Genomic DNA, 552,893 nt, shown 5'->3' with positions numbered 1-552,893 from the left:
ACATAACCAATATTAATTTTTATAAACATTTTCACTAAAATAATGAATACACGGTTTTAATTCAGTATTAATCTTCAAAACATGCTTTGGTGGTCTTTCTTTGATAGTTTTTAATTTTTCTGAATACACCATAGACCTGAAGGATGATTGCAAAATTATTTCTATTTTACAGCCGCACTCGGAATCGGTCATCGCGCGATATGTTATTTTATATCTCGAACGAGATGTGTTTAAACAACCGCATCACGCACCGATTAAAACAGCAAACGGGAGACATAACTGCTACCGGAAAGTTCGCTGACACTGGCTCGCGTTCGGCGGCATGCAAGATGTAACAAGAACAGCCGCATCATGCCGCTGTCGAGATATTTTTATTTTTAGCGTAGGTCTTAACGTTATCTATAAAGACCAATACACACATTAAATAATTGAAATTGAATTTAATTATTTGAATAAATTTACTTAGAATTTTAATTTATTATAGGAGATCTCCAGTGACTGTTCTAAATAAACACGTATTACAATAGTTTGAAGGGATGCGGCGCATTACTCGCATCAATGGAAGCTTCGTCCCTGAATAATATACATCCTATGTATTCTTCTTTTTTCGCATAACGACAAAAAAGGACTTTCATAGTTTAAGAAATTATGCACAAAATTATTTTCTGGTCACGAGAAAAAACACCAAAATTATGACTTTCTTCATCTTTACTGAACATACATTACCAGTTTAAGTGATAATTTTTTTCCATAATATCAATTTTCTATTTCAATTTAAAACAGATCAACTAAAAAAGTAATCATTTATACATTCTTATTCTGCTAATCTTCAAATCATTCGATTATTGTATATTACCAATAAAATATGTTTGAAATAAGAATAGCATTTAAGTGAAATCCCCGATCGTATTCTGTAAAGAAACATTATTGGATACAGTAAATTTTCAATAAAACTAGCTCTATAAAGAAGTCGAAGCGGAACGCATAAAAATAAATTTTAGGGTTTGAAGGAGCCGGTCAAAACTAACTTTATTGCTAGTAAAGCTAACGAGCTTTTGTCAGAAGCGCAGTTCGGGTCGGAGGGCGTGAAATTTAGTAAACTCCAAGGAACTTTTCCGTGCACTTCTTTCCTTTTTCTCTCTGTTTCAAGCCGGCAATGGCAGATTTTTCCGTATTGATAAAGTTGCCTGATTACCCCGACGCGAATTCTACCAGCTTTGGAGCCGGCTAAACGATGTAAATTAATGTCGTCATTTCACTGCAGGCTGCATTTCATTTAAACGGGGTATCTATTTTATGACTTCGTTCCTCGACGAAGAAACAAGTGTCCTCTGTTGAACTATAAAAATTTATCCCTAATTAAGTGGATACATAAAATCAGACAAGAGCTAATCTAATTGTTATTGGATGAACATCCAAGAAAAAACATTTATAAATAAACATTACAAATTTTAATATATATACTCTGTTTTTTTTTCTCAGGTAAGATTTCAACAGACGATGACAGAAAAAAAGCAGATGACGTTCATACCAATCTATTTATTTCACAAAAAAAAATTCTAAAATTTTTTAAATTAACTATGGATGGTTGTCATATAAATCCGTCATGCGTCGTCTTTTTGTTTTTAACCAGTTTTATTGGTTTATTTCAAAAATGATGGATCATATTTCAATATTATTGGAGTGACCAAGCCATGAACGATGAAAGGGCTCGAATTAAGCTTTTTGAGGCTTGTTAAAGTCTTGCCAAATTATAGGTTATATTTTATGTCAAATTATATCAAATAATTTGGATTTTGGAAGATGATGCATTTTTATTCGTGTTATTACGTGTGTTTCGTGTCTTTTGAAGTTAAGTGGATGAAAAATCGAGGAAAACTAATTGTATGCTAAGAGCAAATTTTATAGTTAATATTCGATGCCCAGACTGGCCCCAGACAGAGACTCTTATTATACACCAATAAAATTACCATCAATAAAGTTTGTATACCATCTTTATATGGTACTAAAAGCTAGAGTAGCTATAAAATGACGAAATCACACGATAGGTAAATAATAGATATTAGTACTGCAGAAATGTAATGTCAAAAGGTACTGGTTTAAATAATAATTTAAGGCTTCATTTTTCCAAGGGTATTAAAGGTTTTAATACTAAATATTTACTGAAGATTATTTATTGATCAAATATTATGTTGCAATTATAAAAATTATTCTACCTTATACAGTGTCCAAAAATTTATATTAAATAATTACTAGTTCTAAACGGCAATAACTTGTTTAATTTAAATGGAGCACCCTATATATTTTACGTGAATCAGACGCATAATTTAATTGTCTATCAAATTGTATTATACCATATTCTACCTATCTCCTCAAGTTTTCATAGAAAATGCATTTTCTTATAATTTAGATCTCCTTTATCACTATACCCATGGAATATTGACATTTTAGATTATTTTTAAGATGAAACAAATTTTCAAAAAGTACAGATACTAATATTGTCGATATAGTTCGCTTATTTCATTAAAAGATAAAAAATTGTTTAAATATATTTTGTTAAAGAGGACCAATTATTAATGATCCCACTATTCAAACTACTTTAATTGACCGTTTACGTTGATTAATAATAATTGCTCCAAATACTAAAAAACTCAATTTTGTATGTGTATTAGACAGTGTGGTAAAAAGTAACACCTTATAAATTTTATTTAATTTTTTTGCCAAATGCTTATTTATAACAACAGAGACGTTTATTAAGTATGATTAACCTTAATCAAATTTACCTTTATTTTAACCGTAAAATCTAAAAATGGAATAATATACAGGGTGTTCCATTTAAAAAAAATACAACTATAATATTTTTTACTTATTTAGGACAATCTGTATCTTCTAAAATTATTTTTAAATCCGTACCTCTACTAGTCCTTCAACGAGACCAAAATTTACAATTTGTAAAAATCTAATTGTTATTGGTGTTTTGTTGTCGGTGGAGTTGGAAAATATTTATACAAAAATTTATGTAGCATTGGGGGTAGTTTTCACCCATACCGTACTTTTTTTTAGTAAAACATAGACACCCAAAATCTCATTCAAAGTGAAATAACGGTTCTTAAAATATCTGAAAAAATGTTATTCCAAAAATAGGTACGTAGTAGTTCTATGTCCACAGAATATTTGAACACCCTGTATAAAAAAAGAACGAAATCTGAATTTATTCTAACATTTTTCCCATAACCACTGTCACGCCCAGACCTCAAAGTTCCCAGTTATTCGAACAACTTGGCCAAAATGTCGATTCGGCCAAATAATAGCGTGGAGCTAAAAATAACGCCAATCGATTTTTCGTAAGACAATTTTACAAAAATTAATTCCGAAACAACAAAAAGGGAAATTTTTCAACTCCTTTTAACGGTGAACACAAAAGGGGATTCCTTTTTAATGCTTCCGTCGGAACACAGAAAAACACGGGTTTTATTTAAAGGCGGTCATTTGTTTTTTGCGTTACAGACAAGAAAAGGGGAATGCTTTGCAAAAACGAGTTAATAAAATGGGCCTACGGAAACCATAAAATATTGTCCACGTAAATTAGATTTTTTTTAATCTAGGATTTTTTTAAATCCTCCTAAATTTACTTTTTTAAAATCTATTTTTTGTGTGAAGCATTCTGAATTGTAAGCACTTACCGCCGTGTTGTATTTTAACGCGGAAAATTATTTTTGCCGCACTAGTCCGAAAATTAAGACTATTTCTCGCTTGAAAACGAACGCCTCTTAACAAGAAGTGTCACATTTTGGTCAAGAATGTACATGTACTGTGTACTAAAATATAATTTTACTGCCAAGCTGCTGCCAGTGACTGCGAAGAAGACTGCCTATGTCTGCCATATAATTATAGTAGACTACCGTAAGACTGATGCCAACGACTGACAGCGACTGCCAAGAAACTTTACATAGACCCTTAAATGTTCGAATTAAAGGACATAAAGATTATTTAAGAAAGGACGATCCAAACCACAAATCTTGTCAGCATTTGTCATTGAGAATATTTGTCTGCATTCATGGGACTCAGGGCACAGAGTAGATTTTAACAACGCAAGAATTATTATGAAAAATAAATGTGTTGCTCAGGCATCTGTAGAGGTTATCTAAGAAACTAACTATCGACTTCTAAGAAACTTTACAAAGACCCTTAAATGTTCGAATTAAAGAACATAACGATTATTAAGAAAAAGCTATTTTCACAAATCTAAGATTTGTCAGCATTCATGGGACACAGTAGAATTTAACAACGCCAAAATTATTATGAAAAAAAAACAAATTTATTGCTCAGGCTCAGTTCTTTAGTGAACATAACATAAATAAACATAACATAAGTAAAAATTAAGAACAAATTAAAAAATGATCATAATATAGAAAGTTTGAGGGTTTTTAGTTTTACCTCATTAAATAATTAATTATTATCAGATAGTAATTGTTAATTTTGGTGTTTAACTTGATGTAATGTCATTTTAACAGAACATCAACGGTTTTTATAGGCGTATTTGTTAAAAAAACTAAAGTGTTCTTGAATTTGGATGAGTTGTATTTAGATATTTTAATTTACCGCCTATTATTACCTCAGGATTGTGAATCCCAAGTACTCATTTAAGGCTGAGTCGACCTAGGTACCCAAACTATTTTTATTTTTATTAAAAATAGCCGGCTGTGGGATTCCAACCCACAACCTTTGAATTGGTAGAGGAAAGCTGTACCTCTACGTCACATTTTTTAAATAAACTTACTTAAAATTTACTCTAATTTTCGGCTAATTAAAATAGTTTCTAGGCCATACATAAGCACAGGTAGGATGCACCTGTCCGTCGTATACTTTCTGCTTTAGGTTGATAGATACCTTTTTCTCTTTGAAAAAAAACACCCATATCTCTGAATGCCACCAATGCCAAATAGATCTTATTATAACCTATTTTAAGCATTTTTGTTATACAAAATTTGTTCACGAGTAAATGCGACTGACAAGATGGTTTCAGTTTTTCAGAGGCAAAATAGGAAAGATTTTTTCGATAAATAAACCTGTCATAATGGTATAGATAATTCCAACATTTTTCTATTACACTAAAGAATAATCTGATAATAAACGCCGTTTCTTATTTTTTACATTTTCTAAATTTGGCACTAGCCAACCCAACTTAGGCGGATTCTACACGGGCAGTTGAAACGCTGTTGCACTCTTGCCAACCCTCACCAAATTTCTCAAAACTGCATCTATTATTATATATTAAAACTTCACTGTCAAAAAGCGAACGAGATGTCGGATTGCTTGCAGTGTTACTGTGCTGCTTTACTGACGCTGGCAGCGTTAAAACCTCCAGCTGTTCAGCTGTTTCAACGCTTATTGAGGAAACTACAAAAACGCTCATACTGGCTGCAAAATTCATTCTTTTGTCCGTTACTCCTACATGGAGCATAGGGCTTCAATAAATGTCTCCAGCGGGTTCGGTTGTTGGCAATTGATTTGATATCTCGCCATGATCGATTTACTGCTTCGATGTCCTTTTTAATTGTCCTTTTCCATGTATGTCTTGGACGACCAGTTCATCTACTGCCTTGTGAATTCAATAGCTCTGCCAGCGATGTTGTTGCCGCTTCGCCTTAAAGTGTGACCAATCCACCTCCATTTCCTAAGTTTGATCTCGTTATACACCTGCCTTTGGTTGGTCAAGCTCCATAAATCTTCGTTTCTGATAGTATTGGACCAAAATATTCCTACAATTTTTCGCAGACAGTGGTTTATAAAAACCTGGAGTTTGTTAACTAATGGCGATGTAATTTTCCAGGTCTCTGCACCATACAGCAATACTGACTTGACATTCTAATTGAAAATCTTAAGTTTAGTAAGAGTTGAGAGTACTGTCTAGATCTCCAAATATTGTTGAGCATTCCAAATGTTATTCCGGTCTTGTTTATTCTATTTATGATATCTTGCTCGGTGTCTGCGTTGGTTGGCTGCAAAATAACCTCATCATAAACTGCCCGTGTAGAATCTCCTTTAGAAAAGAAGGTTGCTAAACGGTCGACGCACGCTAGCTGTCTATTCCTTTAAAAGTCTGAAAGAAAAAGAATTGGGCAACGCACAACGTGGCACACCGTTGAATTGGAAACGGGAGAAAAAAGCGGTGATTGATCGGCTTCGGGGTGTCGGAGATTGACATAGGAACCATTTAGTTTTCGAGGTCGAAAACAATAAGTAGGTTATTTGTTTTTTCTAAACCTTCGTCGGTTTTTTCTCTGTAGACGAGCACGATATCTCTCCCTTTCTACGGTCGTGTGTTGAGTAGCGAAATTTTTCCGGCTCAGAAAGTGGAAAAGATTGGAGCGGAAAGTAAGACAGAACCGAATCGGAGAAAAAACGGAGAATAAGTATTTGATAAACGTCAGGATTGATCAAAAGGAAGATTACGAGGGAGAAAAAAGTAGATGTAAGCAAGATATACTCATATTTATTGACTGTTAAATCCAACATGAACTAAGTTAAAATATATGTAGATAATATAAAACTTAAAATCATCTACAATACAATATTAATTAAAATTGCTCTTTAATCGTTAATATAACTTTGATTTATTTCAATAACAGTGTGTAGAAAGTTAGCGGTTAATATACTCCAATTCACATTTAAAGTCAATAAAAATGTAAAGCAGTTAGTGCTTTTATTTAAGTAATTAAAGGGCAACTGTGAAACTGTTTTCCATTAAAATTATAACTGTTTCGTTTCCTAGTTTTCCATTTCAGTGGCAAAATATGCAGATGATTTCAAGAAATACAACTGTTTACAAAGATATAGAATAGACAGTTTTAATCATCTGCTGATGATGCTAACATAGTTAGCGAAACGCGCGTCCATTGCAAAAGTAAAAATGTTTTGGTGTATTGTGGTGAATTAGTGTTTTATTTTGCTGTAGTAACACCAAAGGTTCCAACCGCCAACATTAATAGACATTAGTTAGTGTATTTAAGTGATTTCATCAAAATGTTAATGCCTGGACCCCGTAGCTTAGTGGCAAGTGTGTCAATTGCTGATCCTAGAACACCGGGTTTGAAGCCAAGTCAAAAATACTTATTTTATCTAAATAAAGCGACCAAGCCCCCTCCAGTCTCTTGAGTCAGGTAGCTTCAAATATCAATTACATTACATTCAGCAAAAAATAGAAAAAGATCGAAATAATTTTTCTGTAGATTCAAACTGAAACAAATAAAAACGGAACCAAATATGAATTTACTTTTAATATTTTCCCCTTAACTACTGCCCTGCTTAGAACTCAAATTACTCAGTTATTCAAGCCACTGACTGGGCCAAAATGTCGATTTGGTGAAGCAATAGCGTGGAGCTAAAAATAACGCTAATTGATTTTAGCAAGAAAATTTTACAAAAATTAGTTCCGAAACAACAAAAAGGATTTTTTTCACGGGCTCCTTTTAACGGTGCTCACAAAGAAGACAATTTTTTAATACACTTCGCGTCAAAACACAGAAAAACGATTTAATATAAAGACGGTTAATTATTTCAAAGAAGAAAAGGGGTTTGCAAAAACGAGTTAATAGACAAGACCGCCTAGGGATACTATAAAATATCGTCTATGTAAATTACATTTTTTAAGCTACTATATAAAAAAATCCTTTGATTTTTAAAATTTAACTTTCCTCTGAACTTGTAGAAAGAGACTTACTACAAAATTTTGGTGTGGAAACTGCATTATTTTGGTGTGGAAAATTGTCTTTTGTCGCACTAGTGTGGAAAGTTGGTTATGAAGATAATTTAAAACTGTTTTGAGTTATAAATTCTCAAATAGTGCCGTTCGTATTCGACAATAAAATTAGTTAATCACCGCAACCTTATAGATCTCTTGTGTATAGATCTCTTGTATCTTGTGAGTTATAACTCGTCATACAGTCTCAGAGCTTTGACAAAAGCCAATATCTGAGATTTTTACAGAGGTTAGTTTTCCATCTCCGATATCAGTAGTACCAAAGTTTATGGCACGAATAGTTTTCGTCTAGGCGCGCTCAGTAATGAAATTATTTAGTGTCTCCTCATTTTCCTAAGAGAATCTGCATTCGCGGTTGTTTCTTAGCTTCAATATATTAAGGTGTTTAAGGGACAGAGTCGAGATAAAAATCTTGTGACAATCCAAAGATTATTCTTACTTAAATCAAAATAACATCTTTGATTTTTCTCGGTCGTAAGTTCCGAGAAATTTCTTCGAGTGACTTAGACCGTTGGGGGATTACCAGGTTAAAGCTAGGTCTGCACCAACTTCGAATTGATGGAAATTGTTAAAAAATCACATCAAAATATGTCGTTGACATTTGTTGACATATTGGCCGACAAAATCACTTCATTTTTTTAAATTCATAAGCTTTGAAATGAACGAAATTTACTAGTTTTATTTTCGAAAATTACTATCGAAAAATAAAACCTGTACCAGTGTAAATAAAGAATATTTAATAGATAAATTTAAAGATAATACTTCGACTATTGGAGAAAAGAATTAAACTTTATACAATTTCTTTTCAAAAAGAACTCTAATTTCATTGTCTCCATCCGATACTAATAGCACAAAACTATCCACTCTAGCGAAACTAACCGAATTTGTTGATTCCAGAGTGAGCCTCCAGAGCAACCATATTTCTCGCAACTTTATGCCGTATCGTTCCTGGAAAAACTGCAACTTCACCGCGCAGTTTTCATCCCGAAGGAGAAAAGTTTCGGGGCGTAGTCCCCGGACATTAAACATTAAATTCAATTTTGAGTGACTTTCAATTTTGGTCAAATGCCTCCAGTCTATTTTTGGCTCGCCGGCGAAAATTGGACGAGAAATTTTTGTAGCTTATTCTTTTTCCCCTTGTTCGTTTGTATATTTATAGATTATGTCTTTTTTTCGTTTGCTTTTAAGATTAATTCATCAAGAAAGTATATTTCTGTAAATTGCTTTAAATCCTTTGTTAACTTGCATATTAAAAATATCCAAGTCAAAACTTCAGAATAGCTGCTAGTAAATTTAAGTTATACAGGGTCGGTCATAAAGTTGTGGCTCATCAAACTTTATTTTTTTAAATGAAACCCCTGTATATCATTGCATATTTCAATTCTTCCTTCAATTTTAAGCAATAATCCCAACACATTATGTACATAAATTGAAAAATTGAAATGTTAAACCAAAATTTTGTAATTTCCAGACTTGATATAATCTCATTTTATACATCTATAAATGCTAACTTGAGAACTAATGTCAAATATTATTAAGTATCACAGTTTCAGCAGAATGGCATCGTTAAATGGAACTGAACATATCGAAATTAATTAAATCAAATTGTTTAAGTGACATTTATAAAAGTCAATAACTTGGAAACGGTTGGTTTGAGGTACATTGTGTGTAGTTCTATTTTTGCTTAGAAATGAAGAAAGAATTGAAATATACAGTAATATACAGGAGGTTCTCTTTAAAAAATGACTTTATGACCCACCCTGTATACTTAAATTTATTATTCGCTATTAGATATTTAAAAATCCTATAACATTTGTCTCTTTTTGCTGTACCTCCTATATTTTACCTAATAATCGACCGTTTCCATACGTAAAAGCGACCCGATTAATATTTACTTTATTTGACCTTGCCTATAACAATATACTAAATAATTTATTCTTAAATCTTACCTCAAATACCTGTAAAATATTAAAAACTAAAATTTTTATGATTGATTAAATATTATTTAATTTTTAAAGCAGATTGTAAAGAAATTTGTTCCCGAATCCACTTACACATTTTACTAACCCAATAAACTAAATAGACCTCATAATGACCTCAGTTAATTATTAGTTTCCAACAGTTAGTGGTGGTTGTCTACAACGTCATTTTCTATAAAGTTAAACGAGCATAAACCTCAATATACAGCGAAAGGATTCAGTTAATAGCTCTTATCTTAACATAAATATAACCAATTACCATAATAAAGTGCGTAGGAATTTGCATTTCATAGCTAATTTTAATCACTGTTTAAAATCCTACAATAAGCAAAAAATACTCGTTTGATAAAAAAGCAACGCGCTCTGGAAAATATCGCAAAGCTTAAAGAATTGTTCGTTAAAAAATATAGACTTAATAGCTTATTACGACCCGTGCCAAACAAATAAACGGCAATCATATATAGCAAAATTATGACAGTAATTTGTAATTACTTTCAAATGGGCAGTGTATGTTCACTTAATGAAGAGGAATACGCATTAAAATAGACAAAAATATAAAAAAGTAGTAAAAGTAGAAGTAATAAATGTAATAAATTATACTGTAATGTATTTTTTATTTTTGAAGCAATTCTTCAATATAAATGCATTCACTTCTATAATAAAATTACTTTGTTAAATCGTACTTCTCAAAAAGTATTATTCTTTAGATAACTACGCCCTGTTAAATGTAATATAGGTCGTAAGGAATTCGTTTCCCATAAAAAAGAATTTAATGAGCCAATAAAACAAATAGACGACCTCATAGTTCGAGCAAAATTATGACATCAGTTTCTTTTAGTTTCGTACATTTAGTGGATGTCGTCTACTACGACTATTTCATCAAAATACCAAAACACATCAAAGGAATTATAACCAATTATCAAATTATAACTAGGAAAACACCTATTCACATTTGTTTATGAGAATATTTTTACTTCAATGCATTTTTTTATTTTTATTTTAATGTATACTTTAAATAGCAATTCCTAAAAAACATATTTTTTGTTAAATTGATACACTTTCAATATAACAAATTATTAAAATATTATATCAATATTATCATATTCGCTTATTTATAGTTTCTGAGAGGGTTTTTACTTCAATGACATTCTTTTTGTACTGTATTTTAAAAGATATATTAAACAGAAATTCTTTAAATAAAAAAGGTATCACTTTTCTAATTTGTTAGAGCTGATATACTAAAAAGTTACATAAATGGTAGAAATTCCTTTGGGATAAAAGCAAGGGTATAACGGTTCATTAAAATAAATACGGGACTTTCATACTACCCAAATTATAATACTAGTTCGATATTAGTTATAACAGTTCATGGAGGTTGTCTAGTGCAATCATTTAAGCAAAACTGAACGAGCATATACCTGTTTATAGTTTCTGCAAATGTCTTTACATCAATGTCTTTACTTTTGATATGTACCTTAAAAGATATTTGTAATAAAAACTCTCAGAATGAAAAAGAATCACTGTTACATGAATAGTAAGAAATTCGTTTGCGATAAAAGCAGGGTTTTAATGACCCATTCAAACAAATAGACGACTCTCATAGTTGCGAAAATTATGACAGCAGTTCGTTATTAGTTTCGAACAGTTAGTGGAGGTCGCCGGTCGACTAGCACGACCGTTTCAGTTAAGTAAAGTTAAACGAGCATAAAGCAAAATACAGCGAAAGGATTAGGATAAGGGCCGGTCTCCAGCACAGCGACGACGCGGGGCAATTTAAATATTTCAAGGGCCCGGAACTTCATTCGGTTTCCCATTAGCACTAAATTAAACACTTATCCATAGTCCATTAACGGAAACCGAACGCCATTATAGCCGATTATCCGGCTAAATCGCTTGGAAAAAACTATTATGCAAAGAAAGGCGAAAGAGACGGGGAATGCAATCGTCCTAGGTCCGGAAATCGGCTTTGGAGAAATGCGATTGCTGGAAAAATAATGCCATCCGATCGAACGGCACGAAATAATGGGACTTTGTAAAACGACAAACTCGGCGAAGAAATTTCCAAATGGAGTTTAAATCTGTTGTTCATTCCGAAGGAATGTTTCTTTTGTCTTTTTAACTAATACAAACAAAAAAAAATATTTTCTTTAAATGACAGAATAAAAATAACTTCTTTTAACTATATCAGGCATGATTTATTGCGTGTTTCTCTAATATGAAAACCAATAACTCAAAAAATTATTTTCTTTGGAAATATGCTTGTTGGAAGTTGTGGAGAAAATAATATTTTGATAAAAATTATAAAATCCATAACATCAGTATTATATTTTAATTAAAATGTGTCTCTACCGGGTGCGTCTCAAAGTTATAACTCACCCTTATAACTTTCTTATTTTTTTTTTCAGTTAAAAAAAACGAGATTGGGTACGTTAGTATATGACATAAATTAGAATTGATTGACGTATTCAATTGTTTTCGGTCACTTCCTGTTTCACCGGAAATGACTACAATTTTTGATTTTTAAATGGCACCCTCGGTATTTTTACTTGATTCGATAGAAAATAACACTCTGAATAGAATGACATGTCATATGTCAACTTTTGACATTTTCGCATATGGTTTATTTGAAATAATAACTTGCGGTTTGTAACGAAAATTTTACTCCAAGTGAATGGTATCAAATTATTCGTAAAAAAATGTGTTTTCCAAATATGCTAATGAGCCACCCTCATTCCATTTGAAAAAATTGAGATATGATTAAAAATACGATTTGAGAATTTTCTATATAATTGGCCAGGAGAAGACAGTAAAAACATTAAACGATCAAATCTATTTTTCCAAGGCTCCTTGATTAAGAATTAGTGTTTTTAACACAACCATGGCATTCTAGATGAAATTTAAAATACTATTTTTTATTAAGCGAGAATGTCCAAAGTTGACATATGATATGACATTCTATTCAGAATGTGATATGACATTCTATTCAGAATGTCATTTTCTATCGAATAAAGTAAAAAATACCGAGGGTGCATTTAAAAATCAAAAGTTTTAGACATTTATGGTGAAAGAGGATGTTACCAAAAACCATCGAATACGTCAATCAATCCTAATTTATTTTTATCATATACTAACATAACAGATCTCGTTTTTTATATGAAAAAATAAAAAGTTATAGGTGTGAGCCACTTTTGAGACGCACCAGGTATGGTTACTTAATTATAAAATAATACCATAGGATCGAGGAAAAAAACGGCATCAAAGATGGCTGGAGACTGACAATCGATGATAATTTTGGCCATGTCAAGCCCTAGACGTCATTTACTTGTCCCGTAAGATATTTTTAATGGATCTTACTGCCAGTTGATCTTAAGAAGGTTGTAATTTATTCCGCATAAATGATTTTTTTAAATGGTGTAATTTAAAATTCGAGTCTTTCTATAGTTAATAACATGCTATACTAAGTACAGCCTATATATAAGCTTATCAACAGCTGTAAACATTTTGTATCCAGGTAATAGCCTGCATTAAAAAATAAATAGAGCTTCACAATATTTTAAAATTTTATATCTTAAGTACACCGTAATGAAAAAAAAAACAGGATCAAGCTGGCTTGGACTATCAATGACTTTCGTATATACAATTATATACATATTGAATGACAACGAATTTCAACTTCAAACCATATCTGGTACCGTTTTTTATCATAATATGTTACAATATTGTAAAGAAAAAACAACAGAGCTCTTGGTATTATACTAAATAATACGATAAATAACTATAATAATAAATTAGAAACTAATGTCGTAATCATATTTTAAACCCTAACTGTGAAAATTACTAAGCGATTGTACTTTAAAGTTCTAGTTTAGTTTGCTTAATCAGAGAACTCAAACAAGACTGTACTGTAATGGAATTAAGCATATGGATTTATACGCCAAATTTATATAAGGTATTAGATTTTATTCTAAGTGTATTATCCTATGTTTACACTAAGTTAATATTTAATGTTTGTTCTTAAAATTATGTTAACAGCAATAATTCTAATTTCCCCAAATATTTAATATATAATTTCACTGAGAGGTCATCTAAGATTAAAAACTGTAAGTTGGCTTGTAAATGACGATCGATGACGTTTACTGTAAAATCGTACATATACAAGGTGAGTCTTAAATAACTGCAAATATTTTTAGGGGTAGTAAATTTCGACCCCAAAAACACGATAACGAGGTGTTATTTGGATTTTTTTGTAAATTTTTTTAGTTTTTAGTTAAAAAAAAACATAATTTCTTGATAGTATGGCAACATAGGTAGTAGATTAAATTTACAAGAAATAAAATCCAAAAAAAAATCCAGTGGTTAACGAAATTTTACCAAAAATATTTTTTTTTTGGAAATTTTCGAAGTAAAATAAATCGGTTATTTTGGATTCTTTTGAAAAACGGTAAAGTGAAAATATGCTTCTTTTATCGAGATCTACCAGCCCTGAAAGAATTTGCACTTAAAGACTTACCCTGGATAATGATAGCTATCTTTTTCTTAGCTATCTTTAGAATTTATTTATAGTATCATTTATATGTATGTATGTTTTAATCTCAATCACAATCCAGTTATTTCAGTAAATAAAATATTCTAAATTCCAGAACTGGCAATATTTTTCTCTGTAGCTCTAACTTCCAAAATATTTTATGATGTTTTAGTTTATTAATAATATTAATCACCAATTTCATTAATATGTAATATTATTAAAATTATGGGAATCCGTTTAATTAAAAGTATATTAACGAGAAATTGCTATGTTACATAATGAAGAATATTAATGAAACTAAAACAGGAAGTTAATATAAAAAAGCAAATTAATGTTAAGCCAATCAAATTAGCTCCAGTCTGATAAACTCAAATTCTTTTACGAAATTAACAATTTATTCCCGCAATTGTTCGTGCAAAATTAAATTCTTCCATTTTCGATAAAATATTAACGCGATTCTTTGCCGTTGAATTGAACCATTAATTTTTGCTTTATACTACTTAATTAATGTTGTTTTTTGGATCGTAAAAATCTTTTGAAGCTTCAAGGTGTGCACGATATAAATAGCGTCTACCTTTCTTTGAACAATTTTTTTTTATCGAAATATTAAAATAAATAAAGATAAAAGTACTATTTTATCTATCTACAAAACATCAGAATTAAATACGTTTAAATACATAATAGAAGGCTACATTGAAACCAGTCTTCGTTTGAGTTTGAACCCCAAGTGGTATTTCACAAAAAAAAAACAACTAAACTACCAAACTGTTACCGCACCAATATTTTCCGCAAACAAAGATCAAACTAACCAGACCAAAGTGCGAGTCTGACACTAGGTCTATTCTTGGTTCATCACTAAATATGACGAAATTCCAATTAGGTCCATTTGCTCTCATCTTCTCAGCCCATTGTAGTTGCGTAATTTTGTGCTGTAAATTAAGCTTCGGAACACGTAGAAGCCTCCTTAAATGTAACCCTCTCTCATGGAGTCTTCTTGCTATGGTCTTTCTTGAAACATTTACTCCTTCAAGGCGAGCAACTCATTTTTAATAGCAGTACTAGAAAGCAGGGGATCGCGTCGTGCAATTAGGGATATTTGACGGTCTTGCATAGCAGTAGTAACTCTCTTTCTACCTATTCCAGGCCGGTCTGTAACCTCGTTGGTCTCCCTGATTTTTTTTACTATTCGCGAAACATCGCTATGGTTAACACCTGAAATTTCAGCAATTGCAACTTGCCGGTAGCCCTGTTGAGACAGTGTAACTATTCTGACTCTATTAAACTGAGAAATAATGTTTCTAGGCATTTCAAAGCCAAAACAATGGTTAAATTTCTTATATATTTTTCACCCTTTTCTAAAAAAATATTAAAAATACAAGAATTGCCCTGAAACTAAAGGTATTTACTTTAGATGGTCTGTACTTACTTTGCTATAAATATCATAATCTTCAATCAAGCATGGAGTTCAAAATTTTCCGCCAAACTTTCTAAAATATAAAATAAATTTTCTTGGTTTTTTGTTTTAAATGGAACACACTGTAGATTATTTTTTATTAGATAAAAAATAAAAAAATGAAAGTTTTTTATATTTAAAGTATATTTCAAAAATGTTTGCGGTTTCGCAGATACTCGCAGTATTTTTTCATATGGCTCCTTCAACGGTAAAATACGAGAGAAAAATCATTGGGTGGCTTTGAAAAAACTGTAGAAAATGCCATTAAAAAGTTTATTTTTTAATTCTCCATCTGTTAAGTAAATTATATACAGGATTCCTTTAAAAAAAAAGAAGAAAAATTATTTTACATTTTAGAAAGTCTGGCCTAGATTTTTGAACACCACCTTGTATGAATTAAGATTCCGATATTTATAGAAAAGTAAGTACAGACCGATCAAAGTTTAACCTAATATAGTTTTGATTTCAGGATAGTTCGTGTATTTTTAATAATATTTATTAAATATATTTTTTATTTATTTATTAATATCTCTGAAACTATTGAACTATATTTACTCATATCTTAGGATTATGTAAAGTGATCAGAGAGTAAGCTAAAATGCAATAATATACAGGGTGCTCCATTTAAAAAAATCATCCCGATCCACTAACATTTTTTTGAGCCACCCTGTAGAAGTTAAGAAGTTAAAATATTTTCTTGAATTATATCTTAGTATATACTTTAGGTCTCCACTTAAACAAAATTCCGATGTTTTTTATTCTACAGCGATTTTAGAAAGAAAAATGGTTTAAATTAAAAAAATTATAAAAGAGAAACAGAAAATAATCACCCTTAAATAAATTATAAAAAAATCGTTTTTCTCTTTATTTCTGGTATCTACTGCTTGTTTATGTAGGCTCAAAAGGATATTGAAGCTTTCATGATGCGTTGCGTGTAATTTTCAAGACAAGCAAATAATAAAAGAAAGAAATCAAGAAAAGAATAAAGCACAAAAAAGGGAGAAAATAAATATCGGCTAATTTAAATATCCGGAGACGTTTGGTAGACACGCAGCTCGAAAATAGCCCCGAGCAGAGCCGACAAAATTTCTACCGTGTCACGTTTTATTCGAAAAAAAAAATAGCTCGTTCGCTCGCTCGTCTCGCTATCTTTACAAATTGCCTATTTGATATGCAATAATATTCATAAGATTACGTTGAGTAATGGCGACGCCCTCTAGTTTGGCAAATGACAAACATTCGTCTCGCTCATCTCGGTTCGCGGCCATCTGCCGTGCAAAGTTTAATGTGGCGTGACGTGACGAATATGTTACCGGAAAAAATTATAGATGAAAAATCGATTAACAAAATATTAACTAAAACAAAGACGAAACATTATTTTTGATAATTTGTAAACATTTTGCTTACCGGGTGGAACATTAGTGCGAATCTATACCCACCTTAAATAAATCTAAGATGTAAAATTAAAAAGTTAAAGATGGATGTGAAACAGTTATAGATGGTAACATTGCTGGAGACGACTGATTTGTTTAACATTTGACACATAGAACTGCAGCAAATGCATTATTTGTTGAAATATCTTTTTATTCTTGATGACCTGTTTCTGATTTGAGGTAAATGATGGAGTGATTTTTTTGTCTTCTTAGCCTGAAGATGGAATTTGATTCCCAAAACATGTTGCCTCCCTTTTTTTAAATAGTAAAAATTTAAAATATTTTTTTTATACAAGACTGTGAGTTTGAATTAAATTCAGTTTGAACATTAAATAATATATTGCCTAAATGACTATTACCTTACTTGATCACCAGGTAGTAGTAATATTAAACTAACAATATTGATATTCGACCTAAAAAATAATGATTTACCTATTACACAGCGCAGCGTAAAAGAACTCTCTTTTATGACACTGGAGTAAAATAGAGGAAAATATAGGTCACGAACGTATTAATATGCTCCATGGAATAATCCCCATTTTATCCCTATTCCTTTGAAAGCAATATGACTCTTTACGAAGTAACATAAGTTTGACATAGGAGACTCAAGAGAAGAAAAGCCGCTTTTCCAAGCAAGTCACTCCGGAGGGATGTAAATTGTTATTATCCAATTTTCCGAAAAAGAGATGAAAAGAGCTGATACATGGAAATGCCGCCTTTAATAAAATTTCTAATTTGACTTGTAAAGCGTTTTTTTTTTCGGGCGATAAGAAAAGTGAGTATTTTTTTGGAGGATGTTTTGTTGCCGTACGCCCGCTTTTATCTTAAAGCAAAACGCCGTTTGAATACATTTAAATATTTTAGTTGATGTTAACAAGATTTTTTCGGATGCGATTTTGCCCGGGACAATTTTAAAGCGTTTCAAAATTGGGTTTGTATTTTTTCCGAATTTTCAAATGAAAGAAAAAGGATGACTGTTGCTATATATAAACGTATCAAATATATAAATATGGAGATTCAATTATTTACATTCTATTTTATCGACCCGAAAAGTTTTGAGATTTTTTTGTTAATATGCTGCTATGTTTTAAATTCTAAATTATAATTATACTTTGTACTCTCTTGAGAAATAAATCAATACTTTTAAAGACATTCATATCTTCCTGTCATAATGTATGATACGTATGCTTTCTAGTTTCTATCTTGTTAATAACTATTAAGGAGTAGTTCTATGTTCTATAATCCCCATAATTGGTAGAAAATATATATAAAAAAGCATAAAATTGATTTAAAAGAGTTTAAAAGTTAAAAACAAATGTACAGGCTGTCCCAATATTCAGTGGACATCGAACTATTTGGAATCAAAATAAGTTCATTGAACACAATTTATCTGTATACAAAAGTGCCTCGTTTGTCAGTTAGAGGGCATCAAAATTTAAGAAAATAAACACGTCATTAATATACTTTAAGAACCGTTATTCCAATTTCAATGAGATTTGGGGTACCTATGTTATGCGCTTTAACACCAACATCAAAAATACGGGATGGGTGAAAATTACCCCTACATAAATTTTAGTAAGAATGGTATATCTATGTAGTATTTGCTATATAGTATTTCATACCTCTTGCAAAAAAAAACGCCACATCGCATGATTTTTGAGAAAAAAAACAGATTTTTTTCCAAAGCAGAAAAAAATATACATGGACTTTCAAAATTCCGCAATAAAAATATTTTGATTCCAAAAATACATAGTAGTTCTATATCCACCGAATATTGGGACACCCTGTATTCAAACATATTTATTCATCTTCCATTTTAGCCTCTATTCTTCCAAAGAAATTCAGTTTTTCCATTATTGATCTGAAATTTAATTAGAAACGGAAAAGAGGGATAAGGGATTGGAGCGGCATCGACAAGTGCCCATTTCTCTACTCCGGCTCTCCTTCCGTCCTCTCCATTATAGATTATTAGAATAATTTGGGCAATTTGTAAAGGCATTGCGCTGCGTCGTTAGCTGTGGGTCGATGCGGTGCCGCAGCTGCATACAAGTTGCGACGGGGATGCACCGGATAGACGCGTCTCGAATACGTAATGGCGCTCGTCTCTCGCAAGAAGAAGAGGAAAGGAAATAGTTGGGGACACGAACGAAAAATAAAAGGAGACCGGTTCCGACGGAGGTTGCCAATTTTGTTTCGTTTGATCAGCTTGAGAATTTCGATAGCGCGACGGGATCGGTCTTTTATTTATTCTTGTATCGTTTTTCTATGCGAAATTGGATTACTTGCTAATTTTGCAAAATAGTTCGGTGTATCAGTTATACTTTGAATAGTTTGAAATTTGATATATACTTACAGTAGAGGTGTGTAGTTCGTGAACGAACTGGTTCCAATGAACTATTCCGACCCCGGAATTAAAGAAACTAGTTCCCGGTTTTTCAAAGAACTAGTTCCTCAGGACCTATTCCGGGATCAAGACTGGGGTCGATATACACGGTGGTCCTTACTGTTTCAGGAGACATGTGTAAAGTTTTTTTTATTTCAGATAAAAATAAGTGAAGTAACGTCAATATAAATGTATGAAAAAATGCTTAGTCTGGGAGTTTTTTGGCATGAGAAATTTGATTTTTATGTCAATATGACTCCCATTTGTAAGGGGCGCCACCTCCAAGTTTTTAACTGTTTTGAAGAGTAATAACTTTTCGTCCGTACCTGTATAAAAGTACTGAGTGAAAAAATATAAATTTCCGTGAATTTTTACGTAAAAAATGTCTCTTGGTAAAACTCGCTACGGGCAACCGGTCTCAAGATATTTAGAATAGAAATAGTCAATACATGCCATTATTGACAAAAAAATAAACAGATTGAGTAGATAGTTATTCGACTGAAATAATAAATTAGGGAAATTTTTATTTTTTTAAATTAATAATAAATTTTCTGCGAAAAAATGATAATAAAACAGTTTGTGTTGACCTTTTGACACAAAAACATTTCAAATTTATGATTTCAGTTTAATAACTATTTAAACAACATGTTTAATTTATATCAATGATGATAGATATTGATAATTTCGATTCCAAATATCTCGAGAACCATTACTCGTAGAGATTTGTACTAAGAGACCTTTTTTACGCAGAAAACGCTGTAAATGTATATTTTTTTAGTCAGTAGTTTTATACAGGTACGGACGAAAAGTTATTACTGTTCAAATCAGTTAAAAAATATGTAGGTGGCGCCCTCTACAAGTAGGAGTCATATTTACGTCAAAATCTAATTTCTCATGTCAAAAAAACTTCCAGACACCAATTTTTATCGAAATATAGATAATACTTTATAAATTATTTGGAAAAAATCGAAATAAAATTGAAACTTCTACAACCTGTATCTCTGAAACTAAGCATTTTAGGACATATATTTATACAAACTTTTTTACTTATTTTTATCTGCAGAATACGCTGCCAATGTTTCCGGAATACAGTTCGGACCATCCTGTATAATAATATGCGATGGCGACGGATCGGCCAGCGCAATCGTAGCCCGATGCTAGGCAGGAGTGGGGAGTGCCAGCAGTATGTTATCGGATCCGGACCTAGAGGAACAAGAGGAACTAAATAAAAGACTAAAAGACTAGTTTACGTACGGATCGGGCAGTGCGATCGTAGCCCTATGCTTGGCGGAAGTGGAAAGTGCCAGCCGTATGTTACCTGTCCCGGACCGAAAGAGGAGTGAGGGGAACTAGAAGAAGTAATTAAAAAACTAGTTTACGGGAATCTATTCAGTCGGCAGATCCGATATATAATACAAGGCGACGACCATGGAATTGTTATAGTCTATTGCCACAGCCGGCGTAATTACCAGAGAAAATTGGATACTGTTTTTGATTTTTAGTTTGTTCTTTGAATATTTTATAGGAATGTTTCACTTAAGGTCCCTAAAATTAAGAAATATCTTATAAAAAACGAAGTAGATAGGTATTCTGAATTTTTAGACAAAAACAAAAAGCTAGGATAGCTGAAGTGAGAAAAAATGCAGTTTTTCGTAAAATTTTCGTATTATTTGTTCCAATGATTCGTGATATAGTTTTTTAAACTTTGATTTGAGTTTCTTTTTTATTTTTTTTTATCTGCAATATAATAAAACTTACCTATATGTTTTTAACATACGCAATTAGACGTCTCGTCATATTTCGTACATTGTAAAAATTATACAAATCATACTGTGAATAGCTTTGACTGAAAACGAACCCTATTAGCAGTAACAGGAATGTCAATATTAGTAGGGAACTATTGTGAACTAAAAACCTAGTTCAAGGAACTATTTCTCTGGAGGAACTGGAACTAAGGAACTAGTTCCTCTCAAGGAACTAGAATTCCCACCTCTAACTTACAGTGTCGCACCTCATACGTTTTTTTGTCATTAATTGATTTAGATTAGTTTTTGCTTTGAAATAGATAAGAAAATTACATCAAATTTAAACTGTTGCTCCTGGTATCTGGCAAATTTGACATTTATAGTAATAAATGGCTAAAAAATGTACCGTATTTTTAAAGACTTTATTTGAAAAAGACGTTTCTTGTTCAACGGATACAATGTCAGTCAAATATTTATCCAGCGGTCTTATCTTTTTTTATTTAAAATAAGTAAAGTAAGACCTCAGATGAGATGGGCGGACGATCTGAGAAAACATGCAGGTACGAGATGGATGAGCATGGTGACAGACAGAGAAGAGTAGAATAGATTAGGGGAGAAGAAGGCTAAATAGATTTTTTTAATTGCTAATGCAGTGTGTTTCTAGCTATTGCTTCTAAAAGTCATCGTTTGAATTGTATAAATATGATAAAAGCATGTTATTAATAAATGACTATATTATAGGAACATATTAACGAGACACTTGTATGTTTATTATATACTTAATTGTTACGCTCGATTGGTTTTGACTCGCTTGGCTAATTTAGTCACGATTAGGTGGAACCAACAGAGCGCATATACAGAGTGAGTCTTAAATAAGTGCAAACATTTTTAGTGGTAGTATATTTCGACTTCAGAAATACGATTATGAGATTTTTTCGCGAAAAAAAAAATTGGAATTTTTTGAATTTTTTTTTAGTCTTTAATTGAGAAACATAATTTCTTGATAATATGGCAACATAGGGAGTAGATTTTATTTTGATGACGACGATGGCGAGAAGAAACCAAAACGTTAAGCATTCTTTTGTGCGTTAGGAAAATTTCAGTAATTTGTAAAGTATCCCTGACAAATTTGTCTCTGTTGGATTAACGCAGCAGTGGTTACCAAAAATAAATATTTTATTTTGAAGATCTTCTTACAGTGCAAGTTACGTAATAGCCAAAGGACTTTTTTGAATAGATGAATCCGCCACAGAGGTATCGATTTTTTAAATATTCAATATGATTTAACTAAAAAATACCACATCGATTTAGAATAATTCATAAAATATAGCATAATAAAACTATTTAGAAACGGCAGACAATACTATCGAAACTCCCAAACCGACCAGACCAAACAAAATCGACAACTCATCTTAATTTCCAGTCCCCCACCATTTCATTTCCTCCCCTTTTAAGACGGTCATTAGGCATTCAAGGCGCGTCTATCCGGTGCATCCCCCTTTTGTAACTTCTATGCAGTTGCGGCCCACGGTTAACGATGAAACGCAATGCCTTTACAAATTGCCCAAATTATTCCAATAATCGATTGAATGGAAGTAGAAAACGGGAGTGGGAGGTAATGAGAAATAGATCGACTCCGCCAATGACTGGTCGTCTTTCTTTTTCTAATTAAATTTGGTGCAGACATTTAATTGTAAAAGAGAGTGTACTTTCGTTTTAGATAGAAACGAGAAAGTGGAAAAAAAGATAGCTAGGAAGCAATGAAACTGTAAGGAGGATAATTTCGTTATATAAGTTTTAGTTTTCTTTCGGTTGGATAGAGTTGGGAATTGAGTTAATAGTTGGCTTGTAACGGGTTCCCAATTATAACAAGATATTATTTTAAAGATGCTACAAGTAAAAAACATATATGAAGATGAAGCGAAACATATTTATCTACAGGGTGTTTCGTTTGACGTATGCCATCTCTCGTTTCCTCACATAAACATAATATTTAGTTTTCATATCTTTAGTTTTAGTTTTTTTATTTGTTATAATTTTCCTCTAAGTGCTTTTAGTCATTTGAATGAAATTTTCAGGGTAAAAGTTATTATAAGTGCTAAAAAGTGTCAAATCACTTGAAAGAAAATTATAATAAATAAAACAAATCACTTGAAAGAAAATTATAATAAATAAAAAATAATAAGACTTTAATCCCCTGTAGCTACGAAACAAAGCAGAATCGGACCTGTGTTGATATAAAAAATAAATCTCATTTTTACGTGATGAATATCCCCAGGAGAGATGACACATATTTTTTGAAACACTTATATAAATTAAGAAGTAATTTAAAGATAAATATCTATACAGGTCGAGTCTTAAATAAGTGCAAATATTTTCAGGGCTGATAGATCTCGATAAAAGAAACATATTTTCTCTTTACCGTTTTTCAAATAAGCCCAAAATGACCGAGTAATTATTTTACTTTGAAAATTTAAATAAAAATTGTTCAAATTTTGAGAACCTCTGGCTCGAGCACTGGATCTTGTCTGGGTTTTCTTTCTGGTAAATTTAATCTAATACCTGTGATGCCATATTATCAAAAAATTATGTTTTTAACTAAAAACTAAAAAAAATTCCAAAACATTCTAAATTTACAATATTTTTTTTCGCAAAAAAACTCATAATCGTGTTTCTCGGGTCGAAATATACTACCCCTAAAAATATTTGCACTTATTTAAGATTCACCCTGTATAAGAAGTCGCTAAGTAGATAAATTACCTTCAATCAACAATTAATAAGTATATTTTATTATTATTAAATTGTGTTAGAATAAAAGCAAATTACATTATTAAAATTAAAAGTGTCTTTTAAATATCTTTTAACTATAAACGTTTTCGTGCTTTACTCGTAAAGTGTTTATGCTACATAAAAGTTTAACTAACTTATATATATATATATATATATATATATATATATATATATTTTGTAGTCTCAATAATAGAAGTCATTGAGCATAAACTTTAATATTGTAAACTTTAAAGACATATAACTTCATTTGAGGATACTATAAACTTTAGAAATGTTCGTTTAAAAGAGATAAAAAAATTAAATGTCAAATAAAAATAAAGTAAATTTTTAAATCATTACGTATTTCGAAGGAGCCTTGGAAAAATTTGATCGTCTAATGTTTTTCGTGTCTTTTCCTGGCCTGTTAAAAGATGCCCAAATCGTATTTTTAATCATATCTCAATTTTTTCAAATGGGACGAGAGTGGCTCATTAGAGAAATTAAGTAGAAAAAGAGAAAAATTGTCATTGGCTTCTAAATTAAAATTTAAAATGCTATTTTTTTAATTGGAAATGCCAAAAGTTGAAATATGCTAAGTCATTCTATTCAGAATGTCATTTTCTATCAAATGAAGTAAAAAAATAGCAAGGGTGTCATTAAAAGTTGTAGTCATTTCCGGAGAAACAGGAAGTGACCAAAAAAAACCCAATACGTCAATCAATCCCAATTTATGTCGTATACTAACATACGAAATCTTGTTTTTTTATCTTAAAAAGTTATAGGAGTGAGCCACTTTTGAGACGCACTGGGTATAAATGTTTAGTTTATATTATTTATATCATATATCAAAATTTTAAATGTATAGAACTCGGTATAGAATGTAAAATAGAATTCGAGTTAAATCGATGAACAAAAAACCAAGCTCGAACCATTTTTTCCAAATAACAGCGGAAATTAATTCTTGAGGAATTCATTAGCTGCAACTGACGCGCACTTAAACTCCTCACAAAAAAACGCGTAGACGTGATTGATAACTCCCCTTTCTTCATTGCTTTTTTCCAAGTTGAGTCGGCTAGCAGCGGCGCAGTGCCATTTTCCGGCACCATAAATATTTCATATGCCCGATCGGCCGGAATTGATCGTTATTGTTGTCGGATAGCCCTTTCTATTCAAGCGAAATTGGTGAAAAATGGAACTGGATCGCTAACGATCTCCCACTTATACATATTCAGATTGCGTCGGGTATCTGTCGAAACGGATCGCGCTCTCTGTGTGCCGGTGATGAAATAGTTAGAGCCCTCCCACATATTTTTCGTCTTTTGTGCCTGTTTCTGTCTTTACGTCTCTATTTTCTTCCATTTGTTTCCTATCATATTCGTGCTCCAATTGCAAATGTGTTGTCTGTAGATTTCACTTTGTCATATTTTTGTGTATAAAGATATTGAAAAAAAATATTTGAAAATGTAGAACTGAATGATAAGCAATATAAATGGTGGTGCAATAATAGCAGAAGCTGGCACTCGGAAACTCGGGAACCGTTAATGAGAAAATTTTAAGAACAAAATATATTATCTAATTGGAGTAAGATATACAGTACATCTGCTGGATCTGTGTCTATGAAAGGAATGCGGACAAAAAACATTTGAATAAACAGCAATATTTTATACGTCGACTTGACGAGTACGTCACCGCAAATCGCTCCGCCCACTCATTTTATTGGCCACTTGCAAATTTGTCAAATTTTTATTGATGGGACGCGTTGTCTAATTTTTTACGAAAAACATCGAGAGAATATCGTTTCCCCTCTCACGGATACCGCGTAGCTACAGAACGGACAGACGTACTGTACAGGGTGGGTCCGAATTGTAATCGGGAAACTTCGCCAGCGTATTCTGCAGATTAGAATAATTAAAAAAAGTTCTTAAATTGTATATCCTAAAATGCTTCGTTTCGGTGATAAAGGGTGTAGAAATTTCATTTTTATTTCAATATTTTCCAAATAATTTCTGAGCTAACGTCGATATTTGGATGAAAATTGGTGTCTTTTGATATAAGAAACTTGATTTCGATGTCAATAGGACTTCTACCCAACTCTAAAATACGAAAGAAAAATCATTGGTTGGCCTTGACAAACATTTACTGTAGAAAATGCCATATGAAATATAAAACCGCAAATATCTGTGAAACAGTTAAAAATTTAGAAATATTTTAAATACAATTTTTTTTCATATTTTACTATTGAAACAATAATATACAGGGTGCTCCATTTAAAAAAATGAAAAAAAAATATTTTATATTTTGGAAAGTTTGGCGCAGAATTTTGAACATCTTGTATCATTTACAATTACCAGTTATAGCAAAGTAAATACCTAACATAGTTTTGATTTCAGGATATTTTTTGTATTTTTGATAATTTTTTTAAGAAAGGATGAAAAATATATTTTTTCTACTCATTTATTAATATCTCTAAAGCTATCGAAATATATTTACTCAGATCTTAGGTATTATATAAAGTGATAAAGTGCCAAAAATGCAATAATGTACAGGGTATTCCATTTAAAAAAAATCTTTCCGATCCACATTTTTGAGCCACACTACAATTTTATCATTACTTTTTCTTAAGATACCCTGTATACAACAAAATATTTTTAGAGTATGCATCTTTAAAAACCATGCAGCGCTTATATAAAACTATTTTTCATATTTTTGCCAATAACGACGTTATTGGACTTCCTTGCACTAATGGGCCACCCTGTATATAGAATGTGTTCTGTCATGTCTTCTTCTGATTGACAGAATCTGCACATAAATTCGTCCGTCAATACCATCATCTTTAAATTCGTATTGAGTTAGTGAGAGATCCATTACAGTTTTAACAATTGAAGACATGAGTTGATAAAGGTGCCATGTCGCTTTTTATAAAAAAAAAAAGATTTATTCAGTATTTTAACATCTCTTTGACAGATCTATCCTCCAATAGACTCTAAATATCAAATATAAATACCATAAAGAATATTCTAGGTGATAAAGGTGTCATGTCACATACACCATCAATAATTTTTAGACGTATTTTGTCGATTTATTCGAAACTTTAAAAGTGACATGACACCTTTATCCACTCATGTCTTCAATTGTGTTCTACTATAAATCTATATTTGATACCAATTAAACTTTAAGTTACGTAATCGAAGGCGCAATTTTTAAAATCATTTTTGCTAACCATGGCAACATATTGGTCGCCGGGTTGACTAACTGGAATTTAAATTTCCCCCTAGAAATTTAGGTAGCTCTTCCGTAAAAAATGTCAAGTTGCCACATTTATTTATTTCCTGACATTGTCATTCGTTTTGACACTTTAGTTTTATATTACGAGTTTTTGGTTTAAATGAATTGAAGACATGAGTGGATAAAGATGTCGCTTTATTAAAGTTTCGAGTAAATCGACAAAACACGTCTAAACATTATTGATGGTGTATGTGATGACACCTTTATCATCGAGGATATTCTTTATGGTATTTATATTTGATATTTAGAGTCTATTGGAGGATAGATCTGTCAAAGGGATGTTGAAATAAAACTGATTTTTAAAAAATGCGACATGACACCTTTATCAACTCATGTCTTCAATTGTACTGTCATATTTTAAGCTTAAAATATTTTACTAGCAGACCTTGCAGTCAAACATTGTTCTTTTTAGAACCTCTTTTAGTGCGAATATAGCTTAATAGCCGTAAAAACTCATCGCAACTTTATTAGAATATTTTGAATGGAAAAGCGTTAGTAATGGCCCTTTATGTCTGTTAAGTGCTGTTAAGGAGGTGAGTTTTTCCGATGTAAATAATAACTGTCTATATATTTATAATTAATTCATTTTTATTTCCTAAAATATTTCGATTAAAAGAAATTATGTAAAAGTGGGCAACGGCAATTTTCTCTAAAACGGTATGGAAATTTAGAAACAACTTTTTTTACGAAGAATGCATTTTTCTCAAAATGTCAATAATAAAAGTTTTTTTCTCTTGTAAAGACAATTCGGGGATATATGTATACTACAAAATTTACAAATTATATACAAGTTTGGAGACTTTTCTTTTATTTTTTATTTTTGTCACGTTTATTTATTAAATACATACCCGACGTGAACATTTAACTTTCCGACAAAGTTATTAAATAGAAATCCTACCGTCGGAATTTCAAACAATCTTTATTCTACGTGTAATTCGAAATTAAATGCGCCTTTTTTCTCTCCGGGCGAACGTTATCTAATTTAAAAGTTATTTGCGAAATGGTTGCCCCAGAGACCGCCCGTAACGTTATTTCCGTGATTTTCACGTATTTTCGTTCCGCGCGCCACTCACATTTCAATTACTTTTAAATGCGTTAGGACAAATTAGCAAGTAATTTCCACATTCTCGCGAATAAGCGACACCCGGGAAAACGTAGCGACATCTCACGTCGACCGCCGCCGCGAGCAAACGACGATTCTTTAATTAGTAAGCCGCACGGAAAATTAATTAATCGTAACAAAGTTTTCGTTTCGAGCCAGTTTATTATTACGTTCTATTACTGGTTCGGAAAAATCCAGCAGTAGAATTTTAATACAATTTTTTTTATCAAATATCATCTTCAATTAGAAATTATAGGCTTCGTGCATTTCAGTTGATTTTATTAACGATTCGAGAGTTACAGAGAGTTAATTTTGAATAAAATAAGTTTTAACTTACCGGCAATGTTAATTTTTACTTAATTTGTCCTTAACTTGACTTACCTAGAATTTAAAAAAAAATATATATATTAGTTAACATTATAAACTACATTAAAAAAGCTCATCAACTCATAAATCAAGTAATAAATTGATAATTTGTAGTGAAATAAAATAAATTCTATTTTTAAAATGATATGTCTCATAGACCATTTGAATTGTTTGTAATCCAATTTCAATAGCCTTAAATTGAGACGGAACTAGGTTACCAATTTCCCGTTATAAACACGTCAAAGCGCAACATGTAATTAAAACTATCGATCATTTCTCTTAATAGAAATCAAAATGCCCCGGCCCATCAGAACGCTTTAAATGTTAAATTAGATTCATGCAACTCTCTTGATGATTTATGCATTGTCTATAATGATTTTTTAGTTAAAGCTTCAAGAGTTCCGTAATTATGATTTTCTAGAAGATTTCTTCATATCTATATACAGGGTGGTCCGAACTGTATTCTGGAAACTTCGGCAGCATATTCTGCAGATAAAAATAAGTAAAAAAGTTCGTATAAATGTATGTCCTAAAATGCTTAGTTTCGGAGATACAGGGTGTAGAAGTTTCATTTTTAATTCGACTTTTTCCAAATAATTTCTGAAGTAACGTCAATATTTGGATGAAAATTGGTGTCTGGGAGTCTTTTGATACAAGAAACTTGATTTCGATGTCAATAGGACTTCTACCCAACTCTAGAATTTTTTTGACATCAGAAATTTGATTTTGATGTCAATATGACTCCTACTAGTAGAGGGCGCCACCTACATATTTTTAACTGGTTTGAAGAGTAATAACTTTTCGTCCGTACCTGTATAAAACTACTGTGTAAAAAAATATACATTTACGATGTTTTTTACGTGAAAAAGGTCTCTTGGTAAAAATCGCTACGAGAAATGGGTTTCGAGATATTTGGAATCGAAGTAATCAATACCCGTCATCATTAACATAAATTAGACATGTTGACTAAATAGTTATTAACCTGAAATCATAAATTTGAAATGTTTTTGTGCCAATAGTTCAACAGAAACTGTTTTATCATCACTAAACGTTCTATTAAAACGTTTATTTAAAAAATTTGTCCCACAAAATACATTTGACTAATGTTTAAGTAAATTTCTTTGAATTGTGCATTGAGATATGATGTGATTATTGCCTTATTTGTTTTTCTGTCAATTTATCTAATTATAATGAATTATACGGCTCTCCTCACCTTATGATTTTAGTTTAGTTGGTTTAACTTTCAAATTGAGCTTGCCATAATGTTATCTGTTGAACAATTATTGAGATAGAAATAACCTTTTAACCTTTTAAAAAAAAAATTACTTTTTGATTTGTTTTGTGATCGTATTTTATAATTTTGACCTCTATATGACTATGGGAATTTTCTATTATTCTGATTGTAATTGTTTTAGCTTTCTGGGCCTGAAGATGGGAATTGTTAAATCCCGAAACATGTCGCCTCCCTGCTTTTTTTAAGCATTTAAATTTAAATAAACCTCTTAAAGATTGTGAGTTATTTGTCCCCTTACCCGCCTTCAGAGATTTTACTTTGATGTTTTATCATCATTTTTTGCAGAAAAATTTATGATTAATTTAAAAAAATAAAATTTCCCAAATTTATTATTTCAGTGAAATAATAGATAGTTATTTCAACTCAACTTGTTTATTTTTCGTCAATAATGACATGTGTTGTCTACTTCCATTCTAAATATCTTAAGAACGGTTGCTCGTAGCGATTTTTAGTTGCTCTGTATCTCTGAAAGTAAGTATTTTTGGGCATACATTTATACGAACTTTTTTACTTATTTTTATCTGCAGAATATGCTGCCGAAGTTTCCGGAATACAGTTCGGACCACCCTGTATACTTACGGGCACGAAAAACGGGCACCTTTAAATTGTGTATTGCCTTAAAAATGTATTACTTTAAAAATGTATTTTAAAGTTTAATATATTTTGTTCTAGTGGGCCGATTTTGATAATTTTTTTAGCAATATATGGATAGTAAACAAATGTATTTAGATTACTTTTAAACTGAAATTATTAACAGCTATAAATCGATTCCATTAAATACATACAAATGTTATATAAAATAATTCTCAGATGAAATAAATTAGGAAAAGCTGTAGCACACAATATTACAACAGGAAAACAAAATAATATGCTATAGTTAACACTAGTTAAATAATGAGAAAACATTTACATAATCTTTAATAACATTCTTTGTCACAACGGCCAAAATTTACAAATCAAAAATAACATACACAACAACTAACACAACAGCAGTACGCCTCGAACGCAACGGTAGCCTAAAAGCTATTACCTAACACCTATTATTTCTTCTTGTTGTCCGATTTCCCTCTCTCTAGCCTGCGTGTAAATACTTTAGAAATCAATAATGATTTATGAATACAGAGTGTCTTAAAACTGAATGTTTTGGATTTAAAAAATATATTTATTTTTAAATACACAGGTCATCTCATATAATAACAATTTGACATAGGTAATAATGTCACAGTTAACACCTTTGGTGTTACAACAGTAAAATAAAACACCACTATACACCCAAAACACTTTACTACTGCACTGTGTTTCGCTAACATCATCAGCAGATGAGGCTAACATGGCGAGCGAAACATTTTAATAATTTTTAGAAATAGTTTACACACCCAAAATACCTTACAAAAGTAAAGTATTTTGGGTGTGTTGTAGTGAATTAGTGTTTTATTTTCCTATGTAATAATTGCATAAATTCTATTTGTCCCATAATCAGCTCACATATTTATCCTCGCTGAAAGTTTCAATTCAGGTAGGGTATCAATAACAATAAAAGAAAACTTAAGAATAAATTGCCATGCCTTTATTCGAAGAACTTTCCCCCATCGTTTGGCAAGCATTTTTCTTGCAATATATAAATTCGAACAGAATCCACGGATAGCTAAAGGGTATGAGCTCGAAAATTTGACTTGCTATCGTATTGCGGCATAGAATGTGGGCAGTAACTCGGGATAAGGCGAAGCCGGTGCTATTCCAGGCGCCCAATCGAAACAGCAGCATTATTGAACCTGAAGGCCAACTTATACCCATAATTGTCAAGGTAAATCCTGGTATCGGGTCTGGAACGGACGTTGCAATGGTGGCCAGCCAATGCATAACATAAAATAAATTCAAATGCAGTTTAAATCCGAGAACCTCTAGCACGATTTCACCTCGTTATAAAATGTTGCAACTGCAAAAAAAAAATGTTTATATTTCGTGCTATTATACAGAATGCTTCACTGCTCTGAAAATGTTCTACCGAGTGTGTCTCAAGAGTGGCTTACCCCTATAACTTTTTTATTTTTTCAGATAAAAAAACGAGATTTGGTATGTTAGTATATGACATAAATTAGGATTGACTGACGTGTTCAATTGTTTTTGGTCACTTACTGTTTCACCGGAAATTACTACAACTTTTGATTTTTAAATGACACCCTCGGTAATCTTTTTCTTTATTCGATAGAAAATGACATTCACAAAACAAATTTTTGAACGCAATCCTCACTCTTAAATTTGATAAATATCTTCTATTTCCAGTGGAGGTATTTTAGCTTTAGGATTACTTAATAGTACATTCTGAAAAAATCTTTTAAACCACCGATTAATTATTTAGTATAATAAGTATTTAATAATCATTAAGATTAATATTAAGATAATAATTAAGATTAATAATCTAGTATAATAGTAGACTCTAATAGTAGACTACACTATACTTAATAGTAACCTACAATGAGTAAAAAATCTTTAGTGAATAAAATTAATTTAAGTATTTTTTTGTAGAAATTTAAAAATGTGAATTTGTAAACTTATAACTTATAAACATATAGAATGTGGATAACGTAGAAGGTTGCATTCACACAACATTGTATTCTCTCGAAACAAATTTCTGGAAAGTGAACAAGTGGCACTCAAAGGTTTTTCATTATTTTCTGGAAAATGTCAAGAAAAACATAAAATTTTCAACATTGTTTTTTCAAAAAAAACCTCATGACATGATGTGTTTCTGAAGTCGAACTATACTTGCAGTTATTTTTGGGACACCCTGTATACAAGTACATTAACAAACACCAGCTTCCCTTTAAATGGACATAAACAACTTGTTTTTCCAATGGAATTACGTCGGTGTCTAGTTCTAAACCATTTATATAACAAAATTAATATTAAAAAAAAACATAACTCGTTAGTCTACGATAAACGTCTCTTTATTAAACCAATTCGAGTCAAAATCGGTAACAATAAAAGAAAATCTAAGAACAAATTGCAGACAGTTATTTGGAAAATTCTGGATCTCTTGAACATTTCCACCAATATAAATTCCGATCAAAATCCGCCGATGGCCAAACTAAAGAAGCATTCCCCGCTGCAAAATGCAACTTGCGATCGGATTGCGGGCAGTAATTCAGGATAAGGTAACGGAAAGGTTATTTTCGGGGACCAATGGAAGCGGAGACCTTTTAAGGTCTCGCGGCTAACTTAAACCCATAATTGTCAAGGTAAATCCTGGTATCAGGGCGGGAGCCAGCGTTGCCGCGGCAGCTAGCTACATAGTAATATAAAATAAATTTAAATGCGGTCTAAATCTGAAAATAGCGGCGACCGCTTTAAAGTCATATTGGAAGTTCGGATCACGTGCTTTTAATATTGGATGACTATTAAAGATATGGATAGAATATTGTTTACTAATATTTACGGCAATCTTTCTTCTTAGATGTAAATTATATTGTGTCAAATTGGGTAGACTGGTATGCCTGAATTCAAATTTGTATTTCTTTTTTTTTGTATTACGATAGATTCACATTATGAATACCTACGCACATTGGACAGTTCTTTATCATAACTCCAAGAGAGCGAAAACATTTTCACTTCAGAGTAATATTTATAACAGGAGATCATAAATATAACCAACGAACCAAGATCATAAATATAACCATAACAGGAGATCATAAATATAACCAAAACACTCAAACAAGAAATCCATGGTTGATTGATGTTCTAGCTTTGGTAATTAATTGTTACGCTCAGTATTTTGACTCGCTTGACTAGATTTCTATGCCCTAACACAACATAAACTAACTCAGTACCAACTGAATGACTATATAAACGCTAAATTTGTAGGTATTAGTTTAGTTTTAATCATCTGCTGATGATACTAACATGGGTAGCGAAACGCGCGTCCAGTGCAAAAGTAAAGTGTTCTGGTGTATTGTGCTGAATTAGTGTTTTATTTTGCTGTTGTAACACCAAAGGTTCCAACCCTGTAATCCCAATTTTTATTTTGATTTATTCTGAGAAATTTATTAAAATACGAATTACGTCAGTACGTGAGACAGGGGACTAATGTCTGTGAATTCTGAACTCGGTGTTTTCTATATAAAATTATTAAACAATAAAAATGTTTTTTTTTAATATTAACTATGTATTATTACTTTTGGTGTTCTGATTTTAAGTGTATGTTTTAGTAGCTATATTCTAGATTATTCACTAAAAAAATCAAATAAACAGCCCCCCCCCAATCCTAAATTAATTCATACTAGAAGAAAATACCACATTCAAAATTATATTTACTACGAATTTTATCCTGGAATAAATAAAAATATAAACCTTTAATGCTTTGCATATTATATAACGAGAAATGTGGTAAAAAAACTACTTCGCATTTTACGATTGTTTTCAGAACTAAAATGCAAAATACACTCATATCGTTTTATGAAATGCGATATAATGCTTACTTCTCTCTGCCAGTGGTAATTTTCAAAAACTGTAAATTTTAGGAAATAAAGTTGATATTCCTCAAAACTTCAAATAGAGATATTGCCAACATTTTTATTAAATTTGCATTTTCCATCACAATGCCCTATTCTACAAAATAAAAGAACAACACATAGGTAAATAAAATATAAAAATCCCATAGATAATCAAACTCATATTATAAATAGCCAAATTTCCAAATTTTAATCAAAAGAAATATATTTTTATAAATACTGATTTCCTTCAATTTATTTATTAGTTCAGATTAGGGGAGATCTCTTATCGCATGTTTTATGTCATTAGCTAATTCCTATTTTTAGATACAAATTTATTCATATATGACGTTTTAGAGCTGACAAGTACAAATATGAATAAAATATTTGTCAAAGTAATCTACTGCCTATGTTGAACTATTTATTTTAGGTGACGTTTTACTTATTTTTTTTTTGGTTTTAAGTCAAATAATAATATACTTTATAAATCAATCAAAAATATAGATCATACCTAATAAACTTTTAGTCACGTGATTAAGCTTAACAGGCACAGCGTTGCCTGCTTTAACATATTTTCTTTTAATCAAAATATCTTAAGAAACAAAAATAAATTAATTATAAATATATAAACAGTTATTAATTACATCAACAAAACTTACCTCCTTAACAGGACTTAAGCGACACAAAGGGCCATCACTACCTTTTCCGTCCAAATATTATAACAAGGTTGCGATGAGTTTCTCGCAACGGCTATTAAGCTATCTTGTATTCTTCGCACTACAAGTGGTTTTAAAAGGAACAATGTTCGACTGCAAGGTCTGCTAGTATACAACCTCACTAAACGAAAAACTCGTAATAAAAAAACTTTTACAGTGTCAAAACGAATAATAATGTCAGGAAATAAACAAATAAATGTTACAACTTGACAGTTTTTACAGAAGAGCTATCACCTAAATCTCCAGCGGGAATTTTAAATTCTAATTAGTCAGCCCCGCGCCAAATATGTCCATGGTTGGCAACAATGCACATAAAAATGGCACTCTCGATTACGTAACTAAAAGTTTAATTGGTATCGTTTATAAAAATATTTTTCTAGCATCAATACTTCGTATATTATGATCAAGTTTTTCTTTACACAAACCTCCCGTCTCTACCAAGCCTCGTAAACTAGCGAGAAAGAATGAAATATGTCTTATCTATCCTCCAACTTGTTTGACCAGTATTGAAGATTATGACTAACAATTCTTTCAGTTTGGACAACCAACCTAAGGCCATAAATGGACGAGACTAAGAAAGAAGAAAGAAACAATTGTGTGTAAAACTTGGAAAATAAGTTCGTTATAGTAATGTTTTTCTTATTCACTATTCTAATAAAGAATATGCATTCCTTCGGAAACTCTCTATTTATTTATCTAGTAATGCTAAAACGCTCTATTTTAAAAGCCGATTAGAGGCAATAGTATGATTCATTGGCAAGCAAAGTAAATATATTTGTGATCAGGTAAAATTGTGATGTAAGAGGAGGCTTAGCTTGCCGGCGCCGGCGGGTCAGTAGTAGACGAGCCGCGCCGGCCGGCTGTGTAGTGTTGCATTTTGTCACAGAGCTGACATTTGGAGGTTGCTAGTCTTTTGACTATCAAAGTTGCGAGTCGTTTGACTGTAAGGCAACGGGTCGTTTGACCATTGAGAAGAAAACCTATTGTGACGTCTTGCCTTCCAGGTTGGTCTTGAGAGTTTGAAGTCTCCATAATGCTTCTCGATTGAAACGATGCGGCGCACAGTGGAACGAGCTTATGGGAGCGGTTGGACATGAGGTTTTCTTCTCAACACTTTTAATCCAAAAGACGAAAAAATGATTTTTATATATCGTAATAATGTATAAACAGAACAAATTTAAATTTTAATGAAAGAAAGTGGTTGGCTCATTACAAACCATCTACAGGGTGACCTAAAAATATAGTATGTTTTGGAAAAATCTTACAATTTTTAAATGCTTATAAACTTTGCCAAACTGTCGTGGAATGTTTTAGTTTTGATCCTTTTAAAAAGAAATAGCTTTAGATTTTACCACTGAAATCTAAGACTACTGATACCGTGTTATAAAAATATGGTAATTACGGGCTTACATATATTTTCCTATTTAATATAATTTTGCTAATATCTTCGACTTGAAAGAAGATATCAAGATGCGGTTTTCACTGACTTTTTAAGCTTTCATTACTCTTTACTATCAGCTAAAATTACATATACCATCGCATTTATTTTTTTTTGAAAAAACGCGCAATGTTTGTTAATTTGTAAGACAGCGCCCCCTAGCATCTACGTTCAAAAGCTTACTATTATTGTTTATATGGTATAATATAGGGTAAGAAACGGTCTTTTAAACGAGCCCCCGTTAGTTGGATTCCGTCCATCTAGTCCGGAATTATTAATATTTAAATAAAAACAGATCTAACCTTCCCCCACCACTTTATTTTGGCAGATAGGGGAAAATGGTTCTAACAAAAAATATTCAAAATTTACTGAAGATTATGAAGCTATTATTTATAGTATCCCTTATCTAGGCAAAGTTGTGTAAAAACCCCATTTTCTTATTTTTTTATAGCAGTTGCGCCCTCTAGCGGGCATTCTACAAATTTGAAAATAATTTCCAGCATTTTCTCATGGTCTCTTTAGTTATGAATATTTTTTTCCGCAAGCCTCACGGCTAATACTTTCCGAGATATAGCCGAGAGCTATTCTTAGTGGGACACCCTGTACAATAACTTTATTATAAGCAAAGAATATAACAGTATATCAACGCACTAGAATATTTTTATTACAAACAAAAACCTCAACACTGCACTTTAACCCTCTTCTTTTTCCAATAGTTTATAAGTTTTCCATATATTTGTAGCACCCTGTATCTGTTTTTGATTTTAGCGTCATTTTGTATTTATCCAATTAATAATTAAATATTAATAAATTTATAAAAAAATAAAGATAATTTGACTCTAAAAATTTTAAATTAATTTATTGGAATTGAAAAGGTTTTTGATTTTAGTATAACATGTATTAGTAATATATTAAATGGAAATTTTTAGAGGGGGGCAAGCTGGGGCAAGATGTTAAATTAGTTTCGTTATTAGAAAGGCTTAATCTACCTTGTGATATATATAAAGTCTTGGCCAACTTTGGCCATTTTTTTATTTTTCTACATACACATTTTTTTGCTACTAAATATAGTATTTGGCAGCAAAAAAATGTTTATGTGTCTCTTATATACAATTGTTCTCCCAAACTTTTGTGACTATATATATCTTTTATTTTAAAGTGAAAACAATCGTTTGCACTAATATGTATGGTTAAAAAAAATTATTAATGTCTTTGCCAGTTTTTATAAAACTAGGTTGTTTCACAAGAAATGAATACCATAATTAAGTCAGTGTAATATCTTCATTTGAAACTTTTCAAACAGACATATAATTAAAAATATTTTTTTGAGTTGGATAAAATATAACGGTCTGGACTTTAAGTAATTCAAATCTTCTACCAAAATTATTTAATTTAAAATTTTATTTTTAAGTCAATGTCCAACATTTTATATTGGGTCTTTCCACCGTGCGGCGCGGCGTTGGGGTAGTGAGGTACCCCAATTAGCCTATTCGATTGGGATGCGAATCTGTTTAGCTCCAGATATGCGTCCGGGGGAAGCCCCTATACTATTTCAGGTGACACTAGCTAGTTGTTGAAGATTATTAACCAATAGATCCGAATAATATTTGAATTAGTGGCTAGGGGGCGGAGTACCCCCGGGTGAGTTTTACTATTTAACTATCAATGTTATCCAGATCAGTAAATGTTTATTTCGTTATTTTTATGCACAATGAGAGTGGCTTGCCAATGACCAACTAAATGAATATTTGAGGTGAATTTGCATTATGAGACCTGGTTGAGTAAGACCCAGAAATAAGCGATTTTACATATGAAATCAAATTAGAAATCACCCAAATTTTTGAACCTTATAAATCCGTAAATACAACCAAGATTCTTCCTAGCATAAATCATTCACCCCAATACTTCGTATATTCGGCCCGAAGCTTCTCTTTACACAAACCTCCCGCCTCTCTTGCTTCACCTCGCGCCATTTCAATTTCCCGTCGGCTCCCAAAAACTAATGTTCATAAACCACCTTCGGCCGGCCGTTTCAACCCCTGGATCGTGTATACATACAAGGGCCGAGCTACCCGCCCGGAATTCGATAGCGAAATATATGAAAATTGGTCGGGTGATTAATAACTGCCGGCGGCCTTTACTTTCCCTGATTATTCTTTGCTCGCTTCGACGACGTAAATTATTTCGATGGAGAGGGAGGTTTGAGTTTAATCTAGCCTTTTTTGCATAGAGATTTACTGACTTCTCGATAGAGTTTGAACTTATTAGTTACCGACACTTATCTACGTCTATATTGGCTTAAATTCTTGATCGAATAAAAATGCAGGTGAAAATAACCCTCAAGGTAAATACTTGATGTCTATTGGCTGGATATACTCATTTCAGTATTGGGTGAAACCTCTTTGAATGGTATGTTTGAATTTAAATTTATATTTGTTCCTTTTCTGCTTAATTTGATAAACTCAAGATATTACGAGAATCACTGGATCTTTTCTGGGTTTTCTTGCTTCTAAATTTAATCTACTATCTCTACTATATGATTTCTGGTAGTAGAGATCCCGAGCTGGGTATTAGGTGTCCCAAATATATATTTATATACAGGGTATCCCAGAAATAAGTGCAAGTATTTGAAGGGGTGGTAAATCTCGATAAAAGAAACATGTTTTCTCTTTATCGTTTCTCAAATAAGTCCAAAATAACGGAGTTATTTTATTTTGATATTTTCCAAAAAAAAATTGCTGAAATTTTAAGAACTGCTGGATCTTTTCTGGATTTTCTTTCTTGTAAATTTAATCTACTACAAAATATTTTTCAAAAAATTCCGTATTTTCAATTTTTTTTTCGTGAAAAAAACCTCATAGATGGGTTTCTGGGGTTGAACTATACTACCAGTTAAAATACTTGCAGTTATTTCTGAGACACCTTGTATATATTCTTCTACTATTTCCAGTTTTGTGTCATTTACCAGAATGTCTCTTTTGTCCACTGGTTCATTACTTTAATTTTTGCTAAATTCATTTTGAAACCTATTTATTGCTGGCTGTATTTAATTAGTTAATTTGTGTTTGTAGTTCTTCAAGACTATTGGCAATATGGTGTCATCAACGAATCTTAGATGGTTAAGATATTCTTCATCTATTTTTAATCCTTTACTATAGGTTAAGTAAAAAAGACAAATTAATTTCTTAATAAATATATAAGGTGTATTATTAAGTGACTAAGTCATTATTTTAAAAAAATTACAAAAAACTATCTACGCGACTAGATTCCGCATAGAAAGCTCTATAAGTTTTTACCATTTATAATCCGTTTTTTATCTTTTTCACTACCAAACAACTCAGATAACTGAGATGTCTGAAATTGCAACATTTTCAAAATCACCCTCTATCACGGAAAATAATGACGCCATGACAGTTTTATTCTGTTTTTATTCTAAAGCCAAGAGTACCTCACCTGGTATCTTTTAGTATGTCGTAGAATATTTTTCTGCGTAACTGTTTTGTGTGTTAAATCTTATTTCACTTTAATTCCTACACGGTATTTCCCTTAAGCCTTATTTTGCACACAGTTCCCTGTACAAATTTTTAGAATGCATATCCTGGAGCAAGGCCGCTAAATCAGGATAATGTTAAACCTCGTTCCGATATCTTCGGGGTCCCTGCTCGGGCCAGATACGTCCCATAAATTTGGCAGTTTAAAAAGCCGATCCTGCCCAGCAGCGGAGGATTTACATGGGGCGTTGGATAAATTTATATATATTGAATTTTTTGCGGACAATGGATGTTGCCCGGGGCCGCTGATTTATTGGCCCAAATGTCCAGGCATCAGCGGTTTTACTTACTAGGATACAAGGTTTTTTTGTTAAATCGCCTCTCTCTATTGGGCAAATAATAAAATATTATAAAAGAAATATTTATACGAAATAAATATGACACATCGCTTGTACAATTTGAGACGTGCTATATTTTATACGTAAATATCTTTTCCTGGTCATTCATTATTCTAACCAATATTTAACGTTGAATAAAGTTTAATTTACGTAGAAAGTTGTAAACAAATAACATTAAAATCATCTTATAAGTAATGTGTATAAATATGGTTTACTTCTTCTGATATCCTTCGTTTATCAAAATGTCAACGTTTAGATAAAACTTTTAAATTAAACGTATTCATAAAAAAAGCTATAAAAATAAATTCAGTTACTCTTATATACTGATAATTTGCAAACTTTTAATGCCATTTGGTCAAACGGTCATATTATTTATGTATAATGTTTAATTCATTGAATTTATTAAATTTATTAATTTAATTGAATTTATCGAATTTATTAAACTTATCGAACTTATCGATTTTATTGAATTTATTGAATTTATTGAATTTATTGAATTTATTGAATTTATTGAATTTATTGAATTTATTGAATTTATTGAATTTATTGAATAAGGATTCTTATCTCTCTATTGAATTTATCGAATTTATTGAATTTATTGAATTTATTGAATTTATCAATTTATCGAATTTATCGAATTTGTTGAATTTATTGAATAAGGATTATTATCTTTTTGAAAAAGCAAGGTTAATTTTCAAATCCTACGTTTCGTATTTCACTTTCTAAATCTAAATATAAAACTAAATTTTATTATTATTTTACTCATAATCTACCAATAAACATCGCATAAACAAAATAAATTGTAATATAAAAATCATAGTACATCATTTGAGTTTTTTAAGAAAATCAGCATTGTTAATAAACTACTCTAAGAATCATCTTAATAAAAACAAGAAACGAAACATCAAAACAAGAGAAAGAGTGATTCTACAACATAGCTTGTGAATGCGGTTAGTCGTATTATATTGGAGACAAAACATTCTCTAAATGTACGTTTTAACGAACATAGAAAACATACACAAATAGGTGAAACAATGAAATTAGGTGTTAGAAACAATATGTGGTTCAAGCAACGCAACATGAAGTGGTCGGCAACTCTAGCAATCCACAAAGAGCCACATTGGAAAAAACTATTTAAAGAAATAGGTTATATACCAAACAATATTTTTAGCAATCCTAATATTTTTTTTTGGAAACTTACATAATATGGCACATACCTATAAAACGTACCATTGCTGGCGTCCTCAGTGGACAACCTCATGGTTGACTGCACCCAAATACTTCAAGAGTGAATACCTTGCTCTAATATATCAGCTCAGTAGTTTCGGGATGGATATTAGTACAAACTTGATACCGTCAGTCATACATCTGAACTGTAAAATTTCAAAATTAAAATCACGCGTTAAAGGTGATTATTTTATTTCATAATTCACCATTGCTTACTATTTCCAAGCATATATTATCCTATTTTTGAATCAAAAATACAATCAAATTTCCATGCATCTCATAAGCAAACAGTTTTAATATTTCTATCTCGATTAGATTTATTACAGCAATTTAGGATTACAGCAGTTAATGTATATTTCACTCCGGTACGATCCAATCGCTATTTAAATATCGCAATCATCGGAACAAACTGAAAATATTGCTTTTTTGCTAGTAATATCCGGCATACAAATGATAATTGAATCGTTACTGAGGCAGAAAACATGATTACTAAACAATCAGCAATAATGCATAATATATTGAAGCTGAATTCAATCGAACGATTATATTTAAAGGGACCTAAATCCTATTAGTCTGGTATTGGACCTGATGTTAAATAAAATATGTAATTTTTTAAGCACTTTGTATTTACGTTTGTTAAAAGTTTCTATTTTTTGAAAGTTAACTATGGGAGTAACGTCTTCTGTCGTTATTTTTATGCAGTATTACTGGTTTCTTTCAAAAATGACAGATGTATATTACAAACGCAGATGCTTACGGTTCGAAGACTTTTTAAACTTGTCAAACACTTGTCAAATTATTGTCAAATAACCAGCGTCCTGGAAAATAGGAAATATTTGCTATATTGCTTAAGTAAAATACAAACTATTACAAACATCTGTGGATGAAAATTATAAATCAAATTTAATAAAAATAATGTTAAAAATGTATGTTTAGATATTCTTCTGAACAAAGAACACCGTTTTATTTCCTTAATTGTTCTTTTTTTTTCATTGCAGATAATTTTATACGTTTATATCGTGACTGAGAATATAAAATTGCATTTTTAAGCCGAGAAAATACCCGACGACGATAAAAAGTTTCAATTCGACTTTATAAACTGCCAAAGTTTGCCGAAGCATAACTGCACGAATCTTCCAAAAGAGGTACTAACTACAGACATAAAGATGTACTTTTCGAAAGTGATAGAGAGGCAAAAGTATTCATGAAGAAACTTGAAACTGTATAAGACATGACTTAATTTTTTATGTGAACAAATAAAATTCTTTCATATAAACAATATTAATAAAAGTTTTAATTTATATTTCTACATAAGTAATATTCCTATAAAGCTAGTATATAATAATACATAACACAATTCGTTTGCCAAGACTGTGAAAGACAGAACCGTATTCAGGTCGGAGAGTAGGAGACATAAATACAAAAGTATACCGACAATCTCCGAACTGCCGATCATTATAATCGATTGTATATCGCATTATACTGTAACGTTTTTAATTAGTTACTTATTTTTTTATATACTATGATCTAAGGCATTTTTATATGATTAAAAGCGTTCAGTATTTCTGATCCAACCCTGGTAGTTTTGAACTACTTTATCTAATTGGCAACACTGGTATCGTGACGTAGTGATAATATTCCGTGCCGTGACGCTGGTGGTGCGCTGGCATTTGAATTTTTGAGATCTTTTTGCTTCGATTCATTGTGGGATATCTGTCGCCGACTATCATTCATATCAAGTTCTGGGTTATAGTTCTGGAACTTAGAATTCTTCCTTAAAAATCTGCTTAATCCGTTGGAGTTGAACGAAAGAGGTAAAGATGTTATATTGTCTATTGTACTCCTCACACTACAACATAATTGATAGAGGAAAGACCGGATTTAATGATCATGGAAACGCTCGAAATATTTCGAGGTGAGTTTGTAAAAAAATTTCAAACATAGGTTCTAATTTTCATGATGTTTCTTAGGGTGCTTGGAGGGAAATGGTACTTCCCATAGGAATTTTATGCTGATTTTATTTGACATGTTGTTGCTGTATATAATATAACAAACAGGTAAGGCCTAGACTTATATTCTTTACATTTATTATTTTATCAACAAGATATTTATATAGTTTCAGTGTTAAACCATTCTTGTATGGATTTTATGTTTAGTAATTATTTATGGTAAAAAAGACAATATTTCCGAAATATATTACTCTGAGCATACGTATTCGTCACCCAATGCTGTAAAGAGGCTTTTTATTGTAGCATTAAACTGAAGCAATATAATAAATGTAAGTATATTTTTAGGATTATTTACCGCACGCCAACCGTTACAATAGCAGGAATTATTTTCCGCCACAACGAAATAAAAATATTTCTGAATAAAACGAGCAACGGCAGGCAAAACTCTGCTCGCTCTATATGCATCACGTAAAATATAATAGAAGCGAATTTAGACGGCACGTGACGGTGTCATAGGGTTATTTAAGTACAATGTCTCGTATAGATGTCGCTGCACTACAATAAGGAAGGATTACGTATTGAATATTCAATGTAAACCGTGAGTATTCACTTTTTTTTGTTGTTGCTTACATTAACATATAAATTAAAGTAATTTCGGACTTTCATTGTCTTTATTTATTTTGCTTACACAACGTTTCAGTCAGAAGTATCACTGACCGTTATCAAGTGTGAACTAATCTAAATCCTAAAACCCGAGATGAAGTTGGGTGCAGTGGAATAGGAGGTTGTCCACTGAGAATACCAGCATTGGTGCGTTTTATGATTGGTTGCCATATTGTTGAAGTTTCTATACTGGGATTGCTAAAGATTTTATTATTGCTAGATATGAATAAAGCGCGGCCTCTTTAAATTTGAGCTTTTTCCAATGGAGTTCTTTGTGAACAACTTAAACTTCTGACCATTTCATGTTTTAATGCTTGGACCATACATGATCTGCAATACTCGACTTCATTGTTTCACCTCTTTGCGTAAGTTTTTTATGTTCATCAAGAGGGCGCTTTGTCTCTCCAATATACGATTCACCTCACTCGCAATGTTCCTGATAGATGTACTCTTTCTCTTGTTTTGATGATTCCGGTTTTGTTTTTGTTAGGACACTTCTTAGAGTAGTCACAGACCTAAAAACGGTTTGAATTTTATACTACTTGGCTATTCGCCTGATCTCCGATGTGCCTTTTAGATATAGAATCGTCAAGAGAGAGTCAGCATCCCCCTCAGGCTGGCGCACCAATGAGTCAGACTTGCAATTGGATATAATCTTGTCGAGAGACTTTGCAAAGTAACCATTCTGAAGCAAATCGGTTTTAATATTACTTAGCTCAGAATTCAGAGAGATTCTTTGTCACTGCGTATAGTGATTGGTCGATGACATAATGTTTTAACTATACCTCTTTTGGTTGCTTCTGAATGATTTCGACTGAGAACTTAAATACTGGCCCGTATGTGTGGGTTTCCTATATACAGCAGTGCTTATTTCTCATTTGATTACGTATTATAGTAAAGTTAAAGGCTAGGTTAACCTTATTAATTGCTCTTAAGAGCAATTAATAAAAAAAATAGAATATAAAGGCGCTGTTCTACATTTCTCTTATTAATTAAAAAATAGGTTTCTTTTATTTTATATCCAGATTTCCAAGCGGCATGGTGCATTAAGCATTAAATGGACTTAGTCTGAAAATTCTGATTTTCTTTAATCAAATGCTATTACGCCGCCGTTTAGCAATTCTTTTCAGTAATAATTAAACCGGCTGTAACAGTTTAAAACAGAACCAATAATGGCTTCAGTCAATTTATAGCTTTAATTAAGCATGATCGCAAAAAATTACATTAAAAAGAAAAATCGGGTGAGGCATCGGTGCAAAACCGACTGACTTACTTTATATCTTTTGTTTTTGACATGTAATTTATAAGAATCCTTGTAATAATATAAAAAGATCTTGGGAAATTTTAATAATATTCCATACACATAGAGGTTGTGCTAAAAGGATAAAAAATATGAGTAATTTGTTCAGCATATATAATAAAGTTTTTAAATTTGTTAGTTAATTATTATTAATGCCAGTTTTATTTTTTTATTTCTATTCGACATTAGTGAAGATTTTAAATTACTATTTTTTTTGTGTTTTACTTTTTTTTTGTTTAAATGATTTCAACAGAAACTATTTTAATTATATTTAACTTTGCCTTATATGAGCCTAACGAAAAACAAATACTATTTTTTTTTTCTTTAAAATACTAATCTAGAAACTGATATTTTTGAAAACTCCCTGTATATTTATAACACTTGCTACATAGACGTAACACTAAATTCTGATCAACTTATCCCTATGATATTTTACATTTTATTACAGATTAGAAATATATGACTCCCTAACCATTCAGAAATCTCGCAAGCTCAATTTTTTGCTAAACTGTAATAATTTATTTATCATTAATGATTTCTTATATGAGCAACTAGTCTTGATAGCCTAGATGCTCACAGTAAGGTTTAAAGTAAAAAAAAATAACTAGTAGATAAAGCTAGATCATATTAGTTAACGATTATCTGCTGAGCAGATTGTAGTAAAGTGTTTGCTTCATGCGTGTTGAGCCATAGAGAATACCTACTAACTGGATACCTTATATAAGTCCTCGATAAGCAAAAAAATAAAGTCCTCCTACTCTGGGTGCCTGTTCACCAACAGATAGAAGGCAATGAAAAAGCAAATGATCTAGCTAGAAAAGGAGCGAACACTCCACTAACTGAACCAGAACCGTTCTGTTTTCCAAACGGAGACCAACTGAAAGCGCAAATGAAGAATCTGGAAAACTCCATCCGTGACAACGGTCTAAGACACTCCTAAAAAGTTCCTCAGAACTTACGACCGAAAAAAATCAAAGGTTTTCCTTGATTTAAGTAAAAACAATGTTCGGATTGTTACGGAGTTTTCTAATAGGACACTGTCTCCTCAACGAAAACCTCAGTAGGCTGAAGCTGAGAAGTAACGGCGAATGCAGATTCTGTGGGATCAATGGGAAAACACTAGAACACCTTATCGCTGAGTGCGCCGAGACGACAATCATTCGTGCCATGAACTTTGCTCCGGCTGAAGTCGAGGATGAAGAGCTGGCCTCTGTGGAGCCGTCTCAGATACAGGCTTTTGTTAAAGCCCTGAGACTGTATAATGAGTTATAACTCGTTATAACTCAAGAAAGGGGAACACACAATAGAGCTGTAAGGTCGCGGTGATTAACTCCCCTCCTAAACACTCTACATTCTACAAGCCAGTATCCGAGACGGTTCTACAGAGGTTCTCCATCTCCGATATCAGTTGTACCAAAGTTGATGAGGTGTTCAGGCATTTCCCCATCTCATCAGAGAATCTGCATTCGCCATTGTTTCTTAGCTTCAATCTACTAAGATGTTCATTGAGGAGACAGTGTCCTGTTGAAAACCTCGTGACAATCAGAAGATCGTTCTTATTTAGATCAAGGAAATTCTCTGATTTTTCTCGGCTGTAAGTCCTATTCTATTCATACTAGCCCTTTTATATCGCCTATAAAAGCGACACCAATAAAAACCCTGATCGATTTAAAACTGGCAGAGCGTCCAGTAGTAACCGACAGTACCAAACGATAAACTTGAACAGTAGTCTAAAACGGGCAAGGCATTTTTTATCGTAATGTCATGCATACGTTTCCAGATTTAATGGCACAATCATTCGGGAGAGGGGCAAGTTATCTCTGTTGAGTTCGACGGCCTCATTTAACTGTTAACCGGAAAATAGGGGCGAGACATGGACGGAGGGGGGTAGGAAAAACTGGGGACTCGTAAAATGGATGGAAATATATTGTTCGGTCGAAATTAGTCACGGGATGTTTTGTATTAATTAATTTTGACGGTATTGGGGTAACGGTCCCGTTCCAAGTTGGAGAACGGACGAATATAAATGTTAGGACAAAAACGATTGTTTAATGGTGCTATTAATTGTGATTTTGACTAAAATTATAGAAGAAAAATAATACATTATACGTTAATGTTAAGACTTAAATCACAATAATGCATAAAATCTAAAGTAATGACGATTTCCCAATATTTTATATTAAAAACATAGGTCTTGTGTATAGGGTGTCGCATTTTGGTTGAAATCATAGGATATCTCTATTATAGAGTGTTACAATACTTTGTTATACTTGTTGTAATACTTTTTATATTAAAAACAAATTTTCTCAAAGGCCCTAGCGCAGAAACAAAGAAGCCTACAAAAATTTTGTTTACAGCTTCTTTGGTTTGACAAAAAGAGAGACTCCTACAACTCCCAATGGATGATATAAAGAGCAATAAAAATGATTGGAAGAGAAAAACGTCTGCTTAGCAGTTAAAAGACCATACCATAACTCATAACATAATTTTAACACATAAAATACTCAGTATCAATCAATTCGAAATTGGTCAAAGAATTCATAGAGAAGCTGAATAAATTAGGCCAAGAAAACAAAGTCCTCCTACTCTGGGTGCCTGCTCACCAAGGGATAGAAGGCAATGAAAAAGCAAATGATCTAGCTAGACAAGGAGCGAACACTCCACTAACTGGACCAGAACCGTTCTGCTTCCCAAGTGGTAACCAACTAAAAGCAAAACTCAAGAACTTGGAAGACTCCATCCGCAACCTGGAATGGAAATCTTGCAACGGTCTAAGACACTCGGAGAAGTTTCTGAGGGCTTACAACCAAGAAAAATCAAAGATCTTCCTAGATTTAAGTAAGAACAATCTTCGGATTATCCCGGGATTTTTAACAGGACACTGTCTGCTCAATGAACATTGCCATAAATTTGGTACGACTAATATTGGAAATAAAGAACTACCCTCTGTAAAACCGTCCCAAATACTGGTTTTTGTCAAAGCCCTGGGACTGTATGATGAGTTGTAACTCAAGAAAGGGGAACACAATAGATCTGTAAAGTTGCAGTGATTAACTTCCCTCCCACACATTCTAAATTATAATTTTAAATTCTAATTCCATTTGAAAAAAACATAACTTTAGTTTATATTCTCAAAAATATTTCTTTTCGTAAAAAATAGACTACGCCACTGTGTTCTATGTAAATAATTCTACAAGAATCAGTTTTCACCTTCTCCATACGAACTCTTCCACCTTTCACAATAACGAATATACGGGGGTAACCCAAATTGTAAAATTTTCTAAAAGACCCTGTAGCGCAGAAATGAAGAAGGCTACGAAAATTTTGTTTACAGCCCCTTCCGTTTGACAAAAAAGTGAGACAGGTTGGTGCAAACCGCACCTTTCTATCTTCACTAGTAACGGAGATACCCTATGATTTCAACCAAAATAGGACACCCTGGACATCTTGTGGCTAGTAATGTTTATTTTGTAGGCTCAGTAATGTTTATTTGCCAGACAGTATACAGTGAACATTTGAGACGTTTATGTAGCACTGCTTATTTTTACTCTGCATGCAGAGATAAAAATAGTAAAGCGAGTATCAGTTCAAAAAAAACATTAAACACTTCTAAAACTAGTAAAGAGCAAACCAAAAGAACGTTTGAAAAAAAGTAAAAGAGTAACTTCTTTAAATCGTCTGATCGATCGTCCTAAAATTAACACTATAGTCGAATGAAAACTTTAAATTCGAACAGAAACAATAATCCTTTTAGAATCCCCTAGTCGGTCGAGACGGGGGGAAGACTTCCAGTTCTCCGCGGCCAAACTTATTTTCCATTTCGGATTTCTTTCGGCACCGTTCACGTAACACTTTCAATTTAGATTTAATTTAGATAACATCGCGCGGATTCAGACGGCCCCGGGATTTAATTAGAAATCTTTTTCTTCCCGATACACGCTCGCTCTTGGCAGGCAAAGAGATGGGTCGGGGGGAGAGGGCACGAATTTGGAAGAGAAATGGTCTTTATCCGTCAGCCGCGATGCAAGTTTAAAATATGTGCACTTTATCGAGCCACGGCTATTCTCAGCTTAATTGACTTTTTGAGTTATTAATCTCAAATAGACACCAAAATATTCAATGGATACCTACTATCTTCTTTGCTTTCTACTGTTTTGGAACCGTATTATCCAAATTTATGTTAGCTTCGTTCCAACTTCGACCAAAACCGTTCACTGTACGGTCACGGTCAAGCGCACTAGATTAAACGCGTTACAACCGAGAGATAATCGTTTACTGTACGATTTCGTTTGCGTTCCAACAAAACCTGTGACTGTGAAAATAACAGCTTCAATACCGTCATTTCGATCCCAGGTGAAAAGCAGAAACCGTGTGAGCCGATAAATGACTGACATGCGCAATTTAATTTTAGTCTAAACATCCCCTCGTTCCATTTGAAAAAATTGAGATATGATTAAAAATACGATTTGGGCATCTTTTAACCGGCCAGGGCAAGAAATTAAAATCATTCGACGATCAAATCTATTTTTCCAGGTTTCTTGGTTAAAAATTAATGTGTTTAACAGATTAATCATGGCACTCTAGGTTGAAATTTAAAATACAATTTTGTTTTAAGCGAAAATGTCAAAAATTGACATATTATATGTCATTCTATTCAGATTTCTATCAAATAAAGTAAAAAAATACTGATGGTACTGTATAGAAAAACAATACTGAGGGCACCGGTATATGAACGGAACAGAAAGACATAACAAATCAATGTAAGAAAAGGAATACAGCCTTAATGTTTTTGACATACGTTCAAGATCATTTTGCGAATAAAGTATATAACCATACCAAACCTTAAACATACGCAGTATTATTTAACTTATTTTTTTTTATACCAACTATTCTCATCAGTAATCAGAGATCCAATGCAAATCACGCACGACGCAGCCTCACGGCGACCCACAGCTACCGAACGACTCTCTAGCGATACATCTCGTGCGGTCCGCGCAATAATAAAGAAATTAAATCGCGCCGCAGGTACACGAGGGGGAGCGGGGATACCCGAGGTGCTGTTCGGAGCGCGGATAAGAGTATGAGATATGCAGCCCGGCAAAGAGATGCGAGATACCGCTCGGGGGAGTCGTTATGCAAAATTTAACTGCCTGGCGGTAGGAACACGCCGAACACTGGAGAGCTAGAGCCAAATGTTGCCTACGTTCTCTACGGTTATGTTTAATTTCGTTCTGTTTTCAGCTCAATTTTGAAAGCGATATGGTAAGGGAAGGCTAAAGCCTCGGGGAACCTTGTTCCGTACTGAGAGCAAAAATACGAGCCTCTGATTTTCAGTATTCTGTGCGTTTGTTTGTTTTCGTGTCAACTTTACGACTGTCTTGAATGTATAAATAAATAGGTATAAATACCTTCAAGTTGTACTAAAGTTATCATATCATGGGAATAAAAAAAATATAAATATTATACAAGGTGGTACGAACTGTATTCCGGAAACTTCGACAGCACATTCTGCAGATAAAAATAAGTAAAAAAGTTGGTATAAATACATGTATTAAAAAGCTTAGTTTCGGATATACAGGATGTAGAAGTTTAATTGTTATTTCGATTTTATCGAAATAATTTCTGAAGTAACGACAATATTTGGGTGAAAATTGGTGCCTGGGAGGTTTTAGTCATGAAAAATTTGATTTCGATGTTAATACGACTTCTTTTTGTAGGTGGCGCCACCGTTTGATCGTTTGGTTATTAGAATTTTCTTAAACGTTCAACACAACAGTGAGTTATTTCCCACTTTTCATACATGATTATATGTACGTAAAGTTACTGCAAGAATTCAAACGTTGTTTGTCCTTTCAGATAAAAAAAATAAGATTGTTTAAGGTTGGATATTAACGGTTACGATGTTTTTTACAAAAAAGCAACGAATATGATATGAATGATTCTTATTTGGCATATATCTAAAACGGTTAAGAATAAGCAAAATTTAACTCAACCTCAATTTATAAAAAATAACTTTAAACTAAGTCTTTCAATTTCAAAATAAAATATCATCTATTCCAAAACAGATCGTTGCTTTCCCTTACTCTCGTCCATTTTAAGTAGAACATAATAATTAAAAGGACCATCATATAAACCATTAATAATTTCTACAATAAATGACAATGAAACCTAATAAATATTTTATAGAACCAGATCCTCTCATTGAAAAGCCATTAAAGTGCTCTAGAATGTTTGTAATAAATAATTCAACAACAAATAGCGACGTTTCTATCTTAAGGCAATCCTAATTAATATAAATATTGAAATAATTAAAAAACAAATAGGTATCGTGCACAATAAAAGCAATTTAGGATGCACAAAGCTTTAACGGAAAAACAACAGAACCGTTTAAAATGCATAAATTATTTTCGTAACAATAACCACAATATGAAAAGGGGCATTACAAAAGATAATATATACAAAACTGCATATAAAGCCATCTATATAATGTGCATCGCGCGATGAGCATAAATTTTATTAACTGACGTAAAATAAAATATTTATTGCCCGTAACCTAGTGTAAAAACAGTATGTAAATATAACCATTTTCTTTCTATTATAATAATCGCACATAATGCGACACATATTTTATCGTTATAATTTAGCCAGATTAAATAAATTTATTTACATTTGAGCACGGCAAAATATTTGTTTGAATAATTATGCAAAATATCTTTTGATATATAGATATTTTAATAAATAGTTTATAGGGTTTGTGTATTTCAGTGGATTTTTGAAATTTCGAGAGCAAAGTTTGGTACGGCAGAAATTATAACTTTCTGGCTCTGTACTTCACACAGTCCCGGTTATCATTCATGTTGATCGCATTGAAATAATATTAAAATCGTAGATTTGTCATTGGATATTCATGCATATTCATGTTTATGCTAGTGCAGTTACTGAAACTATAACATTCTCAGGTACGAAGCTTACGTGATGTAACGCTGTTTCGGGTAGTAAAAACTAAGTGAAAAGGAATCCAAACTGGGCAACGCGTTATGTTGTAACAATTTAAAAGATAATAAAATTGCTGGAAAAATGTTAACACGAAACGGAGAGCATAATTGCGTTGTTATTAGGTGCAATAACATTCAACACAACTCTCCCGAAACAATATTTTACAACTTCTCAGCTTTATCACACCAAAAGCAAAAATGGATTCAGGCAGTTCGCCGAAACAAGTGATTAACCACGTCCCCATTAACTTAAATAGGCATGTACTATGTGGATAAAGTATAATTTAATGAATATTAATAATATACTTCTTTTTAATCAATAGTGTTTAATTTTTTTATGGGCGTGTTATGTCCCCTTAAAAAATTTCTTTAGGATGAACCTAGTTATGTCCCAACTAGCAAAACTAATGTGTGTTATTACTAATCTAAAAGTTTTATTACCTTGAGTAATAAATTATAATACACATTCGACCTTCTGAATATATCAAAAGATTTATATTTTTTTTCAATTTTCGCGAATTGCACTTTCTAATAATTTTCAAACAATATAACAAATTTTTCGTGTACTCGCTATTTAAACCCATGTATTTGTTTAGTCGGCTGTTTATGATATTCTCCGATGATGGCATACATGTGAAGAATGTACCAAGCCTATAACTGTATAATTGTACTACAATTACACAATTATAATATAAAATTCAGCATGAACCTTACACTATTGATTACTCATACAATATTTGCCTTGAACGGAGAGAGTTAATTTTATATTATACTCTAGATCAAAATAACTGTAAACGGTAAAAATACCACCAAAAAAATATAATCTTCTGATATATCTTGACTATTTATGTTAAAAGTTTGATATTTACAGTCATATTTCAAGTTATAATATTTATTCCATACTACTTCAATAAGGTTTTTGTTAAAGTAAAGGTTTCAAGTTAACGTCTCCTTTTTGCTGCCAGGGCTAATCTGGACGGGGCCTGCTTTGTTTACGCGGAATCCGAACCGCGGTCCTCGGCCATATCATGGGCAATGGCCTACCGACTTGACAAGTGTATAAATCGACTCTTACTCACGAGATATCCGATCTCATCCGGCCTCGAACAAGCGTGAATGAGCAGTGTGTGTCAATAGATTTTTATAATAGGTTTATGTATTTTAAATATTTTCATTTATTTTTAATAATTTTCATTTTTCAATATTTTCTCATAAAAAACAACTTCTTTATTTTTTAGAGTTTCATATTAGTGGCAAAATACCCAACCTTTTTCAGAAATCGATTGAAAGTTTTACCAAAATAAATCAGATTATTTCAGCAAGTACAACATGTTTGTCTCACATAGGACAAGCCACAAAAATGAATTATCCATCTACAGACAAAAATTATGCCTATGGTAAATGTTCTAAATCCCATGAGAATATGGATAATGCTAAAAAAGGTTTTTATATTTTAAATACCGTACGATTGAATAAAAACTGCATCGACGACGATGGCATTCCCCATATAATTTTACATATAAAATGACAGCGCTCTTCATTTCATAGCCATCGCTGACGCCGTTTTTTTTTCATATTGTATTTTAGTGTATAAAGTATATTTTCTGTTTTAGTTGGAGATAAAGTTAGAGGTAAGTAAAATTAAATTTGTTGCCATAAACAACCAACTTTTATTTTTTAGAATTCTATGTTAGTGGCAAAATACCCAACGTTTTTTCAGATACCAACTTCAGTTACCCAAATATATCAGATTATTTTAGCAAGTACAACATGATTATCTCATATAGATCACACCACAGAAATTAATTATACAACTACAGATAAAAATTATACCTAAATGCTCTAAATCCCACAGAATACGGATAATACAAAGAAAGGATTAGGTAACGACATTTCACGTATTAATTGAACGCAATTGTCATGAGATAAGTGGCCTGTGCTATCATGACCCTTAAATTTAATAGAAAATCTTTGGAGAGTACTTGTGCAACATGTAAATGCCAATCAGCTTTCATTTGGTACAGTGCCTGAACCTGAACTCGCAAATTCAATTCCAAAGCGCGCCACAACTGCTACATTAAGTTAATTGTAGAACCGCATTTATTGCTATTTCACTTGCAACCATTGTAATTAGGACGTGTGTCTCTACAGAGTCGTTTATTTGTTATAATTATAAGAACGATTCTGAAAAAAATCATTGACGAATGCTTTTCGTGTCGAGAATAATTTAAAAAAATGTTTAGAAAATGTGGAATTAATTAGGATTAGTGCAACAAACGTATTATCCTATATTGATTTAATAAATCTTGCCTTAAAACTCTCCTTGTATTACATTTAAACTGTATATTTTTTCTTTGTTTTCATTAATACAAAATTTAAAGTGCATATCATATACAAAGAAATTATGACAGCCATCTAAGTTTATTTTTTTATACTAAATTAACTTTTAAAACGGTTAGAATTACGTTTAAAAACATAAAAAAACTTCTTTTAGAAACATAAAAAAGACAAAATTTCATTTTATGTATTTTTATTATTGTTTCAAACCTAAACAAAAAGATGTGAATTTTATTATAGAATAAATCTCTACGCTATGTTTTAAAAGGTAATGGGTATTTTAAAAATTTAAAGCAAACAAGCTTACTTCATTCACTGAATACTAAACGAATGGTGGTTAATTCGCGTGCTAAACTAAAAAGGGCTTTACACTATTCATAAGTTTTAAGAGAAAACAAAATATTACAGTAAATTAGCATTTGTTCATTATATTACAGTACTATAAGGTGTTGTTTATGTAAATTTATATAAATCTATTTCTAATCGTCTATTGACTTTCTGAAAAGACATTAGAAATATGTAAACCTAACTAAAGAGAAGAGGGATTATTTCTGTACGATACTTATTGTAACTGTTGAAATATTAATTTTATCTACAAATACACAGCACTACAGTTTGCAAAATGAATATTTCCAGTTCAACTTCCAGTTCAAAAAGATGAAATTTCATACAGTTTATAAAGGTGAAAAAAGTCTTAAATAAGTACAAATATTTTCAAGGCTGGTAGATCTGGATAAAAGGAACATATTTTCTCTTTACCGTTTTTAAATGAGTCCAAAATAACCCGTTAGTTATTTCACTTTGAAAATTTCCAAAAAAAAATTTTTGCTTATTAAATTTTGAGAACCACTAGATTTTTTCTGTGTTTTATTTTTTGTAAATTTAATCTACTACCAATGTTGCCACATCATCAAGAAATTATGTTTTTTAACTAAAAACTACATATAATAAAAAGAACTACAGGCATACTAATAGAAGAAAAAATCGATGGAAAACGTAGCATATCGAGGAAGAAGAAATCATGGCTACGTAACATAAGAGATTGTACCCACACCGACGGAAACACCCTTATTCACCAAGCTCTGGACAGAGAGCCATATTAATCGCCAACCTCAACAGAGAAGGCCCCTAGGAGGAGGGACTAAAAACTAAAAAGAACTCTAAAAAATTGTCAAAAAACTCCAAATTTAGAAAAAAATAATTCCTATTATAACATATTATTTTTATTAAAAAAGTTAGGCAATTACAAATAAATGTCTGGACATGTTAGAATTATAAACTAAATGATAAATTATGCTTTAAGTAATATTTTTAAACGAAATTGTTAATATTCGTTGTCGCGATTCTCAATTAAGTGATTCATTTAAAATGGCGTATTTTTGCAAATTTACAATTTGTCAATATTTATGGGACACCAGGTCATAAAACAGATTTACAATATATACCCGAGAGTATTTATATTGTCAGTCTATACTCGAGACTGGGTCAATCTACTATAACTAGTAGGTGCATACTATTACAATCAACTATAACTAGTGGTTATATCAAGTAGCAACTGCCTAACCTAAAACGTAATTGCACTACTATCTAGAGAAATGGGTTGTCCAATAGACATCCATCTTTCCGTCACACCAATTATATTAAAGTATGAACTGTTATTTTTGAAATAAAGAATAAAACTCTCTAAAAACTACGACAAACGACGCATGACGGATAGTATACTCGTATATAAACCAATCCATAATTAACTTAAATTTTTCTTATACAACTCAGGGAAGTTTTATAAAACTTCCCTGAGTTGTTGTACAGATTGGACACTTTTAAAGGGAAACACCCTTTTCTATAGGAGATAGACGAAAACTAACATCCAAAAAAATTAAAAAAAAACAATAGTTTTTCAAAAATGTGCATAAAAAACTTAAAACCCGGATTATTACAAAATATTTCCACCCATTCTCAAGCGCTGGCGCATACTAATAAAAATTATTTCATTTTTATAACACAGACGATAGTTTCAATTCGCATTTAATTTCGACTATAATAACAATGACGATTTTTATCACTGTATACTGCCATGGCAGGCGATATAATCGAACCGCGTCCACTGTTATTTATATTTACATTAATATCGAGCGCTGGCAATTTAAAATTTATACGGCGCAGAGACGGGAGTTAACTGACCAGAAATTCGGCAAATCCAACACTGGACTGGTGCTTTATTGCTACTCCTCGCGATATGGATCTGCAATTGACTCGATTTATGGTCCTGGCAGGATTCATTATAAGTTTGCGTTGTTATTTGGTTAGCAGTGGCGCGTCGTTATGTCCATATTTTATTGCGTAATGCGATTAAGCCCGTGGTGTTTATAATTTTTCGACGTGTGATAGTGGCGATTAAATTTATATGGGGGGGACTATATGAAAATGTTATGCTATTTTTATATCTGTGACCTAGAATGGAATTAAATATTAATTCATTCATAGCTTTGAATAAAATGAATAAAGACGAAGTGAATAAATATCGAAAATGCAAGAAACAAATTATAATTAGTTAATTCTAAAGTGAATTTTTTCATAGTTGAATGGTTTACTACATGTAATGTGTATTATGCAGGGTGAGTCATAAATAAGTGCAAATATTTTTAGGGTTGTATATCTCAATAAAAGAAATATGTTCTTTCTTTATCGTTTTTCAAATAAGTCCAAAATAACCCAGACATTTTACTTTAAATTTTAAAAAAATGATTCTTTCCTTAAATTTTAAGAATCACTAGATCTGTTCTGGATTTTCTTTCTTGTAAATCTACTACCTCTTCTTCTTCTCCTACTTATTTAAGATCTAGTCAATCTGTTAGTTTTAAGTTTGCCTCTGTAGGAGTTCTTGGGAGATGGACTACCAACTGTCTTTCCATCTTTTTGGAGGTTCTTCCCGGCTGTCTCTTACCCATGGGCTTCCCTTCAAGAGCTATCGTGGTGGCTTGTTTTCTACCATGCGTTTTACGTGTGCAAAGCATTGTCTTTTTCTTTGCCTACCCCATCTTACTACGTCCTGTATTCCACATTGTTGTCTGATATTTGTGTTTGTAATTCTTTCTCTTCTAGTTTTACCCATTATGGTTCTTAGGTTCTTCATTTCAGCGACTTTTAACATGCTTTTGATTTTGTTTATTTTCTCTCGGATTTCTATGCCATGTGTCATTATTGGTCTGATGCAGGTCGTATAAATTTTAATTTTGCTGTCTGTTCGCATGAAGGGGTTTATCCACACTATTTGCCTCAGACATCCTGACATGGCCGTTGCTCTGTTTATTTGGCTTCTCAAATCTTTCTCTGGATCATGGTAGTACGACATATCTATTCCTAAATCTAAACTGTGAAACTTGCTTAATAACTTTTGCTCTTTTATTATAAAGAATTAAAGTGACAAATATAAAAATACAATATTTAAAATCAATGGTAGTAAGTCATAAACTTAATTCTAATAAGGGTCTCAAGAAAAAAATCCCTGTATACAGGGTGTCCCAGAAATAAGTGTAAGTATGTATTTTAACTGGTAGACCTCAAAAACACGCCCACCAGATTTTTTGCGACAATTTTCGGAAAATATTGAAAAATTTTTGAATGCCGCCTGTTCAGTTTCCTGAAATTTGTTTATTAAGTAACTAGTGCTTCGAGAGAATCCAATGTTGCCACATCCTGTGTGTTTTCAAATACTTTATATATACAGACCAACTTATAAGTACAAACCAAACTTTTTAATCTGCACCCTCTATTAGATATGTAAATTGTCAACATTTGACCTACATTTAAATAGATCAGGTTATTTTAAATTTTAGGTGATCCAATTCATTTGAGATTTTACAAAACAACCTCTGACAAAACTTAAGGTAAGCCTGTAAAAATACTTTTATTATTCAAATAGAAATTCACAGTTCACATTCAAATAGAAGTTCACAAAAACAAAACTGTGAGATACAGAGCAGTTTAAATTCTCAAAAAAAGTATTTTGTGCTAAATACACGTGAGTATTTCACTGTAATGCTGTCAAGAATCGCAGTAAAATGTAGTGTTGTTAAGTATAGAGTTGTAGTTTTACGTAAAGTGATAAAACGACGCTCTAACCTAATTATATCGATCTGATATCCATCGGAGTCTCGATTTCTAATGTTAGGTAAGTTTTTTACTTTTAATCTGAATTTCCAGGTCGTTTTTAAATCTTTCTAGTTGATGTGTCAATACTGGGCATCGAACAAGCTGAGATACTGGTAATTGCTTGGTATTTGAGCCTGATTATCGATTGCTACCGACTCTCAATTTTTTTTTACTTTTCAAAGTTAAATAATTCAGTTATTATTAATTTATTTTAAAAATGGTAAAGAGAAAATATGCCTCTTTTGGCCAGATCTACCACTCCTTAAAATACTGGAATGGCTTGCTCTAGAAAATTACGCTCAGTAATTTTAGGATTTAGGTTAGTTCACACTTTTAGTAGCCACCCACTTTTAGTAAACACAAAATAGTTCACACTTGATAACGGGGTCAGGGACGCACCATTATCAAGTGTAAACGTTATGTAAATAATGAATATTAGAGACAATATCAGTCCAAGTAGACATTTTGTTTCATAATTCACCATTGCCTACAATTTTCAAGCAAATACGGAATGTTTTTCAAAACTAGGTAAAAACTTTCTTCGTTCTCGGTAAAAACGTACTCCCGTACTTTAATCCCACTATTCAATCTGATTGCAGTAAATATCCTTTTCCATTCCACGAACTTACTTTAAGCCCACAGTTTGAAAAGTCTTATTTTTGCGCGTCCGTGCTTTAAATTCGCTTAGGTCGTCAGACCTCTTGGAGGAAAACGATTCCCACTATTTCTCGCAAAAACTCATTTACTTCGGTCCCGCATGCTTTATTGCTAACGAAAAAGAGAGCGCTTCCCTTGAAATTAGCCCGCCGGGAAACCGTTCAAACAAAAATAAATTTGTTTTATTCTTTCGGCTGAAGTATAATTCAGTTGGGACCGGAACTATACCTCATTTCAATCTTCGACAGACGAGAGTTTTCGTACTCTAAACGTTTTCAACGCTAAACTCAAATATTAAAAAAAAATAAGTCCAAAATGTTACGTACAATTACACATATACTAACATAATACTAATAACAGTATTAAAACTAAAACACATAAATAACTAAGAAAAGCACACAAGTAACTATGAACCACATTCAAAGTAACTACTAACAGTCTCCCATACAGCGGAAAAAATCATTAAGTGTCTGATAATATCTTATTGTTGAAAGATGCAACTTCAAATACAAGAAATGTTTATTTTCTAATTCTATATCTAATAAAAAAATAATAGACAGACTGTTGCGTAGACAAGGAAAGAGAGGGGACGGGTAATACCAGTAGAAATTTTGTGACCGAAAAATCGCTAGGCTCCATTCCAAGGCCGTTTGTAAAAAGTGATTCCTGGTCCTCTCTCTCATTACAGCTCTTACAGTTGTAAGCACTACAAACCACCATTTTTAAATAATAATAATTTCAAGTCTTTAAAGCGGCCCTCACACGATCAGTAATATTGTCAATATTTTGGTTTATTGACCATATTATTGAGTGTTTGAGCCTACATATTGATGTCCTTTCAATATATTGATGGATTTCGGGACCCTGAAAATACTCGACAATATTAAAGGCGGAGCTAGTCGTATTGACAATATATTGATCGTTAGGTTGCATGACTGACAAGATTTAACTAGTTTATTCTAACCACGGCTGAATACGGTGTCTTTGTTCTTGATCTAATATGTAGAAGTTGATTTATTTATAATAATTACGATTAATATTATCCATATTATTAAACCGCACATTGAGATTTCAAATTCATAAAACAAAAATTTAAAAATAATATCTTTAAAATGCTGCCCTGAATATTATTTAAATCTTTCAATTTGCCCAATTTTCCTTATGCAATGTTAATTAACGCTCATCAATATTGTTACGATGAATAAAATCCAGTTAAATAATTTAAAAAACTATAGCCAGACAAGAAATTATTTTAATTAGTGTTGTTAAAGTATCCAAAACAAAAAAACTATTAAACGTGGCATATCGTTGTACTCAGAAGATTGAATTACTTTTAAACCTTAAATAGAAAATGCAGGTTCGCATTTAAAAAAAATTGGCCTATGTATCTCAGAAACTATTAACTAATATGAAAATATGAAAATACTATCAAATAGCCCTGGTGGCATCAACTGGGCACTAAATTTGTATGTTTAGAAATATGGCATCTTAAAACAATATTAAGCTTAAAATAAACTAATTTTTATGGAAATTATATAACGTAGTTATTTATCAAGGAGAATAAAACTGAATAAAACTGTAGAGTTTAAAATCGCTTTAAGCGTCACTAAAAGACTTTTCCTCAAGTATTATTATAAGAGGATTTTTAAGAAGTTCGTCAAGCTGCTTAACTACTATCATCTTAAGTCGAAAACGGGATTATTTTTTATAACAAAGATTAAACTTTATATTTTCAAGTTACACTGTTATTGACCTCAAAAATTTATCCAAGGCTATAAACTCTAAAATATATATCAATACAGTATTGTTCTTTCAAATTAGTTTGTAAAATGTATGAATTAAAAAAAATACGTGCCACTAAGGAGTAAATTTATATGTGTCATTAAATGGACGTGTCGAAATATGTAAAATGATCTCAATATAGTTATGTTCTAAAAATTACAAGAACGATATTCTCAAGAGAATTTAACTATATCGTAAATGTAATCATACTTCTGAAACAAAAACTTGAGAATCATATACATTAAAGTTATGAAAACTACGGACAAAAAATAAATTTTCTCATTTACTTATTTATTACGTATGGGCGAGGAAATACATAGATATATGAACAAAGTAAAACAATAACAACAACACAGTCCATAAATAAAATATAGTCAAATAACAAGTTAAGCTTCACTTAATTAAATTTTTAAACAAAGTGGAAATTAAAAAGAAAAACAAATATTATCATTAATACACAGTAAAATAAATACAATTAAACAATTTTACTTAGAAAATACTTTGCAAGAAAATACTGCCTTCTTTTCACGAAAAAACTCTTCGGCAACTTTAAAAGTAATCACGTAAACATAAAAGAAAATTCTTATGTCCCTCTCTCTCGCAACGGTGCAATTTGGTGTAGCAGGTCACGTGGCGGCAATTTTCCTAGACATCCAATTTATATAAATTAGAAAGAAATAGAAAAAACTATCGGTTTCGTCGACGGAATTTCAAACGAGGGCCATCGTGACAAAGTTTCGGCTTTTACGATCAGTTTCTTTGAATAAATTAACGTTTCAAGTAACAAAAATGGCAAAATAGAGAAAAAAGTCGCAAAGTGCAAAGACCTAAATTCAAATTATCGAAAAGCATTAAGCTCTCTATGGTCCCCATATCAATTTGTCTTCAATCATTTACTTTGTATAAAGACGAATAACATATACTATTATTTATACATTGTATATATGAACATTTACAGCTTATTCAACCATTTTCAACTATGGTAGCCCTTCACATATTTAGATAAGCTCTTTATAGTTGGGCTCATTGTGGTCTATTAATGGTTTTGCGGGCCCAAGTTATCCCTGCTAATTTCCTAAGATCAAGGTCCCATATCAGGTTTGGTTTTCTTCTATGTCTCTTAATTCTTCGTGGGTACCATGCTGTAATTTTTGTGACCCATCTGTTGTCCGTCCTTCTTGCCAGGTGTTCTGCCCATTGCTACTTGAAGGTTTTGATTCTGTGAATGACATCTATTACCTGGGTCTTTTGTCGTATCCACTCTATCCTTTTACGGTCTTTGTTGCTTATTCCCAGCATATTTCGTCCCACTAAGCTTTGTGCGACCTGCATATTAATTTGCACCTTAATTTTGCATCCTTAATTTCCACTTTGTTTAAAAATTTAATTAAGTGAAGCTTAACTTGTTATTTGACTATATTTTATTTATGGACTGTGTTGTTGTTATTGTTTATATCTGTATATATCAACAATATATGGGTATAGTTCTTATTAGTTCTAATTATTTAAAAATTACACCTGTGCCAAAAATAGATTATTTTTCGTATATAAAGAAATTAAAGTCACATAAACCGTTTGAGTTAATTGTCATTTGGTAGCAAATGTTAATTTCAAATATTACTTTATCAAATAGATGTATATCTAAACTAGAATTAAAAAGATCTTATTATAAATAAGTATCAATATTTTAATTAGTTGTATTTATCCTTAATTTAAGTAAGAACAATCTTCGGATTGCCGCGGTTTTTTAAATAGAAAACTCAATTAACTCTTCAGAACTCAATGAAAACCTCAGCAGATTGAAGCAAAGAAACAACAGCGAGTGCAGATTTTGTAGAAAAATGGGGAAACACCAGAGCACATCACGAATGATCGAGCTGCAATGACAACCATGAACTTTGGTGCGACTAATATCGGAGATATAAGTAACCTCTGTAAAACTAACTCAGATACTGGCTTTTGTCAAACTTCTGAGACTCTATGATGAGTTTCAAGCTGATGATAACTCAAGAAAGGGGGACACAATAGATCTAGTAAGTTAACCATCGCGACGGTTAACTCCCATACAATCTACAATCTTGTTCCTTGTTTTATCCTATTTTGTGCCTTGCTACAGCAAAACATTTTATACAAAACCTTCAAATCATATATCCCTTCAAATATGAAGTTTTTTTAATGGTTAATAAAATTTCTTTACAATTAAGGAGGCACTTAGAATTTATTTCCATAGTCTGAAAGAAAGGAAGTCAAAAGAAAAATTAACAGACGATACAGAAAAATAATTTCGTTAAGAAAATTATTCAAGGCGCTTAAAAACTTTATTGGATGTCGGTCTCGTCAACTTATCTTCAATAATTTAACTTGCATAAATTATTTTTGTTATAAATAAAGATTAGGTACTGGTTAAGCTTAAAATACGTTCAATACTCTAGCAGATATAGTTTTACGTCCATGGCCGCGTGCTGATTCGAGGGCGGATAAGATTGGATATCTGATTAGTAAGAGTTGATTTACACACTCGCCAAGTTGGTAAGCTATTGACTGTAGGTAGTATATGGCTGAGGACTGTGATTCGGATTCTGCGTAAACAAAGCCCCATCCAGACTAGCCTTAACGACAGAAAGGAGACTTGAAATATTTGTTTTTTCAATTCAGCAAGTTAACGCGATTTCAAAACAGTACTGGGCCCGAATTCTGTAATTTTGACATAAAAACATTACGCTTTCAGAGCGGTAAGCGAAAGTATTCGATTAGCAGAACGCCAAGCAGTTGATTTTGGTATTCTCGTCGCCATGCGAACCGTTTTCTTGATACGCGTTAGCCACATATTGACAACATCACAATTTCTTAGGTATCTAATAGTCAAATGTGGATAAAACAACAAAAGTTTCAATGTTACGTGAATGTCACAACCTATTGTTGAGTTATGTCAACCTATTCTTCTATGGATATGTCATTATTTTTAATATACGAGGGAAATGTTGATGACGCTTCTCAGCATTTTCAATATTTTGAATAATATTTATAGCTGCGAAGCCGTAAATTATCAATTAATTATTGAGAAATTTATAGAAGAAGAAATAGTTTTCATTAGAGAGCAAGAGAACGCACAAAATAACAAAATTTTCCATCTTTACTGACAGTTCGACAAGCAAAACGATTTTTTAAGGTAGCCGTTTACAAATCGCTTAGCACAATGGGTAAAGACGCTAAGCTCATCAAATGAGAATACCCAAATCGGTAGTCAAGTGCGAGTTAAGCGAAAATTAACGTCATATATGTACGTTGAGCAGTAAGTTACAGAAGTCGGGCCTAGTTAGTTAAGAATAGTTAGTTATAAATAGTTTTTATGTTCTATGTCTACAGCTACAAATATCGAGGATGAAACTGACTCGGACAGAGTTACGATAGTAAAAAAACGCTAATTAAGTGAAACGAGAGCATATAAAAAAGGTTGAATTTGTTAAATAAATTTGTCCAGTGCATTTTTTTAACAATAAAGTCAAACATATCCGGTCGCTGTGTCAATTTGTCTGGAATTTATTTTACATAAATTACTTTAAACGAACCAGAGGGAGAGAGGATTAAAACTAGTGGATTACGAACTTTCGGTTTATAACGTCGGACACGGTGTGGCGGTCGATATTTTTTTTTTAATTCGTGTTCCCGGATGAGTTATTTAAACAAAATAGATTGGATTTAGTTGTCGAACAGGCTTAGTTAAAAATTTAAAAGCCTGTTTGGAAGAATCTATAAATAATTCCGAGTTGCTAGGGTTAAAATAGATGTTTCTCTGGGCTGGGTTTTCATTTTGTTGCTATTTTTCCGAACGCCATCAGTGTAAAAAAACTGAAATTTATTGTTTCAGAAATAACAGTTGCTCTAATATTTACAGGAATTAGTAATTACATTATTGCATTAATTAATAATTACTTTCAGATCTTTCAAAACTAGCAGAATTCTTTTACCATTTTTATATCTAAATAAACTCATAAAATCAAGAAAAATATACGCTTTAAAACTAAATCTTAATTAACATAAAAACGATTTATTATAGGTATAGAAATATGTATAGGCAAAAAGTAAAGAATTGAAAAACCTTTTCACTAGTGAAATAAAAAAAATGGGTTTCCATTTGAAAAAAATTATTTGATAATTTTTTAATTGCTCAATTCCAAGACAGCTACCGCCATTATTATATGACATTCGAACAATTTAATTTTTGAAGTAGATAGCTACATGTCTTCGCTTTATGTCACAGTGGCTGTGGCAATCCATAAATTGACGTTTAGGCTGTACAAATTTTTTCGACAGGCAGTTTTTTTCGTCCAAGAACTTTATTTTTTTCCCCAAAAATGGTTAATGTTATTATAATGGTTAAAAATGGTTAATGTTATATAATTCATAGTAGTATGTAATAAAAAATGGGGGCACTCATTTAAAATAAAAAAGTTGCTGTCAACTTCCGGTATTTGCGGAAATGCCGCCATATTAAAAATTTAATTATGTTATTACAATTAATTTTATTTCTAATCGATAGATCTCGTTGTGAAACAATGATGTGCAAAATATCTCCGATCTAGATATTGTAGTTCGCTAGATACTTCTAAGGCACGCTCAGCACGGGACACCCTGTATATCAGATATAATATTATAATAATTTAGTAACTGGCAGCTAATGTAGTAGTAGAATATTAATTTTATAGCCTATAGACACAAAATAAAATATAAAATAATATTTTGCTAGGACTATTCAAAAACCCGTTTATTTTCTCTATATTCCCAATATAAAATATTTATTCAACAAGACAATTTTTTATTCGGATTAAAATCTAAAAACATTTAATAAATCTTATATAATATAAAACTGCAAGTGCGATACAAGATATTTTCTAAAAGCTTTTTAAAATGAATCGTCTGACATTTGACTTTTACCAGAGGTTGAAATTATCATTTTCTTTTTGTTAAATTAATTTTCGCTCAAGGAAAAAAAGCGGCTTTCTCACGCGATAGCTTGTTTTGTTGCTTGCAAAAGCGAATAGAAAGGAAGTGCTTATTACATTTGACTTGAAAATCTAAATTAAAAATCTAATAAGAAAAAAAAAGGTTTTCTTATTTTAGATTCAAAGAAAGGGTAATGGATTGCAAATGTAAATCTCTGTTGTGTCTGTCTAAAAAAATAAATGATTAATGATTCTCGTGAATAAAATTTATTTCAAAATAGATTATATAAAAATCTAAAAAATAAATCATACATGACACTGAATAACAAAAGAACAGAATTTGTATAACTCTTTGATCGTAATTTAAAAAAATATATGGTGCTAAATAAAAGTTTGGGTAGGTACCTAAGTCGACTCAGTCATATATGGGTACTTGGGATTCACAATCCTGAGATAATAATAGTACCTGTAAATACCCATGAAAACTAAGAAAATAACATTGATTATTTTGTCTTTGCTGGCTGAGGCGCGGTTGTGAGCGGTAATTCAATGTTGTCTTATCACCGTGCACCGCTGACTCAGGAGAAGGATCGATACGGCCATCGAGTGGGGGTTTAAGATTATTATTTGTAGGCATTGCATTGTCAACTCTGGAGCGTAGCGCATCTCTCGCGTGACTCTGACGCGTAACACGTGCCCGACGACATATTAAAATTCTATAACAATGAATTCTAAGTTTTCAGTATTAATTGATCCCGTATAGTAGTTAACGCCTAAAATATATCATCGAAGATGTGTCAATCCCCCACATATACCGAAATTTTCAATAAATAATTTAATCCGTTACCAAAACAAGTATCTCCCATAATCCCACTGCCAGCGTTTCTTGGCAAAATTGATTTTAGGCATTTATAATTCGACAAAAACCTTTCTCCTAATCCGTTTGGCGTCGACGTTTTGACAGGATCCGATTACGGGCCTCCGGAGACAATAGGCGATATAAAATAGGCCGATAAAATACCCGGTATAAGCGTATTTATATTTAAATGTATTCAGAACGTAATGAACGTGCAAAATTGGCCTCATTCGGATAGGGAAATTCAATAGAGAATTAAAGGCTTATTGTGGCGCTTCAAATAAGAGTGAATATAATATTTTGTTTTCAACAGGTTAGCGTAATATATCTAAACTTACCCTATAAGTTGTTATTAATTGCTAAATATATACATCAAGACATACCTGAAAATAAAAAAAAACATTTGTTAAATTATTTTATTTATTATTAATATGTATATTATAATAATTTTGGTTATATTTGTAAGTAAAGTATTAGTAGTATGTTAATAATAATATAATAAAACAAATATAATAATAGTGTATGTATATATGTAGTATAATATAGTAATACCAAGTGTTTCTCGAAAGTGGCTCACCTCTATACCTTTTTAATTTTTTAAGACAAAGAAACGAGATTTGGTATGTTAGTATATAACATGAATTAGAATTTATGGACGTATATTCAATGATTTCGGTCACTTCCTGTTTCACCGGAAAAAAAACTACAACTTTAGATTTTTAAATAACACCCGGTATTTTTTACTTCATCTGATAGAAAATTACATTCTGAATAGAATAACACATGTCAACTTTTTTTTACTCGAAATACCAAGTGTATGGTAACCAATTATTCGTAAAAAATGCTTTTTCCAAATATGCTAATGAGCCACCCTCGTTCCATGTGAAAAAATTGAGTTATAATTAAAAATATGATTTGGGCATCTTTTATCCGGCCAGAACAAGACACAAAAAAACATTGGACGATCAAATCCGTTATTCCAAGGCTCCTTGATTAGAAATTAGAGTTTTTAATACAGTCATGGCACTCTAGATTGCAATTTAAAATAAGATTTGTAAACGAATTTTAATTAAAAATGTCAAAAGGTGACATATTATATGCCTTCTGTTCAGAGAATGTCATTTCTATCGAATAAAGTAAATAAAATACCGAGGGTGCCATTTAAAAATTAAAAGTTGTAGTCATTGCCGGTGAAACAGTAATAGAAGTATGCAAAATATGGTTATATTTATGCTTTCTGAAATAATTAGATATTCATGTGCTTATTTTCCAATCTCAACAACGAAATATGTTAAAGTTTCTTTTCAAATAATTTGTATTTGTAGTAAAAGAAAGATACATATTATCAAACTGAAATATTTCTGTAATCAGTAATATGATTTAATGTGGTAATTCGATAGAAATCAATCTACCATTAATAACTACTAACGAAACATTAGATATAAATATTACGAATAATTTTGCATATCCAATTTTCCTTGCCAATAATTGACATTTTAAATTAAATTAATGAATTATACACACATGAATATAATGTCAAACCGGTTGTATTACAGAAGTTAACTCGATGGGTACTAATATCGGTTAGCAATATACATTTGAGTGGTTATGGAATTGATTTTCGGAATATACGATATCGATGTAACATGCTATTTGCTCCTTCGCATGAATAAAATTTATGTGGAGTATTTCCATTTGGTGAATTATTGATATGTTGACATTTATGCAAAATATGAACATATATTTAATTACGTTTTTTGCCAGATGTACATTTATAACTTTTAATTAAACGACATCTAACAAAATGAAGTTATTAATAAAAACATATTTTATATAAATTTAAAGCAAAATTATTCAGCGTCAGTACATACTGTAAATTAATTATTGTTGACTAGATAATTGATATAGTATTACCTTCTTCTCATTATTTCAAATTATTTTATAGTTAATGAAAATCTGACCTTGCCGTTGAACAAAATTTTATTCCAAATTGGGACTGTGTATTTTTCAAAATATATGACTTCTTAATAAATTCCATACAAAGTGCTCATGTCTCTATAAACATAACATTAACATAAAGTAAAGCATGTTTGAGAGCCCAAAAGCACTTAGAAGTCGGTCGGGTTGCAAGGCTCTATTTAATATTGATCTTGTGCCAACTCCACTCTTAGGCATTAAATTCTATTTAGACTTGGATATTGTCATTTATAAAGCAATACTTTAAATAAAAATAAGTAAGTAGTTCAAAATCTGGACGATTGTATTTTATTTGTAGAACTAAAAATGTTTATTTAATAATGTGTAACCTTTTATTTTTGAGGTTATTCGTACAACAACCTCTTATACTGCTAATAGAAACGGATGGGTAATGATAATCGATGTTAATTTCGGCAAGGTCAAGCCCTCGATGCAATTTACTTGACCCGTGCTCTTCTTTATTTTTTATTGGCGCTCACTTATGGACAGTTGACATTAAAAAGGTTGTAATTTATTTTTATATTGAGTAAAACTGACTTTTAAAAGGTGTAGTTTAAAATTCGAGAAAAAATATTTTGTGGAAATAGATGTGTGTCTGGAAACGTTCTATCCTTTTTTAATCTATCTATTTAGTTTTAATTTCTGAGAAGTTTTATGTCAATTTTTAAAATTTTACATTAGTTTTATACAGAGTGAGTCTTAAATAAGAGCAAATATTTTTAGGGGTGGTATATTTCGACCTCAGGAACGTCTATGGTTTTTTTTCGCAAAAAAATGTTGAAAATCGTGCATTTTCTTTTAAATTTTACTGTATATTTTAAAAAACTTTTTAGAACTGCCTGTTCACCGCAAATGTTCCATAAAACAATTTTTTTTTAATTTTCAAACTTGAATAACTCGGTTATTTGAAAAACGGTAAAGAGAAAATATGTTTCTTTTATGAAGATAAAGTCCTGAAAATATTTGCATTTATTTAAGACTCACCTTGGATATTTTTCACCCTGTATATTTAGTAACTCTTCGTTTTGTACTGTAAGGTTTGTCTATTTATGTTATTTGTCTGAAGTTTAGCTAATATAATTTTCAATAACTGTTGTTTCAAAATGCTAACACAGATTCCTATCAAATTATGTTATAGAAAAAAATATACAAGTACATAACCACCTTACAAGTAATATTAATTAATATTTCCACTGCTTTCCGGGTCGAAACTATTTATCAAAGCCGACAAAAAATCCATCTTTTGAGACGTCATCCGATGCCGTAACAAAAGCTCCTTCTGCTTAGTCATGCAACGTAATCGCTAATATCGCAAATTAACATCTTCCAGGTTCAGTTTCCTTGGATAATATTGATAGTACGATAGGCAACAAGATACTAGTAATATCTCTGATATACCTACACTAAGTGCCTTGCAGCATCTTAATTTGACGAGGTTCTGTTTTATACTTGACGTTAAGCATCTTCGTTAAATTTATGGGCTTAATGTATTTGTCAAAAATAATTAAATTATTCAGTTTATCTGTCTTGAGAATGAGAATTTACAAGCTTAGCAGTACAACGCAAAAGTTAAAATAACTATTGTACTTTAAATCGAATTAAAACATGACGCAAAAATTTATACAGGTTGAGACAAAATTAATATTGAACATTGGTCACCTTTAAAAGCAAGTTACTCTTTTATTTTAAATGAAACATCCAGTATATTATTCCCATATTCAATGGGTTATTCATGTCTCCTCAAAATACTAATAAGGTTGCCTAACCCTCGAACAAAGATTTTCGTAGATATTTTAATTTTTATGGTTTAGTATGAGTAGATCTCTATTATTTGATAAAATCTATGTGGTTGTGATATGTCTCACCCACAAACCACTTCAGACGCTGATAAAGCTCAAGACAGGGAACTATGGATACAAACTACATACATCAATTGACCAGTACATTCCTCTTATAGGAATAAAGACAGAGAGGGAAGTTCAAATGGAATCACAAAAAATAAAAACAAAATCGCAAGTATTCGTTTTTTTTTTCAAAAATCTTCCAAAGTGTTCGGAATTTTTAAACTTTATTCTTTGTATTTTCATGCAAATTTCATCGTGTCGTCATCGGAATATGTATTCAACTTCACTAATGTAGAATGTAGAATGTTTGGGAAGAGAGTTAATTACCGCGACCTTACAGAACTATTGTGTGTTAATCTTTTTGAGTTATAACAAGTTATAACTCATCATACAGTCTCAGGGCTTTAATAAAAGCCAGTATCTGAGACGGCACCACGGAGGCCAGCTCTCCATCCTCGACATCAGCCGTACCAAAGTTCATGGCACAAACGGTCTTCGTCTCGGCACACTCAGTGATCTGGTGTTTACCCATTTTCCTCAGCGTCAGTCTACTGAGGTATTCGTTGAGGAGACAGTGTCCTGTCAGAAACCCCGTGACACTCCGAAGATTGTTTTTACTAAAATCAAAGAAAATCTTTGATTTTTCTAGGTCGTAAGTTCTGAGGCATTTTTCGAGTGTCTTCATTCTAGGTTACGGATGGAGCAAAGGCATGAAATCTTCCAGGTTCCTCAGTTCCGCCTATAGTGGTTTCGCTTAAAAAAAACGCTTCAACTTCACTAAGAAATTTTGAATTTAATATGTTCAAAAATAAAATTTAACAGATTGATTTTGGCCTTAATAACCAGTACAATATTTTCGCTGAAATATATTCCATAATACAATATTCACGCTGCTCTGTTGATGAACTATTAATGCGCTATAGAAACACGATTTCGAAGCAATAGAGCGCTAGTACTGCAGACTGCCGCCGTCAATCAGTTAATAGGTTGTATGGCCGTATAATAGAACCGATATGTTTTAGTGGTGCATAAAATTTTAGTAGCGTAAAACAAGCCTCGCAGATTTCTGTAAACAGTAAATTCTCGACGAGCAACAATATAGAGACGTGCCTGTTTAATAAACCCCGAAGTGAACAATTCCATTTTACAACTGGCGGAATTTGTATCGCCATTTTTATTGCGATCGAGTTTTGTCGCCCAACCGTTAAAAAGTTTTAATATGTTTTCGAAGCTACATCGCTTTTTGATGGCGGAAAAAAGTTAACTTGTATTTTATTCAATGCTGTTTTAATATTTTTCTTACTTATATATGATTTTTTTTATTTTTGCTGAATCGGTCAAAATTTCAGAATTACTACTATTTATTAATTAAAATTCTTAAGTGAGAACATTATAATATGCTCCGGAGTATTAAATCTTCAGATTTTTAAGTGAGAAAATAAAATATGTTAGGGACCAAAAAATTTAACATTTTTACAAACTTAGTCATATTTTCCCTAACAGTAGCTTATTTGTCAAGATTTTTTAACAGTGGTTCTTAGAGTCTCTTTAAGCAATTCAGAATGTTTGAAGTATTTGTTTAATCACATTTTTTGTGAGTGGCTTTTCCGCTTTTTTGGTATTTCCGGAAGTGTCGTAAACAAAAGAAAATTGCATAATAACTTGATAAGTAACAAACATCAATGAGGAGTTGGAAATCAATGATAAGAGTTCAAAATTTCCTGCAATATCTTGCAACTCTCAGAGTATATTGTTCTTGTCCATTTTCCCGGATCTAATGGACTACCTTCACCATTTGGTTTGAAATATCAGCATCTAAATAAAATATGACAAAATTAATATTTAATTTATATTAATAAAATGTCAGACACATTTATTACTGTCAAGAATTTTGTCGTTGAACAGGCTATAGGTATACATACAATGTAATATTCTAGAAAAGTGGCATAATTTTAAAACTAATAAATATTAAAAAACAAATAAAAAAGAAAATGTAGAAAAATGAGTAACCTCTTTGCCATCATATGTGTGTAATTGCTTAAATGTACGTAAAACCCCGGTGTCGCTGTTTAAATTTAAATCATAAAATACTAAATTTTAATTTATCCTGTATAATTAAATTAACGCTGCACTTAAACTGCCGTTAAACGGTAGCTTACTAAAATGCAGTTAATAAGTATAACGTCGTTGATGTGACGCACTTGACGGCTTTATGAAATATAGGAATTTTATAAGGACTAACCAACGCTATCCACCCCACCAAATAACCAACTTAACCAACGCAACTAACCTCGACACTGGTAAAAAAATATAAAAAACAAATATAAATTAGTAAAAACCAAACAACTCCACCAAATAACCAACTAACCAATTTTTCTTACTTAAATTAAGGATAAAGACGAATAACATATACTATTATTTATACATTGTATATATGAACATTTACAGCTTATTCAACCATTTTCAACTATGGTAGCCCTTCACATATTTAGATAAGCTCTTTATAGTTGGGCTCATTGTGGTCTATTATTGGTTTTGCGGGCCCAAGTTATCCCTGCTAATTTCCTAAGATCAAGGTCCCATCTCAGGTTTGGTTTTCTTCTATGTCTCTTAATTCTTCGTGGGTACCATGCTTTAAGGTCTTTTGTCGTATCCACTCTATCCTTTTACGGTCTTTGTTGCTTATTCCCAGCATATTTCGTCCCACTAAGCTTTGTGCGACCTGCATATATATACATCTGTATATATCAACAATATATGGGTATAGTTCTTTAAATTATTTAAAAATTACACCTGTGCCAAAAATAGATTATTTTTTGTATATAAAGAAATTAAAGTCACATAAACCGTTTGAGTTAATTGTCATTTGGTAGCAAATGTTAATTTCAAATATTACTTTATCAAATAGATGTATATCTAAACTAGAATTAAAAAGTTCTTGTTATAGATAAGTATCAATATTTTAATTAGTTGTATTTATCCTTAATTTAAGTAAGAACAATCTTCGGATTGCCACGGTTTTTTAAATAGAAAACTCAATTAACTCTTCAGAACTCAATGAAAATCTCAGCAGATTGAAGCAAAGAAACAACAGCGAGTGCAGATTTTGTGGAAAAATGGGGAAACACCAGAGCACATCATGAATGATCGAGCTGCAATGACAACCATGAACTTTGGTGCGACTAATATCGGAGACATAAGTAAACTCTGTAAAACTAACTCAGATACTGGCTTTTGTCAAACCTCTGAGACTCTATGATGAGTTTCAAGCTGATGATAACTCAAGAAAGGGGGACACAATAGATCTCTAAAGTCGCGATGGTTAACTCCCATACAATCTACAATCTTGTTCCTTGTTTTGTCCTATTTTGTGCCTTGCTACAGCAAAACATTTTATACAAAACCTTCAAATCATATATCCCTTCAAATATCAAGTTTTTTTAATGGTCAATAAAATTTCTTTAGAATTAAGGACGCACTTGGAATTTATTTCCATAGTCTGAAAAAAGGAAGTCAAAAGAAAAATTAACAGACGATACAGAAAAATAATTTCGTTAAGGAAATTATTCAAGGCGCTTAACAACTTTATTGGATGTCGGTCTCGTCAACTTATCTTAGGTAATTTAACTTGCATAAATTATTTTTGTTATAAATAAAGATTAGGTACTGGTTAAGCTTAAAATACGTTCAATACTCTAGCAGATAGTTTTACGTCCATGGCCGCGCGCTGATTCGAGGACAGATTAGATCGGATATCTAATGAGTAAGAGTTGATTTACACACTGGCCAAGTTGGTAAGCTATTGACTGTAGGTAGTATATGGCTGAGGACTGTGATTCGGATTCTGCGTAAACAAAGCCCCATCCAGACTAGCCTTAACGACAGACAGGAGACTTAAAATATTTGTTTTTTCAATTCAGCAAGTTAACGCGATTTCAAAACAGTACTGAGCCCGAATTCTGTAATTTTGACATAAAAACATTACGCTTTCAGAGCGGTAAGCGAAAGTATTCGATTAGCAAAACGCCAAGCAGTCGATTTTGGTATTCTCGTCGCCATGCGAACCGTTTTCTTGATACGCGTTAGCCACATATTGACAACATCACAATTTCTTAGGATCTAATAGTCAAATGTGGATAAAACAAAAAAAATTTCAATGTTACGTGAATGTCATAATCTATTGTTGAGTTATGTCAACCTATTCTTCTATGGATATGTCATTATTTTTAATATACGAGGGAAATGTTGATGACGCTTCTCAGCATTTTCAATATTTGAAAATTTGAATAATATTTATAGCTGCGAAGCCGTAAATTATCAATTAATTATTGAGAAATTTATAGAAGAAGAAATAGTTTTCATTAGAGAGCAAGAGAACGCACAAAATAACAAAATTTTCCATCTTTACTGACAGTTCGACAAGCAAAACGATTTTTTAAGGTAGCCGTTTACAAATCGCTTAGCACAATGGGTAAAGATGCTAAGCTCATCAAATGAGAATACCCAAATCGGTAGTCAAGTGCGAGTTAAGCGAAAATTAACGTCATATAGGTACGTTGAGCAGTAAGTTACAGAAGTCGGGCCTAGTTAGTTAAGAATAGTTAGTTATAAATAGTTTTTATGTTCTATGTCTACAGCTACAAATATCGAGGATGAAACTGATTCTGACAGAGTTACGATAGTAAAAAAACACTAATTAAGTGAAACGAGAGCATATAAAAAAGGTTGAATTTGTTAAATAAATTTGTCCAGTGCATTTTTTTAACAATAAAGTCAAACATATCCGGTCGCTGTGTCAATTTGTCTGGAATTTATTTTACATAAATTACTTTAAACGAACCAGAGGGAGAGAGGATTAAAACTAGTGGATTACGAACTTTCGGTTTATAACGTCGGACACGGTGTGGCGGTCGATATTTTTTTTTTAATTCGTGTTCCCGGATGAGTTATTTAAACAAAATAGATTGGATTTAGTTGTCGAACAGGCTTAGTTAAAAATTTAAAAGCCTGTTTGGAAGAATCTATAAATAATTCCGAGTTGCTAGGGTTAAAATAGATGTTTCTCTGTACTGGGTTTTCATTTTGTTGCTATTTTTCCAATAAAATGTAAAAAACCTAAAATTTACTTTTTCAGAAATAATAGTTGCTCTAATATTTACAGGAATTAGTAATTACATTATTGCATTAATTAATAATTACTCTCAGGATCTTTCACAACTAGCAAAATTCTTTTGCCATTTTTATATCTAAATAAACTCATAACAGCGCTTTAAGAGGGAGCGGAGCGTCCGCGCGGACCGTTCGCGACTTCGAGCAAGTACCATGAATTTATATGAACAATTTCACATGGGTCGCGTATGCTCCGTCCGGATGACGGCCTGACGACACATTAATATAAAAACACGCGGACGGTCCGCGTGGACAGTCCGCTCCATCTGAAAGCTCTGTAAAATCAAGAAAAATATACGCTTTAAAACTAAATCTTAAATAACTTAAAAACAATTTATTTTAAATATATGAATATGTATAGGCAAAAAGTTCCTTTTCGTTAGTGAAATAAAAAAAGTGGGTTTCCATTTGAAAAAAATTATATATGATAATTTTTTAATCTGTCAATTCCATGACAGTTACCGCCTTTATTATATAACATTCGAACAATTTAATTTTTGAAGTAGATAGCTGCATGTCTTCGCTTTGTGTCACAGTGGCTGTGGTAATCAATAAATTGACGTTTAGCCTGTACAAATTTTTTCGTCCAAAATTTTAAATATTATTTTTTCTCAAAAAACGGTTAATGCTAGGTATAGAGTGTTTAACATCAGTATTCATAGAATTTTACAGAGAATCTAAGTATGTAATAAAAAACGGGGGTACTCATTTAAATTAAGAAAGTTGCTCTCAACTTTCGGTATTTCCGGAAGTGCCGCCATATTGAAAATATTTTTAGTCGATAGATCTCGTTGTGAAACAATGATGTGCAAAAAATCTCCGATCTAAACATTGTTAATGAACGCTCAGCCTGTATATCAGATAATAATGTTACAATAATTTAGTAACTGGCCACTAATGTAGTAGTAGAATATATAAACAAAATAAAATATAAAATAATAATATGCCAGAACTATTCAAAAACCCGTTTATTTTCTCTATTCGCAATATAAAATATTTATTCAACAAGACATTTTTTTATTCGGATTAAAATCTAAAAACATTTAATAAATCTTATATAATATAAAACTGCAAGTGCGACATGAGATATTTTCTAAAAGCTTTTTAAAATGAATCGTCTGACATTTGACTTTTACCAGAGGTTGAAATTATCATTTTCTTTTTGTTAAATTAATTTTCGCTCAAGGAAAAAAAGCGACTTTCTCACGCGATAGCTTGTTTTGTTGCGTTCAAAAGCGAATAGAAAGGAAGTGCTTATTACATTTGACTTGAAAATCTAAATTAAAAATCTAATAAGAAAAAAAAAGGTTTTCTTATTTTAGATTCAGAGAAAGGGTAATGGATTGCAAATGTAAATCTCTCTTGTGTCTGTCTAAAAAAATAAATGATTTATGATTCTAGTGAATAAAATTTATTTCAAAATAGATTATGTAAAAATCTAAAAAATAAATGATACAGGACGCTGAATAACAAAAGAACAGAATTTGTATAACTCTTTGATCGTAATTTAAAAAAATATATGGTGCCAAATAAAAGTTTGGGTAGGTACCTAAGTCGACTCAGTCATATATGGGTACTTGGGATTCACAATCCTGAGATAATAATAGTACCTGTAAATACCCATGAAAACTAAGAAAATAATATTGATTATTATGTCGTAAAAATGTTATAAAGCCTTATATTTGCTAGCTGAGGCGCGGTTGTGAGCGGTAATTCAATGTTGTCTTATCACCGCGCACCGCTGACTCAGGAGAAGGATTGATACGGCCATCGAGTGGGGGTTTAAGATTATTATTTGTAGGCATTGCATTGTCAACTCTGATGCGTAGCGCATCTCTCGCGTGACTCTGCCGCGTAACACGTGCCCGACAACATATTAAAATTCTATAACAATGAATTCTAAGTTTTCAGTATTAATTGATCCCGTATAGTAGTTAACGCCTAAAATATATCATCGAAGATGTCTCAATCCCCCACATATACCGAAATTTTCAATAAATAATTTAATCCGTTACCAAAACAAGTATCTCCCATAATCCCACTTCCAGCGTTTCTTGGCAAAATTGATTTTAGGCATTTATAATTCGGCAAAAACCTTTCTCCTAATCCGTTTGGCGTCGACGTTTTGACAGGATCCGATTACGGGCCTCCGGAGACAATAGGCGATATAAAATAGGCCGATAAAATACCCGGTATAAGCGTATTTATATTTAAATGTATTCAGAACGTGCAAAATTGGCCTTATGCGGATAGGGAAATTCAATAGAGAATTAAAGGCTTATTGTGGCGCTGAAAATAAGAGTGAATATAATATTTTGTTTTCAACAGGTTAGTCTAATATATCTAAACTTACCCTATAAGTTGTTATTAATTGCTAAATAATATATATATATATATATATATATATATATATATATATATATATATATATATATATATATATATATATATATATATATATATATATATATATATATATATATATATATATATCAGGACATACCTGAAAATAAAAAAAAAACATGTGTTAAATTATTTTATTTATTGGAAATAGTCAATACATGTCATTATTGACAAAAAATAAGCACACGTTGAGAGTATAGTTATTTGACTGAAATAATAAATTTTTATTTTTTTAAATTAATCATAAGTTTTTCTGCGAAAAAATGATGATTAAACAATTTCTTTTGAACTTTTGACACAAAAAAATTTCAAATTTATGATTTCAGTCTAATTACTATTTAGTCAACATGCTTAATTTATGTCAATGATGACAGGTATTGATAATTTCGATTCCAAATATCTCGAGACCATTACTCGTAGCGATTTTTACCAAGAGACCTTTTTTATGTAAAAAAAGTCGCAAATGTATATTTTTTTACTCAGTAGTTTTATACAGGTACCGACGAAAAGTTATTACTCTTCAAAACAGTTAAAACACATGTAGGTAGCGCCAGCTACAAATGAGAGTCATATTGACATCAAAATCAAATTTCTCATGTCAAAAAACACCCATCCACCAATTTTCATCCAAATATTGACGTTTCTTTAAAGATTATTTGAAAAAAATTGAAATAAAAATGAAACTTCTACACCCTGTATCTCCGAAACTAAGCATTTCAGGACATACATTTATACGAACTTTTTTACTTATTTTTATCTGCAGAATATGCTGCCGAAGTTTCCGGAATACAATTCGGACCACCCTGTATAACATAAATTAGAATTTATTGACGTATATTCAATGATTTCGGTCACTTCCTGTTTCACCGGAAAAAACTACAACTTTAGATTTTTAAATAACACCTTCGGTATTTTTTACTTCATCTGATAGAAAATGACATTCAAGAATAGAATAACACATGTCAACTTTTTTTACTCGAAATACCAAGTGTATGGTACCCAATTATTGGTAAAAAATGCTTTTTCCGAATATGCTAATGAGCCACCCTCGTTCCATGTGAAAAAATTGAGTTATGATTAAAAATATGATTTGGGCATCTTTTATCCGGCCAGAACAAGACATAAAAAAACATTAGACGATCAAATCCGTTATTCCAAGGCTCCTTGATTAGAAATTAGAGTTTTTAATACAATCATGGCACTCTAGATTGCAATTTAAAATAAGATTTGTAAACGAATTTTAATTAAAAATGTCAAAAAGTGACATATTATATGCCTTCTGTTCAGAGAATGTCATTTCTATCGAATAAAGTAAATAAAATACCGAGGGTGCCATTTAAAAATTATAAAAGTTGTAGTCATTACCGGTGAAACAGTAATAGAAGTATACAAAATATGGTTATATTTATGCTTTCTGAAATAATTAGATATTCATGTGCTTATTTTCCAATCTCAACAACGAAATATGTTAAAGTTTCTTTTCAAATAATTTATATTTGTAGTAAAAGAAAGATACATATTATAAAACTGAAATATTTCTGTAATCAGTAATATGATTTAATGTGGTAATTCGATAGAAATCAATCTACCATTAATAACTACTAACGAAACATTAGATATAAATATTACGAATAATTTTGCATATCCAATTTTCCTTGCCAATAATTGACATTTTAAATTAAATTAATGAATTATACACACATGAATATAATGTCAAACCGGTTGTATTACAGAAGTTAACTCGATGGGTACTAATATCGGTTAGCAATATACATTTGAGTGGTTATGGAATTGATTTTCGGAATATACGATATCGATGTAACATGCTATTTGCTCCTTCGCATGAATAAAATTTATGTGGAGTATTTCCATTTGGTGAATTATTGATATGTTGACATTTATGCAAAATATGAACATATATTTAATTACGTTTTTTGCCAGATGTACATTTATAACTTTTAATTAAACGACATCTAACAAAATGCAGTTATTAATAAAAACATATTTTATATAAATTTAAAGCAAAATTATTCAGCGTCAATACATACTGTAAATTAATTATTGTTGACTAGATAATTGATATAGTATTACCTTCTTCTCATTATTTCAAATTATTTTATAGTTAATGAAAATCTGACCTTGCTCTTGAAAAATTTTTTATTCCAAACCGGGAGTGTATATTTTTCAAAATATATGACTTCTTAATAAATTCCACACAAAGTGCTCATGTCTCTATAAACATAACATTAACATAAAGTAAAGCATGTTTCAGAGCCCAAAAGCACTTAGAAGTCGGTCGGGTTGCAAGGCTCTATTTAATATTGATCTTGTGCCAACTCCACTCTTAGGCATTAAATTCTATTTAGACTTGGATATTGTCATTTATAAAGCAATACGATAAATGAAAAGTGAGTAGTCGAAAATCAGGATAATTGTATTTTAGTTATAGAACTAAAAATTATTATTTAAATACTGTATAACATTTTATTTTTTAGGCAATTCATGCAACAATCTATTATACTGCTAAAAATATATAGTGCATATCAAATAAATTACTCCCCGGGCGTTAAACGCTATATACGGGAGCTCTATTATTATTATTATATCAAATAAATCAAATAAACTTTTAGTCACGTTGCCTACTTTTACATATTTTCTTTTAATCGAAATATTTTAGGAAACAAAAATAAATTTATTATAAATATATAAACAGATATTATGTACATCAACAAAACTCACCTTCTTAACGGCACTTAAGGGACATAATGAGCCATTACTATCGCTTTTCCGTTCAAAATATTTTAATAAAGTTGCGATGAGTTTTTTACGGCTATTAAGCTATCTTGTACACTTCGTAGTAAAAGAGATTTTAAAAAGAACAATGTTCGACTGCAAGGTCTGCTAGTAAATATTTTTTAGCTTAAAGTATCACGACACTATTTATTTAAACCAAAAACTAAAGTGTCAAAACGAATGACAATGTCGGGAAATAAATAAATAAATGTGGCAACATGACATTTTTTACAGCAGAGCCCTCGATTACGTAACTAAAAGTTTAATTGGTATCAAATATATATTATTTGTCTGAAGTTTAGCTAAAATAATTTTCAATAACTGTTGTTTCAAAATGCTAACACGGATTCTTATCAAATTACGTTATAGAGAAAAATATACAAGTACATAACCACGTTACAAGTAATATTAATTAATATTTCCACTGCTTTCCGGGTCGAAACTATTTATCAAAGCCGACAAAAAAATCCATCTTTTGAGACGTCATCCGATGCCGTAATAAAAGCTCCTTCTGCTTAGTCATGCAACGTAATCGCTAATATCGCAAATTAACATCTTCCAGGTTCAGTTTCCTTGGATAATATTGATAGTACGATAGGCAACAAGATACTAGTAATATCTCTGATATACCTTCACTAAGTGCCTTGCAGCATCTTAATTTGACGAGGTTCTGTTTTATACTTGACGTTAAGTATTCGTTAAATTTATATTAATGTACGTTACGAATAGTTTGTCAAAAATAATTAAATTATTCAGTTTATCTGTCTTGAGAATGAGAATTTACAAGCTTAGCAGTACAACGCAAAAGTTAAAATAACTATTGTACTTTAAATCGGATTAAAACATGACGCAAAAACTTATACAGGTTGAGACAAAATTGATATTGAACATTGGTCACTTTTAAAAGCAAGTTACTCTTTTATTTTAAATGAAACATCCAGTATATTATTCCCAAATTCAATGGGTTATTCATGTCTCCTCAAAATACTAATAAGGTTGCCTAACCCTCGAACAAAGATTTTCGTAGATATTTTAATTTTTATGGTTTAGTATGAGTAGATCTCTATTATTTGATAAAATCTATGTGGTTGTGATATGTCTAGCGTTAGTTCAACATAGCTGTCTAATTAGTTCAACTTTAACAACTAGTTATCATTTTGTGTCGGTTAAAACAAAAAAAAATTATCAGAAATTTGGCAAAAATGAAAACTTATCCAAAATCAGAGAGAATTGATATGATTCTATTAGTTGAATAGAATACTTAAATGCTCCTGATTTTATCTAGTCCGAGCTTTTTATGGGGATATGTTAAAGACAGTGTTTACATACTCGCCCAACTATTGTCGACAACATGAGAGAAATAATTATGGCTGTTTTTCGAAGTAGAAATCCACGTATGCCTTCTGAAATGAAAAGATATTTTTGAAAAGAGCATAATTTTATGCAGTGAACAGGAAAAGAAACATTTTGAGCATTTGATTTCATCTAGCTAATTTTTGTCACATAATTATATGTTTTTATCCAGTTTTAATTCTGTGATAATTAAAATATGTTCTAAACGTGTATCTTTTTATTACATTATTTTACTCCACATCCTTATATTTTAGTTAAATTAATAAAAGGTAAATCATAGCCACCTAGATTGTGTCAAATAATAAAGATCTACTGATGCAAAATCATAAAAATTAAAATATCTAGGAAAATCTTAGGGTAGGCATCCTTAATAATATTTTGAAGATATATGAATTGAACGCTGGAATCATATACTGGGTGTTCCATTTAAGATAAAGGAGTAACTTGCTTTTCAAAGTAGCCAATGTTCAATATTAGTTTTGTCTCACCCTGTATAACTTTTCGTTTTCGGCGAAACAGGAAATGACCAAAAACAATTGAATACTTCAATTCGAATTCGTCGAATTCAATCAATCCTAATTTATGTCATATAGTAATACACAAAATCTCGTTTTTTTATCTAAAAAAAATAAAAAGTCATGGGGATTAGCCACTTTTGAGACGCACCCGGTATAGGGCAATTTTCCAGAAAATATCTATCAAAGCTCACCCACAAACCACTGCAGACGCTGATAAAGCACAAGATAAGGAACTATGGATACAAACTACATACGTCAATTGACCACTACATTCCTCTTATAGCAATAAAGACAGAGAGGGAAGTTCAAATGGAATCACAAAAAATAAAAACAAAATCGCAAGTATTCGTTTTTTTTTCAAAAATCTTCCAAAGTGTTCGGTAACTTAATTTAACTTAATTAATTAAACTTTATTCTTTTTATTTTCATGCAAATTTCATCGTGCCGTCATAGGAATATGTATTGAACTTCACTAATGTAGAATGTAGAATGTTTGGGAGGAGAGTTAATCACCGCGACCTTACAGAACTATTGTGTGTTAATCTTTTTGAGTTATAACAAGTTATAACTCATCATACAGTCTCAGGGCTTTTATAAAAGCCAGTATCTGAGACGGCTCCACGGAGGCCAGCTCTCCATCCTCGACATCAGCCGTACCAAAGTTCATGGCACAAACGGTCTTCGTCTCGGCGCACTCAGTGATCTGGTGTTTACCCATTTTCCTCAGCGTCCGTCTACTGAGGTATTCGTTGAGGAGACAGTGTCCTGTCAGAAACCCCGTAACACTCCGAAGATTGTTTTTACTAAAATCAAAGAAAATCTTTGATTTTTCTAGGTCGTAAGTTCTGAGGCATTTTTCGAGTGTCTTCATTCTAGGTTACGGATGGAGCAAAGGCATGAAATCTTCCAGGTTCCTCAGTTCCGCCTATAGTTGGTTTCCGCTTGAAAAAAAAACGCTTCAACTTCACTAAGAAATTCTTGGAATTTAATAATATGTTCAAAAATAAAATTTAACAGATTGATTTTTATTTTAATAACCAGTACAATATTTTCGCTGAAATATATTCCATAATACAATATTCACGCTGCTCTGTTGATGAACTATTAATGCGCTATAGAAACACGATTTCGAAGCAATAGAGCGCTAGTACTGCAGACTGCCGCCGTCAATCAGTTAATAGGTTGTATGGCCGTATAATAGAACCGATATGTTTTAGTGGTGCATAAAATTTTAGTGCGCGTAAACAAGCCTCGCAGATTTCTGTAAACAAGCAGTAAATTCTCGACGAGCAACAATATAGAGACGCCGTAATTGTTTAATAAAACCCCGAAGTGAACAATTCCATTTTACAACTGGCGGAATTTGTATCGCCATTTTTATTGCGATCGAGTTTTGTCGCCCAACCGTTAAAAAGTTTTAATATGTTTTCGAAGCTACATCGCTTTTTGATGGCGGAAAAAAGTTAACTTGTATTTTATTCAATGCTGTTTTAATATTTTTCTTACTTATATATGATATTTTTTATTTTTGCTGAATCGGTCAAAATTTCAGAATTACTATTATTTATTAATTAAAATTATATGTTAGGGACCAAAAAATTAACATTTTTACAAACTTAGTCATATTTTCCCTAACAGTAGCTTATTTGTCAAGATTTTTTAACAGTGGTTCTTAGAGTCTCTTTAAGCAATTCAGAATGTTTGAAGTATTGGTTTAATCACATTTTTTGTGAGTGGCTTTTCCGCTTTTTTGGTATTTCCGGAAGTGTCGTAAACAAAAGAAAATTGCATAATAACTTGATAAGTAACAAACATCAATGAGGAGTTGGAAATCAATGATAAGAGTTCAAAATTTCCTGCAATATCTTGCAACTCTCAGAGTATATTGTTCTTGTCCATTTTCCCGGATCTAATGCACTACCTTCACCATTTGGTTTGAAATATCAGCATCTAAATAAAATATGACAAAATTAATATTTAATTTATATTAATAAAATGTCAGACACATTTATCACTGTCAAGAATTTTGTCGTTGGACAGGCTATAGGTATACATACAATGTAATATTCTAGAAAAGTGGCATAATTTTAAAACTAATAAATATTAAAAAACAAATAAAAAAGAAAATGTAGAAAAATGAGTAACCTCTTTGTCATCATATGTGTGTAATTGCTTAAATGTACGTAAAACCCCGGTGTCGCTGTTTAAATTTAAATCATAAAATACTAAATTTTAATTTATCCTGTATAATTAAATCAACGCTGCACTTAAACTGCCGTTAAACGGTAGCTTACTAAAATGCAGTTAATGAGTATAACGTCGTTGATGTGACGCACTTGACGGCTTTATGAAATATAGGAATTTTATAAGGACTAACCAACGCTATCCACCCCACCAAATAACCAACTTAACCAACGCAACTAACCTCGACACTGGTAAAAAAATATAAAAAACAAATATAAATTAGTAAAAACCAACCAACTCCACCAAATAACCAACTAACCAATGAATTAATACCCTCCAAATAACCACGCTAACCAACCCGCCAAATACCTAAACTAATCCCATCAAAAAGAGTGAAACCTGATGCAATCAAATCACGCTATAAGCAAAAAAAATATATAAAAAAGTCTTGGTCCGGCGTGAGATTTGAACCACGAACCATTCGCTCACGAAGCGATAGCCTCAGTCACGGTGCTCTTGTAAAACTGCTTATAGCCAGGCGTTACTTTCCGCCGACATCAACGACGTCATATCTATTAACGGCATTTTAGTAGGCTACCGTTTAACGGCAGTTTAAGTACATTGTTAAACTAAATTAACAAAGAAATAACATTTATTAAGCCACTGTGTAGCCAATTAGTGGGGCTACTCGCCAGTGCAAAATTTTAATAATTCATTAAGCGGATTAAAAGATATGACATCACAAAAAGTAGCACAAATTATAATGATTCGATTCGTATGTCCGTCAGTGTATTAAATTTCCACGAAATTGATTCGGTTTCCAATAGTAAACGTATAAATTTTTAAGATCCACCTTTCTACGGTTATTTCTAACTAGTCATATATTTCGAGCTGTATCGTATAAATGCATATCCGTTTTTACCGGGTTTAAAAAGAACGGCTCCCGAACAAATATACGAGATCGTCGGCGGACTCATCGCGTTGCGAAGGAAAAACGGCGAATCGCGCCAGGAAATATTATGGAAGTCCGGACCCGATATTCGAAAAGTACGTGCCCCTGGCGTTTTCAAAGCGGCATCTATCTTTTCGCAAAACAATACATATTTTATCGTCGCTATTTGTCGGGTTATGAAAAATGTACACCGTCTTTTTATTTGCCTGCAACCGTGGACTGTTTTTCGTCGTTTCTTCCAAACTGTGATAATAAACCATCGGTTTGTCAAAGTTTTGCGAAAGAGAAACAAACAATACGGGCTCTAGTTGGATACTGTGGGCGTTTGCATGATATTTTATAATAAAGACAAATCAAAATACATTTAACTTTAAAAATACAGAATTGTTTACCCGTTTGTCAATATCTACTATCATCTTGACACCTAAGATACGGGTGGTGACTATGGATTTTGCTTTTTCATTTATAATAAATGTCCTAATTAATAAATTTGCTGCCCACTTAAAGCTCAAACCTGGTTTACATGGTCAAAGTGTACTTGGACCAAGTCAAACGGATGCTGCCATAAATTTATACCTATACAGGGTCAACCTTAAATAAGAGACAATATTTTCATGGCTGGTAGATCTCGATAAAAGAAACATATCTCCTTACCGTTTTTCAAATAAGTTCATAATAACCGAGTTATTTAATACATTGAATCTCCTCTGGGTTTTCTTTCTTGTAAATTGAATCTACTACCTATATTAGGTACCATATTATCAAGAAATTATGGATTTTAACTAAAAACTAAAAAATCCAAGTTTTAAAAAAAAATCCAAATTTTCAAAATATTTCTTTCGCTGAAAAAACTCATAATCGTATTTCTGGGGTCGAAATGAGCGTCAAGTTGCAAAACCCGCCTTATCCCAAAAACGTTGTTTCGAGATAATAAGCAAAAACTGTTTTAGCAAATGTTTGAAGCGTTATTTTACAAAAAAAACCTGTCCATTAAGTGGAATCATTATTTTATATCTGTTTTTTTAGCAACATAACCCGCTTTATCCGAATTATTATTGTGTTTTTTCTCTTTAAAAATTTGGGAAAACCAGATACAAAACAATGATTCCACTTAATGGGCACGTTTTTCGTGTGCGTTTTGTTTTGCGGGTTTTGCTATAGCAAGATATTTGCATCTTAACTTGGAATTATTAGGTATGCTATTTTATTAAAATTAGGTTGTGAAAAAAGATTTTGCTGCAGTAACGTAACTTGTAGTGAATTTTATATAGAAATAGGAAACTTTTTCTGCAGTTTGGGACTATGTAAAATTTGAGACTATATAAAATTTTCCAATTGTAAAATTTTATTAATACGTTTTTTGGTTAGGGTTTCCTATACCTATCTAGCTCAGATTTTGAGTAAAAAACAATTTTTCAATAAAATGGCTATTTAAAAATTAATAATTATTAAATTATTATAGTCTCCTTTCAAAAATTTCGTTAATATGACAATTTTAGAAATTTAGCAAGTAAACTCTAATTGGTATTTATAAAGTTTGAATATTTGTCATGATAACGATTTCCTTTAAAAGAAAGAACTATAATAGAATTATTATCTTTTAAATGGCTTTAGTGAACAAACCAGAAGGTTTAGGTATATGAACATGATATCGTTGAAAACAAATTTCATTTGTGTTTCGATTTTTTTAATAATATACATAAGCTTGAATTTAAAATATCAATGATTTGAGCGATTTTATAGCAGACAGAAATAAATCCTTTTTTGATCTACCTGTTTGATATTCAATCGGTTAATTTAGACAGATCGGATATGTCGACTTTCCTAGCTTTCAATATGCCGAATCTATGATTTAACCAATGCTTATTCAAAATAATATTTTTGTCAATTTTACATATGTTTTGTTTTTTATCTCGAAAACTATTAGAGATGAGTATAGGTTATATTATTAGATATATTAGAGAAAAAGTATCCGATATGAAATAAGATTGGAAAAATGTAACAATATACCAGTTGTTCCGTTTAAAATAACAAAAATGCTACTACTTTTAGCATGAAGTGGCAACACGGTAACGCTGAAAATAATTTAGGCAGAAGGAGCAGGTGCCTTTATGCAAAAAATCCAACTTTTAAAAAAATCACCGGTTCTTCATAAGTGTCGTGAATCACCCTGTAGGCAAAAAACAATTGTTAGAAAACACAATTCAAACTCGAAATATTAAATAGCAGAAAACCATTACCGTTTCCTCCGTAATCCTTTAGGGCCGATTAAATCGCATCCGATTTCGAACTGCATACTGGTAATATTATAATGCCGTTGTCGTAGCAGTGGCTGTCGGTCGTTCGACGGGGGGCCAGGGGGCGCATTTGGGCCTTTTGGACGCGTGCCAAGGGTTCCCCAACGAGATTCGGGAGCGAAAGGGGGGCTCCGGTGGCGAAGAAGGGCCGCGTACGACATGGCAGGCCGCCAGTGATCAATGAACCAGTAATTATTTCGCTTGTATAGCGAAAGACCCTCCAAAAATCAATTACGAAAACCGGTTTTCAAAGCGGTCGGAAATCTCTCTCCGGCCCCGATTCGTTTTGCCTTCGATCGCAAACAGATTTCGGTGTTTTTTTTTTGGTCTGTTCTTTTTTTTTGGTCTTTCCAGATGAGCATATGCATTAATTAAAAGGTTCAGTAGAATTAATTATGAAGGTTTTACTTTAATATTCACTTTCTTTAGCAGTATTATGAATATTTAATTGCTGATATTTCCATATTTAAAATTAATGTACTTAAATATTTTAAAACATTCAACCTAATGGATAAATCTAAAATATCTGTCGAGAATTGAGCGCAGCAGAATACCCATCTACAATATGATCGAAATAAAACGACGTCAGCGATAGCTATGACATGAAGATCGCTGTCATTTTATATGTAAAATTATATAGGGGATATTATTGATGTTCATTTCCAAGCCAACTGGACACCGTTTTTGGTTTGGTATCATACGGTATATACAGCGTTATATTTTAAACAACTTTCTCGAACTTTTATTTTATTATTAAAAAAATTGTCGGATTGTGTACAAAATCATAACATACGATCGAAAAAAAAAACGGCGTCAAAGACGATTGGAGAATGACAATCAGTGATAATTTTGGCAAGATCAAGCCCTAGATGACATTACTTGGCATGTACTCTTATTTATTTTTTTTATGGCGCATACTGCCAGTTGGCCTTAATAAGGTTGTAATTTATTTTTATATTGATTAAAAATAATTTTTAAATGGTGTAGTTTATAATTGGACAAAAAGTATTTTTTTGGAAAAAGGTTTTTAGGACTTAAATTTAATAATTAATAATAATTAATTTTAAAGACTTTGTAGGACCATATTTTCGTGAATCTTTAAATTTTCTCTAAAACGATATAAAGATCTTGAATAAACATTAGTAAAATCATGAGTTGAACATCGAGTTTAAAAATGTAAAATAATAATTGCACTCGCGTTCAGTAATAAGTCAGTTACAATAGCTCTGTAAGTGGTGCAAGAATAATTAACTCTAACTAACTTATATGCCATCTAGGTATATCAGAACATAGGAATTTAATTTAAATGATAATAGATCCCATATATAGCGTTTGACGCCTTGGGAGGAGCAAGGTACAGCTTGCCATGCTAGAGCCGTTCAGTATACAAGGAAGGTAATGTGGCTAGTACTAAGCTTCAACCGCCTATTATTACCTCAGGACTTTGAATCTCAAGTACTCATTTAAGGCTGAGTTGATCTAGGTACCCAAGCTATTTTTATTTTATTAAAAATAGACGGCTGATGAACTGCCGGCTGTAAGATTCGAACATACAACCTTTAGATTGATAGACGAAAGCTGTACCTCTACGCCACCGAACACCTTTTACCGAGAATTTAATTTAATTTTGATAATAGTTGGAAAAAGTTGCCCATCTCTAACATTATGACAAAATATAAATTAAAACTAATACATTTAACCTAACAGATGCAATTATTTTCGTAATTAATTTCTCAAAATAAAAACAGATCTAAATGTGGCGGTTAAGGTAGGGCCTGCGTTATCTACCGGTTAAAGTTAACGAAGGGATTTGATAAATTGGACCATAAACTTCCGGCGGCTAATCTCGGCGCTAACGGTGCAGCTTTATGGGTCGGACAACAAAAGCCACCGCGGCGACCGGTTCTAGAAGGCCAGGCCGGGCCGCGCAGCTTTATGTTTATCTGAGAGAATTTCTGTTGTGTGCATGTGTGCGGCTTCGCTATTTGCCATTATCAAGTGAGAATTACTTGCTCGACTCGGATACTGCCCTCGCCGTTCAACCAACAGATTTGTATTTAGTGCTGGTACGGATTACTTTTATGGTCACAACTTTTCCTCGATTACCTACTATTAGCCTGTATCGTATAAAGTTCTTTTAAAAGTTAAAAATAATGTACCTAATGTAATCTATACAGGTAAACTTCTACAATAAAAAACTTGAGAATTTTGTTTAAGTGCCTAAAGTATATACGTGAATGTATTTCAAGAAAATATTTTAACTTCTACTGGGTACCTCAAAAAAATGTGAGTCGATCGGGATGATTTTTTTTAAATGGAACACCCTGTATATTATTGCATTTTAGTTTCCTTTCAGATCACTTTACTTCATCCTAAGATATGAGTAATTTTCTATAATTTCAAAGATACTAATAAATATTTTTTTCCATAGCAACTGTTAAAATTGCCTTATATATATATCAAAAATAGTAGATAAAATAATACTTTAACCGCATGGGTAGATTAAATGATACTTTAACAGCGAGGATAGGTTAAAAACTTTTATTTCTTCTCGCACGTTTTTATATGCTTCCATTTTTGAAAGTTTTTGTATTCCTTTTCATAAGTTATTCGGGATTTAAATGGAAGTAGTTTGGATATGGCGTTTGTTGCCTCAGCCTGAATATCTGTTGGTAATTTACTTATTTCGTTTTGAGCCATTTCTGGCTCCAATTCAATCAGCAATCGACACGAAAGAGAATTAAAAAATATTGACTCAAAACTGACAACTAAGGAGACAGCTTTATTTATTTGTCAAATTACATAGAAACCAACGCCAACCCAGCACAATATTTTTTCAACTAATCTTAAAAAAATATTACAAATACAAGAACTGTCCTGAAATCTAAACTATATTAGGTATTTACTTTAGATGGTCTATACTTACTTTGCTATAAATATAGTAATTTTAAATCATACAGGGTATTCTACGCCAAACTTTCGAAAATATAAAATAATTTTTCTTTGTTTTTTTTTAATGAAACTGCCTGTATATTATTTTTTCTCGTAGATGGAGAGTTAAAAAATGAACATTTTTTGTATTTAAAACATTTCAAAATTTTTAATGGTTTCGCAAATACTCGCGGTATTATTTCATATGGTTCATTAAACGGTAAAATACGAGAAGAAAATCATTGCGTAGGTTTGATAAAAATTTACTGTGGAAAATACCTAGATACCTCTCTGTTTCTATTTGAAAGTACACAAAATACTTTTTTTTCTTTATTAGATGGTTCTATTAAATACAAAATCCGACGTTTCGTTTCATCATCAATTATATTTTTATAAATACGGACCTAGACTAAAAAAAATTCTAATAAAGAAAAAATACGAATAAAGAAAAGATCTATAAGAGACATGTGTGGAGAGCGATAGCTATATGATCACTTTTATTATGTGCGTGTGTCTAAAATAACAAGCAACACTTTTTGAGTGTCAGACATCATTACATTTGGGAGGTCGTATGATTTTAGAAAAAGGAAGTAAAAAATCCAGATACGAACATAAAAAATTATAGTTGATGGTATCACGGAAACAAAACATCAAATTTAAAATTTAATTGGACAATTACACCATCTTGTAAAGAGAAAGAAGTAACAATGATGCAGTGGCATTTATTTTAAAATATATCTTCAAATAATCTCAGAAAAAAAACTAAAAAAAATATTAAACGATTTTATTTCTTACAGAGAACGGAGTTTGATTACCAAAGGACCAAAATATTGTGCAACTTTGCCATAATTTGACCTCCTTCTCTTATGGCTTCCTAGATCTCCATAATGACCGTCGAATTGGTCTGTGATTTGTTCTGAATAATCTTTAATAATAGAAACACCAACAGGGACACCCTATACAGGTTGTTCCAGCTGGAACTTCTGTCCTTAAAAATTATTTAAGCAGAAAATCATGAAACAATTACAAACAAACCAATTTCAGTTCAAATATAACTTTAGGAACACCCCTCAAGCGACAATAACAGTGAAACTTTCCACTCCTAAAATGTCAAGGCAAACACCAACCCTTACTATCTCGACGCCTTCCCTTCAAGCCATCCACTCAAATCCTTCTCGAACGTCGTTAAGACAGGTTATAAATTTTAGCGACTCATTTTTTAACTGAAGTCTTATACCTGTCGCTGCCACTCTTCGACCGAATTCTCGCTCGAAAATCTATTTAATTCCGAGTGTAGATCTAATGACGTCGGCAAGTCGACTCCGCGTTTCTTGGTGCTATATCTGCTGCATAAATCAAGGTGTAAGCTCGGTGGTGATGCCAGTGTGCCTTCGGAGACTAAAGAGAGAGGACGTAATGCTAGTACTTGGGTTCATATCACGCTAAAAGCAGACTTACGTGGGAATTACCGTCTGCGATTTATCTTATCTGTTCATATTTTACTTAGTCGTGACAAAAAACTAGAATGCTTGCGTTTTTAAGATGTGTCGCAGTCAAGAACTGTGTGGTAACGATAAAAGCTAACAGCAACATAGAGGTATCTACAGTTAAAAAAATTATAAATATTTTACATGTATCCTATATTATAAAAAATATAATAACTTTATAAATGGTACCTATATAAACTGTTCTTATAAAGATGAAGATCATTAATTAAAAAATACCTCGTCATCGTCAAATAACTTTACAACAATGAATCTGGTAACTCTTGGTCTTGGTGTAATGCTTTTAAATTCAACACGATGTTATCAATTTTAGAACTGTTCCTGGAGTGACAATAACATTTTTACTTTCCACTACTAAACATCAAAGCTAACCCCTACCCTACATATTTCCACCCGAGGCACAAAACCTGTCTGAGATGAAGCTGGCCTTTAGCCGTAATCCGTTTTTTATCCGTGATCGAGAAACTAAGAGAGAGTGAGAGAGACATACAACCCGATTCGCGGTGAATAATTCGAGTTTTACCCTGTTTTAACTTATGAGGGGATGACAACACTGCCAATACTGCCAAATCGAATTACAAATAGCAAACGAGTGATGAATGATCGTAACAAGTGATGAATGATGGTCTTGGGATGTTGCAAGTGCGATCTCTAGAATTATTATAATAAATAATTTATAATTCCAATTATAATACGATTATTGAAATAATGCGATTTTTCCTATCACTAATTTTGACTACATAAGAGATTCAATTACATTCCACTTTGTATGAATCAATGATATAGGATGTCTTTCTACTGTCTATTGTAATATTTTCGATTCTGATTTGGCTGTTAATATATTTTGATTCTTTTTCTTTTTTTTAAGACAATCTTTGTTTAGATATGGCTCAAAATTTTGAACTGAAAATAGTCGCACGTTTAATTTCAATAATGAATGCTACTCTGAAACTGCACCAAATAGTCAACTGATGTTGAAATATACGATTGATTACTGGATGAAGCTGGTAAAAAAATGGTAACAACATACGTTTTACAGCCAGGACTTAATGGAGAAAAGTTTTCATTCGCTGATTTAGAAACCTGTATCTACTCTTCTTCTTCTTATCACGCCCTCTCCTGCCGAAGGTTGGCGATCCAAATAGCAATTGTGGCTCTGGAAACTGCAACCCGGAAGATTTCCGCAGACGAGCGTTCAAACCATCTCCTCAAATCTTTTAGCCATGAGTTCTGGCGTCTTCCTACTGATCCTTTCTCTTGCACTTTGCCCTCTATTATGAGGCGCAGTATTTCGTATCTACCACCTCTCATCACATGACCCAGGTATTGCATTTTTCTTTCCTTGATGGTGTTCAGTATCTCTTTTTGTTTCTGCATGCGCTGGAGTACTTCATCGTTGGTGATCCTTTGTACCCATGAGATTCGCAGCATCCGTCTGTATACATACATTTCAAAGGCTTCTATTCTCTTTTCGGTCTGTAAATCCAGTGTCCAGCTCTCACATCCATAGAGTAACACAGAGAACTACGTCTTCTGGCCATTCGAGTTCAGAGTTCCGCACTGAGGCCTCGTCTTGTAAAAAATGATTTCATTCTCACGAAGATTTTTCTAGCTTGCTCAATTCTTGAAAATATTTCGCTTTTTGGGTCGCACTGACTATTGATGTCCTAAATATATAGCTCCTAAATACTATAGCTCCTAAATACTTTATTGAGGTCACTTGTTCGATTGTTTGTCCCTTGACACGCAGGTGTGCATTTATTGGAGTCTTAGAAAAGACCAATAGTTTGGTCTTGGAGACATTGAGATGCAGTCCAAACATCTCACTATAGTGGAGTACGGAATCTATAATGCTTTGCAGTTCTTGTATATCGTTGGCTATTATAACCGTATCATCGGCATATCGGATATTGTTTATTGGGATTCCATTGAACTTGATTCCGCCCTGGATTCGATCCAGTGTTTCTCTAAATATAGTCTCCGAGTACAGGTTAAACAGGAGCGGAGACAAGACGCAACCCTGCCGAACACCCTGTCTGATTTGTATATCTTCCGATGTTGACTGCTTCATCTCAACTACCGCCGTTTGATGCCAATAAAGTCCTGATATGAAACGTAGGTCTTGTTCGTCAACTCCGGTTGTTTTCCTTAGAATTTTGATGATCTTCTGATGATTAACACAGTCGAACGCCTTACGATAGTCTATGAAGCATGCAAATACATTCACATTCATGTCTCTACACCTCTGTATCATTACATTTAGGGAGAAGATTGCTTCACGCGTTCCGAGTCCATTTCTGAAGCAAAACTGGGTGTTGTACATCTGATTTTCGCACTTCTTGTAGATTCGCGTGTGGATGATTCTAAGAAAGGTTTTAAGGACATGGGACATGTTTTAAGGACATCCGATAGTCATCACATTGTGAGGTGTTGGGTTTCTTTGGCAGGGTTACAAATGTTGATTTAAGTCAATCTGACTGTATTTTGCTTGAGCTATATAATTTGTTAAATAATGCTGTTACCAAATCTAGACTTCTGCTTTCGTTATCCACACTACTTTCTAAATTAAATTCGCAAAAAAATTAAGCCGAAAAATAAGTTTAGTAAGTAATCAAAAAAAAAATTGAAAACTTTGCGTTTCTTAAAAAAAATTGTCTTTTTTTAATTTTTAATTAAAAACATAATATCTCGACAATGTTGTAACATAAATTAGGTACTTGATTATATTTAGAAGAACTTTTTTTTTGAATTTAGACTCATTTGAAAAACGCTAAAAAAATATGTTTTTTTTTATCTAGATCTATCAACCCTAAAAATATTTGCACTTATTTAGTCTTCCCCCTGTATAATTTATAGAATAATTTCAGGTCTCGATATTGGTTTGCGCCTTGTAACTAAAATATAATATTAGACCGAAACGTCGCGTCGCATCGTGCTGTTTTTTACTTTTAAAAACAATGAGATTACCAAAACAACTATTTTAGTTATTCCCTTTTTGTTTATGTTTACCACCCTTAAACAAATACTTCAGCGATATCTGTATCCAGGGCAACCGCCGTCAACAATATGCAAACTTCTGAAATTCATGGGTTTGCTGCATTTCAGTGCTGTGTAAATTTATGATTTTGCCATTACAACTATCATGGTCGTGATAATTTACGATCCTAGTGGTATAAAACGGACTAAAACGCAATACAGAACGTGTTTTGTACCATAATAAAATACACAACTTTCCGAGCCTATAGCAGAAATAAAAAAGACGAGTGAAATACCCTTGTGCCCGTTTTTTACTGTTCTGGATAAAGGGTCTGAAACCAGTTTATATGCAAATTTAATTTCTTCTAAAAACTTTCGCCTAGATATTGTATTATTTCAGTGGTATATACTATTTATCATGCGGTTTTAAATTATAAATTATTACACCAGTGGGTTTAATTAAATTATGTTTCAGTGATAAAAATTCTTAATAGGATCTTTGCAGTATTATAATAAAAAAATAAATATAATTTTTCTACGATCGATGTCATTCACCTTATAATTTTACATATAAAATGACTACAAAAGAGAAAAAAACTGAAAGAAAATCTGTTCATTTCCATGCCACATCTGACGCCGTTTTTTTTTCAATGTATTGAAAAATACTGACATATTTGATTCTTTAAACATTTTTGTTTAAATCGTTTCTAAAGAGAGATAAATTCTTCAGTAACACTTAAAAAATCGATAAAAAATTTGTCTCTGTTAATGACTGATTCCAGTCGATTTTTACATCAATTTATAAACTCTACAGAATATTACAATAACAAGTTTTATGTCATTGTAGGCAAACTAACTTATTCAATACAACTGTTTCTAATAACTCGAAAACCGCCCTTGTATTTATGCATACCAAGCACGTTTACACAAAGTCCTACATTCCCTGGCAATGTAAGTGATTTAAATCACGGCATGCATCGACACTTGATCAATATCCGGGTTAAACGCGACCTCCAGTGACAATATCCAGATTCTCGTTTATTTCAATGCGGCGAAAATTTATGATTTTACCAGCGCACCAGCTACCTCCGCTCGGAAAACTTTCCAATCTTGATCATATAACACACCACTATATGCAATCTAGAACGTGTTTACGTATTTTATAACGTAATAGAAAATTCAAGCTGGAAAACCCGTTACCTTGTGGGGAAAATCAGGAGAATAGCCGGATATTCGTTATTCTAAATCAGGTAAGATTATTTCAAATGCTGAACAGTGTTGAATTTTGAATAAACGACGGTTTTTGGTCTTGAATTGTCAGTGCAAACTATAGTATTATCAATTCAGATTTTTTTAACTGGAGTAAAAATATACGAGTATGTTTATGAAGAGTCTGTAGTTTTAAAAGCTACAATATTTATATAAAATTAATATTGGTCAAATAAATGCTATTGAAGTTAGGACTTGTGGCATAACAACAGAAAAATAATACTGACATCAAAACTTTTAATTTTAAATTCTGAATTTACGTTTCGCTAAGCCAGTATGATTAATGAAACGAGCATTAAAAGTTTAGAATAAAGTATTTTAGAGTATTCTTGAGACACCGTCAGTTACCAAGTTACTGCTACTTATTAATATACTTAAGGACGAGTATATTAATAAAATTAAACGTTCTCCAACCCAGTGTGAGTACATTTCAAAGTAAAACCTCTGACGAGGGGTAAGGGGACAAAAAACTCACAATCTTACTTTTAAGATTCACAATCTTAAAGTAAGATAGTAAGTTTTCTGTCCCCTTACCCCTCGTCAGAGGTTTTACTTTTATTAATAAAATGTTAAAAGATATGTTTTAGAAAATACTTTAATGAAAATTATGTAACAACAATATCCAAAAATAAAAGAAAACGATTTTTAAAGATTTCCGTGACATGAAGAATACAAGTGAATCATAAATCATATAATTATGTAAATAAAAATTAAGACAATAGTATATTTTATTAGGAGTAAAAATGACACTTTTTGTAGCGAGGGCTGTAAGTTTGACATAGTTAAACATACAGTCGAGCTACAAAAACTCATCTTTACCCCGAATAGAACAGCCTATTTTTTCCAAAGGCCACAAATAATTTTTTAAACAATTTAAAACGTTCCAAATAATATAAAAAAATTTAAAAGTAATACTGTGTATTTAATTATATATCAAGAAACTATGGTTACGCTCGTTAACTTAGACACTTTGTGTCAGTTTAATAATATATTTTCGTACTTTTGTGTTTAGGCATAAGTGCTTTACTTGTATGCATGTAAAAGTGCTTTACTTGTATGCCTAGGCGTTAAAATTACTTTCTTATACTGTCAGTCACGTCACAAAAATTAATACTTTTGTAACGTTCAAAAAAAAAATTATATGATTTTTCGATTCGGTTAAATTGTTTTCGTAAATGTTTCAAATTATATTAAATTTTCATCGTTATCTAGTGCCTTCATATTCATCTAAATAATTAAAATGGTACGTACAATTAAATACTCTCCAATGGGAACTGCGTGAATATAATATTTCTTCACAAAAATGGAGATAAATAACAAACCAGCCTTTTCTCGACCTATAATATAACATTATTACATATTACAAACGTTTTATTAATTATATAACTTTTTCCATCATTGAGGAAACAGAAAATGTACAGATTACAGAAATAAATTGAAAATAATATATATATTAAAACAGCATTTAGTAAGAAGTTTCACTTCAAGTATATGCGCAACATAGTGCACACACTGTTTCTTTTAATGGTGCTTACTACCAGTTGGCCTTAAGAAGGTTATAATTTATTTTTATACTGAGTAAAAATGAGTATAGTTTAAAATTCGAAAAAAAATATTTTTTGGAAATAGATTTGTTTTCCTGGAAACGCGATATACTTTTTTAAACTTTCTATAATTAGTATTCATTTTTGACAAGTTTTTTGTGAATTTTTAGTAAATCACGCATAGAGATTAACCTCGCCAAAATTATCATCGATTTTCATTCCCCAGCCGTTTTTTTTTTTCGATCATAGGCTATTTCTACTCGATGACAATACATTAAAGACAAAGTTACCGCTTGAGTCGACATATAATACGGCCACGTTCGGGCATAGATCAATTACCTTATTCTTTGATATAAATCGAATGCAGCAAATACGCTCTGCCGATTTCCAATTGTCCATTTCCGAAATCGAAACTGGCATTAGCGCGTCCGGCGCCAGGACATTACGACAGTTAAATTAACGTGAATGTCCATAGAAGCCGCAGTTAAACTTTGACTTTCGGGTCGTCCATCGCAAACCGGCCGTTGGCCACTCTCTGCGTTGGCGATTTCCATGATGTCCGAATTCAACGCTATTATAATTTAGTGGCCATAGGTGAGCTGCGCCGCGTCGTCCAGGTTGTTTATTGCCAACGGTAATTTCGTGCATTCGTGTATCGGATGGGGATAATTTTACTAAATAAATTAAAATAAAACTGTTCCTGGCAGCTAAATCGGAATAGTGTTTTGGATTGACCGTAACTGCTCTTTGTTAGTGAATGTATAGAGCAATAAATAATTCTTATTTAGTTTATCAATAAATAGCATTAAATCCATTATTGTATATAGTAGAGTTGGACTAAAACGCGAATTCATATTAACAGGGTGGGACATTGTGAACATTGTCAACATTGTAAACGTGATATTTGAATCGCTGTGAATATCCTATGAATGTGATTTTTACCGTTATTGATAATGTTTCCAATTAACCATATGCTGTTATAATAAGGTGATTCTTTTCAGTTAACCCGTCCTTTATTATTTACTGCTACTTTTATACTTCGGTTGCGATTTCACTATCGTAGTCTCGTTCTGTAAATAATAGTTTTGATCATTTTTAATGATGCTAATATGATTAGCAAAGTGCGCGTTCACTCTTAAAATTAAAGTGTTTTAGTAAAGTATTGTAGTAAATCAGTTTTTATTTTGCTGTTGTATCGCCAAAGGTTCCGAGCCCAACTATGTGCGCATATTTGAGGTGAAACTTCTTCTTATTTCCGTCTGTCTGTCTGCTCGTCTATCCGTCTGAAAACTCCATTCGGGTACCTCTATCCACGTGCCAAGTTTGGTTCCATTCAACCTATAATTAAGAAAAATTCTGATGATTTGGTCAATTTAGAGGCGTCACATTTTTCTTCAATATCGAATCGTTAGTCCCACCCTGATGAAGATGTAAACAAAACGTCGGCGTCGTATACAACTTTACAGGGTTGAACCGTGCGCACCGTCGCTCACATTGCCTACCCTCCAAATTTGGTCGCGATCGGACGACATCAACTTTTGACGTTTGTTACGTCAAAACTAACTGTCACAAAGACACGTGTCGTACACGGTTAAGTTAAACTTGGTCCAATCTATCGATATACTAAACTTCATTTAAATCGGACAATTTTTTGATTTGATTCATTGATGATGGAGTTTCGTAGTGCACGAAACGTCGTCAAAATATCATGAAAAGATGGGGCTTTTCAAGCCTCGTCTACATTCCCAGTTTCAGCCCCCTAGTTCATATAGGGTCCGAGTTACGACACTTCAAGATTGATACCATTTTTGTGGCGCTTGGCGACCTTGGTTTGACGCTTCGCGTAACGATAGCTCGTGTGTCGCGGCTTTGAATTTTTACTCCCATTGCGCGTATAAAAGTTTTACTTAAAAAAAAACTAGTCTCGCGCCGATTATAGAAAATGACTTCCAAATGGATTTTATAAATGATAGCCATTTTACTTTTATAATTTTAATTTTATATAGTAATAAAATCCGGCGTTACATTTTACTACGCTAAAATTCCAATGGCAAGTGCTTTATCAGATTCGTGATATCGATTATGTATTCGAAATGTTAATTTTAGCCAACGCGTCGAATGTGTAATTTTATAAAACGAATACAAATAAAGCCTGTTTTGGATATGTATCGAAACGGCATACTTCGGATTGTGTTTCGGCTATTGTTATTTTTAACGAGATTTTATTGACGTATAAACTTTAATGAATAGAGAGAGAGATAAAAAAGAGAGATCATAGAGATGAATATCAACGATAGGACATTTCCAACACTACCTTTTTATAGATATTTGCTTTATAAGTCCAGTAAATCATCTTTTACAGTCTAAAAGATATGTTTATGGAAGAGGCTACATAAGAGTCAAATACAGAACTATAAACACTGTTTAGATAAAACCTATATATCTTATTACAGTTGGTGCGTGAAACCTCTGGTGTAACAGCAAAATAAAGTGCTAATTCACCACAATACACCAAAACACTTTTACTTTTGCACTGGACGCGAGTTTCGCTAATAATGTTAGCATCATCAGCAGATAATTAATAGCATCATCAGCAGATGACTAAAACTGCTGATGATGCTAACATGTCTAACCTAACCAACTGTCACAGTGATACGTGTCGCCGTGTACGACACGTATCACACGGTCAGGTTGGATTTGGACAAATCTATCGACTTACCAAATTTCGTTTAAATCGAACGATTTTTTCTAAGCCTGTCCTTACCACATTTCCTCTCGCTTGTTATCCCGCGTGTCGTCTCGCGTGTCATGTCACGGCATTGGATTTTTACTCCCACGCGCGTAAGAAAGTTTCACTTAAAAAACCATGTTTCTTGTGATTTTGCGTATGGTTAAAGCTAGCTTTTAGTTCAAGATGATTTAACGGATTTTTTCTTTCTATCTCTAGAAGGGTAAGATTTACGATACGGAACCATTTCTACTCAAAGCTGCACTACGGAAAAAAGCTCAGATAATTTTCCGAAACGCCGCTCTTCTGTCTACTTTATCCGTCGCCAAGTCTAATATATCAAAGGCAACAAAAATGGCGGCTACGTGAGCCTAGCGGACACGGGGGATTCCTTTTCCTCCCTGTGTCCCTGTCTCTCTCCGTTTTTGCTCTTCCTTTACGCCGTCGTTGCAGTTTATGAAGGGCGTCCGGCTGCAGCATGATTGACAAGTCAGCAATTGCCTTCCACACGTGAGCGGAATGTCTGGAAAATTATTTTTAACGTTCGGCGATGTAAGAAGAAACTGCAATTTGATGAATCGGTCTAGTACATTTATAAGAGAAATATGAAAGATGGAAATTATCAAAATGGCTGGGTAATATTTTAAAACAGGTATTATACTCTATCGTAAATCACACTTTTACATACTTGATTTCAGTATTTGTTTTTTACCGGACTAGGCCTGTAATCTGGAGGCACGGCAGTGCCCCCGCCATGTCGAGCACAGCCGTACGATCCTTTTCTAGTGGCACTTTTGATCCCCTGTAACTTCGTTGTGGATAAAGCAAGTGTTTCAATTTTTACTAAAAGATATACTATACCGGGTGCGTCTTAAAAGTGGCGCACCCCTATAACTTTTTTATTTTTTCGGATAAAAAAACGACATTTGATATGTTAGTATAGGTATAACATAAATTAGGATTGATTGGCGTATTCAATTGTTTTTAGTCACTTCCTTTTTCACCGGAAATGACTACAACTTGATTTTTAAATGGTACCCTCTGTATATTTCTAGTTTATTCGATAGAAAATGACACTCTGAGTAAAATGACGTATCATATGTCAACTTTTGACATTTTCGCATATGGTTTATTTGAAATTGTAACATACGGTTCAGAAGGACAATTTGACTTAAAATACCAAATGTGTGGTACCAAATTATTCGTAAAAAATCCTTTTTCCAAATATGCTAATGAGTCACCCTTGTTCCATTTGAAAAAATTGAGATCTGATTAAAAATACGATTTGGGCATACCTCAATCGGCTAGGACAATACACGAAAAACAATAGACGATTAAAACTATGTTTCCAAGGCTCTCAGCATGGTACTCAGCACGGCACTCTAAATTGAAATTTAAAATATGAGTTTTTTGTGAGTGAAAGTGAATCAATTATTTATTTTCTAATTTTTAATTTATTACTATTTCAACATTTCAAACTACACTTCTTCATACATATCCTTCAAATTGTTCCAATTAATAGGTGATAAGAACTTTCACTTCAAATATGCGCACATAGTTTTTTGGAAAACCTGTTAAAAATGATTTAGACAAAAGCAATGATTAATGGCTTGTGGAAATAGGTTCTAGACCATCAATAATTTAAGCCAGTGACAATTCCTAAATAAAGTAATATGTGTACTTGAACCTATGAATTTAATGCCTCCTCTCGAAAAAAAAATATTTAAATTTTATAATTCTCTCACGAGTTTTATTTATTCTAGAAACAACACGTTTTAGACTTTACCACTTTTAATTTATACAAACACGTGGTCGATCTTTTTATCAAAAGTTAAGGCTTAAACATATTCATTTATTCTTTAAACTCCATGCTAAATTTTCCTATGTTCCTATGTTAAAGAAACAAAATAGACACAGCGTTTTCAGTTGGAGCGGACAGTACGCGGGGAGCGTCCACGCGGGTGTTTTTTCAATATAGCTCATCCGGACGGAGCATACTCGACCCATGTGAAATCGTTCATATAAACTCATGGTACTTACTCAAAGTCTCGGACGGTCCGTCGCGAACGCTCCGCTCCATCTGAAAACGCTGTTAGATCCATTTTAATCCACACTAAATCAATAAACACCGGACCATGTGAATGTGATAGTGCATGTGAATAACAATCGCCTGATCCTCGTTTCTCGTTAATATTACCTCTGAATATAAGAGTTCGTAGGTGGTATTTACTATTCCTGAGACTACGTCCATTAAATTTACGACTGGCCATTTAAAAACATTGCTTCAAAGAAGCCGAATTTAATAAAAATAAGGCAGAAAGTTGTTTATTGGGGAGAAGTAAACGTAAACAAAAAACCCTCTTCAGACAAAATCTCTATATCGAAGGTAAAAACCAAAACAAATACGAGAGAGACGTTATCTATTGCTTTATATATGAAGAAAAACAGAGAAAAAAAAAGAATAAACCTCACAAATGTTCTCGTGGATTCAATCGGCAAGAGAAATCTAATAAAACGAATTTCTAGCCTGACCTTTTCAATACAGCTCATCTTTCTACAAGTGTCCGTTTAAACTTTTTCTAGTGGGTTTGCTATGAAGTCAAGTCTATTATATTTTCTACGTATTGTTGCTTCCTACGCTATTGATATATTAATTCATTTTTTAATAAAATGTCATCTCCTTACCCTTAACAATTACTACCTGATGACAGTAGACTAATGTGGTAATACCGAGGGTAACACCAAAAAGCATAAAATTTCTATATATGATTTTTGTTATGTGTGTTGAAAAATTAAAGAAGTGACAACCATAATTACTAACATTACTGATTGGATTAGAAACCCCTCTTTAATTTTTCATATAGAGGCTATTGGTTCGTTCGTTCATTAAAAATGTCTGCATTGTTAAAAATCTACTATGAGTCCTGTATCCATGAATGCTGGCAAATGTTAGATTAAAAATATCCATTATGTTTTTTAATTCGAACATTTTAATTGGCAATTTTCAAAGGCATAGATGTTTCACCAATACAAAATTTCTTGCATTCATATGGTGTTTTGTATATCATATTTTTTATTTGTTGTTCAGTGTTTTTTCATTTTGTTTTGATCAAAATGGATCTAGGTATATTATGTGTTTCAAACGATGTTCGTATTTTATAGTTTTCCTATCCTTCTTATTTTTTTTTGAAATGCGTTTGTATGAAAATGTATGTAATGTGTATGTTGTATACTATATTGTGTATTGCCTTGATTGTGTGTATTCTGGCTCGTGGTTTGTGTTTTAGAGTTCTTTTAATGTTTTGTCAATAAAACATGGAGTAATCGCTTTTTATTAATTCTTTTTTGTGATTTATAGTTTCACATACAAAAAAAAATATAAATAAATGGTTGTTAGTCAGCACAATTGATTGACAAGACGCACACAAGGGGTGACCATCTAAATTTATAGGCTTGGTGCATTCTCGGCCGGTGCTGCCACCATTGGAGAATATCGTAAACAACCGGCATATACAAATACACCGGTTTAAATACAGAGTATACGAAAAATATATTATATGATTATTCTATGAGTATTAGGAAGTATAATTTTTGAAAATTCTAAAAATAAATATATAAATAGTTATTTTTTATACAAGACGATAAAATGGTATTTTATCGTCGACCGAAAAGATTAATTAATTATTAATTTCGGGGAGAAATTTTATCATCGTGTATAAAACAATATTTTTTTCCATAGCCGAGTTACGTTTTAAAAAATATTCAGAAATTATTATTTCAAGGAATTTATTACGAGTAGAAAAAATATTGTGCTGGGTTGGCGTTGGTTTCTATGTAATTTGACAAATAAATAAAGCTGTCTCTTTAGTTGTCAGTTTTGAGTCAATATTTTTTAATTCTCTTTCGTGTCGATTGCTGATTGAATTGGACCCAGAAATGGCTCAAAACGAAATAAGTAAATTACCAACAGATATTCAGGCTGAGGCGACAAACGCCATATCCAAACTACTTCCATTTAAATCCCGAACAACTTATGAAAAGGAATACAAAATTTTTCAAAAATGGAAGCAATTAAAAAACGTGCGAGAAGAAATAAAGTTTTTAACCTATCCTCGCTATTAAAGTATCATTTAATCTACCCTTGCGGTTAAAGTACTATTTTATCTACTAGTTTTGATAGATATAAGGCAATTTTAATAGTTGCTATAGAAAAAAGAAATAAAACATTTTCTAAAAGAACGTAAAATAACAAAAAAGGTACAAAAAATCTTGCCTGATAAATTTGCTTAAAACAATCTTTTTATTTTCATATTTTGTTTATTTTGAATTAATTATAAGACTAAAAATGCACAAGTAGAACTTAAAAATAGAACCGGCTGAAATAATCCTTATTTTATTGCAGCCCCTTTTTCTTTGTCGCATAGAGCAATTTGAATAATTCGAACCGGTCGAAACTTGAACGTGTCGTCCGTATCAGACGGACTATTTACAGCCTTTAGCCGCTGCCCGCTCTATCAGTCACGCCTTCCTATCTGTTTAGGCGTCGCGTTCTTACTTAGCCCCCCATTTACAACTGCCGCAAAACCACGAACCATTTAAATGAAAACAGTCACGCATATTAATTAATAGAGTTAGGGAGGGGTGAGGAAGAGGTTAAGTGGCTGTAATTGGCTTGAGCAATAACGGACGTGTTGCGGTGGATGCATTAAAGGTTTTGGTGAAGCTGTTATTGCTAATAATTATAGTTATTGTTAGTCATTATAGTTATACAGGGTAAGTTTTAAATAAAGGGTTGGTATAGTCGAACTACCAACCACACCCCAGGAACACGTCTATGAGGGTTTTTTTCGCAAAAAAAAGATGCTGAATATCGTGCATTTTCTTTTAAATTTTCCTATTATACAAAGTGTATTTTAGATAATTTTTGGAGCGACCTCTTCACCCCAAATGTTCCCACGTTATAATTTCTTAATCTCTGATATTACCAAGGTTACGGCACTAAAAGGGATGCAGATACAGACAAAATCCGGTGTCTCTCATTTTTTTTAAACAAATCAATTTTTTTTATTTATAATAATAATAATAGCTCCCGTATATAGCGTTTAACGCCTTGGGAGTAGCAAGGTACAGCTTGCTATACTAGAGCCGTTCTGTATACAAGGAAGGTAATGTGGCTAGCACTACGCTTCAACCGCCTATTATTACCTCAGGATTGTGATACCCAAGTACTCATTTAAGGCTGAGTCGACCTAGGTACCCAAACTATTTTTATTATAATAAAAATAGTCGGCTGATGAAATGCCGGGTGTGGGATTCGAACCCACTACCTTGAGATTGGTAGACGAGAGCCTGTAGCTCTACGCCACCGGGCACCTTTTTTAATTTTCAAACTTTAATAACTCTGTTATTTTGGACTTATTAGAAAAACAGTAAAGAGACGATATTATGTTCCTTTTATCGAGATCTACCAGCCCGAGACTACAACTCACCCTGTTGAGTCACTTTGACTCTAAAAACATGGAGTAAGGTACCTAAAATATCACTCCATGTTATAGTGCCACGACGATATAAGAATCAATTTTATGTAATAAATAAAATTATAGAGCTACTATCAAAAATGAAGAATTAAATATAGCTGCAAAATGAATGTACAAGAACTTACTTATTATATACAATACCAAAACATCTAGCGGTAGCACAACATGATAATAATAATACCATACCTGAAACAAACAAAAAATAATTAATAGAAATAATTTTTTCTTGATTTCTTGATTTATTATTTTCGCTTTTCTCTAGACTACAAAAGTCCGGTAAATTTCATGTAGCTTCGTTACAGAATTTTATTTTTTAAAATGGAAAAATTTACAACAAAATAAAATAATTTTAAGACGAGAACAATGTTTCTAATCATCAACCGACTTAATGTAATTACATACTAAAAATGTAACGGTAAAAATACTAAAGAACAATTAAATTTTGGGCTAAGCGAGTTCTTCAAATAAACAGGACCCGCTTTCATAAACAGGACCTACCTCATTACAATGGACTACTTTTATAAAACAGAGCCAAAAAGGTTAGTTGACATCAATACACAAGACAGCGGTCGAAACCAATGAAATTATATCACTCTGGTATATGAGACTCGGAGAGCTGAAGTTGATATTTTTCATACTTTAGTAACATGTAAGTTGGTACTTCAACAATATCTTTAAACTAAAAATATCGCATTTCTGTGATTTGGACTGTTCACTTGTTTGCTAAGATATTCGCCCAGTGACGGTTGGAAAATATTAGTACAGTGATCAAGGTCCTTATTGTTTAACTAGTGCTGCTAGTAGTCTATTCGTAAAGTCGTAAGTCCATCAAATACATACACATAATATATAATAAAATTCCGAGATGAAATAAGCAAGGAAAAAGTTTAGCACAAAATATTACAAGAGGAAAATAAAATATACGCTTTAGTAAACACAAATTAAATAATAAGAACACGTTTACTTTACCTTTACCTTAAAATCCTAAAATAACATCAATACGTCTTGAACGGTAGTAAAAAAGCTATTACCTAACACCTATCATTTCTGCTCCTTATCCGATTTCCCTCTCTCTAGTTTATGTATAACAGTCCGGTCAATTTAGACATTCGAAGATACATAAATTTAAAACATGCCGAAAATGCGTGTAGTTCTTTAAAACATAATTAAAAATAATATTTTAAAATTCCGAATCATTCCGGTGCCTGGAAAAAAAAATATGCGAGGTCAGAGGACAAAAATCTCGAAAAAAAATCGTTTTACGATTTTCAGCAACACGGTAAGTTTTATCATAGAATTATTTCAGACAAAAATTATAGATCATAAAATTCTTCATAAAAATTGTATCAATACTTTTTAGCCTTAGAGCCACTATTTCTGAGATATAACGAGTCAAAGAGTTGTAAAAAAATTGAAATTTACTAGCCTGATTCATAACCTTCAAATACTTCTTGTTGTTCTTCTTGACTTTCTTCTTCTTCTTGATCTTCGTCTTGTTCGTTTTCTTCATCCTGGGTGTACCAACGAATAAATATGCGATCCATCACTATTGACGCAATTTACTTACATCCAGGATGAAGAAAACGAACAAGAAGAAGATTAAGAAGAACAACAAGAAGTATTTGAAGGTTATGAATCAGAATAGTAAATTTCTATATTTTTTTATTTCCATCGCTTTTCTAATTTCCAATCCTTACTAATATCTTTTATTCAGCAATAGTTTTCAATTAAACAGAATCACAATAGACATATTGGATACGCTTACTGGGGAAAACACGTTAAAAAAACGCATATATAAAATGCTTATATATATACGTATACCACTGTAAAACCGTCTCAGATACTGGCTTTTGTCAAAGACCTGAGATTGTATGATTACTCATAGATAAAGAAAGGGGACACAATAGATCTATAAGGTCGCGGTGATTACCTTCCCTCTCCCATACAATGTAAATCTACAATGCTCTAAAAATAAAAAACGATTTTCATCCTACTTTTCCTAAGACTAGCCCACAGTCTACCAACCGAACAACTTCCATGTCGCGGCCATGGCTGCATCCCGGTCAAAAATAATGATAAAAGACAACGGTCTGCGGTGGCGGCAAGCCCTCGTTACGGCCGGCGTAAATATCGCCAATGGCCCTCTTTAACTTGCAAATGTGGATTAATATGAAGAGGCGCGAACGGAGGCCCGGTCCGTGAATATTCAAGACGAGAAAACCGTCCGGCGAGACTCTCGACGTGCTCGAGCGCCCGCAGCGCCACTCCGTCAATTAATTACTTTGTTTTGTTGGGCCCGACCGAAGAGGTCGCGGTTAGTTTTGTCGGTTTGGAGATGTCAGATTAATTTCGCATAATGTTCGGAAAATTTAGTTTGACCGTGTCGTTTATAAAGAAAATCTTTATATTCCAAAGAATAATGAGATGAACAATACTATATGAACAAAAATTCATTACATTTTTATGGTCATTCATTATTTATTGGTCGTATGAGAAGCAAAAGATGTTCCAAAAAAGAATTGATTGTTTATCGATAATAAAACTTTTTCAACGTTTTATATATCTACGTCATTATACAGTGTGCTACAAATTCGTGATACGAGCATTGGTATTTTGGAAACCGTAATAGATACAAACATGGTTAATTGGGGCAAACTTGCTCCTTGGGATGTTCAAGATGCCATCAAAAAAGTTTTTTGAAAAAAAAAACGGATTTTAGTTGAAAATCAATTTTATTTTTAAAAAATCAAAAAACTAATTGCATATTCTCATAGCCACTTTATTAAGTCTACCTGATAATATTTTTAGATTTTCAAATTAGCTGATAATTTGTAAGATACAGAGGTCAACTTAATATTTTTAAATATTGACCTGCATTTTTTATTTCAAGCTTTAAAAGAACTCGGTCTCCTGAGTACAATGATATGCCACACTTGGTACTTTTTTTGTTTGTTCAGCAAACTCAGCAATCTTAGAAATTTAAAAAAAAAACGTTGCGCATTTTAAAGCGCAACTTTGTGGCAATTTAACCATGTTCGCATCTATTATGGTTACCGATATACCAATGCTCGTACCCTGAATTTGTAGCACCCTGTATATAACATTTATTTACTTATTCATTTAGGTGAAATTTGACTTAAGTTAAAACATCCCTTAAAGAAATGATAATCGATTATAAATTGGTATTTAATATTCTCAAATATTAAATATCAATTTAATATTTGAGAAAAAAAAACATATATTTCTAGTTGTAGTTCAAGTTGAATAATAAATGATAATAAAATATACATCTGTATGAAATTATAACAAGAAGCCCATAGAAGACTATTTTAAAAAATGTTATCAGCTAGGATTGCCAACCATCCTCTGTTCCAGAGGACAGTCCTCTTTTTGATCTCACTGTCCTCTTTTCTCTTACACATTGAAAAAGTCGTCTTTTTTACATATCAAACTCAAAATCTATAAAATATTCTTCTATTGCCACAAAAATTGTTAATCTGTGTCTTTCGCTACTCCCACTCGTTTGTACAGGGTGGCTCGAATTCGACGCTCATCATTGGGATTTCGGAAACTGTAAGAGATACAGGATCGGTTAAATGGAGGCAAAGTTGCTCAATTAAATGCCGTATTGTTTTTTTTTTGGCAAAAAATATTCTGTTGATGGAATTTTCTGTACGAAACGTCGGCAAATATCAAAATTACTATATATGGTGTTTTAAGAGTGATGAAAGGATTTAATTAAATTGAAAAAAAATCAGGTCCGTATTTAAAAAATTAAGTTGATGATGGTCGCCAGAAGCCGAAACGTCAGAGTCAATATTTATTCACACAGAGTTATAGAGCAGAAAAAATGGCCATGAAAATGTGTTTTTCATTTTAAGTTATCTTAACAAATAAAGCCAGAAAACAATAGAAAACAAAATCGAAAATTCCGTTTTTTTTAGAATATATTCGGAATTTTTCAAAATGCAATACGGCATTTTATTGAGCATCAAATTGCGCAACTTTGCCTCCATTTAACCGATCCTGTATCTCTTACGGTTTCCGAAATCCCAATGATGAGCGTCGAATTCGAGCCACCCTTTTGAAAGTTGGCAACCCCAGTATTAGCTATTGTTACATGACACACCCTGTATAAAATTTTTATAAGATGTGTCACTATTGGTTAATAGTTTAACCGCAATGCTATACTCAAAAATGATAAGATATGAACATTTTCTCAAAGTTTTTTCGAAAATCGAAAACATTGAACTCACCTTTTTTATTAAGATTGTATTCCGTATCTGATCTTGGATATAGTTTTCCATTTCATTTCTATAAAATGCCTGATATTTATTATTGTGGAACAGAGTTTATAAAAAATGTCACTAAATACAACAATGTGAAGCAAAACCCTGTTTTCTTTTCTGTTTGTATGTCAGTCATCTTCATTTAATACTGTTTATGTCGTAGAAAAAAAAACTGTCTAACAAGACTGATTATCATGTCTTTAAAGTCCAAATATTTTTAGGGGGGTAGTATATTTAGACCTCAGAAACACTGGGGTTTATATACATATAATTTTTTTTTTCGCGAAACAAAAATTGAAAATTTGGAATCTGTTGAATTTTGTTTCTAAACTTTTCTAGTTTTTAGTTAAAAAAATAATTTCTTAAAAATATCACAGTATAGGTAGTAGGTAGATTAATTTTACAAAAAAAATCCAGAAAAGAACCTGTGGCTATCAAAATTTAAGCAAATTTTTTTTTTAATTTTCAAAATATGGTTCTTTTATCATCTACCAATCCTCAAAATATTTGCACTTGACTCACCCTGTATAACTTTCCTCTTACCTTGTATCCTTACGATTACATTTATTTATATTACCAAAATCAAGCGAGTCCCAATCCACAATAATCGTCATGCCTAAAAGCCGGTGCCGGCGCCCAATTTCGAGAGACCCTACCAGCGCGTGCCCAGGGATAAACATAGGACGCTGAGGGATAAACATGAGACGATTCGGCGTTCCCTTTCGGCATTCCCAGAGACACAAACACAACTCTAGGGGGCTTCGTTTCCTCTACATTAGCCAATTACGGGTCGGCGGAAGCGGAAAGAAGGGAGGCATACCGAGGGAGGCTTTGTATGGATATTAATTGAGCCGATTAAAGCGGAATGAAGGGGTTCATCGAGCGGAGAAAGGGGTGAAAAAGAGTTGGCTTTCGGCCGATCTTGACCCAGATTCGTTCATGGGTGAAATGGGGCGACGACGACGATCTTTAGGATTAACTTTCAATTGGGGGGTAGTTGATTTTTTTCTTGGCTCCTAAATTAATTGAAAAAGGTTTTGTATGGTTTTTATTTTTTTACTTACTAAGGAGAATTTTAATGATATATTGTTTATTTTTGAGTATTTGTTTGAAGAAATGAAAATACTTCTGGGTTTATCAACACTAGAAGAAAATTTACAAAATAAAATAGTTATTTTTTGTAAACCCCACTGTGTTGATCCAACGGAGACCAATTTGTCAGTGATACTTTACTATACACGATCATATTTCAATTTTATAGGTTTGACGGAACGATGAACGACAAACGGACGCCGATGCGTATGAACTCGTCTTTATATTTTTGAGGCTTGTCAAAGTTTTGCCAAATTATAGGTTATAATTTATAATTTTGTGTCAACTTATGTCAAATATCTGCGTTTTGAAAGATGATGCATTTTGATTCGTGTGTTTTGTGTCTTTTGAAGTCAACTGAAGGAAAAATCGAGGGAAAATTAACTGTAAGCCCAGAGCACAGTTTATAGCTAATAGTCGCCCAGGCAGAAAGTCTTATACACCAATAAAGTTACCATCAATGAAGTTTGTATACCATCTCGTCGTAGATAAGTGCATCTCGTATTTGCTACAAGGATCAACAATAATAAAACAAATTTGCCTAACAGAAAAAAGGGCTTAGCGTTTCAGGAGATATATTTTCTCCCGTCCTCAAAAAAGCTTCAAACTTTCTGTATAAATGTGATTATTATTAGTTTGTTTTTAATTTTTACTTATATTTTATTATGTTTATTTTTTCATGTTTATTAAAATCAAAAAAGCGATAGAAAAATTGCTCAGGCAAATTGCATAATATGCAAAAAAAGTTATCGAATTGTACCTAGAATCTAAGAATAAAATAAAAAATAGAGTATTCCCATTAGAAAATATATGTTATATCCTGAACAATTTTTTGAAGTACCCTGTATACTCTACAGTAATGTTGAAATGTGCTTCTTAAACTTCCCAATAACTGTTCTAAAAAACGTTAAAAAACGTCGTGTCTCAAAACAAATGAAGGGATAAAGGGGAAAATAACCAAAAGAGAAAAAAACCGACAATGAATAAAATATGACGAACCAAATACCATGTTAAAGATATAAAAAGTTATTACTGTTTGCGTTATTATTTCGTATATGGTTTGTTATATTAAATTACAATTTAATATATGTTTAGCTTCCTTTCAATATGATCCTACTCACTTTGCTCGTGGCAGGCTTGCGTCAAAAAATGGATAGAGAATGTCTCGCTCTTGTCTTGCTCGTCTCGCGCTCGGCTTTTCAGGTCTGGACGCACCATAACAATGAAGGGGACAGATACCCCCTAAAACGTTGAGCATTTTTGGTTGGTTAGGTTTGTTAGGCATTTTCCAGGTATAAAAACCGAAATTAAACAAATTTTGACATTTTTCACATTTCACACAATAAAATGTTATGTATTCAAAATGTATGGTCATTCACTAAGGTACACATGGATCTATTCTATCGTTCTGTGAAAATTTCATATATTAAAAATAATAGTAGATGTTAAAAAACAAAAAAAACACTTTTTCAAGGTGGGAGTACACATATAGAATGTAGAATGTAGAGTACCTATATATACTAGGTTATGAGAAACATTTTATCAAAAGACCTTACTAAGGCGTACATAAGACAAGCATGAAAGGACTAAATAATCAAAACACAAACTGTAGGGGACCTCTGTCCGTTTATATTAGCCTATTACAGCTCGAGAAGAAGAATTGCCAAGTGAGGCTTTATATGGATATTATTTGAGATGATTAAATCGAATGAATAGGTTTATTGAGTAGAAAAAACAGGCAAAAAATATTGGTGTCGGATCGATTTTAACCCTGATTCATTTGGGTGAAAAAAGGGTAAAATTGAACACCACCAATCGTTTCAAGGAGTTTTCAATTTGAAGGGGTTGTTTGAATGGAAATGTTTAAAAGGAATTTTTTGTTGGTTCTCCGATTATATCGAGCTGTATCAAGAGAGAATTTCGTACTATTTTTTTTTCCTTTTCAATCTTTTTATTTTCTAAAATTTAATCAGAAAATATATACATATTTTTACGGTTTTATTGTGCCACCTGCTAGGTACTTAAAAAAATTTATGAAAAAAATATGAATATTGTTAACATTTTGTATTAATATCACCAATCGCCAAAAAAGACTATTAAAATTACTTAGTTATTTAATAACTAATAAAATAATATATCCCAAAAATCAAGTATCTGTCATTTTCATATAAAAATCCATTAGTTTTTTATACACAAAAAACATATAAAAAACCCGAGTAGTAAGAATAACCTAAAAGCGACACTTCAATACATTTTTTTCTATTCTTACTTCAGAACAAAAAACTGAATAGAGTTTTTTTCGTTTTCATTTAATGGATTCTTTTGTCAATGTAGTATACTTTTCTTGGCTCCGTTTATATAAAAAAATAATGGGATATGCTTTTCTTTTAGCACAACCGAGAGGTTTTTTTATCAGCCATAAAAAAATAAGTTTGCTTGGTATTTTTCATTCGGAAACATTCATTGAACTGTTGACTTTTCTACTTTTTTAAACTTCTATCGTTGATTAGAAGAATTGGAAAGATACGCAATTTAATGGGCAATTTCGTGAAAAGGCTGATTTGATTTCCCTTAACTTCTAAAGTGCTGTAAGGTGGAGCCTTTACTCGTTTTGTAGCCGACGCATAAAACACTCATTTTCTCTAATTCGGCTATCGAAAACATATTATCCAAGATGGTGTGGAACTGAAAGCGATAGTATTGCCATATTAACATGTGTAATATCTGTAATAGTTTAATGAAAATATCTTTGAATAAAAAATCCCTGTCTATGTAATGAAAATTTATTCGCGTTAAACATAAATAAAAATTCTTTTGGTGCCGAATATATCGTATGATCGAAAAAAGTGATTTAGTTGGTTTGGAAATAACGACTATTTACATTTACAATAATATTTTACATATGAAATAACAGCGATCTTCATTTCCAAGCCAACTCTGACGCCGTTCTTTGTTTAATCATATAATATTACACTAAATTGTTTAATGACAGAAAATCCGTGTTATTAACGTACTGTACTCAAAATCCGTAAATCTATGGATTAATCCGTAGTTTTGGCAACGCTGTCTCCGGCAACCACCCACGCTCTCGACTGAAAGCGGAACTACTGTACAGTATTCTTTATCTGCTGCGCTGAAAACGACTATCAGCGCGCAGCGGCGCAGATCTCAACTAAATCTCGGACAGATTGAGTAGCGGCGACGGTATCGCCAGCTACATCTCGGCCCCCGTCAACGCTTCTATGATTAATTATTCACTATGTAAGAGATTGTTGGTCTTTCAAAAAAATGAAATTAATGTCAATATTTTTAAAACCAAATGCTATACGTATATTATTTATATGTATTTTATAATATTTTTATAATATTAAAAAATTCATAAATAAAGACTACTACACAAACATTAAAAACTGAGTAATGAATAAATTTATTACTATTTTACAGTGAAAAGGTATCACAAAAAAATAATATAATTAAAAATTAATTCATTAATTTAATAAACTTCTTAAAAAATAGTTTCACAATACTCTTAAAATATTTTTTTTATTCATCTTTACTTTAAACATTAAGCTAGTCTAAACAAACAATGATCTTAATTTTATTAAATAGGCGAACTAAAATAGTCACTAATTTGTAAATTTTAAAATAAATTACGCTTCTCTGAAACAAGGCATTTAAATTTTAAAACAAGACCTTTGTTTCAACTACGTTAAACACGAAACGTAAAACTTTTTGAGACTATTATTTTTGTTACTTCTTTTTTAATAGTTTCTAAAGAATATTTTCTGCCTCTTTATTTCAGGTTCTACTTTAAAAGTTTTTCAAATTTAACTTCCATAAGGTAGACAGTTTATACAAGTTAATAATTCTTTATAACTTGCAAGCGCTTCGAATTATTACAAATGAAGTTGTTCTTCTGTCAACTGTTATTGTAAAGTTTAGCATGAAAGTTAAGACAAATAAGGTCGTTACTAGAATGAAAATTGAAAAAAGTTTATAAAGGCAATTTATAACAAAACGGTTTTAAGGAATAATAAGTAATAAATAGTTCCTTATAAATTTAAGCACATTACTGTAATATTTGAATATACAGAATTTTATAAAATAAAATTTGCGTTGTTTTGCCATATAAACTATTTCTATGATTACGCCTGGCGGAGATAACTGATCAAGTGATAATTTATCAGATATCGACCCGGGGGATAATGATAGAAGGGTAAAAATTTAAGGATCATAAAAAATAAAAATAAAAAAAAAATTCTCCAAAAAACAAAAAAAATTGGGGTGTACTACCCTTATTACTTAGGGGTACTTATAAAAAATAGAGAACAATCTATTCTCAGACCTACTAAATATACATATAAAATTTTATTAAAATCGGTCAAGCCGTTTAGGTTTACTTATAAAAGGATTTAATTTAGGTATAGAAACATATACAATCAAAAAGTAACGAATTAAAAATCCTCGAAACTAATGAAATAAAAATGTGAGTTTCTACTTGAAAAAAATGATTTATGATTTAATTTTTTAATCTCTAAATTGCACGACAGCTACAGCCAATATTATATGACGTTCGAACAATTTAATTTTGGAAATAGCCGCATGTTTTCTCTTTATGTCGTTCTAAATTTGACGTTTAAGCTATACAAATCTTTTTGTCAGGAAAGGATTTTGAAAATTTCCAAAAAAAAATGATTTTTTCATTAAATTTTGGGAATCACTGAATAATTTCTGGGTCTTCTGTCTTGTAAATTTAATATAATATCTATGTTGCCATATTGTCAAGAAATTATGTTTTTTAACTAAAAACTAAAAAAAATCCAAAAAGTCTTTAAAAAAAATCCAAATTTTCCAAATTTTTTTCGCGAAAAAAAAACTAATAATCGTGTTTCAGGGGTCGAAATATACTACCCCTAAAATATTTCCACTTATTTAAGACTCACCCTGTAGAATGTTTAATATCAAATATAAAGTTTCACAGAAAATTTAAGTATGTAATAAAAAATGGGGGTACCCAATAAGTATGTAATAAAATTGGGTGCTGTAAAATAATGATGTGCAAAAAATATCCGATCTACATACATATTGTTGTTATTTAGAAACATCTAATGCAAGCTCAGCCTGGGACAGTTTTATTTAGTTTGGACACATTCTGTATAGCAATCAAAGCGTATCTTAAAATTTAAACATTAAAATCAATTATTTTTATATCTTTGTGGCGAGTACATTTAATGAAAAAAACCGGGGGTTTTCGCCACTGATAGAAAGACTTATAAAATTAAAAGTTATTTTTTAACAGCACTGTATTGAATACAAAAGGAAACCAGCTTGTCAGGGACTTTTTACTAGTAAAACAAATTTGCCCAACCAACACAAAATGCTTAAAGTTTCAAGAAGAACATCTCCTCCCGTCGCACAGTGTGAAATTTACGGGTTGTAGCTGGAAAAAAATATTTCAGCGACTCTTTTAATGAAATATTAGTCTTTTTCGTTTTTATATAAGAAATTTTATCAAGGCAAGGTAGACCATGCACCAAAATAATCGTAGTAGGGCATATACAGGGTCTCTCATAATGTTTGGTACATATATGGGAATCTTTTTTACTATATTATCAGTGATTCATAAAATGTTATTTTTAATAAAAAATTTTGTTGATTAGAGAATAGTTTTGAGGTTAGCAACTACGGAGTTTAATATACGAGTGTCTAAAATTCTACAAAATGTGGCGTTGCCGAACCAAAATACATAATCTATAAGAAAGGCAAATAAGAAAGTACTATATACAAACAAAATACACTATAAAATGTTTGTGCGTCAAACCGATTTGGAAAATCTATCTAAATCGGAGAAAATCATACAATCGAAGAAAATAAAATAATCAATTGTTGATTTCTCGACGAACCTTACCGAACAAAGAGACTCTATTTGAGGTTTTTCTTTCATTTTTTACTCTTGCTAATACAGATAATCGAAATTCTCCCCTAAACCAATCAGAATTTTTAGATAAGAAGATATGTTTATGCTTATTTGCCTTTTTCCGTTTGATCTCGATTTTCTGACAAAACGTCCTCGCTGAAACTCTTATATTTTCTTTGACAGCTCTTGAAAGATTACTAGAATCAAAGCGTTCCAATATAAAATTCACCACAGCGCTTCGCCGCTTCTTTGGAGTGTTAGAAGTACAAACCTCATATACATCCTGACGAGTGAAGCGCGCAGCCATCTTAAAAAATATATATGTATAGCTAAAGCGCACCTAAACGCAGCTAATTTTTTTTATGTCGTATGCTATAAAAAGTGGCCTTTCAAGAAATGACAAAGTTATCGTGGTATTATGTGGTATTATGTAACAAAAACATATTTAAAGTAGCTAAATTACAATTTTTCATAGGTAACTGCAGGTACTTCTTTAACATTTCTTTTCAGTCAAACTATATAGCAGAAATATTTTTAAAAAATGATAGCTTACTACGTAGGCCTAATATAAAAATAATATCAATGTAGTTATTCCGTGAAAGTAAACACTTCTCACTAAAACGCCTGCAAAAATTTGACTAAACGGGCTAGATATTTTAGATGATTTTATCGTTTTGTCCGAAAGATAAAGTAATGAGCAGTTTTAAATAATAAGCTTGATTTTAAAAATAAACATATGTTTTTTTATTGATGAATGGACATTCCTTGAATAAATTTTACAATAACTTAGGACCTGGGATAAAGTTGGCAAATCGAATTAATTCCACCTAGAACGTCAAAATTTCACACTGTGCGTCGTCAGAAGCAAAAAACACAAAAAGAAAAAAACTATTCAATGACACTTTTTTTTTATAAATCGTTGACGTTCTGTTAAAATAAAAGACTAGACTAGAGCTAAACCAATAAGATATTTTATTCCAAACCAAAAATGTGTTACTTACATTAATAATATTAGAATTACCACCAAAATCGCATGCTAGAAAACCTGGTTCGGTAATAAAAACTTTGCGAATAAAATAGGTGCGCTTTCGGGAAATAAAATTAATTTATAGGCCAACTTGATGCCGAAAACCTAGAGCGGCGTTCTGCGCGCCTCCTAAATTCTCGCTTATTGTTTTTATCTCGTTCGCCATCGAGCGCAGCGTTCGACTGCCACGAGTGTATATCTTTTTTATTGCTAGTTTGATTTCCTTTATTGCCTTATTGTTAATTATACTGGCGAGGTCATATTTCCTATGTCCTCGTAAAAATGGAAACGGTCCTGTTTTCGTACAGATTGATCTTGCCGTTAGGCTCGGTCCGATGATATTTATGGCAGCGGATGTGACACGATTCCATGCCGAAATAAAACTGGCTTTTGTTGTGTTTTTTTCTTCATATCTACTGGACCACGTTCTGTCCAATTAGTCCAGTTTATGTTCGGGCCTTCTCTCATATTGAATAAAACAATAAATTTTCTTTTTTTCCTACCATAAGGTCAAGATTATTTTTGTTTTAGGAGATCCTGTGTTATTAAATCTATATTGAATAATACAGATCTTTTATAACTTTTTTGTTTAAGCTTAGTTAATTAAATTATTGCGGATTAATTCCAGGGTTCTTATGTAATCTATAGGGTGGTATGAACTGTATTCAGGAAATTACGGTCTCATATTCTCCAGAAAAAAAAATAGCAAGTAAAAAGTTCGTATAAATCTGTGCACTAAATACGCCAGTAAGCGAGGATAAAAATAGGGTATTACCTCCGAATTCTTGACACCCGCACCGATTGACGTGACATTTTAACAGTGAATAGAGATATATGTACGAAACAAAAGTTACATAGTAGCGATGTGTGCTTTCACCCTGGGGGTGAGTGCCACCCCTTTTCGGGGATGAAAAATAAATCACCTATTTTAATTACAAAAATCAATAAAGGGATGAATTCGAAGCAAAAAATGTTCTCTAACATTTTTTCAGAAAATTAATATTTTCCGAGTTATTTAGGATTGAAAATTTTGATTTTTCATCTAAAAACTGCATATTTTTCTGCCATTTTTTATAAATAACTCGAAAATCTTGCATTTTATCGCAAAACTCATGTAAGCAAGAATGAAGCTTTTGGAATGACAAATCGATTCGTTTTTGTTGATTACCGTAGGTGTAATAATAGCCGAGTTATCACTCTGTAAACGTAATTTTTTTTTCGAAAACTAAATTAAAACCTTTTACCGTAAAATAATGGCAAAAAACACATTTTTCGAAGAAAATGAATATGGCCGTTTTTAAAGTGCTTGAAAAGACCTTTTAAATGTCTTTTTTAAGGGTCTCAAGTTCGTGGCTCAAAAACTCGCGAAGTTATGATAAAAATAAGATGGTCACGTCATTTTTTCGGAAAAAAAATTAACAACAAAATCTATGACTAAAATCATAATCAATTTGTAGGAAATTACAAGAGCTACAAATTAACCTCTATAGTTGAATAGTCTTGAACTCTTAATTTTCACGAGATTTTTGGGTTTTAAGGGCTCAAAGAAGGTGGTCCTTACACAAAGTCAAACTAAAAAAACGTAATATCTACGAAATAAAAGGATCTACAGAAAAATTGAAAGAGAGCAAGAATATTGCAAAAAAGACCTTCAATTTTACTCTGTTGCATTTTTTGCGTATCTTGCTTAGTTTTTGAGATAAGTCACAAAATTTTTTTTTAAATAAAAAATAAAAATTTTTCATTATTTTCAACTGTTTTCCAAATTTAGGCATTCTAAACCGCTCGAACTTGCAGAGCCCATTGTTAGTACCTAAATATAGCCAATTATAGATGTATTACGCTTAGTTTTTATTTTTATGATTTTAGTCATAGATTCTGTTAATTTTTTCTGAAATAATGAGGTCACCATTTTATTTTTTGTCTTAACTCCACGAGTTTTTGAGCTACGAACTTTTTTAATAAAGCATTTAAAAGGTATGTTCAAGAACTTTAAAGATGGTCATATTCATTTTCTTCTAAAAATGTATTCTTTCGCCATTATTTTACTATAAAATGTTGCAACTTAATTTTTGAAAAATAAAAAACCGCCTTTACAGAGTGATAACTCGGCTATTATTATACCTACGGTAATCAACAAAATGGATCATTTAGTTATTCCAAAAGCTTAATTTTTGCTTTATATGAGTTTTGCGATAAAACGCAAGGTTTTCGAGTTATTTATAAAAAATAGCAGAAAAATATGCAGTTTTTAGATGAAAAATCAAAATTTTCAATCCTAAATAACTAGGGAAATATTAATTTTCTGAATTTTAGGCTTGATACTTTTGCACAAAATTCCCAAATTTTTTATTCTAGGAGAATAAATAACTTGCGAATTTCACTAAATAGAATAGAATCGAAATAATCACTACGTGTCAACATTGATAAATAACCATCTAGGTCATCATATCTATTTTTAACATTCCAAATATTTTTGGTTGCGGAACGGTTGCTCGTAACGATTTTTTTCGCAACCAAACCAAACCAAACCATATTAACATGAAAATCAAATAATAAAGCGATAATAAAAACAATGATGATAATGCATTCAGGGTTGGAGCCTCTGGTGCTACGACAGCAGAATAAACCATTAGTTCACCACAATACATCAAAACACTTTAATTTTGCTCTGGACGCGCGTTTCGCTAACCATGTTAGCATCATCAGTAGATGATTAAAACTAAATTAATACTTTCAAATTGAAGGTTTATATAGGCGCTCAGTCGCAGTTTTTGAGATAATTGAAACTAAAAGAACTGCCTAAAAAACTTGGGCCTTCATTTTTTTGAAACTGTTCACCCAGTTGAAAATGTCAAAAAAAGTTGATTTAGGTGCTTTTTGGGTATTTTTATCAATCAGAGGTGACTGTTTCTACGCTTACAGCCGTATTTGATTTTAATTCTTTATTAACAATCGTTTTATTTGCAATAAAAGTAGTGCCCGCAGAGAGAAAAGCCATCTTTCGCCATACAAAGACGTTATTACGTTCTTGAGCAGCCGTTTTATTTGTCGCAGCGATGTTATTACCGTCCATTATTCGGGCTTGTTTTCGCGACGTTCGACTCCGTTTAATTAAATTTTAGATAACGTATATCGCTTGGCGGTAGGTTCGGGGAGCGTATGCTTGCAAGCATCAAAGCTTAAATTGCTTAGCTGCATTATATTATCCCAAGAAATATGTTTAACGTGGTACTTCCGCGGGTTCATCCAGTGTATGGGTAGGGGTCTTGATTAATAGGAATGTACAAGGTGTCCCAGGCTGAGCGTGCATTAGAAGTTTCTTGCAAACTACATCATATAGATCAAAGATTTTTTGCTCATCATTGTTTTTAAATATTTCAATTGTTTCTAAATGAGATCTCTCGATTAAAAATATTTTCAATTTGGCGGTACTTCCAGAAATATCGGAAGTTGACAACAACTTTCGTATTTTAAATGGTACAGCCATTTTTTATTACATACTTAAATGCTCTATAAAATTGTATGAATATTACATGAAGATGTAACTCTATACCTAACATTAACCGTTTATGAGAAATAAATATTTAAAATTTTTGGGACGAAAAAAACTACCTGTCAAAAAAATTGTATAGAGCCGATCACAGCCGACTGTGACATAAAAAGAAGATATATGTGGCTATCTATTTCGAAAATGAAATTGTTCGAATGTCATATAATATTGGCCGTAGCTGTCATAGAATTGAGCGATTAAAAAATTATCATAAATTATTTTTTTTCAAATAGAAACCCAGATTTTTTTTTATTTCACTAGCGAAAAGTTTTTTCAATTCGTGACTTTTTCATTATAAATTTTCCTATACCTAAAATAAATCGTTTTTTAGTTATTTAAGATTGAGTTTTAAAGCGTATATTTTTCTAGATTTTATCTAGCTTCCTTTGATATTAAGTGTCAAACAATCAAACAATTTATTTCCTGTCAGAAAACTATTTATTAGAGTTTCCTATATTATAAACACTGCCACTAAAACTTTATAAAGTGTATTTATACAAATATATCTCGTATTTTCTCAATTCCATGACAGCTACGAACGATATTATATGACATTCAAACAATTCAATTTTTGAAATAGATTTTTAGCCTATACAAATTTTTTTGACAGGTAGTTTTATTCCTCCAAAAAAATTTTAAATATTTTTTTCTCCGAAAAATGCTTAATGTTAGGTATAGAGTGTTCGATACCAAAATTCAGAAAATTTTACAGATAATTCAACAGATCCCCGACGCACTATTGCCCGACCCTGTATATCTCTTCTTGCATTTTATATTTACAACTTGTCAAAATTAATTAAGATACGCCAATTTGACTTAGGTGTTTCAATATTTTACGTTTTGTATTTTTTTTATTTTTGTTTTTAAATAATTATTGTAACTTATCTCTTCGGAATCTATTATTAGAAATATATTGTTATACAATTTTAATACCTCATAATATTTAATTGTTGTCATTAAAATTAAACCAACAAATTATTGAGTCTATCCTACATCATATTCTAAATAAAATTAGAAGCGCACTGATGAACTCTGAAAATTAGTTTATAAACATCTCTCGATTTTGGATATTAAAATAATGTATTTAAACATAAAGTTGGATTAAAACTTTTCATTTATGTTATGAAATGTAGAATGTCGGATTTGAAAAAAAATTAGATGAGAAATTACAAAAATAAAACACCAAAAGAAAAAAATTACATGATACAATTTTTAATAGTGTATTTTAGTAAATCTAGCATTGAAAAGTCACTATTTTAGAACATTTCGAATTATGAAATATGTGATTTTAAAAATCACTCGGCTTAGCATATACAGGGTGGTCCGAACTCTATTCCGGAAACTTCAGCATATTCTGCAGATAAAAAGAAGTAAAAAACTTCTTATAAATGTATGTCCTGAAATGCTTAGTTTCGGAGATGCAGGGTGTAGAAGTTTCATTTTTATTTCGATTTTTTCCAAATAATTTCTGAAGTAACGTAAATATTTAGATGAAAATTGGTGTCTGACGTGAGATCAATGGTGTTTTTTGACATGAGAAATTTGATTTTGATGTCATTATGACTCCTATTTGTAGAGGGCGCCACCTAACTGTTTTGAAGAGTAATAACTTTTTGTCCGTACCTGTATAGAACTGCTGAGTGAAAAAATATACATTTTCGTATTTTTTTACGTAAAGAATATCTCTTGGTAAAAATCGTTACGAGCAACCCTACTCGAGATATTTAGAATGGGAATAGTCAATACATGTCATTACTGACAAAAAATAAACATGTTGAGTAGATAGTTTTATTGGACTAAAACGATAAATTTGGAAAAATTTAATTTTTTTAAATTAATCATAAAATTTTCTTCCAAAAATTACGATTGGTGATGATTTGGCACAAAAACATTTCAAATTTATGATTTCCGTCTATTAACTATTTAGTCAACATGTTTAATTTATGTCAATGATGACAGGTATTCAATGATGACAGGTTTCGATTTCAAATATCTCGAGAACTATTACTCGTAGCGATTTTTATTAAGAGATCTTTTTTACGTTAAAAACGTCGTAAATGTATATTTTTTACTTAGTAGTTTTATACAGGTACGGACGAAAAGTTGTTACTCTTCAAACCAGTTAAAAATATGCAAATGGCGCCCTCTACAAGTAGGAGCCATATTGACATCAAAATCGAAGTTCTCATATCAAAAAACTCCCAGACACCAAATTTCATCAAAATATTGATGTTACTTCAGAAATTATTTGGAAAAAATCGAAACAAAAATGAAACTTCTACACCCTGTATCTCCGAAACTAAGCATTTTAGAACATACATTTAGAAGAACTTTTTTACTTATTTTTATCTGCAGAATATGCTGCTGAAGTTTCCGGAATACAATTCGGACCACCCTGTATAGGACATGATAGTATTTTTGGAATGAGAAATATATATTAGATTCCATCTAAAAACGTAGTATTTAAAATTATGTTTGAATCACAATGTATAATGAAAAAAAAATAAACCTAAATAATCTAATATAAAGCTTTTTCTGAACGCTGGGTCACCCTGTATAAAATATTTAAAAAAATACTCAGAAGCCAATTTCGTGAATAATTGATTATGCTAAAAGCTTATCCCGATGGCGTGATCTCCGAAGACAGGCAGATCCACTTTGTCGATACCCTCGAGGCGGGGATTAATGAGATAAGATCTGATTTTTTACCCTGATTCAATGTGGTGAAGCTGAATCGAAGAGAGTAGTTATAGTCCCAAAATGACGTCATTATTAAGGCTAAAATACCACACATTGATTGGTCGTTCGTATATCACAAAGAAAACGAATGTTAAGTATATTTAGTAATTTGCTTTCAGTCATTCATTAGTATTTTCTCAAATGTTCAGACTTATTCTAGGAGTACATTTTAAATGTCATATCATTCAAGTGTTCCAATATACAAGGTGGCGCCTCTCATAAGACGCGAAGGCTGCAAAGAGAAGTGCTTGTGTCGAAATGAAATTTTGTGAGCATATGTATGTTTAGAGCATTTTTTAAAAATATAGAGAGTTCCACCCCCAAAAAAGGTATTTGTGTTTTTCTGTAATATATATATTAATTGATTTTCGGATTCTAGGAGGAAAATAAAGGTGAGTTTCAGAGAAGTATATGGCCAAAATGTAATATTTATGACATATTTAACAATTTTTAAAAATGTAGAACAAATTAAAAATTTCAATAAATGCTACCTAAATTATAATTTATCCGGTATAGCTTATTTTATAGTTAAAATAACTATTGTACTTTAAATCAAATTAAAATTTGACCCGAAAAGTTATACAGGGTGAGAGAAAATTAATATTGAACACTGGTCACATTTAAAAGTAATTTACTCCTTTATTTTAAATAGAACACCCGGTATATTATTTCAATAATCAATGGAGAATTCGTATATCTTCAAAATACTATTAAGGTTGCCTACCTTATAAACAACGATTTTCCGAGATTTTTTCATTTTTATGATTTTGCCTGAGTAGATCTTTATTATTATTTGATAAATCTAAAAAAAAACACAACTTTAATGTGTCTTTAAGTTTTTTTTGGGACGTAATTTTCAAATACACAAGATCTCAATTTCTTGAAAATAAATAAAAAAAACAAATAGACTTCCAATAAACACCAAATAAAATAAAGGCTTGGTTTCTAATGACAGTTCTAGTTGCACAAAGAAAAGCACCATCACAACAACAAGTTAGAAAAAGACGACGTACACAGAGGCGAGTGTTTGTTGTCATTGGAGAAGAATTCGAAAGTTTCAGAAAAGAGTCCCCGAATAAACTTGGAAGACTTTTTGCGACGATATCGGGTACAACTACAAATTAAATCAGATAAAAAGCTCTATTGATCCGTCCTGGTTATCTGGCTGGGAACTTCGCAAAAGTTTCTTTTAGTCTCCAAATACCAAAAGATTAGGAGCTCTATACTTTTAAAAAGTGTTACCGCTCGTCGAGCTTTCTTAGAGAATAGCACGTTCTAAGTTTAATTTCTTAAGTCTTTTTTCTCGGCAAATTTTTAACGTAAGTTTCGTTTTATAAGTCCATCCAGAACTTTGACCTTTATATACAATGTTATACCGTAAGATTGTACTAGATAGACTAGAGAATTTTTAATGCTCCATGGTTGTAAATTATTTTCAGCATTGCGGTAGTGTCGCTATATAAAAAAGTAATATCTAGCCTAGCACCTTTGTTATTTTAAATGGAAAACACGGTTCCACAGGTTCCGCGCTCCAGCCACAGCCGCAAATACCAAGCAATTACACGGATCTCAGCTTGTTCGACGTCCAGTGTTAACACATAACGACTAAGTTTAAAAATTGGTCAAGTGTATTTCAGTATACTAACCTGTAAAAAAGATATTTAAAATAGTAGACGTTGCGCTATACTTAATAGTAATCTACAATGATTAAAAAATCTACAATGAATAAAATTAATTTATGTATTTTTTAGCGAAATTTAAAAATATGAACTTATATGATAACGTAACGTAGGAGGTGGCAACACTGCATTCTCTCCAAGCACGATAAACAAATTTCCGGACACTGTGCAAGCGGCACTGAAAAGTTTTTCAATATTTTCCTGAAAATGTCAACAAAAATATATAATTTTCAATATTTTTTCCGCAAAAAAACTAATGAGCATGTTTCTAGAGGCACTTGTTTCTGGTACACCCTGTATATTTAGCGGAAACTTTTTATTATCCTAAAAAATATGTCACCAACTACGTTGTAGTCAATCATTATTGCCATCAAATGTAAAAGGATGATTTTTATGGTTCTTCTGTTTAAATATTTTACTCATATTTTTATGAACTTTCCGTAATTACCAATCTGGTTAAGCTGGTTTTACAATAAACTTCAGTTTTAGATATGAACTAAATGTTTAAAAATTTGTTTTATTTGTATTTAAATAAAAGGTAAGTAAAGGTACTAACAAAAGAGCCACTAATTTAACATACTAGAATAATGGCCGTTTGTACCAATTTGCATTTAAACAGTGTATAAGTAATAACTGATTATATTTTAATCCATGATTATTTTTGTTTCATTTTCACCATATACAATGAACGTTTGTTTAGTTAATCAGCGAATAATTCTTGGCAACAACGTAAATCTTTGCTAGGTAGCAAATTTCATATTCGTATTTGTACCTCTTCCATGGTTTCAAACATTGCTTATCCGTCTTTTAAAATGTCAGGTTTTTTGACGGTTATCAAATTATAAATTCAGTTTGTTAAATAGAAAATAATTTTGTAACGCTGGTCTAATTCATCCATATCGTCAAAATAGTTATAATTATAGTCCTCAAATAATTTTTTCGAGGAAATCCATAGTCTATAATTTTAAGATATCCAAATCATCTTCCAAAATGTAATTTTCATCAAAATCCATGTTATATATTTTTTAAATAAAAAATAAGTATAAAAAAGTACTAAAAGCACAAGCGCCAAAGAATATGACAACATAGCACAGAACAATGAAGTTAGATAATCTACGTTTAAAACTTAGGCTTCATTCAGAACCTGGCAATTAGTAGAATAAATTAGTGATTTCAATTAGCCTAGAAGTTTGTTCCTATAATTTCAATGTAAGACTTCATAACGTTAAAATTAGTGGTAGACATTTTCAATTAGTAGAAAACGTTATCAAACTTTTAACTTTTTCACTAATTATAATTCAAAATTTGCGAATAATGTAATTTTCGCCTTTGATTATCATCCGTCAAGAGAAATTATGGTAAGAAATCAAAAGTTGATTGTTTTATAAGCTAAATTAGGCTTTCTCTATGAAAACAACTAACTAGCGCCAGCTGTTGCTAGGATATTCTATTAATTTTAATTGTGTTTTTTTAAATATTGTGAATGATCGTAAACTAACAAGTATAAAGTGTAATGGAAACTACTAATTTATTTCACTAATTGCGAGGTTCTAAATGAAGGCTTACGTCCAAATATGACTGTTTAATTTAAATATTGATTAAATAAGTACAAACAACGTTTATGTAATGGTGCAAATAAAGTATTATAGTTAATCACTGTTTAGCCTTTAAACAAATTTATACAAACGGTACAAGTCGGCATAAATCTAATGAAGTAAAGCAGTAAACATTACGAAGTGCCTCCCCGAAAAAAAAAACGAATTAACGCGATCCCGAACTTTTTGAACTGGAGCGATACAAAGTTCTGACGTTTTTGTTTGCGGTTGTCTGTGAATTCTCCTCTATACTTCCATATTCTTCTCTTTCTATCTCTCGTTGCAAACATCCAGTCGAAATGGTCCTAAGCTACCACGTAAGCATTTCAAATCCAGCCAATTAAGAAGTTCTTTAACATATATCTTTTTCACAGGCGAACTTCCTAGAAACTTTCCGTACGTTTTACGTGTTTTATGTAGACTTTCGGGCGTAGATTCCAGAGAGTTGCTAGAGTTGTACGTGGTAGTTTGTATGTGTGCAAGAGTGAATTAATTGTAGACAAATGCAGACGAAGAATTAAATAGTTAGTAGCGCCAAGTCAGTTGTTTAATAAATTTGAAATTTAAAGCAAAGATAATCAAAATGTGTTAGTTATTTTTTAGTAAGGTTTAACCAAAGCTTAACACTACAATCACCATATCTAATTCACTACAATAGATAGACGATTATATTGGCTACCTTATCACAAAAAGATGTACATCATTCGTTAACAATAGAAATACAAAATAATGTAATAAATTCTTTATAAATACCAAATAATCAAATAACTTTACATTATAATATAACTTTTACTTATTTTCTGGATTTTCAGGTCTCACTGAGTATCCAAATTAAGACAACCCAAAGTACCAAAACTTTTAAGACGTAACGATAAAAAGTTTAAAAGTTTTTGTTTGCTTTTGTTTGTGAATTCTCTCCCTATATATCTTCCGTCTTTCTATTTTCTTCTTTTTCTCTGTCACTGAAACATTCAGTAGTTAAAAATTCACAGATTTTGCAACATGCGCAACCATCATAGGCGTATTGAAAATACCAGACAAAAAAGTCGGCGGTGGTCAGCAATCACCTGTTTTTTACATTTTATATTAACTTGTGACGTCATTTGGAAGAGCTCAATAGAAATATAAAAGAACTAGCTTGTTTGGAAAGCAATTTGTCATTCGTGACGTCAGCACTCCGGCAGTCTAACGTATCGCTAATTGCCATTCGCAAATATATTCCAGATACGTATAGTGAACAAGTGAACCGTTCGCAACGTTAAATAATTTTGATGTTTGATTTTTATCGAGATGGCTTTTTATAAAAGTGAAGAATTTAGTAAGAAAAATATTAATGATGGAGATGAACGTGGACGACACTATAGAAATGTGAGGCATGTATAGCGAATTAATGGCATTAATTTGCAATAGCACCTCGAACCCACAGTTTCATTATGGAGCCAGATTAAACCAATCAGAATGAGTATTATGTTACCGTAAAAGCCCGAATATTGGTTAAACGTAGGGTTGCCCACGTAGGAGCCCAAAATATGCAAAAAGGTCACTTTAGGTTAAGTTTAAATTAGGCCTATATTTTTATTAATGCAAAACCAACTAAAACCTAATTCTAATCTAACCTAAACTCACTCCCTCTTTTGCATATTTCGGGCTATTACCTGGGTATTTCTAGGTTTAACCAATATTCGAACTTACGGTGTAAATTTATGGTCCATAAATTTAAATTCGCCATACAAAAAATAAGTAATAGTTACTGTAGATAAAAATAAATTAAAATATAGTTCCACGATAATTTAGTTTGCAGCTTCTTTTCATCATACCTAGTAAAAACCCGTCACAACTACTACTCATAGTACGTATACCTATGTATTTTTAAACATCATTATGAGATTTAAGTCATAGGTGCCCATAATATGAATTGACGGTTTTTTGCTATCATGAAAATGTTGTGTGATATGAAAAATCAACAAAATATATTATCGATTGCAACTATACCTAGTTTACATTCAGTATGTCCAATTAATACAGAACATTATAGCTATGCAAGATTTTAAAAATTTGCTACCATTAGTTTTTGAAATTATTTGTTAGCTTCTTAAACAAAACAGACCCATAATAATTCAAATCTTTATCATCCAAGACTTTCAAGAATTAAAAAGTAATCTCACGTCAAGATTTTTTAAAATTATTGCATGCCTTAACTGTTTGCAAGGTTAACAAAAATATGTCTTTGATTACCTGCAATTAATATATTTGGTCCAATTTATCAGTTCTGCATCATATCCGAAATTCAGATTGTGTGTGACACAACGAAGAGTCAACGTGCAACGTAAACGACAAGAAAACGGCAAGTAAAAAAAAATGTAAAGTCTTAATTACTAATTACACAGTCGTTCTCTAGAGTTCTCCTGCCTAAAATCTATATTGTCTTCCCTAAGATTTTAAATATAAATGATTGAAACTTATACAAGTTTACCACAATTTAAACTTAAGATAATTATTTAATTATTAAATCCATAATAATTATATTAAAATATAACACTTACGAAGTTACTAAATATTAACTATTTCTACTTAATCATTTAATAATTCGGATAAAAACGCGCTTGATTATTTATTTTAGAAATCATACGAGCTATAATCATTAATATGGCTATATTAACAATACTTAAATCAAAATGTATTTGAAGGAATGCTACTGTATTACAATAATTGTAAAACAAGTATGTAATAATAACTCGGAATAATTATTAAAAACTGCTCATCTTGTTATAGATGTCGGCGTCTTGTCTCTATTATTTTATTAGCCGTTTAGCTATAGTTTGATTTTAGACAATGCAGATTTTAATGTGCCATTTGTGTTTTTTATTGGAGTTATTATTTTTAGCATATTTGGTATACTCTATGAAGTTATTTTTAAGTGCTCCTGTCCATTTTTCAATTATTAAAGTACCTTTAGATACAATTAAAATTAATTAATTGGTGTATAGAATTTGTATAATGGGTTTGTTTATTTTTTATGAAATGATTTTTTTTCCTATTAAAATAAACATAGCTTACTAAATCACTAGCTAGCCATTTTTAAATACAGGATATTAATTAAGTATCTGGCCAAACTTCAGGAGGTGATTCTTTGAGTGTTTTTAAGGTAAAAACTTCATATAAACATGTGTCCGGAAATGTATAATTTTAAAGATACAGGGGTGTCAAGGTGTTTTCTAATAGACCTTTTTTATTAATATCTCAAAGATCCGTTAGCCGATTTTGTTGAAATTTCGCCGTGTTGTGAAATTTAATAAGTTAGCACTAATTAAATGACTTAGCACCGCCTTGCATTCATTTGTTTTACGTTGGCGGTGGAAACCATGCAAGATTTTTCTTTGTCCTAAGTTGTTAATTAAAAAAATAATTATCATATAAAAAAATGTAGGTCCTAATAGCCTAAATTTTATCAAAATATATCAGCAGATCCGATGAGACCCGAATTATTATATGTTTTGGAACTTAATGATTTAATTAATTATTCCCTTTAATGCATCGATTGTGCGCATTATCCTACGCGCCAAGAAAAAATATTGCATTAGTCTAAGTTTATTATTTATGTTATTCCGCTCTTTCACGTATAATTTGCCCCCTGCTTCTCATACGAAAGAGTTTGATTAAAATAGCCCAACTGTACTTAACAACCCATGCCTTGACGCATATTCTTTTTTATAATAATATCGGCTTTCCCAGACTAAACATCCATATTCATAAAATAGTTGGCCCACACTAATAAGACCTCACTTCGGCCCTCGGACGGCCTTACTCTAATCAGCTATCGACATACGTGTTGACAAGTTGATTAGGCAGGTTATTGAACTCCATGTCGCCTCTAGCATGTCGTTTTTTCAAAGATGGGTCCCATATAAACGCGGCCAGAAGTATTTTCAATACTAAAAAGTTGCAAACAACGCAACGCAAGCATTTCAAATCCACCAATTAAGAAGTTCTTTAACACGTACCTTCTTTACAATCAAACTTAACTATAAACTTTTGGTTTTCTTACATTTTTTTTCACATGCAAAACATGCTCAGTTTCACATGGAGCGGAACGTCCGCGCGGACTGTTTTTTTCAGGGGTCCGACGGACTGCTTTCACATGAACTGTTACATCCATCGCGGGTAGATATGTATTTGCAGAACAGGCAAACCGTTGTTGCCATTGCTATAATAATTCTACGAAGAATTCAGCGGTCCTGCTTGTTTTGTTTTAAATTTTAATAAAATATTTGTGTAAGCAGAATATCTTGCTTTTGACGTTTTTTGTGTGCTTCTGGTCATGGAGAGACTTGTTTACGAGTAAAATGATACTGACAAGCTTGTTTGCATTTTGTTTGATCAACTTCATATTTTTTAGAATTCCTTTTTTCAGTGGCAAAAGACCAAGGCTTTTTATAAGAATTAAATCCTGGAAAAACGAATAAACATATTAACTTCAATGATAATCAAAGGCAAGTTAAAGGACTAGTTTAAGGGTATTTAGGCAAGTTTAAGGGTATTTGCTTACAGAAGTAGATATTAATGTTATAAATAAAATTTTGACGGAAAAATAAACTGTTATGTTCGTTAGGTGTGAAAGGATCATATCTTTTAAGAATACACTTTTGGTTGAAACCTTTGTCGTTAAAACAACAAAATAAAACACCAATTCATCACAATACACTAAAACGCTTTATTATTTACAATAAACGCGCATTTCGTTATCCATGTTAGTATCACCAGCAAATGATTAAAACTGATCAAAACTTATTAAAACAAGTTTTAATCATCTGGTAGTGATGCTAACATGGTTAGAGGAATACTGTGTGGTGGATTAGTGTTTTGTTTTACCATATATTATTTTGTTTCTATTGTCTGCTCTAGCGAAATTAATTCATTTTCAACATTCTACATTAGATTTTTTAACTAGATAACTAGGTAAATCAATACCACAAAATACTATTTTTTTTGTAAATACATATTCCTCTAGCAATGCATAATATCAAGGCCTGTGACACACTTTTTATTAAATAAATACAATATACGTGAATTTGTCATATTTGTCATTTGAACATTGAACATGTCATTTGAACATTATTGTCATTTCAACGAACTAACAAATAAATGAAACAGAAAAACAAATTAAAGTTGATATATTTAAATACAGCTTAATTATATTATATTACAGCTAAATTGCACTAAAATTAAAAAAATATAACACTTTAAATTTGACGAAACATTTTCCGTTGCGTTTTTTTGCATCTGAGTATTATACAGGGTTGTTCACCACATACGACACGGAGTATTGTAGCTAAGCGGTTAGATTTTTACAAATTGTAGGTTTTGGGTTCGTTGAAGGACTACTAGAGCTACAATTTAAAAATATTTTTACAAGATACAGAGTGTCGTATGTGGTGAACAACCCTGTATATTGCACAAAAAAGTTTAAAACGGAGCCCCCGTGAATTATCATGCTAATATAGAAGACGCGAAAAGTGTTTCGTTATATAAATGCATATAAGTGTCTATTATATTTCCTAACCAAGTAGGTTCACAATGAGAAAGCTCAAGACCTCGGTAAAATTTGGCTTGCAAAAAAAACGTTAATATCGGGACCCCCTCCTCAGTTTCCAGAGGCGACAGGGAAGGAAGGGCTGGATAAGAAGGAAACCCTTGGTGCTCGCTCGCGACTCTTCATCACGAGACGTTCATATTCTCCGGCCCCAAGATTTATGTTCCGCCATTACGGGGCGGTATATTTCCCCGGCCGCAGCAATTTCACATTCATTGTAGCCACTGCGACGCGGAAAATTTCGAAACGTTGCTCGCCCGCTCCTAAGATGAATATGTTAAGCTTGAGGAGGGGGGTAGGTGAAAAGAGATGGGCTTGCCCGAGTTTTTGTGCCGAGAGAATGGACTTTTTAAGATAATTTTCGGGGTATGTCGGAGATTGCCCCGCGAGGGATGTTGGAAAATTGCACTATTGGATATACGGGTATACACTGGAGATTAAAAACTTAGACATTATGGAAAAATATTATGTAGAGTTTTCATGGATTTTATTTTCTGATTTACACAACTACGACGTTTTGGACAGTTAAACTAATTTTAAACATAAAAGAGGCACTTAGACTAAATATTCTACACAATCTATACCACTTGGTTGCTGAAATACAGAGCGAAATTGGAAAGATTGCATTCTTCGATCCCAATCTCGGTTATCTTATAACTTATCGCAAAGTTGAAAACAGATACCCATAGAGTTTTTCACGTAAAATTCAGTGGCGTAGCTTTTTAACGTGGATTTTTGCTGCGAGCTGTCAGTCGTAAAATATGATCCAAACTTCTGTTTTTGTTTTTTAATGGGATGTATATTATATTTTTATTTTATTTGCTTTATTATGAGCTTTCGAAAAATATAACATACTCTATACTTATTTTCATAAACAAGGTAAAAAATGCATTATTTAATTTTTTAACATAGGCGGCCGGTTTAAAATGAGTAATCAAAATTATCGAATAATTAATTCGACGTCAAATTTTGGTTACTGGCTATTCCACACTAGTTTATATGTGTGTAGTTATTATAAAACTACATTAAAAATATCAATACTATGATATATACTTCCTGGCAAGGTTTCGGTTTGGGTCTAGATTTCCGTATGTAAGAAGAGTACTATGCATTTATAATGTGCTGAATAAAGAGAGAAAAGTAAAAACGTTACCAAACGTATAAAATATACCAAAAACTGTGCACATTGCTAAGAAATGTGGAAGGAGATATGGCAGCCTCGTTACGGTCGTGCCGCATAAAACGTAAAAATCATTAAATTTAAATCCAATACTTAGAATTTTATGGAACATAAAAAAAACTAGTGATGGGAAAAATCGATTAATTTCAATAATCGACTACTCGAGCCCCAAGCGATTTCAATAATCGAGCGATCGCTCGAATGAAATATCCCTCGTATTTAAAAATACGGTTTTTCGCCCATAGCTTGTTGTACTCGTAACGCCAAGCAGTAAGTTGCGTGCGCAGAACACATTCTCTCGGTGATGAATGGCAAGTAGCAAGCGACGAGCGATTCGCTTGATTTAGTTTATTTCAAAGCATTGTCGATGAAGGTCGTATTAAATTTTGTCACTCAGATACGCAATGGATAACGTCGTATAAATTTGCTATCTGCAATGTATGTAGAAAATTCGCTCGGCTTTTTGTTGAGTATGTCACATTAAAATTGGATTTCCATTTATTTCATTCTAGGATCAATTGCGTTCGTCGCTCGTACCTCGTCACTTGTATCGCTCGTTCATAATCGAGCGATGTCCGTTATTTCAATAATCGAGTACTCGAGCGAATTTTCGCTCGAGTTATCCCATCATTAAAAAAAACCTAAAAACGTTTTGCTTCACGACTTAATTACGTCTCATTAAACTTTTACACTTTAATTAATGTAAATGTGTAAGTAATTTTTCTAATAGCTTGTAAAGTATTAAACGCAAGTTAGAAATTAAACAAAGACTTTAAAATGCCCAGTAGACGTACCTCTTACTACCTTGGTAAAAATAAGTAGAATTGAGTTGGTGCTAGAGTGTGATCGCGCTATTAGAACACTGAATTTAAAAATCGATATGTCGAAATCCACTAGAAATAATTGATTGTTTTTTTTTAAATCATTAAATTTTTCTGCTATATTCTCTTCGCAGACAGAATATGAAAATCTTTACAAACAAAAAAGTTATACGGTTACTGAAGATTGCCATGCACTAAAATTTGGACGCGTTTTTTTAAAATTTTGAATGAAAAAAAAAACAAACCTATCATTTTTTTTATTTAAACATCTTGTGGAATATCATAACTCCAAAATAAAAAATAAAAAAAGTTTCAGTATCTAAAGTGGTTCTTAAATTATCGCGTGTTATATATTACAAAGTTAAGTTTTCAAATTACCGCGATTATTGACACTTTTTCATTACAAAAGAAATGGACACCATAACGATATTCTTATAACTCGATTTCAGATGCCCAGAAACATATCTGATTATTTTATCTAGTTATCTTTCCGAATAAAAAACTTTTAGAAATAAGCGTTTTCGACCGTGATTTTACTCAACTAGACAAGGAAACGCACACCTTCGATAAATAGGACAACGCTGCAACAGCACACAGTCGCATTTTTCTCACTCCGACTTAATAAGATCCCTAAACGATTCACTTCCACACATGTAAATACCGACCCAAAAGCAACACTTGCCAAAGCGGTATAACGAAGATAGGAAGTGTATCGAAAGATGCAACAATTACAAATTCGGCCTGTATTTCAGAAACTAAGACGGCTAGGACAAATCTGTGTGTAGCGTCTTTAGTTTCGTTCAAAAGTAGCACAGAAAGGAGAAACCCATAAAACACACGAAAATGGGACACCCTGTATAATATGTCCGATTTTTGCTGTACTTGCTAGGTATCTCCGTTATTACTGAAAATAAATGATGGCGCGGTTGTCGCGAATGTTGGCTACTTCGTGATTCCATCGATCCCCTAATAAAATATAAATGTGACTTAAATTTCAAATTAATTTTATATCTCTACCATTCTTCTAAATTTATGTTTTTATCTGCAGAGTCACCTTTCCTAAAAAAGTTTGATTTATTGACATGTTTACAAAAACCTTGGAGCGTTCTTACCTTTTGAAGCAATTTATTAGAAAAGTTGAGCTGCCTTTACTACTTATACTCGATATGAAAATTCTTCAGGCGATAAGTTATGACACTTATGACTTTGATTATAAATTGTTCTTCGGCAAGTCAAAGTTGATGGAAATGTTTTACTTTGTTTTTGGGTGAACAACTTTCAAACAAATATTTTTAACTAAAAAGTTTAAGATATATAAAAAACTTCGACAACTAGTATATTTTTTTCTTTTTTTTATTACTCTTATATAGATAGATATCTAGTGATATAAATAATTATTTAAACATAATATACAACAAAATCGAAGTAAAATTATAGTTTTCGTTATTTGGACATAAAATCTAGTTTGAAACCTTAACAGTTAGTTCGGCATTGCCATAACCCAAACACGTATTTTCAAAATGTTTGTTATCTGTTAATAACAGAGGCTCATATCTGAAATAGCTGAATCGATTATGGCGAAGCTCTCATTTTGGTAGTTTTTTCGGAGCATTTGGTTACTGTGTGAATGAATAAAAACGCGGCTGGGAAATGTTATTTCGGCGCAAAAACAAAAAAAAAATGCAGAAAATATTACTCCTAGTAACAATAGATGTATTAATTACTTTACTTATGCAAAAAGAGTAACTAAAGTAAGTGCAATAAAGTAAAATTTATAAAACCAAAACTCCAACACTATTTACATCATCAGTACTAACAACCACCCATACTAACATTTTTATAAAGTGATAAAAATTGTTCCCATATGATGTGGAACAAAATGTATTTTATGTCTTAACTGGAGGTTCCAATCTAAAGTAGTGTTTTTTTTTAATTATTTCAAAAAGTTATGTAGCTATGACTAAGAATGATAGAATAGTATAGTAATAATAGAATAACTATATAACGTATGGTATCCTATACTCAAAAGAGCAGTATTTATTCTTGGAGCTACAGATTCTAAGACCAAATTCCTATTCTAAGACCGAAAGTTTTTTTATTCTTGGAGCTACAGATGCCCGACGCACTATTGCCGAACCCTGTATACCCCACTTATGCTTATTACTAAATTCAACTTATGCAACGGCATTATTTTGTGATAACTAATTTCTGTCTAATATTCTCTTCTTTTAATAGCTAGATTCTGTCAACCTGAACATGAAAGTTGTTTCTCTTCAAAAGCACTAAAATTTCTATAATTATTAATCTCAATCTATTTAATTAACATACGCTAACCAAATATTTCCCCCGTTCTCCCGGTCCATAACTAGAAATCTTCCCCTTCATTTCTAGGAGATGGGAGGGAGAGCATGGGGGAGAAAACCACCCCCTTACCACGCCGATTAAACAATCCGACCTGTCGGCGTAATACCCGAAAACTCGTTTGCCGTGCCCCAATTTTGAGCTCGTAAGACATAACACACCCCCACTCCACCCCCAATTTAGTTCCTTTATCCGCCCGTAGTTTAATAGTAGATCCGCGATTAGAAACCTCAAAAGGAGGAGGGAAGGAGAGGTGAGACTGTATCCCTGCAGCAATCTGGAGAAAGAGGTGGCGGTCCGAGACTAACAAAAGGATTGAATTGTTATTTACAAAAGAGGGGGTATTAGGAATTGATTATGTTTAGAGATTAGTTCTCTGTTGTGCAGAGGAGGGCTATATACAATGTTCGGAATCGGCTGGTTTTTGAATAAACAAGATTAAGATACAATGGGCACCTAATATAGTAAAGATTAAGTAAAGAGACAGTATTGAAACTAAAAGAATTTCGGACTTCCATTGTCTTTATTTATTTTAGATTAACATAACGTTTCTTGAAGCACGTTTCAACCATTCTGAAGCAAATCCGTTTTAATATTATATAATTCAACATTAAGCGACGCTTGGTGAGTGCATTTGCTGGATGACGAAGTTTTATCTATCCCTTTCTTAGTTGCTTTAGATTGGTTTGACTGAAAACTTAAATATTGTCCCGTATGTGTGGGTTTTCTGTATACAGAAGTCCCAATAGATCCCCCATTTCTGCTAATAAGGACCTCTAGAACCTAAATTTGATGGAATCATTTTTTGAGATGATTGAGAAAAGAATCCAACTGTCTATCGGTCCCGTTCCAGATTATGAAAGTATCGTCAATATATTGGCACTTGAACAGCATGTTCTTTAACAAATTTTTTGTATGAAAAAGTTTAGTCTCAACGTATATCTCACGTTTTTATAGACGTATACAGGGTGGCCCGAACTGTATTCTGGAAACATAGGCAGCATATTCTGCAGATAAAAATAAGTAAAAAAGTTCGTATACATGTATGTCCTAAAATGCTTAGTTTCAGAGATACAGGGTGTAAAAAATTCATTTTTATTTTGATTTTTTCCAAATAATTTCTGAAGTAACGGCAATATTTTGATGAAAATTGGTGTCTGGGAGTTTTTTGACATGATAAATTTGATTTTGATGTCAACACGGCTCCTAGTTGTAGAGGGTGCCACATACATTTTTTTTAATTGATTTGAAGAGTAATAACTTTTCGTTCGTACCTGCATAAAACTACTGAGTGAAAAAATTAACATTTCCGTGATTTTTTACTTAAAAAATATCTCTTGGTAAAAATTGCTACGAGCAACCATTCTCAAGATATTTAGGATGAAAATAGTCGATACATTTCATTATTGACAAAAAATAAACACGTTGGCGTTGCGTAGATAGTTATTTGACTGAAATAATACATTTGGAAAATTTTTATATTTTCAAATTAATAATAATTTTTTTTGAGATAAAATGACGATAAAACAATTTCTGTTGAACTTTTGACAGAACATTTTTAATTTCAAATTTATGATTTTAGTCTAATAACTATTTAGTCAATATATTTAAAATAATGTCAATGATGATAGGTATTGATAATTTCGATTCCAAATATCTCGAAAACCATTACTCGTAGCGATTTTTACCAAGAGACATTTTTTACGTAAAAAACGTCGTAAATGTATATTTTTTTACTTAGTAGTTTTATACAGGTATGAACTAAAAATTATTACTCTTCAAACCAGTTAAAAAATATGTAGGTGGCGCCCTCTACAAATAGGAGCCATATTGACATCAAAATCACATTTCTCATGTCAAAAAACTCACAGACACCAATTTTCATCAAAATATTGACTTTACTTCAGAAATTATTTGGAAAGAATCGAAATAAAAATGAAACTTCTACACCCAGTATCTCCGAAACTAAGCATTTTAGGACATACATTTATACGAACTTTTTTTACTTATTTTTATCTTCAGAATATGCTGCCGAAGTTTCCGGAATACAATTCTGACCAACCTGTATATGTAAGTTAGTTTTTTATTTCTTATAACGGATTTGAATTAAACTTATAAACTACATTCTTCAATTATACAGAATAACAGTTTCAACCTTGTAAATCTTCTCTAAAAGTCAGAAACTCGCATTCCAAATTTACGACCTTATACTTGGTATTTTGCTCGATATCGCAAATAATGCTACTTTTACAAGTGGAATTTTTGTATAAATCATCTTTTAGAAGCAGCGACCGTCGTAAAAATCCGCCGATGACATCTCTTTTTTATTAGACGACACCGCTATTGTTTCTAAGAAGCGTCGTAAAAGCGAATGACGAACGGAAGTCGAAAGTTTTCGTCACAATCCTATCTTTTCTGCCAGCCAAGACAATGGCAATGGCGTCACAAAGGCTTCCACGGACTGCCGGATGTACAAAGACTAGTATTTTAATAAGCCGAAACAACTGCGTATACAAAGGTTGTCGCAATAACTTAGCGAAGTGTATATTATTCCCTTGATCGTATTTTCTCTAGATTTTGATTTTTCAAAAACGCAATTATAAATGTTTTTCTTTATTTTTATTTCATACACAAACATGTCAATTCTCTGTGTTCGTTATTTCAAATTGCTGAAAATACAGGATTTTTCACAAAACTCGTATATTAATAAAAATATACTATGCTTGATTGAAAGAGATGCGCATAATCTACCTAGGGACAAATTCTGTATTCCGTTGTATGACAGACTTTTGCAATATGAAGTAAATCTAATTTTGAGTTACTTTTCGCTGTTTTTCGTCTTTGTATGGTAATGTAATGGGGCGAATAAAATTTTACAGGCCAATAGCAAACGGTCGGACCGTCAGACAAAAATAGAATGAATAAACAATGCGAAAGAAATAAACTTATCTGTATCTCTTCAATGAAACACTGGTTTAAGAGTAATAAAGCAGAAAAAGCACTTTTTGTCGTAATTTTGCTGTCCTATTTTCTCATGTTAAATATTTAATTAACTGAAAATAAACCATAAGGGTAGGCCGCAAGGATAAACTTTATTTCTTCTCGCACGTTTTTTAATTGATTCCATTTTTGAAAATTTTTGTATTCCTTTTCATAAGTTATTCGGGATTTAAATGGAAGTAGTTTGGATATGGCGTTTTTCGTCTCAGCCTGAATATCTGTTGGTAATTCACTTATCTCGTTTTGAGCCATTTCTGGCTCCAATTCAATCAGCAATCGACGAAAAAGAGAATTATAAAATATTGACTCAAAACTGACAACTAAAAAGACAGCTTTATTTATTTGTCAAATTACATAGAAACTAGCTCCCGGAACTGTAGCTCAAATATTTATAATATTTACAGAGCCCTGAAAACAGAGCTAAAAACGGGTAGTTTGGCTTCCGCGCGCGTTGCACCACTTTAAGACAACAGCTTAAAAAAAAAATTAACCATACTAAATATTAATATTAAGAAATAAGAAAATTCATGGAGTATTGGGATATATTAATAAACAATAATCCGTGGTCGAAAAAACATTAATCATGCATTTATTAATTAATAACTTTTTCTCAACTGAAAGTTAATATAAAAACCCCGATAATTAGTAAACTAAAACCCTAAAATTATTTTCGCTTAGTGAAGTTATTCTTAATAGGCGAACAAATGAATTACCGTTAAAAAATGAAACAATTTTCATTTTCGACTTTTTTATTAACAATTGAAAAATATGAAATAAAAAATGTAAGTAATAAAAATTTTCTTTCAAAAAATTTTAATTGTTTTGATTTGTAATCGTAAAAAATTACTTGAAAATATTTTTTTTTTACTACTATTGTTCAAAAATTTGTTATAAACAACTATATATTGTTTATTAGTAAATCATTTTTTTTGTATTATATTTCTTGATGAAAATTATAATTTTTAGAAAAAAATCCCATTCCTTAAAAATATTTATTTATTCCTTAAAAATTCGATTGTTAATTAACAATCGTTTTTTGCGATTAAATATTAAAATTAAGAAACCGTTTTTGCTCTAAAAGTCATAAATTCTATTTTTCTTTGAAATTTAAAAGAAAAAAAAACTATTCTTTTTTTATTTGTTTATTTAAAAAACGATTTGAAAAAACAAATGAATTTTTACCGTTTTTTTTTAAATATTTTATTCTGTAATAAAAGTAGCCATGTGTTGGTTTTCTTAAAAAAGATATTTTCTATTGTTAATACAACTTTTAATATTGTTATGACTTGAAACTTGTCTTTGTCATCAGCTCTTTTGCTGTTATGATCAAAATAACTTTTAAATTATTGCATATATGACAATAGTTTTTTTTTGTTTATTATTAATTAATTAACAATTTTAGCCATTTACTAAAGTTGTACCTCTATTGTTTATTTAATTATTGATTATTATTTATACAAAAAGCATCCAGTTTGCTTGTAAATGAACATCGATGACATTTCCCATAATATAATTTTACATAAAAATGACAGCGATCTTCATTTAATAGCCTTCGCTGGCGCCGTTTTTTTCGATATTGTATAAACCCGTGTTATAAAAATGTTGTGGAAACTGAACGAAACATTTCCCGAAATTGACTGAGACGCTATTACTATACTATTACTATTACTATACTATATTACTATACTATTTCCGAGTTTGCGGCCAATATAAGACGTAAACATAAACATAAGAAAAGCATGGAGTTTACTTCTGAAAGTATTTTCAGAAATACCTTCGCGAAATGTTTCATGAAATATTTCCAGAAACATTTCGTGAAATATTTCGGGCATAGTGTAGTGGGTGTTTTAGGTTTACTATTACGAAATGTGACTAATTTCACCAAAATCTTACATAATATATTCCTACAAACAAACCTCCAAAAACAGGAAACGGAACATTAGGCCTTCCTCCTACACCGGTCTTAAACAAGATAGGAAAGCTTTTCCAGCTGTATTTAACGTAAATCTTCCAGGCCGACTGGCAAACCCGACCGCGGAATTTATTAAGTATTTAATTTCCAACGGAACGGACCCGTTATCATAATTTCCAGCCTAATCCCGTTTATTTCTGAATAACGGGCGCGAGATATCCAAAGCCCCAGCTAATTCGGCTCTCCGTCTCTTATTAACATACCGTATACGAAAATGACCTGAATGGGCCGGTAGGATTACGTGGGAATGTGGACGGAGCTGCTTCAGAGAAGCCATTAGATTTTAGATGGTTGGGGTGTTAAATTTTCATGATGATCGTATCCTTAAATTTGATTGGCATGTTGAGACATAAGAGATGAGGAATATCATTTAGAGTATATAATAATAATAATTATCAACTTTTAAAAAAATATCTTTCAGATAAATTATTGCAGGGTAAGTAAATTCGTGCAATCCAAATATCCCTAAAATATGATATTAAAAATAATAATAATAACAGCTCCCGCACAAAGTGTTTAATGACTTGGGAGTAGCAAGGTACAACTTTGTATACCGAACGGTTTTTCGCTACATCCGTTCGGTATGCAAAGAAGTTAATGTGGCTAGCACTACGCTTCAATCACCTATTATTACCTCAGGATTGTGAATCGCGTAGCTTGGTGTCAATACAAGGGGATAATTAGTAACTGCAATTAACATTTTACCAACACAATAAAGTTTTTTTCTTTTTTTATTAAAGCCTTTAATTTTGAAGTTGCAAAAATAAAATATACAAAAAACCTAACAGCTTAAAAAAATAATCAAACTAATTTAAAAAAAGAACTAAATTTAGGTAAAAAAACAAAACTGCAAACGTATCTGTTAATAAAATAGTAGACAAGGCTAACAAAAAGGTTTATTGAGTGTTTGTTGTGTTCACTTTTATAAATTTTTCATTTTCACTAAAACGACAAATACACGATTTTAATTTAGTATTAATATTAAAAAAAATATGCTTTCGAGGTCCTTCTTCAATAGTTTTTAATGTTTCTGAATACACCATAGAACTGAAGGATGATTGCGATGTCATCGCAACGAGCGACGATATTTTATATTTCATACCGCCAACGAGATGTGTTTATAAAACAGCATCACCCACTGACTAAAACCGAACAAATCGCGGCCAGAAAGTTCGCTGACCCCAGCTCGCATTCGGCGGAGTTCAAGATGTAACGAGGACAGTCGCATCATTGCGCTGTCAAGATATTTTTATTTTTAGAGTTTAGCGTAGGTCTTAGCGTTATCTATAAAGCTCGACCAGTACTCACATTAAATAATTGAACTTGAATTTAATTATTTGAATAAATTTATTGAGAATTTTAATTTATTATAGGAGTGTATATCTCAGTGACTTATTTAAATAAAAACGTATTACAATATTTCGAAGGGATGCGACGCATCACCCGCATCAATAGAAGCTTCGCCGCTGGTGAAGCGCAAGTACTCATTTAAGGCTGAGTCGACGTAGGTACCCAAATCATTTTAATTTTTTTGATTAAAAATAGCCGGCTGATGAACTGCCGGCTGAAGGATTCGAACTCGCAACCTTTCGATTGGTAGGCGACAGTTGTACCTCTATGTCACAAGGCACCATAAAAAGTAATAAATCCCAGACCGATTTAAGCAGAATATTAAATTTTAGAACAGACTAGTACAATTTTCATATCATGATGAACTATCATATCATGACAATGCCAAGCAAATACTTCTATGATTGCTCAATTTATATAAAAAAATAGTTTTTATCTCTTATTGGTGCAGCCAACTTCGTGCATCCAAATCCGAATATAAAGTGAATAGCTGTACTATGGTATATTAATAACCTTTTGAAGTTATAATACACTACACTATTTTTTCCTATCTTTAGACTTGACTAATGTAATCCCAGTATTAATTCCATTTTAATGAAACTATTCCATACCAAAAACTAATACCGTTTGTCGAGGCTTAATTCTATAATCCTAAAATGGAAGTTATTGACGAGAACCTCAACGCTATCCATCATAAACAATATATATTTATCGAGGTTATGTTGCGCCCAATTAAATCTGACCCGTACCGTGGTGATCCGAACGAGATCGGTGGAAATCCACGCCAAGCCAGTTACTGGTCATTTGAAGCGGCACCAGTGCCTGTTATGACCCACCATTGTAAATTAATATGTTCTATTAGGTGAGCGACGAGTTAATGGGCTTTTCATTTGCCCCACAATCGCATCCGGATTCTCTCTCCTACCGTCAAATCGATATTTGATTGGATCAGATTGGATCTAGGTGGGGTAGCTTTAACTGTTATTGTCTTATGTCACACGGTAAAGTTGCTTACCGAGTGTGAAATGAAGTATTAGACACATTTTTTTCTGTGGAGTTTAAAGTCGGAATTTAGTAGCTCTTATTTTTCTTATCCTTCAATTTAAAAAATGTCTATAAATATGTGGCGGATTCATCTCTCCAAAATAATCCTCTATGGGTATTTCGCCACTGCAAAAAATCTAAAAAATAAAATAGTTATTTTTTGTAGACACTGCTGCATTAATCCAACGGAAACTACTTATCAGTAGTTAGGTTTACTGATAAATAAATTTGCCTAACGAACAAAAAAATTCTTAACGTTTCGGAAAGTTTATCTCTTTACGTCGTCGGAAGCAAAAAAAATACAAAGAATAAAGAAAAAACTATTTAAAACATTTAAACGCAATTATTCGAGAAGACTTTAGTTTTTTTTTAAACAGACACGTCTACAAAAACCATTGACGTTCTGTTAAAAATCAATAATAATCAATAATTTTTAACAGAACGTCAACGGCTTTTGTAGACTATGCCAATCTAAAAAATTAAAGAAGTCAATAAATGAAGTTATAAAAAAGATATAAAATAGGTTGATAGGGTTATTACATCTTTAATGTCTGATACCACTCTTTGTCAAATTTGTTTGTGAGATATGAAAATCCGTTTCAATTTTCCAGCCAAACTTAACTATATTTCATATCAGTTAAACTTTTAGTTACGTAAACTAACGCCATGTTGACTAACTGGAATTAAAATTTCGCGCTAAAAATGTCAAGTATCCGCATTTATTTATTTAGTTCTTGACATTAGCTGGCTATACACACAGAGGTTGATCTGTCGGTTTGGAACGGCGCAGATTAAACCGGCATATTTATCTTTTAATTAATGGGAAGGAGCGTGCCAATCTTAACCGGTCCAGACTTGAATGTCAGTTTACACCATACCAGTTAAATCCGTCGTTGCCCATTAACAGACAGTTTTCTTAAATAAATATTTGAAAAGTTTTAGTGCAACAAGGTAGTCAACATGTCTTCTGAAGGTGTTGTTGGTTTAAAAGAAGATTATGGCTCAATTTTTTTTCTTCAGCAAATAACTTTTAATCCACTTTGATCGTCTCTTTTTTACAGCACTACTTTCAATTATTTGCATATTAATAATCATTCCACAACACAGACCTTTTTTTGCGTTCCACAAAACATTTTAAAGCATACGTTTAGGCATACTTGTTATACCACCGATTATCAAACCGTGTACAAAACTTTCGCGAATTCGAAATTCCACAGTTTCGATTCAAACGGCTGATAAATCTACGGCTTTCGCCCACTAACGCCCGGTGGTCCCTGTGGCGGATCAATCTCTAAGAATTAACCGCGAATTTTTAATCTGCGTTAGTGGATGACAACGGTTTAATATACGACAGATAAAACCGGCAGACGTATCCGTGGCAATTATAATCGACAGATCAACCTCTATATGTACGGCCAGCTATTGTCATTCATTTTGACACTACTTTTGTATTACGAATTTTTGGTTTAAATAAATAGTGTTGTGATACTTTAAGCCTGAAAATGTTTACTAGCAGACCTTGCAGTCGAACATTGTTCTTTTTAGAACCACGTTTAGTGCGAAGTGTACAAGATAGCTTAATAGCCGTAAAAACTTATCGCAACTTTATTAGAATATTCTGAACAAGAAAACGGTAGTAATGACCCTTTATATTCCCTAAAATAGATAACCTACTCAATATATACATAAAATTTCATTAAAATTGGTCAAGCCGTTTCGGAGAAGTACGGTAACTAAAACTGTGACACAAGAATTTTATATATTATATTTATTTATTTATCCTAGACTTCGTTACCTTGCTGGATGAAACATTTTGAAATTTTGCACAAAGTTTCGGTCAGATATTCATAAAATAACTGAAAATATATATTCATACTTTAGTTATAACTTACGAATAAATTAAAATATGGACTGTGCGTTCCTTTTTCACATTCTAACAAAAATACATCTTTCGCTAACGGATAATATTGGAATTTAATTAATTTAATTTATTCATAGCATAGCCTTGAGATAGACGTTAGTGATATAGTGCTACAGAATATTAAATCAATTTAACAATTTTAAAGATAATAAACGAGTTTAAATTATCCACTCCTGGATAGAGAAAGTTCGAGCACGGCTGGCTAATGGGTGCGAGCAAAGCCGGAACTAGCCCGAAATTAAATAGAAAGCTTTATATGCGCCAGTTATATCCAAACGGCCGTTCCGGCAGATAAATGTTGACGTTAACGCCGTTCATTATTTTTTCCTGGATTGGGAGGAGTGTAGGCAATAGTCCGAGAGTTTGTATAAAAAATAAGAAAGTGCTAATCCTATTTTGTTAAGTTATGTAAAACTAAACAATTTCTTATTCTATAATATACTAGCTAGCCCAAATATTCTATATAATACTAGCTAGTCAAACTTCGTATTGTCTAACGGTATTCACGGTGGAATAGTAAAAAGTAATTCAGTGTTTCACCGTCAACAAAAATATGGTCAACAGACATTTTTTTAAAAAGCAGTGTTCTCTTTTTGTCTTTAAGAAAAAGTATACAATACTTCAGTTAGCACCAAGCATGGTTTGGCAATCTATTCCAACATTTTAATCTACCATCAGTAACTGTTTTCTAAATGCACTATTTTTTATTATTCCTATCAGTTTAATACCGTGTGTGTCTCAAAAGTGGCTCACTCCTACAACTTTTTTATTTCTTGAGATAAAAAAACGAGATTTGGTATGTTAGTAAATAAATTAGGATTGGTTGACGTATTCAATTCCTTTCGTCCACTTCCTGTTTCACCGGAAATGAATACAAGTTTCGATTTTTAAATAGCAACCTGGGTATTTATATTATTGGTATTATTATATATGTCAACTTTTGACATTTTCGCTTAAAACAAAATTGTATTTTAAATTTTAATCTAGGGTGCCATGGCTATGTTAAAACTACTTTACTAACATTTTTAATTTAGCTTTAGAAAAATAGATTTGATTGTCTAATGTTTTTTTTTCAAAATTATGCTTTTGGTGTATTATTACTATAATATATATTTTCTAACCTATACACTCGGACTATCAATGTCGTGAATCGTCAGTCGACGACGCCGCTGCCGACCTAAGGAAACAAGGCGTTCCATTATTTAATTAAAAGGTCGCATGGAGATTTATGGAGACTTTATCTAAATAAATAAATGAGTATCCTACTAAAACTAAAAAAGTCTGATTTATTTATTGGCGGTTTTTGCAGCGTCGGCTTGTGTCCTTTCCGAATAAATTTCTTTGTTTTTCTTCCAGTTCGTTTTCCCTCATCTCCCTGTTTTAGATAATAAAATTCCGAATTGTTTAATGGACGAAGTTTTTAAATAAAAAGAAAAAACATCGAGAATTTAAATACAAACCTTAATTAAATTCCTTGTAAATTAAACAGACCCTAAATAATTCGGAAATAGTAAATTAATTATTTATTATTTTATAGAATAATTGAAATTTATATGTATAGTATATCTAATGTATAAAATTAACGTAACACAGTTTTTGTCACCATACTGCTCCGAAACGGCTTAACCGATTTTGATGAAATTTAATATCTATACTCAGTATGTCTGAGAATTGGTTGTTATCTATTTTTTACACCCCTAAGTGATAAGATTATAACCATTTTTTTATGTGGCATTAAAGAATACATACATAGACCCTTCTACCATGAACCCCTATTTTTTAATAGCGATATTAGTAATTCAACAATTTTCAACCCCGTAGATAAAAATGTATGTTGTCCCATAAAAAATATTTATATAGCAAAACAACGTTTGTCGGGTCAGCTAGTATTAGATAATATTTATAATGTAAATATTTAAAATTGATAATAATAATAATAATAAGGTAAATTTTAATTATTTATGAAAACAAAATATTCAGACAGAACCAAAAATTATTGAAAATAACCATCTCAAATTATAAAACAAAATATCTACGAAAAAAAAATTAGATATCGTCAAATATGTATAAATATTGCACTGATGAGACACATTGGCACATAAGCCTGTAATAATCAATCAGGTACTTAGCAAGCATTACCTATATTAATCTTAAATTGTTACATAACTAACCAATCTATGAGACACGTTTTTTCCTTCTTGTAATTATCTCGAGAGTTAAAAACACAACTTTTTAGTCAAATACTAACTTATCAAATCTACAAAATAATCTATATTACATTTGAATTATTTTCTTCTTTAGTTATTAATTCCTAACCCAAAATCAGGACAGTAAAATTTGTCTGTCATTTTAATAAACAGGTAAATTGTATTTCCTGTCATTTCGAGAATGTATCTGTCCCTGGGAAGAAATCTTCCCTGACTGGTTGAATAGACTCTCCTCTTTTATTTTTTATTTGAATCTTTTTCCAGCAAAGTGGTAGTCCAGTAAATAAGGACACGAAAAAAACCAAAATCAAAGACTTTTTAGGCGGAATGTGTACCTTTCGGGGAGTAGGTTCAAGAGAAAAAATTGTAACACCGTACTCGGCCAGCTTTGGCCGAAAAAAATAGCCCCAAATGGGCGAAAAATCGCAAATATCTGTCAAAATATGGAATTTACAAAATTTTTCTTGGAATAAAAAATGAAGCTTAGGTAATTATCTGCAAAAATGGTCTTTATCATTTTTAGGTAGAATCAGCAGTTTTCGAGATATTCTGGTCTCGAAGATCACTGAATTTTCTCTCCAAGTCTTTGGTCAACTCCCAAGATAAATATCATAAGAGTAACATTTATTGATAGGAAAAATTGTTTAATAACTCGTTTTATTCATATTTTCACTAATAATAGCTTATTATAATAATTATATTCTTGATCTTTTAGTCTTACTCAAAGTAATAGCAAAAATATTTATTTACAGTTTTGTTAGGTTTGGTTCTGGTTTACTAATCTTACATTATTTTATACTTTTTTTAATAACTACCGCTCGTAAAATAAAAATTTCCCCACACCTACGTCATTGTTTTACATTCTAACAAAAAAAAACCGCTTTTATCCCTATTAATAACCCGAAAAATTATCTAAATGCACTACGCTCATCCTTTCTACGGTATTTCGTTCCAGCCCGCATTCGTCACTATTATTCAGGGATTTAATATTGTCCGGGACGGTCTTTTTACATTAATTAAAATGTGTAAAAACTTAATTGGATTAAAATACGACGGCGACACATAATTCCGAGCCGAAACAATGGATTTAATCTTTTTTTATGGCGACGACGGTCGCTTAACGTGCGAATATTACGTTTGCTTTTCGCTATAATCGCAACTTGTATGGATTTATTATATGTGTTTTTGGGCGTATAAACCCTTTTAATTTCTTTGGGATTACGCTATTTATAATGCTCATAACACGAAATGTGTTAAATTTTGATATATTTTATGCATTTTAATATGAATAAATTATTTGTTTTTAATATAAAATTTAAATTTTTTTTAAAAAATATATACTAACTCTTCCATCAATTTTAATTATTGTGGTTTTTAAATGAAAGGTTTCTATCCTCAGGTAGAACATGAGACATTTTTATTTGATTAATCACTATATATGTATACTACTACATAATATGTAGTAGTATACATAATAGTTTTTTTTTAATTTTCTCTAAGACAATATAAAATTTTGAAAAAGTGTAAACAGGATTAACCATTTTAGAATAAGCAAATTTTTTTATGACGAATGCATCTTTCGCAAAATATCAATAAAAAAAACTTGTTGATTTTTACTCTTGTAAAGACAATCGTGGGACATAAAGAAAAAGTTAATAATTTTTTATTTAGTATTGAAAGCTATCTTTTCGTAATAAATAAATTTTATAAGTGATTTTGTTACGTTCTTTTATAAAATTTTACTACTATATTCTTGAGTGAATTTTATATTTTTGAACCTCCCTTGTTTACGAAACAGCCTTATATAATATTAATTCCTTTATTTATAGGGTGCTTGGATGTAGAGACTTTTTATGAAGACTGAAAATATTTAAGAAATTTAAAATAAAATGATCTTTCTGCATAGATTAAAATAACTCTTGTATAATATAAATAATGCATATAATATCAATAAATAATCCAGCATAAATATCAACAGGATTTTATTCATTTAAATGATGTTCATAATAATAATCATGTTAAAAAATAAATAATAATAATACTAATAAAAAACTAGACTATGAGGAATGATTTCAACAAAACACATATAGATCATACCAAATAAACTTTTAGTCACGTGATTAAGCTTGAACGGCACAGCGTTGCGCATTTTATATATTTTCTTTTAATCAAAATATTTTGGGAAACAAAAATAAATTAATTATAAATATATAAACAGTTATTATTTACATCAACAAAACTCACCTTCTTAACAGCCTTTAATGGACATAGAGGGCTATTACTACCGCTTTCCCGTTCAAAATATTCTAATAAATTTGCTATACGTTTTTTTACGGCTATTATAGCTATCTTGTACACTTCGCACTAAAAGAGGTTCTACTAAAAAGAAAAGTGTTCGACTGCAAGGTCTCACTGTCAGTCCTCTGTCCATAATGAACAGCTATCACCACTTTGATTTTTTAGATACCACATAACATAAATTTTAAGAGTAATAAAAACTAAATATAATACTGCAAGCGTATTGTTAATCTTAATATCCTGTATAATTTCGATTTAAATTCAAATCTTACTAAATAAAAACAGCTTGCAAAATATTTTTGCAAACCAGAAATCCTCTAATCTCTTAAATAGATCAGTAACTTAGGCCTAAAAATTACATTATTTGTGAAATCAGAGAAATTTGATAAAGTTATTATTTCCAGGGTATTCTAATGACACTTACTTCGCTATACTCGTTATAGTGCTCATATAAATAGAGGTGCCAATAATGTTTATACAATTTGTTTATATGCAGCTGATGGTAACCTTAATTTAGGAATAACAGAGGCTTTATTCATGCGCAGCATAGTTTAATCCGATGTATAAATATGTAGTTATTCCAGACTGTTTGTAAACGCTAGTATAGAGAACAAATACAGCGACTAGGAGCTTAATATAATAACTTTTAATAGTTGAATCAGGTCGTGTCATCAACAGTGCTTCAACGTCGCGCAAATTCTGATATATTTCAGAATGTTTACAGTGGCTGCTATTGTAGCTACGCCGCCGTGTGCGATTTCTTAATTAGGTTACTTGGTACATGACGTAGTAGACTTGTCAGTCGAGTTGTTGCAGTATAGATATCCTCTAAGACTAATATTTTGTATCTACCAAACTAACTACGGTAAGAGTGATTATACAGGACGATAATTTGAAACCTAATATACCTGTTATTGGAAAGTGTTAAAAACTTAAAAGAAATAAACGCATTGCAGAAAGCTTACTAGTTTTCAGAAATGTCTCTTTACTTTTAAAACGTCAGTATCACAAAAACTAATCATACTTTTTTTCTATATGAATACACTATAGATTATTACTACTTAATTTATTGCACATCAGTCGGTTTGCTGCATGATTGGGAATAAATATAAATGAAATTATGAATAAAAATATATTTACTTTTTATCAAGGTCGTGAATCGTCCACTAAATTATGAATCATAAATCATTTAATAAAAAGCCCCAAACAAAATTATTTTAAAACAGGAAATGTAATTTTGAAAGCATTCTTATGTTATTAAAACTTGTAACAGCAATTTTAATAATTGTTAGGAAGCTAATATTTGATATCGATTTTATATCTATTGAAGCTAATAAAACCTTATAAAAAAATCACTAAGTAATATTAAAATTTATAGTAAAATTATTTTGGCTAGTAATAAAAATATATAATGAACACAGTACATACCTATCTAATTGTATCATAACTTATCATTATATGATTGTCACATTGTAGTGATTTACTATTTTACACATACCAGATTGATGCCATGGTCTTTGAAGAAACTGCTTTACCTAAAATTAAAAAAATAGATCAATAAAATACACTGAAAAATAACTAACTCTGTATCAACATATTTAGTCAAATTACAATATGATAAATTAAATATAATGAGCAACCAAAAAATTTACAAAAAAATAAATTTTTCTGTATTGTTATTGATTTTTATAGGTTTTAGTAGTAATATCAGAGGTTATAACTTAAATCTCAAAGTATTCTCAACAGGTGTATCACTAAACAAAAAAAAACTGACAACTATAAAATCTCAAAGTATTATAAATTTTGGTTTTATATTAAAAATTTGCAATTATTATTGTATTGTTCATATTTATATATGTATATACAGGGTGTCCCGGGCTAAGCGTGCATTAGAAGTTTCTATATAGAGAACTATAATATCTAGATCGGAGATTTTTTGCATATCATTGGTTCACAATGAGATCTATCGATTAAAAGTATTTTCAAAATAGCGGCACTTCCGAAAATACCTAATTGACAGCAATTTCTTATTTGAAATGGGTGCCCCCTTTTTTATTACCTAATTAAATTCTCTGTAAAATTTTATGAATTTTGATATTACCTAACATTAACCGTTTTTGAGAAAAAAAAATATTAAAAATTTTTGGACGAAAAACTGCTTGTTAAAAAAATGTGTATAGCTTAAACGTAAAATTGAGTGATTACCACAGCAACTGTGACATAAAGAGAAGACATGTGGCTATCTATTTCAAAAATTAAATTGTTCGAATGTCATATAATAATGGCCGCAGCTGTCATGGAATTGAGCGATAAAGAAATTATCATAAATTTTTTTTTTTCAAATGAAAACCCACTTTTTTTATTTCACTGGTGAAAATTTTTATTCCATTGCTTACTTTTTTATTATACATGTTCTTATACCCACAATAAATCCTATTCTTGACATCAATCGCACTTTCTGTATACGCATTTACATATGTATTGTTATGTGGCTTTCTCGGAGATGCGAGTGATGAAGAATAGGTACTTATTATAGACCTTTATTTCATAAGTCGGTATCTTAGAAAGACGTATGATACTATACTGACAGCTGCAAGATTGGAACTCACAACCTTTATACTGGTAAACGAGAGCTGTACATACGTCACCCGGGCACGATTATGACAATGAATCAGCAGTCAACCAAATAACAATGTTGAAATAATCTTATTTTAACGCAGATTTAATTCCTTCAAGCAAAGATAAACAGGACTCCCATAGTACGATTTTCACACAATTAAAACAAAATAATCTAAAATAGATATACACCAACGGCTTAACTTAAAAACGTTTCAGCGAAAACCAAAACCTCTTTCACATTCCTCCGCGCTTATCATTTCAGAATCAATTTGCAAAAACAATGCTTTCCTGTCCGACTCGCTTGCTTTAAACAATAGTTAAAGCACGATAATTCACGGCCGTAGTCCTAATACCACGCTACGAACATAAAAGGCGTAACTGGCCATAATTCTAAGCCGCCGCGAGTCCGTGGACATTAGCGACAATAACCGCGATCGCATTAGGGCATCGCGGACCCTGTGCACAACGGCTATAAATTCTGGAGCCGGCTGACCACCATTCGCGAGCTTTCGAAAACCCGGATCTTAGTGAGTGGTCAGTTCTGGCTTTATTTCATTTACATGAATGTAATGTTCCAATTCAAAGAGAACACGTCGTAAAACGTTGGTTTATAGATATTTTCGTAGATTTTTGAATGGTTTAATGTTTTAATTACAATGTACTAATGGTACGTTTATTTTGTATTATTGTTGTATATTATTATACAGGGTGACGCCCCTCATTCGCCTTGGTTGATTATACGAAAACGGAAAGATGTAGAAACAAAATATTTTATGTGTATATGTGGGAAGGCAATGTACATAATTTAAAATTATTTTGAAATGTACAGGGTGTGTCAGAACTAAGATACATACCAAAGCTATATTTTTTCTTATGGAACACCCGGTATTTTATTTCATTTTTGGATTCTTGGATATAAAATAAGGTATTTATTATCAGGGTTTAATATGTTTAAAAGCTTTGGTTTTTGAGATATTTAAAGATATTTAAATATGCATGCTATAATAAAAAGTTCGTCAACACCTTGCACATTACTTCTCATAATTAATTCTTCTGCTGACTTTCAAGCCAGAGAAATAAACTTTCCTAAAATATTTGATTACTTCCTTAATTATATACAGGGGTATCAAAAATTGCTGGTCTATTTTAAATATTGATTTTACATAAAACTTCGTTATTTCAAATGCAACACTATGTATTTTTTTAAATAAGTCGAAGCAGATTAAATTCTCTTTCAAACTATATTAGGGTTTCCTATACCTATCTGGCTCAGATTTTGAATAAAATACGATTTTTCAATAAAATTGTAATCAAGATGGCTGGTGTCGCCATAGCAATTTTCTAATGAGACTTAGTAGCTATTTTCAAAATCTACATTAGTTTATGGACTTTATTTAAATTTATAACAGGTTATTTTAATTTAATTTACCTACAATAAGGTTAATAATTAAGTATTTATTATTTTATCAAGAAAAATGCAGCAGTATCTGCTGGCGGAAAGAATGGAGATGTTACTAGTGATTTTATTTTGTGATGATAATAATTGCTTGTTGGCCTGAAGGGTTTATGCTCAAAGATATCCAAATAGTAATTTTCTTGACAAGCGTTCCTTTAGTTCGTATTAGGCAAGAATTGTTTTTTTTTTATCGAAATAGAAGAGTGGTTTAATATTTTTAAATTGTATCGGTATCCACAAAACAAATTAAGTTTATATTATGTGTTCAGTTGCAAAGAAATCACTTACCTAATAGTAATTCAGTTTAGCACAATATGTTTAAAAAATAGAAGCTTTATAAAGAATGAAATTATATCTTTTAAGTTAATTATCCACATCTTCACTAGTATAATTGCTCATAACAGCAATATTCTTATGGATGTTAATTTTAGTAAAAACGGCAGTAAAAGACAACGACAAATTCTCTTCAAATACAAATCCATTATGTTCATGTAAATGAAACTGAGAACTGACCACCCACTAAGACGCAGACTCTCGAAAGCACTCCAATAGTGGTCAGTGCCAAGATTTATGGCTGATATTAACAGAGTTCGTGATGCCCTAATGTAAACGCGGTTATTGTCGCTAATGTCCACGGGCTCCCGATGGCCTAGAATTATGGTCATTCATGGCCTTTATGTTCGTAGCTTAGTATTAAAAATACGGTTGGGCATTAACGTGCTTTAACTATTGTTAATGCGAGCGGCACAGACAAGAAAGAATAGTTTTTATAAATGGGATTCGAATTAAAAGACCAGAAGAATGTAAAAATCGTTTAAATTCGCCTTTGGGATATACATACATCTATTCCAAATTATTTTGTTTTGTACTGTGTTCTGTTTTGAATATCGCAGCATAGAAGAAACTCAATCTACGTTGATATGAGTTTATATTATCCAATTCATATTTATGTGCCTTAAGATTAGCTCTGGCAGCATAGGTAAGACATTTATTTAAAAATTCTTTTCCACTAATCCTCCCATCAAGACGTTCCATCATTTTTTTATATCATCAGTTAATTGCATAGATGGTTTTCCTATTTTCTATTTCGCTTATCAGGGCGAGGTGTCCCATTCTAAAGCTTTTATCATCCATCTTCCACCACTGAAACTGGCTACATGATCAATCCAATTCCGCTTTATCATAGGCATATCAGTCACTTTGGGTTTCTCGTTTCAAACGTTAAATAAGGATATAAAAGGCAAATGCAAACTTTACAGATGTACAGTAAATATCGACTAAAAGCGGCCTTACAACGCATCGACCACACCGACTAACGACTTTCCGCTAACGAACCGAACTAATGATTCCATAAATAACTTGGCTCTGGCGGCACATGCACTTTATTCAGAAAACGAGGAGCGAATCCGCCCTCTACCTGACGCTATCTCGGTCTGGAAATGGAGTCGGATAATCTCTGGATGACTTTGTTTAGCCCTATAACTTCAGATAGAAATCGACGAATGATAAAATATACCACTGACTTTGATTAGAAATAACAAAAAAACTAAAAATCGTGTAATTTCCCGGGTGCGTCTCAAAAGAGACTCACCCCTATAACTTTTTTTATTTTTTCAGATAAAAAAAAATTAGATTTAATATGTTACTACATGACATAAATTAGGATTGATTGACGTATTTAAGTGTTTTCGGTCACTTCCTGTTTCACCGGAAATGACTACATCTTTTGATTTTTAAATGGCACCCTTGGTATCTTTTACTTTATTGCAATATACTTAATGACAATCTGAATAGAATGACATATCGTATGTCAACTTTTGACATTTTCGGGATTTCCCGGTTCTGAACCCTATCGTCTACATAATAGAATATATTTCCTTAAAAAGTTTCAACTCTCAAACTCTGGTTTCACCAAAACAAATTTTGGTGAAAAAATCTAAAAATATTGGACTATGCTCTGCGAATCGTAGATCTGGAAAACGGTTTCGAATGGCACCGTGAGCGGCAAATAAGTTCCGAGGTAATAGAGAGTTGCGAACGTTTGGGATGGGAAGTTTTTCCACCCGAGCCGGTTTAATTTTGTGCCTGAAGAAAGCGGAAGAAAGGTCGGATTGCGGAGAATCTTAATCAACTCGCCTTTTGTTGACGGCTGTTGGGATCTTGCAAATAGCACAGAGCTCTGTATTATGCGATTCGGAAATTATATGGGCTATGTAGGTTTACGAAAAGTTCAAGTGTTCAGCTTTGCATGGATTAGAGGTATTACTAAAGAGAAAAAAGAGAAAATTAAGATATACAGTAAAAAGTCTTCGGTAAAAAATATCTATCATAAAAGGTATTGTATTTGTATTTGACTAAGAGTGGGTCCCAAGTGGGACCCTCCACTGCGGCCGCGAGGGCCTATTGTGGCTCAGTTTCTACGAGCTCTTTAATAGGAAAAGAGCATTAAAGTTCACCCTCAAGATCCAGCCTTTTAACATAGGCCGTTATGTCCGAGGGTGATATGTCTTCTAGGTCTAGCGTGGGTTTGCCAAACACCTCAAACCTGGTCCTGCCCTCCAGCGGGGCAGGTACACATAACATGCTTCATTGTTTCGTCATCTTCCATACCGAGACGGCATTCGGCGTCTTCCACCAGTCCCATCCTCTGTAGGTGTGATCTCAGCCGGCAGTGGCCCGTGTATACTGCAGTAAGCGTACGCGCTCCAGTCCTACCAGCCTGTTCCAGGAGTTCATCTGTTCTACGTTTGGGTGGCCCTGCTAGGATTGTCTTTGCATGTTCCATTCCGGGACTGTCATACCAGTCCCGAAACATCGCACCCTAACCCATTCACAGAGCCTGTCTCTTGCGAGATTTTTTGGTACGTTGTGTCGGTTCTGGGCCCACGAATGGCGAGCGTGCACCAGTTTTCTCGAGGGAATCAGCACGTTCATTTCCCTCTAGGTCGACATGTCCCGGTATCCAAAATTAGCGACACTTTGTTCCTATCTCCTAATATATTGAGTAGTTTCTTACAATCAAGAATCGTCATAGACGTGCTTTTCGTTGCCTCAAGTGCTTTCAACGCTGCTTGACTATCCAAAAATATGCTTATTGTTTTCCCGGTGTATTGCTGTTCTACCAGCAGTTGCACACAAGTTTCAATAGCATATAGCTCAGCTTGGAAAATTGTGGTATGTTTTCCAAGACTGTGGTAGATCTCAGTCTTTGGACTGCTGCAGTAAATTCCTGCGCCAGATTCTTTATCGTTTTTGGGTCCGTCCGTGTACCAACACATTTCCATCATAAAAGGTAAATAAACAAGATATCCCATATAATAATCTACAATATGGTGAGATGAATATCGTTAAACAGGAGAGATGAAATAAGATCCGGTTACTTCCGAAGATATTTCGAAAAACTTCTTTACGCGCGGGGAGAAAAAATTCAAAGCAAGGACAGCCTACGAGTTAAAAAAAATCTTCCCATTTAAATGAAATTTGGGATGCCGATAGATTGAACCAAAGACAACTTGACCGTGTACAATACGTGTCATTGTGACAGTTAATTTTGACGTCAAAAATTGATGTCCTCCGATCACGACCAAATTTGGTGGGTAGGCTATGTGAGCGACTGTGCATACAGTCGTCCCACCCTGAAAAGTAGGATACGACGTTTCGTTTACACCTTCATCAGGATGGGACTAAGGATTTAGTCAAATGTTTGTGGACGACACTGAGCTAGTGTTGCTATCGTAAAATATTAAGATCTACATAATTAATTCAAAAACTACCACGTAAATTAAATCGGTTCTTTCGTGCCATTTTTCCCCTATATAGGGGTGTTCAAATTAATTTCCTTTTTTCAGCCTGGATTGCCGCTAACACCAGCCGAAATGCGTGGACAATGTCACTCAGAAACAAAGCATTATATAAATAGAAGAGAAATAAATTACACCCTACCACGACGGGTTTAAAATTGTCTCAATCGAGGAAAGTGAGGCGTGACAGCGAAAGGGAGTAGAGGATGAGCGCGAGAAGGATGAGAAATTTAAAGGGAAACTTCTGTTGAAAAAATTAGACGAGATGAGATGGGGATGGAACGATACAATCCCCGGTTTTCGACGACTCGAAAAACTAAATTAGTCCTGTTGAGTGCGATAGGAGAGACACGAATACCGAATTTAGTAATATATCGTCTGTTTTTTTTTTATTTTCTGACAGTGAAAACATTTGTCTTTCATTTAAAATGATTCACTTTCTTTGTTACTACTAACTCTAGAATTTTAGAACTATTACTATTCTAATATAAATATTACGCTCAATAGTCGAATTCGGGCAATGCCCGAGAAAAATACGCAAATCTAGTTTTGAGCAAGGGATATTTCCCAAACCCGAAAAATTTATGTTATTCGATTATTTTGTTTTGCTTATAGTATAGTGTGATTTGATTGCATTGGTTTCACTCTTTTTGGTTGGATTGGTTTAGTTATTTGGCGAGTTGGATTAGCGTGGTTATTTGGAGGGTGTTAATTCATTGGTTAGTTGGTTATATTATTATTCTATATAAAAATTGAAGAGTACACTAGGGATTGATATCTTTGGTCATACAACAGCAAAATAAAGCACTAATTCACCACAATAGACTTATTGCCTGTATATTCTATAAAAAAAATTGAAGAATACAGTAGGGATTGATATCTTTGATCATACAACAGCAAAATAAAACACTAATTCACCACAATAGACCTAAACGATTTACTTTTAACACTGGACGTGAGTTTTGTTAACTATGTTAGCATGGTTCGCAAAATGCGCATCCAGTATTAAAAGCAAAGTGTTTTGGTGAATTATGCTGAATAAGTATTTTATTTTGTCAACAACATTGAAGAGAAAATCTCAAATCAGAAAGATGATATAAAGATGTTTCAGAATACTAGCTCATCGCGTACTGTTAGTATACTAGAGTAAAAAAAAATTAAAGAAATTATTCACACATTCAATACACATGTAGATCCATCAACTACATTCGTAAATGTTAATATAAGAGTCCATTTTATTACTGTAAAACATTTTAAAAATAATTAATAAACCCAAGAGAGTGAAACAGTGTTGAGCAGTAATTAAAACAAATTTAGAAGAATTTATATTCATCGTTTGAAATTTTCATTAGACCCTAATACATTTCCGTCCTCGCTCCCCATAAAACCATCCTTTCCCGATGAATATTTCACGCAAATCGTCCGCAGTTTTAGCCGGCTCGACATGACACGTCGGTCGACGTTAAAAAGCCCAGACGCCTACAATTAGACTAAAACGCCTTTTTGCAAAAGCCCTCCTCCGCTCTCTTTCGCCGTCCTATCTCGGTCAAGCATCCTTTAGAGCGTTGTTCTTCTTGCCATTAAAACAGTTTATGAAAGGCGACTTTCGATCAAAAAGAAGGTAAAAGCGTCGATACCGTTCAAGCCGCTCAAGTGGTCGTTGAAGAATTGCAAAGTAATCGGGTTATTTAATAATATGTAGTGGTCACATGAGATAAATTAGAATAAAATTTTCTATTTAAATAGTAAATAAACGATACCAATTAAACTTTTAGTTACGTAATCGAGGGCACGATTTTTAACTGGAATTTAAATTTCCCGCGGGGATTCAGGTGGTAGCTCTGCTGTAAAAAATGTCCACATTTATTTATTTATACCCTGACATTGTCATTCGTTTTGACACTTTAGTTTTGTATTACAATTTTGTGGTTTAAAATATATATGTGATACTTTAAGCTTAAAATGTTTACTAGCAGACCTAGCAGTCGAACATTGTCCTTCTTAAAACCTCTTTTGTGCAAAGTGTGTGCAAGATAGCTTAATAGCCGTCGCAAAAAAATCCATCGCAACTTTATTAGAATATTTTGAACGGGAAAGCGGTAGTAATAGCCCTTTATGTAAGTGCCGTAGTAGTGTGTAAAACAAAACTCTTAGAGTTTGATTGATGTAAATAATAACTGTTTATATATTTATAATTTATTTAGTTTTGTTTCCAAAATATTTTCATTAAAAGAAAATATGTAAATGTGGGGAACGCTGTGCCGTCAAGCTTAATCATGTAACTAAAAGTGTATTTGGTATGATCTTATATAGATCAAAATTGTATTACAAATATTAGATGATCAAGGTGTATATTACGGGTAAAATGGATACTTGGCTAGTTTTATAAATTTTAAACTAAAAACGCTGTTTTTTTTAAATAGGGGATTTTCGAAAATAGGGAATAAGGAATTCTTACAAAATAGGGGATAACCAGCAGCTTGTTCGCAATTTATCTGGTTATGATGCACACTATTTTCAACCTCTGGTTAAAATTGGTATTCTATGTGAGTTTACTAAAATAACTGCTAAGAGTTACAGTACGTCTGCTGGATCTGTGTCTATGAAAGGAATGCAGACAAAAAACATTTAAATAAATAGCAATATATTTTATACGTCGACTTGACGAGCAAATCGCTCCGCCCACTCATTGTATTGGCTACTTGCAAATTTGTCGAATTTTTATTGATGGGCCGCGTCGTCTAATTTTTTACGAAAAACGTCGAGGGAATATCGTCTCCCCTCTCACGGATACCCCGTAGCTACAGAACGGACAGGCGTACTGTATATTGATTGTTATAAAATCTATTTAGGTTCCTGTTACTGTAGTCTTTAGATATCTAGATTATGAAAAAGTCTTTAAATATCTAGATTATGAAAAAAACACTTAACGCGCGTTTCGCTAGCCATATTAGCAAAAAAATCATCAGCAGATAAATAAAACTAAACCAATATCTACAAATTGAGCGTTTATACAGGATGAGTCTTAAATAAGTGCAAATATTTTCAAGGGTGGTTAGGTTAGGTTATTAGGATATTTCGACCCCAGGAACACGTCTATGAGGTTTTTTCGCAAAAAAGATGTTGAAATTTTTCTTTTAAATTTCTGTTCGCCGCAAATTTTCCCACGGTATAATTTCTTAATCTCTGATATTACCATAGTTACGGCACTAAAAGGGATGCAATTACAGAAAAAATCCGGTGGCTCTCAAAATTTCTTCAAAAAAAATCATTCTTTTTAAATTTTCGAACTTAAATAACTCGGTTATTTTGGACTTATCTGAAAAATGGTAAAGAGAAAATATGTTTCTTTTATCGAGATCTACCAGCCCTACAAATATTTGCACTTATTTAAGACTCACCCTGTATAATTGAGCATTTATATAGACAGGCGCTTGGTTGGTACTGACCAAGCGTGACAAAATTAGACAAGCGAGTCATAACCAATCGAGCATAACAATTGATTACCGAAACTAGAGCAGCAGGAGCAGAGAACTAAAAGGAATTGGACCATTATATCTGACCAAATTATCTTTACGGCAAATTTGACGAAAATAAAACGATTATTTAATTTAGAAATATAGTTGTCTATGGTGTCAGAATGTGGGCCAACACAGGCAAATATATCATCCACACACCTAAACCATACTCTTGAAACCAATTTTTAGCCTCTATTTCAAACCTGGTCATGGACAAATTAGCCAAAAATTAAAACAATGGATTACCCATTGCCGTACCTTCTTGCTGTTCAAAGACATGCACACATGTTCATGTACATATATCTCAAATTCACTACATGATAAATTGTTTTTAAAAAAAAACAATAAAGTTTGAAATAACAGGCACCGCCTTCATACCAGTCTAAATACTATGCCAGCGAATAAGCATGTTTCTTCTCATTTCAAAGACAAGAAAATATGGCGGTCATCAATTCTAAGTTAAAAAATTAGAACTGAGTATCTTACTTTCGTGTAAAACAACCGTTAAGGTACCCACAGCACGTATCTTAATTAAAATTTTACTGCCGCTGGTGTCTAAAGCGGTCGTTCGGCCGCACACAGAAAATAACAAAGAAAAGAGGCATTAAATTTGTTTTATTTCCTTCTTCGTTATCGTAACGGCCGAAGAAAAAGCGCGAAAATCATCGCCGGTAATGGCGAACCGTTTTATTTGCAGCTCCGGCCACCGGCGCCCGATTTAACTTTAATGAGCCAACTTGTTGAAACGCGCCGCAAAAAACACTTAAAAAATCGGGGAAGATTTTTCTAGAAGCGTGAACGACGACGCCTATTATGATTTGAACATATTTTCTCTATATCGACACTTGTATGCAACTAATATGGTATAAAATAATGTCAAACTTCTATTTCTAATTAGAAGTAAATATAGTAAGTAATAAAAGTAATACTTGTAAATTACCACCGTGCAATCATATACAGTATGATAAAACGTATATAAAAAAAACGGCGTCAGCGATGGCTATGAAATAAAGATCGCTGTCATTTTCTATGTAAATTTATATGGAATATGTCATCAATCGTCATTTCCCAGCCAACTGGATGCCGTTTTTTTCCGATCATACGGTACCTTAAATCTATCCACAGACAGTAAATGTTACATTATAATGTTATAATCTAATATACAGGGTGTTTCAAAAAACCAAACTGCAACATAAAGATTATTGAGACTTTAACAGATTATTGAGGCAAGCGCAAAACGTTAGCTGTTTTGCAGCTGGCAAGTCGCTCTCTTCCATTTCGAACCATCAAAGTGTTAACAGTATTTCCGTATCGATCTGATTCATCAATCTACCATTTATTAATAAAATAAAATAGGTTTATATAAATTCGTGTTTCCTTTCCAACCATATCAAAGACATTACAAATTTATTTTAATTATCCTCCAAGTACTTTTAGTAATTCGAATCAAATTTTGAGGGTAAAAGTTACTATAAGTGTGACATATTTTAATGTTAAAAAAGTGTCGATAAATATCGATAAATGCATCAGAGACGTGCATCTAGGTTATCACTGAAATATTTTTCAAAAAAAAACATACGCGCCACCGACTTTTTTTCTTTTCATATCAAAATTGTGGAGGCCGTTTAATGCCAATTAAAAGATATTTCTTGATTTTTTTTAGAATTCATTCGGCCTCATTGATGAGATAAACGCAATTTTACTAATCATAATTAATAAAATTAAAATAAAATTAATAAATTATACAGGGTGAGTCTTAAATAAGTGCAATTATTTTTAGGGGTAGTATATTTCGACCCCAGAAACCAGATTATGAGATTTTTTTCGCGAAAAATGTTTTTTGAATAATATGGCAACATAGGTAGTAGATTAAATTTACAAGAAATAAAGTAATAAAAAATCCAGTGGTTCTCAAAATTTTAGAAAAAATATTGTTTTAGAAATTTAGAAAGTAAATAAAGTAAATAAAAACGTAATAACGTAACGAAGTAAAATAACTCGGTTATTTTGGATTTATTTGAAAAATGGTAAAGAGAAAATATGTTTCTTTGATCGAGAGTCCTGAAAATATTTGCATTTATTTAGGACTCACCCTGTATATTTTACCTAATTTATTATTAAATATTATTACTATTAGTTATTATTACTAGTAGTCCAACCTACGGCAATTTCAAATAAAAAAATAATGTTATTTATTATAATTACAAAAAAACTAATTTTCAAAAATTTTAACATTCTGTAACTCTAAAACTATGCATTTCCATACACATGTTTATGGAACTTTTGTTCATATTTTTTGATGAGAAATTAATGAGTACTTATTTAAGCAATGATATTAAATTTTTTTAAAGGTTGCTATGACTTGGACCGATAAATTGTGTTTATCCCCTCGAAGAGGCCAAAATCAACAAAATATGAAGAGATAACTTTTGATCGGCATTATCTATTTTTATACCCCTAAATAATAAGGGTGGTCCACCCCATATTACCCATATTTTTTATGGACAAAATTTGTTATTTTCATTTTTTTATGATGTGACATTAAAAAATACATACAACCCTAAATGTTCACTCATCAACCCCTATTTTTTAATAGCGATATTAGTAATTCAATAATTTTTAACCCCTGCTGAAAAAAAAAGAAAAGTGTATTCTAAAACACGTTTTTTTATAGAACTCAAGTTTTATAGAAATATTTCCACTAAAACTACAACGAATTTTATTTCAAACACATCCCCCGTATACGTATGTGCTATTCGTGCCATCTCCAGCAAAACTAGTTCTAGAACTCCCCGCTGGCTGTTACGCTCGATGCTATACAACGGCTTAATCTCGAGACCTCTTGCTGATATTTACGATTTACGTTGGCGGCTGCTGCTCTCGGCCGAGATTTACCTGAGAATTATTCGCGAAATAACAAAAGCCTGGGCTCCGCAGTGGCGGTGGGGACGGGGGGCGGTTAACATGGAGAGCGCTCCTCTATGGAAGCGAGCAGGATTAACGTTTTGCGCCGGGTACTTCGCTTTGTGCGTGATTTACACCGCTGAAGTATTGCGGCGTACGTTATGAGACTATGATCATAAAGTTTCAGTGGGTAATGTCGAATATCAGATATACAAGGTGTAAAGGAATAGGAGCAAAGATATTCAGATGATTTTATAATATTAAATATGTTGACTAATAATATTAAAATTGTGATTTTAGTGGGTTAATTCAAGCTTGTAAAAATACCAATTAGTTTCTTGAAAAATGTCCCATATAAAAAAAACTTTAATATTGGTCAATATTTCAAAAATAAAAATATTAAACAAACTAACTACGCCACTGGATTACACGCAAAAAGCTCTATAAGAATTCGATTTTAACTTTTTGACGTTTTGATAAGTTGTTAAAAAACTGGTTTTACCAACAAATAACTCTCTTTAATAATAAGCTATATCTACCATCACTACACACTGCATGTAAGGCAAAGCCAGATTTGTCGTGACCAGGTGACTTAATAGTCAGAAACACATAAGTAAGACGTATAGTCCTGAAAATTGGAAGATAATCAAAGAGCTGAAAGAATATAACGTAATGGAGATACAGTTCAAGGTATATTTTTTTTAACAGCCACAAGTTATATTTTTAACAACAAATTTAAAATAACTAAACCAGGTAGAAAGGACTGGAAAAACGGTGTATCGAGCTGAGGCATCATAATATGCATATGGCTCAAGAAAGTTAGAAGGCGTAGAAGCTTGAATAGTAGGTTAGAAATAACGAATAGAGGGCATTCCCTATAATCCTCTCCAAGAATGTCACAACTGTCTAGGTGAAAGTAAATAGAATCCATTATTTTTGAAATTTCAGCTGTTACTTAATAATATCTACTAAAAACTATTACAATAAATAATGTATAACAAAATTACACTATTTACTCGGTGAAAGTGTTGCCAAATTAATATGGATGTTTATAGTAAATTTCGCTCACCCTGTATAATCAAATAACTTTGTAGTCAAAAACTGAAAAAGAGTCTTTTTTTCAAAAGCAATGACCTCAGCGGTCTTTTCATACTTATTCATTTACATCCTATATTACATGAAAACAGTTTTATTGACTATGTTTTGTATATTTTAATTTGTAATAATTTAACCTCAATTTATGTAACACCTGTTTCCCTAATTAATAAATTATTTAAACAACGCAAAGTAGTAAAACTGAATACATATAAAATATAAATGCTCTTCAAAAGAAAATCATATTTCTTATAAATACATATAAGAGAATGCCACTTAAATAATATTCCATATAGAATTGTTTTGCATAAAATATCACTTTGTTCCATATATTTAATGTTATTATTTGCATAAAACATTACGTAAATTGATAAAAGTTCTGAAATATATAAGACCGAGACTACAATATAGCCCTGGAGAATACATTTCTCTTTTTGAAACGCTGTCTTGGTACCACTGCATGCAGGCTATCTAGAACGGTGCGAAAATAATAATATTTTATTCTTTTCGGGCGAGAAAACGATAAAATTCGAAATTTGAATTTTAAAAGCGAGCCGCTCGGCCATGTGCTCGGGTTGGTGTGGCAAATAAGAGCTTTTATAGATGATAATCTTCAGTCCACGTTAAATAGAGATCACTTTAGAAACAGAGCGATCGGAAACGGCTTTCTTTCATTGTATTAAAATGTAATCTTTATAACTTGAGATGTTAATTTTGTTTTGTACAATTGTAACGTTTTTATGCACACCCTTGCTAATTACTAAATATACTAAGTTGTTGAGAGCATTGCATCATTTATAAGAAAACACAGTTATAGTTTTTTGGTAAAATAAAAATTATAGTTCATATCAAATAAACTTTTACGTGAAAGTCACGTGATTATGCTTGACCGGCACAGTGTTGCCCACTTTTACATATTTTCTTTTAATCAAAATATTTAAGGTAACAAAAATAAATTAATTATAAATATATAAACAGTTAATATTTATATCAAAACAACTCACCTCCTTAACAGCACATAAAAAGCCATTACTACCGCTTTCCCGTTCAAGATATCCTAATAAAGTTGCGATTAATTTTTTTTCTTATTAATAGTCATATATAATATGACTATTAAGCTTACCACTTCGCACTAAAAGTGGTTCTAAAAAGAACAATGTTCGACTGCAAGGTCTGCTAGTATAAAATTTTAAGCTTAAAGTATCACAACACAATTCATTTAAACCAAAAACTCGTACTACAAAATACAAAACTAAAGTGTCAAAACGAATGACAATGTCAGGAAATAAATAAATAAACGTGGCAACTTGGCATTTTTTACAGCAGAGCTAGTATCTGAATCCCCAGCGGGAAATTTAATTCCAGTTCAGCCCGGCGCGGAATATGTCCATGGTTGGCCAACAATGCATTTAAAAATCGCGCCCTTAGAATGTCTCTAAACTTTGTCTCTAAACTCTGTCCAAGTCAGGAAAAATTTTGACAAACAACATACAAAAATTGTAAGTACACAAAATTTACATGTGAATTAAAATGGCACTATAAGCCTTGGACATACTATAAGCAGCTGTAGCGTTCTTGAGAATTTAATCTTATTTTCTATTACATTTTTTGCTGTTTCATTGTACTGATGGAAAAGAACAAGGCAGTCTTTAAATTTATTGACTTGCAAACTTGGAGCTAAATTAAATTTTACATTCCTAAATTAAAATTGAAAATGATTGACCTACTTTATTACAGTTTAATAACTTCAGATGAAAAATGTACATTGGAGAAAACGTCAGATATAAATTTAGTTTTCAATTAAGGGCAGTTTTAGTTTTTATTTCAGATCAAGCTTCAATGATATTTTTTAAAGTCGTTTTTAACGTTTCAAGGGAAAAATGAAAACGCTTTTAATTCGTTTTACATCGATTCTTCTGTGCAGATCACAAGATTGTAAAAATAATGACATCTTATGTCACATTAAATCTTAGTGCGATTCGAACCTCCTGAGTCTCAACATTTCTAAAACTAAAATTTTGCAGTATAAAAACTCGCTGCAGTCTTTTGTACTTAACAACACCACCACTGACGTCGTAAAATCTGTAAAATTCTTAAGGCTTGTTGTAGACAATTCTCTAAAATGGGACATGCATATCGACGCTTTGTCAAAAAAATTAAGCTCTGCCTGTTTTGCATTAAGATCTGTTTCCAAGGAGCTTAGCTTGTTAGTGGCTAGAATTGTTTATTATGCACTTTTTGAGTCGCACCTCAGATATGCCCTTCCATTCTGGGGTACGTGTTGTGTGACTCAATTTGACCGCATTTTCAAGGTCCAGAAGAGAGCTGTTCGATATTCACTGGGACTAAACAGCAGACCTCATTGCGAGGAGTTTTTTAAAAAATTAAAAATATTAACTCTTCCTTCCTTATTTATATTTGAATCCATTTGCCTAATACGTAAGCATGTATCAGCTTCTCAAGAAAGGCCATCTCACACTTATCCACTCAGGAACGCGGAGCAAGATCTTTATCTACCTACCCCACGCTCAGAGTTAGTTAAAAGTACAATATTATACAACTCGAAAAAAATGCACAATCGCCTGCCATTTGAAATCAAATCCATAACATCATTTTCTTCATTTCGCAAAGCATTGAAATCTTATTTACTAGACAAGGCTTTCTACGCCGTAAATGACTTATATTTTGATAATCGAATTTGATCTTGTAAACACTGGTCTAATATTTGGTATTACTATATTTACTATAAATTGTATATATACAAATTATTATATTATTATTTATATATACTTTGTATATAGATATTTTTTAATCTTATTTTTATTTTTTTATTCTTTGACATTGTAAACATTTATAAATGTTTATTTTAAACAATAAGACTGATGTAATTTGTATATGTACTTATTTTGTATTCTCTTTTGTTTGTTTACTTTACCTTTGTCTACAAACTGTAAATTTTTTTGACAATAAAGGCTTTTATTTATTTATTCATTCATTTATATTTAAGAGGAACTCCTCAGTCCCTAGTCAGTTGTAAACACGTAATTTTCGTCATTGAAAATCAATTAGTTTACAACTTCATCGCTATAAACTTTGCTCTTGAATTGTTATAATTACTAAGTGGAAGCACTATGAAGGTGTTCTTTAATTAAAGTTTAAAGTGAAAATTCATAGTAATGGCAACCGAACCACATTACTTGTCTTCACTTCATTATCGGAGCTTTCAGAACGTTTACCAAACCTTTAATGCGGCAGCACTTGAATAATTTAACTGTCTTTAGCTACGGTTCTCCTTTCGCATCTTTTCATAAAAAGACTAAGGAAGTAGACTATTGTTTCAGCACTTTATTTACAGTTAAATAATTGTGAATCTTAAAAGGATGCTTCAAAAATAGTTAGTTGTGTAGGGCAGGGGCCTGAAAGTGAAACAGCAAAAGCGGTTCAACCGTTTCCACAAAAATTAAAAAAAAAAGTTCCAGCCCCGCTCATTAGATGGGAGTGCAATTAAATTGTAGGTTAGGGAGTTGCCATTAGTTATTGTCAGATGGCGGTAAATCATATTTTTTGTAGTTTCCATAATTTCTAACGGTCTCTGACAACGGCCATTGTCAAAGAATATATTGTAGTTGTCATAACATCATATTATCAAAACGATTTTCAAAGTACAATTTTTATTTCTTGTATTTACTAGACAATTATCTTATATGTGGTTATAAATTATAATGTAAGTTTTTATTTTTCCATCATTTAAGTACCTATTTATATTTATTTGTTTCATTTTCAAAACTTTGGGTGCCATTACGTTAGTCTTGTTTTATTGTAATACATTTTGGAAAGGAATGGCTTAAAATATGGATTATATACTCCATAAGAACGGATCTTATGGAGTATATAATCCAGCAATATAGAAAAAACATATTAAATTACTGTAATTACATATTATTTATACTATTTTTAAGGTCGATTAAGCCAATCAGGCGCATATAGTTCGGAAGATCTCTGAAAAAATGAATTGTATTTTGGCTTTTATATGACGGGTGGCGTCTCAAAAGTGGCTCACCCCTATAACTTTTTTTTATTTTTTCAGATAAAAAAAACAAGATTTGGTATATTAGTATATGACATAAATTAGAATTGATTGATGTATTCAATTGTTTTTGGTCACTTCCTGTTTCACCAGAAATGACCACAACTTTTACTTTACCCCCGGTATAGTTTTACTTTATTCGATAGAGAATGACACTGAATAGAATGACATATAATACGCCAACTTTTGACTTTTTTGGTTACAAAAAATCGTATATGAAATTTCAATCTAGAGTGCTATGGCTGTATTAAAAACACTAATTTTTAATCAAGGAACCTTGGAAAAATAGATTTGATCATCTAATGTTTTTCGTGTCTTATCCTGGTCGATTAAAAGATGCACAAATCGTTTTTTAATCATATCTCAGTTTTTCTTTTCAAATGGAACAAGGGTGGCTCATTAGCATATTTGGATAAAGAATTTTTTAACGAATAATTTGGTGCCACACGCTTGGTATTTCGAGTCAAATTGTCGTTATGAATCGCATGTTACAATTTCAAATAAACTATATGCCAAAATGTCAAAAGTTGACATATGTTATATCGTTCTATTCAGAGTGTCATTTTCTATCAATAAAGTAAAAATATACCGAGAATACCATTTGAAAATCAAAAGTTGTAGTCGTTTCCGGTGAAAAAAGTGACCAAAAACAATTGAATACGTCAATCAATCCTAATTTATGTCATATACTAACATACCAAATCTCATTTTTTTTTATCTGAAACAATGAAAGTTATAGGGGTGAACCACTTTTGAGACCCACCTGGTATATAAGATTGTATTATTTTTAGAATAGTGGACAACCCTTTTAGTGGTGAAATAAAAATAGAGTGTAGATAAAAGACTTGTATTATTTGAGTTTAGCGCGTAATGTCCTTCCTAACCATAAATTTTCGCACATTTTGTCCCACTTTATCGCCCCATATCACACGTACATTCCGTCCTCTTAAATCGTCCCCAAGTCCCCAGCTTCCACTCTGTTCGGACTAATGTCGTCGAAAATGACGGCAGCAGCTCCTAGGAGGCACTTGTAAAGGCGCCCTTATCACGGTAAAAATCTAATCTAGGCCCGGCCCCTATAACTTAGTGCTGGGACCGCTTTACCTTTTGTTTACCAGACGAGGTGTCGGTAGTTTAGGTTCCCTAAAGGGGCACCATTTGGATTTAATCGATTCTGGAAAAAAAAACATGGAGGACTTTTCCCTATTGTCCTCAAAAATTGAGATTCTAACCAATTCAATATTATTGAAGAAATAATGCACATAAGAATACGTTTATGTAAAACTAGACAGTATATTCATACTTTCAGTGACAGTAGAAGCTATAATTTTCCTTTTGATAATTTTGAACGAACATGAACAATGAATATAAACTGAACTGTGAATTAAGATATTGAACGTATTTTTTGGGGTATTTTTCCAGTCTGTTTTCCATGTTTTGAGAAAATATATATTGAAAAAATTGTCTTCCAAAACTAATTTTTTAAAATATCTAGTTTCAGTGGCATTCCATTTATTTCTGACTCATCATCTGCTACATTTTCGCCGTTTTGTGGAAATATAACGAAAGAACTAGAAAAAAAAAATTCAAAAAAATCATAAACTAAGTAAAATAACTCCGAAATGTTAATAGTTATTCTGCTATCCGGGACGAAGAAACCCCCCCCCCAACCTAACCTAACCAAAAAATTGTTTATCATTTGAATTTTTGACATAAAATAACAAGTGTTGTACAGACTGAACTCAAATTTTTGCTATTAATGCATCATTTATCATAAGGTTGAAACAACCCTGTAAATAATAAATTGAAGTAGGTCAACAATACGCACATATGTTGCAAGTCTGTATGCTCGTGACAAATGTTTATTTATCGTTGTTGAGGGTGCATACACTATTGATACGCACATACTATAGATTTATAGGTATATACGGTCATATATTCTATATAACAATAAAAATACATTCTTTAACTTTTACAGATCTATTATAACTCTTGGCGTTATGAGTATATGAAACTGTTATTGGGTAAAGATAGAAACATATAATTACACTATTTAAAGACAAGGAGATATATTTTCCTTTCAATAAAATGGTGCTTTTCATAGCGGTATATTATACTCTTCTGATTTTCGTCTTCAAAATTTTCCCTGACCCGTATAGACTTTACAATAAAATTGTCAATCATATGTCAACCATGTCAACCATTATGCCATGTAATTTTGTCGTGTTTGAACTAGTGTAGGATAATAATTTAAAATATAAAAATGTATAATTAAATAATTGTTTTACATGAAATTAAGAAAAAAATACGTTTTTAAAGTAAACTCAAGAGAGATAAATTTAGACTATAACCAGAAACAACATCATCTTAGCTTTTCCGTAATATCTACGCAATTCTCGCGCTGATCCTTCCTCAACAGTCCTAGAAAAGGATTTCGGAATGAGGCTTACACAACTTCCCACTCGTCTATTATCACCAATGACCGTAGTTTTCGTTAATGCGATTCGCAATCGGCCTTCAGGATCAGAAGGGACTTAGTGGGGTCAATTCCCGTTTGATCCCGGCACGGAGCGAGGTCCTGAGAGTCTCGGTCGGGATACAGGGGGATTACGAATGTTGGAAAATCACCATCGAGCGATAAATACACTCCAGGGCAGAAAAGCCATAATGGGTTTTGGAGGGCCACAAAAGAAAACCTTTAGTGAAATGATCGCGATTGATTGTGTTAACATTAAATAAAGAGTAGATTTGAGGCTTAAAGTTGCAAAACCCGCCTTATCCATTTAAAGAAAAATGGCCTAATGACATCTATTTTTAGTGGATCTTGAAATCTACATAAACATAATCCCAAACTGCAGTAAAAGTCACCTATTCTTATATAAAATTCACTACAAATTACGTTACTGCAGAAAAATCCGTCTTATCCACTTATACAGGGTGTCCGAAAAGTCACCGATAATACTGAAAGGGGTGATAGACCAACTCATAAGCATCCAGAAAAACATAATATGATCTTAGTAAAAAATCGATGGTTTTCGAGATATTGCCACTTTAATAAAATTTGTTAAAATCGTTTCCTTGGAACAGATTTTCGGCTGTTGAAAAATAAAAAAAAATTAAAAAAAAATTAAAAAATTAAAAAAAAATAAAAAAAGTTAAAGAAAATAAATAAAATGTAAAATTGTAAATGGGGGTGTAAAATTTTAACTAATTTTATTAAAATGGCAACATCTCGAAAACCATCAATTTTTTACTAAGGTCATATTATGTTTTTCTGGATGCTTATGAGTTGGTCCATCACCCCTTTCTGTATTATCGTTGACTTTCCGGACACCCTGTATATTTGCTTTTTATTGTCATTATTTTTACAAATCCCGCATTTTTCATAAGCTTTTTACACAAGTATAATATTACTACTGACGTCTTTTCAAATCTTTACTTAATTTTGATAAAATAGTATATTTAATAAATCAAGTTAGGATGCAAATACCGTATGATGCAAAGGATGCAAATACCGTGCGAAAAAAAAATGATAGCTTTCTTCACTTCATAGCCAACATGCATCATACTGCAACAAAACCCGCCTTATCGGAATTATTTTTGTGTTTTTTGTTTAAAAATTAAATATTGATTTTTGTTTCTAGAAAAATAAGATATAAAACAATGATTCCACTCAATGGACACGTTTTTTTTTGTAAATTAACGCTTCAAACATTTGCTAAAACAGTTTTATTATCTCGAAACAACGTTTGTGGGTTAAGACGGGTTTTGCAACTTGACGCGTCATTTGGAGAACATATTATATGAACTAGAAATGTAGTTCAAATCATTGAATTGAAAACCAGAAAAGGAGTTTGCATTTATTCATAAGGAATGGAATCGGCGTCATGGGATACCATTTTTGACATTTTTTTGACGTTTCACTTTTTCACATATTTGCCTTAATAATCGTAGGCTACAAAGACCAACGTTGTCCACATGATTACACAAAATATGGAGAAAATAAAAGTTTAAAGAGCCTGCCTTTATTCAAAGCAATGATAATAAATGATATAGCGTCTTGGAAGTGTGGCATAATATCATTGGCAAATGATTTTTATAGCTTCTGATAATTACTTTTAGTAACTACTTAAAAACAATTAGTGATGTAACTACCCGAAACGTGACGTTGAGTTGTGCTATTCAGAAAATTAAAAACAACAGAAGTTCTAAATTTATATTTATACAGTTAAAATATTCCTGTTATAGTCAGATTACTATAATTTTAATAGTTTTTGATGAGAATGGTCTTACTGCAATCCATCACCATACTTCTTCAGCTAATAGAACACTGCTGATGGACACATGCCATCCAGTTCTCAGTATAACGGTATTCCGCTTATTAGACAGTTAAAATATTTCTGTTATAGTTAAATTACTATAATTTTAATAGTTTTTGATGAGAATAGTCTTACCGCAACCCATCACCATACTTCTTCAGCTAATGGTACACTGCTGATGGACACATGCCATCCAGTTTTCAGTATAACGGTATTCCGCTTATTATACAGTTAAAATATTTCTGTTATAGTTAAATTACTATAATTTTAATAGTTTTTGATGAGAATAGTCTTACTGCAATCCATCACCATACTTCTTCAGCTAATGGTACACTGCTGATGGACACATGCCATCCAGTTCTCAGTATAACGGTATTCCGCTTATTATACAGTTAAAATATTTCTGTTATAGTTAAATTACTATAATTTTAATAGTTTTTGATGAGAATAGTCTTACTGCAACCCATGACCATACTTCTTCAGCTAATGGTACACTGCTGATGGACACATGCCATCCAGTTCTCAGTATAACGGTATTCCGCTTATTATACAGTTAAATTATTTCTGTTATAGTTAAATTACTATAATTTTAATAGTTTTTGATGAGAATAGTCTTACTGCAATCCATCACCATACTTCTTCAGCTAATGGTACACTGCTGATAGACACATGCCATCCAGTTCTCAGTATAACGGTATTCCGCTTATTATACAGTTAAAATATTCCTGTTATAGTTAGATAACTATAATATTAATAGTTTTTGATGAGAATAGTCTTACTGCAATCCATCACCATACTTCTTCAGCTAATGGTACACTGCTGATGGACACATGCCATCCAGTTCTCAGTATAACGGTATTCCGCTTACTATACGGTTAAATTATTTCTGTTATAGTTAAATTACTATAATTTTAATAGTTTTTGATGAGAATAGTCTTACTGCAACCCATCACCATACTTCTTCAGCTAATGGTACACTGCTGATGGACACATGCCATCCAGTTCTCAGTATAACGGTATTCCGCTTATTATACAGTTAAAATATTTCTGTTATAGTTAAATTACTACAATTTTAATAGTTTTTGATGAGAATAGTCTTACTGCAATCCATCACCATACTTCTTCAGCTAATGGTACACTGCTGATGGACACATGCCATCCAGTTCTCAGTATAACGGTATTCCGGTTATTATACAGTTAAAATATTTCTGTTATAGTTAAATTACTATAATTTTAATAGTTTTTGATGAGAATAGTCTTACTGCAACCCATCACCATACTTCTTCAGCTAATGGTACACTGCTGATGGACACATGCCATCCAGTTCTCAGTATAACGGTATTCCGCTTATTATACAGTTAAAATATTTCTGCTATAATTAAATTACTATAATTTTAATAGTTTTTGATGAGAATAGTCTTACTGCAATCCATCACCATACTTCTTCAGCTAATGGTACACTGCTGATGGACACATGCCATCCAGTTCTCAGTATAACGGTATTCCGCTTATTATACAGTTAAAATATTTCTGTTATAGTTAAATTACTATAATTTTAATAGTTTTTGATGAGAATAGTCTTACTGCAACCCATCACCATACTTCTTCAGCTAATGGTACACTGCTGATGGACACATGCCATCCAGTTCTCAGTATAACGGTATTCCGCTTATTATACAGTTAAAATATTTCTGCTATAGTTAAATTACTATAATTTTAATAGTTTTTGATGAGAATAGTCTTACTGCAATCCATCACCATACTTCTTCAGCTAATGGTACACTGCTGATGGACACATGCCATCCAGTTCTCAGCATAACGGTATTCCGCTTATTATACAGTTAAAATATTTCTGTTATAGTTAAATTACTATAATTTTTTAATAGTTTTGATGAGAATAGTCTTACTGCAATCCATCACCATACTTCTTCAGCTAATGGTACACTGCTGATGGACACATGCCATCCAGTTCTCAGTATAACGGTATTCCGCTTATTATACAGTTAAAATATTTCTGTTATAGTTAAATTACTATAATTTTAATAGTTTTTGATGAGAATAGTCTTACTGCAATCCATCACCATACTTCTTCAGCTAATGGTACACTGCTGATGGACACATGCCATCCAGTTCTCAGTATAACGGTATTCCGCTTATTATACAGTTAAAATATTTCTGTTATAATTAAATTACTATAATTTTAATAGTTTTTGATAAGAATAGTCTTACTGCAATCCATCACCATACTTCTTCAGCTAATGGTACACTGCTGATGGACACATGCCATCCAGTTCTCAGTATAACGGTATTCCGCTTATTATACAGTTAAAATATTTCTGTTATAGTTAAATTACTATAATTTTAATAGTTTTTGATGAGAATAGTCTTATTCCAATCCAACATAATACTTCTTCAGCTAATGGTACACTGCTGATGGACACATGCCATCCAGTTCTAAGTATAACGGTATTCCGCTTATTATACAGTTAAAATATTTCTGTTATAGTTAAATTACTATAATTTTAATAGTTTTTGATGAGAATAGTCTTACTCCAATCCAACACCATACTTCTTCAGCTAATGGTACACTGCTGATGGACACATGCCATCCAGTTCTAAGTATAACGGTATTCCGCTTATTATACAGTTAAAATATTTCTGTTATAGATAAATTACTATAATTTTAATAGTTTTTGATGAGAATAGTCTTACTCCAATCCAACACCATCCTTCTTCAGCTAATGGTACACTGCTGATGGACACATGCCATCCAGTTCTAAGTATAACGGTATTCCGCTTATTATACATTTAAAATATATCTGTTATAGATAAATTATTATAATTTTAATAGTTTTTGATGAGAATAGTCTTACTCCAATCCAACACCATACTTCTTCAGCTAATGGTACACTGCTGATGGACACATGTCATCCAGTTCTTAGTATAACGGTATTCCGCTTATTATACAGTTAAAATATTTCTGTTATAGTTAAATTATTATAATTTTAATAGTTTTTGATGAGAATAGTCTTATTCCAATCCAACATAATACTTCTTCAGCTAATGGTACACTGCTGATGGACACATGCCATCCAGTTCTAAGTATAACGGTATTCCGCTTATTATACAGTTAAAATATTTCTGTTATAGTTAAATTACTATAATTTTAATAGTTTTTGATGAGAATAGTCTTACTCCAATCCAACACCATACTTCTTCAGCTAATGGTACACTGCTGATGGACACATGCCATCCAGTTCTAAGTATAACGGTATTCCGCTTATTATACAGTTAAAATATTTCTGTTATAGATAAATTACTATAATTTTAATAGTTTTTGATGAGAATAGTCTTACTCCAATCCAACACCATCCTTCTTCAGCTAATGGTACACTGCTGATGGACACATGCCATCCAGTTCTAAGTATAACGGTATTCCGCTTATTATACATTTAAAATATATCTGTTATAGATAAATTATTATAATTTTAATAGTTTTTGATGAGAATAGTCTTACTCCAATCCAACACCATACTTCTTCAGCTAATGGTACACTGCTGATGGACACATGTCATCCAGTTCTTAGTATAACGGTATTCCGCTTATTATACAGTTAAAATATTTCTGTTATAGTTAAATTATTATAATTTTAATAGTTTTTGATGAGAATAGTCTTATTCCAATCCAACATAATACTTCTTCAGCTAATGGTACACTGCTGATGGACACATGCCATCCAGTTCTAAGTATAACGGTATTCCGCTTATTATACAGTTAAAATATTTCTGTTATAGTTAAATTACTATAATTTTAATAGTTTTTGATGAGAATAGTCTTACTCCAATCCAACACCATACTTCTTCAGCTAATGGTACACTGCTGATGGACACATGCCATCCAGTTCTAAGTATAACGGTATTCCGCTTATTATACAGTTAAAATATTTCTGTTATAGATAAATTACTATAATTTTAATAGTTTTTGATGAGAATAGTCTTACTCCAATCCAACACCATCCTTCTTCAGCTAATGGTACACTGCTGATGGACACATGCCATCCAGTTCTAAGTATAACGGTATTCCGCTTATTATACATTTAAAATATATCTGTTATAGATAAATTATTATAATTTTAATAGTTTTTGATGAGAATAGTCTTACTCCAATCCAACACCATACTTCTTCAGCTAATGGTACACTGCTGATGGACACATGTCATCCAGTTCTTAGTATAACGGTATTCCGCTTATTATACAGTTAAAATATTTCTGTTATAGTTAAATTACTATAATTTTAATAGTTTTTGATGAGAATAGTCTTACTGCAACCCATCACCATACTTCTTCAGCTAATGGTACACTGCTGATGGACACATGCCATCCAGTTCTCAGTATAACGGTATTCCGCTTATTATACAGTTAAAATATTTCTGTTATAGTTAAATTACTATAATTTTAATAGTTTTTGATGAGAATAGTCTTACTGCAATCCATCACCATACTTCTTCAGCTAATAGTACACTGCTGATGGACACATGCCATCTAGTTCTCAGTATAACGGTATTCCACTTATTATACAGTTAAAATATTTCTGTTATAGTTAAATTACTATAATTTTAATAGTTTTTGATGAGAATAGTCTTACTGCAATCCATCACCATACTTCTTCAGCTAATGGTACACTGCTGATGGACAATTCAGTTCTCAGTATAACGGTATTCCGCTTATTATACAGTTAAAATATTCCTGTTATAGTTAGATTACTATAATTTTAATAGTTTTTGATGAGAATGGTCTTACTGCAATCCATCACCATACTTCTTCAGCTAATAGTACACTGCTGATGGACACATGCCATCCAGTTCTCAGTATAACGGTATTCCGCTTATTATACAGTTTTAATAGTTTTCCGACGGGCTTATAACTTATGTTTAATTTTATATAATTCTAATACTGAATTCTTTACTACGGATTTGATTATGCACAGAATCCCAACGTTGCAATTTCTTAAACGACAATAAATCCATCCCAGATTAAATTTGTCAAAAAGTATAAATTAGTTCGCAAAGCAAACTCCAATCTGCAGCGGAACTCCCATAAATAATCGTCCGCTGTCCCACATATAATATTGATTAAAAGTTTGGAACTATCGATGGCAAGGCCCGGGGCAACTTTTAATATTTTCCACTGTTGTATCTATAATGCCTCGCCGCAGCGGGAAACTTTATTCTCCTGCAATTTATTAATCTTTTGAAGCGGTGCAGAAGTTTTCGAAACGGACGTTTTTTGCGGCTGGTGCATCTTTTAAAACCGCCAAGATGCGCGCCAGAGGTAGTATTAATTTTGAACTTTGCCAACTAAAAGTAGTAATAAAAACAAATATCTTACGCGCCAGAATGATTTATAAAGAAACATTTTGTGACTTTTCGCCGATAAATACTTTGAGGGAAAATTATGTCGGCGTTGGAAAATTAAATTTCACAATTCCATCGGTTACTTTAATACCGAAAGACAATTTAAAGGTGAATTAAATTTTAGTCTTTCTATAATAGAATTTTAAAGATTTGTTCTGAATTTGCATTAGTGCTGTTTTTTAATACTTGTGCAGAAAGTTGTGCTATAAACGACAAATTATTTATCAAAAGTGATGAGTAAAAAGTAAACATTTTTTAGAACAGTCTTTAATATATATCATATGCTTAATTTACAGCTTTTTCTTTTTAGACCTAGAATAATTTATATGTCAAAACAACGTCTGCCGGATCAGCTAGTATGATATAAAATCTTGGCGCAAGATTTAGCTGTGTAGGTAAACAGAACAGTTCAGTTCAGAACAGTTCAGACTCCATCATCAGACCAGCTTCATGATATCATAATATTGCATTTTTATCGAAGATGCGAGAAACCTGAGCCCAATCGAACGTCAGGAAGTGATGCCAATATATGATACTCAGATAATACCACTGGCAATAAAAAATATTTATTTGGATATAGAGCACTGTATCCAGAGAACATTAATTCTCAAAGTAAAATGTAAAATATACAGGGTGGGTCTTAAATAAGCGCAAATATTTTCAGGGCTGGTAGATCTCGATAAAAGAAACATATTTTCTCTTTACTGTTTTCAAATAAATCCAAAATAACCGAGTTACTTCGAAAAATTTCAAAAAAGATGATTTTCTGCTAAAATTTTGCGAACCACTGGATCTTTTCTGGATTTTCTTTCTTGTAAATTTAATCTACTACCTATGTTGCCATATTATTAAGAAATTATGTTTTTTAGCTAAAAGTTAGCAAGATTTTCATTTTTTTTTCAAAAAATTCTAAATTTCCAAAAAAAAATTTCACGAAAAAAACCTCATGATCGTGTTTCTGGGGTCGAAATATACTACCCATAAAAATATTTGCACTTATTTGAGACTCACCCTGTATCGTTAATACTTGACTTAAAAACTATAAAAAATTTCAAATACATTTATACAGGGTGTCCCAGAAATAAGTGCAGGTATTTTAAGGGGTGGTAGATCTCGATAAAAGAAACATATTTTTTCTTTATCGTTTTCAAATAAGTCCAAAATAACGGAGTTATTTTACTTTGAAAATTTCACACCTCTACTTTTCAACCAATAACATGCTTTAATATTGACTAGTTACCATGGCAACTGAAAAAATTTCCGGAAATTTTTTCGAGGCGCCACGAAACTAGTGGAAATTTTTTGACAGTTGAAAAGGTAAACATAAGATCTACAATCATAATGTGAATGAACTACAATGTCTATATATTGAAATATTACCCATTTGAGTTTTAGCATTTGATGTAACTAAGGTTGGTAATATTTTTTATTTAAGGAAATATGTTAGATATACCTACATATGAATTTCTCCCATATTAAAGAGCTTCCAAATTTTACTAAATCAACAAGAAAGAATAGACTTTCTAAAGACACAAAGACCACCCCGGATTTAGTCTCGTTTTTGTCAGTTCCAACGTCACAGTAGAATGACAAACGACATCAAATATTTAAATCTGAAAGGAAAAATGACCGGAATAGTAATAAAAATTTAAATTTCCGTTCTGAAAACGATCCAAAGATTGGAAGATTCGCTCGAACAATCCGTTAACCGACCGTAAAAACTTAAAACTATCATTCCGGTCCTTCTGAAACTGAAAACCCTGAAAAGCCTTGTAGGAATGCTTCAGATCGACCGTTACGATATGCATATGTGCAATATGCAAATTGGCTGCTCGAGAAAAGAAGTGCAAAGCCGTGAGTCAGGTTGAGAGCGTGCAATTTTTTTACAGAAATGGAACAAAGTGGAAATAAAAATCGCTTTAAAAATTAAAATTCTGATTAACCTATTTTTCCATTAGGTCGAATTTTGCCATTTTATTAGAGCAAATTAGAATGATCTTATTTTGATTCCAAAAATATGTTGTAGTTCTATGTCCACGGAATATTGGGACACCTTGTATTACACTATACCAGGTGAGTTTCCTACGATGTTCTCTATGTGTATCTCGGAAACTACTGTAATTATCTATAACTTTTATCTGAAAACTTTTTGTCTAAAATAGATTATACTGTAATTAGGGACAATTTTTAAAATACCCGAAGTTTTTTTTGTGTCTTTTTTTCGAAATATCTAGTAAGCCATGAACTTTTTCAAAAATCTGAAAAGCACATATTTATAACCCCACAAAACTACGCAATTCTTTCGCCATTTAACCGACTCTCTATCTCCAGTAGTTTCCGAGATACTCATAGAGAACATCGTAGGGAACTCACTCTGTATGTATCTAGTAACATAAACTCGCACTGGAGAAAATGAAAAGCAAAACCATGGAGAAAAAAATTTGCGACCGACGCAGCTGCCTAAGTATCGATCAGGTCGATAGAGAAAAAATCAAGAGAGATTACGTTGCCCGGTGACAAGGCTCAAAATTGTCGTTGACGACGGCACATAATCAGTCATTTCGTGTCCCGATCGGCTTTTCGCCTGGTGATTGATAACGTGTGCGTTGTCGCGGCATCGAACCGCCAAAAAAACGGGACAAATGAACGCTTCCGCAGTTAAATGAAAGATTTTCCGTCGGAGTGGACGATGCGATGATCAGCGAACAGCGCGCGATCTGCCAAATAATCGGTTTTTGCGGAATGAATTTTGATAAGGGTGTTGAAAAAGCCAAATTCGGTTCCAGTTGTAATGATTATATCGACTGGTAGAGAAAAAAATAACATCTTTATTTTGTATTCATATTATACAATGTCATTGATAAAATTCACATAAAATTATATCAAAAAGTTTTTTTTTCAAAAAGGTTAATCCTCCTTACACTTTTCGAAATTCCCATACAGTTTTAGAGAAAAGTAAAAATATATGAAAACAGGTGAATTTTGTACTGTAGGATAGAAATTATGTTTCGCATCCCTGTTCTACAAAATAATGAAAACCAGGTAGTATATCCTCTTAGTGCGCAGCGAACCACACAGTTCAGAGTCCATTCCCGAAAGAAAAACCCCCCTCCGCTCACCCGTTCCGTCTTGGGCTCATTATATCCATTTGTGTCGCACGATACGCACGCAGTTCGAATCGATCTATTTAAAAATGCCGCGGTCATCTCGTAAACGAAAATCAAACAGTGATTATGTGAAGTTAGTGACAAAAATTAAGAAGCTAACGGAGTTGGTGGAGAGAAAATACAAAAGTAAGTAAATTTGATTAAATAATGAATAAATATAAAACATTTTATGCACTTCATGTGCACCATCGTTCTGAAAAATGTAAACATTATATTTGGAACATAAAAAAGGTTATTATGAGAATTAAAATACATAAACGTAATTAATTACTTATCTATTAGCAAATTAATAACGGATTATATATGGAACAGAGAGTATAAAGTCAAACGAACGCCGGCGACGCTTCGTTCACTTCTCTTGTTGCTTGTTGCTATGCGCCTTTTAGCACGTAGGCGCGAATTCCATTCGCGCGCATTTCCCACTTCTCGACCGTACGGCCGGCGCTCAGGGTCGTCTTCGACGATGGCCTACGATGGTTCAGCAAAACCGGACGCGGCAGACCACTATGCCTGTAGCGACCGTAAAATATTGTTTTGGTTTGTCAAACTGTCCACTTTTTATAAATTTAATGCATTAGACTAAAGACAAAAATGTTATGCACTTTATGTGCAGCAATTCTCTGTGAAAGGTAAACCTAGACGTGTTTGCATAAAAATGTTATGCACTTTATGTGCAGCAATTCTCTGTAAAAGGTAAACCTAGACGTGTTTGCATTAAAAATGTTATGCACTTTATGTGCAGCAATTCTCGGTAAAAGGTAAACCTAGACGTGTTTGCTTTAAAAATGTTATGTACTTTATGTGCAGCAATTCTCTGTAAAAGATAAACCTAGACGTGTTTGCTTTAAAAATGTTATGTACTTTATGTGCAGCAATTCTCTGTAAAAGATAAACCTAGACGTGTTTGCATAAAAATGTTATGCACTTTATGTGCAGCAATTCTCTGTGAAAGGTAAACCTAGACGTGTTTGCTTTAAAAATGTTATGTACTTTATGTGCAGCAATTCTCTGTAAAAGATAAACCTAGACGTGTTTGCATAAAAATGTTATGCACTTTATGTGCAGCAATTCTCTGTAAAAGGTAAACCTAGACGTGTTTGCATTAAAAATGTTATGCACTTTATGTGCAGCAATTCTCGGTAAAAGGTAAACCTAGACGTGTTTGCTTTAAAAATGTTATGTACTTTATGTGCAGCAATTCTCTGTAAAAGATAAACCTAGACGTGTTTGCTTTAAAAATATTATGCACTTTATGTGCAGCAACGCTTTGTACAAAATCAAACACTAACTAGGATAAGAAGAATTATGCACTTCATGTGCAGCCTTCAAAAAAAAAAAAAAAAAAAAAAAAAAACTTTATTCTAATATTTTATCAATTTGGGGACGCTACGATAATATTAAAAATTTCAGGTGGAACGGACAGTGACAGTGACGTCAGCGAGGAAACAAACTCTGTGGCTAGCACGAACTCTAGTAGATGCTCTACTCCAACAAACTTACCTTTAGATCAAAACATAACAATGCCCAGTCCTGTAACTAGTTCTGTTTCTCATCTGTCCCAACAGGCAACAACTAACACAGTCCAAATTGAGAACATTCTCGGTGATTTCAAAAGACCACCAAACAGGGGCCAGTCTCTACACAGTGGGATCCAGCAACGCTGGGAAACATTCCTAAAAGAGGGAGTGGATAAAGATGAAATATTAAATTTTCGATCTTTATACCCACAACCAGAAAATTTAAACACTTTATATGGACCTGAATTAAACCCAGAAATTAAAACGGCCATACCCCAGTCAACACTAAAATCCGACACATACATACAAAAAATTCAGGATGAAATCGGCATAGCTTTATGTGCAATATCTGAACCGTTAAATAAGCGGTTATTAAATGAGAACGATCACCCCACAAGTGAAATAAAAGTTTTAGCCGATACTGCAAAAATATTATGCAATGTACATAATAAATTGTCTTTACACAGAAGATATGGAATCGTACCAAAGTTAGATTTAAGCATAAAAGAAACAATTGAAAAGGCGCCAATTGGACTAATGTTATTTGGAGAGGATCTGGGCACCAGATGCAAGAACGCCAAGGATGTAAGAAAATCAGGAAACGAAATCAAAAGAAAACAGACGGGTTTCAACCGAAACCCTTTAAACTTCAAGCGCCTTCCAGCACAGGTGGGGAAACGGGTGAACTGGAAGGCCAATTACCAAAACCGCTTAACTCCAGCAACGCAACCGATCAAGAGACAGCAATTCAACAACACTCGCTTGGGGGCGAGAAGATGGAGCGAGAAAAAGGAGAGGGTCACACAATACCGCCAACAACAGCAGCGGCGCTAGAGGTAGGACAAAAACAAAAGTTAGCGGGAAGGCTAAAGGGGTTTCTAAATCAGTGGAAAAATATCACTTGTGATCCAAATGTCTTGCGAAATATTAAAGGCTATAAAATACCCTTTTTATCGAAACCTGTTCAACATAAAAAAGTTAGTCAAAAATGTTTCTCTAAAACTGAATTACACGCTTATACAAATGCCCTGGAAAAATTACTATCTCTGGGTGCAATAAAACAGTGTAAACCCATTAAGGGACAATTCTTATCACCGTATTTTTTACGAGAAAAACCGAATGGCGATATGAGATTCATTCTCAACTTAAAAGAACTTAATAAATATATTCATTGTTCTCATTTCAAACTTGAAGACTATAGATCTGCACAAAATATTATATTTAAAAATTATTATATGGCCAGCATTGATTTACAAGATGCCTATTTTCTAATACCAATATGGAAGGGTCATAGAAAATACCTGCGTTTTTCCCTTAACGGAAAATTATATGAATTTTCTTGTTTGCCTTTCGGGCTAAACACTGCTCCTTACGCCTTTACCAAAACTTTAAAACCAGTAATACACGAACTCAGAAAAGAGGGGTTTCTGTCGGTAATTTACCTTGACGACTTATTACTAGTAGGGAAAACAAAAGAAGAATGCTCTAAAAATATTAATAAAACGATAAATATTTTAAACACTTTAGGCTTCATAATTAACTACGAAAAGAGCGTCCTAAAACCGTGCCAAGTATGTAAATTTTTGGGATTTGTATTTAACTCCAAAAAATTAACTATATCTTTACCCTCAAACAAAATAACAAAAATTAAACAAAAGATAAACAATATAAAGGGAAAGGAAAAATGTAAAATTAGAAAATTTGCGCAATTAATTGGGTTGCTCATCTCAGCCTGTCCAACTAATAAATATTCCTGGTTACATACAAAATTATTTGAAAGAGAAAAAATATATTATCTAAGAAAAAACTTTAATAATTATAACAAAAGTATGAAAATAAACAGCAAGGTAAAAGAAGAATTTGAATGGTGGTTATCAAATATTCAAAATTTCGAAAAAACGTTTAAAATACATTTGTTCGATATGGAAATCTTTTCGGATGCATCAGGGACAGGTTGGGGTGCATTCAACAATAAAGACGCTATTCACGGATTTTGGGATCAGTCGGAAACAAAAGAACATATTAACTATTTGGAATTAAAAGCGGCATTCAACGGACTAAAATCTTTTGCAAAACATACCCGGAACCCTAACATTTTATTGCGAATAGGTAACACAACGGCAATAGCATATATTAATAAAATGGATGGTACACGATATATGAAATTATCAAAAATCTCTCATTCAATATGGAAATGGTGTGAGAATAAAAACATTTGGCTGTTTGCATCTTACATAAATTCAAAAGATAACGTAATTGCTGATCGGGAATCTAGAATTTCTAACATAGATACAGAATATTCTCTTAACGAAAAAGCATATGAAAAAATTTGCAGTAAATTTGGCTCTCCTTATATCGACTTATTTGCTAACAATAACAATAAAAAATGTAAAAAATTCGTCTCTTGGAAGAAAGACCCAGGGAGTTTTAAAGTAGACGCATTCACATTATCTTGGGAAAATTTGCAATTTTATGCATTTCCGCCCTTTGCGCTAATTCCAAAAACAATCAACAAAATTATTTCTGATAATGCGATGGGAATTTTAGTTGTACCAATGTGGCAAGGCCAATCTTGGTATCCCTTATTTGAACAGCTTTTAGTAGAAGAACCTTTGGTTTTAAGACCTAACAGGAACCTTTTATTATCTCCATTTAGAAAACCTCATCCACTTTGGCCAAAGCTTACCCTGGTGGCAGGAAAATTGTCTGGGACGCCTTTTTACAAAGAAGCACTCCAGCAACGGCAATAGAAACTATTATACATTCTATCAGTCCCAATACCTTAAAACAATACAACACCACATTTACAAAATGGTGGCGATTTTGTAATGACAATGAATTTTCTTTGTATAGCCCACCAAAAAACTCAATCTTAAGGTTTTTAAGTCTAGAAGCAAAAGGTAAATGTAACTATAATACGTTAAATGCGCATAGGTCCGCATTGTCGTTAATTATACAAATTTCGGAAGAGGAAAAAATATTAATTAAAAGATTCTTGCAGGGTAGTTTTCGGGAAAACCCATCTTTCCCAAAATATAATAATATTTGGGACCCATCCTTAGTATTAAGTCATATAGAAAAGTGGTTTCCATTAGAAAAACTTAATTTAGATCAACTGACACAAAAACTGGTTACTTTGTTAGCATTAACGACAGCTCAAAGAGTACAAACTTGGACAAAAATTGCTTTGAATGATATAACTATCTTAGACGACAGGGTAGAAATTATAATAAAAGAAATACTTAAAACTTCAGGACCTAAAAAAGCTCAGCCCATAATAGTTTTACCTTTCTTTAAAGATAAGCCTGCATTATGCACAGCATCTACACTTGTACACTATTTAAGAGTCACGGAAAAATTTAGGAAAACGTCGGGAAACAATAACTCGTTAATGCTAACTTGCAAAAAACCGGTCCATCCTGCGTCTACTCAAACTATTGCACGCTGGATCAAAAATACTTTAAAACAAGCAGATATAGATACTACCAAATTTAGTTGTCATAGTACAAGACATGCCAGTACTTCAGCCGTTTTTAGGGCTGGTATAGACATAGAAACAATCAGGAAAACCGCAGGATGGACTACTAAATCTCAAGTTTTTAATACTTTCTATAATAAACCAGTATTAAAACATTCTGCTCATGTGTTTATGGAAAATGTTCTTAAAACCAATTAATAACTAGAATAGTTGTTTATAAGCTGTTTTCAATATGTTCTATAATGTTTATTATAATGTATTAAAAAAAAAAAAAAAAAAATATTGAAGAATGCTTCATTAATCCAATGAACACTTACTTATTAAGTTTCACTTAAGGGAATGTTAATTAAAATTAGTTCTTTACCTATATATTTATAGAGTTGTGTTTCTTCTAATCATTTAAGTATTTTGTATACATTCTTAAAATAAAAATTGCCAGATTAAATCTCTTAACATCTACCTGGTTTTCATTATTTTGTAGAACAGGGATGCGAAACATAATTAATGGATCAAACGACTTACCTTAAGGAAGTTCGATCCTAATTATGTGAGCATCCCTGTTCTACAAAATAATCCCCTCCCTCCTCACAAATCCCCCTTAGGTGTAAATCTGGCAATTTATGGAGTACTCCACCATGGATATAATGAGCCCAAGACGGAACGGGTGAGCGGAGGGGGGTTTTTCTTTCGGGAATGGACTCTGAACTGTGTGGTTCGCTGCGCGCTAAGAGGATATACTACCTGGTTTTCATTATTTTGTAGAACAGGGATGCTCACATAATTAGGATCGAACTTCCTTAAGGTAAGTCGTTTGATCCATTAAGTATAGTTGAGTCCTAAAAATACCGCCTTTCTATGCTAGTACCATTTCGTTTTCATGATAGATCGTTATAATTTTACTGATTTAATATGTTAAAAAAGCACGAAATTTGTTTAATTCAATGATACGGAGTGATTAAAATTTTGGCTTCTTTAACATTTTGATTTTTTTTACTTATTTTTCTCTAAAATGATATGGAAATTTGGAAAAGTATAATCGGGATATTACCATTTTTCTAAGACTAAGCTTCTTCAAAAGCGAATATCTCCAAAAAAAAATAAAGCTATTGAGATGAATCAAAAAATCTATCGAAAAAAGATACACCTAGATGATAAAATAATTTTTAAATTCCTTCCTATGTTAACGTACTCCACAGTGTCCATGGCCATGGACACTGTGGAAAATTGTGAACACTATGGAAATATGTGTTATGAACACTGTGGAAAATTTCACCAAAATATCAACATTTTGTTTTTCCTGGTATAATTGACAGATAGCAACTTTCATTTTTAATTTAGAAAGAGATACTAAAAAGTCAAATAATTTAGCTACAAATTGTTTAGAAAATCATCAAAATCGGTCCACTAGAACACACTACCGGGTGCGTCTCAAGAGTATTTTTTCATATAAAAAAAAACGGATTTGGTATGTTAGTATTATGACATAAATTAGGATTGATTGACGTATTCAATCGTTTTTGGTCACTTCCTGTTTCAGCGGAAATTACTACAACTTTTGATATTTAAATGGCACCCTCGGTATTTTTTTTTACTTTATTCGATAGAAAATGACATTCTGAATAGAATGACTTATCATATATGCGATTGTTTACTAAGGGAGAATATCATCATATATGATGATATTCTCGCTTAGTAAACAATCGTATTTTAAATTTCAATCTAGAGTGCCATGACTACGTTAAAAACACTAATTTTTAATCAAGCAGTCATGATAACATAAACTCGACATACAATTTTTTGAGACGATGTTAATTTTAAGCATGCCCTACTCGTTTTTGAAGATATAATTAATAATTAATTATATTTCAACAACCACTCGGTTTGGTATACGAGTATACGAGTATACGACATTATGGTTCTTCAAAAACGAGTGGGGCATGCTTAAAACCACCATCGTCTCAAAAAATTGTGTTTCGAGTTTATGTTATCATGACTGAAGAAATAAGTTTTATAAACATGTCACATCTATATTACTTCAATCTCTATATCTAATTCCGACTATAAATGCGTTGATTTGCAACAATAATAATATATAATTCTGATATTCAAGCTCCGCTTACTAAATTCCCAAGGAAATTCGCCTATACATAGCAGTGGCCTAGCCTTAACTAAACCAAGTTAGTGCTGAAAGTTAGTTGTTATTTCGAGGCAAAGGTAGCGGAATTAACTTTTATTACGCAAGTTCTAGTAAAGTAGATTGTTTAGAAGTGGGCTGAAAGTTATGTTTTTGTCCGTTAGATGTTAAAAGTTAGTGAGGGAAGCGCGTAGTACTAACCCCGGGTTTATTAGCGGGACAAGTGTTGTGCATTTAAGTAAAGAGTTTATATTAGTTTTCAGTAGTTGAAAGTTCGAATTAAACGGCGAGTTTTACTCGGAAAACTAATTAAGATTTTTCTTAAGCTTCTTTGCGGTTATTCGAATTCATTAAGGCATATGGAGAATTAAATGTTTCAAATGTTATTAAATTTTCCAGCACAAATTTATCTAGTCATTAAATAGAAGTATCCTTCTAACAGAAAACATTTTCTCTTGCAAATATTTATGTTAATAAATTTTTATTTTAATTATAATTAGAGGAAACGGCTTCCGCAATTGAGAAGAATCTTTATCACGGGAAATCATGAGTATAAGACATGACTGGCTAAATGTATACCTACAGATTTAATTGAAGCATCTAAAGCAAGAAAATTGACAAGCAAATGACATAATAAATGACAAGCAAAAACTAAACAAGGAAAGCATGAAAAAACTGCATTGCCTCGCATCCTTTACTATCAAGAAACAAATACAATAAAATCAAAAATATTAGATGGAGGTATAAAATTTAAACAATTTATTACGGATTCGACAATATTATAGGTTAGTGTTTTAACATAAACAAATGGTAAAATTATCAAGACAGCCTCCCAACTTTATTTACAAAATTCTACAGGATCCGGCAAAAGTGCGTCGGGCATGTGTAGCTCCTAGAGTAAAAAACTTGTAAATTTTGTTTAAGTGTAAACCTAAAGTATGTACGAGGATGTATTTCAGAAAAATATTTTAAATTCTATAGGGTGGCTCAAAAAAGTGTGAGTGGATCGGGATGATTCTTTAAAAAAATATCAACATACTTTAGGTTGCAAAATTCCCAAGTTATTTTATTCTAGGAGCTACAGATGCCCGCTGCACTATTGCTAGACCCTGTATATGAGTGTTAGTTATACAGATTGAAGGAAGGAACAATTAACATTTTATATCATCGTCATCATCGAGCAAATATGCAATCAAGAAATATGCAGTGACTAGGCATCACTTAATGTTGAACAAAATAATATTAAAACGGATTTGCTTCATAATGGTTACTCTGAGAAGCCCCTGGACAAAATTATATCGAATTGTAAACCTGACTCATTGGTTAATTAGCCAGCATGCTCTCTCTCTCCTCAGTATTATATATGTAAAATAACTAAACAATATTGCAACTATTTTCAAACCTGAACGACTCTAACAATCGTCTTAACGAAAACAAGACCTGAAACATCGAAACAAGAAAAAGAGCATAGTTTTTAGGACCTTTAGGACTAGTCGCCACTGATTTCATTTAAAATGGTGCACCGACTAGTATTTCAGAAGTAAGATTAATGATCACTAGATCATTATTCGCAAACCACAAGTGGTTCACAAACTTCAGTTTATGACCTAACCTTCACAATTTACATACGGTATTGTCGTTGGAAATCCCACTTAAATTTTGAACTGTCCAAATATTCGCTCCCCTATGAATTTTACAGCAAAGTCGTAAATAGGTTTTTTAGAGGTCTGCGTATGCTGACTATACATTCCAACTTTGATCAATTTTGGACAAGCTGATTTTAAGTAATTTAAGAAAAACTGCTTCTATTTTTAAATTAAAACTGAACAGGTGACAGTGCAAAACTAGGCAAATGCCAACAAACCTTAAAATGTCAACCTGATTTTGTCAAAGTCAAATTGCATTTCTTGTACTATTAGGCTTTGGCCTGTTTGGAACAAGTTTTGAATTACAAAAATGCATTTCGGTCACACTTAACTGTAGGCACTATAACGTAGTACAGTGAACAATACAATAAATTGACAAAATCATAGATTTTAAGAACATTTGTCTGGTATTGCATTGTTACTTGTTTACTTTTAATTTAAAAATAGATGCAGTTTTTCTTAAATTAGCCAAAAATGGCTTATCTAAAATTGTTCAAAATTGGCAGGTGTGCTCAACCACAAGCATACCTTTGAAAACCCTATTAACACCCTGTAAAATCAACAGGGGGGGAACCAATATTTGGACTGTTCAAAATTTTCATGCGATTTCCTATGTTTCCAACGCCGATGCACCACTCAGTATATTTATATAATATAATGGTAAATTACACAAACATATGACCAACAAGTAGTGTTAACAAAATTAGTTCAATAACATCAAATTGAACATAAATTGAACATAAGGAGCTCAACAGATGCCCAAATTCTCCAGTTTAACAGCCCGTTCATATACGATAAAAGCACTGTATGAAAATCGTCAAAATTAAATTTGAAAAGACAATAAACCGGAGGCTGTCAGTATCTCATACAAGTGTCACCGTAAAACCGGAAAGCCAAGCTAATCGTGTCCAATAAAGCCGAATTACCCCATCAACTCCGTCTAACGTCAAGGTTACGATGGCGCGGCTTACACGATCTGCCAAGGCTTTATTTACACTGAATCGGTTCTTACCGGGCCAGTTTGCATAAAAATGTAATCGAAAAAACGATAAAATCAGAGAAAATGTGTTCCCGAGGCGGTAATTTCATATGCAAGTGGGCGAAATGTGTTTTTGGTTAAGGTGAAAATACATTCACAGATAGGTATGTTATGAATGAGGGGTGAGAGGTAGAACGAAGTCGTCTGCAGATATCACTTTTACAGCACCCTTTCCTTAAAACTTAAAACAAAAATTTACACTTATAAAATTATGCATAAGAGTACCTACAGTAATAAATTTTTATATATGTTTACAGAAGTTTTCGGATGATCGAAAAAAACGCCGTTCAGTTGGCTTGCAAATGAACATCGATGACATTTCCCATATAATTTTATGTATAAAATGACAAGGATCTTCATTTCTTTGCCATCTGACGCCGTTTTTTTTCGCTCATATGGTACCGCAGGAACAAACGTTGGTTTATTTGTATATTCCGTACAAAAATATGATGCAATCGAAGTGATAGTTTTGTATAATAGCAAATAAAATTAGGCCTAATGAAAATCTTTGTTAAAATACCAACTAGAGGAGGGCCAACTTTTCAGTACCTCCATCAGATATTTCCAAGGCTACGGGAACACAAATTAATGAAGGAGAAGAAACGAGAATAGCGAGAGCTTTCATCACAACATATTAACAATCAAGAAAAGAAGCCAGGAAAACAGGAATCTTTCTATACTAGTGGACTATTGTTGGATTCTAGTTAGAAATTCTCTAGGTACTCAATAAAATAAAAAAGTCTTTGCCCTGACACGGATTCGAACTCTGAATCATCGGTTCGTGGTCGGAAACTCTACGCACTGCGCTATGGAGACATGTTCGATTTATATTCAATACTAGAATTTAAAGGACTAATAAAAATATAGGATCTTCTTTCAATGCGCAGTAGAGAACGCAACGTTTACCGGCAGCCAGACAGGCCGCATGCTGTTCTAGAGAGCATAGACATAATATATCAAAGAGCATAATATATCAAAGAGCCAGACGTCTTAAAATACTTGTTTTTCCGACGTTACTAGCTCTCGTACTATATTTTTTCTTATTTTGTAAAACATTAAATTAAAAAAAATGTTCCAAAAAACTACAACTAAGATTTTAATGTCATTGTTATTTTCATATTCAGCTAAGAAATGTGTTTTTCATACAACATACCACCAATAAACAAAAAAATTTTGTTCAGGGTTATTCTCCAGTCTTTTTAAATTTTTTTGGATTAAATGAAATAGAAAAGTAACCATTATCATCATCATTATTTTCATCTTATTCATTAATTTCCAATTATGGTGTAGCCTCCACATATTGAGATACTCTCTTTGTATTGTACTCACATTGTCTATGGTTGGCTATGCGGGCCCAAGTTATCCCTGTCCTAATATCATAGTCCCATCTGAAATGGTCTTCTTCTAGGTCTCTTAATTCCTCGTGGATACATGTTGTAATTTTTGTGGTCTATATTTTAGTCCATCCTTCTTGCCAGGTGTTCTACCCATTGCCACTTGAGGGATTTGATTCTGTGGATGACATCTATTATCTAGGTCTTTTGTCGTATGCCACTCTTTTCTTTTAAGGCCTTTTTTTGGTTATTCCCAGCATATTTCGTTCCATTGAGCGTTGTGCAGCCTGCAGTTTCCTTATAATATCCGTTAGAAGTGCCTAGGTTTCGCATGCATACTTCACACATTGGTCGAATGTTTTCTTCTTTAGATAAAGTGGCATAGTAGCATATGATTAAGATTATTGTTGTGTAAGCAAAATAAATAAAGATCTCGATAAAGATAATGGAAGTCCGAAATTCTTTTCATTTTAATACTTTAGTTTTTGCTAAAATCATTTCAAGAGCTACTTTATTAATGACTGTATTTAGTTCGTTAATTTGTGCTTGTAGTTCTCCAGGACTATTGATAATTAGAAAATGTTGAATATTAAAGCTATTGCAATGTTTATTAAAAAAACTAGTTTTTAAAGCTCCATACAATTTTAATCCCGTTAAAAGCTTTCTAATGTTGTGCAAATCAAAAAGAACCTTAAAACAGCATACATTACAAACTCGTAGCAGTAATAAGCGGGATAATTACATTACTACGTTGAAGACACTCGTGTGTTGCCTGGGGCGCACCTCTATAACCGTTTCGCAAAGCAGTCTGCTTTCAAGGCCCATTAAGGGCCGCTTGCGATGCGCGTTTACTAACGACCGCCCCCGTAATTAGCTCCACATAAAGTCGCCAAATTTAATCAGCCAACTTTTAAGCGATAATTAGCCGGGGCAAATATTTGACGCGGATCATAAACCGGGTCGCTTGCCCGCCGCTGGGCAATTTGTTTAATAAATCGTGCGACGTGGTTGATTATGGATATGGGTGATATTATTATTTGACTAGATTAGGTATAGGAATTTTCAATATAACAAAAAATCCCATTAAAAATATAATATGTAAAAAAATTACAAGTGTTCCAACGCAGTTCTTCTAGGGTTTCTAGACATTGTTTTATAGCTTATGCCTTTGATGGGTTATCATTTTTTGGAGGTTTTCTGCTATTTTATCCCTAGGAATATATGGGAACCGTCCATTGGCAGAATTTGATTATTTCGAACTTTTAAAAAATCTTAAATTTAAATGTATACCGGGCACGTCTCAAAAGTGGTTCACCCTTAAAACTTTTTTATTTTTTCAGATAAAAAAAAACGAGATTTGGTGTGCTGGTGTATGACCTAAATTAGGATTGATTAACGATTTCAAATGTTTTTGGCCACTTCCTGTTTCACCGGAAATTACTACAACTTTTGATTTTTAAATGGCATCCCCGATATATTTTTACTTTATTCGATAGAAAATGACACTCCGGATAGAATGACCTATAATATGTCAACTTTTGACATTTTCGCTTTAAAAAATCGTGTTTTGCATGACATGGCTGTGTTAAAAACGCTAAATTTGAATCAAGGAGCGAAAAAATAGATTTGATGGTCTAATGTTTTTGGTGGCTTTTCCTGGTCGGTTTAAAGAGGCCTACATCAATTTCAAATGGAACAAAAGTGGCTCATTAGCATATTTGAAAAAAGTAATAATTTGATACCACACTATTTTGAATCAAATTGTTATGAACCTCATGTTACAATTTCAAATAAACCATATGCGAAAATGTCAAAAGTTGACATTTTATCATTCTATCCAGTGTGTCATTTTCTATCGAATAAAGTAAAAATATACTGATGGTACCATTTAAAAATCAAAAGTAGACAACCGAATACGTCAATTAATCCTAATTTATGTCATATACTAACATACCAAATCTCGTTTTTTAGCAGTGGAAAAACATTTGGGAGAGTGACGCCACTAGTTCCATTATACTGTAGTATTACCTTATGATGGTGTATCACAAGTAGGTGTTCATTTGAGTCTTACTAAAAGTTTTATTAAAAATAGTTTCTTGAAATCTTAAAAATAATTATTTAAAAATACACTTTCATATTATAAAGTATGTCTTTGCTACTCACCAAAAACACCGATACCTCTATATTATGGCAACTCTTAACTTGGCTTACCTAACAAGAAAAAAAAATAATTAAAAAATTATATTATTTACCTTGCAAACACAATAATATATTTAGTAAATTCTCTAAAAAGAATTAAACTTCTTGATACTTTATTATATTTAGATAATTTTATTTTTATTTTTTCAGATATTATAACGATTAAAGAACGCCATTATTGAAAAGTATGTGTCCATCCGTAGATTATAAAACCATTGACATTTTTCATATAAAATATAAAAAGTCGAATATATGTTTTTATTCATTTTTGAGTGTTTTTTTTTTGTTTCAGTATCTATAATATCTATCCAGATTTTATAGTAATTAACCGCTACAAAACTAGAGACAATACTTTTTAAATACCTTTATTTTTTTTCCAAAATCGCCCCTTACTCATACACACAAAATCTAATTACTGAAAGCAAAAATAAATATTGACAAGTTCTATAGAGCCCTAATTAAACCATTTGTAATTAAAACATTTTATAAATTAAGCCGTTTGAATTCTTTTGTCGAAAACAGTAATCTCATTAATTCTACTTTCTTTGTGTGGATCAAAAAGAAACAAACCCCAATAATTACCATTACTTTTTCCTTTGTATATCTTTTTATTACTCTCTTCTTTTAATTTATATTTAAACAATGGCAGGATTTTACAAACAACAGTTTTTCGGCAGTTTTTCAGCAGAACAAAAATATCATAAATTAGTTTGTGTGATCTAATTCAGAACAGAAATAACTTTATAAGTTAGTTCGTTAAACTCAATGAGATTTTATAAAAGTTTATAAATTTAGTTAATTTTGAAAGTCTAGCTTTAAAACAGACTATTAATTAACTGGTTCTAATTACTTTTTATTTTAATTATAAAACTTTGATTTATAGTAGTGATTCTTTAATAAAAAATCAATAATATTAATCAGTCTACAATTAATCAAATGATATGTTTAATATACTGTAAATAACTCTTGTATAACAATAATAACTAATAAATGTTAAAAAATATGACAAATACAGGGTGTTTCAAAAAACATGTGCCATCTCTCGTAGGGAGATTCCTTACGTAAAAATAAGATTTATTTTTCATATCAACAAAGGTCCGATTCTGCTTTGTTTCGTAGCTACCGGGTGCTAAAGTCTTAACTTTTTTTAATATATTATAATTTTGTTCCAAGTACTTTTAGCGTTTCAAATAAGATTTTGATAGTAAAAGTAACTATAAATGCGACATATTTTAAAGCTAAAAAAGTGTCGACATATTCACCAGGGACGTGCATATGGGTTATCACTGGAATATTTATCTAAAAAAAGCATGTATGCCACTTCTTTCTCTCTTGTTATCAAAATAGTGTAAGCAGTTTAATGCCGATTAAAATTTGTTTCTTGATATTTTGTCGATTTCGGCCTCCTTGACGAGATAAACGCAATTTTATTAATTTGCCTTGATCCAAGTCTAATAGCAACCTTTAAAAAATTTAATATCATTAACTTCCGAAAGTTTTAAATAAGTACTCATTGATTCCTCATCAAAAAATATGAAAAAAAGTTCCTAAAAACATGGGTATGGAAAAACATAGTTTTAGAATTACAGGATGTTAAAACTTTTAAAAATTTGTCTTTTTTAGAATTAATATAACTAACAGTAATAATATTTAATAATAAATTAGTAATAATATTTTATAATAAATTAGGTAAAATATATAGTATATGAAATTTTCTTTGAATACTTTTTAAAATTTTAACCCCCCCCCATACCCCCTTAACAACCCCCCACCCCCACCATAAACTAATAGCCAGTTTCTCGGGTGCCACGGTATCTTTGTGCCAAATTTGCTTAAAATCGGTTTCGCGGTTTTTGAGTTATCGTGTTACAGACAGACGGACAGACAGACAGACAGAAAGACACCATAAAAATATTTTGTATTTTGGTCATTTATGACCCAAATAACTCATTTTGAGTGAAATTAAAAAAAAACTTTTTTTTTGTCGATCTTAATAGCCTACCATACCTGTTGGTTTGGTCGGCTAAAATTTTTTTAAATAAATCGTCTCGATCCACTCACTTTTTTGAGCCACCCTATAGAAGTTAAAATATTGTCCTGCAATACATGCCAGTACATACTTTAAGTTTGCACTTAAACACGGTTTCCTAGTTTTTTTTATTCTAGGAGCCACAGATGCCCGACACACTGTTGCCGAACCCTATATATCGGGCTATTTAAACCACCATATTTTATAATACTGTGATAATAGTAATGACTACATACATTGAATCTCTATCAATTCTTCAGTTTTATTTGATTTTCCTAACTGATATCGAAAAAGAAGTTTTATTCAATAAAAATCTGCTCTATCCACTGAGATTTACTTTGGCGAAGTGCTCTATCGCTAGCTACCCTCACGTGCCGCGTATTCCTCTCGATATTTGAAAAGTTTTTTCCTTTGCTTCCGGCCGATCGTCGCCAATATACGATCTGTTACGGGTCCGGAATCGGAACGGATCTTTCGGATTTCAATCCTCCTGCGCGCGACAAAGTAAATGGATCACGACTACGTGCGTTGACTACCGTACCCCACCCCGTTCTATTGTGTACGTGTTTTTTCTCCTCCCTCTCCTCCTTTTGATTTTTTTCCCGATGTCCGGAAGCCACTTCGGATCATAATCGAGTGGCGGGACCCAAATAGAGCCTATTATTGCGTGGCAGGGAAAAGGCTAGAGGGGATCGCGAATCGAATAAAAAGCGAACGTGGTCACATAAAAATAACATAAGGCTCGCGAAACGACCGTCCTAATAAGATTTTCTTTAATAAACATCCAAGTTTACCGTTTTTATGATCGCTTAACGTTTCCGCCAAGAATTAGTTTAAACCCAGCCTGGTTTAAGAAAGTGATTATCGTAACAATGCTAGTTATGAGAGCTTTAATTAAACTATCTAATAAATTACGATTTATTATACAGGGTGTTTCAAAAAACATGTGCCATCTCTCGTGGGGAGATTCCTCACGTAAAAATAAGATTTATTTTTTATATCAACATAGATCCGATTCTGCTTTGTTTCGTAGCTACAGGGTCTTAATATTTTTTCGATTTATTATAATTTTCTTCCAAGTACTTTTAGCGTTTCGAATGAAATTTTGAGAGTTCTACCAGGGACGTTAGAAAACAAGATATAGAAAACAACCCGAGAGTTTTCAACTGACAAAGGAGTAGCTCCCTGTGCTACTCCGCGACATACCCAAAGCTGTTTACAGCAACACTAGAAGAAATATTCCGTAAACTAGATTGGACCAACAAAGGATTAAAAATATATGTAGAATATCTTATCTATCTGAGATTCGCTGATGACATAGTTCTAATTGCCAAAGTCCTGAAATTAACGATCTAAATACAGCCAGCAATAAAGTAGGTCTCAAAATAAATTTATCAAAAACTAAAGTACTGTATAACGAACTAGTGGACAGAAAAGGCATTCTAATAAATATCACAACACTGGACACAGTAGAAGAATATATATATTTGAGACAACTAATAATAACACAGCTCGGGATCTCTGCTACCGGTAATCAATAGAAGAATTAAGTTAGCATGGGGTACAACAAACTGAAAAATATTCAAATCTAAAATGCCAGTTTATCTAAAGAAGAAAACATTCGATCAATGTGTACTACCAGACAAAACCTATGCATGCAAAACCTGGACACTTAAAACGGACATTATAAGAAAACTGCATGTCGCACAAAGTGCAATGGAACGAAATAGGCTGGGAATAACCAAGAAAGATCGTAAAAAAATAGAACGATACGACAAAAGAGCCAGGCAATAAATATCATCCACAGAATCAAATCCCTCAAATGGCAAGGGGCAGGACATCTGGGAAGAAGGACGGACAGCAGGTGGACCACAAAAGTCTAAAAATTAAAGCATGGTACCCACAAAGAATCAACAGACCTAGAAGAAATCCGAATCTAGGTGGGACCATGATATTAGGAAATTAGTAGAGATAACTTGAGCTTCTATCAAAGAAGGTGAACTAGAACTATATTTTACCTTAAAAATTATATATTTTTTAGGTCATCATAGCTCCAAAATCTGAATATCTAAAAAAAGTGTTCTTTTTTCGGGGTTGTGATACCTTAATATTACAAAAATTATGTTATGATATAAATTTTTACTTTAAATACATTTTGGAATCTTTCTATTTATAAGGCTACGTACTAGTTTTACCACAACAGCGATTTCTCCAAGAAAACTAAATTGTAGTCGATTCCGTCGACAAGAAATCGTAGAAATGTCGTTTTTCCTATCTTTCGCCTGAGATTCGAATGTGGAAAGGCAAAGGTTTCGCGGAATTTCAATAAACTCTCTTATTGGAGTTTTCTTGTCATGGTCTCTGCGTGCATGTGTCGGGTCCTTTTGCCGATTGCCAGCCCTCCCATTTCGATTCGTAAATTGTTTTTCTATGTGCTTTCGCTCCACCATTCAACAATCTTCCACGTTCTATATTCCATCGAAGTTTCGATCTCATTATTTTTTATGGCAAATGGAAAACGTTTTATTCTTCCATCTAAAGGCCTAGTTTATACCATTAAAAAGAGGGATAAGAGGGATAGTATGTTACATTTTTTCTTTGTTTTCCAAAATGTTTCTATTTTGTAACAATTTAATTTAGAAGATAAAATATGTTGCAAAACATCTAGACTTCATTTTACCTGGTAATGGGTTTGAAGAACATCTTGAACGTTCTATTTTTTATCTCAAGGTCTATTCTATTCCATTACAAAGAGGGTTACTTCGATATTGTAGTGTCAAGGTCGTCAATAAAGTTGAAGCAGTAATATTTTGGGCAACTGTATAACAAACAATTTAAACGAGAGAAAGAGAAAGAGAAAGAGAAAAGGAAAGGGAAAAGGAAAGGGAAAAGGAAAGGGAAAGGGAAAGGGAAAGAGAAAGAGAAAGAGAAAGAGAAAGAGAAAGAGAAAGAGAAAGAGAAAGAGAAAGAGAAAGAGAAAGAGAAAGAGAAAGAGAAAGAGAAAGAGAAGGAGAAAAAAGCAAATCCATTGATGAGAAATTGGTTCGATATCAAAGAAATGTTACAAAAATATTTGAATGAAGTCCAATATTTCTATTTCTTGTTGACTGAATAAATACTGCTACTAGTAGTTTTGATTTATTATTAAAAGAAGAAACGTTGTTTAAGCTAAAGTGCAATCTGGTCGAGATAAGCAACATCGCTCGCAACAGTCGCAGCGTCCGAATCTAATATGCATAATCTCCTGACGATAGGGCACAATTTGCGTTCGCCTATCGGGCGTCCGCCTATCAAGACCGCCGCCCCTGCCGTCCACCGCCACCGTCGTTTTCCCGTCAAGCCGAGCGTGATGCATCTCCGTCTGCAGCTTCCTCATCCACAATGGGATTACGGGCCGTCAATTAATTTGAGGTTCGTTATCAATTTGCCTAATGAAAGGCAAATTGCTTGTACTGCAATCGTATTTTACGCCACGTTTGCGCAAATCACATTTTGACATTTTCAACTACTTCCTTGGTTCCAGTCTAATAAAATATTTCTTGTTGTGTTTGAAACTGTTTTATAGTATGTAATGTGGTTAAATTTAATATTCACTGATAATACGTTTCTGTCAAAAGGATTATGTGTTCTGTCAAAATCACTCATCATAAAACTAAACGCTATAAATGAACACCGAGTATCTAATTTTATTCTAATACTAAAAAATATGAACGTATGAAAATATAAAACATAATTAGGCTGCATCTTTTGTTCTGAAACCCACGCTTTCCTAGTCTGAAAACCGCGATCAGCTTGGAAGCGAACAGTTCACAATAGTATTTAAGCATCGGACTTCCCTGCTCGGAAAATTTCCATAGCATGTTCCTAACTCCCAATTGCAATCGAATTTACTTAACATCTCGTACTGTTCTACAGGGTGCGTCTCAAAAGTGGCCTATAACTTTTTTCAATCACCCCCTATAACTTTTTTATTTTTTCAGATAAAAAAACGAGATTTGGTATGATAATATAACACAAAAATTAGGATTGATTTACGTATTCAATTGTTTTTGGTCACTTGCTGTTGCACTGGAAATGAGTACAACTTTTGATTTTTAAATGACAACCTCGGTATGTTTTACATTATTCGATAGAAAATGTAAAAACTCTGAAAAAAATTACATATCATATGTCATTTTCTGACATTTTCGCATATGGTTTATTTGAAATTGTAACATGCGGTTCATAATGATAATTCGACTCGAAATACCAAGAGTATGGTACTAAATTATTCGTAAAAAAATGCTTTTTCCAAACATGCTAATGAACCACCCTTGTTCTATTTGAAAAATTGAGATACAATTAAAAATACGATCTGGGCATCCTTGAACCGACGAGAACAAGACACTAAAAACATTAGATGAACAAATATATTTTTCCAAGGCTCTTTGATTAAAGATTAATGTTTTCAACACATCCATGGCACTCTAGATTGAAATTTGAAATACGATTTTTTTGTAAGCGAAAATGTCAAAAGTTGACATATGATATGTCATTCTATTCAGGGTGTCATTTTTTATCGAATAAAGTAAAAATACACCGAGAGTGCCATTTAAAAATTAAAAGTTGCAGTCATTTCCGGTGAAATAGGAAGTGACCAAAAACAATTGAATACGTCAATCCTAATTTATGTCATATATTAACGTACCAAATCTCGTTTATTATCTAAAAAAAAAATAAAAAAGTTATAGGGGTGAGCCACTTTTGAGACGCACCCAGTATACGATTAATATTTTTTCATTTCAAAATTAAAATAGATAATAATTATATGCAAAATTAAATTAAAAATAATGTTGCTTCCTAACGAGATTCGAACTCGCGACCATCGAGACAGGACAGGACAGGACAGGACAGGACAGTGCTATTAGTCAGTTCAACGAGTCAGGGAAGATTTTGACAGACAACTAAAAAATCACAAAATTCAATTTACTGTGCACTAAAATGACAAACACAACTGCTACTGTCGTGTATCCTCCAGATGGACAAACTATACATTGCCGACTTGACTATGGGAAATCCCTCGTAAATTTTCACCGTTATGATTTGTTTTCTATTTTATTTTCGAGAAAAACTTGTATGTACTTGTATATAACCATTTTGTTGTGATCCTGACCAAGATTATAGATCAAAGATTATCAAATTACTGGAGTCTCAAGTCTTATTGCTTCAAAGACTCCGTTACATACCTACTCTATTAAATCTCTTTATAATATAATTATAATACACAGATGAAGTGAATAAAAATGTGTTAATAAAATTAAAATAGTCCCAAAATTATTGTCCACAAAACCATAAACAAAGGAAAAAATGTATGCACAAAGAAAAGTGTTCAAATATTAAAACGCGTTCTAGGCATTGTTACAGGATTTCTAATTATGTTTATCAAAATTGTAATTGCCCGTATACATATCATATTATATATTATTTCTGAATAAACATTTTCATTCCAACATTATCTAATTTGTAACATTTACTTTTTCAACAGATGAAAGAACAACTAGCTAGCTCCATTGACACAAATTTTAACAGAACTGCATATCTACTTATATTTCATTTCCCAAACTTTTAAACGTATAATTGGCTGCATTTCATATGTCCTAAAATGCACGCTCCTCCAAACCAGAAAACCGCAATCAACTCTCGAGAACGAACAGCGCAGCAGCATTTAAACATCGAAATTTTCAACTTGGACGTCATGTGGACAGTCCGTACGACGCAATTTCAATACCGTGTAACAAACTTCCAATTGGCTACAAAGTCCATCGCAAAAGCTCTATAATTTCATTAAATCCACGAATTGTGCTTCGTTAGGGTCTTTATACGGGTCTCTATGGCTGATTATTCTTCGATGGGTCTCCTTTCTTAACGTAGATTAGTTTTTATTAAAACTCATAATATTCCTATAATTGTAATAATTCTATTGTGCTGAATATTTATATTTTTCGGCAATAAGTTAACAACAAATGAAATTAGGTTATTATTTCCACGTTATAGAATAATTTATGTGAAACCGAGTCAGCATGTTGAATAACAAAAAAAAGAATTTCATGTGATTACTTTATAAATTTAAAGTATTAAATTGGCCCAAGAATTATGTGACAAAAAGCAGGGAAGCTAATAGCTTTAGCTTTTTTTTTGCTCTATATCCGAACGGCAGAATTTAAAGGGTGTACTAGGCAAATATATAAATATATCAAGGTTGTTTGTGATTGCCTTCATCGAGATGGCAATGACGACTCACTGGTTACTCTCTTTAGATAAATTAATATTTTTAATTAAAATAATATTGAAACAATAAAAAAACAAATAGTTTAGAAAATATTAAACCAATTAATTTAGACATATTAATGATTTTGAACATCATACACTTTGTAAGTTCGATTTTTTGTTTTCTATAAAAATCGCAACAAATATGAAACAACGCTCAGTATTCTAATTTAACTGAAACAAACTTATTATAACTGTTTTGCTTTTAAATTATATGTTTTATGCTTCACAATTCTAGCTTTATTAATATTACATTTATAACATAAACATTGGTAATAATTTTCATATTTATTTCAATTTCAGTTATCTAGTTTATATTCAATAATACAAGCAAATATAAGATTATTATTTCTATGTTTATATTTTGTTTAATAATAATGATTTTCAATCATCACTAAAAAGATTAGATAAATTATGTTGCAGTAAATTTTGATAAAAATCAATTGAGAATATTTTTTAATTAATAAATACACATGAAACACTATTTCAAAAAACACATTTGCCTGCATGTGTCTTAGTGGAGAAGTGTGAGTTACCTATCATTTTAAAATTAACAGTTTTAATTAAAATTAAATAAATTAAAATAAACAGTTTTCGTAATAATATCCATATTATATTAATATTCTCATCAATCCAAGGGAGACCTCAGCCCTGAGGCCCCCTTTCATATTCTCCTTCATTTGTACCCATGTGTTTTACTATTGTTGTCATCTATCTTTTTTATTTGTATATTCTTTTTCTAATATGGGAGTTCCATCACAGATTAAAAAATAAATTTAATAAAATCTTTAATAAAAATACTTCACATTTAGTAATTTGATCTTAATAATTAATTTGATCGTATAAAGAATATATTTTTTTATTATATAACAGTTCTATCTCAGAAAAATAGGAATTCTGCTACTATATATTCAGCTACTAGTATTATTATTATATTTTAGATAAAGACGATCATTATTATGATCTAAAAATATATTATAAATGTTTAAAAAAACTAAAAGAGCGAGAAAAATAATGTACAAATAGTAGAAAAAAACACATGTATCTTTTTATCAAACGGTTTCCAAGACTGTATCTCCCCCTAGACATTCCATATCGTCACAACGGATAGATTTATGGCCAAAGATTTGGATATGGGGAAGAAGTTGGAAAAGCTAGGTTAGCTACGTTAATCTGTGACCACACAAATCTGTTCCAGGACCGGCTGAAAAAAATAATAGTGTTTTATCACCCAAAAAAAAAAGAGTGAACAAATGAAATCGCTATCTGTTTAGTTTAATTTAAACAAAAACTAACATATAGGTTTAAGCAACTTTGAAAATTCCAAATATTAAGTACATTAGTTAAGTGCATTATTAGTTAAGTTAGTTAGTGTAAGTCTGTGATAATGTATATGTTTATAGTTAATAAAGGGTTAAAAAAAATTAAATTAACATTTTAGATAATTTTATTTTACAAATAAACACGTCAGTTAATTTTAGTACATTATTTCATTGTTTTTGAAGTTAGGTAGTTAATATAATAATAAAAATAGTGTAAATAATAAAGGCCCGTTCTCACGAATCAAGTGAATTAATCAAATCGCAGGAATTCGACTTGACTTGAAAACATATTCCGAGTTTACATATTTCATATCAACAAACTTCTACGAGTTGCTTAACTAACTGGCAACATTTTAGAAATAAAATTGACAGAAAGCCTACTGCGTAAAAAAATAGACGTTAATAAAGAATATAGGTCTCAAAAAATGGATAAGTTACATATCTACTTATGGTGCATGTAATAATTTAATACCTACAGATTAGAAACAAAATTAAAGACGGACGCAAATCAATTTAAATTAAATTATTTGTTGTAGGAAAAAGTTGTACCCAAAATTAAAAAATCAGGCACCTTATAATACGTAACGCTATTTGTAGGTACTCGATTTAAGCTGTAAATTAATCTTCTAATAATATTCATATTTTTCATAAATATAAATAAACTTCACAGAATTTTCTGGGGGGGGCCAACTACTTACCGCCATTTTAAAAACACTACTTGAACGCCAAAAGTTAAACCGTAGTCAACTGAGACATGAATCAACTCGTTTGATCATTTGACATCATTTCATGTGGCTTTTCTTGACTTGACTCGCGTAAATGCACCTTTATGGTTGGAAAAACCAACTTTATTTTTCAAAATACAATTATCTGAAGAATTTTTGAGCATATTTATTTAAACCCTGTATAATTCGTAAAATGCTTTTGTATATTTGATATCAGTTGTTTGCTGAGCCTTTTAACCCATTAACGAAAATTATCGGAACAATATTATTTATTTACCTTACCAGACTTTTCCATGCTAAAATAATTACCAATTAAAACTTTAACGACGCACTAAAACAACACATATTTAAAAAAAAATAAAGAACTACCATAAATATTTAAAATGCATATGCAATTATAATAATAGACCTACGCAGAGATAAATAAACTAAAATGTTTTGCTCGTTATCGAAATGCACAACACAATGTAAACTCAGCGTTTTAGTTAAAATGTTCATAATCGTAACAATATATTTACAACAGACATCAATTAAATGCATATGGAAGAAGTAGCATTAAAATTTCATAAGTTGAAAACATTTATAAATTACACGCAGCAATATAATATAAAAAAATATTAATATTTAAAATTAAAAAAAAAATTCCTGATCTTAAATTGAAAACCGCTTTTCGCTAGCTACTGTAATTTTGGAGTTACGATTTTTTAAAATTTTTAACCCCCTCCCATACCCCCGTACCAACCCCCCCACCCCCAAAAAAAACTAATGGCCATATTCTCGGGTGCCACAATATTTTTGTGCCAAATTTGGTTAAAATCGATTTAGCGGTTTTTGAGTTAACGTGTTACAGACGGACAGACAGACAGACAGACACCATGAAATTATTTTGTATTTAGGTCATTCATGACCCAAATAACTCATTTTGAGTGAAATTATTTTTTTTGCCGATCTTAATAGCCTACCATACCTGTTGGTATGGTCGCCTAATAATTATAAAATTCATACAAAACTATTAAAAAAAGAGTAATGTGTGATTAGTGATGAACAAATATAAGACCACAAATGGAGTCTTGGTCTTGGCCTTACTGCATCACTCTTGCATGTCTTGTCATTGTTAAATAGATTTCTTTATGTCTAATTTATTCCAAATAGAACTTCAAAGAAAGAATTTAGTATAATATTTGTCTGACATAAATTTTTATTTTGCAAAATATATTGAATCAGTATTTATTCCCTTAAAAAGTGCAAGAGTCTTGCGCTGGTCTGTCTTGGTCTTTGTCTTGCGAATGTAACGCTAGTCCTCGTCTTGCTTATTGTGCCTCAAAGTTTCAAAGGTCGTAGGGATTTTACCAATATAATTTTTTTACGTAAAAAATACCAGAAATGTATATTCTTTTTCGCAACAAAAGTTACTAATCTTCGAAACAGTTAAAAAACAATGTAGATGGTGCCCTCTACAAGTAGGAGTCGTGCTGATATCGAAACCGAATTTCTCATGTCAAAAATACCCAGATACCAATTTTCATCCAAATATCAACTTTAGTTCAAAAATTATTTAGAAAAAATCGAAGTAAAAATAAAATTTCTATACTCTGTATCTCCAAATCGAAGCATTTTAGGATATACATCCATACGAACTTTTTTACTTATTTTTATCTGCAGAATATGCTACCAAAGTTTCTCGAGTACAATTAGGACCACACTGTATATTATAAAATGTTATTTACAGCAGCAAACGTTTATGAACTATCTAAAATAGTTATTTATATTATGCTCCAAAAATATAAATAATATTTTAATCGTATATAATTAACATCAATTATTAATATATTTTAATATCATATTAAAAGACTGGGATTTCACACAATATATCTTTATAATTAAACTAGATAAGATAATGGATAAATAAGGAGCATAATAGGAAGTAATAATACTAACGAACAATTAAATTTAGATAAAAAAAAATATTTTATTATTCGTAATTATTCTTGACTATGCTGGGTTGGTTTCAATTTATGATAATAATGAATATTATAACGAATACAGATAAGTCGTTAGAACTAATTGGATTAAGTGATTATTATTAGTATGTATTTATAATTTTGAGTTATATTATTGTTTTGCGTAGCATATAGAGAAAATTTAATTTTTCTTACATTTTGAGAAATTTACCTATAAGGATGATAAAAATAATTTAAAAATAAGACTTAATATATTCTCCCATTATAACTGTCAAAGATATAATATTCATAGTTTATAGCCATTGATATTCTGAAAATATCGCTTCTGAAATTTTTAAGTAATGGGTTAAATGTGCGAGAGAACAAGTTTCCTAATGGATTTTAATGGAACACACCTTTGCCTCAGTAAGAAAACAGTGTAGTATTTCAGTTTTTCACGTAAATTACACGTGAAAACACGTGCTCCCACAGGTAATTAGAATTAATAGATACTAACTGAACGGAAAAAGAAATATAAATATAGAACAACTTCAAAAACTTTTTTAAAGCTACGTCCACACCGAAAGCAACACCTAGGAACATTATGTTTATGTTGCTTGCTCCTGGAACTTGTTTATGAATGTTGCCAAAAGTTTATTAAGTTCCTCATTGTATACGGTTGCAGCAACAAAAGTTTCTATAAGTTGCTTGTTTCCATATTTAGCGGCAAAGATCAAAGGAAATATAGAAACATTGGTAAACATTTTATGTTCCTCGATGGTATTTTTATAGTTTGGACAGGTTGTTGCTTGTTTCCAAAACCCAAAACTTGTATCGTGAAGCCGTCGCATCGTTGCCCAAATCATCAGTTGATTCTGAAGCGGAGGAAAATTAAGACTCGCTTGAGAATGTAGATTAGATTGTCAGGTGTGCTTAATTTGTTCAGCTTCTCTAGGCATTCTTTGACTAACTTCGAATTGATGGTTAATGAGTTGATTGCTTCTAGTGCTGCTTGAGTATCGGATAAGATGGCTATTTCCCATTTCCATTAGTTCATATTTAAGATAAATTGTACGCATATCTTTCGATAGCGTAGATTTCTGTCTGAAGGATGCTACGGTATAGGGTACACTGTTAGTAGACTACAGCTTTCTTTATCAACCTGGCGTAAATTTTGGCAAATGGTCTGTGTGAACTTTTCCTGTGTCTCTCCTGATGAATTTCTTCTTCGCCATCCTAGAGATTTGATGATCAACTACCTTTTGGTGGCCATTCTTCTAACAGCTTTTACAGATCCGCAGAAAAATCGTGGGCCTATTTGATACGCAATTAAAAAATCAGCAAAAGATATTTTATTTAAACAAGTTTTTCGTTACCATCATTATATATAATTAACCCTTCAAATAAATAAAGAGTTTTGATTGTCATTCAAACACCAAAAACATATTTTTTTGTGAAATGTTAAATATGTTTTGTAATGATCATATTCATTCAACTATATTTCTGAGTATTAATATAAAATTATCATTTAAGTACTTATTATACATGTATCTTTCTTTTAATATACAAAACCGAAACTGATACTTTTTTTGAATTATAATAAACTGGGATATATTCAAGATATGTGTAATCTAAATTGTACAAAATAATAATTAATATACATATATTAATACATTAAATTTTATACGCCTGTTTAATAGTAAAATACGTTTATTTAATTATAATTTAAAATATATTAAGTACTCCACACACTTTTAAAATGAAAAAATACCAATATTTAGATTAATTAAAAAAGAAATGGTACCATAACCATTCATTCCAATATAAATGATCAAATAATAGATTATTAACAATGTCAAGTTTATATGATCAAATATAAATAAATAAAAAAGCTTTTTTGCACTTGGGCTTTTTTGCAAATGTTTTAGGAGTCTTAATAATTTAGATAAGTAAAATGCAAGGTAAAAATGCTATATAAATATATTAATTACTTAAAGGGTAGTACAGTTGTATTTGAAAAGTCAATTACTTAATAGACAATAAATACAATGAGTTTTTTAAAGTTTATATTAGCCACATTTTTGTGCAGCCAATTGACAAACGCTGTCAAATTTGACATCCTTAATAAAGAAGGTGGTCCAGTATGGGTCGGTATTCAAGGAAACCCAGGTCATCCTCATTTACGCAATGGAGGATTCATATTAAATAAAGGGCAATCGGTAATTATGAATATGATCATACAAATAATTATTTAGTAAAAATTAAAATTTACTAAATAAAAAGATTTACATATTAATATTAATAAATATATGTATATAGGTGTCAACTTAAAATGTTTTTATAAACATATGTATTAATTGTAATATCATTTTAATGGTATTCAAGACAAAATAAATAAATAATATTTAAATTCGAAATAGAAAAATTAAAAATAGTCTTTATGCATATATTTTTATCAAATTTCCATAAAACTACTAAACAGAAAGGGCTTGTGTAACCTAGTATATTTTAGAATTTAGAAAAAAAATACCATATGATCGAATAAAAACGGCATCAGCAATGGCTATGAAATGAAGATCGCTGTCATTGTATATGTAAAATTATACAGGAAATGTCATCGATCGTCATTTCCAAGCCAACTGGACGTCGGTTTTTTTGTCGATCATACGGTATCTGATACACTTCTAATATATAAAATGCCTATGTAAAGGAGGATATAGTCTTTTAAGTAAATTTTATTCTTGGTTTGAGGTCAAGTGTAAATAAATATTTTAAAGATTTAACCCATTAATTTTTATTTATTGATGAAACAAAGTAATTTCATGGAGTATATAGTTTAATATAACTAATAAGTGTCTGCCCTTAAGCGTAGTCATTAGTAATACATTAATACACGTTACTAAAAGTCATAATTTGTTATTTTATTCAATCATCTAATTCAAAACTCTTAGAAGTGAGAGAAACTAAAACGCTAACTAATACTGTACATATTTTCAGGGAAGCTCCAAAACTTAAATTATTAATTAAACTTAATTATAATATTTCTTCTACGTTTGTTAATCTAAAAGTTAACAATTTCTAATTTAGTATATTTTTCCTGTCAGATAAAAATTGAAAAAATTAAACCTGAAAAAATTACAAAAAGATGTTTTCTCAGATCTTCCGAAAATGTATCAAAAAGTTTACTTATATTTCTAGAAAATTAAACTATACAGTATGTCCCCGAATTGTGAAAATATGGAAAAGTATAAACGAGATTAAACCATTTTAAAACAAACAATTTTTTTTTATGAAGAATGCATTTTTCTCAAAATGTCAATAATAAATAAGTTTTTCGTTTTGTTGTAAAGAAACAAATTCAAAAAAACAATCCGAGGACATACTGTATACACCATAGAGTATATTTTTAAATTTATCTCTATTAAACTTTTCGATGTATTGTCATCTGAACCTACAGACTTAACTTATAACTGGTTTTAAGAACATTTTTTCTTATTGACTTATTTATTTATTTTCTTATTCTTATTTCTGTATTTGAATGCTCTTTTATACCACAAATAATATATTTCTAGACTTCCATAAACGCACCCGATAACTGGGCTGGACGTTTCTGGGCTAGGACATGGTGCGATTCAAGAACAAAGCATTGCTTAACTGGTGACTGTGGAAACAAACTGCAATGTGCTGGAGCTGGAGGTGTGCCTCCCGTTACTCTCTTAGAAATTACATTAAAAGGTGACGCTGGAAAGGATTACTACGATATCTCTCTGGTTGACGGATTTAACGTTAGAGGATTCGTAAGTACATTAATTACATGTCTCTGTTTAATAGGTTATTTTTTAAATTAGTTTATAGGTATAAAATAAATAAAAATAAATTCCTCTATAATAAGATTCACTCTAAGATAATTTTCAAGATTGTGTTGAAAAAACTAAACTTCCCTAAAAAGCACCAATAATATGACACCTTTAAAATTAAGTACGAGTTTAAAATCACAGAACAACATTTAAAAATTGAAGAAATAATATGTCTTTCCTCTAAAAACACATTTGGTTAACCATGTTCGTTAGGAAACAACTAAAAATCAACAGTAATTTTATTGTAATAATCTGGAGGCTAGCCCACATATGGGTGGAATTATTGAAATACTTTTCTTACTTTCAAAGTCCCAATATCAATAAGTATTAAAAACTTACGAAATCGATAAATTTCGAGATCTTTCATTAAAAAATATGTAACCATGAATTAAAGTGGTTCAATGAAAGAAAGAGACCAAACCGTTTTCAAAAAATGTTCGCATACAAAAAAAGTGATTGACTCATCCTAATTAAGCAACAGAAAAGACAAAAAAGTATTTCAATAATTCCACTTATGTAGCCTTTTCCATAAGAGTACGGCCTAACTAAAATTAAAGTATGCCTACTAAGAACCTAAACTATTTAACTATAACGGTTGGTTTTACTATCATCTATTATACATATTTTAATATTAATACAGAATTGTTAACTGTTCAATAGATTTTCTTAATATTTTGTAGATTGAACCTGTGGGTGGAAAAGGAGACGGTAGCAAATATAGCTGCAAGCGAGCTGGTTGCTTAGCTGATATTAATAGTGGATGTCCAAAAGAGTTACGAGTTACACACCAAGGAAAAACTATTGCTTGTAATTCGGCTTGCAATAAGTTTAATACTGACGCATACTGCTGTAGAGGTAAAGTTTATTTAAAATATTGACTGCTTCCAAAATATGAAATATTTCCCATTCTATCAAGAAAGCTGTCAAAATTTTACAAATTCTGGTAGCAATGGTAATGTAAATTGAAATTCTGAAACAGAAAAGTTACGTCAAAATACGTAAATCGGCTATTAAAATACGTTATATTTTAAATGAATTACTGTTTTAACATGCATTTTTTACAGGCAAATACAACTCAGTTAAGACGTGTGATAGTAAAAAATGGCCTAAAAACTATCCAGCTTATTTCAAAGGCAAGTGTCCCGATGCTTACAGCTACGCATACGACGACCGTAAGAGTCTCTTCACCTGCAAAGCTTCGCATTATAGAATCCAGTTTGGTGCATAACAACATAATCAAAGTAAAAAATCATATAATGTAATTGAAAAATAAATAAAGTTTATTTCTGATCTATTGATTGCAATATGTTATACTAGTAATAAGTTTCAAAATGTCACAGGAATTGACACCCCAGAGTCGAAAAACAAACCCAATTGGAGTTTTAATTCTCAGTTTTTTATAACCCTATTTTGAAACACTTTTCCTTAAAAAATTGTTGTCCAATACCCAGCACTTTTTTTAATCTGAAACACTCAGATTGGTATTTACATATATTATATATATATATATATATATATATATATATAAACGGGATTTGGTTTAAGTATTTAATACTCATTTCCAACTACAGCCTATTGCTGCCTTCCCGTTACCCTACGCCACACATCTCGATTTAGAGCGTCATCAGCTTCTAGGTTACGAGCTTCCATTGCTTCCGTAACCGTTCCGTTCAGGAGGATTTTCTAGGTCTACCTCTCTCTTCTTCTGCCCTGGGGAGCCCATTGAAAAACTCTTTTGGCCACCTGTTCTCGGCATGCACGCAGAACATGTCCAAACCATTTTAAGCTGGATTTTCGATTAGATCCAGTACTGTCTCCTCCGATGCATTCATGATACGCCTGACCTCGATATTTGTCTTTTTTTCCATCCTAGATATACCTGCACTTCTTCTAAGGTAGTCCATTTCAACAACTTGGATTTTGCGCTTCACGTCTGCACTCAGAGTCCACAGCTCTGAACCATAGCAAAGACTCCACCAATGTTCTTCCAAGTCTCTTTTTAGTTGTTGCAGATAAGTTTCGGTCCCACCAAAAGTCCATCAAAGTTTTTAATACTAAATATTTACTGAAGTTTATTTATTAATCAGTTATTGTGTTGCCATAATAAAAATAATACTACCTCATACAGAGTGTCTAAAAATTTATTTTAAATAATTTGTAGCTTTAAACGACAATAACTTGTTTAATTTAAATGAAACACCCTGTATATTTTAGGAGAAGTACATGCACAATTTAATTGTCTATCAAATTGTATTATACCATTTTTTACCTATCCCTTCAAGTTTTCGTAGAAAATGCATTTCCTTTCTTTGTGGGTCATAACTGGAATATACAGTTGACTTAGTAGTCCACAAAAGCTTCGAATTAGGTTTTCTATATGATATTTTCAATGTCTCTTAAAATAATGTTTCGTAAAATATGCTGGCAATAATGGTATATATTTTAAAGTAGTTTTATAAATATACAGGTTAATTCACACATTCACGATATACGCTTTATGTTTCAGAAAAACTATACCTAATGTTATTAATAAACAAAATACGAGTAGCGGAAAAAGGGGCCAAAAACCCTACATATATGTTTATTCTCTGCATTAAGTTCATCAGACCGAAGGGAACAGCCATTCGACGACCGGTTTCGGATCTGACCAACGAAGACCTCGGTCTGACCAACGAAAAGCAGAGAATAGCATTTGAGTACAAAACGTACTACTATGGCGAGAGTGCTAGACGCTCTACGCCATGTAGCGGCAGCTGTGACAATCACAGATCGTACCGCCAAAATTAAAACCAGCGTCCTACTGGACAAACATGCTTGCTTCATCCCCCACGTTACCGTATATTAATTTATATATACCCTACCTAAGCCTTCTTGGCTCCATCTACGGTAACGTGGATGAAGCAAGCATATAATGTTATTATCTATTCTGGAGGGTTTTTTTACTGTATAATCTTTTTAATTTTAACATCTTATACAATTTAAAGCAATATTAATGATATAAGTTAGAAAAGAACAAATGATTACTAATTAATTGTTAAGTGCTTTATTATTTGACTGTATCAAAATGGAATGCTAGATAATGCTATGTTATGCTAATAACATGCTAAATAATGCTAATAATTTCTAAATTGCATTGTTGAAGGATGAGTCAAATCTAGATATAATGCGTTAGGTATTTAAATATTTTAGAACTTAAAAAGTGCAGAAAATTTATCTTTTTAAAACCACTAAATAGATCATGACATCATGATCTTCTTGAGACAGTATAAATCTACTATAAAACAATATCCCACTGTATATTAACAAAATATAATTATTTTATTTGTAATTTAATTTTTGTAGGATTTTTGACTGAAACTTGTCGAACTTAATAAATAATTTACGAAATTCGAGAAGTGGTTAAAAATAAAAAATACTAACGTATTACTATTTTAAAAGAATTCAACCACAAAGAAAATCCGCGTTACGCTGTATACCACACAATTCATCAGAACTAATTAAGTATAAATATTCTTATTTCTCAGGTAATAATTATCATAAATCTAAATTAAATATTCCGGATTCGTAACACATGAAGTAGATAATGAATATAATAATTTTGGACAAAATGTGAATATTATATTTTATTTATATTCATAAATACGAATATTACTATAAAAATTGCCATTTAAATATTAAGAATATTCCTTTTATTTGCACAAAAAAACCTATGGTAAATTTACTTTTGAATTTTTACTTTATTTTAACTTTTAGGGACTTTATTTTAAATTAAACATTATCTATAACTTATTTAATATAATAATATATTTAATAGACTTATACATATTCAATTTTTCACACTTTTTAAGTAGAAAAATATGTTTGTTAAATATACCTGATAGTAAATTATAATTTCAAATTGTTTAAGTATTCCATTCACTTTAAAGCAAGGTATATAATATGAAACGTTGTTATTAAAGTCCAAATATTAGTATCAAACTTACAATTAAAAGTAATTTTTTAGGCAAATAAACTACCAGTATTAATTTTAATTTGGCTAAATATTAATAAATAATAAAGCTTTTCAATATAAATAAAAATGGGAATGCTTTAGAAGTCTTAATAGTAGATAAGCTAAATGCAATGTAACAAACTATAAATGTAGGATCCTGAACGTGAAGTTCAGTAGTTGTTTCTAAAGTAAATAATAAATATAATATGCTGGGTATTATAAATTTCATATTATGTACATTTCTGTGTACCACCTTGGTAAACGCTGTCACATTTGACATAACTAATAGGGAAGGTGGACCAGTATGGGTCGGTATTCAAGGAAACCCTGGTCATCCCCATTTACGAAATGGAGGATTTATCTTAAACCAAGGACAATCGGTAATTACAATAACTCTATAATTATTAATGATTTAAATAAAGTTATAAATATCTTCGATATTTTGCACTGTTATCAGAATATAAATGCAGTTTTTTTAGAAATAATTATTATTATTTGTTTATTTTAATTATCAGTAGCGTTGGTTAATTAAGCTCTTTTTAAGTTTGTAGTTAAAAAAATGAGTTAAAGTTAGATATATTTTTCAATCCTACCGTAAATTTATAAAAGAACAATAATTTTAAATAAAATATAGATAGTATGTTTTGAATGTTTGTACGGTACAGGGTGATTTAATAAATCCGGACAGTAAATTTAAATCGATATTGGAATTTCAATAAAATAAATTTATTATTGCTTATGTAAAAATAAGAAAAACAAAACTAAAAATTAGTTATATCTATACAGAATGTGTCATTATAAATAAAAAATGTTTTGAAAATATTATTTCTTATCTTCTATTTAAAAAGACCGTCTAAATGGTAAATATTTTACTGTGTAGGATACTTATGTCTGAAATATACTTATTTTTTGCTTAATATAAGAATGATTCATATACTTTTTTTAATTTTCTAATTTTTGGTTTAAATAATTTAAAACATTTATTACTCCTCCAAAAGAAGCAAAAAGACTCTTTTGGATTTATAAACCAGGTCTCTTTGTAAAAAACTTTGTAAAAAAATCAATCTAGAGTGCCATGGTTATGTTAAAAATACTAATACTTAATCAAGGAGCCTTGGAAAAATAGATTTGATCGTCTCATGTTTTCAGTGTCTTCTCCTTATTTTAATACTAGATACTCCTATTGTTGAACAAATAATTTCATCTTAAAATCATAGGGCTGTGAAAGAAATATACCTACTTCCTTTTTGATCTAAACCTAGTGAAAAGTCTGTTGAGTAAGATTCCTTCTTATTATTAAATATGGATTTTGAAAAAAAATTCTAAATATAACTTAGAAAACCTAAAGTTTACCATATAATAACCCCATATAATATATAAGGAAAAAAAAATATACAGGGTGACAATTTGAAAACGAACAGTATTTAATATTACCTCTACCGATGATAGTATGAAAATTTGGCGAAACATAAAAATGGTAAAAGAAATAGGGGTTGCCATTTAAAATTTTAGGGGTAGGTGCCCTGGGGGTCAAGGGTTTGAAAGTAACACGATAACAAATGCCTCAAAAATTGTCCCCCTTGATATGTAAATTGACGTGTTTCGCCAAATTTTCATACGGTCATCGGTAGAGGCAATATTAAATACTGTTCGTTTTCAAATTGTCACCCTGTATAAATCAGCGTACTAAGTAAAAATTTACTACTACCAATACTATAAAAGACATACGATATGATCGGAAAAAAACGTCAGCAATGGCTATGAAATGAAGATCGGTCTCATTTTATATGTAAAATTATATAAAGGATGTCATCGATTGTCATTTCCAAGACAACTAGACGCCATTTCGATCATACGGTATATTTTTTGCATCATTGATAGTAACTACTAACTGCTAATGTATACAACTAAAATATATTCGTATAAAAATATATACTAACTACTTTATACAACTAAATAACATTTTTTTTATTTTTTCTTAGACTTCCATAAATGCACCCGACAACTGGGCAGGACGGTTTTGGCCTAGGACATGGTGTGATTATAATTCAAAACATTGCTTAACTGGTGACTGTGGTAATAAACTAGAATGCGCAGGTGCAGGAGGTGTACCTCCAGCAACCCTGTTAGAAATTACACTGAAAGGAGATGCTGGATTAGATTACTACGATATCTCTCTTGTTGATGGATTTAACATTAGAGCATTCGTAAGTTTACTCATTATACTATTTAGTGCTGTCCATCAATTGTTTAAAAATACTTTTTTGGAGTACTTACTTAACAACAAAAAAAACTCAACACCAATCTTTTAATAATGACTCCTTGTTTATTGATGATTTATGCTAATAGTAATAATTCATTCGACTAAATAATATTACAGATATTTTTATTATATTATTTAGGTCTCTGATTAGATTTGTCCTGTTGGGCAAATAAAATATATATTCATTTAACTATTAGTAAATCATTGAATAACTGTTTTGAACTTTCAAAGCAAATACTGATTTACTAATATTTTGTAGATTGAACCAGTAGGTGGAAGTGGAGATGGTAGCCAGTATAGCTGCAAGAGAGCAGGATGCTTAGCGGATGTTAACACCCAATGTCCCGATGTCTTACGAATTGTCCACCAGGGACAAACTATTGCTTGTGAATCAGCTTGCAATAAGTTTAACACGGATTATTACTGCTGCAGAGGTAAATATTGTCTACAATATGATATGCTTATAGACTAACAAATTATTTAATCAAGGATATTATCGAAATAGTTAATACCTTTGGTAAAATTAATTTAATATTCTTTATATTTGATTATATTTTTGTAAAAAAATTCAATCTAAAATGTGTTATGTCATAACTCACTGTTGTTTACTAATTCCAAAAAGCTATAGAAATAGAATATTAAGATATGTTGCATTAAAATACTAATTAACAATATTTTGACTTTCAACTTTTACAGGTCAGTACAATTCAGCTCAAACATGTGATAGCAGAAAATGGCCTGTAAACTATCCAGGTTATTTCAAAGGCAAGTGTCCCGACGCTTACAGCTACGCATACGACGATCATAAGAGTCTCTTTACTTGTAAAGCTTCGCATTATAGAATCCAGTTTGGTGCATAACGACAGAATCGAACTCAAAAATCATATAATGTAAAATTGAAATTTGGCAAATGGTCTGTGTGAATAAACAAATAAATAAGTGCATAAGCGTTCATTTCTCATCTTTCCCATTTATCATAAAATGAGTATATAGGGTCGCTATAATTATATAATACCGTATGATCGAATAAAAAAGGCGTCAACGATGGCTATGAAATGAAGATCGCTGTCATTTTATATGTAAATTTATATGGGAAATGTCATCGGTCGTCATTTCCAAGCCAACTGGACGCCGTTTTTTTTAATCATAAGGTATATTATAGGGTTTTTAAATGCCTAACATCCTGTAATAAATTTAAGTATACAGGGTCGGTCATAAAGATTCATTTTCTTAAATAGACCTGTATATTATTGGGTATTTCAATTCTTCCTTCAATTTTAAGCAAAAATTGTAATACATATAATGTACCTAAATCCAACGGTTTCCGAAATATCGAGTTTTGTTTTTTTTTCAACTTTTTCCGGTACCTCGTATATTTTGCCCAATAATCGACCGTTTCCATACATATCAGTGACACTGTATAATATTGCACTAATAGGTAAAAAAAGTAAGTTTCGTAAAAAGGTCCCTCTAGTAATTACTACATTTTTTGTCTATTGTAAAAAAACGCCACCGTGAATACTTTTTGTGGATTTTTTTTCCCAATTAAGGCTGACTTCCAAAGCTTCTTCAGCTTTAACCTTACTTTGACCAGCTTGCAAACCTGAACTCGATTGACCACAACGTCAATTTATAACAATATCATATAACAGGTCATTTAGTACAATAGTAAACTGGCAACAACCAATGTTCCTACCAGCAGCGTTAATACAAATATGCCGGAAGATTAATAAATACAACATTTGTGTCGTTTTAAAATGGGACAAAATATATGTACTAAATTCAGTAAGGAATAAAATTACCTATGTACTTATTACTAATGTAAATTACCTATTACTAATGTACCACGGAAATTATAAAGTGTCAATAACCTCGGGCAATCATTGTCCCTCGGGCCATAGGCTCTTGGTAAATGACACCCTTAGAATCCCCCTAATACATAAACAAATATTGTTTACTGCTCTTAAGATGTACTAGGGAAAAATTGATTATATAATTATTATTTTTCATACAGTCTCTTTCTAAGATTCACATCTCACTGTAGTTCGAATCCTGATATAATGTTTTCCAGATTTATACACTTCGCATACAATCATAAAATATCAAAACCTTAAAATATAAAATCAATTTCAAATTTGTCTAATGAAACGTCAAACAAAATTGACGAAAGAAGGTGTTTCCATGACGTGGCTCCCGTCTCTAATGCACGAATATAAAAATAGATAGACTATTTCCTTAGTATTTTTATCAATAAATGTAATATTTAAAACTGGAGACTTTCTGGTTTTTCCGAATGAGATACATGTTGTTTATCCTAACCCTAACCTCTGATCCGCCGATATATTTTGCTAAAATAATTGCTTAATATTCTATAAATACAAAATTTAATAACCGGGAATTTCGAAGTTATATATATATTCAAATTGTCACACTTATTTACCAATAAATAACAATCTTTGTATAATACACTGATAGGGATTTATAATTTCAAATTTCTTAAGTATCCCAATCACTTTAAAATACAAAACATAAAATTATGTGCAGTAATATAAAAATAATATTTTAGAATTAATACTTTTATTCAACACAAACTTTTAACAACAAATAATTGTAAATATCAAATCTCTATGGTGAAATATAAATAAATTAAAACGTTTTTTGGTATAATCCAACTACATATTATGCTTAAGGAGTCTTAATACAAGATAAGTAAGCTGCAAATGTAATAAACTATAAAAACAGAGCACCTAATCAAAATGTAGTTCAGTGTATTTGTAAGATCAAACAAATAACTAAATACGATGGGTGTTAAAAATTTCATGTTATGGGCATTCCTGTGCACCACCACGGTAAACGCTGTCAGATTTGACATCACTAATAGAGAGGGTGGTCCTGTATGGGTTGGTATTCAAGGAAACCCTGGTCATGAACATTTACGCAATGGGGGATTCGTCTTAAATCAAGGACAAACGGTAAATATAAAATATCTAATATATACAATTCTCCGTGTCACAGTTTACCATACACTTCCCAAACGCCTTAACCGATTTTGATGAAATTTAATATGTATATTTAGTAGGTCCGAGGATAGGTTGTTATCTATTTTTTTATGATGTGGCATTAAAAAATACATACAACCCTAAATGTTCACCCTTCTACCATCAACCCCTATTTTTTAATAGCGATATTAATAATTCAATAATTTTAATTTAACAACCAATTGTTTTTTAAAATATATACCGGTATATACCCAATCATACTCACGTTATACAACAATTTAAAAATTGTTGTATAACGTGAGTATGATTGGGTATATACCGAGTAGAATGGTATTTACCCAAATTCGATATACCATTTATTGACCTTTGGGTATATACCGTGTGCAAAAACTTGGCTATTTACCCAAATTTCAATATACTGGGTACTTGCTCATCACTGACCTGAGTCACAGCAACACGTAGCCGGGTCTGGTTATACAGGGTGTCCTAGAAATAAGAGAAAGTATTTTTTAAGGGGTGGCAGATCTCGATAAAAGAAACAAATTTTCTCTTTATCGTTTTTCAAATAAGTCCAAAATAACTGAGTTATTTTACTTTGAAAATCCTATTTTTCAAAATTATATTTTGCTAAAATTTTGAAAACCACTGAACCTTTTCTGGATTTTCTTTCTTGTAAATTTAAGCTAATATCTATGTTGCCATACTATCACGAAATTATGTTTTTTAAATAAAAACTAAAAAAAATTCCAAAAAATTTTCAAAAAATTTCGAATTTTTAAATCTTGTTTTTCGCGAAAAAAAACTCATAGGCGTGTTTCTGGGATTGAACTATACTAATAGTTAAAATACTTGCACTTATTTCTGGGACACCCTGTATAATAAAAACGGGTAATACATCAGTATGTAACTGTATATTAAACTGAATCTATGAATTGTAGAAATAAAAAAAAAATAATTGAGAAATTCATTCCCTATAATGTAGACATTTTTTAATGTAAAAAACGTAAATAAAAAAAAATAAGATTTGTCTATTTGTCAGCCGTATAATATATTTTTCTTATTAGACTTCCGTAAATGCTCCTGACAACTGGGCAGGGCGATTTTGGCCTAGGACATGGTGTGACCCTAATTCAAAGCATTGCATGACCGGTGACTGTGGAAATAGAGTAGAATGTGCAGGAGCAGGAGGTGTACCTCCTGCTACCCTATTGGAAATTAAATTGAAAGGAGACGCTGGGCTAGATTACTACGATATCTCACTTGTTGATGGTTTTAACATCAGAGCCTTCGTAAGTAAATTACATTATGTAATCTATGTTACAGAATGTAGGGAGATTTACTAATTTTTTGCCGTATTATACACTGCAAAATTTTGACTTATGATTATATAAAGAAATTGGTGAATTTGTCCTAAAATAATCAAAACGTAGGTTTATTTGACAAATATATACATACAAACCAAGAAAAAACTAGATTAAAACACTCCAGATTTTAATAATAAGAGAATAATTTCTTAATCACCTTTCTTAGTATCTTTATTTTTTATGGAGTTAGGGTGGCTTTAATCCGCTCTAATTATACAGGGTGAGCCTTACATAAGTCCAAGTATTTTTAGGGCCAGTAGATCACGACAGAAGAAACACACATTCTCTTTATCGTTTTGGAAATAAGTCCAAAATAACCGAGTTATTTTACTTTGAAAATTAAAGAAAATATATATTTTGCCTAAATTTTAAGAACCACTGTTATTTTTTCTGGGGTACAAAATGGGATAAAAAATTCAAAAAACCATCTTTTTTCTAAAAATAACAAATTTAAAAAAAAATCGTAAAAAAACGGAGTCAAATCGGAGTTGTTTCTGGAGCCGAAATACACAAACCCTAAAATATTTGCACTTATTTAAGACTCACCCTGTTTATTTATTGATATAAAAGTTTCCAATTACAAGACTAGTAGATAAATAATAAATATTGTATTATAGCAAGTACAGAATTGAAATACGTTAATAAAAATATAGACAACAAACTCAAAGTTAAACTATCAAAAATTACGCGTTGTTTTATTCTTATTTATTTCTAAATTAAAGTTTTATTTTTTCTACATTTGATGTTTCAGAATTTTTTATTAGATTTATGTCATTCTTATTTAGCTCTGTAATTAGGTTCAGCTTGTTTATTAATATTTACAAATATTTTTTCTTTAACTTCCAAACAAATACTAATTTATTGACATTATGTAGATTGAACCGGTAGGTGGACGTGGAGATGGTGGCCGATATAACTGCAAGAGAGCTGGTTGCTTAGCGGATGTTAACAGCCAATGTCCCAACGATTTACGAATAAATCACCAAGGACAAACAATTGCCTGTCAGTCAGCCTGTAACAGATTTAACAACGACCACTACTGTTGCAGAGGTAAAATTATTTCCAATAGTTCATTAAGATCAGAAGAAAAATATTCATTTTTATCGAGATTAAGTATCAAACTACGTCTGGCAAGTTTAACTATATCTTCTTTAATATAGATAATAATAGTATTATACTGATAATTTGCGTATCAATGTTTCACAAGCTGATGACATTTTTTTTATTTCAAATGTGTGTGTACTCCCATTTTTGATTAAAAATTATCGAAAAAAAAAGCGTCAGCGATAGCTACGAAATGAAGATCGCTGTCATTTTATATGTAAAATTATATAGGGAATGTCATTGATGTTCATTTCCAAGCCAACTGGACGCCGTTTTTATATCACTCTACTCATGTATCTAAAATTAATAGTTTTTGAAAAAAAAATATTTTGGTCTAAAAACAGATATAATCAAAGAGAAGAATCACTGTACCTTAAAGAAAAGAAATGTGGTTTGTTTTTGGACGTGGTAGACAATTATTCAGTATTGAAAATTGAAACTAAAATAATTTCGGACTTCCGTTGTCTTTTTCAACTTACACAACGTTTCGGTCAGACGTATCACTGACCTACTGTACTGTCAGACTATAAAATAGACTATAATAGACATTTTACACATGATTAACCACCTTTTTTTAACTTTTTTATAGGTCAGTACAACTCACCTAGTGCATGCGATAGCAGAAGATGGCCCGTCAACTATCCAGGTTATTCCAAAGGAAAATGTCCCGCTGCCTACAGCTACGCGCAGCGCCGGTTTATACATAAAGCGGGACAAGCGGCCGCTTGGGGGCCCGGGTCCCGAAGGGGCCCGTATTTTGGTCATAAAGAAAATATAAATATGAAAATGAAGCAGAAGTCAATAAATAAATGGCCTCTTAAAAAAGGTAAAGAAAATATTTTAACTAAAATTTCTTTATTATGTACAGTTCGTTGCAGACCTGGAATCCAAAGCGAGGAAATTCTCTTCGGCGCGCTTCGCGTGCCCTAGTGCGCGGTGGTCTGCGGAAACTATCTCTGTTTTCGGTCATTTTCGAAATCTATTTCGGGTGTCTATTTTCTTTCGTCTTCCAGAAGATCTGAGTGAAGGTGATGGAATTCTCCGTACGTATTTCTTTTTATATTTATATTATGAATCCAAGATTTTCTTTTTTTGTTCTCACGCATTTCTTCTTCCTCAGCTATTGTACATAAAGTAAGAAAATCTCCCTCTGAACTGCTGCTAGAACTTGAGCACATAATGAAATTTTAACACACCTTTATCAAACCGTCATAGAGATAACACTAAAATTAAAACGGTCAGCTCAAAACAACTTTAAATACCAACCGCGTACGCAAAACCGTGCATAAGTTAGCGGACCCATCAAAAATTCGCCGCGCTGCGCCGCGCCGCGCTTCGCATAAGTGCGCGATATGCTTTATACATAAAGCGGGACAAGCGGCCGCTTGGGGGCCCGGGTCCCGAAGGGGCCCGTATTTTGGTCATAAAGAAAATATAAATATGAAAATGAAGCAGAAGTCAATAAATAAATGGCCTCTTAAAAAAGGTAAAGAAAATATTTTAACTAAAATTTCTTTATTATGTACAATATAATGTTCATGATCAACCGCCAACGGTATAGTACACAGAGAGAAATAAATTATTCGTGTGTATTAAATCAGTTTATTTACTTTTCTTAAAAATAATTTAATTCAAAACAGAAAATATGAATTCGAATAAGAAAAGCATATTTGCTATAAAATTAATTAATTTTTCTACTTAATTAATGCAACTAAATTATTTAATTGAGAAATGTATTGTAACAGCAATAAAATTATTGTTTATTCAACTAAAACTTTGCTAAGTTTATAAAAAACCCAAAGAATTAAACATTTTTACCAAAATTTTATTCCGCCAATTAAATTACATTTTTCATAATAATGAAAAGAGAAATATTAATAATTATAATTTTATTGAAAGAATAAAATTAATTATATAATTCTAGAAATTAAAGTTTACTTGTGGCAATTAAATCATGCCTCCTAGAATTAAAATATTACTGGCGTTCGTCTATTTCTTGGTAGTCCGTGAATTGTAGAACGAATTGGCCATTTTAAGAGAAGCAGGAGTACTTCCAAAAATGGAATCCAGAGCCGAAACAGATAGTTGCGATGATGAATTTAGTACTTAAGGAGAAGGTTAGGACTATTCTGTAAAAATTATCACACGTTATATATTCATGTTTTTTTTTAGATCAAATATCTGAAGTAGCTCTAAATTCCAAAATTTGGCTCGAACATCATTCCGAACCGTTTGAGGACGTTCTCAAGCATTGGATCGAAACCAATAGTTTCAAACGTACTCAGTCGGCCACTTCGGCCTTTCAGACTGTGTCCAGTATTTTAAACGAATGACTTATTTTGAAGTATCATTTTGGATATATCCTAGTAAGCCCTTTTTGTTATTATTATTATTACTTTATTACCATTGTGATTTTCTCTCTAATACCAAACGCCTTAATTTTCAGATTGAAAAAGATTTTGAGATAGAATATCCGAATATCCACAAAAAGAAAATAATCTTTTTACGAAATTCTGTGCTCTGTTTGACGCAGCATTGGAGCTGAAGAAAAAGACTTGTGTCAACACGGACAATGAGTTTTTAGTTGACCTGTTACAAGGCGAATTATCACAAGGTATGTTAAATTTCAAAAGCATATAAATATGCGCCCCCTAACCCAGATAGACATAATCTTTTTCCAAATTTCAGATTCACGAACCCTTATTCAGACTTATCTATTATGTTCGTTCATATGTAATAAGTCAATGAAGTTAAAAAAGTGGGAAACCCAGTGTTGCTGAATCAAGAGAATCGATTATACTTCAAGTCAAGTGCCCTACAGCCAGCATATTGAACAAATTTTTACAATAATTAAATCTTAATTCTGCGTATAAAAAATATTGTTTTTACGCAAATAAAAAATAATTTTAGTTACAAAACTAGTATGCTTCTCGTAATTAAAGTTTACTGTTACAGATAAAATATATATGTTTTAAAAATCTTATTAAAATTAGGAATAATATATACCTTTCTATTCTAAATTATAATTTACTTACCACAAATTAAATCAAGATATTCTTGTTGACAATCATTAATTATAGATATTATAATATAATACTGAAACAAATAAACTATTATTAAGAGAATTAAATCATGTTTTTTCTGTATTGTAAAATATTACTTATAGCAAATATGATTTTCTTTAACCAATTAAATTTACCAATTAAATAATTGAATTCCTTCAATTACATATTTAATTGCCCGATACGAATTAAATTATTTAATTATCAGAAATATCTACCACTTATATAAATTAAATCTTTCTCTCTGTGTAGATATAAATAATTCATTTTATGTTATTTATTATTCAATATAGGCCCACTGTCTCTAACATCAATGCCTTTTATTGTTTATGAGGCGGCAAGCAAGTGTTTGATATTTAGCAGCGAATATTTCCAATTCCATTTTGACGGTATCGAAATTGAGGCAGCGACTTTAGTGGATGATGCTACCTATAAAGAAGATTTTTCTCGAACTAGAAAAAGAAAAGTATTTTTCGACGAAACAAAAGAAAATGAAGTTCACCTGAGTGGCAAAGAGAAGTTTAAGGTGGAAGCCCATTACGTAATATATGACTCCATAATTCAAGATCTTGAAAGACAAATTAAAAGCTATCAAACTGTCAACGAACGTTTTAAGTGTTTTTTAGCAATATCGATGACATAGCATTTGAAGTGTCTGTCAATATCTTGAAAAGTACATATAAGTCGGATGTAGAAGGAGATGTATTAAATGATGAAATGGCTCATTTTACTCAATATGAATAAAAAGAAAATGATTGAAAAATTTGAACTCGTGCAGTCACTAAAATCAAGTTTCCCTAATGTGCTGACGTTGCTTGAAATTTATTTTACTATACCAGTTCCTAATGCTAGCGGGGAACGCTCATTTTCTGCGATAAAAAGGATCAAAACTTATTTGAGATACAAAATTAGCCAAGAAAGACTCGATGCTCTTTCTCTGATCCACATAGAAGGATCAAATATCGAAAAATTAGATTGCAATTTAATAATTGACCAGTTTGCAAAAGAGAAATGTAGAAATAAACACATTTGATCCGATGTCCCAAATTTTTATTTGGTTTACTTATTAAGTTATTTCTTTTATATTCTGTTCAAAAATTATTATAAATGTTTTATTTTTGCGTTAAATGTTGTTTAATATTACTAAAATGTTTTTTATAAAATGTTTATTAAAATACATTATGTTCGTTGAAACTTTTTTTTTACGTAGATAATTTAGTAAATTGTACAACAAACAACACACTACATACCCAACCATAATCATTAATCATTATGTATAACTAACGTAGGATAGGGGGGCCCGACAAAAATCCGCTTGGGGCCCGATGGCCCTTAAAACCGGCCCTGGCTACGCGTACGATGACCAAAAGAGTCTCTTCACTTGTAGAGCTTCACATTATAGAATTCAATTTGGCGCATAATATCAGCATAATCCATTTATAAAACCATATATGTCAATAAATGTTTATTTCTTATCTGTGTTCTAACTGCACTGTATTATTTCCATAATACACTACAAAATAGCATAGACACTGAAACTTTCATGTCCGATTTTCCACTTTTCTACTGATGATACATTTATTTTGGTGTCCTTATGAATATTTAATGCCTGTATTTCGTTTCATGTCTTATGTAAAGTTTTAAAAATTCAGCCAAACATCCTTTTTTGTAACCATTACAAAAAAGGAGAGGATCATTTTTAATTCAATATAAAAACTAATGTCAGTAACGCCAAGATCAACGATAACTAAAATCCTGGAAATCATTAAAATATTAATAGTCAACACTGGAAGTTATAGTCAATACATAATTTCTTTCATAGTTTCAAATAAATAATACGGAAACAGTATTATAGAAATAGTATTAATTTAGTAAATATACCGGGTGCGTCGCAAAGTTGCTCACCCCTATAACTTTTTTATTTTTTCAGATAAAATAACGAGATTTGGTATGCTAGTATATGACATAAATTTGAATTGATTGATGTATTCAATTATTTTGTGTCACTTTCTGTTTCACCGGAAATGTCGACAACTTTTGATTTTTAAATGGCACCCTCGGTATTTTTTTTACTTTATCCGATAGAAAATGACACTCATATTTTAAATTTGAAGCTAGGGTACCAGGGCTGTGTTAAACACACTAATTTTTAATCAAGGAGCGTTGGTAAAATAGATATGATTATCTAATGTTTTTAGTGTCTTGTCCTAGCCGATTAAAAGATGTCCAAATCGTATTTTTAATAATATCTCAGATTTTTCAAATGGAACGAGGGTGGCTCATTACAATATTTGGAAACAGCATTTTTTACGAATAATTTGATACCACACACTTGGTATTTCAAGTCAAATTGTCGTTATGAACCGCATGTTACAATTTCAAATACACCCTATGAGAGTGTGAAATTGATGAAATGAAAATTGTGAAAATTGACATGTGTAATGTCATTCTATTCAGAGTGTCATTTTCTATCGAATAAAATAAAAAAATACCGAGGGTGCCATTTAAAAATCAAAAGTTCTAGCCAAATCCGGTCAAACAGGAGATGAACGAAAATAATTGAATACGTCCAGTCAATCCTAATTTATGTCATATACTAACATACCAAATCTCGTTTTTTTCTATCTGAAAAAATAAAAAAGTTATAAAGATGAGCCACTTTTGAGACGCACCCGGTATATATATACATACAGGGTGGCGCACCTCTTTCGCCTCGGTTGATTATACGAAAAAGGAAAGATGTAGAAACAAAATATTTTATGGGTATATGTGGAGAGGCAATGTGGCACAATTTAAAATTATTTTGAAACATACAGGGTGTTTCAGAACTCAGATCCATACCAAAGTTATATTTTTTCTTATGGAACACATGGTATTTTATATATAAGGGTTATGTATGTTTAAAATCTTTGCGTTTTGAGATATTTAAATATATAGAATAGATTATTAACGCCTTGTACATTACTTCTCAGAATTAATTCTTGTGCTGAGTTTAAAGGTAGAGAAATAAACTTTACAGAAAAATGTTATTGCTTCCTTAAATTTATACAGGGGTATCAAAAATTGCTGATCTATTTTAAGAATTTATTTTACATAAAACTTCGATATTTCAAATACAACACCCTGTATTTTTTAAAATAAATCGAAGCAAATTCAAATGCTCAACTCTACTCAATGACAAAACTCTGCTCTCAATAAGTCAAGATACTTTTATCCTAAACTACTCCTTACAAATAGATACTTAGAGATTCAGTTCCGTATTCCATCTATTGTCATGCTAAACGTTTTAATAAAGCTTCGACGGACGATTTATATCCAGGAGCGGTTCCAAGAATGGCCGAACGTCTGTTAAGCGCTCGAATTGACCATCGTCCACCACCAGTGACGTCTCTTATTGTCCCGCAAGAAGATCGATAAAATCGGCTCTGGACGAGTGCGCCATTCCGCCGTTGTGGACCATTATGCTTTTGTATTTCGAAAGATGAGATTAAGATGTGACGAAAAATACCGCAACGGGAAATAAATAGAATAAAATTGTGAATCAGGCGATGTTGAAAAACGGATGACTTTAATTGAATGAATATATGTGTCATAATTCAATGCAATAATGCGTATACAAGGTTTTCCATTTAAAAAAAATCATCCCGATCGACTCACACTTTTTTGGGCCACCCTATAGAAGTTAAAATATTTTCCTAAAATACATCCTCGAACAAACTTTTTACATAAATTTACACTTAAACAAAATTTCCAAGTTTTTTATTCTAGGAGCTATATACAGATATCCGACGCACTATTGCCGGACCCTGTATAAATGTCGGCATTTTACAATAAATTATTGAAAATGCATATCAATGAGAAGAGTACTTCCAAAACAAGCTTTTATGGGCTTGAAATAAAAAATACCTAACCTAACGACTTTGATTCTGTTTTAATCGACCGAAAACTTTAAAGAAACTTTTCTATGAGCAAGTGTTTAATGCGATCTGGGACGAAGATTGTTTGTTTATGTGCTAAACAAAATGGGAGAATAGGAACGGGAAACGAGTCGGAACGTGATCGTCGTTCGGTTTTGAGCCACGTAATATTTTAGGGCTTATTTGAAAAGTTCTTTTGGAAAAATCGACGTTTTCTATTTTGCCGAAGATATTTTGTTACGACGTGACCAACTCGAGCGAAACTGGTAGCTGGAAGTAACGCCGCCCGCCGAGAACTTTTTTCATAAATATTCGGCACGATTTTCCAGAAAGCAACTGCAGCAGAAAGTCGAAATTTCAGCGGGAATCTTTATTGTTCGAAAAGTTGGACGCCAGCGACTTTGGAAGCGGCAAAGTCGGCAAAAACCGAATTCGCGGACTGTATATCAATAAGCGTCCAGGGGCGGATTTCGATAGAAAAATACAGATAAAGACGAACGAGAGAATATAGGGTAGTGTCAATACAAAGTGAATCGCTGTTCATATCAAGGATGGTGATTAAAATTTTAACTCAAAATATGCCAGCAATCTATACTAATATATAAAATCCTTAAGTGACTGACTCACTGATTGATTAATCACGATCCTGCTCAAATCACTCAACATAAAAAGCTCAATTTTGATATAGAGGTTGATTCTAGGCTGTAGAGGTTCGATAAGAAGGGATTTTTCGAAATTCCAGTTCCAAGGGGGTGAAACCACCCCTCAAATATTACAATATTTTTTATTTAAAAACGGTCAAGTTTCCGAAAAAACGCTTAAACACGTATATTTTATTTTGTTGTTTTACTTATTTTAAGATTTTTAGCTAGCATAGAACCAAACCATACACACAGGTTGGTACAGTATCAAGTTGATTATAGTGATTTTCTTAGCCACGTCTGGCACAGATCGCTACCTAGTATTTCCACAAGCTTATTTTTAATCGGGGCAGATTATCAGCGAGGTTAAATTGTTTTACAAAGGGGTAGATCTACCTCGAATGGGGTAGCAGGTGGTAGCAGGGTAGCAAGTGAAAACACTGCCGCTATCACTTTCCCTCTCGCTAGCTCGCGCGTCAAGGCCGTCTCACGGTGTCATTCAAGGCCGTGTATCACGGTTAGGTTAGGTTAGGTTAGGATATCAAAAAGTTAGTATATCAAAAATAAACACATTTTTTAAAACATTTTAAGAACCGTTATTCCGATTTAAATGATACCCGATTTAATATTTGATTTTCACAAAAATCGAGAAAAAAGTCTAGCTAACACTAACGCTAATAATCTAATTGGCGAAAATATGGAATGGAATGTTAGTATAACAAAAGATATTTCACAATAAGCTTTATAAATTTTAAATTAATTAACGTTCGGGTTTATTTTTGATTGATGCCCTCTAACGAATAAATGAAGCACTTTTGCATAGAGCTAAATTGTTTGCAATTAACTTATCTTGATTTAAAAAATACGTAACTGTTCTATGTTCACGAAATATTGGAACCATCTGTATATTTTGTAGATCTTCTTTGGAAAAAAAATATCAATCTGGTTTTTTTCTCAAAAACTATGCGATGTGGTGTTTTTTAACAAGAGACAAAATACGTAGTAATTACAAGAAGAACCATTTTACAAAAAAAAGTCGTCGTCATTAAGGTCCGACCGAGATCTTGGTCTCGGTCTCGTTTACAATCATTCTCGGCGACAGCAGGCCCAGTTCTCCGTCTCCTTCTCGGTATAAAAATGCCGATATAGCCACGGCCGAGACTAATCACAATCGTCAAATTAGCTTACATTTGAGCGTATAGCACCAAATATCGATGCGTAAACAACGAACGAAATGTTAGACGTTAGTGTCTTATTACTTTACAAGAATTGTGCTTTTATATGAATTACTCGTATAACCTACTAATAAGTAAAATTATGTGTTATTCATCTCAATACATATCATAATTTGTTTAATCATCATCATTTGCATCATCTGCTGATGATGCTAACTTTAGTTATAATGATTAAAACTTAGTTTTTTTATATTAAGTTTTAATCATCTTGATGCTGCTAGTATAGTAAGCAAAACGCGCGTCCAATGCAAAAGTAAAATTTTTTGGTATATTGTGGTAAATTAGTGTTTTATTTTGCTGTTGTAACACCAAAGGTTCTAACCCTCAACTGTAGTAACTAAACATTTGACAAATGCAACATGCATTTGAGAAACCTGACTAAAAACTCTACAATATGCTTTCTAATGAATATCTGTCTTCAAAAATAAAAAGTTATAGCCAGTTAAAAATGAGACAAAATAAATAAAATGCTAACACGACTTAAATATTTACCAATATTTATTTAAAACAAATACATTTTGCAGAACTTTTTTAAACTTTTTACTACGTCCGTGCTAAAAATATTCTTCAACATTCTCTCGCTGTCTTGTTTGTGTGTTTGACTTTAGTCGAAAGTCGGCAGTCGATTTTTATGACTTTTTATTAGATGGACAGGTTCGTGATGTTACTCCCGACTACCGCTTTATATTCGGATGCAATTTTTCAGAATCAGCCTGGGAACGTAAACAGACATTTTTACGTCACCATAAACTTTATGGATTTTTCGGTCTCATCTTTGAACAGGTCACAAGTCGACTTTTGCTTTGTTTTGGTAATAATTTTTTCGTCCTTGTTTCTTTTAAGAATTTAGCAAAACACTTTATCTAATTGAAACTATAATATTTACTGAGTTATCGATTTTTGTGTTACAGAGTTACCTACTAAAGTGTTTAACCTCTGAAAAGAACTCAAAATCACTCGGCAGAGAGAAGTCGACTAGTTAAATTGGCTCTTCAATAGTTATATATATACAGGGTGGTCCGAACTGTATTCCGAAAACTTCGGCAGCATATTCTGCAGGTGAAAATAAGTAAAAAAGTTCGTATAAATGTATCTCCTAAAATGCTTAGTTTCAGAGATACAAGGTGTAAAAGTGTAATTTTTATTTCTTATTTTTTTTAATTTTTTTAAGAGTAATAAAGTTATTACTAAAGTAATAAAGTTATTACTAAAGTAATAAAGTTATTACTCTTTGAAACAGTTAAAACGCATGTAGGTGACGCCCCCAATAAATAGGTTTTATATTGACATGAAAATCAAATTTCTCATGTCAAAAACCTTCTATACACCAATTTTCATCCATATATTGACGTTACATAAAATTAATTGGAAAAAATCGAAATAAAAATGAAACTTCGTCAGTACCTGTATAAAACTACTGATTGAAAAAATATACATTTTCGGGATTTTTTAGGTAAAAAAATGTTTCTTCATCCATTCCTAGTTCCAGGTTTAATTCTGCCTCCAAATATCAAGAAACAGTGCATATGAATATTTCCTTCCACAAAACGACTAGAAATTATTCAAATACAGCTTTTTAGGAAAAAGACTTCCCTCGCATTGTATCGAACCCACACAAAAACATAACCACAAACCACCCTCTCCGCATTTCTCCCGATTACCATAGATATCTAAGTGAATTCCGGCCGAAGATCCACTGTGCGAAACCATAAAGACGTAATAAATCTCCGGGGACTCGCCCCGCGCCACCCCGGAGCCCGATAAATCGCTCGTTTAGGATATCCTTTATTTTGGTTCTGTTTTACGCCTCGACCGCATCCAATTCAATTAAGTGCCAATTACTTTTTCCCCCGGTGCGATCCCGGCGACCTCTGTTTTTATGGCACACGAAACAGATCGACGGCAAGAGATAACGGTATAAATCCCTTGTAGATATATGGACTGAGTTATTGGGAGACTTATGTTTCATCTGCGAGCAGCTTTTATTGTTTCTAGTAGTAATAATTGAATGTCTTAATATATCTTCTCATTGCTAAGTTATCCATACTGAATAAGGAAGACTAAGGAAGAAACCTAGACATTGGTATATCTTCTTTTGTTAGTTTGGTGTTATATAATCAGATATGTATCTGGATAAAGCAATAAAATTATTCGGCACCAAAACTTCTCAACTTTTTTTTCACAAAATATTTGACACCTTTTATTCTAAACATTTTAAGACACATTTATCTATCAAATATATTATATTAGTATCATTTTCATCCTAACTATTCCTAACTGCACCTGGTTTTTGTCGGTAACTCGAAATCTCCATCTGTCAAATGCAGCCGCACATACTCTCCGACCTAGTTATGAACTCATTAAGGAAAATCCAGTGCTCTGCGGTAACTTTAGTCGTAAATCAGACCCCGTTTCAGAAACAAGGACCAGCCGAGAACGACAAAACTCCTAAGTGCAGCTCGCTTCTAATTCTTCCGGAGATAAAAGAATGTTTGGAACCATAAAATTCGGCGAAACGCGGCGAATCCTCGACTCCTCGAATATGTGTGATAAAATACCAGTATTATATACAGGGTGCTACAAATTCGAGGGACGAGCATTGGTATCTCGGTAACCGTAACATATACGAACATGGTTAAATTGGGGCAAAGTTGCGCCCTTAAAGATGTTCACCAAGATGCCATCAAAAAGTATTAAAAATTTCAAGGGTTGTTGAGTTTCTTTGAAAAAAAAATTCTTTGTTGTTTTTTTTGAAAATCAAATTTATTTATTCCTGTCCTTACTTTTTAGAAAATCAAAAAACTAATTGCACATTCTCATAGCCACTTAATTAGGGTTATCTGATAGTAATTGTAGATTTTCAAATTAACTGATAATTTGTGAGATACAGTTGTCAACTATTTTTTTTAAAATACGGACCTGCATTTTTTATTTCAGGTTTTTTTATATTCGGACATTTAAACACAATTTATTTAAACTAATTTCAAGTTCGTCTCTATTTTTTAATATTTAGTCTATTTATCGTTACAATATTGATAAGCTTTCAAACTTAACAATTATGCGTAAAACATTGAATATGGAAAATCAAATGCAATAAAATAATAAGAAAGAATATATTAATATAATATAATATAAACAATCAAATCATTTTCTCGGAAGATGGATTTTAAATGGTAGGGTAGTCTAATGGCCAGCGAGGCTCCTGGACCTGTCGCCAAGGGGCGGGGGCATTGCTTAACGTCATTTGTAAAAGTGAAATCAATACATCTCAACATTTACAATAAAGAGTACAAAATGCATTCGGAAGTATAAGAAGAAGGTTCAAAGAGCTATAAATAAAATTTAACGAAACATAAATTGGTGCAATAGGGAGTATGCTAACCCTTTCGAACAAGTAAAGCATTAGAAAGTAGTTTGTAGAAGTTGATTTATTTATAATAACTACGATTAATATGACGCATATTATAAGATCGCACAGGGAGATTTCAAATTCACAATAAAAAAAAGTTAAAAATAATATCTTTAAATTGTTGACCTGGATATTATTTATTTGAATTTTCCAATTGGCTCGATTTTTCTTTTCAATTAGCGCTGATCGATATTGTTGTGATGAATATAATCAGATTAAATAATTTATAAACCCAGGGTCGGACTTATTTTAAATAATAATTATATAGTTTTGTTGTTGTTAAGGTAGGTACTCAAAACAAAAGAAAGTAAAAAGTGTGGCATATCATTGTACTCAGGAGAACGACTTCTTTCAAAACCTGAAATAAAAAATGCAGATCCGTAATTAAAAAAAAAGTTGGCCTCTGTATCTCACAAATTATCAGCTAAATTGAAAATCTAAAATTACTATCAGATAGCCCTAGATTTTCTAAAAACGAGAGAAAAAAATAAAATTGATTTTCAATCCTTGAAACTTTTAAAACTTTTGATGGCATCTTGGTGAACATCCCAAAGCGCAACCTTGTCCCAATTGAATCATGTTCGTATCTATTACGGTTACCGAGATAACAATGCTCGTACCTCGAATTTGTAGCATCCTCTAAAGTTGATAACAAAACCTTTGAAAAAACCTCAAAGATTGCGGAACGCGCGAGTTTTTTTTTCCTTAAACTTTGTGGAAATTTAAATGTTTGTTTGATTGAAATAGTACAAAGTTTATTTTGTGCCATCTACCATTTCTGCATTCTATATCAAAACTATATAAGTACGTAATCTTTCCTGCTACATTTAACAGGAAAAGATTAAAATCTCCCCTCAAAAGTTCGAATCTTGAATACTTCTTCCAGGCGGGCGAGACTTTTGGGCCATTAGAACCGTCGCGTCGTCCTGGAGAAGATTTGTGCAGGTGACGGCGGCGTCCTGCAGCGGCGTCGCTTTTTTTCAGTACGGCGTCGGGACGCCCAAGATTTGCCGCGGTCGGATTTTATCGCTCGGAACACGCTTTTTATTTTATCTCTGGAAGAATTAGGACCGGCAGGTACGTAGTTTCGCCGGTTTCTGCCGGCTCTTGCTTTTGAAGCGTCTGCTGATTTACGGGAAAAAGTTGCCGCCACGATGGAACTCTAGAGGTGAACCGAGATTTGGGTTTTCTTTAATGAGTTCCTATCTGGGGCGCAAAGTAAGCGACTAGAGAGACGTTTTATTTGAAAGATGGAGATTTTACACCATAGACGAAGTCAAAATGATTATTTTATTTGATTTTTCTCTAGATGTAACAAATGTCTCTAAGTACAACTGGAATAATAAAATTTCTTAAGGAATTTTCCAGTCCGACGCGACGTTTAGGATTCGAGAGACCATCATCAAATGGTTTAATTTAAATTAACCGACATTCATTTCACTATAATACCATTTATTTTTATTTTTTGAGAAAATCAAATATTTTTGAGAAATATATATTTAACACAACGTAGATCCTTTATGTTTTATAGGGTGAGTTTTCTACGATGTTCTCTATGGGTATTTCGGAAACTACTGGAGATAGAGAGCCGGTTAAATGGGTAAAGAATTTCAGTTTTATGGGGTCATAAATATGCGCCTTTCAGATTTTTGAAAAAGTTCATGGCTTACTAGATATTTCGAAAAAAAAACAAATTTTAGCTAATTTAAAAATTCTCCCTAATTCCATTATAATATATTTTAGACAAAAAGTTTTCAGATAAAAGTTGTAGATAATCACATCCTTAATGAGATTGTGTCCTCCGTTTTTTTTTCTAAAGCCTGTCATTTCTGACATATAACAAAAACATATGTTTTTTTTAAATGGAAACCATATTTGGCCATGACTTCATAAGAAGCGCCATTTTTAAGCTTTTCAGCGATATAAGCTTTAATATGTTTTGTTTTTTCGAAAAATTACTGAGTTATAGCCAATTCTTATCATTTTTAAACAATTTCACTTAGCAGCAGAAAGAAGTTCAATCGTCGTTGCTCTCAGAAATGTGAAACTTTCACATCCAAACTTTATTAACTAAAATAAACAAAAATTGTAAATATGAATTTTTCAAATGAAGAAAAGCGTGTAGGATTATTGGTACGACTTTTATTGGCTATAAATTTTCGAGGACACGTTGACCGGTGAACGTTACTTACGTTTTTTAGAGAACGGTTTCAAGCATCAAGAGCACCAATAGAGTGGTTCTAACATGACCTTCATTATGACATGTATGAAAATAGCAGGCTTTAGAAAAAATCGGAGAACACAGACTCATGTGATTATCTACAATTTTTATCTGAAAACTTTTTGTCTAAAATAGATTATAATGGAATTAACACAATTTTTACAATAGCCGAAATTTGTTTATTTCGAAATATCTAGTAAACCAATCTGAAACGCGCATATTTATGACCCCACAAAACTACAATTTTCCCCATTTTACCGACTTTCTATCTCCAGTAGTTTCCGTAGAAAACTCACCCTGTATAAACTATTTGTTATACAGGTGGTTTAAAATTGGCAGTAAATTTATTTTTTCAACATTGTTGAACGAACCTGGATATGTTAAACTATACCACAGAATGTAAAGAGAAACATGAAACTGGAAATCTGAAAACTAATTTGAAAGTTCAATTTACCCTTCAAATTTTCGTGCTAATGCGAGTCTCTCCATTTGTAAGCTATTTTACATCGTGGTTAAAAACTTAAAACACGATACATCCGCCGAAATAAGTGACTCCTTTTTGCTCGATCCGAGAATAAATGTTGCTTCGTTTGTTTGGCGCTCTCGAACGTTTGCACATACCGATCAAGCAATATCGATACACGAAATAGAGTCAAGACTTATTGCGCTGTCTATTCGCCCGACAAACGTTCCGTAAATTCGTATTTTCCTCCCAGATCGTTCGATACAGAGTCCCGAGGGTATCGGCAATCTGTTGTAAACGAGAATATTTTTCAAAGACTCGCTTTAATCTGCTAATATATCTGGGATTTTGTTGGGCGAATTAGAGTGTTCTGTTTGAAAATGTAACAAACGTTTCATTTGATTCAAAAATAAAGAATAGTTCTCTACTGGGATAAAACAAAAGGATAAATACTAGTGATGGGAAAACCGATTAATTTCAATAATCGAGTACTTGAGTTTTAAGCGATTGGAATAACCGAGTGATCGCTCGAGCGAAATTTCACCCATCGCTTGTTGTAAGTACTCACTAACGCCAAGCGCCAAGCAGTAAGCTGCGTGCGCAGGGCATATATTCTTTCGGTGATGAATGGTAAGTAGCAAGCGGCGAGCGATTCGCTTGATCGAATATAATAAGACTGAACTGAAGACTCTTGGAATATGATAAGACTGAAAATGTAACTTAGAGATCAGAAGAGATTGTACCCATGTACAAAATTAACATTTCAGATAAGCACACATTATAAGATCGCACAGGGAGATTTCAAATTCACAATAAAAAAAAGTTAAAAATAATATCTTTAAATTGCTGACCTGGATATTATTTATTTGAATCTTCCAATTGACTCGATTTTTCTTTTCAATGTTAATTAGCGCTGATCGATATTGTTGCGATGAATATAATCAGATTAAATAATTTAAAAACCCAGGGTCGGACTTATTTTAAATAATAATTAGCACTACGCTTCAACCGCCTATTATTACCTCAGGATTCTGAATCCCAAGTACTCATTTAAGGCTGAGTCGACCTAGGTACCCAAACTATTTTTATTTTAATAAAAATAGTCGGCTGATGAAATGCCGGGTGTGGGAATAGAACAGTTTTGTTGTTGTTAGGTACTCAAAACAAAAAAAAGTAAAAAGTGTGGCATATCTTTGTACTCAGGAGAACGACTACTTTCAAACCTGAAATAAAAAATACAGATCCGTAATTAAAAAAAAAGTTGGCCTGGGTATCTCACAAATTATCAGCTAAATTGAAAATCTAAAATTACTATCAGATAGCCCTAGATTTTCTAAAAACGAGAGAAAAAAATAAAATTGATTTTCAATCCTTGAAACTTTTAAAACTTTTGATGGCATCTTGGTGAACATCCCAAAGCGCAACTTTGTCCCAATGGAATCATGTTCGTATCTATTACGGTTACCGAGATAAAAATGCTCGCGTACTTCGAACTTGTAGCACCCTGTAAAGTTGATAACAAAACCTTTGAAAAAGCCTCATAGATTGCGGAACGCGCGAGTTTTTTTTATTTTCCTTAAACTTTGTGGAAATTTAAATGTTTGTTTGATTGAAATAGTACAAAGTTTATTTTGTGCCATCTACCATTTCTGCATTCTATATCAAAACTATATAAGTACGTAATCTTTCCTGCTACATTTAACAGGAAAAGATTAAAATCTCCCCTCAAAAGTTCGAATCTTGAATACTTCTTCCAGGCGGGCGAGACTTTTGGGCCATTAGAACCGATTCGCTTGATCGAATATAATAAGACTGAACTGAAGACTCTTGGAATATGATAAGACTGAAAATGTAACTTAGAGATCAGAAGAGTTTGTACCCATGTACAAAATTAACATTTCAGATAAGCATATTCTAGCAGAAAGATAAACTAAAATAAATTAAGAGAAAATACTCTATTAAAGCTCTTTGCTACTTTAATTCCAATTCATAATATATTATTAATTCTTCAATATCAACATATGCAAAGATCAAGTTTAGTATTTGTTTAAAATTACATTCGAAGACGTTTGAATATTTATGCCTTCAGGGGATGTTATCGGATCATGAAATAGTAATTCTTCGATTTAAATGGTAATTCCATCTACTGAGGGCAGACTTTAGACAATAAAAAGGTACATGCAGAGAGACAATTTGAAAAGTAGCAATTGGAATATATCAACCAAAAAATATTATCAGAAAAATCTTAAAAAGATATTAATAGATTGAAAGAAGTACATAGATATTTTCAATATAAATTTGAAACTTATGTAACAAAACTTTTAATTCAAAATAAAGTCAAAATTGTACAGCATTGTAAAACTGATGTACAATTTATGCTTTTCCTGTAAGATTGTAAAAAAAGTAGCTTTTCAACGATGTGTTTCAGTTGAATATGTCTCCTTTCTTACAAGAGGCGAAGCAGTAAAAAAGCAAGTACTTCATTTTAGTTCTCCCTCCAATCCCCATAAAGTTTATGGGGATCTCCAGAATGTTTAAAGAAATTATCCCCACAAGAAATATGATCGGCTTTACATAGATTGTTATATACAATTTTATTTAAGGATTGCTAATATAACAGTACGTATTTAATTTGCAATTATATTAAAACTGACATCTTAAAGATATGAAAAAGACATATATTAAACAAATTAATTCTTTTATACCTAGATACTGCTAATGTTCTCAATCTATCCTGTTTTTGAAGTATCTATCCTCTATCCTGAAATACGGAAGTTTCGTTTGGAAAGCACTTGTAACATTTGGTTAGATAGCAGAAAAACTCACACCGGTATCACTTTCAAACAATCCATTTCTATATCAGACTTGAATCTGTCTCTAAATATCATTGGTCATTGTCCTTGATTATTGTACTCTTCGTCAGTTTTATTAGCGAACACACCAGAGAGGCACATATTCTAATGGGTCTCCCAATAACTTTCGTATAAAATTTTAAATCATCATCATCATTTTCAGCTTACTGAACCATTTCAAATTATGGTGTAGCCTCCCTCACATATTTTGATACTCTCTTGGTTGTTGGGCCCATTTTTGTCTATTGTTGGCTATACAGGCCCAATTTCCTAATACCATGGTTCCATCTCAGGTTCGGTCTTCTTTAAGCTCTCTTAATTCCTCGTGGATACCATGCTGTAATTTTTGTGGTCCACTTGTTGTCCGTCCTTCTTGCCAGTTTTCCTGCCCATTGCCACTTAAGGGATTTGACTTTGTTGATGACATTGACTATTACCTGGGTCTTTCGCATCCCTACTCTGTTCTTTTACGGCCTCTCTTAGTTATTCCCAGCATGTTTTGCTCTATTGAGCATTGTGCGACCTGCAGTTTCGTAATGACGTCCGTTTTAAGTCTCCAGGTTTCGCATGCATAGGTCAGTACACATTGGTCGAATGTTTCTTCTTTTGATAAAGTGGCATTCTAGATCAGAATATGATTGACTTTCTCCCATAAGTACTCCATGCTAACTATTGAAATAACAAGCATTAAATTAAATCAACCTGCTTTTCCTCAATGACCCAATCCTTCTTAATCACACCTTATTTTCCGCGAACGCTCCGTTAGGTAAAATAAATAATTATTCTTAAATTTAATTCGAAATTCCCGTAAATCCGTCTAGCGTCGTCGGACAAAGGAACAGAGGAATTACCGGCTTTGTACGATCCGTTCCTTTTATTCAGTCCTTAATTGTCGGGACCTTTACTGGCCGTTTTTTTATTTCGTGTCATCCCTCTTCTAATCCTCTCGATCAGATTGCAATCGAGACCCGTTCTCTGAATCGAAATCTCGAGAATGGATCGCCTATTTTTCTTTCTCTGGAATAGTTTTATCTGTGCTGGTTGATCTAGGGTTCTTATTGGCGCTCATTTTGCGTTTTAATCGTTTGTTCTTGTCTTTTTTGATTTTATCATTAGAAATAAATAATAAGAACTTTCTGAAAATAGCACGTAACTATTTACTTTTGCATTAATTTTTATTTGTAATGGAATGACTAGTAGAGATATCCCAAAGCATAGTACTTGCTAAAACCTGAGTAACTAGAGAGTAACTCAGGTTGGAGAGTATCACTTCCAAGGGAGTGGATTGAGTAGACATTCCCTGTAAGCATAAGTTGCACTGCGTCTCTTTATCATCACCCTAGAAGTACGACAATCATTCCTAGGTTTTGGAGGTCACCCACAATTTTCCTCCAAACATATCAATCTTCCATCAACTCAAGAATATGCAATCATGTCCCTATGCTCTGCAAGTCTACGTTGGATCTCCATCTTAGCTGTGAACATCTTGAAGGCACTTTCCTGTTGTTGTTGATTCCCATATTAGACTCAGCTATGTTGAAAAAACGGTTGTCTTGTAATCTTTAAGTTTTATTTCTTAAGAAAAAACTCTTTGGATCCTCAGTATGTCATAGTAGCGGAAGTATTCTCATAAAAACTCTTCTCCCGAAGTGGCGTTTTTTTATCCTTTATTACATTGTCCAAATATCTGCCCCATACGTCATGACTGATCTTGTCACGGCTTTCTAGATCCTAAGCTTTGTTATTCTAGAGAAGTGTATTGTGCACAGTAGTCTATTTAGAGCATGTATCACCTATTGCCGCTTTTGATAATGCCTTTCATCAATAGATACGATCTAACCTAATAAGGTTACATCGCTGTTATCAGTGATAGTAGATAGTACTTGAAGCTGCTCTATACACTCTCAAAACTATATCGATTTGTAATCACATTTTAGTTTGTTTTGGTACACTGCTTACTGTGTTATGGAAAGATAATAATAAAATTCTTCTGAGATTGGAACTTACTGACATAAAGCACATTTTTTTCACTCCTCAATTTGTGAGAATTAATTTTTAAAACTTACATTTCGGTGAGATTATGAAAACTTATGTAAATTCTATAACTACTGAGTTTATATACTAAAGCAAGCCCAACACCCGTGACGTAATTAGGTACAGTTAAGTGTGAGCTTATCCACTGAGGAGAGGAAGGGAAAGGTTTTGTACGTATGATAGTGATTGGCCTATTGTGGAAATTTCCATACTTCGATTGATAAATATGTTATTGTTATAATTATACAAAAATGGCTTCTTTATAACCACACATCGTCAGCAGGACCTAATTTTATTGATTCATCTTCTTTCGTATGTATTTTTTGTTCGTCAGGCATACATTTAGAACGTTTGTCCCTCTAATATACGACTCGTTACTAACAAGTTGTATTAGAATGCCACTTTATCTAAAGAAGCAAATATGACTAATGTGTACTGCCAATCATAACCTGTGCATGCGAAACCCGGATACTTAAAACGGACATTGTAAGGAAACTGCAGGTCGCACAACGCTCAATGGATTAAAATATGCTGGAAAAGATCGTAAAAGAACAGAGTGGATACGACAAAAGATCTAGGTAATAGATGTCCTAAAATGATGATTTCCAACCTCCATTAGGAGATGGAACCCGAAGAAGAATAGATGTCAGCATCAGAATCAAATCCCTCAAGCGGAAATGGACGACTCCTGGTAAGAAGGACGGACAACAGATGGACCACAAAAATTACAGCATGGCACCCACCAGAAATTAAGTTGTAAAGAGACCTAGATGAAGACCAAACCTGAGATAGGACCATGATATTAGGAAATTAGCATGGATACCTGGCCCGCAAAGCCAACAATAGATAACAATTGGCCCAACTACAAAGATAGTATCTAAATATGTCAGGAAGCATCATAATTGGAAATGGTTGAATAAGCTGAAAATGATGATGATTATGATGATGTTGACTAACAAGTTACAACTCTTCAATTCCCAAATCTTAATATCCATTATATTATGTTTTCGATCTTTTAATCTCGTAATTTTTTAACTTTAATTTGTTATTTTTTAAAACCTATTTCGTAATTCATCATTGTCTACACTTACTTCCAAACAAACATTAAAACATTCTTACTGAAATAAGAGTGATTGCATTAAAGAACATGTTGTCGTATGCATCTCTATTTTCCAAAGTTACGCCATCTCGACGTTACAGGTTCGCGAAATTACCGAAGCGTCCTCGTTTACTCCGGGCTTATCTCGTAAAGTTTACGCGGTTATTTTGGCGCTGCTCGTAAAAGCGAGGGCCTTTCCCAACCCGATACGGTCCTGTTAGTTAATTGTTACACGTGGGTTACGACGCCGGCCGCGCCAGGTTTACGTCCGGCGGTGGTGGCCATTCGCTCGAGATAAATGCGACGCGATATGTCGTTGGCGTGGCGTTGCTCGGCTCGTTCTCGAACTTTGCGATCGGTGTTAATTTTGTATCTGCAGGTGGCGGTGAAGGAAAACGCGCCAAGATAATAGAGTAATATAGATTGGAGTGGTTTCCATTGTACTTCGAAATTACCGAACTTGATTAGACGGTATAGAAAGTATTTATTAATTATACACCATATACCAATTTTATTATCTCCAGTCGCTATATCGTCCCCTTAGATTAGAACAAGTCTATGTCCATTTTCTTAAAAATTGAGATTTTCCGGCAGAACTGTGTAGTAAAGCCTTGTGGATCGAATACAGAGCTAATCTAGTCCTGTCAAGGTAGCTCGTACGTTGTTAATAACCCGACAGAAGATTAGTCCTGGTTTCAATCCACAATGCCTCATCACATAGTTCTGCCTGAAAATCTCAATTTTGAAGAAAAACGACATATGGGGAAATTAAAATAACTTTGGTTGCACATCATAATACGACCACCAGCAAACTCCATAAGACGACGCATGGTGTCATTGATGACGTGCACCCAAAGTTGTTTTAATTTCCCTTTTAGACGAAAGATAATCACAGGAGACAATATATTCTTTGATCTACAGGTGCCTGGCTTCAATCATGAAATAGTGGATCTACTAGGTACCTTGTGAATGCGATGAATCATATATTGGAGGGACTAAACATCCTCTAAATGTACGAAAACACAAAAAACATGTACAAAAAGGTGCAACAAGTGTGAATTAGAATGACAGAAAGAAGTCTGTCTCACATATCCTCGTTTGACACATTATATTATGCATTGGAATATACAGGGTGATCCGAACTATATTCCGGAAACTTCGGCAGCATACTCTGCAGATAAAAATCAGTAAAAAAGTTCGTATAAATGTATGTCCTAAAATGCTTAGTTTCGGAGATACAGGGTGTAGAAATTTCATTTTTATTTCGATTTTTTCCAAATAATTTCTGAATATGTTGCCAAAGTTTCCGGAATACAGTTCGGACCACCCTGTATAATAAAGAAGAATCGTTCACCGACGAAGAAAAGATGGTTCGATATTCTATATAGAGATTTGTTGAAGAAAACAGGCTCAGAGTCTATTTTACCAGAAAGAAAAAGATAATCTCTACACGACGGAATCACCGGACCGCCCCCCCCCCCCACCAAGAAATCAGAATTTAAATCACAACCCACTACTTTTGCAAGAATAAATTCCGCGTGCCAGACGAAAAAACTGGCACAGCGCAAATCTCCTTGATAAATAAATTTTAGCAAGCGCCATGAGCCGGCAGCAAATTGCGCTCGTTCTCTTTGGCTGTTTCTCAGCGGAGGACAACGACGCCGTCTCTGGGCCTCTTTATTCGCGGATAATTCCGATAAAGCCCGCACGATCCTGAGTTATTCCCGGCTTAAGAGCAGCTTTAAATTCTCGCTAGTCTACGACACGGAAGATGTACGCCCGGACGGAAGTAGATTTCGCCCTAGCCGTACCTTTAAATCAAAGTTTTTGTCGGTAGAGAGATAAACCTGACGAGGTTTGAGGATTTTTGCTGCAAGCGAAACGAGACGTTTCCTGAAAGAAGCCTCAAAGGAGAAAAAGAAAAAAAAGGTAGTTTCCTGGTGCATTTAGAGCGGTTCCGGTTGAGTTGATGTGCTCTAATAACATTTTTATTGCGTTCATCCCAGAGGGTTTCAATGAAAACAAGTTACTGTTGTAAATCAACTAAACTTCCAATTTTTTCTCGTCTGTCATCGTTTGGATTCTTGCTAAAAGTTGGTGCCTTGTCAATTAGTTTACTGGTACATCCTGATACCTGTATATTAGAATGACAGAGAGAACTCAGTATCACATATCCTCGTTTGACACATTATATTATGCATTGGAAGAGATAAATCGTCTATAGGAGAAAGAAGCGTTCACCAACCAAGAAAAGATAATTTGATATTCCAGGTAGAGATAGATGTTGAAGAAAACAGACCCAGAGTCTATTTTACAAGAGAGAAAAAGATCATCTCTACACGACTGAATCACCGGACCGTCCTCCCCACAAAGAAATCAGAATTTAAATCACAACCCACTAGTTTTGCAAGAATAAATTCCGCGTGCCAGACGAAAAAACTGGCACAGCGCAAATCCCCTTGGCGATAAATAAATTTTAGCAAGCGCCATGAGCCGCCAGCAAATTGCGCTCGTTCTCTTTCGCTGTTTCGCAGCGGAGGACAACGACGCCGTCTCTGGGCCTCTTTATTCGCGGATAATTCCGATAAAGCCCGCACGATCCTGAGTTATTCCCGGCTTAAGAGCAGCTTTAAATTCTCGCTAGTCTACGACAGGGAAGATGTACGCCCGGACGGAAGTAGATTTCGCCCTAGCCGTACCTTTAAATCAAAGTTTTTGTCGGGAGAGAGATAAACCTGACGAGGTTTGAGGATTTTTTGCTGCAAGCGAAACGAGGCGTTTCCTGAAAGAAGCCTCAAGGGAGGAAAGGAAAAAATAGGTTGTTTCCTGGTGCATTTCGAGCGGTTCCGGTTGAGTTGATGTGCTCTTGATGATTGATGGTTGAGTTGATGTGATAACATTTTTAGTGCGTTCATCCCAGAGGCTTTCAATGAAAACAAGCTACTCTTTTAAACCAACTAAATTTCTCATTTTTCCTTTTTCCAAGTATTGTTGTCATCATATGTATTCTTATTAAAAACCTGCTGTTATGGAAATTTAATTCATTGATTCAATTCATTTAACCAATCCTCCATACGTAAATTGAATCCTGAACTTTTTGACGAATGTTTTTGTCTAAAACGTGCGTCCAGCCTAAGTTACCAAAATTTCAGTTATTTTAGGCTTAATAGAATTCTCGTTAGTCTACGACATATAAGTCTTCAAAGATTTTGTAAAAGATAAACCTAACAAGATTTTTTGCTATACATCTAACGAGGCGTTTCTTGAAAGAAGCCTCAAGAGAGAAAGAAAAAAAAGGGGTAGTTTCCTGGTGCATTTCCAAGTATTCCCAATTGAGATAATGTGACCTAATAATATTTTTACAACGTTAACTCCAGAGAATTTCAATGGAAACAAGTTATTGTTGTAAATGAACATTATATCCCATTTCTGATTTTTCATTTTATTTCTTTATCGTTTTCATTTTATTATCGTAATAAAAAATTAAAATGTGTTTCTAGAAATACTTACTTTACATTTATTAAGATCCAGATTTCTGAAGTACATTTTACCCTAACTGTACCTTTAAATCGAATAAATTTCTGTCTGTAGAGAGATAAATCTGACGAGGATAGAAGATTTTTTACCGCACGCGTAACGAGGCGTTTGCTGAAAGCTCGAGGGAGCTAAAAAATAGGTAGTTGCCTGTTGCATTTGGAGATATGCACTGAAAACATTTTTATAAGATACGTCCCAGAGGATTTCCACGGAAACAGTTTTATTTGTATATCAACTATATTTTCTAGTTCATATATTATTCTTAATCTTTCTATGCATGTTTAGAACGTATTTTAACATTGCTTGAGACAAAACTCATCTGGTTTTGTATAGGATTTATCTATATCATTTTTATTCTAACTGAAAATGTAACATAACATTAAAATGTGAAATATGCAATATTGCTAAGCATACTAGGGTCGGCATGTCAGGCCTTGCGTGCCGATTTTCGTGTGTACGAAGAATACGGTCAACACGCTTAGTAAAATAAGATGTATTAAACAAAGACAGAAGAGAGAATATTTTCCCAGGCGCATGGAATCTAGCGTCAGATTAAGTGGTTGTGTAATAAACACTTCGTATTTTTGCTCTCTCCGACTTACTAGATTGCCATAGCGATTCACTCCTATACATGTAAACGCCGACCCAAGGTTTCGCTTGCCAGGATGGTAGGTATATGTTTATTTAGTTGTATACAAATTTTATGTTAGTTTCAATATATCATACTTATAGACTTAGAGCAAAGATTTATAGACTTAGAAAAAAAATTGTAAAACTTGTATAAATGCATTAAAAATGCTTAATATTAAAAATATTCGTAGAATATTTTCTTAGGTTAAGTTTAAACTCACCATGATATAGCGCTCAGCACTCCAAATTGAATTTCAAAACATACCTGAAATAAAAAAAATACAGTTAATATTACTATATAATATAATAAACAATTAAATCAGGTTGATGTTTAATACGTAAACATACATAAATATAAATAAATTAACAAAAGTAACTAAATTAGTGTAACAAAAATTCTGGATCATCAATAGATATCTATATCTGACATAGATTATTATGATCTTAGGTACAATTGGTGTTAGAAACTGTTCTATTTATTTTTCCTGTAGATATTAAATGAAGGATCCAGGGGAAAAACTTGATAAGCGCCAATTTCTTAATTTTAGGATTTTACAATATTACAGTAGGTCTAAATGATCCCAACAAAATATCTAAACTCTGCAGGGCAATAAGTTGTTAAATCCTATGATATATTCCTAGTAAAAATATAGAATATATCACTACAGTATATAAATATAGATTCTATATCACTATGTCAGTAATTCTCACTCAATGATAAAGAAAAATAAAAATTACAAAACACGCGATATATATTACCACTCAACCAATAAATTCCATAACCATAATTTATCCAATACTAGCATTGCAGCTCTCGAGAAAGCCCCTAAGGAACCACATAAATTTCTTTGAAAAAATCAGTGGCAGCGAATAACTCTTTCCTTGCAGAATTACCTAAAAACTGAAGTACCCATTTAAAAACTGTCGAATCCGATGTTCGATTAATAGTTCTGTTAGTAAATAAGTTACGAGCGAAGCGCACGCCTCCTGGCGCTACTTCAAATTTCTTCCTTCGCATCGGCCCGCCGTTCCAGAAGCCATTAATCACTTTTATGGCTACTTAAATATCTTGACGCATTACTCGGAACACCGACCGGTCTAAAGTATCAATAACAACTATTAACACTTCCGTTGCCGAATTTATTATGTCCTTTAGTTTCCAACTCGTTTTTCGCTGCTGGAAATTTACAGCCTCTCTTTGTCTGGACCGTTGCCGTATTGCGACGACGCTGGTTCTTTTTTGAGGGCGGGTTGTGTTCGATCTATGTCTATATGTCTCTTACAAAGCGTTGTAAGAAACTTGTATACAACATTTATTGCTGGTGTGTCTTTAAAGTTTTAGAAAGGACACAATTCTAGATAATGGACTGCTGTTGTCTATTTAAAGTAAAATTATTTCCTTAGCTATTGCTGTAGAGTTTTCCTTTAACTTTATTTCAATTTAAAATATTGTTCGTGGATAAATCAGTTATATAAATAAAGTTTTAATAATATAAATGGACAAACCTTACTGTATACAACTAAAGTACAATAAAAAAATGCTGAGTTGCTGGAAATAAGTGTTATTAAAACAGTATTATTAATGTAATATAGTATTTTTATAAATAAAAATAATGAAAAAATGCTGCACTCTTTTACTTAAATATTTATAGGTTTTGCTATTTATAGGTCGAAAGGTTGGCTTGATTTAGTTAAGTTCGATAAAAAATCGGAGAGGGTGAGCAAGTGAAGAAGTAAAAAAAGATTGCAAAACTGTGTTTTTAATTAAATCCAAATTTGGTAATAGTTCTAATAAACAATATTATTAGAGATTACAATCTCCAAAAAGTAAGAAGTTTCACTTCAAAAATATTTTTTTTATTTCTAGGAATTGTTAAAATTACAAAATTTGAATCAACAAAAATAAACCTGTATTTAGAGCTCAAAAAGAAAGAGCACTAAAGTCCGATTTCAGGAAGAATACATAAGATCCCGGTCTCAAATTTACCAGACGTTTCAAACACTCAACAACAACCCCACCCGCCACCTTAGCCAATCGAAATTCGAGTCGACAAGGCGTCCGACATCAAACTACCCCTTTTAACTTCCACCTGGCTCTCTCATTACTGTTCTCCCTCGACGCAGCCCGCATCGGCGACGCCACATCAACACCCTCAACGCTCTACCGTCGACTCATTTTCTTAGATGCGATCGTAAATTAAATTTCGACAGTTGCACGGCACCACTTAAACCGGCTCTGGCTTTCTGGTTAACCGACTCGGAGGAAGATTTAGACGTGTACAGGATAATAGGGTAACGTGCGGTGTGCACTTTGTAAAACTTAACGTTGAACAAAGTCCGAGTAAGTGTTTTGTAGAAATTGATAAAATTATAATATGAGATAATAGTGGTCAAACAGACGTCTATACGACCCAATTAAAAAACAGTTATCACTCATGCGACGACCAGGGAAAGATAAAAACATTAAGCATTGCTTGTTGGGTAGAAAAATTAGTTTACGAGTTTTTTTACGGCTACTCACAAGCTATATTTGATGTCAATTAAACTTTTAGTTACATAAAAGAGGAGGCGATTTTTAAATTCATTGTTGCCAACCATGGACATATTCGGCTGCAGGTTGACTAACTGGAATTTAAATTTCGCGCTGGGGATTCAGGTGGTAGCCCTGCTGTAACAATGTCAAGTTGGTGCATTTATTTATTTATTTCCTGACATTATCATTCGTTTTGACACTTTAGTTTTGTATTACGAGTTTTTGGTTTAAATAAATAGTTTTGCGATACTTTAAGCTTAAAAATGGTTACTAGCAGACCTTGCAGTCGAACATTGTTCTTTTTAGAACCACTTTTAATGCAAAGTGTACAAAATAGCTTCATAAAAATTGTTTGATTAAAAGAAAATATATAAAAGTGGGCAACGCTGGCGCTGTGCCGATCAAGCTTAATTACGTGACTAAAAGTTTATTTGGTATTAACTGTAGTTTCCCTTTAGTGTGTAGCAACCTTTCAACCTTTAGTGTTACAACAGCAAACTATAAGACTAATTCACCACAATACACCAAAACACTTTACTTTTAACACTGGAGCACGTTTCCCTAACCATGTTAGAATCATCACCAATTGAGAACTGACATTTATGACCTTTACAATAAAATAGTAAACGTACGTAAATAAGTACGTACTAAAATACTTAAATAATTGTGGAAGTAATTTCTAATAATTCAATTAAAAGCAAAATAATAATTGTTATAAAGTAAATAATATGGTAAAAGTTAAAAAATATATTAAACAGCAAAAATATTGTGATAAAAAATCTTCAGTGCATAACCTTAGCATTTATGATGAGCATATCTTTATTGTCTCATTCGTACCTTCAGAAGTAGCTTAAATTAAAAAAAATAAAATCATTAGTTGATATATATTTTAAGTAAGTATTATAAAGTTACTTCTTCTCTATTCTGCTTTTTTAACTTAAAAACAAACAGAGCTTAGATAACACTATACAAAATTGCTCCCCATGGAATATGTAAACACTGTTTACATAGAATTTAAATTCAGCCACACCTTAAGCCATTTATTAAACTTTAAGCTCCAAAATAAATTTACTGTTTAATGTAATATAAAGTGCTCTAAAAGGATCCGTTCATGATCAATCACGTTGGCCAACTTACAATGTTTACTCAAGTTATTTGCCAGCTGACATTGATGTGGGTATCAATGTTGACATAAAAAATCGTCCCCTGTAACTAACACGAATAAAATTGACTAAATCTGATTGAATTGAGACATGTACGAAATTCATATATAACAAAAGATTGCGTGAAGAGATTTAAAAGTTTTTTACTAGAGATAAAAAATTAGAACAAAAAAATAATTTATACTAAAATTGAGTTCTGTTATACCTCGCTATATCGATTATTTCTGAAAATAAAAATAATTGTTGATATTATAATGCAGAAATTTAATATAATATAAACATTTTTCCATAAACCTGAAGGCAATTTTATAATTTATATTAACTAATATACAGGGTGCTTCAAAAAACATGTGCCATGTCTGGTGCTGAGATTCCTCATGTAAAAATAAGATTTATTTCTATAAGAAATACATATTTTTGTTGATATAATCAACATAGGTCCAAATCTGCGTTGTTTTGAAGCTACAGGGGGTTAAAGTCTTCATTTTTTTGCGTTTTATTATATTTTTTTACAATTGATTTTTGCTATACCAATGAAATTTTGAGGGTAAAAGTTACTATAAGTGTGCATATTTTAATGCTAAAACCAATCCACCAAGGACGTGCATATCACTAGAATATTCTTCTAAAAAAACGGTGCACCATTGACTTTTTTCTCGTGTTAGCAGTTGTGCAGGTCAATGATGATTAAGCTACAAGCTCGCGTGATCGCACCAGTGTGCGTACAGCTTAACTGTTGTCTCTTGATATATTGTCGACTTCAGTCTCATTGATGAGATAACACAATTTTATTAATTTGCCTTAATCCAAGACTAATAGCAACATTTAAAAATATTTAATGTCATTAACTGGCTAAAGTGTTAAATAAGTACTCATTGATTCCTCATAAAAAAAATATGAAAAAAGTTCCTATAAGCAGGGGTGTGCAAAATGCATAGTTTTAAAGTTAAAAGATGGTAAAACTTTTGTTATTAATAAAATTGCGAATATCTCATTAAAGACATGGAAATCAACAAAATGTTAAGGCACTCCCTTTAAACGGCCTATACAATTTTACTGCAAGAGCAATAAAAGTCAGTGGCGCACATCTATTTTAGAAAAATTTTCCAGTAATAAACCATTGGTGAATCTGTCAACACTTTTTTAATACTAAATTAGGCTTTTTAAGTTACTTGTAGTAACTTTTAGTAACTTTTACTTAAAAATTATAATAAACCGGAAAAAATGAAAGTTTAACCCCCTGCAGCTAAGAAATAAATACAGAATTGGACTTATATTGATATAAAAATTAGATCTTATTAACATAAGGAATCTCCCCAAGAGGGATAACACATATTTTTTTAAACATCCCGTATACAGAAATAATAATCTTTTATTACTCCAGTAGACAAAAATTTTGATTTAAAAAAAACTGTACGATACTAGATACTGTTCTAGATTAGCATTACAAAGTTTTAATCCTCTATCTTGCTACACTTCTTTCTTTTGAAGAAAGTCGGCACTTATTTCTTATTAAGAGTTCCAAGTCGAGCACACGGCTATTTCGCCAACCAGCAATTACTCATAATTAAGTATTTCGCAAGTTTATTCCGCATAATTAATGCGGTTTATTTAATAATTAACGATATTAAGCGGACGAAGGCGTAGCAGACGCCAGGGCTGTCACTCCGGTTAAAAGTTCCGGGGCCGGAAACGCGGCAATTGTCACGGAACAGAAACTATCCAGACGCGGTGTTTTTCGTCTTGTAGATGGTAAAATTGTTGAGTCTAGATACCGGGCTTTCCATATATACACGTTTTTTTAGAAAATGATTATTAAACTCTGAATATATTTTAAAGATGGGAAAGAAGATAACCACATAATAAAATACAGAAAGAATGATACAGTTGAGTTTTAAAAAATCAGATATTCGCTACTTTGTGAGTGTGATGTGAGTGTGATGTTCTCTAACTCGGGTCCTCTCATTTTCACCATCAGCAGATGATAAAAACTAAAAAAGATGTTAGATTACTCTGCATTGATTACTATGAAGGAATCAACAAGAAAATAAGGAAGGTTACATAGAAATACAAAGTTAATATTCAAATTTTGAATCACCGGTATTGCATTAATAAGTTAACCATATTTCTTAACTATACAAAACTGACAGTCTCTGCACTGTCGTATGTTTAATCTAGGAATGCCTAAGTCCACAATAGGTCCAAATTTACACTTGTAACTGAATAAACATTACTGAATCAACAATAGTGATCTATTAATTATTGTTTGATATACATAAACGTTGTGGTGATATTTACATTTACCTTATTTTTGCAATTCTATTGTTAATTTTTGTTATGCAGAAATAAAGTTATTTAGTACAGTAGTATCTGCTACCAACTTGTGAAAATATTAATTATACTTATCAATATATCAATTATAAAAAGAAAAACTGTATTTTACAGAGCTAAAAGTGGAAGAAGTACTAAGAATACTGCTACTAAAACTAAGCTACTACTTGGGCATCTAAGAATTTCAAAAGACAAATTTACCAATAAAATCTAGAATTCTCGAAAATAAAGTAATTTCTTAACTGTTTTTAACTTAACTTTTTATCCTTAACTAATTTCTGATATAGATTCCAAACAAAAAACGTTATTAGAAATTAATTATTTTTATGTTCAGTTTAAAATTTCAACAACTACTCATGTGCCGCTGTTAGTGCCAATTTTGCCACTGGTTTTATTCCATTTACTATTATACTATACGATAGAGGAAAAAACGGGATCAAACTCGGCTGGGAAATAATAATCGATGATAATTTTGGCGAGGTCAAGCCCTAGACGTTATTTAATTGGCCCGTACTCTTCCTTATTTTTATAGCGCTTACTACCAGTTCGCTCTTAAGTAGCTTGTAATTGATTTTTATTTTGAGTAAAAATAATTTTTAAACGGTGTTATTTACAATACAAAAAAGTCATTTTGACGCCTAGGCATAAAACTAAGGCACTTTTACGCCTAAGTATAAAAGTACGAAAATATGTTATTAAACTGACATATAGTGTCAAATTCAAAAAGTGTAACCATAGTTTCTCAATATATAATTATTTACAAGATTCAGTCTCCTCTAAATATATTTAAGTCATCTGACCATCTTGTCGGCGGTCTGCCTCTGCTTCTGAGAGCACCCTGTCTTGGCCGCCATTCTAGTATTAGTTTTGTCCATCTATCGTCCGTTCTTCTGGCAATATGTCCAGCCCAGTTCCATTTGAGTTTTTTAAGCAGATATATAACATCTGTTATTCGTGTACGCTGTTTTATAACTGTATTGGGTATCTGGTCTCTTAGAGATATACCAAGCATTGCTCTTTCCATAGCTCGTTGGCCTACACGGATTTTTTCTATGGACTTTTTTGTCAGTGTATGTGTCTCTGCGCCATATGTAAGTAGTGGGATAACGCACTGATGGAACACCTTCCTTTTTACGCACACTGGTAGATCTCGTTTTAACATATATTTTAGTTTGCCGTATGCTGTCCATGTTAGTGTTATTCTTCTTTGTATCTCGTGTGTCTGGTTATCGTGACCAATTGTTATTTCATGTCCCAGATATTTATATGAATCTACTTGTATATTTGTTCCGTCCACCGAGACATTTCCACTAATAACAAGATTGGTCAATTAGAGTTAATTTTAGACAAGTTTTATGTCAATTTTAAGTAAATGACGTCTAGAGCTTGACGTCGACAAAATTATTATCGATTGTCATTCCCAGCCGTCTTTGACGGTTTCTTCGATCATACGATATTTTTTCATAATCGATCTCCTTATGAGAAAGGCTTTATTGGTCTTCTTATAAGACATGACCGAACATTATTTTTTAGTACACGATTTCAATAATGTATGTCATAGGTAAAAGTAGCTCATTTAAGAAGGAAACTTTTCAGAACTTAGCAATAAAACCTTGTACGAAACCGAATTCATTTAAACGATAAAACTATTATCGCACCTGCCGTAAAACGAAATAGGTTTCGTAACATTCGCAGATATGATAATAATATTTCTTCAAGGACGGGAAAATACGTATCGGCGGCAATATAGGGGCCGCATCTTTCATAGGTAAAATTCTTTAATAAAACTTAAAGGCCCTAAAAACGTCAAGGAGGAATTCTCTCCGGCGACATAACTCAAAAGAAAAACCCTATTTTCCCATTCGGGAAAAATATTATTGAGCCAATAAAGTGCGCGCGGGCGACAGGCGGTCTGCTCTCTTGCACTTTTCGCTGACGCCGCATCGAACGAAGTCTGCTAAAGATGGCGCTATTGTATCGATATTTTGGTTATATATATATATATATATTGGTTATATATATTGGGGTGCAAGGGGTATTGAAGCGATACATATAGCCTAGCTTACCCAAAAGTCAACCTCACCTTCACGTGGTGCACCCTGTTTACACAAACGAGGCTCTGACGTCCGAGTATAGGCGGTATAACCTTATACAACCCTCAGACCTACCATCTTCTGGGGAAAAGGAGTAATATTTACTTTTACACTGGACGCGCGTTTCGCTAACCATGTTAGCATCATCAGCAGATGATTATAAACTCACAGTTTATAATCTATATAGCAGCTATATAGCAGATGATTATAAACTGTGAGTTTATAATCATCTGCTGATGATGCTAACATGGTTAGCGAAACGCGCGTCCAGTGTAAATGTAAAAGTGTTTTGGTGTATTGTGGTGATTTAGTGTTTTTATTTTGCTGTGTAACACCAAAGGTTCCAACCCTCAACTGTAATCAAGTTTAGTTAGTTTAAATAAATCGTGTTGAAATGTCCGAAACAAATGAAATATTAAGTGTGGCATATCATTGTACTCAGGAGACCGAGTTCTTTCAAAATCTAAAATAAAAAATGCAGGTGCGTATTTAAAAAAATTTAGTTAGCCTCTGTATCTCACAAATTATCAGCTAATTTGATAATCTAAAAATACTATCATATAGCCCTAATGAAGTGGCTATAAGAATATACAATTATTTTTTTGATTTTCTAAAAAGTAACAAAAATCCGTTTTTTTTCAAAAAAACTCAACAATCCTTGAAATTTTTAAAACTTTTTTAATGACATCTTGGTATGAACATCCCAAAGCGCAACTTTAACCTATTACGATTACCGAGATACCAATGCTCGTACCTCAAATTTGTAGCACCCTGTATAGAGGTTGAGTCTTTAAGACTCAACCATCTTTATGTACTCATAAGAGTACATATTTTTAGTGGTAGTATGTTTCGACCCCAGAAACACGTTTATGAGTCCTTTTTTCGTGAAAAAAAAAATTCTGAAAATTTGGAATTTTTTGAAAAAAGTTTTGGAAATGTTTTTAATTTTTAGTGAAAAAACATAATTTCTTGATAATATGGCATTGATATTGCCTTGATAATATCATTTTCTTTTTATAATTTTCAAAGTAAAATATCTCGGTTATGTTGGATTTATTTGGAAAACGGTAAAGAGAAAATTTGTTTCATTAATGGAGATCTACCAGCCCATGAAAATATTTGCACTTTTTCAAGACTCACCCAGTATAATTTTTCATCTTCATTCTATATCTAATTAATTTTAAAGTATTTAGTTATCTGATCCTCGCTTCCGCATTATTGATGCCAAGCACAAAAAATTCCTCATATTATTAACATTCTCAAAGGGTTTTTTTTACCCGACAACACATCTTACGATAACCACAAAAAGTGATTAAGTAAATGACCACTCATTTGCATTTTGTAAACCTTAAAAAGATTCAACAAAATTCAATCTGGCTACTAAAATCATTAATTGCGTTATATAAAAATAGGAGAAAAACAGAAAGAATGAAATTATCCATTAATATATAACATCCTAACGACATTGGCCGCAAAACTGTTTACTGACTAGATAGAAAATTCTAGCTGAGATTTGTGGATCTGAATAACTTTCTCCTAGGAGATTCGAACGAAGGATTTCCGCAAAGTAAACGTTAAACTAAAATTGATTTTGTATATTGCCGACCTCAGAATTCGATCGAGAGGGCCCTAGGCGCGAACCTGCCGATTTTATTAAGCAAATAACGGTAAACTATTTATCGAGGTACGGGCTTATAAGAAAGTTCATAAATAAACTGGGAAATAAGTAAAATAGTCTACACTCCTAAACGCAAAATATTCAATAGTATTTTGCTTTGAATAAACAGGCTAAAAAAGGACATTTTAGACAGTTTTCTTTGACATTTCACTTGAAATGATTCGAAATTTTGCGGATTTGTTGGGCTTTTTTACGCTTATTTGATGTTGTTTATTATTCATTCTACAATTTATTGGTATTGTTCAGAAGTAGTAAATCTAGAGGGGTATAGTGGTCAAAACTTAAATAAACATTAACATTATTGCGAATTCCCGAAAAATACTGTAAAATAGTTTGCTCTACAGCGTCGTAGATATCGGTCAAAACTGAGAGAAATAAAGAAATAACTTTTCCAAAAACCAAATAACCAATAACCCAAAAAAAGTTACACATCAAAGTTGTTTTTTTTTCTAATGAAACACCCTATATATTAATTGATTTTCGAATTCTAGGAAAGAAATAAAGGTGAGTTTTATTAAAGAAGCATATACCTAAAATCTAATGAAGAGTAAATTTTAAATTTCGTTAACAGCTAACTAAATTTTAATTGACCTTGCGTGCCTGATATTTAATTACAGTAACCATTGTATGTTAAACGAAATTGAATACTGACACAAAAAGTTATACAGGGTGAGACAATATTAATATGGAACATTAGTCACTTTTAAAAGCAAGTTACTCATTAGGGTGTTTCATTAATTCAAATAAACGAGTAACATGCTTTTAAAAGTGACCAATGTTCAATATTAATTTTGTCTCACCCTGTATAACTTTTTGGATGAAGTTTTAATTTGATTTAAAGTACAACAGTTAATTTAACTACATATTAGGCTATACTTTATTTGATATGAACTATATCTATATAAGCCATAAGAAAACAGTTATAACTTTTAATTAAAATTAACTTTTCATTATATTGTTTATTTCATTCCTTGTCATAGACAGTAGGAAAGAACAAAAAGCTCAAAATTTCAACACTACTTATGTAAAAAAAAACAACTTTTACAAATAAAGTTTTTCAAAATACGGCCAATAACCCATGTTTAGCCATTTATTACTTTAGATGTCAAGTTTGACAGATATCCGAAAGCTGCAAGCTAAATTTTATTATGCAATTTTTAATATTTTTTTACGCAAAAACTAACGCCAAAGGCAAATTTTACCTGAACAATTAATAAAAAACCCATATAATGAGTTTCTTAAAAATATTTCAAATTTTATAAGAAAAAACAATGTTTTGGATTATTTACATGGCAGTAAACAAATTTCCCGACAACCGGAGTTTTCTTTAAAAGTGCCCCAGAAAAATTAAGAGCGATAAATACAAAGGAACGGAGGAATTTTCGCGACGATTTAATATTTTCTTGTTAGTTTCCGGACTGTCGGAAAATTTCCTTGTGCTGCCGTTATCCGGCAATAGAACTGCATATAAGACGGGTTTAGTCTCACGGTGTGGAACAGTTAAAACTCGTTCCAGTTCAGCCCGAGGCTCGTAATCCTCTTTCCATTACCGTTGGGCGAATGGTTTTGATGGAACCGTTAACAAATGTAATAGTATTTTTCTCATAATCCTGGCATATAAGTATAGATATACATATACCGTGTTAGTATGATATCAAACCATTTACTTTTAAAACGACATTCAGGAAAATAAAAGATAAAAAATAATAATGCTTTAGAAAGCTTTTAGCAGCAGTCTAATTGTTTTCATTCGTGTTTTGATGTTTGTATCAACTTTCTTAATGCTCTACAAGAACGTTGTTTTTAATCAATTAAATAATATCTATACCCTCTACCCCTATAATTATAACAATTATGTTACTTAAAGCATCGTATACCAGGCCTAAGAAATAATCCAAATTATTTAAACCGCGATTGGTCGCTACATAAGCATTTCTCTCAAATTTATACGAAAATACACATATTTAATAGAGGCAGTCGTGCTCGTGATACCTAACACTTAGATCTAATTTCTCATCAAATTTCCACCTTTAGTCCACCTATCCACTATTTTTAGCAGATGTGCCCGCTACTCTTAACAACACCATGTTTGGATTTGCTAGTAGATTTGTTGATACGATGCATAGGTTAGTTATTTCTCTTATCTCATGACCAACGGCATCACATATTTTGTTATAGGGGAAAAATTGTTGAACATTGATACAACGATAAAATGTAAAAAATAAAAATAAAATTAAAAATCAACAGTGAATTAAGGTTCATGATTTTAACATACCGGCTTGTGAATCGTCGTTGGAAACTTAGGAAATCCCATGCAAATTTTAAACTGTCCAAATATTGGCTCCCTTGTTCATTTTACAACGAAGTCGTAAATGGTTTTTTGAAGGTCTGCGTATGCTGATGACACATGCAAAATTTGAACAATTCTGAACAAGCCGGTTTTAACTAATTTAAGAAAAACTGCATCTATTTTTAAATTAACACTGAAGAGGTAACAATGAAAAACCAGATAAATTCCAAGATACCTTAAGTAGTCAACCTATGATTTTGCCAATGTCAAATTGTATTTTCTATATGTTAGGTTTTTGCGTATTTCGAACAAGTTTTATATTTACAAAATAATTCACAAATTATACAGTTACAAAAATTAATTCGGGTACACCAACTGTAAGTACTATAACGTAGTAGTGTAGACAGAACAACAACAAACTGATATTCAATGAGCCTGTTACAAAGATATAGACATTATTAATAATAACCAAAGGCTAATATGAAATAATAAAAATAGAACAAAAACAGCACACGGAACATCTGAACACATAGACTTAATGGTCCAAAATTCTTGATGAATATACAGGGTGAGTCTTAAATAAGTACAACTATTTTCAGAGCTGGCAGATCTCGATAAAAGAAACATATTTCTCCTTACCGTTTTTCATATCAGACCAAAATATCCATGTTATTTTACTTTGAAGATTTCCAAAAAAAGTGATTTTTTGCTTAAATTTTGAGAACCTATGCAACTAATATACAAGGTGAGTATTAAATAAGTGCAAATATTTTCAGGGCTGGTAGATCTCAATAAAAGAAACATTATTTTCTCTTTATCCTTTTTGAAATAAGTCCAAAATAACCGAGTTATCTTACTTGGAAAATTAACTATAATGACTTTGCAATAAATATAAATTCCGTTATAAATTTCACTTTGTATTCATATTAAACTAAACTAAACTAATTCCACAAAGAGGCAAAGACACAGACTTATTTTTTCAATCCTATCAAAACCTACCTAAACTAATTATTATAATTAGTTAATAATGATGCTATTTGGTAATACTATTAATAAAGCTAAATACCCTGTCGGTCGGTCGCTTTTGTATTTGTAAAATTTATCGCACCGCTAAGTAACGAAAACGTATCATCAGTGGATGGATAATGAATGGTGTTTGTGTGCCATTATTTACCCAATTTTACATTGGACAAAGAGAAATTCACGAAATTAATTCCACTGTAGGAGTAAAGCAATCATTACCAATTTCAATACCTGTTTATACAAGTTGTTTTTATTGATTAAACAACTCAGAACCTACATAAACAGTTACGTATTTTGGAAAATTAGATGATTTTATACTTCGTCGAATTACGTACTTTCAAACCTCCCCTGTATACAAAATCACATACAATAATTTTCACTAGTTTAAAAAAGCTTAAACTTGTTTTCACATATGCTCAAAATTCTACCAAATTCTGCCAATCGTGTCCAATATTTTCAATAAAATAGTTCATTCCAGCCCGAAGGTTTAAAAAATATAATTAAATGAATCTCGAGACTGGAAGAGTTTATTTGTAATAATAATAAAGATAGTCTAATAACAACACCTTCAAACTTGAAAGTATTCCCCAAACACTACAGAACGCTTTGAGTGTCAAAAATAACAGACAGGGGCCTTATTGTGTGTTTAGGCTACCAATAGTAGAGCAGCTGAAATAACCTTTTATTTAAGACCGTTTTCACATTATTTGTGAAATAATAATAGTATTTCCGATCTGGCAAAATCATCTCTTGAAAGGGTACTAAATTATTTACACAAAGTAAAAATGGCTTACATCAATAAATAATTGAATATTCCCAGATAGGGAATAAAAATAGAATATTAATATGAGAATATTATAATCCACTGATAATATCTTAAACAAGATAACAATTGAATAATGTATTTTCTAATTTTCGAATTATTTTAGGCACCATGCGCGCTTAAAGGCTCCTTGTTTTTTATTATCATAAATATATTAAATACAACATCAAAAATCATTATCCCCTTCAGAAAATGCTAAAACACGTTACGTCTTTTTTATTATTGAAATTTTGAGAAAATGCATTATTTATGTTTGCTTGTTCTAAAATGGTTAATCCCGTTTATACTTTTCCAAATTTTTATTTTTTTTCCTAAAAAGAAATCCTCATTCTTTCACTGATTGTTGTTAATAGAATCACAAAATTTGTTTAGTTCAATGCTAATAGGGACAGTAATAAGCAGGATGACAGTAATTATCTGAAAATGTGATACTTTAACAACAGGAAAAAATTTAGGAAAAAATTCAACTATATTTTCGTGTAGTCGAGACATGTGTGCATTTTTCTCTAAATGTCAACAATAAAATATTTTTCCTACTGTAAAGACAATCCGGGACATACTGTAGAAAAAGGACGAAACTAGCAAAGACTAAATAAAAATAGAATTGTTTATTTATTGTTTTTTCACTTAGAAATTATCCATGTCTAGTATAAAATGAAGAAGTTACGCTCACATGAAATAAAATAAACACGTTTCGTTATGCCTTCCATCTGTTTTTTGGGGAACAAAAATAAAATAAAATACAATATTTTAGCACCCGAATTTATTCAATCAACATAATGGACCAAAAATTGAAACGAAAAGCACACCCAGAAGCACAGCAAATATTTTTTCCCATTTTCCAGGCAGCAAAAAATAAAATTATATTTTCAAACACTACATTAGGTAGCTACCTAACTTGGCCGCAGGGAAATTGAAAATATAATAAAAAGGTATAAGACACTATAATATTTCGTTAAGTATCTATTTTTTATAAGTTTGTTCTTGTATCAGGTGTCTCATTTCAGTGCCACTGTTCAACCCCAGTGACTTAATTTTGATTTTCATTCATCCGTTACCGTTGATACGAGGGTCCGCCGGCGATTGGTCATAGTGTTTTCGCGCCACTTTTCATCCGTATTTTTTTTACTCCGGCCCATCAACGGAGAAAGATAACAATAACGAACGTTTTGATACTTTTTTGACAATTTAGCTGGTTCTTTAATATATCTTGACCAAAAGCTGGTTCTTTAATATATCTTTTGCTATGCTCTCCTGGCCAAAGTGCGATCCGTCTGGCTGCCAGTAGACTGCGCATCACATCTGTACAGGTTATCCCATTTTCGTGTGGTTTATGAGATTTATCGTTTATGGGTGGAGATACAAAAATGCGATTTTCACATTACTTTACTACTTTTTTATGAAACTAAATATGCTACACTACACAGATGTTTGTCCTAGCCTCCTTAGTTCCTGAAATACAGGGCAAATTTGTGGTGCCCAGTAGTAAACAGATGTTGAATACAGATATGATGCGCAGTAGTAAACACAACGTTTACCGTCAGCCAGACGGTCCGCACTCTGTTCAGGAGAGCATAGCAAAAAATATATTAAAGAATCAGCTATCTTAGAATTCTCTCTCGAAAACGTTGCTAGCTCTTAGAATATAAGTGAAACAGCGAATTCGTTATGGAAATGAAAATACAAAATGACACCAGCAAATGACTAGCAAATCGTATATCCAATGAATGGAGTAATATCGTATCATCGTATCGTCGTCCAACGGATAAATACAACAATAAATAGATAAAATATAGAGCACATATAAAATATAGAAAATAGATAAACAACGAGTAGTCATAACAGGTTAGTTACATATTTTTCTATTTTTAACATTAAAAGAAGTCACTGGCGCGGTTCAGATGCGTTTCAAAAACAAATTTTCGAAAGATTCGCAGCTTTTATGCATCGTATTGTCGTTTACAGGACTGCGACAGCCCGTCCTGCACGAACGAAACTAACTTTATTCTGATTGTTACACGCGGATGAGTTAATTAGTCTTTGCTGCTCGCATCGCCATCACGCAAAACTGAATTAAATTAATTCGGTAATTTTTCGTCGTCGGTCTGCAGTTTTCATTTAATTTCGACTTGTTTGCGAGCTTTTGTATATTCCTATTTTTGTACGGCCATTTTTTGCGTGGTAAATGAAAAAAACGCCGCTGTGCGTCTGGGTGTGCTTTTCGTTTCTGTTTTTTTGTCCCTCCATTATGTTGATTGGACAAATTTGTCGGGTATAAAATTATACCCATGTTGTTTTAAAAAAAAGGGACAAAACAGGAAGAAATTATATTTGTTTTATTTTATACATGTAGGTATAAATTCTTTTTTTTTAATGTGGTCACATTATTAACAAAAAATAACAATTACAGATATGCAGGGTGTTTCTGAATAAGTGTCCGATATTTCAAAGTTCACAAGGAATTTTCAAGATAAATACAAAAAATATTCGTTTTTTAATTCTATATATATTAAAAAAATAATATACCAGGTGTTCCATTAAAAAAACGAAGAAAAGTTATTTTATATTATAGAAAGTTTGGCGTAGAATTTTGAACGCCCTGTATGATTTAAGATTACAAAATTTAGCACAAAGTAAGTAGACTATCTAAAGTAAATACCTAATCTAGTTTTGGTTTCAGGACAGTTCATGTATTTGTAATATTTTTTAAGAAAGGCTTAAAAATATATATTTTTATTTATTTATTAATATCTCTGAAACTATCGAAATATATTTACTCATATATTAGGAATCTCTAAAGTGATCTGAAAGGAAGCAAAAAATGTTATAAAATACAGGGTATTCCTTTTAAAAAAATCATCCCGATCCACTCATTTTTTGAGCCACCCTGTAGAAGTTAAAATATTTTCCTGAAATACATCTAATAGTACATACTTTAGGCTTGCACTTAAACAAAATTCCCAAGTCTTTTATTCTAGTTGCTACAGATGCCCGACGCACTATTGCCGGACCCTGTATACACTTAAGTAACAGAAATCTCCATTAAAGCAGTTGCAGAAACAACAAAGCACCCATTCACAATTTCAATTCTTCATTGTCCCGCCACTGAACCTCCGACAACTGGACATCTGGCGACCCAAAAACAACTATCCATCGGCCAGCTAGGCTACGCCATAGCGGAGGGCCACCAGCCGTTGCACTGTGCCCGTCCAAACTTTGCTAATTTTGCCGACCCCGCCAAAGCAACAAACTGTGCCCTGGCAGTAATCGGCCGTTCGGCATCATCCTGGGGGTGGGTCTGCTTTCATGCGGCACTGGCTAAAAAGTTAAATTGTTTCGTACCGCAAAACAAGCCAAATCCCACACCCGTTTAGCTCGGACCTTCTTTCTTAGTAGGGCAATATTTGTTCCCTAACTGGTGATTTAGTAGAAAATATCCACTACAGGTGCAGTATACAGACCGGACCACCGTAGTAACATAGGCAGAATCGGACGAATTAGCGTATACCCGTCCGCCGGATAAAAAGCAGGCGAAAAAATGCGATAAAATAAAAATATATGTGATAAGAATGTTTCAGAATTTGTATTTATTCGTGTTTTAATAGCCAAAACGAATACATAGATTCTCGCGACAGCTCTCGTGTAACATTTATTTTTTAGGTAAAATAATGGATGTTTACGAAGTTCGTGAAAAAAATTCAAATTTTAAAATGGTATTTCGAAAATAGGTCTTATCGCGATATACAAACAATTTTTCCACAAACTTTTGTAAACAGGCCAATTCCATCTTTACCTACTATATCAAGAGTTATTAATAATTTTGAAATACATGGGTGCGTGTCCCCACAAAAACACAAAAAGCCTGATGTGTTGATTAATGAAGAACAAGAGTTAAAGCAAGTGTTCATTTCTGCTACCGCGGATCAAAATCCCACGTTTTCAAGTAATCAAATTGCTGAGGTAACAGATTCTTCACTTAGCACGGTTAAAAGAGTCCTTAAAAAGAATGGATACCGATCGTATAAAGCGCGCAAAACTCAAGAAATTTTCCATGAAGACCAATTTTGGCGTATGGCGTTTTGTGAATCTGTAATGGAAAAGGCCAATTTAGATGAAAACTTTATTCGGCGTATAGTTTTCACCGACGAATCAAGTTTTCCTTTATTGAGTCGTCATAACCCTACTCAAGTACGATATTGGTCTCGGGAAAATTTGCACAGATATTTTGAGGTACGCACTCAATATCCTCAAAAGCTAAATGTTTGGGGTGCTTTTGTAGGGGAGCATATGATTGGTCCATTTTTTATAGAGGGTAATTTAACTGTTGCAAAGTATTTGGACTTGTTACAGCAGCAGATTGTCCCTAGAATTCGTGAGTTATTGAGAGAAAGATTCCACAATGTCTGGTTTCAATAAGATGGTTGCCTTGCCCACAATGCCCGTATTGTTCAAGAATATTTGAACAATACTTTTCCCAACCGTTTAATTAGTGGACATGGAACTATTTTGTGGCCCGCTAGATCACCAGATCTTTCTCACAATGATTTATTTTTTTGAGGTTATGTAAAATCCAAAGTGTATGGTCATAATAGGGCTAATAATCTGGATGAGCTTCAAGTAAAAATACGAGAGGCTTTCCAAACTATTAGCCCTAATATGTTAGCCAATGTCATACGGGGATTTTACGACCGCCTAGGCTTCTGTCTAGCACAAGAAGGTGGTCTTTTTGAACACTTGTTATAACTTTTTTTTTTATTTAAAGTAATATTTTATTTTTTTTATTTTATTGATGTATTTGTTAATTTTGGAAATGAGTTTTGTGTTTAGAGAATTTATTTATTTTTAGTTTTGGCTTGTAAGCATACTCAAATAGAAAATATTTAAGTACTTTTATTTTAAATGTTACCTTAAGTGAAGGTAAACACTTAAAATGAAAATAATAAATACTCGGCACTCCTTGCGTCGTATTCCTAGTTTGTCACGACCGACCCGTCCATTCACAACTGCAACTGCGTACTGCCACTGCCTTATAGCCGACTAGCCGGCAGTGAATCTCGAGTACGAACGCACGTAAATTCGTCCGGCAACTTGCTATGTTACTAGTAGCCTGGCCTTCTCTGTATACAGTTCAAAAATGATCGTGATATCACTTAAAAAAAGAACACTTACAGGGTTCGGCTATAGTGCGTCGGCCATCTGTAGCTCATAGAATAAAAAACTTGGGAATTTTGTTTAAGTGCAAACCTAAAGGTGGAGCCGCCATTCTATTTCTTATTTATTAAAACTTTGGTTAAAAACATTATATCCCAAAAGTGGTAAAAAACTGGATTTTGAATATAATAATTTTATTAATACTTGAATATAATTATTCTTTAGCCTTTATATAATATTAATTAATACTTAGCTACATTTTCTTAAAAACCAAGGGTGCCATAATAAATCCGTGTAGTTTATACAGGGTATTTTTATGACGCCACCAAAATCGGAAGATTCAAAATGCTACATCTCAATTTTTTAAATGCAACACCCTGTATATTATTTTTCTCTCAGATACAGAATTAAAAAGTGAACATTTTTTGTATTAAAAATGTTTCTAAATTTTTAACGGTTTCGCAGATATTCCCGGTATCATATTAAATATGGGGTTCTCAACGGTAAAAAAACAGAAAAAAAACATATTAGGTGGCTTTGATAAAAATTTCGATCTATCATTGGGTTACTATAATCAGTATTATTTTCATCTAATAAATAATGGCCAAATAAACTGCCTGCTCAATCATTTTTAAACAATCCATTTTGAAATATTGCAACAAAAATACTCCAAAATGTATTGGAACAAGAATGCATTTTGGAATTTTTCTACCTCTAATTACACAAACATAACTCTAAAACCACAATAGAGATATTTGTTATTTCAAATTAGCCATAAATCATACACTATTATTTTCGAGCGCCATTTCCCAAAAATGCCACTCGTTTTTCACCCCGCGCGAAAAACCACCGCCAAAAAAAGGCACGCATTAATCTTTCCCCGGTTTCCACTTTTTCCCTCTCCCGGGTCGACGTTAAAGCTGGAACCCTATCTAATATCTAATCATGTAGCGATTGCAGATTACGTCAAATTTCATGACTGATTGAAATTCGATTTTCGTCAGGGCCTCGACCGACGCGGGTAAACGTCATCCAATCTCTCCCCATTCCCCCCTTCACCAGGGTTGTAGTTGTTAATGAAAAAGTCTGAATTTTGTTATACTAGCTTAGTTTTGATTTTGTAAAACATACACTAAAAAAACCTTCTAAAATAGGGTTTTATTTTAATGCTCTTAGATGAAGAAAATAAACTTTAAATTAAATTAAATCCAGCAATTTATTACATTACACAATTAATATGTATATATTACACAAAATGAGTTATTTGGGTCATAAATGATCTAAACACAAAATATTTTCATCTGTCTGTAAACACGATAACTCAAAAACCGTTAAACCGATTTTAACCAAATTTGGCACAATAATATTGTGGCATCCGAGAATCTGGCCATTAGTTTTTGGAGAGGGTGGGGGGTTGGTAAGGGGGTATGGGAGGGCGTTAAAAATTTTAAAAAATCGTAACTCAAAAATTACAGTAGCTAGAGAAACGCGGTTTTCAATTTAAGATTAGGAATAATATTTCCAACAAAATTTGTAATAACATCAAAATCAGTCAAAGTCGCAGTTTTTGGAATAAAAAAAATTGGAAAAATTTCTTTACTTTTAAGCTAAAAGAACTGCCTACCAACTTTTTATTAACATATTTTAGTATGGGCGGCTATACGTGCCTCCCGGCATGGTCAATTCAACATAGTCTGGACAGCACATCTGTACATAGATCTGTACTGTATCACTCTACATAGGTCTGCATGAAATAATTTATTGTTATGCTTAAAGAATTTTGTCACGTTAAGTTGATTTTTTAAACTTTTTAACAATTCTAATTGAGTATCTATAAATATGCTGAACTGGTGAATAATAGTTTGATATTAATTGTCTGCTAATAATGCTTACATAGTTATCAAAACTCGCAGCCAATGTGAAATGTCTTGGTGTATTGTGGTAAACTACTACCATAAGATCTAAAGAAAAGGCGTCAAAGAAGGCTGGGGAGTGACAATCGATGATAACTTTGACGAGCTCAAGCCCTAGACGTCATTTGGAACGGACGTTTTTAGGAAGGTTGTAATTTATTTTTTGATATTGAGTAAAAATGATTTGTAAATAAATGGTGTGGGTTTAAATTCGAGAAAAAATATTTTTTGGAACTATTTTTGAACTCTTTGGAAACGTTCTATTCTTTTTTAGTTTTTCTATAATTATTAACGTTAATTTTTGACAAATTTTATGTCAATTTTGACGTCGTTTTTTTTTCGATCATAGGTATTATTTTTCAATATTTACCCATCCCTGTTCTTCACACTCTTCACCCAGAAAAACGAGCAGGGGCGGAGGGGAGATGAGCAGAGCCGGAATTTTGTCGAGCAATGTGGAATTTTGGTTTTTCGCCCCTGCAACGACACGACTGGAGAGCGGTATCCAGCTTGTTGCGGCCTAAAGTTTTATCTAATTATTCCTCGGAAATCAGAGCGGAACGCTTCCAGGTTTAGATAAATAATTAATACGGCTTTCCCGGCTAGTTCTTGTGTGGAAAAATGTCATTTTAAACTACCCGTCGGATAAATTCATGCACAGTGAGTTGAAACTATTAAAAAGTAGTCAAATGTATAATTTTGGTCCAAAAACAATATGAAAACAGTACGTACAGAATGTTTTTATTCACACGAATAATGAAAATATGTACGTCTCTCAGGACAATGTACTAAAAATAAATTAGAAGTGTTACTGTAATTTTTAAGAATACAGCCTCCGTACTCGAAATCAAAAAAGTTAAAAAGATAAATAAATAACAAAAAGTAAGAACTAACTCACAGTCAGCTGGTTTTTGAATATCTGCTCTTTACTTGAGACGCCTGTTTTCGTACACATGCAAGCAGTCTCGATCGTTTTTTTTATAAATGGAGCTACAATGGAGCTCATAATCCGACTTGTTATATAACATAAAATAAATAAATATCTAGGTAGGTACACAGAGCTCCATATAAGTGGTCGTAAGTCGATTGGTTGTCTAAAATTAATAGACTGTGACACAATCTAATCAAACCGGACAAACAAAAAGGAACATAATAGAAACACTATAAATAAGGCTACTAGCGCAAAAACGACATAGCCCTAAAAAGTTTGTTTTGAAATAAAATTTAGTGACAATAACGCTATTAGTTTAATTTTCGAATAATATTTTAATATTTTGCTGCAAATATTTGCCTAAAGACCAAATTAACTAAAATTTAGACATAAGTATATGTATAATAAATGTTGATTATTAAAAAAAGTGTGGATTAGGCCGTTTTTCTTTATGAATTTATTTGCAAAGTTAGTAGGCCAATATTAATAATTGCATGAAAACTATTAATGAAGCAAATTTTGTAGCTTAAAACTTTTATTTTTATTTAGATACAAAATGAATTTAATAAAATAAATATCATTCAGCTCAAATTTGCGAGTTTGTGACTTAGGCCGTTTTTACGCTGGTAGCCTTAATGGGCATCAACGTTGAGTAAAACAAAAAATAATTCAAAGTCGTTATACATACAGTATGTCCCCGGATTCTCTCTACAAGATGAAAAAGTGACATTTTGAAAAAAATACATTCTTCATAAAAACTATTGCTTGTCCTAAAATGGATAATCCCGTCTCTACTTTTCCAAATTTCCATACCGTTTTAGAGAAAATTAAGAAAAACTTGAAAATAATATGTGAGTGTGGAAAAATTTTCACAGGAGGAACTCAATCGCTCAAAACTTACCCCTTAAAAAAGCCCACCGTTTTACCTACTACAAAGATTCATGTTTTTATTAGAACACTTAATACATATCTCTAGTACCCCACAAATAACAATGCAAAGACCAAAATAATCATTTTTACCCCAACAAACAATCCAAAAAAAGTAATAACTGGTAGTGGTGTCTCCCCCAAAATGGGAAGCGATGGGGGAAACGGAAACCATATTTGGATTCAGGAGATCATTTACATCCGAATCGATAAGAATGGTTTCAGTGCCGATTTTCATGCAGACCAGTAATATTTGCACTCTCTTTTCTCTCTAATACTAATTTTTATACCAATTCATAGTTTTGGCCACATTTTCTGAGTTCGCCCCCACTGTACGACGGACGGTATTTTGTTCTCCACCAAATTGTTACAAAACGATTCCGCTGAGGGCCGCGACAAAAGAGCGATACCGCAAAATTAACGGCATCGCCCGGAGTAATTTCGCGTTTTTAGTGGCGAAAAGTTTCGAAAGCGATTTTTTGCCACTCTCCGCCAAGTTTCCAGCCAGAGACGGCGGCGGATATCGCTCGAGTAGGTGCTCAAAATGGGCGCCGCTGCCGTAGAAGTGATTAAAATTTATGGGCGTTATGAGCGGTTTTTTCCAGGTTAATGCAACTGATGCGATGTAGTGCACCGCGCTTAACTAAGTGCGAATCGTAACGCAATGCATTATGAAAGTTAGAGATTAACGTCCTGGTTAAAATTCGTGTAGATATAAAAAAGTAAATTTTTAAAATCGTTTTCAATTCGTATGGAGAATTAATATATTTAATCAAATATATTAATACTTTGTATTGTCTCTATTTTTTACATTTACAACCTAGCATTTTTTTTGTTTACATTGGTTTGTATATCTTAGGTATCTTCGTTATGTGCAGAAAAGTTCCTCTATTAATACCGTATGATCAAAAAAAACTTATAGTTGTTTATCTGACGCTTCCACTTTATTTTAGTGATTAGTCTGGCAAAAAAAATATTTAAATTTGAAATCTTTAAGTTAAAGTCGGTGCGCTTTAATAAACGATAAAAATTAGCACCGATACGACATTATTATTATCAGGTTTATTTTGAACTTATTAATTAACATAATTTCTCTTCTTTAACCCGTTTACCAAAACACCGGTGTCGTTATCAAAACCGGTGGTAAGTATGGTAACTAAAACTGTGTTTAGAACCACTGGATCTTTTCTGGATTTTCTTTCTTGTAAATTTAATCTACTACCCATGTTGCCATATTATCAACAAATTATATTTTTTAACTAAAAACTAAAAAAAATTAAAAAAATTCCAAATTTTATTTTTTTTTCGCGAAAAAAACCTTATAGTCGTATTTCTGGGGTCAAGATATACTACCCCTAAAAATATTTGCACTTGTTTAAGACTCACCCTGTATAGTATTTTACTTAATACACTGTCTTTCTATTTCTAGTTATAATGAAAACATTTTTTAAGCAGTTCATTGTGATCTTTAATTTCACAAAAAAATAGAAAAGCTGTTTGCTGCTCCTCGCAACTCAACTCGCGCTCGCAATCAAGTCAAATGTACCATAAGTTAAAAAAAACAGGACACCAATTGTTTTAGATACACAACAATCGGAACAATAACATTTGAATAATTAAATAAAAACGCCCTTACGAGAACAATTCCGATCGAATCCCGTATGCGCTGTGCATAATTAAACGGCACATTTGCAGTTGTTATTAGAACGCAACGTGCATACTTAAACGACCATAGTCCCGCTAATCGCTCAATATTATCTAATAACAATAACGCGCAATTTAATATAAAATTGGCACCAATCATCGTGCCGCATTAATTGTGTTAATTTTACTTATTAACGACAAAGTCGCAATCGTGGCGGGCATTATTAAATTGGACTCTTTCGGGTGTTAATAAACGAAAATGTAATTAATTTTTTAGATTTACATATATTGTATGTGTCAATTTAACTGGAACGGAATAACCGATATTACGACCAAATTATACAAACAAGATTAATTTATAGTAATGATCAAATTAAATTTACTAATAATGGACTAAAACTGTTTTCCGGTGGTAATAAAGTAGATGCAGAATAATATTTCTGCAATTGATTAAAATAAATAGGTCCATCTAGGATTACCATCAGCTAACTACAACGTATTGTCAATAGAACTTAAAACAATTTTTTCAGAGGTGAACAAGTGAACATAAAAACAATATATGAATTAAAGAATCTAACAGGAATAACATTCTAATATTAGATAAAATTAATCATGGTCAGTGACGCGGCAGCTGGTAGAATTTAGATGTACCGTATCTTTGGTTCTGAACATCAAATTTTAACCACACCAAATTTTAATTACTTTTTAGTTAACTCAGTTAACTAATGAGAGGTCTAGACTCTCAGATAATTTGCGCCAAAAAATAAAAATCAACAAATAAATAGCAATAATTTCCTGTCTCACAATGTACCGTTTGTGTCGGGGAAGGGATCATAGTTTCATAGTTGTCGATTTTCGAAAGAAATCAGTACATATATATTATTTCGTATATTTTTCATTTTATTTATTTTATGGAAAGCACTGTTCATTAAAATATTGTACCCTATGTTATAAGGCTTGTTTCTCTCTACAATTTTCTGTCTCACAATGTACCGTTTGTGTCGGGGAAGGGATCATAGTTTCATAATTGTCGATTTTCGAAAGAAATCAATACATGTATATTATTTCGTATATTTTTCATTTTATTCATTTTATGGAAAGCACTGTTCATTAAAATGTTGTATCCTATGTTATAGGGCTTGTTTCTCTCTACAATTTCCTGTCTCACAATGTACCGTTTGTGTCGTGGAAGGGATCATAGTTTCACAATTGTCGATTTTCGAAAGAAATCAATACATGTATATTATTTCGTATATTTTTCATTTTATTTATTTTATGGAAAGCACTGTTCATTAAAATATTGTACCCTATGTTATAAGGCTTGTTTCTCTCTACAATTTTCTGTCTCACAATGTACCGTTTGTGTCGGGGAAGGGATCATAGTTTCATAATTGTCGATTTTCGAAAGAAATCAATACATGTATATTATTTCGTATATTTTTCATTTTATTCATTTTATGGAAAGCACTGTTCATTAAAATGTTGTATCCTATGTTATAGGGCTTGTTTCTCTCTACAATTTCCTGTCTCACAATGTACCGTTTGTGTCGTGGAAGGGATCATAGTTTCACAATTGTCGATTTTCGAAAGAAATCAATACATGTATATTATTTCGTATATTTTTCATTTTATTGATTTTATGGAAAGCACTGCTCATTAAACCAAACCCAACTAACTGAAACTAGAAAATTGTGAGGGCACTATGTGCACATATTTGAAGTGAAACTTCTTACTTCCGTCTGTCTATCTGTTCGTCTGCCCGCCTGTCCCTTTGTCCGTGTACCCATCTGTCCGTCTGAGAGCTCCATTCGGGTACTTCTGTCCACATGCCGAGTTTGGTTCCAATCGACACGTAATTAAGAGAAAAATCCTGATGATTTCGTCCATTTAGAGGCATCGGTTCGAAATGTCGAGCGCGTCATCCTGTTATGCCAAAATCAACCCACATTTTTCTTCAATATCAAATCCTTAGTCGAACCCTGATGAAGACGTGAACGAAATGTCGTATCCAACTTTGCAGGGTGGAACTGTACGCACCGTCGCTCAGTAGCCTACCCACCAAATTTGGTCTAGATCGGACGACATCAACTTTTGACGTTTCTTACGTCAAAACTGACTGTCACAGTGACACGTCTCGTACACGGTTAAGTTGGCCTTAGTCCAATCTATCAACATACCAAATTTCATTTAAATCGGACGATCTTTTAATTTGATTCATTGATGATGAGGTTTCGTAATGCACGAAACGTCGTCAAAATATCATGAAAAGATGGGACACGAAGAGCTCCATCCACATTCCGAGTTTCAGCCGCTAGCTCACATAGGGCCTGGAGTTACGACGCTCCAAAGACCGTGTCAAGGCCGTGTCGTGTCAAGGCTGTTTCGTGTCACGCCCTTGAATTTTTACTCCCATCGCCCATTATGTCTCCCATTATGTCGAATCATTGAGCTTGACATTTTCACATTTATTATGTGCCATCAGTTTGACGATTTGAAATTGACGCGCAGAACTTGCCGACCAATGGTGTCGTTATCACCTGTGACGTAGTGATCAACCTGCGCAATATAATACCTTATTTTCTTTGTATCATAAATACAACTGACTACCACAAGTTGTTGCTAAGACATTCTATTAATTTTTATTGTGTTTTTAGACATTGTAAATGATCATCAACTAAAAAGTATAAAGTGTAATTGAAACCACTAATTTATTCCATTAATTGCGAGGTTCTGAATGAAGCTAAGGGTTTGTTAATTTTTTCTACTAATTGAAAATTACTACCACTAATTTTAACATTCTGAGTGATTACATTGAAATTAGAGGAACAAACTTCTACGCTAATTGAAACCACTAATCTCTTACACTAATTTCAAGGTTTCTAATGAAGTTTTAGTCACCAAGTTCCTTATCTTATTATAGTCTTATTCAATTAATTTTCCTCCATGCTCATGCTTTTCAAGTACCTATTTCTCCGAATATTCTATCAAATCCCTCCAAACGCAGGTCGTTCGACAGAAAATCTCCACCCACTTGAAACCGTCATTTATCCAGATCACCAAAAGCTCCAGATAGCACGGAAGGGCCAACTCCACTTCAAATCCTGCCGTATTTTTACCCCGTTCTCTCAGATTAGGCTGGGAATTAGACGAGAACGGATAGTATTTACTCCCGCGATTAGTCTAATAAACATTAGTCGTTTCTGGCTCGGTGCCCCCTTTGCTTTCCAAACTTTCGCATCAGGGATTCGGCCTCGGGGATCTACGGAATCGGTTTCTTCGTCTGGATTTGGAGATTAAGCCAACGACAATAATTTGTAAGTATTACGATCTGCGACTGCTGAAACAAATGCCTTTTTGTCGGGCCGTTTGAAATTGCACTTCCTTTAATCGAATAGCTCAAAGCAGAAGTTTTTCAGTGTTCAAACATTCTTCCAATTATTAGCGCAACGGAAAATCAGTCGCAATTTATTATTTTGGCCCAAATCAAATGATGAAACAGATAGTCAATTTTTAAACTTACCATCTACAATCACCATCATCTTAAACAAAACTGCAATACATACCTAAAATGTAAAAAAAAATTAAAAACAATTATCTCATATCCATAAAAACAATATGTCATTAAAGACTAAATACCATAGGATCGGAAAAAAACGTCGTCGAAGACGGTTGAGGAATGACAAACCGATGATAATTTTGGCGAGGTCAATTTTTAGACATCACTTACTAAAAATTGACAAAAATCTTGTCAACAATTAATTCTAATGGTAGAAACACCAACTAAAAAAGAAGAGAACGTTTCTAGAGAAATAAATCTGTTTCCAAAAAAATAAGTTTTGTAGAATTTTGAACTACACCAGTTAAAAATGATTTTACTGAACATAAAAATAAATTACAATCTTCTTAAGGCCATCTACACAGTAAGCGCCATATCAAAATAAGAATACGGGCCAAGTACTGACATCTAGGGCTTGACATCACCAAAATTATTATCGATTGTCATTCCCCAGCCGACTTTGACGCCTGTTTTTTCGATCGTATGGTATTATTTGTAAAGGAAAATTACAGATCTAATAGGTGTCATTACAGTAACGAATATTTCATCATTTTAATTTTTTTTCAGTCAGAGTTTGCATCGAAATTAAGATCGCTGTCATTTAAAATTATATGGGAAATATCATTGATCGTTTCCTAGCAAACTTGAAGCAGTTTTTGGGATCAAATATATATAGATACGGATAATAAAGAAAAGAATAACAAACAATATCTAGTTAATTAATAATAAGAAAAAAGGAAGCAAAAAAACCGTCAGAAGCAAAAAATAAAAATACATAAAATATTTTTAATAATGTAATTAAATTGGATATATAAGATATTGTCAATTAAAACATACTTTCATAAATAATTATTCTTTAATATAATGAAATAAATAAAGTGGTAGAAAATATAATTATTGTTTTCTTTTGAGTCTTCCCAATTTTAAAGATTTCCTTATGTAGGAAACTATGTTCCTTTTATATTTAGTAACATTTAAAGGTCAATTTCCTTTACTCCTGTTAACCTTTCTTTAAAATAAAGTTAACAGTGTAAAAGGTTGTAATATGTTTCAGGTCGATTTTGAAAACGGATCGCTGCAATTCATCTTGGCCTTCCGGAGAAAGCTTTTTTATGATGAATTTTTATTGGGAAAGCTTTTTGAAACGAAGATTGTTTAAAACGTGTTATGGATCACCGGCCCAGAGTTTTCTTTTAAAGTTTTTGGATGCTGAAGGGTTTTTGATAAAACCATGATATTTTATAACGTTTTTATTTAAGTATCCCTAGATATAATATAAATAGGAAAATTTACACCATATTTATATCATTTTAAAGAATGTTTTATAAAAATATATTTTAATTAGCAATATGTTATATTTCCAATTGAAATATTAGTGGTAGTAATACAGGGTGGCCCATCGAAAACGTTCCGCAAGGCATAGCGGCCAGGGTATTTTTTTTTTAAATCCAAAAACACATCAGTTTTGTTTGTGAGGGGGACAACTTTTGCCCCAAAAATGATTGCAAAATCTTCAACCCTCTAAGCGGGGGTGTCATCCCCCAATTTTTTTCAAATGGGAAGGGGGGTCAAGTGGTACCGCAATGAAAAGGGCTTTCTATTCTCTATACTTTCCCGCTTCGTTTTTGAAAATCGGTCGAGTCATTGAGAAAATATGAAGGATTGAAATTTGAAAAGTTTATTTAAACATTTATCAGAGTAAATGATAAGGATAAATTCCTTCGACCAATTTGCTGTTTTCTCTTATTATTTTTAGATGTTTATGCATTTTTTCATTTGTCACAAGGTTGAACGATCAGGTGCGGTAGTTGTTAGATACATAGCTGTTCTGTGACTTGTGCGTTGAAGTTCGTCTTAATATCGTTAACTTAAAATAAACTTTATTTTACGTTATTTTAAAACGTCTTCGTTGGGTTCTTGTACCAACTGAATTTTGTACGGGTGGAACTTGTGTTTTTAATATCCTTTGGACGCTTGTACGATTCACACCGGTCTCATTGGCTAATTTTCTTGTACTCAGCGTACTATCCACGGCAACTTGGCCCAATACGAATACCTCCATAGCTTCATTAACTACAGGATTTTCCCTCTGCCTCTTTTTATTCATAACTGAACCAGTTTCGCGAAATTTTGCTACTAACTCGCGAACAATTTTGCCATAAAGGTGTTTGTCAGGATGGCGTTCATTGAATATCTGCGCAAACCGATTGCCACATTCATTATTTTTAAAATAAAGTTCGATTATTTCCATTTTTTCTGCAAGTGAGTACACCATAATTGTTAAAAAGTTTAACGATATTGAGAAGAATTTCAACGCACAACTCAAGGAACAGCTATCTAGCAACTACCGTACCTGATCGTTCAACCTTGTGGCAAGTGGAAAAATGCGTAAACATCCAGAAATAATAAGAAAAAAACTATTATGCTATAACTAAATTATTGCACAGGGTCCTTTAAAGATAGGGTAAAAAACAACTCTTCGATTAACCCTGTATAATAAGTCAAATACTAAAGTTTATAATAAACTAAGTTTACGAATTAAAATTCATATATTTATATACAGTTTGCTAAGAAAATCAAAGAAATAGGACTAAAAACTAAAAAAATATAACATTTTTAACTTGACCAAAAATGTTTCCGTTACTTTTTTTTCATCTGAGTGTATTAACCATAAAATTTACATTTTTTCTAGAATTTGTATCCATGGATATTGATCGATCCCCTGACCTACTTTTGTAAGAATTACGGTATAACAAAAAAAGTCTTGTAGAGAGTCTAGAAAGTACAATATAGAGAACTAACAAATTCCGTAATAAATCCGTGGCAGTTTGTCAGCGTAACTGTTCGCATCCGGCCGAATAATACGATCGGATTGTTTATATTCGCCGTAGCGAAGGAACTATATACACGCCCGGATCGGATAAGAGATAAATTCCGGGAGATAACTAAATGGATCCGTCTACTTCGCGAAACTTAGGAAAAAGGAAAGAAAGCGCTTTAATTTTATTTACCCTGTAAAATCTCGTCGGATTCCTGCCGTCATAAAATAAATCAGGGTCCTTTATCGTTGCGCTGCGCTTTTTATATGATGTTTCCTAATGCCGCGTCGCTCTGGCTGGGCCTTAATAAAATAAATATGGCGGCGTTCGGAGATCCGGTGCTGGACGCTGCGGACTTCCAGTTAGTTGCCCGCTTTTTCTTCGTCTTTTTCTCGTAATCCGCTCTTTAGAAATCAACGTTCGACCGACATGACGTAAAATAAAGCATATTTTTTGTAAAAGAATAACATTTCTGTATCTTGAAAAAAGTCAGGGTTTAGATAGACCTGCTCAGTGATGAGATTTGAAAACCGATTTTAGATGTTGATGACAACCGGTTTTTCAATCGGTCGGTGTACAATTGGCGAATTCTCGGGAAATGACAATTGATGATAATTTTGGCGAGGTCAAGCCATGAACGTCATTACTTACCGTACTCTTTTTTATTTTTTAATGGTGCTTACTGCCAGTTGGTCTTAAGAAAGTTGTAATTTTTTATATTTTTTTTATATTGGGTAAAAATGATTTTTAAATGGTGTAGTTTAAAAAATTTGAAAAGAAATATTTTTTTGGAAATAGATTGGTGTGTCTGAAAACGTTCCATCCCTTTTTAATCTTTCTATAATTAGTGTTAATTTTTACAAATTTTATGTCAAATAACCTCGCAAAAATTATCATTGATTGTCATTCCCCAGCCGTCTTTGTCGCCGTTTTTTTTTTCGATCAAATATAATATTAAACAGAATTTAGTTTATTAATCAAATACCATAGTTACTTACTTCACTCAATAAATACGATTTGTAAACTACACCTGGAACATCAAGATATACTATTTTTGTGGCAATTATTACAAATGCACTTTTTATTTAAAAATCTGACTTTCTAAACAATTTAAAAATATCCATCTAAAATCCCTTTGCGGATTAAAGTGCTTTCAAATCGGATTGAAGCAATAATTCTCCTTCAAGATACAGCTTTCCATACTTATACTTTTATTAGATGTAAATGGGTTTCGTAGAAAAGTAATGCGAATATCGGATGGTCCGTATGTGCATATTTTAAGAATTTATATAACCGGTTAACCAGAACCAGGATTCGCCGATAAAAATATTTTATTTAATGCTTTAAGAAATCCTTCGCTATAAAATAAGTTTTAGAAATTGAGGAATATATACGCCAAGAAAAATAGCACGTCTATTATCAAAAAATATATCATGTCTTTCAATGTATTTTATCAATTTCTGAACTGGATTATTTGATTCTTAAAAACATAAATTTATTCTACAGTATGTCCCCGGATTGTCTTTACAAGAGGAAAAACTTTTATATTATTAACATTTTGAGAAAAATATATTCTTCGTAAAAAAATTTGCTTGTTCTAAAATGGTTAATCCCATTTATACTTTTCCAAATTTCCATACTGTTTTAGAGAAAATTAAAAAAAATGAGAATATGGTTGATTTTTCTAGTCCTAAAAATCAAAACGCATTTCTATGGTAATAAAACTGTTTCATTCTTTGATAGATTGTTATTCAGAGAATTTTAATTAAAATATTTTTTTGTTGCAGTGTGATAATAATTATCGTAAAATATGATACTTTAAAAACAGCAAAGAATATGACAATCAAAATTAATACTAACCAACTATCAAAGAATGTAATCAAAATGATATTACCATAGAAACGCCTTTTGATTTTAGAACTTAGATAAAAAACAACAATATTTTCATGTTTTTTTTTAATTTCCTCTAAAAGGGTATGGAAATTTAGAAAAGTATAAACGGGATTAACCATTTTGGAATAAGCAAAAATTTTTATGAATAATGCAATTTTCCAAAATGTCAATAATAATAAAGTTTTTCCTCTTATAAAGACAAGTTCTTTTTTTTTGTTTTAGAGAAAAATAAACACTTCATAAAAATTTTGCTTGTTGAAAAATAGTAAATTCCATTTATACTTTTCTTAATTCTCACACCGTTTTAAAAAAAATATAAAAAATATGAAAATATAGCAGACTTTTCCTAAAAATTTAAACGCATTTCTATTGTAACATCATTCAGTTTTCATTCTTTGGTAAATGGTTATTATTCATTTTGATTAACGTCATATTTTTTGCTATTTTAAAATGTTAAAGAAACACAAAATTTATAATCACTTTTTCCGTAACATTGAAATAAATAAGTTTTGTGCTTCTTTAACATTAAAACAGCAAAAAATATGATACTAATCAAACTTAATAATATCTATCAGTCAAATATATATATAAATTCGGGTCAGAACGTCCAACGACGTTGTCCGATGCCTAACTTCCACCCTGTGCGATTTTCCCATTGATCTTCGGTCAGATTTTTCTCGCTCATCGACCTTCTTATTCCTTCCATCCATGTTTTCTTGGGACGTCCTCTTTTTCGTTTACCAGGTGGTATCCAATGAATGACTTGTTTTGGAATTCTTTCATTGTGCATTCTCTGACCGTGGCCGCACCATATTAATTGTTTTTGTTCTATATCATTTACTATTGTTCCCTCTATTCCCATCTGTTGTCTAATGTCTTCATTTCTGATCTTATCCCTCCGTGAAATTCTCATTGCTCTTCTAATCGCGTCCATTTCTGTTGTCTCTAATTTTCTTTTATTCCTTTCAGTGAGTCGCCATGTTTCACATCCATAGAGTAATATGCTTTTAACTAGTGTCTCGTATATATTATATTTCCTGTTTTTTGTAATTTCAGTGCTCCATAGAATGCCATTGATGCATCTGATAACTCTTCGTGCCTGTATTACTCTGTTGTTTATTTCTCTATCGTCCGTTCCATCTCCTGTAAATATCGATCCTAGGTACCTGTAATCTTCACACTAATGCCCTAATTTCCATATTATTGTCTAAAATAAGATTTTCTGTATTAGCTCCAATTGGAAGGTATTTTGTTTTTTCTGTATTTACTGTGAGACCCCATTTAGCATATTCTTCAATTATTTTCCGCACCATATATTCCCTGTCATCTTTGTCGTTTGCAATTATGGCCTGGTCGTCTGCAAATTGCAAGGTGTATAGGCATATGTCATTTAGTTCTATACCCATTCCGTTACATTTTGTTTTCCATAGATGTAAGGCCTTGGCAATATAAATTTTAAATAGTGTTGGGGATATACAGCAACCCTGTCGGAGCCCTTTAGTGATAGAAATTTCCTCTGAGAGACCGTTGACCGTTTTTATTTGTGATTTTCCTCCATGGTGATTTATTTTTTTCCTCCATGGTTTATCTTTACCATCAGTCAAATAACGAAAACAAAATAATATTACCTTAAAAACGCGCTTTGGTTTTTAGGACTTTCAACTATATTATCATATTTTTTTTATTTTCCTCTAAAACATCTACAGGGTCCGGCATAGTGCGTCGGGCAGCTGTTACTCCTAGAATAAAAAACTTGAGCATTTTGTTGAAATACAAACCTAAAGTATGTACGAGGATGTATTTCAGGAAAATATTTTAACTTCTACAGGGTGGCTCAAAAAAGTGTGAGTGGACCGGGATGATTTTTTTTTTAAATGGAACACCCTGTATTTTATTGCATTTTTGGCTTCCTTTCACTTTGCATAATTCTAAGATATGAGTAAATCTGTTTTGATAGTTTCAGAGATATTAATAAATAAATAAAAAATATATTTTTTTTCAATTTTCCTTAAAAAAATGATTACAAGTCAGAAGAACTGTCCTGTCAAAACTATATTAGGTATTTACTTTAGATGGTCTATACTTACTTATTAACTTATAAATATCGTAATCATAAATCTTACAGTGAGTTCAAAATTCTACGCCAAACTTTCTAAAATATAAAATAATATTTCTTTGTTTTTTTTTAATGGAACACGCTGTATATTATTTTTTTATTAGATGGAGAGTTAAAAAGTGAACATTTTTTGTATTTAAAGTATTTCAAAATTTTTAATGGTTTAGTAGATACTCGCAGCATTATTTCATATGGCGCTTTCCACGGTAAAATACGGGAGAAAAATCATTGGGTGGCTTTGATAAAATTTACTGTGGAAAATGCCATATGAAATATAAAACCGCGAATATCTGCGAAACCGTTAAAATTTTTAAAATGCTATAAAGTAAATATAAAAAATGTTCATTTCCTCCATCTATTGAAAAAATAATATACAAATATACAAATATACAAATAAAAAACAATGAAAATTTATTTACGAAAATTAAAAAATACCCTGTAACTCGGTTTGCAATGAAAATACCTACAGGCCGTTTAAGCCATTAAGCAGGTCTCAGAAATCCAGCCCATGATATCTCTGTCGGTTTTGCACTATCTATAGTCAGGAAATAGGTTTTCTCTATTAAAACAGACCAATTTCAACTACCCTTACAGTATGTCCGCTCCAATATAATCAAAATCGCAAAGTTCAATTTCAAATAAAAATAAATAGCCCAAACATTCAAACAAACCAATTACGTGAATAGTCTCGTTTCGATATACTCCCACAATAATTTTAAATAAACAAACAACCGTATTCGTCCCTACACTATACGCTTCCCTTATTTATCTATCGCAGATCAGCAGATCCGTTGGCCAAACAATAACGCAACTATTTAATTTAAACGAGTTCTAATTAATATCATTTAATTTCTGAGTAAATACGGGCATAAAATTTTATTAAGCAAATAAATTTTCGGATTATTTCTCGCATTATTGTTCCATAATTAATCTCTGGACGTCGATGCGCGTTTGGTTTTTATCGCGCAACGGATTCTGTACAGGGTCGATTTGGGGTATATTGGCAATTAATTACATACATTACAAATATACAGGGGGTGGTTCGTATTAATTTATTTCCTAAAATGATTCGTTTTACAAATATAGAGTGTAGAATGTAGAATGTTTAGGAAGGGAGTTAATTACCGCGACCTTACAGATCTATTGTCTGTTCCCCTTTCCTGAGTTATAACTTACGATACAGTTTCAGGGCTTTAACAAAAGCCAGTATCTGAGACGGCTCCACAGAGGCCAGCTCTCCGTCCTCGACATCAGCCGTACCAAAGTTCATGGCACGAATGGTCGTCGTCTCGATGCACTCAGTGATAAGGTGTTTTGGAGTTTCCCCATTTTCCCCACAGAATCTGCATTTGCCGTTGTTTCTCAGCTTTAGCCTACTTAGGTGTTCGTTAAGGAGACAGTGTCCTGTTAGAAACCCCATGAAAATCTGAAGATTGTTTTTACTTAAATCAAGAAAAATCTTGATATTTCTCGGTCGTAAATTCTGAGAAACTTTTTCGAGTGTTTTAGACCGTTGGAGGATACCCATTCCAGGTTACGGATGGAGTTTTTCATATTTTTCAGTTCCGCTTTCAGTTGGTTCCCGCCTGGAAAACAGAACGGTTCTGGTCCAGTTAGTAGTGTTCGCTCCTTTCCGAGCTAGATCATTTGCTTTTTCGAGAAATTTTTTTCGAGAGAATATAGAGTTTACCGCGGAGGGTACCTTTCGCTACAACAACATTTTCACTAGTGAAATAAAAAAATGGGTTTCCATCTGAAAAAAAAAGATTTATGATAATTTTTTAATAAGCCACGTGTCTTCTATTTATGTCACAGTGGCTGTGGTAATCACTAAATTTGACTTTTGGGCAATACAATTTTTTTTAACCTACAGGTAGTTTTTTTCGTCCAAAAATTTTAAGTATTTTTTTCTCTAAACTATATAATAAATGCACGCTGAGCCGCATTTATTTTTAATCATCTGCATTAGTTTATAATCATCTGCTGATGATGCTAACATGGTTAGCAAAATGCGCGTCCAGTGTAAAAGTAAAAGTGTTTTGGTGTATTGTGGTGATTTAGTGTTTTATTTTACGGTTAATGTTAGATATAGAGTGTTTAATATCAAAATTCATAGAATTTTACAGAGAATTTAAATATGTAATAAAAAATGGGGGCACCTATTTAAAATAAGAAAGTTGCTGTCAATTCCGGTAATTCCATATTGAAAATATTTTTAGTCGATAGATCTCGTTGTAAAACGATGATGTGCAAAAAATCTCCGATCTAGATATTGTGGTTCTCTAGAAACTTCTAATGCACGCCCAGCCTGGGACACCTTGTATATCAATAAAAGTACACTAATATCTTATATTTATATCTTGTATCTCTTCTAGTTTCCAATGTCCTAATGATGAGCTGGAATTTGGGACGCCATGTACACTTAATCGTGTGAATATCGGTGGTAAAATAATAATAATAGCTCCCGTATATAGCGTTTAACGCCTTGGGAGTAGCAAGGTACAGCTTGCCATACTAGAGCCATAGTATAAGGAAACCTAGAGCCGTTCGGCATACAAGGAAGGTAATGTGGCTAGCACTACGCTTCAACCGCCTATTATTACCTCAGGATTGTGAATCCCAAGTACTCATTTAAGGCTGAGTCGACCTAGGTATCCAAACTATTTTTATTTTAATAAAAATAGTCGGCTGATGAAATGCCGGGTGTGAGATTCGAACCCACTACCTTGACATTGGTAGACGAGAGCCTGTACCTCTACGCCACCGGGCACCAATTAAATACAAATTAATAAAAAAAAATTAAAGGAAAATCTTAGTACGTGATTATGACTTATAAATATAAAACAATAGAAAATAATTAAAAAATATTTTTGTACAAATTTGTTAAAACTGTAAAAATTATTTTAGAATAGCTAGAGTAATTAAAAAGATCTGTTTCTGTATTGATTAAATTTTATTTTTCACAATTTTAAACAAACGTAGCCATAAAAGCTGCCGTTTTTGAAAAGAGGAACGTGTTTGAAAAATTTATTGCTAAATATTTTATTTCGTATCGGTAGTTGAAAAGTAATAAACGATAAATTTGCGTGGCGCATCTCTTTGTGAATAAAGCAATATGTATGTCTCTATAAGATTTTTTTTCAATTTTAATATAACGTAAAACCCAAATATGTTACAAAATTGTACACGTATAAAAACCATTCAATATATTTATGACAAAAAGTAAAAAACAATTATTTGCACTTAAAACTCTCGTGCATAAAATTAAAAATGTTATTTTTCTTTACGTGTTCCTGTAGATATATTCGTATACAAGGTGTTCTGACATTCTGTGGTCATAGATCTACTACGTATTTTTGATATCAAAATAAGTTTGCCAAAATTTATTAAAATACCTTAAAAAAAGTTAGTTATCTTAAACTAATTTCTTAAAATACCTTAAAAAATGTATTTATTTTCTTAAAGTTTGATGCCCCCTACCGGTGAAACGAAGCACTATTGTAAAAAAGGTAAATAGTACCCTGTAATAGCACAGAATCTATATACCTCTATATACTCTGTATTTATATTATTCAAAACCTTATTTTGATTCCATAAAATATCTAGTTCTATGTCCACAGAATATTGGGACACCTTGTATAATTCATTAAAAATCGAATAAAAACTTTATTAATACATTTCAACACATAATAAATCTAAAAGCTAATCTATTTGGCTTAAATTATCCCCTTACCTTGTGTACAACAAATTAGGCTTCCGTGAGATAAAACACTATTAAAACACAACAATACGCCATCGTTTTTCCCAAATAAATAATTAATAACACTGAAAAAACACGTCTCAAGACCGAAACACGCATCACAAATTATAAAAATTACAAATACTGTACAATTTAGTGAAAACGTGTTGAATTCCAAAACAAAAAACTGCCGGTTGCTAGGTAACTGTCAAATTTGGCGAGCGTTGGGCGATTTCATCAAGCATAGCCCACTAAGTTGATAAAGTATAAATATTCTAATAAATTCTCAATGCTAGAAGATTTAATCGATATTTTCTTGATTTTCTTTATTTTTAGTAGGAAATATCGTAACACTGACATAAGAAAAAATGAATAGATACCTATATGGACAAAATAATGTTATTATTATATTACTATGATATTGTAATACTGTATTACGTGTTATATATTGGCTTGAGACGTAATATTAACAATTTTACTTCTCGCAGGTAATAAGAACACGGAAGTAATGTAATGCGAATTTTGTTAACGAGTTTTAAAGAAAACTTGACGTTAAAGGGACGTTGGCATTTACAAAAGCCATCGTAGCGTCTCGAGACGGGAAGTAAATATTTTTCTTGAAAGTAAAGTAATTTTAATGTTAATTACGTTTTTCTGAATTTTGAACGTAGCTTTGATGAGTTAATTGAATGGTATTTTCGAGCACGGTGAGGATGAAACTTAAAATTATCTGTTACCTGGAATGGAAACTCAAATTTATTAAAATATTTGTCTTGTAAATTCGCATGGATATTTAATATAAGAGTAAAAGAACTTTGGTTAATGCGTATATAATCGCATGTTATATAATTTTTTTATTAGACTAAGAATATTAGAAAGATTAACATAGAAAATAGTTTATAAAAGAAAGTATTTTTACTTAACGTCAAACGCAATACAAAAAATAACTATTTATTAAAATTTAATATCTTAATCGATTTTAGAGGTAAATAACTGCTTGCAAAATGTGATGCGGGATTTTTGTTGGGAGACCGAAATTCGGAAGTTTGGCGGTAATTTCTAACAGCTCAGCAATCGATTAGTTTTAATAGGATCATTATCGGAATCTAGATCGGTGCTTTGTCTTCATTAGCGAATACGTTAATCAACCTGAAATGGACTCCCGTTGCAGCATTACATGCTGATTCGTCACGTGATTGAAGCGCAGATAATGGATATTGCTACTTAAATATAAATAAATATTTATTCATTTGAATAATTAGAAGACTGAACTCTTAAAATTAATTCTTGTATATTATAAGTTCGTTTCAACCGGACCGAGAACCGATCCTGGGACGGTAATTTCTAGTCGCCCACTTATTGTTTGAAAAGTTTGATCGTTTGTCAAGATTAACAAATGAATTGACTGATAGGAAATTTCCGTTCTAGGACGGTTCTCTCGTCCGGTTTGGAACAAACATTATATTCTTATTTTTTGTACCCTTGTAAGATATATTTTTTCTTTTATCTCTCCTTTTTTCTATTTTCGCCATTTAGTGACAACAATAAAGAGACTTTAACTTACAATACCGTATAATCGAAAAAACGACTGGGGAACAATCGATGATATTTTTGGCGTGGTCAATCTCTAGACGTCATTTACTAAAAATTAACATAAAACATTGTCAAAAATTAACACTAATTATAGAAAGATTAAAAAAGAATACACAAATCTATTTCCAAAAAAATAATTTTTATAAAATTTTAAATTACACTACATATTTAAAAATTACTTTTACTTAATATAAATATAAATTACAACCTTCTTAAGGCCAACAATTAAATGACGTCTAGGGCTTGACCTCGCCAAAATTATTATCAATTGTCATTCCCCAGCCGTCTTTGACACCGTTTTTTTCGACCGCATGATACTTTATATTTTGTAGAAGCAGGCTATTTTTAAAATTTATCAATTCATGAAATATATTCTTTCAAATTAAAACAAAATATAAAACGCTATGGTTGCGAAACGTTTTTTTTTTACAAAAACCGAGCTATTTTGCTGGAAGCTGCGGTAAAGATGCCGACAGATGGAAGCACAAGAGACGACAGCAATTTCCGGCTTTAGCCTCACGTCTCTAAAGTTGACGGGCGGCCGCCAGATGTCGCTTGCACGCCATTCTGCACTCACAATGCCGCGCCGTTAAACTTTTTATTATTAGTTTTTAAATGCATCGTCGATCTATGCGCATCTCGAAATATGTCTGTTGCTCGTTGGAGTTGGAGAATTTCTATATATATTTTTTTTTGAGACGTGTATATGTAATTATATTTTTTTTAATTTTCGTAAAGTAGATTTTGATAATTTTTATGTAATTCGTATAATTCATTAATGACCAGCCGTAGCTCAGTAGCAAGACTGTGTCTGTACTGATCTGAGAATCGAGATCTGAGACCCTTCATATATTTACACCAAATAGTTCCTGCTATTTTTTTCAAATTCATTTATATTTAAAAGAAAACTCACAAGTCTGAAACTTGTAATTATGAAACTAAGTTAATTTAAAAAAGTTTCCGCCAGATTATCTAAAGGCAACGACTCCTCCGCTTCTTTCACAATCGACCTTAGTTAAAATTCGTCGGACACCGCGAATAGCCTTCGCAATCCTGACGTTAATACGCCACAGAATCTCACTGAAAAGTGTGCAGGACGCGGAAGTCGTACGTGCCACACTTTACCTTTTTAGAAACTTTACTCCCGTTCAAAGACTAAGGCTAAAGAGTTTTTTTGTTATAAAAAGGTTTTCATTTGTCTCAAAGAAACTATCTCGTGTGTCCGCCAGGCTTAATTATTCTATAAAAAGAATCTCCAGCCGAATAAAATTAACTGAAAAGTCGGATCATTTTTTGCGTGACGACATTTTTTATCTTGGCTTAATTTTCGTCAACACTAAAAGTAATAACGTGATTTAAATAAAGAATTATTATACTCAGATGCAAAAAAACGTAACGGAAAAAAATTTCCGTCAAATTTAAAGTGTTATATATTTTTTTATTTTTAACCCTATTTTCATGTTTTTTTAGCAAACTGTATATAAATCCATCAACTTCAATTCTTAAACTCAGCGTTTTATAAATTTTAATATTTGTCTTATTATACAGGGTTAATCAAAGGGTTGTTTTTTTTATCCAAACATCAAAGCAACCTCGTCATTATGAAGAATACATGAAATAGTAACGATAATTGAAAAAATTGCAAAATGTTCGTGGCAAGTTCATTTTGCTTTTAAAAATTAACCAAGGCTTGTGTTGGTAGAATTCAGAAAGCAAAATATTAAGGAGACATGGTTCTGACCGAAAAATAAATGATGTTTTACGAAAATATGCTCACGAAATTATTGCACAGCGTGTTTTAAAGATAGGGTAAAAAAACAACTCTTTGATTCACCCTGTTTAATACGTCAAATACTAAAAAACTCGGCGAAATTTTTTTCCGTTGCGTTTTTTTTGCTCTGAGTGTAGGAACAAAAAATAACTAAAAGATCTCAAGAGTTTCATCTGTTTTTGAACTCTGTTTTCTTTTAAAAAGGAGACACCATAGGCGGAATCTATTATAAAGTATAAAAAAAATAATTTGAAGAACTTTCCATTAGATTATCTCGAAGCAAGGACTACGACGGTCCTTAGTTAAAATTCGTCTGACGCCACGACTGTTCTTCGCAATCCTGACGTTAATACCCCGCAGGATCTGACTCGACGCGATTCTACTGAAAAGTGTGCGAGACACGGTCATCGCACGTGCTTTCCACAGTTTTCCTTCCGAGTTTCCTTCTTAAAAGTTTCCTTGTCATCCTACAACCACGGCTAAGTTTCTTTTAGTCTCAAAAAGTTTCCAACCGCTAGAAAGTAACGCTCGGCTGACTGTGTCCAGCAGCAATACCTAATTATTCTGTGCGATAGTCCTGTTAAATTTAATTCAAGACGAATTTTCTATGCTATGAAAAATATGAGTTTGAATTAAGTCAGTGGATGTGAAATCCCTATTTATTTCCTGACATTGCAGTTCGTTTTGACAATTTAGTTTTGTATTACGAGGTTTTGGTTTAAATAAATAGTGTTGTGTTAATTTAAGCTTAAAAATTTTAAGTGTACAAGATAGCTTAATAGCCGTAAAAACTCATCGCAAACTTATTAGAATATTTTGAACGGGAAAACCGTAGTAATGGCCCTTTATGTCCCTTAGGTGCTGTTAAGATGGTTGGTTTTGTTGATGTAAATAATAATAAAATAAAAAAATAGAAGATATATTTTGTAATCCAGTAATACAAACTGTCTGCTATAGCTTGTAAACGGTAAATGATAGTACTTGATGGCAAAAAGTGGTTATTTTACTCTACTTATGGAACTATTAAGTGTGCTGTAATGACTTTATAAGTGGGTTCTAAATGACATTTTATCCGAGTTCCAGAAAATGCTTATTTAAAAAAAATACTTTTTAAAGATGACTTTTACACTACTATTTATATTGAAGGTATATAATTATGAAGGTATTTAAGTTATGAAACACAATCTCAAAAACCAAAAATTACAAGGTTTTTGGGTTATTTACCCTAACTTTAAAACACCCTGTGCAATAATTTCGTCAGTAACTTTTCCTAAAACATTATTTTTGAATCAGTACCATGTCTCCTGAGCATTTTGTTTTTTGATTCATGTTAACACAAACTTAATTTTTAAGAGCGAAATGAACTTGCCACACAATTTCCAATTTTTTCATTACTTTACTCATTTTCACTCACTTTATTAACTATCATTACTTTATGATGTTATTTTTTTAATATCACGAGGTGGCTTTGGTGACTATTGTCATAACGTCATATCGACACTAATTACAACTCTATATTAGAATTCAAAAAATAATAAAAAGTAACGATATACAAGCTTGATTTTAATAAATATTAATAACACTAACAAAACTAAGGATATTAAAAAATAACTGTAACAACAAAGTGTATAAAGAAACAAAAAACTTGATCGAAAAAAAATGATCGAAAAGTATTGTTTTAGGAAAATTTGCTCGCGAAATTATAGAACAGGTTGTTTTAAAGATAGGGTAAAAAACAACTCTTCGATTAACCCTGTATAATAAGTCAAATACTAAAGTATACTTTAAATTGAGTTAACGAAATAGAAGTGATATATTTATATACAGTTTGCTAAAAAATCAAGGAAACAGGGCTAAAAATAAATAAAGTGCAACATTTTAAACTTGACCAAAACTTTTTCCTTTGCGTTTTTATGCATCTGAGTGTATTCATTTTTTATATTTATCCAAAAACGAAGAGCGACGATAAAACGACACGAGGCCGACCATTACCGACCGCGACTTTCCTGAAGCGAAATCATTTTGTGCCAACAAGGTAGAGCGAGCGAACGAGCCTAAAACGGTATCTTTTGTGCAACAGACATTCCTAAAGCAAATATCTAGAAAGGCCTGCTGCAGGCTACAGCTTTATAAAATTCTTGTCGGTCGTCGGGGAATAACAAACCGTGAACGCAAGTTCACGTTGAAAGCGTTTTTCTCTAGCGATTTTCCTTTGAAAATTAAGGGCCGTAGCGAATAATTACGAGACTCTCGGACTTGTTGATCCTGAGCTCTTTTTTCTCTCTTATTTGCTTTCAGAAAATATACTGTTTGCATACGAGCAACAAATCATTTTATTTTTAATTTTTACGATTGGTACTTGTTTTTAATAGATTTTTCCTTTTTTACAGTCTTGATAAAAAACAAAACAAGACATTTACATACACTTCAAAGGAAAAATATATAAGCTGCATCATATTAAATGCATATATTATAATGAAAGTCGGAAATCCAGTCGCTATTGACAGTTTTTTACTTCTTTTTATTAATTATTATTGTCACGCGTTCGACGCACAACAAACAACTTTGACAGTAACATTTACTAAAAGTTTAGAAACTATTCTATTCTACAATAGGGAATATAGAATGTAGAATGTTTGGGAAGGGTGTTAATCAAAGCGACCTTATAGGCGCATTTTGTCCTCCGTTCTTGAGTAATAACTCATCATACAGTCTCAATGTTTGGCAAAAGCCAGTATGTGAGACGGCTTCATAGAGACTAGTTCTCCATCTCCAATATCACTCGTACCAAAGTTTAAGGCACGAATGGTTGTCGTCTCGGCGCACTCAGAGATGATGTGTTCTAGGGTTTTAATTCATATAAAAAAGCATCACCATTTATTTAACTTGATGATCATCAGTCTTTATGATAATGTAGAATTTAACGTTATGTTAAACATGAATTAATAAAAAAAACTGTTTTCCAATTTTTTTTTTGGTTTTTGCTTAAATTTCAGGATTAACTGAATTGAGAGATTACAGTTGAGGGTTGGAACCAAACTGAGTTTATAAGTTTATAATCATCTGCTGATGATGCTAACATGGTTAGCGAAACGCGCGTCCAGTATAAAAGTAAAAGTGTTTTGGTGTATTGTGGTGATTTAGTGTTTTTATTTTGCTGAATTGAGAGATGAAAGAGATATTCTTCACTTGATGAAGAGATATTCTTCACTTCATTATTGTCATTCTACAAAAGAGCACGGTGAAGTTTCCAATCCGGCATTTTGGATTCGAGAGACCTTCAGCAACTTTCTTAATTTTTTTTCATAGCAACTGTTAAAATTGCCTTATATCTATCAAAAATAGTGGACAAAATAGTACTTTAACCGCAAGGATAGATTAAATGATACTTTGAGAGCGAGGATAGGTTAAAAACTTTTTTTCTTCTCGTACGTTTTTTAACTGCTCCATTTTTGAAAATTTTTATATTCCTTTTCATAAGTTATTCGGGATTTAAATGGAAGTAGTTTGGATATGGCGTTTGTCGCCTCAGCCTGAATACCTGTTGGTAATTTCCTTATTTCGTTTTGAGCCATTTCTGGCTCCGATTCAATCAGCAATCGACACGAAAGAGAATTACAAGTTTTATACAAGACGTATACATACATATCTTGTATAAAAAATGACTATAATTGCAAACGTATTTTTTTTATTTCACTATTCCTTCAATTCATTTGCAATTTGCTATTACAGAAAAACCTTAACTTATTGAATTAAAAAAAATGAATAAGTGCGCCGAAAAACTTTGTTTTTTGGACACACTCTTGGCCTTTATATAGAATTGATTTTAAAAGCGCTACAGATTTTCTACTTACTAATATTTAATATAAATATTAGATTTGCTAATTTTCCTCGTCAAAAATATCGTGCTAAAATAAGCAAAAAACAAGAAGGAGGAAGAACGAATGAGGTTAATGAAATAATTAAAAGGACGACCTGTTGTTTATACTTTGCTGGGCATGTTTTACGCCAGAATGCCAACGAAGCTATTCGAAAAGCACAAACGTATTAAGTTTAACGAAGAAACGTAACATCGTTATGTCGAACAGAAGCGTTCCTTAATAGAACCGAATTTATGAAATTCGTTTCGGGTTCAAATTGTATTAAAAATTTCCAGGATAAAACCGGAAGCTCGATGGCGGAATAAGGAATATTAAATATTCTCCTTTAAACTTTCCGGTTCTTGCCAAAAAAATCATCGATATAGTTTTTAGTAACCATTGTATTTGTTCATTTGTATTTATATATTGATGAATTAGATACCACACACGTCTATGCCACATTTTGCTATCCCACACATATATTTTGTCTCTCATCATCTCATTGTATAAAGTTTTAAAATAAATATGGAGATAATAGAAAATATTTATTATTTTGGTTGATCTCTTAGCTCTTTTGGTATCCCTGCTAATTTCCGAATATCATGATCCCATCTCAGGTTCGGTCTTCTTCTAGATCTCTTAATTCCTCGTGGATACCATGTTATAATTTTTGTGGTCCATCTATTATCCGTTCTTCTTGCCAGATGTCCTGCACATTGCCATTTGAGGGATTTGACTCTTTAGACATCTATTATCTGGGTCTTTCATCGCATCCACCCTAGTCTTTTATGGTCTCTCTTGGTTATTCCCAGCATATATCGTTCCATTGAACATTGTGCGACCTGCAGTTTCCTTATGATGTCCGTTTTAAGTGTCCAGGTTACGCATGCATAGGTCATGGCTGGTAGCAGACATTGGTCGAATGTTTTCTTCTTTAAATAGAGTGGTAGTTTTAAATATGAGTAGTTTTGAATATGATTGAGTTTCTTCCATAAGTACTCAATGCTAACTTAATTCTTCTGTTGATTTCTGGTAGTATAGAGATCACGAGCTGTGTATTAGTTGTCCCAAATATATATATTCTTCTACTCTTTCCAGTGTTAGGTAATTTATTGGAATGTCTTTTCTTTCCACTAATTGGTCGATTTCTATAATTAGTAATAAAAAAATATTGGCTTATTTTGAGGAAAAAATGAGATTGAAAAACAAAGTCAAAACATTTGTCCCTTTTTATAAAACAAAACATTAAAATTTATTTTAAAACTTAGTTCTAACTTTTATAAAAAAAAGCAAAAAAAAATTATATTTTATTTAGAGTACTATTTTATTCCGATCATTTAATTAACTTGTTGCATTTTTGTTCCGCAGAAAATCACATTAAACACACAAAATAATATTTTTCCAACTGGTTAAATACATGACTATTTATTTAAATAGCTGTTTCCCACATTTAGAAATGAATAAACGACTTCAATGACATAACATTTAAAAAATAACTTTATTCAAAAATGTAATTTCTGCAAAAGCTGAAAACCCAAACGAGGATTATTTGAACCGCTGTTTTCCCCACCAAGGTTTCAATTTTATCCCAAGAAGTTTTTAATATAATTGAAATCCAGTATCATTCTTTAAATTCTTTTTTAAGGAATTCTTTTGTTCACACAGAAACCTTTTTAATAAGAACGGAATGTGTGATTGTTTAGAAGAGGGTAAAAATTAGTTTTGTTGAAAAATCTAGATTTTTGAAGTGAAACTTCTTTAAGCGCGATGGGAGTAAAAATTCAAGGCCGTGACACACGAGAAGCGTCAGGAGAAGTTTAAAATCAAAGATTTAGTTTTAAAGCGTATATTTCTCCAGACAGGTGGAAATAAATTGTCTAACTCTTTGACACTTAATTTCAAAGGAAGCTAGATAAAATAAAAAAAATATACGTTATCAAAACTAAATCTTAAATAACTTAAAACGATTTTTAGGTATAGGAACATGTATTGTTAAAAAGTAGCGAATTGAAAAACCTTTTCACTAGCGAAATAAAAAAATTGGCGCCGGGAGGCACGTATAGCCGCCCATACTAAAATATGTTAATAAAAAGTTGGCAGGCAGTTCTTTTCTTCTACAAAATTTGTTGCAAATATTATTCCTAATCTTAAATTGAAAACCGCGTTTCGCTAGCTACTGTAATTTTTAAACCCCCACCCCCACCAAAAACTAATGGCCAGATTCTCGGGTGCTACAGTATGTTTGTGCCAAATTTGGTTAAAATCGGTTTAGCGGTTTTTGAGTTATCGTGTTACAGACGGACAGACAGACAGACAGACACACGGATAGACGGACAGACGGACGGACAGACCGACAGACAGACACCATGAAAATATTTTGTATTTAGGTCATTTATGACCCAAATAACTACTCATTTTGAGTGAAATTAAAAAACTTTTTTATTACCTATTGGTATGGTCGGCTAAAAAGTGGGTTTCCATTTGAAAAAAAAATGATTTATGATAATTTTTTAATCGCTCAATTCCATGGCAGCTACCGCCATTATTATATGACATTTGAACAATTTAATTTCTGAAATAGAGAGCCACATATGTCTTCTCTTTATGTCACACTGGCTGTCGTAATCACTAAATTTTACTTTTAGGCTATACAATTTTTTGACAGGTAGTTTTTTTCGTTCAAATTGTTTTTCTCAAAAACGGTTAATGTTAGGTCTAGAGAGTTTAAAATCAATATTTATAGAATTTTACAGAGAATTTAAGTATGTAATAAAAAATGGGGGCATCCATTTAAAATAAGAAAGTTGCTGTCAACTTCCGGTATTTCCGTGCCGCCATATTGAAAATATTTTTAATTGATAGGTCTCGTTGTAAAACAATGATGTGCAAAAAATCTCCAATCTAGATGTTGTGGTTCTCTAGAAACTTCTAATGCACGGTCAGCGTGGGACACGCTGTATTTCAAAATTTGCAAAATTAATCCGGAATCTAGGAACTAATAAATGAACATCGATCATAACATTATCGGATCTATCGGGAACCGGCCAACCTGGCCCTTTCTACCCTTTACAACCCTGTTGCCACACCTTTCGACCATCCGAGCACCTATTTCAGGCGGCGCAATTTACCCGAGGAAAAGATAAATAAGCAACATGAAGGGAGGAATATAGGACGACCGCGTCATATAACTGAAAACACCGTTCGTCAATCAGCCGTATAGAGGGCGCCTTTGTCGATGCGTGACCTACAGTGAGTGGTCTCGAGGGGCGTTTTTGGGTTTAGCACCTGCCGGTTTAATGCAGTGTCGGAATCGTTGAGTAAGATTTTACGGTTATGCTTTCGTGAAATTGAATTTGGAAAACTTGTATAGTGTGTACCAAAAAGTTTACGGAAGTTAATGGATTTTTTATTTTTAAGAAAATGAGTCACTTCAGTATATCCAATACCAAGAAAAAAACAAGATTTCCTCATCCAATTTCCAAAAATATATTTGTTTGAATATTCCTGTAAATATGTACTATGTATTTATGAATATTGATATATACAAGGTTATTCAAAAAAGAGAGTAAGCTGAATGTGTTATTATTATTTGAAGAAGAAAATCCGAATGATTTCTTTCGAGAAACATCGGCTCAAGCGGACGTTTCTCAGAGGAGTGTTAATAGAAAATACACATAAATTTCATCCTTATCAGTAGGAACTACACCAAGATCTAAATAACTTTATTAACCGAATTAATTTCGCAATGCATATATAAACTTAATACATTTCGTGAAAAGTGGGGCATTTAACTAAAATCTATTTTCGGAGAAGCTACCCTTAAAAGTAATGGATTATTGACAAAAGGCCCGCACTATAGTAGATAGGTATAATACTTTTAATGATAAACGCAAACTTACTTACTTACTTAAGAAACCCCAACTATTGAAAAAACAAAAGTCAAATTTTGTCTCATATTTTTAAAAAATACAAATTTCTCATTAAATATCTATTTTAGATATAGGAAGTGTTCTATTTAAAACAGCAGAGAAAAATACAACATTTAATTATTACTCGCCCTCTATATCTCAAACAAGATTGCAAACTTTGGTACACTGAATTTTAAAGAAGACACTCTTATACAGTACTTCCTGTCAAAAAAAAATTAAAATTCTTCGAATTAAGAATTTTGAGAGGGCTTTAAATAAGCAGTAAATTTAATTTAAAAACGGATTTGTTTCAGAAACACACTCTCTATAGTATATGACATTATGGTATTTTTAAAATGGATATGTAATGGCAAACCCACTGAGCTAAAAAATATATAGTATTCCATTTAAAAATACAACTTTAATTTGAAAATATGCTTTTTTGGTAGCCTGGGACATCCTGTATTCTCAAAATATTTCTCAGAAAAATTCAGAGCGAAATTCATCAGCGAAGCCGAAACTCAATAAAGATTCCGCAATGAACTTTCTACTATAACTATTTGCATAAAAAGGAAGAATATTTTCATTTTAGACATTAATTTATCGACAACCTGGAAAATCACATTAATCTATTGAAATTAATGTAACTTTGAACTTTAACACACTTTGGTTACACAGTCTTTTATGAAAATCTTTGATAAATCCAACCACACAGTTCCTTACAAAGTACCGAGATATTTCATAACCGACACGACCACATTTTAAGCCGGCCCATTTAATGACCAGTATAGCGAAAGCCACCTCATCCTTTGGCAAAACAACATGTCGGGGCTTTATTGCGACCGCAATCTCCGATCCGGGCGATTTCTCAAACGCGTGACCGCCGCCCAGGCCCACAAATCACCTCGTCCAGATAACGTCGCAGATAATTCCTCTTCGCGCGTCTGGATGGCCGTCCGGTCGGGATTAAAGATCGAGCCCGAAGCATTAAACTTGTCCTGTGGAGTGCGACCCTTACGGACGTAGGAGATGTCCAGGCGCTAGAAGAACCCATTAAGGCCAAGCGCGCTCTACAGTTTTAATGGTGAAGAACGTTAATTTTCTCGCAAAATTGTGTGATGTAGATTATGGTTGGTACAAACGGTCTAAGACACTCGAAGTCAAAGATTCGCCTTGATTTAAGTAAGAACAAGAGTCCTTTGAGTCCCCAGAATCCCTTGATTTAAGTTCGAATATCTTTGGATTGTCAAAGAGTGTTTAAGAGGACACTGTCTCCTCAATGAACACCTCAGTAGATTGAAGCTAAGAAACAACAGCGAATGCACAGAGTCCGTGCGAATTCATAGAGTCTGTGAAAAAAATGGGGAAACACCAGAACACCTACCTCATCAGAGAGTGCGCGAAAACGACAACCATTCGTGTCATAAACTTTGGTACCTACAACCGATATTGGAGATAAAGAACTACCCTCTGTAAAACCATCTGTTTAGATGGATATACTTAACTTTGCTGTAAATATCGTAATCTTAAATCATACAGGGTGTTAAAAATTCTATGACAAACTTTCTAAAATATAAAATAATTATTCTTTGTTTTTTTTTAAATGGAACACCCTGTCTATTATTTTTTATTAGATGAAGAGTTATAAAGTAATCCAACGTTTTTAAACGTTAAGACCGAGACTTTGAGTCTTTTTTCCATTTCTTGTTTATTTTCTATTGTTTATGTTATAAGTAATATTAATTAATAATTTATGTTATAGATAATATTTTTTGATAACTGTTTTCATTAAAAATGAGTAAAATTTAAATTTGATCAGCTCGTCAGGTTATTTTGAACTTTGAAATTATAATTAAGTTTGAAGGATTAAAGCTTCTTTACGCGCGCTGGGAGTAAAAATTCAAGGCCGTGACATCACACGCGACCCGACACGCGAAAAGAAAAGTGGTAAGGACAGCTTACGGCTTAGAAAGAATTGTCCGATTTAAATGAAATCTGGTATGTCGATAGATTGGACCAAGGCTAATTTAACTGTATCACTGTGACAGTTAATTTTGACGTAAGAAACGTCAAAAGTTGATGTCCGATCGCGATCAAATTTAGTGGGTAAGCAATGTGAGCGGTGGTGCACACCGTTTCATCCTGCAAAGTTGAATACGACGCCGACGTTTAGTTTACATCTTTACCAGGGTGGGACTAAGGATTTGATATTGAAGAAAAATGTGGGTCGATTTCGGCATAATTGGGGACGGACTACAGGACGACACCTCGGCGTTTCGAACCGATGCCCCTAAATGGACGAAATCATCAGAATTTTCTTTAATCGATTGGAACCAAACTTGGCACGTGGATAGAGGTACCCGACTGGAATCCACAAGCGGACAAACGGACAGACTGTCATTTTAATACAAATTTTTGTGATTCAAATTATTTATTAATTTTTAATTTAATACTTTTTTAACATTTAAAACTAGACTTTTTCAAACATGTCCTTCAAATCCTTCAGTTTAGTAGTTGTTAGTAAGAAGTTTCACTTCGATTTTAAGGTTAAGCAAGGGACAACTATTAATCATTATCAAACACCGTGTATATGAAAAGGTGGTGTGTAGCAATTATTTACAGTTACTTTTTTGTCATCCGGTATATTATTTATCCGCAGTATTGATATTTGATATTCTGGGATTAAAGTAATTACTCTAAACGGGCACTATTGAGGAATATTTTTTCAAAATTACGAGTAAATCACTTATTTAGATGTTTTTTGAAATCATTTTACAACATTTTTATGCAAAATAAAACAAACAAATATAAAGGTAACTCAATAACCTTATTTTAAATAATAGGAAAATGCTTTTTATAAATGTAGCAATGTGTAACAGGAAAATAATAAATATCAATATACGAGATAGAATTTTATGTATGATGTTTTTACTGAAAATTCTAACCAACATGTGGTATTATTTATCAAATTTTACACATTCTTTACGTTGATCATTCCTTGAAGTTATAACGTATTTCAACTTATAATCTATTATGCAATGAAGTTTTATTGAGACGTGTTTTAATACTGAAAAACCTCACGCTTATTTCAAACATGATTTTTTACTGCGCCTTCTATCCCATCTCCCCTCTCCTTTACTAGCGTTTCCAGCCTTCGTTCTCTCTATCCCATTCCACTCCAATCTTATTTTCTCTATTGTCCTTCCGGCCCAACGGTCCGCAAACTTGGGGAAATTGGATAGTTGGTGGATTATAAGTTAGCAGAGGTTTTGTTTTATTTTATTGCGCAGAGTAGTTGCGTCGCTCCTCCGCTTAAGCGAACGAACGAACGATTTCACGAACTGCCTACGGGGCTAAATAGAAATGCCGGAACAATAAAAATGTATGTTTGCCAATCTTTTTCTATAGTAGATACACATGTGGTTTATGACGAAATTGATATTTGTGAAACTGGGTAACAGTTTTGTATTGTTATATTTCCATTTTTGGATTAGTAAATGGATATTCAGAGTAGGTATATTTTGACAATTAATATCCAAACTAATATAAAATATATCTACAAAGTGTTTCAAAAATTTTAATGAAAGCGATTTATTTTTTATATCAACATAGATAGGTCCGATTCTGCTTTCTTCAAGTCTTAATTTTTTTCGATTTATTTTCTTCCATGTATTTTTAGCGATTTGAATGACATATATTTAAATTCAAAAAATATATTGACAGATTCATCAGGGACGTACATATGGGTTATTACTGGAATATTTCTCTAAAAAATGCATGGCTAGTTGTATACTGTAGGGCGCGGTAATAATTCGTCGGGTATCCGTAGCTCCTAGAATAAAAAACTTTTGGGAATTTTGTTTAAATGCAAACCTAAAGTTGGTAGGTACTTGGATGTATTTCAGGCCGTGTTGAGACCGAGACTTTGAGTCTTTTTTCTACTTCTTTTTAATTTAAACCAGGTCTCTTTGAGAAGCATGAACGCCTTCTTTAAATAAGCAATTGATATACAAATTGGTCAACCAATTTGAAGCAAAAAACGTACACACAAATCGGAATTCTAATTACCAAAACACTGATATACAAATTAAAACTAGCATTTCCTAAAAATAACAATTACAAACGAAACTACCTCAAACTGACAGTGGCAAAAACATTTTCATCTCGTACAAAGCGCCCATTAAATCGACATAAAAATCCCCAATTTTCACTAAACAAAATAAACAAAACTCAGAAAGCACAATAATGTCGAGAAAGAAAATTTATTTACAATGAAAACGGGCCCGACAACGATTCAAATAAATATTCAAATTTAATAATAGTCCGGAAAAATGGATTCGCCCCGTTAATTTATAGCGTATTCACATTTCAACCCCGAAATAAAATCGTAAAGAAAATAAAAAATTGCCGGACCTAAATAACGGAGATTACCTCCGAATTTTTCGTGGAAAATACAGGAAAAATACAGGGTGGTCCGAGCTGTATTCCGGAAACTTCGGCAGCATATTTTGCAGATAAAAATAAGTAAAAAAGTTCGTATAAATGTATGTCCTTAAATGCTTAGTTTCGGAGATACAGGGTGTAGAAGTTTCATTTTTAATTCGATTTTTTCCAAATAATTTATAAAGTAACGTAAATATTTGAATGAAAATTGGTGTCTGGGAGTTTTTTGACATGAGAAATTTGGGGATTTTGATGTCAATATGACTCCTATTTATAGGGGGCGCCACCTACATGTGTTTTAACTATTTTGAAGAGTAATAACTTTCAATCCGTACCTGTATAAAACTACCGAGTAAAAAAATAAACTTTTACACCCTGTATCTCCGAAACTAAGCATTCTAAGACATACATTTATACGAACTTTTTTACTTATTTTTATCTGCAGAATATGCTGCCGAAGTTTCCGAAATACAGTTCGGACCAGCCTGTATAATTTATTGCGTAGTAAAAATGTTACCTTATTTAAAATCTCATTATTTGTTTTCTTCTCTACAAAAAACTTGTTTTATACTGAAAATCAAAATACAACGTATATAAACTACGCTACTTTAATATACAATTTTAACAATGTTTTAAATCTAATTCCTCCATAGTAAATCTGCTCTATTATAATACTTATTTTAAAGTATGCGCCTCTGAAAACTTCACTGCAAAAATAAAAGATATTTATTCCTCGCGCTTCAAATGCATATTAAAGGCATAACTACTCTCAACGAAAGGATATACGCTCCTAAAGTTTACGAAATTGCCAGAAACTCTTTTTTACATATTTAATATAAGGCAATTTGGATTTCCGTAGTAAAATAAAATTTTATAATCTAAAATGTTAAGCAATATAACATACTTAAGAATTATTTTAAGACATTAAAGAGAATATTTCTGTACCTATAAATAAGACATTATACTGATTATAAAAAGCAGTATTTTCTTAATATTTGATATATTTGTTATCTTTGTAGAAACTTTTTTACGCTCGCTGGGAGTAAAAATTCAAAGTCGTGACACGACACACGACACGCGACACAACAGGCGAAAGAAAAAGTGGTTAAGGACAGCCTACGGCTTAGAAAAGATCGTCCGATTTAAATGAAATTTGATATATCGATAGATTGGGCCAAGGCCAACTTGACCGTGTACGACACGTGTTACTGTGACAGTTTTTACGTAAGAAACGTCAAAAGTTGATGTCGTCCGATCGATTTAGTGGATAGGCTATGTGAGCGACTGTGCACACGGTCACACTCTACAAAGTTGGATACGACGCGACGTTTCGTTTACATCTTCATCAGGGTGGGACTAAAGATTTGATAATGAAGAAAAATGTGGGTCGATTTCTGCATAATTGGGGACGGGCTACAGGATGACTTTAGAGCCATCGGTTCGAAATGTCGAGAGCGTCATCTCGACATTTCGAACCGATGGCTCTAAATAAACGGATCAGGATTTTTCTTAATTGTGGGTCGATTAGAACCAAACTCAGCACGTGGATAGAAGTACCCGAATGGAGTCCTCAAACGGACAGACGGTTATTTTAATACAAATTTTGTAAAAGTGAATCAAATTATTTAGTAATGTTTACTTTATTACTTTTTCAACATTTCAAACTATATACATAGTCTAAGTTAATTTTTATAATAAAATACTTATAATTCCATATTTTGGTATACATAAAATTCTTCGTAAATTATTAAATCAAATGTATCTAAAAATACAAAAGAGGCTAAAATACAAAGATAAAAATAGCAGAGCTCTTTTTGACGGACTTTCTCAAATTCCAAGCAAAGCAGAATCGAAATAATCTAATCAAAACTATTAGGACTTGCTAAAAATACACCGAAAAGAAGCTCCGCTTCTTATGTGAACCGAAACAAAGGCAAAGAAGCGAAAAATAATAGAAAAGATAGACCAAAGGGGAATTACTGCCTGTAGAGGAAAAAAGGAACGAATCCTGCAACCGCCGGAAAAGAACGGTCGGAATTCTTTGAGGTGCAATCAAGGGTCCTTGCGAAGCCTCGATGCTGCTTGGCCCAGTTACCGCCATCTTTTCTATTAAAAACTATACGATGTGAAGTGCAACGGGCTGAAGATGAGCCCTTTTCGTCAGATGAAGAGAATTCGCGAATTGGCGATGAATTTCTTATCGATTCGCCGACAGATACGGGCGGGCTTGTAATGACAGGCTGCGGAAGAGATACCGGCATCGAGACAGAAATCGATATCAATGTGAATTTAATATACTAACTAATATTTAACATTTTTATTATTTTTTACTATTTTGGATACTCTCCCTAATAAAAAGTGAAACTTCTTACTAACAATTAAGGAAGGAAAAAAACTGGATTTGAAGGACATGCTTGAAAAAGTGTGTAGGAATAACAATGTACAATCAGTATAATTTAAATGTAACTATAATCATATTCAGTAATTTATATACAGGGTCGCTATTATGTATGGAAACGGTCGATTATTAGGTAAAATATAGGATGTACCGCAAAAAGTTAAATACAACACAACTTTATGACTGACCCTGTATACTTAAATTTACTAGTAGCTAATAGGCATTTAAACCCCATTACAACAGTATCACAGTTTCGGCAGAATGACATCATTAAATGAAACTGAACATATCGATATTAATTAAATCAAATTGTTTAAGTGATATGTTCACAAGTCAATAACTCGGAAACGGTTAGTTTGAGGTACATTATGTGTATTTCGATTTTTGCTTAGAATTGAAGGAAGAATTGAAATATGTAATAATATACAAGGGGTTCTATTTAAAAAAATGAAACTTTGATGTGCCACGACTTTATGACCAACCCTGTATACATAAATGTATTACTCGCCAGTAGACATTTAAAAATGCTATAATTTTTGTATTTAACTTTTTGCGGTACCTTCTATATTTTACCTAATAATCGACCGTTTCCAAACATAAAAGCGACTCTGTAAGTATAAGATATTAAGATGAAGTAGTGCCCAAGAGAGTGCGATGGCATCCACATCCATAAGGGTAGATAGGACTATCCAAATCAATCTATCAACTACATATAGTCCAGTAAATAAAGACACGAAAAGACCCAAGTCTCGGCGTAATTCGTCGACCTTGACTTTTTAGGCGGATTGTATACCTTTTGGAGAGTAGCTTTAGGGAAAAAATTGTAACATTGTGCTCGGCCAGCTTTGGCTGAAAAAATGGCCCCAAATGGCCGAAAAATCAGTTTTTCGCAAATATCTGCCAAAATACTCAAATTACAATTTTTTTAAAATAAAAAATGAAGCTTAGGTAATTACCTACAAAAATGGTTGTTATAATCTTTTACGTAGAATTAGTAATTTTCGAGATATTCCGCCTCAAAGATCCCTGAATTTTCTCTCCAAGTCTTAACGGCTAGAGACAGATTTCATAACTGTATCATTGATTGATAGGACAAATTGTTTAATAACTCGTCTAAAATTTAATATTTTTTGATGATTCAAAGTTCATTTAAAAGGTAGACTCAACAGCTATCACATTTTGGAACTTGTTTGAGTTTTGTCATAAATATTTTATGATAATAAAAAACCGGACAAACATTTCTTAGCCCAAAAATTTTCAAATTTTTACAAACTTACTCATATTTTCACTAATAAAATTAGATACAAACTTAACGTCACTGTTAGGCGATTCTAAGATAGCTCGGTCAGTTATTATTTACATTAAATAATATTCATTATAAAATGAACGAGATGCGTTTCACACATTTATTATAGAATTTATCTAACGAACTACAAAACGAACTGCAACCTTTAAGTTTTCAAACAACCGCCTATGGCATGCCAGTTTTAAGCCTCCGTACAACACCATTTTTCTTCTTTTTCGTTCTCCGCCTCTTCTTTTTTCCCCGTTCCGCCATTGTAAAGGATAAATAAAGAGAGGCCAAAACGGCCCGTCACGCTAGACGGGCCGAGGCCTTGTTTGTCTAACGGACCACGCTCCGATTAACAAGGTCTGAAGAAAAAACCCTCCTTCGTAATTAAAAATGCATTAAAGGAATTTGCATAGCGGCGGCGGCAAACAGTCTGCCCTCTGCCTCATTCTAATTCTTCCGAAAATTTAATGGTTTTTTTTCGGAACGGGTCGGGGTAACTGTACGGAACGAGATAGAATTTAAGAAGTATCTGTTTATTTTGTACTGTGTAATTTTCCGGGTACGGCTACTCTTTACTTTGCTACCTTTTGAAGAGGTTAAAGTAATTTGCTATAGACAAATTGTTTTATTCTTCTTACAGTGTCATGTTCTTTACATAACATAGTAGAGATGTAGTAGAGGTGTTAGAGATACTTTAGAGAACATAGATCTCTAACACATACAAGGTCAAATGCGTCGGACATCTGTAGATGATTGGTTACAGCTGCACCGCCCTTTACACTCATTACGACATAAAAGCGGTGAATAATAGTTATTTTCTCTAACGACGACAAAATTGCATTATCGTCTTGTATAAAACAATATTTTTTTTTCCATAGCGAGTTACGTTTTAAAAATATTCAGAGATTCAAGGAATTTATTACGAGTAGGAAAAATATTGTGCTGGGTTGGCGTTGGTTTCTATGTAATTTGACAAATAAATAAAGCTGCCTCTTTAGTTATCAGCATAGATAAATGCAACAAGTTTAGATTGGAAAGCCCGTAAAAATTTTGGATCGCGAAATTATTTTGGGTCGCGACCGTTCTACGCGATCTGGCGCTGCTATAGCGGTCGCTAAGAACAACGGCAAACAAAAACAGAAATAATTTTCTCTTGTCAAAGTCAGAATCTTCAAAAATCATAATAATCTTTCAAAATCTAAACCGCTCTCATTAAAGAAATTCCGAAAAGTGTTTATAACGTACATTTTCAAAGTAATTATTGCTATCTTGTGAGTTTAATTCAAGTTTTATTTACTCCAACCGGTGATAATTGTGAAAAAGTGGCATTAAAAACTTAAAAAGCTGTGCTGTGAACTGTGAACTGTGAACTGCAAAAACCATCGTGGATCGTGGCATAACGTCGGTTTCCAATGTTTCATAGGTATTTCATACATGCGCCCTTATATAAAATAAAGTTTCTTGTATGCAACACACTGTATTTTATTTATAAAATTAAACGAAAATAATAATAAATTTGAATAAACAATAGTGTTACATTAGTGCGCCAAATAGTGTTTACATTGTCCTTATGGGCACTTTCCAATCTAAACTTGTTTCATTTATCTATGGTTGTCAGTTTTGAGTCAATATTTTTTAATTCTCTTTCGTGTCGATTGCTGATTGAATTGGAGCCAGAAATGGCTCAAAACGAAATAAGTAAATTACCAACAAATATTCAGGTTGAGGCGACAAACGCCATATCCAAACTACTTCCATTTAAATCCCGAATAACTTATGAAAAGGAATACAAAAATTTTCAAAAATGGAAGCAATTAAAAAACGCGCGAGAAGAAATAAAGTTTTTAACCTATCCTCGCTGTTAAAATATCATTGAATCTACCCTTGCGGTTAAAGTACTATTTTATCTACTATTTTTGATAGATATAAGGCAATTTTAAGAGTTGCTATGGAAAAAAACACTATTATTTCATACGGTATCGTAAAACACACCTTTATATACTTGAATTCGAGTATTTTTTTACCGAACTAGATCTGCAATGATTTTACCGGAGTAGGCATACCATCAAAAAATGTTTTCAAAAGTTGACCGATTTTTAGCCATATGTTACTTTAAATGTCAAATTTGACAGATACACTAGAGCAACACGTTAAATTCTGTTGTGCCATTTTTAATCTATTTCAAAGCAAAAATTATTAATATAAATAAATCCCATATAAAGTATAATATCTGTGACACTGTTTTAAAACGGTATATGTATTAGAAAGGTTGCGACAGCTCCCGTCTACAAATCGAAAGGTTGTGGGTTCGAATCCTACCCCGGCATTTCATCAGCCGACTATTTTTATTAAAATAAAAATAGATTGGGTACATAGGTCGACTCAGCCTTAAATGAGTACTTGGGATTCACAATCCTGAGGTAACAATAGGCGGTTGAAGCGTAGAGTGCTAGCCACATTACCTTCCTTGTATACCGAACGGCTCTAGCATGGCAAGCTGTACCTTGCTACTCCCAAGGCGTTAAACGCTATATACGGGAGCTATTATTATATGTATTAGAAAAATAAAATCAATTTTATCTACTTTCCGTGTAATATATTTTTAGTACTCTATTCTCTATTTTCCCAAACATTTTATCACAATAAGTTCTCATAAATATCATTATTAAAGTAGTAAAGCGAAACTTAAGTTCTCTATAAACAAGATGAAGGCGCATAACAATAATCCTTCTTGCCTTGATAATTACGCTTATTTATAGGACCTCTTCAGTCTCCTCCATTTTAAGATTTATGGGCACTTGGCTCTATGGGTTGATCTCTACGAAGAATTACGTCTTGTAAATGGAAATCGTAAAGATCCATTGACTGGAATTGAAGACATATAAGAGGTCGTAGTATAACGGCTACATGTATATTATCTAGCCGTTAAAAGGCTTTATTGGGTTATCTGGACCTCGTAAAGTACGGAAATGTCGTAAAGGGCTCTACGTACTAAAAGTACACTTTTGATTAGGCCGTATAAAGTGATATTGGTTTGTTGGATTCTTTTGGACTCTTATGCGTGTTTTATTTGTGTCCTGTTTAAAACCGTAAAACTCCAAAAAAGTATAAGAGTGGACATCTTTATTGGTTTCCTTAACATAATGATAAAAAAAAACGAAAAAAAATATATTTTTATATGAATCATAGAAAACATATAATATATAGTTAACCTACAGTATGTCCCCCGATTGTCTTTACAAGAGGAAAAACTTTTTTATTGTTATTTTGAAAAAATGCATTCTTCATAAAAAAATTGCTTCTTCTAAAATATACTACGTTTATACTTTTCCAAATTTCCATACCGTTTTAGAGAAAATTAAAAATACACAAAAATTAGTTGATTTTTTTCCTGTTGAAAATCCTAAAAATCAAAACGCGTTTCTATGGTAATATAATTTCATTTTCATTCTTTGATAGATTGTTATTGATAGAATTTTAATTTAAGTCATATTTTTTGCTGTTTTAAAATGTTAAAGAAGCACAAAATTAATTTAGTTCGTTGCTGTGGAAAGGCTGATAATAGATATTGAAAATGTGATGCTTTATGACGTTAATCAAAATTAATAATAAATCGAAATAATATTACCATAGAAACCTCTAATTATTCGCTTAATAAATTTATTACCATTTAATCTTGAATAAAGATTTATTTAGTACGTACACATGCGCTAATATAGACGGGGCCACGTCTTAATTTAGTACCCCCTCCCCCATCACTCCTTTATAAAACGGCAAACCATTTCGAATTGATAAATGTATTCTTATCAACATCATTTATTCTCGGAGAGAGCCCGAAATCTCCTCGCAAAACGCCCGATTCCAGAATCAAGGTTTTGAAATGCCGAGAAAAAGTTTTCGGATAAAATATTAAGTTGCTTTTGTAAAATGTCCCGTCGTTTCTCAAACTGGGACCCGCTTGTAAAATGCCTTTATTTCAAGATTGAAAAGAACTGATACCGGTTTTTGGAATTGGATACTTTTTAGAAATGTGCATAATACTTTATACTATGATTGACGTTTTCTTTAATAAGTAGGAATATATGTAAACAGAATAATGTAAACTACATTTAAAGCAAAAAAATGCAATTTTGTAACAATGAGATATATAAAATCTACATAAATAAAACAAATCCGGGATAGTTACACCAGTTATTACATTAGAACGAAATATTACCCAAACTTATTTTTTTTTTAATTGGATACCCTGTAGGTATAATATTTTTTTTACTTTATTTATCTTGTTATGAGCTTTCTAAAAATTATAATATATTCATAAAAAGGTGAAATAATATAGGCGGCTAGTTTAAATTGGGTAATCAAATCAATCAAATGATTTATTCGACGTCAAATGTTGGTTATTTGCTATTCCACGCTAGTCTCTGTGTATTTGAGATTATTGCACAAGTGGATCAAAAGTATCAGTGATTCTGATTGATAGCGTGGTATCTAAAATCAACAGAAGTTCATTTTCAGTGCAGTTTTAATTAAGATGAAGATTTATATAAGATGGAACCAAAATTATCTGGTTAAATTAAATTAAAGAATAATATTCGTTTAAACCAGATTGATTTATGTTAATAAGTTAAATAATGCATTTTTACCTTACTCATGAAAATAAGTATAGAGAATATTATACAGCGTGAGTCTTAAATAAGTGCAAATATTTTTAAGGGTAGTATATTTAGACCTCAGAAACACGATCATAATTTAGAAAACGTTAAACTTTTTTTTTGTTTTTAGTTAAAAAACATAATTTCTCGATAATATGGCAACATAGATAGTAGATTAAAGTTACAAGAAAGAAAACCCAGAAAAGATACAGTGGTTCTCAAAATTTAAGCAAAAAATATTTTCTTTTGAAAATTTTCAAAGTGTAATTTCTCGGTTATTTTGGACTTATTTGAAAAACGGTAAAGAGAAAATATGTTTCATTTATCGAGATCTACCAGCCCTGAAAATATTTGCATTTTTTTAAGACTCACTCTGTCTTTAAAAAGCTCATAACAAGACAAACAAGCTAAAGAGAAAATATACACGGTATCCCATTTAATAAAATGTTAAGTTTAAGTGATATTTTTTAAGACTTTAGCTTCATTCAGAACCTCGCAATTAGTGGAATAAATTAGTAGTTTCAATTACACTTTATACTTTTTAGTTTACGATCATTCACAAAAACACAATTAAAATTACTAGAATATCCTAGCAACAGCTTGTGTTGCCAGTCTGTTGTATCCATAGAGAAAGCCTAACATTAAGCTAAGCTAAATAACCTAATAATTTTCTAACCACAATTTCTCTTGACGGAAGGTAATAGTTAACACACCAAAATGACATTTGTCGCAAATGTTGAAGTATAATTAGGGGAAAAGTTAATAGTTTGATAACTTTTTCTACTAATGGAAAATGTCTACCACTAATTTTGACGTTCTGAATACTTACATTGAAATTAAAGAAACAAACTTCTACGCTAATTGAAACCACTAATTTATTCCACTATTTGCGAGGTTTTGAGTTATTAATTAGTAAAGTTATATTATTACAGTATATTTTGATAAAAAACCTCCCGACCATTTTATGATAATGTCCTAATAATTTATTATATTAATCAATGGCAAAAATAAATGACAGAGACAAATCAAGAAAATAAGCACGATGAAATTTAAAACACCGCATCAACTATGCCAACTTTGACTGTGCACTTTACCGATAAAGACCTTAAGAAATCGTAAATATTTTAGTGTGTACGAGACAGCAAACAAGCACAAATAAAATAAAAATGGAAACGATACGGGTCGGGTCAAAAGTGCAAGCCGCGGCGGTTTAAAATTTACTGCTCCCCGGTCTCATGAAAAATACATAAAAATATAAATATTCTCCTTTCCATAAATTCCATAACGTCCTCAGATTCATTTTATTGTGTAGCCGCTTCCCCGATCTCTTCCTCTTTTTACGAACAACATAAACTTTAGAGAATATTCATATTCAATATCGGAAGAAGAATGTTTCCGCTTGCGTCTAATAAAATATATCGATAGTTATATAGCGGTATACTGCTAAGAAAATATTTCATTATTTTCTAATAAAGTTATTATGTAATGGTTCTTAATACATAATAAATTTATAATTTATAGGAATAATATAATAATATGGAGGTTAGAGGTAAGAATTATCTTCGTGTATTGAAAAGTGGTCAGCAAAGCGGGAACGATTAAAATGGCGGTGCTGTAGTATGTGCGTTTGTTAGAATGGGTTGCAGACGATGATGATTTGATGATGTTGCAGTTGATCTTTGTGGATCTTCATGTTCTAATTAATTATTCTGTCTTGTCTGCTCTGTATTCGATGGAAAGCTGTTCTGCTAATTGAAACAAGTATTCTTTCCGTTGTATTTGTATTCCTGTCGTTTTTTAAACGATCCAAGCAAATATAAAATATTGTAAAATATTTGGAGAGGCTATCTACAAGATCTAACTTTTAGCTTTTAATGTATTCTGGCCATTTGATCCGCCACATCAACTCCAAATTGTATACAGTTATTTCAATACAGGGCCGAACTCATCACATAAGAAATTTACTCATTTCAATAATAACAGTCATTTGTTCATTTAAAATTAATTCATTAATATAGGTATAACACATATACATTTATATATGCAGAAAATGAAGAAGGGAAGAAATAACTACAATTATTATTAAACGCATTTATATGTCGTCCAAATAGTCACAAAATTCTAAGGAATTGTGTCGTTATATACATGTTTTTCTAATTGAAATTAAAAAACAGTCAAAATGACTTGCTTAGGCAATCTAGTTTTAAGAACGTAAAGAATTACTACAGTTTTTTGGAATTTATTAATTTTAGAAATGTGCATAATATTTTAAACCATGATTCACTTTTTCTTAAAAATGTAGGAATAAGCAAACAGAATCGGTGTTCATGGCACGTAACACAAAAAATATATTTTTTTTAAATTTCACATTTAATTTGACACTTTTCATAATCCTTAGATGTTTTTAAAGATGTTTCATTTCGTAACTAGTAATAAAATTTATAATTCCTATTTATTATTTAAAATATATATATATATATATATATATATATATATATATATATATATATATATATATATATATATATATATATATATTAATCAGCACAAATAATCAATTCATACTGAAGGTATAGTAGCAAGTGATTTTTAGTCATTTCTTAAAGTAATTAAATTTTTTCTGTTTTTAAACAAATCAGTAATATCTGTACTATTTCTTACTTGTTTTAAAAAATACAGTATATGAAAATTTCATGGGTATATTGATAAGTAATTATAAATACAATATGAATTATAAATATATTCACTTTCTATGACAACTCAAAAACATTTGTTTATTTGGGATATTCTGTACATTATGCAAATAATAATAAATTGTAGCTCTAGTAGCCCTTCAACAAAACACAATTTTTAAAAATCTAATAATTTAGCTACAACTGTCGGCGTCGAATAGATACAAATACACCCGGCATAATATACAATTCTAACCCAATTTCAAAAATTTCAAATAGTAAAGGTTACTTGCTGTACGTAAAAAAATACTGCCTCAAAATATGTGGCCGTTTTCGACCATTCCATCCGATTAAAATCATTTTTCTCCGCATGGAAAACCATTTTCCTCTTCCATTACTTTCTTTCTTCCTCTAGAATGGAGTACTATTTCCGAAATTGTTCGGAATACAAAACATGTCGAGGAAAACGCACGCCATAATGGCCGACTTAGCTACAAAGTCTTACGAGGGTTACTTACGTGGTATCATGAATCTTTATTCTTCTTTAAGTTAAGGTGTGATACATACAGCAAAGATTTCATGGAATTTGATTTAATTTAGCTAAAAACAACAAACATTTCAATAACGTGATTTTTACTACAAATCTTTACAAAATTTGAAATTGTCTGTAGTTTTATGGCAAGTTCACTTCTTGAAAAATGCTTGGGTATTTAGTTTATAAGCAAAAACAAAAAGAAAAACTATTTAGAATGCCTATACAGGGTTATTCACCCCATTCGACACGGAGTATTGTAGCCAAATGATAAGACTTTCAGAAATTATTGTGAGTGATGGCATTGTTGGAGGACCAATAACGCTACAATTTAAAATTATTTTCAAAAGGTACAGAGTGTCCCAAATAAATAAAAAATATCCAAGTTGATTTTTTTTTAATTGAAACACCCACCACAAAGGTATATCTTGTTTCCTTTTATGTCGAAGACGATAAATGTTGAACTGGCCTGGTATATAGGAATCTCATTCGTTACGGGATCTTATCGTTCCTGGCATGGATCGACGACATAACTCAGCAGCCTTATCGATAAGTTAAAGATATTTTTTATCCGTTCGCAGTCGATTTCCAATTTGAAACGACGAAAATGACCCTATTATATTAATCTCATGTACAAAATGCTGCAAAACATATCAGAATATCTCCGTTTCCCACAAGTTCTTCTACTACACACATAAATAAAATAATTAAATATAATTTGATGAAGTAAAAATTGAAAAAAAATAAGGAAAAAAATCCAAGATTTACTGTATAAACCAATACTTTGACAAAAACCTAACTAATTTAAACCTAACTAACTTTAAACTAATACATAAATAATTTCTATAGATCAACGTCCACGTGTCATTTATTAACATAACTGACAAACATTTGTCAAAATATATTGTGTAATTTAGAAAAAAATTTAGACATAAAACGCAGAATATTTTTTCTAAACTAAAATATTTTTATATATTTAGGAAATCTAAATTTTTAAATTTATATCTATAACTAGACTTACCTTGGATTTCCTCGAAGAGCCGCATGATGCAAAGCGTTGAATCCATTGTTGTTGGTCAATGTGATGTCCGCACTGTGATCCAGCAGCAATGTCAGCATATCGTCCCGTTTCTTGGAAATAGCATCATGAAGAGGAGTATCGCCTTCAAGATCCTGAAAGAGTTTAATTTAATTTATTTATTTTATTTATTTAATTCATATTATTAAAAATTTTATTTTAGACCTAATTATATAGATAAATTATTATTCTTCTTACAATGACATTCTCTTTACAGAGTATAGACAGCCTATCTTATGTAGTGTTAATATTTTGAGATATTATAATACTCATTAAAAAAGGTAGGGTTTTTGGTGAAGTTTTATTGTGTATTGCCAAAAATATTATACGATGTCAAATGTCACAGTTATTGGTATAAAACATATGAAGGGTACAGCGGAAAAGCATATTATGTTACATATTATGTAAAACTAACAACTAACAAAATAAACTTTCGAATTAAAATAAAACATATCAAAAAATTGTTAAACTTTTAAGCAATAAATCGTCCAATTATTTATTTCCGAAAGTTTTATTTCGCAGTCTGGAAACTTGTCCTAATTCGACAAAATAAATTAGCAGAATACCGCCGCCATTTGTACGTGTAGAACGGCCCTAAAACAGCGTCCATTAGTCAGCAACTATCGTTAATTTTACGAGACTATTAAGAGAATTAGATTTGTAAAATTTTACTGACATCCAGCAATAAAGCTAAAGGATAATGGCAAGGAAGCGATCAGTTCTAAACTTTCGTTTTTGTGTAGCGGAAAATCGGAAAAAAGTTTTGAAGAAAATAATGCCAAAGAGTCATAAAACGGCATAATTAGTGCAAAGTTAATCAAAAAAAAACTAGGGTAAGAAAAAAAAGATTCATAACAATACCAGATAATAATATGTAATAATATCAAAAAATATAGTATAAAATTTAAAATAAACAAATTAATTATTGCAAAATCTTTGTAATTTTATAAAATATTGCAAAACAGTGTTCTTCATCATTTAAACTATCATCTTTCTTATATTCCCTTGTTCTAAAATTAACCAAATACTCTATGTAAACTGTTACATGCATATGCACCAGAATAATAATAATCAGGTGCATTCAATCATTGAATATCTATCAAATGCATGCATACAATAGCTGATCGACTGTAACAACTACTATTATATCTTAAATATCTAGAAATATAATACCTACATCCAATTTATTAAAAATAGATCATATAATAATATATTTAAATTATACAATGTGATCTAAAAAAACGGTCAGCGATGGCGATGAAATAAATATCGCTTGTCATTTTATATGTAAATTTATATGTTAAAAGTCATCGACCGTCATTTGCCAGCCAACTGGACGCCGTTTTGTCATACGATAGTATTTATAATTTAATTATCACTAATATTTAAATAAAATACTTAATTATAACATATCTGTTAACATTGGATAAACAGATAAATGTATTTAAATAGATAATAGGGTTATAACAGATAATATCTGTCCATACTGTATAATTAAATTAATACTATCAGTATCAAAACTTTATCTGTATGTTAAGATAGCACTAATTAACTGTCATATATTACCAACAAAGAGATAACAAATAATTATCTATTACAGTTACAAACTAAAGCAATTTGTAATACAAGAATGTGTTCTTCGAAGGGAACAATACAAATATATTGAATAATACCAAGAGAAAAAAATTAAATGAATTTAATTACTTCAGTTGATTCTTGATAGAAATTCATAACAAGACTTATAAAGAAATAAAAAAATTGGCGCCGAGAGGCACGTATAGCCGCCCATACTAAAATATGTTAATATCTCGAAAACTGCGACTTTGACTGATTTTGATGTTATTACAAATTTTGTTGCAAATATTATTCCTAATCTTAATTTGAAAACCGCGTTTCGCTAGCTACTGTAATTTTGGAGTTACGATTTTTTAAAATGTTTAACCCCCTCCCATACCCCCTTACCAACCCCCCACCCCCACCAAAAACTAATGGCCAGATTCTCGGGTGCCACAGTATTTTTGTGCCAAATTTGGTTAAAATCGGTTCGGCGGTTTTTGAGTTATCGTGTTACAGACGGATAGACGGACAGACAGACAGACACCATGAAAATATTTTGTATTTAGGTCATTTATGACCCAAATAACTCATTTTGAGTAAAATTTAAAAAAAAATTTTTTGCCGATCTTAATAGCCTACCATACCTATTGGTATGGTCGGCTAAAAAGTGTTTTTAGCCGACCATACCATCTTTACTTTCGACCATATATTTTCAAAAACACCATTATGAAAAGATACTATTTGAAAAGTGAATTTTCAATTACAGTAGAATTACAAACACAATAAACACTATTTCACAGATGTGCTATTGAGGACTAAAACCAAGGCATCTTTTAATGATAAGATTGCTGTAAATCCTTAGTGTCTTCTGCAAAAGCAAACATCTCCAATAAAAATAAAACTATTGAGATAAACTAAAAAACAAAATATCGAGAAAACATAAACCTTAATGATTAAGTGGTTTTTAATTTCTTTACTTTGTTAAACCATTCGAACAAGATGTTTCCAACTTTCGCAAAAATAACAACATTTTGTTTTGATGACTATACATTTTTTAATTTTAAAAGAGCATTAACTTGATAATACATGAAAATTTTATGGTATCGGTCAATAAGTGTATAATAACTGCGTTATAAATAAATTTGATTAGATTCGCTTAGTTTTATGTCGTTACTTTGGATATTTGGTGTTTATATTCCTTTTATATTTATGAATACTGGTACACAGGCCAGTATCCACATTCTGAACAACGTTTTTTTACTTTTCCAATATTCCGCCTTCTTGTCGTTGAATTTTAGGAATTTGCCTCCACGACATCGTCTTATGAGGTATGTTAAAATAATTTCCTTTTGACATTGGAAATGCTGAAGAAATTCCATATAACTTTTTTAAAAAATAAACAATAAAAAATCCCTTTTAATGCAAACTTTGTGACACGTTCTGTATAAAAATATATACACAAATACTACAGTATTTAGCAAAACCATATATGATCTTAAAAATAATAACAATACAATTGACCAATTAAAAAAAGCTTAACCCCATTAATAGAGCTGATCGGCTTTAAAGTTCGCCGAGTAAGCAAAGCCGCAGCTAATAACACGTCATCAATTAGTTCGGATTAGGCCCCAACACAAACCAGACGCTCTTCGGTTAATACCTCGCCGAATCTATATATTACGCCGGTGGTGGGTGTCCCAGATATGACTAATCGCCATTGTATCACACAATTAACCAAAACTAACCGAATTAATCCGGGACGGGGCCCGCGGAAGACCCGGCCAACCCCAAAGCGATCTAATCGGCGTAATGGGTCGTAAACAACTCAGGAAAAAGAAGAAGGAGCGATTAAGTAAGGCGAAAAAACATAATCTAGCGAATTTCGAAAAATATCTTAAAGCTAAAGAGTGTCTTCAAAAAAAAAATAAAAACCAGAAAATATTAAAAACAATCATAAAAAACAGAATTAGAATTATGTATACAGGTTGTCCCAATATTCCATGGACATAGAACTATTACGTATTTTTGGAAACAAAATAGATTCACTGGATACAATTTATCTCTATACAAAAGTGCTTCGTCTGTCAGTTAGGTTAGGTTAGGTTAGGGTATCAAACTTTAAAAAAATAAACACATTTTTTCAGTTATTATAAGAACCGTTATTCCGATTTGAATGAGATTTTGGGTGTCTATGTTTTGCTAAGTACTTTAACATTTGCTAGTCACAAAAATAAAATAAAGAAAAAGTACGGGAAAGGTGAAAACTACCCCCACCCCTACAAAAATTTTAGTCTAAATATTTTCCAACCCCACCAACGACCAATTTTTCTTTTTCGTAAAATGGTCCTTCTAGTATTTATTACATTTTTTGTCTATTGTGAAAAACGCCACCGCGCATACTTTTTGAAAAAAAAACTTAATTTTCTGTAGCTGACTTCCAAAAAATATTTTCTGTCGCATCGAACTATTGAGGCGCATAAAATCTATTCTCTTAATAATCTAGTTGGCAAAAATATGGAATTTTATGATAATATCACAAATTATATTTCAAAAAGCCTTAAAAATAATAAATTTTAAACTAATTAACGTTCAGGTTTATTTTTTATGTATGTCCTCTATCAGATAGCCGAAGTTTAGTATAAAGGTAAATTATGTGCAATTAACTTATTTTGATTCAAAAAATACGTAGTTCTTCTATGCCCACGGAATATATAGAAATAGAATAATATCCATATTCTCCTTGTATATAGAATAGAATAGGAATTTGTATAGGAATAGAATCATATTCTCCTTGTATATTTCTTAAATCTGCTTTGGAAAACTAAATTCTCCAAAAAAAATTGTCAAAAACTATGCGATGTGGCATTTTTTACAAGAGGCAAAAAATGTAGTAAATATTAGAAGGACCATTTTATGGAAAGAAAATATGTCGTCGGTGAAATTGTAAATTATTGATATGAAAATTTCTATAGGGGTGGGGGTAGTGTTTACCATTCCCGTACATTATCTTGATTTTTGTGAAAGTCAAATGCTAAGGCACTTATTTGCACTTAGCAAAACATAGACACTCAAAATATCCTTTAAATCGGTGTAAAGGTTCTTAAAATATATGAAAAAATGTTTTTATTTTTTTAAAGTTTGATACTATCTAACGGACAAACGAAGCACTTTTGTATAGAGATAAATTGTGTCCAATGAACTTATTTTGTTTCCAAAAATACGTAGTACCTAGTTCTATGTTCGCGGAATATTGAGACACTCTGTATAAAGTAGAAGATTGGCAACAAGTATGAAAAAGTGTTTTGCACACTTGATTTCATCCCGGAAAGATAAACAAATCAGGCCAAACTAGGCTTGTAATTTTTTTGGAGTAAAATTCTAAAATTTTAATTACCATCAAGATTTATATTCACCCAGAGAATAAAACACGAACTTTTTATTTTAAAACAGTACATTCTAAAGCAAAAAGAAACAATACTTTTATTTACACAGGGACACCAAAGTTGATATTAATGGTAGAATTTTTGCTATGGTTAATATTAATTGTTGGAATTTTATAAGAATCAATAATATTGTTTCCATTTATGGTAGTTGATGTATTCATCATATGGTCTTCTTTATTGAGAGCTACCAAACCTTAAATTTGGGTGGATCTACTGATCTTCGGCGATATTTATGTTTTCATTTCACGATCAGAATCATCAGAAAAGCTTTGGTTAGAATATAGAAAGTATGGGAGGGGGTTAATTATCGCGACCTTACAGATCTATTGTGTCCCCCTTTCTTGACAAAAACCAGCATCTGAGACGGTTTTACAGAGATTAGTTCTCCATCTTCGATATCAGTTACCAAAATTCATGGCACGAATGGTTGTCGTCTCGGCGTACTCAGTGATCAGGTGTACTGGTGTTTCCCCATTTTCCCCACACAATCTGTAATCGCTGTTGTTTCTTACCTTCTGAGGAGACAGTGTCCTGTTAAACACCTCGGCACAATCCCAAGGTTGTTCTAATTTAAATCAAGAAAAATCTTTGATTTTTCTCAGTCGAAAGCTCTGAGAAATTTCTCCGAGTGTCTTAGACTATTGGAGAATTCCCATGAAGAAGGAAAGAATGTTTTGTAACATGCATTAATTCTGGATTCTCTGACTTGTACTGCATATTATTATATTTCTCTGAAAAATATACCAAATTCTTCCACCCGAAACTCTCAACTCATATTTTAAAAGTTAAGCTTAAAATTCGCGAGACAAATAAGTACGACCTCGTAATTCCACCCCCTTATCTCTGCTGTTCCGCTCCAAAAATGCATAATTTATGTGCGAGTGCATTTTTACCGCCAGCCGTCAAACAATTCAGCGTTATTCGCGAATGAGCCGGTCGTTGCGCGCCCAAATTTAAGAGCGCGTTTGCCGCCCTAAACGTATATTCGGAGGGCACTAAAAAATTTATTTACGTAGGAGCGAGAGACGCGCCAAAAGTTGAGCGAAAAATATGGCCGTTCGTCTTAGGTACACGCGGATTAAAATCTCTATAAACAAACCTCGAGGCGCTCTTTAAATTTATGTTTTTCGATAGCGAGCTTAAGCGTGATTTATAATGTTTACTCCTGTGTCTCTGTCGCCATTCTAAAAAATGACTAGCATCGCGATACAAGATTCTTAAAAGATGGCTTTTAACGTGGAATTTTAATATTATCGGGATTTCGTTTACAACGCAAACTACACTTAGAAACATTGTAATTTATTATTACAAAACCAACGAACACTGAAGAACAAGTAAAAAGTATAATATACAAAATACAATGGGAGTGGGTGTAATTTTATAGAGGTTAGTTCTCCATCTCCAATATCAGTTTGGTTGTCACATAAATGGTTGTCATCTCGGCGCACTCAGTGATGAGGTGTTCTGGTGTTTCCCATTTTTCCCACAGAATCTGCATTCTCCGTTATCTTTTATCTAGCTTCAAGCTACTGAAGTGTTGGTTAAGGAGACAGTGTCCTGTTAAAAACCCCCGTGAGAATCTGAAGATTGTTCTTACTTAAATGAAGAAAATCTTTGATTTTTCTCGGTCGAAAGTTCTGAGAAATTTTTTAAAGTATCTTAGACCCTTAGACCGTTGGAAGATTCCCATTTATTTATTTTTTTTAAAGTTTTTTGTTAATATAAGCTTTTATTTTACGCTTTTATGAGCATAAAGTCAAATATAATAATCCGCCTTAACATAAAATTCCATATTTTCGACAAATAGATTATCAGAGCATAACAGTTTTTATGCGCTTCCATAGGTTGATGTCACAAAAAAAACATTTTTTGGAAGTCAGCTTCGGAATTTTTTTTCTCAAAAAGTATACGCAATGGCTTTTTTTACAAGAGACAAAAAATGTGGTAAATACTACAAGGATAATTTTATGAAAAAACGTCGGTCGTGGGTAGAGTTGGAAAACATTTATACTAAGATTTATGTAGGGGTGGGGGTAGCTTTGACCCTTGTCATATTTTTTCTTGATTTTTGTAAAAGTTAAATAAATGTCAAAGCAGTTAGCAAAACATAAACACCCAAAATCTCATTCAAATCGGAACTACGGTTCTTAAAATATATGAAAAAATGTATTTATTTTTTTAAAGTTTGATGCCCTCTGACGGAGAAACAGCACTGTTGTATAGAGATAAATTGTGTTCAATGAACTTATTTTGATTCCAAAAATACGTAATGGTTCTATGTCCACGGAATATTGGGACACGCGGTATATTATTATACCTCCTTAAAACGTTAAACTTTTTAAATGAAATATGATTGTAATTAGAAATAAAACACTTAAGTTAATTTTCCCTTTTGAATTCCTAATAATATTCACCTCTTTTAAATTACATAATATATTTATTTATGATACACATTTATTCAGCTCAAATTTCCCTGTATACTTATGATTAGCGAGCGTTAAAAGTTAAACCATCGCGGCATTCGTTCAATTAGCCGCATCACAGAGCCATAGCCACCTCGGCACAATCGCTCGTGAAAAAAACAAGCGCGACACAAGCTATCTCCCCATTTACGCTCCATTAAGGGCCTCTAATCGAATTATACAGGCTGCTGTCTCCGCTTCGGCTCGTTTCTCTATACGCGATAATAAACAGGAGTCGCACGGCATCGGATGACATTCGACCTAATTTGCGATGTCTTGACGCGGTGTTGGTGGGATATGATCTTTTTGGTTTTGATTCCTTTTTTTGAATTTCAATATACAATTTCAATCATAAATCTAGCGTTGAGTTGAAATGTTTTCATAGATTGTAATATCTCTGTTAGATAAAAAATGTCTTTATACAGGGTGACCCAATATTCCGTGTACACAGAGCTACCACGTAGTGCTTCGTTTGCCCGCTAAAGGCGCCATCAAACTTTAAATAAATAAACACATTTTTTAGATCTTTTAAGAACTCTGGGTGTCTATGTTTTGCTTATCTACCTTTATCTTATCTATGTAAGTGCTTTAACATTTGATTTTCACAAAAATCAAGATGTACGAAAAGGTTGAAAAAATACCCCCACCCCTACATATACACGGTGTCCCAGAAATAAGTGCAAGTATTTTAACTGATAGTATATTTCGGCCTCAGAAACACGCATATAAAGTATTTTTTGTCATACGCTCCCAAAAACAGCTATTTTACGGACTCATTTCAGTCCGTAAAATGTTTCTTTTTCGGCCTAGGCCGTAAAGGTCGTCATGGCAACCTTTATGGACTAAAATGTCTAAATTCGTTATTTGGTTGTTTTATTTTGTCATTCGAAATTTGTCACAAAATCACATAAAATTATACATATATTTATAATTAAATTATTAAATACTAACAATATCAAAAGCTAAGTTATTTGTTTAAAGTAAGTACCTAGGTACCTATTTAAAAAGAGGCTTTTAAATTAAAATATTCTTAAATTACAGTCACAAACATTCAAACCATCGTCAATTTGGTCGAAATATTCCATGCTGAGAGCAGTGTTAAGTGTTAAAGAAGATATTTATATTGACAAATTTCCAAAACTTATTGCTTTTTGAAGAGGAATTCGGTTGGTTACGAGCCTAAAAAGTCTAAGGTTTTGTCCATAAAAGAGATCGGTGATTTTTTGGCCACGGCTAGTGATGAAACTTATTTACTTACTAAGGTAAGTTTGCGATAATGATTTTTAAAATATATAGATGGTTTCTTATTCCATTGTATTTGATTTTTAAATTATTAAATACTAACAATATCAAAAGCTAAGTTATTTGGAAAAATAAAAATGAAATGAACAATTTTGTGCATTTTGAAAACTTGCATCTGCAATCGAAACGACTCCTCCATTGGCAGGTAAATTTACTTTCTGATGAGGTGGAGTAAATGCGAACGATGATGTACTTGGTAATACATCCGTGGAAGTGGTCGCGATTTTCTTTTCCCCCATTAGCAGTTTGCAAACTTTCTTCTTTTTCTCAATAGATTCTTCTATGTAACCTTCGGCCACTGTGGACGACCTAAATAATTATTGTTGTTTAGAACAAGATCGGAAAATATTAAAATTTTTACCTCCAACCTCCTAGGCGTTTCAGCGATGTAAAATCCACATCTGCATCTGCAGCAAGAGTAGCAGAACTACGTCGGAAACAATGACCTGTATATTCGTTTGGGTTCGACAACTTTAAAAATGCTGCTACAATCGATGGCATCTTCCCAAATGAATGAATGCCGACTCGTTGCACGGTGCATTTTCCTTTACGATAAGAGATGAAGACATAATCATGTGGTACATTTTTTGGCCTAAGACAAGCATATTTTCTATACAACTCAACTGGATTGACAACGTTCCCTTCGTTCACCACCGGAAACACTCTTTTGATATTAGTTTTTGTATCCGCAAGGGTAACTAAAAGGCAGCTGTTGTCTTTTTCTATGATGTCTTGCACTCGTAGAGAGTACAATTCTTCTCTTCTACATGCTCCACAAAGGCCAATGACAAGAGCTACCTAAAAATCAAATACAATGGAATAAGAAACCATCTATATATTTTAAAAATCATTATCGCAAACTTACCTTAGTAAGTAAATAAGTTTCATCACTAGCCGTGGCCAAAAATCACCGATCTCTTTTATGGACAAAACCTTAGACTTTTTAGGCTCGTAACCAACCGAATTCCTCTTCAAAAAAGCAATAAGTTTTGGAAATTTGTCAATATAAATATCTTCTTTAACACTTAACACTGCTCTCAGCATGGAATATTTCGACCAAATTGACGATGGTTTGAATGTTTGTGACTGTAATTTAAGAATATTTTAATTTAAAAGCCTCTTTTAAATAGGTACCTAGGTACTTACTTTTTCGTGGAAATAATTTAGCAATACATCTTCATTTACAACGAATACGCCATTTTGTCTTTCCATTCATTAAAAACATCATATTCTTTCTGGTAAATGGCACGAGACTTCACAGGAAGTAAATCCAACACGATTTCTTTGGCCTTATTAGCAATATGTTCGGGATTTTGGAACATTTTAAAATTGTTGATGAATTTGTGTGATTTTGTGACAAATTTCGAATGACATGTCAAAATGCGATGAAATAAACAAACTCGTTACTAAGATATGAATTTATAAGCCAACTTTTTTCAAACATTATAATTTCAAATATGGAAAATTTGCAAATATGCGTTCTAAAAAACTGTAAAAAGCGTATGACAAAAAATAGTGTATGTAACACGTACCTAAATTATGTTTTTTAGGACTCATCTACTATTTCGGACTCGGCTAACGCCTCGTCCGCAAACAGTAATGATTCGTCCTAAAAAACATCATTTTAGGTACTAGTTACATAAATAGCTATTTTGCGAAAAAAAAATTTTGAAAATTTGGAATTTTTCTAGTTTTAAGTTAAAAAACATAATTTCTTGATAATATGACAGCATAGGTACTAGCTTAAATTTTCATGAAAGAAAATCCAGAAAAAGATCCAGTGGTTCTCAAAATTTTAGCAAAAAATAATTTTTTTGGAAATTTTCAAAGTAAAATAACTCGATTATTTTGGACTTGTTTGAAAAACGGTAAAGAGAAAAAATGTTTCTTTTGACCAGATCTACCACCCCTTAAAATACTTGCACTTATTCCTGCGACACCCGGTATAAACATTTTAGTAAACAAAAAAATGCCATCGTGGGGGCTGTAATAAAAAAGAAGAAAGAATTCATTGGGCAAGCCTACAGTAAGATTAGCCATGAGACATGACTAAAACATGACTAAAACATGACTACCCGTACACTGAGAACCGACACCGACATCGACACTGAGAACACCTTCTGACCTACCGACACTGAGAACACTGAGTGTCTACGATCTACGGTCTCTCATGGCTAATCTTACTGTAGGCTTGCCCAATGAATTCTTTCTTCTTTTTTATAAATTTTAGTATAGATATTTTCCAAATCTACCGACGCCAGATTTTCTTTTCCTAAAATGGTCCTTCTAGTATTTACTACATTTTTTGTCTCTCGTTAAAAACGCCACATCGCATAGTTTTTGAGAAAAAATTTTTTGAAGAATTTATTTTTCCAAAGCAGACTTACAAAATAAACGAAGAGTTCCAATATTTTGTGAACATAATATTTACTACGTATATTTTTCAAAATTAGTTTAGTTTGATTTGTCTATTATCTTTTTTTCAACTTTTATTAAAGCATAATACGAGTAGATTTTATGTGCCTCCATAGCTTGATGTGACAATTTTTTTTGAAAGTCAGCTTCGGAATTTTTGTTTCCTTCAAAAGTATGCGCGGTGGCGTTTTTTTTTATTAGAGACAAAAGATGTAGTAAATATTAGAGGAACCATTTTAAGAAAAAAAATTGATCATCGGTTGGAAGTTGGTAAATATGTATACTAAAATGTATATAGAAGTATTCACCCTTCCCGTACATTTTCTTGATTTTTGTAAAAATCAAATGTTATAGCACAAATTTTAAAATATCAAAAAAATGTGTTGGTTTGGGTTTTAAAGTTTGATGCCTTCTAACGGACAAACGAAGCACTTTTGTATAGAGGTAAATTGTGTCCAATGAACTTATTTTAATCCTAAAAATACGTAGTAGTTCTATGTCCACGGAATATTGGGACACCCTGTATATTTAATTCCCAATTCAAAAATGCTTTCATTTCATTCTGTGTGTCGATCGCTAACACACCTAGAGATGTGTTTTTTAAGACATAGTTGGTCCGTAAAGTCCGCATCATAGAATTTTTTTTTATTTATTGCCATAGGTGGATTTTAGTTAGAATTAAAAATTACATAAAAAAAATCACCTGTTAGTCTAACTAAATAGCTAAAAAGTTTTCTGGCCGAATAAGCTGTTGCTTTTCTATTTTTACATCAGTATACTAATTTAATCACCCATCTGGGTGATTTTTCTTTATTTTTAACCAATGGCAGTAGTTTCTCCTGATAGAAGCAAATATAACTAATAGTAGCCCATTTATCAGCCAAATGTTTATGTAGTGATGTTATATTTAGTTAAATATTTTGTATATTAGTAGTATAAAGTAAAAATGCTCACATAAATTTTACATTTTTACGTGATACAGTAGAGACCGAGTTTTCGTATTATGGCGCTGTGCTTATTTTTCTTGAGGATTTCAACTTTAAATTCTAAAATATGAACGTCTAGTCTTGCTGGGCGAGAGACTTTGATAACATTTTTAAAGAAAAATGATATACGGTCGGAAGTTGTTGTGTGCGAAATACGGCATCGTATCTATCAGCGAATTGGACTGAATATCCCGGCAAAGTAACTTTTTATTGTCCAACTTTATCAATAAATTGAACTGAACTAAAGTGGGGTTTAGAATGCAAAGATGCATTGTGACAATGTAGTATGCAAGGTTTATTATTTCTGAAAAAGCTTGGTTGAGTTTGACGAATTGTCTCTAATTCTAAAACTAACTAACTAAAGTGACACACGGCCTGGAATGACGGCTGCAAGACGGTCGTGACGCATGCGAGACGGCCGTGACACGCGAGCTAGCGAGAGGAAAAGTAAGAGCGGCAGTGTTCCCACAGCTACCTCATTCGGGGTAGATCGACCCCTTTGTAATCTCGTGATAATCTACCCCGATGAAAAGTTTGTGGCAACACTGGGTAACGACCTGTGTCATAATCGACTGTGTACCAACATTAATTTCTTGCATATATACTTGATTCGGTAGAAAATGACACTCTGAATAGAATGACATACGATATGCAAACTTTTTATTAATTTAGCTCTATTGCCAGACTGTTTAAATTAAACTAAATTATCCATTGACAGAGAATTAGTTTTATAAATTTGAATAAATTATACAATTATCATTGTAAAATCAATACAATGTTATATCAGAAAATGTAAATGGTTGTGTTTTACCAGCGTCAATATATTCAGGATTGCAACAGCAGCATTTCCGATAAATCCCTTGCTACTTGCTAACTGATACATCGTCTTTCTGCAGTTTATCTTGAGCCGTCAGATCGTGACGCTATCGAATTAATGCAGGAACCGATCCGGCGAGATTGTGGCAATGGGAATAATGAGATCTCTCGATCGCAGCAGACTTCTGCTGTTAAATATTAAGTTTGCTACCTCCCAAAGTTGCTCCGGCATCGTCAATCTTTCCCACTTGGATCGTGAATGGCGGTTAATTCGGTAAAATTACGCTTACTCCTGACGGAGTAATTTCCGATTACACTTCGTTTTCCTTCGGCAGATATCAAATGTTTTCCCATCGAAAAAGCACTCTCGGCTTCTCGATTAGATTTCGAAATTTATATAATGGAGTTGGGATCTCGAAATTTACCAGAAAATTCAACAGAACTGAGGATAGTATATTATAATCTTATTTCAATTGTTCAGTCGTGGTTTTAACAGTGAAGAAGGTATCAATGACATTATTATATCAAGAAAAAAATTTATGAAGAATGCATTTTTTTCAAAATGTCAATAATAAAAAAGGTTTTTTTTTCTCTTATAATGACAATTCAGGGACATACTGTAGGTTAACTACATATTATATGGTTTATATCTTTCATATGAAAATATATTTTTTATCGTTTTCTTCATTATTATGTTAAGGCATCCAATAAAGTCGTCCACTCTTAATACTTTTGAAGTTTTACGGTTTTAAACGCGACAAAAATAAAACGCGCATAAGAGTTCGAAAGAATCCAACAAACCAATATCACTTTATGCGGCCTAATCAAAAGTTTATTTTTAGTACGTAGAGCCCTTTACGACATTTCCGTACTTTACGAGGTCCAGATAACTCAATAAAGCCTTTTAACGGCTAGATAATATACATGTAGCCGTTATACTACGACCTCTTATATGTCTTCAGTTCCAGTCAATGGATCTTTACGATATCCATTTACAAGACGTAATTCTTCGTAGAGATCAACCCATAGAGCCAAGTGCCCATAAATCTCAAAATGGAGAAGATTGAAGAGGTCCCATAAATGAGTGTAATTATCAAGACAAGAAGGATTGTTGTTATGCGCCTTCATCTTGTTTATATAGAACTTAAGTTTCGCGTTTTTAAACAGTATCGCAGATAGTTCGCATTATATGGGATTTTTTATATTAATTATGATTATTTTTTCTTTGAAATAGATTAAAAATGGCATAACAGAATTTAATCTATAGTGTATCTGTCAGATTTGACATTTACAGTAATAAATGGCTAAAAATCGGTTTACTCGTGAAATTTTGAAAAACCTTTTTTGAAAAGTTGTTTATACTTTATTCCTACATAATAAGAGAGAGCAACTTAAAACGGAACTCAAAAACATGGCAGACCCATCCGTAATCTGGAATGGAAATCTTAGATCTTCGAAAAACGATCTAAGACACTCGAAAAAGATTTTCCTTGGGTTAAGTAAGAACTATCTTCGGATTGTCACGGGGTTTCTAACAGGACACTGTCTCCTCAACGAACTCCTTAGTAGATTGAAGCTGAGAAACAACGGCGAAAGCAGATTCTGTGGGGAAATTGGGGAAAGACCGGAACAACCTTATCACTGAGTGCGCCGAGACGACAACCGTTCGTGCCATAAACTGTGGTACGGCTCATGCCGGAGATGAAGAACTGGCCTCTGTGGAGCCGTCTCAAATACTGGATTTTGTGAAATCCCTGAAACTGTATGATGAGTTATAACTCGTTATAACTGAAGAAAGGGGAACGCACAATATATCCTTGACAAGATCCTTGACAGTGATAGATGTGTCTGTCATTTTATTTTCAAAGTAGTTTATTTTATTTTACAAAGAGAAATAAGTTGGTACAATTTGAACGCATAGCAGGAAAACAATATATTTAAAATTTGAGTGACAAGTGATTAGGTACTTCAAAATTTTGTGAAAAAAACTGTATAAAACTGAAAAAATCTAATCGAGTTTTTTTATTTAAAAAAAAACGATATGTGTTAATACAAAACAAACAAGAACAAAACACCACATACCAAAAAAAATATAAAAAAAGCTCTTTCTTACTTTCAAGCTTCAAGAAACTTCCCGCATTTATTATTAGGTTATCTTAATAACTTATGTACAATACTAATTTGTAATATTCCACAGGAATAAATAAAACAAATATTTTATTAATAATAACACTTACAGAATTTTATACCTTAAAGGCTGATTAATTAACTTTAATCTTAATTAAACCAGTACCTTTTGACATTATTTTTGTGCAGTACCTACTAAAATCAATTATTTACCTATCATGTGATGTCGTTATTTTACAGCTACTCTAGGTGTTACTATATGTTTAGTACGATCCTTGTACTATATACGAGATACACTTATCTATGACGAGATGGTACACAAACTTTATTGATGGTAAATTTATTGGTGTATAAGACTTTCTGTCTGGGCACTGAGTATTAACTATAAACTGAGCTCTGGGTCTACAGTTAATTTTCCCTCGATTTTTCATCCACTTGACTCCAAAAGACAGAAAACACACGTAATAATACGAATCAAAATGCATAATCTTCCAAAACGCAGGGTATTTGACATAAGTTGACACAAAATTATAACCTATAATTTGGCAAGACTTTAACAAGCCTCAAAAATCTAAAGGCGAGTTCATACGCATCGGCGTCCGTTTGTCGTTCATCGTTCCGTCAAACCAATAAAATTGAAATATGATCTGTCATGTTTGAAATAAACCAATAAAACTGGTTAAAAACAACAAGAGACGACGCATGACGGATTTATATTTAAACCCACCATAGTTAAATTAAAAAATATTAGAATTTTTTTTAGTAATGTAAATAGATGGTATGAACGTGATAGTCTGTCGAAATCTTACCTGAGAAAAAAACAGAGTATAACTGTCAGGTCGTGGTGATTCACCCCCCTCCTCAACACTCTACAAGTAATAAGAGAACACTCTGTGTCATAGTAATAGCGGGGATATTTCCAGTTCATATATTTTGCTTTAATGTTTTCCAAGTTAATTTACTTTATGAACGGTTTTTTATCACGTGTTTGTTTCTGTTATTTTATTTGTTTTCTAATCGGCTCCTCCAACATTAATCGTCCGTATAAAATTGAACGGCGGTTAATTAAACGTGGAATCGTATTTACTGGGGGGTCCCTGTCCGTTTTCCAGAACAGTGCCGGGCTGAGCCGTAAAAAGAGCAAGATTTATTGGACGGACGATGGCGACGGGGCAGGACAAAAACCGGGAGTACCGGGACCGAGAGATAAGTGCCTCGCTTTTGCAGCTACATTTATTTAACTTTATTTACTGGGCTTTGAGGGTGTTTTGTTTAGAGCTGCTGAGATGCGCGCTAGAGGTTTAAGTGGTGTTTTATTTTTTGTCTGTTTGTTTTTCCAGCCAGTCTTTTTGACTCCCTTCTACTCGCATTGTTTGTAGTGTAATGTATCTTGTGTGTTTTATGGAAACGACAAAGCGGCTTGTAATAATATAATGTTTCTTTTTCGTATATATTTAGTATTTGTTATAATAATTCATAATTTCTATACAACAATATATTATTACCATACGATCTTTTTTTATAAAGTTTCTTAGGACTTATAACCGAGAAAAATCGATTTACCGAGAGATTTTGATATATTCAATCATACCTCAGTATGATTGAAGCTAAGATTTTTTTTTAAACTTTGGTACGACTGAATCGGAGATGCAGAACTACCCTCTGTAAAACCGTCTCAGATACTGGCTTTTGTATGGAACTATATGATGGTAACTCAAGAAAGGGGGATCAATAGCAATAGATCTACAGGATGAGTTTTCTAAGATGTTCTTTATGAGTATCTCAGAAACTACTGAGCTAGAGAGCCGGTCAAAAAAAATTGCAGTTTTGTGAGGTCAAATATATGCGCTTTTCGGATTTTTGAAAAAGTTTATGGCTTGCTAGATATTTCGAAAAAAAGCAAATTTCGCCTATTATAAAAATGCGCCATAATTCCATTATAAATTATTTTAGATAAAAAGTTTTCAGATAAAAGTTGATAGATAATCACACCCTTATTGAGATTGTGTTCTACATCTTTTTCTAAAGCCTGTTATTTTTGACATATGACACAAACATGTTTTTTAAAATGGAAACCATAGTGGGCCATTCTTCATAAAAAGCGCTATTTTTAAGCTTTCCAGTAATATAAGCTATAATGTTTTTTTTCGAAAAATTTCGAGCCAATTCTCACCTTTTTCGACTAATTTCACCTATTTGGTATGGTAAACAGAATATGTTATTAAACAGTTCTTTACAATGTACATTAAAGAATTAAAACTTAAAAAACTAATATCACTACATACGCTTTAAGTTACTTTAACAAATGTTCAAAAAATCCGCCATTGTTTTAAGTACATAAAATGCATCTTTGTAAAACTGAATTACAAACTTTTTTTACAGAACGCCGCCGGCGGTCGACATTATTAAACTTTTCCCGTAAACTAAATATTCTCTTGCAGACCTTGTTGTTAACCACACCGCATAAAAAAATCTGAAACAGAGGTCCATCTAGTCATATCCCTAAATTTGTATAATTATGATATAAATAATTTTTATCATTTCATTCATAATGTGTCAAAATACATAATTTTATTAGTTTACAATCAAAATCTAAAATACATAATATGCCATTAGTGCTAAACTGTCAATACAATAAGTAATAAATTTCGCAGCAACGTATCTAGGCTCTAATGATAATTGATCTTCCACGTCACACTGTCTGTTTGGGCAAAGCACACAGGCGAGGAGGCGATGTATCACCGGCTGTCTCATAAGCCGTCACAGCCAGAAATGGAAACGGAAAAATGCAATCCATTGATTCATGCATACGAAACAGGCATCGGCGCCACCGGAACGGAAGAAATCGCGCCGCTGGAAATTTATGCGCGATATGAGATTTAAATGCATTACGTTCCGCGGCTGCCGCTACTGCCGCCGCCATTGCATCCACCGCGTTGCCGCGAGGCGAATGCGACGTGCGATGATATTCCGCGATTGGTTACGTAATTGAATAAGGGCTGACTTCTGGAAAATTTCTTCAAGATATTTTTCAGACGTTTTCTTTGTATCAAAGCTTATCAGATATTTAAAATAGTTTATCTACGTCAGTGAGCTAAGAAGCTCTCAACTTACGAATTTTGAGTGAGTTAAGAGCTTCTTAACTCACGCATTTTCATTACCGCACTCCTTGTTTAGATGACTACCAAAGAAAACTTTAGTTATAAATATTTTTTTCCGTAAGCCCTACGGCTAATACTTTCCGAGGTACAGCCGAGAGCTATTCTTAGTAGGACACCCGGTACAATACTTTTTAAAATTCATTGTGTGTTTTTATAGTTAGACGTAAATAAAATATTGTACAATACACGCGAGTTAACTCCATTAAGATATTCATCAAATTATCTGTGACACTGTACAGGATGGTCCGAACTGTGTCCCGGGAACTTCAGCAGCATACTCTACAGATAAAAATAAGTAAAAATGTTCGTATAAATTATGTCCTAAAATGCTTCGTTTCGGAGATACAGGGTGTAGAAGTTTCATTTTTATTTCGATTTTTTACAAATAATTTCTGAAGTAACGTCAATATTTGGATTAAAATTGGTGCCTAGGAGTTTTTTGGCATGAGAAATTTGATTTTGATGTCAATATGACTATTTGTAGGGGGCGCCACCTACATGTGTTTTAACTGTTTTGAACTGTTTTAATAATATTAACCACTGTCCGATTTTATACGTTTGAATAAAACTACTTAAATCATAAATATATTATTTAACTTCATTTGCAGCAAACGGACGATGTATTATGAAAACTCTTCAAAAAGTCATGTCCCCCTCTTATAATCCTTATCAAAAAGTTCTTCGAAAAAGAGAAACCCAACCTAAAACTTAATTTCAAGTATTCTCTGTCGATTCGCCAGCCAGCAACTAGTTACAGCGATCGACGTCCGACAAACTTTTCATTCGATCATCGGAATCCGTCTCGTCCGCAAGACTTGTCGGTCATCCGGACACCTTGATGAACGCCCCTAGAGACAGTGGTAGATTTACAGGGGCCTCGGGAATCCGCCGACCTAACTTAATGCCGACTGACACCTCTCACTCAGTTGGCTTTCTCTTTACGACATCCCCGAGATTATTGCGATCCCATCGGAATCTTCTGCTACCAACAAGTAAAGCGTTTTGACAGATTTATCTCTTACACCTCTTTAAATTTTTGTAATTACTTCAGTATTACATAATTGTTGAAAATAATACTTGAACAATTTTTGGGAGCTTAGAATATCAATACACAATAAGTAAATTTGTATAAATGTATATACCAAGAGTGCTTTCTTTAGACACGGAATTACTTCGTATAACGTAAAAATATATGCTTAAATGAGTTTTTTACAGAGTAGCAAACAGTATAGTACTATTTTCCTATGTTTTATGGTATTTCTTGAGCGGGCCGAAAAACGCTCTTTACCATCTTTTGACGGGAGAACCAGCCCCTGATGGACAGCACACCTGATGAACAGTAGGCCCAGAAACCGTACTACCAAAAATAAACAGAAGAATTAAGTTAGCATAGACTACTTATGGAAGAAACTAAATTATATTCAAATCTAGAACGCCACTTTATCTAAAGAATGAAACATTCGACCACCAGTCATGACCTATACATGCAAAACCTGGACATTTAAGACGGACATTAATTATAAGGAAACTGCAGGTCACCTAACGCTTACGGGAACAAAATATGCTGAGAATACCCAAGAAAGACCGTACAAAATACAGTGGATACGACAAAAAGTAATAGATGTCATCAACAGATCAAATCCCTCAAGTGGCAAAGGGCAGAACACCTGACAAGAAGGACGGGCAACAGATGGACCACAAAAATTACAGCATGGTACTCACGAGGAATTAAGATACCTAGAAGAAGACCAAACCTGAAATGGGACCATGATGTTAGAAAAGTAACAGATATAATTTGGGCCCGCATAGCCAACAATAGACAACAATGGGCCCAACTATAGAGTATTAAATATGTGAGGAAGGCTACGCCATAATTGGAAATGGTTCAATAAGCTGAAAATGATGATGATGATGACAATTCACATATACATTAAAATGAATCGAACATTTTCACAGGACATTAATTTTTAAACTACATTCCAGAAATATAACATACCGCAAGAAGAAAAATATAAAATTTAAATAACTGAATATAACACTACTAAATCGCTACGGTTTTCTTCGCCAGCGCCGAGAGACAAAAACCACATTCCCTCTCTCGGTAAAACTCCATGTGATTTACGTCGTTCGCTTTATCACCGTGTCGTCGCCATTTTTAATGTAGATGTTATGCACAGTTTGCTCCCCGCGCTGTATCGCTCGGCGCGAAACGACTCATCGCACCGCTACCCCTCTGATGCATGGCAGACGCACTTGCCGTCGCTGTGGAAATTATATGCCAGGTGGCGATAGTCGCCAGAGCACCAGTAACGTTCCTTCCGTTCTGGTTCGAATTTTAATTAAAAAAAAGAAAAACTTAATTTAATTTAAGGACACAGTCCACTTTATAGAACAAAAGATCGTTTTTATTTCAAGTTTTTTAGACACTCTTGAAATGTTAAGATGCTTATCTTGTATTTCTTACAGTACCATGCCTTGCACAGAACTACTACCATGCTACTCTCTACATAAAAAAAGATTTCAAAAAGTTAATATGTAGTCGACTATTGATGATTTAGAGATAAAAAATAAAAAAAATGGTTGCATGTGTAGATTGAAAATGGAGTTAATCACCGTAACCTTATAGATACACTGTGACCCCCTTTCTTGGGTTATCACTCATCATACAGTCTCAGAGCTTTAACAAAAGCCTGTATCTGAGGCAGTTTTATAGAGGTTAGTTCTCCATCTCTAATATTAGTCGTACCAAAGTTTATGGCAAGAATGGTTCTCGTTTCGGTAGTGATGAGGTATTCTGGTGATTACCCATTTCCCCCACAGAATCTGCATTCGTCGTTGTTTCTTAGCTTAAATCTACAGAAGTGTTTATTAGGGAGACAGTGTGAGACTGTTAACAACCACATGACAATCCCAAGATTGTTCTTACTTAAATCAAGGAAATATTCAATAAGAAACCGTGGAATAATGCATATTTTTCGTATTCTTACATAACGCAGTTTTTGTGGACTGGCTCAGATTGAATCATCTTAATGTTAAGAGAAGTCTTCGACTATAGGGGTCCAATTTTGGCCCACTACTATTCAATTTATTCATCAATGACCTCTTAACAAGCATTTCCAGCTTAAAACTGGCTTATGCCGATGATCTGAAGATCTACTGGCAGATTGACGGGTATGAGGACTGTCTATTCTTGCAAAGCAATATTGATGGAATTAACCAGTAGAATCGATTGAACCTCAACGTCTCGAAATGCTGTGTCATGTCATATCACAGAACCCAGGTTCCCGTGCAATTTGATTACAATATTGCCAACAATATACTGTCTAGAAAGACAACGTTTAGAGATCTGGGTGTCGTATTTGATGACCGACTAACCTTTATAACTCATACTGATCAAATTGTTGCGAGTTCATCAAGACTTCTTGGCTTTATTATTCCAAACTGTAAACTCTTTGTTGGTTCTGAAACTCTCAAGCTGCTCTATTTTTCGTTGGTCAGGTCAAGGCTGGAGTATGGATCGTTGGTATGGTGCCCCATCTATGAATGTCATGTTGCATCCCTTGAAACAGTGCAGAGGCGTTTCTTAAAGCAACTGGTGTTCAGGGAGGAGGAGGTTTACCCTGTTAGAGGTGTGGATCACATTGAGTTGTTGTCTCGGTTTGATGTGCAACCAGTTTCCTTGAGAAGGATCATTCACTCAGTAACTTTCCTGTGGAAGCTGCTGAATGGTCTTATAGATTCCCCAACTCTTTTGGAAACGATACCATTCCGGGTGCCGCTATTTACCTCCAGAACAAATACCACTTTTGCGCTTCCTCGAGCTAGAACTAACGTTAGGTTTCAGGATCCGATTTTCGCCAGTGTAGCAACCTTAACTTTGTTTCCGTTGACTGTGATGTGTTTGACTGCTCTGTGGGTCGTTTGGTCTCGCTGGTGGGTGGGGGGGCATGAATAGTTAACTATGGTTTCTAACAGTGGTTTATAATAATAATTTATAATTAATAATTTGTTATTATCATAATTGATTCATTTAGGTTTAGTTTTCTCTTTTTTTGTATTTTTTTTTCTTGATTTTGGTTTGAATGAAAGTTTGATATTTAATGTTTAGTAACAACCTATTTTTAAGATTGTATTTCCTGTAAGTAGACTCTAATTGCCTGTTGGAAATAAAAATGGGCAGTATTCTCAGATCCAACATCACATAAAAAATAGTTTTTCAAGTAAAAATTCAGTGTATATTGTTAGCAAGTGGACCGTCTAAGTTGTCAGCAAGTGGACAATCTACATTATCAGCAAGTGGACAGTATCCATATGGCTTGCAGACCAAAAATGGTCTGTCAAATATGGTCTGCAATCCCTGAGTTTGAGGTGTTACTAAAGGTGGTCAATAAAGGTATTGTCTGTAATGTTCAAAATAAAGGCAAAGGCAATAAAGGTGTAATATAATGTTCGCATAAAAGGTCTTAAGTATAATTTCGAGTGGACTTTTTGCGCCTCTTATGCGATATTTTCCGCACTCACATAGTATCAGAGAGATAAATTCTTTCCATTTTCAAAACCTATTGGTTTTATAAGAGACTGAATTATTTCTAAATATCGTTTAAAAGGTAATAATATTACCTATTTAACTTCTTTTTCAACATTAATCTATTTTCTTTAAGAATAACATAAAATTCTGCCTCTAAAACGAGCTTTAATGCGAAAACAAACACCGACTGAGAATCGTCGTTTCCACATATGAAACTGGATTTACTTTAAATAGCTTTACGATTCGCCCGGAACCAAGAAAACCAATATTAAACCAATAACCCTATTTCCAGTTTAAACCGTAAGGTCGACTACGAGTATTGTTCCCGTCTAGCAACTAAAAAGATAGAGACAGAAGAAACAAGGAAAAGAGGCGAAAATAGAAGTTTGCGACGTCGTTTTTCAATTTAGCTTATGAGACAGATAATTTTGTGAATTGCGTTTTCTAAGAACATAATAAGTCTTGGGAAAATTTAATCTTCTGCAATATTTCTCGGGACCGCCTTCAAATTTTTCGCGCTAAATTGACTTGCACAGGCGGTTTGCTTTTTCCTTTTGTCGATTTTAAGATGGTCCACTGGTACTCGGAGGACATTATTTAATAAAGTTTTGTATAAATAAAATAGAAATAAAAATTGAGTATTTTCTATATGTGTATCTTACATGGTCATTGAATTTTCCTTTGTTACTTTTTTTGGATTTCCGTATTTGGACCGTGTCATAATGAGTTGGAGAAACTCGACATTTGTCCCACTCTTATATGGAGCTACTTTAGAAGAAAAAGAGTAGAATATTGCTATAACCTAATATGTAAAACATATAACAACAGAGCTCACTGTCTGGGCCAAAATTCAAGAGAGTACGTTATACTCTGTTTTTTTCTCAGGTAAGATTTCAACAGACGATGACTGAAGAAAAGCAGATGACCCATACCAATCTATTTATTCACTAAAAAAAGTTTCTAATATTTTTTAAGTTAACTATGGGTGGGTTTAAATATAAATCCGTCATACGTCGTGTCTTGTTGTTTTTAACCAGTTTTATTGGTTTATTTCAAAAATTACAGATCATATTTCAATTTTATTGGTTTGACGGAAGGATGAACGACAAACGGACGCCGATGCGTATGAACTGGCCTTTAGATTTTTGAGGCTTGTCAAAGTCTTGCCAAATTATAGGTTATAATTTTGTGTCAACTTATGTCAAATACCCTCAAATACCCTCCTGTTGGAAGACGATGCATTTTGATTCGTGTTATTACGTGTGTTTTGTGTCTTTTGAAGTCAAGTGGAGGAAAAATCGAGGGAGAATTAACTGTAGACCCAGAGCACAATTTATAATTAATACTAACTGCCCAGGCAAAAAGTCTTATTCACCAATAAAGTTACCATCAATGAAGTTTTTATATCATCTCGTGGTAGATAAGTGTACCATCTCGTATATGGTACAAGGATCGCACTAAACATATACTAAAAACTGGAGTAGCTGTAAAATATCGATATCACACGATAGATAAATAATGGATTTTAGTACTGCAGAAAATAATTCAAACGGTACTGGTTTAAAAAAATTAAGATTAAAGTTAATTAATCAACCTTTAACCACCCACCGACTAAAACAGCGAATGGGAGACGTGATCGCGGCCGGAAAGTTTGCTGACCTAGGCTCGCGTTCGGTGGCGTTCAAGATGCTAGAAGGACAGTCGCATCATCGCCCTGTCGATGCGTTATCTATAAAGCTTGACCAATACACACATTAAATTATTGAAATTGAATTCGTATTACAATGTTTTGAATTGATGCGACGCATCACCCGCATCAATGGAAGCTTCGCCGCTGGAAGCTGGAAATGAGCTTAGCTAGGTTGCTGATAGAAGAGATATGATAACTAATAATGATAACTGTTTTCGGATCTAAGAAGTCTTCTGGAAAAAAAGAGATAGTCGTTGAGAATATCTAAAAATTGAATTAACTGCTCTTTATCATGAGACCTAATAATGAAAGTGAAATCTACATAACGGATCCAAATTTAATTAGATAAGAAGAAATATAAAGAAAGAGTATCAAGAAGTTGCTTATAAAATTCACTAAGGAATGAACACACTCATAATGAAATACGCGATGAAGAGATATTTTTTACCAAAAATGCTAACGACGGGAAGCGTTTTTATCAAAACGCTTCCCGTGTTTACAAATAAAATATTGAATTAAACGAACAGAATCCAGATTCGGAATACATAGTCATTTATTAACATACAAAAAAATATCATGATCAACTGTAAACAAATTCTGGAAAAAGACAGCAATTAAAAAATGCCATCACGGCATCGTCAAAATCCGTACAGGTAACGTACGTAATCTGGCCGCAATCTCGAGGGCGTGTCGTATTGCGGTCGGTCATTAGGGTCCCGCTGGAAATTAGAAATTCACGCGATGCCGACGCACGTGCCGCGTCAATCACGCACGTGTCCACGGCCAAAGCGCCCACCGGAAGACGACGCAACTATTACGCCGCTTTGCAAGAGATGGAATTAAATTAAAAGTAGGATAAGTAAAGCAACCCTTAAAATATAATTTTTATATTACACATCTAAAATTTTGACATACATTCTAAACCAGTAAGGCGCCATCATCTATGCCCCCCCAATAAAACAATTAAAAAAAAGTAGTAGTCATAGTGTCTATTTGGGAGATGAAGAAATGGCAGCTCTATCAGACTGCAAGATCTCTCCAGCCTCCATTTTCATTACCTCCCTCAGTCTCGATTTTTGACGTCAAGACAAGGAACTGATGAAGTCAATGGACTGAATCCTCCTTGTGCTCAAAGTGATGATGTCGTCATCGAACATGCAGAAAACCAGTAAAAGGTCTTTAAGAATGTCTTTAGCACAGAAATACAGATACAGGACTTTATTGTGGCTTTCTCTGACTACACATCATTCTTCTTTATCAAACGACGTGATTTTAGCTCGATCTTGGTTACCAATGTTAGTTTCTATTCACACTAAAATAATTCCTTGCAGATTGTTGAAGAAGGCATACGACTCGGGTGAGATTTTTTTTTTCCGCACTGGACTGCCAGGGGTAGTACTCATTTATCTCATCACGTATTCCTCTTCTATTTTGCTTCTCCGTCGGATATCAGTATTGTCATCCTACTAATTTTTCACTCACTATACACCTTTGGTAATCCAGGCGTATGGATGCTGGATCCAATTTAAGAGACATAGTTTCAAAAAAATGTTCAATAAACAAATGTTCAGCAAAGCTAGTGTGCAAATTAGAACAAAAACAAACACCAATAAAGAAAAGTTAAAGCCTGTTAAACCATTTTTCCAGCTAGGTAACAAATTGAAAATTAAACAATTTTATAACACTAGAGCAAAATCAGGAGCATCAATAAACGACAAAAATTCTTGAAATCTACTGATTAGCTATCCTTTTAAGCAAAACGTCCATCCAGAACACATGCAACGTTTTCATAAAACATATATTTTTCATTGTAAATTTTCAGCTTGTAACCTAAAACATATTTTAGTTAATTGATATTTATAAATCTATAATAAAAACATTTATCTCCAAATTATTAAATAACAACATTAAGTAATATTTATTACCAATTTCCAAATATTAATATATTTCTATTCAGATTTTATACCAAATAATTACCCATTAATAAATTCAGCATTCTACAACAAAGGCTTAATAGCTTTACAAAATAACGCAAAATTAATCAGCCATTTATAATTAAAAGCATACGAAATATTTATAAACTATTTAATATTTATAAATAATTATTAAATATATTCAGTAAAATATCATTACAATCCATACATTTCATATTAAAGGGTGTATAATTTAATTATAGAGCATTCTCCAAATGCCAGTTTCTTGAAAAAGTCTGGGTATTTCGCCAATGAAATAAAAATCTAAAAGATACTGCGTAGAATCTAAACAAAAACATGATTGTCAGTGGCATCGTATTCGTATAATAAATTTACCTAACTAAAAAAAAATTAAATATTTCAGTATACCAACAAGACTCGTCGACAAAATCAAAAAGAAGACGAAAAAAGAAAAAATACACATTTAACTGGTTAATAACTTATTGCGATCTGCCAAACTAATGAGTATACAGGGTTGTTCACCACATACGACACGGAGTATTGTAGCTAAACGATTAGATTTTTACAAATTGTAAGTTTTGAGTTCGTTGGAGGACTATTAGAGCTACAATTTCAAAATATTTTTACAAGATACAGAGTGTCCCAAATAAGTAAAAAAAGATTATAGTTGTATTTGTTTAAATGGAACTTCCGGTATATTATTCTATTTTTAGATTCTACGATTGAAATAAAGGTAAATTTAATTAAGGTTTATCACACTTCAAACCTTACCGTTTTTGAAATATTTTCAATTTTATAAAATTGCAGTAAAAACTTTAAGGCTTCATTTCTCCATGTTTTTAATACTAAATATTTACAGAAGTTTATTTATTGATCAGATATTGTGTTGCAATAATAAACAAAATACTACGTTATAGAGAGTGTCTAAAAATTTATATTAAATAATTACTAGCTTTAAACGGCAATAACTTGTTTAATTTAAATGGAACACCCTGTATATTTTACGGCAATTAGATGCACAATTTAATTGTCTATCAAATTGTGTTATACCATATTTTACCTATCTCTTCAAGTTTTCGTAGAAATGCATTTTCTTTTAATTTAGACCTCAATTTATATTTATACCCATGGAATATTGACATTTTAGATTATTTTTAAAAATGAAACAAATTTTGAAAGAGTACCAGATACTAATATTGTCGATATAGTTCGCATATTTCATTAAAAGATAAAAAACTCTTTAAATATTTTGTTGTTACAGAGGACAACTGAATATGATCCCAGTATTCAAACTACATCAATTGACTGTTTACGTTGATCAATAATAATTGCTCCAAATACTAAAAAACTGAATTTTGCATATGTATTAGACAGTGTGGTAAAAAGTAACCCCTTATAAATTTAATTATTAATTAAAACAATTATGTATGTAATTAACTAGTTTTTGGCCGGAAATAATGGTGGTATATCTAATTGGTATACTCTTTTACAAAGATTTAAATAGTTTTCTTTTTGTAAACAAATAAGCTTGCAATATTGTTATTTTTACCCTGTGTACATTTTGTACATACGTTGCTTTAAAAAATGTAAAATGTCAATATTCCATGGGTATATTGATAAATGAGGTCTAAATTATAAGAAAATGAATTTTCTACATAAACTGGAAGAGATAGGTAAAAATGGTATAATACAATTTAATATACAATTAAATTGTGCATCTGATTCACGTAAAATATACATGGTGTTATATTTAAATTAAACAAGTTATTGCCGTTTAAAGCTAGTAATTATTTAATATAAATTATTGGACACTCTGTATAAGGTAGTATAATTTTTATTATTGCAATACAATATCTGATCAATAAGTAATCTTCAGTAAATATTTAGTAATAAAAAGTTTGATACCCTTGGAGAAATGAAGCCTTAAATATTTAATGCAATTTCACAAAATTGAAAATATTTCAAAAACGGTAAGGTTTAAGTGTGATAAACCTTAATCAAATTTTTTTACATTTATTTCAATCGCAGAATCTAAAAATAAAATAATATACAGGGAGTTCCATTTAAAAAATTCAACTTTTTACTTATTTGGGAGACTCTCAAAAATTATTCTTAAATTGTAGCTCTAATAGTCCTTCGACGAACCCAAAATTTACAATTTGTAAAAATCTAATCGTTTAGCTACAAAATTCCCTGTCGTACGTGGTGAACAGCCCTCTGTATAAACTGAAAATTGAATCTGAAAATACAAACAAGATTCAAGTTAAATTGTATAAAGCAATTCCGCACAGTCTCTAATATATTATTCTAGTCGAGCGGACGTTAGAAAAATTTAAAAGATTAGAAACAATTTGCTAGAAAGTCCCTCGCCTTTGTTTCGTTCCGTCGTAGAAGTCGGCAGAACAAACGAGAACTACATTTGACTGATACCGGTAATGAATCTTTTCTTAAAAGTGCATTTAGTCGTAAACTGCGACTCGCCCCGAATAAATTCCGATACGATACAATGCACCACCCAGCTAGAAAACAATAAATAAATCCTTTCGTCCGAAAATATCTGCGCCATTCTGCGAGAAAAAGACCGTCGCGTCGTCGGACGGGAGAATTAAGCGAGTTTCTTGATGAATTTTAGTTTCTGAAAAAGTTTGTTCGTTTGATCGTGACATACATACGAATCGTACTGGACGAGATACTGTGTCCGCCAAAAAGTTTGCAACAAACGGTGAACTTTTTTCTGTCGAGTTATCTAAAAAAGTTGATTAGAAATCCTGTACATTAGGTACTAAGGCTGAGTGAGAAGGATATCAAAAAAATATCGCGACCGTGATGGAGCTTTAATATAAATAATAAACTTAAATGCTGGTTTACGCTTGATTATCATGCGTCCGTCATCCGTTGATACAATGGTTCGACGCGACGTCGCTCTGATTGGTCATAAAGTTTTCGTGCCACTTTTTATCCGTAAATTTTTTACTCCAGCCCGTCAACGAAGAAAGATTGTACGATAACAGACGTTTTGACATTTTTGACAAGTTTAATCCAACCTTAATAAAAAGATAATATAGCCTAAGAGCTGACGACATATTTAGAGAACATACATATTTTATGCAAGCTAGAATAACTAAGAGGAGTTGCGGGTATTTCGCTACTGCGCAACCCATAACATTTGCAAAAAAATAAATCCAAAAAACATCCTTTAGCCAACTTGAAATTTGTTTATTCTCAAATTTTAGCATCTATTTAACTCAGAAATAAGTATGCCAGACTATTTTTTCGGGTGTAAAGTATAACCCGACCATCGCAAATATGTTTAATAATTATACCTAGAAAATATACTTTAGGCATTCTAAATTTTTTACACCGTGTTTATTAGATAATATTAAAAAATATGTGTTAAAGGCCAAACGAATTCAACGGGTTTTAATACTTGCCTGGCGCGAATAAAGATTTTAAATGAGCGCGATCAGGAAAGTCTTATGAGTATCTATAAGCGCGAGGAAGATAGTTTATTGAGACTCAATTTTATTGGATTCTCGGTTCACCAGTTAGTAAACTTTAATTTTTTTGTTATTTTAACTTGCGTAAAATATGTTCTCTAAATATGTCGCCAGCTCTTCGGCTAATAGTACAAAAGCTAGCACCGTCGAGAAAACGAGAATTTTAAGAAAGCTGGATTTTTAATAAATCTTTTGTTATGCTCTCCTGGCCAAAATGCAGGCCGCCTGGCTGCCATGCCGGTAGACTGCTGCGCATCACACCTGTATCCCATTTTCGTGTGTTTTATGGGATTTCTCGTTTATGAGTAGATTTACAATGATGCAATTTTCACATTACTTTGCTACTTTTTTATGAATCTAAATATGCTACCATAGGTTTGTCCTAGACTCCTTAGTTTCTGAAATACAGGGCAAATTTGTGATGCGCAGTAGTGAACGCAACGTCTACCGGCAGCCAGGCGGTCCACACTCTGTTCAGGAGAGCATAGCAAAATATACAGGGTGGCGCCTCTCGTACGCCGCGGAAGCTCCAAGGAGAACGGTAGTTTATATCGAAATGAAATTTTGGCAGCATATGTAGGTTAACTGAAAGCATTTTCTAAAAATATATAGAATTATGCACGGTGTCCCCAAAAAAAATTACACATCAAAGTTGTGTTTTTTCTAATGGAACACCCTATATATTAATTGATTTTCGGATTCTAGGAAACAAATAAAGATGAGTATTAGTTCATAAAATTGTTAAAATTCTATAATGAAAATAAACAAAAATGCAAAATTCTAAATACGATTTTTTCTTAACAATAATAAGAAAATCTGTCCTTCAAATAAAAATATTACAGACTATGAAAAACCTCCTAAAATTTTAGGGAAAACCTGAATCTCTTTCCCGTCTCCCCCTAGACTACACTCATGTTCAGTGCAGTACTAAATCATCGAGATTTCTAAGGAAATTAAACCTGAACGGCGTAACACAATGCTCCCTGACGTCAACGTTTCCGCATTACGATTCCTACCTATTTCTACTATCTGCATATAGTGTTTCTGTTTCAGGCTTTTGTAGCCTGACATACCGCGCTACAATTTCCTCTCTCACTGAGTCCGAGAGTACGATAGTCAGGATACGAGCGCGATATCTCTTCGTGATATATGACCGATCTTTTGCTATGATCCCGAAATTTCGTATAGTTTTAGTCTGACTAATATTTACGTGTTTTTGTTTGAAAAATTGTAGTATGGGGTTTAAAGTAGAAATTACCGCGACTAGTTTTGTTTAACTTCGGCTCTTATGTATTTAATGACAATAATGTCCTTCTACCTTAATGATAATAAGTATCTTGCATATTTTTTATCTAGGCATAGCATTGCATTTTTAATATTTGTAATGCTTAATCTGTATTACTGTGATTGTTATATGAATTTTAACTTTTAAGAATAAATTCAAAAAGTCCGCTATACTAGTATCTCACTGGTAATAATATTAGAAGACTTCTCGGAAGAGTTCAAGTCATCATCCGATTTTTGTCAAGAAATTCCTGTTCAGGATTTTCACTTTAATCAAAAAGATGTCATAATGTCAGAGAGATGTCACCACTAGTGTACAGGGTGTCCCATTTTGGTTGAAATCATACGGTGCCTCCATTATTAATGAAGTTGGAAGGGTGAGGTTTGCACCAACATGTACCACTTTTTTGTCAAACGAAAGATGCTGTAAACAAAATTTTCGTAGCCCTCTTCGTTTCTAAGATACAGAATCTTTTGGAAAATTTTGCGATTTGGGACATCCCCGTATCTCTGTTATTGTGAAAGCTATCGAGAAGGTGAAAACTGTTTATTGTAGAACTTTTTACGTAGAATACAGTGGCGTAGTATGTTGTTCTACAAAAAAAAAATATTTTTGAAGATATTAAACTAAAGTTATGTTTTCTTGAATGGAACACCCTATATATTTATAAATTGTATGGATCTGGCTTGCCATAAGCTTCTCAAAAATATTTATCTTCACTTTTTACTGCAATATTTAAAAGTTTTCATTAAAGGATCATTTTTATTAGTAGGCCCACAGTAGGCGATGATTGATAATAAAAGATGCTAAAGAATTATTAAAAGTATATTTGTAAATCTTGGAAGCTATCGTACCGGAACTATTAGATATTCCCAATATTTTCATATATGAAAATAGTAGAATTTTGATATATGCGTATTTACCAAACCAATAAATTGGGACCAATTTTTTCGGGACCAAAAGGAATTTTCCAAATCAATGAACCCATACGATAGCCTCCATGATCCTCGGATTTGTCCGTTCTCGATTTTTGTATTTAGGAATTTTTGAAATGTATCGTGGCAACTACAACAATGTCGAAGACCTGAAAAATGCTATCAGGCAAGCTTTTAAATATTTGCAACACATCAGAGGTTCAGTGATAACAGTTTAAAAGTAAAATATTTCAGTCTCAAATGAAATTTCAATATGTGTATGACTATTTCAATAAAAACCATTTTGATTTTTTTGTTATCTATCACGGCCTACTTATAAGAAAATGATATTTTTTAAATATTCCAGTAAATAGTGAAAATAAAAAGAGAGTGTTACATATTTTTGAGAAGCTCATAGCAAGGCGGATCTTATGGTTTATAAATATACAGGGTGTTCCGTCTGAAAAAAACATAACTATAGTTCATATTGTCCAAACTATTTTTTTGTAGAATATGGGACCCCTGTACAGGGTATCCCATATTCGTGTGTCATGCAGTGTTTCTCGTTTACAGGTAGAGATATAAAGATGCGGTTTTCATATCACTCCTACCTTTTTTATGAAACTAAAGATACTACACACCGATTTGTCCTAGCCCTCTTAGGTCCTAAAATACAGGACGAATTTAAAATTGCTATATTTTTCGACTCCTCTTTTATCTAGGCTTTCTTATAACTTATCGAAAAAGTAAAAATTGAGCCCCGTAGAGTTTCTTCACGTAGAATCCACTGGCTTAACTAGTTTTTCGATAGGATTTGTCATTTTTAAAATATGGCCCAAACTTATGTTTTTTAATGGGATACTCCTCGGGATACTCTAAATATATTATTTTATTTTCTATTTACCTTGTTAATGAGCTTTCTAAAAATATATTATATTTATTTTCATAAACAAGAAAAAAAGACATTTTTTAACTTTTTAGCACAGGTTTAAATTATGTAATTAAAACAATCGAATAATTTATTTGACGTCAAATTTTGGTTATTGGCTATTCCACGCTAGTTTCTGTATGTGAAATTATAATAAAATAAAATTATATAAGAGTTTCTTGCCTTGAACTGCTAATATAGAAATTAATTCCACGCTGTGTTGGACATAATGTGGATCAACCTGCTCTCACTACCGGTTTCGGGGCCCTACCCCATCATCAGGTGAGCTTGGGTATTTCCACAATATGTCGAGCACAGCGCAGAGTATATAAACACGACTTGTCGTAAAGTAGCGGTAAGATATTAAGTCCCGCATCGCGAGATAGGGGCCTGCGTGCAATGGTAGTACTTTCGTACCACCGAGGCACAACTATCGATAGTAAATAGAGGCTTTTTTCGGCTAGCCCAAATTATATAATGGAAAATAAATTTCTTGCAGTTTTTAGGTATATAATAAAATTATATAAGAGTTTCTTGCCTTGAACTGCTAATATAGAATTTAATTCCACGCTGTGTTCGACATAATGTGGATCAACCTGCTCTCAGTACCGGTTTCGGGGCCCTACCCCAACATCAGGTGAGCTTGGGTATTTCCACAATATGTCAAGCACAGCGCAGAGTATATAAACACGACTTGTCGTAAAGTAGCGGTAAGATATTAAGTCCCGCATCGCGAGATAGGGGCCATAGGAATTAATTCCACGCTGTGTTCGACATAATGTGGATCAACCTGCTCTCACTACTAAATACCCAAGCTCACCTGATGATGGGGTAGGGCCCCGAAACCGGTAGTGAGAGCAGGTTGATCCACATTATGTCGAACACAGCGTGGAATTAATTTCTATATTAGCAGTTCAAGGCAAGAAACTCTTATATAAATTTATTATATACCTAAAAACTGCAAGAAATTTATTTTCCATATTATAATAAAAGTGCATCAAAAATATAAATACATCTGAGTGCCAGCATGTTAACTAAAAACTGTACAAATTAATTTTCAGTGCAGTTTATTAAGATAACATGATGGAATGCAAAATGATGTGGTTAAATTAAATAAAATAAAATAATAATACTCTTATAAACTATTGGTTGATTTATGTCAATGAATTAAATAATGCTATGTTTTTTAATTTATTTATGAAAATAAGTATAAAATATATTTTATTTTTAGAAAGCTATTAACAAAGCAAATAAAATAAAAATAATATACAGGGTATACTAGATAAAAAAACATAAGTTTAAATCATATTTCCAAAACAACAGCTCCCAGCGAAAAACTAGTTACGCCACTGAATTCTACATAAAAATCACGATCTCAGTTTCATAGGCAATTTTATTTAGGTATTACAACCCCGAACCGAATATGAACAACTGGAAATAAGAAAATAATTTTGATCATTCTTCGAAGACTGTGAATATAATAACGTGTTTTAATTTCGTTTGCATCTGATTAAGTTTTGACTGAATGTGCACATTTTTAAAGAAATTAAGTTCTGCCCCTTTGTTTAAGATAGTGTCACCAATGCAAAACAATCTTCAAGCTGAATAATATAGCCACCTATTGTGCGACTAAATTAAAAAAGCACCGATAAAAAGATTCTAATTTTTCCAAGAGACAGTCGGGTCGTCTAATCCTTTTAGGATTTTTGAAAGCGCCACTTCCATTTATTAAATTATCTTAGAGATAATTAATTCGGTACGAGAGCCCGCGAAGGACGGCACGAAAGTATTAAATATACGGCTCTAAATTGCAGATAACTCGGCGAAACAAAGATATAATTCTTAGTTGTAATTATACCGAGTTAATTTAGATAAATTATCAAGGGGGCTAAATGAGCGAGCCAGAGAGAGAAAGAGACAAGAGCCGGGGTGGGAGACCGGTGAAAAATGTCTACAATTTAAGAAATTAAATAAATTTCACCCTTTCTCGGAAATTTCGGCGTAGCTAGTGTGGAGAAACGATGGACCAAGTTAAATTAATTGTTTTGTTCAATAGATCTACGACTGTTTTAAACAGAGTGTTTCAAAAGCCCTTGGGGCTTCGAGTAAAAATAAGATTTATTTTTAATATTATCGAAAAAAATGGCGTAAGCGATGGATATGAAATAAAGATCGCTGTCATTTTAGTATGTAAAATAATATGGGGAATGTCATCGAACGTCATCTCCAAGCCAACGGGACGCCGTTTTTTTTCGATCATACGGTATAGTCTTAATTTTTTAGTTAAAGTCTTCATTTTCTTTTATTGTTATAATTTTCTTCCAAGTTCCTTTTAGTGATTGGAATAAAATTTTGAGGGTAGAAGTTAATAGCGTCTCAAAAGTGGCTCACTCCTATAACTTTTTTATTTTATCAGATAAAAAAACGAAATTTGGTATGTTAGTATATGACATAAATTAGGATTGATTGACATATTCAATTGTTTTATACACTCTCTTCCTCTTTCATCGGAAACTACTACAACTTTTGATTCTTAAACGGTACCCCCGGTATATTTCTACTTTATTCAATAGAAAGTGACACTCTGAATAGAATGACATATCATATGTCAACTTTTGACATTTTCGCATATTGTTTATTCGATATTGTAACAAGCGCTCCATAACGACAAATTGACTCGAAATACCAAGTGTGTGGTATCAAATTATTCGTAAAAAATGCTTTTTCCAAATATGCTAATGAGCCATGCACCCTCGTTCCATTTGAAAAAAAATGAGATATGATTAAAAATACGATTTGGGCATCTCTTAACCGGCCAGAACAAGACGCAACATTAGAGGATCAAAATTATTTTTCCAGGGCTCCTTGATTAAAAATTAATGTTTTAAGCACAGCCATGATACTGTAGATTAAAATTTAAAATACAATTTTTTTAAAGCGAAAATGTCGAAAGTTGACATAGGATATGTCATTCTATTTAGAGTGGCATTTTCTCTCGAATACAGTAAAAAAATATCGAGGGCGACATTTAAAAATCAAAAGTTGTAGTCATTTCCGGTGAAACAGGAAGTGACCATAAACAATTGAATTCGTCAATCAAACCTAATTTATGTCATATACTAACATACTAAATCTCGTTTTTTTATCTAAAAAAAAAGTTATAGGGGTGAGCCACTCGAGATGTACCCGGTATGTAATATATAAATGCTACATATTTTAAAGCTAAAAAAAGTGTCGACAGATTCACCAGGGACGTGCACATACTCGTAGAGTTAAAAATTAAAGACGTGCATATACAGTATGTCCTATACCGTTTTAGAGAAACTTATAAACCATGAAAACGATTGAATTTTTTCGTGAAAAGTCCTGAAAATCAAAAGGCGTTTCTATGGTAATATTTCGATTTCATTCTTTGATAGATGGTTATTGTTAATTTTAATTAACGTCATATTTTTGCTGTTGTTAAAGTATCATATTTTAGATAGAAATTCTCAAATTTTCTAAAAAGAAGAACACAAAAATTAAACAGATCAACCAGGGCACAAGGCATCAATGTTTGAGATAACAATCTCTATGAGAACGTTTCGCTTCTCCAATGGTTTGTTTGGAGAAGAATCAACTCATCATTTTTTATTTACGAACTTGAATATTTTATTTCCCTTTTTAATAGCTTATAATCTCCAAAAAAGGAGGTCAAGAAAATGTAAAAAACAACATTTTTTGAATAAGTGCCACATTATTGCATTTGTAAAATTAAAAATGGGACATAAAATATTGTACTATTGTACGGACCTGTATAAACCAAACTCCTGGTTTGAACTGTCTTATGAAGAGAAAAAAATGACATTGGTGAAGTGGCATTTATTGCTAAGTACCTCTTCAAATAAACCCAACAAACATTAATATCAATTTTGTAACATATTTCAGTTCTTTTTTCCGAATATGTTTGGAAGCATTAGCATATTTTTAATTAATAAAACAGCATTTTGTTTAGTGATAAATTTATCTCCTTCGTATATCTTATGATTTCTGAGCTCCCAATGGGTCACCTTCGAAATTGAGACTCCCTGTACATGAAATGACAATCCATTGATTAACATTTGTAAATTAACTTTCCTTTATGAATTTTTAATGCCTATATCATCTGTTAATTTAACTTATGTTCACAGTTAATTTATATTATCTTATTAAAAACTAAAAATATATGTAAAGTGTCCATTTTCATGATCATTTTCTCTGCAAACCCGAAATACACACGGCTCGGTCAGTTATACTAGATTATAAACTCCGTTGAAAAATTACCTCGCGCTTACTTTTGTGTGGGGAGAGATAACGTCCGCTTTAATATCTCCCTATTCACTTTTATCTCTGCACAAAGGCTAATTGGACTAGAATACATTTTTAATTAAAAAAACGGAACATTTCGAATGCCTTTTTCTTTCTTTTATTCGGTTCAGGGTAGCAGATACCGGAAGAAAGTCCTGTACCAAGATGTTTTGTTATTCAAAATTTCATTTAGTTCCTCGATTGTTAGTCTAGTTCACTCAATAGACGTGTAGCTTTAAATTTATGTTACTTTTTAGTAAAAAAACAGTATAAAAATAGAATAAAATATTTAAATTATCCAGAGTGAGTCTTAAATAAGTGCAAATATTTTCACGGCTGGTAGGCCTCGATAAAAGAAACATATTTTCTCTTTTACCCTTTTTCAAATAAGTCTAAAATAACTGAAATATTTTATTTTGAAATTTTCCAAAAAAAAAATTAACTGGATTATTTCTGGGTTTTCTTTCTTGTAAATTTAGTCCACTACCTATGTTGCCATATTATCTTTTTTAACTAAAAACTAAAAAAAATCCAAAGAATTCCAAATTTTTAAAAAAGAATTTTCGCGAAAAAATCTCTTAATCGTGTTCCTGGCGTAGAAATATACTATCCATAAAAATATTTGAACTTATTTAAGACTCGCCCTGTATGTAAAATTTGCTTAAAATTTATCAACGGAATAAGATTTTTCACTTTAAAGTTTTTTTTTTAATAAATATCGCTTTAAGCTAATTTGTTCGGTCATTAAAACCTAGGTAGCGTAAAACATTTTCCTAAGTAGAAATCTCGAAAAACAAAAATACAGAAAATTTGCAAATTCTATGGCTTTTTCTTCAAAGACGTCATTAAAATTCAACCAAGCCGAGTGGGCGGAGTTTAAAATCCCATTTAATTTTTTCTCTTAAATATTTATTAACTAAGGCTTTCCAAATTATTTTTTTTACCTTTTTCTTGTGTCGGTACAAATGACGCCATGTCTAGCTAATTAAGGAATTGCGGCAAGGACGCGGCTACAATGGCTGGATTTAATTCGCCGAAAGTCCTCTTCTACACCGGGTGTTTTTCAAAATTAACACACTCCTGTAACTCATTTACTTTTTTTGTTAAAAAACGAGATTTGGTATGTTAGTATATGACATATGTAAATGAGGATTGATTGACGTATTCAATTAGTTTCGTTCACTTTCTGTTTCACAGCAAATTACCACAACTTTTAATTTTTAAATCGTACCGTACGTATTGCTTTATTTTATATGATAAATATTATATTCTGAATAGAATATCATATCATATGCCAACTTTTGACTTTTTCAATTTTAAATATACCATTTAAAATTTCAATATTGAGTGCCAGTGTTAAAACTATTAATTTTTATCAAAGAACTTAGGAAAAATAGATTTGAACGTATAATGTTTTTCGTGTGTTTTCCTCGCCGCCTAAAAGATTCCCAAATCGTATTATTAACCTCATTTTTATCAAATAAAACGGTAGTGGCTCATTAGCATATTTGGAAAAATATTTTTTTACGAATAATTTGGTACCACATAGTTGGTATTTCGAGTCAAATCGTAGTTAAGTATATTTATGGCATATAGATTCAATTTCAAATGCTATCTGTTTCAATTGAAAATGTCAAATATGTTGACATATGATATGTCATTCTATTCAGAATGGCATTTTCCACCAAATAAAGTAAAATAATGTCGAGGGTGCCATTTAAAAATCAAAAGTTATGGTCATTTGCTGTGAAACAGGAAGTGCCTCTAATTAAACCAATTTTTTAACTTCTTTGGATTTTCGAACTGAAAATTGATCTATTTAATTGAACTCGTGTCATGTACCATACTATAGTAATAAGAACTCTGTACATTAGCAGTAATTGAATATGCTTTTCAAAGTGTAGAAATCTTTCAGAGAGATGTGCAATTTAATCTAATTCGAGACTGATTCAAGATTGTATTTTTAGTTTATTAAAAACATAAATTCTACAAGACATTGCAGTAAAACTTATAACTAATGGGAATTATGATAGCGCGCCACTGGCGTACATTGAACTTCGCACATATCATTTTACTACTACGTGCCACTTGTCATTCGGCTCTAAAAAGCCTCGGTAACGCTAAAGAGTCTCCTCGGCAAATTTTCACTTTGGGAATTTAATTGCCATCGAGATAGGCCCGTGGATCGCGGCACGGAAAATGAATAATGTATGCCAAGAGCGGAGATGAATCTTAAGATGAGGAAATTTAATAGGTTCCGAGGGTCGTCCCACTCCCCTTTCCCTCCCAATTACCTTCTCCGCAAAATTCCTAAAGCCCACAGGCGAGGATGAGTAAAGGTAGCAATTTTGTAATTTATTACATGATTACTGAAGCACATTTTATGTATTAGACTTATGCTGCTAAAGAAACAAAAAGGAAAATGAGAACAACAGAGATGAAAATATAGTTGAATTTTTCCTAAAGTCCTAAAAATAAAAAGGCATTTCTATGGTAATATAATTTCGATTTCTTTGATAGATGGTTATTATTAATTTTGATTAACGTCCAATTCTTTGCTGTTGTTAAAATATTACATTTTCCGATAAGTACTCTCACCCTTTCCGTAGCATTGTGTAAAATCGCCATTTTTGGGACTTACTCAACCGGGTCTCACAATGCAAATTCACCTCAAATATCCATTTAGTTGGTCATTGGCAAGCACTCTCTCATTGTACATGAAAATAACAAAACAAACATTTACTGATCTGGATAAGACTCGCCCGGGGGTACTCCGCCCCCTAGCCACTGACATTACTGACATTCTATTCAATATATCCCATTCCATATCTTCCATCTAATTCAAATATTATTGGGATCTATTGGTTAATAATCTTCAACAACTAGCTAGCGTCAACTGAAATAGTATAGGGGCTTCCTCCGGACGCAAATCTGCCGCTAAACAGATTCGCATCCCGATCGATGAGGCTAATTAGTGTCCTCACCAACGCCCCCACCGCAACGTGTCAATCGAGAAGCAACAGAGACCTCAAACTCTTAAGACCATCCTCGAAGTAACGACGTCACAAGAGGTTTTCTACTTCCATAGTCAAAAGACTCGCTGCTTCCAAAGGTCAGCTCTATAACAAAACACAACACTACAGTCGGCCGGCCCGTCTACTACTGACCCGCCGCCGGCAAGCTAAGCCTCCCCTTACATCACAATTTTACCCGATCACAAATATTTACATCGCTTGCCAATGAATCACACTATTTTCTCTAATCGACTTTCAAATAGAGTGTTTTAGTATTACTAGATAAATAAATACAGAGTTTAGAAAGAAATGCATATTGTTTATTAGAATAGTGATAAATAAAAGCATTATTATGACGAACCTATTTTCCAAGTTTTACAATTGAACTAAATAAATTTTGTGCTTCTTTAACGTTTAACACAGCAAAAAATATGACGTTAATGAAAATGCTATCAATAACAATATTACCATAGAAACGCATTTTATTTTTTATGCTTAGAAAAAATTCAACTACATTTTCATGTTTTTTTCTAATTTTCTCTAAAACGGTAGGGAAATGCGGAAAAGTATACATACATTTCACAACAAACAATTTTTTTATGAAGAATGCACTTTTCTCAAAATGTCAATAATAAAAAAGTTTTCCTCTTGTAAAGACAATCCGGGGACATACTGTATACTACCTAATCACAATTATCTAATTGAGGTAAAACCAGATGTATCTTCCAATGACAAAATACATGACTTTATTAATGTACTTAATTAATAATTAATGACTTTATATTAATAATGCCGTATGATCGAAAAAACGGCATCCAGGTAGCTTGAAAATGACGATCAATGACATTTCCCGTAAATTTTACATATAAAATGAGAGCGATATTCAAAGTCATCACTAACGCCATTTTTTTTAGATCATATTGTATAAGGTATAGACATTATTTATGTAATAAATTGCTAACAATAATGAACCCAACCCTGTCAACCACTTTAGAAAATTTATTTGGATACGTAAAGATGGCACGTGATGCGGTTTTGACTGTTTATCCGACAAATAGGAGACACGAGTCCTAGGTGTGTAGTGCTTTGTGACTGGATGGGAGTGATATTTCCTTAGCGAGATTATGGAAGGAAATTCGTCGTTTATAAATTTACATTTCCAGTAATCCGATTATTTAAGTGGGGAGATAACAGTATGAAGCAATAATATTTACCCATCTTGTAACGCAAAACGATTGTACCTAAATATGAAGAGGAGAACAAACCACTTAACAAGAATATAACTATTGTCTAAAAAAACATTTGTGACGAGTTCAAATCATTATATTTTTATTATCATATCAAATTTACCATTTAAAATAACAAATGCCTAAAAATGTGTACAATTATTCAGCTATTGATAAACTTTATTTGAAAAATTCGTTTCAAAAAATATTATCAGCATATCGTTTATGAAACAAATAATTGGGTAAATCGAATTCCATAGAACGAGTTAAGTATTTTAAGGTGATTTATTGTGCATTTTACAATGCATTTTTTTTCTGAGTGCACAAAACAAAGCAAAATAGGACCTATGTTGATACAAATAAATAAATATTATTTTTGCGTGAGCAATCTTCACACGAGAGATGCCATATATTATTGAAATACTCTGTATATAAATAAAAATTAACTTCTGATTAATATAAGCTTTCGTGATATTCCCCAAATTGTAATTAACTATAAAAACGACATTTATGTAGTTAATTCATTTTAGTATTTATTGCTTGGTATGACCCAGTAATAACAACAGAATACATTGTTTTTAATTGAACCCAATTTTGAAACATCAATAATATTAATAATGAAATCAAACATGGAAAAAAGGAAATAATTTTCGACTGTAAATATATAAAATCTAATAAATCTTTAAAAACAAATTGCCCCTTTAACAATCCCATTTCAAATTTAATAAATTAATCAACAAACCGAGTAATGAAATTTAAAGCATCCTTAATTTCATTCAAATATTCCATAAAGAGGCTGCGCTCAAAAAGAAAAGGAAAAATTCGAGGCCGGCTTTTGAGTGGTTTCGATTAAATTTCCTATATTAAAGGGAAGGGAAAAAAGGGAGAAAAATCTTATTTTATTTGAGAGCGTTCCGCTCGCTGCCTCCAAATGAAGACTGCGAAGTTAATCAGGGAGAGTCACGGACTGCGGGACTGTACAGCATACGGATTATATCTGATAAATAATGTCTTGTTTCGGCAAAATATAAGGGGATATAGATGAGATCGAGATGTACGAAATAAAGTACATGACCGGTCTTATTGAGGTTTGATAAATATAAAATAAAAATATACACGTGCCTCTACTGTATAGGGGCACAATTTCTGAAAAAAAGTCGGAAAACTTGGGATATAATATTATTGGTGATGAGGACCATGTGGCTTAAATATTAGTACTAGTACTTCCAATTATATTGAAAGTAAGTTGATGGTAACTTTAATTAATCGAGGGTGCAATTTTTAAATTCATTGTTGCCAACCATGGACATACTAGGCGCCGGGCTGACTAACTGGAATTTTAACCACTGGAAGAGAAATCCCAAATCAAAAAATCTGTCTTTTAGTCTATCTTTGATTTTAGATCTTATCCTTGTGACGTTCTTAGTTAATCTATCAAGATTTTTGTTGCAATTACATTGTACATTCTTTTCCCCAACTCAACGTAATCTAGTTACCACGAGAGGTAGCATGAGTGCTTGATAACATTCCAATGCAGACCGGGTTATAGGGTATTTTCTATTGGCGTAGAACTATGAAATTTGGCAAGTAATACCATCTTTTACCTACTACAAGTTTGGGGGAAAATCTGAAAACGATACATTTGTAATAATAATAATAATATAATCATAAAGAATATAGTCTTTATACGGAACCCTTGGCGGACGAGTTCGACTAGCAGTTGTCTGGTATTTTTTTCTTTTTCAAATAGTCCTAGATTAAAGGCTGAGAAAAAAATGCTAAAAATATTTGAAGGATTTACATCGTTCGGGCCAGTTTCTCATATTAGATATTTTTAAAACTTCCTGACATGTTCATTGATAAAATAAGGCACTTAGCATTAATAAATTCGATGCAATTTTTATCGCTATATATGTACATGTTCCCTCGTAGCTCGGGATTTCCGCGTTCTTTCTTTGCCCGTTGCCGGCTATAAGGATAAACTGGAAATAAATTATTTCCTGTCGAGACGGAGGGCAATTTGTCGTGGGACGCGCGCGGGGCCCTAAATTTTTGTATTATCGTATTTTCCTTCGTTAGAATAATGCATCGGCGCTCGCATTTTTCCCTCGCTACGCCCGTCGCAGTAAATATCCCGCGAATACTAGCAAAACTGGGTTAGAGGTTTTTTTCGGAAATCGCATAAATGCATTGCGAGTTATTTATACCGGGTGACAACAATACCGTTGCATAGACCGCCCGCCATTTAATTTTTATTCAAGTTGAATTGGGGATATTGTTGTGACCTACCTATATTTTACCCCTTACGGTACGCCTATGTAGTTCTCGTAATATTTAGAATCATTCAGGTATTACTAATATTTAATGGCAAGGACGAGTTGAAGTGAATATAAACTTTACTTTTGTTTATGACAGGATATACAAAAGCGGACAGTATCTTAACCATCTAAAGTAAAAGTAAAGTAAAGATTCCAGTTAACGTCTCCTTTTTATTGCCAGGGCTAATCTGGACGGGGTCTACTTTGTTTATGCGGAATCCAAACCGCGGTCCTCGGCCATATCATGGTCAATGGCCTACCGACTTAGGAAGTGTCTAAATCGACTCTTACTCACGAGATATCCGATGTCATCCGGCCTCGATCCGGCGTGAATGAGCAGTGTGTGTCAAAAGATTTTACACTTTTGCCTTTGCTTGGACAACAGCATGATACAGAGTTTCTAACCGGTCACCCGTCCATCCACCAGTATCGCCTTACGTCGCTTAACTTCGGTGTTCTAATGAGAACCGGTGTTTTGACGTAGCTGGGTCGTTGCCCATTAACCATCTAAGATTCGTTGATGATATAGTCCTAATTTCCAATAGTCCTGAAGAACTGCAAGCACAAATTAACGAACTAAATACAGCCAGCAATAAAGTGGCCAGAAAATGAATTTAGTACTAAAGTAATGTACAACAAACTAGTGTAGAACAATAAAAATATTCTAATAATTACCAAACGAAATCAAATAAAACAAAACAGTACACAATTAAAGTAAAACTGGACCTAGGGCGATTAGGGCGTTGCGTGACAATGACAAATGGTCCTTTAAGAAAGTGTAAAACGTCACGGCCCATCGGTTGGCGAAAAGTAGATAAACCAACAAAACACGAATCGAGCCGGTACCTCGAAGGGAAAAGGACAAATATTATTCTTGCCCCAGGCCCTTAAAATATGATAATCAGGTTTGCTTAAAACAAAGGAAAAGTAAGCATCCTTTACAAAAAAAATGCGGCAGATATGACTGTAAGTAAAAAAAAAATACTGCGTCGTAATTTTAAAAAGATAAATGCCTGCTGGGGAATAATATACCGGCTCGGCAAGGTATGGCTTTGGGTGCCGATTTTCGTGTGTTCCAAGAGTACAGTCAATACGGTTAGTACATTTTTATTATCATAGATTTTTTTATTTCCTTTTTAAAAACATGTGACCTCTCAAATACACTAGCAAAAAAAATTGTCATTGACATGTCAAATTTGTCAAAATTACGATAAGAGACAATGTCATAGAGACACAATCGGATCACAATAACAAATGTTTGTCAAGAACACCAGTCGTGAGAGTCCGCACTAAGATATGTATTAGGACGTATTTTAGACAAATATATTCACGAATTAATGGAGCAAATATCAACTATATATTTAAAAATTTTAATCTTCTTCATACTACACTGCCTTAAGAGGCAAAATATGTACTCAAATATCCATTATTACCTATAAAACCCTTCTGAATATATCTAAAATTTAAATGTTCTAAAATGTAACTGATATTTTCTTACAAAATACTGAGGCTTTCTAAAATTTTCTTCGTAAATATATTGAGAGTAACATCTTGGGAATTTTAATGGCCTAAATCATTAACTCCCTCGAGATAAACTCGGAGTTTATAACATTGGTTCCCCGATTTCGGTATAATATCGTTTTGAAACTTTTCATGTTCGTGTAAATTTTTAATGTTGTCATTTCGAGCCGGAAGGGAGACAAAACTTTGGTGTTCAACTGAGTTTGAAAGCAAAATAAATAGTTTATAGAGCCACTTAAATTATAAAATGTAGTTTAGTATGACACAGACTGAACAAGTCAACAAGTTATAAAATACGAATTATAAAAAAATCTTTTACTGAAAAAATATTAAAAGGATGACAATATTGAAAAAATATAAATCAAAGCAGCTTTTACATCCTCAACAAGCTTTAAACCATTATTTACTAGATATACAGTGGTATTAAGACTATGTCTCACTTAACTATTCCCTTTTTGATCTCACCAATCAACTTTGCATTTTGATTTTCCAAGTGTTAGACCGCACGTCGAATTCAAGTCTGTCCTAGACAGTTCTTTGACAAACCAAAAACGCATTCTTTGCAATATCTTTGCAATCTCCCAAAGTATCTATATACAACAAAATGGCTTTTATGCGTTTTTGATCTCGTGTGCCAAATTTACATATTCATTTTCCTAGTGTTGTAGATTATATGGGAGAAGAGTTTAATTGTATCACATTTATTCATAAAAATGAAGCAATTGGTTGTACTCTCAGCTTCAGTCACTCAAAAATCAGGTAAGACTTTGAACCTCTTCTTCTTTACGAATAACGAAATGAGAATTCAAAAAATTAACTATTTCTGAAGAGTAATAGAGATCCAGATAAGTTTTAGCGCCTCTGGCGGATGTCCTAGGGAGTTATCCTTAGCTTCAGCAAGGCTCGGCCAACAAATGGAAATTCTTTGAAAAGTAATTTGAAATTAAACGAAATTGGGGCCGTTATTAGGCCGTGCCTGCAGTCCGGGAACGCGTCGTCTTGTCGATTTAAAGGGCGCGATACCACGCGAGCGGTTTTTCGTTTCGCAATTACTCGCCCGGAATGGCTAGTATCGTTTTTCTTGGAAACGCTGACGCGCCGACCATATTTTATAAGCTTAGATTTTAAATTGGTCTTGGAATATTTTTAGAAAAATGTCGTAAAAGAAATATTAGCCATTACAACAAAATCTGGATATATCGCCACTGCACACAACATGAAATTAAAAAATCAAACTATTTATTTTATGTAAAATGCCAGTTAAACTTGTAAATTGTTCTTTAATCAAAAAAGAGTACTTAAGGTTTCAAAACGTGTATAGTCTGTCCAACGAGAGGATGCTTGACAGTGACAGTCTTTGTCTAAAGAGTCTTGCAGCAAGGCCAAGATACCAGCATCTCTAGTTATATATGTAGTGTATCTATTTATGCATTATTAGGAAGAAATCAATCATATTCAAAGCTAGAATGCCACTTCATCTAAAGAAGAAAATATTCGATCAATGTGATCAACTACTAACAGTCATACCCTATCATGCAAAACCTGGACACCACAACGCTCAATAAAAAGAAATATGCTGGGAATATCCAAGAAAGACCGTAAAAGAATAGAGTGGATACGACAAAAGATCTAGGTAATAGATGTCATCCACAGAATAAAATCTCTCAAGTGGCAAACCCAGAAAAGATCCACCGGTTCTCAAAATTTAAGCGAAAAAGCAGTTTTTGGAAATTTTCAAAGTGAAATATCTCGGTTATTTTGGAGTTATTTGAAAAACGGCGAAGAGAAAATATCTTTCTTTAATCGAGATCTACTAGCCTTGAAAATATTTGCACTTATTTAACACTCAACCTGTATAATAAAAATTCAACGGAAAATAGTGAGAAAATAGCATATTCAAAACTAGAAAGATATTGAAATACTCGTGTATTACTCATAATTGGAAATGGTTGAATAAGCTGAAAATGATTATGATGATGATGATGTATTACTAGCCCCCTATTCAGAATTTTTCCTAAAGTCTTTTTCCTAGTTCGGAAAAAATCCCTTACATTTAATTGTCCGGATTAAAAATGTTGTCCTGTATATTAAAATGATTCTGAGTCATGCTGAAATGATTCCGCATACTTTTAGCCAACTCAATAATATTTTTCTAGTCTCGACAAACACAAAATTTTGGTAGTATCCTCGAGTAAAACACGGTCTAAAAAATAAGAACGTAAGAGAGGCGATTACAGCACCCTCTCTCGATATTAAAGAGCCGGCGATTAGGTAACGGAGGCGCGGCCTTAATAGGCCCTAATCTGCCGTTTTTCGTATTTTTATAAAGCGATTTTTCGACGGTGCTACGCAAGAAGGTCTCGAGTTTCTTATCGCCGGGGCGCTACGTTACGAGGCCGGCTTTGTTCTAAAAATAATTTTCATTAAACGTCTTTTTTTCCTCCGGCTCTTTTTCCTTTTGAAAAGCGTACTTAAGACCCGCCAAAAGCAGTCTTATCTTTTTTGATAGTTATAAATCATCTTTAAATTGTTTGGGGTATATCGGGGCTTACAAGGATTGTTTGGCTTTTTATTCTTATAATAAGTGTTTTTTAGCCGACCATACCAATAGGTATGGTAGGCTATTAAGATCGGCAAAAAAAGTTTTTTTAATTTCACTCAAAATGAGTTATTTGAGTCATAAATGACCTAAATACAAAATATTTTCGTGATGTCTGTCTGTCTCTCCGTCCGTCTGTCCGTCTGTAACACGATAACTCAAAAACCGCTGAACCGATTTTAACCAAATTTGGCACAAAAATACTGTGGCACCATTAGTTTTTGGTGCTTAGTTTTTGGCCATTAGTTTTTGGTGGGGGTGGGGGGTTGGTAAGAGGGTATAGGAGGGGGTTAAAAATTAAAAAAAATCCGTAACTCCAAAATTACAGTAGCTAGCGAAACGCGGTTTTCAAATTAAGATTAGGAATAATATTTGCAACAAAATTTGTAATAACATCAAAATCAGTCAAAGTTGTAGTTTTCGAGATATTGACATATTTTAGTATGGGCGGCTATAAGTGCCTCCTGGCGCCAATTTCTTTTAATATTTGCGAAAATCTATATCATTCAGACTTCGGTTTTGAAGAGAATACTTAGTACTAGAAAATCGCATGAAAAATATCCTGGTGTTCTTGGGTATCAGTCAAATTTAACATTTAAAGAAATAAATTACATAAAAGTTATTAAATTGTTTCTTTTTTAATTTTTTTTTTAATTTTACATAAGTAAACTAATTACATCGACATTAGAAGAAATCTTCCGTCAACTGTACTGGATCAACAAAGGATTAAAAATAGATGGAGAATGTCTAACCATCTAAGAACCATCTAAGATTCGCCGATGATATAGTCTTGAATAAACAAGCACAAATTGATAAGCTAAATACAGCCAGCAATAAAGTGGATCTCAGAATGAATTTAGCATAAGCTAATGTACAACGAACTAGTGGAAAGAAAAGACATTCTAATAAATAAAACAACATTGGAAATAGTAGAAATTATAGTATATGTGACAACTAATACACAACTCGGGATCTCTACTACCAGAAATCAACAGAAGAATTAAGTTAGCATGGAGTACTTTGAAAGAAATTCAATCATAATCAAATCTAGAATTCTGATAAAAGTAAAAAAAGGGATTTTAAGTTAATGTCTCCTTTTTGCTGCTAAGGCTAATCTGGACCGGGCCTACTTTGCTACGCGGAATCCGAACCACGGTTCTCGACCATATCATTGTCAAAAGTTTACGGACTTGAGGTGTGTAAGGCGACTCTTCCGAGATATCCGGCCTCGAACCGGCGTAAATGAGCAGTGCCTGTCAATGGATTTTACACTCTTACCATGGAACAACAGCACGACAAAGTTTCCAGACGGTCACCCGTCCATCCACTCGTATCGTCTAACGTCGCTTAACTTCTATCGGGAAGCGGTATTTCTACGTAGCGGCGCCGTTGCCTCCATTATGATAAAAGGCACCTAGTAATTCTGTAAGGTAATCCTGTGTGAAATATCAAATCACATTTGACATTTCACAGAAGCTATTGCATTGTCAGCCTTTTTTTTCAAGGGATGTCGTCCCGCCGTCCAGAACTTACAAACGAAACATGCCGACCACTAACATCACGAATTCGAATTACACCAGTCCGAAATATGACATGTTCCGGTCGTCGCTATAATTACTGCAGTAATTAAAGTTCGGAAAGGTCTATTAGATCGGCAAATAGGTTCGAGAGCTCGATAATACGCCAGAGCTGAATCTGCATGTTTGTGCATGTTGTAAGCGGGCGGAATGGCTCCCCTGCGTACACTTAGCTTACAAATAAAACCGGTCGTTGCCTTAGAGTGGCAAATTATTTAAATGTATTTTAATACTTGGAGGAGTCGTTCGGGGCAAGGCATAATTTAGTTTGGGAGTATTTGTTCGCAAATAGGTATGGAGTTCTGCAGGGAATAAAATATAGAGTAGGTGGTAGAAGAAAAAGGTAGCTAAAGCGTAAAATTATGCTAGATGTAATTGAGATTTATATGAAATAGCATAGTATAGTTCTTCACTTCTTCAAATAGTTCTTCTTGACACAAATTTACAAATAAATGTAAAGACAATAGAGTTACGGACCTGTGTGGACTCAGTCTAACCTGTTCTAATATGTCCCGCCCCATATGGCCGTAATCATAAAATAATTAACTAGAAAGAAGTGTCAACTCTGTGTTAAATCGTGGAAACACGATACGCCACCGAAAGCCTTCGTTGTCGTCTGGAGAACTAATTTTCCAATTGACAGGTTGACATGATAAGGACATGATGGCTTAATTCTCATTTCCGTTTCCGGTTATTCAATGGCGGGTCCTCTTTCAGTTCAAATGTATTTTGTATTTTTCTTTTCATAAATAAAACCAAAAATTATTTATTCACATATATTTATTTGAAATATGGAACAACGTGACTAAATAAATATAAAAATATAGAGGATTGTATTGTTTCAATACCAATTAGTTAATTATATGCACTTTTAACGTAAATTAGTTAAGGTATAAGCATGACTTACAGTAATTTGTAAATAAACACACGCATTCGCAAACTTCAAGGACAGAAAACGGACACAGGAACATGAAAACGGGAGCCTTATACAAAAACCTGAAAACAGAAAAACAATTTTTTTATACAAAAATTAACAATGTAAAAATATCAATAGGTATAAAATATAAATAAACTGTTTAAAAAAAGCGTCCATTATTCCCAAAGAACCTGGCTTATAAATCAAAAAGATGCAAAAAGAGACTTTTAGTCGGATAACATAATCAGATTATCAGTCCGATTTATTGCTTTATTGACAATAAATCGCACATACTGGAGATAACTAATGTTGGCTATAGTTAAAAATGATCTTACCTTGCTGTAAATTGTTTCCATTTTCAAAAAAATCGCCGATCAAAGAGATTATAACACCATTTTCTTGCATCTAAAAAATGTAAAAACAGTGTTTATTTACTACCTATTTTTGATATACATGGGACATACCTACTACTGCAGAAACGTCATTTTCTCCAGGATTCTTCATGTAATTTATATTTTATATACTTTATTACCTTTATATTTATAAATTTCAGCCGAAATATTAAATTGAACTTCCAAAACGAAACTAAACGGAATGAATTAAAATGGCGTCGAATATTTTCGAATTTGTTCTAGAACAAATCTGAAGTTGTCTCTGAAACTGAAATCTGTCAATTCTAAACTGTGAAGTTAGACAATAGTTAGACAAAAACAATGCTGTCCTTGTCTAGGCGGCCATACTTGTCGTGAGGAGAATGACACTAATGACTGTTTCCAATTTTCCTATTTCACTGTCACCCCCCTGGCCGTAATATCGAATTAAAGAATAGACACCGTAGTGACTCACTGAACGTTCGAGAACTGGAATGGCGGCGTACATACGAGAACATCCTAAATCTTCTCTATGCACCTAATGATCTAATGGACCATTCCAGAACTGTTTAGCTGTGGGTATATAACCCGAGGCCTGTGCAAAGGAAGGAGACAGAAACAACAGATCGGTCGACGCGTACAATTGCCGCGCTAAATTCAAAATAAATTCCTTTTAGATAAATAGTAAATAAGTTGTAAATAGTTCTTTCAGTAGTTTTATCGTTATTGTTTTGTTACTTAGTGTAAAATAAATTGTGTTTAAATAAATTAGACTTTTGTATCCACACGGAACCGACGAAAAACGTAACAATATGATCAAAGATAAATAAGGTTCTATATTTTCTCTTGTTCTGTGTCTGTTTTTTTTGTACATTTTATTGTCCCGCCCGCGCCCGTTTGGTTTTCCCTTTCTTCTTAGATGGGCAACGGCCTAGCTACCTTGAAACACCGGTTCCCATTAGAACACCGAAGTTAAGCGACGTAAGGCGATACTGGTGGATGGACGGGTGACCGGTTCGAAACTCTGTATCGTGCTGTTGTCCAAGGGAAAAGTGTAAAATCTATTGATACACACTGCTCATTCACGCCGGTTCGAGGCCGGATGAGATCGGATATCTCGTGAGTAAGAGTTGATTTAGACACTTCCTAAATCGGTAGGCCATTGACCATAATATGGCCGAGGACCGCGGTTAGGATTCCGTGTAAACAAAAGCAGGCCCCGTCCAGATTAGCCCTCGCAGCAAAAAGGAGACGTTAACTGAAATCTTTTACTTTACTTTACTTTTACATAATTATTTAATTATTAAATTTAACAAAAATATTTCAACAACAATATATTTTCTCTACGGTAGAGAATAAATACTAAATCTACTAGACTAACATGAGCGTGATTTCTCTTTGATTGTACCTTTATTAATCTTAATTAGAAATGAATCACGCAAGGGTGGTTTGTTATTCTTTATCACTGGTACTTTGATGGATAGCATATACTGTTTTGTTCTACCTTTCTTTTTATTATTTGAAAGCTTTAATTAATTAAAGAAATAAGAAGATTCTAGAGACATTTTTAACTCTGAATTTGTACCGCCTTCCTGATGAATCCTTTACGGAACTGACTTTTTTAATAAACATAAAATATAATTATCCAAAGAGAAACGTTTTCCAAAACCCAATGATCCATTAAAAGCCGAAAACCTTTTAGCTTAATAGAGTAAAAATGCTAAGCCCTCAATTAAAACGGCCAATATAGTAAATTTTTCTTATGGACCCCCAAAAAGGGGGGGGAGGTCGTAAAGGAACGTCCATTATTCCCATTGGACGGAACAGGAACAGAAAGAGATGGAATGAGCGACCGGTCGTTGCCTAATTACTCCAACTCGGTTTTCATCAAGTTTAATAGTGGCAAATCTCTCGTGAATATTACTTGTCGTCCAAAGAAATTTTCCTCCGGTTCTCTTCCTTCGGTAATAAGCCTAGAATATGGTTTTATATAACAATGTTTATCTAACGATGGGCAATTAAAATTTTATTACATTACAAATGTATTACTGAAAAAAATCTGGGAACTTTTTAAATAAATCCGCCAAACCAAAAAGGTAAAGACATTATTTATAAAAGTATTGTTTATAGTCTAAAATTTTATTTTCAACATGAATTTTCTAGTAAAAAGAACTCAAATTGAAAATTTGAAGTTTGTAAACCTTCTAGAAGTTAAAATTTTGGTGATCGGTGAGCGAGTCGCTGTTGAAATTAAAGAACTTTGTCTAGCGATAATTCGTAAATTAGTAATATTTACTATTAAATAGATATATTGGCAATATATCCAGTTATAGAGTATGTTCCCGTTGTCTTCCTGGATTGAGCTGTCTTCTTGCGATGACATACTCCATGCAATTTTACATATGGAATGACAACGATCTTCATTTCATAGCCATCGCTGACGCCGATTTTGGATCATATTGTATCTATCAAAGAATGAAATCTAAATTATATTTAAAGGCTTATTGAGCTTACACAGTATACTCTGTTTTTTTCTCATGTAAGATTTCGACAGACGATGACAGAAGAAAAGCAGATGACATGACATCCCATACATACAACATAAAAACATAACTACATAAAAAAGTTTCTAATATTTTTTCAGTTAACTATGGATGGGTTTAAATATAAATCCGTCATGCGTCGTCTCCTGTTGTTTTTAACCAGTTTTAATAGTTTATTTCAAAAATGACAGATGATATTTCAATTTTATTGGTTTGACGGAACGATGAACGACAAACGGACGCCGATGCGTATGACCTCGCCTTTAGATTTTTGAGGCTTCTCAAAGTCTTGCCAAATTATAGGTTATAATTTTGTGTCAACTTATGTCAAATACCCTGCGTTTTGGAAGATGATGCATTTTGATTGGTGTTATTACGTGTGTTTTGTGACTTTTGAAGTCAAGTAGAGGAAAAATCGAGGGAAAATTAACTGTAGACCCAGAGCACAGTTTCTAGTTAATACTCGCTGCCCAGGCAGAAACTCTTATACACCAATAGAGTTATCATCAATACAGTTTGTATACCATCCCGTCGTCGATAAGTGCATCTCGTATATGATACAAGGATCGTACTAAACATATACTAAAAACTGAAGTAGCTGTAAAATATCGACATCACACCATAGGTAAATAATGGATTTTAGTACTGCAGAAAAATAATGTCAAAAGGTACTAAGGTTACTACCCTTAAGGTATGAAATTTGTGTTATAAAAAAGTGTTATTATTAATAAAATAGTTTGTTTTATTTATGTTGTTTTATTTATTCCTGTGGAATATTACAAATTTGTATTTGTACATAAGTTATATTGATAAATATAATAATAAATGCGGGAAGTTTCTTGAAGCTTGAAAGTAAGAAATAGTTCTTTTTTATATTTTTTTGGTATATAGTGTTTTGTTCTTGTTTGTTTGGTATTAACACATACCGTTTTTTTTAAATAAAATAACTCGATTACATTTTTTCAGTTTTTTCACAATCTTTTGAACTAATCACTTGTCAGTCAAATTTTAAATATATTAATTTCCTGCTATGCGTTCCAATTGTACCAACTTATTTCTTTGTAAAATAAAATAAACTAATTTGAAATTAAAATTACAGACACATCTATCACTGTCAAGGATCTTGTCGTTGGACAGACTATAGTCCCACTACACTTTCGATAGTTCTACTGTCTTTGTTTATCAGATCTACCGTAAATTTTGGCGAGTGTTATGAAATTATTTAATCAATTAAATACTAAATCAACTAAATAATAAATAAACTCCCATTGTCGCAAACGTTTTGAAAAGCACTGTATATTTGTTTCTTAATTACTTGAGACGTTCAGAAAATAATAAAAGAAGGAAAATTGTAACAACACATCGGGTACGCCGCGCCGCCCGTCCAAGTTCAAGTGGCAAAGAGGAACGGAGCGGTCCTGGGTGCAAGATTAATTTTTAATTAAGATTTATTTGGGCACAGTCATTAAGACAAGGCGAGTCGACCGAGAACAAGAAATACGTCCGCGCTAGACGGAACGACGCAAATTGCTTTTCAACTTTGCGCCGCCAAACTATTCCTCACCGAAAAACGAACGACTTTTCTTATTCGGGAAATTTAGCGCCGCTTTTATCTTAAGCTCTCTCTGTAGCACTTGTGAAAGAAAAATAGATACGAAAAGGGGAAAAGAAAATAGTTAAATATTACTGCGCTACTGTAAGAAATAGTATACAATGTGTGTCACAAAGTTCAAGTTACAACACATAGGAAAAAATGTTATTATTGCTCTAATGAAAATAAATATATATAGGATCAATTCAGAATATCAAAAATCAGGAAAAAAATAGTATTAATACCGTATGATCGAAAAAAACGGCGTCAAAGAGAGCTGGGGAACGACAATCAATGATAATTTTGCCATTAATCTCTAGATATCATTTACTAAAAATGAACATAAAAATTGTCAAAAATTAGCACTAATTATAAAAAGATTAAAAAAGAGCAGAACGTTTCTCTAACACATAAATATATTTCCAAAAAAAAATTTTTCTCGAATTTTAAACTACACCGTTTGAAAATTCATTTTTACTCAGTATAAAAAAAATTGCAAACCTTCTTAAGACTAACTGGCAGTAAGCACCATCTAAGTTGACATCTATTTAAGAATTGACAGTATTAAAATATGTCATGCTTAAACTAACCTAACACCATTTTTTGCACTTTAAAAATGGAAAAAATAAAGGTAATAGCAAGAATATCAAGAATTTTCGAATATCAATTTTTAGCCACTTTTTGAGAGAAAAATAAATAAATTATTATTTGTCTCACTATAATTACGTAAAATAAATTTTAAAAATCTCTGTTGACCTACAATGAATCGTAAACAATTGAAAATAAGACTATTCAAAATGCCAAACTTTCCATAGGCTAAACCTAATAAAAAGGCACCTATGTTATAATAATCAAATAAATTAACTAAACTTTAATACATTCAAAACTCAGAACAAAATGAACATGAGAAATAAACCTAAGAACCTAAGAAAACGAACAGAAAGCTAAAAATTATCAAAAATTATAAAAATTATTTAGAATAATAATTAACACAAAATTTCCATACCAAAATAATCATGATTATTTTTGATATGATCACACTTAAAGCTCTTCCAAAATTATAATTATATTTTTCGATTACTTCGTACAACTTAATTTACAAAATGACTTCAAAGCCTTTATTTTCTTTTCAGAAAAGAATCGATAAAATAAATAAAAAAATAAAGTAAAAAATACAGATGTTAGTTTCACCACCGCAATGCGGCCAAAGCATGACCAAAAAATATTCGTTCGATACAGCTTTGATGTTCGAAACTAAAAACTTCCGATAACTTCGGTCAAAATTACGAGATTGAAAAGCTGAGTGATTGATTTTTGTAAAATAGCATGAAAATACTTTCCATTAAAGCCTATAAACACTAAACCAGACTTTCCTTAGAAAATAAAAACTAATTTTTATCTAATCCTTAATTATATTCATAATATTCATGCAGTATCAGAAAACAATAAACGTCCTTATCAAATAATCCTATTAACAAAAGATATTGACGTTACTGCTAGAAACAATCCAAGCGAACACTAAAAACCTTTAAATATAAAGTAATTTAAAACCCTCCTACAAAAAGAACCTGAATTTAAATCGGCCAAGATTTATTTGAAGATTAACTTTTCTTAATGTCCTTGTATAATCTGCCTTAATGCGTCCGCATGAAGCAGCTCTCAAGATAATTACGATTTAAATAATGTTCCTACTTTAAACAAAAAGCTCCGGGAGTGCCAGCTAGTAAATTCACTAATACTTTTAACTGTTACCTTAACTACTAGGACAGATACTCATAATATATTACTTTAAATAAAAAAGAATGTTTACCTAAGCTGTTAACTTTAATTTTACATTAAATTTTAGCTCTTAACTCGTTTAAGTTTGATAGATCTACATTAAATAGACTATCTTTTCCATTTTCTAATTTTGCCAACAAATACGGAAAGGTATAACGTGACTCTTCAAATAATTGTTGTATCGCCTGATGCCACCATCTTGCAACTGAGTTGAAAAGAACTAATCAATAAAAGAGCTATCATAGATGACAGAATTATGACAAAACAGAACATATGTCGGTAGTTCTTCTAATCTAACTTCTTTAAATATGGTGGAACACAATTAGTTCAAGTAATCAGAGTGGTGGCATTTCTTTTTTTTTTTTGAAATAAAATTATAAGGTAAAAACCGAGTTATAATTTATTTAGTAAAATAGGCATATTGAATCAAATTCTACTGTTTATTAGGATATTTATCATATATGTACATTAGCATATACCTACTTTAAGCAAAGTATTTGTATGGTGACACACGCGCATTTTGTTCTTAGACACTCTCACCTCCATTTCTGTAATATAAATAAGTTTTTCTTTAAGTTTCACCGCCCACCAATAAAACAAGTAATTTGCACCTAAAACAACCTGTTTTCCACCCTTACACTTTCCACTTTAAGGTTGATTCTCACTATACCTTCCATATCAGCTCCATTCCGTTTCCCTTCCGTTTCCCTTCCGTTTCCCTTCCGTTCCATATCCGTTCCTTCCATACATTTTTTTGGCGGGAGGACTGAAGCGTATCGAAAACTGCGTTGTCAATTTCTAACATTTGTACCAGCTCTGTTAAAATTTTGCTTATATTTATTTATTCTTTCGCCTCTTAATTAAATTTATTACCTTTTTCAAAAGATACAAATTTTTAAAATAAAACTTTCGTAATTATATAAATTGTACAATAAAAAGTATGGAACTAATACGGAACGGAAGCTTACGTATAGCGTCAATACAATAAAAATACGGAACGAATATGGACTGGAAAGGAAGGTATAATAAGAATCAACCTTTAACCGTTAATTCGTCATTGTAAAACAAACAAAATTTCAAGGTGCCGAGTGTCCTCTTGAGGTAATTGCGACAAACATTTTTGTTCTCGCGAGAGATGAAAGAGAAGAGCGGAAAAAACGAGCCATAAATCGTTTTACAATTTTAAGAGCGACACGCGTTGTAAAAACGTGACATGTTGGCGAATTTGTTAGCAAAATTGTCCACACTAATATTACTACGTTATATATGGAACATTTTCCAGTCGCGTCACGGTGGTGAAATGAAAATAATTATTATAAACTTTAAAATTATGAGGTAAAAGAATTCTAAATAACATAGTTTTATTTTAAAACATTCTCGTATATCGTGTCCGTATATATCTTTATTTTTAAATAGTTTTGACATAACATGAGGTCATATACATTATAGATTTTTATCTGTTAACAAGAATCAATAAAAAATACCACATGTACGAGAGTTATGACAAAACAGAACATATAATATTTCTGTAGATCTTCTCATCTAACTTGGTTTATTATGGCAGAACGCGATTAATCTAAGTTATTAAAACTGGTAATTCTTTTTAAATAAAATATTTAACATTTTAGTTCAGTGGGATATTTATTATTTATTAGATAGCCTAAAGTTAAGTATTCCTAAGAAAAGAATCTCACGACCCGCATTTTTGTCATTTTCAATTCTCGTCTCCATTTCTGTTATCTAAATAAGTATTTCTTCCATTTGAAATTTAAAACGTCGTCTTTTTCTACGCTTACTCTTCGCTTCAACCGTTAATTCTTCACTGTCAAACAAACAAATTTTTAAGGCGCCGAGTGTCCTTTTGAGATAATTCCAATCGCGACAAGTGTTTCAGAAGACCGATAAAAACGAGTCAGAAATCGTTTTACAAATTATAGAACGAATAACAGCAGCTAAACACATATTATATATTTGAAGTATTTCATGTTATATCCGAAACTTTTCCAGTAGAGTCATTGAGAGAAAAGCAAAATTAAATTAATAGCCAATTTAAAACTAAATAGTAAAATTATAGCGTAATTTGAAAACTATATATATCACAATAGATTCTCGTATACTGTTACTGTAGGTTTATATTTTAATTTTGTTAATATGTTTATTACACATATTACTCTCGATATTTCTATGTATTGAAGGTATTCAATCAAACAGCAATCATGTATGTAAGAATTATGGAAAAACAAATCATATCTATACATGTAATTCTCATCTAACTTTTCCAATATGGCCGAAAACGATCCGTGTATTTATCAAAATTGGCAATCAGTTTTAAATAAATATAAAAATTTCATATATAAACAAAACTGTACTTAATTTTAAAGAAAAATGCACAATAAAAGAAATCCTTTTGTTTAATCTTTTAATTTAAAACAATTATTAATTTCATTTTACTTAATAAGATACTGACTGGACTGGAAGAATCCTGTAATATATATGTGTAGAATATCGCGAACAAACTTACAAATTTATCTCATTTTTACCCAACGCGTGTCGCTCTTAAATTTGTAAAACGATTTATGACTCGTTTTTTCCGCTCTTCTCTTTCATCTCTCGCAAAAGCAAACATTTTTCGCAATGCAATTATCTCAAGAGGACACTCGACGCCTTGAAATTTTGTTTGTTTTACAGTGACGAATTAACGGTTAAAGCAAAGAGAGTAAGCGCAAAAAAACGACGCTGTTTTAAAAGCAAATTGGTTTTTTAATTGGTGTGTGGCAAAACTGAAAGAAACACTTTTTTAATGTAGATTACAGAATAATCGGTATTATTGCTTTTTAACTTTTTTAAAAACAAAAATACCGATTGTGAGATATTGTGGTTAATAATATGTTATGTTTTGCAAGAACTACTTTAATGATTATATTCAATATCTAGGAATCTAGTGTAAATATATCTCATAATTAAATGAGCTGAATATATGGGTGTAGAATTTCGAGGGCAAATTCACAAACGTATCTCATCTTTACCAACACGTGTCGCTCTTAAATTCGTAAAACAATTTATGACTCGTTTTTGCGCTCTTTTCCTTCATCAAACATTTGTCGCAATTGCAATTATCTCAAGAGGGCTTAACATTTTGTTTATTTTACTGTGACGAATTAACTGTTAAATCAGAGAGGGTAAGCGTGAAAACGCGATGCTGTTTTAAGAGCAAATTACTTTTTTAATTGATATGCGGCAAAAAATTAAAGAAATCTCTATTTATATTACAGAAAAGGGGATGAGACGTTTAAAAAGAATAAAAATGCGAATTGTGAAATATCATATTAAATAAAAGAATATAATTTCGTTATACTTTATTCAATAAAGTATAAAGTTTCGCTCTTGATTTTATTTTTAAAAATAGTTAAATGACAATTGTTTAACTTATATATGTTGTGTTTTGCCATAACTCAGACATACATGATATCCAATTTATTGTTAGCCTAATACCTGTATTATTCCGTGGAAGAGACATTCTTAGAATTTATAGATATAAGATATGATACTGATATTTTTAAAGAGTGTTTTTTAAAGTATTTTTTAAGAGTCAATCCTGTCCAGATTAAACGTGACAGCAAAAAAAGAAACGTTAGTTTAAACCTACATTGAAAAATATATAAATAATTACCCCCAATTAATGAAACCAATCATTATTTTCTATATGAACCTACAATATTTTTAAAGGAGTTCAAACCTTTAAACCAAAAAAACCGAGAAAAACGGTAAAGAGAAAATATGTTTCTTTTATCCAGATCTACCAGCCCTCAAAATATTTGCACTTATTTAAGACACCCTGTATAATACTTTACTCAGAATTGCAAATTATTATTTTTTTAATTAGGTTCGGAGACCTGCAATGAATTGATTTCAATTTTATTTCTCGAAAACAGTTCTAGATAAACATGATACAAAAAAAATTAAAACTAAAAAAATATTTGCCTTGTCTAAAAAATATAAAATTGCTCAAAAAGTCAATGCCGTACATTTTTGCAATTACTTTCGATAAGCAGTCCCCTTTGGTGCCACTGAAGTTAATAATTTTACTTTGAATGTGGTAGACAATGATTCAGTATTGAAACTAAAAGAATTCCGGACTTCCATTGTCTTTATTTATTTTTATTTACACTTGATAACGGTCAGTGATCCTTCTGACCAAAACATTGTGTTCATCGAAATAAATAAAGACAATGGAAGTCCGAAATTCTTATAGTTTTAATAATCTTAATTTAATTAGGCCTAAATTACGCAATTTTTACTAAAAATCGACAAGTGTAAAGAAAGTTGGCTACAGGGTATAATACTACAGGGGATAATTAAAAAACTTAATTTAAAAAAAATACATCCTGTATCTTTAAAACTACGCATTCCTGGGCCCATATTTATAGGAACCTTTTTTCAAGTTTCACCAAAACAAAATTTCTCTAAATTGATACATATCATAATAATTTATTAAGAAGCTGAACAAATAAAGCAAAGAGATTAAAGTTCTCCTACTCTCAGTGCCAACTCACCAAGGAGAAGGTAATAAAAAAGCAAACGGTCAAACTAGAAAAGGAGCGAACACTCCACTAACTCGACCAGAACACTTAAAGCAGAACTCAAAAACCTGGAAGACTCCATCCGTAACCTGGAATGCGAATCCTCCCACGGTCTAAGACACTCGAAGAAATTTCTCAGAACTTACGGCCGAGAAAAATCAAAGATTTTCCTTGATTTAAGTAAAAACATTCTTCGGATTGTCACAGGATTTTTAACAGGACACTGTCTCCTCAAAGAACACTTCAGCAGACTGAAGCTTAAAACAACGGCGAATGTAGATTCTGTCGGTAAAATAGGGAAACACCAGAACACCTCATCACTGAGTTCGCCGAGACAACAACCGTTCATGCCATAAACTTTGGTACGACTGAACTAGCCTCTGTAAAGCAGTCTCAGATACTGGCATTTGTCAAAGCCCTGAGACTGCATGATGAGTTATAACTCGTTATAACTCAAGAAATGGGGACACACAACAGATCTGTAAGGTCACAGTGATTAACCCCCTTCCAAACATTCTACATTCTTCTACAATAATAATAGACAATCTTTTACATATAACCTAACCGCTCATTTCAAAATATTACTGACAAAAAGAGCAAACCAAAAACAGACCGTTTTAAATAAAAATAAGACCCGGGCACGGCTCGATAATTGCCCAAGAACCGTAATTGGAGTAGCGTAGCGTTAAACGAGACACAGATAATAGAAAAACAAATTACGAGCGCGGTGATTTATGTCGAACGGCCTTTTTATTTCCACCAATGTGTATCTCTAGTTTTTCCCATTGTAGAGCGAAGCAAAGCGACGCGACGTAGCGACTCATCCATTCCCAAAGCTGATTTATATTTTCCGAGCTTTTTTCGGCCGCTTGCTCGTTGCCCCCCAGTTTCGATTCCGAAATTTTATCGCTCTTACGTCGCCGACCAGCGCCAGATTCCATTAGCAAACTATGCTCGTTTTTTGGTTGGTCCGGTCGCTTTCAAACGCGATATGGATCAACTGGATGTAAGTAACTTTCATTATCTTGATACGTACCGATATATCATACGGGGTATATCCAATTTTTAAATTATTTGCTGTCAAAATGATTGTAAAATAAACCCAACGAGTAGAATGGAATTCTAAAGGGATTTAATTATTCTATAACCGTATTTGGACGGTATTCTGCTATAATAATAAAAGTTAAATTTTAAATACTTTATAACCAAGTTTATACAATAACAAAAATAGGATTATATAAGAGCTGTATACCTGTTGTATAAGAGTTCAAGAAAACTAGTAGTTGCAGCGTAATTGTAGAACGCTTGTCAAGATTAATTCAACAGCAAGAGTTGCATAGTGCCTAAATATTCAGGGTTATTAATTTTCGTATATCATTCTACAATGAAATATTATTTATTTTGTTTATGATAAAATTGTTGTATTATAAATCGCCATGTTATATAAAAAATTGTATCGCCTGTCGCCACCATTTTTTTTATTATACATCCGAATGGAAAAGAGCAAATCAATAAAACAAGAACCATAGATGCGAGAGTTATGACAAAACAAAATATACATACATGTCTGTAATTCTTCTCATCTAACTTGTTTCATTATGGCGGAACACGATGAGTGAAGATTTTCAAAACTCATAATTCTTTTTAAATAAAATTAAAATTGTAACTTAAAAACAAAGTTGCACTTTATTGAAACATGAAAGCAAAATTTTAAAATTTGCCTTATTACTATTTCGAGTATAATATTGTGAAGAAATTCTAGTAATGCAGTCACAAACTATTCAAATCAGTTAAAAATAAGATGATGTAAAAAAAATAATAAGTATTTCTTTTTATTTTTACATAAGCCTTGATCAAAATTAAAGCGTTTCCTTTTTTACCAGACATAAACTTATAATCCCATCAATAAGGTTTGTGGCGCAACAAAATTTGTATTATTCAAACCTTCCAAATGATTTTATATCATTTTATACTGAATAGTCAGGCGTTCGCCGATTCTACCGTATGATCAATAAAAACGGCGTCCAGTTGGCATGGAAATCAACATCAATGACATTCTCCATATAATTTTACATATAATAACAGCAATCTCCATTTCATATCCATCGCTGACGCAGTTTTTTTAATAAATTTTGTATTTTACAAAGGGGAACTTTTACTTCATAACACGCTTAAAATATTATTTGGTTCTAACGTTTTTCACTATAAAATAAAGTACTTTTTGAAACTGTTAATATAATAATGCATTATAAAACAATTATATATTAGTTGCATAAAGCTAAATAAAACAATCATTTAAGAGTTGTATACCTTTTTATAGAACTGTTATACTATCAAACGGTTGTATAAATAAGGTTCATTTTGGTTACATGATGACCATTTAACTTTAGCTTTATAGCACGTTATAAGATTTTCTATATCCTATAAAATATATCTCATAGTTGCTTATAAAAACCTTATAAAATTTATTTTGTTACTTGGGTAACCTTAGCAATTTTAATGACACTGGTCGTCATAGCTAATTCAGTTAATTACTAATAATATAGAAAAAAATTGACATTAGCAGTATTAATGTTCTTAAAATATTTAATTACATTACAGAAATATAGACAAGATAAAATCTCAACTTGTTTAAGCTTATTTACTAATCTCCTCAGGTCTTAAAAATATTCTTCTTTTTCAAAGCCACACGAGACCATTTTTCAAAAATTCTAAATATAAACCTCAATAAAGTTTGATTATATTCGGAATTTCTTAGAAACTTTTTTGCATGGTAAAAGTTTGGTATAATTTAAAACTTCATTTAACTTTCTCTTAGAAAAAAGTATTAATATTTTTTCTACCCTGAGTTTATGCAGTATTTATTAAGAAGTATCGGAATTATTTTCACGATTATTCTGAAGAAAACTGACAGCTAATTAAAGAATGCCTATCAAATGTAGAGAAAAACTTTAAAGGAAAAAATAGTAATACATAAAAAACTTTAAATCAAAATTTAGCTGCATGCAAAAAATAGCGATGTTTTATTATAACTACTATTATTTATTATATAGGTCTGTTTCATCATTAAACATTTACTTTAAGCAACTCATGGTCACATTTTATTCTGATGATGAAAATGTATCCCTACATATAGTAAAGCAAGAACACAATTGAAGAGTCCAGGGGAAAAACTTGATAAGCGCCAATTTCTTAATTTTAGGATCTTGCAATATTATAGTAGATCTAACTGGTCCCTACAACATGTATAAACTCTGCAAGTTGACAAATCCCTTGATATGTGCCTAGTAAAAATATAGAATACAAGGAAAGAACCTGATAACCACCACCCGTCCAGTGCTATCCTGTAAAATCAATAAAATGACGCTTATCTTGTTTTTCCCCTGGACCCTTCAAATTTTATTTCTACCAAATATAGACCTAAGTTTTTAGACCTATAAGTTATATGTATGGAAATAGGATCGACAGTGATTTATATATACAACTACCCATTTTCAGAATAAAGCATTGTTCTAATACCTCACCTTAAGAAACCGACGCCGACGTCGTATAAACTTGGCGTCAGCAAAACTATTAAATCGTCCGGAGTTGTCAATAGTTTTAGGAAAGGCCCACTTACCTGAAAATAAGAAAAAAACGATTAGACTAAAAAATACAAAAGATTATAGAAAAGCATATTTTAATTTTTGTTTTTATCTTATATTTACAGATGTAATAATTATGTGTAATTGTATGTGTATTAAAGTCATACGCTAAATAAATAAATAAATATCTACAAAAAATGAATTATTACTTGGTAAATTAGTCAAAACTTATATTAAACAAGCCCTATAACATAGGATACAACATTTTAATGAACAGTGCTTTCCGTAAAATCAATAAAATGAAAAATATACGAAATACTATACATGTACTGATTTCTTTCGAAAATCGACAACTATAAAACTATGATCCCTTCCCCGACACAAACGGTACATTGTGAGACAGGAAATTGTAGGGAGAAACAAACCCTATAACATAGGATACAACCGGATACAAATCTAGCTCGATATACAAGTTATGACTTTTAAATATTTTTATATTATTTGGAACGTTTGAAATTATTTAAAAAATTATTTGTGGCGTATAAAAAAATAACATGTTCTATTCGGAGTAAAAATGACTTTTTGTGCCTCGGCTGTATGTCGTCAAACGTATAGCCTCGCCACAAAAAGTATCATTTTTACTCCTAATAAAACCATATGCTATTTTTTCCCTGGGTACGAAATTTCCTGTAAAAATCAAAAACCTGCCATTGAAATCAATTAAAATAATTCCAAAGGCTTTTGATATTTATTAAACTCGGTGAGTATCGATCGAAATCTGGCTAAAATTCTCCCGATAGACCCTACATAAACACATACCTGCACACGCCGAAGAAGAATCATGGCAGTAAATTAGCGGCAATGATGCGCGCACGAAAGCTTCGCCGTCCGGTCGCCAGATCGCGTGCCGCCCCCGCTTAACGCCGGCTCCGGCCAAATATTTAAGCGGCACTGGGACAGGTGCAAACTGAGCCCATTAATTATACATGCGGTCGCCGTATAACACTCAGCAACGGCACGTTATTTATTGCCCTAAACGACCGAAAATATGCTGCTGCTGCTGATGGCGAAGTTTGGATTTGATACTGTGGCCGCGAAAAGTTCCTGAGAGTCTCCCGTTACGAAGTTGGGAGCAGGGTGGGCTCACCTCTTTTGCATTCCTAATTGTTTTCGCACCGAGAGCACTTAAAGCGTGTTTTAAAGCTTCAGTTTTATTTGCGGCTTCGCATATTAACGGAAATATAGTTTGTTTAAATTTTTGATATACAGATTATCCTATTTTGGTTGCAATTGTGGGTTTATTGACGTTTAAATATTTATAAAAATTGTAACAAAAATTCTTTATATATTTTAATGAAATACTATAGTTTATATCAAATAAACTTTTAGTCATGTTATTAAGCTTGATCAGCGTTGCCCTCTTTAACATAGATTTTTTTTTGAATCAATATATTTTAGGAAACAAAAATACATTAATAATAAATATATAAACAGTTATTATTTACATCAACAAAGCTCACCTTCTTAACAACACATAAAGGACATAAAGGGCCATTACTACCGTTTCCCGTTCAAAATATTCTAATAAAGTTGCGATGAGTTTTTTACGGCTATTAAGCTATCTTGTACACTTCGTTCTAAAAGAGATTCTAAAAAGAAAAAATGTTCGACTGCAAGATCGCTAATAAAAAATGTTAAGCTTAAAGTATCATAACACTATTTATTTAAACCAAAAACTGGTAATACAAAACTAAAGTGTCAAAACGAACAACAATGTCGGTAAATAAATAAATAGATGTGGCAACTTGACATTTTTTACAGCAGAGCTACCACCGGAATCCCCAGCGGGAAATTTAAATTCCAGTTAGTCATCCCGGCGCCGAATATGTCCATGGTTGGCAACAATGAATTTAAAAATCGCGCCCTCGATTACGTAGGTTAGGTTAGGTTAGGTTGCTGGGGTTTGGGATCATATTTGATCCCTCACTCGGAGGCCTTGGGCCCATTGCGATACCCCTGTATTGTTTTACCTACCTCATTCTTTCTTTGCGTTAAAGCACTTCCAGCTCTTTGCAAAGTTCCCGATGTCGCTGATGTTGGCTTGTGCTGCTTCCTCTAGTCCCTCCAAAAAACCTTGCCCTAAAGTTTTAAAGCGTCGGTATTCCAGTGCCGGACAGTGGCACAGCAGGTGCTCTATGGCTTCTTCTTCCTCTCCGCATTCTCTGCAGTAGTCGTCGTCGGAAACTTTCCATCTTACGAGGTTTACCCCCGTGGGACAGTTTCCAGTGACGATACCTACAATTATGCGTACCAGGTCCTTTTTGTGCTCTAGTAGTTGTTATGTCTTTTTGATATCTACCACTGGCCATAGTCTTCGAGCTGTCTCTTGCTGCTTGGCTTTGATGGCAGTTCCTATAGCCTCCTTCGAGTCTGTCTGCTTCCTGATTGCCTACCACATTGCTGTGGCCTGGCACCCAGCACAGAGTAGCCCCGCCCCTACGCAGCCAGGACAGTGCGTCTCGGCATTCCATCACAGTTTTCGATCTCACTGATTGCATGGTGATGCTTCTTAAAGCGGCCAAGCTGTCAGAGTATATCCCTATATCCCCTATTGAATTATCAGCAATTTTCTCTCGTATTCAACTAGCCGCTTCCTTTATGGCGTAAACCTCTGCTTGTAGAACATTCCAGCCATCCGATAGCCTCAAAGATCGTCGGATGTCTAGTTTCTCTGAGAAGATGCCTATACCTGTGCCCCCTGAATTTGCCGAAGCATCTGTGTAGACTGCTATCTCTTGAGTGTTCATTACTCGGTTGCTTTCCCATTCTTCTCTTGTCGGGATGCGAATCCTTATCTTTTCTCCAAAATCATGTTTGGTGAGCATATAGTCCGTTTTCTGGTCTAGCAGATGTGGACTCCTGTTCACCATGATTTTCCCTATCACTGGCAATATCCTCGAGTGACCGTAGTTCGTCTGGTTCCACAGATTGGATTCCCTTAATCTTAAGGCACCCTTAGCGGCCAGATCCTTCACAAGCCAGTCGATTGATTGCAAGTCCAGAATTGCTTCCAGCGCAGCTTGCGCTGTGTTGTTCCTTGCTCCAGTTGTACCTAAAGCTGCTAATCGCTGTAATTTAGTGAGGTTTTTTCTATTAGTCTCTTTAAGTACCGCTTCCCACCATACTAGTGCTCCATAAGTGATTGGTCTAACTATAGCAGTATACATCCAGTGTATAATGGACGGTTGCAGACCCCATCTCTTTCCAAGTAGTTTTTTACATGCATAGAAAGAATTTATTCCCTTTATCATCCTTTCCTCCGTGTTCCTTTTCCAGGAAAGCTTCGAGTCCAGAATGATTCCGATTTCGATTACGTAACTAAAAGTTTAATTGGGTATCAAATATATAATCATATTATAATAATAACTATACGATCTGCGTTCTTAAACCTTTCAATAAATGGCAACCTCTCCATTAACTGGACCAAAACCCTTCCCAAGTATAAAACAACTTAAAGCACAAAGGAAGAGCCTAGAAGACTCCATCCGTAGCCTAGTGGAGGTAGTATCGCAATAGTAACCTAGTATTGAAAATAAGCACAACTTTATTAAAGCATAGAGCAGTATGCATGTAATGTCTAAAGATATTACTTTCCTATTAGCAGACAACCTCGCGCAATTATTCGCTAATAAGCGTTTCGCACAAACTCGTTTCAAGTTAGATTGCGACTGGCGGTCGAAACTCCACGCTAATAGTATCATCTTATTTGGCGGCTCAATAGCGCACAGCGGCATATTAATATATCGCCGACAGCCGGGCCGTTTCGCACATGCAGAACGGTTTAATTCGAATGCAGCAACGAGAAGCGACGGTCTCGCCAATCCTCTCTCCCGCAATATTATAGCCTTCCTATTTCAATTGCGAATTCCTCCCTCGCTAGCAGCGTAAAACCAACGACGCGCCAGATGCGCTCCGGCTGAAAAAATTCGCATTGCCGCATCTATAAATTTGCGCCAAAAAACTGTTTTATACCGACGGCGACGTATAAACAGCTTTTATTTCATACACGCCATTTAGACTAATAGTTCTACCGGAAAGTAGTAAATAGTAGATATCTTGAAAATTACTTCTTCAGATGTCTCTTCTCAACAGAGATTTGCGATAACTATAACGAATTCTTAATTTAAGTAAGAACAATCTTTGAATTGTCAGTAGAATAAAGCTAAGAAACAACGGCGAATGCAGATTCTGTGGGGAAAATGGGGAAACACCAGAACACCTCATCACTGAGTGCCCCGAGATGACAACCATTCGTGCCATAAACTTTGGGATGACTGACATCGAAGATGGAGACCTAACCTCTTTTGTCAAAGCCCTGAGACTGTATGATAAATTATTACTCAATAAAGGGGGGACACAATAGATCTGTAAGGCTGCAGTGATTAACTTCATTCTACATAACGAAATCTACGTGCCAAATAAATGTGGCAACTTAACATTTTTTACAGCAGAGCTACCACCTGAAACCCCAGCGAGAAGTTTAAATTAAAGTTAGTCAGCCCGGCGCCGAATATGTCCTTGGTTGGCAACGATGAATTTAAAAATCGCGATTACGTAACTAAAGGTTTAATTGGTATCAAATATAGATACATACAGACTGGCAAATATCTGAACCTAACTAAGAGATTTGAGAAAACAATAATAAAAGTCGAATTTTAAGAAGAAAAAAAATTAACTTCGTTACCCTATTTCATTTACCCGGAAACCCACCCTAAGTTTCAGCATCGACGTAAAAATCTGAGTTTATCGTCGTCACCCGGACTTTTCCGGTGCGACCGCGGCACTATAAACACAACTGGACCAGGTCCCATAATTCCGCACGCCATAACGTTCCCGTTATTTCCCGTCGGACGGGACGGGACGTAAATCAGCCCGCACCGGATTCCAGGATTGGGCACCGGGTCGTTTCGCACAACTGCACCCTCGCCAAACTCACCTAATTTACGCTGGAAAGTTGGAGTTTTTGGATCGTGAACGCGTTCCGGGTCTCGATTTGTTACATATTTAAGTTGTCGATGGCGCTGAGGAAAGTTTCCGGGATAATCAAGCCCGCTACAGGAGTTTTCCAGGTTTTTATTTGTTCTATAAGTTCCGGAGAATATGGAAATTTCCATACGAATTGTTTCTGTGAATATTCGTTGGGACTATAAAAATATCATATTATGTAAAAGACTTTAAGAAATTATAAATAGTAAATTGATTGAACTAAAAAAAATAATTGTTTTTGTTTCTTATAATCGAACCGTATATTAAAAAAAACGGCGTCTGCGGAATGTCAATCGGTGATAATTATTGCGAGGTCAATCTCTAGACATCATTTACTAAAAATTAGCATAAAACTTCCAAAATTAATACTAATAATAGAAAGATTAAAAATGCATAGAACATTTCCAAACACACAAATCTATTTCGAAAAAAAAATTTCTCCAATTTTAAACTACACCATTTAAAAATAAAGTTCACCCAATATAAAAATAAATTACAACCTTCTTAAGACCAATTCGTAGTCAATGCCATTAAAAAAATAAAGAAGACTACGGGACAAGTAAATGACATCTAGGGCTTGACCTTCCCAAAATTATCATCAATTGTCATTCCCCAAGCGTCTTTGAGTCGTTTGTATGGTACTTTACAGAGCATTTGTGCAGTTGCTAAACATTTCCATTATTTATCTATATCAATGTTGCCATCTGATGTTTGTTGTCTGTCTGATGTTGTGTTGGTAGAAATTGTTTGATAAAGATTAATTATTTTAATTTTCATAAAATGCTTCGCTTATTGGCTGCATACTTAATTTATCACAAACTTCTCTTTCAAAGTAACTTTTCGCGACGACAGTCGACCTGTCAAATTTTCCTTGCTCTAATAATACACTAGTGCAACAGAAAATTAACAGCTTCCTTGCTTTATAGTTTATACTCCTCCGCTTCGCATCTTATTTTGCAGTTAGGTTATTAGCAAGAATAAGTAATTAACAAACTTTAAGATAATTCTAAAATAGGTTGATTCTGTTGCTGACGCCAGTAACGTCTATTATAGCTGCGAGATATTGCTTATCTATTTAGTTTTCCTTAGCAAAGTTTAGCTCCGATTTTTAGAAGAAAAATATATTCATATTTATTTAATAGAACATATTATGATATACAGGGTGGCCCATCGAAAACGTTCCGCAAGGCATAACGGCCAGGATATTTTTTTTTTCAAAAAATCCAAAAACGCGACAATTTTGTTTGTGAGGGGGACAACTTTTGCCCCAAAAATGATTGCAAAATCTTCAACCCTCTAAGCGGGGGTGTCATCCCCCAACTTTTTTCAAATGGGAAGGGGGGTCAAGTGGTACCGAAATAAAAAGGGCTTTTTATTCTCTATACTTTCCCGCTTCGTTTTTGAAAATCGGTGGGGTCATTGAGAAAATATGAAGGATTGAAAGTTGAAAAGTGTATTTAAACATTTATCAGAGTAAATGATAAGGATAAATTCCTTCGACCAATTTGCTGTTTTTCCTTATTATTTCTAGATGTTTACGCATTTTTTCACTTGCCACAAGGTTGAACGATCATGTGCGGCAGTTGCTAGATAGCTGTTCTGTGACTTGTGCGTTGAAGTTCTTCTCGATATCTTGGCGATTGGCGCTATGACAACGACAATATTTTTTGAGAATTTGACAATAATATGACTATGGCCGTTGGAAACTATGGAAACTACAAAAAAATTCTGATTTAACGCCATCTGGCAAGTTCTTAACCTCAAAATTAATTGCACTACCACCTAGTGGCTAGGGTTGGAACTATTTTATTTGAGATTTCCGTGGAAACGGTGGAACCGCTTTTGCTATTTCACTTTCCCGCCCCTAGAATATACTATTAATTTGAAAAAGACTTTGGCAAGTTTCAACAATCGCAAAATAACAACAAGAGAGGACGCCATGACGGATTTCTATATAAACCCGTCCATCGTAAATTTAAAAAAATATTGAGTTTTTTTTGGTGAAAGAAATGGATTGGTATAAACGTCATTTGCTTTTTTTCTGTCATCGTCAGTCAAAATCTCTCCTAAGTAGTAAAAAAGAGTATCTATAAGTGAAGTTATATAATGAAATATTATTAATTTTATTGTTGAGAGTCTGATGTTTAGCTAGTTAGATCCAATCTTCCACGTATACAACTCCCAGAATAGAATGAACCTAAAACGCGTTGGTTATTCCGTGCATACATAATTTGCGACAAAAGTTCTATTCCAAACTAAATTTTCTCGACGACAGTCGACCTGTCGTCTGTACAAAATTCAGCGTGAGTTATACGAGTTTGCGTTGCTCTAGTTTCTTCACTACTGCTACGGAAAATTAAGAGCTTCCCCGTCTTTTTACTTTTGAGCTCCGCGTTTTGCATCGTCTTTCACAGTTACGTTATTATCAAGAGTAATTAACAAAGTTTAAGTATATTACGCTAAAGTGAGTTGATTCTGTTGCTGACACAGTTATTTCTGTTAATGCTATAACTGAAATTTATCTTGCTTATTTAGTTTTCTTTAACAATTGCGCAGTTTCAAATAAAAAATTGTCAACTGCAAAAAACCTATACACTAGATTAGATAAGATTCTTGAAAAATTTGAAGTTCTTGAACCTTGTTTCTAAATATTCTAAGTTTGATTTTCTTGGGATGTATGTTCGGAAAACGCTGATTAGGTTTTCATTTGGTTTAGTATCTTTATTTGGTTTTGTTGCAAAAAAAGTAAACGTTTCAACTATCGTTATAGTATTCATCAGTGTTATGTTATAACACATAATGTTAGTAGGTAGTATAGACACTTGCTAGTCATATCTTATTCGAAATCTACGCGTAAACTTAAACTTCATTCGGAACCTCGCAATTAGTGGAATAAATTAGTAGTTTCAATTACACTTTATACTTTTTAGTTTACGATCACTCACAATGTCTAAAAACACAATTCAAATTAATAGAATATCCTAGCAACAGCTTCCAGTAGTCAGTTGCATCTACAGAGAAAGTCTAATATTTAGCTCATAAAACAATAAACTTAGGTGCCCGACGGCGTAGAGGTACAGGCTCTCGTCTATCAATCTCAAGGTAGTGGGTTCGAATCCTACACCTGGCATTTCATCAGCCGACTATTTTTATTAAAACCGTTTGGGAAAGTTTGGGTACCTAGGACGACTCAGCCTTAAATGAGTACTTGTGATTCACAATCCTGAGGTAATAATAGGCGGTTGAAGCGTAGTGCTAGCCACATTACCTTCCTTGTATACAGAACGGCTCTAGCATGGCAAGCTGTACCTTGCTACCCCCAAGGCGTTAAACGCTATATACGGGAGCTATTATTATTATTATTATTATATTATAAACAATAAACTTTTGATGTCTAACCAAATTCTGTCTTGACGGATGATAATCAAAGGCCAAAATGTCTTTCGTCGCAAACTTTGAAGTATAATTAGTGGAAAAGTTAAAAGTTTGTTAACTTTTTCTACTAATTGAAAATTCCTACCATCAATTCTGAAGTTCTGAATGTTTACATTCAAATTACAGGAACAAACTTTTACGCTAATTGAAACTACTAATTTATTCCACTAATTGGGAAGTTCTGAATGAAGCTTTAGGCCTCTAGAGATTGGGTGTGGTATTTTTTTGTGTGTTCTTGGGCGGTTCAGAAAGGTATAAATTAAGAAAACAAAAAAATCTTTATTAAATCGTACCACCACAAACCCGTTTCTTTCTCTATAACACTTTATATCAGGATACATGGCCTGGATTTAAGGTTTTGGAAAGCGTTTTATGTGTGTTGGCACAGTAGATATTCCAAGTTGCCAAGATAGTATGTAGAGACACTCGGGCAAAATTGCTTGAGGTTAAATATGGGTTTAGAAGTGATTACTCTAAAGATACCTTTGGCAAAAGAAATATTATATATGGTTCTTTGGTGCGATAAATATTGTAGAAATTAGATTTAAAAATGTATCTCAAAAGCAATAAATTTCTATGAATGTGGTAGACAATGATTCAACATTGATACTAAAAAAATTTCGGACTTACACCGGTTAAACCGGATGTACCAAGAAACAGAAAACACCTGGTGATTACATTAACTTAAAACATTCAAAGATGTATCTAAATTAAATCCTTAAAAAAAATTAATGGCACAATTGCAAGAAAACCCCTTTATACCACGACATAATCCAAAATAAGAAACGCTCCTATTGTAACCCCTTAATCTACAGGGTGGTCCGAATTGTATTCCGGAAACATTTTTATCTTTTGAACGGAAATTTTAATAGGTATACCAAGAATTGGTTATACCTGGTATATACTTGCTTTGTAGAATCGGCACTAAATAATATGTTCCCCGAAAATATCTAAAGGAAATTAAATAGCCCTTAATACACAATATAACAGAAAGAATATTGGAAAAGATAATATTAAAGATATACAAGGTGATCCGAATTGTATTCGGGAAACTTCGGCGGCATACTCTGCAGATAAAAATAAGTAAAAAAGTTTAACTTTTATTTCGGTTTTTTCCAAATAATTTCTAAACTATAGTCTACGTTTGGATAAAAATTGGTGCTAGGGTTTTTTTAACATGAGAAATTTGGTATAGATATCAATATGACTCCTACATTTAGAGGGCGCCAACTACATGTGTTTTAACCAGGGTTGGAAAAAATCATGATTTTTTTTAAAAAATCAAAAAAATCAGATTTTTTTTATTTAAATCGGATTTTTTTGATTTAAATCAGATTTTTTCGATTTTAATTCAAAACAGTATTTAAATCGGATTTCCAAATGACTAGGACTTATTTCCAATTAAAGTCCTATCCTAAATGGCTAAATCTTTATAACCCTCAGCGATACCGATATCATTAACAATTCTACGGCGTGTGTCATTTTTCCACATCACCAATATATTCCGCAAAAAAATAGCTTTACGATGGTCCTTCAAATGTTCAGCATCGTCAAAAAAGGTATAATTTCTACTCTTAATAAAACAATACACTATTGTTCGGAAATAGTCTTTAGTCGAAAATGAAATTAGTATTATCTAATATCAAAGTGTAAAGTACCGTATGATCGAGAAAAAACGGCGTCAACGATGGCTATAAAATCAGCGATCTTCAGATCGCTGTCATTTTTTGTGTAAATTTATATGGGAAATGTCATTGATCGACGGACGAAAAGTTATTACTCTTCAAATCAGTTAAAAAATATGTACGTGGCACCTTCCTCAAGTAGGAGTCATATTGATATCAAAATCAAATTTCTCATGACAAAAAACTTCCAGATACCAATTTTCTATTTCGAAAAAATAGAAATAAAAATGAAACTTTTACACCCTGAAACTAAGCATTTTAGGACATAATTTATACGAACTTTTTTACTTATTTTTATCTGCAGAATATGCTGCCAATGTTGCCGAAATTCAATTCGGACCACCCTGTATCCCGTAATGAATTCATAAAGGGAACCCTGAACGTGCGTCATAAGCGGCCCAACCGCCCAATAACACACAACAAAATACACACCCAATCTCTAGAGTCCCAAGATTATAAAGTTTACGCGTAGATTTCGAATAAGATATGACTGGCAAGTGTCTTAAAGGATCTCGGTTGAAGGGTAGATTCTGTGAGTTGCTGACTGCGTCTCTCGCTGGAAACGACGAAGTGGTGGCAGCGGCAGGGAGACTCGCTTTTGATTTATTATTAAAGCTCGTACCCGGATAAACTTTCTGGGTTATCAAGTTCTTCGAGAATTTCGAAGTCGAAATGATGGTGGTGGCTTGGGAGTTGGGAGAGAGAAAAATTAACAAGATTTCCGTCTAGATAATAATCATGCGTGCATGTGCCGTCATGTAGTATATTACGCAATGAGTGTTGTAATAGATATTTACGTTATAAGTAAGTAACGTAAATTGAGTTTTACATGAATGAAATGTTAATTAGAATTTAGAAACTATGTTCTTAAAGAATTGAGTATTTTTTAATTTGCTTATATCTGGTTTTGGATATTATTGTATTTACTGGTGGATTCTCAGTACTAGTATAAAGCTTCATTCAGAACCTCGCAATTAGTGGAATAAATTAGTGGTTTCAATTACACTTTATACTTTTTAGTTTACAATCATTCACAATGTCTAAAAAACACAATTAAAATTAATAGAATATCCTAGCAACAGCTTGCGGTAATCAGTTGTATCCATAGAGAAAGCCTAATATTTAGCTTACAAAACAATAAAATTTTGATTTCTCACCACATTTTCTCTTAACGGATGATAGGTAATCAAAAGCCAAAATGACATTCCGCAAGTATTTTGCGGTATATGTTTATCCGGTATTTTTGGTATTTCCGAAACAGTGACCTCCACAGGGACTAGAAAATGGACACAGTTACCCAGACTATTACATCATTCGCCAAGAGGCACAAAGAATGACTGAATGACTTCACCAACATGTCAACGTTGAGGCCATCCAGCTAATCGACAACACAACCCACACCAGAAGGCCCTAAAAGGATCAAACCCTTATAACTAAGTTTCTAACTTTTTCCACTAACTGAAAATTCCTACCACTAATTTTACTTTCACTTACATTCAAATTAGAGGAACAAACTTCTACGCTAATTTCCACCAATTTATTGAACCACTAATTGCGAGGTTCTGAATGAAGCTTAACACTTGAATTTAGTGCAGAATGCTTTGGGGTATCTTAATGCAATGTAACTAAGAATTTAATCCTATTTACCTCAAAGCCGTCTTATTTTAAAAAATCTCATGAAACCGAGTCGATAAATATTGAAACTCTGATTCTGAAAAATGTAATGAAGTAATCCAACAAATCTACAGGGCAGTTGATACCAAAAAAATTATCAGCACTATACAGTTTGTCCCTGGATTGCCTTTACTGGAGAAAAAACTTTTTTATTAGCGGTTTGAGAAAAATGCATTATTCATAAAGGTTTTTGCTTGTTTTAAAATGGTTAATCCCGTTTATACCTTTCCAAATTTCCATACTGTTTTAGAGAGAAATAAAAAAAAATGAAAATACAGTTAGTTGATTTTTTTTCCCAAATATAAAATATATAAATTAATAAACCTTTTTTTTAATTTATAAAATAAAAAAATTATTCAAAGGACATTTTTGAAGTCCTAAAAATCAAAACGCATTTCTATGGTAATATCATGTCGTTTTCATTTTTTTGATAGATGGTTATCATTAATATTAATTAACTTCGTATTTTTCCGTTTTAATATGTTAAAAAGCACAAAATGTATTTATTTCCATGTTACGGAAAAGGAATAATCGCCTTTTTAATGTTATCATGTCAAAAATTATGACGTCACAATCTTTCAAAGAATAAAAACCTAAAAATTGTATTACCAAAGAAACGCCTTTTGATTTTTAGGACCAAAAAAATTCAACTATATTTTCAATTTTTTTACTTTCTTCTAAAACGGTATGGGAATTTTGAAAAGTATAAACGGGATTAACCATTTTAGAACAAGCAAAAATATTTATAAAGAATGCATTTTTCTCAAAAAAAATTCCTCTTGTAAAGACAATCTGGGGACATCCTGTATAGTAATTTTGCGTGAATCCGAACTGGGAATCTAAAAATGATAACTCTTTAGGTATAGTCTATCCATCCAAACATTTCCTATTACCGAGCCACAGTCCAAATGTCCAAATATAACGATGACTTATGAAACGAATAAATATGTCGTTTGGACCTGAAGAAAAACGCACAACTGCGTAAATTACGCCTATTCGCTCCCAATACCCGATGGTGCGGTCGTCCATCGGCTCTCAAACCCTGACCGAAAGCCACCAGAAAAAAATAATGGTGACAAATAGAGGCGACAAATCACCGTAATCTCTAAAAAATTCAATAAAGCGAAGCCCGCTCGCCGAAGCCTCTGGCCGCCGAAATCAATTTGGGGCCTTATCGAAACTGCTCCGACAGAAAAAACATCTGTAATAACCTATAAAGCTAAAATCTATGCCGTCCGAGCGGTTCCTTCCACCGAGAGTTATCGCTTTAATTTTAAAGCTGGGGAAATAAATCGTGTCGTATCTGGTCGTTATCGTGAGTGTTAGGGTAACAACATCGAATATCAGAAAAAAGCTGAAAACTAAACAATAATCCGCATAATAGGTTCTGTGTTTCACATGGTTATATTACAGTTGGGAGTTAGAAAATTTAGTGTTACGACAAGAAAATAAAACACTAATTCACCAAAACACTTTGCTTTTAAACACTGGACACACGTTTCGCTAACCATGTCGTCAGGAGCTATAGCGTCATCAGGAGATGATTAACACTAAACTTATATCTACAAATTAAGCTTGATTTTCATGCGTCCGTTATCCGTTGATATACGATGGTCCGACGGCGCCGGCGCCGGCGCTCTGAGTGGTCATAGCGTTTTCGCGCCACTTCCTTCCGTAAATTTTTTACTCCGGCCCGTCGACAGAGAAAGATCGCACGATAACGGACGTTTTGGCACTTTTTTGACAAATTTAATCTAGCCTTAGTAAAAACATAACGGTACAAGAGCTAGGACCGTCGGGAAAAAAAGAATTTTAAGAAAGCTTGTTATTTAATATATCTTTTGCTATGCTTTCGTGTCTCTCCTGACCAAAGTACGGGCTGTCAGGCTGCCGGTGGACTACTGCGCATCACATCTTTGCAGGGTATCCCATTTTCGTCTGTTTTATGGGATTTCTCGTTTATAAGTAATGATGCGCTTTTCACATTACTTTGCTACTTTTTTATGAAACTATATGTATGTATGGGCAAATTTGTGATGCGCAGTAGTGAACAGATTTTTAATACAGATATGATGCGCACTCTGTTCAGGAGAGCATAGCAAAAGATATATTAAAGAACCAGCTTTCGTAAAATTCTCTCTCAAAAGCGCGTTGCTAGCTCTTAGTCTATAAGTAAAACAGCGAAATCGTTATGAAAATGAAAATATAAAATGGCACCAATCACAAGCAAATCGTGTATCCGATGAACGCAGGCATGAAAATGAAATAAATTTAAAATCTACGCAATTTTCTAACCAATCCAAGTCTTTCAATGCAACCAATAAAATTAATATCGTATCATCAAGGGCCGCCGGACAAGGGATGCATGAAAATCAAGCTTTAGGCGTTTATATAGGCACTCAGTTGGTAGCGACCAAGTGTGGCAACTCAAGCGCGTCAAAACCAACCGAGTGTAACAATTAATTACCGAGACTAGCGCAATAGAAACAGAGAACTTGAAGGAGTTGGACCATTATATCTGTTCATATTATCTTTACATTTTATTTTGACACTCTCATATGCTAATTGTGTGTAATTTGAGACTTGTTTGATTAATTTTAAATTATTCACATCCCCCCCTATACAAGTATAATCTACACATTTAATAGTGTAACGCCCTTGGCTGTAACTCGGAAAGTATTAGTCGTAAAGCGTGTGAAAAAAAAATATTTATGACTAAAGATGCCATGAGTTAAAATCTTCAAGAAAATTAGGATTATTTTGTTTAAACCATTTTGCCCTATCTGCAAAAATCAAGTGGTGGGAGACATTTGTTTTTATTTAAACCGTAATAACTATGGACCTGGATAACTATTGGTAATCGGAATCCAACAAGCTAGGGCTCGTCCTAAGAGGACATTCCTTACTCTATATTGTCTTACAAATTAACAAACATTGCGGTTTGTCAAAAAAAAAATAACATGTAATGTATATGCTCTAACTACCTTATTTTTATGGCACGGTATCAATAGACCTCTTGATTATGGATTTTCTAATAAAATATGAAATAGAAACGATTAATTTATTTTAATATAAATAATATACCAGAATACCCTAATGCCAGATGTATTAATATCTAATAATTAAGTTGGCAATGACAGTGAACAAGAAGTCATGATAGGCTTTGGAAAATTTTCCTTTGAAGTATTTTACCACCCATCTTAAGTATTTAAATAAAATAGTTATTGTTTTCAAAAAAATGCATGTTAGTACTTCGTTGAAACTGAGGCACCCAGTATTACTTTCAAATACATTAAAGAGTTTTCTCTAATAAAGCCACGTTTCATCTAATAAAATAAAAAAAAACGTTATTCCATACCCTATAAAAGAAATCCCACTTCCTTTGTCGTAACAATTTCTATCAAACTCGTTCAATTTCCATTATTTCAAATCAACGGCTTACCGAAACTTAGGCTCGGCGTATTCGTATGTTAATGTTATAAACACCCATTGCCCTTCAGTCCATTACGACTTTCGATCTTTGCCAAAGCCTAACGCTTATTCAAAAATCACAAATCCCGTAACATTTAGCTTATCGACTCGTTCCCGTCTCATTGGACAAAAGAAACAGAAACGAAGAAAGAATGGAAATCGAGCCTTAAGCTTTGAATAAAAAACAGATTTATCCAGATCTGGTCCTGATAGCCGGTCACGAAAGGCTTTTCTGGATGAGAATGAGGCACGGGAATAGTTAGATTTGTATATATCGGAAAAAAGAAGGGTTTGTAGAACGATATCAGCATGGATAATTTAGATTGGAAAGAACCATTATTGGCTGTATTGAAATAAACAATAAAAAACATCCTGTAACTCTAAAACTAAGCATTTCCATACCCATGTTCATATGAACTTTTTTTCATATTTTTTGATGAGAAATCAATTACTTATTTAAAACTTTCGCAAGTTAATGATATTAAAATTTTTTAAAGGTTGCTAAGACTTGGATCAAAGCAAATTAATAAAATTGCGTTTATCTCATCAAGGAGGCCGAAATCGACAAAATATCAAGAGACAACTTTTAATTGGCATTAAACTGCTTACACTATTTCGCTAACAAGAGAAAAAAAGTGAGTGGCGTACATGATTTTTTTAGAAAAATATTCAAGTGATAACCCATATGCACGTCCCTGATGAATATGTCGAGACTTTTTTAGCTTTAAAATATGTCGCATTTATAGCAACTTTTACCCTCTAAATTTCATTCGAAACGATAAAAGTACTTGGAAGAAAATTAATGGAAAAAATATTAAAACTTTAACACCCCGTAGCTACGAAACAAAGCAGAATCGGACCTACGTTGGTATGAAAAATAAATCTTATTTTTACGTGAGGAATCACCCCACGAGAGATGGCACATGTGGAGCTACATATGTACGAAATTTGCTTAGAATAACGTACCGAATAAATCAAGTGTTTGCTGACTGGAAAAATAACTACCGAAAATCTTCACTGCCTCCTAGACTATATTGATCACCTCAGCTAAAATAAAATTCAGCTACTCAGCGTTAGCAAACGATTGATAAGGTGTCGCATCCCTCGTTATACCGTTTCGGCCCTTGATCGACGGCCGACATCCCTGATCGATAAAGGGCCGACGCGTCGGCCATTGTCCGCGCCGGATCCGATCATTAAATTAGGTGACTGGGCCGACGATTAATTACCGTTCTCTCGCGCCTTCTTAGAGGCAGGGCCCATTGTGCGGACCTTTGTCGTTCACAATGGGCGACAAGAAGGAGCACCACAAAGCCCGTGACGTAATTAATATCGCCAGGAACGGAGGACCGTGTCGGACGTTGGGGCCCATTATGTTGGGCTACACGAAAACGCCATCGCACAGTCCAGTAGAAAAAAGATTGGTTGGAACGGCCAGTACGCTAGTTTTTCTATAGCTTTTAACATACTTATTAGCTTTTTAAGCCACCATCAAATATAACAAACATTGAATAAATAAGATTGTGCTATTTTATTTTATTTTTAAGATTGTGCTATTATTTCACAAAATTAAAAGAAAAAACTTATCCAACATTAAAAAAAGACACTTCGACAGATCGATGTAACTGCGACAGTTCTCTTTTTCGATACACACTTAACTAAAATACACTTTACTCTGCTGCTTTACTTGTACATGCTATTATAATAACTGCTAAAATAACAGTCAAATAACAGTAAAAAGGTCTCTTGATAAAAATCGCTATGAGTATTTTCTCGAGATATTTGAAATTATCAATACCTGTCATCATTGACATAAATTAAATATGTTAACTAAATAGTTATTAGAGTGAAATTATAAATTTGAAATATTTTTATGCCAAAAGTTCAACAGAAACTGATGTTTTATCATTATTATCATTAATTTAAAAAGTTCCCAAATTTTCAGTCAAATAACTATATATACTCAACATGTTTATTTTTTTGTCAATAATGACATGTATTGACTATTTCTATTCTAAATATCTTGAGAACGGTTGCTCGTAGCGATTTTTACCAAGAAGTATTTTTTACGTAAAAAATCACGAAAATGTATACTTTTTGACTCAGTAGTTTTATACAGGTACGGACGAAAAGTTATTACTCGTCAAAACAGTTAAAACACAAATAGGAGTCATATTGACATCAAAAACAAAATTCTTATATCAAAAAAACTCCCAGACGCCAATTTTCATCCAAATATTGACGTTACTTCAGAAATTATTTGGAAAAAATCAAAATAAAAATGAAACTTCTACACCCAGTATCTCCGAAACTAAGCATTTTGGGACATACATTTATACAAACTTTTTTACTTATTTTTATCTGCAGAACATGCTGCTGAAGTGTCCAGAATACAGTCGAACCACCCTGTCTATCATCATTTTATTAAATGTAATTCCCTAATTAAAAGTTAAATGTGAAAAAGTTAAATAACGCATTTCTTACCTTGTTTATGAAAATATGTATAGAGTATGTTACATTTTTATAAAGCTCCATAACAAGGCAAATAAAATAAAAACCTAATATACAGGGTATCCCAAAAAAAAGTTTGGGTCATATTTTAAAAATGACAACTAATACGGCAGCAAATATGTAGTTACGCCACTGAATTCTACGTGAAAAAACAATACGGGGCTCGGTTTTCACTTTTTCGATAGGTTAAAAGCAACATTTTTCAATTTCGCCCTGTATTTCAGAAACCAAGGTGGCTAAGACAAATATGTGTGTGCAGCATCTTCAGTTTCATAAAAAAGTATCACAGTGATGCGAAAACCACATCTGTGTACCTATACTAATAAACGAGAAACCTTGTAAACACACACAAAAATGGGACACCCTGTATAAATAAACACCAGTTCAAAGGAAAATCATAAAAAGAACCATTTTCCTTGCATCCTTCTCCTTTTCTTTTCATCAATTTTCCTTTTTACACTTCTGTCGAAAGATTCCCAATACCTACCCCATTGACGCTTTGCAGGCGCTTGTAGAGCGACCCTGCTTATAGAATCGACCCTTTCCACTAGCCACCGTCCTTTTTGCTCCCTCTCTATACCGGTTCTAATTTAAAACGAACAAAACCGCGTCCAAACAAGACGGCAGCGTTGAGGCGCTTGTCAACAGCGCGACACGGAAACTCAATTAGGAGCCGGTGTGTTTCGTCTCGGTCTTGATCTTTCGAGTTAAGTTGCGCTACGTCTCGAAGAGATGATGTATACGTCGAAGATATGGCGGGGGTGGATTCAATGAGCAAATTTTTAAAAACGGTCTATTTAAATGTTAAACACAGTAAGTGTATATGTGGAACACCCTGTATATTATTTTTTACTTATTTGTCTTGTTATGAGATTTCTAAAAATTATTATACTCTACCGGGTGCGTTATTCATTAGCATATTTGGAAAAAACATTTTTTACGAATAATTTGATACCACACACTTAAAAATCAAAAGTTGTAGTCATTTCCGGTGAAACCGGAAGTGATCGAACCTAACCATACCAAATCTCGATTTTTTATCTGAAAAAATAAAAAAGTTATAGGGGTGAGCCACTTTTGAGACGCACCCGGTATACTTATTTTTATAAATAAGATAAAAAGATGCATTATTTAACTTTATTTGTAACATAAATCAACGTAGTTTAAAAGAGATATTTTATTTAATTTAACCAGATAATTTTGCTTTCCATCGTGTTGTCTTAATAAACTGCACTGAAAATGAACTCCTGCAGCTGTTAGATAACACGTTGTCAATCAGAGTCACATATTTATGTTTTTAATGTACTTGTGTAATCAATCTACGCACAGAAACTAACGTGGCCGATAACCAAAATTTGACATCAAATAAATTATTTGATTGTTTTGATTACATAACTTAAACCGGCCGCCTATATTGCACAAATGCATTTTTGCAAGATTTTCAAATTTGCTCTGTATTTCGGGAACTACGAGGGCTATGACAAATCTGTTTGTAGCAACTTTAGTTTCATACAAAAGTAGCACAGTGATTATTAACTAAAACTATTATTAACCAAACCAAACCAAACCAAACCGCATCTTTGTATTGCTACTCATAAACGAGAAACCTCATAAAACACACAAAAATAGAACACCCTGTACAGCATTGTACTAAAACCTTTATATATAATTTACAACTAAATCACACGTTGTATAATATTTCTATCATAATATTAGTACGTTCGCTAACCATGTTAGCATCATAAGTATATAATTAAAACTAAGCTCTAATTGTAATCATCTGCTGTTGATACTAACATGGTTAGCAAAACGCACTTCCAGTGTTAAAAATACTGCGTATATGCGTATTGGTGTATGAGTCAGAAATAAGTGCAAATATTATCAGGATTGATAGATATTGATAAAAGAAACATATTTTCTCTTTACCGTTTTTCAAATAAGTCCAAAATATCCGAGTTCTTTTACTTTGAAAATTTAAAAAAATCGATTTTTTGCTAAAATTTTTAAAATCGCTGGAACTTTTCTGCGTTTTCTTTCTTATAAGTTTTATCTATAACCTACATATGTTGCCATGCTATCAGGAGTTTTACCTATTAAGACTCGCCCTGTATGTCTATGAACTGTATTATATTTTGTTTTCAATATCACAATTCCCAAAGTCAGATTTCGGGTTCTATTTCCGCACAACTAAATAATATTGCAATAAATTTACTAAATATTTGGTGTAAGAATGAAAGGTGAATCATAATATACCGAATTATGAAAATAGAAAATATATTTTATTTAGCCTGTTAATTAAAATTAGTGTTTATGAAATCTAACAAATAGAAACTGTACTATAGGGACTTCCCAATTCATATATATTGCGTTTTATTCATGGCTTAACATTTTCAAGAAAAAAGCCTGGGTAGTTCGAGATTACAAAAGAAATTTAAAAATTGAAGTTATTTTTTATAAAATATCACTCCTTAAAATCCAAGCGAAAAATAGCTTGACAGTGATTTTTTACTCCTAAACCAATTTTTTTTCAACCAACATAAAAATGCTTAACGTTTCAGGATGTATGTGTATCTCCCCCTCGTCAGAAGCAAAAACAAAAAAGAAGAAAAGTATAGAAATAAAAATTGTTTTTTAATTTTTTTACTTTCTGGTATTGCTTGGACGAGGGGAGATATACCTCCTGAAAACGTAAAATAGTTTTTGTCGGTAAGGGAAATTTGTTTTACGAGTAAAAATCCACTGACAAGCAGGACAAGCTGGTTTTCGTTTTACAAAAAATAACTTTTTTTCCTAGGTTTCTCTTAGTGGCGAAATACCCAGCCTTTGAAAGAAATGAATCACAAAGATATTATACTCGTAGATATTATTTTAAGTAACGTAAGTTTATATATTATACCATCAAACTGTTATCTAAAGAAAAATAGTCGTAAATATCTACTATGCAGAATAAGGAGCGCTCACCAATTATTCATCTTCAAACCATCCAAACGTATTTTAATAAATATAAAATTAATTTATTTCCGCTACCATTATTTTAAACAAATTAAATAAACAGTGTCTTTATCATTACAATTAATAACAGTTTAGAGAAAAGTTTAATAAAAAATAATCAATTAACATTTTCACAATAAAAACGCGTCAAAGTCCTTATACCAACAAACGATAACATCATTTATTTCTTCATTGAAAATTATAAATTCCGCAGATTAACAATAATATAGAGAGCACTCACAGCGAATAAACAAACATATTTTAATAAAAGCTTCAGAATAAACATCAGTTATCAAATTTAATTATTGACACGGCAAAAAATGTAATTAGTTTGAAATTTAATAATGTAGAGCATACAACGTACAATCAAAATTAGTTAATGATAAATTTACATATAATAACGATTAGCAAAAGCTTTTTGGTATTGATTAAATATTTTAGAGGGATTTTAAAATAATCCGTTCTATTTTTAGATCGGCGCTAATTAATCGGAATGTAATAATGTATTAAAAAAACAATAACCAGTAAATCAATCTAATATCTGATTATATGTACAGGGTGTCCCATTTTCGTGTGTTGGGGTTTTTCGTTTATCAGTAGAGATACAAATGTGCGATTTTCACATCAATGTGCTACTTTTTTATGAAACTAGGTGCTACACACATATTTGTCCTAACTTTCTGAGTTCCTGAAATACAAGGCGAATTTTAAAATGTTGCATTTTTCAATCCCCTTTGTATCTTTGTTATCTTATAACTTATCGAGAAGGTTAAAACTGTAGTCTATAGAGTTTTCTACGTAGAATCCAGTGATTTAACTAGTTTTTCATTAGGAGGATACAAGACTTCACGTTTCTCCTTATTATTTTTTAACTTCATAATCTGTCTAGTTACATACTACAGGTCGTTCAAAATATATAAAAATCCGACTATTTAGAATTAAAAAATATCATTTTTTAAATATAGATAAAGAGGTACTACCGTATGGTGGAAAAAACGGCGTCCAGTTGGCTTGGAAATGACAATCGATAACATTTCCCATATAATTTTACATACAAAATGACAGATATCTTCATTTCCCAGCCATCTCTGACGTCGTTTTTTTTTTTTCGATCCTACGGTATTTTTAACAACAGGATAGAACAACAATAAATTATTAATTAAATTAACCAAAAAGTACGAATGATCAAAACCTGATCAAAGTTATAAACTTCTATTACTCTAAGAAGACTCATTGTAACTACAAGACCCGTCATAATTACACACTTTAATTAAGGATACTGGCAACCTAGAATACCTATCAGATAATCCTAATCGAATATCGAACGCCATTTCAATATTTTTCGCATTATTTTCCACAAAATTAGTTCATCGATTATCTGCGAAAATACCTGGAAGCTATTTCCGCGCAGCCCTTTATAATAAATTCAAAGCTCTAAATTTCGACTATTCAACGTTTAAAACAATGCAATTTCCGAATATAATGCGCATTCTTTCTTCAATCGGCTTCGCAATCATCGCGTTTCTGTGTTTGTTATCTGAAACTATCAAACACCATAGATACTTACTCTTAACTATAATATAATCATAAAAAATAAGCAATAAAACTAATTGAGATCTTCAAATCTAACTATAACGAGATACACTTAACTAATTTTTTTACAGAAAATTATTCTCCATATACAACCGAAACTTATACGAAAGAAAAATGATGAAATACCGAGTTGTCCATTAGTGCGGAGAAGCCCAATATCGTCCTTTTTAACAAAAATATGGAAAGAATTTCTACACCGGGTGCGTCTCAAAAGTGGCTCAACCCCATAACTTTCTAATTTTTTTTAGATAAAAAATCGAGATTAAACTAAATTCTACGTAAAAAGGGAAACTACGTCTTTGGAAATGTTTTTACAAAAATACAAAATTTTCTATCACAAAAAAGTTACAGCGATTTGTTAAAAATGCACATTTTTGAAAAACACCCCGTAACTCCGAAACGGTAACAGATATCGATGTGCGGTTTTCACCATCATGTTTTTTTATAAAAATTGAGCTCCAGACACCGATATAAGTTTTCGTCTATCTCCTATAGAAACGGGTGTTTCCCTTTAAAAGTGTCCAATTTGACCCACCCTGTACTGTATTTAGTCAAAGTTTTAGTAAATATGAAATAACATGGCAACCCAGCATAATGCTTCAAATACAAATGATGTAATAGATGTAGAATTTTGTTGAATCCAATTTTATACCTACACGAAAATGAAGGTTGCAATTTAAAAAAAAACTTTATCATCACTCTTTTTTACCAAGAACATTATCATCACTATTTTTTGGGACACCCTATATACAACAAAATATTTTTAGACTATGAACCTGTGTAAACAATGCACCCATATAGAACTTTTTTTCATAACTTTGTCAACAACAATAATATTGACTTCCTCGCACTGATAGGCCACCCTGTATGTTGGTAAGAAATAATATAAAAATATCCTTTAACAAATTGCTAATGTACGACCAGTTAGTACAAAGAAATAAAAAAAAATGACAGTTGGAATGTTATCATCCACCCCCATGTCAATGATATTTACAAAATTACACATGATATTTTATCACACTTCTTCATCGGTGCATAATTAATTATTATAGAAGACGATATAACTAAAAGCAAAAAACACCAGAATACAAAATATCAGTCTTATCATCGCTAGTAAGTATTAATTGTAAGTCTATATTTGTTGAGCTTAAATTTTTCCCTTACCTTAATTATAATAGTCTTCATGAGATAAAACACTATTAACACACAATACACAAATGTTTTTTTTAAAATAAATAATAAATAACAATGAAAAAACCTGCCGAATACCGAAATACATCTTATAAATTATAGAAATTACGAATATTGGACAATTCAGTGATAAAGTGTTGAATTTCAAGACAAAAAACTGCTGGTTGCTAGGCAACTGTCAAATTGAGCGAGCGTCAGGAGATTCCATCAAGCATAGCCCACTAAGTTGATAAAGTATCAATATTGTGATAAATTCTGAATGTTAAATTAAATGGGTATTTTTCAGTTTTAAATTTTCGCAAAAAATATCGAAATATGGAACTTTTTTTAATTATTGACTTAGGTGAAAATTTGATTTGGGCTATAGTTTCTGCTTTGAAGAATGTAAAATGTTTAGGAAGGGGAATCACCTTACAGATCTATCGTGTTCCCCTTTCTTGAGTTATAACGAGCTATAACTCATCATACAGTCTCATGGCTTTAACAAAAGCCAGTATCTGAGACGGCTCTACAGAGGCCAGCTCTCCATCTTCGACATCAACCATACCAAAGTTCATGGCACGAACAATCGTCGTCTCCATTTTCCCCACAGAATCTGCGTTCGCCGTTGTTTCTCAGCTTCAGCCTACTGAGGTGTTCGTTGAGGAGACAATGTCCTGTTAGAAACCGCGTGACAATCCGAAGATTGTTTTTACTTAAATCAAGGAAAATCTTTTTTTCAGTAAACGTTTCTTCCTTCCAATCCTTTCTATCAATACTACAGTGAGGTGTTTCTCAAAGTTGTAAATTATTGGTATGTCATCCACTGGGAGTTTAGTTTCTGCTTTAAGTTAGATTAAAAATGACATTTGAAAATCTACTCTGCTCTTGGGTATCTGTCAAATTTGACATTTAAAATAATAAATGGGTAAAAAACAGGTTTCCTGACCAAATGTCAGACAACCTTATTGAAAAAAGTTGTTCCTGTTTAATTTTACATAACTAACTAAGTTAACGTAGTCGATGTTGACATCTGGATTGGTGGATATCTGGAAATCTTCCGTCCTAGAGTTGTTCTAAGGCTAAGTCATGATTAGACCTGGCAGCAAATAGAAAAAGTTCACTTAAAATAATTAACTATCATTACCGCTCTATGCCTTCTCATAGTCTCAGGCGTTTCTCAATGCACACAGAATACAACCGTTTACGCCGTTGCCGGCAGATGGTGTGTATGTACTTACTCCTCGAGAATAATTAGTATAATATTCGGGAATTTTGCTATTAATATTAATTAAAGGTTTACAGGTGAAAAGCTGAAACCATTAGCTTGATATATGGAGACCTGTTCGAGACGTAATTCCGTTCTAGCGAGACAAATCCCTCACATAGCGCCAGTTATGGAAATTAATCGAACAATATGGTACATAATTGACACTTATTTGAGAGCGAGGATATTTATGGTGGTGTTAAAATCGTTTTCCTCAAAGATCGAATGCCAAACTACGATTAAACCTTAATAAATCTTTGTAGAGATCGTATTTCATAGCGTCTGAATTTACAACCAAGATGCTATTATCAAGTAAAGAACTAAGAGTTCGTTATATAAAATCTGACCAATAGGAGGATAATTGACAGTGACAGTCTAATGTTGCGTCTGTCAATTCGGATAAATAAAAACTTAAGCTCAAACATTTTAATATTTTGACGTATCTATTTACTTCTTCTTGTTTCCTGGCCTAGTATAATTTTTAGATTATTACCTAGGGGGCAGTCTAACATGGCTAATTCTCTTAATATCTCCCATTAGAGAGAAGATAGATAGCAGTATGGGTAAGTAGCACTTTGGGCGCTTTGACAATTTTTTGCTACATTTTTATCAAACTAAAGATGCTACACAGAGATTTGTTATAGCTTCTACTTCATATCTTGGTTATCTTACAACTTATTGAAAAGGTGAAAACCGTGTACCGTAAAGTTTTTCACGTAGAATACAATGTCGTAGCTAGTTTTTCGATAGGAGCTGTCATTTTCCAAATATAATCAAATTTAATCAATGTTTTTCTTTTAAATAGGGCAATAGGACACCCTGTATCTTATTTATTTTATTTGCCTTGTTATGGGCTTACTCAAATTTTTATATACTCTATACTTATTTTTATAAATATGGTAAAAAATACATTAATAATATTTATAATATAAACACGAAATATCTGTTCTGATGTCAAACAGCGCTCTCTCATGGCAAATTTTTTGAGACAAAGTTGATACTGCAGATTATTAAAAAAGAATGACTTACATTTATGGATAAGATGATAGTCTCTTAAAAATTGCTCGTTGCTCAATATATTTTGAATAAAAATTATTGCATTGAAGTCCAGACATTTAACAAATTATTAAAAACTGTACAATTTAAAAAAAAGTAATACTGTAAAAATTTCTACCTTTGTCATGTACCAAATAATTTTTATAGCATGGTAAGTAATATAATGCCAGTGTCTAAAAAAATCCTATTATACGAACATATTCAACGACCCATTTTCAAAAAGAGGACAAACAACAAAAAGAACAAAACTACACTCCCCGATATTACCCGCATTTCGACACACTCCTCTAATAAAAACGCAAAATTCCGGCATCATCATTTTTTCTTGTCGTCTATTCACCCCTCTCCATTTTTTGATGACATTCGCTTCGATGTTACCATTCTTCACAACTACGTATCCAGGGGCGTACAGTCAAAAAATATAAAACATGGTTTAAAATTATGTCAACATATAAAATAATCATAATTACCAAGCCCATGACAAATTTACTGACAAATAATGACAAATTACCTATATCTAGCTGTACTTCGTACGATATGAAAAACAACATGAGTATACAAAAATGTGTATGTTGTATTGTCAAAAATTGTCCTATAAATATTCTGGTAGGCCTGCGAAAAATCAGTATAATATACCGGGTGTGTCTCAAAAGTGACTCACCCCTACACAACTTTTTTATTTTTTCCGATAAAAAACAATATTTGAAATGCTAGTATATGACATGACATAAATTAGGATTGATTGACGTATTCAATTGTTTTTGGTCACTTCCTGTTTCACCGGAAATGACTACAACTGTGGATTTTTAAATGGCACCCTAGGTATTTTTATACTTTATTCGATAGAAAATGGCAATCTGAATAGAATGACATATCATATGTCAATTTTTGACAATTTCGCTTAAAACAAAATCGTAGTATTTTAAATTTCAATCTAGAGTGCCATGACTGTGTTAAAAACACTAATTTTTAATCAAGGTGCCTTGGAAAAATAGATTTGATCGTCTAATGTTTTTCGTGTCTTGTCGTGGTCGGTTAAAAAATGCTCAAATCATATCTCAATTTCTTCAAATGGAACAAGGGTGGCTCATTAGCATATTTGGAAAGAGCATTTTTTTACAAATAATTTGGTACCACACACTTGGTATTTCGAGTCAAATTGTCAATATGAACCGCATGTTACAATTTCAAATAAACCATATGCGGAAATACTTAATTTAAATAAAAAAACATAAAAATTTACAAGAAAGAAGCCTCCGGAAAGATCCAATTTCGATCGAAATTTAAGCAAAAGATCATTTTTTAGAAATTTTCAAAGTAAAATAACTTGGTTATTTTCGGTTATTTTGAACTTATTTGAAAAACGGAAAAGAGAAAATATGTTTCTTTTATCGAGATCTACCAGCCCTGAAAGTCTTTGCACTTATTTAACTCACCCTGTATAAAAATGCGATGTTGTATCTTATATAATAAAAGGATTTTCAGCAATAAATTTCAAATTTAAACTGCAATATTATCAAAGGAAGAACAAAACTACCCAAATTTAACCACAAAAATTAAAATTATGTTGGACATTTTTTATTCGGAAAAACACTACGAACAATTCAAATGGTTAACATGGTGTAAAAATATAAGTAAATTATTTTGTCGAATATGTTTACTTTTAAAAAATAAACAAGGTTTCTCAAATAGTATCCTATAAACTTGTCCATAACATGTCAGAGCATCCACGGTTTTAAGAAATTTCCAAAAACTTATAAAAAATAACGATTTACATTAGAAAAAGGCCTTTCTAAAATTTGTTTAAAATTTCACGCTACGCCCCTGTCCGTATCCCATTTTTTATCCCGTTACAAGCGGAAAGAAGGGAACGGAAAAAGTTTTTGTAAGTTTCCTTTCCGCTCGCAAATTTTTAAGTGGCCTTATTTTCGATAGGGGAAGGGCTGATCGCGACAAATTTGTTTGCCACCAGGTTCGATAATTTAACTGAGGAAGAAAAATTGATCCTTCAGAGCGGTGGCGGATTAGCGGATTGAGAAGTTCGATTTGCGGAATTTACACTTTCGGAGCTTAACTTTTTCTTTTGCCTTTTTTTGTGACGTTTGTTTTTTATTAAATTATCTGATCCAAATTATCTAAACAAATAGAAACAAGATACTATACGATCGAAAAGAAACGGCGTCAGAGACGGCTGAGGAATGACAATCGATGATAATTTTGTCGAGGTCAAGCTCTAGACGTTATTATTTGGTGCGTACTTGACCTTAAAAGATTGTAATTTATTTTTATATTAAGTAAAAATGATTTTTAAATGGTGTAATTTAAAATTCAAAAAAAAATAGTTTCTTGGAAATATATTTGTCTGGAAACGTTCTATCCATTTTTAATATTTCTATAATGTTAATTTCGACAAGTTTTATGTCAATTTTTAGTAAATGAGGTCTACATCGCCAAAATTCGATTGTCATTGCCCAGTCGTCTTTGACGCCGTTGTTTTTTATATATACACGGTACCGCTTCACCCGCATATTTTTGAGAAAAGTCCTATTTCCTGATCGCAAACAAATGCGCTTCCTAGCGGACATTTTTCAAACTTGAAAATAATCTCCAGTGATTTCTCTTGACCGAATTACTTATTACTATTTTCTACAAAGTTATACGGTAATAGTCCAGGATTTCAGTAAAAATTTTTGTACCTATTTTGCCAGTGGGTGATTATACAGATACAGGGTGGCGCACCTCATTCGCCTCGGTTTGGTTGATTATTAGAAAACTGAAAGATGTAGAAACAAAATATTTTATGGGTATATGTGGGATGGCAGTGTGCATAATTTAACCCGGATTTTTTGGAACACCCGGTATTTTATTTCATTTTTGGATTCTTGTGCATAAAATAAGGCATTTATTATAAGGGTTTAATATGTTTAAAAGCTTTGGTTTTTGAGATATTTAAAGATATTTAAATATGCAGGCTATAATAAAAAAGTTTGTTAATACCTTGTACATTATTTTTCAGAATTAATTCTTGTACTGACTTTCAAGCCAGAGAAATAAACTTTACTAAAAAATTTAATTGCTTCCTTAAATGTATACATGGGTATCAAAAATTGCTAGTCTATTTGAAATAATTATTTTACATAAAAATTTCGTTATTTCAAATACAACACTATGTATTTTTTAAATAAGTCGAAGCAGATTTAAATGCTCTTTCAAACTATAATATGGTTTCCTATACCTATCTGGCTCTGATATTGAATAAAAAGCGATTTTTCAATAAAATTGTAATCAAGATGGCTGGTGCCGCCATGGCAATTTTCTATTGACACTTAGCAGCTATTTTCAAAATCGACATTAGTTTATGGACTTTATTTAAATTTATAACAGATTATTTTTATTTAATTTACCTACAATAAGGTTAATAAGTAAGTATTTATTATTTTACCAAGAAATATGAAGCAGTATCTGCTGGCGGAACAAATGGATATGTTACTAGTTATTTTATTCTGTGAGAACAATTACTTGTTGGCCTGAAGGATTTATGCTCAAAGATATCCAAATAGGAATTTTCTTGACAAGCGTTCCTTTGAAAAACTACTTTTCCTATTTCGCAGAGCTGATAATGTGGTATATGAAAAACCTATTAGGCAGAAACCTGTCGTTGAATGTGAAGAAAATTAATTTGCCTTAATTGGTTCTTTTATAGAAAATCCAATATATCTACAAGTCATCGTGATATAAATCAAAAAACTACTTTATTTTTCTTGATAAAATAATAAATACGTACTTACTTATTAAACTATTGTAGATGAATTAAATAAAAGTAAACTGTTATAAATTTAATAAAGACCATAAACTAATGTCGACTTTGAAAATATCTACTAACTGTCACTAGCATTTTTTTTAAATGGATAAGACGGGTTTTCCAACTTGAGGCCTCATTTCTACTTTCTAAGGCATTTTCCGCATCAACCCATCGAAAAACACCCACCTACATATGTATTAAATTTGCGTAAATCATGCCGAATAATTCTATCGGTGTTTGCTGATTGGAAAAATAAGTACCGAAAATCTTCACTGCATGCCTCCTGGACTATAAGTAGTTTCTAAAATACAGCCGGCGTCTGTTCTTAGTACTTCGTACGTGATGATAATAAACAATGCAATAACTGTATTACATATTACCATAATTAATTAAGGCAAAATACAACTAAATCAACTGAAATTCTTAATACCGCAACTCGTAGTTATGCAAAGCAAGTCGAAGCATCGGAAACACTTAGAAGTCATCAAATCTCAGCTACCAGTAACCGCACCAGTAAAATACCTTCCGATAGTTGTTCCTTTGTTTCCCGTTGCAAATTTGCAGCGGCCCCTCCCTACACAATTTTCCAGAAAGCAATAATTAGACGGCTAAGATGGCTCTCGCTTCGGTTAACGAGATACAGACTCGCGCATTGTTACACGATAACTTCCATAATATCCAAAGTGGAAGGCAGACGAAAGTGGGCGGATTCCATTTGTGCAAATTGGAAATATACGTGGAAATTAAATTTACCTTTCGGCGAGGAGGGAGAATTGAAGGTACAAAAGATCCTCCATCCTATTTATTCAAGAATAAACAATCATTATTATTACTATTGTAAGAGAACAACAGATGGATTTTTACACAAGCCGTTCATCATTAATATACAGTGTGGTCCGAATGGTATTTAGGCTAATAATTTAAATATAATGGTAATAAGTTAGGCTACTATTACACTATCAAATTTCTTTGTCAATATCAAAGAATTTGACAGGGTAATATGTGCGATTTTTTAAAATACTAGCGTGTATCCGCGACTTCGTTCGCGTCCAATTAATCATTTGTAATGGTGATGATAAAGCAAAGCAAGAATTTCCATTAACATACAAACTGGATAAAATTTTCTCACATTTGTCAAAAATAAGCTTTTTACGTCAAACAGTTTAAGCAGAATCGTGGTTAATCAATTACCCAACTTTTTGGAACACCCTGTATGATTTTTTTAAAAAATTTCAAATTATGTAAAAAAACAAAATAAATTATGCGTGAGCAAGCGTTTTCCCGAATGACTAACCGTTTTTTAAATAACAAATATTGTAATATTTGAGGGGCGTTTTTACCCTCTTGAAATTTGAGATTCGAGAAGCCCCTACTTATCGAACCTCTACACCCCACAGTCAATCCGTTTGCCAAAAATCAGCTTTAAACGTCGAGCAGTTTAAGCAGAATCGTGATTACTCAATGGTCATATTTTATGAAACACCCTGTATAAATTTTTAAAAAATCTTAAAATATGTAAAACAACAAAATAAAATATACGTGTTTAAGAGTTTTTCCGAAAAACTCACCGGTTTTTAAATAAAAAATATTCTAATATTTGAGGGGTGGTTTCACCCCCTTAGAATTCGAGTTTCGAAAAATCCCTTCTTATCGACCCTCTACACACTAAAGCCAATCCGTTTTCCAAAAATCAGCTTTTTACGTCAAGCGCTTTAAGCAAGATCGTGATTAATCAATGACCAGATTTTTCGAAATACCCTGTATACATTTTTAAAAAATTTTAAAATGTGTAAAAAAACAAAATGAAATATACATGTTTAAGCGTTTTTTCGGAAACTTGACCGTTTTTTAAACAAAAAATATTGTAATATTTGAGGGGTGGTTTCACCCCCTTGGAACTGGAATTTCGAAAAATCCCTTCTTATCGAACCTCTACACCCTAGAATCAACATGTCTGCCAAAATTTAGTTTCTTACGTTGAGTGGTTTGAGCAGGATCGTGATTAATGAGTGAGTCAGTCACTTAAGGATTTTATATATTAGTATAGATTGTATATTATTAACACTGTCAAATTTTTCATATAATATCTTTTATAAAAGATCTTTGACAAAAAAATTTGATAATGTAATGGCGGCCTAAATAAAAAAGTTCGTTTGGAGATACAGTGGGTACAACCCATGAACATAGTGGCGAAATACCTATAGGACTTTTTTGAAGAGATGAATCACAGAGGTATAAACATTTTTACAGTGTGTAGAAGTTTCATTTTTATTTCGGTTTTTTTCAAATAATTTCTGAGCTAACCTCGAAATTTGGATGAGAATTGCTATCTGAAAATTTTTTGATATGAGTAATTTGATTTTGATGTCAATATGACTCCTACTTATATAGGGCGCCACCTATACAGGATACATATAACTCAAAAACCGCTAAACCGATTTTAACCAAATTTGGCACAAAAATACTGTGGCACCCGAGAATCTGGCCATTAGTTTTTGGTGGGGGTGGAGGGTTGGTAAAGGGATATGGGAGGGGGTTAAAAATTTTAATAAATCGTAACTCCAAAATTACAGTAGCTAGCGAAACGCGGTTATCAATTTAAGATTAGGAATAATATTTGCAACAAAATTTGTAATAACATCAAAATCAGTCAAAGTCGCAGTTTTTGAGATAAAAAAAATTGGAAAAATTCCTTTACTTTAAAACTAAAAGAACTGCCTACCAACTTTTTATTAATATATTTTAGTATGGGCGGCTATACGTGCCGCCGGGTGCCAATTTTTGTCAATAATGACATGTATTGACTATTTCCAATCTAAATATCTTGAGAATGGTTGCTCGTAGCGATTTTTACCAAGAAACATTTTTTACGTAGAAAGTCACGAAAATGTATATTTTTTCACTCAGTAGTTTTATACAGATACGGACGAGAGAGAAAAGTTATTACTCTTCAAAACAGTTTAAACGCAATACAGCCCTCTACAAATAGTCATATTGACATCAAAATTAAATTGCTCATGTCAAAAAACTCCCAGACACCAATTTTCATCCAAATATCGACGTTACTACAGAAATTATTTGGAAAAAATCGAAATAAAAATGAAACTTCTACACCCTGTATCTCCGAAACTAAGCATTTTAGGACATACATTTATACGAACTTTTTTACTTATTTTTATCTGTAGAATATGCTGACGGGTTCTGGAATAGAGTTCGGACCACTCTGTATATTATAACAATGTTAGTTTGCAGAACAATTTAATTATTAATTTAAACATTAACTTAAAGTAACTCTAAAAAATTGGATGAAATATTAAAGCTCCCGCAGCGCCATAGAAAATACGTACAACCGCATCGTATCTAATCCCACCAGCAAATTAAATTTTTAATTTCTAAATTAGATAGGTGGGTATTAAACGTAAACATAACGTCGCGTCGGCAGCGGGGACGCTTAATATCAGAAATTCCCGAAATTAAACAAGCAATTGCATTTTCTGGCACGGGGTATCTGGAAAGGCTGGGAAATTAGATGCACCCGCGATACAACAGCGGTAAACGCCTCCGAAGCAACGGCACACAGCACCAGATGCTCCTCATGAAATATTATATTGTGGGTCGATGCTATTGTACTGCCGTTATCTTCCGAGAAATTAAGGAAAACATCGAATAATTCGTAATATTATAAAGCTGAGGTCTGAAGATATGTGAGTTATTAACCAAAGTAAAAAACCTAAAAGACGCTAATGTAAGAAAAATATGAATGAGTCAGACCTATAATAGCTATGTGATCGATTCTTTTAGATTTTAGATTTTCGTGTCTATCTATCTATTCAGCCTCTTCGGTCCATGGTTGGACATAAGTCTCCCCCAATCTCTTCCACTCTTCCCTCTCTGTCGCCATGCTCATCCATCTTGTGCCTGCATGTTTCCTCAGATCGTCCGCCCATCTCATCTGGGGTCTTCCTCTACTTCTTCCATTCTCCCAGGGCCTCCAGTTTACGATGCATTTGTTCCATCGATCATCCTTCTGTCTGACATTGTGACCGGCAAACTTCCATTTCAATTTTGCTACTTCACTTCTAACATCCCTTACTTTAGTTTTTCCTCTGATCCACTCATTCATTCCTTTTTCTATCTGCCAGCCTTATATGTAGCATTTGTCTTTCCATAGATCTTTGAGATTTGGTTACCTTATCCATATTTGATTTTCTCAGTGTCCAGGTCTGGGACCCGTAAGTAAGTACAGGGAGTACACAATGATTATATACTTTGGTTTTGAGGTACTGTGGATATCCTATGTTTTTTAATATGTAACTTAATTTTCCAAATGCTGCCCAGGCCAGTCTTACTCGTCTCTTTATTTCAGCTGTTTGGTTTTCTTTTTTCAGTTTAATTATTTGTCCCAGATATATATACTCTTCAACTTGTTCTATTTTTTCTTGGTTTATTCTGGTTGTTATGTTTTCATCTGTGTTTGTTATGATTTTAGTTTTAGTGTAGTTCATATTTAGGCCTATTCTTCTAGCTGCTGTATCCAGTTCTTCCAGCATTTCTACCAGTTCTTCTTTCTTTTCTGTTATTAAGGCGATATCATCCGCTTGATTTTAGTATAATGTGTTTAAAACGAAGATTTTAGTATAATGTGTTTAAATAATTTATTTTTTATTATAAAATTAACTCCCGGAAATCTTAATACCATGCCATCGAAAAAAAAACGACGTCAAAGACGGCTGGAGAATGGCAATCAATGATAAGTTGGTTGAGGTCAAGCCTTAGACGTTAGACGTCATTTACTTGGCAACCGTTCTCTATTTTCTAATGACGACTACTGCCAATTGGCCTTAAGAAGGTTGTAATTTATTTTTTTGTCGAGTAAAAATGATATGGTTTAAAATTCAAGAAAAATTTTTTCAGTCAAATCAGTGGCGGTTAACCGCCACTGATGTGAATATTTTAAGTTATTTTTTTTAACTCTTATTTTTTTATATCTAACGACAGATTAAGTCTGTTGTTCATGAATTCCAATCCTGGTGGCGGCATTTTTACCACGTTACGTTTTCTTTTACAAAAACAACTTTTGAAACCGTTCCAGCTATTATTTTAGAAACTAGAGAGTTATCTAGATACGCCCCTGCCTTCCGACAATTCAAACGTTTAAAAAACCGTAGAGAGCTAGAAAGTATAGAGCAAAAACGAGTGCGGTAATTTAGAATGGCGAGTCGTCGAAGGACTGCCCCCGGCGCAATATAAATGGTAATTCCGCCGCGGACAAAACGCTAGCCGGCTGCGATTCTGCAGAGTTGACCGCGCGGTGGCCGTTTACGTCACCGGAGGGAGCCATCTGGGCGACCAGTAATTTACCGGCGTCGTAATTCAAGGAAAAGGACGAGAGGAAATACTGGAAAAAACATGTACCACCCAGGAGCAGCCAAGGAAATTCGTCTCGTTGAGAAGGGTATAGTTGACTCTCCCATTATCAAACTTGTGCTTTTTTCTGGAAATTACAGTATTTACCGTTTAAGATATCGCCTGGACATGGAGGAACCAACAATGGCGAGGCAAAACAAAACAAAAAAATGAAACTGGATCGATTGTCAACAAACTTCAAATATTTACTTCTAACTGGTACAATATGATAGAAAAAAAAACGGCGTCAGCAATGGCTATGAAATCAAGATCAATGCCATGTTATATGTAAAATTATATGGATCTCCAATACCCAAGCATAGTAGCATTTTTGGACACATTTTAGGTAATGTCTGTTTCTTGACACAAAATGGATACGGTATGCCACAAATAGGAAACAATTTAGAAACCTATATAGTTTATATAGATTTATTACATGTGTTTCCAATGTGGTGGCACTAGCCATTTCCTAAAATGTTTCGATGCGGAATCAAAACATTTAGAGGAAATGTTTCGAAGCATTTTCCGCAATCTGTGTCCAAGATGTTTCCGTTTTCAGCAGCCACTGTTTCTAAATGTGAAGAAACAAAATACGAATCTAAAGTAGTCTATGTCTGTGTGTGGATTTCAAAATGAAAACAACCATCAACAATGTCGACCTCGGCCATAATTTTTTTGTTGTTTGTTTTTAGGTTTTCTCGCACAAAAAATGTCTGGCAAAAGCAAATTCATCGTTTAATTTAATAATGTATTAAATATTTTTGTTTGAAATTTTTATTTTTATTTCTATATCATGGTTCTGAAAATAAAAATATATAAATCAATGTAAGTAGAACGCGTCCATATGAGTTTAAAAGCTCAACAGCCGATAAAATCATATAATTTAGTTAAAAACGCTATCACTAGCCAAACAAGGAGAAATTTTAATTCATTATTTTATAAAATTGACATGGGGTCGGACACAAATCATCTACATTATATCATACTTATGTCTAAAAAGCGAGAAACTGGTGCTTCGTTAGGTTAGGTTACGGACAGATGTGGAACATGGAAACCTTGTTTCCAAAATATTTTGATTTAGCGCTATCTGTGTATATATTCGTGTTATGGTATTTTCCCATGTTCCCCACAAAATCTACATTCGCCGTTATTTCTTAGCTTCAATCTGCTGAAGTGTTCTGTGAATAGACAGTGTCCTCTGTTAAAAACTCCGTGATAATTCTTCGACTGTTCTTACTTAAATTAAGAAAAATCTTTGATTTTTCTGCGTCTAAGTCCTGAAATTCAGCAATTTAGCCTGACCCCTTCTTCCGTATTACCTTTGGCCATTAATAAAAAAATGTTCTTTTTCTGTTTTGATCGCAACGCTACCTCGACTCCGCGCGCCGAATTTATGCCCCACGAAAACGAGAAATACCGAAAACAGCACTGTACATAATTAAACATAAATTTTCCTTTATGAATCCTATTCGTTTCGGCCGGGCCGGGCTTTATTTAATTATCAAAATGGAAAAACAGATGATATATAGGGCTAGGTTTTTCGGGGCCTCTCTCAGCCGCGGCCGACGGATGGACGTTGAAGGTAAACAACGAGCCGGAACGCTTAAACTGAAACGGAATGATTTATCCGGACAAGACCGGAAAAAAGATATACCGTTTCTCGTTTATTATTTCACGCCGTTGGGTCCTTCTACCGTCCTGGATATAACCGTTTTTCCGCGTCTTTTTAACCCTTCAACCGCCTGTTGGTCTAAATATTATTTACATACAGGCCAATATCGACTCTGAAATTCAGTACAGGATGAACAGCGCCTCAAGAGCATTCTGGAATTTAAAAGACGAAGAAGTAAAATATCATTTATGTGGATCAGTTATTATTATAAAACAAATATCAAAATTTCACTTATAACCATAATTGACCGCTTTATTTTTTTATAATAAAATGAACAGAAAGACAAAAAATACTATAACGGTAATTGTAGCCACTATAACGGTAATTGTTTTGCCAATGTTTAATATATATGAAAAAAAAACAACAAACAAATAACTCTGCAAGTAAAACCAAATCTGATTAACGTTAATTATATGGTTTTCATAATTTACTCGTCTATGATACACAGACTCTAATTTTTAATCACAACTTACTCTTTTAAGATACTATTTTTATGAATAGTAGCAATATATTGAAGTAGAAACTGGTTATTATGTGCGCTAAAGTATTTTGTATATTATTAGAGTCAACTATCAACTATTCAACTATTTTAAATAAATCAAATTACACAAAAAACATATAAGAGTCTGCCCAACCACTTATAAAAAAATTAAAAAATATTATTTTTCTTTTAATTTTTTTTTGTTCATATTTTCTATCGATAAAATTGATTCTACTTTTTTAGTATGTATGTTATTGCAGACTCTCTTCTCTATTAAAATGTCTGCGAGTAAAAATAAACTCAACTACTTTATTTAAGGTAACAAATGCACCCAAATAATATTCTAAAATATTACAAAAACGCAATAAAAATAAAATAAATCAGATTATACGTAAAAATCTACTAAATGGGCAATACACGCTAACAACATTTTTAAGGGTTGCGTACTTGAACATAAATTTATTACTTGATAAAGAAATATTTTGCGTTTAAACTGTACACAGAGTCCAGCAATAGTGAGTCAGGCATCTGTAGCTCATAGAATAAAAAACTTGGGAATTTTGCTTAAATGCAAATCTGGAGCGTGTACTAGGATGTATTTCAGCAAAAAATTTTAACTTCTACAGGGTGCTCAAAAAATGTGAGTAAACCGGGATGATTTTTTTTAAATTGAAAACCCTGTATATTATTGCATTTTTTTGGTTCCTTTCAGATCACTTTATATAATTCTAAGATATTAGTAAAAATGTTTTATTAGTTTCAGAGATATTAATAAATAAATAAAAAATATTAATTGTACAGCATTTATTAAAAAATTATTAAAAATAGAAGAACCTGTTGAAATCAAAAATATACTAGATATTTACTATAGATGGTCTGTACTTACTTTGCTGTAAATATCGGAATCTTAAATTAGACAGGGTGTTCAAAATTCTACACCAAACTTTCTAAAATATAAAATAATTCTTCTTCGTTTTTTTCCCTCTACACCTATTATTTTTTGTAGATTTCAAGAGACGTCTTATATTTTAATATTTTTTTAAAAGGCTGAAAAATCTATTTTTGTTTTCTTTGTTTATTTTACCTCTAAATTTATATATACCCACAAATTTAATAATAAGTTAGGACGTAAACTGATGAGAAACGAAGCCAAAAATGTAATAATGTACAAGATGTTGCATTTAGGAAAATCACCTCGATACACTCACATTTTTTTAAATCACCCTGTAGCAGTTAAAATATTTTCCTGAAATACATCCTATTACATACTTTAGGTCTGCACTTAAACAAAATGTCCAAGTTTTTTATTCGAATAGCTAAAAATGCCCGACACTCTGTTGCCTGGACTCTGACATACTCTATTTACCATATCTTTCCAAATCATTGAAATTTTTATTTTCAAACGCTGACCATATCATCAAAATACACAATCTAAAAGAGTTTCATTTAAACTTCTAGGCAAATAAAGAAAAAAAGTAACACCTAATAAAACTCTTTTCCTTAATTTCCTTTTCTTCCGCAGCCGCCGTCACGATACGCCGCTGACTGGTAAATTGTTTCCGCCCCTGCCTTCGGTTCGTGTAGGTATTCGCGTCGCCGTATTTTCTAATCACGGTTTTGTTTTCTTTTGCAGGCCATTATTTAACCGGGTTACAATTAAGATCTATGACGTGGCGATGGCGGAAACGGCGAATAAAGAAAACGTGCCGGCGAACATTTGCCGTTTTAATTTCGTTATTAACTGGCAAAATATTTTCTCCGGTCAAATTTCCAACCATTAGTAGTAATAAGCTATAGTTTTAGCAATTGAGAAAAAAGTGGAAAGTAAACTATACTCTGTTTTACGACTCAGCTAAGATTTAGAGAGACGATGAGAGAAAAAAGGTAGATGACGTCCATACGAATCCATTTATTTTACTAAAAAAAGTTCCTAATATATTTTTAGGTAAACAGAAGGAAAAGATTAAACGGCTCAACCCTCAACAACTCGCAACCGTATACACCAGTGTACACCAGTGCAGACACGCACACTCACACACTCACACAAACACACCTACATGAAAAAAAAACAAGACAAATCTGATTAACGTTAATAGTGTGGTTTTCATAATTTTCTCGTATATGATACGCAAGTCTCTAATTTTATAACTTTCTCTTTTCAGATACCATTTTTTATGAATAGTAGCAACATACTGAAGTAAAAACTGGTAAACTAATGGCAAAAAATGGCGTCGTCGCGTCGGTGGAGTTGGAAAATATATATACTAAAATCTATGTAGGGGTTGCAGTGAGTGCCGAGGAGTGGCAGTACGAAGACAGTTGATTAGAGGTAGTGCTGCTTGGTTGTGCGATGCGAGGCCAAGTTTGGGTATGTGACTTTGATAAGCAAGTTGGGTTAAAAAAGATCGTGACTCCTCGGTGATACCAGCTGGCAGACAAAGTAAAATGGGCAAGCGCGGACGAAAGCGACCCGCCGTCCGTCCGTCTCTTGGTCGGTCCTTCGAGGGTGGTATGGGGTCCCCGAGGTGGAGGCCGGGCGGTGGCAAGTGACAGGCACGCAGGTCTGCCGTTCCGCCTTTCGTGGTGGCCAGCGCGGCTGAATTAAAGAGGTACTCTCCTACTAAGGGCTTGCACAATTAAAAAAATCATCCAATCAGAAAGAAGCAAAAAATTAATGACATTCAAAATATAGTATAGAGATATAGTATATAGATTATAAAGCATTTGGACGGAATTCTATCATCATTAAAGCTTGAGTACTGCTACGTCTAAAGAAACTATCTCTCGATCAACTAATACTACCGGTGATGAGATAGATCTGTAAAATTTGGACATTGGAACAAAGATTCCTCAGGAAAAAATGAGGAAAAAAAATTTCGTCACGTCTAAAATTCAAGAAGTGGGATCCAAAATATCGACTATCGAAACGTAAAACATCGATATTCCAAAACATCACACCGTCCATCCCTAAAACAAATACGTCTGGTCCAGACAAATAGCCATAACCTCTGGGAGATGAAAGAAAACAGAAAAAATTGTTCCACGTACACAAAGTTTTAACAGTCGTAAAAAAAGGTATTGTCGCCACCGTTGTAAAACAGGAATAAAACCGTCTGAAAATTAGAGTCGACTCTCTCCTTCGTCCACATAAAAAAGGATAAAAGTTTTTTATTATGCGCGAAATTTTAGTAGCCGTAACAGTTTAGGGAAAAATAATGTTTTTTCCTGAAATTATAAGTGAATTGTTAACTTGTACGCTGTAGTAAGAAAGCTAAATGGGTAAAAAGTAAAACACTTTGTTTCACTAGTTACTTAAGTAACGTCTATACCTTTGTAGACAGTGACGGATTCAGGAATTAATTTTAGAGGGGGCAAATAAACAATAATATAGAATATGCTTTTTAGGGCGCCATTTTTAACATAAAAGCCTAATATTTAATTCAATTTAGAGATTTTAGCCCCCCCCCCCCCTGTATTCGCCACTGTTTGTACAGGGTTCAGCTCTTGAAAAAAAGTTTGGATTTTTCGCCATTGGCAGAGAAATCAACAAAATATTTTTTTTTTGTAAACCACATTGCTTTAAATCCAAAAGCAAACCAACTTCCCAGTGACTTTTTCTAGAAAAACAAATTTGCTAAACGTTTCAAGGGGTCGTCTATCTCCTTCCGTCGTCGGAAGCCAAAAAACGATAAAAAAGTACATTATAAACCGTTGACGTTCTGTCAAAATTACATTACATGTCAAGTCAAAGACAAATTAATGACATTACTTATCAAGTCCGTCATATCAAGTTAAACTTCAAGTTGACTTCAAATTAACAATTACTTCAGCAACGAAGTTTCCTTTCAAAATATTGTAATACATTTTTCTTTAAAAGAGTCACTGAGACCTCCTATAATACATTAAAATTCTCAGTAAATTTATTCAAATAATTAAATTCAATTTCAATTATTTAAATTACTACCTGATAAGAATTACTTAATAAGGTAAAACCAGAAAGCTTCAAACTTTCTGTTTGATTATTTTTAATTTGTTTTTAAATTTACGTATGTTATATTTATTTATGTTATGTTCTTTAAAATCAAAGAAGCGATTGTCATACATTACCACAGATTATACGGACTATAAACTTATCGTCAAAAGCATTGTTTTTCGTGGTTCCAATTTTCGGAGTCGCGCACTAGTTAGGTTACTAGTTTGCGCACATAGCACGCCCACTTATGGCCTCTAAAATTGTGCACAGTGCCTGACCGGCTGGCCCAGTTATTACGCTGTTTAAATGCCAGTTTATTTTTGCGCACAGGAAATTTTACTCGTTTGCTCATCATCATAAAAAATAATTTTCTATCACGAATTAGGGGCAAGATTTTTATCTGTATACATATAGTACACCTAATCTGTGACATTACTAACATCTACAGATGCATGAGCAATACATTTATTTTTATTAGATTGTACTGTATGATCGAATAAAAACGGCGTCAGCGTTGGCTATGGAATGAAGATCGCTGTCATTTTATATGTAAAATTATATGGGCAATGTCATCGATCGTCATTTCCAAGCCAACTGGACGCCGTTTTTTTCGATCATATGGTATTAAAAAAGCCTCTTTTATTTTTCTTTTAGAGTCTGTGGAATGGTTTGGTTTGGTTTGGTTTGGTTTGGTTTGAAGGTGTTCTGGTAACCAAAAAGCCTATTTTTGACGTCCCCGAATCTAATTTTGGAGTAATTTATGGACACAAAGTACGAGAAAGGGGGTTGGGTATATTTGATATATATGTTGGAGAATTATTCGCATTTCTCGCGGCTTATTCCGCAAAAAGTAAACGGCGTAATTCGGAACAAAGTTCGAGCCGGGGGAGCGATAATTCTGGCGTTTCGTGCGCTTTTTGCAATATAAAATAGGGTCGGCGGCGCGGCGCTTCACAAAACTAATAAATCTAAATTATAAATCTGATTATACGGTTCGCCACGGCTAAGCTGCTCCTCTCTCACGCAACTCCGGCATTGTTCTAAAAAGATAGTCTCCTCCGTGTTCAACTTTTAAAACTTCCGTGGCAAGTGTCCAGCGGCGGCGGAGGTTCTCTAATTTTCTTTCGCTAGTTACTGTAATTTATAGGCAAAGATCGTTTTTGTTTCCTAAAATATTTTGGTTAAAAGAAAATGTGTAAAACTAGGCAACGCTGTGTCGGTCAAGCTTAATCACGTGACTAAAAGTTAATTTGGTATTGGCACTGGTATGATCAGAAATTTCAATCTCAATATGCTGAATATACGTAACTCGTGTCAATTTCATGCTTCTTCATTTGTGTAAAAATACCTAGCCAGTTTTACATAAAACGTTAAATGCCGAACGCTTATTTTGCTACTATTTCGGACAAGTGAAATGGACTCTTAAGTACCTAATTAGACCGCTACAACACAGTTCAAGACATCTAAATAAGGAAATACTGTAACCGGTACAAAACCGGCAAACTACAGATTTCAAAGCTTCCCTCAAATTTTATTACTACAATAATAAAAATATTTTAAAGAAACTTTAAAACGATCAATTTTATATCGCATAACACGCGCGTGGACGGTTTAATTTCTTGGTTTCTTTTAATTAAACACTACATCATACAATAATAAAATATTACTAACGCCATAAAACGATTAACAAACCGCACTTATTTTCATTCGTTATGTGCCTAATAAAAAGTACATAAAGTTCCTTTTACTGCGCTACCGGTTTAAGCAAACTATTAAGGAAATTAAATTAGGAAAGGCGTATCGTCCCAGGTATTTTCTTATCAAGAGTTTACGACATGAAACTAAAAATACTTCATTTTAATACGCGTAATAAAAATAAAACATTAGTAAAAACAAATAGAGCCAAAAAATGTTTAACGAGTCAGGGAAGATTTCCACCGACGAGATCCAAAAAATGACATAAAGTACAATTTACCTGTGAAAAAAAAACGGCGTCAGCGATGGCTATGAAATGGAGGTCGCTATCATTTTATATGTAAAATTATTGGGAACTGTCATTAAAAGGCAACTGGACGTTTTTTTTTCGATCATAGGTTATATTATTCTCTCGTTGGCCAGACATTAAGAATTATTATGACAATTAGAATAACAAGCAATATATTAGTATTCATAGTTATGAAGTATGGAACGTTTAATCTAAAAAGTAAGTAAGTAAAAAAATTGCTCTACGCGCCTCGTGCGCACCCTTTCTATCGCGTTTAATAGTTTTTTTACACAAAAACAGGAGATTTGGTATGTTAGTATATGACATAAATTAGGATTGATTGACGTATTCAATTGTTTTCTGTCACTTCCTGTTTCACCGGAAATGACTATAACTTTCAATTTTTAAATGGCACCCTCAATGTTTTTTTACTTTATTCGATAGAAAATGACATTCTAAATAGAATGACATATTATATGTCAACTTTTAACATCTTTGCTTAAAACAAAATTGAATTTTAAATTTCAATCTAGAGTGCCATGGCTGTGTTAAAAACACTAATTTTTAATCAAGGAGTCTTGGAAAAATAGATTTGATCGTCTATGTTTTTGTGTCTTGTCCTGGGCGGTTAAAAGATGCCTAAATCGTATTTTTAATCATATCTCAATTTTTTCATATGGAACAAGGATGGCTTATTAGCATATTTGGAAAAAGCATTTTTTTACGAATAATTTGGTACCACACACTTGGTATTTCGAATCAAATTGTCGTTATGAACCGCATGTTACAAAGTTGGCATATGATAAGTCATTCTATTCAGAGAACCATTTTCTATCGAATAAAGTAAAAAAATACCAAAAGTGTCATTTAAAAATCAAAAGTTGTAGTTATTTCCGGTGAAACAGGAAGTGACCAAAAACAATTGAATACGTCAATCAATCCTAATTTATGTCATATATTAACATACCAAATCTCGTTTTGTTATCTGAAAAAATAAAAAAGTTATAGGGATAAGCCACTTTTCAGATGCACCCGGTATATTCTAAATCTTCTAACTAAAACATAAAAATACATTAAAAAATCAATCAATGGTTTGCTTTTTAGGCAAAAAAAAACGTTTTTCGTTCCAGTAATATACAATTAATTAGAAAAACTAATCATTGTAATTAAAAAAAATCTGTTATATTAATTTAGATAATTCTAATACTGAAATTATTATATTAGTTTAAAATAAAGTTACTCAAATCTAAATAAATAAAACAATAAGTTTAAAAAAATACAAAAAATTAATTGTTAAATAAATTAGATTTGGAACTCTGCCATCTTCCACAATTGACAGTTCACGTAAGGCACGCTTACAGCTTATTTCAAATGATTGATATTCATATCATATAAACAAGATAAAAATGTTCTTGAGATTATTATATTGAGGGTTTTTATAAGTTTCAGGTAAAAAAAGTGCAAAAAACTGGAAAAAAACATTAATTTCTTTTCAAATGGTGCATAATATACAATACCCAAAAAATCAACAATTGAAAGCTTTCATCTGAAACAACTCTAAAATTATTCATTTTCGAAACAGTTTAAATGTAGCAATTGTAAGGTTCCACTAGTCTATGCATAGAGGGTTAAACGATCATTTAAAATATATAATACACATCATAATGCATAAAGAGGGTAAAAATGCTTCTAAAGTTCTTATACTGGCGCCTTTTATAAATTCCAAGAAAAAAAAATATTTCTTCTTAGGGTACAAACTATTCGAGATTTAAGCAGAACAAAGTCACATGCAAAAGCTAATTGTTTGATAAAATAGAAAAAAAAAATCTTATTTAAATCTGATACATTGAGGCAGTCAGAACCATGACCATCTCAAAACTGGTGTTACCGGTGTCTACCAAAAAAAGCTCTTGAATTCGTATATACAGAAGCGTGAACAGACGTACACGCTTGACACCAGAGACTTAAAATAAAATAACAATGAAACCAAACAATTGTCAAAAAAATCAAATTCCCTTAAATATATTCCCTCTGCACTATTTCACTTACCTGCAGACTAGGGTGGCAGCCCAAATCCAACAGCATCTTCACCACACCAATGTGGCCCTTGTTAACTCCGATGTGCAAAGCGGTCTGTCTCCTTTTATTTCGAGCGTTGAGATCAGCTCCGGCGTGGGCAAGGAGCTGTACCACGGCGGGTTCGTCTCCGAAAGCGGCGTGGTGCACAGCCCTATCGCCGTCTTTATCCTCAATCTCAACGTCGGCATGGAACCGGAGAAGAACAGTGATGACTTCCAAATGGCCGTTTTGAGAAGCTGCTTGTAAAGCGGTATGACCTGAAAATTCATAAAAATGCTGTGTGCTAAATAGTTTAAACAAATAGGATGTGATGTTTTTAAGAATAAAAGTTTATATAAACATGGGATCTAAAGTACTTTCTTTTTATCTAGAGGGTGTTACTTTTAAATGAAAAATGAATTTAATCGGATTAAAATAAACGGTACACCACTGCGTTTTTGCGAGAAAACATTTTTTTTTTGATTATCAATACTTTTTTAATAAAATTGATCTCTTGAGTTTTTCTTATCCATTGAACGGTTTTCGAAAAAATAATTAAACCCCTCTTCGATAGTCAACAATCATCCTCGATCCATTCACACTTTTTTGAGCCATCCTATAAAAGTTAAAATATTTTCCTGAAATACATCCTAGTACATACTTTAGGTTTGCACTTAAACAAAATTCCCAACTTTTTTATTCTAGGCGCTACTATTGCCGAACCCTGTATATTTTCCTTTTCTAGCGATTTTAAGATAATATATTTTTTTCTCCAAAACCATTTGACGTCCAAGAACAACTCAACATGTCAATCTCGTTAAAAAAGAACGGACAATCATGGAAAAAAATGTTTTCTCGAAAAAAAACAGTGGCTTGCCATTTATTTTAATCAAAAAATCCAGGTTGTGTGCCTACGGACGCCACTGGTTCAAGTAAGAAAACAACAGTTAACCAAAATGAGCTCCCTTTGTACCTGAAAACCACATACCAAAATTGAGAAAAATATCTAAAGTAGTTTCCGACATATTGCAAAATTATTATTTTTAAATGTTTAACACTCAGAAGAGAACGCTCAGATCAGAAAGGAAGTACTGTATGATCGAAAAAAAAATGGCGTCCATTTCACTAGGACGATCGATAACATTTCCCATATAATTTTACAGATAAGGGTACTTTTGACCACACGTTTATACAGGGTGAGTCTTAAATAAGTGCAAATATTTTTAGAGGTGGTATATTTTGACCTCAGAAAAACGTCTATTAAAAGGTAATGAAAATTTGGATTTTTTTTTAATTTTTAGTTAAAAAACATAATACGACAACATACAATAATATGACAACATATGTAATAGATTAAATTTACTAAAAAGAAAACCCAGAAAAGATAGAGTAGTTCTTAAAATTTAAGCGAAAAATCATTTTATTGAAATTTTCAAAGTACTTAAAATATCTCGCTTAATTTGAACGGAACGAAAGAAACTGTAGAGAGAAAATATGTTTCTTTTATCGAGATCTACAACCCTGAAAATATTTGCACTTATTTAAAACTCGCCCTGTATAAAACTTTTTTTCTTAAAAACACAAAGAATCACACCCTATTTTTTAGACTATTTAGGAAACACCCTGTAGCTTCAATCAGAATATATGTACTGATTTAAAACATTAAAAATTTGTGAGTCAATTCTCTACTTTGTTAAATTTTCCTAATAAATTCATTACCTTACCTTAAAAACCATGTCTAATTTATAATATAATCACTACCTAATCACTAATATTTTCATTCAAGGTAAATTGTAGCCCTAACTTGAGTTGAATTTCTAAAAAGAACATCTTAAAAGAACTTATACTGATACCATTTGCAGAATAAATATCACGAACTGAAATAAAACGAGTATAATGTTGAAAAGCAACAAGGCTATCAAAGATTGAAACCTTTAAAAAAGTTCTACTTTTTTCACGTCAAATAAAAAACAACACAAAAATGTACAGAATATCCTAATCTGATAACAATTATGTAATAACTACACCACTCCGAGTTGTTTAAAAAAAATAGAATGAAAATCAAGAAATAGTCGATTTCTCAAAAGATCAAAACTTGTTAAAGCTTGCACAGCTAACTAAATTTGAATCGAATATTTTTATATGGCGTCGCAGTTTCAACTTACAGGACGCCAAAATTGTATTGTAAAGGTGCGTATTCATTATCCGAACGAACGAACGAACGAACGAACGAACGAACGAATGAAAGTGCGGTATATTTAGACGGGGACCGAACGCATGCGGCCGTTCGTTCGGTCGTGCGCTCGACCATCCGCTTCGAGTCGGTACACCAAAGGCGTTCGCCTGCGTGCGCTTTCAGATTTAAGGTGCGTACTATTATCCGAACGAACGAACGAAACGAACGAACGAATGAAAGTGCGGTATATTTAGACGGGGACCGCGCCGTTCGTTCGTTCGTGCTCGACCATCCAATATCAAAGGCATGTCATGGCAAAGAATACAAGGTACGATGATAGCGGTCCAATTTCGTTCAGTTCGCGCATACCACCTGTGACGTCACTAGGAAAATAATGAGTAAAAAAAAATAAAGAAAGTTGACAGGAGATCTGCATTTTTTGGGGTTATGGTTAAGAATTGTTTATTTTTAAGACTTTTTAGTTCGTTTAATTTAATAATTACTAAAACCAGCAGTTCTAAAAATATATTTAAAAATAATAATTATCTATTAACACGGATTTGGACGATACGTAAGAATACTAAATTTATTTCTATATTCGGTATAAAATTGTTTATTAGGTTTTTAGTTTGTGATGTTCATGGTAAATAATTTTCATTTTCATTGCCTCTGAATTCACATGAGGACAGAGTTGAGGATATCTATGGAAAAGTAACCACAAGAGGAATTGTTACATCATTTAAAAAATGTTGGGAAGTTTATTGTTTCCCATCGAAAAGTAGAAAATGCCAATGCAGATGAACGTATTGTAATTGTGATAGAAGTAATTCCAAGGGTGAAGTCTATTATAATTAGTGACCTGTGCTTCTTTTTATATGTAGATGTTTCAGGTTTTGAGAATAAATCGGTTGAACGAAACCCAAAATTTAGAGGAAGTATTTGCATACCCAGAATATGACCATCAAGGATTATATAGCTCAAATTTCCTTTAATGGTAGGCAATTATTCAATGCAAATTAACTTTTTAAGTGACTGAAATATTAAATAGTTTACAATATGGTACTAAAAATATATTACTTAGGTACAATTAGCCCGATACATTTCAAAAGTAGAATATTATTTATATTAAATGAGGTATTGTACTAACAATCAATTTATATTAATAACGGAGATTAAAATAACAGAATAATAGTTTCTTTTTCTCTTTATACTACAAAAATAAACTATATAACAGTATTTAAAAAAATAAAAGTTATGTTCCGGCCGAGAACTCCGGTCTCGCTTCCTAGCCCGACTCCTTATGCACTGCTCCATAGTAACTTGCTTAGCGATAATTCAATGACGGTATATAAACAAAAAAAAACAGGTTTATAACAATATCTTGACGATTTGAACTGGCGCGCGAATGAAGAAATGCGTGCGGTCTTCTCGTGCGGTTCTATCGTGCGGTCCCCGTCCATACCACTAGCATACGTTCGTTCGTTCGTTCGTTCGTTCGTGCGGATAATGAATACGCACCTTAATATTGTAATTATATAACTAACCAAAATTGAACATTTTATATACTAATACTTGGTAAACAAAATTACATAATACCTCAACGCTTATTTTAACAAAGAACCCCATAATATTTAGTTTAAAAAATACCTGCAAACACTCCATTAACATCAGGGCCAATACCAGCAGCACCGGCAGTGTTGCTCTGTTTTAGCACTTCTTCGCATTTTTGCGCGTCGCCATTTGCAGCAGATTTAACTAGTTCTTCATTAACGTCGCCCGAAACGTGAGTTTCGAACAATTTCTTCAACAGAGCGCTAAGTCTTTCTCCGGAAGTCGTACCTAATCATATACATTCCTTTTTAGTTTCAAAAATACAAAAAAAAATCTTTATCTCACCATGCATGGTTCCATCCTTGCTGGCAAGTTTGGTAACCGCTAGAGGATTGTAAGTCCAAGTCGTATTGCACACCTCCACTTTTAAATCGTTATCGTTGTAAATTTGTTGAACGTGTCCAACTTTTCCGAGAGTCTAAAATAAAAATTCGAAATAAAAAAATAAAATTAGCACGCAAAGTTCGCGATATTGATTAAAAGAGTGAACAAATGAAATCCTGTACACAACTAATAAACATTCACAAAGCCTACTATCTGCTACTATCACTTAATATCTATTAACTGAAGCCTCTGACTGAAGCCAAAATTACATTTAAATAGTTTATAAAAAGTAAAAACCCGCAAAAATATTCCGGACAAAATTATTTGATTAAACAAATGAGATACTGTACACAACCAATAACTTTCAACGTCTACTATTACTTAACTATTATTGAGGAAATTTATACTGTCCAAAAAAATATGCCAATGATAAATAAAAATTATTATTGCGATCAAATTATTTTTGATGTTACGTAAATTTAAAAATGCCGCCCTGTGTTTGATTTAAAATTAGCCTAATTCGCGCCAAAAATTTAAAAAATGGTGGTTGAGATGAAGACGTTGTTTCTATGCCAGTTAGTTTAATGAGTTTTTTAATGTTTCTTTTAGTGATGCCTAGAATTTTCAAGTTATTATAGTTTTTAAGCGAGTTGATATAAAGTTTTCAGTTAAAACATGCATAATTGTTAGTAATTTAACGTTAAAATTCTTTAGCAACTTTGGTTTAACCTTCTTTCTTGTTTAACGTTTTCAGTGAAGTGAAATAGTTTATCTCGAAGTAAATTGTTTGTAAAATAATAGTTAATAGTGATAAAAGTTCATTGCCAAGATATTGTTGATGTTTAGAAGGTGCCCAGAACCTTCCTAGACTACGTAATATGATATAAGCAGCAGAACTATGTAAGTTTACAATTTTTCTTTACTTGTTACTTAAACATGAGCTTTATTTTATATTAAGATATGTATCGGCTCATATTATATTTAACAAAAAATATTTCACTGTAATCAACTCAGCAGTCTAGTTCAAACAACTTTGATTTTTTTGCCAGGTAAACAGGTATGAATTTTAGGTAAACCAAAAGAATGTTAAATTTATTAGAGATGAATTAAAGCCATTTATAAAATTACATCATCTAAACTTTGAAAGTTTACTTCTACTTTACTTATCCTGTTACTTAAAATACCCTATTTTATATTTTATCATTTATAGATACATAAAATTATTTTTTAAAAATTACACATGTAATAAACTCATCGGTATAAACACAGTTGTGTAACAATTTTAGTACTTGGTAACAACTGAGTTTGAAAACTCAATGAACTAACAGTGTGAAGGATTCAAATTGTGTGGTATGTTTACAATTTATTTTCCATGATATTTCAATATGTAGGGTATTTTTATATCAGTATATTAAGATTTATGTAGGTATTGTGACACAATTTTAGTATTTTAAATAAAGTACAGATCACTAAATACAAACTCACAGCTGCCATTCCATCGGCCCAATCACCATGACCTCTTTGTAGCATCTTAACTCTTTCCATATCTCCACAAATTTGCACCACATCTCCCACAGCAAATTGTTGCTGGGGAGTTTCGTTAAAACCAGCTGAATTTGTTGGGGTAGCAACCTTTGTCAGTACAGCTGGATTAAATGTCCAGCGATTACCACTGTTGTAAGCCACAACTATGTCATGATCTTCATCTATGCCTACTACAGTGCCAATACTATAAAAAAATAAAATATTCCTTTGACATTTTTCACAATATTAGGGACTGTCTTACCTATTAAGACATTCATACATGCCATCAGTCCATCCTCCATGGCCGTGCTGTAAAGACTGTACAATTTCCAGATCTAAGTCAACATTAACCTGGTCACCAATCTTAAGACCTGCAGGTCTAGGACTTGCACCCTGTTCTCCTAAACAAGGTAAATGGTCACGGTAAACAGTGTGACCTTTAGCATCATTGACCACTTTTAAATCAGCCATGCCTTCGAAACCTACGCGGTAAAGGTTTTTTGAACCGTTATCCCACACAACATATGCTGCAGATCTAAAAAAATGAGATTTTAAAGTGAATAAGTTTGTTTATTTGACTGAACCTACCGTGGGCTGGCCGCCGACCAGTCTTGTATTTCCTGGACTTTTCCTCTTCGTCCGTTACCCCCATCTTGATCTTCCCATTGCCAATCGACACCGCGAACAACACGAGCGCCCGGATATATACCACGAATCGCGATTTTCTTCGTTTTTCGACGAGGTTCAAGATAGAATCTATCACCACCCGGAGTTGTGATACGGTAAAACCTAAAAACATTACATCTTTACAAATGGCTATGATAACCAGACAAAACTTACCTATGCCTTAGCTGATGCTTGTCTCCATGATAGCATACCGAGCACAAATCATAATTGCCACATTCAGCACATTTCCAGCGTATGCCAAAAATGGGTTGTTGACGACATGTGTCGCACATTGTACCTTCGTGCTTGATTCCGGTTGGAGCACTATCCAGAATTCTTAAATCATATTGTCCGGAGCAGCGGTAATTGGCAGCTGTGCCATTATCCCACACTACCACGACTTCATCTGGCGATTCAAAATTCCTAACTGTACCGACATGCCCTTCACCACCATCCTAATTTATTGTAAAAAAAATAATATTAAAATATCAGATTTATCTCTTGATTGTCTTATAAAAAGTTTAATATCTTTACAGATTCGTTTTGTCGTGAATTTAGTTAAAGAAATATTAAATAATATAAACGTTTTTGATTATATTTACAGCAAAATAAATGTTTTTAAATGTTTTTTGTACAGCAAAACATAACCTAACCCACCTGTTTGCCCCATTTCCAGTCGGGGCCCCTTATTACTCTGGCCCCTACGCCTTCCATAATCCTAGTGTTCCTAGGGACTCCCGAACTAGTCCCTACAGCATTAGCAATTTCCATGGTTTTATCCAATTTTTTCTTATTCAAAAAATTATAAATAAATCCTCAGTGTTTACTTTCGAATTGAAAAACCAATCGATGAAATGTCAAATTTTGAGATATTTCATTGGTTGGATTTTAATTATTAAATGTCAAGGTGACATGATGAGTTTTTCGTAGATACAACCAGTTAAACACGCTTAAAGTAGAGTGGGGACTTTAAATTCGGAACTTTAGTTTTAAAAGGGTTTCAATAATGGGAAGGGTATTTTAAATTAAGAAGAAAACATAAAACCATTGTATTCAACATAATAAGAAAGATTTAATAACAAAATAAAAGTACAAAATACAATACAATATATATTCTTATATAGAATAAGGTACAAACATTTAAATATTATAAGTACTTATTGTATAAATTCGGATTGAACAATTACTGTCAAGATTTTAAACCTTAAGCAGTTTTTTAATTTCACTTGTAAAGAATATTTATTTATACCTCTTATTTTCTAATGAGAGAAAGTCCATACAACATTGCAAAAGTATTTGTAGGAACATTAATTGTACTTTAAGCACATTTTAATGAAAACTAAGTAATTACTATCACAAACACAAACATTGTTTTCTTCTGCTCAAAGCTGAATTCATGTTACTACAACTAAATAGATATAATTTAAGATCTTGTACTCGCTTTGGCATGAGGGAGTTTAATAAAACCACATCACATAAAGGTTAAAGACTATGCAGATCAAAGGATTTTAATCTATTCACTTTGAGCCACAGTGTAAGAAAGTATTAACTTAAAATCGGAGACATTTTAATACAATTTCTGTCAATAATCTGATCAAAAAAAATTGAGGAAAGTAACAGAATAACCACCATAGAGCAAACAGTGCATAAACTATAAAATAGTTTTAAAACACTAAAGAGGACGCGCAGTACATCACAATATTTTATATTCACAACATTTAGTTTTTAAAAACATTTAATATTGCTTGGCAATCAAATATATAAGTTTCTTAGTAATATTCACAGATTATTTCAACAGTGGCACATTAATAAATGTGCCCTTATCTAAAGAGACTTCCACTTCAAATAGAATTAGTCTAAGTGAAGCCGTATAACAGATCCATCACCAGCTCAGTAAAAAGATAAATAATTTAATTATTTCTATAATTTAAATTCAAACTCAGTTCAGCCACCTGAATTACATTAACAAATCTAGATTATCTGAACTGAAATTAAGCAATCATTTAGCATTAAAGCAAGTTTTCTGACATATTAATGAACTTTTGAAGTATCTGTAGTAAAGTTCAAGTACTCCAGTATCCTTGACATCCCCCCCCCCTTATTTTTTTTTAAATATCTATTGCACATCTCACATTTAAAATTTCTAAACCAGAATCTGAATTACATTAATAAATTTTCAAATCTAGGTTATCTGAACTGAGATTAAACCATCATTAAAGCATTGTCAAAGATATTTGAATGCAAGTTTTTTTGACATCTCTCATTAATGAACTTTTGAAGTGTGTGCCTTCAAGTATCCTTGACTTTTAAAATATCTATTGCACAGCTCACATTTAAAACTCCTAAACAAGAATTGATCCTTTAGTAGAGGATTGATATAAGGATTATTTCTTGTTCTACACCTTACATTATTTGGCGAAAATATTTTCCTAGAACTTAGAGGATAACTCGAAACTAATCTATCTAATAATTTGACAGAATGAGAAGAGTCTTGGCTTAAACTAAAGTTAGGTTCTCCTAATTGTAAATCTACAGTATTTAAATCAAATGTATGTGGACTCCTATGGAACAGAATTTTATTTTTTATACCTGGACTATGATAGTAATTTGAATGATGCGGAGTAGAATAATGATCCATTTTTTTACTAAGCGATTCAGTCTCTTGGTCAGACTGGCAGTCTTCTTTTTTGATTTTCATTTCTTCTTCTTCTTCAAATGATGTTTCAAGATAATCTAATGGACATTTATCTAAAAAAAAATAAAACTAAAAACTATAACAAAATCGAATCGGTGGATGAGATTTATTACCTTCTTCTTCATCATCATCAAATTCCAATTCACTTTTAATTTTTATGTCCGGTTCTACTATTACTTCTTCGAAATGGGTATGTTCTTTTTCTATTCCATTATTCGCTTCACTATCACTTGTCTCACTTTCATCATCCGTAGAAAATGCACTAATATTTTCATATTTATCCCTATTTTGTATAACATGTAAAATATGAGTTTGAAAATCATTAAAATCTCTTTGGAAAAAATTTGTAGAAAATGCTGTCAGTTTATCTAAAGGTGTTGATTCAATATTTGAATTTTTGTCTAATTTAAAACTAAATGTGTAATTCTTTGTAAAGTCAATAATGTTTTTAAGACCACCTTTGTCATAATATATAGTGCTGCTGGTTTCAATATAATTAGTTTTGTCCCTCTCTTTTTTAGGCTTATTGCCAGGGGTCAAGAGTTGTTTAAGAAGTGAACATCTTTGTTGTTTAGTAATTCTTTGCTTCCTTTTACATCCGGATGTTTCATATTGCAAATTGCCACTATATCCAGGTTGAAGAATATTGTCCTTATTTATACATATCTCACTTATTTCTTCTTCATTTTCTTCAATGTAACCAAAATTTCTAATCTCACTTTTAGGTATTTGTTCTATTTCAACATTTAGTTCAGAATGTTCAAGATCTTTTTGGATTTTCCCTTCCTCTGTACAACTATATTCTCCAGTGAGTTTTTCTAAGTAACTTTGTATAAGTTTAGAACTTTTGTTGCACATCTCTTGAAAGTGATAAGAAACTCTTAATTTGTTTACACATTTTTCACATATCTCTGATGAAATGGTCTCCTGTGCTATAACCTGCAATTTAAAATTAATTAAAGTTCAACATAAATAAGTACCCATTAATTAAGTACTAGTATATTATTTGTTCAGAAGTTTGAAATTAATTGTTTCTTCTAAAATTCAAATTTCAAAGACTGAGTTAACATAAATATACAATAATCCAACTTTTTATAGAATTGTCTTGATATAATAAAATTTTCTCTTGATGTAAAAATCAATAGGTCGCATACTTTTCAGAATAGCTAAAAAATATAATTAACTTACCATTTTAGTACAAATTTGAAGTTTTTCACTTAATCTGACTGAGTCGAAATCTACCATATTTAAATCTACTAAAGGAACCCCAGTTTGAATACATATCCTGCAAATTTTTTCCAAAAAATACATTTTGAAAAATATTAGAACGACTGTCAATCAAACGAATCGTATGTCAAAGTGTCACCTGCCACCTCTTCGCGCACCGTAAACAAAAACATTGACATGTCCTTGAAGAATAGAAAAGGATGGTGCACAATGTCAAAGTAGTGTCAAAAGTGTTGATAAACAAAATTTATAAAGCCGAGTAAAATAAAAGAAGAAGAGTTTTGAGACTTTGTTTTTGTTATGTTGGTAACAGGGAAATTGTGGGGAAATGTCACCATGTCATCAATTTTTTTGTTGACGTTTGTTCGTGGAGCTGCGTGGAACTGTGACGTGTCAGTTCCTAGTGGTATTTTTATGAAATGTGTTAAAATTTCATTTAAATTTTGACCTGGAAAGCAGTAAGAACGTACATTATTTAAAATCCCACGAATATTTCAAATTAACAAATAGTAATGGTAAGAGTATCTAATTAATAATTAAAACTATTCATACACTATAGTCAAAATAAAATTCAAAGATAAATACAGAAATTAAAAAAAGTTGAGTTTTGCTGAAATAAATAGTGCATTAAACATATGAAACCCGGAAAATTAATCAAATTAATTTTGCTCCTTCAGCTAATTTGTATTAGGACAAAAAATAAAATAACCAAAAAATAATGTTATTATAATTTCAGCCAGCTTCTCCAAGTTCGACCAATGTTGGTGCTGGAAGTAGGTCTCCTGCCAAAGGGGGAGCACCAAGGGCTAGTACTGGCGGTACCGTAAGACAAAGAAAAACAACTACAACGACGACAACAGCCAGAAGAAATACAGGAGCAGGTACAGGTGGTATGTGGAGGTTTTACACTGATGACTCCCCTGGAATCAAAGTGTAAGTTTCTTTTTATTTATATAAATATTATAAGTTACTTAGATTGAGTTTTAAGCTATTACAAAATAACTGATTGTTTACTTGGATGTCTTAATTTTATTTACATACATGAATATTTTGTTTATTTTTAAATATAAGAAACTTTGTACTAAACTGTACTAAGAATCTTTCAATTTGCTCAAACAATTTAAATTATGTGTGATGGTAAACATATGTTAATATATTGACCCATAAAAAGTTCATAATTTGATTCTTGTCTGTACCAGATTTCAAAAAGAAATAAAATGACCATTTTTTTATCAGATCAAAATTTTATCTGAAATCTTTCTTTTCTAATGTTAATGCCTGAGCTTTTAATACAGGAATTATAAAAAATATCAATGTGAACCATGTTCTTTAATAATAATTATTACCTAATCCTCTAGTCTAAATAAATAATATTGTGTAATAATTATTGTACACGACAAAAAATACTATACCTACCTTAGGTTTGAAAATGTGATACCCTTATAATACATAATATACTTTGTATAGCTTTTAATATTATGGATTATTATTTGAACAACATGAATAAGTATTGCCTCAGTTGAGCATAGAATAGAAGAATAGCTTCATGTTTATTTATTTAAAATTTCTGTTTTAACAAGGGCATTAGTATTCTTTCAAAATTAGCATTTTTTATAGTTGATTGCAAGACCACTAAAGAAAACTAAGTGGTAATCCCTAAAAGTACATACATATATCAATGCAAGGCTAAAAAGATTAAATAGGTATACCGGGTTCGTCTCAAAAGTGGCTCACCCCTATAACTTATTGAGTTATATAACGAGATTCGGTATGTTGGTACATGAAGTAAATTAGGATTGATTGACATAGTCAATTGTGTTTGGTATCTTCCTGTTTTACCGGAAATATCAAAAATGTCAAAAGTTGACACATGATATGTCATTCTATTCAAAGTGTCATTTTCTATCAATTAAAATAGGGATATACCGAGAGTGTCTTTTAAAATCAAAGTTGCAGTCATTTCCTGTCAAACAGGCAGTGACCAATAATTTATCTATTTATATTTATATATTATTTATATATTTATTAATATAAGTGAACCCTAATTTATGTCATATACTAACATAATATCTCGTTTATTATCTAAAAAAATAAAAAGTTATAGTTTGGAGTGATCCACTTTTGAGACACGCCCGGTATATCTAAAGCAAAAAAGTTACTATAATATGAAGGAGTAACTAATTATTATTTTTAAAATTAAAGAATATATTTTCTCGACATTATATTTAATATAAATAAATTTAGAAGAACTGTGTTAGAATTTACTTAATGATGTCATAATTTTAAGATTTAATACAATTATACAGTATTAATAATAAGAAAACTTAATGTTTAGCAATTTTAAAATTTCATATTTTTTTTATTTTCAGTGGACCCGTTCCTGTTCTTGTCATGTCACTGTTGTTCATTGCTTCAGTATTTATGCTGCATATTTGGGGAAAGTACACTAGATCTTAAGTATTCAAATTAGGTTTAAACATTCCTTAAATATAGTTTCATATATTTAAGTGCATTTTCATTTATTTAAAAACTGTTTTATACAAGTTTGTTGTCGCGGTCCTTCTTGAGGATAAATAATTTATAAATATATTTAAATAAATTATTAGATAATTTTTATTAAATATTGTTTCACTTCTTCCTTCTCCTAAAGGTGCGTACAGACACAACTGCCCAGTCTGGAAGTGGTTGTGGTAGGCTCGCTCGACGGCGAGATATCAGCGCATGCTATACATAGCTTGATTGGCAGAAAATGGCGTAACTACAGGGGTGCCGGGCCCCTCCCAGGTACTGCTGGGCACCCCCCAGAGAAATCTTGAATTTTGACTGAACGATGACTCTTGGCAAAATATTAATTTTTATTTGCTTGTGATGTAGTAAAAATTATTTTTTCCATTTTTATTTAGTTAATTAATATTTTTTTCTGTGTTCAAAAAATGTGTATTAGTTTTTAATTTTTTACAAAATTTGTAGGTATTTAAGTAATCCACGGGAACACGGATTGATATAACCAAGTCTATCAAATTTATTGATAGAAAAATTCATGTAAACGTTTTATTCAAAAAATGTATTTATATTTAATGATATTATTCTTCATTTTTTAAAAAAACAGAATCCCTAGGCCCCCCAGGCTGAATTGCTAGTTACGCTAATGTTGGCAGGCGTCTCTCATAAAATGAATCGAAGCAGTCTCGCGCTCGTCTCGTCAGGTCTGTACGCATATGGAAATATGTATCAAATAAAAAAAGAAAATCCAAACTTTATCTTATTTTATTTTAAATAAATACAGATAATTTCTTAGCTGAATTGCTAAAAATAAAAAATAGCACTTATTTACAATTTTAAAAAATAATACAACTTTTTCTCCTACAATTAATAAGTACTTGTCTCTAAAAAGGTTATCAATCTTCTACCTGACAAGCATTTTATAAAAACAATTGTGTAAATAATGAAATCTACATTTCATAACCAGAAAAAAATAACTTACATATAACAAATAATTATCATTAAACTGATTTGTGCTGGATTAAACTAAATATGTTTTGACACGGCAATCTATGAAAAAACTACATATTTAGAGAAATCTATCAGCGCCCATACCTACAGTCTTTAGGAAGATTCAAAATATTCAACAAACAATAGAGTACAAAACAAAACAGACACAAAAATAAACAGCTTAATATTAAAAGACCTAAACTTTAATTGACTATATTAAAGTGGTTTTAATATAGAAATAATAAGTAAAAAATCTGCCAGTGTTATTGCATTTCTAAAATTAAACCTAAGTAGAGTACGAAAATTGTCTATGTTAAAATATATATTATTATATCTGTGTGAATAGCTACTGGAGATTTTTTATTTTTAGTAAGTTTTTGTTTACAAGCACTGTTGTAAGCAAAAATGAATTTTCTGACGACGACGTGAAAAAAAAAGATCATGTAACGTCCTGAACACTGTCTACAAAAAAAATGTGGATTTTAAACATCTCAAGAGGCGTACATTCTTCTTAAATCGCACTGATAACGATCTTGAATATCTTTCCGTTTTAATTTGAACGCTGCTGTTACCAAGCCCATGTCTGGAGACCATACTTCAGCCACCAACTTGACGGCGTGAGGAATTTCGAACTTCTGCAGTTTACCTGGAATTAGAACAATTAAACTATTACTATGTTCTACAATTTCTGAATATTATACCGGGTGCTTCTAAAAACGAGAGTAAAAAACGAGATTTGGTATCTTAATAATATATAATACATAAATTATGATTGATTGACGTATTCAATTGTTTTTGGTCACTTCCTGTTTCACCAGAAATGACTACAACTTTTGATTTTTAAATAACACCCTCGGTATTTTTTTACTTTATTCGATAGAAAATGACACTCTGAATAGAATGACATATCATATGTCAACTTTTGACATTTTCGCTTTTAAAAAAAATTTATATTGCAATCTAGAGTGCCATAGCTGTGTTAAAAATACTAATTTTTAATCAAGGAGCCTTAGAAAAATAGATTTGATTGTCTAATGTTTTTCGTGTCTTCTCCTGGCCGGTTAAAAGATGCCCAAATCGTATTTTTAATCATATCTCAATTTTTTTCAAATGAAACAAGGGTGGCTCATTACCTTATTTGCAAAAAGCATCTTTTTATCAAATAATCTGGTACCACACACTTAGTTTTTATGGCCAAATAGTCGTTATAAACCGCATGTGTTACAATTTCAAATAAACCATATGTGAAAATGTCAAAAGTTTGACATATGATATGTATTTATTATTTTATTCATTTTCTATCAAATACAGTTAAAAAAAATATCGAAGATGTCATTTAAAAATCAAAAGTTGTAGTAATTTCCGGTGAAACAGGGAGTGATCAAGAACAATTGAATACGTCAATCAATCCTAATTTATGTCATATGCTAACATACCAAATCTCGTTTTTTATCTGAAAAAAAAAAGTTGTAGGGATGAGCCACTTTTAAGACGCACCCGGTATATAGAAGATTGATTCTTTATTCAAAGTCTACTTTACTTTTTGTTTCGTCTTTGAGTCAAATAATAATGGGGTGGCCCAATAATATCGGCTGTAAATCGGGAACCGTTAAGAACAGAACTTATGGAAAACAAGTATTTATAAGTAAACCGACCAAGGGAAATCACTGTGAATTATCTTCTAGTTCGAAATTTGGCTGACACTAGGGAGCTACCAGCAACACTATAGTGAGAATACTAAATATCTCTAGATTTTCATAGTTTAAGAGAATGCAGCCCCCTAATGTAGCCAACTTAATAATTTAAATTTACAATATCCTTGACCTATTTTTCTGTAAATATTTTTTTCTTCCTTAAGCTCAAACATTAAACTTCTTTTTCTTGACCACCCTGTACAATGGAAAAATTTAGATGTAAAAAACTACATATATATATTATCTATTAAACTATGAAACTCATTTAAAATTTGATGCACAAAAAAATCCTGTCCGAGAGGAGACATGACAGTGACAATTGTATGTCATTTTCATGTCAGATATATTGTGTTTCCTGTCATTTTTTGCAAAGAAACTCATACTAATTTGATTCAATGGGTACTATAAATTTCAGACAGCAGAGTATGGTATTGAATGAAACAAAAGTAAAAAAAAGAATAAATTAAAATCCATACCTTTCTTTCCATGTTCAGCCAATTCGGCACAGACCGCTTTTTCCAATTCAGGTAGTTCGCAGAGTTCCTCGAAAGATTTTCCCTCCACTCCAACCTTTTGGGCCAATTCCATGAGTTGTGGTTGATTCGGAACAACGAGAGCTACGCAATATAACTGAGTAGGTTCGCCGTATACACAGATATTGTCCACCAGTGGACAGGTCTTGAGGATGGATTCCACCTTTCCTAATGATACATATTCGCCAGCTTGCAGTTTAACCAAATCCTTCTTACGATCTATAAAATGAAAGTTTTAAGTTATTTTTTATATAATTGAAAATTTTTAACTCTATGTAATTGAATGTAGTATATCTCTTTATCGACTACTGGTTAACAACACCACCACAGAATAGTGTAGCTATAGTCTATCCAAGGCAACGAGAGGATCTAAGACAGTGAGAGTATGTCATTTTAATTAACTGCTAAATTGTATTTTCTGGCATTTGTTGGATGTTGAAAATTTTTTTGACTCCTTGAACAGACTATACCGGGTGCGTCTCAAAAGTGTATGGTACCAATGGTACCAAATGCTTTTTCCTAATATGCTAATGAGCTACCCTCGTTCTATTTGAAAAAATTGAGATGAATAAAAAAACGAAAATTATTAAAAATACGACTAGGGCATCTTTTAACCGGCCAGGACAAGACATTAAAACATTAGACAATCAAATCTATTTTTCCAAGGCTCCTTGATTAAAAATTTGTGTTTTTAACAGCCATGGCACTATAGACTGAAATTTAAAATACGATTTTTTTAAGCAAAAATGTCAAAAGTTGACATATGATATGTCATTTTATTCAGAGAGTCATTTTCTATTGAATAAAGTAAAAAAATATCGAGGGTGTCATTTCAAAATCAAAAGTTGTAATCATTTCCGATGAAATAACTACAACTTTTACAGTTTGATGTAAAATACACGAAAAAAATATGAAAAATTAAAAAGGAAGAAATGGCATTTCCTTCCCAACATATACTTTCAATTATTTTCGCATACATTTTGGTTTATACACAAAATAAAAAAATAATAATTGGGTACCAAATGAGGTTTGGACCAAACGTAAGGAAATAAACTTTACATCATTTTACGTTTTTTACATTATGGCTTTTTACTTTTTTACATATTCTCTTAATCAAACCATTAATTCAAAAAATCGCTCATGTCGCTTCTGTATGGTTATGTAACTCTGAGACACAACTAACTATGAAACTCTAATTAGTTCATTATTATTAAACGTTATTTAACTGATATTTATAAATTGGAATAACCTAAATTAGAAAGCTTACCAATGATTTTGACGACGCCATCGTCATGGACTTCACCTACATCGCCTGTCTTAAACCATCTCTTTCCATCTGCGTCGTAGAAGTCTTCTTCAGTCTTACCCGGTAATTTGTAATATCTAAAAGTATATTACAATGTAGGATAAAGTATTTTGAATAAAATATTAAAAACTCCTTACCCTGCACTAACATTATCGCCACCAATAATAATTTCACCTCTGGGATATGGTTTGTCTGTGACCCTGTAGTTTCCTTCTTCCCAATTGACGATTTTCACTTCGCAAACCGTTGTTGTAGCGCCAACTCGTCCATATTGTGGATCGTGAACTGGAAGTAGAATAACAATGTATAACATATTAAGTCAAAATATTTTTTGAAAATAAAATTTTCAAATTTTCAAAAGAAACAATATACCGTCCTGGACACTTCATCTGCGTGTTCTGTATTTTATTGCATGCAACAGAGATAAATTTAAATGACCGGTTGACAGACAGAGAGACAAAATAAAAAGCGGCATACAGCGTTGCCTGTTTTTACGTATGTAGGAAAATGTGTGTAGGAAAAAAATAAACTATTTTAAAAACTTTCATGTAAACTACTAAAATGAAGATAATATATCTAAGCTAAATATAATCTATTACCCGCTGTAGTAAAATAAGTGATTAATTGTGAAAAATAAAGTTCCAACCCTAGATGCATTTTTCGTAAACTTGTACCCACTTGTGCGATTTGAAATTTTGATGCAAAATCCGGCCATAGCGCATAGAAGAAATATACCAACCCAACTTTTATCTTTTTTTAATACTTTTGATTTTTCATTAAGCTATCTACATTACTCTCATACACGTTAAAATCCAGACCACACAGTTTCAATAACCAGATCGGTATAAGACAGAGAAAAACAATCGCTTTATGACATCAGAAAATTTTATCCCACCCACAAAAATATGAAGCGAAAGTATATGCAGCACACAAAATTAATCACAAGGAAAAAGTATATACAATATACAAAATTATTGATAAAGCAGGTGTAAATTAGGGTGCCCTGTATATATATATGCCCTTCCTTGTAACCGAACGGCTCTAACATGACAAGCTGTAGCTTGCTACTCCCAAGGCATTAAACGCTATATAAGCGAGTTATTACTATTATTATTAAATCAAAATATACAATATGTTCAAAAAGTTATATGACTAAGATGGTTTTGTACAATGACAGATAAACAATAGCCCACTTGACCCCGAAACTTTTTGATCGCACGGTATATTGATTTACACTTACAATCTTGGACGCAAGCGCATGATGTGGTTTCGGTTAATCCATAACCTTGCATAATCGTGATGCACAGGCAATTGTTGATCAATTCGTGGGTAGATGGAGATAGTGGAGCGCCACCAGAAATAATTAACCTCAAATGACCACCGAGTAACTGACGAATTGGACCAAATACAGATCTAAAAATTAGAAAATATTAATAGCATAATTAAATGATAAACTCACCAAGTCTACTAATAAAATAGAATTTTAGTTTACCTATCAATAAGCGGGGTACGGTATCCTCTCCTTCTCCATTTGGTTTTATAATCAAATGCAAATTTAAAGATCAATTTCTTAAAGCCACTACTTTTGGTTACTCTATCTTGAATGGTTTTTGCAATTCTGTCGAGGATGAGCTTTAATAAAATAAAAAAACATACTCCTTACTATGAATAAAAAGAAAAAATATAGATTTGTAACTGGCACCAATTGAAATAGACCGAGACATTTCGGGCATAGTGTGAGGATGTTTAAGCTGTTATAAATCAAAATAATACATTTATAAAATGTATTAATTTACTTACAGGGACGCTGGTCATACAAGTTGGTTGTAGAACAGCTGCATCTCCTTTAGTACCCCTTTTAATTTTGCTGGACGAATCTATCATAGTAAGAGGACTCGAATATCCAATAGCTACGCCGGCACACAGACAGATAGTTTCGACCAATAATTCAAACACGTGCGCCAATGGTAAGAACCCGATCATAACGTCCGTCTCGTAGATTTCAGTAGCGTCGCAGAAAGCTTTTAACGTAGTTATCAAATTCTTGTGCAGGATCATTACACCTTTTGGTACACCTGTAGAGCCGCTAGTGTACATAATAATGGCAATATCTTCCGTGTCTGGGGGTTGGGACTCTAATAAACAAAAAGAAAATACATTTGTCAAAATTTCAGCTGTGGAAAAGAAACTAGGAAATCTTTCATCAATAATGGCTGATTGTATAATAAGGTGTAATTAGTTTTTATGATAATTGCTAAAAGTTATAAGAAATAAAATTAATATTTAATTATAGTACACATCGTTAATTGAACAAAAGTTCATTCATTAGAAATTTAAATAATAACCAGTCCCCCCTAATTATTATCAAGCGTTTAATGAGATTTTAAATACAGGGTCCTGCAGGAGTGCGTAAACGCAGTGCTGTACATTATTGCATTTTCGGCTTCCTTCCAGATCACTACATAATTCGCGAGTAGGCGCGTTTAAAAAGGAAGCCAGGAGGAACATATAAGAAAAGTTTTTTGGTGTATTGTAGTGAATTAGTGTTGTATTTTGCTGTTTAACACCAAAAGTCCAATCCCCAACTGTAATATACTAGCTATTTATTATAGTTGGTCTCTACTTACTTTGCTATAAATATCATCATCTTAAATCATACAGGATGTTCAAAATTCTACGCCAAACACTATTTATTTTTTCTTGTTAGATGAAGAATTACAAAAATCATCAATGCAATCAATGTTAAAATATTTTCATGAAATAGGCCCTAGTAGATACTTTGATATTTTGAAAAGTTCTTTTGTATATGACCTACAGTTGTCCGACGCACTGTTGTAGGACCTTGTTGGTATATTATTAATGTTTTATCATGGGAATGTCATAATTATGGCTCACCTATTTTCGATTCTCTGCCTTTCTTCACAACATCAGTAAAACTAACAATATCAATATCACTTTTGTATCCAGTCTTATCCAAATCCCTCAGCTGGTCCTCCATGTAGACTAGCGTTTTAACTGTAGGAGTGAGCGCTAGGATTTTCTTAAACTTGGGCATTAATTCGTACGAAGTTATCACAGTCCTGACTTGGGTTTCATTGATACCATGTGCTATAGCTTCATCTCCTGAAATAGAAAAAAAATGGATACATTACTAAAAGAAACAAATTTATGACTAGTACGTTTTTATTAATAAAATGGCTTTAAAATAAGGTTTGAACTAGCGATGGGAACTATCGAATGAATTAGACTATCGAATGGTTACTGAATGAATGATTTCAACTATCGAATGGTTTTATTCGAATAAAATCATTCATTCATTTGTATATTAAAGCATATGTGACAACCTCGCCGTGCGACTAAATGGTTATCGTTGCGCCACGACTATCGAATGCTTTTGATAAATGAAATTTAGTATTCGTTTGATTTTTGTGTGCGTCAGTGCATTATTAGTTCTTCCAAATTTTTATAACTTCGCCTTGTAAATACTGTGCTATTTTTGCGTTTATTAAAATATTTAAAATACTAAAATAGTAGTTTATTAATTGACGATTGTGTGCGAAGTGGTCAAATTTTTCCGAAAATTTGTGTGATTTTCCGTAGCCCGATCTTTCAATTATTTAATTTTATATGGTATATTATGGTTAGGTTAGATTGCATTTTTTTAATGGGAAATTTTGAGAAGTAGCAATTTTTAAGAGAGATGAGATGAACTTACAATTAATTTTAAAAATACATATTTGTATTTTAGATGTTTTAATAATATGAATTAGTTGAACTTAATAATCATATTTAAGTAATGTGGTTAAGTAAATGGTTATCAAACTCAAATTTTGGGGTGAGAAAATTAAATTGAAAGTTTTACAGGTGCCAATTTAAAAAAAAAGTTAACAATGTTTGTATTTTGTTTATGCTAATTCTCTTACATGTGTGCCTCATGTAGTTTTTTGCGAAGAAATATTTCATTTATTTTTTAAAGTAAATGCCAGTAAAAGTAAATATTATTTTTAAATAGTAATATAAAGTAATAAAAAGTGATATAAATAATTTTGATTTCTAATTTTTTTATTTATATTTTCCTTCCATTACACTGCATGCTTAGAAAATTAATAAATGTTTATATTTCATGATTTTAAAACTTGTTGTTAATATAACAAATTAGTTCTGTAATTATTATTATTTAATAAACCAACGTTGCCATTTAGAGACTATATTATAGGATCTAATATAAATACTTTTGACTTCTATTTGTTGTTTATATTTTGTTACTACTTAAAAAATGTTTGTATTATTAAATGATTTAAATTTTGTTGTTAATAGGTATAACAAATTATTACTGTTATTATTATTTATTAAACCAGTCTTTGCTTAAAAACATTAAAAACCATTTTCCTACATCCAAAATAAAAAGTATTATTGCAGTGTAATAACAGAATATCAATAAAAAAATGCAAAACATATAGACATACTATCCCTAACTAACTAATGCTAAAGAATAATATTCTTTGCTAATACCAATTAATACGAATATATGGCAACAGCGCCCTTCATAATGTATTTTCTGTGTAAATACTAGCACCTCAATAAAAAAAATAATGTGTCCTTATCTTTATTTGACTCCGCAAAAAATCAAAGATGCCGGCTTCTTTCATTGCCACCGACCGCTGTCGGGTTTCTAGGAAAGAAACCTACGTCGCCGGACGATAACTAAAATCCAGTTTATATTTTATTAAAATCGATCCTGACGAATAAATGAATTTGATAATGAATGAATTTTATAATTGAATGGTGTTTGCTGCCGAATTACTAGAATACAATATTTCAAGGCAGATGACGCATCTATTCGATAATTTTTATTCGAATAGTTTTCGACGAATGTTTTCTTACTAGCTATCGAATTATTCGAATGAATTGCAACTATCGAATGTTTCGATAGTATTCATTCGATAGTTCCCACTACTAGTTTTATACGAGGTTTATAAACTATGTAAGCTTTATTCACTACAAAGCTAAAACAGAAAATCAAGGAATTTAGAATTTAACTTTTTAAAATCTGATCTTTTATTTTTTTTAACTGTTTAGAAAATTAGAAATAACAAAACATGAAAAATAATTACACTTTACTCGATAATTAATAATTGAACCTGTACTGTTCTACATAATGTTCTCTCTGTGCTAAACGTGCTTTTTTAGAAAAATAAAATGCATTTACGATCACTTGTTTCCTTTTTGCACAAATATAAAAGATAATTTGTTATACAACATTCATAAACAAAACTAATAGTTTCATACCAAGCTGCCAAAACAATTTGTAAATATCATTAATGAAATTTAGTGGAATACCCAATAGGAATTGTTTTAATTTTGCGAAATGAACAAATTAGGTAATTTAAATTGAGTCATCTATTCTTTCTGTACATTGTGTGTTAATGACGAGTTATTTATACCTTATTCACCTAATTTTGGATTAAAATTCCTAAAATATAACTAAAAAGAATTAATTTTTCTTAAGTAAATTGGATATTTTGCACAATTAGTCCAAGATACAATAGGATTATACAGACGTGGTCATCTTAAATCGGTGATATCTTCAACGAATAAAGCCTCGTCTACATACTTTAGCATTTCCCTGTCAATTAAAACCGAAAACTATCTAGAGAATTAACGAAAGACAGTCTTCAATTGAAACATCCGTTTTTTCGACTGCACACAATATTATACTTGATACGTTTTGACTGAACAGGTAAGATGTAAGGTAAATGTATAGAAAAGGGTTAAGACAATGATAGAGAATAAAAATAATAATAAAAGTAATAATTAAAAAAAATAAAAAAACAAAATAAAATTGACCAAAAATATCATCAATTATATTTATTCATTAGTAATTTTGGTACCTACAGTTCTAATACCGTATGATCGAAAAAAACGGCGTCAGCGATGGCTATAAAATGAAGATCGCTGTTATTTTACATGTAAAATTATATTAGGAATGTAATCGATGTTCATTTCCAAGCCAACTAGCCGCGATTTTTTAAATCACACGGTAATTCGCACATCAGATTTTATGATTCTACATAGACTTTAATTTTAATAGGTTTACCTAATGTAGCGTAAATAGTAACTAAAGGAATGTTTTGTTTGAACAGTCCATGTGCGGCTATCATCCATTCGGCTCTAGTTTCGGCAAAAATAACTACGTTTTCTTTAGGTTGGCATCCCAGTTCTCTCAGTCCACGACCAAAATTTGTGGCTAAAGCGTTGATTTCTGAGTATGTTTTCCACCGATATTCGCCCATATTGAACTGAAAATTAAAAATAAACTCTGTTGACAAAATTTAACAAGCATTATTTAAAAAATTCCGGTTCTTTAAAATTTTATGTAAGGGTAGAAAAAAAATATTGGCTTTTAGCGGTTCGAATGAAATTTTGAAGGTAAAAGTTATATAGTAACTTTTACTCTCCAAATTTCATTGGAATCACTAAAAGCACTTGGAAGAAAATTATAATAAATCGAAAAAAAAATTAAGATTTTAACCTCCTGCAGCTACGAAATAAAGCAGAATCGGACCCATGCTGATATGAAAAACAAATCTTATTTCTATGTGAAGAATCGTCCCACGAGAAATGGCATATATTTTTTGAAACACCCTGTATTTACATAAAGTAATGAATTATTTAATTAAATAACACCCATATTTTTAATTATTTTTTTTATGTTCTGATACCAAAATATTATTTAAAACAAATAACTAGGTAGTACTACAAAATAAAACAATATCAAATTTGAAAATAACACAATGATGTCAATATAAATAATTGAATTTTTGTCATATCATTTTAAATTTGTAGGAGTTTTTTAAAATTTAATTTGTACTTTCGTATAACATACAAAAAAAACAATTGGCACTAATTAACAATAAAAAGTATTAATTTTAATTTAAATACACGGTTTTGTTAGCATATTCAATTATTTAGAATAATATAGCGCAAAATAATAGGTATGAGTCTAACCGTCAAACTAATAATTTTCTATCAAAGTAAACAAAGTGTTAATTACCGGATACTTCACGAAAAAGAGTAATTAAAATTGAAAATAATATGAATTTCACTTTCTACGTCGGGCAACAAATTAAATGTATCTGCGTTTAATATATTTTTAAAAATATCCTTTATTACATCTATAATTATCTTGTTTAATAAAAATAATGCAATTGTTATAAAAAATATCTGGAAATCCACCCATTCACCAGCAGGTGGAATTTTTTTCAACAGCCAAGAAATATCTAGAACGCATTACAAAAAATGCGAACAATTACATAGTTTCTATAATAATAAATGATAAATGAAATTAATTCTCCTTTATTAATGGCATAACTCGATAGACCTCGCCAATGACTTCGTAATGACATTCACCTTGACAATAAGCGAGTATGTAGATCAGTAGTAGGCGTTGAAAACGTGAATGTAACACGCCGAATCATTTCAATTGCCGAACAGTGTATTAGCGATACATTATCGATAGTTTGAAGTTGTTAGAATGAATTCAGTGAACTTAACAAAATATATGACAACTAGGTGACTAGATAAATATATTTGATACATTTGAATAAGAAGACTAAGGAAGGAGCATATCAAAAATCTTAGGTCCACCGCGATGGGCCTCAAATATGGCCGACTTAAATTCCGGTTTATCAGTGCCGTTCTAATTTTATTTAAAAAAATGTAAAACTATGATGTAGGGTAGAGGTGGGGTAGACTCTATATTTTTTTTATTTTACGTTGTGAATAAATGTTGGTAGTTATTAAAATTGTTATAAAAATATAAAATTCTAATAAAAATAGATAAGTTATAATAATTATTTATAACCATAAACATCCGATACGCTACTGAAGCAGGTAAGTCAAATTGATGTATCTAAATTCTTTGACATCTAATCTTTGACAAGTAGTAAATAACAGCAAAAATGCAAGAAAAAATATATAATTAGTTAATTTAAGTGAATTTCATAAATGATCGGTTTACTACACGTATGTATATTATATAGTCACTTACTAGCGTAAAGTTGTTCCATTATTTCACTCGATTTTTGCCGAGATCTACCGCACGCTACACAACCAACTATTTTAGAGTCTTTTTCGATAAATCGCGATAGTGTCACTGTTAATTTAAGTTCTGCTAAAATTTCCATCTAGATTTACTACCTTTATACAACTATCAGTAAAATAAGCTCCGTAAAGACTGACAAATCCACAAAATTTCAAATCTAATTCAAATGTGTCAAATGAATCGTCAAACAGAACTGTCAAGGATCCCCACCCTAGAGTCCTTTTTCCGCCCACCTTGCATGAATACATGGATGACATTATGCTAGGAGTTTTTTTCGTCACACGAGTAATATAAACATCAGAATAAATAAGAATTATCAAAAGTCCTCAGCTCTAAGCGATTCATTATTGCATTATTAGAAATTTATCTCTCATGAAAAAATAAGGTAAGTGGAGATTTTGCTTCTATACCTCTCATATAGATGATACTGTGATGATATCAAATAAACTTTTAGTCACGTGGTTTAGTTTGGTCGGCACAACGTTGCCCACTTTTACATATTTTCTTTTAATCTATATATTTTAGAAAACAAAAATAAATTCATAATAAATATATAAATGGTTATTATTAACATCAATAAAAATCACCTTTTTAACAGTACCACAACAGTACTTAAGGGACGTAAAGGGGGTTTATCACTACCGTTTTCCCGTTCAAATAAAAAAAAATTAAGCTTAAAGTATCGCAATACAATTCATTTAAACGAAAATGTCAGGAAATAAATAAATATATGTGGGAACCTGACATTTTTTACAACAGAGCCACCATCTGAAACCCCAGCGAGAAATTTAAATTCCAGTGAGTCAGCCCGGCGCCGAATATGTCCATGACTGGCAACAATTAATTTAAAAATCGCGCCCTCGATTAGGTAACTAAAAGTTTAATTGGTATCGCTTATATGTCACTTTATTAATGTTCCTGCGTTGTTCTGTAGCTGTAAGTATTAACTGTTTTAGTTTAATCTTCCAATCCATCTTGATTGTACCACCTTAATTTCCTATTTTAAGAAGATTTGGTCTGTTTTGGTCTGTCTAAGAGGAGATATAGTCTGTGCAACGAGTAGGTTCACAGTAATGACAATTGTGTCTGTCATTTTTATTGACAGGTAAATTGTATTTTCATTTTCTATTGAAATATTCCATGACTCGTTGAACCGGCTTTTTCTAGGCATTATGAGATACATTGAAAAATAACTATCATTCTAAAACTATGCGCTGATTGACAATTTTCAGTCGGCATTTATTAAGTTGCAAAAATAAAAACAATACATTCTTATGCAGCCGATCGGTCTATCGACTATTTGATTGCATGTGAACATAAGAAAACATTGGTTACAAATCTGCAACTAAATAATCCGCCGACTAAAAATTGCCCGTCAGCGCCATGTCCTGATATAAGACAGAAACAACATGCGGTCATTTAATGATATGTTTTACACTTGTAAAATTTTTAATGGCTTAGTAGATTGTCCCCATCTTTTGTCTCGAGTGAACATCAAAGTACCCTCCAATTTACGAAATTATTGGCTATTAAACTTTTCACAGAACAAATTATGGTGCGCATTCTCCAATGGACATCGCGAAAAGGACAATACATTAAAAAAATAACAGAAAATACAATCTCCTTTTGAATTGAAATGATAGAGAACAACTTTCAAAGTGAATATCGCCGTTATGGTTAGTCTATATTTTATACATATCTATGTATATGCAATCAACTTTACGATAAAATATGAACAGTAGGATGTTTTCTAAACATCTAATCGTACCTTTTTAAATACTCTGCCGTTGGGTTGTACTTCATCATCTTCACCCAGGATCTCTCTGGTACCAAGACATCTTTTGTTTGGATATTTCTTATTGATGAAATCCATAAGTTTAGCCATAGTATCGATCTTTTCGCGAAGTAGGGATACATGAAGCGGGCTTGGTTGCGTAGTTGACCGATAGGTGATACTTTTGGTATCCTGTGTTATGGGTTGTGACTAAAGAAAAAAATTAACATTAGTACAAAAATCTATAAGTGGTGTATAAGCATATTATATTTCATAAAATTATTTTTTCCTGTCAATTTTTATACAAAAATAAAATCTTATATTAATTTATTGCATAAGTTTATTGCTATAAGAATTATAGGCAGTGACACATATTGTTATCCAATCATATATATCATTCCTGAACATTTTTTTTTTAATTACTTAAGCCATAGAAACGGCTCCTTTAAGGATAATATAATATTACTAATTAACAAATAATAGTAATTAAGATAAAAGCTATAATTTATGTGGAACCAATATGCAAAAAGGAGTTAATATGTTATGTAGATACATGCCATGCATATAAATCACTAGAGAGGACAACAAAGCCGCTAAATATGATAATTATTGACAATTAACTATTTTAAATAAATCTGGTCTCAATAGTCCCTACATCTTTGTGTCAAGTTTATTGTAGTTTTAATCTCTTATAATAATATGGCCAACAAAAATCACATCATCCAATATATAAATAAATATTTGAATAAATACAACATGTATTTAAATTATTAAATTATATTATAGATAGAATTTGGTAATGTGGACGTCCAAAGCTAGCTTGATTGTGAAACTTTTTGATCATTGTGTTGCAAGGATATGACCCTTGAAAACAAAAATTGAATTTTTTTTTAAGTGTGAAGCTTTATAATATACAGTGTCGGCAAGGGAGAGTCTTGGATCAGTATTTACATATTTAGGAGTGAATCGCTATGGCGATCTTAATATGTCGGACAGAGAACTCTTCCACGCAAGTGTAACGTCAGCCATACAAATATGGCTGACGTCGCACTTTGGAACTGTAATTTGTTACAGTTATACCTAACCTAACAAAACAAAATTCTGTCACTTTAATAATAATCTAAATTAAATTATATACAGCATCAGTCTTTTTACATTGAGTTAATAAATAATTTTAAGCACATATACTAGTAGTTTAAAATCGACTTATGGCAAAACACAGACAAATTTAGGGTTGTTTAGAACTAAATATTGAATAAACATGGCCGACGTGACGTCAGAGCTTGCGTGGTCTATTGTACTGAACTCATGTTGAATATGCTCTTCGTAAACACAAAAATCGGTACACAAGGCGAGTTTTTGCCGACCGTGTATATTAACTGATATATTTTTTATTTTCGTTTCATTTGGGGACTATATTTCCAAAAACGCAAACCTAAAATTTATTTTGATTTTGCCAAAAATAAAATGGGGTATTGCGTAATCTGTTTATATTAATATAAAATAAACTAAGATTGCTCAAATCTGTTAAATGACCCCGAACATATTGACTCAAGGAGTTATTTACCAAACTATTAAAGAATATTTATTCATATGTAAATTTTAAAAATTGTGAAAAAAGTAGATCTATGTATTGCCCATTATTTGATTTTTAACAATTATTATTACATCCTTAATTATGTGAATGAATATTTTAAAATAAGCAAATATTAATATTAGGTTTATATTACTTTTTGTATCAGAACTTCATAAAGGTATTAAGAATATTAAATTGTGTAAGTTCCGTAAATCCATATCGTCCCATTGCTGCCAAAAGTCACTAACTTACTTTTTATTAGTTCCGAGAAAAATGCGTCTAAAGATGAATTGCATTGCATAAAGATGTTATAGTTAACTATTCGGTATTAAAATAAAACATAAATAGCCAGAAATCGTAGTTAATGACATTTGCAATCGATTCTCCGATTCAAAACATAGATAGTCATTGAATTTGATTGTTCGGAAAAATGTTAGTTAGTGACTTCTGGCAGCAATAGAACGATATCATTATCAACATATATGTGAAAAAATAACCGTTACAATTTTTAAATCACTAATGAGAGAATAGAGGAGCAAGCTTTGAATCATGTATAATACTCATGCTAATAATGTATTGAAAAAAATCATGAATATAATAGTATCGGAGGGGGGGGGGGGAGTTTTGTACCGAGTACTACTAAAAATTTAAAACATTGGATCTTGTTTGATTATTCTGTATGAAGATTCTAAAGCATGTCCAAAGAGTCAGGGAAGATTTCGACAGAAGACATCCAAGAAATGACAGAAAATACAATTTAATTGTTAAGTAAAATGACAGACAACAATTACTGTCATGTATATTTTCTCGTTGGGTATACTTTACGTACCTACTTTCTTTAGGTTAAATACTATTGTAATTATTTCTATGATTATACGTTCGAACCAGGTGTGCTACCTAGTGTACTACCAGTGATGACCTATACATGCGAAACCTGGACACTGAAAATGGACATCACAAGGAAACTGCAGGTCGCACAACGCTCAATGAAACGAAATATGCTGGGAATAATCAAGAGACCGTAAAAGAATATAGTGGATACGTCAAAAGACCCAGGTAATAGATGTCATCCACAGAGTCAAATCCCTCAAGTGGCAATGGGCAGGACCAGGTAAGAACGACGGACAACAAATGGACCACAAAAATTACAGCATGGTACCCACGAGGAATTGAGAGACTTATAAGAAGACCGAACCTGAGATATAATTATGTGAGGGAGGCTACACCATAATTGGAAATGGTTGAATAAACTGAAAATGATAATGATGATGATGATAATACACGTTCGAACATGCATAAGATCTTCATCTATTTTTAGTTTAAAATGTATTGCTGTAACAATAATTCCATTATGCATTCTAATGAGTAAAATGTTATTCTACGTAAATAATGATTTCAATTAATAGTTTGTTAAATACTATATTATTAAAAATCGGTCTTAAAATAACAATTACCTAAATTAATATTTTATTTTAAAAAATACATAAATTCCTTCATTCGATCGAAAAAAGACGTCCTTTTATGTGTTTATTGAACATTTTATTAGCTACATAAATCAAATAAAGATGTATATGAATACGTTTATTACAACAAGTGTCTAATAGTCAATTACACTGCGATATACGATCAAAGATAAGCAAGATAAAGGCAAATAATATAAATCTAAAATAATACAATTAAGAGAAAATGGTAATATCTCAGTTCTATTCTATAGTATCAGACAGTACGTCTTTGGGTAATTTGTCAACTTCAACGAAAAAGACCCATATACTTTAAAGATTGCAAATTTAAAAATGAATCATATTGATCCATATGATTTACATGTTTTTCTATTTAAATGTGATTTTCAAAACTTAGATTAATTTAAATGTCCTTGTGTAGTTTGTGTCGCAAGAAAAATGTATAAATACATAATATATCAAATTATCGACCTTTGAAATCCGAACTAAGTATTATGATAACGTGATAGTTTTTCGCAAAATTATGGAAATAACGCAGTGACACGCTATCATGAATATTTTATTTGCAATATTCGCTGTAATGATAGATAGCAGCTGTAACAATGCATTTAGATGAAGAAAATTCCTTTATAACTTTATAAAACGTTTATACTGGGTGGTCCAATAATAGAGAACGGCGATTGTAACTTGAGAAATATTAATAATATCAATGAATTAAAGGAAAAATAGTTATAGATAAATCAGCCAACAGAAATCGCTGTAAATTTTTCTAATTCAACGTAACAGCTACACAAAAGTTTTCACTTTACAACAGCCATCTCTTTACAACGTTCTCTAATACTGAACCACCCTGTATCGTGACAGCTAAAAAAATCTTAAATTATTGCAGATTTTATTATTTTATAGTAAAGGAAAGTAAATTTCGCTGCAGAGAATGCGAAGGGGAAGAAGAAATCATAGAGCATCTGCTGGGCCACTGTCCGGCATTGGAATACCGACGCTTTAAAACTTTAGGGCAAGAATTTTGGAGGGACTAGGAACTAGACCATTGACTAAAGAATCCAAAGACAAATAACACCCGAGAGCAAATTGTGCCGATGTCACCAAACAGTGCCGTGGCACATATTTTTCTTAACCTAGCTGTTTGAAGAAACTAGTATCGACGTATAGCACATATCAAGTACATATAGATGTTAATTGAAATTGAAGAATAGTTATCGAATTCAATAAGAAAACGCTAAAAGGTTGGAGTGGACTGTTTATTTACCTATGAAACGTAACTCCTGACTCTTTCTTATCGCTGCTGCTTTTACACTTGAAAGCTGATCAACTAATCACCATTGTAATAAAGTTTATACAAAGTTTACTACACACAAACTATTAAAAATCGCTAAAAGTGTCGCTGGTGACCAAATGATGACTCATTGTTTTGGTTTGGTTTGGTTTGAATGGCCACTAAGGTCACAAATTCTGCTGCAGCCCGTATATGGGCGTTACATATCCTTATATTCTTTAGTCATTGGACTAGACGAAGCAGAGAGAGACTTTAACACAAAGAAAGAATGAGAGGAAGGTTTGGTATCGTTACTTATCGTGTGTTTTGAATTAAGGGCCCACGAAATCCTTAACAATATTATATTAAAAAAAAATATTGTCTTAATCAATTTTAGTAGAAGAAAACATTGTTGGTTCTTACTAAACCCACTTATGTTTAAAAATCAATTTTTAATTTGTCCCCATCAGTTGTCACCTGACATGCCAAAATTATTAACCTTGTTATAAGGCCATATAATTAGAAATAAAATATAACTACTAATTTAACGATTTTTAAATATTTAACTAATTATTAACCACCACATTTAATTTTTTATGATTATACGTATATCCATCATTTTTCTAAGCAATTTTGAAATTAAAGTCAAGATTTCAAAGGTTGAAGTAATAATTGTTGTTTTGAATATAGTTTAGGCACCAAGTTAATCGCTTTATGATTGATAACGTCAATAAAACCACATTTTCAGTTCAAAAACCTTTGACAGACTGCGCGTTTTTTCCAACTGATTTACTAGTTTTAATCTGATTAATTCGTAGGAATAATTCTTAGTGGTAATAAAAAGGTAGCACACATGTTAAATTTCAATCTAGAGTGCCCAAGCTGTCGAAACTACTAATTATTAATCAAGGAACCTTGGAAAAATAGATATCATCTAATGTTTTAGTGACTTTTCCTGGTCGGTTAAAAGATGCCCAAATCGTATTTTTAATAATAACTCAATTTTTTCAAATGGAACGACGGGACGCGTGGCTCATTAGCACATTTGGATTATGCATTTTCTTACTAATAATTTGGTATCACATACTGTGTGTTTCATGATAAATTATTGTCATGAATACGGGCACGGCACGGCACTCAAGATTTAAATTTAAAACATATTTTTTTTTTGGCGAAAATGTCAGAAGTTGATTCATGAGATGTCATTCTATTCAGTCTATCTATAAATGTAATTTTCTTATTTTTTTATTTATTTTGTTTATTCTTACTTTTGAGGTGATATCTGTCTTACATCTTAAATGGAATTGGGCAGGATATGTGGCTAGGATAACAGATGGGCGGTGGACAAAGAGACTTGTGGAATGGAGACTAAGACACGAGGACTATAGAAGCAGAGGACGACCTCCTAGTCGATGGACAGATGATATTAAGAGAGTGGCTGGAAACTGGGTTCAAGTGTCACAAAATAGAAAAAAATGGCTAGAGTTTTGTTCAGCAGTGAACGGAATAAGCTAAATGATGACGATGATGATGATTCTTATTTTTATATATATTAATGTCATTTTCTATCTATAAAACCATACAAACCATATAAAAATATGGGTACCATATAAAAATCAGAAGTTGTAATCGACAGAGAGAAGTGACAGAAAATAATAATTGAATACGTCAATCCGAGCGTCAATCAATCCTGATTTATATCATATGAAAACTGAAACAGACGAATTAAGTTAGTATGGAGTACTTATGAACGAAACTCAATCATATTCAAATCTGTTAGTGCCACTTTATCTAAAGAAGAAAACATTCGACCAATATATGTGTACTACCAGTAGTAATTATTATTATTCTTCAAATTAAAAAATAAATGTTAAATTTGTACAAAAAAAATATTTTTGACACACTAGTCGAGCAAGAGGCATATCTTCATTGCTGTCATCAGCATCACACTCAATAACATCTTCTTGCCAGTCTACTTCCTCAAAATCTTCAATAGTATCGGAAATAAAAATTGATATATTGCCGTTTCCTATTTTCTTTAGCAAGTTTTCATTGTGGGATACATAGAATAGCTTAGCGGCTCTATCATTAGTAAGCCTGTTTCTCTTTTTTGAATGAATATTCGAATATTATAAACGCTAAAACTGCGTTCCGTGGAAGCCGAAGATGCTGGCATCATCAAAATTCGTGAAGCTATACTTTTGATAATAAAGATGAAGAACACAGTCCTTTCCACCAGGAGACTGGGTTTATTAAAACTACTTTTCCATATGAAGTTATTTCCAAATAACTTGCCACTTCTACAACGGTAATCTGTTATTTCATCTATTATTTCTTGTTCCTTTATATTAAGTTTATATTTTGATATATTAAGTATGCATTCTATGACAGAAAGAATTTGGGTTTCATCAAGTTCAGAAACTTGTGATTTTGGATTTAGTAATTCTGCAGCATAAAGCTTGATTTTCATGCATCCGTTGTCCGACGATACGATGATACGATATTAATTTTATTGGTTGAATTTAAAGGCTTCGATTGGTTCACCGTTTCTAACCAATCAAAGTCTCTAAATTCAACCAATAAAATTAATATCGTATCAACGTATCGTCGGATAACGGATGCATGAAAATCAAGCTTTAATCGGTCATAAATCTATATAATCCAGAGATCTACGCGTATAAAAGGACCAAAACACAGTAATATTTTTTTAAAACTGGTTCAAACAACAGCTCCGAACGAGGAAAGTATATTTTAGACCGATATTTGATAAGTTTTCACTTTCTTCGGATCTGATTTTCCGATTAAATTTTAACAACAGAGTAAAACAAGCGTGATTTCTTCGTCTTCACGCATTAAATTATTTTTAACTATGACTACAGCTATAATAAACGTACAGATATAAACATCAATCTTTTTGTAATACCTATATCGTAGTCTCAAATAGGTCTCAATAATGAACAACGCATATTATTCTGGAAAATTTATTGTTTAAATAATTATTTCTTGCGCCTAAGGTAATTAAGAAAATTACTAGTTTATTAAAGTTTATTTATATTTTAGTTATTAAGTACTTTAATAGATTCAGTGTGATTTGGAGAAGATATCATGTTTTTTGCTGCTAATGGATTTATTAAAATCCTAACTAGATTATTGTGTCAAATAAAATAAACTAATTATAATTTTCAATCTTAATTCCTTTTCGAGGACTAGCAACAAAAGGTAAATGCTGGAAAATATTGATTTGCGTTCCAGGGATATTAGAAACGTCAATATTTATAAAAAATTGACTATTTTATTACTAATTCATTAGACAGAGGAAATTACATGTAAACATAATTATTTTTCGAATTTGCAAAAATAAATATTTTGCCTATGTTTCATTTGCAGACAAATCGACGACAAAGCAGTATTTTCATTAGATTTTGAGTAGAATTATAACTTGTTTGAATAAAAAATAAATTGTATTTTACAAAATGTAAAGAAGAATCAATATTTTTGGTCGATTATAGAAAATCTAGATAAAAAGTAATTAAATTTATTAAAACATAAATATTATACCTCTCATGTCTCATTTTAGATTTATAACATATTTTTTAGTACTCAAACATACTTTTTTACTAGCAACTGCTTACTTTTGCCATCACTGTAACTTAGCACAAAAATTAAGATATTTTTATGTTTCTAGCCAATTTTATTTTATACAATACTGCCAACTAAATTGGAGGTAATAAAATAAATCTAAGAACCGATAATACATGTAATATCAAAAAGTTTTACTATCAAGAAGTCTTTGGACGATGAGTGTGTAATTTCCTGTTGGAAACGACATTAGATTATACAGAGATAGAAATAGAAATGCCATTACTTCATGTATTATGGTATCCGTTATTAACCTTGTAAAATAAAACTATCTATACATTTTTGGGATTCAACATAGTTTTACTCATTGTCTTTACAACTGTTTTCGGGTTTTGATATTCAATAATATACCTAATTAAATAAACGTTGTCATTTTGTAAAATCACGTTATAATTTTTTCAAGACTCAGTGTCATAGAGAGTAAAATAATTAAGTACGAAAAAACTGTTTCATACTAAGAACTATATCTATAGTTTATATCAAATAAACTTTTAGTCACGTGATTAAGCTTGACCGGCACAGCGTTGCCCACTTTTACATATTTTCTTTTAATCAAAATATTTTAGGAAACAAACATAAATTAATTATAAATATATAAACAGTTTTTATTTACATCAACAAAACTCAAAAAAAATTGGTATCAAATATACCTATACATCAGCATAATCAAATGTATCATATTTTAGCTGCACATAATTAAATTGACTTGAAGATCCTTAAATGTTATAAGTTTTCATTTATTTTATACAGATTTCAGATATCTTGAAAACTTTACTTTAAAATACATATTATGTGACATTGACGATTAAAAATATAAAAATATTATACATTATAATATGCGAAATGTGTATGAATAAATTAAAGGTTATTAAAAAAGTCATATGAAATACAACTTTCAATTGAAAATTGCTCTATTTTGTTAACGCTTATCTATTTGTTCTTGACACAAACTAAATGTCCACGTAAGAAAAAATAATCAATTATAAGATTGAACAGACAAAAAAATCAAGCAGCAAAATAGTGCGAAATTGAATAAATTATTTTGGGTTCATAATTTTAAATATAATTTTACATAATTAATATCAATAAAGAAGGTTTCATCAACTCAAACTACAGTAGATTTAGAAATTATATTTGCCTTCGGACTTACCCAAAAAGGACTTACCTACTACTTAAAGCTCTTGACAATGACAACTATAATTTATACGAACTTCTTTATAACTAGAACATTGTACAAGAACTTACAGTGTATTCCGTTGCTTACCTTGGTTATGACTTTCTGTTCCGTCTCTCTCGGTTTCCTGAAAGTTTTCTTATTACGGAACACGATTCCTGAAATATTCGGTTATAATCGTCACCAGACTAACCAGCGCGAGAAGGCTGGTTTTTCTGGTTTTGTTTATCAATCAATGTCATTTATGTTACAGAAATCGAGCAAATATTGGAAGTTCAAGTGAAATTCTCATTTAATTTCTAAAATTTGTAATAATATTTTGTATTTACATCCAAAATCAATGGAGGTAGACAGTAAAGGTAAATAAATTTCATTAACTAAATAGAATGACTTTTTAGGACCATTTAAACTTATCATGCAGCCATTGTCTCTTAAAGTCAGGAATATTTAAAGAAAACATTGAATAGATTTGTTTATTTATTATTGATCTGTTTTAATATTGGACCTGCAAATCTTCACTTGAGCTGTCTAACGAGTTTAACAGTTTATTAATAAAGTACTTTTGAATATTAAACTCCATTGAAAAGAAGAAGCAACATAAAAGCAGAGAATGGGTGCATTAAAAATGCATAAAAGATAAATTTTATAATAGAGGTATAACATTTGACGTTTCCAGTATTTTACCAAACCGTTCCGTATCAAACCGATGTTTTTCAGGAACCGCTTTTACCGTATTTTACCGGTCTGGTTCGCCTGGTTTTGCAACAGAATACAGCCTTAATAATAAATCACTAAATCAGAATCAGCTGTCAATGCCAACTATCAAAATATTCAGGTCAAAAACCACAAATTCGAATACAATTTCTAAGCCTACCGGTGTTAAACCATTTTCATCACAAAAATATAGGAAATTCATGTATATTCTTAACACCATAAACCACTCATATATTTATTTGTACCTGAAACTTCATTTTAATCGGCCTAATGGCCACATTATTATTAGCGGAGTCCTGGATATCGATGGAAACATCGTTTTTACCTTCCTTTTCCGCTGACGCGATAAATGCCTATAAACGACTGAAAGTGTCAACACAGGAAACAGTTGACTGTGAAAAGAGTACGAGGGAAATAGAACAGCGAGACACAAATACGGAACAGACAAAACAAATTATAAAATCTCCTTATAAATCATATCATACGTACATATATATGTCATTTTTGTTATCTATTGTAATGAAAAAGATTATATACAATGGATTATCTACCGTTTTGTTCACCGACTGAAAGTTTACTTAGGGTCGAAAGATACAAAGTAAAATATAAGGATGAATAACTACGATTTTCTTTAGTGTTGTAAATAAACTAGTAAAAAAAAATTAACTGGTTTACTTGTCAAGTTTGAGATTTCTCTCCTATTCGACCTAGATCGTTTGCTCATTCATTACCTCCTATTGCTTGATGGGCTGGCACCAAGAGTAGGGCTTTATTTTCTTTGCCTAATTTGTAATTGGTGGTTACGAGGCTTTGGGCCTTAAGCTGAACATGGATAAAACTAAAATCATGTGCACTCCTCCGGAAAATCATAACAGTGCTATAAAAACCGGAGAAGAACTATTGGAATATGTAGGCCAATATCTTTGCCAATATAGACCCTGAAATTCAGCACAGAGTTAGCAGCGCCTCAAGAGTATTCTGGAAATTAAAAGACAGGGACTTACAATCATGACTTGAGCACAAAAACGAAACTTGCAGTGTACCGAGCGTAAAAAGGCAACAAAGTAATGAGATTTTTGAATGTACGGAGTGCGGAAGAGAGATAACATCACGTATCGGACTTTTCAGTCACAGAAAAACTCATGAAAGAAAACCGCATGTGTAACCATCTTCTAATGCGTGTTAAATACTCGTCAGCGAGTATTTAACATTTGAATTGATCGCTTGTAAAGCTGCTTGACTATCGGATAAGATGTATATTTCTTGTTTCCGATAGTGACTATCTAAGATAAGTTGAATGCATCTTTCGGTAGCGTAGATTTATTTAGGTGTCCATTAAAAACTAGGCTTAACAGTCAGCGAGTCATGTATTTTCTCGCTGGACAGACATCACACATTTGCAAGAACGTATGTAATTGTTTACAATTATTTTTATTATATCTATTCACATAGTAGCTGCATTTTTGAAATAATAAAATTACAAATGTATCATTCTTTATTAACTTCCAGTGCCTTGATGAATACAAGTTAAAATCCATTCTATATAACCTTGTAAATAAAACTTTAAGATTATTACTTTTCATGACGAACGCAATATTTAATTATTAATAGATCTTCTGTTACCAATAAATGTCTCGGTAATCGATATACTGGTGCATACATTACATCAGAAAGAATTAACACTATTAAATCAACTATTAAGTGTATCAAACGAAAATCTATACGTCGATATACCTGACCTTGACAATAGTTAATAAATATTATTGTAAAAAGATATAAAAAAGACACGATATTAACTGAGTAATTAGTATTAATAATATCACGCTGACTGATTAACGTTAATACGAAGGAGATTTTATAATAATTGCCAACTACACATAAACAACTTTAACCCTTTCACCTAGTTTGTGCATTGTGTGCGAACGTGGATGCTTTGTGTGTTGCTTTTAAACGAATTGTGCGATAGCAAACTTCGTACCACTAAATCTACAAAATTCTTAGTAACTTAAAAATGATTCATTTTTGTTCTGTATAATACCCTAATCATACATACGAATATATGCATATCACAGAATAAGATTTTTAATGTCTTCAAAGATATTTGTTGAGTTGAAATTATGATTTAGTTTCAAGTATATGCGCATTGAATCGACTCGGACCGGGTGACTCGACTAAGAGCATACTAGGAGCTATCGGCAGGTTTTGTTTGATTTTTTCGGTTTGTTTAGCAATACAGAGAAATAAATAATATGATCGTTGTAATCATCGGACCGGTCGACTCGACGACCGCTCCGATGATTACTGATTACATTTATTTCTATGTATACAAAAACATGCCGATAGCTCTTAGTCGAGTCGACCGATCCGAGTCGATTCAATACGTGTCTTTCTTAATAGTGAAGCTCTTAAAAATTAATGTTCCAAATATATTTTCAGTTCTTGTCAAAGTTTGAAACTACAATATAAAAAACAGTTATAATATTCCCTAAAATATACAATTCTGTTTGAGAAGTGTCACATATTTTTATATTGAAATTATAACATTTTTTGATAAGAACTTTAAATAAATAAGAATCATCTGTTACACTGTCACTATCACAATTAGATTTCTAAGTACTCTAAAACATTGATTGTTAAACTACTTGTTATTAATCATTAAGTTCATTATTCAAGAAAAAAAAACAAATAAAGGCTTTTTCCATTTAATTGTTCTTGAATACTGAAAATAAGGAAAATTCCATGTAAACATTTTCCAAGGAATTGAATTATGAATTAATAAAAAAAATAGAAAAAGAAGTGAAAGTAATTTATGTAATATATTAGAAATAATAAATAAACATTAAAAGCTTGTGCATAAATGTATTTAAAACATTTTCAGGTAATCTTTTATTCTGAAAAATGTTTCCTAAAAAATTAAAAAGTTCAACTAAAAAAAAATTTAACAACTAAAAACTGAAGCGAGACTATATTATTAAAACAAAATTTGAGCTAAAATATTAATATTGATGTCATTTTTTTCTAAAATGGGCATTGTAATTCATACTATGATTGTAATTTATGAAGTAAATATATGATTTCTCAAAGAATATCATTCAAAAACATATGTATTATTTACTGAATATACAGGGTGTCCCAGAAATAAGTGCAAGTATTTTAACTGGTGGTATAGTTCAACCCCAGAAACACGCCTATAAGGTTTCTTGCGCGAAAAAAAATATTTGAAAATTCGAAATTTTTTGAAAAATGTTTTGGATTTTTTGTTAGTTTTGAGTTAAAAAACATAATTTCCTGATAATATGGCAACATAGGTATTAGATTAAATTTACAAGAAAGAAAATCCAGAAAAAATCCAGTGGTTCTCAAAATTTAAGCAAAAAATATTTTTTTTTGGAAATTTTCAAAGTAAAATAACTCCATTATTTTGGTCTTATTTGAAAAACGATAAAGAGAAAATATGTTTCTTTTATGGAGATCTACCACCCCTTAAAATACTTGCGCTTATTTCTGGGACACCCTGTATTTAAATTTTACAAAAAGGTATTTTTATTTTAATATTTTCAAAAAGATGGTTGGTCATTTTAAGTGCCTTTTTAACAGAAATATCTACCTATTCTATGCACATAAATGAATGCAAAATATAAATTGGAGTAATAAAAAATATGAGATCAAACGTTTTGACTGAAGAGGTAAAACTTAAAGTAAAATGTTACGCGTAGACAGGGTTTTATAGTTATATCAAAAACTATCCTTAAAATAATATTAAAAAAATATATTTTTTGGACTTTATGTCGTTTTTGAGTTTCCCATATTATGACATAACTTGAATATGAATTCACACCGGGCTCAAAGCCTGAAGCCTATACTAAATATATAAAATTCTAATACAAACAAATGACTACAATAGAATATTTATTTTTGATACGTAAATTACTCGTAACAACTAATTAAAAATCATACGATGTTACATTAGTTCAAAAGTAAGTGACGTTTATCAGAGACTAGGTATATTTTTAGGAAATATACATTGAGATTTTTAATGTGCGACTTGTACCGCAAATACTTGAAAATATTACTAAACTTAAAACATTCTAGACATCTACTAATCCCTTTAAAGGATAATTAAATGTTTTATATATTTTTATATACAGGGTGTCCCAAAATTTATTGGACAATGAACTACTACGTATTTTTTGAATAAACTCAGTCCGAAATTTACGCTATCGAAAGATGCGTACAATTTATCTTAGATAGCAACTATCGAAAACAGGAAATTGCCATCCTATCCGAGAGTCAAGCAGTACTAAACGCGATCAACTTAGTAACCCTCAATTCGAAGTTGGTCAAAGAATGCCTAGAGAAGCTCAACAAATTAGGCAAAGAAAATATAGTCCTCCTACTCTGGGTGCCTGCTCACCAAGATATAGAAGGCAATGAAAAAGCAAATGATCTAGCTAGAAAAAGAGCGAACACTCCACTAACTGGACCAGAACCGTTCTGTTTTTCAAACGGGAACCAACTGAAAGCGGAACTGAAGCATCTGGAAGACTCCATTCGTAACTTGGAATGGGTGTCCCCCAACGGTCTAAGACACTCGAAAAAGTTCCTCAGAACTTACGACCGAGAAAAATCAAAGGTTTTCCTTGATCCAAGTAGTATCGATTTAAATAAAAACAATCTTCGAATTGTCAAGGGGTTTCTAACAAGACTCTGTCTCCTCAACGAACACCTCAGTAGGCTGAAGCTGAGAAACGACGGCGAATGCAGATTCTGTGGGAAAAATGGGGAAACACCAGAACACCTTATCACGTGCGCAGAGACGACGACCATTCGTGCCATGAACTTTGGTTCGGCTGATGTCGAGGATGGAGAGCTGGCCTTTGTGGAGCCGTCTCAGATACTTGCTTTTCTTAAAGCCCTGAGACTGTATGAGTTATAACTCAAGAAAGGGGAACACAAAATAGATCTGTCAGGTCGCGGTGATTAACTGATTAACTCCCCTCCTAAACATTCTACATTCTACATGTTCAATAACTAATTTCGATTCCTAAAATACGTAGTTTTATGTCCACGGAATATTGGAATACCCAGTATAGCAAAGTTTTCTAAATAGTGTTACACATTATATTAAAAAAAATTAAAAAAGCCTCCTTTGAAACAGCATGACTGGTTTTTATCGAATTAATTTCAAATTACATTAAAATGATAGTGCGCGACGAATCTTACGAAAAAAAATTTTTATCATTCTAATTTCAGTATCAGTCGTTAAACCAGGTAATAACCTTATCAATCTCTGATTAAATCAAAATAAAACCATTATGTTTACACGTTGTGCTACTGTTTAAATGCAAAAAATAACTCTTTAATCTGATATATACAAAGTACAAAGGTATAAGTTTAAAGAAACCCAAATTTAATCCTTTCATGTATAAGGATGGGATTATATACCCATTTTACAATTTCGAAAATCATCCAAATCCAGACAAACTATGAATGATAACTGATAAGGCTTCTTAGTTTTTTAAATCACATTACGTCATTTAAACAAAATATGTTAATTTAATTAAAGATAACATTCAATATCAATATGTTTGTATATACAGGGTGATTTACTTTTAATATTAATAAATAATAAGATAAAAAAGCATTTTTGAAAACAAAAATAGAATAAAAAAAGTTCTTCTTATAATTTAAAACATAATCACAGTTTGATAAGATATTTTAGTTCTCAGTTGAATTTTAATCAAAATATCCGAAATTTTTTGCAACAAGTTTAAATTAGTTCTGATATTATTTATTAATCGATGTCCTAAATGTGCATTTTTAAGTATTTTAAATCTGTGGTACCAAGGTAGAACCCGATATATCAACTATATTTCCAATTTGACATATCGGGTTCTGATGCATTATACCACAGAAATAATTGAATAAATTTTATTGTATTATCTTAACTAATATTTCTGATAAACTTGAATTAAAAGTATTTTACATAGAAAATGGCATTGTGGTTCCATTAAATATGTTTTGCCTATTACTTTACAGGTATACTGTAAAGTGTATTTCCCCGTTAGGTTATACCGATCTGGTCATTGAAACTGCGTGGCCTGGATTTTAATGTGTAAGACAGTGATGTAGACATCTTAATGTAAAATCAAATGTATTAAAAAGAGATAAAAATTGGGTTGATACATTTCTTCTATACGGTATTGCCGGATTTTGCATCAAAATTTCAAACCGCACAAGTAGGCGTTCACAATTAGTTACTCGTTTGACTATAGTTCTCATTTTCCTACACTCGCAAAAACCGGTAACACTGTATGCCATTTTTTATTTTGATATCGCAATTTGTATTGAAAATACAGACCACGCAGTTTCGACGACCAGATCGGTATAACACGGTACACTACTATAAGGATAACTTAAGTTCGCGCACTTTCGGTAATAGTTAAAAAATGAAATCTGGCTTTAAAATGACGATCGATGACATTCCCTATATAATTTTACACAGAAAATAACAGCGATCTTCATTTCCGAGCTATCTCTGACAGCCTTTTTTCCATCGTATAGTATTTAACTCTTATGAAGATTAATAAGATAATTGATTAATATTAGTGGCAAGCCAAAAAAAATGTATCTAGCGTTAATTTATGAGTTGCGTCAAAACTACCAAGACAAAAGCGCATGCTTGACATGGATTCGGCTACAACATAACAATCGATCCAACATAATATCGGAAAATCGATCCTGACCTTGATTTTCCGAGCCATCTGTCTCTGTCGCCATGGCCTTTGGAGGAGGACGTAGATGGGGAACGTGAGGACGTCGTAGATGAAGGCCAAGGTTTGCAAAATACCTAAGCCTATCGCAAATCCCACACCCTCCATGTCCCTGTAAAAGAAAAGCAATACATAAATAGGACAATCATCATTTTTTACTTAATATAATATAGTCTGTCCAGTTAAAGGACAATGCACACTATCCGTTCCGTTTCCTTTCCGTTCCAGGTACCCAAAAGTCCTTCTATAATCTATAATAAATTCTATATCCAAAAGTGAACGAAAACTTAATGAATGCGTCATGATAAAATAAGTATCTTCCAGTTTGTTAATCAATGGATGTAGATTAAAAAAATATATTATCATAATCATATTTGATCTTAATTATATATCATTTGATTAGAAATCGCATTCCACCTAAATTCATGGAAAGACACTCAAGTTAATTTTTCTTTTAATCCCTTTGATAAAATTATAATACTCCTGTTCATACTTATTTTTATACTTAAGAAATTAATACCTTTTATTTCTTTTACTTAGCCTTTTGTAATTTTCTTAATCGCCGAACGATTATCTAGTAAATGTAAACTTTACAACTCTTTATTTTAAAACGGTTTATGTATTAATCTAAAGTTAATAGCAGAAATATAGTAGATAAAATGGAAAAATAATAATATATACAATTATTTATCTGCAAGTCATATTATATACCGCGGTAATTACGATACCTATGTCATAAATTAACAGTAGGGGCTAGTTCAGGTATATACGATGGATTAACTGTATTACTTGCTGGTCGTAAAAAAACTTGATAACATGTGCTTTGTGTGTTCAAGTATATTTATTGGCGATGATGCATGCTCATCTCGGAATCCAGTACATTTTTTAGATGTAAAAATACATCTTAAGATGAAATTAATAGTTATTTTTTAACAATATTAAACAATATTTTTTTTCCACAGTGAGTTACCTACGTTTTAAAAAATATTCAGAAATTATTATTTCAAGGAACTTATTACGAGTAGAAAAAATATTGTACTGGGTTGGCGTTGAAAGCTGTCTCTTTAGTTCTCAGTTTTGAGTCAATCTTTTTTAATTCTCTTTCGAGTCGATTGCTGATTGAATTGGAGCCAGAAATGGCTCGAAACGAAACAAGTAAATTACCAAAAGATATTCAGGCTGAGGCGACAAGACTATAGAGAATATTTGGTGTACTGAAATTCTAATGTCTAGACAATAACTGCAAAAGTGTTTCTATTTCGTTGATATTAATATAAATACGAATTTATGATTAATACAAAATCCTTTTTAGATTTTGTTCTGTTACCTTTTAAATGATGGATGGTATTCACGTTTTATCTACTATAGTTTGTGATTCATTATCTAATTCTACAAAATAATGAAAATCCTTACTTAACTCAAATTTATTTAGAAATGAGATAAGTGTTTATTGTGTCTGTCACAACAGACTCTAGCTTGATTAATCTGTCAAATTAAAAATCAATTAAGGTACTATGACCAGAAATGTTTGTACTAGATCACACTTTAGATGCTGATCACACTTGATAGCTAAACATCATTTCAATTTGTTACATGTTCTAAATAAACAAAAAAACATCTAAATATACTGTGTGATTAAAAAAAAACAGTGTCAAGTTGGCTTGGAAATGACAATCAATAACATCATTTTACAGTTAAAATGACGGCGATCTTCATTTCCAAGCAAACTTTGACGCTGTTTTGTATGATACATTCGCCATACATATTATGGTTATTGATTGAGTAAAAAAATACCTAAATTCTTCTATTTACAGCTATCGCAAGTTTGTATTAAAAATGAGGAACAACCCAAAATGTTATTCTCTGTACATTTTTTACTTTTTTCGATTAAAAAATCTGTACTAGATTTTTTAAGTCATAAATATCACCATTTAAGTTGGTCTGTATAAACAATAAGAATTTTAATAATTACTTTACAATAGGAAGTAAGTGTGCAATTATTAAATCAGCACAATAAATGACTGATTTCTTATCGAAAATAAAAACAGCAACAACAATTAAAAGCATTTTATACTCCATTTTGAAATAGCCAGAACAATGTAAACCTTATCAATAGATATTACCAATTAGTTTTTTTTTTCAGTCAATTGCTCTATTATTTGCATTAAGTGCTTCTTAATACAGGTATACTCACAAATAAAATCAGAATTTATTTTTTGGAAAAATTGCACAAATATTAAAGCTTAATAAATCATACATAATTTATCAAGAATGTTTTTTGATAACTCAGGATTTGCGAGCATAAACTAACCATACTTTGTAAACTTATTTTCTCAATGTTAATTTCTAATTGTTATATCTCAAAAATTATGAAAATTATGTAAAATTATCCATAAAATAAATAAATTGCACATATTTATTTAAAGAATGTATACCTGTAGTTATTTTTATCCATTCTTAAGATTATTTTTTAGTGTAAATATTTTTGTACCTAGTTGATTATTTTAGTATTATTAACGGACTAGAAGTTTAAAAATTAGGTACAGAGTATGGAATTTATTAATTCAAGTTTTGTTAGACATATATGTATGTTTACCAATCAATAATTGATGGAACACTTGCATATACTCAATATCATTCCTTGATATATGTAGATAACAATGTATATTATTTAAAAATATTTTTTTTTTCAAACGTCACAAAAGTATTAATTTTTGCGAGACGTGATTGACAATATAAAAAAGTCATTTTAACGCCTAGGCATAAAAGTAAAGCACTTTTACGCCTAAGCATAAAAGTACGAAAATATTTTATTAAACTGACATAAAGTGTCAAACTCAACGAGCGAAACCATAGTTTCTCGATATATAATTACATACAAGTTATAACTTCTAAACCTTTTTATATTATTTGGAACGTTTGAAATTGTTTAAAAATTATTTGTAGCGTTTGAAAAAAAAATAGCTGTTCTATTCGGAGTAAAAATGACGTTTTGTGCCTCGGCTGTATGTACAGCTGTACGTCCAGCCTCGTCACAAAAAGTGTCATTTTTACTTCTAATAAAACAATATACTATTATTTAAGAAAAAGAAAATTGACAGATCTCACATTGTTGCTAGGTAGTCTAGCTGCAGAATATAGTATTAAGCCTAAAAAATAAAATTCCTAAGGCATGAATGTTTTGATACAAAAGATTTTTTTTCCTTTTGGTTTTATGAAAAAAAAATGATTGATTTGGCTATCAAAAGTATCTATGATAATGAAAAAGATAATTCGAAATTAAATTCTAAATTCCTTGGTTTCATAGAAAATTTGCAATGTTAGCAAAAAGAAATAAAAAATGATAAAAAGAATCATATTATAAATTACATACCCTAAATGCATATTTCCGAAGGTATCTCCTCCAAGCCAGACCAATAAATAAAACTTTATAAAAACCAAAGATAAAACACAAAAAACAAAATCACAAATTAAAAAAATAATAAACAGAAAAAAGATAAAATAGGTAAAAGGATGCGAAGGGGTGTAAGGAGCGGCACTACGATAAAAAAATTCTTTTCACAGCCAACGAGAATGTGATAGACCACTTCGCGAGAGATCACTACTCGAAATGATCTCGATACCGGCTAGGCGAACGGATGGATAAAAACCGAAAAACTGATAAGAAATTTCAAGTGTGCGAGCGACGATGCTTTAAATATTCGTAGGTATATTATTTCCTATTGTTCTTTTTTATTTCTTGCCCCCGATTGGTTTGTTTAGAACCACCAAGTATGGGTGACGTTTTTTTCGATACTGAGGGAAACTGTTTAGCCGGTCGGCGTGCTGTTGTGGGAAGTCGCACATGCACCGAGAAACAGACCTAGTTCCGAGCGAAATTAAGAGTACCTAGACTATGCGTACCGATTCGTCTGTTCCTTTCACCTGAGTCAACCTGATTAATTTCAAACATTAAATACTAGATATTGACCATACCATGTTTCGGATATATTAGTCATAAACACTTAGCTTTAACATTTTAAAGCAAATTATTTATAATATTTTATAATGATGTGAAGCTGGCATACTTAGACCACGATCACACACAAAGCGAGAAAAGCGAGATTTAACAAGACGTTATTAGAGTCTTTTGCGACTAGAAACAAAATAACAGGATTATACTGGGTGTTTCAAAAATTGTGCAATCTCTCGTGGAGAGAATCCTCACGTAAAAATAAGATTTATTTTTCTTATCAAAATGAGTCCGATTCTGCTTTGTTTCGTAGCTACAGGAGTTAGTCCTCATTTTTTTTTCGATTTATTATAATTTTCTTCCAAATGCTTTTATGAAACTTACGAAATTTGGAGGGTAAAGGTGCTCGCGCACTTAGCCGAAGCGTCGAGAACGAAAGCGTCGCGGGACGAAGCGTCATTTATTTAGCTGATGGGGCGAAGCGTGGCGTCTCGAACGACGCGACGTGAATTTTACTTACTTCATGATTTGAACGCAGTACGTTGTCTAGTGTAGTAGATGAGCAGTTCGTCAGAAGAGGACCTTTTTGTACTAAGTTTAATTGCCACTATGGAAGAAGAAGAAGATAAAAACAAGAAAAAATGCTAGGTTCATAATATAAATCAAAAGAGAGACACCTACGGTGAATTTCATCATTTGTTTAATGATCTTAGACAAGATAAAAAGAAGTTTGTCCCAACTCTAGCACCTCTTCCTACCAAATAACGCAAAAACTGGGATATGAGACAAGAATCAACAAATATTTGAATCCTCTCGCCGCCTATCGCCGCGCATTGATGCGAAGCGTCAAGAGAAACGACTCCTAGTTGGTCCGAAGAGAATACGCGCGTCGTCGTTAACTTAAATGTAAAAGACACAATCACTTCTAGGCACAAAAAATGGTTCAATTACCTATTATCGTAAAAAAATAAGGTTAATAATTTGGAATTTTATTAACTGTCAACATCCTGAACAACAGTCAGAATCGACTTTAGCATTAACTTTTATCTTTCGATGTTGACTAAACTATAGTTGCACTTTTACCTTCATTGTCGACCTTGCTGATAACTACATTAGCATTATTTGTTCCAACAATCAAAAAACGCCAATTTCCGATAATCCATGACTAATTAATATCTACTAACGCTATTAAAATCTAAATCATACCTTAGCTTCTTCTAGAAGAATGTAGAAACTCCCCCAAAAATTGAATAATGTAAGTAAATCGGATTAATCCTATTTTACATATAATAGCTCCAATACTAATTTTAATCCGTTATAAGTCAGGTAGACAAATTAAGTCCAGTCTAATTTTACTATGACTCAGGATAATATGTCATACTAGATTAGAAGTAACTTTTTTTACTTATTATTTCGAAAGATTATTGGCGTTTTTTCTCTGATATGTTTTGCCTTTTTCGACATTTTTAAAGTGAAATATATAATTAAAGTTTGTTTGTGAAAAGAAGATCTTCTATGACAGGACAGAAATAGCGAACCTATGACACGCGTGTCAGAGCTGACTCATGTACAGGGTGGCTCGAATTCGACGCTCATCATTGGGATTTCGGAAACCGTAAAAGATACAGGATCGGTTAAATGGAGGCAAAGTTGCCCAATTTCATGCTCAATAAAATGCCGTATTGCATTTTTATTTTATTTTTTGCATAAAATATTCTGGCGATGGAATTTTCTGTACGAAACGTCGGCAAATATCAAAGTGACTATAATATAGTGTTTTAAGAGTGATGAAAGGGTTTAATTAAATTGAAAGAAAAATCAGGTCCGTATTTTAAAAAATTAAGTTGATGATGGTCGCCAGAAGCCGAAACGTCAGAGTCGATATTTAATCACACAGAGTTATAGAGCAGAAAAAGTGGCCATAAAAATGTATTTTTCATTTTAAGTTATCTTAACAAATAAAGCCAGGAAACAATAGAAAACAAAATTGAAAGTTCCGTTTTTTTTTTCGAATATATTCGGAAGTATTCGGAATTTTTCAAAATGCAATACGGCATTTTATTGAGCATCAAATTGCACAACTTTGCCTCCATTTAACCGATCCTGTATCTCTTACGGTTTCCGAAATCCCAATGATGAGCGTCGAATTCGAGCCACCCTGTACAAGTACAATAATTTCTATTTTTTAGGCTTTACTTTTGTGATGTGTGACAAAAATTATGTTTCGATTTTTCAAAATTTTGCCACACGCTTGCCTACTGGCCCACAGCTCAAGCTTGCCCACTAGGCTTAACCACAAGCTTACCTATTGCTTACCCACTGGGTATATACCGGGTGCAAAATTGTGTATTAATACAAATTTCAATATACCCGGTATTTGCCCATCACTGGCCAATACCCTAGGTAATATAGCTAAGAAGGTACGAAAGTTAAATCGCAACCGAAGTTTAAAAGTAGCAGTAAATAGTAAATATAACAGCACGAATATATAGATTAACTGTGAAAACAGCCACTTCGTGACAACACCGAAACTCAAACGCGAAAATTATAAAAGCTAAAATTCACAGTCACAAGTTATTTTCCCAGCGAATAAAAAATCACGGTCACAGATACCTTGTGAATGTGAATTCAAGTTTTCCAAATTCACTGGTAGTAAAATCATACCAACAGACTAAAATCATTTAATGTTTTATAAATTATGAATCTTATTTCAAATGAATGTGTTGAGGAATTCACATTGGTTACTCTTTTTTTAACCTGTTTTCTTTTCTCTTAAAAACAATTTAGATAACATATTTATTTATATAAAATAATTTATAGAAACTAAGGTAAATATCCGGTCAAATATATTATAATCATAATGACATTACTGTTTTTATTAAAATGACGTGTCATCTCTGGTGTCATATAATTTGCTAACCTCATTTAACAAAAGTGTACACACCTGGATAACATGATTTCTAGATTACAAATCATATCAAATCTAATCTATAATTAATCGAATAACAATACTATTGAATGAATTAAATAAAAAATACTATTTATTATAATAATGTATACTTAAATATTAAGGGAACTTATAGAAAACATACTCTTCTCTACATCGATATCAACTGATTGGAATACTTTTCTGCGTCATGAGGCGAAGAAGAAATAAAAGAAACATGTTTGTTTCTTCTAATTTTTGCAGAATTTATCACGTATTATAGGTCAAATAATGTCAGAATTATTTAATTTTGTCCGGTTCGATACAGTGCACTGGATATTTGAATTTAGAGATAGCGAGTATTAAAATAAATATCATTAACTAAAAATAGCTAATACTACTTGCAGTTCAAACAAAAACAAAAATTTTACGTTGTACTGTATCGTTGTACTCCAATCTCTATGGTTGAATTCTTGATAACAAAGACCAAATAGGTATCTAGAAGTGACAGCATTGAAGAATTATGAGTTCAGTGCCATAGCTATGATTTTATAAAAATACTGAAACCAAAATGTCCTATACCAAGTGCGGTTCAAAAGTGGCTCACCCCTATAACTTTTTTTTTCAGATAAAAACGAGATTTGGTATGTTAGTATAGGACATAAATTAGGATTGATTGACACATTCAATTATTTTCGGTCACTTCCTGTTTCACCGGAAATGACTACAACTTTTGATTTTTAAATATAACCTTCGGTATTTTTTACTTTATTCGATAGAAAATGACACTCTGAATAGAATGACATATTATGTCAGTCTTTGACATTTTCGCATATGGTTTCATAGATAAATGCAACAAGTTTAGATTGGAAAGCCCGTAAAAATTTTGGGTCGCGAAATTATTTTGGGTCGCGACCGTTATACGCGATCTGGCGCTGCTATAGCGGTCGCTAAGAACAACGGCAAACAAAACCAGAAATAATTTTCTCTTGTCAAAGTCAGAATCTTCTCATTAAAGAAATTCCGAAAAGTGTTTATAGCGTCCATTTTCAAAGTAATTATTGCTATCTTGTGAGTTTAATTCAAGGTTCTGCAAAAACCATCGTGGATCGTGGCATAACGTCGGTTTCCAATGTTTCATAGGTATTTCATACATGCGTCCTTATATAAAATAAAGTTTCTTGTATGCAACACACTGTATTTTATTTATAAAATTAAACGAAAATAATAATAAATTTGAATAAACAATATTTGGCGATATAATTCCGGAAAAAGCCGAACCCAAAGAATATACCTAGCTAGAAAAAGAATGGACTCTGCCAGAAGTGGCGCCATCTATTGAGTAGGGCTTGTTTTAAATGGATCGAAGCGCGGGCTTTTTAAATGAGCGTATTTATTGAATTTTACTCTAAAATAATTAAATTTGATTATTAAATCTTATTTTTTACACAAATTCAACAATACTAATAACAAGTATCGTTGTGATGTGTAAAAAATAAGATTTAACAGTATAATTTATACAATTATTAAATAAAATTAAAGCCAAACATGTGAAATATTATTTATTATTTAAAGTTTTTATTTAAAAGTCAAATATTTAAACATCGTTTATTATAATAAAACAAGACCAACGTAATACGCCCAAAGTTTTGTAAATGGAGTAAATATAAATAGGTACTTAAATGATGGCAAAAATAAAAGACTTACATTATATTTTTAGGGCCACAAATAAAAGGAATTGTCTAATTAAAACACATATAACAAATTATAGTTTGAAAACCATTTTGATATAAATAATCATTTATTTGATAATATTATGATTGGCGCTATGACAACGACAATATTTTTTGAGAATTTGACAATAATATGACAATGGCCGTTGGAAATTATGGAAACTACAAAAAAATTCTGATTTAACGCCATCTGGCAATAACTAGTAGCCACTTCTTAACCTAAAAATTAATTGCACTACCACCTAGTGGCTAGGGCTGGAACTATTTTATTTGAGATTTCCGTGGAAACGGTGGAACCGCTTTTGCTATTTCACTTTCCCGCCCCTGGCCGAACCGCTCCGAAATTTTCAAAAGTTTTGGGTCGCGACCGTTGCAACAATAGCGCCAAATAGTGTTTACATTGTCCTTATGGGCACTTTCCAATCTCAACTTGTTTCATTTATCTATGTATGGTTTATTCGAAATTGTAATAATAATATGCAGTTTATAACAACAATTTGACTTAAAATATCAAGTGTGTGGTACCAAATTATTCGTAAAATATGCTTTTTCCAAATATGCTAATGAGCCACCCTTGTTCCATTTGAAAAGATTGAGATATGATTAAAAATACGATTTAGGCGTCTTTTAACCAGCCAAGACAAGACACGAAAAACATTAGACGATCGAAACTATTTTCCAAGGCTCATTGATTAAAAATTGGTGTTTTTAACACAGCCATGGCACTCTAGATTGAAATTTAAAATACGATGATTTTTTTTAAAGCGGGAATGTCAAAAGTCGACACATGACATGTCATTCTATTCAGAGTGTCATTTTCTATCGAATAAAATAAAAAAATACCTACTGATGATGCCATATAAAAATCAAAAGTTATTATCATTTCCGGTGAAACAGGAAGTGACTGAAACCAATTAAATACGTCAATAAATCCTATTTTATGTCATATACTAACATACCAAATCTCGTTTTTTTTATCTGATAAAATAAAAAAAGTTACAGGGGTAAGCCATTTTTGAGATGCACCCGGTATACAACTCTTAAAATCAATCAGTGACAGGTGTCACTATGAGAATGAGACCATATTAGACTAAATTTGGCCCCAGATTGCTTCAAACGCATCCCCAACGTTTGTTCCAGCGGTTTTGACAATATTTGCTCCAAATGTTTCTGGTCCGAAGATGTTCGCCAAATTGTATATCCAGACAATGAAACAGGACAATATTTATTCGAGCAAATGCAACACAGTCGAATAAATTGTCTAGGCCTTGATCTTGCTGCAAAATTCTTGGAAAATGTATAGCAACAGGCTATATAAAAGTAGATAGAAACTATAATAAATTTTGCGAGAAAGCTTTACTCCCGGTTAAAAAAATATCCCCTAACAATCTTTTCGTATCCACACATTTAACAGCTTTTCCAAGACTCGATGTTTATTGAACACCGAATCGAAAATAAAAACTAGCTTGTTTTCATTCCAAAACGTGTAAGAACTTTTTGGGTAACCAAATAGTGATGATTAGATATGTCGCTCAGACCGAGGAACTGCTGTTAGCGTACAAGGGTATGTCAAATGTTCCTTAAAGTGCATCTTTTATTCGAGTTCCCTGAAAATGTAGGAACAGTCTCGAATGAACTCAAGGAACGGTTTTATAAATAAACTCTTCCGATATCTTGATTTCTTCCGTGTTCACTTTTCACAACCACACAATGTAATAAAGAAATAGTCAAGGGTAAAAGGTATGGTGAAAACGTGGTGTCAGTCCATTTGGTGAAATTCGAGTTTCCAGTTTTTGAATCTGAAATAATGTTTCTGTTTTTGTAAGTTAAACTATGTTTTAATTGAGTCCATTTAGTGGAAATCGGCCTTTAGAAACTAGAATCAATTCAAAAACCGAATATTTTGATCAATCGTTTTAGAAAAAGACTACACACCAAAATTTTGTTTGATTCAATGTTCAATAAATATCGTAAATATATCTGTATTTTCTTAACCTGAAGCGTATCTTTTGCAATGTTTAAATAAAATTAATCAGAACTCATATAAAATTATTTTTATACCACATTATCTAACATAAAGCATGTAAATACATAATATCAGCAATTTCTGCAATTAAATACTATAAATAGATACATATTATATTATATTATACAGGGTCCGGCAATAGTGTGCCGGACATCTGTAGCTCTTAAAAAAGTTAGAAATTTTGTTTAACCTAAACCTAGTTAAGTATGTATTAGAATGTATTTTGGGAAAATATTTTAACTACTACAGGGTGGCTCAAAAAAGTGTGAGTGGGTCGAGATGATTTTTTTTAAATGAAACAGCCTGTATATTATTGCATTTTTGACTTCCTTCTTGACCACTTTACATAATTCTAAAATATTGTTTACAACAAAATATGTTTTGATAGTTTTAAAGATATTAATAAATAAGTAAAAAAATATATTTTTCAGCCTTTCTTTAAAAAAAATATTACAAATACAAGAACTGTCCTGAAATCAAAACTATACCAGGTATTTACTCTACATGGTCTATACTTACTTTGCTATAAATATTGTAATCTTAAATCAAACAGGGTGTTTGATTTAAGATTAGATTCTTCTTGGTTTGTTTAAATGGAACACCCTTTATATTTTATATTTTTTTATTATATCTTTATATTATCTTTATATTTTTATATTTCAAAGGTATATTTATTAATATCTCTGAAACTATCGAAACATAATTACCCATATATTAGAATTATGTAAAGTGATTTGAAAGGAATCTAGAAATGCAATAATAACGGGGTGTTCCATTTAAAAAAAAATCATCCCAATCCACCCACACTTGTTTGAGCCACCCTGTAGAAAATATTTTCCCAAAATACCTCCTAGTTAAGTCTATGCTCCTAATACATTACTTTAGGTTTGCACTTAAAAAAATTCTCCAAAAAGTTTTTTATTCTAGGAGCTACATACATACTACTACTGCCGAACCCTGTATACATATTTATGTTTGGGTTTGAATTTCAAATTTGAATCCTGGGTATTAGCCCAAGGATTCAAATTTGAATCACCCTCTACGTTACAGCCCTTCAAATAATTCTTTTATAACCATCGTGAAAAAAAATTAAAGTATAGGTAAAATATTTTAAGTTAACGTCCCCTTTTGGCTGCTAGGGCTAATTTGGACGAGGCCTACATTGCCTTTAACATATTTCTTTTAGAAAAAAGCGGAGAGCTCTTAAGCCATACAACGAGATACGAATATTTAATCAAGTCAAGTTAATAATTTATTTCGCGTATGCAAGTATATACCTTTTACTTTTTCAATAAATGGGAATTTTTTCCAACTTTTGAAGGGCACGCTCATTTGAGGAGCTATCTAATGTGTATCATTAAAACGACAAAACGACATTGGAATTGGTACGTTTGATGAGATCAAACGTAGACAAATTACTGGTATTGTCGAAATAGCACACGAACCTCCCGAATTTCTGTACTTTAGTCGCACGATTATATAATCCGCCAAAAAAATGTTTAACATTAACATACATGCTTTCCGCTTAATAAAAAACGAGTTCTTACTATATTAATTAAGTTTTTTTGTGTATCGGGGGCATCAATAAAGTAAACTGAATTCATGAAGACAGCAAATAACTTTGTAAATTTTTGTTACTCTTAAATTCATTAAAACGGTCTTTCGCGTATTAAGCACATGGGGTAAGTCAGAGGCTGTGTCAGAGAAGTTATTAGGTAAGCCCTTTTAAATTTATACACAGATATTTAAATCTGTCTTTTATAAAAAAAGTTACACACTACTTTATACATACGTAGTAACCAATGATATCTGTAATAACTGATTTAAATATTAGATTAATGTACCGGGTGCGTCTCAAAAGGGACACACCCCTATAACTTTTCTTATTTTTTCAGATAAGAAAAACGAGATTTGGTATGTTAGTACATGACGAAATTTAGGATTGATTGACGTATTCAATTGTTTTTGGTCACTTCCTGTTTCACCGGAAACGACACCTCGGTTTTTTTACTTTATTCGATAGAAAATGGCACTCTGGATAGAATGACATAGAATATGTCAACTTTTAACATTTCTGAAAGATGACAGTTAATTTTGACATTTGATATATGTTCAGAGGCGCCTACTATATTTCTATCGGCAAAATATAAAAGACACAGCCCTCGTATAAATCAAGAACGGCTGGACCTAACTTATACAGGGTGTTTCCAAAAACATGTGCGATATCTCGTGGGAAAATAAGATTATTCACGTAAAAATAAGATTAATTTTTCATATCAACAAAGGTCCGATTCTTTGTTTCGTAGCTACATGGGGTACAAAGTAAAAGCCTCGGTAAGAGCAAAAAAGTAACAAAGCAGAATTGGACCTAGATCAATATGAAAAATCAATCTAATTTTTACGTGAGGAGTGAGGAATCACCCCGCGAGAGATGGCACATGTTTTTTGAAACGCCCTGTAAATTAGGAAATGACTGTACCTATATTTAACCTTTTACAAAATATCTTAGCTAGTTAGCCATAACTACCAACAATCCACCATAATATTTAAGATTTAATAAAATAATGAATAATATGATTGAAAATTACCACTTTTAAACTGAAAACGAGACTTCTATATAAAATTTATCTTTACTAAAAATAAACATTAGTTGATATTGATTAGTTCCACCGTACCAAAGTTAATGAGACAACAGTCAAAGACAATGTTTACAATTTGTTATAAGTGTTCCATTTCAACAATGGTAGATAAAAAATTAAACAAAAGCGCGATTAGGAGTACTTCAACCCCAATTTAGAGATCTAAAAGTTTAAAATAAAATATGTGTCTATCGAATAAAAATGTACGAACCGTAATCAAGATATTTCAGATATTTATAATGATTACATGTCAAGTAGCCAGTGCCTTTGCACTTTGTTCCCTCCGTATAGTGATAATAGCTCGTGGCCAAAGGTTTAGGATTTTTTTTTGGTTAGTGATTACAAATTATTCCGACAAATTACGCAGGAAACCCGTAAATTATTGTAAGGAAATTCTCATTAAAAACAATTATTAACAAAAAATATTGATACCGTATTTTCTACCAGATATTCCGGTTTAATTAGAAAAAAAAAATAGATGACGCCATCTAGTATTTCATACAAGTATTACCTATAACTCGATTAGATAACAGAATCATTAGTTATTTAGTTCAATAATTTAAATACATTTATTTAACAATTACCATGATGTTAATCTACCTTTTTAAATTTTAAACATTACTTTAAGAGCAATTTAAGAGTCTATTACGCTGAACTGTTCGGGTCGCTCTCAGGGGTCGGGTAAAGCGGGTGTGTGGCTGAAGGAAATACTTATTATATTTCAGAAATCTGAAATCTTAAATTTTTGAACAGCAGAAAAATGGCCTTGGCTTGGAAATGGCGATCGATGACATTCCTCATATAATTTTACATGTAAAATTACAGGGATCTTCATTTCATAGCCATCGCTGACGCCGTTTTCATTCGATCATACGGTATGTTCTCTACAAGTTTTTTTTTAACTTAATTACAACGCCATCTAGTTTTTATATATATACGTATAATCTTATTATCTCTTTATATATTAGATATTTATGAAAGATTACAATAGATTTAAATTTTATCAATACGATACAAATACACTTAAATTTTAACCAAAATTAATTTATTCCCTTAATAATGAAAACACAAGTAACAATAGAAATTAGAACGTGGAATTGATTTAAACAATTAATAATTATTTAAGCTATATCATTTTTTAATAAATTTGGTGTGTGCATCTGAAAACTTTCTCACTTGAAACAACTTTATCTAAACGAAATGTGAGCGAGACTAATCAATCCAATCCATCACGAATATCTTGATGGCTGAAAGCTAAAGGTTAGAAATATTTCACTTCTTTATCGGAGTTGTAGATAATTGTTTACCACGCTTAGTACAGACGCTGAGAAGCTCGCAGGATACACAAAAAATATAGGTAAAATTTTTATCTCATTCAGTAATATGTCATTGTCTAGGCGACATACAGAGGCTAATAATTTATATAATGGATTAAAAAACAATTAAACAAAGCTATTTTATCGAAAATATCCAAATTTAAACTAGAAAGGCACGCCAGGGAGCAAGGGGGGAGTGTTACATTTAAAATAAATAACTTAAACCACACTCAGAAATCCCTAAGAAAAACACAATTATTGCAACCTATACTAAAAAGTTAAAATATCATATTAGGATTTTTAAGAATTATCTTAATCAAAATTTAAATAAACCACCAAAAAAAATAAATTATGTTTATGCCATGAGTGCCTGAGAAAAATAATATTTATAACAAAAACTAGCAAATAAATCTAAGAAAATAAAATTAATAAAAACATTACTTACAATGAATATGATTGAGGATTAGGTTCACTAATTCAAAATTAAAAAAAAACTTAAGAACAAAAGTAGTTTCAATAAACGTTTAGCTACCTCCAAAATGTACCAACACCGTATGAAGACGCTACTTATCTACCTCATAATCATCTCACACTCGTATTCATTAGTAACAAGATAGAAAGCATCTTATCTATTTTTAGATAATCGTGGACTATGAGTTTACGGCTCATCAGTTATCATTACAATAATTAATAAATTTAATTATTTTTTAACATAAAAAAGTAGAATAAATATATCTGGAGGTGTCGCGTCGCGTCGCTGTCTTAACATCAGACGACATAATACCAAATAATACCATATGACCGAAAAAAAACGGCGTCAAAGACGGCTGGGGATGACAATTGATGATAATTTTGACAAGGTCCAGCTCTAGACGTCATTTGCTTAACCCGTATTCTTCTTTATTTTTCAATGATGTAGTTTAAAATAGGAGAAAAAATAATTTTTTGGAAATAAATTTGTGTCGGGAAACGTTCTATTCTTTTTTAATCTTCATACATTTAGTGTTAATTTTTGGAAGTTTTATATCAATTTTTAGTAAATGATATCTAGGGCTTGACCTCGCCAAAATTATTATCGATTGTCATTCCCCAGCCGTCTTTGACGCCGTTTTTTTTATCATACGGTAAATGTCTTGTAGAATACACCCCTATATTAACTAATTTAATTCCATAATTGTATTTGTATCTAGTCTCGAATTTTATAAACGGATGTGTCTCTTTAATAATACAATTGGACACCCTACTATAAACATATGTCTTAACAGACAAAATCCATATAAAGGGCATACAAGTAAACTCCAACACAGATCTTTGAAATAATAAATTCTACATTTAAAAAATCAACAAACTGCATTTGAATACATTAGTATCCTTGTAAATACATACACATTTAAGGAAAAAATTAATTCAATTTTAAAACTAATGTTCTGGACTTTGGAAGGTCAAAATTGAAGGCAATTGACATTGAAAATCCAATTTTACAAAATACGATATTAAAAAACAAATAGAGGCACTCAACTAAATATATGTATTCTCGTATTTTTGTTTTTTGTGACCCCAATTTCGCAATTTGATATAGTTGTTTGGTTGGTTATAGGCCAGTAAAAGTCTTCGGAGTACTTATTTTTGTATTTTGTCAACGTTTCGAGTAATATACAGTATGTCCCCTGTCCCCGGATTATCTTTACAAGAACAAAGACTTTTATTGAGGAAAAGGCATTTTGAGGAAAATGCATTCTTCATAAAAAAAATTTGCTTGTTCTAAAATGGTTATTCCCATACCGTTTTAGAGAAAATTAAAAAAAAAACATGAAAATATGGTTGAATTTTTTTGAAAGTCCTAAAAATCAAAAAGCCTTTCTGTGGGAATATAATTTCGATTTCATTCTTTAATAAATGGATATGTAGGTATACTCTTCATAAGAAGTCTAAAATTTAATTTTAATAAAATTATTATACGTAATTAAAAAAGATATAAATAAAAGAATAAAATGGAAAAATATTTCTTGCAGTATTTAGGTATAATTTTATTATAAAAGAACAAAGTAATAAAGTATAGCAAAGTTAACAAAAGTAAATAGAAAGATATAAGTACATGGGTATTAAAAAATATTAAAGAATTAAAAAACAGAGACGCGTGTCTAAATACATATTTTACTAATTTTGTCATAACTTATTACAAAATTAGGTCCCGACCCAGTGTCGTGTATCATCAAACTAATTTGGCGAAAAAAAACTTTGACCATTTACTTAATTTTTGAATAAAATGTAGGCTGTTAGCTAATAAAATGTGATACTCCAGGGTCAACAACATGAGGAGAAAACGTATATATCTACATTTAAAGAGTTATTATTAGTCACTAATTTTAAACTAAAAAATACTTAAATTAGCTAAAGCATTTAACACAAAAATCGTCTATATCTGCCAAGAAATGCACATAAAAGTAATAGATGCATTAACATTAAAGTATGGTATAGTTTTATGTGCGTTCAGGTTTCAGGCATCACATTATATTTTTAGAAAATACTAAATACATTGAAATTAAATAGGGGCTTTTAATTTATATCTAAAATTATCAGTTCAGTAATATTAGGATCGCATATACTGGTTACATAAGCTACAAAATTAAATTCAAAAGCAAGATACAAAAAAATAGAATTTAAAAAGTTAAAGAACTTGTAAACAAAATCAACATGCGTAGTAAATTAAATTATATAAAACATAACCTATAAAGTATAAACCCATATAAACCTCTTTAATTTAAAAAAGACAACAAAAGGAAACATTATTATTCTTACCCATAGCACCAAAAAAACGAACAGTTTAACAAAATTCGGAAAACTTTAAACTAAATAAATTATTTTAGGTCATTGTGAGACAACATCTATTTTAATGCAAAAAAGGTTTATAATGAATTAACTTGAACTCACCAGAATATAACAGAATATCTCTTTTTAGACGATAGTTCGTATTTTCTAATTAATTAATATCAAATCACTCGCGATCAAAATTGGTTTAACTCAAATTTGCGAATAGAAACAGTTATTTATAAATTAGCAATACACTTTCAACTTGACGTGTTGTTTAAAACTGACAACTTTGATATTATAAAAAAAATCAGTTCGCTCGGACTACTATGTGCTTACCTTTATTTACAATTGAAAAATCAGGTGGTAACGCAAGGTGGTAACGTTTGTTACTTTTCGTCCGGAGTGTTTTTTCATAAGCCAGACGTTCAATGTTTACCAACCTTCCACTAAAAAAGCAATATTCCAATTGGTGGAAATTGTGGTCTGATTCTACGTCATAATATACAAAACTTAAATCGATAATTTGCTCACAAAACCCATCTCCCCAATTTTTATATGAAATGAACGGGAATCAGTATACCCTATAGCCCTATAGTATACCCAAAAATGAACCATTTCATATATAATTATAAAATAAATTAAAGTATATATCCCTTATTTATATTAAATACATAGAACAAGGGGTTCAAGGATTATATTTTTATTTGTAGTAGGCCTAATTTACTATCTGAGGTTTCTTAGGTACTCTATTGCGTATAATTTGGATTCTTAGGGTAGTATTTTTTTCTAACGCCAAATCATATATAATTCGAATCATATAAAAATTCCTAAAAAGATATGTGATGGAGATTTCATTTTCATAAACCATGTTCTTAATATATTAAGTTGGATGGCTTCGGCGGTTAAAGCCAAGATTTGTTTTTTGTTTAAGCCAAATGAATTAAAAGAGTTTGGTTAAGTTTCGCTTTCTTCGTTGATATTTGTGTTGATGTGTTAAAATTTTCGAAGAATTTCTTTTTCTTTTCATAATTCAACATGATCCAAGGAAATGACGATGTTATCGAAAATGTTAACGACCAAGATACAGCAATTTTCAAAAGTTCTATTAAATATTTATACAATTTAACAGAAAACGGCAATCTTGACGTCGACGCTCTAAAATCGTTATATAGGTAAAATATAATTTGCATAAGTTATAACTTTATATTAATTAGTCTGTTTATTACTCTAGAACCAAATGTAAGCTAATGGAACTTCGAAGACATATTGTTGTACATAATGCTAAAAGCTTAGAAAGGTGCGAACGATGCTTTTTAGAACCACATAAATATAACACAAAGTATGAAATACAGCCCATTAAAATCGGGAGATTTGCAAAAAAAGTTATTGCGAAAGTAAACAGTAACAAAGTACTGACAAAGTACCAAAATTTGTATTACAAAAAGTTGTGTTCACAATTTCCAAATGGTTTTGACAATCACAATAAATTGGTTTGTAGTATAAGGCCACTAGAGAGTAAAAGATAAATGTTTACTTTTAGGTAAAGGTTTGTGGTCACTGTGAGAAAAAGTCAACACTTTGGATGAAGAAACCGAAAATAGTAAATACATTTGTGTTTACAAATACACTCGAAAATCTAGTTGGTCAGAAGAAAAAAAAGAAACAGAAAAAGAAAAAAAGAAGGGATCAACTTGAACTAGCTTCACTTAAATTAAAAAATGACCGTGAAAGTTCCAAAGTTTATGTGGAAGCTCCAAAGAATAATGAGGATCCCAATAGAGCGCTTGAAGAGGAAAATGAACCAACCCATTCTTCAGATAGAAATAGTATGGTTGATAGTAATCCTTTGAGGATTTTTGCAACATCAGATATTGTGCCTGAAACAACATCAAAAAAGAAACGAATGAAATTATCGAAGAAGGAGGGAAAAATTATCAAAAAAGTAAAACCTGTGCCATTATCTAAAGCTGAGGTAGAAGTGAAGAAAAAGAGATTAGCAGCCTTGAGTGAAATGTTAAAGGATGCTGGCCAGAGCAAAAAGGGACCTCCAAAACTTAACATCTTTTTACAAAGCCTTAATAAATAAGAGAAAATTCAGGGAAAGTTTTTACTTTATTTTAACTATGAAAATTGGAAGGATATTAGTTAAATAATACAAACATTTTATATTTTAAATATTGCTGGTAGTTATTAAATATTGCACTCCTCTGTACTCTTTTAGGTACTTCATAACTTTCTATCATTTCCTAATCAATACATAGGAATCTTGTCCATCAGTACATAGATATGCTGCTTCTTTCTCAATCTGAGGCATATATTTGTTTCATTCCAAAGGTATTTGTTCCATAACAATCTAAAAATGTAAATTACCTATTTGTATAGATGATCTAATTAATTTTTAATATGAAAAGTTACAAAACAAAATATTATAAAACAACACTACATGAAAAAATACTTAGTGGGCATTGTTATTAAACCCGTATATTAATATGTCTCTCTTTGACATACCTTAACACACATATCCCAATATTGTTTGTCATCACACCAAGGTCCTCTTTCCGGCAATTCTTTTCCTCTTCTTCTGAACTCCTGATACACTTCATTCAAATCCAGAATTAAGATTGGATCCAACTTGTGTTTTCCAATGAGGCCCACTAAGTATTCCACATAGTGTTGCCTATCACACACAAACAAAAAGGAAATGGTTAGTTAGAATGTTGGAAGTTAATGGTGTGGTTTAAAGGGTATCGAAAGGTATTATTTTGTCTATCCAGGCAAAAGTTAATTACAAATAACAAACAAAAATGACAACACGCACAAAAAAGAATTATTCTAGCCTTTAAACCACGCCACTTAAATACCTGCTTAAGTCTAAACTTGTACATTCTCTTAGGGGTGCCATACGCGTTTGGGGGCAATTTTTTAGAGGCGCGTCTAACAAGTGTTTCTAAGTCATCCTCCTGCAGAATTTCTAATGTTTCGATTTTGTTTCTTCTTATAAGAAAACATAAATATTCTATGTAATGCATTCTGTAAAAATTTGAGATGTTCTAACATGGATAAAAGTTTGTAGTCGCGATATTAAAAAATATATTTATACAGGATTCTGTGCCACGGTATCTTCTATAGATTCTATAATAAAGAACTATGGATTTTGTTTAAGTGCAGCCATAAACTGTGTTCTGTTGTGTACTTCAAGAAAATATATCCATTTGTAAAAGGTGTCTAAAAGTGAGTGGGCAAAGGTGATTTTTTTTAGATGGAATGCCCCTGTATATTATTGGTTTTTGGCCACTTGACTCAATCCTAGGTTATTATACAGCATTGTACTCTTAAATTGTACAGGGTGTTTAAAATTTAATGCCAACATTTTTAAAATATATTATTTTTTTTTAATTCTGTACATAACTTTTCTTTTACATTGCAGAATTAAAAAAGAAACGTTTTTTGTATTTAAAGTGTTTCGAAACTTTTAGTGGTTTTGCTGATATACAGGGTGCCTCAATATATTCCGTAGACATAGAACTACTGCGTATTTTTGGAATCAAAATAAGTTCATTGACACCATTTGCCGTTTATAAAAGTGCTTCGTTTGTCCGCTAGAGAGCATCAAACTTTAAAAAAATAACATTTTTAAGATATTTTAAGAACCAGATTTAGGGTACCAGTGACACTTTTAAAACAACCTATACAAATGAACATATTTACTTGAACTATGTCCTAGTACAACGAAAAACGAAACACCTATAAAACGAAATGTCTAAATTCTTTATTATAGGGCCTCGAGATATCCGACGCACTGTTGCAGTACCCTGTAAAAATAACTTTAAAAAAGAATACTAAAATTGTTGATGAAAATGGTAATATATTTAATTTTGTTCAGTTAATTTAAATTTTCTATTACACTTACCTGCACAACCCTGCTTGACCCTGTAATACGTCGTTATTACAAACTGTATCTATTAGGCCTGTTGGAGCTTCTTTCTGCAATGGTACTGGACATTTTAGTACTGCACTAGCATTATCTTCTTTTTCTGACGGGAGGACTGTATCAAATGTTATTTTGTTATCCTAAAATAATCTGTTCTTATAAACATGTAATATGAGAAAGGAATTCCTAAACATGCCTTCAAAAGTTTCTGTAAATCATGTGGTTCTTTATCTCTTAGATAGAATAGACAGTTTCTAGGATGGTGCGCGTGTAGTCCCAATTTGGCACAATACTGGCTCATTCCACATTTTGCACCCATCATAAATGGTTTGCCACAGCCATAACAAAATTCATGTTTGCATTGAATACATGTAAAATGCATACAACCTCCTTTTGCCAAAGAATACCTAAATTAAATAGCAGTTAGTTTCTCTGAAGTACTTTATTTAAAAATAAATAAATACACTGTCTGTGAAAAATTGATGCAGATTTTTTGTGGTCAGTGTTACCTACATTTTGTTGTAGTTAATAAATTATTTATTAAGTACCTGAACTTGCATTTTGGACAATCAATACCATTTTCAGCCAGATGCTTAGCAACAGCTGTAGCTTGATTTTCAGGATCATTCGCGTCTTTCCATTCAGCAAACTTTTCGCAAGTGATGCCCTCATGCTGCTTTTCCCACTATAAATTTGTATATTTACATTTATATTTTGTTTTTAATATAAATACTTATATATTAAATTAATTTGATACTCACTGGTCTCCTACAGCTCGCACAAGTAACTGATTTGCAATCTGGACAGAGCAGTCTTTTTTGTTTTGGATGAGCTATAAATCCAGAGGAACACTACAAAAATCAATATATAAATTAGATTTTTTCTGTCATTTTGAGTTTGTGCAAATCACCTGCGCGCACCATTTAAAATTGGGATCTTGCATTAGTGTTCTATCTCGCAATTTTTGCTGAAATAATTCGTGCACTGGGGGATCCAAGATTCCTTTTAGTAAAATGTCCAGATGCGCAAAATAATCGGAGATATCATCTTCTGACGCAGAACTGTTATAACTAAAGAAAGACATGTTTTATAAAAAAGCGAATTTACTACAAAATGGACGCTACCTTAGTTCTGGAGCCTTACAAAACGGACAGTTACAATCCATAATACTTCTGTCTGTAATTTGTACAGTAAAGTAGTTTTTCGCACAATCTTGACAGCAACGATGGGTACACTTCAACATAGATACAATCTAAAAGCAAACGCCACATTTCAGTATTTTTAAAGATATATCTATGAATTTTCCTACATTATTTACAGGATATTTCCCGGCGCACAGTTCACAGTCCTGCTGTAAAAAAGATATGGCAGTGTCTAGAGTATTGCAGTCACGAGCCGCCTCCAAAGCTTCTTCAGCGGAGAATTTTAGAGACATCAAACTGACTGCTAACTCCGCTTGCTGGTAGTTCTGGACTTGTCCTTCTGCTAAAAATCTTCTTGCCTGTCTCTAAAGTTAAAGGACGACATCAAGGAAATATCAATTACTTAAGGAACACTACTTTAACACTATTATTGATAACGTGAACTTTTGTATATTGAAACAGTATTATTAGATCTTCATTATCTGTATTTTTTTTTAATGTTAAGGATAGTTTTCACTAATAGATTTTTATGAAAGAAGAGGTATTACATTTAAACCAAATATTACTTTATAGATTACTTTATTAGGTAATAATACAAAAAGGCCAACAAGCAACCAATCCGGAGTTCCATCCCAACTAGAATTGCTTATGAACATGAAGAATACGATTATGAAATCTATCTTCGGAGGGTTAAGACTTGGAGAGAAAATTCAGGGATCTTCGAGACGAATATCTCGAAAACTGCTATCTCTATGTAAAAAATGACCAAGACCATTTTTGTAGGTAATTTCCTAGCTTTCATTTTTTGTTCCAAGAAAAATTTTTATAAATTGCAACTGCGAAAAACTCATTTTCGGCTATTTTTTCGGCCAAAGCTGGGCGAGCACGTTGTTACAAATTTTTCCCTTAAAACTACTTCCCAAAAGGTAGGACTAGTACTAATTACAGTTAATTTTAAAGGTTATTTTCAATTTCCAAATTAACTTCATTATTTTCTAGTTTTATGGTAGCAAAACAACAAAACTCCTTAAATATTAGCATGTCATTAAGAAACACCCTGTATAAAAAGATAAAAAGTCATTTGTTGATAATGAAAAACTAAGAAACTGTTCCACTTTGCATGATATAATGAACATTTATGTATGACGAAACGCCAAACTAAATTCCAAAGCATCATTCTTACCTCCATAACTTCAATTTCAGTGGGCTCTTTTTTCTCCACTTTAAACTCATTCCCCTCAGAACCGTCATTGCCCAACTCATCATCTATATAACTTCCATCTCGTTCTTCAATGCTGCTTTCAGTTTCGTCAACTTCTATTTCTTCCTCGGACTCATATTCTTCCGATTCGCATGTCTCTTCGATAGATTGAAAGTTCTGAGCCTTATTATCAAGATTCAAAGTCAATTGATTGACTCTGTCGCTAATTTGAGTTAGATCTATGTTGAGTTCTTGAGCTACTTTCGTTTTTTGCTCGTCAAAGTTTCTGTACTCCTCCGAATTACTATGCAGTTCTTCTTCATCTATATTCTCAAAATCGTCTTCGAAATCATCAATATCTTCATCGGTACTAGGATCTAGGAGTTCCTCAACATTGCTGTCAGATACAGAGCTTTCGCTGTCGTAATCGAGACTTTTTGTGTACGACATTTTTTTAGAACTTGTTGTAGAGTCGAAAGAACTCTTAAAAGAGTTATGAGCGATTTTTCTATTTAAAGGATTTCGAATATCGTCACTTTTGTTTGACTTAATTGAAGATTTTCTTGAGAGACTTCTCCTTTGATCGAAAGGTTTTGAAGTACTTGGTTTCTCAGTTCCAACTAATTTTGGAGATAGACTTCGGGATTGTTTAATAAAATATTTAGAAGAATCTGTTTTATTGAAAGCAGAATAACTGTTATTTCTCCCAGTACTTTCTTCAAGTGGAATCTGTTGTTTGGTTTCCTCATCAGATTTACTTCGATGTTCTTCAGATGTGGTTTCTTTTTTCTTCAGTCTTTTTGGAGGACTTGGCATTTTGATTGGAATCTTACTTCCGCTTGTGTTAGTAGGCGATTTAGGCTCTTTTGAAATCGAATTTTGTCTTGATATTACCGGAATTTTTGAAGGTCTATTTTTACCAGGCGTTATTGTAGTCTGGTTGTTTTGAGCCATTTGAATCTTAGTTGAGATAATTGGTTTAATCTCTTTTTGTTTAGTATTTAAAACGTTATCTGTGTCATTGGAAAAATTACTATCTTTTTCTTTAGGTGTCAACAACCCAATTTCTGTATCGGTTTTTGTTATTTGATTTTTTTTCGTTACATTTGTGGAAATTATATTGTTTTTATCCTTATTCTTATCACCTTCAAATACAATTTCAGGGTTTTCATCGATTGGCGAATCAGGAACTTGTCTAATTGGCATATTCTTATATTTGGTATATTTCTGACTATCGTTCTTTTTCAAAGGCTTTTTTCTGCCAAGTTTATGGCCAGCTAAGGCACCTTTTGACGACTCTAAATCGCTTTGCGTTTCCTCGTTCGTTTGATTATCATTTTTTGAATGCTCTTTTTCAGGTGCATCACTGCTAGATTCAGTAGTACTTGTGGAGTCTTGTTTCTTCAAATTACTTTTCTTATCTTTTTGTTGGAACTTCTTTCTTGATTTCCTGCGTCTTTTAGTAGAGGATTTGGACTTTAATCCTGTTGGAGGCATATTTTCTTTTGATTCCCCTTTAGAATCATTATTTTTTTCAACTATTTTGTTATCATTTTCTTTGATATTTTCAATAGAATTAATTTGATCACTTGTCTGTGTCACATTTACATTTTCATCTAATACAGAAGTAATTTGTGTTGGTTCAAACTTAGCCTCTGGTTGTCTACAATCTGTTATAGTATTTTCCAATGCAATCGCATCAATTTCTTGGATTACCACATCTTTTATAGGAGTTGGCAATTTATCCTTATCCACATTTCTTTTTTCAGATACTTTCTCATTTTTTGGAGACGGTTTAAGCTTTTTATCTTCAAAATTTTCTGGTATTTGTTGGTTTAGGATAGTTTCATCTTTTGTTATGTTTGAATTGCTCATTCCACTTTGACTATCTCCCATTTCAACAGTTTTTTGCAGATCTACTTGTACAGATGCCTTGTGATTTAAAACTGATGTCTCTTCAGATGAAATTTCTTTAATAATATCAATATTTTGTTTATCTGAATCTTCACTCTCCTGAGTTATTTTTTGTACATTATTCCGATATTCTAAATCGACTTGGGCTGGTGTTATTTGTTGAGTGTCACTTATTATAATAAAATTTTGATTTTGATCCACTTCACATTGGTTTTTATTGGGATTCGAGATCTTACTAATATTTTCTTGATTCTCAAGAGTTGTTTGACTAGTTTCATTACTTTCTTTAATAATACAATCTTCATTAACTTCTTCTAGAATATTTATTTTATCATTTTCAGTTGTGATACTTATATCCTGTCCTTCTGATTCTTGAATAATCACTTCTTGTTTGTTTTCTTCAATACTGTTATCAATATTATTTTTTTGACTGATACTGGATTCATTATTATTCTTAATTGTTGGTTCAGACTTACTATTGTCTATTTTATGTCCTATATCTAAAGGACTATTTGATTCAACTTGTTTGTTATCATTCTCAGTTTCTTTTTTACTTGTCATCAAAACAATTTGAGCAGTGCTTTCTTTTACCTCGTCTTTATCCTGAGTAGTTGGTTGTCTATCTTCGTCTTCTATTTGGATGGCTTTTGAAAGTGAATCACCTTTATTTTTATTTGATCCAACTATCTGAATATTCAGTGTACTAACACTAATTTTTCTATCAGGCTTCTTCTGAGATGTTGAAGGTTGAGAGATATTTTTAGGAGAGATTCCTTTTTCTTCGCGTTCATCTTTGTTTGATGTTTTATCTTCATTTGCATTATTTTTATTATTGTTCAAATTTATTAGCTCGTTGTTAAGATCTTCTATGGCATCTGCAAACTGTTCATCTCCTAAGTTTTCTTCGTTAGAACTAGAAGAACTAGATTCGGGACCTTCATTTTTCTGTATGTTTCCAAAATCAAAATTTACTGAATCCACTACTTGAATGACGGTGCTACTTTTCTCAACGTATATTTTTGGAGTTTGGGGTGTTTGAGGCTCTACTATTACCGGAGTCACCGGATCATCTTTAAGGGCGGTTACATTTTCAAGGTTTGATTTCGTTATATTCGAAGAGTTTTGCAAAGGTTTAGCTTGATTAGTGTTCGTCGGCGATCGGTTTAGGGTTAGCGGTTCTTTAGCGTTTAGTTCATCGTTTAGGTTGTTAATATCTTGAATTTTTTTTAAAATCTCCGTTTCTAAAGCATCTAAATCGTCAAGGTTGCTATTTCTACTTCTACTTAAATCTTCTACGTCATCTAAACGGTTATTGGTTTGTCGGGCTTTTTTTAAATCCTGGGGGGACGAGGTGGTGTGATGCACGTTTCGAGGGGAAGACTTTTCCGAGTTATTGCTAGATTTAATTGATGCGTCACTTACCGCTTCTGCTTCTATTTTCAATTGTTTTTCCTCGTCACTTAACACATCTGAGGAGTTAAAATATAAAATATTTATTCGTTTTTGGGCAGTAGAAGGACATTGAAATATTACTTACCTTCCCCCCTGAACCTTTGCAGCGTAGCCCCCTCGTTACCTGCCTCGTTTTCCACACCGGTAGGCGGTCCCCAAATCCTCATTAGGAATGGTTTTATTTGAGTCCTATTTAGTTCGCTGTATGCAGCCTCTAAATCACCATGATTTGTTGTAAGTACCGTCACGATATCCTCTCTAGAATAGTCGCCACGGCTAGCCAGTTCTGCGTACTTTAAAATAAATAGAATATTTAGATACTTACTAGAAAGGTTATTATTTAAGGATCTCTTATTTTACAACTGGTTATTTATAAGTAACAGTTTGCATCGTTTGTTGCCTTTATAAAAAATAACAGTTACGAAAATAACAGTTTGCATCGTTTTTTTTTTGCTTTTTAGAAAGTAACAGTTGCGGAAATAACAGTGCGCTTAAAAATAACAGATATGAAACAATAACATATTCGCAACAGTTCTTTAAAGATAACAGTCGTTTAGTATTTTAGCGCTAGTATCGATAGCATACGATGTGAAGTCAGAATCGTGGTTATTTTATCAGGCAATATATTATTTTAAAACTTTATTTTCCAGACTGAAATGAAGTATATAGAGGTATGTGTTACGATACAGTATGAACTAAAAACTATTGTTAATTGTTATTAATATTTTCTGACATGTATTAATTTTTTTAGGTAAAATCAATATATGTATATCAAAAACCTGTTATTTTAAGCTAGTATTTTTAAAGAAGAATCACAATTTGTTATTTAGAAATAACTTGTTTATCCGTCTCTACTCTGGTACTCTGTAATAATACTCACTTTTCTTTGTCTTTGATCGACACATTCTTGAACGGCTGGCCATAGGTCACCCTTATGAAGTCTAAGAGCGTCTCTAGCTTCTTTCTCTGACACGGTGCCAACAATATTCATTGGTCCTTCTCTACCCATTTGGGTAGCCAGGGTTTGAACGCTAGCGATAGTTGCATCCCAGTGTTCCTTTAACCAATCTATTGGGTTCATATCCTGCGAACAAGTGACATTTCAATTATATTAGAAGACATATAATAAATTTAGTATACCTACTTTGCAATGAAGCAAAGCTGCCTGAACTTCATCAGCTGTGAACTTGAATTGCTCAGCTTCCTGAAATGCAAAGAATTGTCAGTTTTTTTTTGGTGCTTCAGAAGATGTTTTATCACTTACTCTCAGTAACTTTACTAGTTCCATGCCCTGGTTTTTATACGAATCTCTTCGTTCAAAACTGTTGTCAAAGTAGTCTGGACGCAGTGATTCGCTTCTGTGATGGTGACTTAGAGGCTCCAAACCATCCACCTGCTGAATATACAAAATTATTTTTATATAAAATTATAAATCGAAGTAGATTCAAACGAACAATTTTGAATTTTGAAAATTTTCAGATCAATAAAAGCCTAGTCCTAGAACAGTGCTTTGGGCATGTATAACTGTGAATATCTGCGAAACCGTTATATTTTTCGAAACATTTTAAATACAAAATATATAAATTTAAATTCTGTACCTAAAAGAAAAATAATATACAGGGTTCTATTTTAAGAAATATTACTCTATATTTTGAACAAAACAAGTTTAATAATAATCTAGAATGATGTATAGTAAAAAGGAAGAAATTCAAAAATGCAATAATACCGCGTCTCAATAGTAGTTCACCTCTATAACTTTTATTTTTTCAGATAATAAAACGAGATTGTGTCATTTTCTATTGAATAAAGTAGAAATATACTGAGGATACCAAGCCGTTGCCACAATTGTAGTCATTTCCGATGAAACGGGAAGTGACCCAAAACAATTGAATACGTTAATCAATCCTAATTTATGTCATATATCCTAACATACCAAACCTCTTTTTTTATCTGAAAAAAAAAAGTTATAGAGGTAGCCACTTTCGAAACGCACCCGGTATAATATACAGCGTGTTCCCTTTAAAGAAATGTACCCTCGCCCACAAATAGTTTTTGAGACACTGTACTGTACTTAACCGAAATTTCTAAGTTCATTTTCATTATTATAGGAGCTATATATGCCCGACGTACTGTTGCAGAAGGTGTATATTTGAGGTAAAGCCAATTTAGTGTTATATAAAACTGTTATTTTTTTTTTCATTTTACGTTCTTCAATTTTGATGCAAGCATGCATATTTGTTCAATTTACCAACAACATCATCACTACCACTACAACATCAACGTTTACAGATTCATAAATGCTTGTATCTCTAAATTCAATTGACTCAATACTATGTTAAGAGTTGATATTTTTGATGAACTATATCAAAAATCTTGTATAGGCACCCTGTAATATCCGTAGTCTTGATGACTAGGTCTTCGGTGGTACATTTCTGGCTTTCTTAAATCCATGAAGCTGCTATATATCTTCGGATTACCGGACTTCCGCTGTCTGTAATTATTGGGCTTATTATCGAAGTAGGCTTCTTCGTAGTCGAACGGTAAAGGACTGGGTTCTCTGCTGCCTGGCAAGCTCTAGAACATTAACATAGGTTATAAAAATATTTTATTTCTGCCAATATTATTAACCTGGGAGTCTGTAGTAAAGCTTTGACGACTGGATGATCTATGTAACGACCAGTCGGATTCTCTTTTCGAAGAATTCGTGTGCAGGGAATGTGATCTTTTTAGTTCCCTTTTCTTGCTTCCACGGCTAACAGATCTAGATCTTGGTGATCTTGGACTTTTTGACAAGGAATTTGGTGTCTCGACAAATGGCAGTTCATCATATGTCTAGAAAAATACATTAATTGTCATCTCAAATAAAGAAGATATAGTAAAGCATGACTTGAGTACAAAAACAAAACTTGCAGTGTACCGAGCAATCATAATCCCCACCATCTTGTATGGAAACGAAACAAGTTACAACAGAGACACCTTAGACAACTGTTAATAATCAAATGGTACCACCTTGTCTCAAACGTATCAGTCCTTGAAACAGCTAGCTGCGAGAGCGCTGAAGTCGTGATTACTAAATCGCGCTTAAGATGGACCGGTCACGTATGCAAGATGCGAGAAAACCGTCCACCAAAATCTCTTCTTTACGGTAATCTTGTAGACGGTAAGAGGAAACCGGGTGGACAACGCTAAAGGTACAAGGATATTTTCCATGAAAACTTAAAGGGGAGAAGCATGCAGAATCAGTAGGAGGAAGCAGCGCACAATAGGACGCAATAGAGAAGAATTGTAAACTCAGTTAACAACGACAACCAAAAAGTAAAGAGGCAACAAAGTCCAGAGTGCGGAAGAGAGATAACATCACGTATCGGGCTTTTCAGTCACAGAAAAGCTCATGAAAGAAAGCGTCTTGCATAACCATCTTCTAATATGTGTCAAATACTCGTCAACTCGTCAGCGAATAATGGCAGTAGTAGTATATGGACACAATTTGGTTTGTACATTTTATCTGCAAAGCTTTGTTGACACAAGCAAATCGTACAAAAAGTCCTTGCGTTTGGACTACTCTAAATGAGGATCTAAGTGTTTGAATCAAGGTTTGGTAGTAGAAAATCTGATTAAGTCTTTTACGGACGCGTTGTTTATTCTATCTTTCTAAAGTTTAGTTCTGATAGTCACTAAATGTTATAACTGCTTCGAGTTGTTTGCGATTTTTTAGCAATTAATTGCTAGTAAAATCTATATTACTTACCTGTGTTGACATATTTTGAGGCGGCGGCGAAGTTCCAGTACTAGTAGTACTCATTTTTTTTTCCTGCACGTTATCTTGAAATTGTTCTGAAATTTCTTTAGGAGACGGAGGAGTCCCGCAAGCTGTAGACGTTTTTGAATTGTTTTTGACGACTTCCTCTATTTCATGATTATCACGAGAAAGTGAATTATTTTCTGTAATATCAGCTCCCAGCTCCCCTATAACCAGATAAACAATTTTGGATCTATGCATCATCGCGAAGAAACACTAAAAGCACACTAAACGAACATACACACACTAACGGGATTAGTAAAGCGACTAGTCACAAAACACTACACTAACAGAGCAACACAACATCAATATTTAGGAACTGTCTTATTTGTTTTTGTAAAAGGAGGCGCTAAATTTAGTCCCAGGCCAAAAACTGATCTTTCTTATGGTCCTACCTTTTGGTTTGGGTTCTGGACTTTTTTTCTCTTCCCCCGAGCTGCTGACGTTTAGCTTTTCCAGTTTGTTCTGGGCCGATTCGGTCTCGCTGTGATCTCGACTGTAATCATCTGAGCTCACGTTTTGCCCTACCCGTTCCTTATCTTTCGACTCTTTTTGTTTGGGTTGAAGACTGGCCATGGTCCGACCTACTGGAGGTTTTTTGGAAACGGGGCTTTGAGGGGAAGGATTCTTTACAATTTTGACCTTGCTGGTAGGCGTTTTGCAGCACACGAGGCACACGCGCGTTCCTGGTTCGTTTACAAAAGTACAATGCTCACAGGACCATGATGAAGTGGGCAGTTGCGAAACGGTATCCACCTCAGAAACTTCATCTTCTTCGTCGAGCTCCAGAGGATCTTTGGGACTGTCCGATTGTTCATCGTCGCTTTCTTCGCTGGATGATTCTTGTACGCTCACTCTACTTCTACCTACTGAGGTACGTTCGAGTCTGTCGCTGGCTTTGCTACTTGAATTTTTGCGTAGGGTTTCCTTGGGCATGGAAACGGTGTCTCTTAAGGGTCTCTCCCGGACATAATATCGTCCCAGAGACCGTCGTTCGCTCCTATTATCAGAATGACTAAAAACAGATCGTCGATCTTCAATATCCGACTCTTCTGATGTTTCATCGCGATATTTTCTGCGGGACTTTTTGCTCATGTTCGATTTTCTGGATTTCACGCTGTGGGTTGGAGAAGCGGGACGGGAATGTGAACACGATCTAAAAAATAAAATTTGGATTGGAATTTTTGATTTTACAACAGACAGTGAGATTATACAATTCATCCACATTAATATACGAAAAATCTCTGGGCATAACCTCCGCCAAACATTTCAGACTCTTACCTGCCTTTAGAAATATCGTTTAAACAGAGAATGAGACTAGTGGAAGACACGAGTACATCCCCCGCATGGAAAGTTAACAAAGTATATGGAGCAGTCCAGCTGGATTTTGGGGCTAGGTTACATTTTTTTAATAAAAATATGCTGGACATAGCGGACCTTGTAGTTTGTAGATTGTATGAGTATATATTGTCCGTTCTTCTTGCCAGGTGTCCTGCCCATTGCCATTTGAGGGATTTGACTCTGTGGATGACATCTATTACCTGGATCTTTTGTCGTATCCACTCTATTCTTTTACGGTCTCTCTTGGTTACTCCCAGCATATTTTGTTCCATTGAGCGTTGTGCGATCTGCAGTTTCCTTATGATATCTGTTTTAAGTGACCAGGTTTCGCATGTATAGGTCATGACTGGTACTAAATATTGGTCGAAAGTTTTCTTCTTTAGATAAGTGGCATTCTGGATTTCAGCATGATTGAGTTTCTTCCATAAGTACTCCATGCTAAGTTAATTCTGCTTTTGAGGTAGGATTTCTAGTAGTAGAGATCCCGAGCTAATACGGAAATTACGGAGATAGCAGCATTTCGGTGGCTATTTCAGATCACTGGGAGTTAGCAGATATTATTGAGTTAAAATGGCAAATTTTCTTTAATGGGAAAAAATGTATTTGTTTTCCCTACTTATAGAGTTTTTTTTTCTCTTTCTTATGGTATAAAAAACTTATTAACGTAAAAAATGGACTTAGCAGGTTATCACGTTTCACTGACGATGATTAAAAATTGCGATTGAAATGTATAATCTCAGATAAAAATTAACAGAAGAAAATAAGTATATCTGTGCCGTACCTGGCATGTGGGGGAGGAAGACCATAAGGATACATTCCAGGTGGTGGTCCGTGCCATGTGCCCATCCACATCGGATTTCTTGGATAACCCGCTGCTGCCATATTAAGACTCATAGTACTGTTATGCGCGGGATCACAACACAACTGCTGTTGCTCCATCCAAGCATTTTGACAGCATGGTATTCCGGGGTAGTTCAGTTGTGCCATGGAATGAGCCTAACATTTGAATAGCGTTATCATTGTGACGATAATAAAATAATAATGATATTTACTTGTTGCATAGGGATGAACCCATGATGATGATGGTGGACGGGTGCATTGTTTAAATCGAAAACGGAAGTGCTGTGAGGTACACCACGATTTGGTGGTGGACAGGAGGTATTACTGAGCTTTCGAACCAACCGGCTTCCAGTTTCTGATCCAGAAACGCTTCCTGTGCGATTGCGCATTGGCCATTGATCTTTTTCCCAATCTGGATAGCCAGAATCAAGGCTTGACGGCTGTAATATAGAAATAAGAATGTTAGATACTGTGCCCAGCGAAAACAGAATATTTATGGTTATAGAGAGTAAGTCACTTAAGTGTGAATACCCAATTAAATTGGCTACAGCATTACTGTCTGCATTTATTTTCAATTATTTCTCTCTGGATTTTCAATATCAATGCGTTCTAAAATCAGTTGGAAGTTTGCATCAACATATAGCTGCTGAATTTTATTGTTTTGGTGTATAATTTGAAACAAATTGCCAAACTCTGTCACGCAAAGTATAAAATTTCTTTTTTCCTATCATAAAAAATTATATTATAGAGTGTGATCTTAAATAAGTGCAAACAATTTCAAGGCAATTTCAAGGGTAAATCTCGATAAAAAAAAACATATTTTCTCTTTACTGTTTTTTAAATAAGTCCAAAATAACTGAGTTATTCAAGTTTGAAAATTTTAAAAAATAATTTATTTTTAAAATAATTTTAGAGTCCCTGGATTTTTTCTGTAAATGATTCCCTTTTAAAGCCGCAACCATGGTAATATCAGAGATTAAAAAATTATACCGTGGGAAAATTTACGGTGAACAGGCAGTACTAAAAAGTTTTCTAAAATATACAGGGAAATTTGAAAGAAAATGCACGATTTTCAACATCTTTTTTGCGAAAAAAAACTCATAGAGTTCCTGGGGTCAAAATATACCACCCTTGAAAATATTTGCATTTATTTAAGACTCACCCTGTATAGTATGTATACGAATTTGGGTTTGGAGTTTTCACACTTAGTAACAGTTGTTTACACAGTAATCATATATCTTAGAATACAGGGTGACAATTTTAAAAGCAGCAATCGGCAATATCTTTTACACATTACGTTTATAACCTTTTTATAACTAACGGAACCAAAATAAACGTACTTTTTAATCAAACCCGCATCACCCTTTGGAGGGTATAACCCAGTGGCGTAGCTACACCCCCGTTTACCCTGCGGTCGCGGGGGCCTCTGATATAAAAAAATGGTTAAAAATTGAAATATGGTTATGATAAAAGTTGCGGGGAGCAAAAAAATTCTAGTTACGCCACTGGGGTCACCCTAACATTTTTTTTTTTTAACTAACCTACCAAATGTGGTACATCGTTAAAAAGCTCGTTGCAAAATGTTAAATGATAGGATTAGTTTTTCAGATTTCAGTGTTTAAGCAGGCAACATTTTATGACAAAACAAGTCATAAGTTCTCAAATATGCATCAGAGAAACCAATGTTTTCCCTCCAATCTCCAATATGTATTCGAGATCTTCCAGCAGGAAGATCTCTACGTCCTGCTGTAGAAATAATACTTCACCTGGTCAAATTCCGCTACAGTTGATGGTAGATTTGGTGTAGTTCCTCTCATTGCCAATTGGTGCTGCCGGTATCTCTGCTGTAGCGACGGACTAGGACTAGGGGGTTGGAATTGAGAAAAGTCATCATGAGACACTTGTGAGTTCGATCTTGACGCTAAAAAAATATATCTCTTTTATTATATATTGTAAAAGTAATAAGTTACTCAAAAATAACGTTGGTGAGTGCGATATATATATTTTTTTAAAGATGATGCGATTGTAGCATTTTTAAGTAGGTATGTATACCAAAAATTATTGTCAAAATTATCGCTGAATTTTTGTTTTAGATTGATCATGTATTCCACAAAAAAAATGAGAAATATATGTGTTTTTAATATTCTTTTTTAATTATGCCGTATGCCGTTATAGCTTTTGGTGAGCAACAATTTGCAATGGAGGTCATGTACGAATTGGCAATGTTTCATGCCCTTAATACACGGAAATACTTTGATAAAATTTCTGATAAACCAGCTACTGTAAATATTTTTCTGCTCTAAAATACACAAGTACGTTTAAAGAAAAATACAGAAGTTATTTCAACCCGCGAAAAAAAAACTCAAGCTCTCTGGGGTCGTATATTATTTATTTAAGAAACGCCCTATATAATACTTACTCGGATAACTAGGCACGCCACTGCTGCCACTAGGAGGCGTAGGGGGCAAAGGTCTATTACCTAAAGTAAGTCCTCTTCTTAAACTACTCATTTTCTCTTTAAGGCTGAACGAGTTGTCCTTTCTAGGCATTGTGAATGAGGACGCACCCTATAAAAAGGCCATGTTATCGCTCCTCGTTTAGTCAGCATATGAATAATGATAAAAAATAGAATATACAAGGTATTTCAAAAAACATGTGCCATCTCTCGTAGGAAGATTCCTCACGTAAAAATAAGATTTATTTTTTATATCGAACTAGGTCCGATTCTGCTTTGTTTCGTTGGTACAGGGTGTCAAAGTCTTCACTTTTTTTTTCGATTTATTCGAATTCGAATGAAATTTTTTGAGGGTAAAAATTAATAAATAAATTAATAAAGTGCAACACACCAGGGACGTGCATATGGGTATCAGTGGAATATTTTTTAGCAAAATTGACCGTTTAATGCTGCATTAAAGGTTGCCCTTTGATATTGTATCTATTTCGGTTTCCTTCATGAGATAAAGGCAATTTTATTAATTTACTTTAATCCCAGTCTAATACCAACCTTTCAAATAATGGCCGGTTAATTAATGTCGTTAACTAGCCAAAGTGTTAAATAAGTACTTTTTGATTCCTCATCAAAAAATATGAAAAAAAGTCCCTAACATGGGTGCAGAATCGCATAGTTACAGGATGTTAAAACTGTCTTAAAAAATAGGTCTTTTGTAATTATCTTAAATACCATTTTTTTTAATTTGCTAGAACTGATCATCAGTGTTATAAATTTTAATAAAATTTAATAACAAATTAGATTAAATAAATAATTTCTTAATTTTAAATTTATTTATTTTTAAAAGACATCAAGGGAATCAAAATCGACCGAATCACTAATTGGAAAAGCACTATAGCTGCGAAATAAAGCAGAATCGGACCTATGTTGATGCAAAAAATATTTTTACATGATGAACATGCTTTTTGAAACACCCTGTAAAGCTAGTTTCCAAAGATAATACACATACTACACTGTAACATTTAAAAATACACTCTAAAAAATAAAAAAGAAACGCTAGAAATTGTTGATACCTAATCATATATTCCCCTGAACTAGTAGGTAAGCAGTGTTTATCAAAAGTACCTGTTAAAAAGATGCCTTGAATTTAGAGACACAATTTATCATCATCTATGTCAAATCAAGCGCCAAAAATTAGTTCATGCTCAAGCATAGAAAGAATGTCTAAAAAATTTAATGACGTACATGCTGTTTCATTGGCGTAGGTGATGGACATGGGGATGGCCCGACTGATCCAGCTCTGCGATGGCGACGCGGCGGAGGCACGGGAACATGGGGGTTTTCTCCTTTGGGGGGCAGGGGTGGTCTTATGGGCTGGAATCCTTTATCTTCTATTCTCTAAAGGAATATTAAAAGTTAGTGAAAGCTACTAACATTTTTTTCAACTGTAGACGCGACTGAGATACATAATATACCAATCACTAAACATATCCAATAATAAGGATAGGGAATATTACCACTACCCATAATATAACTACTATTATAGGGGGTGAATCTTAAATAAGTGCAAATATTTTTAGGGGTAGAATATTTCGACCCTAGAAACACGCCTATTGTTTTTTCGCAATTTTTTTGGAAAATTTGTAATTTGTGGATTTTTTTTTTTAATTTTTTGTTTTAAAAAACATAATAATAACTTGATAATATGGCAGCATAGGTAATAGAATAAATCTACAAGAAAGAAAATCCAGAAAAGATCCAGTAGTGCTTCTCAAACTTTAATCGAAAAATCATTATTTTTTAAATTTCCAAAGTAAATAACTCGGTTATTTTAGACTTGGAAACGGTAAAGAGAAAATATGTTTCTTTCATTGAGATCTGCCAACCCTGAAAATATTTGCACTTATTTCACCCTGTATAACTTATTTACTGACGTTGTATAACTTCCAGGATTATAAAATAATTAATTTTTTATATTGTTTGTACTACATAATAGATTTTTTAAAAGAAAATTATATTCTATCGTCAAAAAATATTTTGAAATTACACTATAGCCCGAATTTAATAATTTTTATAGTATGGCTGAGTATGGTAAGTATCTACATATAGTATATTTAACAAAACTTTGGTTGCACATCATAATACGACCACCAGCAAACTCCATAAGACGACGCATGGTGTCATTGATGACGTGCAACCAAAGTTTTGTTAAATATCTTCTTCTTCTACATAATATAAAATGCTAATGTTTATCTGTGTCGTCTCTACTGAAGTAACGACTTGCTCTAGAAAGTTGCTTTTTTACTAAAAGATAGCCAATTGGCTCTTCTAAAAACTGTCGTCGCCGGATTTTTTGTTTTTCATTTAATTAAACAAAAAATAAAAAGTATTTTTTTTCCTGATATAGTGGCGAATGCACCAGGCTTCAACTAGTATATTATGTGGTTCACTCACAGTTCACTTAAAAAATGTTTAATTAAGATAATATATTCGTACCCTTCGTATATGAGTCTGTCTCTTTGGATGTCTATGATACATATCGTCGCATGACAAACAAAAAATTTGTTTGCATTGTTCACAGCGTACGCTAACTGTTGGCGAAGACGATCCGCATAGTTGGCAATTTTTTTCTGGTCTGGGTTTTCCTAAAATAAAATAATAAAATTAAACCTACCACCCACAGATAACATAGTAATATTAATTATTATTATTACTATGTTATCATATATAGTAACTGTTGCTATTACCCAGACCCGTCTTAGCAGTTTTTTAAATACCTTGCTCATGTTTATTTTGTAGTAACGGTGCATTTGAATATTGCCCAAATTCAATTACTTCATAATCGGGTTCCTGTGTTTGATGTTTTGCTTTTGAAGACTCTTCACGAGGTACAGGAGGTGGCGGAACACCACTGGAACCACTTTTATTCTGCAAAATAATTATTTCTACTTATTTTTCTTTTATAGTAAATATGCTAATATAAAAATTAACCAAAATTATAAATTAATACACTCAATATATCTCTGAAGAAGTTCAATGAAAAATACAGAACACAAAATAAATCTATAAATAACGTAAAAAATAATTGGCGGCCAAATTTAAAATCGAGCGTCGTCTAGGCTTTTTGAGTGAGTCATGTTGGTAGCTCTTAATATAATTTTTTGTTTTGATTTGTCGAATATGGCGTGTCGTTTGACAAAGCTCTGACAGTTCAGTTTTTAAGAAAAAATTATTAAAAGTTGTATTTTAATTTTGTATGACCATGTTTACGTTACCAAATTTTTGCCGTGTATGTCTCAAATATGATAAGAACCTAATAGATTTAGCTCATATCGAAAACGAGCCTAACGAGACACTAATCAGCAAATTACAACTTTGTGTTTCTGAAGTGGTAAGTGGTTTTGTTATTATTGTATACCGGAACCGGGAACTATATTTGTTTGTTTGTAGGAATGGACGACTTACAAGCCTTTGTTGTGCCATCCGTGTATCAAGCGACTCAATATAGCGTACAGCTTTAAAAAACAATGTGTACAATCAGCAGGTGTTTTAAAAAACTATGTAGAATTAGTCAAAGAATCTCAAAAGAAAAATGAATCTCCTAGTGCCACTAACACACCTCAAGGGGGTACATTTATGATTCTCCCTAATCATAAATATGTGAAAATACTGGTGGGCCCACAAAATCAAGGCACAACAAGTAACTCATTTCAGAATGTATTTTTAAACCTTATCCCTGCAACTAGTCTGACTGCAGTGCCTAGTATTGGAGGCAATTCAAGTGATCAGAAAAATAAAGATACTAATCAAAATCTTTTTCTGAACATAAATAATACCTTTCAAAAGCTGGTTCCTATTACTTCTATAAGTCCTCTAGAACCTCCACCTTTAAAACCAACTGAACCTGTAAAATTACTACAGGCAAGTAAAGAACAGGCTGTCAATCTAAATGTTGATCAACTTTTGACTAGTTCTAATGCGGAAGAAATGAGTGTTGAAATAGATCCAACTTCATTTTTATCAGTAGAACATGACCACTCAAATAGCGGAGACGAGTCTAAAAATGATTGGGACGAGGTCATTACCAAGCAAAAAATTGATCACAAAACCGTTAAAGTTAATGGCACAAGCAATGGAAAAAACACTTCAGGCAATTTTGTTCCTATTCTACCAAAAGAAGATTTCTTCATGTCGGGTGCTCATTTTCTTTCCGGTTCCTTGGAAGAAGGAAATTTTTCATGTGAAATGTGTGAAAAGAGCTTTCTAACTGTCAGACTTTTGAAACAGCACTTTAAAGAGTTCCATCTAGGTAAACTACCATTTAAATGTGAATATTGTTACTCTTCCTTTTTAACAAGACCAGAATTTGAACATTGTATGAAAAGCCATATTCTGGAATCTAGCCTGGCAGAAAATAATTCTTTAACCTTAAAGGATTTCTCTGAGAAAGATTCTTTCGAAAACGACTCACTAAGTATGTCTATAATAGCAGAAACACCTGCCGATCATAATTTATTTCCTAACGAGAATGGTGACTTTGTTTGTCATGTATGCAGCAGAGTATTTCACAGTTCATCTGGATTATTACGCCATAAGGTGCGTAAACATCATCAGAAAAATAGGAAAAAGTACTTTATAAAGGGCATGAAAAATGCTACTTGTGATATTTGTAACAGGGACTTTTCAACACAATCATATTTGCAGCAACATAAAAAATTGCATTTTCGTAACGATGCGGGCTATAAATACAAAGTTCTAGGGAAAAATAAATATAAGGAATCATCTGATGTCGAAAGTGAAGATCAGAAACCTACAGAAAATGGGGAGACAGAAATGAAAAAAGGCTCGGATAGCAATGACGCGAATACTAATGAACAAGAAGAGTCAGACACAAACAGTGAAAATGAAGCAGAACCAGAAAAGAAAAAACAAACAGAACAATTAAATGAAAAAGAGAACAGTACCAGTTCAAATGATATAAATATGTGTCATAAGGACAACGAATCTGGTGCTAGTGATGATGGGGATGACAAAATGGAAACAGAGGAAGATAATTAAATATTAAGAGGAAACATAATGGTACTTGTGAAGTAATTATAAACTCATACAATTGAATAGTAAGTTGTATTCTTAGTGATAAAATCCATATCCAGACATTTTTTAAACCAATTTTTTTTTTAGAAAAAAATAACATTGTTCTATTACATTTATTTTAAAATTGTTTTTTAAAAATGTCATATAAAAAACCTGAATTTCTGAGGTTACTTTTAGAGGGTACCTATCCTAAAAAATACACACAATAGTGATATGATTATTGACAAAAACTCAAGGGAATGTATTTTTCTCATTCTAAACTTTTTTTTATTTAAACTTATTTTGTTCCAAATTTTCTTCAGATATTTATGTAAAGAAACCTATATGGCAATAAGATAAAAAATATGAAACTGTGAATAGTATAAACAATATGTATTTAGGAATAATAACGTTTTTATGATAAATTTATTTAAAAATGATATAAGCTTAATTATTTGAAATATGATATAGTTTAATAATGTTTTTCCTGAATTTTTGTAAACATACGTAATAATATTCTTGGAAATTGAGCTCTAAAAATAAGTTTAAACAAAAAATTATGTAAATATAATACATAGCTACAGGGTGACCCAGTGTTCCAAAAAGGTCCACATCAGATTTTCGGTTTGAGATTTTCATTCCAGTTTTTTACAAAATATGAGGTGAATAGTAGGGCACTTTTTAAACATATTTTCAGAGATGTACAGGGCGATATGTTTGTACTATTTTTTTTTTGGTTCATTGAAAATCTGAAATAGGATCTCATAACCCCTTATGAAGCTTTTCCAGGATACTGTCTCACCCTGTATAATTGGAACTTTCCAGTTTGTTTTTTACCCTAGGAACTGAATATATTTTAATTTTTGTACTACATAATTTTGTTAAATCATAGTATTTTAAGTGTAATAAGAAGTTTACATTCGCAAATCACTTATAATCGCGTATTTTTTTTTTTTTTATCTTATACCCTTGTTTATACTAAGTAGTTATGACTTATATATCTATACAGTCGTCTTCTATAGTTCTTTAGATATACAGATATTATCAATGAGTAATGTTAAGATTTTTATACGCCTTATTATATAAGTTTTCTCGTTAAATATACTTTTAACTTTGATATTTTCATATTTCAATTGTATATATTTAAGTATCATAATACTATTTTGATCATTTTGCTACTTTTGATATTTTTTTATTCAATATAAACCTTAATTCTAAGCCAAGGTTGAACTTCTTTAAGGGTAAGCAGATACTACTGTTTGAGTCTAACTATTAATAATTGTAGAATATTTTTTTATGCCAATATGGCAAAGAGTTGGTAAAATAGACGGTGCTTTTCGAATACTTGTATCTCCATGCCTTAAAGATTTTTCAGTCTATATTACCGAACAATGTAAGACAGGATCTGCCTTTTATATTTTGTGACTGCTCGATTTTACTCTATTTACATTGTAGAAGAGAAAACCAGAAGAATACTTTATATTTTAATATTTTTTTAAGAAATATATAGCCTTATATTGGCCAGATAGTATTCTAGATTTTTTTCAATTACTTTATAGTATAATATGATATACATAGTATATAATACAATTATTGTATAATTCCTATTGATAATTTTTAAAAATTTATAATAAGATTTAATTTTTGGTAAACATTGTTTGCTTTATAAAATAAATATGCTTCTAAGAAAATTTTTAAAAAGTAAAACTGCCTTGTTATTGTTTTGAGGTAATAAATAATTATTTTGTGTTTATTAGGATACTAGAAACTACATTATTTTTAAATTTCTTCTCAGAAAAATTTTTAGACTAGGAGAAAAGTTGTATCGTGTTATTTTCAAGTTAGACAAGTAATTTTCGTAAATTTGTAGCTGTTTAGTAATAAGAAACAAATAGAACTTCAACTGAGGGTGCATCCATACTATCCTAAAAACGGCGTAACGGCGTAATGACCTTGAATGGATTTCCAGTAATTTTATTGGCTGAAATTTTTGATAGATGAATTTGACAGATAAAATTTCTGACAGATGAATGTTTCAGCCAATAGAATTACTGGAAATTGATTCAAGGTCGTTACGCCGTTACGCCGTTTTTAGGATAGTGTGGATGCACCCTGAATGTCTTATTTGATAAAGCAAACAGTATTTTCAAATATCCAGTGTTTATACAGGGTGGGCCGAACGGTATTTCGGAAACTTCGGCAGCATATTCTGTAGATAAAAATAAGTAAAAAAGTTCGTATAAATGTATGCCCTAAAATGCTTAGTTTCGGAGATACAGGGTGTAGAAATTTAATTTTTATTTCGATTTTTTTCAAATAATTTCTGAAGTAACGTCAATATTTGAATAACAATTGTTGTCTAGAATTTTTTTGACATGAAAAATTTGATTTTGATGCTAATATGACTCCTACTCGTAGAGGGCGCCACCTATATTTTAACTGGTTTGAAGAGTAATAACTTTTCGTCCGTGCCTGTATAAAAGTACTGAGTAAAAAAATATACATTTACGACGTTTTTTACGTGAAAGAGGTCTCTTGGAAAAAATCGCTACGAGTAATGGTTCTCGAGATTTTTGGAACCGAAATTATCAATACCTGTCAACATTGAAATAAATTAAACATATTGACTAAATAAATAGTTTTTAGACTGAAATCATAAATTTGAAATGTTTTTGTGCCAAAAGTTCAACAGAAACTGTTTTATCTCGATTTTTTTGAAGAGAAATTTATGATAAAATTTAAATAACAAAAAGTTCACAAATTAATCATTTCAGAGAAATAACTATCCGCTCAACATGTTTATTTTTTGTCAATAATGACATGTATTGACTATTTCCATTCTGAATATCTTGAGAACTCTTTTTTCAGTCGTAGTTTTCTACAGGTACGGAAAAAAGTTATAACTCTTCAAAACAGTTAAAATATATATAGCTGGCGCTCCCTACAAATAGGAGTTATATTGACAGCAAAATCAAATCTCTTATGTCAAATGACACCAATTTTAATCCAAATATTGACGTTACTTGAGAAATTATTTGAAAAAAATCGAAATAAAAATGAAATTTCTACACCCTGTATCTCCGGAACTAAGCGTTTTAGGACATATATTTATACGAACTTTTTTACTTATTTTTACCTGCAGAATATACTGCCGAAGTTTCCGGACTACAGTTCGGACCACCCTGTATTACAGTCGAATGTTAAAAATTAGCGAGGTTTCCATATCACATACCTATGTCCAAAAGTTAGGTATATTGAATGTGTGCATAAATTCAACTTTAATAACTTTCTCAAGAAATGAAATATTAAATATATGCGTCTAGCGTTATTAAACGTGAAGACAAGTTAGACATTCAAGCGCACATGGTAGTTATACCTGTTTTATAAAATATATAAAAAAAACTATTTTTGAATTTTTAAAAATAAAAGTGGTTTTATATGAACTTTTTTGTTGACGTTTGGCTAAAAATTTATGTATTTTACGTACGCGCACTTACTGCGTTTTTTACAAAGCTAATAAAACAAAAAAGTAAGCTCTATTTTTTAGAACTCAATTACCCGGACCACTTATTTATTTTCACTTTAATATGATTTATTAAAATTTCATAATATACAAGGTGTTTCAAAAAAAATATGCCATCTCTCGTGGGGAGAATCGTTCGAAATGGATTTTTTTACACCTACACACTTTTGCTAATAAGAGGCAAAAAAGTCAGTGGCGTACACATTTTTTTTTGAAAAATATTCCAGTGACAACCCATATGCACGTCCCCTCATGTCGACACTTTTTTAGCATTAACATTAAAATGTGTCGCACTTATAGTAACTTTTACCCTCAAAATTTCATTCGAATCGCTAAAAACACTTGGAAGAAAATCATAATAAATCGAAAAAAGATGAATATCTTAACCTCGTTAATATGAAAAAGAAATCTTATTTTTACGAGAGGAATCTACCCACGAGCTATGGCGCACTGAAGCACTTTGAAACACCCTGTATACTGTATGGAAGGTAGAGATACCTCTACCCTCATCTATTCAACCGATATTTTCAGGAACCCTTCGTTACCGCAGTTTACTCAACTGGTTAAAGTCTGTCCAACGAGAAAATACATGACAGTGACAGTTGTCTGTCATTTTAATTCACAGGTATAAATTGAGTTTTCTGTCATTTTTTGGATGTCGTCTGTCAATTTTTTTTTGACTCGTTGGACAGATTTTAGTTGCGCGACTTGGTTTACCTGTCATTTGACATTTCTTATTTAAAAACTTCATTTTTTTAGTTTTACGCTTTTATCTACCTTCAAAATTTTTGATGCAATAATAATTATGTGATTGCTTTTGATAAAACTGTTACAACAAATAAACTTTTAATCAAAGAGTGGGTACTTATGACTAAGAATAGCTTTCAAGCAAAATTAATACTTGTAGTCTAAATATTTGCATACATAGGTGTTAATATCTCAGATTAAATGTAGCAAATAATTTTCATCAATATGTAAAACTTAATATACAAGGTCTGATCAAAAATTTGTAGCCTGAAAAAATGCGTTACCCAATTTTATCTGTTTATGAAAATAATCTATTTGAAAGGACACTGTAACGCCGATTTTTTTCATTCATATATCTAACCCAACCACCATGTGCGCATTGGTGTCCAGAGGGGGGGGGGCAAATTATGACTCTCCTAATTATTAATTTTTATTTGCTTGTGATGTAGTAAAAATTACTTTTTCTAGTTTTGTTTAATTAGTATTATTTAGTTTTGTTCATAAAATGTGTGTTAGCTTTTATTTATTTACAAAATTTGTAGGTATTTAAGTAATCCACGGGAACCCGATATACAGGGTGTTCCTCAATGACATGCTAATATTTAAGGAGGTGATTCTTGGACCTATTCTAAGAGAAAAACTTCATAATAGCTCTGATTTTATTACAGATGAAACTTGATACACGTCTTCTATGCATCAAAACACCTTTTTTGGAGTACAAAGAATTTTATTTATTTCATCCAGTGCCGTCCATACGGGTTTTACATTGAATATTTTTGGAGAAAAAAATGGTACACCACTGACTTCTCTTAAAATAAAAATTATTTTCAAAATCAAAAAATGTTTTCTCTTGATTTTATTCGTCCGACGCCGACGCATAGTTTAGGCTTAAAAAATTCAAGTCAGTTTATTTCGGGATTGCTGAATTGTTGAAAATATGATGCGCTGACTTCATAAACCTTGTGTGGAAATAATTTCTGCACCGTCTGGAAGGCAATTCAAAACAGTTTTTTTGTATATCTAAATAAGCATTTTGATGGATGGAAGACTTTTATCAAATATACCATCAGAGATTTTTTGGAAAAAAAATTTGAAAATTTTACCACCCTGTATCTGAAAAGTTAAGATGTTTAGGACATATATTCATATGAAGTTTTTTTTTCTTAGAATAGGCCCAAGAATCACCTTAAATATTAGCATGTCGTTAAGGAACACCCTCTATTGATAACCAAGTGTATCAAATTTAGTAATAGAGAAATTCATGTAAACGTTTTATTCTAAAAATGTGTTTATTTTTTAACGTTATTATTCTTCATTTTTTTTTTAATAAAAGCCCTAGGCGCCTCTAGGCCCCCCAGGATGAAATGCTCGTTACTCTAAAGCATGTGCATTTAGAATGCTATGAAAATACTTTTTCTGTAATTTTAGTTCATAATAATTAATATTTGTAAGAAAGTTATTGTTATTGCACATTTCCACTATCCCTAACATTTGGACATGTTTATTTTCTAAATTATCTACATTGTTGAACAAATTCCAGCTTTAAAATAATCGGGTTGTGCATTTCAAACTCGTAAAGTCGATACTTACCACCCATTGGGGCATGTTGCGGGCAAGGCGTAGTCTCGTCGATGGGTTTGAAATGGACATCGGTCTCCATTGGTTATCGTTTGTATTCTGAAGCATATAGTAAGATTAATTCTCACATATCTTTCGTTTTTCTATTTACATATTATATCATTTGTATTTTATACCGTATCGATAATAAACTATTTTTGAAAAAAAAAGTTTCTTTTTAATATTAGAATGATATACAGGGTGTCCCAGGCTGAGCGTGCATTAGAAGTTTCTAGAGAACCACAATATCTAGATCGGAGACTTTTTGCATATCATTGTTTTACAATGAGATCTATCGATTAAAAATATTTTCACTATGGCGGCACTTCCGAAAATACCGGAAGTTGACAACAACTTTCTTATTTTAAATGGATGCTCCCATTTTTTATTGCATACTTAAATTCTCTGTAAAATTCTATGTTAAACACTCTATACCTAACATTAACCGTTTTTGAGAAAAAAAATATTTAAAATTTTTGGGCGAAAAAAACTACTTGTCAAAAAACATTTGTATAGCGTAAAAGCAAAGTAAAAGTCAAATTTAGTGATTACCACAACCACTGTGACAAAAACAGAGGACATGTGGCTATCTATTTCAACAATTAAATTGTTCAAATGTCATATATAATAATAGCTATAGCTGTAGCTGTCATGGAATTGAGCGATTCAAAAATGATCATAATCATTTTTTATCAAATTGAAACCCACTTTTTTTATTTCACTAATGACAAGGGTTTTCAATTCGTTACTTTTTAACAATACATGTTCTTATACCTAAAATAAATAGTTTTTAGGTTATTTAAGATTTAATTTGAAATATTTTTCTTGATTTTATATCTAGCTTCCTTTGACATTAAGCGTCAAACGGTCAGACAATTTATTGTCAGTATATGTCAGAAATTTTCTATATCTCCATAAAAAGTATATCTCTATTTCTCTCTCTATTTTCTCTATCTGTAGAAATATCCTATATCATAAATACTGCCTGTCTTAAGAGTTTAAAAAGTATATTTATAAAAATATATCTCGTATTTTCGCTCTTTAGTGATATCTAATAGTTGATATTAATAATATTCCGTATGATCGAAAAAAAAACAGCATATTATATGACATTGGAACAATTTAATTTTTGAAATAGATAGCGACATATTTCTTCTTTCTGGCACAGTGGCTGTGGTAATCACTAAAATTGACGTTTAGGCATACCTACACATATTTTTGACAGGCAGTTTTTTTACATTCAAACATTTAAAATATTTTTTTTCTCAAAAACTCAATGTTAGATATAGAGTGTTTGATATCAAAAGAAAGTTGCTGTCAACTTCCGGTATTTCCGGAAGTGCCGCCATATTGAAAATATTTTTAATCGATAGATGTCGTTGTGAAACAGTGATGTGCAAAAAATTCCAGATCTAGATATTGTAGTTCTCTAGAAACTTCTAATGCACGCTCAGCGTGGGACACCCTGTATATCCAGTACGTCCCGGGATGGCCTTTACAAGAGGAAAAACTGTTTTATTATTGACATTTTGAGAAAAATGCATTCTTAAAAATTTTTACTTATTCTTCCGTTTATTGAATTTAATTTATGACGAATTTAAAATTTATGACGAAAATTTAATTAATTTATGACGAATTCCGTTTATACTTTTCCAAATCGTTTTAGAGAAAAAAAATTAAAATAATAATAACCATCTATCAAAGAATGAAAACAAAATTATATTACCATAGAAATGCGTTTTGATTTTTAGGACTCATAGGAAAAACTTCACCCATCTTTTCGTGTTTTTTTTTAATATTCTCTAAAACGGTATGGAAATTTGGAAAAGTATAAACAGGATTAACCATTTTAGAACAAGCAGAACTTTTCATGAAGAATGTATTTTTTCTCAAATTGTCAATAATAAAAAAGTTTTTCCTCTTGTAAAGACAAATCCGGGAACATACTGTATATTGCAACTAAAAGAATTTCGGATTTCCGTTATTTTTATTTGCGTGTGCATTAACATGTAACAACATCATGTTAATGCACACGTAAATTTTATTTTGGCATTTTTTTGAAAGACCAAATCTTCCCTGACTCGTTGGACACAGAATTGTCGATTTAACATTATACACAAAAGTTTAATACATAAAATGTTATTCATTTAAATGGCACACCTTATTAATTAATAAGGTGTGTCATCTCTGGTGTCATCTAAAAGAAGCAAGTTGACAATCACCGGTTTGACCGGAAGTGAAAAATTTTGGAAGAAAAAGAGTGGAAAATATTTTGGCTCAAGTTTCGTTTACTTGAAATCAGTTATGTGTATAAGAAATATTTGTTTATTTGGTATTTGGAAATCTTTTCGAATAGTCTAGTATTGATGTCTAAATTACAGTACCTACTAGGTTAAGTTCATACCTACACAAGAAAAGTGTTTAAAGCAGGAACACTTTTCATGTAACTGATTTCAGTTATTCTAAAGTCGGAAAAAAGAGAATGATGCATTTCCGCAGAGAAATTTTTATTATTTTGTGTTTGGGAAGGCTTCTATATACTGGAAGTTTTGCTGTTTTTTTTACAAGTGATTTCAAGTAAAAAAAACGTCACCCAATATTTTCAAAAGAAAGAACACATAGAACTTTTTGTTTATATCTAATTTCATTGTATTCCGTGTTAACCGCTCTTTCGAGAAAAAATTAACTTATATAAAAGTAGGTATTCAATAGATTCGGTATAGACTTCGTGAAAAAATATAAAACATTTTGAAATTGCCACTCTGTTAAAACGACTTTTCTTCTAACATAAACGTTAATCAGTTTTTATTGCGAAGTTTTCTTTCATTAACCCGTTAACCCAAATGGTGCGTATCAAAAGCGAAATTTTAATAAGTAGGAAGTTAATGTCTAAAAATAAATACTAGCGTCTCGGTCAAATCCGCGAGGAAATTCTAGCTATTTTTAAAAAAATTTAGACGCCAGAATTCAGGTTTTTCACAAAGAGTAGGTTAGTTCGTAAGAAAAAACACTTAAAACCGTAAATATATATATTTCTTTTTAGTTTTGACACCTGATTTTTGGTTTAGAATGTGTTTTGGGATGTATCACAATTTAATTGATTTCCTCCTTTGAATTTAAAATAAAAAAGTATAACAAGGATGTCAGTAGTAATTTCCGGTGAAACAGGAAGTGACCGAAAAGAATTGAATACATCAATCAATCCCAATTTTGATCCCAATTATGTCATGTACTAACATACCAAATCTCGTTTTTTATGTAAAAAAAATAAAAGAGTTGTAGGGGTGAACTACTTTTGAATCGCACCCGGTATAACCAACACCCGGCACCCCATAAGTACCTATGTGCATTTTGTTTCATAGTTTTTTTAAATAATTTAATCGTGTGCCAAAAATTACATTTACAGAGTAGAAAATAACATACTCAACATCGATAATAAAATCTAATTTTTGTGTTGCTCTGATCATAATAATTAATCGTGATAGTGCTACGAAAATATCACTTTTCAGTATCTAGTGTTGTTATTTGAATTATTATTATTAAATTGATTGGGGTGATTTTCATATGTATGAAACAATGGTATGAAATCAACATATTTTTGACGTTTGTGACATAGTAATGCAGCTTCTTTCTGTTATAAGTAAGATGTGCCAAAGATGTGTGTTTGTGCGCGTTGGTTCTTAAGTAAGGGTACGTTTATGTTGAAGCTGCGATAAACGATAAAAGCAGTGACGGTTGGCAGTTGAGCAACGATAAGAGCAGCGCTAATTCACTGCTTTTATCGTTTATCGCAGCTCCAACATAAACGTACCTTAAGGTACCTACTGCGAGTACCAGTCTCCAACGAGGTAAGATGTAGGTTAACACAAGAATGTCTTACAAGATTTAACCTACATTGTAATTTAATGTTTACTTCTAAAAATAATAACCTATTTCTACAAAACCATTACAAAATTCAGTGCGGCTTATAATAGAATTTAAATGCACAACTGTGTACTATAGACAGACATATACTCTAATAAAAATTGAAAGGTATTGAATTAAAAGGCGCTCTTCGATTAGTTCGAAACGGTAAACGGTTTTCAAGATACCGTATGATCGAATAAAAACGGCGTCCAGTTGGCTTGGAAATGACGACCGATGACATTTCCCATATAAATTTACATATAGATCTTCATTTCATAGCCATCGCTGACGCCGTTTTTATTCGATCATACGGTATTTGCATTCAATGGTTCCGATGCATCGATTTTAGTATTAGAGAAATCAGGAAATTAATTTAAAAAAACACAATTAAAATTAATAAAATATCCTAGCAACAGCTTGCGGTAGTCTGTTGTATCCATAAAATGTAAAGCTCGAAATTTGTGGAGTAAATTAGTGATTTCAATTAGCGTAGAAATCTGTTCATCTATTTTTAATATAAGCATTCAGAACGTCATAATTAGTGGTAGTAATTTTCTATTAGTTGAAAAAGTTAACAAACTTTTGACTTTTAGAATAATTATACTTCCAAATTTGCGAGGAATGTCATTTTGACCTTTGGTTATCATCCGTCAAGAAAAATTTTGGTTAGAAATCAAAAGTTTATTGTTTTATAAGCTAAAATATTATACTGTCTCTATGGATACAACAGGATACAACAGACTACCGCAAGTAGTTTCTAGAATATTTTATAAATTTTAATTCTGTTTTTCTAGACATTGTGAATGATCGTAAACTAAAAAGTATAAAGTGTAATTGAAAGTTGGCTTGGAAATTAAAATTGCTGTCATTTTCTATATAAAATTATATGATGAATGTCATCAATCGTCGTTTCCAAGCAAACTTGACGTCTTTTTTTTCGATCATGGTAAGAAATGCTCTTAATTTAAATAAGGTATGATCGAAAAAAACGGCGTCAGCGATAGCAAAGGCGATGAAATGAAGATCGCTGTCATTTTATATTTAAAATTATATGGGAAAAATCACCGATGTTCTTTTTCAAGCCAACTGGACGCCGTTTTTTTTTTTGTTGTATAAACATGAACAATTATTGTCAAATATAGAAGTGCTCAGTATAATTATCAATCCATAATTGTTCCAGAGTTACATGGAAATTATATTTTCACAATGTTGATCAACAATAATACCAATAAAAATATTCGATTGTTTGACAACACTTGTTGCAACATTAGGCTGTCCCAAAATATAGGTAGCTATAAATATACGCGCACACTGGAACAGCTGACGATGGAATTCTAGCAGTGCAGAGATTAAGTAATAATGTATGGCTCATATCACCGGTATGCGGAAATATATCTAACAAAATATCCGTATTACACCTTACTTACTTTCATTTTGAGACCGTTAACGCCTTATATACGCGTTGCGAACACCTTAACACATTGCCAAAAAGGACAGAGACACTACTGATCGCACGCCTAAGACGCTCCATCCATAGTCTGGATAGTGGTCTAATATTAGGCGCAGTGTTTTGACACTTTGCCAAATCCGAAAGTATTAATACGACGGTCGGTCGTGACGAGGCCTATTGAGTGTTATTTTTGAGCGAAGCTATGGTGGTGATTTTTTCTGAGGAATGCAACAGTTATGCAAATTTTTCCGCACTACGCTACTGGTCAGATTATTATTAGGTTGTTTTATATAGGCCGTTCGCAATTGGGTAGATGAAATTTTATGAATATGAAGTACTGTTAGAATAAAGAAAAAATTGATACAAATATGCTATTATTAAAAAACATACAGGCGGGTGTTCCAAAGTTCCGTGAACATAGAACTAGATACGTATTTTTGGAATTAAAATAAATTAATTGGACACAGTTTTCTATAGAAACACTCCTCTGTACAAAAGTGTTCTGTAGCCTTTTAAGGAATAAACGAAACACTTTTATATTGAAGAAAAATTATATAGTTCTATATTCAGGAAATACACTACTCAAAACAATTATCGCATATTTGAATAAAAATAATTATTACATATTTCTATATGAAGCATGCATTTTTCTGCCTTCCTCTTGTGAGTTTTTTTTAGGATAATTAGGGTACGCATTTACATGTAATTTTTAGTCGGCCGACTATTTAGTTGCAAAAGTGAAAACAATACGTTCCTATGGAGCCGATCGGCCCATATTTGAATACACGCGTAGCTTTAGGCTATGCGCTGACAGGCAATTTTTAATCGGCTGACTATTTAGTTGTATATTTGTAACCGATATATCCTTATGGAGCCGCGCTCAATGCAATCAAATAGTCGGCCGATCGACTTCATAAGTATGTATTGTTTACACTTTGCAACTAAATAGTCGGCCGACTAAAAATTACAGGTCAGCGCATAAAAACCATGCTATTTAAAATCGTAAGTCAGGGAATTCAAAGAGTCTTGTTTTTCAAATTAATATTTTTTTTAAAAAGTATCCGATATTAATTGTTTTGAGTAGTTTATTAGGACACCATGTATATCTCGAAAAACTGCAAAACAGCTGAAAACAGTTAAACATTTCAAATACAAATATGCTAATTTTTTCAAACCTACACCAAATAATAACATACAGGGTACTTTATTAAAAAAAAAGGCGAAGAAAAATTACTTTGAAATTTAATAATAAAATATATCTTATAGACTTGCATTTTAAACACTGACAAAACGAGAGAAGGCATACCATCTTTGGCATATTTACATTCAAAATATTCTGATTTCGTTATTTGATCTTGTCAAACACTTAAAAAATATATTTTATTTTAATGTATAAAATTTATTTAGAAATAGATGAATTCGCCAGGATATATCAATTATAAATTTATAATAAAGTAATGCATGATAAACTATACAGTAAATGTAAAATATCTTAAATATAATTTAAAAATACTAATTAAGGCGTAATACTAAATTACTAAGTACATAATTTAGTTTGGCATTTCTGGTCCACACCCTATCCACTAAACTTGATACAAAATCTAACAACAAAATAAACGACTAGCAGAATAACACTAACAAATCCAAATAAGGTAACGTATTCTGACACTGACACTTCTTGGTTTTTAAGACGGCAATGGGCATTTAGTCCTGTCTGAAATCAAAACACACAAATCATAAAAATATATAGGTATACCTGTTATAGTAATATACAGGGTAAGCCTTAAATAAGTACAAATATTTTCAGGGCTGGTAGATCTCGATAAAAGAAACATATATTCTCTTTATCATTTTCCAAATTCCAAAGTCCAAAATAACCGAGTTATTTTACTTTGAAAATTCCAAAAAAAATTTTTTTTGTTTAAATTTTGAGAACCACTGTTTCTTTTCTGAGTTTTCTTTCTTGTAAATTTAATCTACTACCTATGTTGCCATATTGTCAGATTTTATTTCAAATTTCCAAAAAAATGTTTCGCGAAAAAACCTTATAGACGTGTTTCTGGTGTTGAAACCCCTAAAAATATTTGTATTTATTTAAAACTCACCCTGTATATAAATATCATAAAGTTATACAATTTGTAGAAAACTATATAATTAATTTAAATCAATACGAAATTGATTCTACACGTAGAATAAGGATAAATTATAAGTATACTTTATGATAAAAAAAAACTGTATTTATTGCTTACCCAGCCTCCATTTGCATTTACCCAATACGCCATATTATCTTCTAGTAATTCAGTCATATCTTCCAAAATGACATGTAATTGATCATTTTGTCCTTGTCTAACATTGTCAACAGCTAAACCGCCTGCTATACAAAATACTGCTACTACCTAAAACATACAGTTATATCCTTAGATGAGGTAGTACCATACGATCGAAAAAAAAACGGCGTCAAAGACGGCTGGGAAATGACAATCGATGATAATTTTGGCGAGGTCAAGCCCTAGACATCATTTACTTGGCCCGTACTCTTCTTCATTTTTTAATGGCGCTTACTGCCATTTGGCTCTAAGAAGGTTGTAATTTATTTTTATATTTACTAAAAATTATTTTTAAATGGTGTTACTTCAAATTCAAAAAAATTTTTTTTTGGAAATAGATTTGTGTATGTGGGAACTTTCTAGCCTTTTTTGATTTTTCTATTATTAGTGTTAATTCTAACATCATTTACTAAAAATTGACACATCCTATATCAATTTTTAGTAAATGACATCTATAGAGATTGATTTCGCCAAAATTATCATCGATTATCATCCCCAGGTGTCTTTGACGCCGTTTTTTTTTTCGATTATACGATATAATGTAACCTTTAGTTACAAACTACTTGACAGCGAGCAAAACTTTTTTGTTCTCTTTGGTTAAATTGTTGTTAATATATTTTGAGCACATTGCAGTCTATTCGTTAGGTAGCCAATTGACTTACAATCATTTACATGGTATTCTGCGTACCTATCTAGATATTGGCTTATCTTAAGAAGTTTCGGTAAAAACTTGAATTTTTGATATAAGTTACTTTGAAACATCTAAAAACGAATTGTGAAAGTTTTTCTTTAATTCAGCCCCGAGAAGGGTTGAGGTGAAAGGTGAAATAAATAATTAAAGTGATTTGACATTGTCAACAGCTAAAGCGCCTGCTATACAAAATACTGCTGCTACCTAAAACATACAGTTATATCCTTAGATGAGGTAGTAAAGTGATTTTTTCAAAATTTCAGGAAAAAAGTATAGAAGAGAAAAAAAGTTCAAATAAAAGTTGTAGAGCGTCAAAGCAGCGTGTTTTACAAAAAAAATAACTCTATACTTTTTTTGCTCAAATCAATATTAACCGAGATAGAGTAGCTAAAAGCTAGGGGACAGTTTTTATATTGAAACATTTTCAAGTCCTTACCATTTCTCCGAAATTTAAAAAAAAACACTTTATCAAGTCAAGTACAGGCGCTGCAGGTGAAGCGTGGGTACCAAAAACTAGCGAAGTCGACTGGCTGTCTAATGAATAGACTGTGATTTTTATGTTCCTAATTTACAATTATTTAAAACAGGAATACCTTGCCCCAGGTAATTTCAGTCCTTAAAATGTGATGTCCTATGGCCAAGAGTAATCCAGCATTACCATCAGCTGATGGTGGACCTGTATGTCTAAATATCTTCGTATACAACTTCGGGTGCATTCTTTCTAATTCTTGCCCCGCACATGCTAAACCTAGAAAAAGAAACAATAATATTGGACACCATAAAGATAAATATAAATATATTAAATTTCCCAGAAATTTGTATTCTTGATAAAAGTATCTGCATCCTTAATAGAACTAGGAATACACTTGTCAACATTGAAATACCGTATGGTCGAAAAAAAACGGCGTCAAAGACGGCTGCGGAATAACAATCGATGATGATTTTGGCGAGGTCAATCTCTAGGTAGACTTCTAGTCTTTCCAAAAAATTATTTTTTTTTCTCGATTTTTAAACTACACCATTTAAAAATAATTTTTACCCTCTTAATGCCAACTGGAACTCAAAAAAAAAAGTAAATTGAATTTCTGTCATTTTTTGGATGTCATTTGTCGAAATCTTCCCTAACTTGTTGGCAATTAGTTTGCTAGAAAGCAGTCTTCTTTATAAGTAAAATCTTTATGAGAATCTTTTCGTATCTGGACAATGTTCTTTATGCACACACTTTATAATGTTCATTTCTAATATAAGTTTACCTGGAAATACTTCTCTGACTATACTGCTGCATCCCTCCAATGATCCCACAGCGCTTCTTACTCTTGTCAGTCCTAATTTCTTGTTAAACAATCCGGCTTTCTTTAGTCTCGTTCTTACGTACAAAGTACAAAGGGCTCTGCCAACGGCTATGATTTCTTTAGGGGGTGCGGCTAAAAACTACCCTTTTATTATAAAATGTAACAGAGTGTAACTTTTTTTAATATTCCAAGATTAAATATAATAGAAAAGATAAAAAATAATATTCTAACAGTTTCACAGCCAACCATATGTGTATCGATTAAAATATTTATTTTTATTTCATTACTTCTATCGATTTGAATACCCTGTAGACCACTGTCGACTCGCAAATTACTGATAAATTTATAGTCATTCTAGGAATTTGTTAGTTGTTATTGAAGATTTTTTTAATTCACTAATATTGTCGCTCCTCAAGTTTTTTATGAAGTTTTTAATTTATTTTTGGATGAATCTGGTATTATTAATATAGAAATATATTATTCTCATAATATATTTCTATATTCATACAGAAAACACGGAATTGACATCACGACAACCAAATTTAAACACCTTTATAGTCGGTTTTGATTGACATCTCTTTTGTTGGGATTTTATATATTATTTTATTATCGGTTTTGAGCAAGTGTATAAATCCGGAGAAACGTTGAGTTAAGATTTGAATTATAGCGAATTTTTTAAAGATCTTAGAAAGACACTTTAAAAAATTGTTCCTTTACAGAACGTGACACTGTTTGTTTTGGGACTAAAACCATGAAATATGATTTTTTACTAGTATGAGTAATTATAATTATATATAATTACCGTGTAGGTAAATCAATTAATTATGAAATTCATAGAGTGCTAAATAATTATAGTTTCATACCCGCATTTATTATCTACTACTTGTCAACAATAATTATGATATGTTAGTTTTATGAATTTTATTTAGCTGTTCTAGTAGCGCATCTACCTATATACATTATTAAATACTTTCTTTACTTTATTTATGTTTGTTAGAAATATATTATATTTACCACACAATCCGCATTTTAAGATTAGCAATAACTCTATATATGGAGTTGAACAGAAAGAGTATTTTAAATTATTATATTATTTTATTAAACACTGTGAATTTAGGATAAACCAACATAGGCAGATATAAATTTTAGAAATATTTAGTATTTTGAAGATATATAAATTCTCCATTGAATATCGGAATAATATACTGGGTGTTCTATTTAAAATAAAGGAGTAACTTGTTTTTAAAAGTGACCAATGTTAATCCTGTCTCACCCTGTATAAATTTTAGGGTCTTTTTTTTAATCCAAATTTTATATCAGGCTATACAGGGTAAATTACAATTTAGGTAGCTGTTATTGAAATTATTAAATTTTGAAGGGATTTGAAGGACTCTCCTTGGAGCCTCCGCGTCGTATGAGAGACGCCACCCTGTATAGATAGGTATATTATTGATATTAATTAAGCATTATTAATTAGATATACAGGCAAATTTCTAACTAAATGTACGTATATTATTTTGAACTTATATTTACTTGGAAATTTGCAACAATTATATTCCATTTAAAAAACTAAAATTTTTTTTTTCGGTCTATCCAACCAGTAATTGGTCAAGTCAGAGACAACATTAAAAAAATTGCAGACATAATTTACCTCTGAACTAAACAATAAACCATAGATACTTTATACTTTAGCTCTCAGCTTCAGCTTTTTTTCTCGTGTAATTAGTTTAAAAAGATACGTAATTTATTTGAATACTTTAGAGCCCACAAGAAATCTAATTACATAATCGTTAATTCACCATGTATAATATACATACAGGGTGCGCAGTACAATAGGTATATGTTTGAAAATTAGGTACAAGAATATTTCGAGAATTACATTTTTTTTATACTAACCATTAACGTTTGACCTCCAACCAATTGTAGTTGAAAGTTTTCTGGAAACTACGTCCCCCACATTACTAAACCTTCGTCTAAAAGCTGCTTGTGGATCAGCAGTTGCTAAAAACATAAAAAATGTATAATGAATAATTTTATAATGATAACAAGTCATCATGATCACAGAGCAGGGGCATGTACCAGAGCATATACGGAAGGGGTAATGACCCTTCCCAGGAAGAAATTGACGAATAAGATAAAATGTGTTATAATGGGATGAGAAAAGAAATCCTTTTTAAATATTAAATATTCTATGAAAAGTTAATTCATTTCATATAAATATAAATACTGTATCAAAAGAAAACGACGCGGCCGCGGCGTCCAGTTGGCTTGGAAATGACGATCGATGACATTCCCCATATAATTTTATATATAAAATGACAGCGATCTTTATTTCATAGCCATCGTTGACACCGTGTTTCTCTCGATCATATTGTACCTATTATGTAAAAATACAAGGTGGCATGTAAAATATTTCACGCTTCACTTCGGTTAAACCTCCAATGAATAAAAACACAACAAAACACAACTGGTTTCAAATCATTAAGCAAAGTTTCAAAAATTAAACAAACGGTATCCTGTGCAACATTTTGTTGTCACTAGGTATATTTTTATATATCACCCTTATACATTTAAATCTTACTCTATGTTTCAAACCTTACGTGGTGCTCCTTGTGTCGAAAGTACCGGAATGCTCAACTTCCTTCGAGTCCTAGAAACTCCATGAGATAGTTTCCGAGGCAGCTCCACCACTTTAGAATTTGAGGATTCCATAAGGATGGTTATTTTGTCTTCAAGTTATCCTTTTCTTGTGCTAAATAATAAAACATTTTTTTCTATTTTATGCAATCCACACTTTTTTCAAAACCGTTAATAGGAAATGTTCGAATAACCTCATTAATTCCACAATGAAAACAATATAATTTCACTTGTCTGACATGCTATTTATGAATAGAAGTAAACTAAAGTTGTGGGTGCAAAGTCAATATACCGGGGTTTTAAGATTGTCTAGAAATATTGGTTTTAAAATTATATGTTTTTAATTACATACTATTACAAAAATTTTGGTGAAATATTATAATAACCAACTTTTATGGTAATATTTATATTTTTAGTTCTGTTACTGTTCAAAGCAAATTTTACAAAATATATATTTTAATACCATATAATTCTCAAGTCTTCAACCTTTTAGTGTAATCAATTTTTGGAAAAAAAAATTACGCAAAGGAGTGACACAATCCAGTCTCATATTGCAGACATGCAAACCATGTGTGGTTCCAAGCACCACAACATAAAATAGTTGGAAGCCCGGGTTATCCACTGGGTACCTCATTGGGAAAAGCGTAAATTTAAAGAAGCCGTTTTTCGCTGACGGGTATTTGACACGCATCAGAAGATAGTTACGCAAGGCGTTTTCTTTCATGAACTTTTCTGTGACTGAAACTCTCTTCTGTGACTCTCTCTTCCTTACTCTGAACATTCAAAAATCTCATTACTTTGTTGCCTCTTTACTTTTTGCTTGTCGTTGTTAACTTAACTCGTTGTAACCACGAGTTTACAATTCTTCTCTATTGTGTTCTATTGTGGGCTGCTTCCTTCCCTCCTGATTCTGCATGCTTAATCCCCTTTAATTTTTTGTGGAAAATATCCTTGCACCTTTTGAGTTGTCCGTAAAGAAGGAACAAGCACATCGTAAAGAAGAAATTTCGGTAGGCGGCGTAGAACTTTGCGAAATGCGGAAAAGAATGAAAGCAACTTGATATTCAAAGGCAGATAATTGTACGTTTTTTGGCATTGTATTGAGCCTTTAAATAGTTCTGAGCTCGGGGTTGGAAGATTAAGATCGTGCTCGGCATTCCTAAGTGGATAGTTGTGAGATGGCCTTTCGGGAATAGCAGAGATGTGCTTGCGGATTAAGCAAACGGATTCAAAAATGAGTAAAGAAGGAAGAGTCAGTATTTTGAAATTTTTAAAGAAATTCTGGCAGTAAGTTCTACTGTTCAGTCCCAATAAATATCGAACTGCTCTGTTTTGAAGTTTGAAAATACGATCAAATTTTGTTGCGCAGCAAGTACCCCAGAATGGAAGGACATAACGAAGATGTGACTCAAAAAGGGCATAATAGGCTATTCTAGAGGTTGATAAGTTAAGTTCCTTAGAAACTGATCTTAGCGCAAAACAGGCAGCGCTTATAGTTTCTTTGATAAAGCTTCGATATGCAAGTCCCAATTTAACGAGTTGTCTACAACAAGTCCTAAGAATTTTACAGAGTCCACGACGTCAATAGTGGTGTTATTAAGTACAAAAGGTAGTATAGTACTTTTATATGACAAAACTTTAGTTTTTGATAGGTTGCGGCATAGGAGATTAGAATTGTACTATCCTTTGTAATTTTTCACAAAACCCTTGTATAAGTTAAACCGAATCTACACGAATCACGTATTTCAGGTTGGACATAGATTTCTAACACGACATTTTAAGTCACTTATATAGACCATTGAATTTTTTTGGGAAACAGTCAGGTACTTTTAGGTAAAAGGTGGTAAAAGACATGTCGGCCTTTACTATTAGTTTCTCTGTTCTTTTCCTAACGACTTTCACATTCGTTCAAATTGATTCAGGACAATTTCCAGGATATTTCTACCCTGAGTCTCCCAACCCTCCATTCCATTTTGACGAACCAAGTACTTCACCTCCTATTTACGTTCCTCCAGTATTTTCCGATGTACCACCTCAAGTAATAACTTCCGATCCCCCTTCACAAGATTATCTACCTCCTAAACCTACAACAAGCTACCTTCCACCTCCTAGTAATGAAATATTTCCACCTTTATTACCACCCACACTTCATGACGATGATTCAGTGGTAATTCCAGCCTTTCCATCCCCAAGCAATTCTCCAAAACCTGATTACGGCCAACCTGCTTTTCAAATTCAGAGCATGTCCTGTATACAAGGGTCCAGTTTTCGTGTGGATTTTAAAATGGATGGACTTATTCCATGTTATCCTATTATAGAAGAATCGACTGAAGAGTGCGTAGAAACCAGAAGAAAAAACGTGTTTAGAATAAATCTGAACAATTTCGAAGCGATGCTTCGATGTGGTGTAAAACGATGTTCGAAAGATAATTTAAACGATGGAGGAAGAAATGAAAATGATGGAAGTCATTTTAACATGTGTGCAACTTTAAGGGTGCCTACTGTGAGAGGAGTGAGACTACCGGAAGATAAAATTATTACTTTGATGTGTACACCTCAGGATCGAGTGGTTAGCAAAACTAGGCATATTAAGTTAGGAACTAATAAAATACTGTAAGTAAATTATATGTCATTATTCTTTCAGCAATATTTATTTGTATATTTGTTCTCAAAATTTGCTATTTATAATCCCTTTTTCAAAAAACTTTACTGTTTCAAACTCCTATTCAAAAAATCTCTATATCAGGTTTTTGTTAAAGATTCCTATCTCTAAATATTGCGGGCAAGGTGACAATAGTTTCACACAATATTTTTGTCAATATACAGGGTAATTTAAACTTATATTTCCATAGATTTTATAGTTTTTTTAATCAATATAACATTATCTTCAAAACACAATAAAATTATAATCAATACGGAACGGTTTTTGAAATATGACTATTTTAAGTATTTCAAATGAAATACATTAAATGTTTACGTATTTTTGGAATCAAAATAAGTTCATTGGACACAATTTACCTTTATACAAAAGTGCTTCGTTTGTCCGCTAGAGGGCACCAACCTTTAAAAAAATAAACACATTTTTTCAGATATTTTGAGAACCGTTGTTTCGATTTGAATGAGATTTTGGATGTCTATGTTTTGCTTTAACATTTGGCTTTCAGAAAAATTAAGAAAAAGTACGTGAAGGGTAAAAACTACCCCCACCCTTACATAAATTTTAATATAAATATTTTCCAACTCCACCGACGACAGATTTTCTTCTCGTAAAATGATCCTTCTGGTATTTACTAAATTTTTTGTCACTTGTACAAAAACGCTACAACGCATAGTTTTTGAGAAAAAATTTTTGGAGAATTTATTTTTTCAAAGTAGACTTCCAAAATATACAGGGAGTTCTAATATTTCGTGGACATAGAACAACTACGTATTTTTTGGATCCAAATAAGTTAATTGCACATAATTTCCATTTATACAAAAGTGCTTCGTTTGTCCGTTAGAGGGCAACCTTAATAAAATTTACCTTCATTTTAATCGTAGAAACTAAAAAGATATCCTCTATATCTTTTTTTGTGTTCCTTGTAATGAAATACAACTTTAATATTTTTATTCGTTTATGACCTATGATACCTATTGATACTTATGTAGCTCCCACTGAACCCCACAATTCTTGCAGGGAAGATTGGGAAGTGGCCAAGCTAGTAATAACAGAACAAAAGCTGAAATGGGCGATCGACACCTTTCAGCCCTATAAAGCAGCAGGAGTGGATGGGATCTTTCCTGCCCTTCTAAAGGAGGGTCAGCAAATAGCTACTCACCATCTACTAAGCATTACAAGAAGCAGTCTAGCGATGGGATATATACCAACCACATGGAGAAGAGCAAAAGTAATCTTCATACCCAAAATAGGCCAGCAAAACTGACTGGACAACCCAAGTCATTTAGGCCTAGTTAGTCTCACATCGTTCGTGTACTAAAAACGCTGGAGAAAGTAGTTGGCAACCATATTGGAGAAAATCATCTAAAGGTTAAACCACTGCATGATAGTCAGCATGCATATAGAACGAGCAGATCCACAGAAACTGCTCTGTACCAATTAACGGAGCTAATACAGACAAGTCTGGATAGCAAAGAAACAGCAATTTGTGCCTTCTTGGATATTGCGGGGGCGTTTGACAATATACCACATAAGGTGGTCAGGCGATCTCTAGAAACAAGAGGGGTGAACAGAACTATTATTCGCTGGTTTTGGGAAATGCTGTCAACACGAACAGCAGAGCTCAGATGGGCACCAAAACTGTAGCTGTTAAAACAACGCAAAGGAACTCCACAAGGTGGAGTAACCTAACCTTTGCTGTGGAGCTTGGTGGTGGATGAACTACTAGATGAATTAACTCTAGCGGGAATACACTGCATTGGGTATGCAGATGACATAGTCATGATCGCTCGGGGAAACATGAAGGCACCTTGTGTGATATTATCCAAAAGAGGACCCATATCACTGAGAGATGGTGTAGGACTGTCGGGCTGAGTATCAACTCAGACAAAATCGCGATAGTGCCATTCACCAGAAGGCGAAGTCTGAAAAACTGGAAAGAATCCAACTAGATGGAAAGGAAATACTGCCAACACAGGAAGTTAAATACCTGGGAATAACCCTGGACAGTAAACTCCTGTGGAACAGGCATATTAAGAACACTACCATTAAAGCCATAAAGGCTCTCATGATATGCAGAAGACTGGCCGGAAATAGATGGGGCTGCTCCCTAACATTTTGCGCTGGATGTATACCATGATAAGTAAGACCCATGATTACTTATGGAGCAGTTGCCTGGTACACACAAAACTAGAGCAACGGACAGCAAGGCTAAACCTATGCAAAGTCCAGAGACTAGCATGTGTTTGCATCACAGGAGCCATGAGAACCTGTCCAACAGCAGCAATGGAGGTCATTCTAGATCTAACACCACTGCACATTGTCATTGGTAGATATGCCAATGCGACAATGATTAGAATGGTCACTAACGGAATTAGTACTGGGAGAATTGTCAGATCAGGGGCTTGGAACACCCTCAAAAAGGGAATACCACTCCTGCAACTCCCAGTGGACGATATGCCAAGAACGTACAACTTTGACAAACATGTCAATGTAGTATTGAGCAATAAGAAGGATTGGAAGAGCGAAACGCTTGCCCAGAAGTTAAAAGACCATACCATAACTTGGTATACTGATGCTTCCAAAACCAATACGGGAACAGGGATCGGAGTGATTACTCCGAACCAATGGGCACTTACCCTAGTATCCTACAGGCAGAAATCTACGCTATCGAGAGATGCGTACAACTTATCTTAGATAGGAACAATCGGAAACAAGAAATAGCCATCTTGTCTGATAGTCAAGCAGCATTAAAGGCGATCAACTCAGTATCAATCAATTTCGAAATTGGTCAAAGAATGCATAGAAGCTGAATAAATTAGGCAAAGAAAACAAAATCCTCCTACACTGGGTGCCTGCTCACCCAAGGGATAGAAGGCAATGAAAAAAAGCAAATAATCTAGCTAGGAAGGGCGAACACTCCACTAACTGGACCAGAACCGTTCTGCTTTCCAAGTGGTAACCAACTCAAGGCGGAACTCAAGAACTTGGAAGATTCCATCCGCAACCTGGGGTGCCAAATCTTGCAATGGTCTAAGACACTCGAAGAAGTTTCTGAGGGGCTTATGATCAAGAAAAATCACAGATCTTCCTGGGTCTGAGTAAGAACAATCTTCGGATTGTCACGGGGTTTTTAACAGGACACTGTCTCCTCAATGAACACCTCAGTAGATTGAAACTAAGAAGAAATGGCGAATGCAGATTCTGTGGGGGAAGATGGGGAAACACCAGTACACCTCATCACTGAGTGCCGAGACGACAACCATTCGTGCCATGAATTTTGGTACGACTGATATTGGAGATGGAGAACTACCCTCTATAAAACTGTCCCAGATACTGGCTTTTGTCAAAGCCCTGGGACTGTATGATGAGTTATGATTCAAGAAAGGGGGACACAATGGATCTGTAAGGTCGAAGTGATTAACCCCCCTCCCACTCATTCTAAATTCTAAAATTCTAAAAAAAAATTCATTTATGACACTATGACCTTATGAAAATAATTTTAAATTATAGCTCTAGTAGTCCTTCAACGACCCCAACTCCCTACAAGTTTAAAAATTGCAGACAAAACTGTTGCCAAATTAATCTAAAATATCTTTCTTTTAAGTTCAAATATTCGCCTTGAATCAATCAGAATATCATATAGCATCTGGAGGTTCTCAGAATGATTTGAAAATTCGCATATCCATATTTAAAAAGACCACCAGGAAGCAACAACACTTTTGACCAAACCGTTCAACCTGAACAGCGTGATAGATCTTGGAGAGGAGCTATTGTTAAGAGCTGTGGTAAACGATGAAGATGGTATTGGTGGATTATAGTGATCTTTAATAAGTTTCATTAAAACTTCGGATTTGATTTAAGGGTGGAAAAGCAGTCAATTAGGCTCTTTAGTAGCAACCGGACTTCAATCCAAGAAATCCGTCATTCTTTTAGACGGAAAATGGATGTAATCCAATTCAATGATGAGAAGTATATGTCTAAGAAACCCCAGAAAGTATCCCCTTTGACTACTGGAGTTATATTTTTAGGTAAAAGTTTCAGAACTTACCAATATTATTGAGTAACCCAAAGTATTTTTATTTATATTTAGAGCTTTTTTTGTTTCAAGAGTCCCCACAAGGGAGACAGAAATTGTATTATCTTTGAAAAATGCATAGTTGTCTTAACCCAAGAGATTGTTCTAAGGTAAGATTGAACCTCAATACATAGTCACTACACAAATTTTGCATTTATACAGGGGTGTTCCAGGCTCAGCGTGCGTTAGAAGTTTCTAAGGAACTGCAATATCTAGATCGGAAATTTTTGCACATCATTGTTTCACAACGAGATCTATCGATTGAAAATACTTTTAATACGGCGGCATTTCCGGAAATGCCGGAAGTTGACTGCAACTTTCTTATTTTAAATGGGTGCCCCTATTTTTTACTACATACTTAAATTCTCTGTAAATTTTTATAAATTTTGATATTAACACTCTACCGGGTGCGTCTCAAAAGTGGCTCACCCCCTATAACTTTTTTATTTTTTCAGATAAAACAACGAGATTTGGTACGTTAGTATACGACATAAATTAGGATTGATTGACATATTCAATTGCTTTCAGTCACTTTCGGTTTCACCGGAAATGACTACAACTTTTGATTTTTAAATGAAACCCTCGCTATTTTTTTACTTTATTGGATAGAAAATGACACTCTCAAAAGAATGACATATCATATGTCAACTTGTGACATTTTCGCATATAGTTTATTTCAAATTGTAAAACATGCGGTTCATAACGACAATTTGACTCGAAAAACCAAGTGTGTGGTATCAAATTATTCGTAAAAAAATGCCTTTTCCAGATATGCTAATGAGCCACCCTCGTTCCATTTGAAAAAATTCAGATATGATTAAAAATACGATTTGGGTATTTTATAACCGGCCAGGACAAGACACTAAAAATATTAGACGATCAAATATATTTTTCCAAGGTTCCTTGATTAAAAATTAGTGTTTTTGACACAGCCATGGCACTCTACATTGAAATTTAAAATACAATTTGTTTTTGAGCAAATATGTCAAAAGTTGACATATGATATGTCATTCTATTTAGAATGTCATTTTCTATAGAATAAAGTAAAAAAAACCGAGGGTGCCATTTAAAAATCAAAAGTTGTAGTCATTTCCGGTGAAACAGGAAGTGACAGAGAACAATTGATACGTCAATCAATCCTAATTTATGTTATTTACCAACATACCAAATCTCGTTTTTTTATCTGAAGAAATAAAAAAGTTATAGCGGTGAACCACTTTTGAGACGCACCCGGTATACCTAACTTAGACCTAACCCTAACATATTAACCGTTTTTGAGAAAAAAATATTTAAAATTTTTGGACGAAAAAAATTGCCTGTCAAAAGAAATGGTATAGCCTAAACGTCAAATTTAGTGATTACCACAACCCTGCCACAACCACTGTGACATAACGAGAAGAGGCTATGTATTTCAAAAGTTAAATTGTTCTAATATCATATTATGAGTATATGAGCCGTATGGCCGTAGCTGTCATGGAATTAAGCAATTAAAAACTTTTCATAGATCATTTTTTTCAAATAGAAACCCACTTTTCTTATTTCACATATTTATCTTAAATATATTAAAAACATTCAAATTTTGATTGAACTTGCGTAGCTATAGATTCTGTATTTTAACGTATGAGGTTTAGCAAGTGCTTTAAGTCTGACAATAAGGCGTGATGGAAAATGTTACATGAGAAGAACTATATAAAAGAATTTTTTAAGATGCTACAGAAAATAATAGATATCTACTGCAGATATAATTTCTAATTTTATACAGATAAGTTATGTTTTTAAAAATAATTTTTATCTGAATATTTCTATTTTCCTGCAAATGCTAATATTTTAAAATTAATTGAAAGGTCTCGAATAAATAACTAAACACTTTTAGCAGGTTATTATACCTAAATGATTTCCATAAATTATCATAATTGTATTTACTGTGAATTTGAAATAGTCACTTATTCGACCATATCTAGAAAAAAAAAAAAAAAAACTATAAAACGATCAATTACAGAAACAATAAAATATTGCGAAAACATTCACAAATAAACACATTAGGAACTAACATATAATTCACTCCATGCGTTTAATTAACGAAAATTAACTTCAATAAATTTAAAGGAATTGTTAACGCAAAAATTAATTGGCTGCACGTGCATATTGGGCTGGATAAGGAGTCGTAGTTAGGGAATCTGGTTTATTATCGATACAGATATAGTAATATTATTTTAAAAAAACCTTGATTTTTTGGCTTTCTTGATATGTAGCCTTATACACTGCTGGCAAAGGAATATTAGCAATAGGAGGTTTTCAATGCGATAAAAAAGATGGTAAGGCTGCAAATACACTGCAGTGCAACAGAGACGGATAAAGTGTCTTTCCCCTACCATCGTACAGGGAAGTGATCATAGAAGTGATACGACGAGAGAGCCCCTACGAGAGGGGCGCCAGGCGAAGGTCTTTAAGACGCTTGTGTGGGGCTACCGCCTACTAATAGAACAGAATCGAAAAAATAGAAACAGGACGGGCAATGTTGCCATTCAATTAAATCGAAATTATGTTGGCTTGTCAAAGTCCTAAATCTTCTAATCCCATTATCTTGCCTACTTAATGAAATATTAAATAAAGTACGAAACAATTTTAAGAATGTTTTCTCTAGGCACATAACTTCTTTCTAAAACGAAAAGTAACATGCAAAACTTTGAAATCATTTCTAAAATAGCAAGTGCAATTCTATGAAATGGCAATACTGTTGCGATCTTCCTAGCAGTCGCCCCGACACAGTCGGTCGGCGGCGGCGCTTGACAAAAACCGCGGCTGTGGCAAAGGAATTCAGGGCCGAAAAACTTTATAAGGAGTAACCGAACAGGGTTGCCGGGTTTGTTAGATTATAATTCCATACGAGAACAAAATTCTCGGTAGATCTTCAACAAAAATTAAAAGTACAAAAACGAAATAAAATATAATATTTAACTCCAAAATTAGCATTCCTATGTGTCGTAATAATAGATCACTCAAATAAAATACAAATATAATAAATATAACAAGAATTGGAAATAGCTAGGTATATTATGGTGATATTAAAAAAATATTGAATTAAATAATATTAATATATTAATAAAAACATATAAAACTTATAATAAGTAGGGATAGCAGTCACAAATTAGTGTAGCAGTCGCTTTTACCTTTGTAATACAAATTTTGATCAGTGATATCTAAAATTAATTTCATTTCAATGGGAAAGCTGTAGCAACTCTCAACTCTTTTTTTCATATTAATATATTTTTTTGACGGGAAAATCACTAAAATATTTGTCCGAATTTAGGTTGTTTCTTAACTTAAATTTTGTTTTTTGTTTACATTTTTTGGGGGAAAATATGGGTTCAACTTTAGTAGATGAATGAAATAAAATCTTTTCAAAGATATCAACTTCTTCGGGCATGTCGCCAATACCGCGCCCAAGGACCGCGCCTAATAAGGAGTAAAAGGATTTTTAGGAATATCTCTGTAACTCTGCAACTAGACAGAACGATGACCTGTATGTGTGTTATTACTAAATAAAATTTAATGAAACAATAATAAAGTCAGATTATACAGATTCCAACGCGGCAGTCGCTTAATTTTTAGTCAAATAAGTCAGCTTTTTAAAAGTGCTTCTATTGTAAAAACTAAAGACGCAGTTGAATATATCGTTAGATTTTTCTTTTAAATCGGTAGATCGGTAGCTTACAGACGAAACCGGTAGACCTGGCAACTCTGTGATGAACTGACGGTAGTCGGAATAGCGAGGTGCGGGGGCGCGGGAAGGGAAATAAAATAATGGCGATAAATAAAGGGCAGGGAGATGGGTATCATGAGTGGATGGGAGGTGGCGGAATTTCCAAAATCTTATTGGAGTTTGTCTAAGTAGACAGTCGTAGTGGAAGTGGAAACGGGGAAGTTGTTGTCCATCTCTGTTTAAGCATAGACTTTTTATAGGCGTTTCATTCCAATGCATGTAATTCCTATGCCTAGAGATCCATTGCCGGGCCTGTATATCTTTTCAGTGACATGTGGACGGTTTCTGGACACACTTTTAATTTTCGCTGACTTCCAAATCTGTTGTCTGTCAATTTGCGAAACCCTAGGCGTGGATTCTGTCGTCCTAATGCCACTATAGCGTTAAAATTGTTTTCGCGAATCTTACGCGGTCTCCCTGGAACTGATCCATGCTTTATATCTGTACCATTTTTTATCCTCTTTATTGTCTCATATACTGCACTTTTTCCGAGTTTAGTCAATTGCACTAATTTTTTAACATTTCGAACACTTTTTCTATACAAATATTCCACCATTTCTCTTTTTTTTACTTGCGACATTATTTCTCAAATCTTAAGCCGGTTTACAATCAACAATATTTAAGAGATGGTGTTGCCATGCGATTTTGGTCATAGCCTACTATCGGCACAACCTACGTGATGGATTACTGTTGTCTTAGAGTGTTACAGAAAAAAAATACATTAAAATTAGGAAAAATATAAAATTCCAGATACTTTTTAGACGGACTAATATATATTAGGTATAATATCTAGCCTAAACTTAACTTTGCTATAAATATCGCAATCTTATATCATACAGGATGTTCAAAATTCTACGCCAATCTTTCTAAAATACAAAATAATTTTTCTATTTTTTTAATGGAACGCCGTGTATATTATTTTTTATTAGATGGAGAGTTAAAAAATGAACATTTTTTGTATTTAAAGTATTTCAAAATTTTTAATGGTTTCGCAGATAAAGTGCGTCTGCTGGATCTGTGTCTATGAAAGGAATGCGGACAAAAAACATTACAGCTATATATTTTATACGTCGACTTGACGAGTACGTCACCGCAAATCGCTCCGCCCACTCATTTTATTGGCTACTTGCAAATTTGTCGAATTTTTATTGATGGGACGTGTCCTCTAATTTTTTACGAAAAACATCGAGAGAATATCGTTTCCCCTCTCGCGGATACCCCGTAGCTACAGAACGGACAGACGCACTGTACACGTAGTATTATTTCATATGGCTCTCTCAACGGTAAAATACGAGAGAAAAATTATGGTGGCTTTGATAAAAATTTACTGTGGAAAATGCCATATAAAATATAAAACCACAAATATCTGCGAAACCATTAAGAATTTTGAAATGCACTAAATACAAAAAATGTTCATTTCTTAATTCTTCATCTATTGAAAAAATAATATACAGGGTGTTCCATTAAAAAAAAACGAAGAAAAATTATTTTATATTTTAGAAAGCTTGGCGAAGAATTTTGAACATCCTGTATGATTTACGATTACCATATTTATAGCAAAGTAAGTGCAGACCATCTAAACCAAATACCTAATATAGTTTTGATTTCAGGACAGTTAACGGGTATTTTTAATATTTTTTTTAAGAAAGGCTAAAAAATATACTTTTTTATTTATTTAATAATACCTTAATATATAAATAATAATTTTTTTTTGTTTTAGTCCGATATTTGCCAAGAAAAAACATCTGGAAGAACAAAAACTAAAAGAGCCACCGTTAAATTGTACGAGCAAATTCATGAAAACTTGCAAAAAAATGCCTCCAATGAAATTGAAGACTGGGAATCTGAACTAGTGTTTCGAGTTCAACCACCAATTGTAAATAGAAAAACTATACAAACGTCAAAATCATCGATATTGTATGACTTTTACACTAACATCATTTTGGTCGGAGTTTCTTTAGGCATTTTATTATTTCTTTTATTAACATGTTGTTTATGTTATAAAAAGAAATACGCCTAAGATACAATATTAGCATATTGGTCATATTAAAAATTTGAAAATTTTGTTATATTTATTACATTTTTTTTATTATTTATTGTTATTGTTACTTTATATTTACATAATATCATAATAAATAAGTTATATTAACTCTTCTTCTAATTCCAGTTCCCCGCAAGCCATCTTTTCTACTTTTTGTTATTCAAAAAATATTTTATAAAGTAAACTTAATAGGCTTAATAAAAGTCTTCAGTAAACTATACCCTGTCGGCAACAGAAAGTCTTGAGTCGGAATGTATTATGCGTGTACTGACAAATTGACTGTACTCTTCGTACACACGAAAATTGGCACCCAAAGCAAAGCGTTACCGACCGTGTATATTAGAAATGAGAGCTTTCCTTCCTAATTTCTACACAGAGTGGGTCTTAAATAAGTGCAAATATTTTCTGGGCTGGTAGATTTCGAAAAAAAGAAAACATATTTTCTCTTTATCGTTTTTCAAATAAGTTTTTTACTTTAAAAATTAAAAAAAAATGATTTTCTGCTTAAATTTTGAGAACCACCGGATTTTTTCTGTGTTTTCTGTTCTTCTTCGTTCGAGCGCTCTGTATATCTGGCATCGTCATATCCCATCTTTTTCAAATGAACACTAATGTGATAGTAAGTGTAATATAATGAGTAACTAACAGCACAAACAAAACTTTATCTAATGCCAATATACAAGTTCAATATTATTAGTGCATACAACAGAAATATTAAGTGGGTCGATAACATGAGATGAAATAAAAACGATCGTCATAGTAGATGTAAATATAATTTCTGTTCAAGTAAAATGTCCAAAACATTTTTTCAGAAATGATCTATCAATGGTATTATTTTAAAATATTCTTTAAACAGGAGGATCAGCTAGCAGTCTCAAGAACATTAGCGATTGATGTAGTAAGCAAAAATGGTTTATCTCTGTAGTTTATCTATACCTACTATGACATCGTTTTTATTACATCATATTGTATAAAGTAAAAATATTATGTTATTGAAAAATTATTAAATATTATAAATATTAATAAAAAAATATGTTAATAAAATCAGCCACGAAAAATATTACGGCCTTTAATGTTTTTCGTGGCTGATTTTATGATATATACCGGGTGCGCCTCAAAAGTGGCTCACCCCCATAACTTTTATTTTTTCAGTTAAAAATCAAAAGTTTTGATCAATTGAATACGTTATTCAATCGTAATTTATGTCGTACACTAACATGCAAATCCCGTTTTATTTAATTAAAAAAAAATTAAAAAGTTATAGAGGTGTACATTTCTCATAATAATTTAAAAAAATAATTTTAATAGTTTTTTTTTTTTTTTTGGAAATTTTTAAGTTCTGGTACATAAAAAATCAATTTTGTATTGCACACACACACTGGTTTCTTCTCAACTTAAAAAGAATGTTAACTGAACAACGAATAGTATAATGGAACATCAAAACGTACGTGTTCCGTTGATTAATTGTTTTAAATTAAGCAACACATTTCCTTGGATTCAATAACACTACCAAACAATTTAAAATTCATTGGCTACGTTATTTGACAACTAATTTTGCCAAATACTGGTATAGGACTCTTAAAGATGTAATATATTGCATGTAAATTTGTAAATAAGTTCATACACAAAAGTCTACTGATAAAATTTTATGACCATTTGTATGTGACTTTTATCGCTTGCTTCTTAATTGTTTGGAAATATTGTTAAGTGCTTTGAGATGATTTAAAAGCCGCGTATATCTTTATTAATACATAGAATATGAACAAATATGAACTTCTACCTCTTTGGAATATTATGTTATTAGTTGAGGCAAAAATATAAACATAGACATGTAATTGAAAAACTTTCCTCATAATATTTACTAGATATATCTATGAATACGTATGATTTTAAGAAAAGATACAGGGTGGCAATTTGAAAAGTAGTAGCAAATAATATCTCTTACAAAAAAATATTGCCAGGAAGACCTAAAAAAACATATTGGAAAATTACAAAGGGAACTAGCTTTTTTTCCTATTTAAGAGAATGTATAAATTTTCTAGTTTTTTAAAATGTTGCTTATTTTTAAATACCGATATCTTAAAAACTAGTTTTTCAGATTTCGGTGTTTAAAATACGTTTTTTTCGGCAATGTGCTACACAATACAGGTTTATAATAAAATAAAGCAGGTGGTTACGGCTGGTTACCCTTTAAGGGTTGTGGGACTCAAAAAGTACCTACTGATTCCTCTTCTATATCCCACAATATATGTAAATTTGAGATTTTTCTAATGGTATTTTTATAACAGATATTCGCGATTGTTATTTTCCAAATTGTTACACTATATTAACTAACGTAATATTGATTATTATTAATAATAAATAGAAAGAAAGAAATATATTTTGCATTAGTAATTTTACAGTAGCATCTTTAAACTAAGTAGAATAAAATAATAATTTATTCAATATACATTTATTATTAATAACGACATAAATTACAGGTTACTTTACCTTTAGTATTTTAAAGACATCACAATTTACGTTTTGTACGTTCCAACATGTTTCACTCCTATATTATCCTTTAAAATTAATAATAATTTACACAATTTACGATAGAAATATTTTTATTACAGACCATCGCGTATGGCGTCAGATCCTGTACTAATGTACACATTATACTCGCGCGTTTATTTTACAATGAAAAAATATTTAACAAAACTATACCATGTAAAATAAAACTGAAACTCATTGAAAAAAGCGTACAGCTGTAACTGATTATGAACCTCGAGTATTTCAGGTTAATATGCATCAACGTTTTGTTCAACATTTAAGTCTACTTCCAACGGACACGATATAATGTTTTCTTTAATTGTTTTCATAAACATTTTTTGTTAGTTTTTAAACTTATTTATATGTCAAACAGCTCAAATTGTTTGTTTTTTTATATGTTGGTTTAATAATAATTTACTTAAATACATATTTTATTGTAAAGTCAAGAATAAAATACATCTACGATATTAAAAAGTCTCGTTTAAACAGTTTAAGCGCGAAAATATTTTTTTTAGTATAGGCAACTCAAAAAACGCTATCTGTACGTCAACGCAAAGTCAAAAAAATAATAGTGGGAAATGAGCAATGGAAATGAGTCAAAAGATGTTTTAATCAAATTTTAAGATGGAGGTTGAAAAGTTATTGTTTAATTCTACATATTGTAGATTATGTTGCACAGAAAATGAAAACGGAATCAACTTATTTTCAGGCGATGATAATTCCGAAGAAGTGTGTAATTTGATAAACAGATATTTACCTCTAAAGGTATATTTAAAAAATATTTAAGTAGTGAATTTGATTACCTCAGTTCCGATATAATTTTTTTATATAGGCGGGAGGTTTAAACTAAAATATGGCAAAATTTTTATATCAAATTTCCTTTTTATAGGTAACCCAAGAAGATCCTCTACCTAAAACAATATGTCCTGGGTGCCACATACAATTAGAAACAACTAAACTATTTATGGATTTAATTATTGAAGGTCAAGATAAATTCAGGATTTTATTAAAAGCCGAACAAGATTTACTCGAGAGGGAAGAAAAGGAAAAGGAACTCAGCATTACACCATCACAATCCCAATGCTAGTGTTGAAACATATACCATACAAACTGATGAAAATGGGGAAAAATTTATTATACAAAGATAATTGTGTTTGGATATTGTAATTTAAGTTTTATTTGAAATTTGCTTCAGTTTATAGCAAAGGACCGTTATTTTCTCCAGAACATGAACTAGTTCTAAAAGCCGACGGGCTGGGTAAACCAAAAAAAAACGGGAAGACCTCCAAAACCATCGAAACAAGAAAATAGTCATGAAGCTGGTTAGTATTTTTAGTATGTAGTTTGTGGAACAAATTTATTTTTTACTACTTTTCAGAGAAGATTGCAAACTCAGTAATTGAGACCAATTCTAAAGATGATACTCACGAAACAGTTGTTAGAAATGATAGAAAAAAAGAAAATAAGAGCTCCAGCCGAATGTAGCGATTGTTACGGAAGTAGGGCCAGTGTTTACCACAGTTCATTGAGTTCATACTTTCATGTTTTGAATTGCTATAATTATAATAATGATTATATCTGAAAGGGTGCAGAGCTTGATCACTTTTTAAAAAAGGAAGGTGTTTTGGATGAGGTTGAAGAGGTAGCTTTTACTGGATTAGAAAAAACATTTACAGACTATTCTTAGAAATAGGAAAAATACTAAGCTCAGAGGGACAAGATTTAGGACAGTCAGTATTTTCAAATAGAAAATCAAGTAAAAAGAGGATGAAAAGGAAACTGAACAGTAGTAACTATTTATCTTTGTTTGTAATTTCTGCAACAGTTTTTTTAAGGAATGAAGTATACTTGTGATATTTGTTCAAGAAAGTTCCTACATTTGGATCAATATGAATTACATAGAAAAGATCATAAGGTAATGTATGCATGCCAAGAAGAAAATTGCCAAGTGAGAAGTGAAAATAAAGATATTATTTTGAATCATCAAAAAGAAACTAACCATCATGGTATTGCTTTATCTCAGGAAGACAGTTGTGTAAGGTTTTCTATTTTTTTTATATTAAATCATGAGGCAGAAAAAAATATATCAGTTTTCTGGTTTAAGCTTATTGCTCCAATCTTTTTTTATAGAATTTGCAGGTAATAAATGTTCTATTTAAGATAGTAGATAATAGTGAGCGAGCGCGTTTGAAAAAATCTTCCTCGCTCTATATGCAACTACTCTAATAATATCAGTTTTTGACTCACCCTGTATATATCATGTAGTTTAAAAAGTACTCTATATAAAATATTTTCAATTAAATATCTACAAGTAATTTGTTTTCTATAATTTTTGGAGTGCTATAATAATGTGTGAATAATTTTGTCTAAAAGTGGTCAATTTTCGAAAGTTGGGCTTGATGCATTTCAGGCTATTTTTAAATTTTCGACAGCAGCGCTTGGTACGGCAGAACTCGAAACCTTCCGGCTCTGTATTTCACGCACTCTGGGTTACCGGTCCTGTTGATGGCATTGAAATATTAAAATCGTGGGTTTATCATATATTTAAGTATTTTTGTATTTTACCAGTGCAGTTCTTGAAACTATAAAAATCTCAGGTACGAAGTTTGTGTGATGTAACGCTGTTTCGGGTAATGAAAATTAAGTGAAAAAGAACCCAAACTGGGCGACGCGTTATATTGTGACAATTTCAATTGATAATCAAATTGCCGAAAAAATGTAAACACGAAAAGCACGATAGCATAATTGCGTGGTTGTTGGGTGCAATAACACTTATATAACTCTCCCGGAACAACATTTTGCAACTTCTCAGCTTTATCACACCGATTTGGTCAAAAGCAAAAATGGATTCAGGTAGTTCAACGAAACAAGTGAGTAAAAAAAGTGCCCATTACATAATCAAAAAATTAAATAGTCATATACTATGAGGATAAAGTATAATTTAATCAATAAATATGACAGTATGGTATTTTAGAATTGGAATTTATGGCAAACACGCTGAGCGAAAAAATAGTATTCCCTTTAAAAATATTCAGTTTTAATTTAAAAAATATATTTGAATCATCCTGTATATTGACAAAATGTTGTTAAAATATGTGCGATACCACTCCATCTATCATAAAAAAGATTGGTGCAGAAATCTGATAGAGTTTTTTTTGGAACGGAGGACCAACCTGTAAGTATATTAAATGTATTATTTTTTTTAAGAATGGCGATGTAATATTAGATGAAAAAAACAAATTAAACAATATTGAAGAGACTTCTAACTTATTAACCACAGAAGAAGAACAGAAAAATACAACTGATGAGAACAAATTTAAATGTCCTAAATGTGATAAGAATTTTTCCTGCAAGCAAAGTTATGAGGTTCATATAAAGGCAATTCATGATGGTGAAAAGCCATTTAAATGTGATATTTGTGAAAGGTAAAAAGACATAGTCTAAGATTATATTTTAATAATATATTTTGTTTGTATCCAGGACTTTTGCATATGCTTATAGTTTAAAATATCATATGATTTCCCATAAAAACAAAGATAATCTGGATCAGATTTCTTGTGACCAATGTGATAAAGTTTTCAATCATGTCAGCAGTGTCGTTTACCATAAAGATACAGAGCACGGCAACCGAAGGTAAAATATTTTAAAAAATTTAGTCAAAAAATAAAATATAAATTGTCCATCTCTAGATTTATTTGTAATACATGTAATAAGACGTTTAAGCATAGACAGTTGCTCCAAAGGCATCAGCTGGTACATACAGATGAAAGACCGCATAAATGTAGTGCTTGCCCTCAAGCTTTTAAAACGAAAAGTAATCTGATAAACCACGAAATTATTCATTCACGGCACAAAAGATTTATCTGTCCAATATGTGGGCAGGGCTTTGGACATAAGACGTCGCTGACTATTCATCTAAGGTGAGATTTGAATTGATACAAAAAATTGTTTGTGCACTATGTGCGCATAATTGAAGTGGTACTTCTTTTTTCATTTGTCTGTCTGTCCGTGTGGGGACTCAATTCGAGTACTTCTATCCACGTGCCAAGTTTAGTTCCAATCGACCCGTAATTAAGAAAAATCCCTGATGATTTTGTCAATTTAGAGGCATCGGTTCGAAACGTCGAGTGCGTTATCCTGTAGCTCGTCCCCAATTATGCCGCAATCAACCCACATTTTTCTTCAATCTTAAATCCTTAGTCCCTCTCTGATGAAGATGTAAACGAAACGTCGCGCGTCGTATCGAATTTTGCAAGGTGGGATCGTGTGCACCGTCGCTCACATAGCCTAGCCCCCACCGAATTTGGTCGCGATCGGACGATGATAACACTTTGACGTTTCTTACGTCAAAACTAGCAGTGATACGTGTCGTACACGATCAAGTTGGCCTTGGTCCAATCCATCGATATACCAAATTCCATTTAAAGGTTGATTCTCAGCCCCTTTACATTCCGAGTTTCGGTCCCCCTGGCTCACATAGGGCTTGAGTTACGACGCTCCAAAGACCCATTAAATCGGACGATTTTTTCGCCATTGATGATGGAGTTTCATAGTACATGAAACGTCGTCAAAATATCATATCACGCTCCATCTTAACCTCCGATCGTTACCACTTTTTCTGACGCTAGCTCGTGTGTCATGACCTTGAATCTTTACTCCCAACGCGCGTAAGGAAGTTTCACTTCAATAGATCCACTGAATAAAAAGACAAAGGAAGGGGCGTATCAACAAACTATAATAAATATATAAACTATAGCGGCTGAGTAGCTGAGAAAACGACTTCCCTGAACGGTCTATTTTGATACACAGCAATAACGGTCAGTCGCTGTACAAAATTCTCTGTGATATCAAATTTAATCATCAGACAACTATGTATTTGACACTTCTCAGTATTACCAACATAAAACTATTTCTATTTTTATTTACATTGCTCCAATTTACTTACCATTGTTTAAATCTTCATACCTATTCAACATTTTTAGATGGCATGAAGGTACAAAACCTTACGAGTGTGATATCTGCCATAAAACATTTTCGCAAAAGGGAAACTTACTAGAGCACAAAAGAATTCACACCGGTGAAAAACCGTTTTGTTGTGATTTGTGCGGCAAGAGTTTTACAACCTCATCCCAGTGGAAATTACATCGCAAAAGACATACAGGTTTGTATTAACTTTTTTTATTATAGTACAGGGTGCTGAAAAAATGTGCGGCCAAATTTCAGGGGGTGATTGCACAAAATGAGTCCATTCGTTATTCCAAATGCTTCATTTTTGCTTTAATGAGTTTTGCGAAAAACGCGTAATAGCAGAAAAATATGAAGTTTTTAGATAAAAAAATTAACATTTTCAATCCTAAATAACTCGAAAAATATTAATTTTCTGTAAAAATGTTATAGAACATTTTTACTTAGAAAACTACTTTATTGGTTTTTGCAATGGGTGATTTATTTTCCACCCCTGAGAAGGGGTGGCGCTCACCCCCAAGGTGAAAACGCACATCGTTACTATCTAACTTCTGTTTCTTACATATATCTCTATCAATCTCTATTCACTATTAAAATTTCACGTCAATCGGCGCGGGTGTCAAGAATTCGGAGGTAATACCCTATTTTTATCCTCGCTTTCTGGCCTATCAGGAAATATATTATTTTTGGTAATTATCTTAAATACCATATTTTTTTAATTTGCTGCCTGTTCAACTACTCGGGAAAGATTTCGACAGACGACATCCAAAAAAATGACAGACGACAGATACGGCTCAGGGATCCACTATCAGTGTCGGGAATCCTCTAGTTGGGCAGACTATAGCACTGAAAATCAATGTTATAAATTATAATTTGTTATCAAGTATACTTTTTATTTAAGTTGCTAACTGAAATTTAACTTTTAAACTTTTTAACGTTTTTTTGTTTTTTCTTTTAATGAGATATGAACTAAAAGACGTTATTTAGAATATAAAAGTGTCTGCTAATCGCTAATGTGTTTGTATTAAATTATAACGTCGAATAATGCTTCTTTAACAAATAATAAAATTTTGAAAATGATATATACCGGGTACATCTCGAAAGTGGCTCACCCCTATAACTTTTTTATTTTTTTTCAGATAAAAAACGAGATTTGTTATGTTAGTATATGGCATAAATTAGGATTGATTGACGTATTCAATTCTTATCTGTCACTTCCAGTTTCACCGGAAATTTTTTTTTTTACTTCATTTGATAGAAAATGATATTCTGAATAGAATGAATAGCATATGTCAACTTTTGACATTTTCAATTAAAAAAAAATAGCATTTTAAACTTTAATTTACTTTAATTTAGAGTAATGTAACAACAATTTGACTCGAAAAACTAAGTGTGTGGTGTGTGGTATCAAATTATTCGTAAAAAATGTTTTTTTCTAAATATACTAATGAACCACCCTCGTCCCATTTGAAAAA

At 32.2% G+C, this 552,893-nt stretch overlaps 12 protein-coding genes and 1 long non-coding RNA gene across 30 annotated transcripts; 8 read left to right on the top strand and 5 right to left on the bottom strand.

The window, feature by feature from the left end:
• Positions 1-213,151: 213,151 nt before the first annotated feature.
• LOC115881279 (pathogenesis-related protein 5-like) lies at positions 213,152-216,300 on the top strand. Its single transcript, XM_030898697.1, has 4 exons — positions 213,152-213,368; positions 214,722-214,946; positions 215,687-215,861; positions 216,071-216,300. The coding sequence occupies exons 1-4, from the start codon at positions 213,198-213,200 to the stop codon at positions 216,232-216,234; spliced, it is 735 nt and encodes a 244-aa protein (XP_030754557.1). The 5' UTR covers positions 213,152-213,197; the 3' UTR covers positions 216,235-216,300.
• Positions 216,301-219,166: 2,866 nt separating this feature from the next.
• LOC115881278 (pathogenesis-related protein 5-like) lies at positions 219,167-222,202 on the top strand. Its single transcript, XM_030898695.1, has 4 exons — positions 219,167-219,377; positions 220,980-221,204; positions 221,520-221,694; positions 221,957-222,202. The coding sequence occupies exons 1-4, from the start codon at positions 219,204-219,206 to the stop codon at positions 222,118-222,120; spliced, it is 738 nt and encodes a 245-aa protein (XP_030754555.1). The 5' UTR covers positions 219,167-219,203; the 3' UTR covers positions 222,121-222,202.
• A 1,836-nt stretch (positions 222,203-224,038) lies between these two features.
• Positions 224,039-230,830, top strand: LOC115881276 (pathogenesis-related protein 5-like). Of its 6 annotated transcripts, none has more exons than XR_004050019.1 (9): positions 224,039-224,232; positions 225,324-225,548; positions 226,499-226,673; positions 227,317-227,430; positions 228,091-228,213; positions 228,731-228,844; positions 228,900-229,093; positions 229,174-229,341; positions 229,416-229,817. XR_004050019.1 is itself a non-coding variant. In XM_030898693.1 (6 exons), the coding sequence occupies exons 1-6, from the start codon at positions 224,062-224,064 to the stop codon at positions 230,430-230,432; spliced, it is 1,158 nt and encodes a 385-aa protein (XP_030754553.1). In that variant the 5' UTR covers positions 224,039-224,061; the 3' UTR covers positions 230,433-230,830. The 6 variants fall into 6 exon arrangements, 2 of the variants coding, with proteins under 2 accessions (XP_030754553.1, XP_030754554.1); XR_004050017.1 differs by having other exon boundaries at positions 228,652-228,844; XR_004050020.1 differs by lacking the exon at positions 228,091-228,213 and having other exon boundaries at positions 227,317-227,553.
• An 87,743-nt stretch (positions 230,831-318,573) lies between these two features.
• LOC115881275 (E3 ubiquitin-protein ligase mind-bomb) lies at positions 318,574-436,055 on the bottom strand. Its single transcript, XM_030898692.1, has 9 exons — positions 435,875-436,055; positions 435,392-435,672; positions 435,140-435,340; positions 434,814-435,086; positions 434,513-434,756; positions 432,989-433,121; positions 432,740-432,931; positions 428,908-429,194; positions 318,574-318,746 (listed from the first exon to the last, which is right to left on the bottom strand). Exons 1-9 carry the CDS (start codon positions 435,986-435,988, stop codon positions 318,591-318,593), a joined length of 1,881 nt encoding a protein of 626 aa, XP_030754552.1. The 5' UTR covers positions 435,989-436,055; the 3' UTR covers positions 318,574-318,590.
• Positions 436,056-436,275: 220 nt separating this feature from the next.
• Positions 436,276-439,297, bottom strand: LOC115881273. Its single transcript, XM_030898691.1, has 3 exons — positions 439,101-439,297; positions 438,026-438,851; positions 436,276-437,965 (listed from the first exon to the last, which is right to left on the bottom strand). The coding sequence occupies exons 1-3, from the start codon at positions 439,221-439,223 to the stop codon at positions 437,481-437,483; spliced, it is 1,434 nt and encodes a 477-aa protein (XP_030754551.1). The 5' UTR covers positions 439,224-439,297; the 3' UTR covers positions 436,276-437,480.
• Positions 439,298-439,493: 196 nt separating this feature from the next.
• LOC115881283 (protein transport protein Sec61 subunit beta) lies at positions 439,494-441,646 on the top strand. The gene is made up of 3 exons (XM_030898701.1): positions 439,494-439,654; positions 439,876-440,072; positions 441,509-441,646. The coding sequence occupies exons 1-3, from the start codon at positions 439,652-439,654 to the stop codon at positions 441,594-441,596; spliced, it is 288 nt and encodes a 95-aa protein (XP_030754561.1). The 5' UTR covers positions 439,494-439,651; the 3' UTR covers positions 441,597-441,646.
• Positions 441,647-442,388: 742 nt separating this feature from the next.
• On the bottom strand, positions 442,389-490,486 carry LOC115881285 (long-chain-fatty-acid--CoA ligase 3). 7 transcript variants are annotated; one of them, XM_030898707.1, is made up of 13 exons: positions 490,391-490,486; positions 472,625-472,763; positions 466,124-466,231; positions 456,037-456,252; positions 452,262-452,463; positions 449,060-449,287; positions 447,965-448,299; positions 447,657-447,796; positions 447,405-447,577; positions 446,302-446,449; positions 446,126-446,241; positions 444,802-445,077; positions 442,389-443,277 (listed from the first exon to the last, which is right to left on the bottom strand). In XM_030898707.1, exons 2-13 carry the CDS (start codon positions 472,757-472,759, stop codon positions 443,123-443,125), a joined length of 2,232 nt encoding a protein of 743 aa, XP_030754567.1. In that variant the 5' UTR covers positions 472,760-472,763; positions 490,391-490,486; the 3' UTR covers positions 442,389-443,122. The 7 variants fall into 7 exon arrangements, with proteins under 7 accessions (XP_030754567.1, XP_030754566.1, XP_030754565.1 ...); XM_030898706.1 differs by lacking the exon at positions 490,391-490,486 and adding an exon at positions 490,175-490,331; XM_030898705.1 differs by lacking the exon at positions 490,391-490,486 and adding an exon at positions 487,689-487,837.
• Positions 490,487-491,011: 525 nt separating this feature from the next.
• LOC115881271 lies at positions 491,012-492,229 on the top strand. The gene is made up of 3 exons (XM_030898689.1): positions 491,012-491,226; positions 491,286-491,544; positions 491,595-492,229. The coding sequence occupies exons 1-3, from the start codon at positions 491,090-491,092 to the stop codon at positions 492,138-492,140; spliced, it is 942 nt and encodes a 313-aa protein (XP_030754549.1). The 5' UTR covers positions 491,012-491,089; the 3' UTR covers positions 492,141-492,229.
• LOC115881269 lies at positions 492,148-524,518 on the bottom strand. 7 transcript variants are annotated; one of them, XR_004050013.1, is made up of 27 exons: positions 524,417-524,518; positions 519,057-519,143; positions 510,901-511,051; positions 510,620-510,768; positions 509,369-509,521; positions 508,094-508,241; positions 507,441-507,595; positions 505,887-506,114; positions 505,616-505,830; positions 503,889-504,649; positions 503,443-503,660; positions 502,323-502,526; positions 502,080-502,268; positions 500,959-501,090; positions 500,839-500,898; positions 500,575-500,778; positions 499,780-499,987; positions 496,311-499,711; positions 495,295-495,492; positions 495,110-495,237; positions 494,896-495,055; positions 494,747-494,836; positions 494,534-494,670; positions 494,182-494,392; positions 493,965-494,125; positions 492,563-493,084; positions 492,148-492,407 (listed from the first exon to the last, which is right to left on the bottom strand). XR_004050013.1 is itself a non-coding variant. In XM_030898686.1 (26 exons), exons 1-26 carry the CDS (start codon positions 519,150-519,152, stop codon positions 492,378-492,380), a joined length of 7,956 nt encoding a protein of 2,651 aa, XP_030754546.1. In that variant the 5' UTR covers positions 519,153-519,244; the 3' UTR covers positions 492,148-492,377. The 7 variants fall into 7 exon arrangements, 3 of the variants coding, with proteins under 3 accessions (XP_030754546.1, XP_030754545.1, XP_030754544.1); XR_004050012.1 differs by lacking the exon at positions 524,417-524,518 and having other exon boundaries at positions 519,057-519,244; XR_004050014.1 differs by lacking the exon at positions 524,417-524,518 and having other exon boundaries at positions 500,959-501,087; positions 519,057-519,244.
• Positions 511,304-514,727, top strand: LOC115881270. Its single transcript, XM_030898688.1, has 2 exons — positions 511,304-511,514; positions 511,574-514,727. Exons 1-2 carry the CDS (start codon positions 511,380-511,382, stop codon positions 513,179-513,181), a joined length of 1,743 nt encoding a protein of 580 aa, XP_030754548.1. The 5' UTR covers positions 511,304-511,379; the 3' UTR covers positions 513,182-514,727.
• A 1,205-nt stretch (positions 524,519-525,723) lies between the features above and the next one.
• On the bottom strand, positions 525,724-546,490 carry LOC115881284 (bcl-2-related ovarian killer protein-like). Its single transcript, XM_030898702.1, has 7 exons — positions 546,415-546,490; positions 531,350-531,501; positions 530,646-530,750; positions 528,711-528,881; positions 528,051-528,205; positions 526,689-526,835; positions 525,724-526,153 (listed from the first exon to the last, which is right to left on the bottom strand). The coding sequence occupies exons 2-7, from the start codon at positions 531,459-531,461 to the stop codon at positions 526,016-526,018; spliced, it is 828 nt and encodes a 275-aa protein (XP_030754562.1). The 5' UTR covers positions 531,462-531,501; positions 546,415-546,490; the 3' UTR covers positions 525,724-526,015.
• Positions 546,491-547,710: 1,220 nt separating this feature from the next.
• Positions 547,711-547,911, top strand: LOC115881274. The gene is made up of 2 exons (XR_004050016.1): positions 547,711-547,775; positions 547,832-547,911. It is a non-coding gene; the product is annotated as an uncharacterized LOC115881274 (long non-coding RNA).
• A 232-nt stretch (positions 547,912-548,143) lies between these two features.
• Positions 548,144-551,640, top strand: LOC115881282 (zinc finger protein 239-like). Its single transcript, XM_030898700.1, has 6 exons — positions 548,144-548,239; positions 548,289-548,488; positions 549,661-549,878; positions 549,934-550,086; positions 550,143-550,373; positions 551,436-551,640. The coding sequence occupies exons 1-6, from the start codon at positions 548,221-548,223 to the stop codon at positions 551,623-551,625; spliced, it is 1,011 nt and encodes a 336-aa protein (XP_030754560.1). The 5' UTR covers positions 548,144-548,220; the 3' UTR covers positions 551,626-551,640.
• Positions 551,641-552,893: the final 1,253 nt, after the last annotated feature.

This window comes from Sitophilus oryzae, unplaced genomic scaffold (genome assembly GCF_002938485.1).
Source record: "Sitophilus oryzae breed Bouriz unplaced genomic scaffold, Soryzae_2.0 scaffold_1711_pilon_pilon, whole genome shotgun sequence".
In the NCBI taxonomy this organism is placed as follows: domain Eukaryota; kingdom Metazoa; phylum Arthropoda; class Insecta; order Coleoptera; family Curculionidae; genus Sitophilus; species Sitophilus oryzae.
This window is presented reverse-complemented; position numbering and strand designations above follow the sequence as displayed.

What these genes read in the sequence shown, in the direction of transcription:
- LOC115881283 (XM_030898701.1), top strand. An exon ending in GACTCCCCTGGAATCAAAGT is followed by an intron (nt 440,073 to 441,508) that starts GTAAGTTTCTTT and finishes TTTTATTTTCAG; the next exon opens with TGGACCCGTTCCTGTTCTTG.
- LOC115881275 (XM_030898692.1), bottom strand. Translation starts at nt 435,988, where the DNA reads ATGGAAATTGCTAATGCTGTAGGGACTAGTTCGGGAGTCCCTAGGAAC. An exon ending in ACTGGAAATGGGGCAAACAG is followed by an intron (nt 435,673 to 435,874) that starts GTGGGTTAGGTT and finishes ACAATAAATTAG; the next exon opens with GATGGTGGTGAAGGGCATGT. An exon ending in AAGCATCAGCTAAGGCATAG is followed by an intron (nt 435,341 to 435,391) that starts GTAAGTTTTGTC and finishes TAATGTTTTTAG; the next exon opens with GTTTTACCGTATCACAACTC.
- LOC115881282 (XM_030898700.1), top strand. An exon ending in AAATGTGATATTTGTGAAAG is followed by an intron (nt 549,879 to 549,933) that starts GTAAAAAGACAT and finishes GTTTGTATCCAG; the next exon opens with GACTTTTGCATATGCTTATA. An exon ending in ACAGAGCACGGCAACCGAAG is followed by an intron (nt 550,087 to 550,142) that starts GTAAAATATTTT and finishes GTCCATCTCTAG; the next exon opens with ATTTATTTGTAATACATGTA.
- LOC115881273 (XM_030898691.1), bottom strand. Translation starts at nt 439,223, where the DNA reads ATGTATTTTTTGGAAAAAATTTGCAGGATATGTATTCAAACTGGGGTT. An exon ending in TTCAAATTTGTACTAAAATG is followed by an intron (nt 438,852 to 439,100) that starts GTAAGTTAATTA and finishes TTTAAATTGCAG; the next exon opens with GTTATAGCACAGGAGACCAT. An exon ending in TGATGATGATGAAGAAGAAG is followed by an intron (nt 437,966 to 438,025) that starts GTAATAAATCTC and finishes ATTTTTTTTTAG; the next exon opens with ATAAATGTCCATTAGATTAT.
- LOC115881271 (XM_030898689.1), top strand. Translation starts at nt 491,090, where the DNA reads ATGATCCAAGGAAATGACGATGTTATCGAAAATGTTAACGACCAAGAT. An exon ending in GCTCTAAAATCGTTATATAG is followed by an intron (nt 491,227 to 491,285) that starts GTAAAATATAAT and finishes TTATTACTCTAG; the next exon opens with AACCAAATGTAAGCTAATGG. An exon ending in TTGACAATCACAATAAATTG is followed by an intron (nt 491,545 to 491,594) that starts GTTTGTAGTATA and finishes GTTTACTTTTAG; the next exon opens with GTAAAGGTTTGTGGTCACTG.
- LOC115881279 (XM_030898697.1), top strand. Translation starts at nt 213,198, where the DNA reads ATGAGTTTTTTAAAGTTTATATTAGCCACATTTTTGTGCAGCCAATTG. An exon ending in GATTTAACGTTAGAGGATTC is followed by an intron (nt 214,947 to 215,686) that starts GTAAGTACATTA and finishes AATATTTTGTAG; the next exon opens with ATTGAACCTGTGGGTGGAAA. An exon ending in TGACGCATACTGCTGTAGAG is followed by an intron (nt 215,862 to 216,070) that starts GTAAAGTTTATT and finishes CATTTTTTACAG; the next exon opens with GCAAATACAACTCAGTTAAG.
- LOC115881278 (XM_030898695.1), top strand. Translation starts at nt 219,204, where the DNA reads ATGCTGGGTATTATAAATTTCATATTATGTACATTTCTGTGTACCACC. An exon ending in TCTTAAACCAAGGACAATCG is followed by an intron (nt 219,378 to 220,979) that starts GTAATTACAATA and finishes ATTTTTTCTTAG; the next exon opens with ACTTCCATAAATGCACCCGA. An exon ending in GATTTAACATTAGAGCATTC is followed by an intron (nt 221,205 to 221,519) that starts GTAAGTTTACTC and finishes AATATTTTGTAG; the next exon opens with ATTGAACCAGTAGGTGGAAG.
- LOC115881276 (XM_030898693.1), top strand. Translation starts at nt 224,062, where the DNA reads ATGGGTGTTAAAAATTTCATGTTATGGGCATTCCTGTGCACCACCACG. An exon ending in CGCGCAGCGCCGGTTTATAC is followed by an intron (nt 227,431 to 228,090) that starts ATAAAGCGGGAC and finishes TATGCTTTATAC; the next exon opens with ATAAAGCGGGACAAGCGGCC. An exon ending in TAAATGGCCTCTTAAAAAAG is followed by an intron (nt 228,214 to 230,082) that starts GTAAAGAAAATA and finishes TATTCAATATAG; the next exon opens with GCCCACTGTCTCTAACATCA.
- LOC115881270 (XM_030898688.1), top strand. Translation starts at nt 511,380, where the DNA reads ATGACCATGTTTACGTTACCAAATTTTTGCCGTGTATGTCTCAAATAT. An exon ending in AACTTTGTGTTTCTGAAGTG is followed by an intron (nt 511,515 to 511,573) that starts GTAAGTGGTTTT and finishes GTTTGTTTGTAG; the next exon opens with GAATGGACGACTTACAAGCC.
- LOC115881285 (XM_030898704.1), bottom strand. An exon ending in AGGCAGAGAATCGAAAATAG is followed by an intron (nt 448,300 to 449,059) that starts GTGAGCCATAAT and finishes TTTGTTTATTAG; the next exon opens with AGTCCCAACCCCCAGACACG. An exon ending in TGGCGTCGTCAAAATCATTG is followed by an intron (nt 445,078 to 446,125) that starts GTAAGCTTTCTA and finishes TTCATTTTATAG; the next exon opens with ATCGTAAGAAGGATTTGGTT.
- LOC115881284 (XM_030898702.1), bottom strand. Translation starts at nt 531,461, where the DNA reads ATGGAATCCTCAAATTCTAAAGTGGTGGAGCTGCCTCGGAAACTATCT. An exon ending in AGTCAGAGAAGTATTTCCAG is followed by an intron (nt 528,206 to 528,710) that starts GTAAACTTATAT and finishes TTCTTTTTCTAG; the next exon opens with GTTTAGCATGTGCGGGGCAA. An exon ending in TAAATGCAAATGGAGGCTGG is followed by an intron (nt 526,154 to 526,688) that starts GTAAGCAATAAA and finishes TTTTGATTTCAG; the next exon opens with ACAGGACTAAATGCCCATTG.
- LOC115881269 (XM_030898684.1), bottom strand. Translation starts at nt 519,152, where the DNA reads ATGCTTCAGAATACAAACGATAACCAATGGAGACCGATGTCCATTTCA. An exon ending in GGTTCATCCCTATGCAACAA is followed by an intron (nt 505,831 to 505,886) that starts GTAAATATCATT and finishes TTCAAATGTTAG; the next exon opens with GCTCATTCCATGGCACAACT. An exon ending in GCAAAGGTTCAGGGGGGAAG is followed by an intron (nt 499,712 to 499,779) that starts GTAAGTAATATT and finishes TTAACTCCTCAG; the next exon opens with ATGTGTTAAGTGACGAGGAA.